The sequence below is a fragment of the Ixodes scapularis genome, unplaced genomic scaffold, assembly GCF_016920785.2.
Source record: "Ixodes scapularis isolate PalLabHiFi unplaced genomic scaffold, ASM1692078v2 PGA_scaffold0__279_contigs__length_252992795, whole genome shotgun sequence".
NCBI classification, from domain to species: Eukaryota; Metazoa; Arthropoda; class Arachnida; order Ixodida; family Ixodidae; genus Ixodes; species Ixodes scapularis.
The window spans coordinates 138,582,983-139,071,059 of record NW_024609835.1 but is presented as its reverse complement, the minus strand read 5'-3'; the positions used below and the strand labels follow the sequence as shown (position 1 = coordinate 139,071,059).

The 488,077-nt window shown below is 48.0% G+C and overlaps 2 protein-coding genes and 1 pseudogene across 3 annotated transcripts; 1 reads left to right on the top strand and 2 right to left on the bottom strand.

Moving 5' to 3' along the window:
* Positions 1-990: 990 nt before the first annotated feature.
* LOC8024530 (poly(rC)-binding protein 3) lies at positions 991-461,130 on the bottom strand (the record flags this gene model as incomplete). 2 transcript variants are annotated; one of them, XM_042289920.1, is given in 12 exon segments in its annotated part: positions 991-1,119; positions 5,763-5,942; positions 7,616-7,732; positions 8,787-8,819; positions 8,993-9,016; positions 32,436-32,603; positions 95,494-95,601; positions 168,113-168,216; positions 268,037-268,116; positions 339,862-339,920; positions 457,632-457,653; positions 461,011-461,130. In XM_042289920.1, coding segments are annotated over 6 exon segments (558 nt in total), but the record flags the coding sequence as incomplete, so codon positions are not given.
* Positions 459,440-461,011, bottom strand: LOC8024529. The gene has a single exon (XM_002406137.5). It carries the CDS (start codon positions 460,539-460,541, stop codon positions 460,035-460,037), a length of 507 nt encoding a protein of 168 aa, XP_002406181.3. The 5' UTR covers positions 460,542-461,011; the 3' UTR covers positions 459,440-460,034.
* A 15,101-nt stretch (positions 461,131-476,231) lies between the features above and the next one.
* On the top strand, positions 476,232-477,098 carry LOC120843572 (annotated as a pseudogene).
* Positions 477,099-488,077: the final 10,979 nt, after the last annotated feature.

Here is a 488,077-nt window from a genome sequence, read left to right as displayed (position 1 = left end):
AGTTCAAATTCATTTGATATCTGTTCTCAACCACATGATCTCATCAACCACATTCCAAATTAAATTCAACTAAAAAAAAAGTTACTTTTTTTGTAAGTACAGTAAAACCTCATTATAACAAAGTTGAAGGAGCGGTCGTAATTATTTTGTTATAACCATTAGTTTGTTATAGCCAATGTCAATTTCTTCCCAGTATTAGCAAGCAAGGGGAATTAGGATTGCTTTGTTATATCCATTAGTTTGTTATATCCCATTTTGTTATAACGAGGTTTTACTGTACATTGTCACGAATGACTGGTAGAAAGACTGTTAGTGCAGTAGGAAACTAAACGTTTAATAAAAGCGAACTTGTGACCAAGACAAAAAAATACAAAGAGGTAGCGTCGCAGGCGTCGAAGGACGGCAGAGTAGCATGATCGAGTGCAAGAGCGAAACTGACTCTGAAACGCCTTGCGGGGCACCCTTTGTACCCGCATGCGTTTCTGGAACATGCGGCGTAGAAAGTTAGGCACGTAGGACATTTGATCCTCGATCAGACGACAAGGTTCTCGATCTTACGAGAACGCTAAGTTGAAAAAATAAATAAAAGGAGCTTCTGCTTCCAGGTATCGAACCTGGGGCCTCCACACGAAAGCCAAGCACGGTAACCATTCCGCCACGCCCATACCCTCTCGACGACGCGCGTCGCAATATATTGTTCAGCCACGGAAGAGGGCAATATCATCAAAAACAAACTGCAAGTTCACTATTGTTTCTCACCAATATACTTGTACTTGTTATCATGCAAATGTATAAATTAGTTTACAAATGGCACATACTGCATTTACAAAATAAATTCGCAACTAGTTCCCATCCTGCAAATGAAAAATGATTGAGCAGAAGTTATAGTAGGAAAAAAACTACATGGTATATTTCTTTCATCCCGTTTTATGAATTTGCTGAACTAGTGCAAGGCTTATGCAATGAAGGAGTAAAAACCACAGTACCCACCTCCATCATGACACAACAGATCTGGTAGATGCATTTTGTGATAGCATCAGCCGTCCCAGAAACAGTAACAGCGCGCTCAGTGGAGTTTGGAAGCATTTCACTAGCAACCTGAATTGAGGCACCTGTCACCTGCACAACACAAAGCAGACAAACAATCAGAGATCTTGCTACACTTAATTTTAACGCGAGTGCAAATGAAGTCAAATATTTTAGGAGGGCGTATGTGTTTGAACAACTTTCATTTACATAAGCATGCATGCCCGGCAAGGGAAGTTCAAAGAGTGATGCTTGCTCTTGTACCTGTTAGTTCCCTTGAACTTAGGGCGACACAGAGTGGAAGGGGGGGGGGGGGGGGAGATAACAAACGTCTTTCTAATGGTGAATTCAGGTGGTCGCCTCTCTCCTCTGACCTCGATTCAGCAGAGCGCCCCCGTCCTCGCCACCAGAGCTACTCGGGATCCTTTTCAGCCGATTACAACTGCTGGGTTCAGAGCGCTCCGACATTTTCAAACCAGTCACGGAAATAAAACTTCTTGACACTGGTAATGCATTAAAAAAGAAAAAAAAGATTTTACAGCATACGGTGGACGATTGAGCAAAATTTATGCTCATAACGTGATGAAATAACGGTTGGGACGTAACTGTTTCACGCATTGGCATATTAAAAAAAAAAAAAAAAAAAAAAAAAAAACACAGCAGTAAGCGAATTGATTTTTGCAGAACGGAACGAAAGCCAATGCTTGGAAAAAGTTGTCAACTCATCGCGTTTTTGACAGTGAACGCACTGCGATAGCAGTCATACGTACGGCTGGGCAGGCAAATATAAAATGGCTAAAAACCACATTTTTCTCACGGCGAAATATCGTGCAAGCAGGATATAGCACATATCGCCATGAGACACAAATCACAGTGCATTATATTCGGCTTTCCCTTTATTTTACAACACAAACCTTTCACCACACCTTTACCAAACCTGAAAATTTCTCGAAGCGACCACAAAACCCGGTAAAACAGCAGCGAGCTCTGCAAGCTGTTTCTTCGTTGGTTAGGCTCAGCGGATTCACCGCCGTGAGATGAACTATCTCGTGAAAGCGCTGGGAATACTTCACACATCGACTTCTCCAGTTAAGGTCACAAACGAATGTCGTCCCGTCCGTTGTAATCCTCGCACCGTCGAATGCACAAGCACTTTGTAGAACCACACATCAATCACTGTCATGCCGGACCCCGCACACCACAACAGACCACTGCCGTCGTCAACAAAACCAAGTGATCCCCTTCCAAGTACCACGTGACGTCTGCACTGCTCTGCACTCCAACGGCTACCGACGGAGTGCTAGGGAGCGCTCTGAGAGGGAGAGGCGCCCTCGGAATAAACCAGCCGATCAGGCCACAGCACTCTTTCCACCACCCGATCTCGCGCTCTCTGAAAATAGCGCTCGAGAGTGCACAGAAAGAACCACGCGAATTCGCCATAAGACAGTGAAAGCCCATTTGCAGTCTTCACCAACTAATGCGAATGTGGAACTTTTGGAGCACCAGAACAACACATTTGATCACAGTAGGAATGCTGTCCAGCAAAAGCATGTGTAAATATTGTATACTGCTAAGCACTGCTACATGGCACTGCTCATTATTTTTCTATTAAACATTTAGGAGCATCAATGGCAGTAGGATCACCACAAAACAGACAAAGAAATCTTTAAAATTTACATGCATATGTTGAAGATACAAGTAAATACAAGCCCTTTAAGCTTTAAAATCCCACTGTCCATTTAGGCTCTAAAGAGGCATGTTACTTCATAGCCCTTCCAGTCCCATTGTTGAAGCTTTAGAGCGCAGCTCTTAGGCGCCCGCTTCCGTGTTTCATGGCGTCGACATTGGCGTCAGAGTAATTGCGTCAGATTTAGCGGGAAAATTGATGTCACTAACCTCAACAGCAATTCAATTCCCTGCTAAATTTAGCGGGGAAATTCAGTTTCTCTGCTAGATTTAGCGGACAAATTCAGTTTCTATGCTAGATTTAACGGGAAAATTGACGTCACGTGACCTCAACACCAATTCAATTCCCCGCTACGTGACCTCCAACACCAATTCAATTCTCCGCTAAATTTAGCGGGGAAATTCAGTTTCTCTGCTAGATTTAGCGGACAAATTCAGTTTCTATGCTAGATTTAGCGGGAAAATTGACGTCACATGAAGCCAACACCAATTAAATTCTCCGCTACGTGACCTCAACACTAATTCAATTCTCCGCTAAATTTAGCGGGGAAATTCAGGATTTACAGTGAAAATTGACATCGCGTGACCTCAACACTAATTCAATTTCTTGCTAAATTTAGAGGGGAATTCAATTGGTGTTGAGGTTATGTGATGTCAATTTTCCCGCTAAATCTAGCAGAGAAACCGAATTTGCTCATAGGTGACGTGACACCAAGTCATGCGACATGATTTTCCCACTAAGTTTAACGGGGAAACTGAAGGGCAGAAAAAGGGGAGAGGAGGGGAAGGAGGAGGAGGGGGATGGAAGGAGGAGGAGGGGCAAACCCTCCCCTCCTCCTCCTCAAGAGCTGCGCTTTAATTTTGCATTACAGAGATTTGTAAACATTTACAAATCTCTGTTTATGTTTTCGTGGCTATGTTTGAATTTGCAACAACATTCTGTCATTGTAGGTGTTCTCAAACCGGGTTCCTAGGAACACGGGGGTTTCCCAGAGCACACTAGTTGGTTCCCCGAGCTCCCAAGTTTTCCCGATCGTCCACTGGCCCTAAATAGAGTAATTTCTCTGCTTAAGGGGAGACGCGGGTCAAAAAACGGCTATATTTTGCACAAAAAAAAATGATATTTTGGCTTTTATGCTGTTTTATTATTTTTGAATCTTTATATTTGATGTAGAAAAATATTTAGTGCAGGTTATGATCGCGAAATTAGTCAAATGTGCATTTGAAGACCTCAAGGCAACCTGAACAGCTTGAATTTGAGCCAATTTTCTCTGTGTAGTTCTTCAAGTTGCGACGTCACCTGCCACGAGTTCACTGAGGTTGATTGAATGGCGTTTCATCGAAACATGTTTTAGAGAACGGGCACGGTTTATGAAAGCTCGGTTTAGAAAAAGCGGAGCCTCAGTTTAGAGAAATGCCGTTTATCAAAAAGGGGACACTGTTTAAAAAAGGCTTTCCTACTCTGTGCATGTATTACAGGGACCCAGGTTAACCCACCCGCCCCTCCATGTTTGTGACGCTTCGCGGAGGCAGTCTATGGCGGCTCATTACAAAAATGTTAACTATCCTGACCCATCTGTACATGCCTGCTTTGCAGCGGCCAAATTTGTTGAAACGAGGATCATCGCCATTTTCTCTAAACTGGGTTTCTCTATAAAAAAATTCTATAAACTGGATCGGTAAAACGGCGTTTGCTAAAACAAGCTTCCCTAAACTGCATGCTTCCGGGCCGCCACCGCACTTCCGTTGATAAGTAGACCTAGCCATCTCCTCTCCATTGCAGTCTTCTGTAGTTTCAATTTCTCACGGAAATTTATTAACAAAATATTATTTCACGCACCGCGAAAGAGTATAACTACACATCCATGCCAACATTCAAACACATTTTTTTTAATGTAATTATGGAGCATCTTTGCAGGTCGCGAACAAGAGTTTCTGTTCTTAATATTGTTTTATAATGACCAAATTTGGTGTGCATATACTTGAGAATATGTAGAATGCAACTCTGTGGGTTTGCTTTGAGTGTATGTTTTTTATATTTCCGATAAATTTAGAAAACTTTTGTTAGCCCCTTGAAATGAAATTTTTGCTATTTGCAATTATTTTATAATGAACGACAAAAATAACATTATTTTTGTCAATCATTGTTGTCCACGATTTAAAAGGAGTGAATTAGTTTATTCTAGTAGACTTTATTCAGTGTGTTGCCATGCCTCACAACTGCACAAGAACATGTTCTTTTTCTGCATGTGCAACATTGCATTGAGAATCTAAAAACACAAGCTACATCAATACTAACATCAGATTTACAAAGAAAAGATTAAGCATCATAAACTGTAAAAATTTCTTTTCGATATTGTAAATAATAATAAAAAAAAATTCCCTTGGCGCATGTTTGTTCAGACTATGTTAGCAGATCTTAAGCCACCTGTTGATGAATAAAGATGCCTCGTACATCACACAAAACACACAGTGTTCGCTGCAGACAGGATGACAGAATTACCTGCGAAGATACCTCAAGCACGTTTGCTTTAGACACATGTATGTTTCGAACATATCTGCACGCGGTCCTTGTGTGACCAATGGGACAGAACCGCCGTAGAAGCAGGAAACACACCTCAGACAGTGTCATCAGACCGTCGTTTGTAAGTCGTACTAGCAGCGTGACCGCCGCTCAACTACGAGCCAAACACTCGCTGGTATGCTCAATATTGTTGGCACGCCGCTCCTGAACAGCTAGCTTTACTGCACCAATGTCAAAACTAGGGGCTCTAATCTGGACACTCGGCAAAAAAGTCGGTGAGGAATTCTACCACCTGGATGGCCGGCCGATCACAGCCACTGAACTCCTCGCCAACCTTTTTCGCTGAGTGTCCAGCTCAGAGCCCTGGGGGGGATCCTTGGTTTTTAGTCAAGGCGGGCAGGGGTACCTGATTGGAAAGTTTGTAAACCCCTGCTGTAGGCTGTACTCTTAAAGCATCAACAAAAGAGAAAGGTAAAGGCAGGGGAGACAGAGAGGTGAGGACAGACAAGTAGTAGCATGCACGTGCCTCCCTGATCTCCTTGATCTTGGAGCCACCCTTGCCGATGAGGGATCCGCACTGACTGGCGGGCACGATGAGCCTAAGGGTGACTGGGGGCTTGGGCAGGTGGCTGCCGTTGCTCTGCAGCTCCTGCAGGGTCGGGCCCACGGCGGCCGCCTGCACAGGCACGCACAGCAGGGACAACATCTGCTGGTCCGTGAGGCCAGCCACGGGCACGCGCACCCCACAAAGGTCCCCGGACGTCCCCAGAAAACCTCCACGCGCTACGGCTTCCGCCCGATGAAGCTAGAGACACTAGATTAGCTATGTTTAGTGTGTCGACTCTATTGCCCAGTTATCATGTAGGAGCCGCCATTTTGATGCTTGGCACAGAGCGGGTGCTACCGATGATAAGCTGCCATTTGAAAATCCGGCTTTCCAAGCTTTAGACAGTGTGTCAGGGAGCTCTGGCGATATAGGTTTTCTATGTTGCAGACTGCTTTAACATACCTGGAAGACAGAAAAGCATTTCCAGCAATTTCAGATAAAACTTTTGATAACTGGTAACAATGATTTTGAGCTCCAGGATGGCTGAAGTGCCGCAACTCTGAAGTGCAGCTGAGCAACTGTTATGCCCCAGTGAAGGACTGCGGATTGATTTAGGACACCACAATTTTTTTTAAATGTGTAACTGAAATCTCAGTTACATGGCACCAATGCTGCTGCACGTCTCAGTCATGTTGTTGACAGCTGAGCCAGGATTCAAACCCACCAATTAGGAATCCAGCTGAAGGAAGAAGAACTTTGCCATTTTTAGAAACCTAAACTAAGTCTTCATGAATTTTGCATGTCTCGACATTGGTTTGTGCTAATAATCTTTAAGGGCTAGCAAGGAAGTTGGAGAAGTCGATAATTATTGGCCAGATATGTCCCTGAAATAAGGTTCCATTTGTGGCATAGCGAGGCAAATGAATGTGAACACTTGAACTAAAAACGAGAGGAATATCATTAAGCTTCCTGACCAAGCAGTTCGCTCTGACAAACTTTTCTCCAGCCAGTCACGTTTATCTGAGAAAAGATGAGATCAGTCACTTTCTGTGCAATGATTCAGCTTCCACCACTATTCCAAGTCAGTGTGGCTTGAAATAAGAAGGCACATCTTCACAATAAGCTTATCCTATCCAGGTTGTACCATCTTTTTCGGTGTATAAGTCAGTTTTTTTTCTCTTTCAAATTTCTGTTTGTTTTTTATGCAACAATGTGATGTAGTATATTTGTGTTTCTTTTTTTATAAGTACTTCATATGTGCAAAATGTAGGCCATATGAACATAACAACAAAGGAGGAATGGCAGAGCATCCGCTGGATGGCATGCTCTTTCGGCGATCCGAAGACAGTCCTAAGCTTGGTGACATAGGTCTGCAGCTGTAGTGCCACGATGACCACCTTAAGAAGCGCGACTTATATAGCCACATTTTCATGAAAAAGGCCAGTTTTAGGGAGGTGCAACTTCTAGAATGGTGCAACTTACAGACCGGCAAATATGGCAGCTAACAGACTATTCTCTAGATTAGGTTGATCAGCTGCTGGAGGCTGGGTTGACCCATGCCTCCAGTAGAGCATGGCCAGCGTAAAGAACTGTTCAGCGAAGGCAAAGTGTTAATCTGCATTTATGAATTATTTTTGGACGTGCAACAGGTAAATCATAAAGCTGTCAAGTGAAGGCTTGAGGATACGCAGTTGGAAACATGAATAGGGTCACAAGCAACCAATTAGTGAGTTCCCTTTCTAAGCACGAGCAGGCACCGTGGAGTGTAGGTTTCCAGGAATGTCCAGTGACCCTTGCCCACCCCTTCGAGGCACGTGTGAGCTTGTACTCACCTCTTCAAACTTTCTTGCGATGAGCGAGAAGGCCTTGAGGATGGCCTCCGTCGACCCAGTGACCGTGACAATGCGCTCAGGGCATGAACCGTCCGAGATGTTGATTTTGGCACCACTCTGCAGAAAAAGGTGGAGTGCAATGTCAAGGGATGCCTGTATGACAGTGACCACACGCATAGTTGCACAGTAGCCATCCAGAACTTCCATTTGCAATTATCGCTTTTAGAGCAAATGCGAATACTACTTTCTTCAGAGCTAGAAAAGCTCAAATATAAAGTTTTCAATGAGATGTTACACTCCGTTTCACCTCATGTCCGAGTGCTACAACACTACGAACCAACGGAGCCAATTTTGTTTCTCAGAAAGTGATCATCCAGCCTATCCAGCACATGCTTTAGTAGCGCCCTCTCGAGCCGTCAACACGGAGTGCGGCAGCCGTGAGCGCTTGCTGAGCTCGCTGCCCCCCCTTTAGTTCACGGCCACCCAAGCCAGGACCAGGGACGTCATGAAGGGGGTTATATCTTGCCTGTTTTTTGCAATTTTAATTTTCCTATACCGTATTTACTCGCATATTGGTCGATACGTCGTATAGGTCGACCCCCTAACTTCGGGACCCCCGAAAAAAAAAAAAGTTGAAAAATATAATACCGGGATTCGCGTATTGGTCGACCCCCCAGTTTTGATGAGGCGATTTTTGAAAAACAGGTCGACCTATACGCGAGTAAATACGGTAACTTTTAAAATAAAGCAAAATTCGAGAAAAGAAAGTTTCACTAAGTTACTATCTTCAGTGTGCTACGTTCGGTGCAAATTAAAAAACAGTTAAAAAGTCATTGCAGTGCCCCTTTAAGATGAAATGGAGTAAAAAAAGAATACAGGTACTAAGGTAACAAATTGTGCCAGTTAGTAAATGCACGATTGGTACATGAATACAGGTGAACTAAGCTTTTCATGACAGTTGATACACTAACAAATTAACAGCATTATGTGGACCGAGATACTGGACTTCATAAATTCAGTTCGTTCAAAGCCAATGGAGTGCATTATAAAACCCATTATCATGCTACAATTTAAGTTTCTTGCAACTTTACATAAAATTTGAATTTGTCTTTTTAACACTTTTGATGAACAAAGGTCTGGGGGAAACAATATGATAAACAAAGAAACTTACCTCTTCTCTGAACTTTTTTATGTTGTCTCCTTTCTGCAAGACAAAATAACAATCCGTACTGTAAGATAAGGAGCATTTGAATATATTTGTATAATCAGAAATAATTCTGCAAGATTTTAAAGTGATTTTGAATTGAAATCTATTCTACAACATTTTAGTGGTTCAGAGCAAGAGCTTATATTTAACATGAAGAGAAAGGTACTCACTTTTCCAATGATACTTCCCACTTCCTGCATGTCAAGAAAAAGAACCAAATATAAGATCAAGAGGTACAAAAAATGGAATATAGAAATACCATATTCATAAATAAATATTTTTAGGATCTGTACAAACATTTTACATAATTGTCAGATGATTACAACTTTCAATGTAAAATGAACACTGCAATCCATTTGGAAGACTGAGAACCAGAATGTGTGCAAGGTTTTTAACTAAATATTAATTTAAAAAAAAGAAGAAACACTTGTCAGCAAATATTTTGACAGTTGAGATTAATACAAAAAACATTCAGATTTTGAGAATTCCAGATTTATACTAATCAATGCAGAAAAAAATAGTATATGTGTCTAAGAACAATTACAATTACTTCCAGGACGACTGGCTACTTTGGCCAGCAGCTTTTGCAGATGCATAATTTTCACCTTTGCCTCTACATTATAGCTTCGTGGTGCATGCTGTAGACCAATAGCACCAATGCAGTTGCGAGTTTAATCACATGTACATTATTTTTGCTGCTTTCCAAAATTTAGATTCTCCCGTTTGAACACAATCAGTTGACATATGGAACAGTAGCTAAAGACTCTCCGTAACTTACTCGCAGCAGTTTTTTAATGTTTCATGTGCATAATCACGTTCCAGTTAAGAGCCAGCATTTATCCTTATCTATCCTATCTGGGTTCCCAGCAAATCCTCATTTTACAGAGAATGTGGCAACTGGAGTAATTCTGTATCTGATAAGATGGAATATTTTTCAGCGTTTTGGCCCGGCAAACATTTTGCCAGGAACACGTGATGGGCGACTTTTAAGGGTGGATACTGGTTTGAAAATTTACGGTGATTGCACGAGCAATCATGCATAGGTTTTTGGAGATAGGCAAACGACCAACCAAACAGCATTTACGAGCTTCTGGCTCGGTCAGTCTTTTTTCTCACGAGACGTGTCCAGCTCGCGTGGCAAAAACAAGTGCCTGCCGCAATCAATATGTGGTGTGCCGACTGATTGTCAGCAGGTACATCAAACAATTCATGTACTAAAAAGGTTATTTCCCTTCCAAAAGTGAACTTGTATTCTGAAGAAATTAAAACAAATAGATTAAGAAATTCCTAGTGCCTCCAAACTTTGTAGTGCAAGAAAAAAGTTTGCAGCTTGGGAAATATAATAAAATTGCGATTCATTGCACGCAAATCTTTAAATTAACTCTAAAAACACCACCACCGAAGCTTCTTCAAAATAAACTAAAAAAAAAAGGCAGAATCTCAGTGCCTGCTATCTTTCAATAAACTAACCTCCAAAAAGGTTCCAATGCCAAGCGAGACAAAATTAAAAGGAAAACAATTCAAGTAAAGCTAAAAGAAAACCAACAAAAAACTTCATGCGAGCATTACAGGTTGTATAAACGTGAACATACAGGTAAACTTGATGAGTCTATAAAATAAATCCATACAAGAAGCCTCATTAAAACACACAGGGTGTTCAGCCAGCCTGTGCCAAGATTTAAAAAAAAAGCTGGTGCACACTGTGCGTGCCAAACCAATGCAGTATTAATCATAGTCTTATAGAGAAAGTCAAGATATTTCCTGCACTGTGCAAAACTGTTTAACTGCAACAGAATAATTAGCTAGCTGTTTAAATCAGGGTGTCGAACCGGAACCGAACCGAAAACCGGAACCGAACCGGTATTTTTTCCGGAACTGAACCCAAACCCGAACCGTTATATTGTTATCGCGATGAACCTGAACCGGAACTGAACCGGAAAAAAAATAACGGTTACCGGCTCATGTCAAAACGGTTCGGCCATGCGCTGTTGACAATGAATGTGCTATCAATGCCATTTGTTTTTTAAGTGCCCTCAACTGACACACACCTGGCTTACATATTTTTCTTCTCCACTCAGTCTTAGGAATATAAACGCTGCATCCATGAATCTTGACATTGGAACCAGTATTGCGCTGGTCGCGGCTTGCACGGAAGAAAGAGAAATGGAAGGCAGTGCAAAAAGAAAAAAAAAAAATCGCGTCACGGGTTTTCATTTTCTTACAATCTCGTAAATCCTAAATGCTGCTGTGTGCTCATTTCATAACACGTTTCTAGAACGTGCGAGTTCTTGAAGCTTTCTTCCATCGGAATGAGAAAAGAAAAGGCTGTTGAGTTTGATAATAATGCATCCGGTTTCTATAGGCACTTAGAAGCTAACATATTTGTGAGACAGCGAACTCTTCTATTTTAATATTTATCCTATTACGTCCTTCTGGCGTTGCTTTCGGTGAAGTGTTTTTCATATTCCGTATCTTCTTTAATGAAAACTTCTTTAAGGGTCTAATTTGAGTTACCGAAGGCTAGTTCAAATAAAGAAAGCTGTATTTTCTCCCCACTGTTCCTTCAATTGCGCACACGCCGAGGTGGCGGGATAGTTAGTGAGTTCTACTTGTAAGTGGGTTTGTAAGGAGGTCGCGGATTTTACAGCTACTGCGTCGGACCCAATTAGATGGAGTCTGAATGCGTAAACGTCGGTGAGGTAACCTTTGAGTGCACATAAAGAAACCATTCCTGGTAGAAATCCCTGAGCCTTACACTACGATGTATCCCGTTTCGTATGTGCTGATTTCAGATGTTTTATTTGTAATTTATTTTGATGTTGCAATTTGTCATTTATAATTTCCGAACCGGTTCGCGGATCGAATTAATCGAAACGGAACTGAACCGGAACAAAATAAATTTACCTAAACCTGAACCGTAACCGAACCCATATTTTTTTCGGTTCGACACACTGGTTTAAATATGAACTTGTGTGCAAACCTTCCAATGTCAAAGTTATAGAGCATGTTGAGAAACATCCCGTTGTGTCATTTCCATCAAGGTAGCCTTTGTGCATAATTGTTTCAAGCTTTGAAAAAGCACAAGTCAACTGATACACCCTCTATATGAAACCCACGCAAAAGTCATGGTCAGGTCAGCAAGTTAGATATGATTAAACGTTGCAAAGCAGAGCTCTCCAATGTTGAGACTAGGCTTGCTTAAGCGGCAAGTTCAGAGCTAAAGAGACAAAGTGCAATGATCCCTTGTACTTGTTTATCACAGCAGATTGTTAATCAATGTGCTAATGAACAACAGCAAACATAGAGGCTAAGCATGTCAAGAAGGTTGGGGGCGGAACGGAGGGAAGCCATGCACAAGCACCCAATAAAAAAAGCGCAGGCGGCCGTTTAACACGCAAGGCTCTAAATGGCTCTTGCAGACACAAAGGAAGTGAACTCCCAAAAATTCAGTAAAAAAAAAAAAAGGAAAAAAAATAAAAAGGACACAACAATTTTTTGTTTATTTTCTGTTCTATCAACGCTGTCTTTGCCGAGAAAGTTGTGTTTGCCCCTGTCCCTCCCCTCTCCCCTTCCCCCCCCCCCCCCCCAAAAAAAAAGAAAAAAAAATCCATGGAAGAAAAAAAAAAAAGAAAAAGAAGAAGCAAAGCAGTTGTATTTTGCACCCTTCCTGCTCTTGTTGGTTGTTGCCAAAAACCTGTATGCTACAACGTGGTAAACACATGCCAGGAGTTTGTCAGGAAAGAAAGAGAAAGAAAGAAATAGAAAGAAAGAAATAGAGTGTAAGAAAAAAGAAGGAAAACGACCGAGAAAAAAGCGGAAGAAGGGCGCAATTAAACAGAAGGCGGTTCGAGAAGAAAGCAGAAAAAAAACAAAAAAAAAAAACAAACACTGGGAGCCCTCGCTCCGTCACCTTTGGTTCGGGCAGCCGGCCCTGAATGTCTTAACGGGGCCGAGGCACGCGGAAAAGGGCGCGACGGGAGGGGACGACAAGGGGCAGCAACAGCGCTTGGCTGGAAGGGTGCACTCGCAAAGAAGATAAACACATTGATGCACACGCGCCCAATATAGTACCCGCGGGGCTAATTCAAAATAGACACGCGAGCAAAGGACAAAAGAGAGGGGCGCATAAAACCAGGCAACGACATTCGAAAAAGAAAAGCAAGGAAGTTCGAGTGAGGAGTCTGTAATGACACGACGAAAGGACATCATTCCTATTACAGATTAACGAGCAATCTCTGCATCGCAGTACGTAGCTTCAACATTTCACGGCCGTAAGAGTCAACAGAACCGATCTCCCGTATAATGACGAGTGCAGCGAGCCTAATGCTATACAGCAACCGAAATCAAGCGAAAATTAGAGACACGATAACGTCGTAATCTTGAAGCGTTCACGTCCCTTTTCGGGTCCAGCGCACGCTCATGCGACAATACAAAGTCAAAGCTGGTTAAAAAAAGAAGAATGGTACGAACGGCAAGAGAGCAAAAAACGGGCCCAGACAAGAGCAAACAAACACCGATATGGACGTCACCGAGCAGCATATTGAGCTCAGCGTGAGGAGAGGGTAGAGGGAGGGACACAGAGGGGAATGAAATCAGCCGAGCGAACAGCCGACGTATCGCCGGCCCGCGTGCGCGTCTTCCAGCATAGCCCCTCTTCTGCTCTCCTTCCTCTGCCGTTTTCTTTCAAGATATGAGAGGAGTCATCAAGACAAACAATCTGTTGTAAAGTAACGCCTCGTCTCAGTGCTCCGTTACACGCGTTTTTTCGGGCGTTGAATTGCAAGTTTTATAAATAAGCAAAAAACAAAACATTAGTTCGCTTAGATTTTTTTTCACTGCTTCGTTTAGAGACGGCAGCAATACGAGGTCGTTATCAGATTAACTTAATCAGAAAACCAAGTTGCTCCAAAGTAACGTACTTAGAAAGCGGACGAATAAAATGACAGTACCTTGAGCCTACCTTCGCTTTACATATTTAGATTTTAAAATGTATGACGATTAATAATTTACTGGGCGCCCTTAATAGAAAGCATGGTAGAATGGAGATAACTAAAATATTAATTTATTCTAGCCTGTTTTACGTTAACACTTTATGCAATTTTCACCCAGAAATACGACGCCAAGGCGCGAAGTACCTAAGGCGCGAGTAATAAAGTTACATGTCTGGTTGATGGCATACATAATGTATACGATCAAAAATGAAATACCTCCCACGACTTTATTACCTCACTATGAAAAGTAAACAATAATACCGGCTTGCAAGAAAACGCGCGAGCACCGGCATTCGAATGCAACTGTAAAGGGTGCACCTCCTTTCGCTCTGAAGCATAGCGGGGAAGCCAGCGACGGGACATCGCGATTTTATGTTTCGCCCAGTAATAACTGATGCGATACTCCGCACACGCTCAGAACAGGCGATTTCCGACAACGCGATTTGATTTGACGACCCCTACCAACACATAACTTTCTATAAATTAAAAAAAAAAAAAAAACGTATTATAGTCGTTAAGGGGCTATTTAATGATATGCCACCAAATGTGCCCCCAGCCACCCAGCTGGTTCGTCCAAACACCTGCAGGCACGCAAGTGAAATCGGTGACGCTTGGAGATTATACCTGGGATTATACTGCGAGTAACAAGATTATGCACAAAGTAATAACACCACTTAGGGGTAAAAAAAAAAAAAGGTTTTGAAAAAGTGAGGTTTTTCGCACCTTGTCGGTTCCAGACACGGTATACTAAACAATTACGACGTCGGACGCCACTCGTTAATGAAACGGCGAGCGTAATGCACATGTTCCCGAAGAACGTCCGTCAACATGTTTCGCGAGGGCTGCTTAGCACGACAAGAGAAAGGGGAAAGAAAGATGCTCACGGTAACGAGCAATGGAAGGAAAATGGTGAAGCAAGCACTTCGAACCTCTCATGGGTCACTCACATTAACAGTGTAATTGCTAGCGCGTCTCGAACTCTAGGTTACCTTAAAGGGATACTGAACCGAAATTTAGATTTCCCAAAATAAGGCAGCAGAAGCGTTGAACGGGACGCTACGAACTCCAAAACATCACTCATACATTGATATCTCAAACGGATGGCCGTACTTTTGGAAAAGGGCGCGATCAAGCGAGGGCTGTGACGTCATTGTCCCCCTGGAAAATTTGAGAATGAGGGGAAACGGCCTCGCTTCTCTCCTCCTCGCTTCGGTTCACCAGCTCGACGGAACGAAGCGAGGATGAGAGGGAATGGGAATTGTGACGCGACTTTTCTCGTCGGCCTCGTGGGCGGTGTTCAATCGCGCACTTCTTCTCCAGAAATACGGCGATTCGTTAGAGATATCGCTGTATGAGTGATGCTTTTGAGCTTTGCAGCATCCCGCCTATCCGTCCAGCCTTGTTTTGTGAGCATCCCCACCTCCGCAAACTAGACTATGAAACCTACGTTCGCCCTAAACTGGGATAGGTCTTGCCGATCTCGAAACACTATCAAATCCACCTAAACCCCGAAAGTGCTCAAAACCGAGCGGTACGCTTCATAACACGCGGTTATTTGCAGAACATAAGCGTTTCTTCACTCCAACATCAATGTCCTCGTCCGCTTCTTGAAAATCACCGTAAAATTTTACTTCTATGTCTCATCCACAAACTATACGACCAGAATGAAAGTGTTTAATTCCTTGAGCCTCCAAACATATCTTTACAGACCGGAAACATCAGAAGTTTCAAGCACCTAGCCAGTTCAACTAACGCCTTCATCAACTCAGCAGTTCCACGAGGCATCCGAGATTGGAACGACCTACCCAATTCCATAGTAGATGTTGACGACTAAAAATTATTAATGCGTTAGCATTAGTACCTACATGACAGGGGAAAAAAAAATGACCGCATCTCCACGTGGTGAATGATGTTGATTGGGGCGAAGCTATGGTGGTGCTGATGATACTGATTTAATTGTTCACAGGTAGTGCTGATGGTGCTGATATTTTTTTTTATTGCTCATAGGTAATGCTGAGTTCCGGGTTGCGTTTCGAATTCATTATTACTGTTTTATGGTCGGTGAAATGCAGAGCCAGTGGTTCTTCTAGCGGATCAGCTTGGATCCGCTAAAAGCCGTGGGAACGCATCTCCACCGCTTAAGTCAACGGTCCATATCAGAAAGAGAATGTGTGGTACGGAACGTGGATATGTACGCATTTGAGCATTTAACCGCAGCGCCCTCTCGTCTATAAACGTTGAGCCAATGTATGCAAAGTTTAACGCGATTATATACGCATTTGACCTCAGCGCTCTCTCCTGTATAGACGTTGAGCGGCTGCATGCGACGTTTCATCCATGACATCCCCAGCTCTTGAGTTACTACCACATCTCAGAGCCCCCTTCTAGTCCCGCAGTCGTGGCCGAGTGGTTAAGGCGATGGACTAGAAATCCATTGGGGTCTCCCCGCACAGGTTCGAATCCTGCCGACTGCGAAAACATGTTTTTCTTTTTTTAAGAAGACAGATGGGATGGCAATCGATGTGAGCACGGACGCCGGACAAGGCTAGACGCTAAGAAGCTTCGCCCCTAAAACTGACGGCGTCCGTCTGTGGACAAAACAGTGGAGCGAGCCGCATAGAGAGGAGGAGACTAGTGAAGGACAAAGGCGAGAAGGAGGCGACGTCACGGGGCGGAAGCCAATGCGCGCGCGGATGTTGAGGCGAGCCTGAACTTGCAGGTGTGCGGAGTGCGTATGCCTTGGGTGGTGCTACAAAATGGACTGTGAACCAAGTAGACGGACTGCCGAAGCCAGTGAGCAGCGACAGCAGCGTGAGGCAGAGGATGCCGCTGCTAAGCGTGCAAGGCGGGCAACGAGAACCCCCACACCGGGAAAATTAAAGGAAGATCTATTGGTGGATCTTTAGGGAATGTGTTAGCATGGCCCTTGGGAAACGACATACACGTCCCCCCGGGAAACACGAACACTGACCCCGTAACGAAGCCGTAAAAAGACAGCAAAAAACCGAAGAAGCAAACGAACAGAAAAGTGAAGGGGCCAGCGCTAGCGTTCCCCAAAAAGGGACGTGTGCGGCGTTTCACCAAGGTCAGCATTCCTTAAAGGGATGCTGAACCGAAACCTGGATTCCACAAAACACGGCGGCGAAAGCGTGCAACGGGATGCTACAGGCACCAAAACATCACTCATACAGCGATATCTCGAACGGATGACCGTATTTTTCAAAAGAAGGAGGCGCATTTGACAGATATGTTTACGTCTTGTTCCTCCGAGAAGCAGAGGGAACGGCCTCGCCTCTACTCCGCGTCGCCACCTTGAGGGGGGCGAAGCGAAGAGATGAGGAAACGAGATCATCTTGACGTCACGCGCCTTGTCGGCCTCGTTCAATCTCAATGTCTTTTTCCAAAAATACGGCCGTCCATTCGAGATATCGCCTAACGAGTGGTGTTGTAGGGATTGTAGCGTCCCGCCTACGTTTCCTGCATTGTTTTTTTTTTAATCCAAATTTCCGTTCACTATCCCTTTAAGGATCCACACATGGATCTTGCTTTAATTGTTTCGTGAATAACCGAACTCCTTTTTTTTTCCTAAAGAATCAATTTCTTAAAAATATTAAGTTGGACTCGCTTTCCTCGCCGCCGCCGTCCCCCCCTCCCCTCCTTTTGGGTGCGTGTGACGAGATGCAACAATCATATATCGATGTTTGTCGTTCTTGGCTGTTCTTGAACGTAGCAAAAGCCTATATATACATATATTTTGCTTTGTTTGTTCCGGCCTGGTGATCCTTTAGTGTGTGCTTTGTTCTGACTCAGTGTTACCTTTTTTTCGCCCACCCCCCGTAATGTCCTTGAGAGTCTTTAAAGAGAAATTGACACCCCCCCCCCCCTTTTTAATTTTTATGCGTTAGCATTAGGACACTCGTTCTGACGAAAACCCGGCGGTGTCTGTGAGTTCGTCAGCGTCGGGGAGAGAGGGAGAAGGAGGGGGAGTGTGACGCGTGCGACGCTTTCATTGATCCAAAGCGCTGACGTCCAACACGCGTCACCCTCTCCTTCTCTCCCCGGCGCTGACAGACTGACAGGCACCGCTGGGTTTCCGTCAAAACGAGCGTTTTCGTTAAAGGAGCGTCGCACAGCTGGCGCGGAGCCAGAGAGGAGCAGGCGCCGCGGCGCGAAGGATGGTGGACGTGCTCAGTTGCCGCTCTGCCGTCGCCGGATTTTCTGTGCCCTGGGTTTCCGTAGTAGCGGTGCGTGGGCTGTGATGTGTGTGTGTGTGTGTGTGTGTGTGTGTGTGTGTGTGTGCGTGCGTGCGTGTAATTAAATGATGGATGCGGTTCCCTCCACGAGTGATATTGATACGGTTCTTTCTACGAGCGGTATGGATGACCGTGTCCAAGGGCGTCGACGTACTCTAACAGACAGACAGAAAAGAGGTGGAAAAAAAATTGGCATGACCGCTGGGAAACATTACACACGTCATACTTTTGGAAACGCTAATACTGAGCCCGTAACGAGGCCAAAGAGATGCAGCAACAAGTAGAGGAAGCAAACGAGAAAGCCAAAACAGAAGAGTGACGGGGTCAGTGTTAACGTTTCCCCAGGGGTCATGCTAACGCATTTTCCGAGAATTCACCAACGGATCTTCCTGTAATCTTTTGCCAGGCAATTTAATATGGTTGTCAGGAGACTACCCAATCAATATTTTGCTACAGGATCACGCATATTTTTAATAAAGCCAAAAATTTCAACTGCTTCAAACCGAAACACAAGCACGGAAGATCATAACCGGAAGTTACGTGGAAACACCCGAAAGCGTTTTTTTTTCCCTTGTTTTTTTGTTTTTTCGCTTCTCCGGCGCGTGAAGCAGACGACGAAGTTGCGTGCACCGTTTGCCGTGCGACTGTTTCGCACGTATCTCCCATCCGCTCGCTCTTCTGCGATTGAAGATCGATTGTCCGGTACCACGAACGACACTTCCGAAGTAGCGGCCCCACGTCCGTCCCAACGTTGGTCCGTCGTGCGCCGCCATCACGTCGTCCAGCCCGCGGTATGCCCGCGGTACGTCGCCATATTGACAATGACGTGTACACGTACTTCCTGTGATCTGTGAAACATTTTTTTTTTCGATCACCGTATTCGCAGTTTTTCTGGAGGCCACAATAATCGGATTCGTAGTCTTTTCTATTTTTTTTTTTAAATATTGAATATGTGCCTCAATGACACGCATTCGATTTGAACGCCACGTGACCATAGAACAGAGAGCGAGCACGACTGAAACCGGCCAATACTCGATCGGCTGTTTTCGGGCGGAAAGAAAACGAATTTCGAGCCGCAAATTATGTTCTGGGTACTCGGGTCCTTATAGATCACGTTCAAATAAAAACGTCAGCGAGCATAAATACCCTGTTAGTGACCCTTTAAAGGTACCTAAATGAAATAAGGAGAAGATTAGAGAGCCTAACTTAAGAGAAGGGGGCAAATCAAACCCCGGAGGGCGTTTGTAATTTAATGGCGGAAGCCTTCCGGGCAGGTTGGCCGCAAGTGCGCGCGCGGTGCGTTCTCGCGTGGCGAGGACAAAAGCAGGCAGGGAGACGCTTGCAAGCGCAACGGTTGCGTACCCTCCTCGCAGCTAATATCACCATGGCCGGGCTAGAAAGCGGCTTTCCTTACGGCTTTCGCTCCCGCTTAGCAGACGCGAGACTTTTTTTTGTTTTTTTTTTCTATCCGCGTGGCGGCGCGATTACGCTACCCTTCCCAGTGCTGCCTGAACCACCCCGGACATCTGCTCCGAGCACAGTGATTGAAAATGTGTGCCAATATTAATCATCATAATTATCTAAATATGGTTGGTTTACGATAAATAAACGCGCGTTTATGGAAAACATTTTTTTTTTTTTTCTTGAGAAGACAGAGAGAAAGAGGTGTTCCGCGCAAGTCCCAGCAGACAGGCGACCTCATGGCCTGTAAGTCTAACCCCGAGCAAAGAGGTGAGGTCCGGATGCCTCCTTAGGAGCGGAGGGGTGAGGTCGCGGTACCAGGGCGAGACTCCTTGTGAGGGTCGTGAGGATGCGCGCCTCTTCATTCTACCCGGTCTGTGATATTGAAAACGTGGCCCGCCCTAAGCGAGCAATAGGAAACGCTCTGAACTCTAGGCGCTCTAGAGAAGGTAAACCGTAAGACGCGCGCGAAAGCTGATTCCCGAAGGGAAGCGGCCGTGGTAATTAGCGGACCTTCTTGCCTCATTAATTCATCCACTTAGGAGGATTGCTGCGAGCGTCAGCGACTTCCCGTTCGGAAGATCCCCCTCTCCACTCCCCCTTTCCGCTCGTTTCTCGCGCGCCTGCCGAACAACTTGTATCTGCAAACGCCGGACGACCCAAAAAGAAAGGAGGGAGATAAAAAGAAGAAAACTAAACACGCATACGCTCTGTTGGCTGAGTTTCGACGGCGCTCCCACATCGCTTCAAAATTAGAAATGTTTCTCTTTTTATTTTTTATTTTAGCGGTAGATGCTGCTTTCACACTCTGCTTTTAGGCAAAGTCAACGCCGTTTTAGAAGCGTTAACACATTCAGTGACTGTTTTTTTTTTTTCAGTTGATTCGTTCCGACATTCATTAGAAAGAAAAAAAAAAGAAAATAAGGGTACACATTAAAAAGAAAAAGCGACGCATAGAACGATGATAAAGACTGACGCAATATGCATGCATGTGAATTGCCCAGATCAACCAACGTCAGCGGTGCAGATTCTCGCGGAGGCGTCCACAACGACACGTTCTAATGGAAAAAAAAAAAGGGCAATTCGTTAAATCACAGCACTCGAAAACGAAAAAGACAGCTGGCGGCTCTCCCGATTCGCCTGTCGTCGAGGGAAGTTCCATAATGGAGGAGGTACGCGCACCGTCGCAGATTACCGGGAAATAAAAGTCTTTGTCCCTGTGGTGACCGCACCGCGGCGGCAACGGCAGCCTCCAGAAGAGCAGGTTGTCTTCACTAAGCTGGCGACTTGGCTGACGTCGCCGGCGACGCTCGCGCTGTAAGCGAGACGCACGGCCGGCCTCGGCGACAAACGCGCTAGATGCCATTGTCTTTCCCATTTTCCTTCGCGGGCCCAGAAAGCAATCCGGTGCAGCTCATTCCACTGCGACAACGAGCTTAAGAATGGCTCCCGCGAGAGGGAACATTGTCGTTTCATCCGGTGGCGAAACAACGGCACGGCGTCCAGCCCACATGCAACACTTTCCGTGCGCGCAATAAAAAAAATAAAGTAATTCGCAAAGAGCAAACTGCACGCGAAAGAAGGTTATTCGGGAGAGCCACTGCCGGCGAGTTTTTGGGTATTTTGGTACGGATTTCTCTCTTTTTTTATGTCGTTTACTCCACGTTCATTTCGCCTTTCGCGCCGGGCGACGTTCCGTGTCCCATCGCGAGTTTTCTTCTCGCTTGCCGACCTCTTGAATGCAGTCGACGCAGTCGAGGTGTATCTCCGTCGCTTTGAATGTTCGCCAGGGGACGTCATCTTCCGGGGACTTGTCCCCGAAGTGGCTTTCTGCTCTCCGCGATTTCTTTCTTCGTCTGTATTTGTTTCCTTGCCGCGCTTCTCGAAAGACAGGCACAAAAAAGGACGGTAATAAGAAGGAAATAAAACGAGAGGCTGCAGCAACAGGAAATACAGAAGGTAGGCCAAGTTGACTGTAGAGACACGCCGCGGGTACCGGGAGAACACTGCTTGTAATTGCACTCGCTGTTCGGCTTGGAGATAGAGCCCTGAGAAATGGCGCTCAGCTCCTCGCCTTTGTTCCCGTTCGCGACAAAGCGCCAAACAAAGAGGAGCGTAAAAAAAGAATAGCCGCGAAAGGGCTCGAAGGGAACACCTTTCTTCCCTAGCTCCGGCGAACCGGTGGCGTAATGGGTGGCGCGAGCTCCCCTCCTGGCTCCCTTACTAGAACGACGACGACGAACAATCGACGCCCGCGAGGTGTCGGCCTTACTGCGATTCGTCCTCAGGAAAACTGCTGTCGGCTAGGGTGACGAAATTAGCGCTGGGATGAAATTTAGTTGATCAAGAGTTCGCCTCTTTTTTTTCCCCTATTTTCCCCTTCCTTTCATCTAGTTCGCACATGTGGGCCAAGCCGTTTGCGTGGCTGCATTGTCAATCCGCGCGGACGCATCCTAATGCTTTCGAGGTTCCGAGTCTGGCTTTGATAACAAAAGCGACGGCGACTGTGATGTTGGGATCCACGGAAGTCACCATGACGGAGAATTTTTGCCCGCGTTAGTTTGAGCTTTCTCTCGCTCCATGATTGAAAAAAAAAAATCCAGAGTATTTATTGAGTTTAATAAGAACTGAGTAGTGTGTATGTTTATACAGCCGGGAGTTAGAGAGTCCCAGTGGACGTCTGGTGTCTCAGCATGGCGCCCCGACTGGTGCCCCATGTGCGCAAGCACATGCACGCTTACGCGTGAACATAGCTCTGGCAAGCTTGCAATGGCACGGATTTGTCCGTACGAGCAAAGACATGGCGGCGGTCAGCCGCCTTTCTCGCAATCTTCTATAGATGAGAAATTTCGCCAGTGCAGTATGCAACTGCAAACCCGGGGTTTTTAACGTGCGTCACGCAGTAACGATACACGATCGCACACCGGTACGATGCTCATCCAGATCGAAATGGGCGGAGGTGGGGATCGAACCCAGGACCCCTGGGTTCTGCAGCTCGAGCTTTCATTCTCTGCGCTCCGCGCTACGAAGCGTTAACGCACTCGACCACCGATACCCCATATGTCCACGCGAGGAACATAGGAAAATGTAATAAACGCGTTCTTAAATATTTCTTTATTCTCTGTCTTTGACATTCTGTATTGTCTGACAAAACGGCGATTATATTTTATATAATGAAAATACTTTCGTCGCATTTTATATTATCTGGCATACTGCCGTTGTATTATGTATTCTCTGACAATACTGTCGTTATATTTTCTGGCAATACTGTCATTAGCCCTCATATTTAAAATAAAACATGGCACCAATTCAACAGTCACGACTTAACTCAGATGTCAGAAGGGCAAGAAATAGGAATACAATAAAAATACCTGCAAAAACTAGAGTTCAGAACTGCTACTAAATTGATGAACGCGATCGTTCCGTATCCGAGAAGAAACCAGGCACGCCGGTGGGGTCGCCTCTGTCGCCTATTGTTCGTAGAAAGCCTAGATTGTAGAGAGGGTCCAACTCAAACCATGGGGAGCGTTTGCAGTTCAATGGCGGACGCCTCCATCGGAGGTTGGTCGGAAGTGCGCATGCGCTGTGCTATCGCGTGGATAGGAGAACAGCAGGCAGAAAGGCGGTGACGTTTGCAGACGACCAACGCGATCGCCCCCCGTAGCTCGTGTTGCAAATGCAGCCTGTAAACTACGTGACCCTTACCGAGCAGTTGGAAATTATCTGTGATGCAGGCTCCCTAATTCTTCGTTGTCATCAAGCGGTTGTCGCCGCCTACTCGCCGGGAAGCAATTGTGACGAATTGCGCGGGCCTAGAGAGCCCGTCACTACTACGACGGGATTAAAGGTTCTTTCAAATTCCGCAAGCTTTTTTTCCGTGGTGCGAAACTTGAGCGAACGTAACCTGCGTGCAGCGGCTAGAAATAACCTATCGATGAAGATGATATGTTTGGTGCTAAGGGCGCCCTGGTCGGGGCTTGAGTTACGTGCGCTCCTTTCCTATAAGCTAACGGGAAGAACAACACCCAGTTAGGGAAACGAAGAACAGGCAATAGAAATAATGAAAACCGCCGTCAACATCGTTGCTCTAATAATACAATAAAGTAAAAGAAAAAGGATATTTACTTCAAGCTTACGATAACGACCAGGGTACTCCGGTCCTCCGAAACAAATCCCATCAGGCTTCTCTCGTTTTCTCCAAAGAGGTGACGCCCGTGGGCTCAAGACCATCACCTCTAGCTCCCACTTCCGTTGTTCCGATTGAACGAGTTCTTCGTCCGGGAAAGTCGAGAGCCGCGAGAAAGGTTTTCCCGGCCTACTCCTTCTTATACGCTGCCGTTCATTACCTCCCCGCAGCTACAAATTTCGAGCTAGACTCCGGCCAAAAACAACAACACCAAAAAAAAAAAAAAAAAAAAAAAAAAAAAAACAGAAAAAGAAACGACGGCAAGTTTATTTTAAAAACAATTGTATAAAAAAATTCAATAAAAAACCAAGAAAAAAAAAAAACAGGTACGGCAACGACCAACCGGGCGGCGGATGGAGAAGGAAACAAATGAAGTGGCACCGACGAGATCAGGTGTACTTTATAACCGCCAATTTCGATCTCCGGCCACGCAAGGAAGGCAGACGGTGAACGCATCCGTGGTGGGGGAAGCGCGCCAAATCTCTTGCCCCCCTCCCTTCATCCAGAGTAAGAGGCTCTCCTACCGTCTAATTGACTGATTGTCGGGAGCCCCCTAAGGATGTTTCCAGTTCTGTTCCGGCGCCATGTCGAGTGCCGATATAAATACCTACACGCAAGCGCACAACAACCGCAGCACCGCACACAGAGTCTCATTCCAAAAACCAGGAAGCGAGCGAGAGAGAAGAGAGAGACAAGAAACGGAAGGAACGATGAACCCAGTGCTAGGAAACGCGAAAACAGATTGTTCGGTTTTCGGTCTGCGTGGCTCTTTTCCACGGCTCCTGCTTTCCCTCGTCTTATCGCTTTTCCGTCGCGTGTCTGTCTGTCTCCTCGTCCGCCCTCTCCCGTTCCCATCCCTAAGCTCCAAGGATATGCCCTCGTCCTCGTTATTTCCGAGCTTTGTGTCCCGCGCCAGTGAGTGATGCTGCTTGCTCTTCGTCCCGGCTTAGGCTGGCGTGCGTTCGCGCGAGAGGATGTGAAAACCGAACGACGACGGGTCTCTATCCCGAGGTGGAACAAGAAGCAGAACCCAGGACAACACGGACATAGGGAAGGAACGCAAAGGTCACGACGTTCTTGCGCGGCGAACGATACGGTTCCGAATCGGTCGCCGTCTCGAGGTCAACTCATTCTCATTTGCTCTGGAAACTGGTCGCCCAGCTTCCCCTTCCTCGTGTCCTCCTCTCTGAAGTACGAGCTCCATTGGTTAGGAGGAACGCGTGGCCATTAGAGGGAAACTCCGCTCAATTCCGAAAATTACCGAATAATGAGTGATTTCATATTAAAAAGCTCTAGTAAAAGGCGCTACATCCTTTGCTTTGCACAAAATCGGATATATATATATATATATATATATTGTTAAATCTTACTTTAAACATAAGTAGAAATCACAGCCGAAACTTCGGCTCCGTCCGGCAACATTGGCCTCGGTCCGCCAAAAACATGGCCCTCACGGGGTACGAGATGTCAAGTGCTTATCTACGCAACGACGGGCGAGATTGGGGCGGGCCGGCGGGCCACCGTTGGCGTTGGGGCGGGCAGGTGCCAGGCGCAAGTCTCGTCTGCACCGCACTCCTCACGACGTTTTGGTGTCTAGGACGTTCGACGACGCCTGCACAACTCCGGCATCGGTCTACGCACGTAGTGTGAACGAAACTTCGAGAGACAATAATCACAAATGGTGAGACGACGACGGCGGTTGTGAAGCGGGAGACGGCGGTAACGGCGGGACAGCCAGACGGTTCTCAAGAATCGCGCTGCGCAGGCGCGTTACGCCAATCACGTGGACGCCGCTGAGCGCCCAGAGGAAACGTTGCTGACGTCACCTGTTAGGCTTGCCCGGACAAGTAAAGCAAGCAAAAAGGGACAATGGTGATGGCGTCTAACTCAACGTTGGCTACGCCCACGCCGTAGTTTGACTGCGCTGTTGGTTGCGCCTCAATTCGCCCGCTGGAGTGAGCCGATTTCGGCTACTTGGTGCCTCGCAAAGTTCGCCGGACCGTTTAATAAATATTTAGAGAGAACTACGTCGTAATATTTGACGTGTAGTCTTCCTAGGTGCTACTGAAGAGGACTGCATGTTTTTTTCAAAAACAAAACTGAAGCGGAGTTGCCTTTTAAGGCCGGTTCACAGATACATCGCAGCGCTAAATTAACAACAGGAACAGCGCGGACGGAGCGCTGTTCCTCCTTACTGAAGCAACTAACTACGTGCCGTAAAAGTAAATTTGTTAGGTCTAAGTGCCAAACAAATAAAAGACATCTGGCGCACCCCATTCAGCACGAAAGTTATCGCTACATTTACCCTATATTCCCCCAGAGTGAGTAAAAGTGCTCTAAGGTAGTGGCTAAATGGGTTGAAGCACATAAAATTAATATTGGCTCGTAGGTCGTGAAACTAACCAAGCACACAATTAAACGTATATCACAAAGGCCGATTCGAAAGAGTACTTGTCCACTGAAGAAAAACCCACAAAAATCTGCATTTGAAAGAAGAAAAAATAATATCCTGGTCAACTAGAAGCTTTAAAAAGGCATAACAAATTAATCTTCCAGTTCCTACAACAGAAGAAACAAGGCGATCCATGAGCATCGTTCTTTGTAACGCTGCGAACAGCACGCGCACTAGCTTGCTCAAATGAAATCAGTCGATCCTCTTAAAACATTGCTAGGCAATTCTGTTCCATACGTGAAACGCTCCAACATCGCAAGTGTTTTGCGATAGTTTCCAGATGCCAGATGCCTACGTTCACGGCGCCCTTCATGAGAGAGCTTTACGCGTACGACGTGTACACTCGATAGTTGTTCCTAGAATGATGCGATACTACCGCTAATCGGCCATCTTAAAGAGCCCTCCATACTCTCGAGCTCCTCCCCATCTGTGCGCACAGGTGATGGAGCTCCTTCTCGCCACCCTCACTGCTCCTCATCTACCCCTCTGGTCACATGACCTCGCCGTTAACCAACCAGCGTCGAGCACCTCACTCCTCCTCCTTTCCCACCCGTCAACCAATCGGTGCCGAGCCTCGCTTCCACGCTTTTATCCAGGCTTCACTTTTATCTGGGTTTCACAAAATGCAAAACACCTAGCCAAAAAAAAAAAAAAAAAAGTCAGGTTAGTGCAGTGCCAAAGCTGGGGCGCGAAAACGCGGAAGCGCAAGATACGTGATGTTGAAGCTTTACTCGGCTTGTGCACTGGCTTCGGCACTGTTTGCATTTAGGCCGCCTGAAATAAGACGAGATTCAGTTCGTCTCGGGCAAGCCGACCCAGCACTCGCTCCTAAAGCAGGCTGACTTCGGGAGCGTAGGCTGCTGCCTTCACCTCAGCGAGGGTGTAACGTGCATCGATGAAACATTCCGAACTATACGCTGCTTTTTCCTCTCTCCAATCTCAACGCGACACCTAAAATAAAAAAAGCGCGTTCTTCTTTTCTTTTGTTTTACAGCTACCAGTTCCAAATACCTACACTGCAATTCATCGTTGCAGCGAGTAAGCACGCGAATCAGGACGAGTTGAAGCTCCACCAAACGGTACAAAGCCGAACTTGAAGCCAGCAGGGATAGAACGGCCGGTAACAGCGGAGTCACAATCGAGGCGGGGAATTTCCCAAGCGCTATCCCACCGTTCCCCGAACGACGAGATTTTCGTGGTATGCGAATGTTGTCTTTCGCTGTCTCTGTCCCTCCCCACGCAGAAGCTGCTGTCAGACGCCCCCACCACGGCCGCCTGATCCCCCCTCCCCACTGAATGGACCGACGGCCTTGTCCGGATAGGGGTCGGAAGAAGGATATGGGTGAACAATTTTAATCGGGCGGCGGCTTGCGCAACCTAGCCAAAACTTTTAATTTTAACAAATAAGTAATATCCAATTACAAGTAAACAGTAAGGTTAAGTCTTTTAACAATATAGGAGCAACGCGAGGAACGGCACCTACGGGGAAATAATGCATGCCGCTGCCACCTGTGGCGAAGCTCGAAAAGCCACATTTCTCTCTCTCTCTCTAATATATATATATATATATATATATATATATATATATATATATATATATATATATATATATATATCAGTGCAACGCCGTACCGTCTGATCTAGATGGAGGTCTCCCGGATGCATATCGCAGTTTTTTTACGCTTCTAGCGCGGTCGATGATGTAAACTCTAAGACACGAATGAAGATCCTCAAATGGCGGACCAACTTGGACATCATGACGAAGTTCCTAACGTGTGAACACGGAGCAGCCGCTATGAGGAAAAGTCCGGACGTGTAACGTTACGCGTAACAAATGACCAAAGCAAAAAAAAAAAAAAAAAAAAAAAAGGACGGCATACACACATTTATTCATTGAAAAGAGAGACCTACGGCTTTGTGCGTGAAGGTTGCCTGATTTACACATTTCGCTTGACCTTGCTCGTGGGATTGCTCCATGCGTGCACTTTCTTTTTCGTCGAAGTAGCCAGCTCTCGATATCGTACTGCGCTTCTTTTACGCCAGACGCGGTGTTATTTGTGTCCGGATGTAGTAAAGAAAACCGCTTACAGGGGCCATAGCTCTATAAGAGCCGTTTGTAAGCACCACAAGCGACTAACACTCCAAATTATCCGGACCCGAACATTTGGCAGAATACTGTTCGCCCTGCATTCGCACATATTCTCTTTTTTTTTTTTTTTTTCACGAGGACGTCGCTGGCACCGTAAACGAGTATTACGACACGCACACAAGCGGGAGAAAGGCGCACCAGGAATAAAATAACAGCAAGAGACCAAACAGACTCGTCGACGCGAGGAGAATTCCGAGGAGTCATAAAAGGGGAGGCGGTACGTACACGAATCGCCAGACGCTCGGCAGCCGGTCGAACGGCTGCGACGTAACGCCGTTTGCTTTGGCGTCAGGTCTCGCCCGCGGACTTCCCTCTCCAGCCTCCTCATCTCACCCCTGTCTGCGCCTCGCTCGGGCCCTACACCGAGCTGCCGAGCTGACAGAAGCCCCCCTTTCTGCTCGACGCGGGTCGGTCGGACCCGGCTGAGTTGCGTCGGCGAGCAGACAAACACACGCCGTCACACGGGGACGCGTAAAGAACGGACTCTATGGAACAAATATTGCGAGAAACTCAGGGAGAGAAGACGAGAGCGCGCGAGGGGCGCCGCGAGCTTTGATTAGAAGGATTCGACGCGAAGACTAGCTGGTGCCTCTCTTCACCGTTGGAACGCGAGGTACTCGCAAACGACACTCTTGTTTCCCCCGATTGGAGAGAGACGCGGCAAAAGCCTTGGCATCTACCCACTAATCCTTCCAATCAGAGCTCGGCGCTCTCATCTCCTCCTCTTTCTCAGTTTCTCATAGTATAGACCATTCCATTTAGCGCTCTCTGGGTGGCACCATTTTGTTCGACCGCAGCGCCTTCTCCACACATCCGGGAAGTTCAGCGGGTTCGGCGGGGTAAAACGAGAGAGAGGGCACGCGCCCGACTCCGCTGGCAGACGACAAAACGGGAGGTTGCCATTCTCCATCTTTGGGCTGTATCGGCAGACTCTACCGAACATCGAACTCTCGCTCGTGGCTGCCGTTGTGAAGTGGTTCGCGTTCTTAGAATAGTTATGGCTACTCCAAAATCAGCCTAGAGCTCTCTGTTGTTCTACTTCGGTAAATGATCAACTGCCATATCTTTTTTCCGTTACTTAAATAGCAGTTGAGTCAGCCGGCAATACTACCCTCAACTACTGCGTGTATTGCGGTAGGAGAGCACGTTTTTATTTATTATTTCAGACATCCACTCATGGTCGCTAAAGGCCTACACCAGTACGAACTTTGTATAGTAAAAAAGGTACAGCCACCGGATTCACTTTTCGCCAAAGAGATCGGCCAATCTGACACAGTTTTCCCTATTTTATTTTTTATTTGCACGCAGATAACAGCGCAATTGGACTCTGTTAGTCTTTTTTATCTAGCATAGTAATACACGATAACTGGCATACCAAAATCTGCGCATCTGCGCTTGAAATTCCGAAAATGACGCGATTTTAAACAGAGTTTGTACGCCAGCCGGATGCTAGGTACTGCCCACTCGGCGTAGCAGACGACATGCGGACGAGAGGGGGAGGGCATTTTTTTCTCTTTTTACCCTCTCTGCTATGACTTAATGAACGGTCTATATGATTCCAGCAAGGTGCAAATTTCGTCCGGTGGAGTTCACTCTACGCGTGGTAACAGAACAGTGCTTGATGACGCCGCCTGGAAAGCGAACATGTCGCCAGGCGAAGTTCGGGTTTGTTCAAGGAGTCCGCTCTTTCGAACGAACCATTTCATTATTTTTCTAAGCATATCCCAGGGCAATTTCTTGAAGTTGATAACACACGGAACGCGCGTTGACCCTTATCTCCACGCTCTAGAAGTTGCGACTGAAATAAGATAAAAGCGAGCTGCTTTTCCGCTTCTCAAACTGCGGCAACAACGAGTGTCGGCGATGTTTTCCGCAGCCACGCGCGGGAGTTGGCAATGCCCTTGGCGCGCGATGAACCTCGCACATTTTCAGGCAGAACTTGCTATTTGAGCGGTGACAAACATTCAACACGGGCAACATGCAGAACCTTCGTCGAGGCATCGATTATAGGGGGCATTCGCGGGACACCATTTTGCTGGACGCTGTTCGCAGCGCACGCCCAGAACGATGCTTGAGGACATCTGTTTCTGGCATTTCAGAAGAAGCGAACACCGCGCGTGCACGGCTTTGATCGGTGCTCAAGGTCCGCGAGCGCACAGGTATCCATAGCTTTGTCTGCACTGCCGGCGAGGAGTGCACGAGAATGCACGTTCAACATCCATTGCACAAAATCAGAATTGTTGTTCTTAAAAAGACAACAAATGGAAATAGTTCTGAGCATGCGCTGTAAACAACGTCCAACAATATGGCGTCCTGTGAATATACCCTATACCTGATCCCCACACGAGCGCGGGCGCATCGCTTTTGTCCGATCCACGAGCCGCATCGGGCGTCATCACTCTAGAGCGCCTTAAGCAGCACCGTAAGACACGAGAATCTCCGTGACATAAGACTACATCATCAAGTTTGGAGAAGTGGAGAGGGACAGAAAAAGTCCCCTTCTATTCGTGAGACCAGAGAGCTGCCGTTTCATTGCAGACACGAAGAGGTCAAGCTGCAGAAATAATATTCTGCTACATCGCTAAAATATTAAAAAAAAACCTGTAGGTAAGGACTTACACACAAAAAATAGGGGAGAGCAGCTAACGGGAGAGAGAACAACGAAGACGCTTATGGTCCAATAGAGTTAAGTGTTACGCCACACTTAACTCTATTGTTACGCCACGCGTAACATTCGTAAAGTGAAGACTTTTCGAAGGTATATGACTCAACCGAAACGTCATCCACTCTTGTCGACTCCAAGGGGTTACACGGTAGTCTTCCGTCCGCTAATTCGTCTAGACTACCTCGGTCTGTTGGCTCAGGAAGGTCCAGTCGAATGACCTTAAAAGCCCATAGACAAGCAAGTGGAAAGTTGTCACACGTCGGCTCACTTCTACAGCAAATGACATGGCTACCACGTTAACGTGAGCTAGCTGGACAAATATCGTTAGGCGCGAAGATAAATGGGATTCGGAAAGGTGACCCGTCAACTAGAGTTCCGTGGTTCCTAACCTCTTCGGCGCATGGGGTTCTTTGCGCCGTAAAATCTACGAATGACGAAGCGTTGCTTAAGTCGAACCCAGTTCGAACAACACTACTAAGGTGAAACACTAGTGCACTACCCGATTCACGCCACGAAAGATTGGCGCACTCTGAGCGACATTTTACGATTGCGTCATAAAAATCGCTTGACGAAGTAGTCGTCCAGTTGTTGAGTTGCGTTGAGATGTCGTCACACACAGCGCGCTGGGCGTTTTGAGGAGGGTCGTGAGCGGCTAACGGAGATTGTGTCGCCTGGCGGGTGCATGCTATTTCGACGGCATTAAATACCTTAAACAAAAAAAACAAAAAAAAATCAGAGATACGGGGAGAGATCTGCGCAGGTTCGTCTCCAGTCACTCAGTGTTTTTATTATTTCGTGTTCAATATTTTTTATTTTATTTTTACGCTTCTTATTTGTTTCACTGAATAACATATGTTGCTCCAGAACAAACGGGCTGATGAGCAATCTGCACAAAACTTAAACGAAAGCATCCGGCAAGAAATATAGGGAAGGGAACTCGAGATAGCCACAAAGATACATGCCAACGACAGTTACCGGACACTAGGGGCTGTACGGCGCAACACACTAGGGAGCAGAAAGCGTGCCGCTTGGGAGTGTGCGACGAAGCGACACGGTTGGCCCGTAACGATGTCGCACGTGCGCACATTTAATCTCCCTAATAGCGTTTCAAAACAGCCTTTTATAATCAGTCTTATCATCGCTCCACGTCCAATGAGATAGTGGGATCAGCCGATAACGAATCCAGAAAAAGAGTGAACACTCTTAAGCTGTCGACGACCACGGCACGATTAGCGAATTGCCGGTAATCGCGAAGTCAAGACGTTCGGGCTCACTGTGTCGCGCAACGCACGCTGACCAGAGGAACGCGCTGCCCGCGTGCTTCGGGACAGGTCAGCCAACGGCAGCGCCTCTGAGCCTGTCCCCGACCAACCCAGGCCTGGAGCGACCAGTAGGGTCCCAGTCGTCGGGGGGTATAAGGACGGAAGGGGTCGAAGGGGAGAAAAGGGGGACTCACCTTTCCTTGCATAATCAAGCGGACAGTGAGAGTGACGGAGGGGCCTTCGAGTGCCTTGGTGTCTACTGCTGCCATGGTGGCTGAGGTGGTGGAGGTGGCGGCGGCGGTGTGAGGGAGGACCGGGCAGGACAGAATGGTGGCTGGCAGCGGAACGGGCACGGGGGAACGCTGCACAGCGGGCACCGGGAACAGAGAAGAGAGAAAGAGAAAGAGACACGTGGGGGATGAGAACAAATTCGGTCCTCTGGCACACAAGAAAGCAAGCTTGGGAGCGGGGAATACACAGCGGGGCACACAGAGCGCGGCCCGCGCCAAGAAGAGAGCCAACCTCCGAGTACCGTCACCCGAAACAACGACTGCAAAATGTCGATGAAGCGCGGGGGGGCGAGAACGACGACGCGAAAGCCGCCGAGTCACGGTGCGTCTACGGAGACGACCGAGGAGAAAGAGAGAGAGCACGACGCAAACGGGGTTGCCACAGTCACGCCCGTCCGTCTCGAGTACGCGACCTTGCGGTTCGACGGCAGCTACCCTGCAAGTGGTGTGTCTCGCTTGGTCGCGGTACTCGAGGGGAACGAGGACTCCGGGCTGCAGCAGCGACTGTCCCCGACTTTCCTGGCGGGAGCGTGCACGCGAATCTCTCCGCCCGGCTCTGGAGCGAGCCTGCGCGGTGTTGGACGGCGCTCGAAACAAGGCCAGGTTCTCGCTCCTTGCACCAGCTGCGCATCTAGGTGAAATCGTAGGTCATCGCCTTATGCCATTGCAAACCCAACAAGGTAGGGAGACGATAACAAACAGTCGCATTTTATCGGTACTCTTTCATAAAGGTGTTCGATGAGCACCTCTACCAATGCGGTAAGCACCCCAAATGCTCTTTTACTACAAATAAAAAAAAGGAAAAAGAAATCGTGCAGTCTTATAGCGCGTTTAGAATCACAACTACCAACTACAATTATCTCGTCCCCAACGATATTTTCGGTCTTGCCCAGTACTCTCACCTCAGGCAAGCATCGAACGCGCGAGCACAGCGGAAACACGATCAAAGGCAGCGAGCTTGGGCGAAAACTAAAGGCGCTTTCCCATTTCCAGCCGGTCAAAAAACACCCAAATATAAAGAAAAATAAATCGCAAGGTGCGGAAGCAAACAGTTACATCTAGAACAAACAGTGTTTTTAAATCTCTTCAGACAATTTGGACGATCAGTCGAGAAATAGAACTGCAATAAAAGCATTAGCAAGGGCTCCTTGCACTGACGTCACATCGCATACTTTTGCACACCAAGTAAAAGGAGGAGAGGGAATCTGCTTTTGTAAGAATTTTGAGTGACAGGTTAATCTTCTATAATCTTCTGGGAGGAGAATAGCGACGCCTGTGCTAATCCGGGAGGCACAAAGGAGGGTTCTGATAAGAGGGGAGCTCCTTCTTCCCCTCTTCTCTGGAGGGTATCGGAAATGACGTCATGTGCAAGGAGCCTATATACTTTCCCGCAAGTTACGTGCAATCTGACCAAAGGCACATGCGCGAGAGCACCTCTAGAAGGTGCTTTACGTGCACGATTACTCGCACACAAAAAAGAGCTTCTAAAGTCACGGACTCGTGCTCGTGCTCCGATAACGGTGTACAAAGCCCTTGGGAAAAAGGAGAGTAATTAGTGGAATGGGGAAAAGTACAAACAAGTCTCTTGTCCCATTTTTTTCTCGTCTGCATTACTCAACCTCTTTTTTTTTCTTTTTGAACGCGAACGCCGAGAAAGAAGAAAAAATGTTGGAAAACTGAGAGACCAGGTAAAAATGAAAAGTCTAAACTTAGAAGATAGGTTATTTCCGTATGCGCACCCACACACACATATACTCAGGCACGCACGCGTACAAAATAATACGAAATACACTGTACTTAACAAAAACATTCGAACAGAAGGGGGCCAAATGAGGCTAATGAAATCGATGTCGACAGCCTCGTGAGACAAGGGACGCTTCGCCACGGGGTAGGAACTGGTCAGCCCTCCCACCGGCGGACTCGTAATTTGGTTAAGAGGGCGTTTAATCAAGTCCATCAATAAGGCGGCCACCTGCGCACCCCTCCCACATACACACACACACTCTAAGCAGATCCGCAAATATTCGCCACTAAGTTTTTTCACCTCGCCTTTGTGGATATATAGCTTTCTGCCATCCCCTATGTCTCCTACCGTACAATGCTACACTGTGTTTTCGGACACCGTAGCCCCCCCCCCCCCCCCCCCCCCCAAAAAAAAAAAAAAAAAAAAAAAGCCTTGGTTCCTTTTTTAAACACGACCCAATAGCTCAGCAGGCAATCAAGGTGCGATAGCACTTGATAGGGTGTTTCATAGGAAATTGACACGACGTAACCTGAGGTCACAGGACGTCGCGGACTCACGTTACATTACGCCACGGCGTCATGTGAGATGACATCGCATAACGTCAGGTCACGTGACATTATAACGTGATGCGGTCAGACCACACAGGAGGAGGAAAGACCCGTGGACGGTTCCCATATAAAATTATCAAAGTGGCAGGCGAAAACTTCATTCTGTGTACAACAAAGAATCACAACACAACTTCATTCTGTGTACAACTAAGACAACAATGGATCCTAGCTGGAGAAGTTTTCCCTCCTACGTTTCCTCCGCCATTTGGTTTCGCCAATCAGACGGCCAACTCGGAACCTAGACCATCACGTGCACGCTTCGACTACAGCGACGGAACGGTTCTTCGTTCCAAGATTCCAAGACGAGGCCCCTGAGGCCCGACAAGAACCACCCTCACAATGCGACCGCATTGTCAGAGAAGCAAACATACCCGAGGAAGCGCACCACGACGCCGATGCTTCGTGAGCCGCATCGATGGATTTGAACAACAGCTGTCCTTCACGCTATGGCCTCTCGCAACGTGACTGTGTAAACTTAGCCGAGAGGCAAACTACCGCGGTAACCCCGCCTCGAGTAAGCCACTCCATTCACACACTTCAAATCACCGTCCAAGTTAAATTTCACGGCGAATGGGCACAATATGACACTCTAGCTGCGACATAGCTGGGGTACGGCAGCAAGAATACATTAAGCGAGCCTTATATACATATATACAGGGTGTTTCTTTTTAAGTAATATATTTGTTTAAAAAAAAAAAAAGCCGTGAAAGCTACACTTGGGCGTTTTGTGCAGCTGGGTTATACGGCCTGGGGGACATAGTATAGGGGGCTAATCGTAACGACAAGTCGGCTAATTAAGAATAATTTATTAATAACTTTGTGATTATGAAAAAAAAAAAAAAACAGTTTAAATTACAAATTTGCTAAGCATAATCGAGAACCTGTACATCAACTCTTTTGAGGAACATATAAGACAGGGGCAGCATTTTACTGCCTTCTGAAAAGCGCTCAATTTGAACGCGTTTCTCAACGAAGAGCAGGACTGCAGGCGCAAAGGTGCGCTCCGATAAGAAACCGAAATTTAGAAACGCGTCTAAATGAAGCGTTTTTACGGAACGCCGTAAAATGCTGCCCCGGCTTTATATCCTTCTAAAAAGAGTTGATTTAGTGGTTTTCGACGACACTCACCAAGTTTCTAACTTGGAACCATATGTCTATTTTCACTAATTAAAAAGTTATTTTTTTTAAAAATTAATTAGCCGACTGAACGTTACAATAAACACCCTATAAAATGTTCCCCTGGCCGTATAACTCACCTGCACAAACCGCATAAGTGTAGCTTTAACGTTTTTTTTTTTTTTTTTTTTTTACAAATCTGTTACACCGTGGAGAAATAGTGCAACCAACCTCTGCTACGCTGCTCTAGCGCAACGCAGCAGAGGCTAGTTGCACTATTTCTCTATTCCCCCTCGATCATCTGCTTCGGAAAAACGCGCGGTGGCTTTGGGGTGGGTGACGATGAACAGTCATTGTTTCACGATCTAAAGATGACACTTCTAAGCTTTCCGGTACTCGCCCATTTTTATCCATCTTTTTTGAAGACATTCCTCCACACAGATGCTAGTGGAAAAGGCGCGGGCGCTGTGCTACTTCAAGAGGACCTAGACGGTGCTCAAAGAGTAATTACCTATGCAAGTCGCAGGCTTACAGAACAAGAAGAGAAATATCATTCCTCTGAACTGGAAGGTTTGGCACTCGTCTGGGCGGTGGAGAAATTTCGTCTGGACCTTTATGATCGCCGTTTTACAGTGGTTACTGGCAATTCAGCTTTAACTGGCCTCAAACCAAACAAAACTTGACCGCGAAGCTTGCACCTTGCGCCGTTATCCTACAAGAATATGACTTCGAAATCATACATCGCAGTAGGCAGGGTCATTAGGATGCAGACATTTTGTCGCGCAACCCGTTAGACGAACACTCTAACGCGTCGGAGCAGGGCACTAATTCCTGCGGCACTACATTCGATTTACGTTACTGTCAAGATCAAGACAGGGAACTGTAAGACATCGTACAGCGGACTGCATCACCTGTTTCAACGGTACTTAAGCAGCGGCTACGTTGAGCATACCGATCCGACAGCAGGCCATCTATAGGCAAAGACAAAACTGTATAGCCAAGCTCGCGGAACGATATTGGTGGCGCGGATTTCGAAAATACGTTTCTCAGTATGTAGCTTTTTGTGAAATGTGCCAACAAGTTAAACTACAAAATAGCACCCCGAACACCGAGATTCATCTCAATCCACAGCCAGAAGCTGCTTTCGAGTTTGTTGGACTGGATCATCAGGGACCATTTCCGAGTTGACAGAAAGGCAACCCTTTCATTACTGTTGTTATTGACCATCTCACAAAAAGGATCGAACTACGTGCTGGTCCATGAGTTCATCGAATTACGTTGTAGAGTTTCTACGGGAACAAATAGTTCTACGTCACGGAGTGCCGCGCGTTATGCTCATCGACCTCGGAACCCCATTCTGCTCTCGACTTTTCCGACATGACCTGGCAGCACGCGCAAACAGCGCCTTACCGGCCTGAAATCAACGGACTTGTTGAGCGTGCTAATCGCACTATCGCTAACATCCTTTACGCGTACGTAAATACATCGCATGACATTCCGGATGTACCATACGCGTCCTTTGCACTATAAACATCGCAACAAGCAAGTACCCGGACCAGCCCATTTAAGCTGGTATACGGTAGAACTCCGGTTCTACCTCAAGAGTCAACGTTACCTACCACGTGGGACCACACAAGACGAGAGATGAGCGGCAACTTCGAGATTTGCTCGATGCAAGACTGGCATTACCATCCGCAGAATCCAGCAGCGGATGCTAGCCAACCGCAAACAGGGCAGTCGGATGGCACCGATAGTGACGGGAGGTCTCGAGCTTGTGCGCCCGCCATTGAGAAGAAAAGGAAAGGGCACGAAGCTACTTCCGAGGTTCTGTCAGCTATCGAGTACGAGACCTCAACGCAACATGAGGATCAACCCAGATTTTCTCCGTTACATCGAAGTCAGCTGAAGCTCTGCGTTTCCAGGCAGATACACAACCAGACAGACCACGTGAGACAGACTGCCGAGGATGGACAGTCAACCAGGAGGGCGGAAAGTATGACAGAAAACCACCGAAGCACCTGCAGTGTGCAAGTGGGGGACGAACAGGAGGAGAAAGAGGGCGAACTGAGATTAAGAGCAATTATGTACGGAGCAACGAAAATTAATTGGTTACAATATATATATATATATATATATATATATATATATATATATATATATATATCAGTGTGTCGAACCGAAAAAAATACGGGTTCGGTTACGGTTCAGGTTCAGGTAAATTTATTTTGTTCCGGTTCAGTTCCGGTTCGATTAATTCGATCCGCGAACCGGTTCGGGGCGCTGAACCGGTTCCCGAACCGGTTCGGAAATTATAAATGACAAATTGCAGCATCAAAATAAAGTACAAATAAAACATCTGAGATCAGCACGTACGAAACGGGATACATCGTAGTGTAAGGCTCAGGGATTTCTACCAGGAATGGTTTTTTTATGTGCACTCAAAGGTTACCTCACCGACGTTTACGCATTCGGACTTCATCTAATTGGATCCGACGCAGTAGCTGTAAAATCCGCGACCTCCTTACAAACCCACTTACAAGTAGAAATCGCTAACTCTCCCGCCACCTCGGCGTGTAAGCAATTGAAGGAACAGTGGGGAGAAAATACAGCTTTCTTTATTTGAACTAGCCTTCGGTAACTCAAATTAGATCCTTAAAGAAGTTTTCATTAAACAAGATACGGAATATGAAAAACACTTCACCGAACGCAATGCCAGAAGGACGTAATAGGATAAATATTAAAATAGAAGAGTTCGCTGTCTCACAAATATGTTAGCTTCTAAGTGCCTATACGAAACCGGATGCATTATTAGAGAGTTTTAGTAGATCGTTCCCATGACTCCGATAACGATACCCGATACTCCGCCACCGCCTCCCCTGTGCATTCATAGTATCGTTATCGGGGCTATCGGAGGTATCGGAACGATCTACTAAAACTCTCTATTATCAAACTCCACAGCCTTTTCTTTTCTCATTCCGATGGAAGCAAGCTTCAAGAACTCGCGCGTTCTAGAAACGTGTTATGAAATGAGCACACAGCAGCATTTAGGATTTACGAGATTGTAGGAAAATAAAATCCCGTGACGCGATTTTTTTTTTTTTTGCACAGCCTTCCATTTTTTTTTTCCGTGCAAGCCGCGACCAGCGCAATACTGGTTCCTATGTCAAGATTCATGGATGCAGCGTTTGTCAAGATTCATGGATGCAGCGTTTATATTCCTAAGACTGAGTGGAGAAGAAAAATATGTAAGCGAGGTGTGTGTCAGTTGACGACACTTAAAAAACAAATGGCATTGATTGCACATTCATTGTCAACAGCGCGTGGCCGAACCGTTATGACATGAGCCGGTAACCGTTATTTTTTTTCCGGTTCAGTTCCGGTTCGGGTTCATCACGATAACAATATAACGGTTCGGGTTCGGGTTCAGTTCCGGAAAAAATACCGGTTCGGTTCCGGTTTTAGGTTCGGTTCGGCTCCGGTTCGACACCCTGATATATATATATATATATATATATACAGGGTGTTTCAGAGAACGCAGGCCAAATTGCTCCTGCGAAAACTTCTTATCGCAACGAAAAAAGGCTTGTGGAGTTTTGATCCTGGGCCAAGGGCCTCTTTAGGAAAATTATTAAAGTCCAAAATAATTAAGTTGTTAAATATTTTTGCCTGATTAACTTTTTTAATATTGTGTTTAAGGGCATGGTTTAAATTAGAAAATTGCTCAGATTCATCGAAAAACACTAAATCAACAAATTGCAGAACGATAGAAGGCGCGCGAAGCATTTTACGGCTTTCTGAAAAACCGCGCAAATTCGACCGGTTTTAAGTTTCGGTTTGCTATCGGAGCGCATCTCGGCCCCGGCGGCACCGCGCCCCGTGGAGAGATAGTGCAACCAACCTCTGCTGCGCTGTGGCAAAGATAAAATATGAAAGTGTGCTGCAGAGGTCAGACGCAGATTGGTAGCAGGTTTTATGCTGGCGATAGCCGACTCCTGAGAGAGACAGAGAAAAAGACAAAAATGCAGGACAGAACGGCGAAGCATGCAGAGTCCTCCATTTATGGAAATATAAAAACGTACTATAAAAAAGGTTAAACAAATTTTAATGCCGCATAGGCAACAGGCCGGACGGCCACGTAAGCAAGCTACGCCTGCAATAACTCAGCCGGTCAAGTGCGCTCGTATACGGATGCCCGTCCCTCGAGTTCCGAGCTCGAACTTCAAACGACTTCCAAATCGTCCGAAAACGCGTAGCAAAAAGGACAAGCGGGTGAAGAGCAAAAGCGCACGGAAAACCGTCGATTCAGTCGGCAGCACACCGGAGACAACTTAATAAACTCGTCTCGGCTAACCGGATACACGCAGACTTTCGACAGACCGGAACGTTTTCCAATGCGATTCCCCGCAGAAAATCGGTTTAACGTGCACGATTCGTTAACGTTTGTCTTAGGGATTGCCGAGTCCCTCTCAGGGCTCTCTTCCAAGTACGCCGAGTACGAAAGGACGGAACGGTTAAAAACAAGCTCATTCCCGGCATTTCGGGTGTGGAGTACCTTCTTCTTTTCGGGGCTCCTTGAAACGCTTCGGTACGTTCGGCTCGCAGCTGATTGGCCGCTGGATTATACTCGGGAGAATTTTCCGATCCGCAGGGCAGGAGTTCTTCGCAAAGTCTACAGGACTTATCTTCGAAGGTTTAGATTATAAAAGTAACAAATTAAAAAAAAGCGAAACTTCTACTTTTCTTTTTCCTCTCTCTCTCTCTCTCTCTTAGGGCTGAACTTTTGTTTTAGCTCGTTTAGAAAATCGACGCAGAAAAGAAAAAAAGAAAGTACGTAAGGTATTGAGAGGGTTTCGCAAACTTGCAACGTCCGCAAGAATTAAAGGGGTGGAGGAGAAAAAGAGAAGCCCGATCTGATTCTGACTTTAAAACGATAAGCGAGTGAGCGATGCTCGCTACCACCGCAGCGCCGTTTATCTTAGGGAGCTGGCAAGAGGGGAGAGTGAGCCACCAGCACTGGCAACACAGTTCCGTTCTTCCATGCAGCCTCCGCGGGAGTGATTAACTAAACGGTAGCTTCCCCCACGAAAATAAACGGCGCGTGCTCACGCACACACGAGGCGAGGGTGCGTCAGAGAGAACCAGTTTTGAGTTACGATGCGAAGATTCGCGTAAAACGTGGCCGCGCTGGCAAAGACGCGCAGCTCGGCAGCGGCCTCCGAACTAAATCCATCAATCGAGCGGTGGGCGGCGGTCGCTGTCGGACGCCAGTTTCGACGGGATCGCTTAACGCGCACGCCAGTAAATTGCGACCGAAAGCTGGGCCATATAACACGTGCGCAGCTCAAAATCTGCCGACGCCCGAGCGAAACCCGCGCCACTCGGGAGAATCTGAGCCGAAAGTTTCTTAGTGGCCTGGACGTAGAAGACGACGACGACGACGAGCGCCCCCGATAGTTCGCGAGGCTTTGGCATTAATCAAATTTCGCGCGTGCGCGGAGGAGGCGTCGGCGTCGGGGCTCTTCTTTTGTGGGGAGGTTAATATCGCGCGAGCGAAAGCAGATTTTTACTTTTTTTTTCTTCCGAGTCCGTCGTTTCATCCCGGCATGTTCCGGACGTTATTATTCGTAATAGGAGTTGGCTCGGGGCAACAGCAAGTGCGGACCGAGTGCGTCGAATGCGCAAAGAGCAGCGATTGATAACACTAAAACTCGTCGCTGAGTCAGATTAAGCTTCCGGAAACTTCTTCAGACGTGAGAGGAGACAGTGGAGAAAATAAATTCGCACTTAAACGTAGCTATTCGTCTACTTATTACCAGAATTAGGTTTCGCGCTCGTGGCTTTCACAGTTCACTCACGCGGCTTTCCAGTTAAGATCCATCCTAGATTAGAGACAGACAGATAAAGAAAGGGGGGGGGGGGGGGGGAGGTAAGAAAGAAAATGGTCTGAAAAGGGAAAGGAAGAAAGTCATAAAAAATATTCGTTGAAGAATAGCTACGTATTGCTCTACGCGACGAACATGATTAGGGAGAAACAATTTAAAATGAGCAAAGTGCTCCGGCGAGGTTACTGAATTCGACGCTGAGGGTGGTCACAACATTAACTATATAAGCTCATTAGATATTCTGCCAACCATTACACATTGCGTCGTATTTTCTGGAAGGCTTCGAGAGTTTATGTAATTGAGAGAGAAAGAGAAGCCCGAAGCCAAGTGAACTTGAAAGACGTGACTATAGGAGCGCCGTAAGAGCAGTCAGTGCACTCCACCGCACGATTTAGGGGAACGGCGACACCAAGCACAAGGAAAGGCCCTGTAACCGCACTTGTTTCTCCTCACGCAGTCGTGGGAGCCGACTCCGGTCGTTAGTTTTCATCTTCGGGACCCGGCTAACCCGGGGAGGAGGAGGGGGCTCACCACGGAAGAAGAATGATCTTAGTAGCCGTTGCTACATTTTTTTTTTCGCCACTATTATTACGCGATGAACGACGTTCCGATATTCACCGGCTAGGAAATTTCGCAACTCTTTCGGTGGGACTTTAGGTGGGACAGTCTGTCGACACCCGTGAGCGCGCTTTTTTGCTGCTCCGTACACACAAACTCAACTCTGGGACGTGAGGCCACTGAGCTGGCTCTGCTGTCGGCACTGCGCATACCCAGACATCTCACACGAATGTGGTTTCTGCGCACGTGTAGTGCCTGGGGTGGACAAACGCGGCATGATTTGCAAACAGCGCGCTGGCACCTTTCCAACGGTTATCACACAGCCGAAAAAAAAAAAAAAAGCTGATTCACTGGGCTTGGGATGCATGCGTGGCGTCTGATATTCCACACAAGAGAACCGCTGTGCATGCTCAGAACGCGTTCCACAGCCCCGTAGACCAAGATGGTGGCATGGAGGAGGCCATTTTTGGGACTGTCTATAAGGCGTCGCGATATGTCTTCCGCGAACACCGTTCCGACAATTCAGACAACGTTCACTTATGCTCGTTCTCGATGACATGGTACTTTTGGCCGTCTTTTGACGCGTGAGGCTCGAACATACGTATAGTAAGGGGTAGACTGGGTGGTGTGAAATGTATACTGCAGAAGGTAGGCGCTCAGCACACCAAGAAGGCTGCTGAGAGCCTCCATTCTTGTATGCCACGTTGTCAAAGCGGGCGTAGTGGGGGACCGATGGTCGAGTGTTAACACACCGCAGCTAGGAGCGCGTGGGGCGATCCAGAGAGAAAATAGTCGAGTTTGAAGGGGCCCGATCGGCCCAGTAGTTCTTTGCCGCGGTTCGCCGCGTTACCCTGTCGTGGGCGACAGCCCCTGCTCTGCGGCTTAGCCACCGTCCTCACCGTGCGCGGGAGTACGCTTGACGCCGAGGCGTACGTTTTTGTAACTGCTTAACTACGAGCGACCGTTAGTTGCAGTGTCAATTCCCTTTGTCTAACTGGTCTTTTTTTTAATGTAAAGTTTATTTTTATCTGTTGTATCTATTTCAACTTCGTCTCTATGTCTACTGACTCTCCGCCGTCGGGCACCACAAGAAAAAGCCAGAAGACTGTCTTCAATCCCATCCCCGACGGTAGACACACTCCAAGATGATCGAGGTCCGGTACCAAAACAACCTAGCATGTGCCCTTTTCACATGTTTCCTCCGTAGTCCCTTCCCCGTTCTCCCAATGCCGCGTTACCGGGCAGCGCAAGTTGCGCGCGCTATATGCTGCGACCATTCGCCCTTCGCAAAAAAGAGCCTAACCCATCCCGCGGTGCGCAGTAACTGCCGAGATCACGCCGGATCCCCGAGGGCAGTGAGGCAGCGAGCGGGTCACCTCCAGCAGCAGCCCCAAACTCCGCGGACGAGGCAGGGCCGTTGCCACGACGACGTGTGCTCGTCCGACCGCAAAACAAGGCAAGCAAAGCCATCTCCGGAACTCAGCTTCCCCGCGCGGCATTCGCGTAATGATGTCTGCAGCGCCGAAAAGAAAGTGCTCTCCCGACACGAGCCCCTCCTCTCCCCTTTCGGGAACAGCGTGTATTCCGACTCCCACGCCACGGGATACTCCCTCCGCATCCGTCCGTCTCCGCGGCGATCGCTTTTGTGGATGTTCTCCTCGGGCCGCTGTTGCGTTTATCTCGCTAAGCCGGGGGGGACCCCGGCGCTGCGACAGACAGCCGAGGCTGCGCTTACGGGGGGACGCGGGACAGCGAGCAATTCACGTGTCGGGCAACGTTCCGAACTTTCGTCGCGATGTCACTGCGTCGGGAAGCGGCCCTGGCAGCTGAGCCAGGCACGTGCTCGGCACTCTGCGCACAGGAAGGCATCTTTTCTTTTTAAGGGCCTTTTTTTTTATACTATCTGCCACGTCGAACGTGATAGTTAAGGGCGAGGTGAACCATGGGAGTCTGTCGAGCCAGAACTTTGCGAACGACGCGGTGTCTATACGCGTGAATTGCGTCTGGTTTCCACACTTGCGTGAGTTCGACCGAGTGTGGCTGCAGCGGCTTGCGACTTTAATCATTTTACGGGTTGCTATGGCAACGGGGCGGTTGTAAGCGGCTTAAAACCCCGTCACCAGAGCAACCCGTTAAAGGATGAACGTCGCGAGCCGTTGCAGCCGTACTCGGCCGGACTTACGCAAGTGTGTGAATCGCCCTCTAGGGGCGCCGTGTGCGAAAGCGTCTTTGTCGGCATTTAGTAAGCTATCTCTTTGGGACGTTAGGTGCGAAGTGTAAAAAAAAAAAACCTCCAAACACGAACGAAATAAAAAAGAAAGAAATTAAACTAGGTAGATCGATGTGCTGACGAAGACCGAGGAGTATAGAACTTGTTATGAATGAGCTGGGCAGATGCTTTGTGTGTGTGATATGCGTTTATCGAAGCCGGTAGAATCGGTAACATTTGTTCTTTGCGACAGCTGCAAAAATACGAAGCACGAACAACGTTCAGAGGTGCTGAGCACAAAAGGTAGAAATGTTGCCAAGTGTCGTCAAATGGCTCCACCAGAAACCGAGTCCAGCCTTCAGCGACAGCTAAACGACGGACAGCACGAGCGGTCAACGTAGCGATTACTTCGCCCCAGCGTTCCGTGAACGAACTTTCGCGAGAATGCACCCGGAGTTTGCTACGAATAAAATCGAAACTGATAACAGCCTCCACTTGTAGTCGAGACAGAAATCTAAGGAAAAAAGAAAAGAAAAAAGAACGCAAGAAGATTCCCTTTTCGCGAAATGAACGGCGAGCGCCATATAGGCGGCCATATCTAGCAGAGTGCTCCCCTCAGCAGATTACCAGGCGGGGCGGACACGGCCGAAGCAGTTAGCACTTGGGATTATGGGCTCGTTTATTGACCGTCGACACAGCCTCCCAGGCTGGTCCCCGGCACCGCGACATTGGGCTCTGCGAGCCAGTCCGGCGCGCCTCTGCCCGCCCTTCCTCTCCACATTCGCAAATTCGGGGACCGTCCACGAATAGCCCGCACAGTTCCAGCCGGGTTATTAGCGAAGCTCTCGACACCTACGACCAAGATGATCCCACCTGCAAGCAACGAAATGGCCCTCTTCGCGAACGAAACAAACAAGGCGCCGAAAGTTGCCAACTCTGCCCGTGAATTACACAAACACTGGGACTCTCCCCGCCAAGTTGCACGGTACTGTTTAATCAGCGAGGATCATTACAATAGCCTCCGAAATCGTCCGCAAGTTTTCCACGCGCACGCTTTCACGCGAAAGCTTTTATTACTTTCTAGAGTGACATATCGCCCATATTAGAGATTACGCCCTGCGCGAGATAGCTCGATGCGGAATAGATTGCTACACGCAAGGTTGTTTTCCGTTGAGTTTTCAGAATGGCGAGGGCAATCGGAAAACGCCGTTAGCCCGAGGCTGAACCGGAAAACGTGATCGGGAATCCCTCGCGAAGTGCGTGGAAAAAGTTATTTGTTTACACGGGAAAATAAACACAAACAAAGGAGCGGCTAATATATGGCGACATCGCGCTAAAACTGCCGCGGTCACCGCAACCATTCAGTGTGTCGGGCTAGCGGAGTATCTGCCGAGTAAAATCGATATTCTTCTGCGACTGCGTGTCGCGTTTATCGCGCGCATCAGCGTGAAGATATATATATATATAAAAAAGAAAAGATATTGCGCCAGTTTAACTGCGGACGCTAACGTCGGAGTTTTAAACAGACACGTCGCTCGTTTGAATTGAAACGGCCGCCAGAGCAGTAATGGGGAACGGATGTGCAAACGCGCGGGGACGGTTTGCACGGCGTTTCCCAACGCGCTGCGTGAGTTAGGGGACAGAAGTGCACGCGCTACTATTCCGGGGCACCAGAACACAGACAGATGCAAAGGAGCATACGCGCGCCACTTCGGAGAGAAACCTGGCCATAAGCAAACAAGATCATCATTCACACGACGTTGTCAATGATCGTGACAGTCCCACGGAGCTTTCTATCTCTCGCTAAGGACAGGCAAAACGCTTGCTTGGACGCCGAGGATCAACTCTCTTCTTGACGCCAACCGCACTCAATACTTGTATTAAAAAAAAATTAAATCGCGTTATTGTTGTTTTAAAAGGCCCAACTTCGCACCAGCCTTAAAGAAAAGAAGAAGAAAAAAAAAAGAAACCCTGACATAACGAAAAAAAGAAAAACAAGGTAGAGATCCATTTTCGTTTCCAAATTTTCGTGACGTATATCGCAGAACGCAAGAAGATGACTTTGCCTGGAATAAAATATAATGGATAAAAAAACGAAAAGGCTCTATGAGCCTACGTCCACAAAAGCCTAATATCGTAATAAGAAATGACTCTGTGAACGCTCGTTGAATTTGTATAAGTGAAAAACTCTCGTCACCAAGAAACAGAATATTGTTTTCTTTCTTGCCGACAAGTTTGTTTCACTGAAATGGATGCCAGGTGCGCCCACGATGCCACTTTTTGTTTTGACGAAACGAGGCTTAGTTGGGCGTCGGCTCATAGAGAAAGTTCGCTTTTGACCCAGGTAGCGTCACGTTCTCAAACTTTTGACTTCTATTTTAACCGCTATCGTCACATTCTCGCAGAGTTTGGCCATTCCGCGATGCATACTTTATTTACTCGATCGGGCTGGAAAACATTGTACTTTTCTCGTATCCAACAAGAGTGTTCGAAACGGCAGCAATCGCAGAGCTGGCGAGCTGCCAAGTTGATTCCGCCGCTCGATCCACTTGCACCGTGGCGTCTTGTCAAGGCCATGCTTCAGCGTCCCGTGTCGCCACGCCTCTCACTCCAGCTGCGTCGCCAGCTAGTCCGAAAATACGCCTGGTTATAGCGATCGGAGTGGCCGTGGTGTCTTTAATGAAACCATTTTATGCTGGGAAACGCTGGGGACTGTACAATTTACTTCCGCGTAAAAGCCACCCACAGAAACACGTAAGTGATTTGGCTGACGCTTTGCATCTCTCTGGGGGCTCTCTCGCAAAAAAACAAACAAACAAAGAAAACAGCTTGGCGATTTCCTCCGCAAAAGGCGCCACCGACACCGGAGTTTCTGTCCTCTTACGTCTCCGCCCAGTGTCTCAATGGCCCCACAAATTTGAAACCCAGAGCTCCCCCAGTGTTTCAAGAAAGCGCTCGTTAGTCGGACCTCGGAGCCTGCGATTCCGTGCGGTACCGGCCGGAGCGTGACCCCGGTGCAAATCCGGTTAAGGAACGGGCTGTCCCTCCAAACGGCCGCCGCGCACCGATGCAGCGCACAGATGCGCCGTGTCTGAAATAAAGCGGACCTCGAACAGACCTGATACGAGAGAAGACTCTACGAGGCAACGGCGTAATGCTGCGGCTCACAGCTGCACACAATAACCCACCGACGCTTCCAACGAAAAAAGAAAAGACAAAAGAAAAAAAGAATCGACGAAGAATGCTACACGCGGAATAGAGAAAGAAAGGCTAAATCGACCACTTCAATTTCTTTTCCGTAGCAACCAGCGTGCTTCGCCTCTCAGACGCAGTCGGTTGCTTGTATCGTGACGTCACCCCGAGTGCCCCACGTGATGTCACGAACGCGGCCGACCAATCACTTTAAGAGCAGTCGGGATTGCTCCGAAAGAAGAAGGCGCAGTGGCGGAGCTGCGGGGAAACTACAAGGAGACCGGGCCGTTTTGTTCCAGAAGTGCCGTTATTCTTGACTGGAACTGAAATTATATAGGAAAGAAAACGCCGTGTGTACCGTTCTAAGTATGAGGTTCTGGCTGCTCCCCGCACCGAGAAAGGCCTTTTTTTTTTTTTCCAAATTATATTCTCCATACCACGAAAGAAAACACGACGAAATATGACCAGCGCGCAGAATTCGCGGTTCACGGTGTATTGTACAGCTAGAGCCACTGTCCGGAACACGTATTTCCGAGGGAGATCCAACTTAAATTAAACCGCGGCCAGCGTTCTCAGAGTCTAGAGTTCCCTTCTCAATTTCTTCCTCTCGGTCCCTTTGTGCTCGCGTGTATCGGGACAGCGGGGGATTAGTCCTCGCAACACCGGCAGGCAAGTCCTCGTCTCCCTTTGTGCGCAACGAGAGCGGTAATCCTCGTTCAAATCACCAGAACGTTGCTTGGCTACATACCGAGCAGTTGTTACGGAACCAGCCTTTGTAACCGCCGAAACGACTCGCTTCCAATCGTTCAATCCGCTTTCTTCGCACGCCATACTTAACCGAGTACTCCTCGTCCGCTCGTAGACTTCTTTAGGCTGTTTTAACGAAGCGCGAAGCGACGCTCTTGAAGAGCTGTGGTCAAGCACGCGCGGGGGCATGGCGAAACGCCAGCGCCGATAGTAATTGTATTCGCCGGCCCAACCGCACCTCATTTCTTTCGGCGGAATACTGCCGAGAGAGAACCGAAGTTATCCGAACAAAAATACCCTCCCATTAATGCAGCTTTTCTTTTATTCGGTTCCAATCCTCGCTCGTTCGGTTTCTCAAAATAAAACTCCACACTTGCGCGCGCACGCACACACACACAAACGCACACGCACACACACACACACACACACACACAAAGCGCTTTTGGAAAATGGACACAGAGCAGACACCCGCCGAGCCTGAAACTTCGTTTCCCTGGAGGCACTACAAAAGAAAGACAAAAAGAAAAGCGAAGCGTCGCGAAGACGTCTTCGTATTATAAAGAAACCATGGCGCCTAAATTCCAGGCTCGGGACAGCGTTAGTTATTCCCCTTCCCTCCATCTCCCCTTCGCCATCGTCGCCCTCCCTTCCTCGCTAAGCCGCAAATTCCAGTCGACCGCGTTCTTCTCGAAAGTACGCGCGTGTCCGAGGGTCGGTGTGCGAGAGCCGGACCCTTCTTCCAGGCGCTCCCTTTGCGTATTCCGCTTTTCATTGGCCCCCTTGCTTTCTTTTATCTCGTTACTTCTACCTTGCTTTTTATCCCCGATCCGGCAAACCACCCTCGAGAAATATACCGTACTACGGCAAAATATTTCCTTCTCGCTCGTCCCCCCGCCTACATCTCTTCCTAGCGCGCACTCCGTCGACGAAAACGCGCGTCACATTTGCATAATCCTCTCGAGTTGGTTTAGGGTTCGAGCCCTCCGCGAGATCTTTTCCTTTCTTCCATCCTTTCCCCAGATCATCCTCGGATGCCTTCCAACCCCCGTTTCGGCGCAGCACCGCCGTGTGCGATGCCTTCGCACGACTACACGGACGGGCCGACTGGAAAACCCGGGCTCGTGGGATTTCAATGCGAGTCACCGTACGACCCTTACAACACGTATTAAAGAATTCACTCGTACAGCGGTGATCAGTCACCCAATCGCGCGTCGAGACGAAGTACTGGGTCGCGGTGACACAGCGAAAATATCGTATACCGTGTGCAGACACTGCCTCACGCGTGTTTTCCTCCTGGCACGACGGTCCTGCCACATTGGAGGCCGGTATCACGATAGTGTCTTAGAGATACTTTCGACTATCTGTATCATTTGAGAAATGGATTGGAATCTCAGCAGTGAAATACCCTGGCGATGTATCCATTGCATCGCTATACTTTGCTAGGCGTAGGTATATCTCGATACATCTGTTGTCAAAAGGAAAAAAAAAAAAAAAGGGGGGGGGGGATATATTGCTTTGCATACCGCAATCGCCAAATCGGAAAAAAAAAAAGGTGGTCCGAAGATTGGCCGGTGTAGTCAGTAATTTTTCACTGGTCTCTTATTTCCTGTAGGTTCCACGGGTCCGGCTTTCTTGTTCAATCTCTCACTCTTTCTCTCCCCAAGTTCGACTATGACGCACCCTCCCGTTTCAAGTTACTGGCAAAACTGAAAATCATATTTGTTCCAAGGAGGAAATTAGGCGAAACAGGGCTCATTTCGGGCAGGCCACGTCCACGTCTGCTACGACTTCGAAAACGGTTGTTTCTCGTCATTAGCAAGATCAGGACAGACTCCGTGCGATGACAAAACGTCTTTCGTTACCTCGACGACACCCAGGAAAGACGTCCCAATGCTCCGGAACTTCTCTTCCATCAAGAACGTATTTATTCGTTTGGGCGGCGGTAGAGAAGCTTTTTCTAGGTTCCCCAGGATCGTGTCCGTGTATGTGGACACAGACCTACCTGGACAGCTAGCGCCATCTATAAGCGACGGCGGCAAGCACACAACCGGTATGGTTTCCGCCGTCGCTCGTAGGTGGCGGCAACTTTTCCAGCTAAATAAGAAGAATGTATAGTTGGGCGCGTTGGTGGGAATTCATCGTAAGAAACAGCGCGATAAACAGACGACGACAAAGAAGAAGCACACAGTGTATCGAGTACAGCTCCGCTGGTCTTCCTTCTTCACGAGAGTGGAAAGACTGGACGATTTTTCTTTCCCTAGTCTGGTAATGCGACGAAATCGTCAGTGCTTCGATAATTAGCTCTCCGAAAAGCTGCTCACGCTGAGGCGGACTCAGTTCTCTTTCGAAGTTTGCAAATTCGTTTTCTAATGAAATAAACGCGTGCATTGCTTCAGAATTCGAATTTTCCTATTTGGTACAATATGAAATATTTGCGGCACATTTTAAGATAAGTTCAAAATACACTGCACCATTATATGTTAAAAAAAAACAAAAAAAAAAAAAAAAACAAGCAAGTTTTTGAACTCCAACCAAAACCAGTCTCATTACTTTTTTAATTTTCTTTTTTCTTTTTTTTAAATAGAGATTATTATTATCGTTTGCAGAGCATGGCCTCGTTCGGGGGAAAAGGAAGTATTATCACAATGGGAATGTCCCTACTTCGGTATACTTTTTTTTTTTTCGCTTTCTGCAAAGTTATTTTAAGGAGAGCCCGTTCCATAAAATCCCTATGTATCTGAGTATCTCTATTCTGGCCTTAAAATCCACGTATCGCAGTGTTTGTGTTCCAGCATACTTCTCTTCGGTATCTCTGGCCAGCCCTGGCCGTCAAACGAAACCCGTTTGCAGATATGTTCGAAGCACAAAACAAACATGCATGTACGCAGATCATCGTGTCCGTGTCCTTTGAATGGTGTACGAGAAGCGCGACCGCCGGTTTACCTGAGCCTTTGTCGCATGGTAGCCCGGTGTTGATCCATCAGATGAAGACCTGCTTTCTCTTTTCAATAACGGATCGCTACTACCGACATAAACGGTCGTTTCCTTTAGGGATCTCGAAAAACGAAGGGGCATCGTTTAAAAGTAGGAAAACCGAAAAGCACCATTTGGAAGCCTATCCGAGATGAAATCTAACTAAATCTGCGAAGAAAAATATCGCGCTTGTTGTAAGCTTCGGTCTATAAGATAGACGCCTAAATATGCATGAAGGAATAAGATGCGTAATATGCGTAACACAAAATCGCCTTACGCTTTCGTACGAGGCAAAAAAAGAAAGAAAAAAGTTGAGGGCGGTCAGCAACCTGTATTAGCCCTGGCACGATGTTTTGCCCATGTGATGTGTCGGGCTGATTTCACCTTGCTTTGGAAGGACCGAAGGGACCATATGCAAGGAAAAACTCCAACCCTATTTGTCATTTTTATCGTTCATAATTTTTTTATGAGAAAAAGCAGGCTTTGTTTTTACTGTGAACTCAGTATCAGCGAATCGATACGTTCATCGGGGCCGAATCGAAGCGCTCACTCTGCGCTATATTTTACGCGCATAAAGTAAAAAAAAAAAAGAAAAAGAAAAAGAACACAGATTAATATATTTACGGCATATAATCCTCCCGCGTAATTAAACAACTGTTAAGAGTGTAGTCTAGGCGAGTTGGTTGTTCATTCCTCCTTGTGAAAGACATTACATTGGCAGAACTGGACATTGTCACAATAACCGACTTACAGAAAACAACAATATACAAGCCAATTCTCGCTTGGAGCGCAAGTTCATAGTGCATAGCAAAGTTTCTACATGCTTTTTGATTTATGCCTGGAGGGTTTTCGCGGTTCCAATTATTGTGCGTCATAATTATTTAAATAATGTATTTCAAAATAGAATGCGTAAACTCGAACACATTTTGTGTTTTTAAATTTTTACTCCAACTTTTAATTTTTATCTATAGATTTATCTAGGATAACTCATTTTGTTTTTCCTTATTTATACTTATTTATTTCCCGGCATTAATACTTTTGCAGGGGTTGCGATGACGTCACAAAGACTCCGAGCTCTGATTAGCTGAGATTGAAGGATAGTGGGCAGACCTCAAAGCGAGGCGTCCTGAGGGCTACCCGCTATCCTTCAAGCAGAGCCAATCAGAGTTCGGAGTCTTTGTGACGTCATCGCAACCCCTGCAAAAGTAGCAGACGAATTTGCGCTACGCATAGAGACTCATCGCCGGGATTGCGGTTGTACGGCACATACAACCAACTGCACCGTACTAGGCTGGAATAGTAATCAAATAACTAGGGAGACTATCCAAGCCGAAACTACAGAGCGGTTAAACGGCCAATGTGTCGTTTAACCGTTCTGCATCTCTGGCTGTTGGGGAAGGAGTTATAATGCCACGCGCGTCGGCGAGCGAGCGCGTGCATGGCCGAGTAATTACCGTGCTTGACTTTCGTGGGGAAGCCCTGGGTTCGATTTCTGGGAGCGGCGCGTCTTTTATTTATTTATTTTCAATTTAGATGTCTGGTTAAGTTCGAGAACCTTGTTGATTGTTCGAGGTCCGAATGTTCTACACGCCGAACCTTCTACGCCGATTGTTCCAGAATCCTACTACATAAAGGGGTGGTGAGCCGCAGTCAGTTTCGCCCCAGCGTTCGATCCAGCTGTTACGCCGACTTCGACGCCCGCGACGCCCTGTTGTTATCCTCTGTTTCCTTTTTGTTTTGGGCACAAGTTCGCCCCATTAAACGTTCAGTTTACTCAGTTATTCGCGGCCTCATCAATTGTCATTCGTGACAATATTACTTAGCCACAAGTTCACGGAAAGACTGTAGCATAAAGTTTAAACCAACAAACACGAGATAAAAAAAAGAAAAAAAAAAACAGTCAGCGCCTGCGTGAGTCTCTCCCTTTTTGTGCGCCTGTGCAAATTGTGTCTGACTTTGTGCGCTGTAACATCGGTCGGATGTTAAAAAATTGCTTTAGTCTCTAGTAACGTTTACCTCACGAGTATATATTGTTAACCATAGTTTTGTTTAACCCGAGACTGGGGTAATTCGGAAAAGGGACGAGAAGAAAAGAGGCCACAAGGAGGCGACGTCTCCCTTGTGGCCTCTTTTCTTCTCGTCCCTTTTCCGAATTACCCCAGTCTCGGGTTAAACAAAACTATGGTTAACTTCCACCAGCTCGCCTGCACCCTTATAATTTTTTCAATATATTGTTGCTGTTACACTTCATTATGACGGGGATGGCTCAAAGGCCTGGAAGAGTATGTTATATGCTTTACCAGGAAAAGAAAGAAAAAATACATATTTCCCTGTACCGACTTGCCGGGTTTATTCATACAAGCCAGTATCCACTTAAAGTGTTATTAGTTTTGAACTGATACTTGTGACAATAATATAATATAATAATATTCATTATTATACAGTCGAACATGGCTTTATTGCGACCGGAGGCGTGCTCTTTCACTCATCCCAAGAGCGGCGAAAGAGAACGGAGCAAAAAAAGCACGCAGGCCTACAAGAAATAGTTCGTCTAAAAAGGGCCTGGAAGAGATATGATTAACGAGTGGGATGCAACGGAAGAGTAGGGAGATGAATTGAGGGTTGGTAGGATAAAAGGAAAGACAAAGAAAGTACGATATGACAAAGAAAAAAAAATGAAAGGACTGGCTGAAATCGGTTGTTCTTTCATCGTTCTTGTTTTCTCTTGCGCAGTTTAGAGACGCTACAAGAAAGGGAGTGCAGCTCGAACCCCGAACCGGTCGGCAGCTGACCGATAGTGGAAGTTCAACGCACGAAATGCCCAGCCGCCTGCTGCTGCTGGGTCTATTGGATTCCACATTCGCCTCTTCCCCTTCCCCTCTCTTCACCGCCGCCGCCGCCCCCCCCCTCCCCCCCCCCCCCCTTCACTCCCCGACATATATAAATATATATATATTTTTTAAGCCAGAAGCTAGTTTGTCTACCGTTACCAAGCCACTTTATGCCACCATTCCAGAGAACGGCGATGTCGTCCTCGCTCCTCGCTTCCACACTTCGACACGCATAAAAGAAGTCTCAAGAAAGAAGAGTACCAAGATAAAAAGGCAGCGCGAGGGGACTCAGAATCTAAGACGCTGGCACGGCCGGGGCACTCTCGGCACGAAGCTTGTAGGATGTGCCGCGTCCAGAACATGCTAAATGCGTTTTGTGCCTGAACATTCCGGAGAAACTAAAAGCGGATCACATCGATCGTGCTCAGAGTGTTTCTATATGTCTCCACGTACACCCGCACGAAAAAAAAAAAAAAAAAAAAAAGAGGGCGACGGGACAGTTGGACACGGAAGCTAAAAGATTCCGGCATGGTAAAGTGCGGCCGACCGACTCCACACGCGGACACAACGCGACGAATACAGCTCGGGCGCAGTCTGAAGCGATAACATAAAAAGGAAATGACAATGCGGTCGCAAAAGGGGAAGCTTTTTTTTTTTTTTTTTTTTCGGGGGAAAATCGGGAATAACCTTTCACCAAGAGGAAATGTAATTTTGGTTATCAAACCGATAACTTGGAATGGCGAATAAACGTGCCATTTTCGAGCCAAAATCTACAGTGACTGACAGGATGAAAACGGCAGGGGGTTTCATTCGAACCGGTTTCTAGAGAGCGCTCTGGTTGGAATGATTAGTGAGTAGACGTCAAGCTAGCTGCCTCCGTCTCTACTTAATGTTCGAAGGCGTTCGAAGCCGAACCCGGAACGCTGGACGCCGGCGTTCCAGCGGCTGGGCGCCTAAACAAAGCGACGACAAACCACGATTGGTGGTGTTCGTGCTCGCCGGGATTCCAGAGTTGCTAGTAGACATGTCTTCGGTCTAGAGGAGCGGCCCTGAATATGCCGCTGTATTAAAGATACCAAAATGTAGATCTCCATGTTCGCTTCAGTGTACGCCCCTCTAATCGCGAATGGCAGGAAGCATGTGCGACTTGCCAAACTGCACACTGTGCATTTGTGAAGATGTGCTGAAATTTCGATGCCCCTCACACAATACCATTCTGCGTCAACTAACACGGTACAGAAACGCCGCAAGGACGTATCACTATATTACCGCGTTCCTCTCTGGCAGCACCTTGACGGTAAGAACGCCACCAAGGAAGTGAACGCAGCCCGTCATTGTTCAACCTCGTCCAGACTGCCGAAGACTATGATGGCAGTGCCGTCTCTACTTAAAGAACAATGAAGCACCAACTGTTTTCTTCCGCTACCACCCTGGTCGACACAAATCGAAAAGTTGCCAATACGCCAATCGTGACAGGAATACCGATCGATCGGTCTCCGCATAACATATTTGGCTTATAGAATTAGTTACAAAACAGTACACTAACCTTCTAACTTCGGTTCCCCAATTCCGTCACCTAGAAGTCCGGATAGCCTCCTCAAGGACGTCTGACGATCAATGGAGGCATCACTCCATCAAGGATGGCATACATAATTATCGTAATCACAAGGAGAACTCAACCAATTAGTCTACTCGAACGTTTTAAGCGAGTTGCGCTCCGTCAGCGCCTTGGGCTACCATGTTTCGCGAGCAATAGCACGATAGCCATGGAGGCTAAAGATGAAGGGCGGCAATAACGACAATAAACAACGTAAGTCACAAGCATGAAGTACGATCTGCAACATCTCTGCTGTTCGGCCTCGACGGACGATCGGACTCCCAGAGAGGTCGATATGGGCAGAGATTTATCCCGCAAATTGAACTTCCCACTAATCATTGCTTTCTTCCGGCGCCTTAGATCACCCAACCACTGTAAATTATAGGAGAGGCTTCCACAGTCCATACGAAGAACAATTGCGCATCAACCAGTGTCGTAAAACTGTTGTAAGGCCGCTTGCGGCCGATTACCTAGTAAATACGTGAGACGCTAGCTTCAAGGTTTGATTACTAGGTCAACGAACTCCACCATAAGAACCTTCGCAGCGGCGTTTCTCACGATCTATGCCAAAATAAAGCGATCGCATCGTCTCTTTCAGAACAACGTCAACGACAGTGAAGGTAGCGAGCGGCAAGCGTCGTTAGAATTAGACGTTAGATGTCTAGACAGCGAGAGGTTGGTCTGCCATAATATGGCGACATTGCCTCACGCAATTTGGTCAGGGCAGTATGATTTCTAGCACGGAGTCGTTAACGTGCATCAAGCAGTAGTGATTCACGACAGCGCGTCGGTACAATGCTCATTCATATCGAAACAGGAAGGGGTGCGACTGAGTTAGGATGTCCGGGTTCCGAAGCGCAAGCTCTAGTTGCGATCAGCTAACACACTTGGCAACGCAACTTCCCCTAACGAAAAGCCTTCCGAAAGAAGTGGAAAGCGGGTAAATGCTACCGCATACTGCTATTTGCTGTCAGATTTAAAGCTGCATTAGACAAATAATACTAGCGCGACCAACTATACGGAAACGACCGCTTATGACTGACGAGATGGTTGCTAGGAGATGATTGCTACAATAACCATGTCCGTGGAGCGCGTCGTAGTAAAAGCAAATATCTGAACCAGCTTTTACTAAATGCACAAGTATAGTTCGCGCGCAGTTTTGGTTTCCACCGAGTGGATTTCGCAGCTTTGCAAGAACGGGAAAACGAAAAGAGCGAGCGGGGCTGAGGAGGCTGCAGAGCGACTCCTCGATACCCAGCGGTGCAATCGGGTGGCATTTAGAGACACTTCTTCTTCCTTAGCGGGCCCGGAGGCCTAACGCGAGGCACTTTTAAAGGGGCCACTCGTCGTCGTGGAGGGCGGCCGGAGCGGCGAACTGCGCTCGCCTTCCGCCGTCGTTCGGGCGAGAGAGAGAGAGCGGAAATTAGGGAGGGCGGAGAAGGGGGTGCCTCGGAAGCCCCGGCAGTAATTAAAGACAAGTCGGCGGCGCACTCCGCATCGCTCGACGTTCACCGGAGGTCCTGAAATGAAGACGAATCTTCCGGGGAACCCTCAGGGGAGGGCCAATTAGGCAAGAGCAACGCGCTCGTCGCAGTGCCCCCGACGCCCACCCGCTTCGCCACCGGTCGGGAAGGAACTACGAGGATCTCTCTTCTACGCCAACTGCTTCCACGAGTACCGAGGTACTCTCCTAGGAGCTTCGCAACAGCCTTCCAAATTCCAACTTTGTGTGTGGGACTCGAGCAGTTTTACCGACTAGGGACGGAAGTTTACCGGGCTTGACGAGGAAACGGTGGTCGATTGAACAAACTTTTCGTGCCTTTAATCACAGCTGCTTGATCATCGCGTACGGACTGTGGTTAGGACGCCAGATATGGCCCCCAACCTTCAACAAACGACGAGTGACGCTCGACAATATGCCTTCAAAGAGCCCACAACACCAAAAACAAATGAAGCACCTAATTTCTTTTTTTTTTTTTTAACGCTTGGGTAGGTTTAGACAATTAGCGGCGAGATGTTTTAGTGGCGCCCTCCTACGGTTCCCCCTTGTGACGTCATTACCTTGCAAACAACAAGTTCGATAGTGTTTTGTAAATAGCATGGTGGAAGCTTGAAATCATTGCGCTCTCAAAGGAACACTGCCAACACCTTCAAAATTAAAGTTCTTTCATTTCTCTTATCTCCGTCGATGTAAATCCTTTTCTGACGTCATAGTCAGCGTTCGGCCAATCGTGGAAGGCCGACCACAGCGACGCTTTCGGTCGCGCATGTCGCCAATAGAGAGTTTTAGTAGATCATGTTTCTGGGCCACGCTCTTTGTAGCAGGAGCTCGCGCTGGCACTCCGATGCACGCTCTGAAGCGCGCGCCCGTGGCGGTAGCGGGGCTTCCAAACCCATCTACTAAAACTTCCTCATGAGTGAAATTCCGGAGATCGTTCCGAGCAGATAGTTATTTTGTTAGTCGCATCTAACTCGCACCACCATCAAACAGGTGACCTGCATCAAAACAACATACGCAGATTGTATCGATAGCTGTATTGGACCAGCAACCGCCTACCTCGTTTCAGTCAGTACGCGAATCGTAGCTGAAATCGGTGAACAGATGGCACTGCGGAAGATTGCTCAGATCACACAAAAGCTTATTTTGCTTGGTCGACGGAAAAGAACTTGCAAAGCTATTAGGTCGCGCTAGTGGACATATGTCACGAGAACCTCGTAAGCAGGCAACATAATTCGGCAAATTAATTCGGAATAATGAACCTCGGTTGCTCAAAGAAACAAAGAACTTTGCCGTCACGACGCCAAGCACAACCTCCTCTTGTGTCAGACATTACTCATCCCAAATCAATAATACAACTATAGTCCGTTGCAACTCAAGAAGGTAGGGCGAGGAAAAGGAGGGCCGGGGAGGAGTAAGCAGGTGAAACGCTAGGGAGAGGAGGAAATTTCCCCCTCTCCTCTCCAGCGTTCCATCTGCTTCCTCCTCCCCGGCCCTCCTTTCCCTCGCCCTACCTTCTTGAGTTGGAATGGACTATATAGTACGGGAGAGTTCTTGCGTGTCAACTTCACAATGCAGATCTTGCATATGCAGCCAGGGATGCGATATAAAGTTTGCGAAACAAGCCGACAGCTGCCGCAGTTGCATTGCGTTGTCCCTCACTGACCATACCCGTCGCTTCGATCTAAATAGCCGTAAAAGCAGGCACCGTACGAGTATCGGATGCACAAAAAGTGAACAGAAAAAATTGGCCGTCTTACCTCGAAAGGCAGGTGCATTGTGGAAACAAAAGCGAAAACTTGTTTCGCGAAGTACTAGAACGTGCAACTGAGCAAAGAAATAAAACACCTTGCGCAAGCTCTTGCACAACGGGCCTCTAGCCGAGCCGCATTATAAGCCAACTCCGGGCCAACACAGCCGAGCCAGAACAGGAAGCGCCGTCTTCGGAACAAAGGCGTCGCACTGAGAGCGCCGGCCGCCGTCGGGGATAAGGGAGTTCGGCTCTAATGAAGCCTATCCTCTCGACCCTCCAACAGCGAATAACAAGTAGGCTAACGCACGCGGGCCAACAAAAACAAGAAAAAAAAAAAAAAAAAGAGATGCGAGACACGGAGGGAAGCAGAGAAAGACGGCCCGGCCGTCTCCGAAATCAACTTTGCAAAAACGCGAGCATTGAAAAAAATCAAATAAAAAAGAGGTTAAAGCACTAGACGAAGACTAATGGCGAGCGTCGCGGAATGCGCTACTATATGGGGTTCGACGCTGTGTGTCTCGGCCCGGGGCTTGGATTTGCTTCAGCTCGGCTCTCGGCGGCGTGCGTGGCTCGGCTTGACTTGTTTCGACATGGCTCGAGGAGGCCCGTCGGCGGGAGTGCGCGCACGCGGGGGATCGGTGAAGTCAGCGGATTCCGATGCCTCCCCATTTTTCGTTGAAATTGTGGAGGGCAGTGCGCGTGACCAGCGGCAAAAGGCGGGTAGAACGCGGGCACCGTCTTTCTTTGTGCCTCGACTACGTTTCTCTCTTCGCCAGGAATAAACGGCACGCCTCACCGTCGCTCCTCGTTTTCGTTGGCCCAAGAACGAACAAGAGCGTTTCCGCCCTTTCATCCTCACCGCTGAAGGATCCTCGCATCTGCGTACGTTTTAGGTTCGGTGTCGGGGTTGCATACGAATTAGTTTGGTACTACGGGAATGCAGACCTATAAAGGTATCCAAGTTATAACCAGAGGCGGCAGTGTATACCTTGTGTCGTCAGTCGACTACGCTGTGCCGAGTATAAGCAAAATAAGTTGCGAACGAATAAACCCGAGAAGAAAACGAGCACGAACTATATTTATTCGCGCGGTTTATCTGTCGAGTCCGTACAACACGAAAGAGTAATTAAAGAAGCTACATCTAAACGCGCACGCGTACTATTCCCTCACAAACAAAATCCATGCGCAAACGTTCGCCGATTCTCTGTTGGCTGTGCTAAGGCTGGTTCACACACACGCGACTGCTTACGACCGTGTGTTTTCAAACCTCTTGCGACGAGAAAACCGATTGGCGCCATCTAACGGGCAGGTGTGGAACACCTGCAGTTTCCGGGTATTTTACTATTTCTTTCGCGCATCGTTCTTTCTTTCTTGGTTCGAAAAACTTTTGAGAATGTTATATAAACGATCACTTCTCGCAGCTAGTACGCACATTTGATCTCGGAAATTCAGCAAAACCTTCGCTCTGGTGAAATGCAGTTCCAGGGTATTCTCATAGGTGGCGCCAGCATGCCAGTGCCATTACAAGGGCGGTTCAAAGCAAACGCGAGTGCGCGAACTGGCCCTCAGTAAGAACGATGCACAGACAATTGTTTTCCGTTTACTGACAACGCGTGACCTGGGATCGAATCACAGCGCCGATACACTCGATTTCCTGCGGCTTTATTGCATTAATGGAATCCTATGGTGTCTTAAATGACCTTTATATTTTAAACGCGCCTTCTCAAAGCGCTCAAGACAACGAAAAGATGTCCTTTGTTCTTTGATATTTGTATGGGTTCATATACTACTACGTGTTACTGTTTTTATGAGTATATAGCTTCGTAAGAAATAAATGTATCTGTTCGCGTAATTTTGTCAGCCACCTAAAAAAAAAGTTGTCGAAGTGCATATAATCGACGATGATAGTCGCACTGGACTGGTCACGTTACCCTTCTACGACAGAGGTATCAGATGCAATTTCAACGAACATTTCTCCGTCCAGATCACTGCGCAACAGTCACAGCCTTGCCTCCTCGCGCTGTGCTGACAGCAAAAATGTCTACCGTAGAGGGATCGAAGGCTCTTACCAAGACCACAATCAAATTATGTTACCGCGTAGAGCCTCCAATAGGTCAATACATATATCAAAGCTCCACAACCGTGCCGAAAGATAACACCAGTCTTCCCCGGCAGCCCTCATCCCATTGTCCGCATGCCGTCCAGGCGCTTTACTCGCAGCAAAATTACATTAACCACCAAAATTGCATGAACGGCGTCTCGTTCATCTAAGTTCCTTCAAGCTGCCGCTTTCTTTTTTACGCATCTATCCACAGCCTCGGCGCTGCGAATGACCGCAGAAGAGGAACAATAAAAGAGAGAACGACGGCGAAGACCATGCGGAATGATTATATTATGCGGATAATGCGGGATAAAGTTTTTTTTTTGCCGTTGAAAAACTGAATTCCTGAACAGGAGACGAAGCCAATAAGCGCTAACTCGCCATGTTGGCTCTAAATTATGCATACGTTCGAAGTCCGCTATTCCGCGCTGTAAGGTTTAAAGGATATATGTGCACTTCTTTTCCTGTGTCGCGGAGCGGTAATTTCCCATGGGATATTTAACGCACACCGCGCAATCATGATCCATGGATGCTCGCTAGGACAGCGTCCATCCAAATTTAATGCCAATTCTTTTGTTTTTTTCGGGATATAATCACGAGTTAGGCTCAACTGTAAGCTTTTCATCGTCCCTGTTGAAATCCTAAGTAGAACGGAGACTGGGCGCGATATCGAGTGCATGGAAGAGACAGAGAGAGGGAGAGAGAAAGAAAGAGAAGGAAAGAGAGAGAGAGATACTCCCATTTGTTAGATGCTACTCAAATTAACACGGCTTACATAATAGTGAGTTAAATGCTTCGTTTATGCCAAGGTCGAACTCTTCCAGTGAACACACAAGCAATAACACGCACATATACAGTAACACACGCAAGCAGGCATTCATACAAGCGTAATAACCCGTGCTAGCAGCTATGTTCAGTTCCTTCACTTTCTATACTTTACTCTAAACTGGCTACACGATTTTCTAAAACTAACAAGAAAACGAGGCCGCAGGCTCCACTACATGATCTTGCTCCCACCTCCATCAAGAAACAAAGCACAAAAAAAAGATTTATGAGAGCGCGCAGGTATCACCTGGAGAGTGCACGAAGAACTCATAAGTACGAATTGGCGCTTAGGCCTCTTTTTCGAATTATCTCGTAAAAGACAACCGGGCTCGAGCGTTTTCATTCCTCATTCGTAAGTTTCACTGTAAAGGCCCGTTCACACTCTTGCAACCGAGACGACGAGAGAGACGAGACCTGTTGAAACCTCTTAAAATTTCTTAGGACGAGGGAACACACCGGCCTTCTGGCGTCATCTATGCGGTGACCCTAGAAATGCATTTCACAAGAGCGAAGGTTTTGCGGAATTTCCGAGGTCAAATGTGCGTAATACCTATAACAAAGGCTCGTTTATAAAGTTGACAAAAGTTTTTTCGAGCCAAGAAAGAAATGATAAGGCGCGAGAGAAATAGAAAATATGCCGGACCACCAAGCTTACACTGCTACCCAATAGATGGCGCCAGTGTGTCCTCTCGTAGAAATAGGTTTCAAGACACCCAGTTCTCAGAGGTCGCAAGAGTGTGAACGGGCCTTTACGTCCCAAGGCAGGAAACAGAGCTGTGGACGCGGGTGGTCAGGCGGACGCCAGACAGGAGAAAACTAAGAGGTCTCGTCTCACCAGAGCGGCTAACAACAAACACTGTTCCCAGACATGCCTTAGGGACCCTGCTAGCAGCCTTGTTTTACATTCGGACGCCACCAACTGACTGCAAAAGAACATGCGTGTGTGCAAGCGCTGCAGCGGAAAGGAGCTGTTCAAAACTTGAATCACCAAAAAGGAAAGAATAGAAAATGATATTTGTCTGTTGAGTGGGACTCGTCTACCTGTCCGGTTAGTGCGGTATTTGCTTCGCCAGTTTGCCGAGCACATCCCCATCGAACGGTGTACAGACTCGTTTTGTACCACGTTGTTCAAATCGTCAGATTTCCATACTCTTCGTTCCGTTATGGTCGTTTCGGCGGGGACGTACGATGAAATTGCAATTCAAGTTCACTTCCTCCTGCCTACACATTCAGAGAACTTTTTTGTCTTAGGTTGAGGCCTTCTTTCGAAGTCACTGCCACTGTCCTTCGTCCATTCGTCGCTAGAGGGGGCATATTCCGACGTAAGCCACCATCTCGCACGCTAATGTGTACAAAGATGTGCTACTCGCGCCGGGTGAATGAAATATAACTTTACCAGAAAACGCATTTAACAACAACCGGGCAAAAAAACAAAAAAATGTTTGCCGCAGATTTTGGTGTAATTTCAGCATTCGCCCCTTAACGCCCGTATGCTTTTGAGAATGTCATGCCGCCCCTGAAACAGCGGGCATCAGTGTATGCATGCATGCATGTATGCATGTATGTCTTCTGACTTGACTTAGAAAACGTGCCATCCGAGTAAAAACAACATTATAAAGCAGGCGTACAAAGTCAAGCACCCCAGCGGGCGATTGCAAACGTTCCCTTCGCGTTCGTACAAAAAAAGAAGAGTAACTAAAACGAAAAGAAGGAACGACGTGTTTCTTGCGTCCATCTCAAGTAGAGAGTAACACGCCGACTCGGAAAGTGCGTTTTTCGTTCTCGTTTGGCGAACGGCCATCTCGGCAAGCTCCGGTATAAGCGAGAAGAACGGCGCACGGATCTACAAGTTCGGACGAGACGAAACGACAAAGACGAGAAACAAAACAATTTAAAAAAGAAGAAGAAAGGAACGTGTGTGTGTGAACGACAGAATAGAGAGACCCAAAACGCGAGAAACGTGGACGAGGTTCTAAGGAGTTGGTCCACACTTGGTAAGAACTGAGGAGCTTCTTTCGCCATAGGCGTTCGCGCCAGGTGCCCCTTGAACGCCGCTCAAAGTTGGGCAAGTGGAATTTTCCCTTTTAGAATGCCACAGGAAGTTGTAACAGAGCAGCTGTTGATCGTTTGGCGCTTCCGCTACACAAGCGTTGGTGCGACTCGACTGTCTCAAAACTGCGGAGAAAAGCGAAACTATACACGCTCCGCGTTAAACTTGCTTAATGCACCCCCCCCCCCCCCCCCCCCCCCCCCCGGCAAGAAAAAGAAAAAATTGAAAGATGCACTTAGGGTTTAGAGAATGCAACGGGCGCGGGATAAGAGACCCTTTCCGAAATTCAGTCTGGCCACTTTGATCACTATCATCATCTGTGGAACGGCATCTGTGCCATACCAATGGCGGCCTTCTAGTGACTGACAAAGGAAGACGTTGAAGATGCTCCTAAGCGGATGATGCGAGGCCTGTACATTCGGGGGTCAGTACGACGCGACGTAGGAATGGAACACAAGAGCTACGTAAGCGTTTATTTCTAATAATTCAGATTCAGTCAATCTGTGGGCAGCACACAATCGGCTTTAAAGCACTTTGGCGTATAGAATTTTCTTGAGGCATCTGAGTGGGTCGGAGCTTTGTTCTGAATGCGGGTTCTTGGTCAACATCGAATTGAAAGTGATCGAGGAAGAACTCACACTGAACAATTCCTCGCGTGCCCTTGACTTGCAAAAGTGACGGTGCCAATACAAGTTCATTTCCGCCATTGATATGGCAAAACCTTAACTGCTTTACGAACCACCAGATGGCACTGAATTTCGGAAAGGGTCTATTAATGGACATGGAAAGGAGGGTGCCTTAGGCGTACATACGAAGCACCGTAATGGAAAGCGCTGCTCTCCCGCGTTTGATTGGGGTCTGAAGCCAGCATCTAAGGGCTCGGCTTAGATCGGCCATCAAGGTACACGAGAGGCCCGCAGCTGTGACTTCATTGCCACCAAAGGGTGTCTGGACACGAAGAGCCTTACATACACACACACGCAGACACACACAAACACACACACACACACGCACACACACACACACACACACACATATATATATAAATAAAACACCAAGAGTAATAAAAAAGGCAGGGGCACACAAATTCCTGACAACTCGGTCTTTTTTTTTCCCCTACTTCGAAAACACGTTTGTCAGTACCCTTATCCTGAGTTTATTTATTTTTTATATCACTGTGCACGTTGGGTACACAAAAAAACATAACAAACGCAAAAAAAACACCCTAGAGTTAGGGACAGTTACGTGCAAATAACAAGCGCATGCATCCAGAGCTTTTCTTCTATCTCCGAACAAGCTCGACCCAGCGTCTCTCCGGCAGGAAGTGCATTTTGCAAGTATGCACGTTGTCTTCCCTATTCTTTGAATTCTCCACTGCATTGTATTCCCCGACGGTCCCCGACAAGCGACTTCCGCGGAAGTGCGACAAATAGCCAGGGGCACCGATGCCAGACTCTGACCCCACGGATCGTTATCCAGCTCCCTACTCCCTCCATCCCTTTTTTTTTTCTGTTGCTCGCATCTCTTTTTAGTGTTACATGCGGATTTCAGATCCTGTGACAAGATAACAAACTCCCCTTTGCGCGTGTTTTGTTTGCCAACTTCGGAGTGAGCTTGCAGAGCGGCCGTGGCCTGTTTGTGTGCCCCTTCCGAACGAGTTGACGAGCTGCCCCCGTGTACCGGCGCGCGTTTACGCGGGCAAAGGACCTTCAGTTTGCGAGCATCTAACGACGCCGCCTGTTGACGTGACAGTCGAACCTCATTATAAGACGTCGTGCCGGCAGCGAGCAACCCCCTTCGGGCTCTTCGTCAAGGAGTAACCAACGGGGCAAAGCTTCAGGAAGATTGTCTGCAAAGCTTAGAAAGGGTATCGAGGAAACGTCGTTTTTGAATCTGGCAAGCATCCGACTAAAACGGGACGAAAGGGAGATTGGGAAAAACAAGGGGAAGCGCGTTTTTTTCTTCTTTTTGCGTAATCTAGAAGGGATATGCAAGGTGTTCCTCGAAACGCACGTCAAATCACTCCTGCAAAAATACCCACGTCATCCCTTAAAAAAAAAAAAAAGAAAAAAAAAAGGATGTTTTATGCGTTTTCGCCAAAGGTCGTATTACAAAAAAAAAAAAAAAATAATAATAACGTTCGGTATATTTAAGGTTGTTAATAGATCGATCTCAGAAACCAGTTTGGCTATGTCACCGCTGCCCGCAATGCGTTGACGGAGTCTTTTGCATGTGCTAAAATGATGCTCTCAGCCAGCCTGGCAGTTCGACGACGGAGCCATAGAGTGTCCGGTCGCAGATTTGGAGTCCGAGGATCTGGTAGCACCTCGACGTCAGCGCACAGCTTTTGCAGCGGCGAGGACCCGAAACATAGTTTTCAAACCCGACGAGAAAAAAAGCGGTAGCGCGAGGAGCACAAGCGGACTTTCCATCGCTCGGGAGAAGTGTGTTTCGGCGTCTCGCCACAGCGGGGCGCCCGTCACGTGGCTCTCCTCACATCTATTGTCTGCCGCTGTACCTTTTCAATTTCGGCGGCCGCTTTTCGTGGCGATCTGCCAGGCTCTGTAAGTATGAAATAGGCTATGTCTCAGCGTGCACACCACGAGACGGCACGAGTGCGTACACTGCCGCTTGCCTCCCGTGAACGAAAGTTATGGCGGCGTCGCCATAACTCCGGACGCTTTTTTGAGATTGGTCTATTAATTTGGACCAATTAACTTTTCAACCAGTAAGCCTTAAGGCTCTCGTTTCACTTCAAAACTTTCAGGACAACATCGAGAAACAAACAGTCATAATGGACGCGTTTTGAAGATCCTGCTTCCTACCAAAACACATCTCCGCGCCAGCGGTCCTGTTCGGCCGAGGCCAAGGCGCGCAACTAACGTGCGCTGACACGCGACCAAAAAATTCAGCTTTGCGCCGCCACGCAACCCAGAAATCAAAGCTCAATCTTGTACCGTCATTCGAACAGCAGAGCGTTCCATTTCGACGGCTCGCGCCACACTTGCTTCTCTCCTGCGGCTGCGAGGGAGGCAAAACTTGAGAGCCCTTCCACCCTGTGAAGAGGGAAGTCCAGCGAAGCTGGGGCTCTGAAGAGCGCGCGGCACTGAGCAATGTCAGGGGGGAGAGAGACGACGAGAGGCGGCAGCGGTGGAGAGGGGGGAGAGAGACGCCGCGCGTCCTTTTCTGCAAGTGCGCCGCCATCTTGAATTGACGTCACTTCCAGTATGGGCGAAAACATTGTTTTTCCTTTTCCATGCCAATAGAAGGCATTGAGGATATAAGCGTAACCGTCACACTTTCTCGTTTTGCCTCCCCTTTATTTTTTTACTATTTGCAGGTTGAAACGTTTTATTATTTTTTCGTCGCCCATACCGGATACGCCTATTAGGTGGCTGGGGACGAGAGTACACAGAAAATGTCTATACCGTTGACACCTTTCCAAAAAAACGCTCGACCCCAGGGGCAACAAACCGTTTTCGAGCCCAGTCATTGAGTTTGAGGCTAGGCTCTCACCGGCGTCCCTCCTAAGCCTAATCGAGTGGACTGTGATTTCAATGGGCGCAGCCTGCGTAGACGCAGTTTCAAACACTGCTGGCGGCTAAATTCTCGTCTTTTCCCGCTAGATTTTGTGTTTCATGGTACATGTTTTTTCCCGAGGACATTGAAAAAGCATTGTACAACATTAAAAAAAAAACAAAAAAAAAACTGTGACCTATTTTTGTTGGGTACGCGCGCGACACGAACGAATGCGACTGGAATCTATAGTTCTAGTTATTTAAGTTTTTTTTTTTTTTTTTTTTTTTACGACAAGTTTTGACGGCGCCGCCGGATTCGCCGCATGTGAAACGACAAAGCGGTTTGCTGTCAAAAATAAATTGCATCAGAAGAGGGCCGAAAGGCATAGGCATAGGAGAGGGCGCGACAGTCACGCTCACAAATAACGTGTTTACCGATGGACAGGACACGGACATACAATTGAGGAAGTGTTAACATTCGAACAATATATCGTAGGTACCACACGATGCAGCGTTATCCGAAAAAAAATGTATTTGAGAAAGATCTCAAATAACACAGTCACAGTCGACGACAGTCACATCTTGACGATCGGACGGAATCCGAGAATACTTTGTTTTGGGGCACGTTTTGGGGAAAGCTTCCTTTTTTCGGAACCGCACCAAGGCAAAGGAATGAACGCGACTGACACGTTTCCCACCCCAACCCGGACAACTATTTTTGGAGACGACTGAGGATATCATTCTACGCGGATTATCTGTAAGAGGGGAGAGAACAATGTTCGCAAAATCGCGTCGAGGGTCGTTCGACGTCCTTCACCTCCTTCGTTTTCCGTGAATGTAAAGCAGAAAACCTTGAATGGCGGGCACTTACCAGCGTTATTTCTCACAATGGAAGATAACACAGAAAGGGTACGCAGCACGCATATAAAAAAAAAAAAAAAGATAAGTGGAAACTTTCAAGAGGGGCGAGAAAACGTCGAATGCAAAACCGTAAAAACGTAGGTAGAGAACCGCGCTGAGCGGGTCTTCACAGTCCAAGAGAGTGACAGAAAATTTTTAGCTGATAGAGGGCGCTTTCTGGAAAGGCGTACAGGGGGCGCTTTGAAAAATGCGCGTAGTGCCGCTAGCAGAGGAGCTGGCGTTCGACAGTGAGGCGCGTTCAGCAGCCTGCGGCGCATTTTCGCATGCCAAGCTGTGGCGGCGGAAGCGCGCACGGACGAAACTTTTGCTTTTTGAGCCGATACGTTGAGGGTGACGTTGCATGAGTGCTGGGGCAGAAAGGCATTTAGCCGTTCTCCACTTTTTATATATAGAGTGAGTCGTTATTAGGGGTAATTTCTCTAGTTGCGGCCAAAAAAGGAGTTGGAGCAATTTTTCGAAAAGCAAGACGGCCGCCACCATAATTGCTCTGGGTGGGAAATTTATTTCGCTCGTCGCTGTAAACGTAAGACTGCTAGAACGATGATATTTGGAGGCGAGTGAGATGTTCACTAAGTTTGTGCACGAAGTGTGCCAAGTTTCATTAACACAGCAGGTGTGAAAGTTGTGTTTCTAACGAACAAAGAAATAAAGCTGTACGAGATATCTAATATTGGACCCAAAACGTTGTGTTATAGCGGGCTGTGCAAAGTGCAGATTTGGGCACACAGGTGCTTGGACTTGACAGTAACATGACACAGCACTTATACCAAAAAGAGGTGGCATAGGGAAACCAGGTGGAAATTTCGTTTGGGCGGCGTAACTCAATGGGAACCGGTTTTGACCATGGAAGGGCTGTCACGAGAATGCCACTATAGTCGTGGGAGATGGAGACTTTACAGGTAGGAAGGGACTAGTGGACTGTACTTCCAACTGAAACAACTTTACAAAAGGTGGTTCCAAAGCCGAGAAAACAACGTTGTCGGCCGACACACGGTTTGGCCGCCAAGAGCTTTTGCGGTCAGGTGTTGTGTAATAACCTGTAGTGCGAGGTACTGATTTTCGGTGAACAGGTACTTTCACATGACCGTAACTTGACACAACACTTATTATACCAAAAAGAGGTGGCATAGCGAAACCAGGTGGAAATTTAGTTTGGGCGGCGTAACTAAATGGGAACTGGTTTTGACCGTCAAAGGCTGTCAAGGTAATACCACTCATCGTGGGAGGTGCACACTTTACAGGTAGGAGGGGACCAGTGGACGGTACTTCCAGTTCGAACCACTTTGCGATAGGTAGCTCTAAAGCCGAGAACAAAAAATTGCTGTCTACAGAACTCGGGGTGTCAGCGTTTCCACATCCAAAAGGAGGCTGATCAAAAAAGAAAGCACACCACATAAACTTCCATACTCAAACGTCGAGTCTCCAGTGATTCTGAGTTTCATTGTACTTTTCCTTAGATTCATATTTGTCACTTTTTTTTTACCGTTCGATTCTCTCTTCATGAAGTACAGACTGCGTGCCATACTTGTCCGGAAATATCCTCGACACGTACGATGGGGACGAAACTTCTCTGGAGGGCATTCCTCCAACGAAATTGGCACTGCATACCCGCGAGTGTGGGATGGCATTTCAGTTCGTCCTATCGGCGCTAACACATGTAGGCGTTACTGGTACGAAAACAAACGCAGAGCGCAAAGCGGCAGTGTAGAATATGTCAGCCGTGCCGACACAGTGACAGGCATGATCGGGAGACCAAATTTCTCGCGTCGTACGACACGGGTCCACAGTTGTCCCTATCCCCCAAACATCGGCGAGGTGAAAAACTGTGAAACTTTGTCCCCACGAGATACGACGCATAACTATTGAAGCACTTAATGAACCCAGCGCAACCGCACCGCTCCGACTTCAATGCGTACCAACGTACGCGGCGTGGTTTCGGTTTCGTTTTCTCTCGGGTTCTCACCGCGCGGCCGGTACCTTCGGTACCGGCCGCGCGGCGGCGCGCCAGTCGCGTCGCACGGAGTGATTTTCCGCTTACTCTCGTCCCCGACCGCCAAGTACCCGGTATGGGCGACGAAAAAATATTGAAACGTTTCAACCTGCAAATAGTAAAAAAATAGAGGGGAGAGAAAACGAGAATGGGTGACGGTTACGCTTTTCTCCTAAATGCATTCATTATATTGGCAACGCGACGGCAAAACAATGTTTTCGCCCATACTGGAAGTGACGACAATTCAAGATGGCGGCGCCCTTGAAGAAAGGGTCTATAGGCTCCTTGCATTGACGTCACATCGCACACATTTGCACACCAAGTAAAAGGAGGAGAGGGAAGCTGCTTTTGTAAGAATTTTGAGTGACGGGTTAATCTTCTATAATCTTCTGGGAGGAGAATAGCGACGCCTGTGCAAATCCGGAAGGCACAAAGGAGGGTCCTGATAAGAGGGGAGCTCCTTCTCCCCCTCTTCTCTGGAGGGTATCGGAAATGACGTCATGTGCAAGGAGCCTATACACCTTTTCTACGTGGGCGTCGCCATCTTGGATTCTGGAACTTCCGGTATGCGTGAAAACATCGCTTACCCCTCGCCTCGCCAGTAGAACATGATGTCATGTTACCAATTTAATTGCAACCGTCATTCCTTCTTATGTCCTTTCTATATATTTTTTTTTCTTTTTTCCGGGTTGAAATCTCTCGCTTTTTTTCGGAACGCATACCGGAAATGGGACAACGTGGCTGGGTACAAGGCTAAACAAAAACAGGAAAGAGGCAGCGGCGATGGAGAGGAGAATACACCGATGTCACCAAGCGAACTGCGCAGGCGCGCGCATTCCGGAAGTGGTGCCGCCGCCATGCTACTTGTAGTCATCCCTTCCCGGCTTCCCGGCTACATACGGCTGCGCGTACGTACATCATCATAGATTATCATTTGGCACGCCACGGTATCACCTTGATTCTCTTGCATGTTTTTACTTCATAAGATTGTGTTGTTTGTGATGCCTTACTTTCCTCAGCAAGTGCAGAAAAGCAGTTTCTGTCGTCTTGTCGCTTTAGAATCGCTTTGTCGTCTGCTTCGTCGTCGTCTGCTTCTTCGTCTTCGTGAACGCGTGGGCCCACTTCCGTTCACGGAAAAATAATCCCACTGCGCCCCCCCCCCCCCCCCAAAAAAAAAAAAAAAAAAAAAAAAAAAAAAAAAGAAAAAAAACAACGGCGCCACTACTCGGGCATTCCGACTTCTCGGACGTCTCAATTACCTTGCAAACAAGTGAACATCTAGTGCGATAGCAAAGAACAAGAAAATTCGAGGGACAATCGGCTCGGTGTAGCACCACGGAACAGCATCAAATGTGATGAAAAGCTGAGCTTGGTGGTGCTCAGTCTTGTGCATCGCGTTTAATGAGCCATCAAGTAAGAGGAGCTAAATACACTTTCTCGGTCCGCGATAGTTTTCTTAGAAGTTGTTTCATTCTGGTTGACAGCCTGTGCGACAGAGTACAGATGAACAGCGGGAGAAGCCTGCACACAAAGAACTGATCTAGAAAAAGGACATGCCTGACGCGCCGTAATAATTGGCATCTATCAAAAAGAAGCAACTATGCCAGATACCTGAAAGCTTGGGGTGGAGATGATTTTTTGTGCACAGTTTCTATTCAGTTTTATTTTGTTTGCGCAAGATCCGAACGCAAACAGTCGCCCGACGGGGGAAGCTTTTTTCTGCGGTCTCGACTGGTGCTAATGCAGAATGGATCAGTAACACCAGCCTAATAGACCACCACAAAATGGATGAGGTTCATTTGTTACATGTTTGGCGGTAAGTACGTGTTGCGCTTCTAAATTGCATTATGTAATCTTTTCGCGTTGGTATGAAAAAAAATGAAGGCTGCTTCCGAAAAAAAGTTGTTTTATATCAACTGGTGCATATCGGGAATCGCTACTATTTTTTAGTGATTATCCTGATCTTTTGAAGCACAGTTGTGCTTGAAACATGTCGTCGCAATAACAGTTATAACCGCCAAAATACACCGAGTAAGAAGTGTGTCAAAAACGGCCTCCGCAAAGCAGTGCGGAGGTCCTATTTGAGATGGACCAACGAATAGGCCGCTACGGAGTAAATGGTCAGAGAGATTCCAGCTTGCGGAACACTTCGGCACGCTCTATGTCTCGTGCCCTGTAATCTTACATATTTTGGCTGACGTGCAATAATTGTATATAAATTATGAAGCAAATCAAGAAACAAATCGTAAAACACTATTTTTCCTGCCGCTCTGTCTGGCTCTGTGGACCTTTCTTTGCCATCCTTCTTTCTTGCGGGAAGACATAATATCCGAGGCCTTTTTGTCTGGTGCTGTTATTATAGCTCCGTGGCATACAACATGTAAAGCCACCGATCGAAAACCATGAGTTCACCTGGCTAAATGTCTCGTGCTAACCCGACGCCGGGCGTACAATGCGCACCGACGCGGCCGGAAAACTGGAGAGAACTACAAGTACCAGAATGCACCGCGGCAGCGGTGGCGTCGCGCAACTCCTCGTGAGATCGGTTTGCTTGTCGCCGGAGACGATCTGCCAGAACCTAGCCATAGACAACTTCGCTGTAAAACGTAGTTGCGCGCCTTGGCCACGGGCGGCAGGACCGATGGCGCCACGATGCGCTCGGATATGAAACCAAAACCTAGAGATGCAGGAGAGATTTGAACCGCGTTTCGAGAACACTGTACCCTGCACTAGCCGGTGGCGTTCTCGGCTACGAAGCGATGCCTCACGAGTTTGGTACCCATTTTGCTAAAGCCCGTTTTAAACAGCGTCTCTAAGGCATTTCTGTTAAAAGAGCTAAAAAAAAAAACGTACGCAAAGGTGGTATTATAGAAGAAACTGACATCGCTACAGGATGTGAAGTTGTGAGAACAGACGACATTACGGCTGCAACAAAGTGATAGCGACACCGGCGTTTCGTTTTGATCCAAAAGAGGCGAAAGAAAAGCTGCCGCGGAAGAGCACCACCCGCCCATCCGTTGCTTCGCCAAAGCGCGACGACGTAACGAACGGCGAAATGGAAACCGGCTCTTAGGCGGCCTGAAAAGAAAGCAATGGGTTACACCGACGCTATTAGAAAAAAAGGAAGGACGCAGTGAATTTGTGCAGATGAAAGCAAACTTCTTTTTTTTTACCTTAGTTACTTTCCGCGCTATCAAGATAGCCACGGCTCGACGACGTATATCAATAAGAAAGAACAACGACCAGAAGGAAAACGATTAAAAAAAAAAAAAAGCGATTTGACAATAAACAGCGGACAGCCAAAGAATATAGCTTTGGCTCCTGGGAGTAAACGACAATAAAATAAGATGATGGGAAACGGGCGAGGCGTCCGCCTTCCGAAAGGCCATTGCGCAGTTCGTACGTATTTTGTCTGTAGGACGACCAAAGCAGTTCCTTGTTTGTAGGTGGCGCCGGCAGCAATTGGCACGGAGAACACTTGAGCTTCGGCGGCCTCTCAAAAAAGTTACTAAGAAAAAAAAAAAAAAAAAAAACTTTGCCACATAAAGAAAAAAAAAGTTCGATTTCGCGCTTTCGCACACAAATACCCGAGGAAGATACGATCAGCAACACGAACGGATGTATAAACGCCAACTACACGCCAACTACGTCAATCGAGTCATTCTGTTTCTTCCCCTTGCAATTGGGTTTTGATTTCATTTGGGAAAAAAAAATTTTTTTTTCGATTTTTGAATCGTTACATACCGGGTGAGAGAAACGCTCGAGGCCTCTTTAGGCCGTTTAGCGTAGCTTTCGTTTTTTGCCGATGTGTCGAAAACCCCTCAAATCCCGCTTTTCGAGTTCTCAGTTGCACTGCTTACGACAGGATGTTTGTAACTCCATTGCAAGCGCGGGAGTATAGGCAGCTACAACAAAATAGTGCTCACAAAAAAAAAAAAAAAAATGTTCGCGAAAATTAGTTGCACAGCACCAGGACCACATGCAAAATGATATACAAAGTGTCCCAAACAAACTGAAGGGTTTTATTTATTTATTTTTTTTTTTTTTTACCGCAAATATCGACTACGCATTGCCGAACGCTGGTTATCCGCAGAAATGTAAAGCTAGCAGCCCGAGCAAGGTGCCAACGTTTCAAAAGTAACCGCTACCTTATTCAAAATTTATAAGTGATCTTCGAAAACTTTCAATGGGAAAATGGCGTCCGACGGAGCCGAATGCCGCCAGTCACCGAGAAGGATCCCATTTTTTTATTGAATATTTCAGAAAATGACATAACTTTTGAATAAAATAAAGGTTACTTCTGAAGCATGGGCATCTGGCGACTAGCGCTACATTTGGGTGGAGGCTGACCGTTCAGCAATAGGTCGTTTACTTTTTCAGTAAAAAACAGAAGTTATTATTGGGGGGCAAGCCGAACATGGTGTTTGATTTTATTCGAACAGACTTCTCTTTAAAATAAAAAAAAAGGGGGGGGGGGGGAGGGGGTTACAGTTTAATGAGTGCCGTCTTCAGCACGTATTTATTGGGCTCTGCGAATATTAGCAGTTACGACAAGTTCGTTCATTAACTAAAATATGTTAAAAAGACAAAAAAAACGCGAAAATTCATCGATTATTATCTTCAAAACAATTACCTGTTTGAATTGTTCCGGCCCATAATTGAAATGACCATCCACATTGCAGTTGCGACATAAATCCTAAAAACAATAATAAAAAAAATTAACATATTTTAGCTATTTACTTAATTGACCATGGATCCCCTCATCTGAAGTCAGCCGAGCCTGATAAGTACATGGGGAAGACGGCAGCCGTCGAACCCTAAACCCCTTTAAAAAAAATATGTTCGAAATCAAATTAAATACTCTGTGTAAACGGTTAAGAAAAACACCACGACGTCATTATTCCTCGGTGTATTACGACACCTAGCTAGAGCACAGGAGCAGTCGGATGAGCTGCAGATGTCGGATCGAACGAAAGGTTTCACCGCGGCGTTCCTCGCGGCTTCAAGAACGAAGTGAAGCAAACAAAGAGTAGCCAAAAAAATAAAAAAAATAGTTGTTTTACAGAAAAGTATACACGTAGATTTTACAGGGATGGCTGCTTTGATGTCTCCTTCGTGTTTTTCCATAAACAGACTTTTTAACGAAGAAGAGACTGAAAGTAGCGAATGGACCACTGTCGACTGTCGCAACGTTCGAGCTAGGCTGCGAAGTTAGTGCATCTAACTCCAGCAGTGAAAAAAAAAACAAAGGTGCTAGGAACGACCGAGCGGCAATTTAACGCGCGAGGGCATCCTTCGTTAAACTGTCAACAACAAAAAAGAAATAATAAGTAAAAAAAACAAGAACTTTAAAAGGAACGATGAGGACAGCGTGGCGTGATAGCCTCTACAACAGGTACCGAAACCGCCCGGAATTCGTACGCGTCCTCGCCAACGCGCATTCCCGCTCTGACACACGACTTGGGCTGTCACCACCATCAGCCACGACACGCTAGTAATCAGAAAGGGAAGAGCTGGGCTCTTCCCTTCGCGACCGCCCGGCCGCGAGGGTTTGTAGCTCCGCGGAGATTCCGCCCGAGCAACGAGAGCGTTGTTCCGAGCGACGCTCATTTGTCCTTGCGAGAAGGATGGCTCCGTCGGACGACCAGCCGACCGGCCGGACAGCGGCTCGTCTTCGAAGGGGAAGAGCCGGCGAGCGAGCGTCGCTGACCACCGTGGAAGTTGACCCACAATAAGTTCGCACCCTGCGAGACACTATAGCCCGACCGTAGCTCGACCGCAGCTGCGAATTAATTTGAAAGGCTCGCCAGATCAACGCCGACCCAGTCTAAATCACAAAGGCCAACGAGTGCTTTCGGCCATTCCATGCCTCCTTAAACGTGCCAGTAAAACTACTAAATAAAAAGTACAAGTAATAAATGCCGGAACGGCGGAGGGTGTGAGGAACACTCGGTAAATTGCTACTTACTATGAAGAAGAGACGTTTGAGGACCAATACGTGCAGATCTCTGCATGTCTTATATGTGTTTCTTCTCTCTCGTAATTTTATCCATACGCTGAACAACTCTATCCCTTGTTCTTGTTCAAGGCGACCATCAGAACGACGATCGGACGTGGTTTTATCCCACTTTTCGGGCAGATCAATTTCTACGGAATAAATATGTCAGCCGGTCTGCGACGTAATAATGAGCACGTTTCGTTCTTTGCCTCGAACGTCTACCAGGACCGCACGAGCGAGCCATTATAAAAGTAAAGTTCACTCTAGCCACAGGCAGGCCCAACGACACCAGGGAATAATCGCTCGCATGTCATAACAAACACAGTGATGTGATCGGTCCGAATCATTCTGGAGCACCCTTTGGAGCAGCTAAAAATCCATTATGAAGTAGCGAATGGAACTTTACATTTCACTTTCTTTCATATATATTAAGATTAATGTGCCGGCCTGTCTATCAAGAGGCAATGTCTACTTCGCCTTCCACTTTTGTGCAACTTTTTGTTATCAATTGCACGGCAGGTTTGATTCCCTCGAGCGCAGAACTAGCTGTTGCGTGTAGAAGTACCGAGCACGAAAACACTACGCTGAATGATGAAAGACAGCATGAATTGCTGGGAGTGATTATTTCAGCCACAGAGCCAAAGGTAAACCAAATAGTATATTTAACGGAAATCATGTTAGAACAGAATAATAGAGGGCACCCAAGTTGATGTTTAATTGAAGTCCCAAAGGCTGTAATAAAACTGGATTTATTATTTCATATAAAGAAAGCTTTTGTCATTTGATTATTAACATAAATGACACAATCAAAGCCAATGAGAGCTCGGCGTCGTTCTGACGTCATCGCAACTCCTGCGCAAGAAGCAGACGACTGACTCTCCGGATATTTACTTGACGCGCGCGCCTCGCTTCGCAGAAGTGCTTTCCCTGTAGTACGTGGCTGCATTGCGGCGAAGCGTGACACGAAAAAAATCGCGATGCCAACTCCGCGGTGGTCTCTTTACTGCAGTGCACCAGGGTGCAGTGAGAAGCGCGCTCAACGAAGCTATTTAACCACCAAAACAAACCACGAACATGAGATGATTGTGCGGCCTCTGAGTACGGTCAGTATTTGATAGAGAAATCAAATCGAGTAGTACGAACTTACTTATTCGAGGCAATATTCGAAAGTTCTAGAAATTCGGACAAGCCTACCGTAACGATCCGGCCGTTCAGCGGGACTTCAGCCGTTATATTTTCTGTATTAATGAAGTAATACGTTAATAATTACATTGCGTTTTGGCACAACGTTGGCGCAAATTCATCTCGTTTTGTCGAAATGTAGCAGAGTAAACTCTATGGCACAGTTTGGTGTGAATGGCACAACAATCACACACTGTATAAAACAAACAAAAAGTAATGTAGTGTAAAGAAGAATCTTCGTGACTAATACAGTAAAATGAGAGGGATGGGATAAACTACAAGGACGTAGTAGACACGTAACATGCCCCTACAGAATATGTATTGCTTGACGTTTCCCATGAAAAGTAAATAATTCCAAAAGGCTTTCGCTGAAGTTGACATCCGTAGTCTCCGAAAGCTGTAACCGCTCCACGCGTTTGAACGAGCGCCGCCAGGCTTCCCACTGCCAGGACGCGAAAGGATCTAAAGTGTAGCAGATGAAAACAATGCACGGCGACTCTACAGCGAATGAAAACAATCTGCGAACCACCCCGAACGACGGACAGCAGACTTTCAAGCTAGACGTGACGTTAGTCTCGTCCCCACAGATATCAAGAGTGCCCGCGTAAGGTACGGACCTGTATAACCTCGAAAAGCCCTTGTTGAGAGCTGGAAGACGTCCGAACAAAGCAGATGTTTGACAGGCTCGCCGTAGGCAAACAAGGGGAGACTGCCATCCAGTCAGTCAACCACGAGGGGCAGAGGGATAGGAAACGAGAGTATGCAACCTTTAGCTGTGACGATGACGAATGACGCGATCGGCGGCGCTGTGCTGCCGTAGCTCAGAGCGCCAAGTCTTTCCGTACCCCGTTGCTGTCCGCCACAGCAAACGGCGGGGCATCGGACAATGCTCCCAGATAGTCTTGCACCAAGACCGAGATACAGCGTCCTACAAGGCAGAGCGTGTGGCCTCGCAAACGACATTTTCTTTTTCGGTGACTTCGACGCTTCCAAAGTGTTCGGGAGCTACATCGCAGCCTTTGCACGACTGCACTTGGATCGGTGCGGTTCCAACCGGGGTCGTTCCGATACCAGGTTGTTAGCCTGCGTATGACACTACTTTTACATAACAAAATAGAGAAGGGCTATAAACGGAAAAGGTTCGCACGGTGACTGTATCGGTTCCTAGGTACGTGTAAAAGTAATGCGTCTAAATTATTATTATTATCATTATTAAGCATGTCTGTATTGAAAGGATTATCTCTACCCCTTGTCTAAAAGGGGAGAAAAAAGAGAGCTACCGGTGATGTATAGTCAAGAACGTCGTGGTTGGTAAAAAAGAAAAGAAAAAAGAAAGCGATTACGAAAGAAACGAGAAAAGAACAGCAAACAAGAAGACGGCGAGAGGGGGTCACGCTCGTCTGGAATGTTGCAGAAGAATGAAACGTTTATATTTACAATATGCACAAAAAAAGAATAATTGTGAAAAAAAAAAAAAAGTCAAACATTGAGTCTACGCCTCGCGCGACGTCGGCACCGGCACAAGTCTCGGAGAAGGGGTGGAGTGTCCCAGGGGTGAGCTGGAGCGGGGCCAGCCGCTGGTGCACTCGTCTCGGAGCATGGGCTGAGGACGAATCCTTCCGGAGAACGACCGCCTGCCGATCACTGCCACTTGCCTTTCCCTTCTCCCCCTTCTTGCCCATCGGCAGACTCAAAAGCAGATGACACGCGCCTTCTTCTTTCTCCTTTGATACTCTCGCCACCTCTCCTTATACCGAAACCCTGACAGAGGGGGAAGGCACGACGAAAATACAAACCGCCTCGAAACAGATATAGAAGGGGGACCCGTGCGAAGAAGGCAAGGAAGGTCGTCAGGGCGTCGAGCGCCTGCGACCTACGAATCGGGGAACGAAGGGGTGAGCGAGACAAACAGTGAGAGGAATTCTGGAGCACAACGGGCACGTACTACGTGCCACCTCCGATTAGAAACATTGTTCCGGACGACGAAGTCGGCCCGGAACAAATTAACGCTTTGGCGCATTAATAAGCCAGATAGGAAGAGCTAGGAAAACAAGGTTGTTGCGGTGGCTGGCATACCCGACCGGATATCGGGGGACCCGGATTCGAAATCCCGGCTCCAGCAAAGATTTTGTCTCGCGTCGGATTCGTACACTGTGTTTCATTCGATCAAGTACGGTTCACCGATCCACATATTTTCAATGATTTCCTCTTTGGAGACCAGGTACGACGATGGTAGTGCCCGTAACACATACATCAGACAGATAAGAGGTGTTACCGCTCAAGGCACTCGTGGGGAGGACGATGGAGCGCACGATCCCCCGCTGATGTCAGCGCTGGCAGGCAGGACGCGAAAAAGGTGCCTTCCTTCCTCCCCAGTTACGGCCCCCAGTCAAATACTGCACGTGAGCGCATGGCACAACAAGCGCCCACCCGGCTACCCTCCCAAGTGTTTTGAGAGCAAAGGACACACACATCGAGTGCTTGACAGCAAGTCCGAACGCAGATGACTCTACGATTTAAACGGAAGCAATTAAGCGGCTCCAAAAATGCGTCATCGGCCAAACCAATCAGGCGGAGTGAATGCCTCGTTCTCTATGAGTCATCGGTTTAACCGGCCATAGCAGAAGCGCAAAAAAAAAAAAAAAAAAGGCGACCAGAGCCGTGACGATACACTTTTGGCGATGCTCGATCGGCCCCATCGGAGCGCGGGGTCGGACTTCACGTGAAATGGAGTACATACAGTTCATTCCAGCTAGAGCCGAGGTGCTCCTCCTCCTCGTCAGCCGCTTCTCCAAGCGCCCCGGTGCACAGCGGTGACCCCACTGCGTGCCCACTTTGTCCGTTTTTTTTTTTCTTTTACCCTCAGACCGAGGGAAGGCTTAGAGCCACTAAATGAGCATGCGCTTAGAGTATCGGCACTCCGTTCCCCGACACTGTTGTGGGTGCCGCCATTTTGGCTCGTATGCAGAGCAGACACAACTGCCGATCGTTATGATTCAAAAGTGCGACTTTTTCAGCATTAGATTCGGTGCTAGAAAACTCACGTAATATTGCTTTGCTCTGTAGTAAAATGTTTAAACATTTAAGGGGGGCGGAAGAGCGTTTCTTGTGATTTCAGATAAAGCTTCAGATAACCGCCAACCATGATTTTAAGAGACAATATGGCCAAGTGTCGTTACTCTGAAGCGCATAGCTTATTTAGTGGCACTAGGAAGCTCACTCCACAGTTCCCCGAGCTGATCTACACGTTCTGGGACGGCTCGGTATCTTACGCCGCTTGACAACTGAATGAAAAAAGGCCGAATTTGTTCCGGCAACGTGACTAGGGAGTTCACTGGACACGAATAATGAGGGCGTTGAAGATGAACAATGAGAGATGAATAATGAAAGTGCGATTGATTGATTTTAGACGTCCGAACTAAAATTCCGGAGCACCGATAGTTCACCGAGCATTTTTTTTTTTCATTTTAACACTCAAACATGAAAAAAAAAATGCAATCGTTTCTGCACGAACACACGCGTTTCTTTTTTTTTTTTTTACTTCTTGCCGTGTACGTTATTTTTGCAGGAATGAAATGACACTCAGCCGAATTCGGCCGATTTGAAACAATTTTATTAGCATCAAAAAATCTTAAAAAAAAACAACAACAACTAGGGGATGGCCTTGGAAACGGCTTATAACGAAGGGCAACGAACCTTAAAGCCGGGGTCACACTAGTCATACATCATACCGTAGCCTCCTCTATACTCAGAAAGCCTGGCAGTTCGATGACGGAGCCATAGAGCGCCCGGTCGCAGATTTGGAGCGCGAGGATCTGGTAGCACAGAGCACTTCTCGGGGAAGTTGGTGGTGAGCGCACAGCTTTTGCAGCCGCGAGGACGCGCGAAGAACGCGAGGAGCACGAGCGGACATGCCATCGCTCGGGATAAGTGTATTTAGGCGTCTCGCCGCAGCGGGGCGCCCGTTACACGACTCTCCTCTCATCCGTTGTCTGCCGCTCTACCTTTTCACTTTCGGTGGCCGCGTTTCGTGGCGATCTGCCAGGCTTTGCCAGTACAGAGGAGGCTATGATCGTACAAAAGACAGTCTGCAAACACGAGTCACGGCAATATCCGTGGTTCGAATGCCACGAGCCAAGTTTTTTCCTTCAACTTATTCCTCTGCGACATTCAAAGCACGGATGGGGGGATCGGCGGCCAAGTGGACTAGCGCACACGAGCTCGGAGCACGTGGACCGAAAGCTCGCGCTGCACAACCCAGGGATCCTGGGTTCAATCCCCACCCCTGCCCGTTTCGATCCGGATGAGCATCGTACCGGCGTGCGGTCGTGTATCACTACTGCGTGGTGCACGTTAAAGACCCCAGGCTAGCGGTTGTACCGCAGTGGCTAATTTTCTCATCTACAACTGGGAGACAAGTTGCCCGTTGAGGGAGACTGAGTTCCTAGGCTGTATAAACACAGACACACACACCAATTTTTTTTTTTTTTTCAAAGCGCTGATTTTGCGGCGATTCGCGTTCGCATCCGTATGCAGACTGCCCTTTTACAGTCACTCTAAATCAACCGGCAACGGTTGAAAGACGTCGCGTTTTTCTTAGAAATATTAAAATTAAAAATAAAAAGGCGTGCGTGGCCTAATGCGAAGGCCGGCGTGTCTGTGAGCATATGCCTTAAAGAGGCGTGTGGGACATGTCTGTGAGCAGTGTTTGTCGTCTGCTGGTCCAGTGAGACGAGGGCGACATACACACTTTCCTACTTTGATTGTGACTGTCCCTTTGGGCGCAGAAAAATTGTCTAATCCAAAAAAGAAAGGGCATGTTAATGGTAACATTTTAATATTACCGTTTTTCTTTTTATGGTATTGGAGCCAGCGTTAGTGGAGCGAGAGGTTACCGCACGTAATACGCATGCGCGAGTAAAGTTTGCAAAAAGACGGATAAAAGTTGAGCTCAAAAACAGTGGAGATGCCATTACGGTGCAAAAAAGCATTGGGTGTGAGAGGACACATTAGACTTGCATAGGCAGAACAATGACTGTCGGATAATTTGACACAAGCTGTGCACAAAAACACATCGCATCAACACCTGAACGGGCACGTGACAACGGATAGGAAATAAGCGGAGTTATTACCGTGCAAACGCTCGAAGCTCCAGCTTACATGCTTTGCGTAAAGAGGCAAGATGCACCGTAAAAAACCTTCGTTCGCACGAGCACTGGTCCAAATAGAAAACACACTCCAAAGCCACACTTGAGCGCCCGCGGCCCCCTTATCGCTACTCGTAATGCACGAGATTCGATGCTGTTTTCACGACTGAAATTGCGAGTATTTCATCTCAACGTACGAAATGCGAGCTACGTACTCTCCGGATGTACAAAATTTCGCTGCCTGTGGTGTCAAAAGAATTAGTCTCTCCACCGAAGGTCGATCGAATTCACACAGAGCGTTAAGCGCCAGCAGTCGGTACAGTTCCGTTGCTCCGGTACTTCCCTGCTCTCGAGTGTTTGTGTATGGGTGGAAGATCATGCAACTGATCGCAATGCCTCAATGACCGTCCTGGGCATGCATTCCCAGTACCCAAGCCGAAGTCCGTCAAAAATCAAAAGGGGGAGAAAAAAAAATGTACTACAAACAGTCGTCTGGATCAAAACTACCATGCAAAACTTATATTGAGCTACGCAGCTAGCAGGCCCAAGCGATCGCCGGGTTTTTCTCTTTTCTTTTTTGCGTTAGAACTACAAGTCTGTCATCAAAACTACTAGTGCGATGGAAAATGTTTATTTGGGGCGACCATGAAAGCGACACGCTTTGAAGCTCGTCAATATCTCAGCTCAGAATAACGGGGAAAAAAAGTGCCAATGTCGCGTGTGCGTTCAATGTGTCGCAGTTAAAGCAATTCCATGGATCGAAAGCGAATAGCGAAATTAAGAAAAAACTCCTCGGCCCGCAGCTCCGTTATTGGCGATTTTCATCGCGCGTTTTCGAACCTGTATTTGCGTGGCTCCGCATTTAGACCGCCAGGTGCTGCGATAATATGATTAGCTCGGGAAAGCTGGCGAGCGAACCTGCCGTGACAACTTTCTGCTCCAGCCGCTAGGCGTCGTCGATCTCGCACAAGTCGCCAATAGCCCTTGGCTTCGAGGCACGGGCGATATCTGTACCACTTAGCGTATCCAGGAGGTATCAAGGTGCGCGACAGCGGCGTCTACAATACAGAAGGGATCGAGGGAGAGGGAAGCACAGACCGAGAAGGAACGCAAGAGGACACATAAAAAGCGACAACCGTCGCGCTCCACCGGCGCAGTCTCCTTTAAAGCGGGTCTTCACGCGCGCACAAGAAACATAATCTCGAGACACCTAAATTTATACGAGCCCCGCGGGAGGGGGCCGCGTTAACCCTTTGGGTTGCTTGGCGAAGCCATTAAGCCGACAGCTGCATACCCGAGGTCCTCGCCAATGCGGATGTCGCTCAGCGACGACAACAGACGAAGCCAGCGGACGGGGCACAATGAAAAGGGGGAAGCTTTGCCGCCGACCACTTCCTGAATGCTATGGATACCGTGCACATGGAAAAAGGTTCGGCTCTTTGCGGAGCGTTAATGATTTCGTACCTACACGTGACGAATTAAGTTACATGTACGTGCAATTAAAACAAATTATGATCTGTTATATTATTAAAGAAAAGAACACAAATTTCAAATGCATAGCCTTCTTCAACCAAATCTTGTAAAAAAAAAAAAAAAAATCCTTCATGCGGCTTATTCACTGGCACTAAAGGTCCAATAGGAAGTTTATGTAGATGGTTTTCGCCGTCCCACAATGTTCTCCGCAACCCGCTACAATACCCGGAACTCTACAGCCAAGGCCATAGGCGCGCAGGCACAGTAGCGGATCCTTCGTTGCGGAGTGCTTAGCGAAGGGGGAAACGCGGTCTATGAAAGCTCCCTAATAAGTGCGGTCACGCAACGTCGATAGACCGCTTTTATTAGACGGTTGCCATGTTGAAATATGGCGTGGTTGGGTTGGGCGACAAAACTAAACAGTTTAAGTCTAACTGCAATAAAAGTGTACAGCCGAGAAAACAGCAAACAGAACTATTGGCAGGAACCCCTTGAATCCTAGCGCCCTCCATTCGGCAAGTGATTTGATATTATTCCCCAACTCAGCTACGCCAAAATTCAACATGGCGGCCGTCATGAAGAATGTTTTATAGAAGCAGTGCTCCTCGCAAGACAGAGCAGACGCCAGATTTTGTGTCCTGCGCAGTTCTGCATTGGTGTCCTTGCCCGAGATTCTGCCTTTTGTTTTCCCTTATCGGAGCTAGTTCGTGTCTCGAACGCCCCAAACGCAAAAGCCTGTCGGTTACCTCGACGTCCGATCATACGGCACGCCTCATGCTCTAGTGACCCTCTCTACAACGGAACTTTTGTACGAGACAGTCGATTCCTTCTCGTGCGCACGAGGGCCGAAGAAGTGCGTATGAATGATCGAAGGCTTAGGTAGACTAAATGTTCCAGCACGCCATGTCGGGTTATATAACTTTCCTACGAACAAAATGGGAGAATTTCAATGGCACGACAGCCGCGTCGTCGCCCTGCCAGCTACGACACGAAGCGGGGAATACCTGTCTAGGGGAACGCCAGGAACGTAAGCAGAATGGTGACACCTCGCACCGCTACGTCGAGTCCCATCCAACGCGAGCGACAAAAAGCGTACCAAGGTGCTTGCGAGCGCCAAGAGATGGCGTGGGGAGACATCTCGCATCTCTCTCTCTCTCTCCCCTTCCGCTGCTTGCACCCCTCGAGACAAAGGCGAGAGGCTCTAGAAGACAAAACGGCTCGAACGGCAGGACCGAAACAACAAAGGAAGGCGACGCCGTGACGCGCTTGACGAGGATCTCTATACTAAGTCTCACGTGTGCTCCGCACCGCGGGGAGAGGGCGACACTAAGTTTAGACGAGGGTTCAGAAAGGGGGGGAGCTCTCCCAGGGTTTGGCCGCCGGTTCGCTCCGACAACGCGCGAGCATCAATTACGCTTCTCCTTAGAACAATGGCGCGGGCTCAAGACCGCTGTTCCCAGCTCCACGAGATAGCGGTCTGCTCCTGTTCTTCGCCTTCCTCCCTCCCTCGCGTGTCGTCTTCTTTCGATCTCCCCTCACACGGGGAAGGAGGGAGGAGGCGCACAAAGAGGACGGGCGCTGTCGACGCAAAAGACAGATTTAGAAGAGCCTGCCGTGCAATGCTGCCGCAGCGATATGCAGCCACGCGTGGTGGGGGACACTCGATTCGGACGATGGCGAGGCACAAGCGTGAGAGAGCGCACAAAGGGGTCTCTGCACGTTGTTCGCTCCGAGCGTTCAGCAAGAGCAGGAGAGGCACAGTTACACACTGCCCAAGAAGTCAAAGATGTCCACTCAGAAGAAATGACTGTGTTATGTGTACTTCAAAATGCTCCGTCAAAAAGGCTAGCGTCGGGTACGAAGAGTAACTACACAGGACGGTTGCACGCAAGAACATAGTACGACACAAGAAATAATGCCAACCTTCCAGCCGTTTAAAAGAAAAAAAGAAAAGCGACGTCAGATACGGCTAAACTTTTTTAATCGGACGAAGGCTTCCGCCACCTAGCCAAAGCCCCTTCTATAAATGTTGCGCCATCTTGCGGCGCCGTTTCAAAACTGCACAGGGAAGCTGAGGCCGACCACTCTTGACCGCCATTGATATGGCGAGAGCGTTTCCATCACTTGCGTTCGTGTCGCTGCCCCGACGCTACTGAGAAGATGATTTTTCATTACTTTGTGCCACGTCACCATATGCGCAGACAAGAGTGAATGAGAATAGAGTGTTTTAGTATATCGTGTAGTCACTCCCGCTACGATATCCGCAGTCCGGTAGGACATCCGCTACACGTATCGTAGCGGAACCGCGATTTCAAGTTTTAATGGAACACTCGCAACCCGCTACAGACTATAGCGTAGCGAGAGCTAACGCAACGCCACGGCTGTCAAACACTAGACCTTACATAAAAAAAAAAAAAAAGTTTGAAAAGCGATTTTTTATGATATTTTATTAACGTCGTTATCTGAATAGATTTTTTTATCGAATAAAATGCTTATCTAGGCTTCTTTTACATGTAAATGATTATTTACACATAAAACAAACATTACATACACATGCGAAATTGTTCGAACGTCCGACAACACTCTGAACCCCCCTCCCCCCTTCCCTTTCTCACAAATCGGGGCATTGCTGCCTCACTGAGTTGCGCAAGCGTCGCAAAACACTCACGTAAAACACACAACTAATGGTTTCACAACGAGGAACAAACTTCGAGCGAGCAATGCCCGAATTTTCTCGATGTTTTCATCAGTGGAGGAAGTTGAGGGTCGCCCAGAACGAGGTTGGTCGTCGATCAATAAATCACCGGACTCGAAGCGAGAAAACCACTCGCAGATTTGCGATTTCTTCATAACATCTTCTTCGTAAGCTATCTCGAGCATTACAAGAGTTTCCGCCACCGTTTCCCTTAAAAGAAAACATAATTTCACGGCCGCACGCTGTTCCTTCAAATCAGACACTGCAAAAAACGAGGAATTATTTTGAAGCGCTCGGGGAGAAAAGGCACAGCATGCCGCTAGAACTTTTAGCAGACGACGCCAATCGGCAAACAGCGGCGGATGCTGGTACTTTGAACGGCCTTTCCTCCAGGAATTCATTCCAGTCACCATTGGGTTCACCCTCGTATTTTCACACAGTGCTCAGATGTACTACTTCGACAACGGGGCAGTCGAAACCGAAACCCTGCCACTCCTCTCCATGATCCTCTAAGTCCCGTAACGCAACACGCAATGTTGCGTGCAAGTTTTTTTTTTTTTTTTGGAAGTGGTCTATACGGCTATTTGGTTATCGGCTATTTGGAGGAATAAATGCTCGTAAGACTTTTTTTTTTTTTTTTTTTTTGCTGTTGTAGATGATGAAATTGTGTTCTGCATAGTGCAGCGGACATACCAGCGCCGTGGCAACAGAAGCTTCGAAAGCTGGCTGCACGACCGCGCTCCTAACTGTACTCATGCTGTGCAGCAACTACGGCGTTGCCAGGCCTAATAGGAATGTCGTTTACATGGCAGCACTTTAGCGGGAGCTCGAATTCAGCCAACTCTGATGCGTGAAATTTTCTTTCATGGTATCCACGTTTTTGTTGCGAGATTCTGCTGGACGCGAGAGATCGATAATTGCCGTAAAGCGCGACAATGGCAAGCACTTTTGTTACGAATGTACACATTTATGGGTACACGACACGCAAGCTATGAAAACAATTGTTTTAGAGTTCGCAAATCGAAGTAATCGCTAACGAAGTAATTGTGAATTCATCTTCGAAGAGAGATAGCCCTTTTAACCGATGACGGTTCGAGGTATATAGCTTTTGGTGACGCATTTATAGCTATAGGCCACTGTTTGTAGTCGCTCGTCTCGAGGGCAACGCAGTAGCCGTTGATTCAGTCTATTAGTAAGTGATTGTTAATTATAGGCAAACTCTTACTCGGCAAAAAATCGTCAGAATCGGCACTACCCGCAATCGGCACGGCTAACAAAGTCATGGCGGCGCAGCCCGTAAACGGTGTTGCCGCTTGTACTCTCCAGTATACTCAAACACGACGTCTGTTGGCCGCCAGCAGCAATATAGGAAAGGGTCAATTAGCAATCGCGTGCTGAGCCATTGTGACACAGTTAGCAAGACCGAAACTTCCCAGTGTTCTCAATTTTGATATCATAGCAGAAAAGATCAAATCAGTAATGTTATAACTACATAGTGTAGAGGAATGTGCTCATGTTGGCCAGAAACTTGAGCAATCGAGTTTGTTATTGTTGCGACAGTAGACTGAACCAGCAAAACGATTAAAAACGGGAACACCATGTTCGCACCAAACAGTGGCGCAGGGTAGCAGATTAAGGCAAAACACGGGGGAAAAAAAGTAATTCTTCCTTTCCTGTTTTCTAACAAATTATGCTCTGACGTTACTGCAGAGGATGAGAGACTCGCTCATAGAATATACATCACAGGCTTGAGCAGTATTCTTACCCCTAAGGTGCTCGAGGCGCGAAGTAGCGCCTCCCGTACTTACGTCTAGCACTGCCCTTCACGGCTAATGTCTCTTTTTCTTATTACTTTAAGAAACAAGGGGAAGGAGCGATCTGAGAAACCAAGGCGTGATTACGGCGGGAATGCTGCGAGCCCGTTGGAGAGCCGGGGCCCCAGCGCCCTCGAGAGCAGACGCACAGGCGAGAGGAACGCATTCAGCTCAGGTAAGCGTCATCTCGTCCCGCGGGCCTCGCCGCCGCGCATAGCGATTTTTACGACGGCCGCAACGCCCTAAAGAGCAAACTGGGCGCCGAGCGAGAGCCGCGCACCTTCGCCGAAATTGTGTTAGCGCGCCCGGCCCTAAAAACTAATCATCGTCAGGAACCTAAAAGCCCCCCCCCCCCCTCCCACACACACACGGACACACACTACGGCTTTACAATCAGCGGCGCGAGTTCTCTTCCCTAATAGGGAAATAAAATATTATCCTAGTAAAAAAAGAAAAAAAAATCCTGGCTGGAAAATTAAATAAGCTCGACAACCCAGCCAGCATTAGGGAAGAAATTACAACGTACGTATAAAACGCAACGCGAACGCAGCCATATTTCTGGAGAGCGCGCAGCCCATAACACGCTGCGCGAGAGAACCGCACAAACGGACTGGAGACGAATAAAGTGCGCGATAATAAAGAGGGAGCTGGGTGGTTTTCAACGTCGGCGGTGGTCTCCTCTCGCTTTCCGCGGCCGTCCCCCAACGCGAGCGCCGAAAAGGGGCCGCGACTCGCACAAAAGCGCCCAAACGAGATCTCCCGTAAATAGCACACCGGGCGACTCGAGAAATGACGGTAATAGCCAGGACCCGCATAACAGCGCCCACGCGAACGGCGGCGGCGACGACGACGAACGACGAGGAGTGCCGCGAGAAATGAGCCACGGAATTATCTAAAATTAAAGAGGGACACGCACACACACACAAAACGAGTCATTGTTGTTTGCGAAAGGCGAACGCTGTTCGTTAGAACATGGCGTAATACTTTAAAAAGCGCGCTCGTTCCGCGCATTCGTATAGTACGCACCACGAAACGCGCTTCCTCTTCTCCTTAGCCTCCAAATTTCTTAGTGAGTCTAATCCCTCCGCTCCTTTGATATCCCCGAGCCCGGTTGTCATTAGGCGCGCTTCTTTTCGTTCTCGTACTCTTCTGGCGGTTTGGTTGGTCGCTGCCTTCTCCGGTTTTCTTCCGTTCAGCTCTCTCCGTCTTTCTTTGGTCGCAACCGGATTGTACATTATTAAAAGGGAGGCAGCCCGGAGCGCGCTCCGGCTCGGCTCGTCGCGTTAATTATTCACGCGAGCTCCTAAACGACCGAGCTGCCCGTCGTCCGCAGGCGAGGGACGTTCCTCGCCGGAGTCACCGTCAGCGCTTCGAACACGCGACCGCGTCTTCGGAACGTCTCCGCGTTGGCCCAACATCACGGAGAATCAGCAAAGACCGTGCGTGCCCTTTCGTTTCACACCAAGTGCGACCGCAGCCGACGCTATAGGATTCCATGGAGGCAATCAAGCTGTTCCAAAAGTGCATCGCCACCGTGCGCGTCGTCTTTGCGCGCTTCTTACTACCGGTAAATTGCGCACAGTGAATGCGGCGTGATCCTGCACCGCAGATCACGTGGCGGTCGAACTGGCTCACGTCGGGCTAGGAGTAAACAGGAGCATAGAATAATTGGATTTCGACGTCATCACGGCGAGACCGAGTGCAGACGGAGATTAATTGGGCAACTGCGCACCGCGTTCGACAGGGCCTCGTGTCCAATCAATGCGAGCCCAAATGCCAAAATGGCGCCCTCCTATATAGTCACAAATAGGGTGAGAACGGCAGGGCTATTGACCCATACTCTGCCGACGACTTTGCGCATGCATCGTCATCGGCGATGCCGGAATGATCTACTCAAACAGACGCAGATTCGACACCACATTCATATTGGGTCCTGTCATCCGCCCGCACATCCCAATCGCAACAGTACATCTATGGTGCCCGCAGCGCGTCTCCAACTGGTGTGTTTAGCGTCCTGTGCTGTCCGCACGTCAAAAGTCGTCCCCAAGTGCCAACAAATGACGGTTCCTAAAGCCCGACTGTCGCGCCGTCGGACGTCGCGATCCTGGCGCGTCGTCATAAAAATGCCGGCGAAAAGCCCGAGCGAACGCGAGTGTCGCTGTCGTCGTGGCGTCCCAACTCCTGGCTGCCGTAGCTTCCGCGGACCGTCAAACTGGAGGGAGACACGCGGGAGAAGAGGCGTCTGCCTCGTCTATCACCGCCACTGGGACACCGCCAGGATCGCGACCGGCGACAGCATGACACTTCTATGACGTCACCAGGCGGAAATCGAGGGACCACTTTTTATAGACGCGGTAGACACACCAGTCGGAGACGCGTTCCAGGTACCACGCTACGACGGCCAACACAATGCCAACGCGAAACAGAGCGACAAGGAGCTTGCGCCTAACCCGATGGATACACCAATGCGGAGGGCAAGTTCGCCTGCTTCTTGGGCAGAGCGGTGACGTCAGAACGCCGAGCCCTGATTGGCTGATCGCGACCATCTGAGCGTCGACGCATCTGAGCGTCGTCTGCTCGCAACGTCGTCCGCGTCTGTCTTACCTTTCCTGCGACTTTCGGAAGTGCAGAGGCCAGATTCACGAAACGATCTTACGCCAAAAATGTGCGTAAGACAAAACTTGAGAACAAATTCGTATTCACGAAACGAAATTTTCGTACGTTTTGCGCAGGTTACGACGAAATCCTACGACAGCTCCGAAGCTGTCTTACGCACTTCTTACGATCAAATCAGCATGGCCGACAGCGTCGCGGTCGCGACGACCCACGGACGTTTATTTTTCTACGTGCGCTTCTCACGCGTCCCGACTACAAGCAGCAAAAAAAAAGTAAAAAAGTACTTGAAACAGACTACGACGAACAAGAACGCTGGATCCACAAACAACCCGGAAAAAGCTTCAACGGCCACGATTCCACCGAACGCCACCAAGCGAGCACGGCAGTTAGGTCTAGCAGGCACTCCGCGACTCGGCGACCGTCTGCCCACGACCGGCTGGCGTGCTGAACGGAATATGCCCGCGCGACCCTTGTGAACCCTTCCCGTACTATACTTTGATCGCTGACCTCAATTTTAGATTAAGAGGTCAATTTCTTCCCCTTGTTATCTCCTTGTTTCCCGAGGCAACGGTGACTCTCGCCGGTGAAAAAGCGGTGAATCTCCGACAGACGCAGGAAAAGTAAAGCAGCCATCGCTTTGACTAGCAGACGTAAAGCAGACGACGTTAACTGCGCCAACCCACCGACGCCGTTAAAGAATGAGGGGTCTCGCCGCACACGAAAGGAGGGAAAAAGTATTTGGGAGGGAACTGCGAACACTAACACGCTCACTCTCGGTTCATAGCAAACAAACCTCGGCGCCTCGGGACACCTCGCCAGTGAGTCCTTTGACTTCCCTCCTTGATGCGCGTCTGCTAGTTGTTAGACAAAAACAACGTACCGCTCGAGTTATTTCGTCTGCCCTCTCTTAAAGGCGATGTCGAGTTCGCTCCGAAAGCCGCAGGAAAGGTAAGACAGACGCAGACGACGTTGCGAGCAGACGACGTTGCAAAGGAGCAGACGACGCTCAGATACGGGGTCGCGATCAGCCAAGCAGGGCTCGGCGTTCTGACGTCACCGCTACTTCCTTTCTCATGCGCAGAAGACGAAAACGAGCCCACTTGCGAGGCGTATACGGCCAAACCCCTCGATAAGAGCGGTAGCTCGCGCCACCTCGCCAGCGTTTTTAGCGAGTGTTACCGGCGCGGCATGTGAAAGATCAGATAAACGTGGTGTAAAGGGGAAGGAATCCAGAGCGCTGCGGCGTAAGCGCATCGGCGTATTTTTATAGCAGTCTTTCTCGCGAATTCGATAGCCGAAAGCACGCGTTCAAGAAAACAATTTGGGCGGTTGGCTAAACGCGGAACGACAAAACGCAAGAAAAGAAAAAAAAAGAAAAAAGAAAATCAGCGTAAAATGGGAGACAATCGGGTCTCGGTCGAAGGGGCATAATCCAGCCGTGGCGCGCCTCGAAATGAGAGCTCCACTAATCGGATTGAGTTCCATTCTTACGCGCCACTCTCTTTGCTTCTTCTTTCCTCCCTCGGCGCGTCGTGTGTTCCCTTTTTTGTTCTTTTCTACCCGTCTGTCTCCGGGTCCTCCGTCTCCCCGATCGTGCGAGGGACAGCGGAGCCAAGTATAGAAGGCGCACTAATCCGGCTGGGCAGTCTGGCGGTTTTAATTAACTTCGGAACTTGAAAGACAATACCCGCAAAGTTCACTATGCATTTCCTTATTCCAACTCGCTAATAAAAGTAACGCGTACATAAAACAAAGAAAAAAAAAAAAAAGCCGCCTCTATCTGCGTCGACACAGTAACTCACAGGATGAGAACGAGAGGGAAGAGTGTCAGTTGTGCCGCCTCCAGCGCAAGCTTCCGGCCTTCGAGCGTGCTTCGAGCGTGCACGCGCAGTCAGAGAACACGGCGGAAGACAACTGACGAGTGTCAGGGGCCGTACGTCCAAAAAAGACGCCCTGCCGTCCTCATCCTGTCAGCGACCATACTGCGATGTACTTCATAACTAACGTAGCGAGAAAGCGTTGCGACCATACAGCGATGTACTTCATTACCTTTTCTTTTTCTCTATTTCAGTACTCCGGTAGGTATACGCCTGACGAAATAAACGCTAAACTCGACGCGAGAAAGCGCGACCACCTCCATGTCGAAGTGCAGATTATTCACAATCGTCGCATTTCTCGAAGAAATTCACAGCGGGAAGAGTCGTCCTGAACGTGCCCTCAGGCAGGAAGATTTTCACTACCTATGGGGTGCGCTGCACAGCGCCCCATGTATGGGAAGGATCTAAATATCGGAATGTTGACTTTAACCTTCTTTTAATGATAATAATAATAAAAAGCAGCGTTCGCGGGATTGTTTTCTGTGAATGGGGAATAAACAGGGCCCTTCCGAGAAGCTCTCCACTTGTATTGAAGGGCAGGTTTCATTGGACAGAATCTGTGGCACGAGCTTTCTAAGAGTATCCTCCCCACTACGAAAACAAAGAACGGACAGCGCATTGTTTGCAACCTGTTATACACCTAGCCGTCAATAACAACGCAGGAAATAACGTATATGTGGACACGCAACGGAGGAGAAAATTGTTCGGATCACCAAAAAGCTGACTTTGCTTTGCCCGCGCATAAACCTTCGTGTATGCCTCGTAATATAACCAACAAATGCAAAAAAAAAAAAAAAGCACCTTATAAAAAAGTATAACAAAAATTTTGCTGTGATTTCCAAAAAAAAAAAAAAAAAATATTGGTCGCCAAGTTTAAGTTACCCGTGATCGAACAAGGTCTAAACCTAAACAACGAAAGAAAAAGGAACCTCAACGCAGCTGTACAACTAGAGCCACACCGTTAACGGGGAAAACATCGTTATTTTTAATTGATATTAATGACAGTGTAAAAATGTTCATTCTCGGGTAAACCCCTTTGTAGATAACTGTTTAATTCATAGGTAAACAAATTTACAAGAGGACGGAAGTAGTGCGAAGGAATTTAGTTAAGATAGCACGCCGGTGGGATGAATGAAACGTGAGCCTAAATATGGGAAAGCACGATCACCTACATGGGTGGTTTTAGTAGACCGTGTTTTCAGGCCACGCTATTTGTAACGGGAGCTCACCTTGCCACTTCGATGCAGGCTCTGAAGCGCAGTGGGGCTTTCAAAACGACCTACTAAACTCCCTGTTGATTGCAACGACTAGCAGTACCATGTAGCGTAAAGAACCTTGGAGTTTATTTTACCCAGTTACTTCAATGCAATAAGCGCATTGAGTATACCGTAAGCTTAGCAAAATGTTATATTTTGTTTGTTTCCCAGAATTTTTAAAGATGCGTAATGCGCGTGTGCGATATGAACTCGTTACCAGACTTACTTAACTGAAAATTTAGAAAAAATCAAGAGGCACAATTTGTCCGTAATAACTATATTATCGATAAACAAGCACCCCTGGCATAAAATAATGCTAGTGTGGGAATAATTGAACGTTAGAAGGAAAACTTATAAACTGAAAGTTTTTCATCAAATTCCTTCTCATGAGATCGGTATGCATTTAAAGATACAAGTATATTTTAAAGTCAACTGTCATTTCAGGACGGTGCGATCATGCTAGAAAGATCCACGAGTGCTCTTATTACACAAACATTATTGTTAATTCGTTTTACGTGAAAACAACCAGACTCTTGATGGACAACGATGCCGCGGCAACTGTTCAGCCTTACGTATAACAACGCATTTTTTTTTTTTTTTATAGTTTCCGCAATCGCTTTTTTTCTTTTTGAGATTTTTGTTCTTTGTGTTTTGTACGAGAATAGCCACGAGGTGGAGCCGGTATTCTCCGCAAACAAGCAAGCAACAGTGGGCAGGGCGCGAAGGTTCGATCGGACGGTCGCAACCCGGCGGACGAAGCGGGCAGCGCAGAGAGGACAAAGCGCACTCACCTCAGCAGCAGCGTAGAAAGTGACGTAGCACGAGGGAACCAGCGTTGAGGAGAGGGAAGAGAGAGAGTAAGAGAAAGAGTTCAGCCTTCCCGGTTCACGCGGTCATCCCTGCAAGAGGAAAGACAAGCGGTGAGCCAGCGAGACCAGCGAGAGAAAGAAGACGACACATTGGCAAGCTCTAACAAAACACACGCCCACAAAGAAAGAAAAGAGGCAACATTAGAACACACGAGTGATGTGGATTCAGAATGCACGCTGGTCTTGCAACGCTGCCAATTTTCAGTTGGAATTCATCGTAGTCTAAACCTGGCTGTCGCCGACAAAAGCATTACACATGCATATCAACAACGCTCATTAAAAAAAAAAAGTGTTTTGAGGGAAACCGGTCAGGTTTGCCAATATAGTAATTTTCCCGCTAAATCAAGCGTTTTTATGGTTTGCCTAGTGGGACAAAATCGTCGACTTGTAGTTAGTGTTTTTCAAGTCATGTTAGCGTTTTCTCTCGCGGTTTAAAAAGTTCTTCAGGTAAATTCACCAATCGTAAATACCTTAATTTGTGTCGTAAGTCAGATGCACAGGCTCGTCGTTTCTACTTACCCAATAAAATTGTTTTCAGTGACAAAAACGCTTGCCACGCCATTGAGATATTACGGTGGAATATATTTAAACACGATGCCTAAACCACGACACTGGGAAGGAACTTGAATATAAATTAGAAAGGACAGACTAATGGTGACTGACAGCGTCTCAAACTCAGCTAAGAAGCTAAGAACAGTTATTTCGTATCACGCTTTTATGTCCATCTCCCAAAGTCGACCACAGCGTCAACAAATTATAACTTCTTTTTTTTTTTCTTTAAATTTATCTTTTCAAGCCCCTTCCCATGTAAGCGTTTCAACATCGTAATTAATACATACCAGCTTGCCTGTAGTTACTATTTTTTTTATTGAAATACGGTCTGAACTAATTTGGGTGTCATTGCAAGAATTTATTTTCCAAGTCTGCCAGGCGACGTGGGCCCAGTAAGCTCAAACATCAATTTATAAAAAAAAGCGGGCTAAAGGATTTTTAACTTTGAGACTGCATGGTTACTGGTCCTTCCAAGCGAAGTCAAACGAGTTAGATGACTCTGCTGGAGATTACAACTTCTTCAAAGCGTGTGAATTTGGATACTGAAGCTTTAAACCGGCACCATAATCTGTACAAAGGACCAGAAATATGAGGATGTACTGTGCTCAACGTAGGTCGGCACGTATGGTTAGACAGCACACCTGTTAACACCTGGTAACAGTAAGATCATGCAGTGGACATCGTTCCGAGCGTGGAAACAATCCGAATAAACAGGAGAGCTCCCTTCTAAGGCTTCTATTATTTCATAAGCTGTTTTAAAGACTGTTTATAGCAGTAAACAATGGTAAAAATCGTTCATACCCTGCAGCTCAAATTTAGCGGTTTTCCGGGAAACCTTTTGCGGCTTCTTTCTTTATTTTTGAGTAGGCAACACTGAAACCGGCGGCGTAGCAGGTGAGGGTCACAACGAAGAAGGCTTTCTTTCCACTCGCGATATTCCCACAGCCCTTCCCCTCCAACCGACTGCGGCACGCGTGCCATGAAAGCGCAACAGAACGTGTTCTTTTAGGGGTCCTGGGTTCAATCCATACCCTTGCCCGTTTCGATCTGGATGAGCATCGTACCGGCGTGCGGTTGTGTATCACTACTGCATGGTGCACGCTGAAGACCCCAGGCTAGCTGCTGTACCGCACTGGCGAAACTGCTCACCTACAGCTGAAACGCCACAGGCCCACAATGGCAGACTAACTTCCGGCTGTATAAACGTACACACACCACACGATTTATTCACAACACGTTCCTTTTTATCTCTCTATATACAATATCGGATAGGAAGTAGTTCCGACCGGGGACCCCTTTAGTGAATGTGTTTGGCGGTTTGCGCGAAAACCACTGTTTGTGCGAAAACACAGTTTGCGCGAAAACCACTACGGCACTCTTCCGCATTTTTTTTATTTCAAAATAGTACTGGCGGGCATCATAATTTACCACTTAGATTAGTACCCGAACCGAACGCCTCCAACCACTGTAGTAGTTTTAATGGCAGTCCTTCAATACTGAGTAAAAACACACACACACAAAAAAAAAAAAAAAAAAAAAAAAAAACGTGGATGGCTTGCATTAAAAGTGTGAATGTCCGTAATGGAAACGGCCTTATTTTCGCGCGCTAAATGCTTCGCAAATCTATCCGAGTAAAGAATTCGGGTTGTTTCGGGGTGTACGAAATTTGGCGATTTAGAGCATTATGCTACATTACTCTATTCGTCACCATGGACTGATATATTCACTTGGTAAATGTTTGGCGATACCTCAAAAGTCGCGAAATTTAAGTTGCCGCTAAAATCAAGTCGTCTACAATATTTCGTAAAAGCACGAACAAAAACCAAAAAAGCCAGCTAATACCAATTAATTACTTCTCCCTTTTTCTTTCTTTGATGCACAAAACACAATGCACTTTTGTTTAATGCATTCATAGAGGAAGACCAAAGTAGGCCAAGGGTAGGCTTAGCATTTGCTGCCGTTAAGCATGATTGTGACGGTACATCAGTAGTCTAAATGGCTTAGTCTTTTTTTGTTGCGTGGGAGCGAACGTTGAGGACAAGGTTGCCATCTCGCATCGACACCGACTACAGAAAAAGACCTCAGTGCACCGACAGGCAACACGTGAAATGCTCGGCTGTCGTAGACCACCTAATGTCTCTTGGATCTGCCGTCAAAGAAGGAGGGATATCTACATCGATGAAACGACACACGACTAAATCCAAACAAAGCAAGGGTTTGGAGAACGCCTCGTCTCCATGGCGACCCCGGCTTGCGTCACCCATCCACGCCCGAAAACGAACAAAAACTAACGATGTGGGGCGCAAACTCCCGCGAGGTCGGGACACGGGCCAGCGCAAGCTTCGCGCCCGAGTCTCGATAAAAGCGCGAGACGCGAGGCGAGGACCTCGCCTTGACGAAGAGCAAAGAGGGCGGCGCGCCTAACGAGCGGGGCCGAGCCAATAATGCGCACGGTCGTTCGGGCGCGCTTCGGAAGTTGTACAACGTCGGGGTCGCCGCTTGCTCGGGGAGCCCCGACCGCCGATTCAGAATGAAGACGAATTACCGGTTGAAACAGGCACCGACCCGCCTTTGTTTCGCTTAGCGCGTCTCGACGCACGCGACCCTAATTAAAGAGCGCGGTGCTAATGCGTCGCCTCCGAGGAGTCGTTCCCCAAACACGCAAATTAAGATCTCCACTGATCGCCGCTCTCAGTCTCGATACTACTGCTCCTTCATTCTTTTTCTTTGAATTTTATCGTTATTTTATCTTACAGGTCTTCTAATTCGTCTCGAGGTCCCACCACGGTACTAATGAGTCGTTCGATTCCCGTAAACGATTCTTCCCGCCCTTGTACCGAAAGGAAAAATAAACGAGAGCAAATAGAGCCACGAACTCGACACAGTATCCTCGTTAGCACCGACCCGAGACACCAGCAGACGAACTCGGAAAAAACTCAATCCGTGGCGCGGACGCACGGACAACACATGAAGGCACAAACGCGGGGCGAAGGAAGCCAAGGCCCGCGACGGTCGAGCAGCGAGAGTCGGTGTACGAAGTGCGCCAAGCAGCCTCCACCGGAGACCTCCCTCGAAATGGTTCCAAATGCGTCGCGCAGATGTCGCCATAGCTCGCGCCGTAGCTAAGCGCTCTCCGGGTTGCCGATCGGTGTGACGTGAGTATTAAGTCTAGCGCCTTCGTTCGACACCCGATTACTGCGCACGTCGAGCGCGCTTATACTTATGAAGGGAGGCATTAAAGCGAGTCCCGTCACCCGCCTCGATACCCACCACCCCATACTTTATCGTGTCGGTTCGCCGATTTCTTCTTTACTTTTTTTTTTCTTCTTATCCTTTAGGATTCAACCGACTACGCGTGAAAATGAAAGAAGAGAAAACGGGTCGCGTTTAATGGAAGTTCGTTAGAGAAATACGACCCCAGGGTTTCATTTGATAGCTCGCGTGAGAAGGAAAACGCCCCGTGGGCTGGTCAGTGCATGCCGTGTGTTGTTATTAGGGAATTGGAGAGAGCGTGTCCCGTGCGCTCCAATGAGTCGTACGGCATGGCAATTCACCGATATTTGTTTGCAAACAAGCTCACTACCACCCCCTATTGGCGGACCCCTGCGCGCTTCCGGTTTTCCTCTTCTTTTCCATTTGTCCCTCCTCCTTTTGTTATTTGCACTACTTTGTAGAATGCACTAATGTTCTTACAAACATACTACAGAAACTTTTCTGAAGGAAACTCTTCTTATCCGACCGCTGTGCGTTGCTGAAAAATAAATAAATACACTACCGGAAGTCTACTGGGGCACCAAATACTGTGGCGCCCTCGTGGTATCAACTCCCACCGAATGTGGTGAATAGAGACTTTTAGCAAACCGTTGCCGTATTCCGCGTGCCGCACTACCGGAGTCTTTGAAGCATGCTTTTAAGCGCGCGCCCGGGTGACACCGTGAACGCGAGGCGCGCGCTTAAAAGCATGCTTCAAAGGCTCCGGTAGTGCGGCACGCGGAATACGGCAACGGTTCGCTAAAGGTCCCTAATAACGCATGCGGAGAAAGGGAGGGAGAGAGAGCGAAGGGAGACGACGGACGCCCGTGGAACTCGCTATATTCTGCATGTGTAGCGAGACCCCCGGCGCTGAAAAAGGAAACAAAATACCGAGGGATACCGTTACTGTTATTTTAACTCAAAATGGTGTCCTAAAAAAAAGGCACGGGAATATGAATCAATTTGGTGTCTCGTTCAGTATATATGCCTTTCCGCGAAAATGAAAGTAACTCCGCATAGGTTTGCCACTATAAACTCAATATCCTTCAGTGAACAGACGGCCTGTGTGTAGATCCCAACTGAGAAAAAATGCAAAGATTAAAAAAAAAAAAAAATAAAGGCACCTAAAATCTCGAGTTTGGCGTGGCATGCTCGTTGTTGGAAGCGATGGAACGCGCAGCGTGAGATAGTGGCAGCTTTGGTTCCAGCTATCTCGCCATTATTCTCTTTGCTTCAGTTTCACTGTATTGGAATCATAACCATTATCGAGATATGGACCGGGGTCCGCTTATTTTACTTCAGTAGTCGGTGCCTAGAAAGTACTTGTGACTAAAATATCGCAATGCACGATTCTTTATATTGCGGAATTCAGTCAATATTTTCGTCATGCTTGCCCCATTTCAAATCATGTAATCTCTCGCCGGCAATAAAGGGTAAGCCGAACGCTCAGACCAGCAGAAAACACAGATGTAATGGCATTGCTTTTCCCCGCGCGTTTGAACGACGCACACGACTGCTCAATCCCAATGAGTCGAACGACAAAGGAACGAAGCAAAAATAACCAAAGACCTCCCTTCAATGTCCAAGGATCTGGGGGCGGGGAAATTTGAAATTAGATTCTGGAAGTTTCTGTTAATTAGGGCCCACCTCGAACAGGAACAAAATATATAAATAGAGAGAGAGAGAGAGGTGGTTAGAAAACACGCAGATAAAACTGATATAACAAATATAGAAAGGTAACGCAAAAAGTAGTACAAAAACAATATATGAGTGTATATATATATATATATATCTATATATAAAGCACACCGGGCAAATAAAACGCGGAGCGAATCAGCGTGCGTGGACAAAGAGAATTAGGTGGACGAGTCAATCGATAAACGAACACGTGAAAAACGCTCCAGCTCGAAAGAAGTGAGGAGAAATAAAGAAAAAGGCGATTAAACAGAGAGGCAGCGATTTCCGTATCGATAATAATTAGCGAGTCAGAAAGAAGAGAAAAGAATCTGGAAACGGCCGACCTTCGACCCCTCCTCTCCTCCACCCATCTTTCTTTTTTTCTTTTTTTTCCGCGCAGACCATATTGCCATTTCGAGGAACTCGATCGCATAGAGTTAACGTTGCGCGAATTAGTTCTGCTTTCTTTTCCGACGAGGCAAACACGCTAATCTGCGACTATGGCTCCGAACAAGGCCCCCTAATTGGGTTTGTTTAAGCTTTTTTTTTTTTGCCTTCTTTCCTCCCGGTCTGCTTTGGGCGTGCAGAGTCTCCGCTTTCTTCTTTGCATACAACATCAGTTACTCAATTGGTAGACAGTTCACAAGCAGCATGCTCTAATGAAAAAAAAAAATGCAAACATCTTAAAATAATTGGGCAATGTTTTAGAGTATGAAAAGTAATGCATATGAACGTACTGTAGCATGCAAAATATGGCTTCCAGCGAGAGAATCTTTTGTAGCGTTTCTACTTGACGCAAGAATAGCTTCATGTGAAATACGTTTACGGGTCTTTGAAATACCCAAACAGAGGCATGACAACGCTGTTGATTCACAAGCGGTTCTGCCGGGACGTTACTGCCAACCGAAAAGAAGGCGTCAAAAAAAAAAACAAAAAAACGATAGATTTATTCTAAAAACGTTTTAACTCAACCGAAATTATTTCAGAAAGATTACGGACAGAAATCCCTACAGTACACGCCCTCGTAAGCCAACAAACAGTTGCTCCGAACAATTACACCAACTTTGAAGAAGAGAAGGTTCGACTCCAAAGGCGAGCATATTGCGACCTACCAGTTTTCAGGTCGCAAGGTCACGCTCCAAAAATCTAAAATAGCCCGACCCCAGGAAAACAAACAAATATTAAAAAAAAAAAAAAAAAAAGAAATCGCCCCTTCTCAGAGCTTATTCACCGGCGCTCGAAGCCAGCGTTCTTTCTTGCAAGCTTCCCCGCATAGGGATCGACGATGCGGAGAAGAGAACTCTGCAGGAGACCAAGGCTACGATTTGATGCAACACCTCCTAGAGAAGAAGGCCGTAGCGCTCCGAGTTGTTACGCCACAATGTCGGAGGAAGGAAGGCCATGGCGCAACTACGTAAGAAAATCTCTCGTATCGACGTGAAAAAAATGTTTCTTCTCGAGCGGCGCGGTGGTGTTCGTGCGCGTTTATCCGACATTAATATACGTCTTAAAAGCGCAGTCTCGTACAATTAATTATATATATATATAATATATAAACGTAATATACAACGCGTTACCAAGGTTGAAAGTGCCATATTTATATTTATGAGTATCCCCGTAAGCGCGGGACTACGTGCAGTCCCGCAGCTCCCCACACTTTTCGAATGAACCGGCTCCGATCATCGTCCCTCATACGGGCTCCGATTCTGGTAAATTTACGTTTTGTGTGAGCCGCTGACTGCCTGAAAAGGAACGCCGAGACATTTCAGAAGGGAAGGAAACCGAAGAAAAATATAGTCGTCGCCGCAGGGAGCGCGTTCGAGCAAGAGATGGGTCGACAACGTTAGGTCTTTCGTCGCCGCTGCTCTCGTGTGTGGTCCCTTCGAGACTTGTTTCCGTCTTCCCGTCGTTTCTCTGACGACACCGCAGTCTCAGGTAGTACTTTTTTTTCTTCTTTGTGGTCGTTTGATACTACGGCATTTATGTGAATTCGCGAAACAAGTTTTGCTACGGTTTGAGTGAAATGTGTGCCAACTAGCCAACGATGGCACTGGTCGATTGTCGATAGACCTCTCTCTCAACAGAGAGAGAGAGAGACTTCTTGGAGTTCGTGTTCTTATGTGTTCGTCACGGATATTGTGGGACGTATGGATACGATCGACAGGTGAGAAACAACTTATTTACGGACTTTCTTGGTCATGTAGGACGCGAGTAACGTCCTGCAGTCGATTTTTTTAGCTAATTTTTTTTAGTTCTTCGACGTTATCTGTGTACTATGAGGTTGAAATGAAAGGCGATTGCCGGAGCGCGTGCCGCTCCGTACATCCTGCGCCGCCTGTCAGCGGCTCCGGCGGGGCGTCCGAATGTCGGCTCCTCGCTGCTGCTCGCTCGGCGAGCGCGCGGCGATGGCAGCCAGGAGCTTGAACCCCAGCGGCGACGGCTTAGAGCACCCTCAGCGGCACCGCCGAGAAGCACAGGTGCGCCAGCCGGGAGCTGAGCACGTAACAGTAGGACACGCAGCCCCGCACCCTCAACTTGAACAGCGCATGCGCCGAGGGTTCCCCCGATTGCTGACAGGCGGCGCAGGATGTACGGAGCGGCACGCGCTCCCGTGATCGCCTTTCATTTCAACCTGATAGTAGAGTTGTGTCGACATTCGTAAATATGCGTGGTAATCTAGTTTTCACTGGAAGGTGAAAAACAAGTTTGGGTGATTAATGGAAGTGCGTTGTTTGTGGTTATGTGCTAATTTATACTAATGCTATTTTATTGCCTTTACCGCGTTTATACTAGAATCTTAAGTGTATTAGGTAATAGTATTATTGCATACAAAATAAGTTATATTTTGTTTCAAGGCAGCTCGAACCCATAGGGAGAAGTAATTTAGTTGACTGTAAATAGTAAGTTTTGTATCCCTGCCACGCGGAAAAGTTAATATATTTTCATTAAATGCTATGGGATTTAATGAGCTCCCGGTCTTAAGTGAGTATACGAGCGCCGCAAGCGGATTTGCCGATCCCATAATGTAATCCGATCGAAATTACATTACTTTTGCCATGTGACTGGGGTATGATGCAAGAATTCAGTGACTGCACGTGACAGCATCGCTTACATGATCGTAATTCACCCTTGTCTAGCCGTGTCCGCGTTGACTACCTCTACCTGAGTTTTAACTGTGATCTGTTTTGTTGTGTCCAATGACTGCGTGTCTCGCCATTTTGCCGAAGTATTTCTGTATAAAATATGCATTCCTACACCAATAATTGCGTGACTCAATATTTTCGACTTAAAACAATCACATTTTTCTATAGGCGTCTTCTACGCATATCTCGTGCCATTTCGTACCGATTATTTAGCGGTGCAATATTTTGGCCGTGTAATAAAATGTTTCCTAGCCCCGTTGCTAAGTGCAGCTTTCATTTTAGCTAATAAGACACGCGTATGTGACGAAAAGCGCGTTACGACAGTCTATCCACGCGCGTTGCCTTCGCTTCGACCGCCGCCCCCCAATGGCCTTGATTTGCGACATCACGAGAAGAGCGCTACGACGGCCTTCTTTCCTCTAAGAGGTGTTGGCCTATGCGACGCGAAACTGAAGGAGAGGAGGAGATGAGGGCACGCGGCGACGTCAGAACGCCAGGTCTGACTGGAATTATTAGTGGGTTGAGGCAAACGCTAGGTGCTATTATCTCTATTTACTCTTCGAATGTGTTGTTAAGACTTGTGTTGGGTAGTACTAACTTGAGCGTCTTAAAACTGTCACACATGTAGAAGCATGCCTGTTCTGGAGCGGAACGCGAGATAACGAGGAAATACAAAGGATTAACAGAAGATTCGACAGAGACACTTAAGACTGCTCAAGTGTGGGAATGGGAAAGCATTATAGTCCCTTTGGTGAAAAGTTTTGGATTGATGGTTTCGATATGCATTAACGTTTTTCCTGCTGATTCGGTGTGTGTGCATGCGTATATGTTGGCCACAGTGCAATGACGCACGCACTAGGCACACCTCTAGTCAGTCAGTCAACCCTGGAGTTGCCGTGGCGTCGGGGAAGCATGCTCGTCTCGCACCCCAGAAGCCCGGGTTCGATTCCCACCCAGACCGAATGTACCGAATTTTCTTTTCAAAGCCATTAATTTACTTCGTTTACGGGAACCTCATTGAGAAATTTGACGTTAGTTCGAGCATTTCAGACGTGTTTTTACTCTTTGCGCCGTCGGCCATTTTTGGTACCATCGCTCAGCCACGACGCCGACGCCACCGACGCCGCCGGATTTTCGCGTAATGGATGCTTTCGAATTAAAATTCGCACGTTGTCAAAGCTAAGACGCTAAAAATGTGAGTAAAAAAAAACCGTTTCACGCGTTCCAAAGTTAAAAAAAAAATCGTTGGGACGTTAGAGGTTTTGACGGCACTACTCAGAGATAAAAGTCTTACCATAGAGCGCATATTTTTGACGCATTCATGGGCGTTTCGGTGGAAGCAATCCCGACGTATAGCAGGCGTCGGGACGAGCGCTTTCTCGACGCCTCAGGGTCGACGCAAATACGCGCGTATTCGGCGATCTGACCCAGACAGATCTCGGCGCTTTAGCGTATTTCGGCGTGGCGTATCCAGAAGCATACGCCGTGGTGCCGGCCAATCAGCTCGCGAGTTGAGAGCCGGAAGTTGCTCGAGGATCGGCTTGCGTAGCTGTGCGGCTGGCTGGCTGGCTGGCTTGACTCAGCCGCCGAAATGGGAGCTCGCTCGTCACGTTCGACGGTTTATTGGCGAACTGCACGATATCGCTATATCTCTTTTGATCAAGCGATGGACGACTGATAGAGAAGAAAGGATAATCTATGGTAAGGACATTGTGCGGGGCTTGTTGTCAACTTGGCGATTGCAAGGAACATTTTTGAGACAAGCGCCAGCAAATTAGGCTTTTGTGGTTGATTAACAATTAGGTATTTCTCTCAACCTACGGAATCGAATAATACGACAGCCGATCTACATTTTGCCTGTTTCATAAAAACTGGGAGTCGGGCCACACTGCACCAAACGCCGAGGAGACGTTGACAAAATGCGGCGCGCGTGCTTTGGCGACCTTCCCCTATTCCCTTTTGCTAAAAAAGCGCCAGCCAAATGCCGTGGTTACGCCCGCTGAAACGCGCGTAAATATGTTGAGCATACGCCCTATGTGGGTCAGTCTTAAGGGGCACTGAAGTCATTTTTGGGAAAAAAAGGTCGTTTTTGATCTCATAGTGTTTAAAATGTGTTAGTTCCCACATATACCAAGTCATATGTCACAAAACCGCCTATTCATCTTAGGGCAATAGAAAACATGTGGACTTTTTTTTTCTCGCGGACTACGTTGTGTGGAGCGATGAAAGCCCTACAATTCGCGCAGATTCCGAATGATTCTATAACTCGTTTTGAGGAGTGTCTGATACTGATAGGTAAACATTCGCATTAAACTTCTCTTTTTCCCCGCGGGCGAAGCCATCACTTGCAACTAGCCGACACACGCTCGTCGTCGATCACTTCATAAGGAAGAAACTTCTTCCCAAAAGGGGCGTGTCGCGATGTTAAAACACGCTTTTAACGAGGAAATAAGCTACGCACGGTCGTGGTTTATGGTTTGTCGGGATGCCTAGAGCGTCTAGATTGAGTGGTCACCACAAAAGGACCATCTCAGAATCGACTTCAGTGCCCCTTTAAGAGACGCGTACCCTAGCGGTGGTGGCATGAATCTGGCGCTTTCGGTTGTGTTGCGGCGTTGAAGCTAGCCGATTTCGGGTGTCCAAAGGCGTCTTTCCGTTTTTCAGCACCACGCAGAAAGAAGAAAGCTCAGCCAATAAGTGGGGCGAGGCCCAATCAGGTGAGCTTGTACTACCCAAAATGAGGGAGCCACATTTTGTTCAAAGCTTCAGCGCAGGAGGCCTACGAGAAACCTGCGGCAAAATGGCGGCGAAGCAAAGCGGGGAGGACAAATTAGAGCAAATGGAAATCAGCGGGAGATGCGATATAAATTAACTTATTGTATGTTCAGTGCAATAGCTCTGAAGGTGCAGAGTGGATCTGGTGAGGGGCGTCTTCTATATGCCGTCAGTAATTATGTTGCAACTATGTAAGTCTCCCTCACGGGGCGTCTCGTCTCTCCACTGTATAGATGAGAGATTTAGTTAGTGCGGTACGACTGCTGGTCTGGGGTCCTCGTGCGCCACGCAGTAGTGATGCGCGAACACACGCCGGAGCAATGCATATCCAGATCGAAACGGCAAGGGGTGGGGATGTAGCGCGAGCTTTCGCTCCGCATACTTTCTGCTACGCTGCGTTAACATATTCGGTAATTGCTCCACTCGGCACACAGTCAAACAGCACCACAAACATCTATGACCGCCCGTAAATAGTCGCTATTGGCCACGCAATTGAACCGTCAAGATAGCTGCCGCAGAACAAACTGAAATACGCTCCGTTTAACGTTGACTAGGAGCGCAGAGAATGCTACGGGCGCGAGGAAAAAAACGGTACATCGATTCAGCTTGCTATTGACCATTACCATTGCGTGTTTTTGAACCCTATTGTCACCGCTGCGTCTTTAGACCGTCTATCCGATTTGTTCGGAAAAAGCTGGCGAGCGAACCTGCCGCTACAGCTCTCTGCTCCAGCCGCAAGGGGCCGTCGATTTCGCAAAAGAGTCGCCGATATTCAGTTCATGTTTGGTAAGCCTGACAGCGCCGCGAAGGCTTCTGGCACGAAATAGAGCTCTAAAACGTGCTTTCGCAAAACGAGTGTTCGAGAATATAGCTTCGCTCACATGTCAGCTTAATGATTCGTTACCTATTGAACTACGCCACTATGTGATCATTAACTGACACCGGAAAGAGAGAGAGAGAGAAAAGGACTTATACACGCAAGCGAAATCTAGCCAAATCTTTATTTTTCCCATCCACCCCAACAACAAATCAGAAAAACTGTAAAAACAAGTTCGAGAAAAAAAAAAAGAGAAAAACAAACGGGCAGTGTATTATTTAGGCGTCTTTTATTTTTCTATCTCCGTGCTACGTTCTTCCGCCTTTGGCGATCCGCTGTTGGGTGGATAGGAAATCAGCCAGTTCGTGCCTACACGCGAAAGCCCCGTCCTTTTCTCACGTCAGTGTCGCATAACGTTAACATGACAGCGCTGTTCAATCAAAATCATTTTCCTCTTTCCACTTCAGCGGAGCGAACGCTGGAGAGGAGGCGACCTCCTCTGGAGCGTTCGCTCCGCTAAAATGAAAAGGGGTGGAACGTGCGTTCCCTGAAACCCTTCACCTACCACCGACTATAGCCTATTCCCAAGACCCGTTACGCGCACTGAAACTAGCCTCTAAGGCTAAGAGCTGCTGCACCTAGTAAAGCCTGTTTTCGTATACGGCTAATGCGGATTCTGTGAGCTTCGCGTCCAGTGTGGGCGCGATAGGATCACCAGATGACGCACAGGAAGCGACGACTCAACAAAAACGCTCAAGGCTCACGAGACGCTCAAGCATGGATCGAAGCTCGCGCTGGAGGCGGGACAATTCCTCCCTGTTGTTTTCATCTTGTCGGTGACTTCAGCACCAACGCAAAGCCTAAGAGCCGCCCCGAAAAGTACGCACTAGCACGAAACGTCCTCGCTGTCTGCGAAAGAAAAAAATAATGAAAATTGAGGAAAAAAAAGGACATCGGGTATCGGGAATGGAGTGGACAGCGTTCTTAACGTCACTCATTAGTTCAGCAAAACCAACGTGCAGGAGAGACGCTGCTTCAATTTTTTTCTTTTTTTTTTGTTGAAGAGAACTCTGCAATCAGGCTCGATCTCCACGGCAAATTCCTCGTCGTAACTACTCCGTTTAATATATTTGCTGAGCTGGTCTTCTGAACAAGGCTCTTCTATAATTAAAACAAACAAACAAAAGAAAAGCAAAAAAACTTTAAAATAGAAACAATCGAGAGGTACGCCAAACATCACGGGAAAACAAAAGTAAAAGTACATTCTATTTGCTGGACAAAGAGCTATTAATGAACTCAGCTTTCATTAGCCCCCGAAAGAAGAATACATTTTAATCATTCGAGCGAGGGACCTTCGTTCCATTTTGAGAGGCCCTCTGAACGCAGCACGAACCATTCTCAACAAAACCAGCGAACGGGCTCTTCACTGGGAAGTTTGCGGAGCAAAACGCGTTACTTTTTAATTATCGTCGTCTCGTCATTTCGGTTCCGAGCCCAGAATCGAGCAACCGGCCGCGTATCGGTACTAATTAGCCATCCCCTTAGTTTCAGTCAAAAGATAAACGACCTTTAATTCTTGCGTTCTTTTACTAATGACTGACTCCGTTTGGCCCGCTATCGAAGAGCGTAATAAGGCAGAGGCACACTTAAGGTCAGAGACACGATGGAAAGGAACAAAAGTGCAATCGACGAAGTCTGTTCTTCCGAGAAGTGCCGGCAAGCTACTCTTCAGAACGACCGGGGGAGGCTGAAGCATCGGAGAAACGCAACGTTTTTTTACGACAACCATATGCGGGGCTATAGATATACAAAACTACTAGGTGACGGTCTTGGAATAGGGATGTACGCGTCAGTCTATTCCGCACTACTGAATAAAATTAAAATGTGTCGCCAGGAGATTTAGGAAACGGAAAGTTACGTTATAGCCTGCCTTACAATGGCGTCTGATATGTCCGCTGTTATGGCGCAATTTGTATCTCGAGCCCGTTTAGCTTTTCAAGCTGCTCCTTAGCGCACGTATCGGTCACGCTATTCCACAACCTGAAACGCAGTAAAATGGGCTAAAACTCAAAATACCTTTCAACTTTTTTTTTGGGGGGGGGGGGGGGGGGGGTGAGGGGTAAATGGGGGGGGGGGGAGGGGGGCGTCGGGGGTGCGTTACAGGTGATTGACGGCGTACAACGAGCATCCGTTACTGCGCGGACCGAGAAGTGAAAATCGCGGGACATTCCGCGTTTCACGCCGCCTTCGGGTAGTGTACTCGAGCGGGGAGTGTTGGAAAATATTTCTAAAAAGCGGACATTGAAATCTCATAGCAAAACGTTTTGTTTTCGCAGATGATTTTCTAGATTAAAAATGAATTGTTCGCGAACCCCAGGAGGTTCGCCGGAATTACATTGGAGATTGTGCGAGTCTGGATCTTCTCCATCTGATCTATAGGGAGTATTCACTGGACGCCATATTTGCAGGTGTTGTTTAGAGCGCATGCTCAGAACGAGCTCACATCAATAGGCTGCTAAGACCGGCACTCTTGATGGTGCGGAATGCGCGTTGCAAAAGAACTGTGGAAGCTCGCCATCAGCACGCGCTCAGCATTCGCGCACACAGCTATGGCCGCCAGTGAATACTCCCTATAGTCCATCGGACGAAGATACCAAGAAAACACGAAAACAAATTGAACCGTCTTTGCTAACTTGTTAGCATTTCATTTTCAAGTCTGGATCTGGCCGAAGCGTGGCATTCATCCTTCTCACTACCTGTACGCAGGGTAATCTGGGGTAAAACGAGACGCGGAGAAACTTGTGACATTTTGCATCTAAGGCCGTCCATCTCCTAGACAAGCAATTGGAGCACGTCTAAACTTCCACCGAGAGGTGCCGCGACCCGTACACTTTGCGCATGTGAACATTAAGAGCTATAGGCAAGAGTGATCCAGAGAAAATAAATGCGGAGTTGAGGTTGACGTGTTCACCTCACCCAAAAAGACGCAAAATTTAGCGCGGGGTTTCGCTTCGAGACCTGCACCCCGGTTGGCACCCCCTATTCTGCCAAGTTAAGCTTTAATTTTATTGGTACGCTTTATTAGCTTCATGCGATCAACTATGAGCCATCTCTGTTACGTTCTTTTTTATTGAAATAATTATTTACATAACAGGATACGAGCGGGGGGAAAACGCGGCAATCTGGCATTCTTTGACGGGCATATCGATAACGCACGAGTCTCAGTGGCTTCTCCAGGACCATCTATTTTTCTCCCGGTGTCTAGCATGGTCCGAACACATAAAAGAAAAACCGCAAGGGCTCCCTTCATAGCACAAAAGTGTCACGAACAAAGGTCCTTAAAGTGCCAGGCAAAAGCGTAACCCCCCTTGCACTTCTGCCACACTTTTTGGCGTACCAAAGGACGCGCTTCATAGGCGAGCTGAACGACTCGGTGAATGTGAAGTGCAGCGACTTCTCTCCGCCGCTTCAAGGTTTAAGAACATTTTTTTCTGTGCAGAAAAAGGTAACAAGTAGGCCGGAGAGCAGCACTGTCCTAACGTCATGTCGCCACAAAGCAAAGCTGACCTTGGCGAAATCAGCCAAACACCCACGTTCCACAAAAAAAAAAAAAAGAAAAAAAAAAGAGGTGAATCGCAATGACAGATCATTCCTAATACGCCGAAGAAGCGCGCAGTGCTCGAACGTTGTGCAGACCGTGCGATGCACACCACAAGAGACTGGCGGTACCTGTTATGTAAAGAACTTTGGAGCCATGTATGGATCGAGTGTATGGAATGCAAGCAGTGGGCTCATGAAGAGTGCGTTGGAGCTCACACAGCGCGTTTCAAGAGTTCCTATTGCAAAAACGCATATTAGATTTTTTAAGCGTGTTTCATTCTACCCGCTACGTTGTCTCATTTTGCCCCACAGGGCGGGGCAAAATGGGACATTGTGTGACTTTCAGATATTGTAGTTTGGTTTAATGTTTCGCTTGGTCCAGATAAGTAATATTTACTGAACAATGAGTATATTTAAGAATAACCTCCATTCTCATTTTTTTAAATCTTAAAGCAAAAACATGCATTAGCATTGAAATGAAAATGCACTATCTCATTTTGCCCCACCTCACCCTAATTTATGAGCAGCGGCTATAGCTTGAGAATAAAGCGAACGAAGCAAATCCTCGACGAAGGAGAACACAGAAGTTCGATTACAAGAAATGACGAAAAGAAGTCTCGTCTTGTCTTCGTTCTTTTCTATGATTTTCCGTCAGACTGACGCCCAATCGAACCTTGTACATCACGAGTCAGCCTCGGGAACTTGGAATTCGCGATCGAGCGCGCATAATCTTGTTCGAGTCACCGCAAATTTCTTAATATGCCACGTGTCAGATAAATGGTCCGAGTGAAGAGATGACACTCGACGTCGTTCGATGCACGTCAGAACCATATCACATCGTTGTGCATGCACAAAATCCAATCTGTCAAAAAAAAAAAAAAAAAAAAACAGCAAAAACACAAAAACAAAAAAACAAAAAAAAAACTACGCAGTCAAAAACGATAGTACCCAATATGCCGCGTAATACGTTCAAGGCGATTTCCAAATCCGAAATGGAGAAGCGTTTTTTTTTTCTTCTCCCGGAGCGACGAAAAATGAAAAAGCTAACTATAAAACCAAGCTTCCCTTTTTTTTTTCTTCTTCCGTCTATCGAGCAGAAACCGAGCATCTTTGGCGTTTTGCGGCTACACCTTTCTGCCAATAACCTCCCGGGCCCTGGCGAAAAAGAAGCGGCGGCACTCTCCGCTTCCGCTGGCTCTTCTCCAGACCGGCTGGCAGAGATGGGGCTGCGCGGCTATCTGCTTAGCCGCGAGTGAAACCAAGTGCCCGCTCGGGCTGGCCTTATCAAAAGCTACTTACGCCGCTCGGAATTCGGGACGCCGCCGCGAGCCAACTCAGGCCGCCTTATCGAGACACCTGCCAGCGCTAGAAACATCCCTGCCGCCACCCACCCGCCCGCACTGAAGCAAAACAGGCGCGCTGCTTTGCTGCTTTTGTCCGCACCGCTTACGTGTATATGTTTTACCTCCCTTTTCTGGACATACAAGGTCTTCTTCGCCGCTGTTTCTTGAGGAAGCCATTTCACGTTCCCGTGGGCGCGAGCGCAGATTACGCAGTTCGGGGGACAGGTCTTCTTCCCGAAACGCTGGAGCGGAAAAGAATCCAGAGCTGCCGGGCGCGTGGCGCAGAGGCGCTGTCTCGGGAAGACTTCGAGGCGGCGGGTTCGGGTCTCGAAGCTTTCTAATGGGCTCAAACTGAGGAAGTGCTCACACAGGCCAGTGTGCGTTGTGCACGGCAACGTGACTTTTGGCGCGCCGTTTACTGTTTCGAAATAAAACGTTGCTCCCTCAAAAACTAGTTATTCCTTTTTTTTTTTAAGAATTGCATTAGAATGTTTCATGGCCTACATTTTCTAAGCCACGAACGTGCACCCGGATTTAAAAAAGAATTATTCGGTTGAGCGCCCTGCTTCTGCCTCAAAAACGAGAAGTGCTGAGACCTGGGCGCCATTTCATCCAAGGGCCTCCTGTCTGTCATGTGGACAGTATTATCACGGATGCAAAATAGTAAGCGAATAAAACTGAAAATAAAGGTTTAACGAGGTGAACTTGTGCCTCCAAACTTAATCTTGACTCGGCGACGGGAGGGCGACTGTCTTGTAGCCGCCAGTCTTAGCTTCCTTTATACAAACTACCTTGACTAGGAAATTGTGCGCGGGAACAAGCGACAAGTTACAAGATTCTGCAACAGCGTTCTCTACTAATATTCACCTCAAGAACAATAACCAAAAGAAGTCCGTCGTTTCGCGGAACATTACGTCTCCTCCTTGATGCGATGGATTAACGTAAAAGTAGGTGAATCTTGGGTTAGCTTCATGATTTTTTATCAAGACGTCCACGTTTCAAACGCCAAAACCGTCATTTCTTGCTTCGAGAAGCAAATATTATGAGAACTACTTCGCGGAGCGCATGATTAGTGGGCAAGACTTCCTTTCTTCTTGATGCGACAACGAGCACGGACAATTCGCTAAAGATAAAATGAAGAACTAGGCTGGTGAAGTTTGAATCCCGTCCCGTGTCTTCGCGTGGAAGCTGCGCGCGATGCCAACTCGGCCATGCACCCGGCAGTGGTAAGGCGGCTCTGCTACGACTGTGCGACCCAAATGATCGCCGTTCGGCGCAGGCTTAGATACGGGTCAGCCGCACGAGAATTAAAGTATTTAGAGTCGAATCTGACGTTAATCATTGCATTCGCAGCATGCTCCCCCTCCTCTTCTCCCTATACTCGGTGATGGATCTGTAGTCACACATGTCATCTATAGTAGCGGGCCGTGCGTACGGATAAATCATGGTTTTATAGATGATCTGGAAAACGGAGATCAGGTTATAAAGACATTAAAAGACGAAGAGACTTTTGCGGTGCTCATTTACACCGTGACGATCCCAAAGGTGTCATCGTGAGACGCTGTGTTTCGCGTGACCGTTCAAATTCGCGGCCTCCGGTTGCTGTTGAGCGCTACAAGAGAAGGGTTAATATTTCGAAACTCCGAAGGAGCCGCGGGATCGAAACGATCCTCAGAGCTCCGGAGACACGTGAAAGAGGGCAGTGCTTCATCCCGAAAAAAGGTGAACGGTGCGGCACTACCCGCACCAGAAAATAAAACGCTTATGGCCAACTCTAAGCTTACTTTGAGGCCGGAATGAACCTGCCAAATTGTGTAACGGCCTCACACGTGACTCGGGAAATACAAACGCAGTGTCCATGCAAGGAAGAAACACGCAACGGGAGCTGAAAAAAAAAAAAAAAAAGCTCCTCTTTGCACGATTATTAGACTCAGCAAGTTTATAACGTGGAACACGCGGCATACTGTATCATACATTGGCTCAATAGCGGGTATTAGGGAACCGTTTTTGCACGCCGGATACGGTACGATGGACCCTTAAGTACGAACTGCGCATGCGCTATCGCAGAAGACTCTTACATGCGCAGTTCGTACCGGAGGGCCGATCGTACCGTATCGGATGGGCCACAAACGGTTCCCTAAAACTCCGTAATGTCTAATGGCTACCAAATTTCCTCGGCGTTCGCGCTGTTACGCAAACCGGCGGCACGCGCCGCGCGGCGTTGCGACGCTCCGAGCGAGACTGCTCCCGGGCCAAGCCTGGTCAAGCGGCGTCTCGAGAGGCTCATTCGAGAGAAACCGAATTCCGAGTCCACAATCGGGGGAACGGGCAATTTATGCCTCGCTCGCCTTCCCCACCCTTCGCACCGCGCCCGAGCAGACCGGCCGCGCTTTCACCGACCGGCTTTCCAGTCTCGATTACGACTGGGAAACTGATTGGGGCGCGGCTTGATAGGACAGGCGATACGCGCGGGGCCATACGACAGACCGCAGCGGTGGACCGCAGCGGGAGCTACGAGACATCGGAGACAATTCGCTGCCGGGAGGGAGACAGCGACGCGCGGGGTTACACTTTCGCAGAGCCGGATTGGCTGGTATCGCTCGTAGCGTCCGTCGGGGTTCATCGTCAGATGAAACGGGGTGTAGCCGAGCTCGGGAGGTGCCGGAGGGAAAGAGAATGAGGGGGAAGAGGAGTCGGCAAACAGATCTCCGACACCGAATGGCCGAGCGCGGAACAGATCGAGCAGACGAAACGGCGATGGAAGAAGACGCTTCTCACGCCGCCTTCTACTGTACCACCCCGAGCGGGGTGAAGTCTCCCATGGCCGCATTGGGACGGGGGCGCTGCCGCCCTGCCTTCGGAGCGTCAGCACTGTAAAGGACTTTACCCTAGCGTTGCAGAAGACGACTCAGATTGCTCGAAGGCGCTCGGATTTAAGGAGAGGGAGGGAAAAACACACGCTGGGAAGGTTAAGACGATCGAGCACCCACGTTATACACTACATCGTTAACCAACAAGCCTGCGCCCAAACCGGCTGTGGGCATTGCGCGTGTGCAGACACCGGATTCGCCTGAGGCGAAGCATCCACGCATGCGCAGTGCCGACACCAGCGCCACCGCTATGGCGTGACGTCAGAGACTCGAGTTGGTCTATAGCTGGTTGTGGAAGCCGAAGAAAGGGTGAATACTTGCTCACCTTCCCAGCTATCGGCAGGGCGCAAGGTGAGCGCAGCTGGACGCCAAAAGGCGCCTCCGTCAGGCGGATTGACATTCTTAGACGTATTATCATTAAAAAGCCTCACTTCCATGCGCTGTATATTAAACAAATGCTAGCGTTTAATAATAATAAAAAAAATGGTTAGATGGTTTAAGCCGCTGCCCGATTAAAATGGTTCAGTCGCATCTGTCCATCCAATCATCCATCCATCGGCGAGTCGGCATTCCAACAGATGTTTTGAATGTCTTGCGGGGAGTAGCGTACGAGAGTTCCGCTTTCGTATAAATAGCGTCATTTCTTTTGTCAATCAACCTAATTTGGTTAAGTCACAGTTTACGCGCACCAAGGAAGGTCCCGAGAAACTAAAACGAATACAATAATTCACGCAGCTTCATCCTGAAGGGTTAAGGCGCCAGTGTCTAAAAATGCACGTACATAAACGGACAAACAAGAGAAAAGAGAGAAACAAAGGGGAGAGAGAGAGAGAGAGACAACAGTTACAAGAGAGAGCAAGACGATAACCTCATCCTCGATACAACCCAACGGCGTTATGCTTGATCGAATGCGTGCAACGATATAAACAACGACGACGACCAAAACCTCCTGCGGCGGTTCCAGCTCCCTTCCCCACTGCGAGAGGGGTTGGTTCCGGCGCCTTTGCCAAGTATCAGAAACCAAAGTTCCCTGACACCCGCGCTCTTGCGGGCAAGAAGTGATTCCGGATACCGTCACGCCAAACAACGCGTCGAAAGAGCGAGCGGCCAAGAGCCCGGAATCGACAACGACGGTGAGCTGCGTCATCTATCTCTTTAATTTTCGTTTGAGGTTTTCTTTGTGTGTGTATGTGTGTGTGTGTAACTAGCTGGCACCAGGTTTTCTTTTGGTGTGTGTGTGTGAGCGTGCGTGCGTGCGCGTCATATTCTTTTTTCGACGAGCTTTCCCGACTTCGGTCGCTTGTTATTCTCCGTCTCCAAATCCCAAAGCTCCCGGAGGAAGGAAGCAGGGGAGGCCGAGTCTGGGGGCTCAAAGCTGTCAAGACGCGAGATCCGACGTCCGTTGTTGTGTTCGTGTAAACTTTTCGTCCCTCCGAATCATCCCCTTACTTCACGTGCAGTCCTTATACTGCTTAAGTTTTGCCATCCTTTTTACTTTTCTTGCTGCAGAACGTTGTCGTCCCTTGCTCAGATAGCAAAAAAAAAAAAAGTACATACGCACACGCGAGAAGGAAAAAAAGAAATAAACGAAAACGCAAAAATAATTCAGACGGACGACGGGGTACAAGAGGGAGATAAAACGGAGTGGATGAGAGAAAACAAAAAGTACTACGGTAAAGGAAAGCCAGTGACGTCGCTCCGAACGAGAAATCGTATTTTACATACGCGTGGAAATCGTCACATCTTTCCTGCTCTTCAAAAGGACTCCGTGATACGCCCCCTTTATTTATCGAGCCGTAAACTCTGAAACCCGTTGAAAGTCTATTCCGTTTTATTTTAGGCGCGTTTCTTTTTCATACGCCTTGCCTTACCGTAAGATCTATCGCAGCAATTTACTATATGTTTGTCCGCAGTATCCTGTAAATCACAAGCGTGTTTTTACGTATGTGCCAATAACTCGCGAGGTTCTGAAAACATTCTGCCGAAATGCTCTGGTCGCCTACCTATAAACCAGAAGCCCTTGCCTAAAAAAAAGAAAAACACAAAAAAGCAGAGCACGAAAAAGAAAGTACATAAAAAAAGTGTGAGATTGAAGAGCCTATTCTAAGGGTCGAGACAAAAACAACCGCCCCTTTCCATCTAAATCCACTAAGAACAAGAAAGGCAAAGTCGTCAGCCGTTCGGGGTCCACTGAATGATAACTAAAGGAAGCTGACTATCGCCGAAGGGGGCTCTACGTGACACGGAATAAAACAATCCGCATGTACGAGAGCTTCAAATATGCAGACTTAAGAAAGACGTTGGTAGCCAATAATGGATCTACAAGACGAGGTGCGCAAGGACGGCCAACAATCACGCAAACAAACGCGGAAGTGGCACCCGTTATCCACGATCCCTTGTTAGTCAGGATTCTTGACAAACCCTGGTTGACTAATACGGCTCCCGGGCATTTCATCGAACGCCTTTTCATCGAAAAAGTGGACGGTTCATCGAAGGCCGTTTGATCAAATTTCTTAATCCCTATTTTTATGATATGGCGCATTATGAAAACTCGTATAGGTGCCTCCCGACGCGCAGGTATTTTGCAAAGTGATGACAACTTTTACGTTTTATCGCTCATTTCTTTTCTGTGTATGGGAAGCATAGGGGCGCACTGCCTCTCGGTGAGAGCGCGTAGCTTTGACTTAGAGCAGAGATAGGCTGTCGCCTTCACACCAAAAAACTACCTCGAAGAAAGAGACTTGGGCGGGCGAGCCTGTAGCCATTTATGCTGGAGAGCCTGAAACTACGAAAAACAGATTTAGTCGTCAAAACTTTATTTCGAAAGTTTGGAATGGAAACCTTTGTCAGCTTGGAAACTAGAGAAAACATCAATTTTCCAAACCGGGAACAAAAAAAAAGGCTGTAGGCGGAAAATCAGAAACCAGAAGAACATAGCACTTTGAAAACAGGGCGGTACGCAAAATGTCACAGGTCATCATTGTCACGTAGTTAAAACTGCGGCTTTGTTGTTGTGCCCGGCAAGCATTTGTAGTTATGTACGAAAAGCACAATGAAATATACTTCTTTAGTTGCGGGATTCGGGCAGCCAAAATAAAGTTATGGAATAGCGGTTGTGCAAGCTATTATATTTCCGAATAAACCATTCAATGAAACGGCGTTCGATGAAACGGCTTCGATGAAATGGTGTTCAATACAGCCGCGTTTGATGAAACTGCGTTTGACAAAATGGCTTCGATGAAACTGTGTTTGACGAAACCGGCGTTCGATGAAATATCCGGTCCCAGGCTAATGCGTCCTTTACGTTTACGCAATCTTTATTTTTTTTTTTTTCTCCACGAGCACGTTTATTACTACTAACGATGTTAATATACCACACGGACGCTGAACTCCATGGAGAGAACCTTCAGCTCCAGGGCGGCATGCAACGGATCCTTTGGACCTTCGGAATGACTTTTCTTCTTTCTTTTCGACCGATCCTGAATAACTTTATTGTTTCGTGTTTTTCCCATCTTTATTAACACCGCTTCTGGTTCATTTCGTCCGAACGTTTTAGTTGTTTATCAATAGCTAATGAGTCTAAACTAAAGCAATAACATGGCATTGATACTTAGAGGCGTTCAATACACGCGCGAAAAGAGGACGCCCGTCCTCTTTTCGCGCTGGCGTTAACCCGGCGAAACCAACGAAGCTCAGTGAATGAACTTGCATTTCTAGAGTCACCGACATAATGAGAACGGCAGGGAGCAGTTTCAGCCCCCGAAAGGATGAGAACGGCAGGGAAGAGTTTCAGTTGTCCCGTTTCCAGAGCGAGCTTCCTATCTTCGATAACGATTTGGCGTCTCGCAGTTTCGTGCACGTTACTGGAAAACAAGTAATCGATCGCAATTAGATACACTCTTGAGTAAAACGTATTCAATCAGATTACTCGAGTGCTTGAGAAAGAAACTAATTTACCGTTGCTGAAAGAAAACAAGTAATTTACGTTTTCAATTAGTTCAGGTTTTCAAGACAAGATATCTTTTTCTCGGTTAGAAAACAGATCGTTCGTATAAGGTTCACTGAATTAAAATCATCGTATTCGCAACTTTCAGCGATGGTGGTACCACGGTGTGAGAATCGCACTCTCTCGCGCCTGGAGGATCGGTTTCAGAATTAGGATGGTTTCTCAAACCTTCGTGACGTAGAAGTACGAGGTAAGGCTCTTGTACGTAGCTCGTATTTCACAAAATGAAAAGTACTCACGCGTCGCAGCCCTGACCTCAAACTGCTGTCCTACGACGATCATCCAGATGACAGCCACATTGATGGGAACTAGTGCGGCCTCTATAGGCCGTGAAAGTTGAAAATCATAAACTACCCATCGTCTTAATCCACCAATATTGATAAACCTTCCTTTTGTCGGAGTTCGAGGATTGCCTGGTAAGAAACTTGTACAAACTAGAGTCACTCAATTCTCCCAGAGTACCGAGACTCCCAAGCTTCGCTTCCGAACCAAGTTGCGCGGCGCAGCATTCGCGATCCCCAACATGGCGCTGCCCCGTGCAATCGAAGCGAAGCACGTACAGTGTAGCGTTCGTTCTCGTGCGAGCTTTTCAATCCAGCATATTGGCCTATGGGAACACTGTATTTTTTTTATTCTTTCCTTTGTTTTTAGCGGTGCGTGACTTGCTCCTTGTTGTATCGTCTTTCTCTCTGTCGCCTCGAAACACATCGAAGTCGAGTGTTAGGCATAGCGTCTGAGGCGTAGAGTTTGAAACCCAGCACCAGCGCAACCGGAGCGAGCAAACGAGCCGGCAATCGTCTTTAATAAATCTGACCAGTAACTATCTATAATTACAACAAACAAAAAAATAAAGAGGGAATATTAACGCACTTTTTGTTCCGTCATACCCGCCGTAGCCGTGGTAACGCGGAAACGTTACATATATGTTTTTGTTGTTGCGGCTCATCTCCAAGATGGCCGACTGATAACTTCCGCCACGGGTTAATCCAGCCGATCAGAATTCGATTCTGCGGGGTGACTTCCGGTAAGCGGACTGAATGGAATTCGGTGCTCCAGGAACATTCAGTGACTAGTACAAACAAAGGGTGCCAGCAGAAAGGGAAGGGCGAAATAGTAGTGGTTACAAGTAATTCTAGTACTTCCAAAAGTGAAAAGATTCTCTCGAAATTACTTCCTAATAAAAGTATTCGAATGACTACACAAGTCGTGGATTCCAAGTAATTTGATTCCTTGTAATAAGAACCAAACAAGTGTGGCGTCTCGCGAGCCTCGAGCGTGCACGCGCAGCCAAAGCACGGCAGAAGGCGTGGAGCGCACGTTTCAGTTCGGGCGTTCGAACAAGTCCTGTCCTTCTCATTCTCACAGTGACCATAGTTCGTGCGTATATGTTTCTATGTCTTCTCACCTTTGAGTGCTCTCTGAGCTTCAGTGAAAAAAAGCATACACAGTCCGGCCTAAATATTGACACATTTAGTTATTTAAAAATAGTACAAGTTTTTTTTATGAATGATATGACGGAAGACAGGAAATTTATCGCAGTATAAAGCACAAAAGCAACGCACCCTAGAATCACGAGACGATGAAAAGTGGTAAAAGATTTGCAGACGGTGGGCAAAATAGCCGAAAAACAAATACGTAAGAGCAAGCAAGAGCACAGCTCCAAGATATCCCAGAACAGTTAAGAGGCAGCGAACTCGTGGCTAAGAGCAAGCGCAAACGCAGTATTTGCGATTAGTCGCCATCGGGCCTGAAATACTGCGAAACCAATATAATGATCCGACCCGTCATGACGAAAGTGGCGAACATGAGAAACAAGCAACATATTTTATACAAGTCCTTCAACCGACATGTCGAAAGCGATCCTTTAGAGTCTAGACGGCTAGCCAGAACTTCGTCAGAAAACGAAGCACTTCTAAATAACAGTTGAGAAGGACGTCGAATCCACTGACGCAGCTATGTGGTGCCCCTTAATATTACCGCCCGTTAAAAACTTCCCTATACACAGCCGGAAAAAAAAAATGCCTTACGTTTTATTTTTGCGTCACTTTTCCAACATAAGAGTTTGAGGCTACGATTAGGAATCAAGATAAAATCGGTTTAAACCGAGGTTCGCGAATCAATATCACGTAGATATGCAGAGCCTCCGGCTCAAAAAGACCTCAGGGTCTCCAATCAACAATCAAGAAACGCAGGTGCATCTTTTTCTTAACATCAGGAGGCCCGGGGCAAACTCAATTCCTGAGAAAGTGTGTACCCAAATTATTTAAAGAAAGAGATAAAGAACTAAAAATAAAGAAAATACCGACCGAGAATTATATAAAAACAGAAAAGATTGACAAAACCATTGTTTCAAAAATTTAAACCCGCAGCGAAACGATCGGAAAAAGGACTAGCATGATTGGGTATTCAAGAATGGCAAACATGCGAGCCCATCCGGGAGGGGGCACCGCGCGATTATGCAGATAACCTCCTAAGCGCCGTAATGAGCCCCGACTGGGCTCATTTGCATATTTCCCGAGAACCAAGTGCAGGAATTAATAACGACCAAAAAGATCGGAACGCACACGTTTTCCCTCCTCCTCCTCCCCCCTCCCTCCGCTTCTTTTTTTTTTTATGCGCCTGTTTTGCCGGCAGGGCATTTGCCAACGAGTGGATAGCTCGCTTCCTCCTCCTCCTCCCTGAAATCCTTTCCCACATCCCTCAACCCACCCTTTTTGGCTGTTCAGAGCAGGGTCCGTGTTCTTTCTCGAGATTGAAAGGAATGTATTAACATTAGCATGATTCTGAATCGTTGTGACTGCGATAACCACAAATAATCGAACGTGCAAGGTGAAAAGCTGAACCCTGAATCAATTAATTAGTTAGTTTCAATGCGGCACAAGAAAAACACCGATAACATACATAGATTCCAGATGGAATCCGTAAGAAATTCCCAACTAACATAGCACAACTTGAGAACTGCAAAAATCGATAAAGTCCTAACGAAATGCGATTATTGGTCATAAATATCCCTGCCCGTGAAAAAGCAACAGACGCTTTAATCCTATAAAGGTGGGCAAAGACACATTCAAAATTAAGATGGATGTTAAATTTTCTGTACGGAGGTTAAAACAGCGGGGAATTATAATTTATATTAAAATGGCGCACAGTGTTTCAGCTTTGGACGAGAAATAGGGCAGGACCCCCAACTCCTTAACGTGAATCACGGAATAAATAGTGAAAAGACGACAGTACGTAGGTAAATAATGCGAATCTAAACAGGGAGGGCAGAGATCGAACCCAGGAAAGTTCGGCAACGCGAGATTTCGTTTAACGTGCTCTGAACTGCGCTGCGCTAATAAACTCGGCACCTATAACCTTTTTTTCTTTTCGTGCCGGTTACAAATGTACCTCTCGCCAATCTTTCCCTCTTCCAAGAAAACATACATTCAGATTAAAAAAAAAACAAATAAAAAAAAAACATTACATTTTCTAAAAACAGAATCCGACAAAAAGGAAATACCTCAAGAAAGGAAGAGAAGAAAGAGAAAAGAAGGAAGATCGAAACTACTCCAGGTGATTTCACGGTTACCGGATCTCCTGAGCAAATAGCGCAGTTCCTACAGGGTCCCTCTCTCGATCAACTGCGACAAAATAACGCGACGAGCAAACGTGAGCAAGCGGATCGCCAGAAAGTAAGGCGCGGCGGCACTTCCCCGGACGAAAACTAAAAGCGAACGGAGCGCGACACGCTCGGTTTCGCGTCGTAGATTGACCCATCCTTCCTCCTGTATACTGTGCAGGAGCAGCAATTTCTTCCGATCCGCGACAGCTTGTTGCAGCGCGCTCTCCTCTTCAGCGAGACGAGAGGCGCTCTCCCTCGCGCAAAGTTTTCATTTCGAAACAAAAACAAGATAAAAAGAAATCTCTTCACTCCAAATTTTAGCGCATCGTATTTTTTGTCGCAGAACGCCAAGTGGAAAGGAGGGAGCGCCCCCCGTGTACGAGCGTGTGTGAGAAGTGAATGGGGCGCGGCTATCGCGGTGCTCTTATCGAAAACAACAAGGCGCAGAATGATGAGGAAATAATTAGGAGATATACGTGAATCGAAAGTGTGCTGGAGCTACCGAATAAATGGCGAAACTGAGTTTGTTGCCAAACAAAAAAAGGGCTGGTAGCGAAATAACTCACGAAAAAAACCTCGCGAATAAGAACGAACGGACCTTTTTTCAGGGAAGTTCCGCGCATGCGTACACCCTCTCCTCTGGCGTTGCTTCCCGTAGCCGCCATTTTAGAAAGGCACCGTCTCGCACGATCAATATATCCAGCACCTCTTTGTGCGCGTACTTCCTCCTTTTTGACGATTTGTTTTTAGAATCTGTAGTACTGGACACACAAAACAATATAAACCGATACAACGCCAGGATGCCCATGTGTTCTGACGGGCGGAGGCATGTTGAACTGCCCTTCTTTTGTAGTTAGCCGAAAACTCCCCAGACGGCGCTCGTGACTCGAAAAAGGCAGAGCCGTATATTGGTAGAGTTTTACCAACGGGCGGAGCAAAGGCCGCCGCCAGCGCCGAATATTTCCCCCGCGGTTAGAGCGCAAACTAAAAGGGCGACACAGCGTCGACAAATAAGCAGACCTCGACGTCGCAATATTGGAAACGACCTTTAAAGCGAGAAATACAACAGTTTTATCTCGTAGCAGCAATGATCGCAAGTACGCAGTTTCCTCTGGTTTGGAGCGCACGTTCCTTTTTTGTACCTTTGAATATGGACGTGACGAAAACCCCACATGCGCCAAGTTTTTAGCCACCAGGAGTCACACCTTTCTCATCTAGCGACGCTAAAACGGCTTAAATTAGCGGAGTCGCATTTTTAGAGCTCACGACCCCCGCTAGGGGCTGTTTCGCGGCCACTGGTTGGCTACGAGATTCTCACCTATTCAAACCAATGAATGGCCAAACTCTCCCAATACACGGATCTGGAAAAAGGCAATGGAAAAAGGTAAAGTCCCTCGATAAAATGCACGCCTCCATGTACCGCCCACCATTATTGTGGAAACGCGCAACGCGCGTGCCACGAGCGGGTGCTCCGCCGCCATTTGCTTTAAAGGGCCGCACGAGACACGGGCCTCGCACACTGGCGCATTTGACGCTACTTACCGAGACAAACGAAAAGATATAGAAGGGCTTTAGAAAAAAAGGTCGATACCTTTCTATAGAAACGGTTGAGGGCGCGTTCACTACTGTGTTTGTCTGTTATGCGCGCGCACTTTGTGGATGGCCGCAATTGCGCGCGAGCGCTGGCTGGACTGTGATTTAGCACGTGTGGACTGTGATTTTTGTAAACAGTGGAAACGTCTATTTATAAGCCCTCAGCAGAGCACGCGCATGTTCGCCGCTTCGGAAAGCGAGCATATCACGCGCCAGAACCACGAATAGTAAAAGTGGAACCGGCCATGAGTCCTTTTTTTTTTAAAATGTCTCTAAGGATTGACCCGCAAGCTCAACACTAAAATCAAAGGAATAACGAAAAAAAAAGTATGACTAAACTTTAACTTAGCTTAAAAAAAATAAATACGGACCGTCTAATAAAATGCATAAATGACAAAAAAAGTTTAGTGCACACGAGTTACGAGAATTGAAGTAGACGACCAGCCTGCCTCGTGCCCAAAGGCCCGCCCAGACAATCAACCAGAACAATATTAAAAGCGGGAGACGGAACACAGATCCGCCGGAAGGAGGATCTGCGTCCCTCAACTGAAATTTGAAGCAAAAACAAACAAAAAAAGGAAGGAAGTCTACAATACGTAGAGGCGCCTTCCCCTCGTTCCCCCACTGCTCGCAAAACACGCAAGACGCTCAGGCCGAGGGGGGGAATTTCGGTATCGGTGCGGTGTGGAGGTGGGTAAACTCCGACATTAGGCCGCGTTCCTCGAGCGCTCTTACTTTACCGTACTCCGTTTCATCTTACGATGGCCCGCGGCGGCGGAAGCCACGAGCCGTCCCACCGGCCCAACCAGCGCTGTGGACGAATCACGTGACCACGCTCCCCGCGCGTCGCTACATTGCTCCTCCCGAACGTCACGTGAGAATCGCGCGGCACTGGGTCGGGCTTAGGTGGCTCGTAGCGTCCCCCGCGGTCCGACGTTAAATGAGACGGGGCGTGTACTGGGTGCTCGGAGGACGCGAGCGTGGGGAACGTATTACGCAAGACGCGCGCAGCGAAGCAAATAAGCGCGACAACACATCTGATCGCGCTCTTTGTTTACTTCGGAGATCGGTGCAGCGGCTGGTGGAGAGGCAGAGCGAGAAAAGAAACCAAACGTCCAAAATGAGAAAGAAAACTGGGGAAATAAAAGCGGCTCCGGGGGCCTGCGGAACGGAGCCCGAAATGTTATTGCCGCGGAAACGGTTTTGATTCAGCCGAAAAAAGAAAAAGAGAAAAAAAAAAAAAAAAACAGACACTCGCGCAGACCTCGCCGCGCACGCGGAAACCTTGAAGAGCGGGGAAATTTAGATCGCGTAATAATGCGCAACTCCCGAGTCGCGCGGCGGTGGACAGGAAGAGCAAGTCCCTCGCCTTGTTTGCGAAATAAGATCACGTCTTCGAGTGATCTGCTTCTCCTCGTGGAAGACAACATTACAAAGTGAGAAAGAGCGAGTCCAAAGAGCAGACATACTTTGTTTCGTGTACTTCGAGCTATATTAAGACCCAGAAAACTAGTCGATTGGTCTGCATCGGCGCACACTTTATACTCTGGTGTTCTCGGGTCATTGAGTGACTTGTACGGTCCTCGAAAAACAAAAGTACCTTTCGTACCTTTTTCTTTGGGATGATATCTTAGCTTTTCCCATTAACGATATCGACACTGCAAGTTGGCAAACGCCAGACTAATGTGAGACAATCAATTCCATATGCAGCACGATCGCACAAGATTGCGTAAAGCCGGGGTCACACTGTTCATACATTATACAAAAGACAGTCTGCAAACACGAGTCACCTGAGTATGATGTATGAGCAGGGTGATCCCGGTTAAGTAACTACGCCTTCGTTTGCTGAGTCTCCAATTACACTTTTGTTGCTTAAAAAACACACCGCTAGCACCGCTAAACTTCGAAATATAGTTTTGTTTCCCCGGTATTGTGTATAGCTTTATAGATATCCTATTTCCGAAGTTTTGCTTCGGGTGCTATATCACCAAACCGAAATTGCCGTTTGTTGCAGTTCCACTTGAGCGGCACCACTTTTCTAAAGGGGCGATGCAACGATTTTTGTATTTTGTGGAAATACCGATTAGAACGGATCCCTGACGTAAATGACCTGTGAAATACGCGTTTGTTTTTCCCCACGCGCAATCGAAGTCGCAGAAAAAAATTAAGAACAAACGAGCAGAGTTCACCCCCTCAACTCGCAGCCCGAACAAGCGGCCACGTGATCTGGAGCCGATTATATGCCGCCAATGTTGATCATAGCCTCGCGCTGGGGTTGGCAAAGCACAGGACACGCGCTGAGTTCCAGACATTGTTATGGCTCGGCTGTTGTCGTCGTTGCAGCGATTGGACACAGGACACTATCCGAATGCTTCTCGAGCTATCGATTATCACGAGCACAAATCGAGTGTCCACGCCATGCTCGGGTCCAATCTATGAGCCGCATTCAAATATCGTCACTGGGCGGTACAGCTACCGCCCAGCTACGTCATCAGGTTTTGCGAAGGAGAGATTGAATGAAAACACTCGGTTTTGTCCTCGAAATTACAGCGCAACAAAGACGTTTCTTGGTCAGTGGCGCTGCGTGCGAGTATCCTTGACTCCTACTACTGCGAGTAAGTGTTGTAAAATAAAAAGAAGAAAACGTGGAGATGCCCGAGCCGGGAAGAGGGAAGGAAGAGCGACTTCGAAGACGAGCAGAAACCGAGGCACCAGCCCCTTTCCGGGAAACCGGGGAGAGGGACGGAGGGCCGCGTGGAGAGCGCGCCCCACCGTGGGGTCATAAACGACGAGCCCCCCTTCTTGGACCGACGCTTGGTGGGGCGACTTCGCCCTTCTTGTTGCAACGACAGTCGAAGGAGGACGTGCCTTCTCTAACTTTACTTAAATTAGTTTTCAATATCAATAAACCATGTTCTGTTATTCTAAAAACCAACGAGTCCTTTCCCTAATTCCACACTGTTAAAAAGTTGGTGCCGAAACCCGGGATGAAGGAAATTAGGACATGACTTCAACGCAGAACATCCAACGACTGAAAAGTGAAAACGACGAACGAGAAGAAGGCAGGAGCCATCTTGGATAGCCATCTTGGATTCGCCAACGGCTGAGGCAACGAGAAGAAGGCAGGAGCCATCTTGGATTCGCCAACGACTGAGGAAACGAGCTCCGGATCATGGAACGACTCAAGGGGAAACGAACTGCACTGCGAACACAGGTGACCAAACTCCTTTCTGAAATTGATTCGTACATCGAAAGCAACGAGAAAAACGAAAAGAACCTCAGCATCTCCTCCGCAAGGCTTGGCGCCCTCCAAGCACAACTGAACGAGGTGGACGCCGCCATCGAGCCACTAGTGCCGGAAGGAGAAGCCGAGTCAAACTTTGTGCGAACAATTGAATACAATGATCGGGTCGTCACCTGTATTGCAACACTTCAAGAAGAGTTGAAGGAAGTCCGAGGAAGTGCACCACGAAATTTGGATTCATCGCCGATGAGCAACAACGGAAACGCGACAACGACTGCCTGCCGAGTGAGGCTCCCGAAGCTCGAGCTACACAAGTTCGACGGCAAAAGCATCTCTTGGCAAGAGTTCTGGGAGCAGTTCGAGCAAGTAATACACACCAACGACCAGCTAACGACTTTGGACAAGTTCGGGTACCTCAGGGCTGCGGTGACCGGCGAGGCGTCAAGTGCCATCAGGGGTTTGCCTCCCACATCACGGTGCTACGAGGACGCCGTGCTTCTGCTGAAGAAACGCTTCGGAAATGAGGACGTCCTCGTTCAGACACACATGCGGAAGCTCCTAGATCTACAGCCAGTGCGAGACGCCGACGACGTCCGGGGTCTCCGTCGACTCTACGACACCATCATCTCCCATCTCCGAGGACTGGAGGCCCTCGGACAGAAGCATCAGACCTTCGGTGCTCTTTTGTTTCCAGTGGTTCAGCGTGCGCTGCCAAAAGAAATCCTGCTGGATTTTAACAGAACGGTCGTGAACGAGCAAGCATCGGACGTGTCGACGCTGGACGCTTCAGCCGGAGGGATGTCCACCGGATCCGAGGACTCTCAGGAACGACCGACGGAGACAAGCACCACTGAACGAGGTATCGTGACACTATTCTCACGACTGCTTGCCTTTTTGAGAGTTGAAGTCCAGAGCCGCGAGAACCTAGCTGCACAACAAGCTATGGACACGAGGCAACAGCCGCGTGGATTCAGTCAGAAGAAAAACGAGAAAAAAGGAAGTCCCAGAGAACGCTATCAATCCTCCGCAGCATTACTGCATCAAACAACGAAACCTGATAGCTGTTTCTTCTGCAAAGAAAAAAACCACGCGACAGCTGCCTGCTCTGCTGACATTTCAATCGAAGAGAAGAAAAGACTGCTGCGCTTGGAGAGACGATGCTTCCGTTGCACGAAACCTAATCACCGCTCGAATGAATGCAGAAGCAGCATGCAATGCACGAAGTGTTCGAGACGGCATGCGACAACGATGTGCGACCCAGGCTACACGTCAACCAAGGTAGAAGCAAACCGAAATGCGATAACGAGTGTCCCAGTGAATCTGGAAACCGCCACAGGCGAAGCTGCCGGGCCAGCTGTCCTTCTCCAGACTGCAACAATCTGGTGTGCAGGAGAAACCAACGGGATGTTCGTCCGAGCTCTCTTCGACGGAGGGAGCCAACGTTCGTTCATTACAAAGAACGCGTCCGAACGTCTCGAGTGCAAGATCTTGGGACAGGAGACACTGACCGTCGGAGTATTCGGCGGACACCAATCAGAACGAGTATTTAGCAGGGTACTGGTTTCATTAACGGCACAAAACGGCAAGATACATAAGCTCGAAGTTCTTGAAACGGACGTGATATGCGATCAGAAGATCCCTATCCCAGAACCCAACCTGAAGAAACTACTCGGGCAATTGAAGATGGCCGACTCGACTAAAAACGAGCAACGTGGTGATATTGACCTTCTCATCGGCTCAGAGCACTACTGGGACCTTGTGACGGGGAAATCCAGACCACTAAAAGAGAAGCTAAGAGCGGTCGAGACTGCATTCGGATGGAGTATCCAGGGTCCCATGAGAGGAACAGTTCACGACGTACAATGTACGCAAACGATCGCCCTCAAGACATCAGTGGCAACGGCTGAAGCAACAGACTGCTTAGAGCGGTTTTGGACACTGGAGTCAATCGGAGTGACTGAAGACGAAGGAGTTGACTCGGCAAAACAACGGCAGCTAGACTCCTTCGAGGAGACCATCAAACGAGTTGGTTCCCGATACGAAGTTGCTCTTCCCTGGAAATCAAACGTGAATCTCGACGACAACAGGGAAATAGCAGAAAAACGACTGACCCAGCTGACGAACCGTCTCCAAAAAACACCGGACCTGCTTCGCGAGTACGACGCTGTAATGAGACAGTACTGTTTGGAAGGAATGGCAGAGCCGGTAACGACGAACGACGTCGACGAGCAGAAGCCGACCTACTACATGCCACATCAGGCGGTGCTCCGAGAGTCAAGCAGTACGACGAGGTTGCGCGTCGTGTTTGACGCTTCATCGCATGGCAACAGGTCGAGGTCACTTAACCAAAACCTTGAAAGCGGACCTAACTTGACCGCTGACCTCGTTGGCTTGCTACTCAACTTCAGAAGCCACAGAATCGCGTTGGTGGCAGATATCGAAAAAGCATTCCTGCAGATTGTAATACAGGAAGAGGACCGGGACGCATTGCGCTTCCTGTGGTACCAGACGACGCCAGACGCGAATGAACCGCGACCCCAGGTACAAGCTTGGCGCATGACGAGAGTTCCCTTCGGAACAACAGCCAGCCCATTCCTGCTCGTGGCAACCCTCAGGCATCATCTGAAGAGCATGAAGGAAGACTACCCAGACACAGCAACGATTCTTGCGGATTGCCTCTACGTCGACGACCTCCTGACGGGAGCAGAAAACGAGGAGGAAGCTATGAGGCTTTACAACGACGCAAACGCCATCTTCGGGACTGCTTCCATGACACTCCACAAGTGGGCCTCAAATAACCAGAGTATGAACGAACGCTTCGTGAATGACAGTTGTGAGGCCAAGCACCTAGGATATCTAACGGGCGTCCTCAAGGTGTTGGGACTGACGTGGAGCCCCCACACTGATCACCTGACGTTCACTCCATCGACGACTACGCAACCAGATTCTGGAATGAGCACGAAGAGATCCCTTCTCAAAACAACGGCTCGCCTGTACGACCCCCTCGGATGGTTGTCACCATTCACTGTTAGGGCAAAAGCTCTATTCCAGCAGCTATGGCAACGACATGTGGAATGGGATGAAAAACTGCCACAGGACTTGGACTGGAAATGGATGCAATGGTGTAGTGAACTGAACGATCTGCAAAACATTCGGGTGCAGCGCTACTACCAAGCCGGCACGACTGGAAGTGCGGAGAAAACTACCCTGCACGTATTTGCCGACGCCAGCTCGATCGGGTACGGAGCAGTGGCTTACATCTGTGTCACAGACGCGGATGGAGGTACTACATCGACCATCCTGATGAGCAAGTCACGAATCGCTCCAGTCAAGCAACTGACACTACCGCGACTGGAGTTGATGGCATGTCTGTTGGCGGCCAGGTTGCACAGCTACGTCATGCGAAGCTTGAAACAAACGCCAGACGAGTCACACTTCGGGACGGACTCAACGATAGCTCTGCATTGGATCACAGGGGAGCTATCTCAGTGGAAACAGTTCGTGCAGAACCGGGTGACTGAGATTCAACGCCTCACCGACATCTCTGCGTGGAGACACTGCCCCGGACTGGAAAACCCGGCAGATCTCATGACCAGAGGGATCGGTGCTGATCAGCTTGTTGACAGTTCTCTTTGGTGGGAGGGAGCTCCGTGGATCAAGATGCACGAGAGCTCTTGGCCACACTCCCCACTAGTGGATGACTCTCCGCCGACAGCGTTGGTGGAGAGAAGGACGATTGAGGTGCTCCAGGCAACGAGCTCCACTGCGGTTCCTTCAGTGCTGAACATTGAACGCTACAGCGATGCAGCACGCCTCTTTCGGGTGACAGCGTGGATTCTGCGCTATGTCGGCAAGCTACGGCATGTAAACAGTAACACCGGTCAACTTACAGCCATCGAACTGGATCAAGCCGAAAAATACTGGATACGTCAAGTACAGCGGGAAGAGCTTCAACGGGAAATCGGGAGTACACAAAAAAGGGAGCGTCTTCCATCGGACTCGCCTCTACGAGACATCCCAGTGCACATTGACGATGACGGCATTCTCCGTGTCACCGGTAGGCTTCAACAGAGTGACAAGCCGTACTCTGAACGACACCCCAGCGTATTGACAGGCAGACATCGCTTGGGAGAATTGCTTGTCCGACAGTCGCATCGTCAGGTGCTACACGGGGGAGTTCGGGACACCCTGGCCCAGCTTAGAGAGAGGTACTGGGTGGTGCGGGCACGGCAATTGGTGAAGAAGATAATCAAGGGATGCGTGACGTGCCAGCGCTTCAATGCCCGTCCGGCGACGGAAGTGACCGCTCCGCTTCCACGAGACCGAGTGACACAGGCTCAACCCTTCGAGGTCACTGGCGTCGACTTTGCAGGACCACTGCTGGTAAAGGGAGAAAACGGACTGCACAAGTCCTATGTGACTTTGTTCACTTGTGCCGTAACGAGAGCGATTCACTTAGAGCTCGTCAGAGATATGTCCACCGAGTCATTTTTGATGGCGCTGAGACGTTTCATCTCACGAAGAGGTGTCCCTCGGACCATTTACAGCGATAACGCACTCTCATTCAAGAAAGCCAACAGAGACCTCCAACAACTATGGAGCGCTATTCGTGATCCCGAGGTCCTTGGTTACGTTACCAACGCACGAATCGAGTGGAAATTCATCGTCGAGCGCGCCCCATGGTGGGGCGGGTTCTACGAGCGCCTCGTCGGATCAACGAAGCTCTCACTAAAGAAAGCGATTGGTGCCAGATGTTTAAATTTCGACGAGTTGGCAACAACACTGACCGAGATCGAGGCGGTATTGAACTCGAGACCGCTTACTCACGTCTACGACGAACCCGGAGAGCCCGAGCCTCTCTGTCCGTCTTTCTTTTTGACGGGCAGACGACTGACGACGCTGCCAAGCATGGGGAAGAAAGATGTCGAAGCTGTTCACACCGACCTCCGCAGGTTTTGGACCCACCGACAGATGATAACGGAAGCCTTCTGGCGCCGATGGAGCCAAGAGTACTTGGTGGAACTGAGGAACGTGCAAAGCCAGAAAGAACGCCAGGGAAAACTGCTGGAAGAGGGTGATCTGGTTCTTCTCCGAGACGGCCTGCGGCCCCGACAGCAGTGGAGACTCGCTAGGATCCAGAAGGTGTTTCCGGGAAGAGACGGCAAAGTACGATCATGCCTGCTCAAGATGCCTGGAGGGTCAACGCTCAAAAGACCCATACAGTTATTGTACCCTCTAGAGATCGCATAACGGGACAAAAAAATGACGCTGTCATTTTGGGGGGGAATGTGTTGTAAAATAAAAAGAAGAAAACGTGGAGATGCCCGAGCCGGGAAGAGGGAAGGAAGAGCGACTTCGAAGACGAGCAGAAACCGAGGCACCAGCCCCTTTCCGGGAAACCGGGGAGAGGGACGGAGGGCCGCGTGGAGAGCGCGCCCCACCGTGGGGTCATAAACGACGAGCCCCCCTTCTTGGACCGACGCTTGGTGGGGCGACTTCGCCCTTCTTGTTGCAACGACAGTCGAAGGAGGACGTGCCTTCTCTAACTTTACTTAAATTAGTTTTCAATATCAATAAACCATGTTCTGTTATTCTAAAAACCAACGAGTCCTTTCCCTAATTCCACAGTAAGCTCGTGTAAAATGAAAAATATTCCAATTGGATATCGTTGCACCGCCCCTTTAAGTCAATTATCGTAGTAGTATCAGTCACCCTCGGATGCAATCACTCGAAACATTTACCGACTCACGCGATATAGTTTCACTCGCTCGCCGAAGGAACTCAACATAACTGCGTGTGCGAGTAAGAAATACCCAGCTGGTTACTCGATACACTCAAACTAAAGTGGGTGTCGGCAATCCGTTGAGAGACACGATCGGAACAACGTATATACGTCAAACTCGGGACTTCCAGTGACCGGATTCGCACCACTGGAGGAGCAGCCTCCAAACGAAGTGGATCCAGCACACCGTTTCGGGCAACACCACCCAGAATAACCAAGGCCTGCGAACGTGGAGGCTTCTGGAGGCGACATGACACCACCAGAAGTGAAAAAGCCAGAAGAGCGAAGGGACACCAGCCCCAACGAAGACCGCGATGGAGGGCAGCGGCCGTTACGAGCCATTTCGGCCGATCCAGCGATGTGGACGTATCGCGTGACAAGCGCTCAGCGCGTCGCCGTGCTTGGTCACGTGGCACACACACACTTGCGGTATAGGATTGGCATCGACGCCTAGTAGCGTCCTCCGTCATTCATCTTAAGCTGGAGCAGGCTACAGCGGTGCCTGCTGAGTCCTGACAGAGAGCGGAAAAGGTTCGCAGTCCCGACACACTATCAAAGGCGCCACTGGACGGTGAAACGTTTGCTGGGTTGATTCATAGCGGAGGCGCCGAACCATTACCCAGAAAATAACGCGTCGATCGAAGGTACGAACCAAGTCGAAATGATCGCCATGCGATCAGGGCCGATTACGGTAGGTAGAAAGCGTGCCTACATTTCGGTGCGCGCTTACTACGCGCGGTCAAAATAAAAATAGAATTAGCCCTTCTAAATATTTCTACCGAGAAAAATAAAACAAAGTCCACATGGAAGGCGCGAGGGCGCAGTCGATGGAAAATATTTGCATTAACGTCGCTTAATGAGAACATAACAGGCGTGCGCTCATTTGTTTCCGAACGGCACACCTGGCAACGTCGCTAGAAGCCAGACGTCTGTCGCAAAACGCAAAATAGTTAATCGACACGAGAAGAAGAAATATAAATGAAATGGCTATAAACTTGGGCGCATAGAAACCATTAGACCACGGAGCAAGAGTCGAACGTAAAAGAGAAAGGGAGCGCATAGGTTGGCCTGCTCTATTCCTATAAAGGGAGTATTTACTGACGTAATGTCGTCCTCCATTTTGTTGTTGCGACTACGTGTGGCGGGTGCCAAAGGCGAACATTCGGAAAATTCACGTGACACCCTCAAATGCTTGTCTCATAACGCTGACATTGAACAACAAAATGGCGGATTAACGAGTGAATATGCACATTCCTTTCGTCCCTTTTTGCTGGCATACACTTAAAAGTTAAAACCCGATGCTTGCAAAAAGAAAAAATAAAGGACAAAAAAAAACGATTAAAAAAATTGCCGTCTTTTGATTTGTTTTTATCAATCTGGTCATATGCACAATAGACTTGTTCCATGACCCGAGGCGTCTCATCGCGGTGTAATGCCACGCTATGCATTGTGGGCGACAAAATCCATACGCGCTCCGTTCCAGGCCCACAGGGTCACAGAATAGAACGCGCGCGGTGACGGATCTATGGAAGTTGTCCATTGTATTTTATGACAGACGCAACGGACACTAAAGGCTCTGTTCTACTCCGACGTCGAACGTAGCAAACGCGGCGCAGCAAGTGAACTTTCTTCGACCATGGCACGCCTCACTCTTCGAGGCTAAATCAGAGTTAGCTCGATTACAAATGCAATTGCGCATTAATAATGCGCGAAGTTCGGTCTGACCACAGTGGCTGGTAGCCTTGTAGCGAATTTCCGAGCTCCCCTTCTCGTCAGCGAGTGGCAGAAAACACGAAAAGCTCGGACGCCCCATCGTGAGCGGATGCATGCAGCGGCGAGCCTCGGGGTTCCGCTAGCGTTGCCGCTCGAAATCCGCGTCGGGCGAACCTATTTCTGAGCCGAAAGAGCAGAAGGGCGCGAGCGAAGTTCGTCATTCGCCGGCGAGGAGGGCGCCGGAGAAAGTCCGGCGGCACTTGAAAGCCTCCAGACCGCCGTCATAAGTTATCTCGCATCCCGGGGATCTATTATGCTCCGACCAGGAAACCCCGTTCCCCACCGGCACCCCTCCAAGACTTGCGCGCAGACGCAACCAAAAAAAGCAAAAAACAAAAAAAAAAAAAGAACACAAGTGCGGGGGGCGCCGTAGACAGAGCAGCTATTTCGAGGACCTCAAGGTCGCACCGACGATAATAAAAAATAAGCAGCTGCAAAAGAAAATAAAAATGAAACAAAGGACGATGAAGGGAAAGAATTGCGCATCGAGATGATTTTCTTTACCCGATGGGAACTGAAGGAGACAAATCGAGTGGTGGTTTAAAGATCACTCGAGTCCCAAAGTATCACCCGCGTTCCTTTACTCGTTCAAATACTATATATAGTTAATTAGGTCAGGTCCGTTTGTTGACTCTACCACAGATGCTGGTCATCTTTACCACCGAGTCGTTGACATCCTCAGGTTTGGTCAGCGCATGGCGACGCTTAATGACTCTGAGCCACGGCGATGCGATCTATCAGAAATCTTTGTGATAAAGCAACTGATTACCGGAGCAGCGCAACACAATTGTATACAGATGAAGCTCGGAAAGATAAGTGCTCTATAACACACGCTTCTTGAGACATCGCGCGACTTTCCCGATTTGCGTCCTGTACTAAGCCCGAAGCGGAGAAATAGTTGCTTAACACCTAAACAAGAAACACAGTTGTTTCAGATTTGCCGCGTGGCTCGGCTAGGGAAACGTCTGTGTTGACGGCTATGGAATGTATTCGTTATTCGCGGCAAAATGCAAAACAAAATGAGCTACCTTTCACGGCCTATTACGTTCGGCGGTATTCATATTGTGCCCATTCGGTCAAAGCTTTTATTCGGAGATTTTTGGCGCCATCTGAGTGACACTAAGAAAAGTTTCAAAGGGGGGTCATTTCACAACATCTACGATAATATACACTGCGAAGCAACTTCGTGAATCTAGAAACAAGGCGGGCCGTTCATTTTCTTCGACCAATAAGTTAGCTCACACAACCCAACTTTTACTGGCATTCCGATGGTAACTAAATATAAACCACGACCCTGATTTGTGGTATCGTGGGAGGGAAAAGCAAACAGCTCATCCGGCGTCCTTCCCCGTAATAACCACCACGCGATGCGCTGCCCTAGCTAGGGCGATACTAGCAAGGCAGCAACCCCGGAAGACAGCAACTTGCCCCTCTTTTAAACAATCCATTAAAACAAATTGACCGCAACATGCTGCACAGCTGAACGTCATAGGCCACCCCAGGTTTTCCCACGGTCAGCCGGAAGTAATCGTTGTGGCAAACCTGTGAAATCTGGTGCTAGTTTCTATAGCGCTCTCAACAAGAAAAATTAAAAAAAAAAGAGTGAAAAAAGGTTGCCCGACAGGGCAGCGAATAAGTCAATTAATGCGAGGTAAGGACAAACTCGAAGGTGCGTGATAGGTCATCTCCAAGAGGTGAAGCAGAAGAAGCAGACAACAGGCGCACAAAGAACGAACGGGTCAGATGTCATAAGCGAAAAACGCAAACGAAGCCGAACGTCGCGATCTCAAAGAGCGAGGAGATCAAAGGATATGGCGTTAGGATTGATCCCAGCACCCCTTCCTTCTCTACAGCCAGACGCGCAAGCTGCCGTTACTTGGCGCGGCCGTCTCGAATAAGACGCGGACCAATCGCGCGACACATTCCCTGGACACACGAATGCAGGACAGCTCCGATGATCGGAGCGACACGCGTTGAGGAAACAAAGGCGGACCGCGTCAAGTTATACAGGAGCGAAAACCATCGCGAAAAAAACGAATGAAAGGAGCCGAAAGGACGGCAGAGAAAGAAAGAAAAAAGAAGAAAACAAGACAACAAAGCTTGGCAGCTATGCCGGCGACGGTGGAGTGGCGGGGTCCGCCTGCTCGATAAACTCTTCATTAAGGCGGGAGGGAGCGGCCCGTACCATTACGACGGGAGGGCAGGCCCGCATCAGCACGACACCCCGATTTCCGTCGTGCGTGCCACGCGCCTCCCACGCCATCTAGTGTGGCGACACGGACTCCGCTTAGTGATAAATAATGAACCCTCTCTCCTCTAACGTCTCGCCTTTATTGAGAGACCGTGCCGGGACATTGAACTCGCTGGGACCCCGTGAAAGTTAAATCCGAAGTCCGGAGAAATGTTTGATGGTCACTGATTTGCCCCACATGCGATTGCAGGAAGGGCACCTGGCGGCCTCTAGAGCAACTAAATGAGCTGCGCTTGGAGTTTCGGCAGACTGTTCCCTGACATCAATTAATCAATCAATTCGTTAGTTCCTCTTCATCTGAGAAGGGAAGGAGGGGTAAAAAAGCAGCGTGTCGCTACTTGACGAAGTCCCCGCCTCCCCTTTACATCAGCAGAAGAAACACAACATATGAGTGGGTGCCTCCATTTTGGTGCTTGTGAAGAGCAGACGCAACTGCCGATCGTAAGGATTCAAAAGTGTAAACTCCTTCAGCAATACATTCGGTGATAGGAACCTCATGTAATATTGCTTTGCTCTGTCGCGAACTGTAAGAACATTTGTTTTTACAGTTCGCGACTGTAAATGACAGCTGTAGGTATTGACACGCCTGTTCGCAGATGATTGCGTTTTATATCCTAGTGTAAACATTTACGTGATTCTGATCTTTTACAATCTGATTTAGATAAAATATTCAGTTGGTGCCGGACGTGGGATTTAAGTCTCAATGCTGACAAGTGTGTCCACGTCACTTTCGGGAAAAAAACGCCGACATCTTATAGTGTTAGTCTATTAATTATCAAGATTTACATAGAAGCACACATGTGAAGTACCCTGTAGTCATTTTATCGAGCGATCTTTCTTTTAATGCTCACGTAACATAATCTGTACAAAATGCTGGTAGAACGTTAAATTTCATTAACAAAAATCTACGCAGTGTTCCCGAAGAGCTAAAAGAAACTGCTTACTGCTGCTTGGTAAGACCGATGCTTGAATATGCGTGTTCTGTGGGACCCGCACCAAGCGTACCTTGCCATTAAAATATAAAAAAAAAAAGATTCAAAACCGTCCTGCAAGGTTTGTACAGGGAAAGCACAATAGAACATCCAGTGTGACAGAAATTAAATACGAGCATATTTTTGCAATCATTTTTCACGGGAAATGTTTGACTTAAATCATCGCAAAGCCAGTGTGATTTAATTCCGATTTAAATCATCTTGAGTTTTATTCTCCACCCTGGTTTGAATAACTAAAAAGAAACCGCCGAAGCTCTCTTTTAAAGGACAAAAGTGGCAAAAAGAAACACCTTTGTAGCGCTTCGTCGTTTCCAGTTAAGCTATTCCCGCCCCTGCTCGGGTCTCAGATACGTATAAAGATGAATTGATTCTGATGTGAAAGGTTTCAGGGCCTGAAAATTGCTTTCGAAAAACAACCCGTCCGAGAACAAAAACAAAAGTAAAACTCGGAAGTAATTTGCAAAAGTTGTACCGGGTAAACAACAGAGTACCGTCTTCCAAAGCTTCCATCCAGCATTCAGTTCGCCTGGATAGAGGGTCACGTTCAATGGCATCCAAAACTTCTATTCCCAACCCTGTAGCTAGTTTCTTGGCTAAAGAAACACTTTGCGAAGGTCCTCCCCAAGAAAAATAGCTACACCTAGAGACACTAAGCAGGCTGCAGGCATAGAGAAGCGACAATCCGATCCCCCGTTGTCTTCTGTGTCGAGCCATTTTTGTTGGCTAGTGCAGAGCAAACGCAATTGCCGATTACTACGATCCCAAAATGCGGTTTCAGGGGCTTCCGATACGGTTCTAGGAAGCTCAGGCGATAATAGAGAGTTTTAGGAAACCGTTTTTGCACGTCCCATACGGCACGATGGGCCCTCGGGTACGAGCTGTGCATATCCGAGTCTTCTTTGGTAGCGCACACGCAGTTCGTACCGGAGGGCCCATCGCACCGCATCGTAAGTGCACAAACGGTTCCCTAGAACGGCATATTAGGGAGTTTTAGCGAGTCGTTTTCGGAGCATTCGAAATCATGAACGATGATGAGGATTGCGTTTGACCGGCAGCGCTATCTTCTAATAAACATGTGAAACGTTATCCAGCGTGCAAAAACTGCGGTGGCTCGTGTTTCCGGCGTACTATTGATGTAAATTAGACGACCGACGTAACATCTACCGGTCGGAATTTCAAAACCCAGGGAGCTAGACAGAGTAAAAAGTGTCTGAACTACCGCAAAAGCAGGTGGTGTGCCTGCGTCATCTTGAAATTGAACGATCGTTCACGTTCTGTGCCGTCGAACCAAATGCTCTCGCCTGCCCGCGGTTGCCACGGCAACTACTCAGCCCGCAAATCGCAAAAAAAAATTACTGGCATGCGTAGTTTACAGCATTTGCAATCGCTTGCCATTGCGAGCCGTCCTCGAAATAATTTGGTTTAGCCTCTCAAATGAAGCAGTCCCTAAGCCTAGCGCTCGGCTGGGGCGGCGGACAAACCGACCGCTATATCTTTTTCCCCCCGAGTCATGAACGGTGCTGGATGCGTTCCAGTGACGACTCCAGCGGCCGGAGTGAGAGAAACGAACGAAAAGAACCTTTTGAAGCCCCCAACGACTCGCGCGCGTAGGCACAGTGGCGTCGCCGACGCGTGCGAGGACGAACCGTTCGTGTGAAAACCACTCGCTAAAACTCCCTATTGTCTCGCTCCGATGCGGACCGTTTCAAATTTTCTGAAGGACGGAAAAAAATTTCCCACGCTTTCAAATAAAGAATAATAACAAAAAAAAGACTGGCAACAATAATTTTAAGCACCAAGTTTGGGGCTAAAGTGTGGCTACTCTGAAGCGTGACCTATTTGGTGGCATTAGCTATATACCATGGTCAAAAACAATACCGGTTCATTGAACAAAGCAAAAAAAGTAGACGAAATAAAAGCAGCACACAGAATGCGCACAGGACGGTATGCACACCCCACCCCCTCGCTGTTACTGATTCGGGTATGCTAGGGGCAGTCTTAGATGCATCGTCCGTTGAAACTACAAGCTTTACGTGTTCAGTGATGAAACCTTGCGGAAGCGTCGTCCAATCACTCGTTATAGCGCGGCAGAAATGAATTACCATGGACAGCGTAATGAGAACTGCGAAGAACATCACAAAAGAGATGAAGGCGCAGAAAGAACCGGCAAGGAAGGGGGAACGAGGAAGGCAGTCTATGTTTGCGTCCTTGTCCAACGAGGCCAAGATCCGTGTTCCTCGGCTTCTATTTCAGATAGGCTTCGTCGTAATTCGCCGTTACAAAAGAAACCAAAAGAACACGAAACCGAGGGCCGCCGTTGTCTGGCTGAGTAATTGCTCAGCAGAGATCGCGGAGAAAGCACTCCGCCCATGACGTCGCGAGGGCGAGGTCGACCGACTGCTGACGCGGCGTTCCCGAACGGGAGGAATCCGAAGGACGAACTGACATCGCGATATATTATCAGAACACAGACGAAACAACATTTGGTCGCCGTTCCTAATAGAGCAGAACACTAAAGTCAGAAAGGACTCGAGTTTCCGCGGAGCCACAAACCGCATGCCCTTCTTCAAACTATTTTTGTTTCCAAAGGCAGCTGTTGCTTAAGGTTCAGACATATGCGACCAGCCAATTAAATCGAAGTGTGGGCTTATCTAATTAATTTATTAAATCCGTCGCTATGTGGAAATTGCGGTCGAATATGAGGCGCACGTGGCTGACCTGGCTATTCGGTTCAGTTGCAGCTAACGCGACCGACGCAAAATGTGTGAGATCAGTTATAGAACTGAACGATGTAGCCGATCGTGGCTGGACATAAGCACGATCTTCTCGACGAGTGGCGCACCAGCTCAATTTGAATGCATCTGAAAAGGCGTTCAATGCATAAGGCGGAATTCTCCTCTTTCATGTTGCGGTTTCCCGGCTGTGGCAGAATGCAGTGTCCGGGATCCCTTTTTTCAGTGTATAAAGCAAACCCAAATGCCTCAGGCAACGTTTCAGACGCTTCTGGACTTGCTCAAAAAGGCTAAAAAAAGAACACATTTAAAGATTGCAAACACGTCACAAAATATGTAAAAAAAAAAAAAAAAAAAAAGGGGACACGAAGAAGTCACATTGCGTACACGACAACCTAACAGACTGAGTGTCGTCTTGCCCGTTATTTCCTTTCTACCTGTCTCAGGGCTTAGATAATAATATCTCCTAACCAGCTCCCATGCACTTTCCCTGTTCGAAAAAACCAATTAGGTTTTCGAGAAATCCTTGATGTGACAGTACACGAGTCTAGAAAGTGATACTGGAAAAGAAAAAAAGCAACATTTCAAAAGTCAAAATACACAAATTAAACCAGCATTATTGCAATTGTCAAATGTCTTTGTTCTCGAACCGCAGTTTCTTAGTGATTATGAAACATTAGCCGGAGATTTCCACGAAATCTAAAATAACATCGACAGACCGCCAAAACAATGTTAATCTTAATTTCTTCCGTAAAACAACCTGAACGAGAAAAGTCCGCGAAGGCATTTTCACGGCTCGTCGGTGCATAGTCACCGGAAACTGGTCGCGAGAAGAATTGACAACGTGGCTTGCACATGACGTCATTTCCGATGCCCTCCAGAGAAAAGGGGAAAAAGGAGCTCCCCTCTTATCAGGACCCTCTTTTGTGCCTCCCGGATTTGCACAGGCGCCGCCATTCTCCTCCCAGAAGATTATAGAAGATTAACCTTAACCTGTCACTCAAATTCTTACAAAAGCAGCTTCCCTCTCCTCCTCTTACATGGTGGTCAAGAGTATGCGGTGTGACGTCAGTGCAAGGAGCCTACAGACCTTTTCCACAAGGGCGCCGCCATCTTGGAATGTCGTCACTTCCAGTATGGGCGACGACAAAATAATAAAACGTTTCAACCTGTAACTAGCAAAAAAATAGAGGGGAGCCAAAACGAGAATGTGTGACGGTTAGGCTTATATCCTAAATGCCTTCTATTGGCGTGGCAAAGGCAAAACAATGTTTTCGCCCATACTGGAAGTGACGTCAATTCAAGATGGCGGCGCACTTGCAGAAAAGGTCTATAGAGCGCCGCAGCCAGCCCGACCGATTTACTCCCTCGCGTTCACCTCTGAACTGGTGGCTTTATCCCCCAAAAACAACGGGCACGTTTTGTCCACGCTAATCGTTAAAAAGAAAAGCAATGCTATTTGGCTTTCGTACAACATCCCAAACACTACACCGCACGCAGAAAGCGCAGGGGGGCTTTCTACGGGGCTGGGGCAGCCTCGAACCCGATCCTTGTCGCTCAGGCACCAAGATTCCAAAAGTGGGCGCGCAAGCCTGCGCAACGAGCGATAAGCGTTCCCTTACCATTCTCGCGCAGACTGCTCGCACGAGTCGCGCTGGGGATTCTCCGCGAATAAACCCGAGACCAGGCCAGACGCCAGCCACGATTAATTAGTGAAGCGAAGCTCGACTCGCCGCCAACAACTCTCTCCTCGAGACAGACGCGCGCCGTGCCGGGGAAAGCGGGGAGGAAGACGCGGTCGCCGAGAACAATTATTGTTCGAAATAGCAACAAATTCGGGGAGGGCGGCGAGTGCGCGTCTTCTTCGAGCGACGCCTTTCTTCTCCCTCCTTTACCCCTCGCTGCTCTCCATCTTCAGCCCGATCCCCCGTCGGTCCGTCGTCCCGGCTTAAAACATCGCCCATTTCTCTTTTCTCGCAGTCCCGTGCTGCGCGAGCACTATTTCGGAGCCTGGCAGCACCTGCACGCGCTCTCTGATCCGGGCGCGACGAGAGCGGATTCCGCCCGCCTCGAGGCTTCCCTCGAGCCATGCTTTGCTTCAAGTCAGAGCCACGAGCCGATGGGGACAATCGCAAAACGTGCGACGCCAAATAAAACGCAGTGGATGCGCGAACGACTTAATAGTACGTGTGTTTGTAGTTGCGCGTCTTGACTGAGCTTTGACTTCAGGTGAAACCAAGTATACAGCTCCCACCTATCCAACCTCTAAAATACACACTAACTCGTGCGTGTGACGTCATCATATACATCAGCGGTGGCTGTGCCACTGGCCACGCACGTTTACGTCTCAACAGCATCCCCCGCCCGCGTCTGCCCTTGCGCAGTGCCCACAGCCTTTACGAACAAATGTATTTGTAAACAGTGTGCCGGTGTGTGACACCCTGACTGGGACAGGATCCTTAAACATATGCAGCAGGTGTTTCCCGCATAGAGCTTTGCGGAAGAAGGGCTGCCGAGTCACGCGGTGAACGGCAACAAAAGGAAGCGGGATATCACCGCAACGTATTAGTGGTCAATGTCTAGAGCTCGATACTCTAGCCTGAACCTGAGATAAAAGAATGTGATAAAACCTCATTCGCACTTTTAGACATACAAGAGCCCAAACACGCATGCGTGTGTAGACGCACGAACACTTGCGAATGTAGAGACAGAAAGAACGCTACGTGAGATCCGAGCGCAGCTCACTTCATAAACAAAATGACACGCTCACGCCAGCAGCATCATATTAATCCAAGTATCCACACAAATATCTAAAGGCAAAATAACACTAATAACGTTCGAACAGTTCGTGGTGTACGACACAGAATCACAATAATGCGATGCCCATTGAAATTCCCCGCTTAGCTGCAGGGACTTGCCAACTTATCACTCCCTAGCGGAGACATCAGACTGTGTTTTAACGCATGCGCACAACCATTCCGCTATCTAAACCTGCATATAACAAAGTTGACAATTTAATCGAGATAAATGAACGCATTTCCACGAGCGTGTCCCTGTACTTATTAGGACAATGAAAGCAAGAAGAACAAAAGAGGAGACGAAGACGTATACACGCTCCTTTTTGTCCCCTTTTTGTGTTTTGTTTTAGAGTTTTTAATATTTTACTCTTTTCATGTGGTTTGAAGATTTAGCTGTGAACATTATTTCTGGGCGAAAGGAGGCTATCCCGCAGTTGACGCTCAGGTTGACAAATAACATAGCGCGAGACAGTGCGGCTCGTCACGACTGGAGCAGACAGGCGACGACGAGAGAAAAGACGCCATTATGCGGTCGGTCGGTAGACCACCGTGGCTATAGCTTTCCTCCAAACAGTTACAAGCGTCCCCAAATTAGAACAAAATGCGTCGTCATCTCGCGTATACAAATCTCACTAAAAGCATTCTTCCACAGTTTTCTGTCGCTGCTCTTCGCCGCGTTCGACCACGATCTCTGAAAAGCGGCCCAGCGGTGATCCTGCCCGCAACGCGATCCATATACGTTGGCTTCCCGCGTTCCCGATCTCCCCAAAAACCGATCCGACGGCGCGGAGGGACCACTTGCGATTCGGGCGCAGATGCCCGCAGGCAGCAGCACAGCCTCATCGGGCGTTGAACCTGGGTCCGATCAATCAGACTCAGACGTCAGGGAAGAGAGCGAGATCTTATCGCCGGTATGGTATCGCACGCCACCAGCGGTCGGTCACGTGACAACTGTGCCCAAAAGGAATGCGGCTTCGAGCACTTTTTTTGTTTGCCACGGACGGTACTCGAAATAGACAAGTTTACCACTTCCCACCCGAGTCCCCTTAGTTACACACTGACACACGTTTGCTACTTGACTGGATAAGTGGAACATAACCTGCGTTCCCCCAGAGGCTAAGAATATATATATATATATATTCACATGGTTCAGTCGCCTATGGAGGGCGCGAGTCACGCTCTACTTAGGTGGAAGTAACCATTTTCTATAGTAAATCTATTCTACCTTGGGAATCGCCATCCAATACGTCTGAATGTTTACTAATTGTGTTTTTATGCCCCCGTGTTTATGCAACAATGGGCACCGATTGCGTATTGTGGAGTTTAAGAGAGTCCCGACCGATGCACAGTCAGGCCCAATTCACATGGTACGATTTTGCTCGCGATTTCGCAGCTGCGGCAGTGAGCCCCGCAGCCTCCGCCACGCGCTTTGTGCCACACGAGCGACATCGCAACTGTGAAATCGCAAGCGAAATCGCAAGCAAAATCGCACAATCTTGATCAGGATTTACACATGTCCGCGTCTAGCGCTGATGCGGTAAGGGGAGCTTTACGTCTTGCAAGGTGTATCACGGTGCAGCGCACAAAAATTAAAACGCGTCCAGGAGTCCACACAGCCCTTTAGAACGTGCAATTTTGCTCCGCGTGTCACCGGAGAAAGAAAGCGAAGGAAAAAGTAAAAAGTTTTCGCGAATTCGCGCCTAGGAGCTGGCATTTTCGCAGATCAAAATTCCGTTTTCTCACAGAGCGAATGAGGTGACGTTAGCAGTTCCCGATCCCCTTACGATTTTCCTGTTTCTTGCTCTCGACTGCTCCGAGACGAGACAATAGTGCATGCGCGTAAACGAAGAAGAAATACAGCGAAAAGGGACGCGGGCCTCTTTGATCCGAGGGAGTGTTCCTGGAAAAGTCGAAAAGGGAACGGCCCGGACAGACTGCGGTGTCTAAAATACCTTCTCCGACTCGCAGAACAAGAAAACAAATAATAAGAAAAAGGTGAAACGACGACTTCTGGCCAGAGTAGTCCTTTGAGGATGCTACGAGTCAACCCACCCAATACCCAACCGTATCCGCTGCTACCAGTAATCCCATTGGGGTTTCTACTCTCGACCGACTAAGCCAATTTGGGGAAATATCAGACGCCGAACACAGTGCTCGACAATTCTTCTATACAGTTTCCACCAAAAAGAAGCGTAGAGTAAAAGAAAAGTCCAGCTCTTCGGGGAACATTACTAATCTGCACCTTTATGAAGAGAATTAATATACCGTATTTTCCGGTGTATAGTCCGCACCCGGTGCATAGTGCGCACCTGGTGCTTAGTCCACACGAAAATCTTCTCATACAGGGCACGCCTTGACAAATGTCTGATTTCTTAGCTCACAAAAAGCCTAAATATACATAAACTATCATTAACATACTCTTTCATTCACAAAATCCGTCTCGTCATCATCAACGACACTGAAAAAAAAAAAAAATTCAGCCTTTCCACTTTGGTGAAGAAGGAAAAGCAGCGCAGCTGTAGCTTCTGTTCTCGGCGGTGGCTTTCCAGGCGAGCAAGCTGCTCTTCTTTCGCAAGGGAATCTGAAGCGCTCGACGCAGTGGAATTTTAGGCGACAGCGGCCTCGCGGCGGTTACGATACCATTCACGTTGCTGCGCACTTCGCTGCTCATTCCGTTCCCGCTCTTCTTCCCCCGAAGAAATGTTGCCGCGATGTATGAGCGACGGCGGCAAGTGGACAACCGGCGAACACGACACTCTGGACAGCTACCGCCATCTATGAGCGACGGCGGCAACCAGAGTTTTGTGTCGACATTTCTTTGCGGGGGACACGATCTTGGGGAAACTAGCCCTTTACAGCTCCGCAGGAAAATCCTGTATAGTCCACACAGACTAAAATTTCAACATCTACAGTCCGCGCACTAAAGCCCGGAACATACGGTACATATACAGGTGAATTTTAACGCTTAGCGTTAAGGAGATCGTGTCGCAGAAAAGCCGCCGTTGGCGTCGGTGGCGTTGTGACGGGAAAATACTGACTGGTCGATAGGGTCATGATGTCACAGTCACATGACCTCGCACGGGAATTTCAAACAACTTAAAACGCTCCCGTGCAACGTGATGTCGCGCGTGGAATAAAAATGATAAAAAATGAAAGACGTTTAGATTAGAGCGCAGCTCTTGAGGAGGAGGAGGGGAGGGTATGGAGAGGAGGGTATCCTCTCCTCCTCCCTTCCTCCTCTCATCCTCGTCCCCTCCTCCTCTTCTCCTCCCCTCCCTCCGTCCTCCCACGTGACGTCACTCGTGACGTCATATATTTATATATGACGTCATTTCCCCCGCTATATTTAGCAGGGAAAATGACGTCACAACTTCGTGTCACGTCACCCATGAACAAATTCAGCGGCAGAAGGAGAGGAGGAGGAAGAGGAGGGAAGAGTAGGAGGGAAGGGGACAAGGAGATGGTACGGAGGAGGATGAGGGGCACACCCTCCCCTCCGTACCGTCCTCAAGAGCTGCGCTCTAATTTCGCGTTACAGAGAGGCATCTTTCATTTTCCGATTGGTTGCCTGGTAGCTTGCTGCATATCGTGATACCATGAACGCCTGACACTCAGAGGTGGAAATTATTTCACTCTACGAAGTGACGTTAACTATAGATAACGGCGGCTGGAATATCCATGCTGCACACTGTCCTTCGCAGAGTCCTTCCGAAGAGAGTTGTATGACTGTTCTACCGTAAATAAACAAATAAAAACGAGAAATACCTCTATGGAGAGACGAATTTACATTCTTCGAAGATCAAGAACAGGAAATACCGCTCTCTTTTCCCTTTCAAGCTTTCGCGCTTTTCGAAGAAAAACACAGGGGGGCGGCGGTCGCACTGTCCACCGACGTATACCGTGACGTCATTCGAGTTCCCTACCCACGGCCAGCCCGAGAAGCGGCCCAGCAGCGGAAAACGAAAGCAAAGCGGTGGCGTGCTGGCTTGGCATCGGCAGAATGCAAACGGCGGAAAAAGGGCCACCTTGCGAGCGTCTTCGCCCGACGTGATTGAAGAGCTCGCGAACGCAAGGCTCGCCAAAGCACTTCCGACGCTAAGGCGCGGCGGGGGGCTTCAAATCCGCCCCGCATCCTCACTCTGGCGCGGATCGGCGTAAACAGAGAAAGACGCGTGCATATCTAGCACAGTCATTCTTCATGCTCTTCGCCTCTTAAGACCGCAAGCTAGGGTCCCGATTTCGATACCGCTCCCCCGGTCGCCCGCTTCCTCCCACCCTCCCTCTCCTCTCCCCTTCCCTCCCCCCCCTTCCCTCTTACCTTACCCTCCTGAGCGCGCAGACACTCATACAGATTTCGGCGTCATACTTTTCGCATTCGACCAGCTTCAAATTCTCAAATCCAGAGCCGGTGGCGCGACAGCTTCCAGCCAACCAGGTAAGGGAACGGCGTCGGGAAAAAAAGGAAGAAGACGGCGGGAAGTCCGCCGCGCATCTTACCGACCACTCCCGCGTATACGACACAAAAATCTGTCGGCCCGCACGCTCGCGAGGCGCGCTCCCATGTATAATACATCGTTTCGGGAACAATAAGCATCTTTCATGCACGGCCGTTTAGGCTGGCCCGCGTCGCGCGCAGCAAAGTGCAACGTGAAACGAGATACCGGGAAAACAAATGACGATGAAGAAACGACAAAACAGGAACGTACATCGTCGAAATAAACTGAAACTGCGGAGAAAAAGAAGTAATCCCGAAGTAGTAATCCTCTCCTGCCCGTCCCGACCGTCTGTCTCTCATACGCGGCCGGCCGGATTATTTATTGATGCGTTCTCCGCCCCGCTCGAGCGTGCAGCCAATACCCGCATGCAAGATCCCGACGCACGCGCCAAAGAAGCGGCGCTCGGCGCTGCACCGAAAAGGCGCCGCACAAACGCACACGCCGCCGAAGTTGCGGTTTTTTCTTCCCGCGCCGTATACAGTTTCCGAAAGCCTAGAAGCAGGGTCGGCCAGTGCTGCGGCACTGACTTAGAGTGCATTGGTTCGCTCAACCTGCTCAGCGTCTTCCCTTTAATTTACTGCGTCCTTTCTTTTACCGCCTCTTCCCAACGCGTATTGCGCATTTCGGTTCGAATAGCCAGCGGGAAGAGACACTGGCATGGCCCTTCCTTTCCGTCTTCACGGCCGCGCCGTACCATTTGTCTACGCCGATACCTCGATGGCTTTTGTCTCCTCCACTCCGGTCTTCTCATTTCTACATCGTAATCTTCCTTTTCCTCGCTTTCTTTGTTCTCTTTCCTCTACTCCATTCGAGGAGAGAAAACATTATTCAAGTCGACTCGCTACGAAGGTAGCGTTCGTATCTCAGACATCGAGGGCGCGTTTCGCGAAAGGTTGGATGGAAGTTCAATTTGTGTTATTCCGTACGCGCGCCGAGCGCCGCTTCTTATCGGATTATGAAGGATAGCCCGCGCCGAGTACTCTCTCGGCACACGCGGCGCACTTTCTCTTACCGGCCACCCTTCTCCCAGCACGCCTCCGCAGAGGGGTTGCATGCTTTCCGATAAGTCTACCAGATGTGCCCATGGACGGTCGTGTCGTATGTCATGCTGCCTCCGAGATATAGCGTCCAAACAGGTTGGCCTCACCTCACGTGACTTGTACGGGGCATCGCGGACGGTCAGCACGGTACATAGCTAGTGATAAGGGAATGTGCACAACGTGAGCCATCTATATTTTAGTGAATGCGAGGGCAGCGCTCGCTCCGAATACACGTTTCTGGTCGCTAAAGCTCAGGCAAGTATGCGCCGTCGGTGGGCTGTCCACGCCTGTGTGACTCACCAGATTTCACAGAACGATTGGGCACACTTTAAAGCCGATTGACAGGCGATGTAAAAAGCAGAACACCAGCTCGGAGCACGTGGAGCGAAAGCTCGCGTTGCAGAACTTAGGGATCCTGGGTTCAATCCCCAACCCTGCTCGTTTTGATCTGGATGAGCATCGTACCGGTGCACGGTCCAGTATCACTACTGCATGATGCACGTTAAAGTCCCCAGGCAAGCGATTGTACTGCACTGGCTAAATTTATCATCTACAGCTGAGGGACTAGTCACCCGTTGAGGCAGACTAAGTTCAAGCTGTATAAACATACCCACAAATCATTTCTTTTTTAAAGCAGAGTGCAGAACAGCAATGAAAAGTATTTAAATGATGGTTAAAATCCTGAAATAAAGCAGACTAGTTTTACTATGATGATTTAAATGAAACTCCTCCCCGCAAATATTTGTATTTACCTTTTTGTCTATCATCTGACGCTTTCTGTGCGCATTTTATTTGTCTTTCAATCAAAGAATCATCGAGCTAAAAGATTCATGTAAGGCTGCACGAGAAAAAAGAATTGCTCTTCCGAGCACATCGGAGCGTAGAGCATTGATTCCTACCTTCCACTTCGTTCGTCAGGTACGTAACGTCCTCTTGAAACAAAATCAAAATGCAATCGAAATAAACTAAAACTAGAAAAGTAATTAATGTCCTCTGGCAATGAGTCAAAATTCGAAAGATTAATCCAATAAAACTTTTGCAAGTAAAAAGAATAAAAAAAATTGTTCCTGTTTTAGTGCGGCAATAAAATATATAATTCTTTCTCCCGCATTTTTGTCAGTGATAGGATAAATTGATCAATCAATCTGACATGTTAAAAAGTGGTAAAGAATCCCTCTTTTGCAGCTACATCGATTTAAATCAAATTATACCGATTTAAATCGAACAATAAACGCGATTTATTTATTTTCACTTCAGAAAAAAAACAAAAAAAAAACGCGATTTACTTTACACTTCGGTAGAAAGACAAAGATGGTAGCATGCGGAAGGCCAACCTTGGAATTTGTGATTGTCCTATACACTACCTCAGAGGTACCTACATTTCTGGATCCAACTTCACATGCACTGGACCTGTATTCTGACGCAGTTCGAGGGCTGGAGCACAGTACCAACTAAACTTTCGGATGTGAGGCTTGCAGCGATCACTGCGCGGTAGTGAAGACCATGAAGCGTCTCGAAGGAATTGTCCGATACAGCCGGTAGAATCGCGGCTCTTTTGTCGTAGAAAGATTTCATTCGACAGTTTCCAACATACACGTGTCCCTCGGACCGTTACTACTGCCTGTCAACGCGGAGGTGTATACACTGCGCGACACTGCCAGCACAAACATCACATTGGCGTGTTTCTCATATTTTACTAAGACAGGTGATTCGAGAGCATGAAATTTTACCGCCTCAGCTGATACCCCGAATGAGGACTTGCCAATGCACTTCTAGTCTCTATGACAGCCATTTAATTCCAAGAGAGGAAAAAAAAAAAAAAGAATCAGCGATTGCTCGATAGCGCTAACAGTGTCGCCAACTGTTCACCCCGCAGCAAGGCGGAATCAAACGTTGTCCAAGCTGCCATGAAACTACTCTCACCAACTTTCCTATGAAAAGAAAGTTACTTGTCCGCATCAAAAAATGGGGTAAAAAATGAGTACGCTTTTAACGTGTTTTTGGACGGGAGACAGCAGATAATGGAGGCCCGCCTTATCGAGAGTCGATATATTTGCCGGCCGACGGTACGGCCCGCCGAGCCTAAGAATGCTTGCTCGCGAGTCCAAGTTGGGCGGCAGCAGTAGCGTCGCATCCATCACGCACGCGTGGCGAGCGTATTCAGCGAGTGGCGTGCCCGACCTCCGTCCGCCGCGCAGCACTGCCGCCGGGTCGGATGCTCGTCGTCCGTATAATTGCTTAATCAATGGCGACCACGCGACCGACGACCGCGCACCCCCAAAACACTCTGTCCTTTTCTTCAACCACAAGATAGAGCACGAACACCTTCGCAACAAACACACGCGCAACTTCTACACGCAGTCACTGCGGGTGGATGACTGGGAGATGAATGGCCATCTCAACACAGCCGTCGTCTAGAGACATTCTTCCGTACCGTACGTAGCTAGTTGTGATCGTCACCGGACTCCCCCGAAGGTGATCGGTTTTCTCTCGATTCCTTATTGGTTGGGGACCTGTGCCGCTGGCAGGCATCATCGCGAGAACGAAACACATACATAAAAAGAAAAGGAAACTTCCCGCATTTCCGGTACAAACAACCTGCGAAGGCAAAACATTTTATTATGTAACGGTTTGGACAGCGAAAATGATATATTGTCAAATTCCGTCCTTGGGAAGAACTTACGAAATCTTGCAGATGCGGTCTTTTCGTTGAGGCATATTACCGGCACGCAAAATGAAAGACGGACTAAATCTCATTGGTTTTATAACAAAGACTGCATAAAACTCGAAAGGTAATCCGGGTTTGTCGCGGTGCCATTGAACGGCATCATAACTATGTTATGATATCACTGACACTTAAGTTGCGTACAATTTCGGGACGAAATGAGCAGCACGGCCTCCTTTTATTTATGTGAATTGTATCACTATGACTTTATAGGAGGGTCCCAGAGAGTGCAAACATACTCCAGTTCATATTTCAACTGTTGTTGAGTTTAAGATGCATTCTTATTTATTTTGTTTTAAGCAAAAATAACACGGACACATGTTTTCACGTTGAGCACCATCTTATAGCGTGTGGCACCATTGTACTATATGTTTAAATGAACCTGAGAATTAGAAGAACTCTCCTGTTCCGTCATACCATGCGAAGAATCGCATCTTTTGAGCTCACGCCAACATTAGTATCGTAAACAAATATTAAAAATAACGGCCCCAACACGGAGCTTTGCAGCGCGCTAGATGTAACCCGAACACAATCATACGCTTCACAGAATAAAATAACACATTGGCGACGCAAAAATAGATGCGCGTTTAATCACTCAAAGTAGGGGGTCCATTAACACAATTTGTTTAATATCACTATATGATACAGTATAAAAGTTGTTTCTATAGATCAGGTATCTCCAAACTTTTTGGTTAAGGGGCCGGATGGGGACCTAACTCGAGGACCGGAAACTAGTTAAAAAATATACACATGTACAGTAGTGAACAAAAAGATATGATATTTCGTTTCTTTTACAAAAGCATTGCTCGACGTCTAGTTGATTTGTTCATATTTAAGTAAGCATCAGTTTCTACTCTATAAATACGTTAATGTAGCGTTCCATTACAATTTTTACATCTGTATCACAGTTCGAAGAAAAGTTACCCACGTAAAACCAAAATATATCTTTGTGTTCACTACTGTATGTATGTATATATATATATATATATATATATATATATATATATATATATATATATACACTAAATAAATAGGCATAATAAACGTTAGAAAACTATACTAGAGCAATTAAAAAATAAATGTAAGGCGGAGGAATACATACACTTTATTTATATGGGTAATATGTTCTTAAGTATGACATAAAATATTATGACCTAGAGAACTCGCCAGGCATAAATCAAAGCGCATAGGAACTTTGGCATATTCACACAGGGGAGAAGACTGATCAGAATGGTACATCGGCGGATCAAAATAGGCAAAAGTTATGGCACACGACACCAGGCTCATTATTCATGAAAACGCTAAGGAAGTTTAGAACAGTTACACAGACACGAAGCGGGGGACTACGAATATTAATCGCGGGGATTACTGTATAATAAATATTATTGCGAGGGATCGCGCGGTTTGTTGCAGCTTGCTCCCATTCTTTCTGATATTTCCGATTACGCTTTAAATGCGCGTCACGGTTCCATTTTCTTTACGCGCGCTTAGTTTTGGCGTTCATAGCAGCGGATCCCGGGCGGGCGCGTGGAACGACCGCGTCCACCCGCCGGCCGGGGTGTGGAAACCCCTGCTATAGACCTTTTCTGCAAGTGCGCCGCCATCTTGAATTGACGTCACTTCCAGTATGGGCGAAAACATTGTTTTGCCTTTGCCACGCCAATAGAAGGCGTTTAGGATATAAGCGTGACCGTCACACTTTCTCGTTTTGCCTCCCCTTAATTGTTTTACTATTTGCAGGTTGAAACGTTGGATTATTTTTTCGTCGCCCATACCGGATACGCCTATTAGGTGGCTGGGAACGAGAGTACACAGAAAAGGTCTATAGGTTATGAACTAGGAGTACACTTCATTGTCTGTTTGTTAAAGTCACTGAGACTGATGATAAATAAGAGCTTGAGACTGAAAATAAATTAGAGTTTACGTTTCAGAAGCGGAGTCGCCTTTCGTTCGAAATTAAGTGTCGAAGTAACTCGACCAGCTAGGATTTGAAGGTCGACCTCAGGGCCAACTCTGGAGTTGTGCGGAAAACGTCGTGCTTGCAAGCATACTGTGAGTCCCGTATTGTTCCAAAGTATTACGTAAAAATAAACACAATTAAGCTTTTTTTTTTTTTTTTTTTTTGAGCAAGCACAACTTCCTTGCCATGCATTCCAGTGTTTCGACTGCGATCGCGGGAAATTTAACCCTGGTTCTGGTCGTCTTCGGGATCTATAGCATAGTTGGAACTGCAGCGGTCAAATCAGTAATCTCAAAAAGTGAATATAATCCCACCGACTAGTAAATGAAATTTCATTGTAGAGAAGTGATCTCAGCAGACATAACGAGTATCGAAACCTTCGATAAAAAGAACCAAGTTCCCTTTGCATGACGAGTCATACAATTGTACTGTGGCGACACTGCGGAAATTTAAAAAGCACTCGATATCTTTAACGCTAAAAAAAAAAAAATGAAACAAAATCAGGTTGAACGTTACCTGGCGTAGGAGCCAAGGTAGCGCGATATGCTGCAATATATATTGTACACAAGAACAGGCTCCCTTATAAAGACTGAAGCATGCACAGCCCACGCATGTCCAATAGGAAAAGAAAATAGAAAAACTGGAATGTAGAGGTAAACAAAGCCTCGCCTTGCTTTCACACTCGAACGACCATATTTCCGTTTAAAAATGCGTTTAAAAATGAATTCAAGGTTTCAAGTATGAATCAATGTTGATCCTTCAAAGTTTCCCGACGCTTCGCCCGCGGCCGAAGCGCACGCATGCGTGTCCAGCCCATGTTATCTAAATAAAAAAAAAAAAAAAAAACACCAGCAAAAAAAAAATAAAAAAAAAAAGAAGAAAAAAAAAGAAGAAAACGAGAGCGAGCACCGAGCAATTTTCGATAGAGGGCCCGAAGGCAAGATACTGCGTGTTCACTATCTCGCCTTCTCAGTTTTTATATGCACCTACCGAAGCACGTACCCCGTTCCGCTAGGCAGCACTGCCACACACACCGAGGGTGAGGAGACAAAACCGTCTTTAGATTCAAGAAATACAGTGGCACCGTCATAAATTCCTTGCAGAACGGTAGACCTACAGCGACATTATCAAAGTAAACGTACAAGTATTAACACAAAACTAAATTCTCTCTTTTCCCTCCCCAATTTCGAAGCAGCTGAATAACGTTTGACCTATGACTGTCAAACGGCACGTCATTATACCTGATAACAGTAACCTTTTGTTACTATACCAGCGCTATATCTGATAACAGTAAGTCTTGGTACAATAAAACAATTCATAATCAATCCAACAGAAAAAAAAAGACTATGCGCGGGCTAAGGTTGTTTACACTCCAGCTTCTACGAAAGCCTACCACGAATGCGCAAGGGCTTACAAATCAGGCATTAGTCACACGAAATTTAAATTCCACAGTCACGATCTCCCAACATTCTAACCATAAAACCAAAAACGTCTTGGAAAATAATATATCCGGTACTTTTTGGGGATGTCGACGGGCTTCCGCTTTCAGATGAACACACCGCTCTTGATAACTTCATACCCGTTCATAAGACAGGCGACCCCCTACTAATCAGTAACTATCATGCTATCTCGCTCACCAGCGTTTCACTCAAGTTCATGGCATATTCTCTATTCAAACATAATCAATTTTCTACTCTCATAACCCTCTTAAGTATCAGCACGGATTTCGTAAGTCATACTCAAGTGAAACTCAACAAACAGCATTACTAACTGACATATACTCAAATTTCGATTCCGATGTTCAGACTAACACCATCTTTATTGACTTCTCCAAAGCATTTGACAAAGTCCCTCATCAACGTCTTCCGATGAAACTAAGAGATATTAACATTCACCCCACCGTAGACAAATGAATTTCCCGATTCCTCACTAATCGAATTCGGTAGACTTCTATTAATAAAGCATGGTTCCTTTAAGGTCGGTTCGCAAAGGATCGTTTTTCTGCGTTACGTTAGATTACGACCGCTTACGTCGCTAGTTACCGGAACATCCGAACTTCGAATGAAGCGTGGAGACCGGTTCAAGGAGCAGCCCTGCACGCGACATACGAAACACAAGGTCCCGGTTGACTCCTCATGTAACGTGAGAAATCATAAGCCAAAGCCCCTGCGTGAACCGACCTTTAAGCGGCAACTCACTAAAACTAGTGAAGCAAATATTGCCACGAGTGTACGTTTTCCCACCGATACGCTTAAGGCGACGTCATATAGAGTCTAACTTAGCTTGTTCCGTAAGGATCGCAAACATTTCGTCCGCACACGTTTTGCTGTTTTCCTATTCCCAGAGTCGGCACAGCCCACCACTAAAAAATCGAAGAAAAAAGATGTACCCGTATATCCCTTCGCGTCAACTACTGCACACACGTGACCAGGTCCGTCGCGCACCCCCGACTAGTGAGGTCAACTACCTCCCCCCCTCCCCCCTTCCCTTCCCTTCTCGACTTCGTTACCGCACACAGCGTACACGTCGGAATCTGCAAAGCACGCGCGCTGTCACTGTGAAAAGGCAAACGACCACGTCTGGAGAAGAAAGAAAAGGCGCGCGATTGTTGGCAGTGTTTCGGGTACTTCCCCAACTGCCGGTTAGGTTAAAGTGATCCTCAAATTTTAACGCGCCGAGCTCGAGACTCCTCCTCGTGGAGAGAGTCTTTTAATCGAATAAAGAGGGTTTCGCGACTCGAAAATAACGCTGGCGTGCGTGCTCGCGCTGGCGGCCGCAGTGTCCCCGCAGAGTCGTTTGAAACGCAGGACCCCCGCTCGAGCGGCAGTTAGTCCCAAATTACGGACTAAGCAGTCGGGACGGGGGAGAGCCTCGAGGAAACATCGGTCGGCCCCACAGCAACCCCTAGCAATGGCGTGGGGAGTGTAAACACGTCGAGGGGGCGACGTAACAGGCGCGACGTGTCTCGTGTCACCTTCCACGCTTCGCTGCGCGGAGTGTCTACGCGAATGATCGCGTCGTCGTGGCGCAGCGGGAGAGCCGAGTCAGTCCTCAAGGGACCCGGAGACGTACTTCCGCCGAAACACGTTCCAGAACAAACAAAAAAACAAAAAAACAAAAAAAAAAAACTCGCTTTTGTGAAATATTGAGAATAACTTTTAGATTGCAAGTGGCTTTCCTTTTAGTAATGGAGATGGTGGGGCCTTTACGTTATTCGGCAATAGACCGATCTCACTAAGCGTTCCACGCATGCGTGACGCCGCCATAATTGTAGTTCACAGGAGGCAGGGGGCAGTGCACAAGGAAGCTCGCGTCGTCTCGTGATCCGCTCGCTCAGACCCACAGCGGGGTTGTCGCGCGTACAGAAAGACTACAGAACCCACAATACATGCCGGCAGCGGTGGAGCAACGAAACTTGCTGGGGAGCTCGATCGGTTTAGGCTAGGAAGGACGCACCAAAGACTACCTGGGGAAAGGACCAGTTGGGGTTAGAATCACGACGGCACGGAGTTGGAATTCGCTTACTAACGACTCGCCGCAAATTTGTTTAGACATGTCTGTAAACTCAATAATAAAATAAAATATTGGTTCTCCGAGATGCCAAACGCTGAAAGGTATATGGAGGGTGTTTCTCAAAACACGGGCCAAATACCTCCTGCAAAAAGTAGCACCGCACAGAAAAAAAAAATAAAAAAAATGTGGTATTGGTTTTAGCCGAACGGCCTATTTAAGGAAAATTAATAACGTTTGGTATGACTAGATTCTTAAGTACTTTCGAGTAATTACCTCTTTAATTAGTAAACTTAGACGTATGTTTCAGTTTGTAAACTTTAGGGCATTATCGAAGACCGCCGAATCCGCGTACTTTACGAATATATATGGCACGCGGAGCATTTTACAGCGTTCCGAAAAAATACTCCATTTAGACGCGTTTCTAAGTTTCGGTTTCCTAGCGGTGCGCATTTTTGCCCCAACGGTCCCGCTCCTCCTGGCCAAAGCGCGCTTCAACAGCCTCGCCTCCTTCGCAGGAGAAAAGGAAGTGTTGCGAAATCCGGCGGAATGAAACGCTGTGCTGCTTGAATGACAATATAAGAATAAACTTTACTGTTTTGGTTCACACCTTTCATGCAAAGAATGCGTAACGGCGCACGTTATTTGCACACTTCCGCCACAGAAAACGAGAACCACTGGCGTAGAGATGCGTTGTAATAGGTAAACGAAACTTCAAAATGCGTTCCGATTGAGAGGTATTTAGTAACGCTTTAAAATGCTTCCCGTGCCGTATCTTAGCTTCACCAACCGAATTCAAGCCATGCTCATCCCATGGCCGGAACTACGTTGACACAGCTAATTTTGCCGCCCATTGTACCTATGGATACAATGGGCATATGACACGCGGAGCCACGTTGATACAGCCAATTTTGCCACCCATTGTACCTAAAAGTTGCCGCACATTGTACATATAGGTAGAATGAGCGGAAACACAGGGCCAATAGTTCTCAATCAAATGATCGATTCCTGTAGATTAACTTTCTAAACCATTTTAAAGGCAACTTTTGGGGAGAATGCTTCCAGGGACGTTAGGCGTTTTGAACAAAGTGTTACTCCGCCATAATTAGTTTGAATGTGACGTTAATAAGGTCCTTCTATACAGCTGGGCATCCGTGAGATTTCTATGTTGAAACATCCGTCTGAGAACCGAGTTACGCGGCATTCCGGTCAAAATTATGGGTCCAGGCCTCAGAGCTGTCTCATCCCAGCGCAGCTACGGTGGCTAAAAGGGGAGTTGTCAGAGTCGCGCAGCTTGCTACATGTGCGGCGGCGCTCTAGTGTATCATGACGACGATAGGTGGCGCGCTCATCGACTCTGAGATGCCAATGGCAGACGCCGCGCCAGGAAAGACTTGTTCGCGTTGCGAGAAGTGCTCGTTTGTTTTGCTCTTCCTGGAGAAGATTGCCCTATGCGTCCAGACCAGCGCGATAGTAAAACGGCAAACACACTACTTTGTTCCCAAATGCACCACGGGGTACGTTTCTTCGAAAAAGAAAGAGGAGAAAGGCTCCCTCCTTCTCCGTTCCTGACGACGACAAAAACGTGGCAGGTTTATTGTTGCGTTACGTGAATCCCAAGTCCAAAATCGATATAGTTTAACTTTTTAAAGTATTTTAGGGAGCGCATATCGCACGCGACACTTCCTCGCGTAACAAGTAAGCAGTCGAACCGCAGCGGATGCGAGCGAACGACGCATCTCGGTGCCGACAGCAGCGCCACCGTTGCGTCCTGATCGGCTGCTCCCTCTCCCGCTCCCCGACTCTGCCACATCCCCTTCCAGCCACCCTAGCACAACGCAGTTCTTCCCGCACATCCTTCACCTTTTGATCTTGGGTGGATCATTGGATGCCCACTCCATTTCCAACTAATCTTTTCCTCCACGTCGTCAAAAGATCGAAAGCGGATGCTCTCGTCACCCACCCGCACCCCCTTCGCTGGCGTCGCCTGGCTACCCTGTGCTGCAAACAACCCGTTCCTCCAGTCCCACGTTTCCCCGCAGAAAGGAGTTCAGCTCTTCCGCGTCGGCCTACAATCTCGTTTTCTCCCCAGGCTGCCTTATTCATTCTCGTTAGGGCAGGCAATGCCCCTTCCCTTTTCGCTGCCCGACCGTTCACCGCCTCCTCCGGGCACCTCCACGCAGCCCAGTCGGCAACGGGGAGCGCACATGCATTATGCAGAGACGGCCGCTGGCGCAGCGAAGTGCCGCTCCACCACGCAACAAAGAGCCTCCCGCGTACGCAATAAACTGGGCCAAGGGATACGCAGCTTTCGCTCGGGAGGTTTGTTTGCCGAAGGCAGGCCCCAAATGGTTTACGAGACGTTCGTTCAATCTCGCGCATTCGCTCGCGGGCCGGCGCTTTTCCTGCACGAGTTTCCGCGGCCAGCGTTGCACGCCCTTTCATACGAGAGTTGTTGTTGATCACTTTCGCGGTATTTATTATACCCGCAACCAGACATGTACACGCTACCCTAAAAAAGTAACTAAATACCGTTACTCGTTACTCATTCAAAAAGTAACTAAATACGTTACTCACTAATGATTCTCAAAAGGAAAGCGAGAGTTACTTCAAAAGTACCCAGTTACTTTTCACGTTACTTTGAGGACCGAATACTCAAGTGTTTTTGTTCCATGGTTTATTGGTTTTTTTAGTGCTCCTTGCACTTAAGCAGCTGCCTCTCGAATTTTTCATCAGTTATGTTTCCCCACTTCCCTGAGAATACATATCCGGCGACGCTGAAGAGTCGTCCTACCGACGCGCTCGAAGGAACGGCAGGGTTGTGCTTCAGGAAGACTTGGTGAATTTTCGGGAGCGGCGCCTTCATTGAGGACAGCGAATAATGGGTTCTGCACTTTCCCGTGTTCGCAATCTCCGGGTTTACATGCGGTCCGTACCGGGACCGGCTTTATAAAGCCGGTCGTGGTTCGTACCCGGTTCTAGAAGGTTCAACCAACGAACCTTATTGTGTTCGCTGAATAAAGGACATTCCCAGCTGTAGATGTAGAGTTCAGTACAGCAACATTTATCGCCGGACACATCAGTCGAACTGTTCGACTGACGTGTTCAGCGGTATACGTTGCTGTACCGTCATACTGTTTAGTTGTTTTTCGGGTTGCCCACCTACCGTTCTCGCAATAGACGCATGCTCAGGTTAGCATAAAAACATGGCCATTTAGGCGGTGTCTTGACACGTTACTCCTCAAAAGTAACGAGATACCGTTACTCGTTACTTGGCCTCAAAAGTAACTAAATACGTTACTCGTTCCTTTTCTAAAAAGTAACTCAGTACATTACTCGTTACCGAAATCAGTAACTAGGCGGAAGTAACTCGTTACTTGTAACGCGTTACGTAAATGTCTGCCCGCAACCAAGGCGCCGCTGGCGCAAGATCGAAAAAAAAGGTTCGTCTGGTTCGGGTTATTTAAAAGTCGCCCCAGCTCGTACGTTAGTAGGCAACCTCCAGGCGCAAAGAAAAAGCTTAAGATATGGGATTAGGAAGAAGTCGGTCAAGGTCTTACGTCCAATTGGACAGCAATCGCGATGTGGAAACGGAAAGACGAAATGTCGTCCCAGATGCATCAGAATACGCGTTATACCATATTCGACGGTGGGGTAATTACAGGCGCTGAGGACGGATTCAGCCGACCACGTAATCGCACACAGTGACGGAGGACGGATTCAGCCGACTACGTAATCGCACACAGTGACGGGAGTGATTACCGACGCGTATATGTCTGCGGCGCCATAGCAATTATTAGATTTATATAAATAAAAAAAAAAGTAGCTTGACGACTCTGACAAGTACCGGGGAGAACAGAATATGATGTGAATGAGCTGGGCACATGCCATGAATGTGTGAAGTCACGTGCCGTCATAAGGTCACGGGACTGTGGCATCACACGCTGTCACGTGATACGACGTCACGTGACATAGCAGAGTCCGGTAACCTCGCGACGTCATGATGTTACGCGAAGTCATGTTATCACGTGACGACGTCACAATGTCTTGTGGGTCTGCAACGATACCAGAGAAACAAGCGGTCAAGAAGATATTTTCGGGAACATCGAAGCCCCACCTTTAATCGCATCAGCACTATGCCTAGCAGTAAGATATTTCGACGGTATGCTCCCGGAGTCCATATTAAACCAGCGCTCGTTGCCGGCGCAAGTTGGCGGCAGGTATTCATGGTGCACTGCACAGACACCTTTTCCACAAGGACGCCTACACCTGGAACGTCGTCACCTCCAGTGTGTGCGAAAACATTGTTTCGTCACACGTATACAAGAGATTCAAGATATAAGCGGAACCGTCATCCGTTCTCGTTTTGCCTCACCTCTATGTTATTTTTAAGCTATTTGCAGGTTGAAATGCTTTATTCTTCCTTTGTCGCCCATACCGCATAGCCAGGTGACCGGAAACGAGAGTAGACGAAAAAAAAGTCTATAAAAGATCACGGAGATTATGACCAAAACTAAAAAGATAATCCGCCTACTGGATGGTAATTACACGCTCAGACGCCTCGAAGAATCCGGCAGTCTCTGGCACTCTACCTTCTCCATATCTCTTGAACAGCTGCTCATTCTTACAAGTTTGCCAGACATGCGCTCATACGCAGTGTCGTAAACTGGACGTACCTTTACAAGACCACTCTGAAATAAAATTATCTCTTTGTAGCCTGTGGAAAATGCCCCCCTATGTACCCTAAGCAAAAATGACTCCCCGTGTACTCTGCGAAATGATCCCCTAAGCACCCTCTGCAAAACTATTCCTCGTATACCATACACTCGGTAGAAACTTTTTTCTTGCAATGCAGTCAAAGGTACGGGCACGCGTGCCCTCTCCCCTGCAGGGCGCTGATTAAACGTGCGCGCGCGCTCTCCTCCTCTCCTCAGAAAAGCCAAGAAATGTTGTCCACGAGTATATGCAAAATTATGCCCCGTTTTGAAAAGAGGGTTTAGTAAACGATGTCGCTTCTGCTGAAACACTGGTTTCATTCTTAAATATACAACCAGAACACGCCCTCAATGATGGCATGATTATCGACCGGTCTGTGTAGTGCATACGGCTAAGAAAAACGCGGTATTTCAAGTAAATTTGAACCCCTATTACGATTCATTAACTTTTCTTACGAGACGAAGTAAAAAACACAATGAAAAAATGAGGGGAAAAAAACAGCTCCCAACTTGCGAGTGTCTGTCTATCAGCAAAGAAAGACAGGTATCGATACCAACATTCATATATAGTTCACGCAAGTGTCACGGTTCACGAAGACAATCCATGCCTACTCGAGTAAACGGGGTAGCGTCGACAAAATATAGCGAATACCGGCTCCGCCAGGAAACGCTGCTGCTCGAATCCCTGCCAAAAGGTGTAGCCTCGAACCTTCCGACGACGGCGAAACGCGAAGCGCCCATAAAAGTCAGGCAGAAGGAAACGTCAGCGCAGCGGCGTGCAAGGGGTCAGCGCATGTAAAGAAATATCTTCCTCATCTAGCCTACAATTGCGATGCTGTGTTATGTGAAAAGCTGCCATGCTGTCTGAATTTCTCCCTTACCCCCTCCCATTAGCCACAAAAAACAAAAACAAACAAACACACATGCGCGCGCACACACACACACACACATGCACGCACGCAAGTACGCACGCACGCAAGCACGCACGCACGCACGCACGCACACGAACAAAAGAGAACACTGTATTCCCGATTGTACAGATTCGCGTCTGATTGCAGCCTTTTACTCGTATATGTTTTCCAACTTGACAAGTTTGACACTTCCATGAGCCCCACTACCGGCACATTGAGAAAGAAACGAGACTATATATATATATATATATAAAAGTGGGAGAATGAAGGCTTGAATTCACACATGCAGCGGAGCGCATGTGTGAATTCAAGGTTATATCGTGGTCAGCGCTTGCTGCTCTGACCACGCAGTAAGCGCGTGTTGACGGGAGCATTCACCAGCTTTGTATCGCACCGCCAAAACTGTTGCTCTTGGCAGACGATAAGTAGCTGACGACAGGTGAGCAGCACTACATCTGCGCTTCGCTGCATGTAAGAACCGGCCTTGAAGGGAACATCACTGCAGACGCTCTAATAAAAAATTAAGCATCAATGGCCACGAAATTAATATATATATATATATATATATATATATATATATATATATATATATATATATATATATATATATATAGCACAGTCCTTTTTTTACTTAGGGAGTTGCGTTGCAGGCACACATTTTTGTCAGATCAGGCGCGACTCGCTAATACCTGGACATACCTAACAGGCACTCTTCTAAACATCACCAGGTATAAAATCTTGCGCGTGCATCGATAGACATCACGCGCACAATATATGTTCGGACAGGAAATGGGGTGTGCCCCAAATCAACTCGCTTTGCAACGGGAATTCGAAGTACGCAGATGGAGAAGGGGCAGGCCATCAGCTGGGACAGGGCGGGCGTCGATCGACCCCTCGCCGACCAAAGGTTAATTAATGCTGCGCACCACAGCGGCCCGACCCGTCGAGCGCGGAGCGAGCAGCGCTCACCTGCGCGCGTTCCCGGCCCGCAGGAGCGCACAATCACGCCAGCGACCGCGCGCACGCCGACCTGTAAGCGGGGCCCCGAGAGCGACACGGGTTCCCCCATCAACGCTTCCTCCCCCTTTTCAATGCTCGCACACGGTCGTGCGGAGAACCACCACCAGCCCATTCGGCTGGCGTGGACAGATGAAGCGGGGGCGTAAACGCTCGAACGACACCGACAACGCATCCAAAAATGGGCGAAACCAACGCGGGACAGGGGGCACGCGCCTACAACCGCTTGTTGCTAGTCGTCTACGTAATGCCCAATGCATGAGTGAAGCATGGGCGAGTCGCTCCTTCGATCATTCTGTAAACAGCCTGCCATATGCTGCCATTATCGACTACTTCCTCAGTTATTTCGCACGTGGCGAGCGAAATACTTATTTCGCACGTGAAGAGCAGTGTGATTGGTCCGAGTCGTTTTGGAGCATTTTCTGGAAAAGCCGAAGGTCCATTTTGGAGCAGCATAACCAACTTTTGGAGCATAAGCACACAGTTATTTATCATTCATATCACTGTAAATATAATGTTAAGATGCGTGTGTTGGCCTGTTAAACCGAAAAAAAAAACAATGTTTACTTTCAGTTACCACTTTTGTTGTTAGCATCCCTAGCATGCCAGGTTTGATTCGCTCGAACACAGAATAAGCTGCTTAGTTGTGCGTAGAAGCGCAATACGAGGCAACAACATGTTGATTTATGAAGGACAGTATGAACTGCAGTGCATAGTTCTTACTGGCTCAAAATCAGGGGTAAAGCGAATAGTATATAACACTAAAATCGAAAAAGATCACAGCACCCAAATCGACGTTTTGTTCAAATTTTAAGGGAGTGTTTGTATCTGCTTAGGAACATCAATAACATTTTATATGTAGAACTTGCATAAATAAATATCGATAGGTGAAATAAATACGCTTTCCTACAAACAAAGCCACCGAACTCGTTAAGATTGTCCCCAAGCTTCCATTCACTCCTTCGGTTAATTTGGTTTTAATTTATTCATATCTCAAGGCATATAACGGTAATAACTAAACAAGAGTGTTAACATAAAAAAATAAACCTATAAAGCAGCCCATACAAATATTTTACTAATACTCAATTATTCACATAAAATCTCGACACTGAAAAGGGTGTCGCCAAAATATTGCAGTTGATTCATTATATACATATATAACAGTTATGGAAGCGGCATATGAACTTTTGTATCATGTTCTGTTGCAAGAAAAATGCTGGGAGCAGCTACCGACGCTGGATATTAATTCCTTCTTGCAGATGCTAAATAAGTGGTTCGGCATTGAAACGCTCAACTGGCTTTCGTTATCACCATTAAGCCTCGCACATCCGCTGCATAGCAGCCAAGAACGATCACCTGAGCAATTAGCAGATGATCCTGGCCGCAAACTGCGCCACAATAACATCACGGGAGAATCGAATGCGAACTCAGTTTCGCTCTAGCCACGCATAGCCTCCAACACTATACTGGTGATACTAGATACGCGCTGAAGGCGGAGCGCCTTCAGCGCGAGCTTTCTGCCCTTGCTAACGCAAGTGTGAACGCTCCGGCACACGCAACCAAAGCACTGCGGAAGCCAGCGTTTGCAACGTTGCAGAGTCGTACTGGTCTATAGTCTGGCCCAAGTTAACTCGCACGGACCGCCGCTGATTCAGAAGCGTCTCCTGGTCGCGGTGAAGTTGCGAGGATGAAAGGGGACCGTTTCTTTCAGTCCTGCGATCGCAGAGCTTGGTGACGTCATTCTGGGGTCGAAACCACTCGCCGGACGACAGTCGAGCGCGGCTCATGGATTGGACACGAGAACACTGCGTGAGCACTCGACTTCGGCTCGTAACAATGGATGCCTCGGCGGACACTCGGGTAGTGGGCCGTGTCCAACCACTGCGGTGATGTGAATAGCCGAACTCTAACGATGCCTGGAGCTTAGCACGCGTTTTCTTCTTTGCTGACCCCAGCGAGTGGCTATTATTAGTGTTGGCGGCATAGAATAGGATACGATTAGCGTTGGCCGCATAGGATACGCTTGTTCTGTCTTCGAGTTAAGGGGACGAACGATGCTCATATTTCTCGAATTTGATTGGCGACTGCCATTGCCTAGAAAGAGAAACCAACTCAATTTTATTGACTTATTAACGTTAGGGACTGATTGTAACTAGTATTTAGCGAAAGTAGAAAAATCGTTTCATGGCCCCTTGAAGGGTGAACGGAGTATTGTGCGAAAAGCGCGTGCTCGCCTCTCATAAAAGATTCAGGTATACAATTCACGGTAATGCTCAGTCAGTCTACTTTTAAAACTAAAACGATCGACTTGCATGCAAAAAAACTATGCAAATTCTGTGCGTTTGGTTCAGCGACAGGGCAAGTCGGGTTGTAGAGGATAGTAAAAAAGCAATACAGAAATACGCGTGAAACTATAAAGTATATATCGCACGTAAGCGATTTGGCGAGCGGCGAGACAAGCGACGGCGACCGGCTTCCCTGTCGCTCGGTTAATCGAGCGGCGAGGCAAACCGCACGAAAGCGACGACAGCAAACGACGTTTTCTAGAAATCCAAAAACCGAGCGACGCGATCAGCGACAGCGAGAAATCTCCGTCGCTCGTCGCTGACTGTAATCGCTGCCACCGCCGCTCGTCTCGTCGCTCTCTAAAAACCTTACATGCGGTTCAACATTTATTCGCTCCGCGATGGAACGTAGCTCCTCCTACCAATTAAAAGTTGAAAATTAAGGAAGTTCCACATAGTGGAATACATCGCGAAATGTACGATGAAGAGACACAAGAGGTGCTCCCATTACCTCTCGCATCTCGAATGACAAACCCGTAATCTAAGGTCACCGTGCGACTGCCGGTGGTCGACTACAGAAACTACTCTATCTCTAAGCTCGTACAGCCCCTCCCAGATAACAAGACAGTAGGGCTGATCATTCTACGTCACCTAAAGAGGCAACGCTGGCACGGACACGTGCGCCGAGTCAGCGGTCGGCTCGGACCTCACAGACTGGACACGAGTCTGAGCCGAACGCTGTCGCAACGCTCGTATCCATCCTGCATTCGCCCCTTACGGTGACGTTAAAATTGGGCCCTCCCGCCTTGTGATTTGGTGGCTGTTGGTTCGTTCGGCCGGTGACACGCAGTTGTTTGACGGACACGTTATCGCAAACACGACCAAACGACTATTCTTGTCGCGAAAAAAGATGACAGAGGGAAACAGCGGAGGAAACGATACTAAGGAGAATGGTTGGTGCGCAAGTGGTACCAGGAAGAGCGGAGGCACCACCCTAAGCAAAGCGCGCGCGGAGGCACCCGGTGGCGGCCTTCCGCGGACGGGGTAGGAGAACCGCGGAAGAGTCAGGGGCACTCACTCGGAGAGTGCTGCCAGGGGAGGGTGGGGCGGGCGGGCTTGCTTGAGGAGCCCACAACGTCTTGAGGAGACGGCGGCGCAGCAGTCCAGGCGGAGGTCTCGCAACTGCACACACAGAGGCGTCACGGTTAGGCCGACGACCGGAACGGCGAAAAATCAGACCCGGCGAACCGTGCCCTATGCAATCTCGAACCCTTCTATTTGCATTGGACCGCAACGAGGCGAAACAAGTTTATTCACTATGGTAAATTAAACGAGGAAACACAATCAAGGACAATACAAGGACAGCGCAGGAACAAACAACACAAGGCAGCACATTGTACTGTAAAAGCTTTTGCCTTTCTCCTAAAACTTTTGCACTGTTTTGCCCATTTTTTCCATAGTCTCGCGGACGACAACGTCACGCAACCCAGTGACTTCGAAGACCACTAGTGATAACAGAAGCGAGCTTCGGTGTGACAAGGGTAGTATGCGGACGAACGGCATTTCAGCAGCTGTTCCAGTTTTAGCGCTGCTCTTTAGTTGGTAAGCCAATTGCTGCTCAGGTAACGCTGATTTCGGCGCTGGTTTTAGAAGTTTGCGGCGTTCCGTCACAAAAGGCGACAGCGATCGCAGTTCGTGCTATCAAGGTGCCCAGCTGAGTATTCAGTGTTTGTGCGTTTTGTGATAAGGTCCGGGGCAATAAACAGGAGCCGGCTTCCGGTTTCTGTATCATCGAGTGCCGTTTGTTTCGGCGCATAAATCATTCCGCCATCCGTATACGTGCGCGAAACTCCTTCAGTTCGTGCTGCCAGAGGACGAAGTGTCAGCGCCGACAGCCGCGTTGACGGACAACAGTTGGTCGGCCAAGCGGGGAGTGATGACAAAAATAGAACAGCCGCTGAACTGGAGCGCCTACGTAAAGCTTACGACCAAGGAAAGTAACGACAACTCCTCCTCCCTCCGCCTCTTCCGAAGCGAACACACTTTAATGGGCGATTCACACACTTGCGTCGAGTCCGACAGAGGGGAACTTCGACAACTGCGTCGGCTCCAACGAAACCGGATTTTAGTATGTTTTCGCTCATACCAGAAGTGGCGAAATTCATGATGGCACCGTCCTTATGGAAAAGGCATAGTATAGGCGTGGACAAAGCGCGCACCAATGACTCTTTGATAACCGAATAGTGATAGCCTGTCGCGGACCCGGTTTCCCCATGTTTCTATACGGAAGACATGCTTGTTTTTAAAGTCGTTGTTTGAGTGTGTAGTGTAATTTAGAGCTTGGTACTTCCAGTATACGGCTGTCGTTTAGACAGTGCGTCTGCACTGATCCTAGTTCCGTGCCTCAACGGTGACAAGAACTGCTTTACGAACGCGCTGAAGCGGAGAGGCATCTGGCGCCGTGTTCCATCCAGCGTCCGTCACGTCAGAGCAGACGCACCCAGCGGAAAACACCCGCAGCTTGGTAACAAGACACACACACATTTCTTTTTTCTCTGGAATCCTTAATTTTGCCGTCTAGTCGTGAAGACGCTGTCGGCATAGGCAGCTCGGGCGCGCGCTAATAGACAGTTTTCGCGTGACAGTTGGCACGTTAAAATATGGCGTAGTTGGGTTGGACGACAAAAACTGCAGAAAACTGTCCAAGCATAACGACAATAAAAAAAAAGTATAGCCACAGAAAAAGTATAACTATGGGCAACAGTCCCTTGAATTCTAGCTCTTTTTAAATGACAAATAAAGTGATTTTCTATTTTGCCCCGTATCAGCTACCTCAAAATCAACCGGTGGCCATTACAAAAAAAAAAAAAAGAAAAAAGAAAAAGAAAGAAAAAAAGACCAATGAGCAGCGAAAGCGAGGGAGAGGAGACGAGAGCGCGGGGGGGGGGGGGGGGGGGGGGGTCAGATCACCGAGAGTAGGAGAATGAAACGCATAAGAGTCCGAACGACCCTGACATCCTCTGACCTGAACGCCGACTGATGTACCCCGCCAACAATTTGAACGCCACCAGGTCCGAATTAATGGCGCTTTTGGTACGCTCGGTTCTGCAGTGCTCGCACACGTCGCGCTGGAAGTTATAATAATACCGCTACAATCACAAATGCCAACAAGTCGTTTCGTTATCTCAGCTCATATTATGGGCCCTAGCATTTACATTCCCGCACACAACTTTGAACCTGTATATTTTAGTTTGAATGTTCCGTTCTTCCCGCCAACGGGCGCCTAGAGCTACGCAGACCGTACAAATCGTTTCCGGAGGCCGGACACAGCTTTGGACGCGTGATTGAGAGCCGGCCTCGGAGATAGCATTCCGAGCTCCCAATATCGTCCTTCGAATACACGATCTGCAAAAATTGCCCAGTATAAACACTGAGAAAAGAGCCAGATGGAAATAAAAATAATTACAATAACAATTTGACCCTAACCTCGCCGGCCTCACCGTGTTTTATTAGACAGAAACACGCTACGGATCATTTATAAGGGACGCATAAATATAAATTTTGCTAAATAGAAATTACGTTTAATCATAGTGCAAAATAAAAAGCCTGAAAATTTTGTTAGATACAAATAAAATGTAATCACAACGGAAAAAAGAAAAAAAAAAGGCTCGTGATGATTATAAATTACGGACATCAACAAGAATAACTGCAAAATTAACCATAAACTGCATATCGGGTGGGGGCGCCGCCCGAAAAAGCAACCGGTTCCTCCTTTTTCTGCCCTGCCACGTGCAATTCTAAACAAGTGACCCTGCTCTTGACGGTTCAGAATGGCAAAAAAAGAATATGGAAAGCAAAGGAATGGATGAGGAAACTTGCGCAAAGTAATCAAATGCGAGTCGCATTGCCGACCCCGACTAAAACGTTAAAAAAAAAAAAAAAACTAAATAAAGAATAAAGAGAGCCCATTCTTAAGGTAATGAGATTCTGCTGGATTCTCCTGCCGGATCGTCGTTTTCTGCAGCCGCGCGTATGACGTTCGAAAGAAGGTTCCCGTCTTTCTCCCGAATACCGGTCGTCGTCGCTCTCCGCTGAATGCTTTCATTTCGCTTGAGTTGTCAGAGAGCCGACATCCGAGCCCGTTCGACGATCGATAACAATAATTTTTACGAGCCGAGTTTACGCGCGACTAACCGCCGTCGTTGGAAGCGCCCCGCCCGAAACCGTCTCCAATCTGCCCGCGGACGGATATGCGAACACAAGTCGAACGAAACCACAAGACCGCGACGGATCCGGGAAGTGAGAGGCGAAGCGAAAGCGATTCAGCAACCAAATTGAAATGAACGCTAATCTTGAGACATTGAACCGATCTGCAGACTAGAACGGTATAAGACCTCGCAATATCCCTAAGGTATTGCGCAGAGACGGCTGAAAGTACTTCCGATTACGGCTCGACGTGGATCGAATCACATTTCGAAAATAGACCGGAGTACAGAAGAAAACAGAAAACAAATGCAAGCCAGAATAACAATAAAAAAATTTGTCTAAATCGGGTAATTGTAAAGACGTCAGCTCCCTTTTCATCCAGACTTTCTTAGGAAAAAGTGATGGAACATGTGCCGACCAATAAAGCGCAGGGCACGAGCATATTCGTTATTATGCAAATCACATCGACAAAGGTTAAACGGCTGTCCAAACAGGACACATCAAATGTCGTGGACGGCGAAAAGAACGCGCACGCCTCTAAGAATACGTGAACGCTTCGCCGCGCACGCGTACGTTTTCAGCGAGGGCTTCAACCACGCTGAGAGCCTGGAGTTCCTCGTCGCTGTCGCCTCCCACTGTTATAGTGATATTGGGGACCGAAAACAATAGCGGAGGCCTTGACGACAGCCAGCAAAGCGTGCTAGTAGATGTCCGGACCCACGTGATGAGCACACTCCAAGCCTCTGTCCAATGACAAAAGCAGAGACGCCCCCTCCGCCCCCCCCCCCCCCCCCCCCGGGCAAGAAAAAACAAACAAAAAGAACCGCCATAAAGCAAATTAAAACCAGAAAGGGGAAAAAAATAAAAACCTCCACTTCCGGTACAGCAAATGCCGTGCACGGCACCTGCTGTGTCACAGCCCCTAAGACGCCATGTGACGTGGCAAGAAAACTATCGGGCACAGCGAACCGCGTTAACGATGCAGGCTATACATGTTGCAGCATACGCTTCCGCAGTCTGACAGACTGATGCCGCTACGCGGCCAGTATCTTTCAGTACCTCCCGCATCTCCCCGTGTCCTCGTTAAAACCAGTAGGTCGACAGTAAAGCCGTCCCACGCAGTCAGGCCCTGATCACCGTCCCAAGCGAGCGAAAACCGGATCACGCCCGCACTAAAAGCCACCGTCGGTCCTCGCCACACGAGTTCTTCGCGTCCAGGACAAGAGAGGCGCACTAACATAACCTAGTCCCGAGGGACGGAGGAAAACAAGCAGAAGGGGCGAACTCCATTCTCCTCAACAGGTTGCGCTAACCGATGCACGCACTGCTCGGTCGTTCGCCAACAGTCGCTAAGAGCGAGCGGCACTAGAAACACCGACCGAAACACAACAAGCATATCCCGAAAACCAAACGGCGGCCGGCGAAAACATGTCGCGGATTGGGGGGGAAAAAGTCGGGAGAAGTGGACGTCTTCTGCCCGAACCCGGCCGTAAAAATGCTAATCCGACTCGCGCGCCGCCGCGGCCAAACACTAACGCAATTAGCGTAGACCTAATGGAGTTAACGTTCTGCGACGACTTTTGTCCCTCGCTGCCTCTTATTACGTTTTCATGCGCGTCCCCTGCGGGAAGGGACACATTTGGTCTCTCTAGACTACAAGCTAGCGAGGCAGAGCGGAAAGTCTGCCCCCGGCCCGCCGTGTACGTGCTTGCTCTTTGCTCTCCAGCGAAGGACGACCAGGCAGAGCAACGAGAATGCCCCGACTCAGACTCGTTCTACACCGAAATTGTGTCCAACACGAGGCAAACAGCAAGCTTACGGGAAAAAAAAAGTTCCGTGAAGTTTACCCTCGTGTAACCCGTTACCCTATTTCTATAGAGGCGTGCGTTAGTAAAATTATGCCAAAGATGCGAGTAAAACGTTTAAAAGAAAAAGATGAAAAATGTGTAAGCTTAGTAAGCGTAGACAAAGCTGAGAGAATTCCGAACGTTCATCTTCGTGTGGTTGGACTCAATATTTCAGGCAACGGCTGTGTTTCGGGTGAAATTGGAAGCGCTGATCTAATGAGGCCAAAGTATACCATTTAATACGAGCCAGTCTCAATCTTGCAACGTAACAAACTCCAAAGGCAGAGTGTTACATATTGCACAATGAGAGAGAGATAACAGATGCCGTTTTCTATACGAGAAAAAACAACAACAAAAAAACAATGTTTCCGTAGACATGTAACAAACACGTTACGTATCCTTGTGTGTTACTCATTCTGGCTCTCCCTGGTGAATTTGGCTTATACTCGGCGCCAACTATTTCGTGCTACATTGTCAAGGCTAGCCTAGCATCCGCAGTACTCAAACTCTGTCAAAGCAGATGACGCCGAAAGGCGTGTGATCTTCTCCACATCGCTCTCGGCGGTGAAAGAGCCGGCCTTAGCAACGTGTACGCGCTCGCCGATAACAAACGTTTGAACAATTTCTTTTGAGACCTATTCTTGGCTTCAACTATTTTGTGCTACGTCGCCGAGGCTATAGCGCAGCTTCCAGCGCGTGCGAATGAGACGCAAGATAAAGCCGAGCACTTTCACAGCAGCGCGGGGCTGCACCGTTGTGGACGTTCACGTTGGCCTTGGGAATGTACCACGAAACAGTCGACGCGGAGTATGGTTCTTCCGAAGTACCCTAAAAACCATTTCATCAATCACATGTATTCACCGTCAAAAGCAACAGTTGGGAAAACAGATCTCGCGAGCTGTGTATTAGCACATTTTATACAACCCGCTGAGGACACCGGGCAGTCTTTTTATTGCCCGGTCGCAGGGGTCGGCCTACTCGTCCCTTTTCCAAATATAAAAAAAAGAAATGGAAAAAGTTTCCATCGCAGCAAAAGGCAAAGAAAGTACGTACGACTATCGTATTCCATCAAACACACACCGAAATAGCAAGAAAAAAAAAAAAAGGAGAGCGAGAAGCGGGGCGCATCGGGGCAATGCAGGGGCCGGAGGTAGCGGCGTCTTGGCCGGAAGCGGCCGATGCTTACGCTGCTCGAGTCTCCGGCCGTCTGACGGTGGCACAAATTGATGCCGTTAAGCCGAACGGCAATCGCATTACATTTTGCGCACGAATGCTCGGTCACGCGCTCACTCGCCGGAAAGGCAATATGGCGTACTACGGTTGGATTTCTCCACAAACAACATTAACCGAATGATAGTAACTGACACACTCGCTCGCTTGAATAAGCAAACAGGAGACACCGTTGATGCATACACGAAGACATCAGCGAGGTTCAGAGGAAAAACGACGGCGGCAGTTGCGGCCACGATTACAGATCATGTCGGCTAAAACGACACCCTCGACAATGTCAAAATATGCATAGTATACTGCGCAAGCACCGCAATTGTGACACGCAACACGGATATCGATCCCACAACCTCTCGGTTGCATTTCAGAATTAAAAGCGGTAAAAAACGAGGACCAGTTAAAGAAGACACACACACACAGTAGAGCGCTGTGCGTTGCACAAACCGACGGAATAGTTTCGATATGCCATTTATGTGTCGCAGGAATTCCGAGGGTAAATCCCTGAAGTGAAACAGGCCAAACTGGCAAAGAAAAACAGACTGCCGAGAACTTGCGACGCCCGAGGGGCTTCAGCCGTATGCAGGCTCGGAAGGTGAGCCGCCAGCGAATGCGCCAAATTTCTGATGGGCAACACAGGCACTAGTACACTGCGTGACGCTGTAACCACGGGCAAGCAATTGCGTTTTTTTTTTTTTCCCCATAAAATATATGCTTTGTTTTAGCTTAAGTCCAGACTCAACCAACGCTAGGAGCTAGCGGGACCAATCACGCAGCGTCAAAACCGCGAGTAATTGATCCTTGTCTGTTTATGATTGGTTCAGCGATAATAAAACAGGTACAGAGACATGGCGAGCACCATCGGCGAGCACCACGATGGTGCGCTTTTGACGCTGTCCGATTCGTCCCATCAGCTCGTAGCGTCGGCTGCGCTTTGGTGGAAAGTGCTCCCTTAGTGCACTAGCTCATTTAAGAGGTAATGCTTGATGTCTGGCAATGCCCTTTCAAAATAAAATTGAAAAAAAAAAAATCGTCGACGTTGAGTTTGCGTTGACGGTGTTGCGCGTTGGACGTAACTCGGGAAGGAATATGTAGCTTTATTAACCTTTTGACTGCATTCTATTTATAGAGTTTCCTATTCTCTCTTTCCTCCGCGTTGTATTGACGTGTATTGGTTATAGAAAAAATCGTAAGGGTGCAGACGAGCTGGTGAATATTAACCATGTTGAATTAACCTGAGACTGGGGTAGAGAAGAGACATCAAAACGTAGAAGGGACAGCAAATAGACAGGACGACGTCTCAGACGTCGTCGTGTCTATTTTCTGTCCCTTCTACGCTTTGATGCTTCTTCTCTACCCCAGTCTCAGGTTAATTCAACATGGTGTATTGGTTGTCCCTACCTCCCGGATACATAGCGCACTAAACTTGAGAGCTCCACTTTGCACTGCAACGCTTCAACGCTCTCAAAAATGAAGCGTCGAACGTACTGTAACTACGCGAAGGAGTAAGAAGGCACGCGAGTTAGTTAAAATTGCACGCACCATAGTCACTGACAGATTGAGGCCCGCAGGGAGGAGCTTCATATGCCCCGCCTCCAACGCGAGCTTCTACCTTCGACAACGTTTCGGCGCCTCGTGCACATCGAAAGCGTGCGCGAAGTCAACGCACGGCGGTAGGCATGGAGTTCGTGCTGGGGGACCAGGCGTTCGAAAAACACGCCGCGCCGTTTTCACTCTGTCAAAACGAAAGAGACAAAAAAAAAAAAAAAAGGACGCATGTAGGACGCGTTGCTTGTGCAACGCGTCCTACCTTTGTGTCGTCTCGTTTTTGTTTTTAGAGTGCAAGACCTATTGCTCTATTACCCAAGCGTCAAGGAGAATGCAGGGATTGGTGTTCCACGCGCCGCACGTGCTGGCCTCAGCAGTAGGAACTTTTCTAAAGCAAATACCTAAAACAAACTGTTCGTTGACGATTTATTTGGGTTATTTACTTCGAATCTTTTATACGGGGAAGGCGTGCGCGTGTGGCGCGTGAAACACCAATCCCTGCATTCTCCTTGATGCTTGGGTAATATGGCAAGTGGTCTATTACAATCGGAACCACCACGGATATGCATGTAAAGCTACTAGACGGATACACATGTAAAGCTACTGGGAGACAAAAAGGCCGATACAAATCAATAAAAGAAATCGGAGGAAGAGTTTATTCCTAGTTATAGGGAGTATTTACTGGCGGCCATAGCTGTGTGCGCGACTGCTGAGCGCGTGCTGACGGCGAGCTTCCGCAGTCCTTTTGGAGCGTGCATTTAGCACCATCGAGGTTGCCGGTCTCAGCAGGCTATTAATGTGAGCTCGTTCTGGGCATGCGCTCTAAACATCGTCCACAAATATGGCGTCCAGTGAATACCTCCTATAGTGCCGCCGCGTCAACGGCGTCCTTTCGGTCCTGTTGCATCTCCCCCTTTCATGGTCCCCGTTTTTCTCAGCCATGTCTGCCAGTCCTCGAAACTTCCCGTCTTGACATTTCGTCGTTATCATCCTTAATCGCACCAATTATCCGCGTCATTTGTGTCAACGTATATTTCTGGCAGACTTTCTTGTCTGAGTATTGTGTTCTTCCATCAGTAGTTCCTACGGCCCGTTTGTTCCACCGTGATTCTTCTTTCTCTCTCCTAATCCGAGGAAAAATAAGCAGACAACGCAGCCCCAAGCGTGTGTGTACTCTTTACCCCACATAACGAAGCAACGTAGAGAGTGGAAAGATTCGATACGACAACAGCAAAACAAAAGATGCTCAAAATAAAAATAGCGGCGGACGGAAGAAACAAGCTAACACAAAGAGTTCCACCTAAGGTTGGAGTAAACACAGAAGACAAGCTTTTCCTTCTCGTTTCCGTCAATATTGGCAACACATTATGTAACGGACGCAAACAAAAAAAAAAAAAAAGAAAAGAAAAGGACAGCCGATGCTGTATTTTTCTAAAGGCGCGTTCGATTCATCGCATAAAGCATTCGCGACCATTGAGGATCCAGAAAAGTAGCACGGCCCGGACGTAAACAGTGGGAGTAGACGCCATTATGGTAGCTTTCTTTGTCTCTCGCATTAATGCAACCTATACCGCCGTAAAACTAATACATATGCATACGAACACGAGCAATCCCACAGAGACAGATAAAAGCACGCACGGGCAAGTGGGTGGTACGTGACACTCGGTGGGCCCAGTCCAGTTCCAAACAACTCGGACGTCTTCGCTGCACAGGTTCAAGACGAGCATCGTCGCATCCCTGCAGTGTCACAGAACGCGGAGAGGCCAAAATAGGCGGAGCTACGGGACAGGCGGCGCTGAGACACAGAGCGCTTCGACTCGACTCGAACTGCCGACACCAGGCAGCCACAAAAAGCGCCGCTGGGCGAACGTGCCCCACGTTCGCGAACCGCAGAAGCCCAGGAGCGCCGCTCATAAAAACGGATGCTCCCGCAGCCTCCTCCGCATCCTCTACTGAAACTCCGCGCATCCAGGACGGATGTTACGACCGCGCCTGCCGCCAGGAATGCCATTCAGCGCCGCCGACTCTCCACATCCCCCCCGACGTCTGTGTGTGCCATGCCGCTTTCTGTCTACGTGTCTCGGGCGAAGGGTAGTTTACGTTCTACACTACACGCAAAAACCGCTTGTTGTCACGCGCCGTTTTTTTTTTTTTCTTTTCTTTTTTCTTTTTTTTAGTGGTTTTGTTATTCAGTTTTTGGTGGACTCACGTCACTCGGCCGCTGGCCAACGAACGATACTTTGATGCCGAATGAGCGATAAAAATGACGCCATAAACCGCGCAGTACAATTTTCGTGTCCGGGCGTTTTCTTTTTTTTTTAATGTTTAGATGAAAGTACAGTGACGAGTAGCGGTCGGGCCTCTTAAATGACAGCAAATCATGTACACGCGAGAACAAAACAGTTGCGGACTTCGAAATGACGGGAAAGGAAAGACGTTACACGAGAGTAATGCGATGATGGTGAACGAATCTTCACGAGAAAGTCCTGCATAGTGCTGCAAAGATGTCAGCAAATTTCCCAGAGACAGTTTAGGGAATTACTTCATTTGCCGATTGGAAGGCGCTAGAATTCAAGGAGTTCATGCCAGTAGTTCTACTTGTCTCTTGGCTATATTTCTATTATTTTAGTTATGCTTAAACTATTTACTTTAGTTTCTGTCACCCAACCACTACGTGATATTTCAACATGGCCGCCGTAACGCCAAAACTCTATAAGGTTCTTCCTCTCCTGCAGAGCTCGTTCCAAGCTTGGGGGCCTGCAACGAAGAAGAATTTAACTTCCGCTTTCAACAGCCTGAATGAATAGGACAAAACCCATCTACATTTTTTAACGTTTGAAACAATAAATGACCCCGGACGGTCAACAGAATGAAAACTAAGCAGTCCAAACTTGGGCTATTGTAGGAGACAATCGTGGGAGATGGAATATATGCAACAAAAAAAGAAAAAGGTATATTGCTCGCCACGAAAGCGCCGTTATGTCAATGAGGATACAAAGAAAGAAAAGAACCTAAACGCCAACTTTGCGCCAGACAGACAGATACGAAATACGGCGTCTCGGCGGCATGCTCGCATACGCAGTACGCGGCTATTTCGCTGTATGTCAATAATGCTTAACTATACTTCGTGTTACCTCAAGCCCAGACGCGGCCGACGTATACGAGCTGATGAGACCAATCAGACACCGTCAAAAGGGCACCATCCTGGTCTTGTTTCTGTACGTGTTCTACCGTGGCTGAACCACTCATAAGCAGAGCAGGGCTAGCAACTTGCGCGTTTGACGCCGCTTGATTGGTCCCTTTAGCTCGTACAGCGTCGGCTGCGTTTGGACGTAAGATGGAACGGAGTGCAGAGAGCAGCTGATCTGGAACTAATACAGAAAACAACATAACACAGAAAGCGGCACTTGCAAGAAAGGTTAAGTAAAGCGCGTGAAATCTTCCAAAACCTCGCTTTCCGCGGTCATGTCCTGATTCGTGAGCGTGATCGAAAATGCGCGTAAACAAAGACAACGCGCAACCCGACGACGCATTCTCCGCTTTCAGCGAATCAAAAAGGCGCCGGTAAAGAACCGGAAAACACAATACGAATACACGACGACGTTCCGAGCTTCCTGCGGGTAGCGAGCCGTCAGCGCCGTATACACACCGTCTCGTCACAGTGAGCAAGCGACACTTCCCAACTATTCCCAGAAACACAATTACAAACAAAAAAGCGTCATCGTTCTTTTTTTGACGTCACAACGCACGCGATAGAGAGGCGCAAGATCGACCCTCTTGAAATATGCAGCAGCTAGACCTGCGACCTCGGAGTCCCACGCCAGCGTCGGTTACGACTGACATTGCGCAGCGGGGAAAGATATCCCCCACATCGTAATCCCGCTTTGGAAAGCGCGGTTAAAATTTATGGGGAATTTAGGAAAATCCGACAGTCTCTTCCGACACACATTTCGTAGCAACTAGTCTTTTTTTTTTTTTCCTTTCGGGGATTTTTTTTAGTGATGTCGCGCATTCGGAACTCTGACGTCAGGGCAATACGACCCCGTCGACTCACGGCGCCCACCTCGGAAGCAATGTACCGAAATATGCGAGGCGCGCGTAACGCGGGAATAAAGAGGCCAAGTTAGTTTCGTATGCAGACCCGTGGTAAGGCCACGAGGCGAACGGGATATGCTCCGAAATTGTGAAAGTTCGGAAGGTGCCGGCGCGACAGTTACCGCGAAGTTGTACCATGCGATGAAACCTTACTTTTTCATCTAAATACATCGCTTGTTTCCGGCTATCGTTTTCTTTCTTTTTTTTTTTTTTTATGATTGAACAAACGCGGTGCGCAGCTCTCGAAATATACAGCCACACATATCAAAATAGTCTCGAAACCTAAATACGGGGCTAGGAAAATTACTCGATTCCTATTCTTACTGTTTTTGTTCTTTCTCGTCGAAAGAGGTTTGTCAGCCGAGACGACAGATCTTGACTGGGATGTGCAGATGAAGGTATCCGTTACAATGTTTTTGGCTTCAATACGTAATTAAAATTTATAAACTATATATATATAAAAACTAATTATGTTTTATCTTAAAGGGGCCCTGCAATCATATTTAAGCGTCTAACTTTTTTTGCGGTTTCCACGCCTCTGGTTCGGGCAAGCCAGCGGGCACGGAGAGAGTAACTAAATATCAGTGCGTCATATTATAACCGGACGACGCGGAAACCTCCTCCACCTACGAGGGCGACCCGCGGTGCCGGAAGCGCGCGATATGTGAAGTCTTTAGTCCTGACCTTACTACTGGTCAGAGCTGCTCAAAGTATTTTTTTTTTGTCGAAATACAAAATATAGGTGGCGCAAACCGTTTCAATTATTTATGAAAGTAGTTTTTGTTCAATACTTTAGATCAGAAAAGAAACAAATGCAGTTTATAAAGTACGGAAACAAAAAATTACCCGTCGACATACTCGACACCAAGCGGTGGAACGGCCGGCGCATACTAGAAAGGGTTAGTGGTATCAGGCACTGACGATCGGCGAGCGTAGAAAGGTCCCGGATGTACGCGGCGGCGCTGCGGTCGTACACCGGCTCGAGGATCCGACCGGTTCCGAGCGTTCTGAAGGCCTTCGGCGGAGGTTTGGCTCGCGATTTGATCCTTCGGCGGTATGGCAGCGCGGAGTGGCTCCCGTCCTGAACTGATCTTTAGCCCGTGTTTGCTGTCGTTTGTGGCCAATGAGGTGTTACGCCGAATTAGTCTTTAATCGCGCTGCAAATGCAATGCGAGTCGCCCTGGCCGCCCGTGTCATACAGCCTATCCAACACAGGCTTTAGTGGCACCCTCTCGAGCCGTCGACACGGACTGCGGCAGCCGTGAGCGCTCGATGAGCTCACTACCCTTCCTCTAGTTGACGGCCACTGAAGCCACGACCAACAACGTCATGAAGAAAGTTATTTTTTGCTTGTTTTTGTAATTTTAATGTGCCTATAACTTTTAAAATAAAGCGAAATTCGAGAAAATAAAAGTTTCGTTAAGTTACTACGGTCAGTGCGCTCAGGTTCGGTGCAAATTAAAAAAAAAGAAAACAGACAAAAAGTTATTGCAGGGACACTTAAGAAGCCCTGCGCGGATAACAGTTTGATCACCCTCGTCCGGTCCACATCAGCAGACTTCTGTATCCGTACCCGAGCCGTATCAGCAATGTTCTTAAATTATTGTATCCGCGTCCGATCCGCATACTATGTGTCCGAATGCGACGCGCGATCCGCGCATTTATATCGTACCATAAATCAAAACGTAAATAAAAAAAAAAAAAAGTGTAGATGGCATTATATAAGCCGTCCGCTTATCTGTGTATAAAAACTTTTCGAGCCAGAATACAGTAAAAGTCATTTATCGTATTATGTTTTCGTGTAATTACCATTACACGCGATCATCTTTACAAACACAATTCGCGTCGCTAGAAAGATGAGCGCAGTTATGAGATCGTCCTGCGAGCCTGCGGCATTCATTCGAAAAGATGCGCTCAGAATAAAATAAATAATCTTCTGTTGCTTCTTGCTTAATAACACCTATTTTAAGCAGACGCGTATTTTCTGACCATAAAAACGTGGAGGGCGCTAGAGCTTCGCCTTTAGGAGCGGAACGCGATAGCGTTATCGGGCGCCGTTCGCATCGCCTTCTCATTCGCCGTGCAAGCGCGCCTTGCGTGGCCTAGTGAGTAGCGTGTATGGCTCGCAACCGAAGGGTCGTTAAACCCTTCTTTTGCAAAAAGCGTTAAACCTTGTTAAAAAAAAAAAAAATATGGCAATGGGTAACAGCCTGTCCTAGTTGCCTGCGGGATCCCGGTAAAAACTTGAGATTGCATCAATTAAAACAACAATAGAAACATTGCCCCGTAACAACGTACTAGAATACGGCAACAATGGAACATTGAATGAGAATAAAAATTCCTTTCCGATAAATAAAGAGCAATAAAAATTAACTCGGGGTCAATTTGCTCACAAAATGACTTCCCGATACTTCCGAAACAATGAAGCGGCATGAAAAATAAAAACACGATTAAAGTCATTTGTTCAAACAAACAGCGATGCCCTCGTGTCCTGGACGCGCGCTGGTGCCCTCGGCTTCCTCGCCGGGCCTGCGGCGGTGGGGAGATTAGCGAGTAACTAATGAACTCGGACAGAATACCAGGTCATGTTTCATGCAGGCGGCGGCCCAAAAAGACGATTTCTCAGACGCGCTCGCTTCGCTGGCAATCCTGAATGAGCAGATGGGCCCGCAATCAAGGCGCCCTTCGCGGCACCCGCGCATCAACAAATACTATATATGGAGCACCCGAAAGAGGGAAGGCACGGGTGAGGGGGCAAATATGAAGTGATAAAGCGCGGGAAGAAACTAAAATATCGCGAGGGATTACGACTAGAGAGACCGACGCCAGAGATTCCAAATGTCGCACGTTCATGGGTATCGGATAAGAAGCGTTATAACCTAAATAACATGAACGCCACTAAGAGTCGAATAGACGCAGGATAAGCAGAGGAAGGAATATAGAGCTATGTGAAGCCAGAAAACCCCCGTCAAAATAAGAAAAATCAAGCCAGAGAAAGAAAGAAAGAAGGGAACGAACAGGGATAACAGGCCGAAATAGACAGATAGAAATACAGCTTAACCGAGGAGTCGGAAGCGATGACGTGAAGGCAAAAATGCAACAAAGGCGCACCGCGAAAAAGTGAATCACAAGACCGCGCATGCACGCGTGCGTGCGTGCGTGCGTTTCTATATTCCCACAAAGAACGTGGAAGAGGGGTGTGGGAAAGGACGGGAAAAAAAGAAAGATCGGGATCCTCGTCACCTGACGTGTCATTGACGACCCAGGCGTCCCGACAGGCGGTCGGCGGGCCTCCAAGCCGATGTCAAGCAAGCGGCAGGTTCTCTTCTTTTTGCTTCTCCTCGCCCATCATCTCACTCGCCCGTCCCTCGGGCAAAACGGTTCTCTTCCCCCTCTCCTTCATCCTCAATAGAATACCTTCCTCGAGGCTTCGTGCCCGTCCGTCACACACGTTGTCGGAAGGGGGCTCACTTAATTTAGGCCTATCTCGCGCAAGCATCACGCCTTCGCGAACAACGCGGCCAAGGCTAGACGCGGTTTGTGCGGCGACTATGCATTCTCCGTAGCGCCGACGCAGCGTCCTCGGCGCCGCTTCTATCCGGCCACCGCTTCCGTTCTGGTTTCCCCAAACTGCCGGCGGCAGAGGGTGCCCAGGTACGGACGGGCCGCGCTCGGGAACACATTAGCACGCGCGTTAAAACATCCGCGTCAACAAATGAGATCGCGCGAACATATAAAATTCCCAGCAGACACAAAAAAAAAAAAATTGTTACACGCGTCGGTCTTGTCCACGAGTAACTTCTCAGAACCAAAACCAACGGCACGGTACTTGCTTGCGTTTTCAAGATACTTCCCAAAGAGCACGGACAGAGACAATTAGTGTGTTGGCGCACCCCTGAAAGGCTTTCCACGCGAAACAAGAATCCCACCGATTTGCAGCGGACATGATTTCGCACCTCATAGGAACGCATGCAACCCCCCCCCCCCCCCCCCTTTCCTCCTCCTTTCACCCTATCACTTTAGTCGCCAATTCGCATTACCGCGCGTTCCTATGGGGCGTGAAATGTGCACTATAAGTCGGTGGGAGCCTCGCTACGAATGGACATGCACTTCGGTGCACTTTCCATATGTAAACGCCGCCCCATCCGCATTGAAGCGCAAGCATCGCGGCGCTCAGCATTCTCAGTTGTTGCGATGAACAAATCTGCGAAGTCAGTCGATTGGCGTTAGATGGCTGGACTACGCGAACTCCAGGCCATGGCTATTTTTAGGTATCTACCGATGCTAACATTTCTTCTCTCTCCCTTCCGCTCCGCCTCCGTCAGGCAAGAATAATCGACTCCCTGTGCAGCCTCCTGGACAGTTTGTTTTACTGCCAACGTAAACAATCTGAAACGCGTCAAGATGCCATCACGGCCAGCACAAATGCGAAGGCTGACATTGGACCCAAACGATTGTGTAATCAACGCTTATTTTCTTTATTTATGGTGCGTTATTTGTTCGTTAAAAAGGCAGTTCGAGGGGCTCTGTGTTAAATTTTTGGAGTTCCCTATCTCTGGGCGGGCGAATAACGGCCTGCCTCCCCGATAAAACTACGAGCACGTGTGCGTCCGATTTTCTAAAAATAAGAATAAAATGTGCACGAACGAAACTATTTTCAGGCTATTTTATATTTGGCGGGAGATTCAGTCAGATAGATTACCGATGGATATGCCTGATCTGCACTGTAATGCCGTGTATCATGTAGTCTCGCTTAATGCAATCGCAACCCTCCCTCCTACACCCCCCCCCCCCCCCAAAAAAAAAAAAGAAAGAAGAAAATAATGATTTAATGATGATAGAAATGAACTAGCAAGTCCATGTCGAAAATGATATTTATTGCTTGCACACACACACAAAAAAAAAACAAAAAAAAAAACGTATCTTTGGCTTTTCTGAACTGATAGAAATAGATGGAGCTGCGAAGATAACCTTCCATTTGCCCCATCGCGTTCCAAGCATCCACTTCCCCGCATCGCAGGGAGGCGATGCAGGCAAAGCACGCTTTACAGGCCGCCTAATATGGTCGGCGTTGCCTCGTAGGCCCGAGCGCTCAGCTCGAGTCAAAACCAGTAAGACAAAATCTATCAGAAAAGAGAAAAGAGAGAGAGAGAGAAAAAAATAATGCCGAGAAGCGAAAGCGAGAAAGATGAATGGAGGTACGAAATCTGCTTCCGAGAACTGCATCAGTGCCCTCGAAAGCGAGATAAAAGAAAACATGGACCGGTCGAGCGTAATTTTGTTTTTGTCTTGGAGGGAGATTAATATTTGCAAAGTTTGCGGGACGCCGAGTCTCCGTCGCCCCATCCAGACCGGCGGTCTGTAAATGGGCTGTCAACAAAGCGTCGGCTGGGTTCCCGGGGCATTCTTACTTGAGGCGGAAGACGCGCACGCAGGAAAGCTGCTTAGGGAACTCCCTTTCTCTTCTCGTCGTGCGCATCTCTTTTCGCCCTCGGGGAAGGGGCGACGCAGCGTCGGCAGAAAAGGATGCTGCATGGTCGGGAAGGCGGCCAATGTTTTTATTACCGTCCGCGGATTAAGAAAAGCAGGTTCGCCCGCCGCTTCGCTCGTCGTCGCTTATGTGGGGGCCGCCCGCCCGAAGAATTCAAAGCAAATAAAGCGAGAGCATCTGCCGTGCCGAGGTCTCGGCCAGCACTCCGGAATTGAGTGCCAAATGCTGACGCAAGACGCGGTCCGCCTCGGAGACAGGAAGGTACGCAAAAACAATGGGAAGGGGCGGTGATTAAACGAAATGCGGAACCGCGGGCAAAATCAGTCATTCAAAAAAAGTTTAAAAAGACAACGTGGCACGCAGATTGACGAAAGAAAAAAGTGTTTAGATCGAAAATGTGACGAAGAAATCCGTCCTTAAAAATGTTTTTCCGTGCCTTCCCAACTGCGGATGAGAAAACTGTTTGTGCGCGGCGCGACGAAACATAAAATAAAAGGAAAGCTTTAATTCGGATCAACGTGCTCGGAACAAAATACCCCGAGATCGCCTTTTTTTTTTTCCCCATCCGATGAAAAATTTTTGTCGCCAGGATCTCGTTAATTACGCTTTAATCACACTTTAGTTAAAAAAATAATCGATACCAAGCCACACGTGTAACGCAATAACGTAAAAAATATCGGTACTGCACGGTAACCTAGTAATTTCTTCAGCGACCCAAACAAGTGTATAAAGGACAAAAAGTATAGTCATTAAATAAAATAGAAAGGAACGAGAGGCCGAGCAGAAAAAGTAAAAACGGGTGGCGAGCGAACAAATAAGGTAGACATCTATTTGACAACCTCTTCAGAATGTTTTCCGACACTAATTCCCCAAATGCCAACAAAGAAAGGAAGAAAAAATGGCCGTGCCGACGCGTTTTAGTTAGCAGTCCACCATCAAGCAGAATCTACTCTACTCAAGTTCACAAATACAGTTGACGCGCCACGCTATTACGTAATCACATAACACGAACAGACCCAAAGGCGGACCAACGATACCTCTAGAGGACAGGAACCGAACAGCGCCGCGATTTCAAACACCAAATGAAAATAAAAGGGGGCACGATGAACCGGTTCCGCAGTTAAGTGTGAAATTTCGAGAAGAAAGGAGGCGCCATGCGCCCAGTCGTCGCACTTATCACGGGACGCTCCGTGTACCTCGTGTTCGCTCGTCGTCAGGTTGCTGTCAAGAGACGGCGGCGACCTCGCGGACAAGAACGCAGGAGAGCGTAGACGTCTTTTCTACCACGGCTAAAGGTTTACGCTCTTTTTTTTTTAATTTTCTCTCGCTATCTTTGTAGACAAAAAACCAAACAAAAAGCAGCAATATAAACATGGCGAAGTTTGAAAGGCGTGGACGAGTGGTTCCTCCAATTTTGTTATCTTTTTCTTTTTTTTACTTGGCGGTCGTTCTTTCTAGCGACGCGAGCTCGTTTGTTTGGGGAAAATGTGGGGAGAGAAGGAGCGGAGAAAGGGGGAGGAGACAGCGAACTCTTTAAAGCGAAATTTATCGCACTCTTCAATTCGGGAACCGCTCGACGACGGTCCCGCTCGTCGACGTCGGCCGGCTGCGAGCGACGCAGCGGATTACCGAGAGTGCAGCCGTCACCCCCCGCCATCCTCCTGCAATTTCTTCACTCACAAGATAAATCAACGACAACGAAAAGAACAAGAAAAAAAGAAAACACAGGTTCAAGTAGACCGATTGAGCAAACATATCGTAAAGAATTGCGGGCTTCGAGCGAGCGGTGCGACGAAGTGGAGGACTTTAACTGCGCAAATCCGAGCGTTCGGTTCACGCGTGACGTAGAGTGTACTAGTGCCGAACACTATACGCGCGGCTGCAAGTACGCGTTTTCAGGCTATAGGTCTTCATGCCTCTGCCGACATGCGGTGGAAGGTTTTGTGCAACGGCAGTACATCAGTGCCAAGGCGTCACGGGAGATCTTCACGTTTACTTTGGACGATTGATTCGTCAGCACGCGCGACATCTGAGGGTAGTGTAAAGGTCGGATGGAGTCACAACTAGTTGTCAGACCAAAGTATCTCTGATACGCTTATACATTCATTTTGAGCCTGGAGCAAACAATATAAAAAGTACTTTTTTTTAATTATGACATTTATTATAACTGAAGAAAACCAATGCTGCTCGCCAACTAAGTTAGCTGCGCGTATCTTTATATCACGGAAAGACGTGCGGCATCGGAAGAAATAATAATAGTAAAATACTCCAGAGAAGTGCAGATGTCGATCATCACGTTCCTTTAAGTGCGTCTGCATTCACGCACAATAAAACAAGGACGCCCGGTGTAGACACGTTATTTTTTCCCGAGTAGCAACTTGACATATCTGACAATTTAAACATATATTGAAGCCTGCGTCTGTTCTAACTGACACACAAGGAAGTAATGACCACGAAATACAGGCAGCCCGAGGCGAGGGCAATAAGATCGAACAAAAGGAAACGAAACACTCAGACAACGAGACATTACTAAAAAAAAAGACGTGTGAAATAACAAGCCGGAATGCAAAGGACAAGATTAAACGGACATAAAACATTGCGCCTATCTTTAGTTCAGTCCCCTTCGAAGCAACGGGAATATTTCGGTCGCTCGCACTTGTACGAAACGTCTGCGTCCCGTCCCAGAAACATTTCAGGCCTAATGTGTCATCCGAGTAATATTTACAGAAGTCAGTCTTGAAATACCGAAAGTATAGCGAACATCATGCAATAAATATATATACACGCGTGCGATCTTTAGTGACGCAACCGTCATGCCATGAAACGGATTCTCACAAACCCTGATGTATAAGACGCGGGTGAGCTGTTCACTCTTCCAAGTTGGTGGTGAAATTCGGAGCGCAGCCTTCACGCGTCGGAGCGAGGATGTTTTTTGCGAAGGAGACGAGCGAGGATCTGGATGCTTTTGATGGGTTGCTCAAGTAGTCCCGAGGCTGCGTTGAGAAGGTAGCAGCGGGCGCGAGGAGTAATGGCCTAGTAAAATAATGTTGCCGGCGTCCATTTCATGTTCCCTCTGAAAGACGGGACTAGGTGTTTCGCAACGGCTAGACCGACGCTATTCAACAGTTTCCCCAACCCTGAGAGCTATAAAACGAACGCTTTCCGAAAGACACAACGGACTATAAAAGATGGCACCATATATTTCGAACACGCAAACGTGAGCGCCTTCCGATTACTAATATATTTGTAACAGGAAACACTATTCCTTTTTGTAAGATTCAAAGGCGACGTAATGAGCTGAAACGCGGATTAAACAGGGCCCTGGTAGACACGATAAACTGAAACCTGAGAGGAGGCAAAAAAAAAAAAAAAGTGGTCCGAAATCGTGTCTGCACCCACGTTGATTCTCGAAATAAGTTAGCATTTGGCGAAACGGTTATATATACAGGGTATTCCACGTAACTTGAACTAAGGTTGAAATAAATTTTGGTGGTATTTTAGGAACCAAAACCAAACGAATAAGTTTGTTCATCGTTTGGAGAACGTCAGGCTATTTTTTTTTGCATTTTGCCCAATAACTAATTATTTGTATTTCACCCAATAACTAATCAATTAAGAACAAATTATCAACTTTTGAAATGTTCCATTTCGAGCAAAGGTTCCAATGACAAAGTTGTAGAGCGTCATCAAAATAATCAAATTCAGAGGTTTTTTTTTTTTTTTTTTTTTCAAGAAACACGGTTCGTATTTCTAGGCTAAAAAAAATTGTAAAAAAAAAGCAAAAAAAAAACAACAACAACAACAACAAAAAACACCCGAATTTGTCAACAGTGCTTTATTCCGCATGCAGACCTAGTTTATTCAAGCCACGGCTGACAGTACTGCATTCAAGCCACGAGTGACAAAACAAGGTGCACATGCGCAAAGTCACTGTTTTTTTTTGTTTTTTTTTCCATAATTCCCCAGCTTTTTAAAGGTGTTAAGGCTTCTTGATTAAAACCGCTGAATTGGATATTTTGGGGGATGCTCTACAAGTTTGTCATTAGAACTTCTGCTCTAAATTGAATATTTCGAAAGTTAATTACTTAATCTTAATTAATTAGTAAATTGGGCAAATACAAAAAAAAAACCTTACTTGCTCCAAACAACGAGCAAATTCATTCGTTTGGTTTCGTCTTCCTAAAATGCACCAAGATATATTGACTCAAATTACATGGCATACCCTGTATCTAAGAAAGCATGGTGAATGAAGCCTCTAGCACTCTTCCGCGGGATAACATTCCCGACATCCCTCTTCTCCCTGGTGCAAGCAGATCAGGTCACTCAGAGTGTGCATGAAGGACGTGCGCGCGATGCGCAAAAAACGACGGAGCCATTTCACTCTTGCGCATACGGGGCGACGTTACCGTGCGCTTACGGCCCGCCGACATGGAGACTGCGCGTCAAGAACGGCGTGGCAGGTCGAAGAACGGAACCTTAGCCCGTGTGCGTCTACATGTCCCCAAAGCCGGCGGCAGGAGCTTGCGAGGGTGTCGAGAGCGCACCCGCACGCCGGCCGCGTAGCGTAACACCTAGCAACCGAGGTGCAGTGGGGGATAGCGGAGCTAGACGTACTTGGCGCCAGGGCTGCCGGCGGGGCGCCGCCAGGCGGAGTGTACGGGGGGGCCAAGGTGGGTTCATATTTTGTAATAAGCCATCCGCAGACTGTCGTGCGAAGCGGTGTGAACTGGGGGGAGAGGCCCGGCTGGGTTGATACGCACGCCAGTCGTGCACCCGCCGTCCCACATTGAGCGGCGCCGAAATTGGCGAAGGGGGACGTCGCCGGTAAGTTCGGTTGCTATAGGTGTTACGTGGGGCAGTGGAGCCGTCCCGTGGCGACGTTGCGAAGTTTGAATACGTGTGCTCCGACCAGTGCAAGGTCAGCGTATGTACCAGGGCACTAATGCTAACGCATTAAAATAAAATAACGAACAAACAGTCGCCAGAGAGCCACGATTAGAATACGGACAAGCTCGACAAAGAGGAAGAACTGCGCAGGTTCCATCAAAACGGACGGATCGCGCGCGCACAGCTTCTCCACGCACTAGACAATATCGCTCCGGTATAGACCTTCGCATCGGTCATCACCAGGGCAAAAAATGCCGAGTCACAAAGCTGTGGACTCGTGCACAGCGTCCGATATACCATGCAGCAGATCAACGGCGCATGCTCAGAAGGCGTTCCACGGCCCAGCAGACGAAGACGGCAGCGTGCAGAAGGCGATTTTCGCTAAAATCTATAGACCAGCTCGAGTCCCTGACGTCGCGTCACTGCGGTGGCGCTGGTGCCGGCCCTGCGCATGCGCAGATGCTTCGCATCTGCACGAATCTGGTCTCTGCGCAGGCGCACCGCCCACATTCGGCGTGGGCAAACGCGGCCTCGTTTGGAAACGGCGCGTTGGTGCGCTTTGTAACACGGCCACGTGTAGTAGCGCAGCTCATCCGCGTGCTAAGACGCGATAAAGCTCGTCACATTAGCGTCACAAAGGATACGAAGAGAGAGTTTTCCACTCCGTTTCACCTGACGATAAACCGCGGAAAGACGCCACGAGCCACTGCAACTTATCCAGATCTCAGTGTTTGTCACGTGACCATCTGGTTTGTCGAAGTGACGGGGCGAAACGTGAGGTCACGTGGCAGGCGCCGAGTGCCGGATTGGATGAGAGGGTTCGAAGCAATTCCTCTGCGGTCCGCCGTCAGGTGAAACAGAATTGAGCGGGCGCCTCCCGGTCGTCCCAACACGCACGGCTAAAACGCGCCTTTTTTTTTAATCTTTGTTTGGAGCCTGAGAAAAAAACCGGGGACGAGATTCTTGCCGGAACATTGAGCAGCGTCATCGACCGTAAAGAACTCGAAAACACGGATACGCCCTGCGCCTCCCAATAATAATAAAAAAACGAAGAAATAACCAAGAAGTTGTCAAAAAGAAGAAAAGAAAAAGAAACAAAAAAACCTTGCACCTGTCCCTCTATTAGACAAGGTGGCTGGCCCACTCAACGTGCGGAAAAAGAAGAAATCTTCTCAGAGGCGATAGAATTGTCGATCTCAGCTCCTTGCGGCATTTCTACGAGCAAAGCGCAAAACCTAAAATGGCATTCGGAAAGTCGTTTATTTCGTCTACGTATAGTAATGCCATCCCACCCCCTTGAGCCGTAAAAGTTGGCGACAAAATAAGTTTCCTTCATCGGCGTCTTTCGCAAGCGCCCAACTAGACTCGCGTTATTAAAAATCAGCACCAGGCCACCATTATAGCCTGTGCCCTAAAACGAAAACCGCCAAGAAAAAAAAAAAAAAGAAAAAAAAAGAAATGTACAAAGAAAACTTGCTCGGTCGGCACTCCGTTCTTGCTTTGCGACCGCGTCAGCACTTTGAACAATGGCGAAATAAAGTATATCCAAAAATGCGTGCAACAGCGCGGAAGAAAAAAAAAAGTATAGCAGACAGAAATCTGATGATGCATACGCTTGGTTGCAGAGGTGAGCGAATCGCTCGAAAACCCGACGTTTCATGAGAAGACGTCAATCTACATTCAACTCTACAAGAAACACATTCCGACTACTGGACAAGAAGCCCGCTAGCGTTTGAACTACCCGTCAGGGCACAAAACGTGCATACGCTTCCAAATTCAAATAAACAAAATTATCCTCTTAATGCGGAGAGCTGGATTTGTTTACGAACCACGAAGGTAAAAGAGCGGAGAGGGACACCTCTCCTCTGTCTCCGTGTTTCATAACAGAATTCAACTGTCCACATTACCAAGATGAAGCAGGTTCAATGAAACAAACGCTCTTAACAGGTTATCTCAGGTACGCTCGTAACGAGATCCCCCCTAGCTGTAAAGAGCGAACAAGAGAAAGAAACCAAAGCAACGCGAAGGACACAACAAAAGGGAAAGTCGCGGACGAGTCAACAGCCCAAACAAAGCGGCAGATGCGCACCAAAGAAAGGAATAAAGGACGGCGGAGAGACAAGCTTGCAGGTTGACGACACATTGCCACTCTGGTTCAGGCTCCCGAGACGACGAGAGCGCGCACCCCCGCTTCTATACTTAGCCTCCCCGAAATCGTCGGCGCACAGACAATGCGGGCGGGCGGCAGATGCGTCGGCACCGTGCTTCGGAGCCCCCAAAAACTACGGGGCCACCGAAGGGGGCGCCGCCCAGCGGAGTACCCGTTCCGCACGGAACTGCTCGCACGCGTTCGTGGACGCCGTGTCCCCGCATGCCTGGCCGTTGCGCACACGACTGAAAACTCTCGTTCTAAGCACGCGTATGCGCGGAGAAAACAGAGAGAGGAGGGGACGACAGTGCTCGAGGACGCCCGTCAGAACGCCGATCTCTGCTTCGAATGATTAGAGGGTAGACCTAAAGCTACGCCGAGCGCAAGTTCGTCTGCTTCTTGCAGAGGGGTTGCGATCATGTCGAAAGGGTAAACTCAATGTCTAATAAAAAGAAGAAAAAAAAGATAGTGGGAATATTTTGAGGTATCTAGCATTGAGGTGTACTCACTATACTTTCATATCAAAGCCAATGAGAGCTCGGCGTCGTTTTGACGTCGCCGGAACTCCTGCTCAACAAGCTCTAGCTCAATTGGTAGAGCGCTCCACCTGTAATGGAGAGGTCCCGGGCTCGATACCCGGACCAGGCGGATTTTTCGGTCGCTCACCAGTCACCTAGCTGTGTTTGGAGATTTGTGTTTGTCTTTTGTCCCTTTGTTCCCCTTCTCCATGGATTACTTTCGTCATGCTTGTCGTACTCCGTTCACCTCTAAGCTGACAGTGCGGTGGGAGCTAAGCGCTCGCCGGACATGTCCACCCCCTGTCTTCACATGGCACCTCTAGCTGCGCGCTGGATGTCGGCGGCGGGATCAGGTGGCCAAATATGGATGCACGACTGGCCCAGCGAGCGCGTAGCTTCCACCGCCCTCTCAGCTACGTAGCGATTACACTGGTGGCAAGTACGAGCCGGTAAAGGCGGGAACCAACGCAACTTCCAGATGTATCATAGATGACCTCATCTAGGCAAAATGGGCGAACGTTTCGGGGATATATATATATATATCAGTGTGTCGAACCGAAAAAAATACGGGTTCGGTTAAGGTTCAGGTTCAGGTAAATTTATTTTGTTCCGGTTCAGTTCCGGTTCGATTAATTCGATCCGCGAACCGGCTCGGGGCGCTGAACCGGTTCGCGAACCCGTTCGGAAATTATAAATGACAAATTGCAACATGTCAAGTCAAGAATCATGTCAAGAATCGTGGATGCAGCCTATGTCAAGAATCATGGATGCAGCGTTTACATTCCTAAGACTGAGTGGAGAAGAAAAATATGTAAGCGAAGTGTGTGTCAGTTGACGGCACTTAAAAAACAAATGGCAATGATAGCACATTCATTGTCAACAGCGCGTGGCCGAACCGTTTTGACATGAGCCGGTAACCGTTATTCTTTTCCCGGTTCAGTTCCGGTTCGGGTTCAGTTCCGGAAAAAATACCGGTTCGGTTCCGGTTTTCGGTTCGGTTCCGGTTCGACACCCTGATATATATATATATAAAGATCGCAAGTGCAAAGGGTTTTAAAAAGTGAAGGCGAAAACGCGACGTGTTGTTTTAGGGATAGCATTATTCCAGCTCGCCACGATCTTTCAAACTGACGATCGATACTTGTTCAATGAACAAAAATTGGAGGAAGGGAGGTGACCCATAATCGCTATTCGTCAAAGTATGAACCCGTATTGCCTTCATCGCAGTCAAAAGGGGACCTTCGGTACTTCCTTTTTTTCGCAGCTAAAACTTTCATAAAGTGCTCGGAAGAAACTATCTCTAAATTTCGATTCGTTTCTAGGTCAGTTTTACTGCTCGTTTCCAACTTAATGGCCGCGCGCCGGACGATCGTAATTTTCTGAGCCTTTAAATGCTTGTCTCAAAAAAAAACTTCCTAAAACAAAAGCTTGCCTAAAAATAAAATTAAAACAAAGCACGATTAGCAGTGTCGATATTTGCAGCGCATAAGCTTCAAACAAGCTGCAACCAGGCGGAGTTGAAAAGAAAACAGCTTAACAAAGTCCTCAAACGAAGGAAATTAACCGTACGCCAAGTCCCGTCCCAGCCTGTCACGTTACAACACGCAATGTTCGTCGCGGTATGGATGTTCGCCCGTTGGACTAAACTGAAACACATGCGCGAAAAAGAAGCTGAAAATCATAGTTCGATCCACGCGAAAATCGTTCCGTGGTATTTTTGAGCCGCGAGAGTAATTACTGCATGCGCCGAAATCGTAAATATGCGTTTGTTAATAGCATATTTGTGATTTCTGTTCGACAAATCGCCGCGCGTGATTTGTTGCTTTGTTTTCAGAAAATGGTGTGGAACTCTCTTCGCACCATCCAAATTTCGCTCGAATTTCGGTCAGTTTTTCGCACATCTGTTCCAGCCTTAGCACTATTTCAAGCCCCATTCAGTTCTCTGTCTCAGGATAGCACAACGAAGAGTTGGCGCGAATCTGGGCCAAAAAAACAAAACAAAAAGGGGGGGGGGGGGGGGGGGTATATTAAAAAAAAGCAAAGTGGGCCAAACGCGAAAATCAAAAAGTGAAAAAAAAAAAAAAAAGCACGGCGAGGGACACGGGTGATTCAAGTAGTCCAAACAGACGCGAGCGCACTCCAGAGCCAACCGAGAAAAAAAAAGACGTCCAAGAAACGGGGCAACGTAAGAAGAGCGAGGCTCAGATTCAGTGAGGGAAAAGAAGCGACTCGAAGCAGCACGAGAAGTCGTCGCAAAGGCAGCGCGATGGTCAAGGGTTGCGAAAACGTGATGTTCTCCAAAGGGGGCTGCTGTTTGGGTTGCGAGAGAGGATGCTGCGCGGGGAAGATGCGGCGTAGATCCGACTGCCGTAGTGGGATCAGAGAACTGGGCGGCCTCGAACGCAGCTTCACGACGTGTCTTTCCCCCTCCCGGACCGGAAATGATCCGAGCGGTGGCGCGGCGTGTCCCCGCGGCCGGCGTTTATGTAAGCTTTAACGAGTTTGCTCATTATCCGGCCCTCGCGTCGCGTTGGGCGCTGCCCTGGACAATCGTGCGCCCTCCTCCGCCGGCCGCCCGGCAACACGTACGCTCCGAAGCCGAGGGACACGGGACACAGAAACGAGGCGGGAACGAGTAAACAGAGCCAAGGAGCAAAGCTGCGCAGTCCCGGCGGTGAAGTGGGGGAGAAAAGGAGCAAAAAGCGCGAAGCCGAGGAAGCGCACCGACTGAGATACGACGACGGCGCGAAGCATTTGATGTTGTTGCCCCGAGGGGCCCGATGCGCCGAGCAAGACTCAAAGTTGGTTTCGCTTGTCGCTTCGGGCATCTCTCCCGATGATGGCGACGAACTCGACTCAGTGTAAGTCGCTTCTCTCGATGCGCGCTCCTTTTATCGCCTTCTCGCGTCCCTCATTATTCTTCGCGTTGTCGTCTGCGTTTGTTTTTGTCGCCTCGAATAGAAGCAGTTTATATCGCTAGAGGTAAGCGACGCCGTTGCTCGTTTCGTTTTATGTTTACCCCGTTGTATTCTTTCAAAAGGGAACAATTCTGGAGATACGGAACGCTCTCGCGCTATATAAACGCTCGAAATTCAACGTCAGACAGAAAACTACAAGCGCAAAGCGGGAAACCACTAACTTTTTTGAAGCATCATAACGGAACCGCAGGCTTCTTGAATTCTCTCGAACCTAACTAAACAGTTCTTTTTTTTTTTACTGAAGTTAGCTGAAAATGTTGATCCATGAAGAACAGAATACAAATATGCTAACTCGTGTAACATCATGCTCAATGACCTTTCAAAACCGTTTCGAATATTGAGGTCACCGCCGCCGCCAACTGAGCGGGCTTAGCTCTATCAATGTTGTTCAGGGCAAATGCACAACTGTAGTAGGCACAAAAAAAAATACTAGGAAGTTTTACAATAAGGTACGTAATTTTAACGCACGCAAGCGTTAAATTCAGCGCTTGCGGTTGCTCACGCTACGCAAGGAAGGTTTAGGATACCGTTTTTCCGCTGCGACGCAAAAGCCCAAACATCTCGCCCTCGCAACGCCGCGATAGTCAGAAGTTTTATTTCACACACGAAATGATGTAAATAGAGAGAGAAAAAAAAGTTTTTATTTCGAAAGCAACGTTTTCGGTATGTTAGTCGCGAGGATGCCGCTGACATTGCGCTTAGGACGCCGCCAAAGCTGGGAACCGCAATTTTATATCTCTACTTGTCTTGGCTTTAGCCGACTTCTCATCACGAATCCTCCTTTAAGGAGCACACGGAATTTTCCCCCTCCCCATCCCCCCCCCCCCAAAAAAAAAAAAAAAAAAAACAGTGCACGCTAAAATAGCACACGCAAACCGCAGTTAGCGCTCGGCGCATGCGCAGTGCGACGACGCTATTTTTAATGTAATCTACCCCAAAACGCCCTAATATCTCCTCAATAAACTTCCCCCAGAAAAGACCACGTATACTTGATGCGACAAAAGCAAACACCGACCTGCCAAAGGAAACGGTTCAAAAATTCGCCCTTTTCAAATTCTCCTCTCACCCTCGTAGCGGTGGACGAAGAACTTACCCGTTACACGCTTCAATGGTGTCTTTCGCGACGTTCGAAATGATCGACCTTCTTTACAGCCATAGCATCTAAAGAAACCCACTACGAAAACACTCGACGTACATCGAGAGCCGCCAAAGCCTGAAAAGCGCAAGTTATCGCGGTCGTCATCCAGCGGTCGCTATTTGCGCTGTCCACCCCATTGACGCGCTCGCACCGCTTATGTCCTCGTAGTAACGAAAATAAGCGTCCTCGACGCCATCATCGTAACCACGACACGTCCCGGCAAAACAGCGCGCGAGCACTCAGTGTTGACGTAGGTTCTGGCACCACCATCCCACCGCTGCCGCCCTCGTACTGCCGCGTGTTGACATAATCCGCGGCGTTTCTTCGTTAACTGCGTCAAATTACTGCCTTCGTAACTGGCAGCGGGCGCGAGTGACGACAAGATGATCGCAAGCACAAACGAGACGCTTGCCGTAATAATAACACGCAGAAACACGCCAGCGGCAAACACGAGAAAAAGAACACCGCTGTCGATAAACGCTTCCCTGCGCTAACAATCTCTCGCCCCGCAAAAGCGACGCTCGCAGCGAGCGAGCGAGCGTCGAGTTATCCTCATAACGGGCGAGCATGCCGGAACAGCACATTGTCCCGTTCCCACACGCTACAAAAGTTGTCGGAAACTTTAATTACAGTCATCGCAATTTGCAACTGCGGCCCCCCCCTCTCTCTCAAACTTCGCGTTCCGAGCGCGCGCGCACCGTCGCTTCTGGCATTTGCTAAACTAAACAACGGGCTCAATACCCCCGCACACGATCGACTTCCGACTGCAAACGAGCGAGGGGGCTTCTGTTTTCTCAACGCCTGCCGACCGATGGCTGCAAAGAGCAACAAAAGCGGCGACAACGAGCCTCGTAGCGACGATCCGCTACGAAGCTCGTCGCAGTTGAGTCGCAGTGGAGCTATGAGCGCGCTCCGGGTGTTTGCATAGCGATATAGAGACGCGGCGTCACGTCGCTTCGGGCCAGCGAACAACCTGCGAAGCTGCTTTTGCTTTCGCTTCCGGAGCAGAAGGCAAGCAACGCCGTGTTGCGCTTTTGCGGTGTTTTGGTTCGTGTCAGCGTGGCCGTGCGCTTCACCGCGCGTCTCGACGAACGGCACGACCAAAAAAGCCGCTGCGTTCAACAGCGACGTGTTAAGTGATCCGTTACGGAGCTGTAGACTCATCGACTCGTCTCGAGTACTTTTCAGACTGAGATAAAGAAAATGTGAGGTTAAAACTGGAGCCAATTGTGTTCCTGGGGAACGTCGCCATTAGGCTAACGCTAAGCAATAACGCGTGTGTAGAAATAGTTTTTAGAGTTTGCGTTGATGTGTTGGAACGTTTCCTTCGGCTCAGCTTGACGGATGTATCATCCATCAAGCTGGCTAAGGAAATGGCTTATACAAGACCCGAGAAAAATTCATCGTGCAAATAATGAACACGCGCTTAGTTTTTGATTTGATGCGGACAGCGTACGTAGGGAGGTGAAAATGTATTTAAGACATCGAATTGCCCGAATGACTGAAACTTTCTACACGTGGAAAAGTGCAACACCGGAAGAAACGAAGTAACGGTTCGTTAGAGAGAAGTTTTATGGCGTGATTAAAGTTCAATCATGCCGTGTGAACCTTAAGCAGCTAATGACAATAAATCCGCTATTTAATTCATACAGAAGCTTTCCTTGCATACTCCAGATGCAAAAGCTTCCACGACGATAACACTGGGGAAGCGGTGTCGGGTTTCCTTAAAGATTAAAGGATTGTCAAATCCTTCCAACTGCGAAAAAAAAAAATGGGAAAGTTAAAAATTGGCAAAAACAAATCTGAGCGACAGATAAACATGATTCGTATTTTGGCCAGTAATGCGCGTTTTCTTTTTCTTTCTTTAGTTACCCTAGGTGCGCTCAGAGTTAATTTCTAAACAAAATGCGACTCGGATAGGCATAGGAAGAGCAAACAAACAGTGAAGGTTGCTGACTGAAAGATATATACAAACAGTACGTGCAAGTAAACCCGTAACCAAGGAAATGAAATGTCTCCAACCGAAAAAGTCAGAAAACAAAGCGGGCAGCCAAGACGGTCACAAAACACGGGAAAGACGTCAGCCAAGACGAGAGGTCCCGAGCTGCAGCGCCCGTTCTTTCGTCTGGTTAACTCGAAGAAAGAAAAAAAGGCCATCTCGGGTCATCGAAGCGTCCTCGGCGGGCATCGGGCGCATCCATTTTTACAGGCACCTGCGGGGTCCTGCGCGCACGACCGTAGAACTGGGCGAGCCAGAGTCTGTGCCCGCGCCGACGCCTGTCGCCCGACGCGTGCCATTAACCACCCCCAACACGACGGAAAGAAGCAGTCGCCTCTAATTAGCTCCGCCACCGCCGCGCGCAACTCGTACCAACTACGTGAAAAAGTAAAGAACCCGGGAGGCGAGAAAGCCCAAGTGAAAGATACAAAGAAAGGCAGCCGCAGCAACAACAAAGTACTGGCTGCGGCGCATGCCCTGTAAAGCAAACAAGAACGCCGCGCAAACCGTCTCAAACGATGCGCGTTAACGAACGCTTTGTATTTGTGCGCGCTGGGCTCGAAATCCCCGGGAATATTCATTAGGCGGCTGAACAAGGCCGGCCGGTCATTTATTCATTAGCTGATTTGGCCGGCCCGGCACGTAGAGGCGGATATCTACGTTCGCTCGGCAAAGCCCCCCCCCCCCCCCCCCCCCCCCCTCTTCCCCGCAGCAGCAACAGTGGGGCATGTGCGCTTCGCTCATCACTCCACGTTCTCCGGTTGGAGCCCGAAAATCTAATATGACGGCCTCCGTGACAGATCGTCATATTTTTTGCCAGCCCAACTGCACCGCTAAGCGTTTTAAGAGCAACAAAAAAGTCGTATTTCATTTCGCTGCGCCGCACTCATTAGCTCTCGCTCGTACATAACCCTCGTTTACATCGAATAAATGCGATGGTATCGCATATTTGGCTAAAATACATTATCTCCGCCAGTCGGTATAGGGAGAGAACCGCACAGCGTAGCTAGCTCCCTCGATGCAGTCGAAATGAATGTCATGTACTGCATTACTAGAGAGTGCCGCGCAACTATCGAAGTTATGGCTGAGGATAAAGAATAAGAGAAGGCGAAACGAACGTGGTCCAAACGCAAGCATGCTCATTGACCAGTGTTATCCAACCAAAGAAACCGTCATGACTGGTCAAGCGTCTCGAGGTCATACAGTGGATGTCAAAGGGATCACCAGGCTTCTGGTAAATAGGTGTTGTGGGTGGAGTATGCCTTCGCGCCAACGGACACTTGGGAGGCATCTTTTCGTATCGTGATTACATCAAACTTCGAAAATTTTCACCCTTATATTTTTGACGCTACAAAGCTTTTAAGTAAAAATTACTGCACGGCGATTAGAACGGCTGCACCGTGGGAAACATCACATCAGTCCGCTACGCCTACGCCGTGATTCGAGTTGCGTTTGATTAAGTTCAAACAGTTCCAAAGCCCGCATCGAGGAAAGTAAAGTACGCTTGGTCGCGCGTGCACTCGACGATACGGTGACAAGAAAGAAACCCTCCGCATTATTCAAAGCATCCCAGCTTTCAAAGAGGGCCCATGTACTGAAAAGAATTACGGCACATCTTCCGAGACTTCAACTGCGAACGCGAGCAAAAAAAAAAAAAAAAAAAAAAAAATCCTTCTCCAGTAAAAAAAAAAAAAAAGAAGAAAAAGAAAAATTGGAATAATAATCATCGTGCAGAAACGAGAAGCTCATTTCTTCCTGGCTGACAATCATTACTGTCTCTCACCGAGAAATATTGCGGTATAATGAGGTTTTCCTGTTGAGTGTCGCCGAGCGGGGACACACAGAAAAGCGAGAGTGAGAGAGAGGGGCCAAAAAGACTGGAAGGGCTATAAATTATAGGGCCGTCCATTCCGGAAAGAAAACGTATGACAGCGGATGCAAAAATACGCAATATTCTTCCACACGAGTTGGTCGTGACGGAAGTCATTTCCTCATACGCTCTAATTTCCAGATATGCGAATAGAAGAATACCCACAGTTTTAGAAAATAATACAGTAAAAATAAAACAAAAAAAACAAGCGTTTCTTTCTAATCCATTTAATGCGTTTCTCCAACAACAATAAAACACCGTTTTTTTGTTGTATTTTTTGCGCGACGCGCGGTTTATTGAATTTTATACGTGCTCCATCCACCTCATTTGAACTGGAAGTCAGGTAAATTTGAGCGAAATGAACGCATAAAGAACGACCATAAACAAACAACAAACGATACCCGAAACGAAGGGAAACCACAGCAAGAAAAAATCCGAGCGCACCGTCGCCTTTTCATTGACAACGCCTAAAGCAAGTTCGCTGGCACTCGCCCAGACGGGCAACGGAGGCGAGGAGGCCCGCACAATTCCCAATGTATACAAACGAGGCTCGAGTCGTCGTCGGCGCAACCTGAGTACAAAAACGTGTTCCCTCGCGAAAGTCGTCAGCCGAGACAAAAGAGCTTCCTCAAGTTGGCGGGGGGGAGCGCTTTCACCCCTCAAACGACCTGAACGGAACAGGAAAACTTCAACTAAGGTAGTTGTTTTTATTGTATGCTTTTTTTTTTTTTTTGTCACCCCGTTTTTGTTTTTAATATTCGTTCTGTCTTAGAACGTGTCAACTCCTAATGCCCTGCATATACTGTAAAGTGCGCGCCGCGTGTGTACGTGCGTGTTTTTATCGGCGCTTTTCCCTTCTTTCAATTTAGGAATATTTTGCGTTAGGAACCTCGAAAGATCGTCCTGTGCGGCTCAATAATAATTTTAAAAAAAGTAAAAAGAAAGGAAAGCCCCGAAGGGTTGTATCTTTAAAATTAATTAGATGCACCCCCAAGGACGAGCGTCGACCTTTTTCGTTCCTTCGAATATAGCCGGGAGCAAAAAAAACGGTCGGCCCCGAAGAACAACGAAGGGCGCCCAAAATAACGAAGCATGCAAACATAAAAAAAGCGAGAGTTTCGAACGAGCTTTAAATTTCTTCGGTAAACGAAAGCTTAAGTGAGCAGCATGTTTGAACATGGATGCAGCTATTGAGTTTGGGACGTCGGTGCTCCACGTTAAGGCACATCCAACGGCGTGCCAGAACGGTCGGCTACAGTAATAAGGACAAAGAAGCGAAGCGCGCTACTTAGCAGCATTTAAGCGGATGGTGCATATCAGTTACAAATCAAGTAATACCAAACAAATAGGCGACTCGATGAAACAAGCACTGCTGCTAAAACAGGTATATTAAGTTGGGCTAATAAGTATGCCTGTCGTACGGCGGAGAACGCCTAACACATTGAGGTTTTCCGCTAACTCGTGCGGAAAACCTCAATAGAGGCGAGCAGAAGAATGAGCATGTCGCCTGATTGATATCGTTTAAATTACTGCTACAGATATAGATAGCAATCAGACAAAACCCCAGAACACAACAGCCGTCAAAGCGAAAGCTGGCCGAAAATCACACAAAAGTTTGTAGCACGCAAAAATAGTTTCACGCTAATTATATATATATATATATATACTTTAACCGATTACGCGAGATCGTGATCAAATTGCAAATACATCGCGCCCTAAATACCCTCGAATAAAAATAAATATAAAGCCCAAACAGTTTTCGCATGCTCCAAATTTCGAGCCATTTTCAGTGTTTCTCGCACCCCTGTTTCAGCCTCGGATGCAAACACGTCTTGGTATGAGCAGTTTAATAACGAGAAGAAGTAAAACCAAGGACAGAACTTCTTCGGAATGACAGCAGGGAAAACGAGATTCCCCCACAAAGGTGCGGCTTTTGAGAAGCTCGGCTCTGCCCTCGATGCTGCAGAAACTGTCAGGATTATTTGACGTATTGGGTGAGCATAATACAGCAAAACTCGCGTACATAAAATAATTTTAAAAAATCTACATGACACACTATAAAGAAGTGAAGATATAACGCATGGTTCCAGCTGCGCCCAAGGGTCACGAAGATGTATCGAACTACATTTCTCTACGAGAAGAACCCGATAACGGTTAATTTAATCTTCATCTCGACGCGCATATCTGAGGAGCCACTGACGTACTGCTCTAATGTATGACACGGGAATCAAAGCTCGGTAAATGTTTAGTTCAAAATGTTGCGGCACTTTGGCGTACGCTCGATCTTTCCGTTATTCTTAATAAATCCCAACAATATCTGTTTACTTTCACCAAGTTACGTACCATAAAAAAAGCGTGTTATCTGTTAAATGGGCTACGCAAGGACTATGTAGTATACCGACTCGGCAGCATGTCAGTTAATCTAAACAATTGCACGCAACAGATCTCACGTAATGCTTCTACAGTACATAGACGCGCCTCGAGGCATTTCGTATTTCGAGGTAAATCACGTGTACACGCTTAACAAGTTAACACCGTTATATATGGGACACGTGATCGCCGACCTTAGTTTTCTTTCACAAAAATGAATAGTTCGAAACTACTTGGTCATGAGGTACATCAACCTGGACGATAAAAGGTGGTGACCGACGAAAGTGGACCCTGCGTGAGTAAAGTGCAAAAGAGTCACGATGTAAAACGGTCGCCGGTACCAACCTGCAGTGAGATGCAGCTTTTCGCTTTTGCAGAAATAAATCTTGCATACTGAGTTAAGGTATTTGTGTCTTTTTCTTGTAACGTTACGATCGGGATATCACGAATGGCGTAATATAGTGTATAGTGGAAGAGTTCGGGATAAAGGCTCATTCACACTGCCCCATTTTCTTACGTTAAGTTACGTTACGTATAAGTCACCGAAACATTCGTGTCTCGAATGTCGCCTGTCATGCTTTCTCCTTGAACTGGCAGCCTCGCTTGATATAAAGCACAGAGGTCCCGGTGACTTCAACGTAATATTTCGTAACGTAACGTAAGAAAATGGGGCAGTGTGAACCAGCCTCAAGGGCGCTTCGTTAGCCCAACTATAACTGCAGTTGCGGGGAGCTATGTCAGCCTAAATAAATCTAGTAAGACTGCAAAGACACGAGATTACTATGGAAGTAGGAAATGCTGAAATTCAACTACAGGACGTAAAGATCTCCTGCATGCTCGAAGGGGACGCTATTTCCGTGCAGACAAAAGAGACTACAGGTGCAGCACGCAGACACACGCACACACACAAAAGTAGACCGTGTTTCCCTGCGCATGTACTCTTGGAATACACAAATAAAAGCAACCGCTCAGCATAACACGGTTACAAAGAAGTGGAATAGCTCGAAAGAATACAACCGTAGAAAAGTCAACGAAAGAAAAAAAAGTCCCTCGTCCTTCCAAAAGTAGCCTCGAGCCAACCGAGTAATGGGCAAAACACAGGGCACGTAGTGGCGCGTGGGCTTGCTCTGTTGCTCGTTCCTTCTCGTTCAAAGACTCTCTCCCCCCCCCCCCCCCCCCCACTTTCCCTTTTCTCTGTGGTCGGTTTGTGGTACCATTCTACACCACTCTCCGAATAAGTTTTCTACTCATTTCTTTTTCTCTTATTCTACCCCATTTCCATCTGCAGCTTCCCTCCCATCTCTAGCTTCTTGGTTCTCGAACTTTGGCAAATTTCCCAAACCTAAAAAAAAAAAAAAGAAAAAAAAAAAGGCCATGTACACGAAGTAAGCAGATGAACACCGGAAGCCTCCAAGTCGGGATAGAAAGCGGCACTCCAAAACACGATATTCCCCAACCTTGCGGCTTCCCCTTCCTTACGCCGACTGCTCGCAGTCAATCGAAAACACTAACCTAGAAACAAAATCTAAAAAATAAAAAAAAAATCGGAGAACACGGGGGGTTAGAGGGCGTCCAGAAAATAAACGAAGGAGCAAAGGCGGCTCTCGCACGGAAACAAACACGCGCCTAGACAAGAACGGCGAAGGGAAAGACGCGGGAGCTCCTCCAATGTCTTCGGCGTTCTGTCCACGATGCTTTGTCTGGCACTATTGTTTTTCCAGCCCGCGTGGTACGGTGCCGAGCGGACCAGCATAGGCGGCGAAAATCGATTTCCAGGAAGGCGGTATGGATCGCTCACACTATACATCGCCGAGGAACCCAAGTAAACGCCACAAAAAACTATAAGAGGAAGAAATAAAAAAATCTGCCGCGCGAGCCACGGAGGGATTTCGGGAGGAAACACTCAACAAAATTCGGTTCGTTTCCCGGCTCCGTTCACGGGTTCCGAGCAAGCTTGTTACATAGTTACCTCGGTTGCTCCCTCCTCGCTTCGGGCCGTCTTCATCGCCCTGTTTATCGTCCCTAGGCGTAGACACTCGCAGAGCTGCAGAGTTGTTCCAGTGCCACGAACTGAGGTTTAATGCCGATTCACGCGGTGCGGTAGTGGGGAAAATCGCGTCGTGGTAAATTTCCACAAGTGCGTCGAAAAAGTAACTCTGTTGTTCGTTCGTTGAGACGGCGACAAGTTAGCTGCAACCGGTTTCCCGTTGTAGACAGCCGTTGTTCTCTGTCCGCTCATTCGGAACCTCCATGCAAACCTTACGTCGGGGTCACACTTCTTATAAGTCATACAAAAGACAGTCTGCATATAAATTCGAACGCGCGCGAGTCACCGCGAGACTCGTGCTTCGAAAGCCGCGGGGCAATGAGTTCAAGCTGAAAACTTGGCTCGCGGCATTCGAACCACGGATATTGGGGTGACTCATGTCAGCAGACTCTTTAGTATGATCTATGAGGAGTGTGACCCCGGCTTTAGCGTCGCTTCAGGCGCGCCAATTTTTTCAAGCGTCTAGACGTCGCAACACCAGCAGCCCGGTCCCCCCGCGTTCAGTTCACAGGCAGCAACCCAAATGCTACGATTTGCCATCATCGTCATTAAATTTGAATTTTTTTCACTATAGAGATACACAGTTACGTGCTGAAAACGTCGCTTTATATCTTTAAATGGCGTTGACATTATAAACAAATCTCCTTTAACCGACTGCGCTACAGGAGTGTCACGTGAAAATATTGCGTCCTTGAATGGCTGCTGCCGCTTCAAATGTTTCCGAGTTGTAGTTGTTCGCTCGTTTCGAGCCGGGCCCGATCCCGGCAATTAGTCTGGCAGCACGAGAATCTAAAGCTAGGGAAAAACTCGCCAGCAAGCCCCAAATTGCTGAGGAAATTGCACTATCTGAAGCGGGCCTTAGGGTGACCGTGGACGGTTCAAACAGGCAAAACATGCTGTAACCCAACACAAATATCATATAAAATAAGCTAAACCTCTTTGACGCGAAACTGAGCGAAGGACAAGAGCCAGTTAGTTAATTAGGCACTGCTTCGTCCTTTTTTTTTCTTAAAAATAACTTGAAATGCGGGAGTTGATGAATACGCGTCAAAGCTAGCCACAAGTAAATCGCACTGTGCTATACCATGTCCGTGGCAGCCGTTCCCAGGTGTCTCCTAGGTTTTGCGGCTCCCTTTTTAGGTTGTTCAGAAGGGCCCACCAGTAAGCCCCAGAAAGCAAAATGACGGCTGCCATTCTGTGGCTTTCAGGAGGCACCTTATAGGCCCTCACCCACCGCTAACACACCTTATTTCGAGTAATCAAAACACAAGAAGTGCACGAAGGAACTACCAGAAAAGCTATATCGCGATTTAATCAGATTGAAAGAGCACCCCCGGAAGAATCAAAAAAGAAAGAACAGCGAAAGGCGCCGAATCAAGTTCTGCGTTGGTACTTTCACGGAGACGTGCCCATGACTGGAAAAAGAAAGCCCGGGACGTCCAGATTGGTTCCCATTCGCGGTCGAGCCGAAAGCCATCCAATCCCCGTTTTTCGGGGAGCGTGTCTCGGGAGAAAGCCTTCAGCTCCTCGCCTTGACTAGCGCGAGGCTGGCAGCCCTCCGCAGAATGGAAGCATGACGGAACGCCCCGATTCCGGCGTCCCAAATGGAACGGTGGGGAGATTAGTCACGGACCAATGACTTTAATAAACTCCCGCGGAACAGAGCGTAGCAGCCGCGGGCGGACTGACCTACCGCCGGCAAACATTCGTCGCAGCTGTTCCCGAACATTTCTTTGCATGTTACGGCCCAGTTGCTGCTCTCGAGATCCCTCGATTACAACGGCAACGAGAAAGCACCAGTCACGCTGTTCTACTCAGGTGCGCCCAATTCGAGCGTTTAACCCAAAAGAGAGAAGCGAAGAGATGACCAAAATGAACTCTATCTCGGCACAGCTTCTCTGGGGGAAAAAAACAAACAAACAAGAACTATACCCAAATCTCCGTGTGCTTCGCTGCGCGCCCAATTCCGCAATCGCGCATTAAAAAAGAAAAAAAAAAAAAAAAAAAGAGCGAGCATCAGCTTACTTTAGATGGAAACCGTGGACCAATCTTTAAATCTGCGGCAAACAGTCCAGAGATTCGCGAACGCCCATGTGTCGTATTAGGCTCCGTCTTACAAATGTAACCGAGGAGCGTGAATGCCACCCGACTGCCACAAAAATGCGAACTTTCTTGAGCTGTTGAATTCTGAATGTTTTGTCAGTCAGCTTATTGTTGGAAGCCCCCGTCTCCTGTTTCATGGGCGTCGCAGCTGTGCGGCCTTACCCTGAAAGCGCAGCTGACCGTTTCTCAGATATCCTTTGGCCGCTGTCAGCTTAATGTTTGTATTTTACAGCGTACGACCAGAAAGGACGAGCAAATCTTAAAGTGGAAAGCTATCATCGAAACTACTGGTGCGGTCGAATACAGTACTCTTTGGAAAGCGCGATAAATAATTGCGTGTCCCGCACCGTGCGTCTGAAACAGCTCGCGCTGTCGGAATGTGTGCTGCTTACCGAGACAAAACCTTTTATGTAAACATAAAAATAAAAAAAAAAGAATCGATTAAGAGCTTGGCGTAAAAAAATTTACAAATTATCACCGCATGTATGCTACTATAGAAAGATATAGCGCAAGGCGACAAATTACCCATCCAGGGTCTTATATGCAGGCAGCAACATTCGGAAAATAGGAATTAAAATTATATCTAGCATTCGTTTCAAATTTAAAAAAAAAAGGTAAAAAAAAAAAAAACGCTTGTCAAAGCATCGCACAAAAAAAAAAAAAAAAAAACCCGGCAAAGCGACGTAACCTCTGCTTGGGCGAAAAATCTAACTTCAGCAAAACAGAAAAATAGAAATAGAAAAAAAAATACACGAGAAATCGATTTATTCAGATTACCTCGCGGCCCGCAAATCAGTAATGCGTGTAAAACAAGACAACGAACCAATGCGAGCTGCTTTTGGAATATGAGCAATGCATACAGCCGGAAGAATACGGCATGGCGAGGAAAGGATGCCGATACAGCGAACGCGAAGGCCGGAAGCAGCCAACAGTATTCAGGGGATGCCCGCGTGAGCGAGCGATACATCGGGGATTTTCCCATTTGTTGTCGATACGGAAAAGGGACGCGCTCCCCCAAGGATTCGAACGCACAAAAGCAGCCAGCAAGGAACACGATGTTCGAACCTTGTGTCTCCTCCAGCCGTTGTTTGCCATCGGGCGTGCGAGTAGACAGAAACAAAACTGAGAGAGCGAAACGGCACGTGTGCATGTCGCGTCCTTTCATCTGTGTGCGAAGCTCTGCACTCCTGCCAGCAGCGGAGGCCCCCAAAAAAGCTAGCGGTACAAATAATAGGTACGAATAAATACAAAAAAAAAAAATGAGACATTTACAAATCTCTTTAAGGCGAAATTAGAGCGCAGCGTTTGAGGAGGAGGGAACGGAACGGAGAAGAGGGTACACCCCTCCTCCTCCTCTTGCGTACCCTCCCCTCCTCCCACAATTTCTCCGCTAAATTTAGCGGGGAAAATGACGTCACGTCACCTATGAATAAATTCAGTTTCTCCACTAAACTTAACGGGAAACTTGACGTCACGTGACCTCAACACCAAATCAATTCCCCGAATTTAGCGGGGAATTTCCCCGTTATATCTAGCGGAAAAACTGAATTTTCCCGCTAAATCTAGCGGAGAAACTGAATTCGCCCGCTAAATTTCGTGGGGAATTGAATCAGTCCTGAGGTCAAGTGACGTTAACTTTCTCGCTAAATATAGGGCGGTTACGCCGACGCCGCAAAACACAAAAAAGGCGCCTAAAAACGGCGCTCGAACAAAAAAAGAAAAACAATTTGACGTTGCGCGCGCAACACGTGGAAATGCAGACATATCGTTCGTCGCGTATCCGTGTGCCTTTGTGATCACTGGCGTTCTCTCGTGCTCCTTTTCGCTCGAGGTAATTTCAGAACGGTGCACCTGCGGCGGCAATGCGTATTCACCGATGTTTGTTTGCAAACGTGAAGCGCTTCGACCCTGCTTGAGCAGTGTCCACGAATGTCATCACGCGTGCAGAGAACACCGTGTCTTCTTTCTGATGTGCGAGTTCTGCGACTGCTGCTCAAGAGCGAGCGCCCACATCTATCGTCACTTGCAGAACCCTAAGCTCGCCGCAAGAGGCGGAAGTGTCGTTAAATAGTTTACGTACGTTTATAAAACTCCACGACAATTACGAAAACAACAACAAATAAACTAAGCGATTTCGAAGCTAAAAATAAGAAAACAATGTAAAAAAGAAAAAAAAAAAGTCGTACGACAAATGAGACAAATATTACTGCATAGAAAAGAGCAGCATTAATTGAGCCAGAATGCGAAGCACAGCGAACGAACTCTACCAAAATTAGCGGTTAGAAAAAAAGAAAGAAAAAGCAGTTATAAACAAAAATCTCTCGACAAAAAAGAAACGACGGGCGGGTAAAATGAAAAAAGAAACAACTGGTTTGCGGCGTAATTGACAACGCATTTGTGCGCCGCTTAGAGGCAACCTGAACATCAATAAAACAGCGTCAGCGCGCCGACGATGTCCCACAGTGGTGCGGGCAGAAGCTGACGCGGCGGAAATGCGAAATCCATTTAGCGATCGCAAATTAATGGCGCGGTCTGCACCGATGTCGCGATTGCTCAAAACGCCGTCATCGTCGAATCAAGGTGATTATTCAGCCGTTAAGCATACGGTCGGGGGCCGACGATCACCGGTGTAGAATATTGAAGTTGACCTTAATGCGACACGCACACGACCCCTCCCTCGTTAATGTTCGTGTTTCCCACCTTTTGATGTACATAAAAAAAAAAAAAAAGCAAGGGTAGATTAAACCGTATAACAAGTAAAGAATGCACCAAGTCCGGGAAAGCAAATAAAAAAAAAAAAACGTTTTGTGGGTTTTGCGTGCCAAAACCAACGAAGAGCATCAGGCACAGTGGAGTACCGAGGTAATAAGGTGGTGAACTGGGCTAGTTGGTTGACGTTATAAACGATGAGGAAAACAGCGCTGTGTCTGTGTCTCCTCCTTGTTTGTCCGTCGTCTTGTTGCCCTTTTTAATCACTATGAATCACCAACTTGCCCAACTTTCCACCCACGAAAACAGCTAAGAAAACGGGGACTACGAAGAGGAACATCCACGACAGCATCGTCCTGTCGTGTGTGTTGCTCTTCGTAGTGTGTGTTTTCTGAGCCGTTTTCCCCATCACGTATGAGGACTGCGGAATCATTTCGACAACAGAATCTTCTGACGTACACCCGTGAGCGATATGAAGGTGAACAGCCCTCTTCTTGTTTTTGACGCTCCTGCAATTTTTGGAACAAGCTCTGTTCCAGAAGAGGGCTAGAACGCAAAGTTTGGACCACAAGCCACGTACCACTTGAGACGTTGAGAGTTAATATAGCTTTAGGGAGCCGTAAAACAGGCAAGAAACCAGGTAAGGTGTTCACCTTCATATTGCCGGTGGGTGTACAACCGAGATCTCAGTTACACGGCGCCCTCTCCGCAATAAGCCTCCGGTTGATTGCTGCCCGCACCTGGGCCGGGATTCGAACCCGCCGCCTGGAGATCCTAGGCCGGCGCTCTGCCCCGGAGCCACCGGGGCGACAATACAAAACTCGGATCCACGCGCACAGGAACTGTCGTACGCTCAAGGATACGCGAACAAGCGGAAGCAGCTATAATGATTAATTTCGGCAGCAGTTCTCCGAGTAGCCTTTGGAATAACGCGCCGTCGCAAACGTGGCAGTTAACAAATGGTATTCGAGGATAAAGTAGAGAAAAGGGTGAAAGTGAAGCGGACTAAAGGTTTCGAACCGACCACACAGTGGAGCTCAGTGTCCGAGCTACGAAAGGCTTCTTCAGGAGCGAGGCAAATTTCTGGGTCGCACCAATAAAGCTGAGGCTCCGCTTGGAGGTTGAGAGGGAGGAAGTGGCCGAGTGGGCTAACGCGTCTCAGCTCGGAGCGTGGAGCGAAAGCTTGCTGGGAACCTCCTGGGTTCGATCCCCGCCGCCCCCGCCCGTTTCGATCTGGATGAGTTTCGTACCGGCAGGCGTTCGTGTGATCACTACTGCGTGATGCACGTTAAAAATTCCAGGTTAGCGGCTGTACCGCACTGGCTAAATTTCTCATCTACAGCTAAGAGACCGATTACCCGCTGAGGCGAATCTCCATCAAGGCTGTATAACCATAAAGAGCAAGCCAATTTTTTGGAGGTTGAGTCGAGCAGATGTTGTCGTGATAAAAGACAAATGCGAGAGTTCATAATAACATTAAAAGATAAAAACGGGAATTCAAAAATTAAAAGCATGCTTTTGTACAGTCAGCAGGCAAGGAAGCTAATATTAAGTAACTCAAAAGCACACCAAATTGTATAAACAGAAACGCTATCGCTACGAGAAAAAAAAATGAAATACTGACTTATTCTGATCGATATGCATAAATCTGATATACTGGCTAACTCACTCCCCCCTCCCTCCCCCTCCTCTCCTTTCCCCCTCTCTCTCTCCCTCCCTCCCCCCCCTCTCCTCTCCCTCTCTCTCTCTCTCTCTCTCTCTCTCTCTCTCTCTCTCTCTCTCTCTCTCTCTCCCCCCCCCCCCCCCCATAACGACGGCAAAATAGCGCGGTCCTAATAACTAGCCCGCTTCCCGAGAAAAAGGGAAAATGATGTTTCGGCGCAAATGGCGCTGCAATGACTATAGACATTTTCTCTTTCCTGCCGTTCTCAGTCATCTCGTATGTGGGACGACAATATAATAAAACATTTCAACCTGGAATTTGAGAAAAAATATAGGTGAGACAAAGCAAGAATGTGTGCCAATCACGCATTTTTCGTAGACACCTTCCAGCGGCGCGGAGAGACCAAAACAATGTTTTAACGCATACCTGAAGGGATGACATTTCAAGATGGCTGCGCCCTTGTGGAAAAGGTGTATACTACCCTTAAAGAGGTCATGAAACGATATCTGGATAAAATGTTCACGACTTTGCAGAGGCGTACAGGTCCTCAAAGCGAGGCTGATTCAGAAGCGTCTTTGTCGCGGTAAAATTGCGATGATAAAAGGGAACCATTTTGAGTGTTGCCTTCGCAAAGCTTGATGACAAGATTGTGGGATCGAAACCACCCGCCTGGCGACAGTCGAGCGCAGCTCGTGGATGGGACACGAGAACTGCGCGAGCACTCGACTTCGGCTCGTAACTATCAGTGCCCCGGCGGACACTCGGGTCCAACCACTGCGGTGATGAGAATAGCCCAACTCCATAAATGCCTAGAGCTCACAGCGCGTTTTCTACTTTGCCAACCCCAGCGCGTGGATAGGATCAAAGACTGTGGCATAGGATAGGCACCAGGCCACGTGTCCGCTTGTTCAGGCTCCGAGGTGAGGGGATGAAGGATGATCACATTTCTCGAATTTTTTAGGCGACTGCCCTCCCATTGCCTATTAGCGGCGAGATGTTTTGGTAGCGCCCTCCTACGGTTTCCTCTCGTGACGTCATTACCTTGCGAACAACAACTTCGATGGTGTTTGCAATTAGCATGGTGGAGGCCTGAAATCATTGCGCTCTGCAACCAACACTACCAAAACCGCCAAACTTGAAGTTCTTCCATTAACGTTATTTCCGCCGACGAGAAATCCTTTGCTGACGTCATAGGCAGCATTCGACCAATTGTGGCAGGCTGACCACAGCGACGCTTTCGATCGCGCACGTCGCCAATACTCTATTCACCTTATGATGTACCGCAAGAAAGGCTACAAGCGCGAGCTCCTTGCTCTGGGGCGCATCCCGGCGGCACAAGCTCTCGTGCATTAGGGTCAGCTGCCAACAATATGAGCTCGCGCTTCCAGCCTTCGCTGCGGTACAGCATAAGGTGAAACAAAGTATAAAAAAGAAAAACTAAGGCAAGTGTATTCAGTTATTAACGTCAGGGAGTGATTTTAAGTAGTATTTAGCGAAAGCAAAAAAATCGTTTCATGGTTCCTTTAAGCTGAGACTGCAGTCAATGCCGCAAGCACGAGAGCACGAGGTCGTTGCTTTGAAAAGTTCCTCCACGAAGCGAACTTACGCGCTCGAAATGCACGTCTCAAAGCTATAGGAGCACGGGTTAGCGCGCGAATGTAGCTTTGGCTGCAGTCTCAACTCAATCAAGGCCGAACGGAGTATAGTTACTAACCCTAGCCTCCTCTATACTCACAAAGCCTGGCAGTTCGACGACGGAGCCATAGAGTGCCTGGTCGCAGATTTGGAGCGCAAGGATCTGGTAGCACAGAGCCTTTCTCGGGGAACCTGGACGTCAGCGCAGAGCGTTTTTTCAGCGGCAAGGACCCTAAACATATTTTTCAAACCCGACGAGAAAAGAAGTGGTAGCGCGAGGAACGGGAGCGGACATTCCATCGCTCGGGAGAAGTGTGTTTCGGAGTCTCGCCGCAGCGGGGCGCCCGACACGTGGCTCTCCTGTCATACGTCGTCTGCCGCTCTACCTTTTCAATTTCGGCGGCCGCTTTCTGCGGCGATCTGCCAGGCTTTGTCAGTATAGAGGAGGCTATGTATTAACCTACAACTACTTCAGCACGCAGAAACACGCAAGTACATAGAACGCACGCTCGCGCGTTTGTGACGAGCGACGCAGAAAGTAACGAAGCGTCATTCTGCGGCACGACACCGAGCACCTTCGGGTTCTTCCCGCTTCTCTCGCCAGAGCAGCGCAAGTATCGAGCCAGAGGAGACGCGCCTCTTCGCGCCTATGCCGGGACCCGCCGTTTCCCATTAGCCGCCCATTAATTTCATTGGGAGTCATTCCGTCCGCACGTGAGGCGCAAGACGACAGCTCCCATCGGGGCCAATCGGAAGGAGTGAAAGGAGGACGCCTCTGTCTGACACCTCCGACGTGAGAAGCAACAACGCACGCGCTGCACGAGAGAGAGAGAAAGCGAAGATCTCTCTTGGCAGTCGGAGCAGCGGAGCATCGAGTCTCCCCTTCCATTTAACGGGATGGAAGCTGTCCGTCGCGACGTACATTCCGTATCTTCTTTTATTTTCCGCTTTTTACCACGACGACTCACTTCGCATCGGCTTCTTTATGGCAGCATCTTCGTCGTAAGCGGTTGTTCGTGGAACGCGACGCTCGGAGAGAGTCCACGCGTCCCGTCCGGGCCACAAAAAGGGAGTCGCCGTTTGAGACGACCGCCCTCTCTCTCATTACGCCACCGCGGGGACGGAGAAGAAGCGAAATTGAATAAGGAAGAGGAGGGCGACGCCCAGCGGCCGCCCTGCTCGTAGTGCCGATAACGGACAATGGAGTTAGCAGGGGAGAAAGGAAGCGACGTGCGTGCACGCGGGGAAGACGGGCGGGCGCGCGTGATCCGCGTCTCAATTCCCTCTCATCTAGACGGCGGCCCAGAGAGATCTCCCGAGTTGCTGGCCTCGCCACTCCGTGCAGCGGCACCGCCAATGCAGCCGCTCGTCACCTGACACAGGCGCTTTCGCTTCTTTTTTCCCCCGAGATTGTAAGTCCCGAAGACACACACGAACACACACTCACTTTCGCACTTACTCTCACTCTCTCATCACCAGCTCCTCACACACAGGCACACACTCGCGCTCTCGTGTATACAAACAAACAAAAAAAGATCTTTATGCGACTGTCAGTTCTACACTGAACAGCGAGTGACGACTGGGCCGGAAGCAGTTGCACCAATTTTGACTGCGGCGCAATCTAAGGGAAATATGAAATTCTCGGCAGTATCCCTCTCGTGACATCGAAGGGAACGGCCAGCAGAGTTTGGATCAGGCGAAGGTAGGTAACATATGGGTATATAATAAAAAAAAAAAAAAAAGTTGAATTCATAGGCTTGCATACAGCAGACCGCGGGTGTGGGAGCTCTCCCTAACGACGACTCACAGGTGAACGCATAAGCAGTGCTCCAAAGCGTATATATAATAATAATAAAATCTATACGGATTCAAATGGAGCGAGTATATCATGGGCGGCAGACACAGTAAAGTAGGATCACTCGTAAAAAAAGAAACATCATTTAACGTACGCAGCGCGAGACCCTGTTGACGCCGGCAGACCGCATCCGGTTTTTGCTATACATATCTCTTCAAATCAAAAAGCTGTCAAAAAAAAAAAAAAAAAGCTTTTAGTTTCGTAGAAAGTGTTTATTGAGCCACTAACCTAAGCGGTAAAAAAATGTAAGCAGTAAATACCCGTTCGAAGTAAAATCCGAAGAGGCACCGATGTCGTGTTCCCCCCCAACAGTCCTCCAGTGTAGATAGATCCACTACGAAACACCACCCTTCTCGTTTCGAGAGCGGTATCTAAACTCGGCCGAGTCATAAAACCCGGGCAACGTTTCGACAGTATAAAGGACAAAAAAAAATAGCTCCAATAAAATATAAATAAATAAAGCAAGCTTAAAAGCTAATACAACACACTTCGAACTTTACCGTCTCGCGTAGAAAACAATGAAAAGGAAGCGCGAAAAAGTATCGAGTTCATATCGACTTGTGCCGAGAAACGTCAGCCACCGACGGCCGCAGCGACGGTCCACCGTTTCAATATCGCGTTGCGAGCGCACCTTGGTTGTGCCAGCGGCCGACACGCGGCGCATCTGGCCTTATGACAGGCATTCACGCGTCGGCCCGGCCAATACCGCCTTGTTTTTCCAAGCACTCGCGCCGCTCTGTCAAGAAAGGGGACCCAGATGTCAGCGAGCGAGCCCGACCCGACGTATTCGCCCCCCCTTTTCCATCACGACTCCCCCCTCCGCTCGCGCTGTGTCGCGACACGTTTTAGGATTTCAACAGTTGCTCCCCGCACACGCGAAACATTCGCCGCTTTGAAAATGAATAAATAAATAAATAAATAAATAGTCCAGACAAATTACAAAAATAGAAGTCGTAAAAACCCGGCGGCATCGAGCGCTCATCGATTTCCAAGGAATTCTGGTGAGTAGGGTAGCCGTGAGGCGAGTGTATGTGCGTGCGTGTGTGCGTGCACGACACCAACCGCCCTTCAACCCTAACGCAATTTCTCGGTTGCGACTCGTCAGGAGGAGGGGCTGCCGAGCCCTGCTCGAAACGCACTCGAAAAGTGCCAAACGAACGGAGACCTTTCGATCCCTGCTTCTTCGCGACCTGCCGCACTTGGCAGTCCTGATGTTTCGGCGCCAATAACCTCATATCGACGAAAAAAGAAAAAGGAAATATCGCGGTAGGAATATGAGGGGGAGGATGGAAACCCCCGTCGTTTTTACGGGACAACGCGTCAACTAGCCTCGAGATTGGCACTTCCCCCTTCTCCAATTTGCATGTCGGCTTCGCGCTCTGTAGACGTTCATTTTCATTTTATTTCCATTTCGCAGGGAGAGAAGGTGTGCAAAACGGTGAGACGAGGAAACTTGAGTTATGCGAGCAAAAAGAGAAGAAAAAAAAAAAAATCCTAAGCAAACTCAATTTCCGTCGACGTGCGGCACTTTCGGGCTTCCGCTCCCAGCGTGCCCGTATTGCAAAACAATAAAGCTTTTACTGAAATCTGTCACAGTAGTCACGACGGGGCCACAAACCATACAACAAAATATTTGAGGAAACGTGCTTAGAGCAGTCGAGGGCAATCGAAACGCGCTCAGATATATAACTCGCACGGGGTAAAGAAAGAAAACAGGAGAAAAAAAAAAAAACTTTCCTATCGTTTTCTCCTTGCGGCCCTCAATTTCGTTTCCCTCTTCTCACCTTTCACGCAAACGCGATTGCGAGTGAGCGTGCTCCCGCGGCGCGGGGATTCGAGAAAAAAAAAAAAAAAAGTAAGATTGATTGGTCGGGACCATTTCACCCCCGTTCTTCACGGGCACACGATGCGCGCGACAAACGGGGTAGTGAGAGTGCGACCAGTCATACAAACATCCGAACAAAGCAAGAAAGGCAGTACGAATAAAGGGCTACTTTGTATGCGGTGCGCAATATGCAAGCCCGCCGCTCAGAGCCTGGCTCCGGCCTCACATTTCTGTAGCTCGTCCGCCCGCTCGCCCGTGCGACCCTCGAGTGTGCCTTCGCTTCCCCCTTTCATTCAACTCCCATACATGCCTTTTTCCCACTCGCCGAATCCGGTTGCTGCTCTCTGCGCACGCGACCAAACGCAAACACGCCAGAGAGGCAGCACAGAGAAAGAAATGCTCTCATAATGGACGCTTCGCTGCACTCGATCCCTCTAATCCGTCACTGTAATTTATTTTTTTTTCTTTATTATTATTATTTTTTTTTTTTTTGCGAAACTCGAAAATATAAAGGAAACAGCTCGACGACAGAAGCAAGGCTCAAGCCGTGCTTCGCTGATCCCGAACATGCGCGAGTATTAAACGAATTCAAATCACAACCAAGATGGAGTGTGACACGTGGCGAGCAGTCCAACAACACCCCTTCATCAATTTTTTTTTTTTTTTTTAAGGGGGGGGGGGGGAGGTTTGAGAGAAAGAGAAAATAACTAGACGACTGGGTTACGCGCGATTCGCAAACACGACGACGACGAGATCCGAACAAAACACGCGCAAAAAGAAACAAGGGAAAAAAAACTGTGATGCGTGCAACTTCCGCCAACAAAGTGCACCGCACAGCAATAAAGAAAAAGCGGCAGAGGTCCCTCCCAATGTCCCTTTGAGAAGGTTACTGCCACAGAGTCGTCGGGAAGGGCGCTAGAGCAATGACTGTTTCAGTTATTGTCGACAAGGCAACCGTGGGGTGGCGACACGACGAAACGGCATCAATTTCCCCTCGTTGCGTTCGCCGCAGAAGCCGTCTTTATCGCGTCTACCTGTCGAGCGTCCCGCCGAGCCAGCCCCGCCAGGCAATTCGGACTCCAACGAGTCTTCGGGTGAGTTGTGGCCATAGGTGCGGAGAGGAATGCCAAACACGACTCCAATCGTGGCGTCGAATGTTGTTCTTGTGGACGTGCCGACGTCACTTTATAACCGTGGTGACTGTGCGAGCCTCCGCGCAATAAAACTACGCAAAAAAAAAAGAAAGAAAAAGTTTTGATACCCGAAGAGGATGTGGGTACACCGACTCAAACGAAGCCTATACAAGCAACACAAGCATAAACCGAAATATTCTACCGCGACAGGTAGTCCCAAGTTCCTTCTTCCTAATATTCTTCGCTAGGAGGTCGGCACGCACCATAAATAATGGCCAGTCGAAAGCCCTGGTACACTACGCGACATTGTTAGCGCGAACAAGCCATTGTCAGTTTTCTCGGTTTTTCTCTCAGTATTGAAAACCCGCGATACAAACTGCTACTGTAATGGAAAGTTTAAAAATGAAACTGCCATAGTCGTCGAAATGTATCGCTTAGGTACTAACCGAAGTGGTAAATTTTGCTGCCCGCCAGTACCCGTTCGAAGTAAAACGCGAAAAAGAGCCGAAGTCGTCTTCTCGCTAACAAGTGTCGCGCAGCTTCTTCAAGTGGCTTCCTTCCACAGAAGAAGAGAGCGCAGGGCATCGGGATTCATGCTCATATAGCTGCAGCAAAAAAATCAGGTAAGAGACCCGTCCCCCAGGCGCAGCTGCCTGCTGTGCCTCGGGAATTACACATAGGGTGACCCCACGGACCGCAAGGTACGGAACCCAAAGAGCCTCCCTTTTAACTTCCTCGGCTCGGCTCATTACGCGTGCGCCGACGTAAATAAAAACAAAAAACAAAGAATAAGCGCGAAACAGAGGGTGGCAGGGACAACGAAGAGCACAAGCTAGACAGAACAAAGAAACACAATAGTCTGAGCCAGGAACAGGAGCTACAAAAAGCTTACGGTACCCTAAATAACATACGGTGTGAAAAGAAGAAAAAAAAAAGGGAAAGCCGGAAGAAAAAACAGCAGTGTGTTTCTACTCATGTGTCCGGCGCACGCGTCCGCGCGTGGAGAGAGAGGCCAGCCAAGCGCGCGGTGGCCAAGCGTAACGACAACCAACAGCCACGCGGAGTCGAAAAGAAAAGCACGACCGAGCGAAAGAAGCTGGAAGGAGCAGCCGGCGAGCCAACGGGGAGAGGTGACTCCTCGAGGGAGCTCAGGAAAGAACGGAACTATCCCGGCATCTCCCCACCTCCTCCTCCTCCTCCTCCTCCCCCCTCTTTCGGGCTTTCCTCCTCGCTTTTCATAGCAACAGCGGCCGAGGGAGAACCAGCAAGATTCAGCTGGTCCAACACGCTGGTCCCCACGCAAAACCCACGGGATCCTCTCGGGGGAGGAGAAAGGGAGAAACGAACGAAATAAAAACACCGCACCGCCCCACTTGGAACAAAACACAAATGAACAAAATAAACGTAATAGCGGGGAAAGGACCGCACTCGAGAGGGTCGCCCCGGGGCTCGCAGACAGGCGAAGAGGGCTCGCTGCGTCCTACGTGGAATGCGTCCAGAACATAAGAAAATCTAATAATAATAAAACGAGAAAGGAAACTGAGGGCGGAGGAGACGGAAAACGACATCAGAGTGGCGGATCACGAGCTCCCGCCGCTTGTCCCCGCGGATGCGTTGTCCCGACGATTTTTCTCCGTCGAGACGCGGCGCAGTCGTCATTAGCCACACCGCAGCCCCGCCAAAAGTCGACGAGCAGCTCGCCCTTCCTTTCTCTTAAGTAAGAATAGTCATTGCCAAGATACGCACGAGGCAACTAAACATGAAATGAGCCCGACCGTAAGACCATCTTTCCGTGGCCGTCGGCACGCTAAGTTTGGGTGAAGACGGAGTAGAGGAAAATAGAAAATTAATTGATTTGCCGGTTAGAACTTAGAAGGCACTGAAATCCAAGCGTTCTCACCGCATGGTTTGATTTCTAACCTATCTATACTCGTTTTGTTCTTGTTCTTTCGGAAAAGTATTTAATTTTGTTTCGTCGCCAATCCACGGTGTATCTGGTCCTTGACTTAAAAAGGGGAACTTCCTGCTAGTGACAGGAAGGATAATTAACAGCCTGCACGTATGGCACTCGAAAGTATACTTCGTGAAGTCAACATTCGGGCTGATTCCTCGCTCACAACACTAGTTACATCGAGGGCCTTCCTGACAGTGATGCGCAATTAGAACGCACGCACTGCCGGATAATGCACTTGCAATGGTAAGGGGACGCAAAAAGCAATTATCCTGAAAGTTGGTCGGATAGCATCCCTTAGTGCACACCTCATAAATAGTAAGATCCACAATTAAAATCATGCGTTCAATAAGAACACTTAATACGTACCGCGTCTAGATTAGCTTTCCGTCCCAGATCGGGCAGCGTCAATGATCGCCGCTGAAGGGCTGATTAAAACCCCCTGTCAGACGTTAAAATGCCTTCAGAACGAACTCCTTTAAAGAATCGGCAAATCAGCTCGCGATCTTGCGCTTACCGGCGAGTGCTGGTTCGCCGATAAGACATCGTCCGAGTATTTCTTGTACGACGGTCTCGTCAGATTGGTCACACAAAAAATGTCTGCACACACGTGTGTGAAGCATTTACCTGTGTGAAGAAAACACGGTTCCAACATGCACGAGGCGTGCTCGCACATAATTGCGTCATCGTGTTTACAGCGAACCCAGTGTCGTTTGTATGGTGGATGAACGAAGCGACTGCGCTGCCCATTGAAAACACTTACTATTCCCGCATACACCGAAGCTCAACTGCCCCGAGAAGGCCATTAAGCTTTTAAGTTAACGGTCAACCTTTATGAAGTAGACTTTGTGGGCTCCCAAACGGCACGCTTTCCACCAGATGTCGGTGAAAACCGGGAATTAGAAGAACGAACAAAGGGCACCTTGTATAGAGCATCCTGCAAACCCCAGAAAGCCTATCCTGCAAAGAAGCGGGGGAACTCTTGGCATGAGTACCTGCCAAGTACTTATTTTTTGTTTGGTTTGGTTTCCGTCGTGGCGTGCCAAGGTTGTGCAAAACCAATCAGGCGATGTTTATGCCCGCAATTCTTCTGCGGTACTGATACTGTACGTCGGCTCTAATGCGTTATAAATGATTAAGTGCATCTAAATTATGATTGAAGTGCGCGTCGATGCAATCAGAGGCAGAAATTATTGTTTTAGAGCTTCAATCATATCAGGAAGCAGTCATCCGGCAAAGGTTGGAAGGAATGTTTTACGTTCTCTGACGGCGCAATATGCTTCATAACGAGAACAAACGAGAAATGCGAGAGGAATGTGCAATATACTCCGAAGACTGTTGGTACGACTAAAACATATTTTCTACATTTCCATATCTTGCTTATAGCTTAGTTTTAAAGTAAGCCGTCATTTTGGCAAGAAGTGCACCCTTTCACGACAAATAGATCCGTTGCTATCGACATTCCGCAAAGATACGTCGCCTCTTCGGAGAAGTTGAGTTCATATGGATTCGTGAAAAAGCTAGCTATGAGGCTTCGCAGAGGGCTTCCTTTCAAAGCCACCAATCCAGCCATGTACTGAAAGAAAAGTTCAACTAAGAAAAGAAAAAAAGAGAGAGACTGCACTAAGAACTCGAAGGCTCCTTTCGGTTTTACTTGCTTGCTGGTCGCGCCCTCAAAAATCGATGAACAGGACACACACACACGCAAAATAATATATATATATATATATATATATATATATATATATATATATATATATATATATAGCCCCGTTTTCTAGAGTCTCGGAGGATCACTTCGCGAATGAGTACAAATTGCCCACAACACGCTGTCACTTGTACCGCGAGAGCAAGCGGAGACATTTCCCCACTTCGTCCCCGCACACAGTTTTCCTTTATCTCAATTTGCGCGGGTAAATACCTGAGCTCGAAAAGCTGGAATGCCTGCTTTTCCGCTTTATTTATTTCGCCTCCCAGACAAACCAAGAGAAGGCGATACGTAAGAGGCGAAGGTTGCTTAGTTTCTGCATACTTTGCAAGTCAGGCTGCTCTGCAATTTCCGCAGTGAGTGTTTTTTTGTTGCCCTATACAAGTTGTGGAAACCTTATATATTTGTGACCATTCGATATCTCTTGAGATCCTAGGTTGCACGCCTAAGCAAAACCTCAAGCAAAAAAAAAAAAAAAGAAAAACAAGCATAAAAAAAAACTCCTAGGACCGATACCGGGAGGCGATTTCTTTCAATTAAGAGAAGCGTTCGTCTGAAAAGCTGAAACAGTACTAAGGATGGTGGTAGATGGCCAAACTAGCATCTGACAAACAAAACAAAGGAGTTTGAAAGGTGAAGATACGTCTCAGTTAAATCCAATCGGGAGCACTGGCGGCTTGGTAGTCCATCTCCTATTTTGGTTCGTCAATACCATGCACAACTTTAGGAAAGACGAATCCAAGGAATGAACGAGCTGACCTATAGGGTGCCTACATATTTCCGCTCCGCTTTAGGGTGGCGCCAACTTCTCGTTCCCCTTTCCCAGATCCTCGCCCACCGCCATTTTTTCCCACTTCTTATTTCGCTAAACGTAACCAACGCTGAGTTTCTGTAGTCTCGACACACCGGCAACACTGTGAGGTCACTTCCGTTTCCGCTCATAAGAGGAGTCGGAGGCTCAGCGGGATGGCGGTCGTCGTGGCTGTCGCTCTCTTTATTCGGGTGTTTCATATTTTGAAGTTGCGAACAGGAAGTGTGCGTTGCCTTTATCGAAACGCGAGTTCCCACGACAAAATGGAACGCAACAGACCGGCATTGAACGCCGAAACCTCGCCGTCGGAACGAGAGCGGTGAGCACGCCCTAACGAGGATTAGCGGCGTGGTCCGAGCGCACGACCGGCGAGTGTGACAAAAAGGTCGACGAAAACAGCGGAGGTTGCCATGGTAACGTGGTAGGCAACACTGGTTTGTCGGCAACAGGTATCACAAACGTTGTCGCCACCCTAAGCAGCGGAGCGGCGGAAACATGTAGGCACCCTAGGCTGACCAGATACGTCCCGCTTTAACTGTAACACGACCTTTTAAATATTGGAAGGTTCATCTTCCCCTTTCAACGATGTTGGATCATTCGAAATACTATCGTTGAACAAAATTAAGAGCGTCATTTAGGCAGAAAGAACGGACGACGCACTGCTAAATTTTATTTATTTATTTATTTATTGGTGGAAATTGCCGGCCGCCTGTGAAGGGGCCAAGGCAAAAGCAATAAAAAATAACTGGAAGCAAGAAAGAAAAAAAGCATCACATAAAAGCTGAATTATGTACAGTCAGCACGGAATGAAACCCGAACGCCGGAACGCGTGGCCATCGACACAGGCTGCTCCGCCTGGAGGGCCCCGGACAACTAAGGAAAATGCGCCGGGGTGCGAGGGCGCGGGTCCTACTAAAGCGCGAAACACATGTACGACGAAACCGTCCGATCCGACGTCCGACCGCGCAATACGACGGTCGGAGGCGAGGGTTTTCAACGCTCTCCGATGCTACGAAAACCCTCTCCCCCCAAAGTCATTCCTGCAGTTCGCACGTCGGATCGGACGGTTTCGTCGTACATGCGTTTCGCGTTTTAGATCTGCTCGACGTTCGCGTGGCGCGTCTGGGACTTCCGCGTTTCGCCGGTGGCGCGCTGTAATCGCCGTCACTCGGGGTTCCTTTCTGTCGACTTCGTATTCTGCGACTTTTTGCAAGGGTAGCACGTCAATTGTGTAAGCAACGAAAAGTGGTTGTTTCTTTCTAGTGACTGTCATGTGGGCGCTCTTGGAAGCATTCAGCACCATTTGCCAACTTTCACACCATGATGATATTTGCGATAGGCAATCGTTAAGGTTGACTTGGTCAGCACGACGCACAATGTCTGTAAACAAAACGCAATCATCCGCGAAAAATCGACACTGTACAGATGGATGAGTTATTTCAAGATCGTTTATAAAAATCAAGGACAAAAGAGGCCCAATCACAGACCCCTGCGGAACGCCGTAAACAACGCGTTTCTTTTGAGACTCACGACCACTGGTGCTTAGGAATTGTGTACGATTGCTCAGGTACGAGTCAAGCCAGGCAACTATTTTATCATTATTAAAAACGCATTTCAGCTTGTGCAAAGCTTGGGGTGGGTTACGCGAAATTCAGGAATATGACATCTGCTTGCCCGGATTTATCGAGTATACCCGCCAGCTTGTGGATTGTATGCAGGAGCTGCGTGACTGTAGATAAGCCGCGCCTGAAGCCGTGTTGCTCGACGCGGAAAAAGTTGTTGTTTTCAACGAACGCCGTTAGATGATTGCACAAGAAGTGCTCAGTAACCTTGCCACTAGAGCATAACAAAGAAACTAGCCTGCAATTTCGTACTTCCATAGTACTGTCGGATTTGTGGATTGGGACTACTCTGGGGTCCTTCCAATCGCTGGGAACCACACCAGTGTTAAAACTATGAGTCTAAATTACGTATAAATATCCTGAGCACCATCTCAGCGTACCTGCGGAGAAAAATATTTGGTGTCGCGTCGGGCCCGCAGGACTTCTTGTTGTTGAGCCTGAGAAGGTGTTCGAAGATACCCTCTTTAGACAAAACAATGTCCGGAACTCTGAAGTTCCTCTTGCTATACAATGGCAGTTGGGAATTGTCATTAGTGTATACGGACGAAACAAATTGAATAAACAAGTTCGCTATAACCTCGTCGTCTTGGATAATATAGTCGTTTTGCTTGACTGCCTTCACTGACTTGCTTTTCTTCGATAAGTAGGCCCAAAATTTCTGCGGGTTATCTTTAAAAAAATAGAGCATTGTTACGTTGAGAAGTGGAACCTAGAATTTTTTTTGTTTATCATAGTACGCAGCTGATTACGAAGCACTCCCAGGATGCTGCTCGTGCTCTTCCGGTTTCTTCTCACCCTGTTAATCTTCCGTTTTGGGCGAAGGATTTCGCGTGTTATCCAGGGATTCTACTTTTTTACTTTCTTTGCGCGCAGCGGAACGAACCTACTGATACTGGTGTGGACGACCGTCTTGAAGAAAGACCAAAGTGTGTCTGGGCCAGGGTGTAAGATAGACAGGTGGTGAAACGAGAGCCAAATGAGCGACCGGATTGTGTCCCCCTCGGTTTTCTCTTTTTCTGTGGCGCCATCTGCCAGGGTGTAAGATAGACAGGTGGTGAAACGAGAGCCAAATGAGCGACCGGATTGTGTCCCCCTCGGTTTTCTCTTTTTCTGTGGCGCCATCTATGTGGAGCACCGCGAACTCTCACTCCAGGTGGGCGAACGCTGGCGACCGGTTGAACTGACGGAGAAAGTTTCTCGTAGATTTTCAATGAAGGACTGTCGTGCTCTCAGTTTATTTTACGCACTCTCCCATAGAGTTTTACGCAAATCCGATTCCGACTTTTTTTTCTCTCGCCGCAGCGCCATCTGTCGCAAATCGGGGGTACCCGCAAGCCACCCGCAAGCAGACGAGTACACAATCCGGTCACGGCGCTGCGGTAGGTTTCTATGGGCCGTTTCCCCACCTGTCTATCTTACACCCTGGTCTGGGCACACGCCGTCCTGCTTTTGAATGTCAGAAAAACTGTCGAAAGACATCTCCAGATAATCCAATATGTTGACATCACTCACCCTACTGTAATCTCTGTACGTCTTGGTTTCTGGTAGAGTCATTACGCGGTGAATTCCGGGAAAATCGCAGACTACCACGCCATGATCCGATATGGCTTCCATAACCCTCGCGTGAACGCCTAGTCGTGCCACAGACTCGGAGAGGAAACATAGGCCGAGCAGTGAACTACATTGTTGAGTAACGCGCGTTGGGTCTCTGACGACTTGTTGCAGGTTATGGCAGAAAGCTATGTCAATAAGAACATTGAAGTGAACACAGTTTGTTAATGACGACGTGCTGTTCCAGTCAATGTGAGGCAAGTTAAAGTCGCCTGCCAACATGCTAAAAGAAGATCGCTGAGTCTGGACGCGTAGGGCATCCTGGATGCTCTCAAGAATATCGATATTAGCGTTTGGACATCTGTACACACTCCCAGTAAGAAAGGATTTGCACCCACACTGTACTTCGACCTATATTGTTTCGTGATCGGGCGATTCGTGAACGTCCCCGCAAGAGAGTGAGCTCTTCACTAGCAGTGCAACCCCGTCACCTCTGGAATGGCGATCCCGACGGAAAACTTGGTATCCGACAGGGAACACTTCAGAGTTTGTTATAATAATAATAATAATAATAATAATAATAATAATAATAATAATAATAAAAACTGTCTTTAGATATGTTCGAAACATACGTAAGCATGAAGCAAACATTCTTAGAGCATGTTTGAGGAGAACACCCTGTCTTTTGTACGATGTATAACCGGAGTGACGCCGGCTTAAAAATGAAAGCCGTTTACAACTCCCTGTAACGCCGAATTAGAGCGCAGCTCTTGAGGAGAAGGAGGGAAGGTTACTGGGGGGTGGGTCAAGTGACCTCGGGGGGCGGGGGGTCACGTGACCTTGTGGGAGTCACGTGACCTTGGGGCGTCACGTGACGTTGGGGGGTCACGTGACGTTGGGGGGTCACGTGACCTGGGCCACGTGACGATGCCGATGACGTCATCAGTGACGTCACTGATGACGCCATCAGTGATGATGATGATGACGATGCGGATGCCGGTGACGTCACCAGTCACGTCACTGATGACGTCATCAGTGATGATGACGATGACGATGCGGATGCCGGTGACGTCATCAGTGACGTCACTGATGACGTCATCAGTGGCTATGACGTCAACGGGGGGTCACGTGACCTCGGGGGGTATCCCCAGGTCACGTGACCCCCCGGGGTCACGTGACCTGGATAACCATCGTGACCCTCGTGAGGGTAACCCTAGTAACCCTTGTGAGGGCAACTCTCGTGACCCTCGTGAGGGTAACTCTCGTGACCCTCGTGAAGGTAACTCTCGTGACCCTCGTGAGGGTAACTCTCATAACCCTCGTGAAGGTAACCATTTTGAGGGTAAGTAACCCTCGCGAGGGTAACCCTCGTGAAGGTAACCCTTATTGAGGGTAATTAACCCTCGTAACCCTCGTGAGGGTTACGAGGGTAACTAACCCTCGTGAGGGTTACGAGGGTAAGTAACCCTCGTGAGGGTAACCCTCGTGAAGGTAACCCTTTTGAGGGTAACTAACCCTCGTAACCCTCGTGAGGGTTACGAGGGCAAGTAATCCTCGTGATCCTCGTGAGGGTAACCCTCGTAACCCTCGTAACCCTCACGAGGGTTACGAGGGTTGCGGTTACGCCGACGCCGACGGCGACGCCGACGCCGCTCAAGCCGGGAACGGGCCCCTAAGAGCTGCGCTCTAAGAATAATAATAATAATAATAATAATAATAATAATAATAATAATAATAATAATAATAATTACCATCGATTGTGATGGATATCACTGTGTAACCATGTTTCTGTGATTATGACAACGTCCGGGTTTAGACCGAGCAGTGCACATTCAATTTCTGCTATCTTATTTACGACACTTCGCGCGTTTAAGCAGACAAGTCTAAAGGGTCTGCAAGTCGCTGCGGGTCGGGCGTAGTCCCAGCACCAACAGCGTTGCCCGTCCAAAGGGGACCAAGATACGGTTTGAAGAGACTTCCTTCGGGCCAGTTGTCGGCCACGAGCAACTTTTCGAGCTCTGAACCTTCAACGGACACATGGAACGAAGGGTACGTATCGTGCTTAGTTGGCAGTTTTGTGCAGACGAACCTATCGCTACCAAACACAGCTGATACAACAGAAGACACTTCGTCCGTAGAAATGGACGGACGCAAGCGCGACACGAAAATAGCCTTCTGCACAGGACGTTTGGGCGCCGAACGCAACTTACAATCATGGTTGGAACCGATTGACGGCTCTTGGAGCGGCCTGGGGTTCGCTGGCCTGCCCTCGTCCACGAAAGGCGGATTACGACGTCCACTTGGCTGTCCTCGGCGTCGCTCGTCGGTGGGAGGAGCTCCTCCTGGTCGTACAGCTGAGGCAGGCTGTCGATACGCCCTGTTTGACCCCGACGCAGGTGACTCGGAGATGGTTGGGCCGTCTCTTGTCATCGGCAGGACGGTTGTGCCGGGCTGCAGTGCTGGGAGTACGTAGGTACTTGCGCGCTCCTGCTTGGAGCGCCAGGTGGGTCGGCACAAAGGCATTTCCGAAGGAGCCCACTGTTTCGCGCCAGTTGCAATCGGTGGGACTCGTTGTCCGGTCGCAGAAACCGCACTTCCTCTGAGAGTCCGTCGAGTTTGAAACATAGCGATGATAGTATTTCACGAAGACCGCTTTCTTCTTGCAGGACTTGGCCCAGGGGACCGTCTGTGTTCAGGGCGGATGTAGCCGTCCCAGTATTCACAGTCGAAAAATCCGGACTCTGGCTCTTTGTGCACAATGCACACTTGTACGTGCTCACACCATTTTTCACGAGTAGCTCGAGGTCAGAATCGCGTACACTGACGCATTTACAATGAAAGCTGCGTTCACACGTGACCGAGCAAACGATGAATCGCGCCCTTGATATCGGAACAGAGTAGCAGCCACACACGTCTTTCCCCGACGCCATCAATTAAAGCCGAGTCCCACTGTCCTCTTCCTCCAGTCTCCTCCGCGAACGAGAAGAAACCCCAGATGAAATAAACTAAGCCCAGCACTCAAGGCGTTTCTCCCTTTAGGCACCCCAACGCCTGCAGATAAAAGCATCGGGTCTTGCATCAGAATTCCTCGAAGGCTGGGCATACGGTCGGCGTCAGACGGCGAAGCCTATGTCACGGCCGATCCCGATGCCCCTTTCCCGAGTGTCTGTCTATAAATATGAATGCACAGATATCAGGAAGGGGAGGCGGCAGCGGAGCAAGCCAGCGGCGTTCTAAAAAGTCCTGGCACGAGATGCGGTGCACCAGTCCGCCCACCCACAAAACTCTTCGTGGCACACTCTTCCGTTCGCGCTGTTGCGCCATCGCATATCTGCCGGATATACCGAGCGCTCGTACCCAGCTGGCCCCCCCTCATAGCGAGACCAGACTGTCCGCAAAGGCGCGAAAAGCAAGATTCCGTCATATGGAGCTCCATGTGGCACCGCCACAGCTTTTATTTCCTGGTCTGTGTCGGTCATACATCCGCCTGAAAAGTTGTTCTCTTGGATGAACAAACGGTTAATTGCCTACTGATGCCCAAGTACCGCAGAAAAAAATAGGGCTGGGCACTTGGTCGATTAACCCACCAATTAATCGATAAATGCTTTACTCGCGATTAAATTTTTAAATTAGTTAATCGCTTAAATTTTGACAAACGCAGACGAGGAGGAGTACACCTGTATGAAGGAAAACTTGAGGCGATATTTTGACATAAAGTAAACTGTAGGGGCGAGATTTGTAACTCCAAACCAGTGCGGAAGATTATACGTGTCCCACACACTTCAACGCCGTGCGAGTGTCTGTTTAGCGCAGCAGACACTATTGTGAACAATCAGAGGAGTTCGCTATTGCCGGAGAATATCAACGAACCTTTTTGCCTCTGCGGCTGAAGCAATAATTTTTGAGTTTGAGTGTCTTTTGACGGATCTCAACTAAACATCACGGTTTATATAGAAACCAAAATCGCAAATTTCGCCGTTTATCACACATTTAGCAAAGGCAAAAAACAAAAATGTAATTTTAACTTAAAATATTATTATGATTGGGAATTAATGAAACCGATTAATCGATTTCTTAATCGATTAAAGGGTGGCGATTCATCGGGTTACAATTTTTAGTCGACGCCTAGCCCTAGAAAAAAAGGCAAAGAAAAGGCAAAACGTGTGCCCTCGGTCTGCCAGACATGACAAGGTGAGGGTACGAGTCGGGTCACACTATATTCGAGTCAGCGTCGCCACAGCAATACAAGCTGAGAGGAGGGGGAAGCTTCGATCGTCTGCAAGCGTCTCCGAGCTCTGTCCAGTCCCTCCGCCCGCTGTCCTCTTCGCCACGCAACAATACAACGCACGCGCACTTTTGATCAATCTGAGTCCGAAGCGTCCGCCATTAAATCGAAAAGCCTTTCAGTGGTTTCAGTTGCTCCGCCTGTTAATCTAGGCTCTCTACGGGGAAGACGAAAGGCTCGAGCCGTCGTGCGGCTTCCTCGCGAAATAACCACCGAGAAAGCGCACCGACGGGAAAACAATCGGTCACACCAGGTGGTCATACACGTCGCAGACTCGCTGAATAGGACTTGTGCGATAACGTCTACCAAATTCCGTGTCAGCCTCGCTGAAATATCTGGACGCGGTATCACCATGGGGTCCGCGAGCGGCGTCGCGTCTGCGATATTTCTATCCGCGCAGAGTGGCACCTGACTGGCTGAGGCAAGCGCGCTATTGGTGGCCCTCTGTTGCTGGTTTGGAGCGTGGTGTGAGGGGCCGGCCGGAGCAGATGGCCGAATATTAGCGTGCGCACCGACCGCACGCGGCACTTGGAAGAGGAATGCGGTGCCGCCATGAGATTGCAGCGATTTCTGTAGTGTCTCGACCTCTTCGTTGAGAGCCCGGAAGCACCCTTCGAAGGGTCCATGCGCATGGCTGACATCGCAGCCTTGTTTGTCCAGCAAGGTAAGCGCGCGAGCACCCCTTGGATGTCTTATGTGTGGCTGTCATTTTCTGCGGTGACAATGTAAATGCGGCTCTCACCGAGCCTGTTGGAGTGTGAGACCATATCCTCCTATATACTGAAAAAGCCTGGCAGATTGCCATGAGAAGCGGCCGTCGAAATGGAAAAGGTGGAGCGCCAGACAACCGATGAGAGGAGAGCCACGTGACTGGCACCCCGCTGCGTCGACACGCCGAAACACACTTCTACCGAGCGAACAAGTGTGCTTCGGGTTCTCGCCGCTGCAAAAGCTGTGCGCTGACGTCCAGGTTCACCGAGAAATGGCACTCTGATGTTGTGTGCTACCTGATTCTCGCGCTCCAAATCTGTGACCGCGCACTCTATGGCTCCGTCGTGGAAATGCCAGGCTTTGTGAGTATAAAGGAGGCTATGGTGAGAAGCACTAGACGGAGCTCGCGGATGATATTAAAACTGCAAAAAGGCAGTTCCGAGCAGAGCCCTGGCGTCAACTCGCGGCAAAAGAAAACTAAACACTCGAACTACCTCAACCCGTTGCGGCAAAGTGAGCGCGTCTGCTTTCTTTCTCTGTCTCGCTCTTTCTCAAGCTCTATCTCTGAGGAAGCCCAGAAGTGCGCTCGTTTCACGGAGCAGAGCGCCACCGCACGTCTGAACACGTGATGTTTTACCCCCGCCGGGAGTAACACGGACGCACTCGAGGCAGACGTTCGGCCGGCACTGTTGTCCAATCGGTGAGGAGACTGGCGCTACGTCACCATTGGGCTGCTGATTGGCTCATCGACTCCCGTTCATGGTTTGAGAACGGAAATAGTGAAGTGCCAGCCATATATTGCATTCTATGTTGCAAAAAAAGAAGAAAAAAAAAACAGTACTAAATTAGTGCTTGTTTCCGGACCTGCCTTTAGCATTCCAAACAAGAAGGAGCACAGTAGTTCTCACTTTGCACACGATGCTGGCATGCAGGCTCTCGGACCGAGAACGAAGCGTCCCTCGAGGGAGTCCCTTTTCCAGCGCTGCACGGGTCCCGCTGGGACTACGAAAACGCGCTCGAAGAAGTCGACTTCCAAGGGGAAATGCAAAAAGCTTGGCTACTTCCGATCCCGATGCACGGCAGTTTAACCGGGGTTTGCGTCATTTGCACTCGGAAAGGGACGCCAGAAAAGAGAACCCCAGGGCCTTGCCTCAGCTGCCCAATTTCCACTCCAACAACAACGTAGACCGCACGTCCAGAAAGGAGACCAACGGCTTCATCAACGCCGTGTTTGTCATCGACCCAGAACACCAAGAGCCGTGCGTGAGTAAAGAGGGAGGGCCTTTGGCTCCAGCTCTCCGCGTGTCTCGTCGTCGCCGTTGCGGGGAGAGCTATTGTAGTGTTTTGCCCGGCGCGATAATCCCCGCAGGGAGACCTCCGCCGGCCCCTTCCGTCCTTGCCCCGGGCGGCCACAAAAAGCAGTCGATCCATCAACGCCACACAGTCGTGCTCCTTTCTGCGAGGAGAGCCGCGCACAAACGGGGGCCCAAGCCTTGCCAAACGCGTGCTTTCACCTGGGAGCCCCCGGATGATCGTAGACGCGCCGCTCTTCCGCATCCACGAAGCCACACGTATTCGGGTCGACCAGATTCACCACTCTTGTTCTCCGGTTGACATGCTGCCAAGTATGCCACCCAACGCTCTGTAGATGGTGGCCGTGGCTGGCTGCGACGCGCAACTTTTGAGGAGCGCTAGTGTTTTTAACTCCTTCTCAGAATCCCCTAATTACCTAGGCTATATCCGAATAATGCCTAGAAAAACGAAAATGCGCAGGTTCGCACCATCAGGTTAATTGTACCGCCACGTCCCGTGAAAAATTGCACAGTAGTCAGTCTTTTACGTCGTTGGTGGGACGTGAATTGACAGGCTCTTGTGCTTGGCAGCGGTCAAGCGTTTACGCTGAAACATAAAAAGGGGGAGGGGGGAGGGGGCAAGAGCACTTCCAAGGCATCTTGAACGTCTACACAAAGAAGGGGAAGCCTTGAGGCGCCTCACAGAAAGCTTGCAGACAGCAGACGGATTCGTGCCCGTAAACTTGCACGACACGCGCCAAGGCTATACGCCAAACAAGCACGGACGACGTAGACAGCCATTTACGCTGACAAGAACGCTGCATCACCCTGTAAATTGCTTTACGCCTTTTAACAGTCCTATCGTGTGCTCTTGAACCACGTTGGAGCAACCAACGAAGCAATAGTGGTCGCACTCGGTTCATTTACTACAGTATGTCTGTCTCTGTCTATGGCCGTCTGTCTGTCTATCTCAATCTCCAAGTAGGTGTGCGTTGTGTTTCGTGATAAAGAAAGGGCAGGCCTGCTGGAGCACAGCGTTTTCTCAATGCTTTCCTATAGTGCAGATAAGGATCCATCTATTCAACCAGGGGCAGGATTTGAACTTATGATCAAGTGCATAGTGGTGAATCCAAAACGGACTGAAATACCTGTTTAGCTCCAGGGACCAGCGTATGATTGCCTGCCTTCATTGTTGAGATAATTCGCTTACAGAATTGATGGACAGATTGGTCCAGAGGTACAGAAAATGCAGAAGTATCCAACAGGGCTCAATCAGTTAAGAAACACAGCCGTATCAGGAAAAGTCTATCCCGCTTGCCAGTGAGCGAGAAAGCTAGTTTCGCATGCAGCCGTCGAGCAAGAATTAGTACCGAGCTAATCATCGGAATGATGTAAACGAGTTGTACACGTAGCACACTTAAATATACCGAACCAGAGTGGGCTCACCACAGTTAATCTTTTCGTGAAAGTCACAAGTGCGTCCCCGGTGCCGAAAGGAATAAAGATTACCCGACTTCTTTTTTCAATAGGTAATGCTTCGGCAGTACATGTCTTCTCGGAAAAACGTTAGTCGAATCATCAAAGGGCGAGTGGGCAAAGTTTATGGTCTATGGGGGTTGGAAAGTCGGAATTAAAAGTAGACATATACTGAAGTTGAAAGGACTGAAATCCGTTGACATGACGATGGACCGCTTGAATTGAAGACAAAACAGCTTCAGGTCAGATGTCGAGATCCTTTTAAGCATTAGGGTCCGTTCAGGCAGCCCTGTTTGCTTGTGCTATGTTCACAACACCGACGGAAGGCGCCGATCTTTCATAACACACGCAAACGTAAGCGAAAACAAGCGGAACGAGTTCGTTCAGACCACGATTGCCAGTGATCTGAACGAGATCGTTCCATTTTTGCGCTTACGTCTGCGTGCATTATGAAAGATGGGCGCATTGCGGCCGCAGCGTGAACACAGCATTACGCTGCGTCTCGTTACGAGAGCTTATGCCTTCTTACGTGGAAAGCCACCTTGACATCCGTACTTGGTATGAAACGCGGTAACTAATTCAAGGAGTATCCTTGCACGCGACATACGAAGCATGGATGTCTCGGTGATTCATCACGTAAGAGATCTCAAGCAGACGCTCCACTGGGGCCTTTAACATCTACGGCAACGAGCGCGCCCGAATCATTGTCGCTCACGAGAAAACCTCGAAACTGACACGATTAACCAACAAATACCGTTATTCGAATACGGCGAGTCTGGGGCAATTTCCGCTCTCTGCTCCCAAGTTGGAGACATAAACATGGGGCTTTTCTTTTTCACCGGCAACGCTGGACCGCTCGCCACGCGGGTCTTCGTCAACCAGTGAAAGCCGGGCCCGAGTGAAGAGGAGCGCGAACCGCAGAATCCAGACCGAGATTCCTGCCGCTAATGCGGACGCCTCGAAAGCTAATGAGCCGAGACAGCGGAACCCCGGCCAGATTCGCCGGATCCCAGGATCGAAAGGGCTCTTCTCGGCTCGCCGGTTCCTCGGCTCAATGCGCGGCAGCAAACGGATGGCTTCCCGGCCAGATTTCGGGGAGCGATTGCGAAGAAAGGCCCCGCCGGAATGGCCGACGCTCATCCCACCCACTGAAAGCGTCTTCTTCGGCACGAACGCCGCACAGTTACGCACGCCGGAAAGGAAGCGTTGGACTTACCCGTCCAATGTCTTTTCGTGGGGAGAAAGGAAAGAAAACACACACATCTTGCTTTCGTTGGTGTCCGCCGATTCACGCGGGAAGTAAACTCCTCCACTACGTTACAGTTAAAGTCCGACCGCAGTGGAAGCTACAATCGAATGGAGCCAATCAGGCAGCAGCAAAGGCGTGAGGTCCCGGCGCTCCTTGTCTTTGGGGGTTCGCTATCATCCGTGAAACCAATTGCGCATAGAAAAGAGCGCAAGATCGCAGCACACCCACTGTACGAGATTGGTCTAGTCGGTGATGGCCAACGCGCAAAGGTGATGCCCACCATGATGGTGCACTCTTGAAGTATCGTACGCGTGGGAGATACGAAACTGAACTGCTACATTTCGTAAACTCGAGTGATTAAGTATTCGTTAGCGTGTTACTCCATTAAAGCCGAGACGCGACCAACTGAGCAAAGAAAAAAAAAATATATATATATATAGGCGAAGGTTGCGGGTTCAATCCCCGCTCCTGGCCCAATTTTTCGCCAGCTCTTTCCCTTTCCCTAACTTTAATGCACTAAATTCAATAATCATCTTCTCCCCTCTTCGTGTGTGTATATATATATAATAACGTTTCCTGGTCCATTGTTTTTATATTTACCTTACTTCACCTATATATATAGATATATGTGTGGGCTTATTTTTTATTTACTTTAAACAAAAAAAAAAACTTTAAACGAGTAGTCTAAAAGAAAGTCTCACAAAGAAAAAGTTGTCACCGAGAGACTTGAGGGCCTTCGGTAATAAATAGCCTCCGTTGCTGCCTCCGAGTCCATAATTCGTTGATTTATTGAAAACGTTTTTATGCGCCCAGAAAGTGAGGCAGAGGACGAGAGTGGAGGTCCGAACGCCGAGCTCTGATTGGAATGATTAGCGGGTAGACCTAAAGCTAGCTTCTTTTGTCTCCACTGCACTCGTCGAACCCGTGGCGGAAGCCGGCGTTCCGCGTTCTAACGCGTTCGACGGGTGCTGTAGGAACAAAGGCTGCTAGCATTAGGTCTATCCATTAATCGGTCCAACTAGAGCTCGGCATTCGGACGTCCCCTCTCGCCTCCTCCTCTCCCTCAGTTTCTCGCCGCATTGCCCATCAAAGGGTAATCGGAACCCTCTGCTCTGGACATTACGTCCTCCACTAGAGATGATTCAGGCATCATCGGGGACGGGTCACATATAGGGTTAGGTGGAGGGTTAGGTAGGTTGTGATAGGTCAAGCTGAAATATCCCTCGGAATTATGGTCTCATAAACTACCAGCATGTACCGCAACATTATCATGTCCAACAAGCTTAGCAAGACCGACGGCGCAAATTCCCCAAAAACTGAAGCACCAGAGGCGGTGTAAAAGTCACAGTAAAGTAACTATGGCCAATCAGGATCTGACCAATCTCACTAAGCGTTCGGCACATCCGTGACGCCGCCATAACTTTAGTCTACAGGAGGCGGGTGGCAGCGCACGAGACTGCTCGTGCTGTCTCGTTTTCTGCACTCGAAGAGCTCCAGCGAGGTTGTGACGCGCAATTAAAGACTAAAGTTTTCCAGACGGGTAGCGGCAGCGGTGGTGTATACTTAAACTGGCTGGTGAGTTCGGTCTACTCAGATGTACTCAAGAACGGAGTAGAAGCGATGTGATCCTCCACATAAGTGTACGTTGGTGGATTCGTTACGACTACTAAAATCGATCATTTCTGCAGGAGATGCGGTTATGACTCTCACTGCCGGTACAATAATGCAGGTGAAGATAGCACACTCATTACCGCCGTATTTCTTAGTTTTGTTATACTCCAAACGGTGCTGAAATACCGCCTATAGAAATACCGGCGTGTCAACTTCGACAACGATTTTGTGGCTTGAAGCAGCTGAAGGATAAAAGAGCGGGCAAATTGAACTGCCAAAATAACGAGCGGTGACGAGCGGAATATGAAAATATGACGTGTGATATCGAGATGCTAGGTTTTTCTGTACCTGGTAAAACGTTTGGCAGATGAACCACGAGACACGCGGAACTCGGAGGTCACGAACATTGAAATTGACTGTACACCGTTCTGCAGATCCTCCACGTGTCCTCGTCCTTTACAATAGCAATGCTCGCGTTGCCAAAAATGCTCACAGGCAACGCGAACGTGATCACATTTCGAGTTTCCTTTTACGTCAGCAGTATCTCACTGCGTGTCCGAGTCACGTGTAGCACGTACACCCAGACTACGACTTCGGCGCTCTCGCCCTTCGATTATCTTCGTTACCCTTATCTGCGAGCACTCTAAAGCAGAGAGAACAGCAGCGTCCACACGGCGCGTAACGCACGCGTTCGCGCTAAGGTCGCTCGTTCTAGGACCTTCGCTCGGGCGACAATAAGAAACTCTTTTCTCCGCCTCGCGACACAACTGCTTGAAAAATAGGGTCTTTCCGTTCCTCTTCGAGATTTCCTCGTGGCGCGACGTTTGTGCCTTTCGGAAAGCCTCTTGGCTCGACTGAAACTTCGAGTTTCGTTGATTTACTGTCTCGACCAACCGCAAATAGTCCTCGCGTCAACTTTCGAACATCCGCCTGGTCGTTTCTCAACTATAACAAAAGGAAACCGAACACAAATATCCCGCAGACAAGTGGTCGTAAAAAAGGAGCCCTCAGAGTTCCGTGTCGGTTGGGACGGCGTTCGTCGAGCACGGTCTTAAAACAAGGACGGAGAAGCACGCGATGGCACAGTATTTCTCGGGAAAGCACACATTGTATACGCTGGACAACTTTAGGGAATGCTGAGGTTTCTTTACTGGGCATTGATTAGGAGCTACCTAGTAGTTCGGTCTCTAATCGCTTACGCCGCGCAAAGAGAAGCCAGGGCCAGATCAAGAGTTTCCTCTGCTTCCTTCCGGGACAGGGCCTTAACGGGAGTCGGAGCTCGACTGCCCTCGAAGCTTGAAGCGCCGTGTCTTTGCGATCGACTTCTTGGGATACGCTTGCAGCGCTTCGCGGCGCTCCGCTTCGCTCTCTAAAACGTTCGAGGATATTGCTGCCCAATCAGCGCACAAGCTGATCACCAGAAGTTACTCCTGAATCGGCTAAACTCGGTAGGAGTCTCCCGACTCATCCGAAAATAAGGCGCCGCAACACTCGAATGACAGTTACCGATGAGACCTAACCCAGGCAAGGTTTTTGAGTTGGCGAAAGCATAGCTTGTTGTATATGGATAATGCCTGCCCAATAGCCGGTTCACAGTGAGGAAAATCGTGCCAATAACAGAGAGAAAAATCTTGGTCGTGAACGTCACGAACGGAAAACGTGAGAGGGCGTCACCGAAGCATCTCGCCGCTAAATAGCGAGTCTTCGTAGATTGCTGCCTCCGTCCCGCAACGTTCGCCCAAACCCGCTACGACATCCGGAACTCTGCAATCAAGGTCAGCGGCGTCTTCGTTGCTGAGAGCGTAGCGGAGGGCAAGAAACGGTCTACGAAAAGCCCCTAATGTCTTGGAAGCCCGTGACGTTGTTCGCTGAGATGGACGTTCAAGCGCTGCAGAGACGCGTCGCGTATGATTATATGATCCACTTCCCGCATCCCCTTTTCGCGCGCTAAACGTACAAAAATGGCTTCGCCAAAGCGGTCCGAAATGCACCGGAGAAGCGCTCCGCGTGATTGGGACTTGACGTCCATTGCGTAAAACCGCGTATCGAATCTCCAACTGTTCTCCATTTTATTCGCGCAACAACTTTCGATTGTAGACTGTGTTATTATCAACTTTCTTCAACATTTTTTTTTCTTTTTATTTTCCGGCATTTCCGTGTTTTCTATGCCAACTCCCATTCAGTGGCTGAATATCACCTTTTCAAATTTGCGTGCCACCTAGTAGCTGCTGCGCCAATTATCCGAGACCGCCGTTGTTTGGGCACGCGCACTCTGAGCATGCAGTGGACGCGAAAGCTGCGTCAGCGTGCAGCGAAGACTCGAATCCACTCACGAGCTTCGTGCCCAAGAAATAGCGGCCGCCAATGCTGCTCGATGGGGTTTTCGGAAAAGGTCTATTAAACGCCACTGGAGGGACACCATGTAAGGCCTCCGTAGCAACGACAACCCAGAAGCTGGCCTCGCGCGAAACACGCTTCCCTCCCGCTGGCTAAAAGCTACAGAGAACGTCGTAGTCCCCGCTGTAAGAGTAAGACAGCTTCATTTTTCAACCTTTTCGCGTCCCACCTAAGAAAACCATGAGCTGTCAACCCTTCTCGACGGTATAAAGGGCCCGAGAATGCGCGCTCGTCGCTTACTCCGACAACACTACGAAGCTAGACACGTTTTGCATCTAAATGTTAACACGTGATAGCGTGACACCTCGAGACGACGAAGTATGCAGTTTGATTTGTTATTCTGTCCTGCCGCATTGACCTCCAAAAGCCACAGCCGTTCAAAATGAGTGTTTGGCCGATCGGCGGAGCTTGCGACTCGCTAGAAGACAATATAGGGTGTTTTGTTATCAAATATAATCTCTTTTATTTATTTATTTTTTTGTTTGTTAACGACACAAAATAGCAGGCAGAACACACACCTTTCCTGGTTGCCAGACTCCCAGTAGTGGTTGCTAGACTGTAAGCATGATCAGAAGACTGCCCGAGTCTTTCAGTATAAACGGCTCTACACATATAGACGGCAGTAAATGGTCACTTATTTCAGTCATCACTCGAATGTGATGTGCTGCGACCGGCAACGATGTAACTAGTGCTTTATGTCGGTTCTGACTGATCTAAATAGGCAAACAAGCAACAAACAACTGCTCGTTAATGTAACAAAAATAAAATAGCTTCCTGGTGGCTCGAGCAGTCTTCACCGGTACCCCCTGTTCCCAAACTTGTTCTTTTTCAAGCGTTGATAACTTTTCGAAGCAACAAACGTCTTAAAATGATCTGGTAGACAAAACTGGCGCAAGGACAACAAACGTCGCTCCCAACACTCTAAAACAAAAAGGGGTGTAGACGTTACACCCCTTGTCACATATACGACACCCCAAAACATCAGTTGGATGTACAGCGCACTGACGTTGTACCGACGCTACCAAATTTCACGGGCGGCATGATAGCCGAGTTGGGCAACTCATTAAAACAATTCATGTAATTGGGACTGCCTGCAAAAAAAGTTATCGAGGTTTTCTAAACTCAACTGCAAGACCTGTGTGTTTTTTTCCTGTAGACTTTGGTACGCACTTTAGCTGTTTAATATGTTATGTCGCACCGTCGTCAACCCTCTCGCAAAAGTTGGGGCAGCCAGTTCGACGTCAGCGCGCTGTACGTGCAACTGAAGTTTTGGGGTGTCGTATTTGTGACAAGGGGTGTAACGTCTACACCCCTTTTTTTTAGAGTGAAGGTGTATTTCGGACGCGCGAGCAATGTTTGCTCAATAGGATTTTTCATTGGGTTAGTTGGTTCGTATTAGACATGAATAAAATAGCGCGAACAGGACAGGGACGAAAAAAGGCACACGCACGACAGGACTGGCGCTTTGACGAAAAAGAAAAGGGCCCAGGGTAGAAGAAATATGTTGTAACACAACTATTGATTGAGCTAGTTGGTTCCTATTACACATGATCAAAATAGCGCGAACAGGACAGGGACGAAAAAAGGCACACGTAGGACAGGATGAGCGCTACGACGCTGTCGTAGCGCCAGTCCTTTCGTACGTGTGCCTTTTTTCGTCCCTGTCTTGTTCGCGCTATTTTGCTCAATGCTCGTCTAAAGAAACCAGATACTCACAAGAGTCACAACTAAACTTCTTAAAAAAAAAAAAATCTTACATTACGACACGAAAATATGTTATAGGAGTTTTGTGACAGCGTCACCAAGGGTGCTACCAGACGAATCATAACCTAATACTCCCTATCACACTTCATGTGCAAAGCTGTCAGCTAGAACGTACGGTTTGCGTTTCATTCGTGTGTCCTGCTGCGCAAATGACACGTTAGATAAAGCCACACGCTCGCGTAAGTAGAGCTTACACCGCTCTACGCTAGGCCTAAAAAGGGAGTACAGACGACAGGTAGAAGAAATATCCCATCTGTATTTAGCTTTATTTAGGTCTGCGATGAATCACCGACCTGTCCACGTAATTAGCCTTTTTCTTTAACTACAGGTGCACCGTCCTTTCATTTGACATTTGAAGCAATAAGCGAGGCATATCACCTGTCGTAGCTTTATGAACAGTTAGCTGCCAACTTTCTTGATGAAATGAAAATAAAACAATATTAACTGATTGATTGACAAGTACCACAGCTATCTGCTTAGCCCCGTGTGGGATATAAATCCATTCCGTAGCAAGAATTAACTCGGGGCCAAATCATCGTCGCCGAGGGCCTTTTTATCTTTAACATGGTTACGTGGTTACCCCAGAAATGCCGCTAATTATATCCAATTACACGGCGAATCGTACTGGGTCCGCGACTCCAACACTGCCCCAATATCACTGGCGGCAATATCGATCAACCAGCGAGCAGTTTAACTCGTAACCTATCTCATTTTTCAGCTGCCACTCACTCCGAATTGAGTAGCTTTCCAGTGAAGTCGTTATTTCGTTACTAACTTTAAACTTGTATATAGCCTTAGCTTCGGTTCTATCCGAACGCGGAATATATAAACCGGAGACATTTGCAAGTGCAGATTGTCCCTCTGGAAACAGCGGTCCAGGCTTACTCTAGACGTCGATTGTATTCCGGAGAGCTAGTACTTGTCACGAATTACGGCCTCCGAACGTTCCAAAAATTACCAAAAATTGTAAAGCATCTCACTGAACACAAATATTTAAACACGCACGCCGAAATCATTTTGTGTGTGACTTTCCAGTGGAATGATGTGATCGAAATTGGACGACGTACAGTTTTACCTCTACCTTGTGACGTTTACATACAAAACGTAATTTTCTGGTGTTCGTTGGGCATTAATACAAAATGTCAGGCTGTGCGATTGCTGACGTCTTGTAGAGACTGGGGACCAGGTAAAGCTGTATCTTTCCCGGTCCTCACCATCTCTGAGTGAAAGTAAGCGGACTTGTTAACCTAAATCTCAGATCCGACGTCTATTTTTCTTATAATGTACATAACGCTGAGGAGGCTATGCACGTCGAGTTAAAGCCAATTCACGCAAGACCTTACGTTTTCTCACGTGACGTGTATCAATCTGTGCTTCGTATGTCGCGTAAAAATCTACTTCTTGAATTAGTTCGCATCCGTTATCCGAAGCAGGAATTTCTCGGCGACTCTCGGCGTAAGCGAAGGTAAGCTCCAGCAACGTACGCAAAGGGTACCGTAAGAACGGGCCTTTAAGGCCGAATCCCGTAATGGCGTTTGACTGCGTTGCGGGCTACTTGCGTCGAGATATGACAGCCCGTTACCGAGACACCGATGTTTGACATGAAGCGCGTCAAGCGATTCGAAGGTAGCTTGGCACGTGGCTTACGATGTAGAGCTTTGACGGAAGTTCGCAGTCGTATTGCAACGCAACGCAGTCCATTGCAACTGTGCGAATGTGCCTTTAACGTTGGTTCGCACGGCCCCGTTCGCTTACGTTACGTTATGTTACGAGAGCTGACGTCTGCTTACGTTGAGAGTCACAGGGACATCCACGCTTCGTATGAAGCGTGGCAAACAATTGAAGTAGCCTCGCACGCAACACACAAAGCACGGATGTCTTTCATTTTGTGAATGGGCCTTTAATATCAAAGCTTCGCCAGAGGAAAGCTTTTGGCCGTTCGGACGGTCCAAGCTAATACTCGCGCCTGAAAACGGGCGTACTTTCCAGGTTGTCGTTAAGAAAACCACTTGGCTGGGACGCCAAATACTCTCGTTCCGTGGAGCACAAAGTACCCGTTTTCAGGGAGGGAGCGCGTGCTTGTGGGCATTCTGTCTCATGCGAGTAAACCACTTAGCCCATTGGCGAACAACTAAGCTGACTCGCAGACATCCACCAAGTTCTCAAAGGGCAGCGGCGATTGCCCTTCAAACTCACTGCTGGTGTTGTCAACTGCACCTGAGGAGTCTTAAGAAGGGGGTCGTCGGGTAGCACATCTCCTCCTACTGTCTTAGTTGTTTTACAGTCATAATGTTAGTTTATTTAAAATGTAAAAACGCCCGAAGAATTTAGCTGGGAGTGTGTTACTCAAGGTGTCTACCAAAGTGAAGTTTTTAAGTTCCCTGACTTTTCCAGGTTTTCCCCGACTATTTTATCCGAATTCCCTGGCTTCTGCACTTCAGGGCGTGCCTGAGTTGCACATTTTTTGTGAAGCACTGATATATCAGACGGCCAACAGGGCGGCTACCAAGCACCAGATCCTCTTAGTTTGTCAATCTATTCTTTAATATATATATATATATTTTTTTTTGTGACGAATAATTGTTTTAAATAAACGACTGGGCAAACATATTGGTGCGAACACAAGCAGAGAAGTTTGTCTTGGTGAATGCGTTTCAAGAAGAGGCGATTCGGATTCCGCCAAGACTCTAGTTTCCGAGCATACATTTGCGTCGGCACGCGGGTTGGGTTGCATACAATGTGTGTCATACCAGACACGCGTCGATCGTTTGCAGTCACTCAGCGAAAGGAAAGGTCCCTGCTCGACGCTGATTGGGGCAAAAGTTCACAGGTTTTTCCCCGACTTTTCCAGATTCGGCATATTCCCCAACCACTCCCCGTTTCCCAGGTTGGTAGACACCCTGGTTGTTCTATAAATAGTAATTCGACGTTTCGGAAACTTGGAAGATCGGCGCGGTCGTCATCCAGAGTGCGCAGCATCGTAACCGATTTCGAAACAAGTGCAGCTACACACGCAAACAACCGACGTGCGTTGGAAGGGCGGCTAGTTCCCCCCAAGGAGCCCAGGCACGCCGCGAGCGCACCCTTCTCTGCTTGTCGTGATCGGGGCCAGGTAGGCGGACTCACCTAGCGTAGTCGGGGCTGCACCGGCGCAGGGAGAGAAGACCGCTTCGCCGCTGGACTCATGAAAGCGTGCCGAGCACAGCGTCGTCAGCGACAGCAGCGGATGCGGCGGCAGCGGCGCTGGTGCGAAGCGCGCGAGTGGCGGGCAAGAGACAAGAGAGACGAAGGTGGTTGCAGGACAACACGGGCGCAGGGAACCCCCACGGCGCGACGGCGGCGGAAACACTGGCGAGCGTACCGCCGACGCCGAACACACCGCTCGGCGCGTGCGCGGGCGCCAGGCGCGCGCGCGCACGCACGCTTCCTCCGCCGGCGCGCGCCGCCCCGCGGATCTTTCTCCTCCCCATCTTCCGCAGCATCTTCCTCCTCCCGCGGCAGGGATGCCGCTCCGAGCGCGCTCCCGCGAGCTGGATGGAAGGATGATTGCAAGCTGATTGTCGCTTGATTTCCAAATGCGACGGCATTCAGGGGGCGGGGGGCCACCCCGGGAGCGGGCGGGGGGAAGAAGCTGCCAAAGCGGGGGGCGACGGGGCATCGATCGCTTCCTCCCTGCGAGTTGGCACCTTGGTCGGCCGCCGGGGATCCGTCTACCCGTAAAGCGCTCTTCCCCCGCGCACGCCTTACGGGCTTGACACGCACTCCCGGCGCTGCGGGCCCCTCCGGCTTGCGACGCCCCAAAGTCGGGCACCCGACACTCCCGACGACGCGAGGAAGGGAGCTTGTCTCCGCTTCCCATCATGCCGGATTTGAAACTACAATAGACGTCAGAAGGCAGGAAAATTGCGCGAGTGCGCCTGTGTCTGTTCGCCTCGGGAGACGTCGAACGGAAAATGGCATTTCACGTCGACGGCCGAGCACTCATCGTTGCGAAACGAAAGGCGTGGAAACCGAAAGCTAAAACACGGACGGGCGGTGCAGCAGTCGAGCCGTTTCCGAATACCCAAAGCGTAATTTATGTTTGTGCGTGCGTGTGTGTTTTCTGTCCTGTAATTCACGTTTCTTATCTTTGTACAAGTTTTCGTTTCAGTAGAACCAGCGAGGCTACTTCGCGTCTCCCACGTATGCGGTTCTGTGGGTAGAACCTTCATAGCAACGACATTCCATCAGTTTTTTTTTTTTTTTTTTTTTTTATGGCAGTTAAAATTTTGTTTGAAGATCGAACGTCGAATCCGTCAAAGCTTTCATCAGAAAAGAAAAAAAGAAAGAAGAAAAAGAAGGTCTTTGGGAAGCAGCCCCACATATATACCAATTGATACATAGATTATTCTCGATTCCGCGTCTTATTTGTCTCAGACGACACTGCAAGTATAGCATGTGAGGTCATCAAGAACTCTCGCGTTGATGCCGTTTCCAAAATGTGCAACCCTCACTTAACTTACAAATCATTGGGTAAAAACGTTTTCGTTTACTATTCCACATTTGTGTCGGAACGGGCGACCGATACACAGAAGAACACATAGAAGCGACAACGACGGAAGTATCCAGAATTCGACAAGTTCGACTATTTATTATTGTTCAATGGCCAAGTCTTGTCCGTGACAACAAAATACGCATCGGCGTCACCTCCGACGCCATATAACCCCAATCGAAATAAAAATAAACCTTGTACTCTTTAGTTACGCAGGATATTTCCCATCGAAGCTGTTTGTTTTCTACGGCTGCGTAGAGTACAACGCAGAGAAGAGTGCAGGCGTGTAACTAGCGGGAATTACAGAGGCCGACTCCCTGAAACGCTTCTCTGACTTCACACCATTTTCAAGCGAGACGAACGAGTGCGCAAACAACAGCAAGACCGGATCTCCGGAGGGATGTGCACGCTATGCAAATAGAGGTGTGATTCAAATCGCTCCATGATTACCCCGCTAGGTTCTCTGAAAAGACATCTAAAAGGACTAAAATCTTGGCTAATATTTATGTTTCTGCGTAGAATTATTAATTCAAGTACAGCCTCCAAACGGCACACTCTTTGGGAGCTTTCGAGTGGGTACGGCTAGCCCGTCCAACACTCAACCGCGTCAGAAAACGAACTCTACATTAAAAGATTACTGATTCAGACAGAGCTGCCATAATTGTGCCATCTTTCCCACACGGGATATACCCCGAGTTGACTCGGGAATCGGATGCACTGCCCAAACAAAGGCAAACAATAACGGGCTTATCCGCAGCTCATAATCCTCACTTTTGAGCAGAGCTCTCACTTGCGTCCGGTTAATCGCTCTGAGAGAAGCGGACGACGTCAATGGCTGCTCCCAGAAGCCACCACGTGACCCCCGAGGCGGAGCGAGCTATCGGATAGAGCCGGGCTTTTGATAACACACGTATCCGATCCAAAGGCGAACGAGCGAGGTAAGCGGGGAGTAGCGAATGCGTCTGACTGCCCACGGGTCAGCGGCATATACTGCAAATTCTTCCCTTGTAGTGAGATTGCACCTGCACGTAAATATAATGACCACTGCTAGTTTGACCTTTGAAAGGGGCAGAAACCGCGAAGATACAGAGATTATTCGCCTGCGCTTTGACAATCGTGTTCTATCTCCAATTTCGTGTCTGCGTAATGGCCGAGTGAAGCTTGGGCTAATGTGCAAACTTTGTCGCGTGTTTGCACTAATTGCTCGTTCAGCGTGAATACGCTGTCATAAAATAGGCTGTTGCCTTACCATCTCGCATTTCGTAATTCTCTCCTCCAAACTTTTTTTTTTTATTTATATACCTTAAGGACCCCCGTAGGGGGTATTACATAAGGGGTGGCATACAATAAACATCAACGAAAGGGTACAAATGTCACAAAAGCAAATTATGCATATAAAATAAAACAAAATCGTCAAAACAATATTAGTATGCAAACAGAAAAAAAACAAAAAAAAACAAAAAAAATATACCTAGAACGCGATTGCACGTATTAATTCTTTAAATTCTAATGAGTCACGAGTAGTTACAATGTTCTGGGAGAGCCCGTTCCAATCAGAGGCTGTACGTGTAAAAAATGAGTTCTGAAATGTGGTGGTTCTTGCCTTTGGACGCTGTACATCAAGATTGCGTGACCCGTGCGACGGTTGCGGCGTACAGAAAGAACGATGTATAATAATCGGAGGCACGGGCTGTAAAAAAAATTGTGAAAAAGAGGTAACTTAGCTAAACGGCGGCGTTCAGAGAGGAGGGGGAGATTGGCATGGGTTCGAAGAGATGTGACGCTAGTAAAAGAAGAATAATCTGGGTAAATAAAACGTAATGCTCGAAGCTGAACTGATTCGATGTTATTGATGAGGTAGGCTTGGTGCGGATCCCAGATAGCAGATGCGTATTCCAGTTTAGGGCGGATAAGGGATGAGTAGGCAAGTTGTTTTATGTGAGGAGGGGCCAGTTTCAAATTGCGCCTTAAAAAACCTAGAGAGCGATTAGCAGAAGACATGGTGTGACTGATATGAGTAGCCCAGGAAAGATCGGATGTAAGATAAACTCCGAGATACTTGTAAGAATTAGTTTTTTCCAAGGGAGCGCTGTTAAGAGAGTAGGAAGAGATAGAGGGTTTACAGCGACGTGTAAACGACAGAAGCTTGCACTTAATGACGTCGAGACACATCTGCCATGTATAAGCACCATGCTTGGATGAGGTTGAGGTCATCTTGGATGAGTTTGTGATCTGATGGGTTAGTCACTTGGCGATAGATGACACAGTCGTCAGCGAAAAGACGAACATGCGATGTTATTGATATAGGCATGTCATTAATGTAAATTAAAAATAGAAGGGGTCCGAGGACCGATCCTTGAGGAACACCGGATCCTTGAGGAACACTTCAACTTTTCCAGAAAAATCAATGAGGTGGCATGAAACCTCCTGCGAGTGACAGATGCGCGCGTAGCTCGTCGTGTGAACTATAGTTCCATCTGGTGCAATCCTAAACTCAAAAAATTAAAATCATAAAAAAACCTTATCGTTTGAAAGCGTTGCGTCGTTAAAGAACCGGCGCCACTCGCTCTAACGTACTGAGGGAGACGGAGAACCATGAGAACGTCTTCGGACGCCCGTTCCACAACGCTCTGTCCATTGTTGCGCTCCTTGAACGTACACGCGGACACCCGAGAAGGGCACTGGTGTACGCAGTAAGAAAGAGAATGCCAGAGCCCTAGAGGTTCCAGCAGATGGCCAGTACGAAAACCCCAGGGATGTCTAGATACCGCTAAAACAATAAGGATAAGCGACACGAAAATAAGACCGGTTCTTATTTAGAGCTTGCTTGCGCATCATTTCTTAATTATGAAAACAAGATGGCTGGTTGCGGAGAAAATGGGAACTCGGGGGGCTTCCGGCCATGCAACGACTACAAATGCAGACAGTCAAGCGAAACTGATTTACCTTCAACAAACCCAAGCACGGCCGAGATGGCCTGCACTAATCGGGCACGAGTAAGACACGAAGGTGTGTTTGGCAGATTGTCCGGCTTTTACGGCACCCTCACGCGGTCCGATGATATAGGACCTAACCAGCGCCCCTTCGCCTCGTACCCCATGGCGCCACCCACGCCGTGACCCCTATTCGAACTACTCTCAGTTTACACAGGCTCTTTCACGAACAGGCATCTTTTCTCCACTTCGACACCGCTTTTCCCCGTTCCCTGGAGATACCATCGTTCATCGGGGTCCGTCCCTGTCCTGCTCCCTCGATCGTAGCAGGCTTCTCGCGGAGTAACTTCGGTTCGGCGGACAGAAAGAGAGAGCCGAGGGTCGATGTCCATTACTTCGCACACCCACGCAACAATTTGCCGATGTCCCTCGCCTCAAATCCGGCTCTTCCCCCTCTCCCCTTCTCTCTCTCTCCCTCCCTCCCCCACAGTACCTCGCGAGCGCCTACACCGATACACTGGACGCTCACACGCCGCCGAAAAGGTTAACTGGGCCGGCAGCCTCCCGGTGCGCCTTCCGCCACCAAAAACAAGCTGCTCTCCTCCCTTCAGAAATGCCTTTCCACCCGTCCTGGTCCCGCCCGAAAGCCATCATTAATTAAGCCCCATCCTTTTTCGCGACAAGTAACGAGTGATGTGAGTTCCCGCTGCACGCTTTCCCGCGATCCTTCCCTATCTCCCGCTATTCACCTTCCGCTTTCCCTCTTGATCCTAGTGTCCCCACCCTCGGCCCCCATATCCCTCCTCGAGTCTACGCGCCCAGCCCACGCGGTGGGCTACCCTTTTCCTCCCCGTCCTCTTCCCGCCCTCACCAGTCGCACCGATGTGTTGCCATCCGAAACAACCGCCGCTGTAGAGAGAGCTCCCCTAACGAAAATCGAACGTTCCAAAACAGATTTCCCCTTCTGACAAACGAAACTTCGCAACCTTCCCGCTTCTTTCCCAGCCGTTTTCCCCGGCCTCCGAACCGCACAGCCACCCTCTCGTTTCCCCCTCCCCCACCGTCCCCGCATTCGTGGCTTTTCAACGCGAGCTTTTTTCGATCTGCGCGCAATCCGAAACTGTGGACGGAGGTGAGCGTGTTTCTGCAGCGCGAGGATCCGAAAGGGAGGAGGAGGCGATCTGCCCGCGAACCGTAATCACCCCCGCGTGCCACGCAGTGCCGGCGGTCGCTCGCTAACGGGTCGCTGAACGGTCGTCCGGTTCGCGGGTCCCCGCACCATGCATCGACTTGCCTCGCCCCGTCGATGATCCCCGCGTTGCAAGGAAGCGAGGCGACCGACCCGACGCGGCGACGAATGCCTCCCGCGGCTGCTAGTCTGGCGACCGTGTAGATTCGATTAATGGTGATCGCAGTTCCCCGGTTTTTTGCTCTTCGGGCTGGCCCCGAACAGACACTACTGCCCAGTAAAAGAAGCGAGTGAAGCCGGACTAACGTGCTATACCACGAAGCAGGAAACGCGGTCAGCGCTCACGATGCGAGTACCACAGGGATGATGTAGCAGTGGTCGCTATGCCACCGCAAGGCAAGAGCAGTACTCCAGTAAGAACCTAAACGCAAGCAGACCCTTATTAGAGAGCCACACTTTGCACCATGAAAAAGTTGACCCCGTTGCGGAAGCCGGCTACCCGGTCGAAAACCAAGAATCGTTAAAGTCCTCGTACGCAAATGCATTGAATAACGACGAGGTCAGTTAGCCCCGGAAGCTACAAAATGTAAGTTTATCGTAAAATAATACAGTTGCCCCAGACACAGTGGAACCCGAAACCGCGTTCGAGACCTAGCCTAGCAATCAAAACAAGAACCACCAAATAGATAATCCGATTAAAAAAAAAAAAACAAATCTTTGTCGGGAATATTGAATTACGAATGATCCCCCCTTTTTTTCACTTGCTTCACCACACAGACACTTTTCCCTTCACAATATAGATAAAACGGCGACTTACCATTGAAAAGAAGACAAAAGAAAACGACGTCAACTTCAATAATACAAAAAAAGAAATATTAAAAGCGGAAACGCGTTTTTATGACACGGATCCCGTTCCCCGTTGGCCGAGCAAACGGGGAGCAGCGCTGGGCGCCGCTTTCACCTCCCGACAATCCAGCAGAGAGACGTGGCGCGCGCCCGTCTCGAGTGTCGAGAAATCCGACCGCCCACTCTGACAGCCCTCCTGGCCGCAAAAGGGCCGTCATTAGAAAGGCCGGCCGCTTCTCACGGCCTGGGCACACACGGAAACAGTTTCCATCTCTATCGCGCCAATCTCGCGTCTCGGTGCCCGTCTCCGCGCCGGCTGCGAAACATCGCAGCCCCGTCGCACGTCCGTCGCTCGGCCGCTGCCCGTCAGGCGCGCACCCAGCCGTCAGGGCAACCGCGAGACGCCCTCCTCCCTACCGCTTATTTTCTGCCGCCGCTGCCAGAAAAGAGCGGTCACGCTCCACGCGAGTCATTCCAAATTCTGTCCCTGGCCTGGTCGTCGTCGCACGCCGTTCACCCGCCAGACACCGACAGCCTTCCTCTTCCCCAGCCCGACCTTTTCTTCGGAAGCCACCTGACAGCTTCTTCGGATCACTGGAGGTCTGAAAAAGCGCACGTGCGAACTTTAAACCGCCTTCTCCGTTCCACTTTTCGACGGACCGCAAACGGACGCCACGAGTCATCCCAGCCAATCCACAGCGCTGTAAACATGTCGCGTGACCGTGCGCGGCGTCGTGTTCCTCCAGACCGTCACGCGACACTCACACGACGTTTGATTGGTTTCCATGTCTCGTAGCGTACCCTGCGGTACATCGTAAGGCGAAACGGAGTGGAGCTCCGTTTCTTCTCAAAGTGGAATAACAAATATGCGCCACATTCTTCATTTTCTTTTTTTGCGTTAAATTAAATTTTTATTCCGTTCCCCTCGTTATTCTCACCTCGATCTCTCCTTGTGACTGGACTTGAAATGACCTGCGACACTCATGTGGCTCTAGGCGCCGAAGAACCCGGTCAAAGTGAGTTGACGGCCGGTCGGGTTTGTGGACAGACGCGGCATCTCCCACTGACGTCTATTCAGAGACATTGGTTGGAGTGATGCGCTTGATCTGAGCCATTTTAGAGAACCTTTTGGAACAGTCTAAAATCCATTTTGTAGCAGCAAGAAAAAAAAGGGGGACCCTTTTTTAGCACAAGCACGCACTTCATTTTCATCCATATCGCTGCTAATGTTAAGATTCACGTGTGAGCCTGTCTAACTGAAAGGCAAGGTATACTTTGTCTTCTCACTGACGTGGAACCTTTTGTTAGCATCGACTGCACCGCAGGTGTGATTCCCGGAAACACAGAACTAGCTGCTTTTGTGCACAAGCATCAGACACGGTAACAACGCGATAATTGATGAAGGACAGCACTAACTGCTAAAGGGATATGTCCAACACAAAAACCCACTGAAATGTTGTTAGATTATAATTATCTTGAGCGTCTAAATTAATGTTTCGTCCGAGTTCGAGAGGCTGTAATAAATCTGAAATTCCTAATTCAGATAAAAAACGAAGCTTTTGTCATTCGATTTTGAACGTCAATTAATTTTATATTCGGAACTTCATAACAAAATTCGGCAGTGAGCAATACGCACGCTTTCTTAAAAAAATCCCACAGAACGCGTTAAAGTTCTTCCCAAGTTTCCATTCACCGCTCCTGCTAATTTAGTTCTAACTCACAACCATCTATATAAAAGTGACAACTAAAAAAAAACTGCCATAAAAATATATCAAAAACCTACAGAAGAGTTTATATGAATCGTTTTGGCCGTACCGAACTATGCTCGTTAAATATCTAATTGGAAAAAGGTGACGTCGGGATATTGCAGTCAGACGTAACATTAACAATAGCCGAAGTTTTATTAGAAAATTGTATTCCGTCGCGCCCTGGAGAAGGGCTTTCCCCTTAGCATGACAGTGCGCTGCGGCGAAGCAAGACACAAAAATCGCGACGCCTGTTTCGCAGTTGTCGCTTCACTGCAGTGCGCCAGAGCGCGGCGATCAGCGCACTACACGAGATTAATCAACCCGCCAGAACAAATTGCGAACGCATGTAGTGCAAAACTTCCGAGCACTGTTAGTATTTCATACGAGATTAAATCGAATAGTACGTTATTTAAGGCGATAATCGAAAGTTCTGAAAACTCGCACAAGCCTGTCGTAACGACCCGGACGGGTAGCGAGATCTGAGCTATTCCATCTTCAGTAATACTAAAACCAAATGAAGTTTTGGCACAACGCTGGCGAAAATCCCTCAAATTGTTTTGCAAAATATAGCGGGATGTTGCAGGGTCAGCACTTTGGCGCAGCAATCACATCACTGCAGTTCACATTTAGGAGATTCTCGCGGCCTTATTTGCAAGCGAATTCGCGCGTGACAGCAACTGGCTTGCCTATTACAAACGTCCATATCTTCACTCTTTTTTTTCCCCCGATGTTTTTATTACAAACAGGGTGGAGGATTTGGGAGTGTTAAAATGAAACAATCCCGAAGGCATAGCCTACAGCGAGTGTCAGAACTTTCGCCCACAACTAGCGTTATAGCAGGCCCGGAAGTATTCTTAAAATATCTTCTCACAAACGCACACCCCCCCCCCCCCCCCCTCCCCTCCGTATGTTTCTACCGTGCTGATGATACGAAAACATTCGTACAATGTGCATACATCACTATATATCCGGAGAATTCAAAATATTAACTACACTATTAATATATATTAAAACTAATAATGGACTCATAATGGAGCCCCGTGGCACGCCATGTCGTATTGTCAAAAATATGTTTTTGAAAATATGTTTTTGACGTTAAGATATTGGTATGGATGTTCCAAATCATTTTCTATAAGTCGTAAAATTTTGTTAATGAAATGCCCTGCAGCGCGGTGTCAGACGCCTTTCTAAGGTATAAAAATAAACGTAGTGTGTAAAACCTATTAACGATATTGTCTATAATTTTCTATTTTATATAAAGAAGGGCTCGATCAGTAAACTTGTCCTTTTGAAGTTAATGCAACGGTGCAGGCGACCTGCCGAAAAAGTGACATTTATAACCCTGGACAGCGGGGAAGCAGAAGGGCAGTACAACACGAAACCCCAACAGTGGATCCCTTATTATTCCATACTGTGAAATAAACTCATCACGCATATTTAAAGTTACACCTTCTAATAATTTAGAAAACACGGAGGAAACTGATATTGGTCCGTAATATTGAAGAACGGTCAAAATCCCTTCTTTGTGAATTCGGCTCACTCTAGCAATCTTGAGTCGGTGAGGAAACATTCCTGTAACAAACGTCTGGTTAATTAAATGGGAAATATTATAGCTAGCGGAACGCTGCATATTTCAGAGGAAGAGCTTTAATTTCGCCAAACCCGGCGGCTGCACCGTTTTTTTTTTTTTTTTATTTTTAGGCTCATTTTATCAACCTGAGTAGGTGTTGTTGGAAAGAACGCCATAGAATGTTATTACGTTTTTGGGTATAATACGTTGATCTGGACATATTAGCGTGTGGCAACCATGCGTATGCAACTAAACTTATAAAATACTCCATCGGCACTATGCGCTCTTGACCCAACTGGACATATTTATTTTAGCAGTTAAAGTTAACTGTCTCCACAGCCTTTTTAAATTCATCATAAATTAAAACAAAAATGTAAACATTATTCGCAAACTTGTTCGTTGAAAATGTATTACCATATTTGCATTAATTCTACAACTAATCGTGGTGGCTATCATTTCTAATGTCCACGGAGTTCTATAAACACACTGTGAAGCCGGTTTCCATGCTGCCGTAGCCTACGTTAAAACAAAATACTTATATTGGATTTATAAACAAAGGCACCGTATATAGTCACTGAATATTCGACAAACCGTACGCGCCCCACGGGAAAGGAGAGAGACTGTTCCAGAGCAACAGAAAAGAAGAACTAATATTATCTTTAATTAGGTAAACGCATCAAAGGCATAGCATAAGCGGGGCAAGGTGCTCCCAGGTAAACCTCACGAACCCCTAACACCAGACAAATAGCCGTATTTCACCCGATTTACAGCGCATGCGTGACGCCGCCATAGCTTTACTTCAGGAAGCAATGGGCAGTGCACGAGATGTCTCGTGATTTGCTCGCGTCGGGTAGTAGCCATGTTGTCGTACGTGTAGAAAGACTAATGATTCCGCAATGGGCCTCGGCAGCGAACAGTCGAAACTGTTCGTTGAGACCGCTAAATGTTGAGCGATTCGAACTGCGCTCTGGAACGAGGGTACGCGAACTAGGTTTCAATATTTTGCATTTCTCTTAGCCAAGGTTTTTCTGTGGCGCAGATCTACCTTTTGGCGGCGGTAATTGTTTGGTTTTGTTCCGCAGGTACCTTTATCTGGAAATAAAAATAGCCACCTTTCTCGCTTGTCGAGTAATACGTCTTCGAAGCATGTACAGTCGGCAAGGAATGAAACGCGAACAGTGGGTGCATGGTTTTCGCTAGATGCTGCACCACCTGAACCAGATGGGAGCTGCAAGAAGATGGCTCCTCCTTCGATGTGTTAGACTCTTGCTCAGTGCATCCAAACCTCGGTGTTGCGTCTCTAGGTGACTCAGCGTGGGTCGAAAACCATGTGCTCCATGTTCGCGTTTCATTCCATGCCGACTGTACTTGGAAAAGCCAGTGCGACATTCCACGGCACTGTCATATCCGAACTGTAGTCACCCACAAGGTGAGAACGACGGTGGGGGGTTTCGGTGTTCCCGCCTCCAGCGCGAGCTTCCCACCTTCGACAACGCTTCGGCGTTTCGTGCACATAGTGCGCGCAGCCAAAGCACGGCGGAAGGCACGGAGGGCGTGCCGGAGACCGAGCGTTCGATTGACATGCCCCACCGCTTTTACCCAGTCTGTAGAAAACATATTTCCATAAACAAAAACAACAATAAAGTACTAGGAAGGCGAGAGGCGAGATACCATCATTCGAAGCACGCAAACTACTATCTCCGTCGTTTCGCCCTCCCCTGCTCCATTGTCCCGTCGTTTCCGCGAGAGGCAGTCTACACTTTCGTCGCAAACCCGGCGTCACATCTCACTCCCCCTCACGGCACTGTGATTTCTTCGCTCGTCCCTGTCGCCCATCACCTCGCTCGGGGCTGCTCAATGCCCTCGAATAACAGCCGACAGTCTCGAACGCCATCGGGGGCCTTTGCATTTTAAGCGACTCCCACCCGTCGGATTGTCAGCGGCGCAATCCCGCCGCTCCGACCGATGGTAAATCTGTTCGAAGCGGGAGATCGGGCCCCTGGAAACGTCGCGCTCGAGCTCGGTTTACAGCTGGTGAATGTGACAGGTACGAAAACAAGACCCGCACCTCACAAAGAGCCTTCGCGCCAACGCCGGGAGTTTCCGGCAGTTTTGAAAAACCAGTCCCTCGGCCCCGTCGCCGGGTTGGCAAGCGATCCGACGCGTCTGGATCCGTGCGGTCCACGTATCGCCACCTGGTGATGTCTTCCACAAGCTGGGAACGTATTAAATCTTTAAATATCGAATCATCCCCATTTCGCATCGTTTTCCCCCTCCCACCGCTGCCGATGCCGTAAGGCCAGAGCGGCACTAACGAGGCATTTCTCGTCTCATAATCCACAGGGTGCATTATAAGGTAATGCATCGTATGGAAAGAGTGTGCCGATATACAGAAACTCGCGGTTCTGACGCCATTTCGCTGCGGTGGCCCTGCTTTCAGCGCGGCGCATGCCTAGAAACTTCGCTTGACGTGAATCGCGTCAAGTGATTCGCACAGACGTCTGGTAAAACGGAAACTTGTTCGTAAACAGCGGGCTGGTCGAAGCATCGCGTTGAAGGTAGCGTGTACGTTCCGAATTCGCCAATCGGTTGACGCTGAACGTAGGGAAGTTTAATCAACGCACCCCCCAATTAACTGGCGTAGCGGACCACTTCGTATCCCAGTTCGTCGGAAGCGGAACGTGTGCGCGCGTACGTTTAGTGGGCGCGTGAGCTGTGCGGCGCACAGACGCCCACAACTTGCTGCCGTAAAGTGCACTGACGACATATCGAGGAGTGCAACTAGGCTCCTACATTTTCAGCTGTCAATGTTGCACAGTTCGTGCGCAGTGCTCAGGATAGACCTGGCATGCGTGGCCTCGATCGCCAACGGGTAAATAGCAACATACAATTAATATGAATGCGACATCTCCACATACCGGCCGATTCGTCCCGGAAAATGTGTCAAGGATGCAAATATACTACTTGAAATCTGTCCGAGCCAGACATAAGCCAAACTAAACAGTCCGGCATGGAAGTTAACGTATATCTATCCTTATATCTAGGTGCCTCAACAAGTTCAAATGAACGTCACCTAAAAAACTGACGAGGCTATAAAAAATAAAGAAAACGCTATTATAGTAAAATTACTCGTGTAAAACAAACGTGAATATTCAAATTTTCCCGGACTCATCAGTCCTTACAGCCGAACCAGCAAAATCGGGAAGGCACTCCAACGTTTTTTTGTTTTGTTTTAAAGAACTTCAAAAAAATATATTGGTTAGCTTTTTAAATTTGCATGTATAGAACACGTAAAACTATCCAACTCGCCAAATATAAATCGCACAAAGAAGACTGTTTTCCCCCTTGCAAGTACCACTAGGTTACTGTCGATTCTCTAGAAGGGCGTACGTCAGCTCGATTTCGAAAGACCAACTACGGCGGTACAAACCAGTTTAAACATTCGTAACATTTAAATACCTCATCTGTGAGCAACCTCTCCCAATTGTCAGACTGCGACCAAATACCTCTAAGGCATTCGGTCCTTCCGACACCCCAGCCGCAACGCAGCCGCTTCACTAACCCGGCTCCCCGGATACACACTGCATCCAGTTACTGAGTTAACGCCGGTCTCTCGGCCAAACACACCGGTCCGAAGAATTTGATCGCCTAGATTTAAGAGAGGGATCAGATCATGGAAAGCGTTTGCAACTCAATGGCGGACACTTTTTGCGCAGATTGGTTGCCCGCGTGCGTGCGTGGCTAAGAGGAGGAAAGCGGAAGGAGAGCCCGAAACAAGCTAGGAGACGCTTGCAAACGATCGACGCGTGCGCCTCCTCCTCGCAGCTCATGTTGCAAACGCGGTCCCACACACCACGTGAACTCGCTCCAGCCGTTGGAAACACCCTAAAATCTAGGCACACCACGAAGTATCGCACTTAGGGGCGCCGTTCCTCCACCGACCGCCGGCCACGACACCGTCTCAGTGCCAACGGCGGTGCGCGCCTAATCTGAGCGGTCCAGCGACCTGCGTCAACGGTGAGACTCGGCCGCCTCGACCCCCGAAGAAGCCGCGGCCGTGCGCGCTTTGCTTAATATGAATAATGGCTTCCGCTCAATCGATAAGGCCGCCGCGTCCACTCACGCGGGGGCGCGGGGACGTCGCGGCTGCAGCGCCGCAACGACACGCTCCACGGCGCCGTTAAATTAAACGCGCCGCCCTCCATACCCGCCGTTCTAATCTTAAGGCGGGAGGCCCGGTTAAGGCCGAGACCCCGGATTAAACCAGTCCTTGACGACGCTTCCTCCTCGCACGGGCCTGCACCCGCCGAAAAAAAGAGAACCTCTCGGAACGAGCCAGAGGTCGCCCGATCCCGAGAACTCCGTCGCCGAATGAAAATCAGCAACGACACACAACACATTCGCAACGGACAAACAACAACAACAACAACAGCAACAGCAACAACAACAACAAAATAACGCACGCACACACACACACACAGAGGGACACAAACACACACAGACACACACACACACCTTCACGTAAAAGAAAAAAGACCGTAACAGTATTTGTTAGCGTGGGGTAGAATGAGGGCTAGAGCTCGGCCGACCATCCTCGCGAGCGCAGTAATCCCTCGGGGAGAGATTAAAAGGAAACGTGAATCCCCCCGCCTTAATCCGGCCACTTCTCGAAGAGCCTCACTCTGAGAAGTGCGCGGTGCAGCCGACCTTCAGGCAAGGGGTTCCGGCCCGTCGGCCGACTGCGGATGGCCTTTCGAGCCACGCAGGTACTGATGTCTAAGCTCGCTCTCTTCCCGGCGAAAAAAAAAAAAAGTGAGGAAACAAATACTTGTTCGGCACTCACTCGAGATTATACACCGCCGCAGACGTCGGATGAAAAAGTTAATTGTTCCGACATACCCGGAAATTAAACTGCTGGGGCGTTAAACAGCTTTGGGTGCTCAGTAGAGTGCACAAAGTTAGGGAGGAACTTTTCATGAAACAGAATACGCTAAGCATAAAAGGAATAAAAAACATAAATATAGCACAAAAAAAGCCACCGATTTGTAGAGCTACGCTGACATGCGGTTCAGATATTCCGACTTTTAAGCTGCTTCATAGGTTACTGAGCAAGACATCACAGAAGTGAACAAGAAGACAAGGCGACCGAACAAATGAAAATTATTCCTAACATAGTAACAGTGTTGGGTAAAGTACATCTAAAAAGTACCTTAAGTAAATAATGAAGTAAACGAGAGGTGATGTACTTTAAGTAGTAAGTACACTGGGTGCAACGTGCTTGAAGTGAAGTACTATAAACAGAATGTTCTTTCAAAGTAAATTACAAGTGGTTTTGAACAATCTTTCATAATGCCCCTCCATTACCCCATACAATGATTTTTTAAACTGGTGTGCATTTCGTCCCAGGGATAATCGGGAGTGCATCACTTATTTTCGCAAATGACAGCGAAAATTGGATAAAGTGGCTGGCCACAGAGTAGTCATTTTCAGAAATGGTGCAAAATTCAAAGGTCCACCGGACTTCTGAATTTGGGGCCGCTTGCACCGGCTTGTTGCACCCAAGGGGGTTAGCGTACTAGGAGAGCGTGACGTCAGCTGTCTCCTGTACGAGAAAGATCCAAAATTAACTATTGATGAAACTACCTACGCCATTGCGTCATATGGTATCTCCCCTGGCAATTCACGTAAGGGCTTGATACACAACATGCACCAAGAAACCACCCCCGAAGAAACATTGGCGGCCATCTCCGCCCCCGAATATGAACCCCTCACGTGTCGCAGGCTCCGGCACTCAAGCGCCATCCTCATCACCGCCATGGGGAAGAACATGCCTTGCACAGTATTCGTCCGTGGAGTGGAGACGAGATGCTATCTCTACAAATGCACCGTCGCCCACAGTCAGGTATGCCATATAACTGGCGACCGTGCGGACGTATGCCCTCACTCGCCAGCTGTGCCGACTGGCAAGGACTTTGAAGTCCGACTCACCGCGGAGCAACACGAGTGCGAACCAAAATGCCACCTATGCAGCGATGGTGAGCAAGGCCTGCCCCAAACGCGTCCTGCCGCCTGTCAACCGGCGGAAACAAGGGACACCGACCGCGGAGCGGAAGTTGAGACGTGTACCATCTCGCGAGAGGGGGGACCTCCCATCAAGGTCCACCACCAACCGGCCCCGGTCTCGATCTCAGAGCAGCCGACCCTGTCTAAGCTCAGGGAACACAGCAGTTTAAAGTCCCGGTCCTGCTGCAGGACCCGAGGAAGGACGCCGAACACCCCGAGACTAAGAGGAGCACTGCCGCCTGAGCAGGTGGGCTGGGCACAGGCGTTTTCTACTAAAGCTCGCCTCGTCTCCCTCCCTCCCTTCCCCCCCCCCCCCCCCCCCCCTCTTTCACCCCAGTGCTGAACTTGGGCAAAATCAGGCCCTGAACGTGCGTCTACTAAGAGAAAACGCAATACTTCAAGCGGAACTCACTGCTGTGAGAGAAGCATTACGCGCTTTTCGCAGTGAAACCAGACAGCAGGCAAAACCCCACCCCGCACCCGAGAAGCGCAAAAATATAGAACGCCCCGCACCAAAACAGCTACAACAGCTGAAGACAGCTAAATACAGCTAAAACAGCTCCCCCCCCCCCCGCCACTCTTGCCAGTAACCGCTGACACCCCCCCCCACTACTCACAGAGATCACGCAACAACCTGCAGCCATTCTGCAAATTACGCATAAAACTAACACGACAATCTCTACGACGACCATCCAGAGAACTCAAGAAGTATTGAACTGAGGACCCACAGCTTTCTCTAAATACAGATGTTTATTCTCTCTCTCTCTTTCTCTTGTCTGCTCGCGTTTCTGGTGACAGTATCCTTCTTCTTCAGAGTTGACAAAGCATCACTTCGTGGTACAAATTTAACTAGACCAAATTTGAGAAATATACTTTGAGGTCGGGAGTGTAAAACTTTACTCGGAAAGGTAAAGCACAAGTACATACTCAGAGAGTGTACTTCAAGTAAAGTATAATTTTATATATTATATGACGAAGTGCAATATCAATAAACTTTTTTTTAAAGTTAATGCAAGGGTGCAGGCGATTAAGAACTGACATTTTTAACCCTGGAGAGTGGGGAAGCAGAAGGGCAGTACAACACGAAACCCAAAGTGTGCATCACTTGTTATTCCATCCTGTGAAATAAACTTATCACGTTTATTTAAAATAACACGTTCTAATATTTTAGAGAACACAGATGAAACTGATATTGGTCCGTAATTTTGAAAAACGGTCAAAATCCCACCTTTGTTAATTGGGCTCAATCTAGCAATCTTGAGTTGGTGAAGAAATATTCCTGTTACAAACGTCTGGTTAATTAAACAGAAGAAAATATAGCTAGCGGGAACGCTGCATCCCTCAGAGAATCTGTTTAATTTCACCAAACCCGGCGGCTGCACCGTTTTGTGTGTGTGTGTGTGTGTGTGTGTCTTTTTTCGTTTTTTTTTTGTTTTTGTTTAGGTTTATAATTATCGTATCAACCTGGGTAGGTGTTGTTGGAAAGAATACGATGGAATGTCACTAAGTTTTTGAGTAGTACGCTGATCTGGACACATTCCCGTGTGGCAACCATGCGTATGCAACTAAACTTGTAGAATACTCCATCGCCTCTACGGGCTCTTGACTGGTCAAAGTTATGTTACATACCTCAATATCCTCTACAGGACTGGACCATATTGGTCTACCAGTTAAACTGTTAACTGTCTCCTCCACCTTTCTAAGTTCAATGTAGATATATAAAAAAACTTTTTTTTCTGAACATTATTTATAATGTCGTTCATTGAAAATGCATTACCATATTTACGTTAATTATCCAAATAGACGTAATGGCCATCATTTCTAATGTCCACGGAGGCTGATAAAGAAGCTGTGAAGCCGGTTTCCATGCCGGCGTCACCTACGCTAAGACAAAATACTTGTATTGGACGTATAAACGAACACCCTGTATATTGTCACCAAATATCCGGAGCGCTTCCCAACAGTGCACATTAAAGGAACCTAACCGAGGCTGCAGGACGTGCATCAGTAAAAATGGGAAGCGGTAAAGTAAAGCTGCATTAACTCATATTAAAATGTCGATTCCGAATTAACTTCTCACCAAATATTGGACCCACTGTGTGCCTCAAGACATCTAGAGATCAAAACCGTCCAAGATACATCGAGGTACAAACCTTGATATCTCGCTGCTGCACAGCCAGGTTCGCCAGACCCACTGAGCAGAATGGCGGCATGTAGATGAAACTGCCGGTAACCGATGGTACAAAAGATAAAGAGAAAAAGAGAAAAGCGGGAGAGGCGGTCCGTCCGTCAACAGCAATTCCGGGAGTCCCGAGATCGCCTTTTGATAGGTCTGGCAAAAGTCGGCTGCCGCCGCCAGCAGGCAGGTCCGCACCGACATCAAGCCCGCACTCCCGACGAGGCAAGGCCAGCGAATCCAGACAGAGAGGCAGCGAGCCTTTCCCGCCAGTCGACCAAGGCGTCGATTGCCGCTTCCTCGCACCTCTAAGCCCCACCGCAAGTTCCCCGGCGCACGCACACACGTTACCACGAATTGCTGCGCGAGCAACTGGAGCCGGAATGCCAGTAAAAGCATACTCGGCAAAGGCAACCAATCTCCTCGGCAAACCTCTCGCGTAGAGAAAGCGGCCTCCCAAACAGACACCTGCCTGGAATGGACCCGAGAAGATATGAACGAGCGAAGAAGGAAAAGAAACCGGTAAAAACGGCCACAGGTGAAAGAGAAAAACTACTTTCTGAGAGCCCGGTAGAGCAGTGATAGTGTGCTGTCCCCTTTATATATTTATTCCATCATCTTCCGCTCGGCCTCTGTTCGTTCGCCCGCGAGTCGTTGGCGCTGTATGTGCCCTCGACGCCAGTGTCCGGGCTATCGGAGCCACTAAAGCCACCGCGAGATTACTGAGGGCTCAAACTGCTTCCGTGTGGAGCGAAGCAGTGGCTACTAACCAGAGGGACAGGGAGAAAAACGAGGGAAATAAAATGCGGGACTTTTCTTACGATCGTCTTTGGCACCATTTTTTACCGTGGCTTATTTTACCGCCGAACTGTTCCCAAGATGCGAGAAAAGGATGGGAGGCAGGAATACGTTAGCTCCCCGGGCACGGCACTCGCCAATTCTATCTGGCCGCCTTCCTCCTTTCGCCCGTCTCGACGAAGACAGAGGGAGCAGGGAGAAGCCGAAAGAAGCAAAACCAGGCGCCGGAGGGCACGCCGGATTCCTCAGAGCCGAAGGTATATCTACATACTATATATGTATTCGTGTATATAAATCACGAGAACCACAACCACCTTCTCTCCGTCCTGTGTGAAATGTTATTCACCCACGTATTATTTTTCGTTTTGTCTTTTCCAGCATCGAGTAGCTTTTTCCCATCATCCACCCCCGCGATTCCTCGACACCGCAGACGCCCTCCCTCTCTCTGTAAGGAATGGGCGCCATCGTTCAAACGGTTCACGATTTACGACGCTGCGCGTCTCTTTCCCAACAAAGCCTGCGAACCTAGCTCGGCTCCTCGAAACTTTCCCGCGTGATAACCCAGACAGACGACGGCCTCGTAGCGAAGCCTAATTCCCCCGCCGCCCCACCATGTACTTTCCGCGTACAGCGATGTAAAGTGTCACGCAGAGACCGCGAAAACGCCGCCATGACGCCTGTGGGAATCCTGTCGACCGTGGAACACCACGAGGAAAACCTGTGATGCCCGTGAGGCCCGCGCGTAAACAAACCATGCTTGAGAAAGAAACCTAGGATTTGCTTCCTCTTTAGTGATCAGAAAATCTTACGTGTGTTAGTGAAGATCTTATCTAACTATATACGGTTGCGTGTTTTAGATGCTTATTTTTTATAGCATGCAGAGATGATTTTCTTTTATTTCTTTTTCTTCAAAATATTCGGTGCTTTTTGGTGTCAATGTCGGTCTCTGACTAGAAATCGGTGTTTATCGGGTTTTATGGCGAAGAAACAGTGACACGGGCAGATGATTCCCCATCCTTCCAAGAACATGCTCGCGCCCAGAATACGTGGAAAAACGTTCCCGTACCAATAACGAGACGACGTAAGGGGCTTGGGTGGCCTCACCGACAGGTCACTGTGGCCGTGTTCCGAGGTAAGCAAAACATAAAACTAAAATTTTAAGAGAAGCTAAATGGTAAGGTTCTTCGGTCTTCTCTGATCTTTGTAAAACCGCATCGGAGGGCAATTTTCGGGGTTTATCGGTATTCACCAAAAACACGGAACCCTACTTATAACCCTAAACTTCAGCTTTATCTATCAGGAGTTCGTGTCACCGTACAAATTTTCATGGCTGGCGCTGGGCTAACTCTGGAACCTCGGAAGTCAAGGCTCAATCTTGCGCTCACTCGGATCGTCTCGGATAAATGCATTAAAAATAACTTGTCCATTATACGTGATTTTTTAATACGAGTGCAAACTATATCATGCAGATTAACACAAACGTTAATTGTATTGTATTGGAAATTGTGTGAAGATTCTATCACCGTTGCCAGTAGAACAATTATATCACGGCTCTAAATGCAGCCAAGTCAAAATTACCTCACGATAGACTCTGACCACAGAAAAGTGTTTTTATTTTCTTCTATCAGCATACACAAGTTTGTTCAATAAACCATATAACCTTTCTCTTTTTATTTATGGAGGCCTCGTTAATTTAATAGTTTCGACGTATCGAATCTAAGGAAATTACCTGAGCCCATTCCACCCCCTTCCCACAACCACTCAAATGCCGATACTAAATTAAAGTTAGCCGAACAATAGCCGCGAGTGGGTCAGTCCACAGACTACCATTTGAGGAATGCCAACCCCATAAGCACGGTCATTTCTCGACGTGTTCTTGACGACGGTCCAGCATGTTCATGGAGGAAGTATTCTATACGGAGCCTTTGGAATGAGCTTGGACTCGTCGCGACTAGAAAAACAATACAAGACACCATGTAACGCTCTATAGTCGTGACTTCCAATTTCGCTTTTCAACCGCGATCTCTCTCTCTAGCTCTTTCCGGCATACAAACACAAACAAAGAAACAAGAAACTGGACCGCGAGAGCGATGAGCATAAATTACCCTGTAGGTAGGTATACCGCAGTTAACAGGGCCTCCACAACCAAGAAGAAGTAAAAGGTACCAACCAGGCCACAAATGAGGGGAAGCAGCCTCATTCCCTTTAAAACAGACATATCACGCACGTGCAGATCCTCGCGACAAAATGGCGTCATTACCCGAATAGAAACACATAAAAAAAAATATCGCGAAAAATAAAAGGGAAAGTGTTAAACTCTCAAAGAGCAGAAAGAGCAGCATTATTCGGTGCAACCAGACCGCGATGCGTTCGAGAAATAAAACGACAAAAAGAAAGTATCTCCTTGTTCCGAAGTCGAGCGGCCGTCGCAAACAAGCAAGCAGGGACCGAAACAAAAAACAAAACAAAAAAGAAAAAGAAATAATAATAATAAAACAAAACTAGTCCTCAGGGACCCCGCCGCCTCCTCCTCAGCCTCCTCGTCGCATCGCCATCAAAGTCAGCCAGCCATCACCAGAACGCAACGCGGATGACAGAGAAATATAAAAATAATAATAAAGAAAAGGACAAAACCTTGGCGCGCCAACGCGACGAAGCTTAGCGTCCCGATATCGGCGATATAACGCGGCAATCAATCGCGGCCCGGCCATAAACCCCCGTGGCCCTTTCCCCGAGGGCAGCCAGCGGCGCCTATCGGGAACCCCGTGATGAGGGCCCTGCATCTCCTTTATTTAGACTCCGGGCAGTTTTCTTTTGTCTCTGTCTGCAGTGGGTTAGACAAGCAGCCGCCGCTGCTGATGCCGCTGCTTTGCTTCGCTGGTCTGAACGAAGGTGCTTTCACCTCCTGCGCACGGCTGTTTGCCTCACACGAACCAACAACGCCAGTCTGCTCCACCTCCGGACGTTCTTCCTCGATTTCCTTTCCCTTGGCGTTTTCTCTTCTCGTTTTCCTTTTTTCGCAACGGTGGCCAAACAACCACCAAGTCTGTCTTATGACACCGGTTTTTGGTCGCTGTCGCACGCGAGTGCGACGGCAAGGAGGAACAGCGCTCAGTAAATTCTCGGACGTCGCGAGGTTAGTGGCGGCTGAGTGAGTTTCAATATATTTTATACGTACATATATTTTCGATATGTTGCGTCAACTGTCGTTCCAAAGGGGAGATATGTCGTGGACCGGATATTTGTGAACAGAACATGGAAATTATAAAGATGTCAATAGGTTGCCGACAGCCATTAGACCGTACGAGAAAGAGCGAATCCCAACGTAGGCTTCTCACGCCGCGCCTGTTTCGCACATTCGTGGATTACAGTCTTAAGTTTTAACTACCTTTTTGCCTACTTTTCTTTTCTCTCGATTTCGGATTACAGTCACTGTTGAAAACTGCTTCGCAAGATCAAAATTCTGCCTGTCAACTTCGTAGACGACATTCAGACGCCGTGAGCTGAAGAATGTAAGAGCACAGCTGGGTGCACTCCCGCCGTATATCCGTTTCGCTAAGCGTAAAACAGCCGCGACACGTATTGCGTGGCGCGACACGTCGGTAAAGCAAAGCCGGAATTAGTTTCCACATACGGCTGTCCACCACCTACCCCTCATTTTTGTGGTTCGCTTTTTTCACCATACTCCATGTAAGCTTATCGAACCCCAGCAATCAGCGGAACATACAGCGCAAAAACAGACAGAGAAACGAAGAGCGCCCAACCAAGAAGTTCTCACGTACGAGTCCCGCGTAACGTCTATAAAAGCCCGAAGGGTTCTCATACGTAGGCAGGACGCATCCGAGTAAGTGCCACTTCCGCACCCTCCGGGACCCCGGCTCTCAAACGAGACAACGGAGTCCTCCACCTTCCTTCAACCATCCCAAACTATCAAGAGCAGGGCCCGAGAGCGTTCTAAGTCGACAGTTGACTCCATCTCGTAACAAATGGTTCTGAAGACTAGTTCCGCTTCCGCAACCAAGAAGGCAAAAAAAAAAAAAAAAGGAAAAAAAGAAGAAAAAAAAAGTGTATTTGGAGCCGTTGGGGCTCGGTGTGCCGAAAAGTCGGTCAAACGAGCCCGTGCTCCTCGGCCCACGAGGCCCGTCTCGCGTTCGCGCCACGAGCAACTCGACCCCAGTCAGCCAACGTACGGGAACTGCCAAAATAGCTCCACCGTCGTGCTCCAGGGGGCGGCACCGACACGGCGACGCGGGGCTCACGTTCCGGAGGGACCCAACAACCAGCATCTTTCCGACGGCGCGATGCTGCCGTTGGAACGCCTTTCGGATCAGGAGACGGAAACCTCCCGGCACAATGCGCTCGGCGAGACAACTCCGTGCCGTCTCCGAGGAGGGAACATTCCTCCGGCGCTTTAGTTTACTTCCGGCCCCGATCCCAGACCTGGGGGACGTCGTACTCCGCGATTGCCGGCACTAGGCCAAAAACAAACGTGCGCACGAATTGGCAATGCAGCGTCGAAAATGGAAATACTAAATTTCTCTCACTCTCTCTCTCTCTCGTTATAAAAACCAGCGTTCCGCCACCGACACCTCTTATGTTCTGTTTTACTCCGATCTGACGGAACCAATCAAGCAGGGCCAAAAGTGCAAAGTCATGGCGCTCATAGTCTTTACGCGTTTACCGCCTATCACGCACAGTGACTGCGCCGTGATCCTGCGCGTTGCTTTCTATGTGCGTGATTGGTTCCGTCGGACTAAGTGGAGCGGAGCATCCCTCTCGTGTTCAATGCGTGCCCGGCGCTGGTCTTCTTTAGGGGACACCTGAAATTCATTCGTGCGCTAAAAAGAAAAACGGGTGCCAAGTGTCACTGCCACTGCAGTCAAAACTAAATCTTTAAATAGACAAAAATAAAACAGAGCAATGCGCCAAGAAAGTTTGTGTGAGTCAGAGAGAGAGATAGAGAGAGGAAGGGAAAGAGAGAGAGATACGAGAGAGCGCGGGGGACGTCTGAAGGTCGTGCTCTGATTGGAACGATTAGCGGCGTCCGGCGTTTGGCTTTCAAATTCGAAGGCGTTCGACGAGTGCAGCGATGACGAAGGCAGCCTTTGCCTCCACTGCGCTCGTCGAACGCGTTAAGGCGTGAAACGCAGGTGCCTGTCATTTGGCTCTCGCATTCGACGAGTACAGTAGGTCCACACCCACTAATCATTCCAATCAGAGCTGGGTGTTCTGCCGTCCTCGCGAGTCATCTTCTCTCGCTCACGTTCCAACGCGCAAACGAAAGCCTAATTCCATCGGGTCACTCGTATGCAGCCCTCGATGTCATCTTTAGCGGCATAAAACGAGCCCCGAGTTCCCTGACGATTGTGGCGGTTGGTGCCGACGATGTCCGAACGACGTTTCCGAGGAGAGCACGAGCGAGGCACTCACTCTTTGCCGGCGATGGGGGTCCGAGGTGAGGGCAGTCGCTGCCTTCCTTGCCCAGTCGGTGTGTTGGCGCCAGGGGACGCCTGCGTATACGGAGAAAGACGACCCATCATCAGACGGACGCTGAAATACCGCACACGTCGCGGCAAAAGAGCAGCTGCAAAAACACCCATCAAGTGACAAGCGGAGACTTATTCCGACTGCAGCTCTGGTAAGAGCTCTCGGCTGGAGTAACCGAAAAGCAAAAAGAGCAGGGGACCGTTACCTGGTCCGCAATAGTTTCCCTTGTAACAAAAAACCTCAAAATGCCTTTTAAAATATCGGGTTTTTTTTTTTCCTACAACCAGACTGTTTTATAAGATGATGTCCAGAACGCACTGATGAAACTCAGTTCACTAATCGCTAACTGACGTTCAAAGACGATCCTCAACATATATCAGCTCGCCACAGGTCGATCGATGCCTCATCAGCTGTCATTCGTCCGTTCCGTCAGACACACGTACAAAGATATTTACACCACGCGTGCAACAGAAGGTAAACGCTTCCGGACTCCGTGAAAAAATTCTCTTGTATCCTTTTAGAACAAGGACATACACTTCGTACAGTATCTTGTAACAAAATCTCCAGAGGAAGCTCCGCCTCAAGCACGGGCTCGTTTGCCTTCCGTCGTGCTCTGGCTGCGTGTGCGCCGAAGTGTTGTCAAAGCCAGCAAGCTCGCGCTGGAGGCGGAGCTTGTACCCCTATGGTACAGCCGACTATAATGTGAATAAAAACAAGGCACTTATTTCTTTCTTGCCTAAACATTATTGTAAAATCTGTCAAAAACTCAGCCGCCCAAAGTTGCTTCGTTCCGTCGTCTACAATTCTAGCAAGATGCGGAGATAAGGCGGGATGAGGGGATGAGGTAAGGAAAAAATAGAAGTAATTATTATTATTATTACTATTACTACTAAAGCTCCAGGATCGATATCCCCGTATTGAAACGATCGAGAACAATCCAAAAGCCAGCAATCCCAATTGCAGAAGATCGTCCTCACGGTAGCTCCGCAGGTTTCACCTTTCAAGTTGGACAATATTGCAGTCGTTGCAGGACGAGAAACGGGTAAGAGATTTCCTCGTGCAGGGCTACACACTGCAGCCGAGTCGGTCGGGCCTTCAGGCGGCCGGAATGCCTCGTCTCCTCCGGCTAGGGCCCCGCGTGTGCAGTCAAAAGCGCCGTGGGCGGTCTCCGCCAGCGTTCAGCCACGCCGACGTTCTCCGGCGTCGTGCAAGGGAGGAGACCGACAAGAAACCGATCGTGTACGGCTTCCCTCCGTCGTGCGGAACGCCGCTTCTTCGAGACACGACATAAAAGCACCTCTTTTTCGCCTCGGGAGAGAAGCGTGTACTCGGGGAAATATTCTGAGCACCGATGCAAAGGTACGGGTGTGGTGCACGCGCTCCCATGTTTATTCGCGGGACACTAGGCAGCTGACTTTAGGCTTTTCTTCGCGCTGAGAGGACCGGTAGAGTTCAGTGGCTCGCCAAATAGCGCGGACGCTGTCGAACAATGTACGCCCGACAGCTGGCGAAATATTTCGAACGAAATGAGTGCACATCATTCAGCACCCTGAGAAAACTTCTCAATGCACAAAACACGGTAAATAACTGTAAAGACCACACGTTACATACGGTTGCAATGGGTGCACGAGCGCTTTCACTCAATACGGCAAGTACCACGCACTGTAGAGTACGAATGAAATGCGAACAGCGAAGCACGTGGCCCGTGATACATGCCTGCGATACCTAAAAACAACTATACTCGGGGACAAAAAAAGAAAAAAAAAAATGCAATGTATGTTAATACAGACTGAACTTAATCTGCTTCAAAAGGCGACTTGTCTCTCAGCTGTAGATGGAAGATTTAGCCAGTGAAGTACCACTACTCTGGGGTCTTTAACATGCGCGCATCACGCAGCAGTGATACACGACCGCACGCCGGTTCGATGCTCATCCCGATCGAAACGGGACGGGGTGGGGAATGAACTATACTCGGGGGCAACTTCTCTTGGCAATGCAGTCAAAGGTACGGGCACGCGTGTCCTCTCCCATTTTGAACGTTGATTAAAGCTGCGAGAGCGCTCTCCTCCTCACGTCGGAAATGCCGAGAATATTCCTCCCCGAGTATAAGAACTGAAAAAGAAAACTACATGTGCTCCCCGAACACCGATGCCAAGAGCGCTGTAGAAAGCAAACATATTGTTTTATGCGCAGCCCCTCTGTTCGCAAGAGCAATATGTTTCGGCGTGTCGCCGCAGCGGGGCGCCCGTCACGTGGGCCGACGTTCCGCCGCTCCCGTTCGTGCTACGCTGCCGTCCAGTCAGCGACAGCATGGTGCGAGCACGCTCATCGCTTAAGAATGGTCGAGAGCACGTTTTCAACGCGAGCCCAGGACCGGGTCTAAAGAGCGTGAAAACCACCGACGACGCGGGCGCCGACGTCAGTACACCGAGGGCCGAACGCCGACAAGGCTGGAGGGCTCAGCACGTATAGCAGCTCCCATTTTCCAGCCGACTGATTCCCACTCCACCCGGAGAGAGCGCCATCCCACTGCGCCCGTTGTGAGTGATGGAGAGAAGTGGACCGGAGGAGGAGGGCAGGCCAAGCGCTGGTGCTGCGAGCGGGGAGCCCTGATTTATAGAGCTTCGGGACAAGGGAGGGAAGACGGCGGGGGCGATATTACCCCGCTCACGCCTCCTCGAGAACTGCCGAGGTGTCTGGGGACGCCGCAACGGCCCCGCACCACTCCCCGTCCTAATAGGCCTGCCCCGTCAAAACAAGGCCTCCCCGGCACCCCGCCTCACGCGACCCTCTCGGGGGACTCGTGCGGGCTCGCAACGCGCGTCGACCTCGCTGCGCATAAATAAGCGGTCGCACCATCTCTGCGCGATGTCTGCAGTGCGCAGAATCGGCCTGAAAAGGCGCGCCGAACGCCGAACAAAGATTGAAGAGACAGCCCGAAGTATCGATATCGCTCGTCTGCCCCGGAGTCGAGCGACATAAAGCTTGCGAGACGTCGCCCTTTGACCGGCCCTCCTCTAACTTACGAAGGTCTAATGGACAGCGACCGCGCCACCCCAATGTTGCTTACCTCGTGTCCCCCCCGCACAAGTCGGGACAAGTATGTAGACCCTCCCAGCGATGCTTCGATCGGAGGGAGAAGGCCAAGACCGTAACATCAAATAACGGAGCCCCTCCTCCCCCCCCCCCCCCCCCCCCCCCCCCCCCAAACCGTCGTCATTCCCACTTCAACACGAACCAATGAATGAATACACGAAGCCACATCTAGGATGTCTTTAAATCCTGAAATGGTACTGAATCCAGGTGAACTGGTATATGATACGGAATTACGATGTATAACTAAAAGAATCCGGTTTGTTTACACGGACATGGTGTCTGGCTCTTGCGCAAGCGACGATGAAGAGATGGCTAACTGCGCATACACGCCTACGGACATATGAACTCACGAAAGGTGTTTTCGGCTGCCTGTAGGTGGCTCCGAGGCAAAGCGGGCGCAAATCTGGGCGCAGGTGCCCGCAATCTGACGGACGCCTACTGCGGAGAAGACGCCCTGTAACCGAGATTTCGGTTGCACGTCGAAAAGTTCTCCCCGGGTGGTCGAAATTATTTCTCAGTTCTCCACTGCGGCTTGCCAGGTGGCCATCCCTGGTTTGGAACGTACAACAACCCCCAAATTTGAGCGATGTTTTCGAATGAACTATCGCTCCAGAATTTCCTCGGCTTTTCTTGTGACAATTCATAATGTAGCCCCGTAATAAACAAACGACGTTAGGACGCAGCCCATGTTTTCCTCGGATTCCATAAGTGGAAACACCCGAGTTGCACGAGCGGCCATCTAGTCGGAAACGGAGAGCCCATCATTACAGGTGGAGTCGTTTACAGAATGGACGATAGTCGGCGACATGTTAAGAGTAAAGTGGAGGCTCCTCCCACCCCTTCCCACTTCCGCAGAGCGAACGCTAGAGAGGATGCGACCGCCGCTCCCTCATTCGCATTCCCAAAAGGGAAAGAGGTGGGACGAGCTTCCTCTTTACTCTTGACCTGCCGCCGACTATAGACGCACTAGGACCGCTTTCCCTGACCCAGCTTTCAGGCCCTTGAAACAACTTACAAAGCGGTTTTTGTAAGTCGTGAATGATGTCAATTTTTGAAATGACCCAGGGAGTACTCATATATTAAAACTCCTATTGGGGGTTAAGAATAACTGTTGAATTTATTCTTATATTGCTGCGTTTTTTATTAATATCTTTCTTCATTCTTGAGTTTACGATTTAATTTCATTCACCATTGTGTAAACACATGTGATTCTCAAGCACTGGTGCATCAGTGCATCACGGCTAATTGTGGACTCGATAGCACACAAACCTATTCCTTTCTTGGTTCGAAATAACCGGCGTCCCAGATCAAACAAGCTGCGTTCTATATTTCGTAAAACAACCATGTCATTCAATTGAACCGAGAGGTGCAACAACACTTCGTTAGTAGCACGAGACAATTCACTCCGCTCTGACCGATAGAAAGCCAAGGGAAAATCAAAGAACCGGACGGCAAGGCTCCCACAGAAAGTGGGGCTCAGGACTGTTTTCCGATTGGTACGACAGACTACAATCGCTAAAAATCCATTTTTGTGTAGGACAAACTCTCAAAGATCCCATGAGGCGCAAGGGTCTCATCACGGGTAATCGTTAAATCGAAAACAAACATTCGCACTTCTTTTTAATCTTAATTAGTCAGAAATCAGTGATTGCAGACCTATAAACTTTTGTCAAGACACTCAAGCATCATATATCATCAATAATTTTCTCCGAGTCATGGATTTCTCTTGCGTAGCTTGCATAAAGGAAAACATAAACACGCATGACTGGACCCAGAGGTTCCTTTTACTACAATCGGCGAAGGCAGCCTTCACCAACAAGTCACTCTGAAAGCGTCGCAGTTAGAACCAAGCTGCAGCACCTGTACCTGCAGCGCTCCACGCGACAGCAGCAGTCGAGCCGTTCCCCCAACACTGGAAGCCAATTCAAGCCGACGGGTGGAACGAGAAGACAAAGCAAGGCAGCGCGGGAACAACTGGTTCAACCGCCGGAAGTTTGTTCGCTCCCGGAGGCAATTCGGCGATCGATGGAGCCACGAGCGCGGTCGAACCACGCAACAGCCCAGAGCGATCGCAAATGAGAAGGGACTGGAGAGAGCGAAACGCGTAGTTGGTGAAAAGGAGCGAAGGAAAAGCCGAGGTTGGTTCCACCGAGGCAGATAGGGCCATGCCGTGGTTCGCACTCATCATCAGAGACGAAAGCGTTGTTCCGATTGGAAATCGTCCGCGTGGGCGGTTTCCCTTTCGCTCGGCTAATTCTCTTCAGTTCGAACGCCGCCAGACCAGGAAGTATGGCAATGGAGACCCGTCATGCGACGTCGTTTGAGCTTCACATAGGAATTATTCGGATAACGATCATCTGTTCGCCACTCCAACTCCACTAAACGTTCTTTGTTGCCGCTTTCCCCAACACCAGAGATTGACAGCGCTCGTACATACTATACATGCAGAAAGGGTGCACAGCGGGGAAGCAACGACGTACTCGCTTGAAAACGGTTTAGGGGAGGAAAGCGCCGAGTATTGATCGCCTGTACAGTCATGGCCAAAATAAATACGAGCGCGTACGTCCTGAGCCTGCAAAACCGTCTGGCGGAACTTGGATGTACAGTGCGCTGCAATATGAAAGACCCACTTGGAGCGCGTGGCCGAGCGCTCCGATTGGGTCTTTCATATTGCAGCGCACTGTACTTAGTTCAGCAAGGTTATTAGCGGTATTCCTGTCGTTGCATTACCTTCGCTCTTGGATACATGTGGCGCGACGCTCGCTGTTTTGGATGGTAGACCCACCCTTGAATTGCTGTTCTTCATAATCAAAACGCGGGAGGTTTTCTTTTTTTTCTCTTTTGTGGGGTCGGAGGGGGGTATTTTTTCCGAACGATTCGGTGTTTTTCGGTATCAATTTTTAGTGTCGAACTAGGAATCGGTGTTTATCGGGCTTTATGTTCAAGAAACGGGGACACGGACATTTAAGTTCCCATCCCCTAAAGAACATGCTCGTGCCCAAATAATATTACTAAAGATTACGCTTGCCGTCCCCCTTTTGGAATTGATTTACTGTACTCTATCGCGAAGAATCACGAAGAAAAATCGCCAACTGGTGAAGAGCAAATATTGAAGTGTCTTAAACTGCAGCTGCGATTATTGTTTTTGAAAGTCACATTAAAAGACGTTGCAGGTTCTTTTTGTTTGATTGCATGCACAAAGTAGGACATCGTAAAATATAGGCCAAAATCTGTATGCCAAATTTAGTCCGGCTCCAAAGTATTTACTTTTTTTTTTCATTGATCACAGTTGTTTAAACAAATGGTAAGCATACATGTTGCTGAGAAGGTTTTGTAACCTTAATTGGTATGAAAAGGTTAAAAAATATTATTTCTATATTACTGGGCCCACGTGTTTGTTTCAAACAAAACAAGTTGCTGACAAGACACCAGTTTTTTGTTTACTAATTACCAGTCTTAATAAAGTGGGACGAACAATCATATATTTGAGGGGAGAAGGAGCTTGAAACCTCATCGAAAGAATCAGTGTGCCGCAGCCAACAAGCTTTGTTCCAATCGGCAGAAGTTCGGTTCAGGGGGTTCTGAGGCGCAGTAAAACTTACAAAATAATTTAGTACTGCGTCATTCTCCCCTGACCCGCGACCATGGCTCATGATCCTGTATAAAAAGAAATCATAGAGCGCCGCCACGAAGTCTGGCTCAGCCCGAAGCCACTCCCATTCACCTCTCATTGCTTTCCACAATTTGTGGGCGGTGGAGGGGACGGCGTGACATGGCTGCTATATCTTGATGCGCCTCCAAATTTGTTCGATGATATTCAGATATTCAGATCGGCTCCTTTCGGGGGCCAAGGCAGCTTCGTCAGGCAGCGCTCCTCGAGGAGATACGAGCGTGACAACGCATTTTCCACTTCGGGCGCTTTCTTGAAATGCACTGAAATGCATGTCAGCTGAAAACGTAAACATTGGGCTCCAGGGCACACGCATCGTGATGATGGTTCCGCCGGCCAATAATTTCGCTAGCAGACAGCCGGAAGAGCGCAGCGGCGCAGTGAGCGCAAGTGAGAATTTAGGGAGTTTTCGTAGACCGCGATTCCCCCTCCGCTAAGCCCTCCGCAACGAAGAAGCCGCTACTGCGCCTGCGCGCCTATAGCCTTGGCTGTAGAGTTCCGGGTATCGTAGCGGGTTGCGGAGAGCCTTTGCGGGACGACAAGAACGATCTACGAAAACTCCCTTTTATCTCGGCCTCAGGGTGCGCCCTGTTTACAAAGCGATGCGGCAGGCGGCGCAGGTAGTACCGTGCACAGGCCGGAGCACTGTTTCAGCTCATATTGTTCGTGATAGTACATGGCGGTGATTCCACTGGGTGCGTACGTTCTTCGTGGTACCGGTATTTACCGTTTTGTGACCCTGAAAACGGTATGTACTGTGAGTGGAAAAGAAACTATGTGCATGCGGGGAACGCAGTCCGATGAAATCAAAAACATATCTCTAGAAGTTTCGTTCTTCAGGCGCTCGACATCACTTCAGACTGCCACCTGAAGGGTACTGCTAAAACACCCTTCACGGTGTCCCTTCAGGGAGAAATCCCAACTGGCCCTTTGGGCATGCGTACTAATTCTCCACAAACTACGCCGTCCAATATGCGCCCAACACGCGCGCCGATACCTACCGCCAAGCTTTATAGCGGTCGTCGTTCCTGTTAGACATACGCCGGAGCATTTAAGGCACCGATGCGCTCCAAACGGTCTTGAGCACTTTAAGGGCGTCAGGACCGGCGGTTCGTGAAGCCTAGATCAACCGCTCTATTCACGAAGGCTTCCCCAGCCAAACTGTAAGGCGGAGGAGGGCGAGAGGGGGCGCTGCAAAACAATAACGGTGCGCAATAAACCAAAACGTTAATCGCCCGGGAGCTCCGTGCCCGAGGCCCCCGAAGAAGTTCTCGGTGTTTCATCACAGAGCCTCCTCCGTCGGCGGGAAGGCTCCTCCGGAATGTGCCACCTGCGTTTTATGGTCCGCTGTCGTCGCGGGGACTGCTGCCGTAAATTATCCGCGGGGGGGCTGAAGGGCACAGCGCGGCGAAGGGGAGCGAGGAACGGCGTCCGGCCGCGGGGGCCCGCTGAATGCGACCGAGCGGGCAGCCCTCAGCGGCTCGCCACCGAAGCCGATCCCTCCGAACAGGCGGCTTCTCGCGCTTCGATCTCTGCGGCGCCATTCTTTCCCAGTGGCAATTTCTGCGACCCTCCTCCCTTTCCGCCGCGTGCGTTCGGAAGTGCGTTGTGGTCCGAGACACGACCGAGCCTGGATAATGAGACAGGCTATTGTGGACGTGCACGACCAGAAGCGTCGCTGTGGTGGACCTTCCACAAATGGCCAAGCGCTGACATCTTGAGTATATATAGGCCGAACGCTACTTTAATCGATGAAAACAAGGGCAATTTCAGACTGTCAACTTCGGCGGTTAAGGTTTAAAGATGCGATAACTCCGAGCTTCTTCCACCGTGCTTTCTACACACACGCCGTCAAAATTGCTGCTGGCAATCAATACTCCCGGCCATGACGTCACAAACAGAAACCGTAAGAGGGAGCCACCGAAGCATCTCTTCGCCAATAGAAGGCCATCGTTGAAGCCGTGCCGCCTTAGAACAGGCAACTTTGCGGTGTTATCGGGCTATCCGCGGGGCGCGCACTGCGCGGTTTGTGCGATGCGCAATAAGACTAAGAGGAACCACGCAGGATAGATTTTACCCAAATCAGACCAATACCCGGGCTTCCCAAATGACCCGCGAACATTACTGGAACAACAGTACCGCTGAAAGCGGTACCAGGGTCCTGTCAAACAGAGAGGGAAACAGTGAAGATAGATGATCTCATCATCGCTTCACAGCTAATGAGACTGCGGCATCAGCCGAACGCCGACGAAGGAATCACGACGAATCATTGTGCTTAGAACGCGTCTCCGACCGGCGCGTTCACCGCGTCCAAAAACCTGCTCTCTCAATTTCCGCCCGATGACGTAACATAAGTGTCACGCTGGCGCCGGCCGCGATCCTGGCGGCGTCACAGCTGCGGCGGTGCTGGTGGATGCTGCAGACGCCCATTCTGCCGCAGGTCGCTTTACTCGACAGCCCACGGAAGTTTCGGCACTCGAGAGTTGGGACGCCGCGACGACGGCGACACTCGCGCCTGGTCGTGGTTTGTTGCCGAAACCAACCACCAGGATCGCGACGTCCGACAGCGGGACACTCCCGACTATTGTGACGTCATTTGTTGCCGCTCCGGGACCGCTTTCGATGCGCGGGCGGAATAAGACGCTAGACGCACTACTCGGAGACGCCTTCGAGGCGCCGTACTTTGAGTAACTAAAATGCCGGACGTTCATTATCGCAAAACTGCCTACTCCAAAGGACTAGCTTAAGCAGAAGGCTGCGGAGAAATTCACTCGCCACTTACGAAACAGCAATGGCATTGCGTTCACCTTTCTCTTTCCTCGATCGGATAGATTTATAGTTTCGCTAGTTCAATCCTTTAACCAGTTCAATTTCTATCCGTTTGCTCATACGGGCTCTGTTCATTGATCGAGTGGGAATAAACGTACTAACATTTCCTAAATCATAGCGTAGCGTAGCTTCCCGGCTTAGAGCATTATCTGCAGCCAGTGCGCCTGCCCGTGTGTTCCCGAAACAAAAAAGGCCGAGGATGCACGTCGCAAATGGTATTTTAGCTACTTCCTTCTAGACACCGTTAGAGTCTATTTCCCACCACATAAAGCATCGTTCAACCTGATCCCATTTCTGTGCGTGTCCATCAAAACAGCTATAACCCCAATCAGAAATAAAATGCGACCACCTCACCTGTAATTTCTTCGAGGAGAAAAAAAAAAAATGAACCGACGAAAAAAAGAGGGACAGCCAAATTGCAAATTCCACGGTACTCGATGTGCGCAGAAACATCAGTACGCGAGCAGAAGCACTCTCCAGCAGCCAACAAAAGAAGGAAAAACCAACAGCGGCGAACTCGGATAATTACCCACACCCCGAATTTCCATATCATGAGACCGCGCGCGCATATAACCGGGAATGTGCATTCCCTCCACTCCTTTTACCGCTCCATTTTATTTCATTTCCCCCCCTCTTCGCTGTCCAGCGCATTAGGCCCACGCCATTTCGTTCTCTCCCCCGCGTCCCCCTCCCCGCTCGCAACTAAACATGGGAGGCATAAGAGACCGGAGGACCGTTTTTGCTCAGCGACACTGGGAACGTACGACGTTTCCAAAAAGTTCCCCAAAAAGGCTACGCACGTCGGCGCCTCCCCTCGGTTGTCCCACGAAACTGACAAACAGCGCATTTTGTTTATTTCCGCGCGGAGCCCTCCTTTTTCTTTTTTCCTTCGCAGTGTGCCGCTCCTACCAAGCACGGTTTCATTTGGAAATGAACCGCACCGGACGACGCTACAAGGCAAGCCAGAGCCGACAGCGTGCCGCTAGATTGGCTCCGGTGGCTCGTATAAAGGCTGCTGCGGTCCATTCCAAGGTGAAACGGAGAATCGCATCTTTTTCGTACCCATAACGGCCGAGGAAGGGGAAAGATCGTAAAAGCGGCTTCCTTTACACCCGAAACAAAATGACACTGGACGAGCGAGCAAAAAAAAAAAAAAAAAAAAAGAGTGGAAAACAAGAAAACGGCAATGCTAGAGGCAAAAACACGCGCTCCCACCCCACCCACGCGCTGCGAGGAGAACGGCCTGTCCTTCTCCCGCTTTGCTGAAGTCCTGCGCGCACTTTAAATAGCGAAACACCCTGCCCGTAAATCAGAGTAACGTTCACTCGCCGCGCCGTCTATATAGCTGTATCTAAATGCCGTGTCCGTACAGCGGGGGAAGGGGCCGGAGCTGCGGCGGCCGCACACACGAGAGCGGGAACGGGGCTACGGACGTCACGCGCTCGCCGACGTGCGGGAGTACGCGTGCGTGTCTCGGTGCGCGTGCCTCCTGGGTCTCTCCGCACCAGCGGTCGGCGTCGCCCGAGACTTTTGATTCGTGGCCCCCTCAATGCCGACGAGCCTCTTATTAGAAAGAAACGGTTTCCCCGTCTGTGAGTGCACGTCCGTGCCCGACAACAAAAACGAAACGAGACTGGTCGTAAGGTTTTCGCACGCCTCTCTCCTTTCTGCGTTGCCAGATTATTTCCTTTTTTTTTTTTTTCCTCGAACGGAAGATGACGATGGCCGCACCCACGCTACCTCCCTCGTTATCAGAAAACAATGTCGCCGCTTGCTAACGCTTGACAGTCGACTGCAGTTCACTTCCTAATGTCTCGTTAACTTGGAAAAAGTCGTGAAGAGCAGTCCCAGGTCTGACTGACACACAGGTACTTTCGAGTACACTTGGAAATGGTGCGATAAACGATGGGCGACTTCCGTGCGTCATCCCGAGAGAGTTAAATCACTAAGAGATGGGGGAGAAAGAGAGGCTTGCAACGTCGTTCTGGGACGTTCTCGTGCGAATAGTAAAATAAAAAAAGGAAAAAAAATGTAGATTAAACAAAAACACTTCTGTTGAGTCATACAACTGAACTAAGTCGACAGCCAATGCGCAGCCTGCACTAAAGCCATCGAAAAAATTCACGATTCCCGTTTCTTACCGAACAGCACTGTAGTGGGAATGTGCAAAACATGTGCCTCGAGGGAGTGCTGCGCTGTCATTCGCTTCCAAGGGCCGTTTATTCCGGTACAGCGCCGCCAATCGCTATCAAGAGCCGCATGATGTGCGGGCCTCGTGCTTTGGCACATTTGACGCTGCTTGCAAGACAAGCATAGCACGTCGAGGGACTTTGCGATGCATATAGAATACATATATACAATCAAACTGTACACGGGCATGTTCCCGTTCAATCTAACGTTGAGACGGGGAAATGCACGGAGTTTTCACCCCGCCAAGTCACATCATGACGTAACATCACACTGTGACGACATGATAGACCATGACATCATTGACATTGTGACGTAACGTGCCACGACGATCCTACAAGAAACACACCCGGGGATCAGCTGCGAAACCTCGCTATCAACGGACGTCGCCGTGAAGAAATTTCGACTCCGTCCTACCCATTCCTCGACCGAACTAACCTCCCTGGCAAGACGCAGCAAAAGACAAGAGCTAGGTTTAGTTTCGTAAGTCCCAGGAGCCACGTAACGCTAATCGAATGGCGCGGTATAAAGGCAAAATACGAAAAAAATGCTTCTAAAAGAAGCCGCGAGCTTCGTTTGAGCCGTAAGAGCGCACAAACAACGCCGCACCAGAAGCGACTCGCGGATACCTGATGAGGAGGGCCAGCCCACCAGCGGAGGACAGGTTGAGGCAAGGAGGTTAAAAGTACTAGGAGAGGGCACGTTGCAATATTGGTGAAGCCTAGTCATAAAAATTTTAAACGATGTTGTGGCCAACGTGACCGTAGATCTCTCCGGCTATTGGTGCGCGTAACATCTCACGTGTGAGATGGATGGTTGATTCTAGAATGACTCCTTGCAGGCTTGCGCGCGCTCCGTCCGGTAGGTTTTATCACATCGAACGCCAGCCTGTAGTGTACCCTATAGCTAGACGAAGGCTAGCTACGGTCACGTGATGTGGTCACGTTGGCGTGGTAAGCGAGGAGAGTAAGGAGAAAAATGAGAAAGAGGCGAGGCGTCAAGGGAGCATGGCTTGCGGAGGCTACACGGCTGTCGTCATGCCCTCTCCTACGCTTCTATCCTCCTTGGGTTGAGGGATCTATCAGCGGAACTATTTCTCACGGCGGAGTGGCTCGGGCGCGGGAACCGCGAGAGGGAACGGGTCTATCTGCGCGGCAGGGAGAAAACAGCGCAGCCTGTCTGCGGATCGACGCGCGGCGGCACAGAAGTAGTGCCCGAACCCCGTGCCCAGCCCACGCGGGAAGATGCAACCCCCCCGCAAACAGAGAGGCGCGGCTAAAGGGTCCACGCAGTTCCCCGGGGTTGTTAGGCATAGGCGCTGTCCACTCAGAACGGACCGCTGGTCGCGAATTACACGGCGCAAAGAACGCGCGCTCGGGGCTAATCCGCATCGCCGAGAGCTATAGCCGGACCAGCAGCCCATCGCCTGCTCACCCCTCGGCTGACAGCGAGGTGGAAGCCACACGCTCGACCTGACCAAGGAACCGCCTCCCTCTCATCACCCGAGCCCGCTCTCTGCGCGTCGGTACGGGCGGGATGGTGTGATCACGTGGCGAAAGAGAGCCTTACGGCTGGTCCAACGAGCACGCAGCTCGCCGTCAGTTTAGGGGTGGACGGATCCACCGCCGATCCCTCTTCCCTCAGCGCAGCTGCCCCTTGTATGTGTGGGTTCTCTTCCGCCGTGCTGCGTAGGGACTTGCGAAGGCTGTGCCGAGTTGTTTTGCTGGCGTACGCCAGAACAGGCCGCAGCTTCGTTCGTACGGGACCCGATAAATAAATCTCGTTCCACCCCCGGGAGACGATGGTCAATTCACCGATGAAGGTCGGACCCTTCCCTGGCAAAGGGCAAGAACCTGGAGATAGTCCAGATTTCCCCTTGCGGAAATCTAGGGGCCTTTAGTTTAATGCCGATGTAACAATAATATTAACAGCAATAATAATAATAATAATAATAGGCGAATGCATACGGCGCAAAAGCATTTCCATTGCAAAAACGTTGCTGCGCAATTAAAAACTATTTGCAAGTTATTGTGAGCAAAGTTTAGTACACCGAGGTTTATGCACTTCAAAAGTTTGTTCTATTCGATAACAATACTGATTTTATTTTTACTTCAACATCCTTTTTTCAAAAAAAAAAAAAAAACTGTATTACCCCCAAAAAACATTAACGACTGATGTTTTTATATATTTATTTTGTACACTTCCATGGCTACACCCTCAGTTTACGCCTTTGCATAAGCTATTGACATTCAAAGTAAGCTGCAATTCCTGCTCCACTTCCTCGATGACAGTTCCACCAGAGTACACCCACGCAAACACAGGTCCTCAGTATGGCTCTTTCTGAAACCGCAAACTTCTCCCTAAAGCGCCTACAAAAAAAAAAAAAAAAAAAACATAAAAAAAAAGAAAGTTTAAACATTTGAAAAAAAAAAAAAAAACTTTTTCATTCTGTAGATTTGTTCGACACAAAGTTATCTACGCTTCCAGAAGGCCGGCCAAGTGCGACAACTTGCCTCGCCATTTCTTTTTTTTTTTTTTCTTTTTTTGTTTTTAGCAGGGTGTACTCAAAAGTTGACAACCATCTCGCTACCATCTTTCTCGTTCTTTTTCCTTTTCTTTTCCTCATCACCTCTTTGGGCAAAGTTTAAAAATTCCCGGGTCGCACCTGAAAATGACGATATTATACCGCAATCGCAGCCTGCCATTTTCTCGGGTTTTAAGCAAACGCATACGATACAAGGGGCAGGTACGCGAGCGAGTCAGGGGAAAACAAAACTCGAAGAATCAAAACGTATACACTCTTGAGCTAGACACCGAGAAAAAAAAGGAATCGACGCGTTACAACCACGTGAAAACGAGATAGTTGAATGACAGAAGCAAAACGATAAAAGACCCGAAGAAGGCTTCCGAAGTTTCAAATCTGAAGGAAGAGGGCACCACCGTTTAACCGTTTTACTCTTCGAAGTGAAGCGAGCAAAATTCGTACAAAAAAAAGAAATAAAGAGAGCCTGAAATGTCCGAAAAGAGGAGTAAAAAAGAAAAGAACGCTGAAAGTAAAAATAAAAACCAGAACGCTGCCGAGACTCCTTGTACAGGACTCTCCCCACAGGCTTCCTTTTGTGATGCGCGTTCGCGGCATTTCGCTCTCATTCATATTCAGACGCGGCAGACAATGTTCTCACGCCGCTCGTCTCAAAAACGACCCCGCGGGCCCTGGCTGCTTTGCCATTTCTTGCTCGTCGCATTGTTCCGGAGAGGGGGGTCCCTTCTCCGTCCTACGCTCACTAACGACGGCGCCAAGGGGACCATGGACAAGAAAAGAAGGCCCGCCCCAGATTTCGCACTTCGCAAGTGCCCTCCCTCGTCGGCGCCATGACTCCCTTGTTTTAAGGCAGATCGCTCTCGGAGGAACAAAACAAAAAAAAAAAAAAATCTCGGTTGGCCGAGCTTCTAACGGTATCTCTCCACACGGAGGTCCACTTTGCTTCTTACTTCCCTCATGTTCTCGGGTGCCTTACCCGCATTTTCCAGTCGCGGAGGGGAACGAGAAACGCGCGTCTTGATTACACACGTCATCTGGACAAGGGTGAAGGAAATGTTATGTTGGGGCCACGAAAAAATTCTAGAAAGGAAGATTAGCTACGACCAATACGCAAGCTTAAAAAAAAAGAAACAAAAAAAGGCCAGAAGATGTTTCAGAGCCGAGCACCCAGTCAGTTAGAGTGCTACTTTAGGGACGCGTTGTCGCCAGCCCCGAATGTGATGGTAAAGCGAAGACACTCTCATTAGGGCATCATGGTGCACTTTGCTGCTGTTCGAGTCGCACTTTTTATAGTTCGCGTAGCTTTCCAAAAACAACATTGTTAAAGAGGCATGCACGAGGGACAGTACACACAATATAAAGTACAATATAAGACAACGCACACGTCTGCTTAAACCAGGTGTGGGCTAGTGTTGCCAATTTCGCAGTTTTCCGGCTAAATTTCACCAGACTCCCGTCGGACTGGTCTGGACGCCTGCGTACGCTGGTTTCGAGGGAAACGAGGCAGCCCATAAAAAAGACCGAGATTACACCATCCAGGCTGGGCCTAGCCTTTATCCCTACCACGGGGCCAGATCCGCCAGGGACCGTCCATCCAGCTTCTATGAAATCACCGCACACTATATCCTTTCCCGTCAGGTCTATCCGCCAGCCGGCAAGACCCTGAACCTGGCGCAGGCCCATACTTGGCGCCAACTCCAGACGGGCACTTTTCCCAACCCAGCCGCACTCACCACCACCCTCCCCTCCATATACCCCACCTCGGAATGTAGCGACGTTAGACGAGTCACATCCCTCTAGTGGACAATGTAATTGTTTTCCAAATCATGCGAATGTGCTCAAGGAAGGTCTGAATTGCCATCAGATATTGCGCTAAATATCGGAACGATGGAGGTGTACATCGGCAGATATGAGAAGACAACACACATGGTAACAGTAAGATAATGCAGTGGACATCGTTCTGTGCATAAAAAAATGTGAGTAAAAAAAAAAAAACATAGCTATTTCTACGGGTTTTCATTTATTTCTTTTACTTTTTTTTTAAACTAATTAACATAAAAATTGTATGGAAACATTTCATTTTGGCCATGCGCCTGAAATATAGGGGTTCGTAGCGGTCATTCAGGGGTTTTGATTCTGTGTTGAAAACACTGATGTGGGCACCGCACGTTGCCTCTAGCTTCTAGGTTTGGTGGCGCCAGCCACCACCCAAAGGGTACAGCCGTTAGCATCCATCCATCCATTCATCCAATGTAAGCAGAAACCAGAATGGCGTGAAGTGAAGCGTCCGAGCATGCGCCGTGCCGAGGACAGCGTCACCGCCTCGGTGTCACGTCGGAGCAGGCGCAATTGAAAAGGGCCTTCTCGAGGATAACAAACTTTTAAAGTCGCTCTAACATAAAATATTCAACGTATTCCGACATCTTGGCAAAGAACTTTCACTCGGTGTGATCCCAGGACAACCGTAGCGTGTGATATACGTAGGTCTAGAGGCCGCAGGACTGGCGGTCCATCCGAGGCAGTGTAGTGTATGCGACGGAGGAGCGCAACTTAGACGCCGATTGCTTCCCCACTTAGGAATCAGGATGCCGTAACGAGCCAGCTACTCGAAGCACCACGCGACGTTGACTCTTGAACTATGGCAGTTCGTGTCGCCTGAAACCCCCAAGTTACCTAAAGATCGATCCCGAATATGCGCGGAGAAGGGCCCTGGTTCGTGCCGCGTCAGAACCGACTGTTCGATGCTGATCTCCGCCGCAATACTGCCCAGACGTCGTGTCATTAGTGATGCGAGCATCCGTCCGTGCCACTCAAGGTTCAAATGCGCATCGGGGCAATGTCTGCCCACAACTGCACGTTTCGAACAGGGGGACGGGCCTATTCCACTCGACGTAAGCAACCTTCCGTCAGTGAAAGGACCCCTACTCCCTTCCCCTCCCGCGTCATACTACAACGCCACGCAACTCTGCATGCAGTCACGAGCGCACCTTTTATTGCCGGCTAGTTCCCATAAGCGCGCTCGAAACTTGAGCGTCGGGAGAGCGCGGCCATTGCCGACAATAGCGTACGGGACTTTCAAAATGGGGAAAGCATCTGCATAATAAACGATCCGCGCATAATGTACAGGTGTTTCTGACTGCGGACGACGCGCATGGACTCTTCCGCACGCCCACTTCAGTCGGAAGCGGCGGACAGAGGCAGGGGAGGGGGAGAGGCGTCCTGGGAACGCGCTGGGGCAGACCGGGGCACGTTACAAGACGGGAAGCAGTTACCCAGCACACAGGGGGAGAGACAAAGAGTCATTACTGGGGGAGAACAGAGACCCGAGCAGGAAGAGGCGAGAGCGGGAGAGAGAAGCGGCGCTTAGGACCAACTTTAGCGTCCGCCGCCCACAAAGCGCCGCGCGGATACATGCGCTTCCGAAAGTGCCACTGCGCGTGCGCCCGCAGCCCAGAGCCCGCAGATGGACGTCATCTCTGCATGGCTCTCCCCAGAGGCGACGCTGCTGGGTCGAATACGGAGGAGGAGGAGGCAGATATCTCCAAATATTTACGATTCCGAGCCGCACACCCCGCGGGTTCGGAATATCAATTAAGGCGGAGCACCGTAATGACGACTGGATTCGCGCGTCGGCCGACTGGACGTGACTTGCCCGCTTCGAAGCCCCTCTCGTCGCCGCGCTCCGCTGAGCAGCAATGCTGGCCGTCATGCCGCCTGACTGACAACGCGCGCGTCTAAATACCGACGAGATTAAAACGCGCCACTCCTTTTTTTAAATCTTTTTATCGCCCTATGAAAAAAAAGAAGCAAATTAAACGAAGTCAGTTTGCACGCAGTTCGGCGCTAATAACCAACCGAAACTCTTCTTGACCGCTCATAGGCAATAATGCGGGGTGACATAAACGAGACGAGAGTTATCCTTAACTACTCGACATTATCTAATAAAACGAGTGAGACATAGACAAACGTACGACAACCATCTGTCTGCATTCCATTTGTTCCCCCAACGGAAGAACGGCGTGATGTTGCGTGAGGCATATAGGCTCGTACTAAAATATTTTCATTTTACACTTCGTGCAGGAGCTATAGGAGGCGCTTCGGTTTCGAACATGCTGATACACGTGCGAAGTGCAGAGCAGTCATATACACTATCAATATTTAAATATAAAAAAAAAAAAAATCATACGACTTTCCACCAAATAACCTTTACACGTGAAAAAAAAAAAAAGTGAAAGAGAAGCGACGCAACAAGCCAAACCTTTCACGTAGGGGTGTACCTTGACTTGCGCGTTTCCAACTGAACCATCGGAGGGAGCCACGCGCTTTAGCGGCCGGGGTTGCAATGCAAGGATCGAGGAAATGTTCGCACGAAGTGTTCGCGATTAAATTGCGAAAAGCTCTCGATGGTCTTAGTTTCTCCCCCGCTTAAAAGTCTAGGCTCTCTAGCACGGGGAAGCGACACCATGGTGCCTCGCGGCTGGAACGCGCATGCGAACCGGCGCAGAGACCCTGAGACCGCGGAGGCGACGAGGGGTGCGCTTGTTAACGACGACCGTCAGACGGGGTCGGTCGAGACCGACACGTGAGCGAGCGGCGCGCGACATACTGCGCACAATGCCGCGACGCCGGCCTCCGAGACACCGGCTGCGTCATCCCGCTGCAGTGCATACCACGACCGACAACGCCGTCCCGGCCGTCTTTAATTAAAATGCCACTTTCTTTTCTCCCGACCCGCATCAAACTCTCAGCCACGAGCGTGTTTACGAAGACGCTACTCTTGCGCGCAAACAAGCACCGGCGCGCCAATGAATAAAACAAAAACAAAAAAGTTTGAAGTTTGACGCGAGACAAAAAAAAGTCGATGGAAAGATCTCCTTAACGGGTGTCACGCGTCGCAGGTTCAAACCGACACGAGGGAGTCTCGTAGGGCGCGCCTCCCGCGCTACCAACTGCCCACAAAAATTGGCAAGGCGCCGTAGGGCTCTGACCTCTTCCCTTTCTGCCCTTTTAATCGGGGACTTTCGAAGCGTGCGCGGGTGTGCGCCTGAGTACTTGTCATCCGCCTGCTCAACCCCCTCCCCCAATCGCTCGTTCCCTCTCCTCTCCGCGTGTCATTTGGGGATCTCCGGCCCAACAAACTCGAACACAGAAAGGAATGTCCCACCAGAGAACCCACCCAAAAGCCCAACCAACCCGTGTCGCCGGCGAGAAACAAAACTAGCCGAATGAAAGAGGAAAAGAAAAAAATCGGGAGAACTTCGGAAAGGCTGCGCGTTCTTCGGGAGGGACCGACCACGAAGCTTGTCAGGCCCTAATTAAAATATTATCCCGGAGGCTCATTCACGCTCTGCGGTTCCGAGTGACGGCGGCGTTGTAACCACAGCGCTGATAACTCCGCAGATCAGCGTCACCTCCTTCACTCGCGTGTTTTCCTCTTTTTGTTTTTTAATTAACGCAAAAAGTTTCGGAAAAATACGACACTGACAAACTAAACAAAGGCGGGAATTTTCCACTTAGATAGTTTCGGAGGAGCGCATAAATTAAATGCTTTCGAGAAGCGAGGTGCCCCCAAATATACGTAAACAAAAAAAACAAAAAAAGGCAGAATTTTTTTCAGTCCCGACCAACCGACCTGTAATTAGTCGTGCGAGCGTGATACGATTTTTAGGCAATCATATTCAAGATTTTCTTGTCGATTCTTCCAACATTTGATTTGGTCTTTTGAACAAAAACACGGCGTCTTTCGTTTCCTTTTTTTTTTTTTTTTTTCTTTTTGCAATTTATGTTAGGCTTTTTCCGCCAACATGCCGGTACGGACACTGTACTATCTAGCTTACGGATCACTTCGAACTTTAACAAGTAAAGAATGCATCGATAAAAAGATATATCCGGTGTTTCACGCTCCTCCCTGCGAGTTTAACAGGCTCAAACGTTTTTTGCCACCATCCACCAGTTCAAAAAATATACATATATATACATTTTTTTTTTAGCAACAGGGAGATGGGAAAATAAGGATTCAAGAACATTTTACGAAGTTTTTCATGACCGGTGCAACAACTATTACAGGAATTTCAAAGGATAAAAAATATTCTATCCGCAATTTTTCTCTTTTTTGCTTACTATTGCACCATGTTTTTGTGAAGTTCTGCTACAATTGCCTCTCAGAAAGGTTTATCATAAAGGTCAATCAGGTACCATTTAACAATTTTAATACCGCGCTGTCTGGCCTTTAACTAGAAATTCGGTCCATCAGTGAAACTTGTGGGGATTGTGATCCCTCAACATTCTGTTGCGTCAGCGTTTTGGCACGCCGTGGCGGCCGCGCCGGCGTAGCGAGAGGTGGCGCTGCTTGCCACTGTGAGTGGCTTCCTCCTCTCCCCCCTTGGGGCGATTTCCGTAACGGCCCCCCGCAGAGAGGAGATCGACGTGTCGCTCCTTGATTGGCCACTTCGCCCCCGCCGTAATCTTAAAACCAGCGGACCCCCAGCAGTAGTTCTCTCTCTCTCTTCTTCCTGGGATTCGGCGGCGGCGACAACGGGGAACCGTCCGGCGCACCGGTGAGCGTTTACCCCGTCCTTTGTACCTTTATGAACGACCGTTCGGCCGTGGGCGATCTCCACACCGACGGCGTTCACCAGCTTATAGCCGCTGTCTTCTTGTCATTTGTTTCATTGTAAATAAACAGTTTATCGCCGCTACCAACGTGACTGGTGTCTGTTTGCGCTCAACGAGCAGCATGCCACGCGAGCACGAACCCGCTTCGCGGTAGAGCGTCTCGCCGCGAACGAGGTACTCCCAAAGGCAGTGGCCCTAAGGAGAACCACAAACTATCAAATACAATACGAAAACAATCGACAAATATTCTTACCTCATTTTTCAGCGTCCTGTAACACATAAGAAATGTCTGGCATGCTTTTTTTTTTTTGTCCTGTTCTTGGACAGATTTTGTTTTGTGCGCTGATTAAAGTTTGCCTATATTCCGCTTATTCCATCTGCCAAGTGCGGCAAAAAAAATCCGAACGTTTGGCTCATTGTCTTCTGTCAGCACTAACGTCACTGGATCCCCGAAAAGCAGCCCCATTGCCTGCTTTGCCTTCTAGCCGGACACAAAGCGATACTAAGATACAGACGAGCAAACCTCTCGAGACGATTGGCTGATCTGTTTCAATTGCGATGACAATCGCAATTTCGGTCTTTTCAAATTTTTGTAGCGTCAAGAGGATCGTCCTGAACCAGGTGCACCAAGATTTCTATGGAGCGTTATGGTACGGAAAGCGTTCTTCGCCAATATAAGAGTCTTTGGCACTGTGCGTGCAATCAACTTATCAATCATGCATATCTGCGGAGATCTCTTACAATGATGGTTCTTTCCGCGTATATCAAGAAAGAAAAAAAAAATACATTCGTGTCTCCAAGCGCTCACGCCGCATGTGATGGCGGTGCAAAGATGCACGCTTCTTTCGCCCGACTGTGATTGACAAAACATCGGTATTCGAGAACTTCCTTTATAAAGCAGCCTGTCACCGGGGATTTGGATCGGCTCACCGAGAATGGAGTGGTCCAGGAGAAACTTTTCATTGCGTTGAACCAAAAATGGCGACAATACACCTTTCCAAGAAACACTCGACGCCAAGAGCAGCAAACCGTTTTCGAGCCCAGTCACTGGGTTTGAGGCTAGATTATCACCGGTCGGCGTCCCTGCTAACCCTAACCGAGTGGACTGTGATTTCGATGGGTGCAGCCTGCGTAGGCGCAGTTTCAAGCACTTCTGGCGGCTAAATTCTCATCTTTTCCAACTGTATTTTGTGTTTCGTAGTTCATGTATTTTCCCGAGGAGATCGAGAAAGCATTGCATCACGTTAAAAAAAAAAAAGCACAAAAAAATTTAGTAATCTATTTTTGTTGGGTGCGCGCGATAGAACGAATGCAACTAAAATGTTAGTTTTTGTTTTTTTTTCGATAAGTTTTCACTTCGCAGCCCGATTAGCCGCGTGTTAAACGATAAAGCGCTTAACTGTCGAAAATAATCTACAACAGAAGATAGCCAAAAGGCATGCATTTTTCACGCTCACAAATAACGTGTTTACCGATGGAAAGGACACGGACATACAATTTAGAAAGTTTGAACATTTGAACAATATGTTGCACGTACCAGATATGAACATATGAACAATATGTTGCACGTACCCCCCCCCCCCCCCCCCCCCGGGCACACGCCTTTTTTTTTATGAAAGGACAAAAATAAAATTTGCTTTATTTTTTTTTTTCGAACGGAAAAAAGAAAGATTTTTGCGGAGCTGTAGGAAATGAGGTCAATCTCTTTCTATGTACAGTTCCTGTGGAATGTCCTTTTTTGTTTTGTTTGTTTGTTTTTGTTTTTTTACGAGCTGGGACTGGGAGTGGGAAGCCCCAGGAAAGCCGCAGTGCGTGACAAAGGCCATTCAGGGCGAAGTTTGAGGAAGCAGAATATAGCTTTGTGAGTCCTTCGTTCAAACTAGCCCCTCACGCACAAACACACAGAAATAAGAAAAAATAAAACAATCCTGCTTAGGGTACCTACTCGCAGCCCGTAGGAGAACCAGAACCGAAGAATGCCTAAAGCGGATGCAAAATATTACAAAGGCAGTTGAAATATTTCCCCATTTCCCCTACGTGGTCTTTGTGGCAAGCAATGTTTCGAGTTGAGAGGTGGTCGGGGCGATCTTCCGCTAATGGATACTACACATGATCCGTTTCAAATCCTGGAGCTGCTGCTCTTTTGTATAACACGCGAGCTCATCCACATGTGAATAATAAAATGAGCGACGCAAACTTTGAGTGACAACCCTTGCTCAAGCTTAACAAGATCTAGAACCCCATCCGCTCCCCCCCCCCCCCCCCCCCACACACACACACACTGGCGAACGCCCAAATCATTAAACGTCTTCAAACGAATTCTATGCTTGTGTCCGCATTGTGAAGGTGCAACGACCACGAAGAGGGAGCCAGTTTTTCTTCTTCAATACTTGTGCAAATGTGAAATATATGTTGGAAGTAGTTCATTGTTATGAGCGCTAAAGATGTGTCTTTACACAATAAAATAATCGGAAGAGTAACGATTACTTGGTTAAGTAATGTCCAATTACTTTTGCCGTCGAGTAATCAAGTAATCTAATCGAATACTTTTTAGCCAAGAGTAATAGTAATTGTAATCGATTACTTTTTTTTTTAGTAACGTGTACAAGACTGCCCTGTTTCAACGTTCGATTACGCTTCGGCGCCTCGTGGCCCTCGAGCGTGCACGCCCAGCCAAAGCACGACGGAAGGCAACGAGCGCATACTGCTGGAGGCCGGGCATAGGAAGGAAACGCCCGGCGTTCTCATCCTGCCAGTGAGAATAGCAGCCCTGACAACCGATTCGGGGCAAAAACCAAAAACCCGAGATAGACGAGCCGAGCCGGCATTTCGTCGTACAGCGGGAACGTCCGCTCGCCAAAGCTGGCTTCTCCGTGAGCACCGGTGTACGCGGGAGAAGACGCACTCCAAGGAGACCGTCATGGAGGGGCGGGCGGTCTTTCGACGTCCAATACCCCGGCGCCGCTTGCACACCGAACCACCGTCGTACAAATAGAGCGTCAAGAGGAAGTTGCGGGAGGACTTCTCCTACCGGCGATGCGTACGCGTAGCTATTTTAATATTCTCTCAGAGTACAAAACCAACCCTTCGAAACAATAACGCTGGCAGGCGTCAGGCCTTCGTCACCACCCGGCTGGTTGCTGTTCAAATCGGAATACGGCGAGACACGTCGTTATTACTTCCAGGATAAAAGTTGCATGGAACATAAAGAGGGGAGAAATGTAAATATGCCTCCGAAGAAAGTCAGAGTAGACGCCGAGGAACTGCGAAACAAACTTTTCTTTCGGGGGTGGTCGAACCTCCACGTTACCTTCGATGAGCCGCGAAAACGGAGAAACGCTCCAAATACACATAAAAATCCGAATCACGGGAGAAAGCTCGCGCAAGGTGTTTTCATAAAACTTCTAATATCCTGAGCCGTCACACGCTTCGACAATAAACGAGGAGCAGAACGCCGAGCTGGGGGCTTGGAAGAGCGCTAAGCAAATAAAGCAAACCGAAAAATCGGAGGAAAAAAATACTTTCAACGAGAGAGATAAAGCGCTCCGCCCCGTCACTATTTATTTTTGGGCGACAAAGACGGCGCGCAACCACGTACACGTAAATATGAAGCCTTCAGCAGCGCCTCCCTCTCATCCGCTTTCGTCTCCGCGAGCCTTCGCCTCTTCCCGAGTCCTTGTTGATGCGTGTCTTGCCGCTTGCTCTCGGCGTTCCCACGTCGTCTCCTACCAACGAGCGAGAAAATATGAGCCGCCTCCCCCGCGCCAATCAGCGCTGGAGGCACTCCTTCGCTGTCTTCGCGAGGGTAGTGCGCGCGCGCTTTCCGACCAGCCAGTCAAGAAGCCCGAGAGAAATGTCGGCCATGTTTCTTTCGAGACACGTCCTACGCCGAGCAACGCTACAGAAGAGAACACGCGCACCTGCCACCGAGGTAAAAGCTTCCCTCCTCCGCAAGATGTCGGTGCTCCGTCTCAACCCCCCAAACCTCTAAAAAAGAAAAGATTAACAAGAAAAAAGTGTCTTCGACCACCTCGCTGAACGATAAACGATAAACCTCGTGTTGAAAAAAAAAATAATAAAAACAACTATGTAACAAATCGCGTTTGCAGTCGGGGAGATACCTTCCCGCGCACAGGCTGTAATAGAACGCCGTAATCGATGTGTGTATAGATCTTTTTTTCTCTACAGAATGCAGGCACCTGTGCATACATAACGGGCGCAGCGAAAGAGTTACCGGGACAATGACGGGCTCGCGCAATCTCCTTCGTCACCGCCCCCGGGACCGCAGATTACGCGCTATTTCCCAAAAGAGTGGAGTTCAAACAATTATTTTTATATATATTTTTTTTCTCTTCCTCTTTGTAGCTTAAAAAAAAAAAAAAAAAAACACGGCGACGAGGAAGGAAACAATATTTTCGCGGCTTTGTGCTTCGGGACTTAGATTAACGTGCCCAAAGAATATGCCCTCGAGCGGCTTCGCGTAAGCAGTATAGTCCTTTTATGCTACGTTCATGGCTGTCGGGCGGGCTAGCTTTAAGAAAGAAAAATAAGCCGAAGATTAAAAAAAAAAAAGATTTTGATAGCGTCAGGATAAAAGCCGAAAAGAGAATGTAGACACAAAACTGTGGAAATATTGAGGAACTTTGAATTTACGACATCAGTTCGCGGCGAGCATAGAGACTTTCGTAATCCGAGAAAAACCTCCCTACTCAATCTTTCTCATTAAACTCTGGGCGGGATTAGTATCAGCGCGGTAAAATAAGGAAGCGAAAATGGTCATCCCGCTGGTTGACAATTTTGTTGCGACCATCAAATTGTGACCACGAATGTGTTTGGGAGTGTAACGTTTCGTGACCGTGAATGTGCTCCGACTGTGACTGACTGCTTGTTGTAATCTGGGCGATTGCGTCGAAGTGTGTGCCTCGCTACCCTCCCCCCTCCTTCTCTGACACTCCTTTATCCCTTTTCCCATTCCTTGTCCAAGTAGCTCGTCGAGGATGCACCACGACTTACTTCTCTGCTCCTTTGTATTTCTGCCGTACTAAACAAACTTTAAAAAAGTAAGATCCGACAAGCTCTACATATAACGCAAGTGGAAACAACGGGGGCCAACGGAACCCAGCATTGCTGCTGCCTCGGCAGGCCACATCATCAAAACGTTCGGTGCATACCGCATGTTTCCGTGAACTCGCAGATATGTCCGATTACCCTTCTTAATATCCTACACCATTGGGCTCCAACCGAAGCGGAGTATCGAGCTGCAGAGGTTCGTGACTCGGACGGTGTCTCAAATATCAAGTGTCTTGTGGAATGCAAAACATTCCCAAGATCTGAAATTGTCACTGCGTGGTCGAACAAGAACAAAACGGTGCGGAGTAACTCTGGGTGCTGGACAACCCGACTGTTACTGTTTTATTACTTCCGAGCAACGTAAGAAATTTGTGTTCCATTACACCGTGTCCAGTGGTTATTCGCCGAAGCACACAGCAGCTTCAAACAGCATAAAACGAAGTAAAAAAAATGCAACAAAATCCATTACGCCGAAGCGATTGTCATCGTCCGACTTACCCACCTATACGGAATGGCCATTCATTTCTCCTTTCCAATCAAACGGCGAGATAGTAGACGCACATGTATACACCTTGACAGCAAACACACGCTAGGAGAGCAACAAACGCGCGATAACGTTTGCCACAACCCAGCAGTCAATAACACAACTTCCCGAGTACAGCAACGCAGATATACACGCGTTACGGAGCCAAAACAAAAGGTGACAAAACAAGGTAACACGCAAAAGAAACAAACACACGAGCGACGAAACAAACTTTGTCCGACGGCAAGAAAGCAACGGACAAAGGGATAGCAATTTCCGGATTGCTACAGGCGCGAAAAGAATGCGACAGAGAGCCATTCAGACGGCGACGTTGCAAATGCAACAGAGGAAGAAAAAAATAAGAACAAAAAAAAGGAAAGGGGGGGGGGGGGGGGGGCGGAGAGCGACACAGCACGCACACGGCAAACACGCAGGAAAACACAAACAAGCCACGGGAGAAAAGGAAAAGCTCGGAAAGAAAACAAACGGCCCAGTTTATTCGAGGAACGCGTCGAGGAATGAATATACATCATTGACTCGCGAAAGCAGAAGAAAGATGCACCCTACAGCGCAAAACGATGTGCGGTGGACAATGGAGCGACGGTCGTGATTGAAAGGAAAGAGGAGTGATAGATAGACGAGAGCGAAAGAGCGCAAAATATTGTGAGACGACGAAGAGAGCCAAGGCGGAGAATGAGGAGCCAAAATAAAAGAAAGGAAGGCCCGAAGGGCCAGTGCGAGGCCTACGCACTTCCTCGGGGCTATATCCTGGCGTCGACTACGGGGGCTCTCCATTCCACAAATCTCGGCGTCTTGGTTGACGTGCCGGTCACATTTAGAACCCCCGTCTTTCCCTTCTACTCCCCTGTCCGCAGTATCCTCGTGAACGTTGTTGTCGAACTTCCTGCGCTTGCTATTTCCCTCCTTATCAAGAGTCTAGCTAAAACAACCGGCGGAAAGCGGAAAGGCTTACGTTTCAATCTTCATCATGCTGGCTTCCTGCTTCGCTCTTACATGGGCGCGAAAACAGGCAAATACTGCAGCAACGCTTCTCGGTCCGGGGGCTTATTCGCGAGAGCGACGACTGCTCCCGTCAGAGACGCGGGCACGACAACGCTTACACAACTTAGAATGATATAGAACACCGTAACAACTCTTACAGCTTGTGCGCAGCCCTTTGTAGCACTGCGGGACGCACGGACGTAGGAGCGATGCTTTAGAAACTTCATCGTTCATAGCGAATGTTCGCCCCAACCAAGCCTTTTTTTTTTTTTTTCTACTGCTGCGTTTTCGCGTCTGTGCCTTGGACAGCGCTGCACGGATGTTGTCAATTTGCGAGATGAAGTTTAGTCATTTTCTGCACCTTCGTGCGCTGCGCACAAGTTGTGAGATGCAGTATGCGGCTAACAACTTGTGGTTCTCCCACGTCGAGTCTCAGGGCGCCAGCGTTTAGCACTAGCGAACAGGAAGTGATTTAGATGCTATATATGCGAAAGGTTATCATTTATTACACTTGCAGAGAGGCCTTTAATTTTTAGTACAGCTGCAAACAAACGTGTATCTGGTTAGACGACCGAAATAAAACGATTTTCATGAAGCGGCAATAAAACAAGCGTTGTAGGCGAAAACGAAACCAGTGGTAGCACGCTCACCGTTCTACCGCTTTTTGACAAAAAAAAAAAAAAAATCCACGAGAGTATTATAGTTTTCAGCGTTCCCGCTACCTTAAATCGAGACATGATGACCAATAGTCTTACACAAGATGCGTTAAAAGTAGGGTTGAGCGTCGATTAAAATTTTTTAACCCGATTAATCTCCACCCTCGAGCGTCGGTCTCGTATATTTCAATGCACAGTATAATATGCATTGAAATATACGAGACCGACGCTCAAGAGTGGCAATTAATTGGGTTAAAACTATATATATATATATATATATATAGTCACGCGCTCCAAGTCTTTCTAAAAATTACTGATTTAGAGGTTTTCGATGAAGCTCAGCAAGTTTCCAATTCGAACCATATGTCTATTTTCACAAATTAAAAAGTTCACACATTTTACTTAATTAGCCGACTGATCGTTACAATTAGCCTCCTATACTATGCCCCCCTGGCTGTGTAACTCATTTACCCAAACCTTAAAAGCGTAGTTTTCACAGCTTTTTTTTAAAACAAATATGTCAAGAATAAAAAAAAAAAAAAAAAAAAAAAAAGACCACCTTGCATTTAATGTATATATCTTTCAAGTCGGCACCAACTTTGTTCTGTTGTATAACGAGAAACCTAACGCGTTTTGTTTCGGGTTAAGTAACGCGTTTATTTCGAGATACTGAAACAAACATGCATGGTTTCTATTTGTGTAAGTAATTAACTAACTAACCAAACGTTTTTTTTTGTTTTTTTTTTTTAACAACTTCTTTCCAGCAGCTTTTACGTATTTCGGTGAACGCAAAGCGAAAACACATATAGACGATTTCTGTGTTTGCCAATTGCCGACAGGCATAAAATATCCACATTCTATCACGCGCGAACGCGCTGCTTTCAAGAAATGTAAAAGACCAGCTGCAGGCCTCAACGTCAAATATAGTGACGGTCCGACCACGGCCGTGGTCCGACATTTCACTGTCGTCGAGTTCTTAAAAATATCCAATACGGGCCTTCAGACCATGAAACGCATCGCTTGGAACAACTACTCAATTCCACAAATGGGCACTTCGCAGTCATGCAAAGCGCTTGGAGTGCGCTTGGAATTTGTTTGACGAAGTGGTCGGATCGCGCAGCGTGCCTACTAGCTTTCCTGTAAAGTGCGGAGTCGCCTAATCCTTCGAGCATGGTGCCTCGGCTGGTGCCCTTATGAGCGCGCACGTGCAACGTACACGCGTATGTGCTTCGCCAAGTTGCCAATCTCGCATCCATGTCCACGCAATCAGATACATGACCCAAGCTAACATTTTATGACGCATTCATTACTGGAATTTTTCCATCGACTCCTTTTACTGATGGCGTGCGTACGTACGTTTAGAAACAACACATAGTCCTCGGTTCTGGTGTTGGGATGCCACGAGATCCTTGACAATGCTGCCAAGTCTTCATATGCCTCCACCCGCGAATAGATAGCTTGCACTAACGTCCCATCAGCCGCCATTGTGGTGGCTTCGCTGCTGAGCACGCACGTCCTGCATCATACTCTGCGCACCGCCGAATGTGTTCTTCTCGACACGAACAAGTAGAAACGACCACCAACATGGTGCGATGATGTCACAACTTGCGCGTCCATCCTCCCGTCCCACAAAAAAAAAAAAAAAAAAAAAAAAAAAAGGAATAGAAAGAAAGGAAAGAGCGCGAGGTCCAACCCCAGCAAACGAAGGGCCGGAACCACAAGAAAGCCCCCCACTGGAAAGAAGCCCGTGCTGCGACGCCAATCGGACAGACAAAGAATGGTCTCCCGTCCGGCCTCCTTCCTCATTACCGGTTTCCCCGAGGGTCGGGGCTCTTCACAACTTGGCCGAGCTCGTCATTTCTCTTTCTCCCTCGGCGGCACCTCGAGATCCTCTTACGACGACGCGGTTCGTATAATACGCCTAAGAGGATCAGCTCCCGCCTTTCATCTACGGCGAGGGAGCGGCCGAGGACGGCATCGCGCTCGCCCCCACCACCGCGTCTCGCTGCCCCCCAAAACACGCACCCACCGCCGAAAGGAGGACACGGCGGCAGTGTCGCTGCGGGGGTCCGCAAGAGGGAGGCGCACTGTCGTGTGCACACGCGAGGAGTTCCCCACTTCACGCATCACGAGGCTCGGACTCTTCTTGTTCCGGACCCTCCCCGCTCATCTCTCGTCCGGGAGATAGACGAGCTGGTTTCGTGGAAGTGCTCACCGCGCGGATGACCGCGTGTCGCGCAGGTAGCTACTGTGACGACCTCTACTATTAGTAGACGACTGGAGAACTCGCTAACAGCCGAGCCTTACTAGACCGACAAACAGAGACAATTAACACCGCCCAGCCTCAAGCAGGCGTAGCACACACGCATAGCTATCTTTAAAGCGGTACACCGACGATTTTGTCATAATCCCTGATTTATCTGAAAATATGCTAAACAAACCAATGAATATTAGTTCAAAATATTTGTTTTTTTGCGAAGTTATTGAATCTACAATGTTGGTCCTCGCCGTGCTTTTCAAACTGAAAATATCTACTGGCAACAAGGAAAAAGCGACGCCAGTGGAAGGCATGGGTTCACTCTTGGGACTGTAGATTTTCTTCCCAACTAATTATAAGTGGTTTAACGGTGTCAAATGAATACTTTGAAGGTCGCTCCAGTACCCGCGCACCAGTACGAAACAGATGCTCGGCATAGCATATTTCTTTAGACTCCTTCCTAGACTGGCAAGCCTGCCTTCCACTGAAGTCGGGGCACTGAAGAGTGCGTTTATATTTGAATGTTGGATTTTGCAACATATTCATTTGTCGATTTCACAATAACCATTACAAATTTCGCGATACTAAATAGCATACCCGAAAGGGTAAAAGCTAGGAATGAAAAAAAGATACAGTTAGTTGGGGTAGCTAAAACAATTGCCGGAGTAGCCCTTTAACCGGCCTTCATCACTCGTGCTCACTTCACGAGCACTGAAAGGCTGCAAGCCTGCTAGGATAGCTTCGCGTGAATGCTGCACGTTCTTGAGGTCTGTCGGTGTCGGTTGTTTCTGTTCTTCACTCTAGGGGACACTCTAAAGGGGGGGAGGAGAGATTGTGGGATTCGGGACAAAACAGGAGCAGTTGGAACGATTAGCGCATCGGTGTGGCAAACCCGGGGCTGACTCCGTCGAATCGGTTACCATCAACTATTCCGCTCATCCGATCAAAGATCCACCGAGAGGTCGATGCTTCCATGGAGTGTAGATAGGGTAAGAACGCCTTAGGAAAACATCGTTCAAAAGCAAGAACGAACAACTTACAAATATTTGGTAGCCTGAAAAATACTGCCACGCAATAACGCGAACATCTTCCAGTCTCAACAAAATTTGGCAAGAAGCGCCGAACACTTACCCGATAGTCGCGCGAGCGACTTGCGACATGCGACAAGCGTCAAAAGACGTTCACACTGCAGGCGATAGGCGAGCCACGACCCGCGAGTCGCTTCTATAGGAGGGTCTCGGGAGCCGCCGTCGATTCCGTCCCTCCCTCTACACTACAGCTTTCGCGTTTCGCTGCTTTCCAATTTTCGTTGTCACGTGAGCCGTCTTCGCCGCAAGACGAAGACTTGTGCTAATGGTCTAGGTCCGTCGGAACCATACAATGAAGCACAATCGCTACACAAGCGTGCACGAACTCGAACTACCTGTCTTGCCAAAAGCTACGGATTTTCTGCCACGTCCGGTTCTTTCTCGGGTGCTCGTTTATATAGGAGGTATTCACTGGACGCCATATTTGAGGGCAATGTTTAGAGCGCATGCTCAGAACGAGCTCACATTAATAGCCTGCTAAGACCGGCAACCTTGATGGTGCTAAATGCACGCTCCAAAAGGCCTACGGAAGCTCGCCGTCAGCACTTGCTCAGCAGCTGCGCACACGGATATGCCGCCAGTGATTACTCCCTATAGGGGTGCTGCTTGTAATAATGAAATGGGGCGTTGATCAGAACCGCCGCAAAGCTGATACCGGCGAGTCGCTTCTCGGAAGCTCACGGGAACAGCCCCCTGTTCCGTCCTCTCCACCAAAGCCCGGGTTGGAGTTTCGCTGCTTTCCCATTTTCGTTATCTCACAGCTACACATGCGCCGTTGTTGCCATATAGAAAAGACGCGTTATGTTGGCACGAGTCCTTCGCAACCGTACAATAAATCACAACCGCAACATCGGCGACCACTCGCTCGAACTATACCGCGGCGCAGTACGTACAGTCATGCAGATACTAAATAACTGCAGAAGCCTAGAAATCTGGGCGAGTTGGTGAAGCGTCGGAACGAGAAAACAACGCAAACAAAACGACGGACCAGTAGAAGAGTATACAAACAGACAAGGGCGCTTAAATTTCAGTTGTCAGCGCCTTGTGTGTGTATACTCTTCTACTGGTCCGTAGTTTTGTTTTCGCCGTTTTCTCGTTCCGATACTAAATAACTCCACGCGAGCGGGCGTTTTCTTCTAAGGAGTGCTTGACTGGTGGCTTACGTTCGAACTAGAGCTGACGTCAGGACTCGTTCATCTCAAGCTGAGCTCATAGGTGAGAATCCATCAACGCGAACTGTCGTTTTCATCTCCGCCTGTGTCACCACGGTCTGATTGAAAGGGGGAGAGGATCCTCGAAACGGCAGGCGATCACGGCAGTTCGCGTTGCTTGGCTACCCCCTATCTGCTCTACATGGACGAATGGCGCACGTTCTTTCCACGAGCCAGCAGCCGCCAATGGGCGGGAACACAGTAACGAAAATGATGTCATAGTCCCCCATTCGCGCTTGAGATGACAGTGAAATGTATGGGCTTCGGACCAAAGAAGAATACAGACAGGCTTTTCATATCCACACATGAAAGCTACGTGCTCGTTAGACCAATTAATTGCTTACCTTTTACACCAGACCCCACTGTAGAGATGCAAATGTTGTCTTTATCCACCTTTTCCCCCGAGCCCACACAGTTCACTGTCATCTTAAGCGTGAATGGGCAACTATGACGTCAATTTCGTTGCGCGTGCTCGTGCACACCGGCGGCTGCTGGCCCGTGGAAAGATCGTGCGCCACTTATTAAAGGCACTGAATTGTTTGGTTCAGCATCCCTTTAAGGAAATGGCCGTGTATTCGTGAAAGCAGCTATGAAACGATTTTTCTACATTCGTTAAATGCTAATCAGTATCAGTCCCTCACATTAATAACTGAATAAACTTACCTTAGTTTTTCTTTCTAAGCAATGGCAGTCGGTAAATAAATTCGAGATATATGAGCATGGTTCATCCCCTCAATTAGGAGCCAAAACAAGCTGTTACAAATCAGACACAATTAAAAGTTTTTACCACCACTACCAACAAGCGGTCACGTGACCCGGTGACTATCCTATGCCGCCAACGTTGATCACAGTCACGCGCTGGGGTCGGCAAAGTAGAAAACGCGTGCTGAGCTCCGCGCATTGTTAGAGTTCGGCTATTCTCATCACCGCAGTGGTTGGACACGGGCTACTGCCCGAGTGTCCGCCGAGGCATTGATTATTACGAGCAGAAGTCGAGTGCTCACGTAGTTCTCGTGCCCGATCCATAAGCTGCGCTCGACTGTCCTCAGGCGGGTGGTTTCGATCCCACAATTACGTCCTCAAGCGAAGGCAAAACTGAAAGAAATAGTCCCCTTTGATCCTTGCAATTTTAGCGTGTCCAAGAAGCTTCTGAATCAGTGGCGGTCCATGCGAGACTACTCGGGCCAGACTAGGACCAGTACGCCTCTGAAAAGTCATTAACATTCCAACCCAATATCGTATCATGACCCCTTTAATTGCGGTGACCAGAGCCGCCACAGAGACCTCGATCCATGGCTCTGTATCCATGGCCGCTACCGCAAACCGAGGCGAGGCCAGCGTGCCTGCATGGTGAGGAAACCGAGGCTGGCGAGGCCAGAGAGGCGTTGGACGGTCATCACAAGCATACGCTGGTTCTTCTGCAGAAATACGTGCCGGATGTAAACGAACGTCACTACGGAGGCGTCGCTGATTGGGTCATAGTCGCCGTGCGGTTCGGTGACGGGTACACTCTAAAAAAAAGTGAGCACCCCCCCTAGTCATCATGCGTTTTGACGGCTGTAACTACCCCACAGGCTTATTAACTACCCACTGGGCTCGAGCCATTGAGGGTTACCACCCTGTTGGTAGGTGACAAGCATGGGGTAGTCACGTTTTATAAACTCTTGAATTGAACATTCAAGTGCATGCAGTCGTTCAATAGTAAAAGTCACTTCAAAAATGACAAAAAGTACTTGAAACTTGTTTTCTTTGTGCGTTGATTACCATTTATTCAAATTTCAACCGGTCGAAACAGGCGTGTGGCTCAGTTTGCCTAAACTGGCAGAAAACGAACATTGCCAAAGAGTACAGGCAACCTTGGTAGGCACCTACTAAAACCCGAGGCAGATAAGAAGTATCGCGGTTGTCCTTTTTGGTTCCGTCACGGGTTTTACATGTACTGCTAGTAAACGTAGTAAACAGCTGGCAGCTGGCGTCGTGCTCGAAGAATTTAACCGAATCTCTAGAAAAGCACAGGAAGCTACGCACAGGCGTGAGTTGACTGGAATGTTCGCCGGACGATATACTCTTGTCGTCTTTTATTATGCGGTTCAGTAAAGAGCGTGCTCTCATTAAAGGTGTGATCGGTCAGTTCTGCGTGCAGATCAGTTGCAAATGGCCTCCTCGGTTCCGCCGAACTTGCACGCCTGTCATACCCAATTTTTTTTGCTTTCAAATGCAGTGAAGCATGAAGCATTGAACACCACGACTAAGGCCGGACAGGACGAACGTACACAGATATCTGGGATCATGCCCGTGTATTTCAGTATTTCTCTATCCTGGGATATATGATTCGTCTTCACGGGCTCATTCGGCACATTTCATCGAGCATACTCGAATCGATAAAACATGCTTCAAACAAGTGTGTGTCATTCAACGTGGAGTACTTTGAAGGGGACTAGGATTTCAGGCCTTTCGGCACGCGTTCCTTTTTAACCTATATAAAAGATTCCAAGCAAATTTCCAAAAATAAGGCGTTGGCAAACATACACGTGCTATTTGGTATAAATATATATATATTTTTTTTTAAGTATTGCTGGAGAAGTTATCAGGTGCAGCGCAGAGAACTATGTTCTCGGCGTTCTTTGATGCTCGAGGCCGGTTCAGACACTTGCGTTTGAATGCGTTTGACAGCGTTGCGTTGAGAACCGAAAGCGACTCACCGGCACATCTGTGCTTCGTATGAAGCGTGGAATCCAATTCAAGGAATCGTCTTGGCACGCGATATAAGCAGCAGGGATGTCCAGGGGTGCTATGTTGCGCTTTTTGCACTCCCACGAGACTTGGAAGAGGGAAGTGACGTCAACGACTAGAGCAATCGCAGATTGGATGTTGACAGAAGAAAACAAAATCAACACCCAATCTGCATTTGCTGCGTTGTTGACGTCACTTCCCTCTCCCTAGTCTCCTGGGAGTGCAAAAAGCGCAACATATCCCTCCTGGTTTCTCGCTGCCGCAACGTAGTCAAACGCAACAGTCTGAACCAGGCTTTAGATAATTTAGCATACGTATTTCGCGTTCGCTGTAGGCGAAGGCACGGGCCCGAAAACCGCAATTCTGCACTGTCCTCTTGGTGCGAGCGCGAGCAGATAGAACGCATACTTGAAAGACACGCGCTTGAGCAGAAACATTTATAGCGAAAAGAAGAAAACTGAAACAACGCTTCGGGAAGGACCGGCGGACCGTCTTCGCTAGAATCACCTGCGCGTGCTCAGTGTACTCAACATTTACTCAACCGCCGCTGAAGTCATTCGGATATGTTAAAAGAGAAATGAAAATGCATCAGCGTGTTCAGAAAGTTGTGATTGCAGAAATTGGTTTCGATAATTAATACAGTTAATTAAACAGGCTTCTATATACTTGAAGTCTAGGTAAGCGAGACAACGAAACTGATCAAAACGTGACGTGTAGCGACTATTCAATTTTATTTATAACCTGCAGTTCACTTTTGCAATGGATTACATTAGAGATACGAGCGCTTTCCTAAGGGCAGTAGAGGAAAATAATATATACGGAAAAATCTTGCACAGTCTTTTCGTATTTATGCAAAATATGACAGTGGTCACTATCCTAATCGGTGACAGAAAATACAGCAGTATATAAGCTGGTGATGTCGATTAGTTGTGTGTATAGAAATGTCGAGTGTCAATAACTCATGTTGTACCCTGTGCTGTTTGTGAACGCGTTCATGTGTAATATTCGATGGTGTCTGTATGTCGTGTAGGTCTGATGTCTGGCGAGACGCTGAGAGCAAAAGCTGTTGGTTTCTTTTTTCTTAGTTTGAGCGCTGTCCATTAGGTGGCGCGTGTCGCCGCCCAATTCAAGGAGTCGCGCGTTTATGTGTCTACTTATTTGAGTGAAAAACATGGAGGTGTTCCATGGCTCCACGGAGCAGCCACAACGGGTTCGGTTCTCGGCCTCTCGTCCCAGTACGATCAGTCCCAAAGCCAGTTGAGGGGTGTTCCGTGCGGTGAATAGTGCGTGCACAGACGCGGTAAGGATTACCAGGGACTTGAAAGTGGCTAACGAATGCTAACAGGTGAGCAGGAGCGTTGAATGATCGGAACCGACGCCGCTTGAAACGTTGATGCCTCGCCTCGCCGCTGCCAACCGAAAACGCCGGATCACTTGCGGCAAGCACAGCAAGCAGATTCTCTGTTCAATAAAGACATCATTTCATTTGTCGCTATACGATTCCCTCTTTGAATGTTTTCTGGCCGCGAAGTAAATGCAGCCGGCCGCGCGAAAGCAGTCGCGGACAAACTCCCTCGAATGCCCCTCCCCTCCCCTCCCCTCCCTCCCTCCCTCTCTCCCTCCCTCCCTCCCTCCCTCCCTCCCTCCCCTCCCCTCCCCCTCCCCCTCACTCCCTCCCCCCCCTCCCTCCTCCCTCCCCCCCCTCCCTCCTCCCCTCCCCTCCCCTCCCCTCCCCTCCCCTCCCCCTCCCCCCCCCCCCCCCCCTTCCGCCTCACCTCATCTCACATCGCCGCCCCTACTGGTAATAGGTGCGGTGCCGGTGCTTCGAGGCGCGTTTTGGAGTGCTTTAGTGCGCACGGAAGGCAGCGAACGGGCGTACGCACTTGAGAATCTTATTTTAGCAAAAAGCGGTCCAGCTCGCTAGGCCTTACTCGTATTGCTGCACTGTCGCTTGCCAGCCGCCATGTTGCTTTTGGGGGTGCTCACTGTGACTACCTCTTGACTGCATGCCGTGTGACTACCAATGGGGTCGTTAGTATTACTAAGGGGGGTAGCGATATCTGTGACGGCTTCTGACTACCCCAAATGTAGTACCCTACGACTACCCTTTTGTTGAGAGTGTAGAAAAAATCGGCCTGGAACCGACCGCCTCGAACCGGTCCCTTTCGCGACAACAGCTGTCGTGCAACATTTGCTACTTTCATGTGTGAACGCGCCTTTACAAGCGCGCCTTGCGTCATCCCCGACGCACGCCCTCCAGCGGACAATGTGGTCCACAACAAAGGAACCCAGTCATAATTAGGCCCAAGAAGCACATTACCCCAGGGTCCCACCTCCCTCATCCTCTCGTCTCTCGCGAGGGCCTAAAAAAGCTCGCGAAGCGCACTGCAGGATTGCAAGGAACCTTCCTCCCCCAGCGCACAGAACCCCGATGCCAGAGGCCCAGCGCTAACTCCGGAGGCGGCCAACCTCTCAAAGGAACGCCGCCTAGGTTCGCTGCCCCACAAGACGCCGACACACACACCAGCCAGGGCAATCTCGTCAAACCTAACGGGATCCGCTCGGTGCCCTCATCAGCACTCCTGCCCGCCCATCCTGTCCTATCGCGCTCGTAGAACGCACGCGGGAGGAGCTCAGGAGGGCCAGTGGAAACTTTGGATGCGCGGCTAACGCAACAATAGAAAAGCTCGAAAAAAAAAAAAAACATGGTCGTGCCGCGGCCGGCCTGGAGCTAAAGCGAGGAAACCAAGAAGACGAACCAAAGCCGTCTCGGCGGCACGTAATACCCGACGAGGGGACCCATTTGCGGGGCGGTGGAGGGAGAAGAGAGGAGGCCCCCTCAATAATTCACACCCGGCCGCGCATTGACTACCTGCGCCTTCACCTGCAAGGAACTAAGCAGTGCCGGGAAACTCGCCCAACTAAGACACGGCCGGCCTTTGCGAACCAGCGAATCTGTTTGTTTGGGGAAGGAAAAAAAAAAACGAAAACTAAAAGAAAATACGAAAACTAGAACAAAACCGAAACTTCCACGTACGACCACCCATGGTTAATCTTTTTTTTTTTTTTTCGTCCCTTACTGTTTTCCTACTACTGTCGGAAAGAAAAAAAGGAGGAATGGAAGCGAGCCCCTTCAATATTACAGCGCACACAGTGGGTTCGAGTTCCGGCTCCTTTCTTCCTCTCCCGTGGAGGAGAAAATTGAAAAGAAAGGCGCGGTCAAATAAATGGACGCGTCAAGGGGTAACGGGCCGGGCAACGGTCGGCCAAGCGAGATGGCCAAGACGCCAACGCCATGTCCATACTAACGCAACGCCGCTCGTCGCAGCTCACCGACGCGGGATCTTGCGTTGCGGGGAGAGACGAGACAAAGGCACAAAGCGCGCAACAAGTACCAAAGTCTAGATTACTAGCGCTTCCCACCACTAATTACGGTCGTTCATTATTAACGCTAATTGAGCCAGGTATGCTCGTCCACGCTGCTACTTGAAAGAGCAGCACCCCCGGGAGATGCCGCGCAATCGACCGAGCGAAAAACAAGCCGACCTCAAACGAATCTAGTCTTGGAAAGACGAAGAGCTCTGCACCTGACCCGACCGTTACACGATCCCGCTTCTCGCCGAACGAAGTTTGCCGGGCGCACAGACCGCGTCAACTCATCCAAAGAAAATCGATCAGAACAATTAGGAGAGACGGCACCACGTAAATACGTAAAAACTATAGCTGGTCACTGAAACACGGCTGTGGGGACCGTTGGTCTCACTTTCCAGGAGGCCGCCGTAACAGCCACGGGTCCGAACGCCCGACCTCCGTGAGCTTCGACCTGTTTGGTGAAGGGTAGAAGTGTCCTCTGTCTTGGAGGGCTTTTCTCTTTAAGACTCTCTCCCGGGAGGTACCCTCCCGGTCTCTCCCGCTCATCCGGGAACCTAGTGGTTTGGGGTGATGAAGGCGCCCACCAGGGCAGAAGGTTTTGCACGTTCCCAACTTCGGGAAGCCATAGACAACGGACGTGTCGCGCTCTCGGGAGGGTGCCGCCGACCTCGTGAGCCTTTATATCTGACCTTGTCGGCGCAGGGGCTTGGAGACAGTGTCTTGGCGTTCTAATAAACACCGTTGGAACTTGAACCCAGTCCTATTGTGGTACGTGCTCCTTCTCTTTAGAGAAGCGATCGTATGTGCGGCTGACGTTCGGACCCGCTCCTAGCGGTGTTCCCGAGAGAAAGCTGCGCGGTATGGGAGCAGGCTTGGCGTCCGCTGAACCCTTCGGTTACTACCACCGGTGACCATTTCACACGCCTGAGTCAATAGTGAGGCTGCATGTGCCATTAAAGGGTTACGAAAACGAAATGACGTGACCGCAAGCTCTACCTCTCGCTTCGAAATCATCCAGCGAGAAGCGCAATGCCTGACGTCAAGGGCTCGTGCACGACCAATGGTACTGAAATTGCGAGCGTTGCCGCTTGGAGGCACCTACGCGGGACAATCTCGCCTAGTAGCAATATCCGGGCACTGTACGCCTTATGGCCACATAGCTTACCCGTAAGGCCATTCGCGGCCATGTCGCTATTTAAAGCGCCACGAGCGTTCGCTTCACCGTGTACGTTTCACACGGCAGAAGAAGTAGAAGTAGCTCGAGGGAACCACTAAGTAGAAATGACCGTTTGTACCCAGCAATGGTGACAACTAGGCACCATTTCTCAGCGCGTTGAGTGCAATCTTCGAGCGAGAATGGCGATCTTGATGGTGTGGAATGCACGTAGCGGAAGCGCTGTGGAAGCTTTAAGATATACAACATAGTAAACTCGTTAGCATTCTCCGCCAAGTCACATTCAGGATATATTCGCGGCGAGAAGTTTGGGTACTGAGGCCTGGTGGTATTGTTACCAAAGACAGAAAGTGAGGATATTTCAACCTCCTCTGCTGGTGCAAGCGCGTGCAACGCCAGGCTTCTATGCGCTATGGAAATTAAAACATAACCGCGTGGGTAGCACGTGGGAAAACAGAAGCGCCCCTAGCGAGCTTCTCATCGTGAATACTCCGTTCACCCTTAAAGGGAGAAAGGGATCGTGAAGCGATTTGAGAAAAGAATTTTAATGACTGCATATCGTTTATGGGATCAAAAGAAAAGTAGCATGCGAGATTAGGAAGGCTAAGTTATAAATTTTGCCAAATAAAATCGGACTATATCTTACACTCTCCCCCTCTAACGCTCGCAACGAAGTTGAGTGTATGAAAGGGCGGATTAATGCTTGAGTTGTGGCGAAACGTTCTGTAATGGGCGGTAGCTTGCGCAACCTACCAAAAAGTAACCGCAACATACAGTGTCTGAGTCCTTTTCTTCTCTCTTTTTCCCAACACGTCAGTTGAATCTAGCTTCCGTATTGGATACGAGTAGTGTGTCACTCCAACTGAGCTCGCAAACGATGAAATTGTCGATGAATAGCCTCGACGGAAATGACCGAGTTCAATATCCGGTTCATAGGTCACAGCGTCATCGACAGCACGATAGGTTTCTCCACGAGGAATTTCATTGGTAATTTATATTACATCGTTTCGAGCGTTTTGTGCTCGCAGCCGAAATGTGAACCTACAATTCTATACGGAGTAACCGCCAATCCACCGCGGCCGGTTCCGGTGCCAAACTGCTACAGCATTCGTCAGGCGAGATATTGATATACTGATATATTTATTCTAGCTCCGGAGAGCCGCGGTGCCGCAGAAATGCAAGTCGCCCATACCACGAAGGGCTGCGGCATCCCGTCTAATGATGATGCAATGGTATTTTACAGTGCTGACTACGCTTAAATGGAACTTCTGCGGGACGAGAGTGGCGGAATGATGATGATGGGATGGTGAAGAGTGTTAGGCCTAGCAACGGTCTTCGGGAGGGTGGTCCTCGCGGGGCCGCCATGGGCTGGTGACTTCTGGCAGACCGGTCTCGAGCGCCTGGCGAGGACGTGCCCAGCTTGCAGACGAGCCGGCCGAATTTCCGGAGACGCAGGGAGACCCACCACCCCTCCAGGGGTTGGCGCCGGTGTTGACCTGGCAGAGGTCTTCGGGAAAACGGGCCTTCAAGTCTCCCAGCTTGCGGTCGGGCTTTTAAGCGAGCAGAGCTTTGCTGCGTGGGCGTCCCGGCCTACGGAACAGTGCCCATACTTTCCCTTTACCGAATCATTTTAAGCTGCACTTTAGTCAGCTGCGACGTATCCATGGCGTTGTTCGCACAAGCGTCGCGGACCGAGTCCCACGAGGAAATCGGTGTTCATGAAAACCTCCGTAGGCAATGTCGTTTCGACGTTCTTTTGTCGAAACGTCGACGCTAAGACGTCGTTTCGACGCAACGCGACGCTTGATTGACGCGGCTCCCTCGCTAGGCTGGGAAAACTCCCGTTTCCGATAGAAAGGCATACTTACATACGACCACGTGCTTTCACATGTTGGTGGTTGAGTACGGTTGGGTCGAAGAAAAAAAACAGACGCAAGTCTTCGTCTTTTTTTTTTTTTTTTCTTTTTGTGTGCGCAAAATTGCAGGGCTGAAGACTCAGCTTAATGGTGAACGGGGGAACTCCACGAGCGAGCCAGACTGCCGCGAACTGAGGCTGCTTCTTAAAGTCCCTTGACGTCGCGGCATTCCACGTCACAGACCGCCACCAGGCGCAATCTTGAAATCTGTCCATTCGTTTTAAGATTTGTTTCCGCGACTTTTTTTGCTGGTAGCCCAGAAACACTATAGATTAGTGTTTCTGGGAATACCGGAGAAAAGCTCACCGGCGAAAAGCTCACCCGCCTTTTGACAGACCCGCAGAAAAGCTCACCTCGAATTAAATTATTATGTAAAGTGGTCGTTATAATTTTATAGCAGTAGTGCTGCCAAGGTTTTAGTGTGCAGGCGGTACACCCTGCAACAAAGCTAGCGCGAAGCGATATTTCGCATTTTACTTAAAGAAGGGGTTGTTCAGCGTGACACTTTTATCGCGTAAGTTTGTGTACCCGATTAAGCATTTTTCGCCGCACTATACTAGTTTCAATAGCAACCACGAAAATGTAAAAAGAAAGTTAATCGTTTGTTTATGTTGACAGTGTTACACAGTGCAAACACTTAACATCAGGTCGCTCTGCTGTAAGTAAAATATTTAAAATAATAAGAATAAAAAAATCATATTTTTATACATTTCAGTTAGCTTTATTTTATTCATATTGGACTAATATCACTGTTGCTAGGAAATATTAACGATTTATCACTGTATGCATTTTTAAACGCGGCAGGTTGTTTGATCATTATTTCCGATCAGTGAAAACGATGCGGAAAAAAGAATTACCGCAATTTCGACGACTTTTTCTTCAAAAAACCCGGCCATACTCAATCAAAAACAGCTTTTTTTTAGCAAAATTTTTAAGATTTGATTTTTTAGCAATACAACAATTCTTTTCTCAGTTTTCGTTTCTATCTTTTGCGTTCTGATTTCCTCGCAAAAAAGATGTGACGTCACTGAAGAACGAAGTCATACAGCTCAGCGCATCGATTCGCCCCGAAGAGCACTGCTTTTTGCTCGTGTTCAGTCCAATATAAATCTGTCTTTTGTGGCGATTATTTGATTTAAATACATAATATATGGAAATATAGAAAATATAAAACAGGAACAAAATATTTTTGGAAATATTTTCGCGGGCAAGGTTTGATATAAATCATCCTAGTTAAAGCGGTCTTATTTAAATCAGCATTTAATGCCTTTTGATTTTCAAACTCCGCCCTGGCTGTTGCCCTCGTTCTTATGTCAACCCATCTCGCGCGAGTGTTACGATATATATTCTGACGTAGCCGGAACAGAGGAAATACGGCCTCTTTTGTTTTCCGCTGAACAAGGTCAGAATTGAGACCACTGCTTCTTAAACAAATGGTGGAATGTGAAGATTTGGTAATGCGGTGTCGGTATACTACATAAATGGTCATTTTATAAATTAATATAAAAAAAAACTATAAGCTGCAGCCTTCTACTCAGGTTATATTCCCTTATTTTTTTTAATTAGCGTTCTATTGAAATTATTTATTATATTTTTGACAGGCAACGGCTGACTCCAAGAAAATGTTTTTATATTTTGCAAATATATCCTGTTAGTGAAGTGCGGAATAACCGCATACGCATCTTGCATCCCAGCATACTTCAGTTGAGTGAACATATTTCACTTGAGTGCACGCTCGATTCTTAGATTCATAGGTGAGCTTTTCTCCGCATCACACAGTTCGGAGGTGAGCTTTTCTCCGGTAAGCTTATCTTCGGTAAGCTTCTTTCCACCGCCGATTTCTAAACGGCCGGCACAACAAAGACAAGTGCACAAATTCGTTTCCGTACCCCTTTAAGGTGAGCGCCACTTCCAGTTGGGCGTTATACTTTATATCGCCAGCTTCATTTGTTGCATAACATTTACCGTTTAGGAACCACGGAACGTATGGACTAGGTCATTGATCGATGCGAGTTTCAGTACAGCTCATTCGGCTGGCTTAAGCGCCGTTCACACATATGCAACCGAGTGAGACCGAAAGAGACCAGACCGGTTTTTAAGCCTCTTACGGCGTCTTAGAACCTGCTCCGCTGCAGCGCATCTGGTCCTAAGACGTCGAAAGAGGCTTAAAAACCCGGTCTGGTCTCTCTCGGTCTTACTCGGTTGCATATGTGTGAACGGCGCTTTACTGCTGGCGGTTGGTTACAATATCGAAGATCGAGCTACCTCGTGGCGCCGGAGGACGACAGCGTGGATATATTACCCATTATCGGTCAACAGTCGGTGGGCAAAGGAATCTCATAATCTGACGCCATACAGTCACTTTGGTAGCACAACCGAATGACAAAACGCACTAGGCTCAAAATACAAGTAGAAGGAACACTGAAAGATATATAGGGTATTCGGTCTTACGAAGGAAGAATCGAACGCAAGAAAACAAGATATAAAAACACAACGAAAAGACGGCATTTCCTTGGCTTCTTCCGAACCTCCTCGAAGAGAAGACGGGCAACGAGATATCTACTTAACACAACACCGGATGCAAACCGCGCATGTTGGTGGCAAACTTGCACAACGGAGAGAAAAAAAAAAAAAAGAAAAAAACACTTAAAAGTATTAGCAAAAAAGAAAGACGAAAACAAAGAAGGAAAGTCGAAGACCGCGACCGTATACGTCAGAAACACCCAAACGGACATAAATTCCCTGTTCCGGAAGTACGAGGCGGAAGTAACTCCGGCGAACGTGAAGCGATTCGGGATTCCTCGATATCCCTCTTCCCTTCTTTCCCCAAAATGTGTTCATTTTCAGCTCTTCTCTCGTGCTACCCTCCACTCTATCGGATATTTTTTCTCTCGTCTTTTTTGCTGAAGGCCCAAGTGATTTTTGTTCCTTCGCCTGAAGACCTGGGAGACGCATCCTTGGACAACTTCCGCGCCATGCAGAAAAGCACATAAGCCTGCAAGCTACGAGAGTAAGAGTCGGCACGCTTATCATATGTCTCGTGGCATACTTATGCACACGGAGCGAACGTAGAACCAAAATCCTTGGCCAGGAGACGTGATACTTGACGTGCCGACAAAGTTACACAATAAGTATTTTTACTCCCTTTCTTCAACAATAAACACGAATTCAAAGGGCTAACCTTGGAAAGCTGCGATTAATTCCGAGATAAATTACCGAATTAAACCACTTTATTTTAAAGCCTGGATCTCGGTGTGTGCACGGTGCCTCAGTGTGATAAGCAATACAAACATGAATGATAATTGGGCGCAGGCAATTGGGACAACAATGCGCCGTGACATCATATCTCAACTGCAACAGTTCAGTCACTTGAAATCAAAGAGTAAAAAGTGGCAAAAAAAAAAAGAAAGAATAAACGCTTACAACAACGGACCACCACAAAGTCACTTCAACTAGCAACAAACCGATATTTCCTAAAACACGACAAGGAGAAAGCAACCCAGAAGATGGGGGAACGAAAAGAAAGCAAAAGGAGGTAAAGGAAAGGCAAGGAAAAGATGGGCCAAATTAATGGATGCAGCATTTGTTTGTTGGATGAACATCCTGTAGTGAAGGTTTATCCTTCTGTTGTTTATGCTCGCGCTTTCTCCCCAATCACGGGATACCAGCATTTCGGAAAGGCCAAGAAGTAGGTCCGAGCAAAAGATCGTTGGGCCATTCGCCATTGATGGGGTTAGGAACAATGTTTCCGCACCGTCACTCATCCTGAAGAAGACAAAAGAAGTTGCAGTATCGACACTGGAGAGGACCGAACGATTTGCTACAAGTTCTCACCTGACACAGTTATGATTTTTGGTGCATCCTTTCATTTGCCCTACCTTGTCCCCCTCCTCCGTTTCTTTTCTGCCGTTTCCCTTTCTGTCCCAAATTTTACGGGTTGTGCGTCCGTTGACGCTTTCTGAAAAGTATTATATGTGTCACGTTGCTATAGTTGAAATATGTGCTTCCGTCTTCCCGTATTCCCCGTGTATGTTTGTATCTAAATGCGGGAGCACTTTTGAAGTCATCTTCCCCCCAAGAACACTCGTCGTCACTTCGATATGTATGCGCGGGTGAGTGAGGTATACACGCGTGCCACCCTCCTCTCCTTACCGCGAGCATGCGGGAGTCGAGGGGCGAGGCGCTGACTGGATGCGCCGCAGTCTTCACGATGTCCCGCAAGAGAAAGCAACGAACTGAGGAGGAGACAGCTGAACAGAAGCGGCAACGTGCCGAGTACGATCGAGGTGAGACATCGATTTCCACCGCAGCTCGTCTGATGAGGTATAATGTCGCTCCTAAGTGAGACAGCTTTCTTTCCAAGGACGAAGCAAAATTTGGGCTCGGTCCAAGTGTTTTGACGTCACTGCCTCTAATCTTAGCGCAACCTATGTCGTGACTCCGTACACTGCGCGACACCGTTAACGCAAACAAAACATCAACGTTTTTTTTTTTGTTTTTTTTTAATGATACCGCTTTAAATTAGTAGTTTCCGCCACACTAGCAATTTTTACGGCAGTCATTCATTTTGAAAATAAAACAATACAAATTGACAATCGCTTCTTCGCGCTAATAGCGCCGCTGTCTACACGTACTTACTGCACCTGTCTATTAAAAAATTAACGCAATAATCTTTTTTAATCATTTTCCAACAGTGCGGATCGAAAACCGAACAGGCACCTTACTTCCGGTCTTTTAAACTGAACTTTCAAAGAGTGGAAACGCCAGGAATCGGAAGTTGGCTCTTTAACGGAAGAGAGAGAGCGATTACGGAGAAGGAAACAAATATCCGCCACAAAGTTTCAAAAGAGTAAAAAAAAAAAAAAAACACGAGTCGGAAGTGGTCATTAAAGTTCTCGTCTAAATCGTTACGCTCCTTGAATATTTTCAGAGACGGACAGTCGCACTCATTCCCTTACCTCTCTTTTATTATGGCTCTGGCTGCGATCGTATTTCGGGACAGATCTCTCGCTTTATTTGTACATTTAATGGCGCGAAACTCGCTCCGTCCAACCTCCGGCAGAACCATAGTTCTCATTCGTTCATATTTGAGACTTCCAAAATTTATAACACGTCGCTCGAAAAAAGAAAAAAAAAAAATACTTGGTCGGGAGATTGATTGTCGCTATCCCGAAAAGCTCTTTCAATTCAAACATAACTTTAAAAAAATATATACATATATATAGATATCGTTACTTCTCTTGTCTCGCTCGCGTGTTTCCTTTTCTTTTTTTTTTTTCTTCTTTTATTGTTTATGGTTCCATGGAGAGAAATGCTAATGTCTCGCAGTCCTTACGGAATCGCAGGCTCGCCACCGTGTCAATATTTCAAGAATCACGACACCCCTTTCTTTTATTATTATTATTACCGGGGACAAACAGTGCTATTTACAATCGCTCCGTTTTCCTATTGGTCGGATTCCAAGCTCAAAATCCGCTAGTATTTACCCTCCATCGCCCGGTCTGAAGAAAAATAAAGAAAGAGAAAAGGAACCTTATCACGAACATACGTTCATTCCGCCCAATGGTGAGGCACAAAGAGCGTCATTGCCTCCTTTCTTGCACGAATGTCAAGCTGCCTTCAACGCGCATGAACATAGACAGTTGGTACGCGCGTCAATGCCTCAATGTGCAACAAATTGCACACGTCTCAATAAAAGTCCCAGACGTAAAAAAAAAAAAATGAAAGTGAGCGAGTGACATACACGAAAAAAAGAAACGACCACCAACAATACGCTCAGCACCAACGACGCCAGGTTTGACTGAAAATTTACTGGTTTAGTCCTGATGATGCCAGCGTTAATATAAATGCTCAGACACAAACCTGTAAGTTTAAACAAAAACAAAAAAAAAGATGAAAAAAGTTTTGGGGATACTTTTTGTTTTGTTCTCACGGGAAAAAGACCTCACAGTCCTTGGAAGTAAAGCTTTGAAAAAGTGCAAGCACCCAAATCGGACTCAATTCGCGTGTGAAAAACAAAAACAAAATGATTTAAATCAATTGTAGAAGCTGCAAAAAAAGGTTGCCGCCTCTTGAACGTTCGGTTAAAAGGAGACCTCTGTTCGTGTCTTTCGTTTTATCTTTAGAATTCGAATCCCTTTTCCTACTTCAAATTTTCTGCCCCCTTGCACGGTGCCGTGTAAGGTCAAACTTTCCTATCGTCCGGAGAGTTGATATCTTCTTGCTCTTTCTGCTCTCTCATTTTTGTTCTTCCCTATCGGTAGCAGAGGAGGAGGAGGAGGACCAGAGGAGAGGGCCAACGGACGACTCGGAGCACAGAGAGCAGCGCTATTGCGAACCCGGATTTTCAGAGCAGTAACTTTGGCTCGCTCAATAACTTAGTGAAGTTGACAAGAGTAAAAACAATCTAAAAAATCGCACGATCATGCCAGCCTATGGTTCCTGGATATGGGGACTAAAGACAAAAGAAAGATACCATGAGGCCATGCTCTACAGCCGTAATAAATGATCGTTTTATTTTGCTCGGCGTGCTCAAATGGACTAACGATGTCGACCCAGCCACCCGCCCTCCGTTCTTATACAGTTCATTCCTTGCTTAAGATCATTTCTTATTGCGCTTGTCGGGGCAATCGTTGCCGCAGTCGACAGATCAGAAACTGCGCTTTTAATTAGAGATGAAAAAAAAAAAAAACGTGGCTTAAAAAAATGTATTACAAAAGGAAAAAATAATAGCCCGAAAAGGTAACGGGGCGATGTTTCCATTTAGTGACGTGTGCGCTAATCGCCGGTTTTGCACAATTTTCCCGTTTCGACAGACTGGGGAATAAAATATTCAACACGCTTTTTCGGAGATGCCAATGGACACCTAACTTAAGTAAAGGCACTGCCGACGCAAATGTCTTCAATGAAGGTTCCAAAAGGCCGCACATCACAAGGGTGTGACGAGTTCGCAGTTGCGCGCGTTTCCTTTCACGACTCCTGGTGAGGAACGTCCCTTCATTAGCGCGAATTAAAGCTCTACCCACTATATAAGGGCTTCCCACTATAAGTGCCGTCTTCATACACCCAGGCTCAACGTCGGTCTGAAAGCAAGGTTGATAAAGATCTGCCAGTGTAAAGCAAAGCGTGGCGATATAGAATCTAAGCAAGAACACACTAATTACTGTTGATCAAGCGTCATACATAAAATGACAACGCTAGCAAAAAAATGACCTCATCTCCACGTAGTGAATGACGTTGATTGGGGCGAAGCTCTGGTGGTGCTTGTCTGCGTAGACGCTGAGCCGCAGCATGCCGAGCCTTTCGTTCGTTTTCATCCATGTCAGAAAGAGAATGCGTGGTATGGAACGTGGTTATAGGCGCATTTAAGCATTTGACCGCAGCGCCCTCTCGTCTATAAACGTTGAGCCAATGCATGCAAAGTTTAACGCGATTATATACGTATTTGACCGCAGTGCCTCTCCTGTATAGACGTTGAGCGGCTACATGCAACGCTTCATCCATGAAACGCCCAGCTATTGAGTTACTACCACATCTCAGAGCCCCCTATTCGTCCCGCAGTCATGGCCGATTGCTTAAGGCGATGGACTAGAAATCCATTCGGGTCTCCCCGCACAGGTTCGAATCCTGTCGACTGCGCAAACATCTCTTTTTTTGTCTTTTTTTTTTGCCCTACACGAGCACGTGCTCACGTGCTCGTGAACACGTGAGCTCACGATCACGAGCACGAGCGCGAGCACCAGCAAGATCGATGTGAGCACGGACGCCGGACGGACAAGGCCATACCCTAATGAGCATCGCCCCTAAAAAAAAAAAAAAAGCGATTGCAGTTTTTTTATTTATTTTTTTTTTTTTATGTAGAGGGTTAGTAAAACTTCTGGGTGTGGCAAAAAGTGTCCACTTTAGTCACAAACCTAAATGGTGAAGCAGGATGCCCGCGAATTCCCTCTCAAAGTACATGCAAAGGCTCGTGGATGTCGCGTTTCCGCTTAGTGGCGCACGATTCACGCCTACATCCGTGAGCGTTTTGTAGGCAGTATCGTAACAGGAGCGACATGCTGGTCAAACCCGACTCACTTCAGCACGCTTCGAACTTGCAGACACGTACGTCACGCGTTAAAAGTAACGAGTTACTTCTACCTAGTTACTACTTTCGGTAACGACTACCGTACTTAGTTACTTTTGTAGAAAAGGAACGAGTAACGTATTTAGTTACTTTTGAGGCCAAGTAACGAGTAACGGTCTCTCGTTACTTTTGAGGAGTAACGTGTCAAAACACCGCTTAAACGGCCTTGTTTTTATTCTAAACTGCGTCTATTGCGAGAACGGTAGGTGGGCAACCCGAAAAACAACTAAACAGTATGACAGTACAGCCGCATATATCGCTAAACGCATCAGTCGAACAGTTCGACTAACGTCTCCAGGCATAAACGTTGCTGTACTGAACTCTTCAGCTGAGAATGTCCTTCACCCAGCGAACACAATAAGGTTCGTTGGTTGAACCTTCTAGAAGCGAGTACGGACCGAATGTAAGCCCGGAGGTTGCCAACGCGGGAAGGCACGTAATCCCTCGTCAACTTTGAACTTTAGAACTGCAGAGAACACAAGAGAGAAAGGAATGCCTGATCCACCAGCTCTTGCTGAAGCACAACACTGCCGTTCCTTCGAGCGCGTCGGTAGAAGCACTTTTCAGCGTAGCCGCAGATGTATTTTCAAGAAAGTGGGGAAACATAACTGATGAAAACTTCGAGAGGCAGCTACTGCTGCCTAAACGGAACGACTACTAAAAGGAAAACAAGAAACTATGAAACAAAAACAGTTGTGTATTTGGTCATCAAAGTAACGTGAGAAGTAACTCGTTACTTTTAAAGTAACTCGCGCGTTCCTTTTGAGAATCGGTAACGAGTAACGTATTTAGTTGAACGAGTAACGTGTAACGGTATTTAGTTACTTTTCTTAGGTGACGTCTACCTGTCTGCTTCGAAGCTATAGTGTCACTTATACGGGACACCTATATGTCAAACATTTCCGAAACGGAGACAGCATCGCATACTTAGATTATATCGCCAAAGAAGATTCTTCTCCGAAATGCCGCGTGGGTCCCGAAAACAAAGCTAGAATGTTCGTGCCAGCCCAACAGAAATGTTCGTATAAAAAAAAAAGGACCCGAAGATTATAAGAGATATTTGGAAGAAGAGAAAAGGAACCATGTAGCTTTTAAGCGAAAACAAACAAAACTCGATCGGCCAAGACAGGCGAGAGATTAAGCAAAAGAGGGAAACAGGAAACGGTTCGGCGGCGGGACAAGAGGAGACTCCCTCGCGGGCGGGGGAAAAAGGGTGCGAGCGTTAATTACATGCGGGCCGCCATTGGTATTCCGCTCCCGCTTCGACTGTTTGACCCAGTTGTCTTTGCCCTGCTGCTTAATGAAGGCACCGATACGGCGTCCAATTAGCCGTGCGTCCTGCCTGCGTAATGAGCGCACGCACGCGCACGGACGCACACGCGCCTGTGTCCGACAGGACTGGCGCCGACGCCAGGGAGAAAGGGCGCCGCCGTGTGTTTCGAGTGTGCCCGGATTTCAGTGTTTCAAACTGCTCGATCGGGGTTAGGCGGTTCACGGGACGCGTTTGCAACACGAGCTGCGAGGAGGCGACGAAAGCGTCGGTCCTCCGCAAGCGTCTCTGCCTTTCCGCCCGCCCTCCTCGTCGCCGCGCGGCAAAGCAACGTATCCTCACTAGCGACCAATCTGCCCCCCTTTCCCCCAAGAAGGCGTTCGCCATTCAATGGCAAACGATACTCGTGGTTTCAATTGTTCCCTCTCTTGAATATGGGCTCTCTGGATGATTCGAAAAGCGAGCGTCCCGCTGCCGGTGTGCCTCTTAATCCGAGATTAAGCGGCACGCGAGCGCCCCGGCACTCTTGGATTTCACTGCCCCGGTGCGAGGGTCATTGTTGTCGCGGGCGGCCCTCGTGGAGCGAGGAACGAAATGCCGGAGTCGTTCCCCAGTCAGCCTGTTTGGGCGAGATAGGGCAACGGCGGCTCGACAGAGCGACATTTTGGTATACGCTCGACGACGTTTTAATTCGCACCGAATAATTTCCCCATTTTCGACTCAGTGTGCGCGGAGACATTACAGTGCGCAAGTATCGTTAAATGTGATTTTCGTTTCTTGAATGAAGCGACATTACCAGAAGCACGCGATCTCCGTGAATATCAAGGAAAAAGTAACCTGGGGAGCGAATGCATAATTTTTTTTTTTTTCTCGTAAATAAGGACAAAAACGTTTTAGTTCGATTCCGGGCATCCAGCGTGTCCGTGCAGACCTCACTGGTACTATACAGAAGAACATGCACTCTTCGTCATCTCTATGGAAAGCCTCAATGGATCAGCAACATCAGGCGGCGCTGACGTAACGCCGCTGCGGGGGCGGTGCTATTAGCCGGGCGCATGGGCAGACGGTCCACTTTATACGGTTCCTGCGCACCCGCAGTGACCATACTTCGTGCGGAAACTGCGCGTTTGTCCACAACTCGTGATGAGCTCGCTTGTAAACACCGCGTTGGCCTATAGACCATTCCATTTAGCGCTCTCACGGCGGCGCCATTTTGTAAGACCGCAGCGCCCTCTCCCCACATCTGGGAAGTTCAGCAGGCTCGGCAGGGAGAGAGGGCATGCGCCCGATTCCGCTTGCAGACGACAAACCGGGAGGTTGCCGTTCTCCGGCTTTGGGCTGTACCAGCGGGCTGTACGGAACATCGAACTCTCGCTCATGGCTGCCGTTATGAAGTGGTTCGCGTTCTTAGAATATTTATGGCTACTCCAAAATCAGCCTACAGCGCTCTGTTGTTTTATTTCAGTAAATGATTAACTATCTTGGTTCCGCTATTTCAATAGCAGTGGAGTCAGTCGGCAATACTACACTCAACCACTGCGTATATTGCGCCAGGAGAGTACGTTTTTATTTATTATTTTAGACTTCCACACATTGTCACTAAAGGACTACACCAGTACGAACTTCGTATTGTAAAATAGCTACAGCAACTGGATTTACTTTTCGCCTAAGCGACCGGCCACTCAGACAGAGTCTTTCCTTTTTTTTTTCTTTTATTCGCACGCACGTAACACCGCAATTAGACTCGGTTCGTCGTTTCATCAAGTATAGCATTACAGGACAACTTGCATATCAAAATCCGCGCCTCTGCGCTTGAAATTTCCAAAATGACGCGATTTCAAACAGTTTCAACGCCAGCCGGATGTTCGGTACAGCCCACTCGGCGGAGCAGACGAAGCCCGGGGTGAGAGGGGGAGGGCATTTGTTGTCTCTCCGCTCTCCCTAGTGGAACGGTCTATGCACGGTACAAAATACGAGGGCGTTACATGAGTGAGAACTCTTAAACAAATAACACAATATTACTTTTGAACCCTGCCCCTGCCCCCTCCCCCTCCCCCCCCCCCCCTCCCCCCTCCCCCCCCCCCCCCCCCCCTGAACGTCAACATACTTGACAGATCGCTTTCCAAGTTCTTTAATCCCTAAACGTAAAAAGAAAAAGAAAAAACTTTTTATCGCGCTCTTGGAAACATTGAGCAGCTATAGCTCATAGAGGTCATCTTCAGCGAGGAATCGGTGTCCTCGATGGTTTTTCTTCAAATGTCGAAGCAGAAATAAATCACTGGAGGCAAGGTCCAGAGAATAGGCTGGATGGTTGATGACTTCGAACCAACATTTTCGTAGTGTCTCCTGCAACGTGGGACGTGGGCGCAGGAGCATAGATGTGGAGAAGCAAAAACCTTTTGCTCAAACTTCACCGGCGATTTTTTTTTTGTTTTTTTTTATGGATTTACGCAATTGGTGTAACAATTATGTGTAATAGGCCCCTGTTAACGCAGTTTAGGGTGCTAGAAAATCGAACAGCAGAACACCATCCTCATTTTAAAAAATGATCACCATGATCGAGTCCGCAGAGCCTGTCTTTAATTTGAATGGAGAATTCTTGCACTTCTAGGGCCAAGCTCTCTTGCTTGTTCTCGTGGTCCCAGCTTACTCTCGAGGTCTCTAGGTTTCATCCTCAGTCAGCAACCGCCGGTAAAGGCAGCACTCACCAGCGCTCATCACTGCTAACGTTTCACGACAAAATTTCACTCGATTCTTCTTTATTTCAGGTGTCAACATTTTGGAAACCCAACGCGCACAGACCTTGGACAGACCCAAATGTTCGTGAAAGACCATTTCCACGGACCCAGTACCAACGCCCAGTTCTGTAGCAACCGGGAAAATCGTAACACGCCTATCCATCATGACCATGTCTTCCACTTCGTGACACATTTCCTCAGTGGTGCCTTCAATCGGGCGACCGCGGCCCGTGGATCGTCTTTCCAAGAGTCCCTGCCGTGCTTAAACAAAGTTGCCCATCCTTCGGCAGTAACACAATACGACGGCCGCACCGTCCCCGCACACACTCTGCATACATGATGAATACTTGCCGGCGTGGTTGCAATAATTGGGGTTGTATGGATATTTAGACAGAGTGTAGTTGGTCAGCCATTTGAAACTGCGACGAGTCACTCGCTGTAGATGAGAAATTTAGCCAGTGCAGTACAACCGCCTTTAACGTGCACCACGCAGACGACCACACGCCGGTACGATGCTCATCCAGATCGAAACGAAGAGGGGTGGGGATAGAGCCCAGGATCCCTGGGTTCTGCAGCGCGAGCTTTAGCTCTACGTGCTCCGAACTGGTGTGTGCTAGCCCACTCGGCCACCGATCCCCGATCACCCCCTTCCCGGCGCTGTTCCCTCTTTCACCGAAAATTCGATCACGGCACGGTGCTTGAAGCTGTATCTCCCTTCGCCCATTGCCACCTGGTGACCTTCAACGCAGAGCGTTGCAAGATCAAATGAGAGAGGAGAGCGGAGGACTAGCTTTGTCAAAACGAATGATGCAATGTGCATGCAACATTTCAATACCGTCAATCTATATTGCATCATAGTTAGGCTTAGACCTTACTGAACGTCCCTCGTAGAGTGGGACGTACTGATCCTCCCCGTTTATCATAAAAATTTCCCGCCCGAGAAAGAACACAAAAAGACGGAAGGATGATCAAGAGAAATAAAGGAACAAGTTCCAAGTGTGCACGAAGAAACAGAAGAAGAAAGGAGCGCAGAAGTTAAGTAGTTGTGAAGTTATCCTTCATGAAACTACGCACAGGTCAAGATGAAGCAGTCCTGCTGTCTGTCACGTGGAAATGGGAGTCATTTCAGTTCAGGCAGGTCTCTGAAATAATGTTAGAATAGAATACGTTCGAGGGCCAATTAAACGTTTCCGGCCACGTTCTGAAGGCCGCAATAAAACCGCGCGATTCTTAATACAGGCTAAAGAAAGAAAAGAAGCACCCTGCCGATCTCACTAAGGTTATTCCGAAGCTTTCATATGTAGAATGAGCAGGTTCATTTAGCTCCGCTCAACTCTATTGACAGCCTCAAAAATCTGAAGGCTTACACGAAGGTGTCACCTAAAAGTTGTGTCTATGCCTGCGGACTTTGGTATTCTCTTATCAAAAACCCAAATATATTTCCTTAAATCTCGAACCTGAAAATAAAGTACAATTAGCAAGGCGCAACTCGTTATGACATCGTAGGCTATCATATCCGTATAGTTACATAATAGAAACAACTTTCTAAAATGTTAACGCAAAGTAGAGTTGTCATATGTACATTTATCAACTTCCATCACAATTCTGTTCTGAAGTAGAGATTTTTTTTTTTTTTTCGATGTACATTGTTGCATTGCGCTGAAGATATCGAAAGTAGTGGTGTCTCCTTCGCGGGTATCCCCTACGAAAGTCGAGTAGAATAGTGTGTTATCAAATTCGACTATCAAAAACTTTTTTTTTTCTTTTTTAGTTGGCACGAAGTTATTGAAATTATCCGGCAGAGTAGCAAAGCCAGAAACACCAGTTTCTACGTTGATTATTAAAAAAAAAAAATTGAGTTAAGAAACATCACAGCCTCGCGTCCGTCCATTTCTCGCGCTCCCATTCAGTCATCGAGAGATATCCATCGTCGCTCTTGCGTTTTCGAAAAGGAAAAATCAATTTCTTCGCGAAATCGGTTCCATACGCGTATGAACACGAAGCAAATAAGCGCGAAATAACGTGGGTACACATCTCACGAATGACACTTTTTTTCCCGAAACGACGTCACCGAACGCGTTGCTCGTGATTAAACGACGGGTTGTAAAAAGCGAAGCCCGCGCTTGAACGCCCTCTGGCTCCCCTCCGTTCCCTCCTCCTCCTCAGCGTCCGCCGTCACACACTCTCTCCCTCACGGCTGGCTTATTGCCGCTAGGTGTCACCGCCGACGGACAGAAAGCGAGCGAACCCCGGTGAACGCGAGCGACACCGGCGACGTTAAGCCCGGAGTAGTAAACAAAGCGGGCGCCAGGTGGCTCCACGTTCGCTTTACGAGTGACGTCGTATAATGCCGGCCCGAGTGTCTCCGGTCGGGCATCGTGAAAAGGGGTAATAGCTGTCGTAAACGTTTCTAGACCACCTTCCGAGGTGATGCCGAAGCTCGGTCGGCGGCCGCACAGAACCCGCACGGCGCCCCGGTCTGCCCAGACCAGTCGAGCGTTGGTCGACCGGGCCCTCCACCTCTGCCTCTCAGTGTAGTAGATGCGTTTGGTGTACATGCCCTCGCCCAGTCACCGAGAAAAAAAAAAAATAAAGCGATCGAAAATGTACATGAACCTACGAAAAGCAATCGAGGTCGGGAGAGTCCTTAAAGGGGTACTCCACCGATTTTTTGAGCTACCTCAACTAAATATATTTTCTGACACCCCGGCCTTTACCCTTTCCGGTATGCTATTTAGCATCGCGAAATTCATAATAGGTATTGTGAAATCGGCAAATGAAAATGGTGCAAAAACCAATATTCAAATATTCGCGCACTTTTCAGTGCCGTGACGTCAGTGGCAGGCAGGCTTGCCCAGAGCCGTTTATACTGAGAGAGTTTGGCCTTCTTAAGGAGATTTTGACAGTCTGACAACCACAGCAGCGTAGTCTGACAACCGGGGGATGACTACTTCCGTCCGCCATATTGTGGCTCTTACTCATAGGAACTCTACGCGATTTCTCAGGAATGAACAAGACAAAGAAGTAACGCCATATTGTGTTATCGCAAAATCCGCTTGTTCTAGCGGCCAACAAGCTCCGCCCATCGGCCAAACTCTCTCAGTATAAACGGCTCTGGGCTTGCCAGTCGAGCAAGTAGTCTAAAAATAGAATATGCCAATCATTTGTTCCGTGCTGGAGCGCGGATACGGGAGCGAGCTTCCAAAGCACTCATTTGACACCATGAAACTGCTTCAAATCCGTTGGGAACAACTTCTGTAGTCCAAAAAGTTAACCCATGCCTTCCACTGACGTCACTTTGTTGTTGTTGCCAGTAGAGACTTCCAGTTTGAAAAACATGGTGAAGACCAAAACTCTAAATTCAATAACTTCGCGAAAAAACAATATTTTGACCTAATATTTGGGATACTATTTTAGCAATGTTTGTTGGTTAGTTTAGCAAAATTTCAAGCAAATCGGAGACAATGAAAAAAAACGGTGGAGTAGCCCTTTAAAGGGATACTGAACGAAGGAATTTAGTGTCCATAATAAGTGGCGCACGTTCTTTTCACCAGGCAGCAGCCGCCGGTGTGCGCGAGCACACGCAACAAAAATGACGTCAAAGATCTCCATTCGCGGTTAAGATGACAGTGAAATGTATGGGCTTCGGGCCAAAGGAGAATAAAGACAAGTTTTTCATTTACACGGTGGTGTCTGATGTAAAAAGGTAAGCGATTAATTGGTCTAACAAGCACGTAGCTTTCACTTGTAGAGATGAAAAGCCTGTCTCTATTCTCCTTTGGCCCGAAGCCCATGCATTTCACTGTCCTCTTAAGGCCGTTTCAGACACTTGCGTTTCAGTGCGTTTGACTGTGTTGCGTCGAGAACCGAAAGCCAGTCACCGGCACATCTGTGCTTCATATGAAGCGTGGAATCCAATTCAAGGAATCATCTTGGCACGCGATATAAGCAGCTGGTGCGTCCTGGTTTCTCGCAGCCGCAACGCAGTCAAACGCAACTGTCTGAACCATGGAGGTTTTTGACGTCATTTTCGTTGCGTGTGCTCGCGCACACCGGCCGCTGCTGGCTCGTGAAAAGAACGTGTGCCACTTATTATGGGCACTAAATTCTTTGGTTCAGTATCCCTTTAACGAAAGTAACATAAAAGAACAAGCAAACTGCGGTGAGGTGACTGGCCTCAGCCATTTTGGACCACCTTTCGGAGCAGCCAAAACAGTGTTCTGGAACAGCAAAAGTGGCCTCTGGAGCAGCCACAGTGGCCTCTGGAGCAGCCAAAGTGGCCTCTGGAGCAGCCAAAGTGGCCTCTGGAGCAGCCAAAACAGTGTTCTGGAGCAGCAAAAGTGGCCTCTGGAGCAGCCACAGTGGCCTCTGGAGCAGCCATAATGGCCTCTGGAGCAGCCACAGTGGCCTCTGGAGTAGCCAAAGTGGCCTCTGGAGCAGCCAAAACAGTGTTTCGGAGCAGCAAAAGTGACTTTTGGAGCAGATATTCTTAGAAAAAAAAAAATATACGTTTTAAATGCTGGAAAAACGAAGGGCATTTTGTATTGTGTCGTGATGTGACGTGTTGTGAAGGAACTCCTTTGTGCTTTTACTGCTGAGACATCCCGCAAGTGTACAGTGCTATTGGTATTGCCGAGCAATTCCGAAGAACCGCTTGCCACCATTTTAACTGGTTCTCGACGTGCCAGATTTTCGTCAAAAGTAAGCAAGCGTAAAACAATGGATTGCAAGCGTCCCGGCTGGTGCCTCTGTCGTGCAATCATGTTCGGATGCGCGTGAGGGAAACTTCGGCAGGCTTGTAGTTGCGCGTGCTTCGTCGCACGAGTGTAGACAACGGCTGTTCGATCGAAACCGAAACCATGCCACTCCACTTCGTTGCCAAGTGGTTCCCAAAATTGTATGCAAAATGTAACTGTCCAACATATGACAAAAAAAAAAAAAAAAAAAAAGACCAGCGACGCGTGCTAGCCAGGCCGGCAGGCGAGGTACAATCTAAACACACAGAAAAAAAAAAAAAAAAAGAACCTGAGCTCATCGATGTAAGACATCACGAGCCAGGGTCAAAAAGTTCTTGGAACGCTTTTTGCAATGACTGAACTCGAGACAAACAAGCCCCCTCTGCGGGTTCAGCGTGCATACATTGCCTTCTTTGCTTTAGCTCACTTCTCTTCACCAACTTTCTTTCGCGGCAGATTTTTTATGTACTTACTCTCGAAAGAAAGCCCACTGATAAAAACCTAGATGATCAATACTTGGACACAGCAGTCTTTCAGTTAAAAAGGGAGTTTTGTAGTAGTGTATGATTTAAACAAGAACAGGAATGTTGATGAACGTGCGGCGGTACTTGTTTAGAAAGCGCTATATCTACCGCGACACGCCACGCGACCACAGTGACTGGCGGGCAGGGACCAAATATAGTTTTCCCACGGCCGTGACTTTCAGAGGCGAGTGCTTCAGCTCACAAAGTAAATCCCGCCGCGCATAAACGTGGTTTCGTCACAGCATGACGGCATAACTGGTACCCTGCACGCTAGCGTCGAAGCGTCTATCGTTAAAAATATTAAAAAAAAAAAAAAAAAAGACGCGAGACGAGATTTACGAGACGACGAGAGCGCGAAACGCGAGAAGGAGTTAAAAACCATGCAAGACCGGATGGACGGTTGATGCAGGGTACTGTGTGTCGGGCGGCAGCTTGCGCCACCTAGCTCACGCATGCTCAATTACGGTACTAGGTTTAGTTTCGGTTTTGAAAGGCGACCGAAATTGGTTCTTCGGCGCAGGCTTGGCGCAGATTACCCATATTTTTGGCAAAATGTAGCAGGATGTACCAGGGTTAGCCCCTTGGCGCAGTTTGGCGCAAGTGGCGCAGCAATCGTATCACTGAAAGTGTTTCGTTAGGAAAAAAAGAAAGAAAAAAGTAACTGTTATTGCTGGCACAGAGTGGGACAAAAATCGCCACACTGTCTGGATATTTTATTTGTTTCCGAAGGGTTAACATATCACGATGACGCCAGGTTGCTCTTTCGGTTCGGGTAAAATGCAGCATGGTTACACGCGAAGCTCACATCGGAAAGACACGCGAACTTCCAGGCAGCTTCAGCTAATAGCCGAATCAGACTTGTACGCAGTTCAACTACTCTACTCAGGTTACTGTAGTTTCACAACTTTTCTAAGTAGTTTGGTTACTTTCAATTATACTTCTATTTTCGTAATTAGTAGTTTACTTAATTACATTTTCTGAGTAGCTTCTACTCAAACTACAAATTACTTTCGAATTTTAGTCGTAGGTTTGATTATCGACACACATTCCAGCACGAAAAAACATCATAAGATGTTGGAAGATCAGCTGCTATTTGCAAAAAGGGGAAGCATGTGGCGTAGGCAGGGCGGAAAAGGGGCAGGGGGCGGGGGGTCCGAAATTTCGCGCTGAAGACGGGCGTAAGAAGACTTGACGCGTTTGAAGAAAGGGCTTGTCCCCGCTTCTCATTATCGTAGAAACTTTCGCTCACAACAGGAGGTGTACACACTGCGCTCTCAGTCAAAGGAGGCCACAAAATGCAGCACCCGCCATCTGGTGCTCCCGTAGTTGGTGCTGTGCTCGAAGAATCGCGTGCAAAAGGACAACGCCAAGGTGACCTCCTTGCGTTACCTTTCCTCCAAAAAAAACAGAATATGCGAGCCTTCCAAGGCTTGAACAACGTTCAAGAAACCTTAGTAATTTTCCCAACGTATCTAAATAATAAATAAAAATTAATAAACAAGCAGTATTGGGAACTACTGTAAGTACATGGTACTTAAAGTACTGCTTCAAGTACGTTTAGAATACTTCTAATTTACTTGAAGCACATTTTCGCCGTATGTACTTGTACTTCACTAAAAGTGTTCCCTTTTTTTTTAGCGGGGCGGTGGGGTTGAGAAAATACAACTTTCGATCTTAAAATACATTCTCCAAATATGAGGAAAAAAAATGGTGTATCGTCATGTGAAAATGCGCTATCGTCTTTCGAGACGTCATCTGGTGATTTCTTTGAGTGAAGTGATGGCGGCTACAAGACCGATACAAATGAGGGTCTTATAAGTTGATCGTCAAGAATAGTTCGTCAATACTCTGTAGCGACTTCACCATCCAATATTTGCCGCCATTTCTGAAAAAATCGGATGCACCTCCGATTACCCTTAAAGCAAGGGAAACCAGTAAAGAAAAAAAAAAAAAAAAAGAAAAAGCTGTATTCGCCTCGAGATCGAACCGTGTCGCCACCGTACGGCCGAAATTGGAAACGTGCGAAAGCAGGGATCCCGCCGCGCGTCGTCTGACGGCCGCACGCTCAAAAGCATGGATCTCGACGACGCAAGCCCGTTTCAGGCTGAGCTTGACATTCCTTATTAGATGTTTTATGTTTTCCTTGCCGTTTCTTCTTACTAAAGGTTGTGTTGTATCGTTTCCCATGCGTAGAAATTCAGCAAAGCGATTATTATTAAGTCGGAAGCTTCCATAATCTTAGTGTGTTGGTTTGTAAACAATCGCCGGTCCCACGTATTTTTGTTATCTCGCACAAACCGTGGCTTTCATAAAGCATTGAATGTTGAGTGGGTCTGTGGTTTGATTAGAAAAATAACCCGACTGATCGTTATCATTTAATAGACTAATCATTCAATAAATCCGTATGTTGATTTTGCGCCGGTCATATTCAGTGAAAGACGTTAAAACTAGATATTTTTTTACTGGTTTGCTATGTCATAAATGGCATATTTCATTCCCATTCTAAACTTCACGTTGTGAGTCCTACATAAATATGAACACGGAAAGCCTTTTAAAATGTTTTTTTTTAAGTTATTATTTAAACAATATAATCACCCTCGGCGAAATGACAAACACCCTGAAGTGGTTTACCGTGCAAGCCTGTGTCACAAAAGAAAGAGACGTCAAAAATATTAATGCAGGCATTTTTTACTCCTTGTTGACTTTCTCCAGCACAAGACTCCAATTAACTGGCAAAAAAATGCAATTAAAGCATTACTTGAATAATTTGAAAGTTCATCGATGAACTGCCCAGTCCCGATGTACGTTAGGTGAGGGCGGAGGGTGATCGGAAAGTCTCGTGAAGGTCGCTAGCCCTCATCAGTAAAAGAGTATCACTGCGGTTGATGCTGTCTGTGTTGTGGTGCGCGTCGTATGTTTGGGTTGCAAAGTCTACCATGTTTGAATACAAGATTATTTAGCCAGATATTTATAGTATTAGCCTTTCGACATCTGCGGCGCTCACCAAGAAAATTCAAGCGGGTGAACACACGCTACCGAGAAAAGCATTTAATAACAGGAACATTTCTGCATTGCTCGGTTACACTCTTTTATTACAGTCTCGGCAGATATATTAGAACACTTTGTTTTACTTGTTTCAGTTGTCCTGCCAACTGTGCAGTTTGCACATCTTAACTAGAAGAGACACTCTCTCCTCATCGCAACGCATTCGATTTTTCAGACTCCAAAAAACTTGCCCACACTATGGCACAGTAAAAGGGCAGAGGAACTTAATAGCATGGTAATTTCCAATACAGCTTTAACTTATCTTCATTCTAAATTATTATATTACAGCAAAAGCTAGAAGTTAAAAAAACAAAGCACAGAGGCTGCGATTTCACAGCCCACAATACCGGTATTATGTTATCTGGGTTGGAATTTATTGTTTTTTTTTTTTTTTTTTAATTCCCACGTTGATGAACCGATACATCCGTTTTAAAAGAAACAACTATTTAACATAAATATTCCAGTTCAGCCGGAGACAGGCATCAGTCGTGGTGATTCATGCTTTCCAACGTCTGCCTAGAACAGACGACGCACACACAGAAGCGATTATACAAATTTAGGCCGCACGCTGGCAACACGATTTGATCTTCACTGAAGCACCGAACAGTACCGCATCCTTTTCCGATAGAATTGTTTTCCCACCGATAGTATGCGACAAAATAAACGCAAGAATCTACGCCGCCTCGCGCGCAAACGTGGAGAGCCTATGGGGCGGCCGTTCTCCTATCCCCGCTTTGATGATGATGATAGCGCGACCGTAGCGCCACCTCTAGGTCGATTTCGAGGCCAATAGGGGTAGAAGGGCATCGTGAAAGATTCTGTTAACAATAGTTGCACATTGAAAGTACATTATATTTATAGTGTTTTACTGCAAATGCATGTGCACTGCAGCCTGTGTACTTACATTACTTGAACTACATATCATCTAATTCACTTTGGAATTTACTTCAAGTACTTTTTAGATGTACTTTACGCAACACTGTAAACAAGAAAACACTGCCTGCAAAATCAAGCTCCGAAAATCCTAAACCTCAAAGTAGAAATTATACATCCGCTGTACATCTGACCAAAAACCAGAAAAGTACAAAATAATTAAGCACGCACAAGCAGAACCAACTATTAAAACAATTTTATGGAAAAAAAAAAGTCGCTTTATTTTTGGTTTGCAATATTTCGCCAACAGGTAAAAGCATATGTCCTTTCTTGTTACCGTAAAAAAAATATATAAAAGTAACTTCAAATATAATTCGCTACTTTTCTGCGGTAGTTAGTGATTTACTCAATTATTTTCCGTTTGAGTAATTTCTACTCTACTGAAATTAATTTTCATGTCAATACTTAGTTACTCAATTACTTTTTTTTAGTAACTCGTACATGCCTGAGCCGAATACAGCTTCGACTTACAAAGCTCCTTGTGGCCAACACGTCTTGACAGGTCCGTGGACTATGCGAAGGAGACAGTCCTTGTGCGTTCAAGGGCGTTTCACGTATCTCTCTGATCCTAGGCATTAGCGCAGGTGTCAGTGAAATCGAAGGCCACATATCGTTGGACGGAATCCGGACGTTTTCTCGAAAGAAACATTAAAAGACGGAAACCCCATTGGTTGTAGAGCGCTGCGAAAGTCAAATAAAGACGGTGGAGTATAGTTTTCGTAGTTAAATGCTTACGATTGTAACACAAAGTGCAAGATCCCGAAAAATAGCAGAAGAGTGCTAATTCAAGCAAGTCATTCCTCATTACCACCTAGCATAACGAGACAACAAAAACGGGCGCGACGTTAGCCCGCCGTACGCCGAGTTAACACGGTCGAATAAATATTGCACAATGTCCACCGTACAAGCGTGTGGGTGTTAACGTATCAAAAGATAATCCGCTAGACGACAGAGTGGAACATATCAAGCCCTAGACGAAACCCGGATACCCCAAGCCTGTTCAGTGGAACTATAAATAGCCCATATATCCGAGCCCACGTTTTCGAGCTGTCGGTCGGCGCCTCGTCGTCTTTCATTACATATTCAAAGCGCTACTCACACTCGTCACGTCACCCCAGACAGTTCAATCCCCACCCCCGCCCGTTTCGATCTGGATGAGCATCGCATACCGCCATGCGGCCGTGTGTCACTACTGCGCGATTCACGTTAAAAACCCCAGGCTAGGTGTCGTACTGCACTGGCTAAATTTTTTCGTCTACAGTGGACCAATGTCGCCATACTCTGGCAGACTAAACTCCAGCTGCGTAAACAACTTTTTTTTTTTTTTTTTTTTTTTTTATTTTAGACAATGATTGCGTTATTTTTCGTTTCATTTTTGGGAGGACAAGGAAGTTAAACATTCATCTCTCACTACAAGACGCGCAAGCAACAAATTTGCCACGCTTGCTGGTAAAATCAGGATCCTTTCTTCCATAAAAAGAAAAAGGTATAAAGCATCGAAAGAAGATAAAAGAAAGGAAATACAACTCCTAATAACTCGATCATTCCTCTTTCATCTCATATGCCCCAATAAACGGAGCACAGAAAAACGGGAAATAAAACCCAGTCACACGGCCGCAGCTCACCACTACTCAAAGGACGCCCCGAACGTAGTTACATACGATGCGCCGTAAATCTGACATGTCCACGTGAACCTCACCGAGAACGCACCAACTGGAAGGCAAAAACCGAAGCGCGACTGGCGTTTATTTTTGCAACTCGGCTATACACGTTTGGAAGAAAGGCTCCTGTGCGCTGCCATTTTGAGCGATGCTAGCGTTGCGTAACTTTTCCGACATATTGGGGTGCGCTAATGCACGCCATTAGGGTGCACGACAAGATGGCAGCGTCGGTTGCATCGCCGACGATGAGCGTTAGCGGCGGACTTACTGTTCCGGAACGCAGGAGGAGTTATCCACACAGAATCGTAGCAACAAATATTGTAGGAGGGGGCATGTTTAAAGGGGTCATGAAACGATATTCCGGTCCTAGTCGGGCCCTATTGTATACGCGCACGGACTGCCACTGATTCAGAAGCTTCTTGGTCGCGGAGGAATTGCGAGGATAGAAGCGGACTATTTCTTTCAGTCTTTGCCTTAGCAGAGCTTGATGACGTAGTTGTGGGATCGAAACCACCCGCCTGACGACAGTGGAGCGCGGCTCATGGATTGGACACGAGAACTGTGCGAGCACTCGACTTCGGCTCGTAACAATCGATGCCTCGGCGGTCACTCGGGTAGTGGCTCGTATCCAACCACACCGGTGACGAGAATAGCCGAACTTTATAACACTGCCTGAAGCTCAGCACGCGTTTTCTACTTTGCCGACCCCAGCGCGTGGCTATGATTAACGTAGGCGGCATAGAATAGGCGTCAGGCCACGGGCCCGTTGTTCTGGCTCCGAGTTGAGGGGATGAACGATGCTCATACTTCTCGAATTTATTTGCCGACTGCCATTGTTTAGAAACCAAAACTAAGGCAAGTTTATTCGGTCATTAACGTTAGGGAGTTATTCTGAGTAGTATTTAGCGAAGGTAGGAAAATCGTTTCATGGCCCCTATAGACGCTTTCAGCGCGCGCCAAATTGAGCCGCCATAGCCAAAGGGGGCGTTGACGAGTCTCTACAAGGGCCTATGCTGGGGAGAAGGACACTGTAGAATCTAAAATTGCAATGACTTGCCCTGTTGTGGTAATGGTGAAGTGAGACGAACGGAATAAGAGGGAACAAAAACTGAAGGTCGGTTATGGCGGCGCCCATGCACAGCTGCCAGAAAGTGTCTATAAGGGTTAGCTTTATAACGATCGCAGCCTCCGTTCCAGCAAGACGTGGAAGTCAGATCTGCCTGCCGCAAGCGCCGCCATAGCTGATGCGATGGCCATGCGGCTTCTGGCGCATTCTGACAAACGCTTTGAGACTATTTTTTTTTTTTTTCAATTTATCAATTTGGTACTGGTCTAGGTATTTTATTTAACTATCTGCGGTCTTTCGCAGTCTAAGACAACACCCGTATGTATTATAAATAATTGTTAGCCTCTTTCTGCGCTCGGTGGTGTATGCTTCGGCAGGAGACGCTTCGCAACATTGTACGACAAGCAGCGAACGTCTAATAATAGCCGTCTGCACGCCACCATCTTTGTCTACCGAGCATTCGCAATAGACCCCTACCGCGGAATATAGCACGCCACGTACGCGTGCACAGCGCAGCGGCTCGGCATTTTTTTCCCGGGTAATAGCCGATGGACAGGTGATACCGAAATACACAAACATCGTGCAAGAGCGGCAAGCCATTTCCGTGCATTACTTCTTTAATCAAATGTTTGTTTCACACTATAATCATTAGCCGCGTTTGCGTGAATGCAACTTCAGCACATCGACTCCAATCGTCCGTCAAATGAAGACGACGCGGCAACGTTTACATGAATGCGCGCCAAGCCGTATGCGAAGGCGGCGCCACGCCTTTAACGCTGAGGTTTCTGACACCGGCCGCACTACTCATGACTACGTTTTCTGGTGCTTCGCAAGTGGGGGCCCTTCGACGCTTCCGACAAGCCTAAAGATCACGCCCTCTGTCTTCGATGCTACGCAAGAAATCGCGAGACGGAAGAAACATCAAACCCCAAGCGTTTTGGGCTCCGGGCCGGGCAGTCGGGCCTCTTCGGATCAGAGACGACGTGCGTGCGCACGGCCTGGCGATCAGGATCGTTTCCAACCGCTCTGAGGACGCCAGCGCGCTTCGCCTCGCCCAACCACGACCGGAGCCCGAGGCCGAAAGGCTCCGGCGCCGGCAGGAACGGCACCGAGGTACAAGCTGCTCGCTCTGCGGTACCATACAGAGCTCGAATCCCTCGGCGTCGTTCGTGCTTGCGCCGAAACCTCTAGGGACTTCCTCGGACGCGCCAGTCGTGATTCCCGAATGACGGGGGCCACCTTAATTGACTGAACAGCTCAGCTATTTTCCGCTCACTTATGGTGGCAATAAAAGCTCGCGTTTCTTCTCAGGAGAAAAATGCGGGCGATCACGCGGGATCGCTCCCCGCCGCAGCGGTCCACGATAACCACCGCCATGTTCTCAGTTGATCACTCGCTTCCGCAGCGAGCGCCTTCCCATAATCCTCCCCTGTTCCAAAATGCGATGCGACCTCCGTTTACATGGGCTGAACGAATGCGCATTCGCCGTCTCGATCGACCTCCGTCTAGCGACTTGAATCCGATGGGCTTCCCGAGCGCATTATGCCGTTTCCATGATCGCATTGAACGCGACAACTGGATTCAATGCGACTACATCGCATTCGTGTAGACGCGGCTACTGACAGGATGAGACAGGCACGGCGTCTCGTTTTAGCGCCCAGCCTCCAGTACCCGCTCGTCACCTCCCGTCGTGGTTTGGCTGCGCTTGCACGGTCGACGCTCACGAGACGCCTACGTGTTATCAAAGACAGGAAGCTGGAGGCGGGACAAGCTAGAAGACCTCCCCCGCCGTTCTCATTCTGTCATTGACTTTAAATGTTAGAAGTACCTGGAAGCCTTGGAGCGGCAGCCGTTGTTTCCCTCAGAGAGAGCCTGATCCGGAATGGAGTGAGGGGATTGAGTGAAACGTCATAACCGTTAGTTGCCTCCACGAGGCTTCCACCAGGATCCTTTGCACCAGCTTCGACTACCATGGTGTCTTGTTTGCACCAAGTCCCGCGGAGAAACGTCAGTAAGTTAACTGGGAGAACTTCTCCGTCATTGGAGCACACCAATACGACCTGCTTCGCTGAGCCAGACGCATCGTGTTGAAGCAAAGAACGCGAGCGAAGAGAAAGAGGAACAAGCCCCATTATTAAGTTTGGGGCCTTCTTCAATAAGAACCCATCCTTTCTCTCTAGACCATTCCTATTTTTGTGCTCACCCTATAGGGCAAGATGGCCGTATTCTTCCTCGGACATGTCATGAATGGCGGCGCGCGAGTGAATATTCATTAGGCAGTGACAAATTACGAGCGCCATCGCCACCAGCAGTCAGCAGCCCCTCCGGGTGCGCTTTTATTATGCATGCTCCCTCGGCCCGAATATCTGTCACTCATTCCCTCGACGCGACGGCGCGCTGAGGGGTCCGGCCGCAGACCGACAGCCTTTGACGAGTCCGCTTCGTTAGGAAGGAACAGCAGTGTTCACCTGGAGGGCAGTTTTCTCTTAGTCGGCCAATACGCACGATCTTCGCGCATGCACTTTCTCGTGTGAGCAGTCAGGACGCAACGGAGAGATAAGAGAACCGCAATCGATTCCTCATCTGCGAAACGCAGTCGGCGAAAACATGAGCGCGTCCGTTTCAGCTTTAGAATACAGCACTACAAGCTCCTCCCCACAGAGCCCTCCACTCTTTCCATTTTAGGAAAGCGAAGGGTGGAGAGAAGGCAAGTCGGGAATAGGATACCATCATTTACGGCAAGCAGAGAGCTCTGTGCGAAGGGACCATCCTCTAAACCTGCGATAGATTATAGTGTTAGGTGAAAGGGGTGAACTGCCAAAGGGGGTGCACCCGGCACGCTAATTTATAAAACCGACTACCACATTGCAAAAATAGAAAATCTGGCAGCTCATTCCAAGCGGACGTTTTAATAGCTTAACGTATGCCCGAGGCTCTGTGCGTGAGTTTTGTGTCAGCAAGGCCTGAACGCCGCAGGTCCAGCTTATAAAGTCGCCCACTGTTGTAGCCACACAATACTTCACCTATAGGCGCCTTGTGACGAAAGCATCTCCGATAATGCAAGACGCGCAATCTTATAACGTTCGAAAAATCGTAGACGGGTAGTAAAACTCGTCAAACTGGAAACCAATTTCCTCGCAGTATCTTGCGAGGCGTACCCACGCTATTTCTTTAAAACACGCAGACATCCTACGTAAACGCACAAACATCTGTGCAACCTTTGATGGACACCACCTCTATCGGGACGTGCTGGCAACACGAGCCAGACGGTCTTCGCTGGACACCGTGTTGGAGCGCGCTTTTCACGTCGCATGCTCAAGGCGAGCACCCAGGTATCGTCCTCTAAGAACGAGGATACTAGTGCACTCGGCTATAACGGTCAGTAACTGCCACTGCTGGTAGAGCATCGAGGACGCAGCTCGCCCAAAAAGCCCGAGAAAATTTCTAGAAGCAACACCCCGCGGATGTCTTCGTGAGAAAATTTAACTAACCTTACTTCCGCACAAGGCCAAAATCCCACCAAGTTTGTGCAGCCCTCTGACAGCTTCGGGACAATCGACGTAGTACAACTCCAAGTTACTCTACAGTCCCGCAGTGAGTATACGGGAATTTTATGCGCGAAGCCCGCGCATTATACTTTACCACAAAGGGTGGAAGTAGCCAATCAGTGCAACGTGGGAAAGGAAGGTGGCGAGCCACCGATAACAATTAAATCCCGGCGCCAATCGCATTTCCGAACAAGAACGCCATCGGCGCCTCGCCATTCCCCGATCTCGTTTTCTGAACGACAACGGCACGCTTCCGCGAACGGGAGCGTAACAACACGGGAAAGCTCGTAGTATCTGCGGAACTTTAAGGTAATTCGTAAACAAAGAATAACTCATGTGCCTTATGCATACGGCCAATGGGCACACGAGCGATTGTACAAGACCTACAGAGGCATCGCTCATACGAGCTGCCCAACACCTGGAGTGCATATCGCGTACGTTTCGCCATTTTGGGGCAAGCATAATTTACTCTCTCGTGATCTCTATGTGCTCCTCCAGCCCACCCTTTTTGCTAGAGCTCCGCTTTTTAATGTTGCTCGTGCGTATTTTTGCCTCTGTCCTTACTTTGGAACCGGTACAAAAAAATTAATAAAAATAAAAGCGCAATATTTTTGTCTAAAACGAGAAACGGAAACCGCCCGCGTTGACGGCCAATACGCCTCGCAAGTGGGCTCATTTTCGTCTTCTGCGCATGAGAAAGGAAGTAGCGGTGACGTCAGAACGCCGAGCCCTGATTGGCTGATCGCGACCCCCTATCTGAGCGTCGTCTGCCCCTTTGCAACGTCGTCTGCTCGCAACATCGTCTGCGTCTGTCTTACCTTTCCTGCGACTTTCGGAAGTGCAGGTCTTTACGAGTGAACTCGACTTCGCCTTTCAGAAAGGGCAGACGAAATAACTCGAGCGGTACGTTGTTTTTGTCGTACAATTAGCAGACGCGCATCAAGGAGGGAAGTCAAAGGACTCACTGGCGAGGTGTCCCGGGGCGCCGAGGTTTGTTTGCTTAGAACCGAGAGTGAGCGTGTTAGTGTCCGCAAGTTCCCTCCCAAATACTTGTTCCCTCATTTCGTGTGCGGCGAGACCCCTCATTCTTTAACGGCGTCGGCGGGTTGGCGCAGTTAACGTCGTCTGCTTTACGTCTGCTAGTCAAAGCGATGGCTGCTTTACCTTTCCTGCGTCCGTCGGCGATTCACCGCTTTTTCACCGGCGAGAGTCACCGTTGCCTCGGGAAACAAGGAGATAACAAGAGGAAGAAATTGACCTCTTAATTTAAAAGTGAGGTCAGCGATCAAAGTTTAATACGGGAAGGGTTCACAAGGGTCGCGCGGGCATATTCCATTCAGCACGCCAGCCGGTCGAGGGCAGACGGTCGCCGAGTCGCGAAGTGCCTGCTAGGCCTAACTGCGAAGCTCGCTTCGTCGGTGTCGGTGGAACCGTAGCCGTTGGAGCTTTTCCCGGGTGTTTGTGGATCGAGCGTTCTTGTTCGTCGTGGTCTGTTTCAAGTACTTTTTACTTTCTTCTAGCTGCTTGAAGTCGGGACGCGTGAGAAGCGCACGTAGAAAAATAAACGTCCGTTGGTCGTCGCGGCCGCGACGCTGTCGGCCATGATGATTTGATCGTAAGAAGTACGTAAGACAGCTTTGGAGCTGTCGTTGGATTTCGTTGTAACCTGCGCAAAACTTACGAAAATTTCGTTTCGTGAATACGAATTTGTTCTCAAGTTTTGTCTTACGCATATTTTTGGCGTAAGATCGTTTCGTGAATCTGGCCTCTGCACTTTCGAAAGTCGCAGGAAAAGTGAGACAGACGCAGACGACGTTGCGAGCAGACGACGTTGCAAAGGAGCAGACGACGCTCAGATAGGGGGTCGCGATCAGCCAATCAGGGCTCGGCGTTCTGACGTCACCGCTACCCCCTGCGCAAGAAGCAGACGAACTTGCCCCACGCATTAATACAGCCCCAACTCAGCGTGACACGCTCCAAGTGATAAGCATCTTTTCCGTGCGCCACCGCACTGGCCAGGCCATCGCGACGCAAACAACAAAACTAATTAGCCAGACACAGACGAAAGAAGAAAAAGTGCGCCGCGCGAGTGATCTAGTTTTCAAGAGCGCTCGCCCGGCATTGGAGCTCGCTCGCTCGTCACCGGTGCAGTGCGGAGAAGTAACGTAACGGCGGACTCACCGCAGTCGCTGCCGCCCTGCTGCTTCCTCGGTGGCCGCGGGTGACCGGCGTCGCCTCGTCTGCAGCGCGGAAAGAAAACACAAACCGTGAAAACCAGACCGTCTCAATTAGCCCGCATCACTGCAACTTTCTCTCAATTACGTGCCGCTAACGACGAACGCCGCGAAGACGAAAAAGAACGCAGCGTATCTCGACGCACAAACCCAAGCGGCAGCGATGTCCCCGACAGTCGTCGTGACGCTGGAAAACGGCGAGAGCGGGCCGCATACAGTACGGCACGAATCTAGGGACCGACCACGTTCGGGCTCCGCGCTTTTCTTTCTCCCGAAGACTCGTTGGATTGTTGCCGTTGCTGTTATTCTGCAGCCGGGCAGTCGCTACGGGCTCGCTACTTCGCACCACTTACAAACGGGGAATTATGTTCTCCATTTGTGCCGCGGTCGCTGTTTGCTTATACGACAGCAGTTATGGGTGTAAATACGAACGCGTGTTCCCTCGAGTGTTTCCGAGCTCCCGAAAATTACTTTTCTGTGCTTCGTCTTGAAACGTCCCATTCGCGCAAATAAAAAGAATAAAAGTGGTCGAGTGAACGTCGCACTTGTCTTACTCTGTTCAAGTCGATAAACACAACCGTGGAACAAAGCTTACAAGATGAGGCCCAGACTCAAGCAGGAAAGTTCCTTAACCAGACATTGGTACGCATGAGCTCTCCCACAAGAAGTAAATGGCGACTTATTTTATTCGTGCTGTCTTTCTAACACGCATACTCGCTTAGGTATCCCAATTTCGCACAGGTCCAGTCACAACAAGCGACAAGCATTAAGATCAGCAAAGACTTGCTTATGGATCGCCTGGCACGTCAAACTTCTTGTCACGCCATGCTTTCTTTTCTTTATTTGTTTTTAATTCGGGTTTCTCAATGTGTGCGGAACGTGCGCATCTCGTAAGTGCTTAACACGATAAAAAAAAAAAACAATACGAGAAAACCGAAAAACAGAAATTGATCGACATATAATACCCGGCCTCGAGGGAAAAGTTTGATGCTCTCGGCGCCGTTCCCGGAGCAAAGAGTAAAACAGGTCAAGATCCATTACACAGCGGAGGAGCCACGTTCCAACCGGGGAGCACGGGACAAGCTTATACCAGTCAAATTCGCCACGTACCAAAAAACGATTGTAAACAAAATGTGTGTGTGTGTGTGTGTGGGGGGGGGGGGGGGGGTGGAGGCAACGAAAAAGAACAACCTCTGCTAGCGTTAATACCGCCCACAAGATGAAAAGCAGCCCTCGTGCTTATCGCTTGCAGCCCGCCCGCTCCCAGCGCTCAGACGTGATGGTCCCACGACGCACGCAGCGTATCCAACTATACGCCAGCCCTCTTGAGCAGCGAAGCTCTTCCCTTTCTTACCCATATCCCTCGTCATTTCCGGTGCGAGCTAAATTCATTTCCGCGAAACTTCCGGAATTCCATTAAGCCGGGTACTTTGGAAAGAAGAGCGAGAGGACAGCAACGAACCGAGGGGCTCGGGGACGCCATTGCCCGAGCTACTGCATCGTAGACCAACCCCGAAGCCGAACGGGATCCGACACAGAAAAGCGGAAACCGAATTCCGCGCCACACTGCCGACAAACCGGGCTCGGTCGGCGCTCTGCTCCAATCGCACACATTCCTTGCACAGATCTATGTCGGCTCGATCGAACCCCGTTCCCTCTCTCGTCGCTTTGTTGGCGTCGTCCTCCTTCGTTAACAGCTTCGATATACCACGGGGGAGCCCGAGTACCTGGCGCCGAGAGTAGACTAAACTCACGCGACGCTGACGACGCCGAAGCCAGCGCCACCTTTCGCGAGGTCCGGCCTCGACGTCGGTGACCTGCCCTCTTTTGCTATCGGCTTCTACCTCGTACACTTCGACGACCACCGGGCTCCAAATGAAGGGGGGCGCTGGATGCCGACCGAGAGTAACGGGGAGGGGGGCCCTTGTGTGTGCAGCAGCGGATGTGACTGCTGCCGAGTCGAGTGCCTTCACCTTCTCCCGCGGCGCGGCACTCGTAAAACTGAGACGTGCCACGTCCGGTTCCGCTTCCGGACCAAGCAACGGCGTTTTAGTAGCAGGCGGGTTCTGATTGGACGCTGCGGTTCGTTAGCAAAAATAAAACGAACAAAATAAAAAATCGAAAACAAGACGCGAAAACGAAAGAAAAGAAAACCGGCAAATAAAACGTAACGCTGCGAGTGAAGCACGGTTCGGAACACCGGTCTGATTACTTTCTTCGCTGCCCAGCGCCCGTGGCAGCCAGCACTAATTAAACGGAAAAAGGAACGACAAACAGGGCTTGTTTGCTCGGAGATGCAAACAAATACTGAGACAACGGTCACACTGAGATGATGGTAATTACCGGTGCACATAGCAAAAGCGCGATCTAGAAAACCAAGGTCTTTACAGCAGCTGGCTCCGATATTTATTCCGGGCACTTCAGCAAACGTCGGCCAATCTCTTCCCGCGAAAACTGGTCATCGCAGAGAAACACGAGGGGTGCCTATCAGACACTGCCGAAGGGCGTGTGCACGCTCGAAACCTACCGAACACCGAAGTGTCATCGAAGGAAAGGTAGCTGGCGCTGGAGACCGGACGTCCCTTCCGTTCGCATCCTGGCAGCGACTAATCAGATGCCGACGCTCAATTGGCTTTTTTTTCCCCCTCTTTTAGGTAAATTATTCCAAGTCGGCCACCGCGAGTTGTGGAACGCGTGATGAATCAAACGACAAATCTCTCCCGAGATTCGTTTGACCCCGCAACCATGACAGTCCCCTTTTTAAGCATCGGAGCAAGCACGCGAATTAAACGACATGCGTTACGACTCGGAAGGCGTTTCGCAAGTCCCCCGCTGAAATGTGGGACGTCCACAGCGGCCAAACGATTGGCCTACGGTTTAACCTCGAATTTGGTGGTTTTTTTTTTTTTCTTTTTCTATTCTATTTTTATTTTAGTGTATGCAAATGACACTGTTGTTTATTGCTTTGCTGATTTCTTTTTTTTTTTTATTATTGATGGAAGTGCTGTAGTTAGTGATATGAGCTAGAGTGCGCAAACGGCGACAAGGCAAGAAAGACTGCCCTGTCTTGTATCATTGTGCAATTTCTTGCCTTAATATTTTTTTTTTTTTAGCTAATACTTCGTACGATGGGGTTTGAGGGACAGTCAAGCTGCTTGGACAGCTTTTCTTGCCCAGCCATTTCTATACATGGATGGTAAACGAAGCTATTAATAAAATTATTATTATTACTAATGTATATAGGGTGGCCGAGCCTTGCGGCAAAAAGGAGTCTTGACGTGATTATATTTCTCCCAATTAATACTGCCCGTTTCCAGGAAATACCAGTCAGCGCTCGAGCAGGTCAGTTTGAGAAACAGCCGACCGGGCCATCACATGCAGAAACAAAGGCTGTGACCGTAATCTAATTCCTGTCTTCATTGTCATTTTTTTTTTTAACAATGGAAGCGAGGAGGATTAAATAGCTAGGAGCGACCAGGTGCTCAGTTAGAAAAGGCGGAGCACCCCCGAAGATCCGCCCTTTTTGTTGGCGCAGATTGGCTAGCGATGGGTACAAGGACCAGCCCCGTAATCCGCTCGAAATGGAAGCGGCCAACCCGCAGAGATTCCCACTGTTGCTGCCAAAAAGAACACGTAAGAAAAAAGCAATTAGATGATAAGACTCGGATTAAAAACATCGGCTATATCGACAATCAACATTTCCATTTAACCGCAAAAAAAGTGTGTGTGTGTGTGTGTGTGTGTGTGTGTGTGTGTGTGTGTGTGTGTGTGTGTGTGTGTGTGTGTGTGTGTGTGTGTGTGTGTGTGTGTGTGTGTGCGTGTGCGTGTGCGTGTGCGTGTGCGTGCGTGCGTGCGCGCACAGTGGTGTATGCATTTTTTTCTACGTTGTGAAAAGAAACCGGAAAAAACGTTCAGCCTTTCCACTCTCGTGAAGAAGGAAGACCAGCAGAGCTGTACTCGATACACTCTGTGCTTTTTCTTCGTCGTCGTCTGTTTTTCACGCTGTTTCCTACGATCAATTCCCACCAACGTGCCATACTATCCATTCTTCTATTATAGCTGGAAAGGTTGCCGCCATCTACGAGCGACGGCAGAAACCATACTGGTTGTGTGCTTGCCGCCCTCGCTTATAGATGGCGGTAGCTGTCCAGGTAGGTTTGTGTCGACATACACGGACACGGTCCTGGGGAACCTAGCCCTTGACAGCTCCGCTGTAAAAAAAAAAGTGTGTGAATATATATATATATATATTTCTTTTTTTAAGGCACAAAGATAAGTCTTTACCTCAATTCGCCCTGGGCACGAATTAAATGTGGTGTCTCGTGCAAAGCGTGAAATTATTCATCTTCAACAGTTACAAACTTATTCGGGAAATTAATTCGGGACTTAAAGAAACCCGACGTATCCTATGGCATTTGAGGGACGTGTAATTACATGCGGTCGATGAGGCATCCTCCATCGACCCAAGAAGCGGGAGCGTAATGCTTGCCAGAACGTTTCACACCTCGCGTTGTGTCCCAGCCCAGCCACACTGCGAACCCTCGTCACCTCTGGCGCCTGGCGCTCTCTATAACGCCGCGCGCTCCTTACGAAGTCTCTGCGGGAGCATAATTGTCCGTCCTTCACAAGAAGATGGTTTACGCCTTCAGGTATCTCACGACAGCACCCCCCCGCCAAGGGCAAACAGTGCCAGTCTTTTGTTTCGTTTAGACCCGTTCGCTTCTGAATTTTTGGTCACAAGCACTGCTCTCAACAAAAGGCAGCATTTACTAGAGCGAAGGCTATAAGAAATGGTAGTATATAAGACTGAGACACCCTAAAAAGCTTTTCAAGACAAAAAATTAAAAAAAAAAGAATACTGATGCGCGAAAAACAACAACTAGGAAATATGAGGAAAAATGCCACGTTTCCACAGCTATTCGGTAAGTTGCGAGAACGTGTTCCCTTGTGGTAAGAGATCCAAGGAGGTGATAAATGGGTATTACACGAGGGATCCTTTTCGGGGGTGGGATGTCAGTGACGTCAGTCATGTTGCCTCGTCAGGTAATCTACGCCTTTAGTGGCGGTCCCCCAGACAATTCTTTTTCAGGTTGTCTGAATAAAAGATTGATTCATATGGCAGTAGACTTCCCACACTGACATACACACGAGAAAACTCACCCGAAAATCGGAACGTTTCTTCTCAATTTGGAGAAGACAAGTTTCACTGCCGGGACTGACAGGTGAGGCAGGACTTCGCGGACCCCTAGAATGCCTTCGCGGACCCTCATTTGAGAACCATTGTTCTTCAAGGTGCGGCGGAACGGACTAACATTAGGCATGCCTCGCCAAATTCGAATTCCCAAGGAAGGCCAATGTCCCCTACCAGCTTGTTCGTCGTCCGCACACAGGTTGATGAGCTCTCTCCCGGGTAGCTTTCTGAACGCAAAAACGCTAAAAACCAATAGTAGAGGCTGGCAATGAGCAAGATAATCGCGGTACTTATAAGTTTTAACAAAATAGATGAACTATCTTTACCTGGGAGCAAGCTCACAAACCTATGTGCACACGACGAAGATCGGTAGTAGAGATAGGAAATTAACGGCCGCCATTTTTGCTCTACTATTATTTCACCAACCCTAACGTAAACTCTGAAGAAAAAAAATTATGTGAGACTATACATTTGCGTGCCCAATTTCGGGTATGTATGCTTGGAATTCGAAATTTACAAGGCAAGCTAATTGTGTTAGACCTTACGGCCACACCCTGCAAAGAGCGAGGAAAACTGAGTTTAGCGCGGGAACATTTCGATGTCCTCAAAACTTCCTAATACACTCCGCCCCTTTCCAAGACGGCTCTGGAGAATACTTGGAAAGTAGCGAGTTATCAAGCTTTCCAGCGCTCATCACCCAGACGAAAAATGCCGAGTCACTGGGCCGTCGACGCATGCGCGGCATCCAATATTTCCAAGAAGAAAGCTTCTACGCATGCGCAGAGCACGTTCCTTACCCCGTCGCCCACTAGACAACAATGGCAGCGCACAGAACCGAAAAAAGACAATTACAGAAAGGAATGGTGGATACGCGTAGCAGTTCCACGCGTACTCAGTAAGCCACCTAAAAGAGCGCACCATGCGAGCCAAGTTGGCAGTTACGCTGCTCTCGAATATGCGTCGTTTCTATCTGCACCTTGAGGTGGCAGGCGTGTCATCTAGCCACTGCAGCACGAAAGCGAAAATCCAGGAACAAAAGGGGCCGCATCCAAGAAGCGGCGAACAACCCCAATCCCAGCTCCGTCGCAGATTCAGTGACAAATATGTGGGCAGATTGTAACACCAGTCTAAAACCGAGCTGGCCGTAAACCCGATTGGACGCGCGTGTATCCTGCGAGTGTATTGTCTCGGAACTTTAAAAAGGAGCATTGTATCGCGGTCCGACTAGGCGCAAGTTTGTTCGTGCGGAGAGAGACAGCGTGCAGACGGGTTGGCAACAGACCCGGGCGCCGGGCCCCCGTCCTCCCAGCCTCCGGTCCGGAGGGATTTAGTGGCGTTCATTTCGCCAACTGATTAGGACACGTATACGCCGCCGGAAGGAGATAAAGGCCCGCTCTCCTTTGTCCGTCCTCTTCCCCCGCCTACTCTCTCTTGATACGATTGTACCGTTCGCGCAGAAACAGTCGGAAGGAAAACGGTCGCCCAGGATTAAGAGCCCAGCTCAGAGGAGATTACCGCGCGCCAGATGCGCTTGCGCCGACCGAGCTCGCGTCAAAACTTCGTGTCGAGCCCGGACAGGCACGGACCGTCGTCGGTCTGGCGAGCCATTTTTTCGGAGCTGAATAACAAACAAGGTGATTCCGTGCGCGGGGAGATACGCGGAAAGGGTGATGACGGGGAGCGACAGAGGTGTGCGGAGATCCCCGAGATTATCGCCGGTGCCCAGACGTTTCGGGGCGGCCGCACCTCTGGGAGCCCGGCGATTGGCGGCCCGACGGGCTTCCGCGACGCTTCCCGAAAAAGTTGGGACGAAAACTTGGGCCCGAAACTCGATCGGAGTGGCACGCGCGCATCCTTTCCCTGATCCCTTTCAGTTCGAGCTTAGCATACCAAGTGCGCTTATCCGATTGTTTCGTGAAATATCCATCCCGGCTTCGAATTGTCTCCTGTTGCTTCCCAGTGCTTCGTGAAGCTCTGTGGCTTCGTAGGCTACTTGGAAGAATGCGCGTACGCCGTCTGTGATTACAATCGGCAACAAAATATCTGATCTGTCATTCATGCATTCGTAGTTATTTAATGCAATCAAGAACTTGGACTCGCATTTACAGACCGGTGTAAAAGTCAGATTCGAGTGGTAGGAAGGGAGCGGAAAGAATTCTGACCCCTGCGTCAGCGAGGCTTGCCTATTGATTCCTTGATTATGACCCAGGTCACGCGAATGCCCCACAACACTCAGGGTCCCTAGATTTGTAGTCACAGAAAACAGGCCAGATTTCATCAAAAGCCACTTTAAGACAGTTTCGATCAAATTCAACAAAAATCATGTTTTCTCTTTTTTTTTCTTCTTTTTAATGCAATGTTTTGGTTACGCGTAATTAAACGTTCATGGCACGCCGTCACGAAATCTGGGAAGAGAGTTCTCCTTCCAGACTCGGTCAGTCAGCCGCACTCTCGGTGGCGGCAGGGCATGAGGCGCCCTCCATCGGAGCGAACGCAAGTTAGGCATTTCAGCGGGCATGCCACGACTCGCACTCGTTAACGGTGACAAGAGCAATGAGCACTAGATGTCGCAACGAGTGGAACCGAGTCCCTAGTCGCTTGACCCGGTGGTGTCTCCCTTGCGTGGTAAATAAATAACAAAGCTAATCAATTGCAAAAAAAAAAAAAAAGAAGTGGGGGAGGGGATGTTTTAATTCCCATTTCGCTTAATCGCTTGCATGTAAGGACTAATTATATATATGTCTCATCTCAACGCCAGCGGTAAGTGCATATTGAACAATTAACTTTTTCGTCATAACTGTATTTTAGGATTGCAAGAAATATCCAGGATTTAGAGGTGTTGTCGGGATTGGTGATTTGATGTAGGGCGTTCTCGGGTAGCGGGGAGCGCCAGTAGTCATCAACGCGCTTCCTCTCATACCTGCAGGATCGTGTCTGGATTCGACAGAATGGCGTCTTAGTTATCCTCTGCCTCGCCTTCGCAATTCGAGTCTGTCGCTACGACTGTTTCCATCTTATTTCGGCTGGTTAGCGATCAGCGCCACTACTTATTGGACCTGTTTCATGGGCATCTAAATGCGCAAATGCGAAACACTAATCGACGAAGTGGTCAAATGTACTCTTCCGAAATTAAGGCTCGTTCACACTCTTGCAACCGAGTAGGACCGAGAAAGACAAGACCGGTTTTTTTATCCTTTTACGACGTCTTAGGACGAGCTCCGCAGCAGCGCCCCGGTCCTAAGACGTCGTAAGAGGATTAAAAACCGGTCTGGTCTCTCTCGGTCCTACTCGGTTGCAAGAGTGTGAACGAGCCTTTAACCTATTAGCGACTTTCATCGAGTGTCTTCGAACGTGCTTCCATGGCTTCGTCTTTACACCGCAAGGCGCTGTGAATGTCTGACTCGCCCGAGAAGGCTGGCGAGCGAACCATGTCGCCACAGCTTTCTGCTCTGGCCGCTAGTTGCCGTCCATTCTGCTGGAGTCGCCAACCTAAATTAAAACGCGGGAAATCTCCGACGACAGCTCCCCAGCGCGTCGCGCGGTGCGCAGCTTTCTTGGTCCTCGTTAGCCCTGTGTCTTTGCTTGCCGACCGCGTACTCTCCACCCGAATGCGCCGCCCACCTGGGAAGCCGATAGAACGCCGGTGGCGCACGACTCAGCGCCGTCCGGAGCACGCCGAATAAATCCTGAACAGAACGACATCGATAATAAAAAAAGGAAAAGAAGAGAGAAAGAACAAAAAGAACAAAGAGCGTAATTCCCAAATTTGCGGGGAGAACGCGCCGGTCCGTGTGACATTGCTACGATGCGCTTTTACATACTTCCCCCCTTCCTCACCATACCAGGCCACGCGTGAACGAACGTGAGAAGACGAGGACAGACAGACGAAGGCCCCCACCCCTCTCACACACAGAAACGCGCGCACAACCCAAAAATAAAATAAAATGGAAAAATTAGGAAAGACACGGGTGAACAAAAGACTGGGAGGATGGGACAAAGATAAAGTAGGAAACTTTGGAAGCATATTGCTGAAACAAGCCTGAGTGCACGCACGCGTGAGAGCGCCCTCTCCGGCGGCCGCGTGCCCCTCCCCTTTCACCTTTTCGTTCGTCAACCTCCTAACCTTCACGCCTTTTCTTTTTTTTTTTTAATTTGAGGCGAATTTATTGTTTTAGTATTCGCAGCCACGTATTTGGTTCTCCTCCACGTCACGTGGGATACGGGCCGTTCGTCGAAAGACAATTAATAATAGGGCAACTCATAGCACGGCTATTCGACACACAGGGCAGTTCGTCACTCGGACAACACCCCGAAAAACCGGAGAGGGAGTTTTCGTAGACCGTTTTCCCATCTCTGCTACGCTCTCCGAAACGAGGACGCCACTACTGCGCATGCGCAGCGCCAAACTTGCCTGCAGAGTCCCGGATGTCGTAGCGGCTGGCGAATAACGTTGTGGGACAGCGTAAACTGTCTACGAAAACTCCCTAATGTTTAAGGATTTTGTTGACCGCGTAACAATTTTTTTTTTTTTTTTTCTGGGGGGGGGGGGGGGGGGGGGGGGTGTTGTTTTTGTCTTTTTGGGGCGTTCGGTCGCTTTTGTTATTTTGCTTCTCTGTAGTGTCCTCTTTAGAAAGTTTAGTCTTTTATTTATTTTTAGGTTGGTAAACATGTTAGTTCACCTTGGAAGCGTAGAATATAAAACTTTCAGGAGCGCGACACAGCTAATGCGCATGCGCGACACGGAGAGAATGTAGCAGGTCCACATGCTCGACACAAACTGCGCATGCGGAACTCAGGTGGCATATGCGCGACACGGAAAGAATAACCCGTCCACGTGCGCAACATACAGACTGCGTATGCACGACACAGCCACAGTCTGCGCATGGGGGACCAAAACGTTTCCCGTAACCGCCCCACTAGTATTGCCTAGCAATTTGCCATCCGTTTTTGTCATTAGTGACCGAGAGAGGTGCCAACGTTCTGGTGGACAAAACATAATTAGTCGCTGTCTTTTAGAAATTAGCAAAAGCCTAATTGTTTGTGTCGAGGAAGGGGGTCGCTTGTAATTGTACTCACTTGGAAGAACTATCCTCGATAAACATCAGAAATGCTACAAATATAAGATACCTCAACGGTCCTACAGCCGCGTCACGTTCGGTGTGGCGCATCTGGTCGTCCGTTTAAATCCACCATGACGACCGTGCTATGCTGACATGCACGTAACGCGTCACTAGTGACGAGTTACACATATTTGAAAACTACCGGAGACGACGGACAAAGGGGAACAAAACACTTATTTGGTTACTTTTTGAGCGAGTAACGAGTAACGGTATTTAGTTACTTTTTCGGGGTAACGTCTACATGTCTGGCGCCAAGGACGCGCACAGATCACACGGGCAACTCGAATGCCATTTACAACGAATGAAATTTGAGCGGACCGCCAATCAGCGCGCGACACTCCGGGCGTGGCGCATTCCACGCGCGACAGATAGCGAGCTGATTCGCCGATTACACAAATGTCATTCGTTGTAAATGGCATTCGAGTTGCCCGTGTTGCGCAGGTATAAGAGCGTGCAGGCACATGTAAGCGCATTCAATGGAGGTGCCCACTCATCGCACGCTTGTCGCCATTGGATGTATCGGTAATCGGTGACGTCTCTGTAATCGACGACATTTGGCGGACTGAACACAAAACTGTCAAGGCGCAGGTTCGCTGCTCGACAGTGCGCACACGCTCGTCGAATGTTCACAGCGCCAGCTGTTGAACACACGAAGCTGTGGAAAGAGATTTATCTACAAAACAAGGAGGTTAAACGAAATCGCATTGCAGTGATGATGTGCTACCCCGAAAGAGGATATAAACAAAAAGGAGAGAGAGAGAGAGAGAGAGAGGGAGAGAGCTGGATAGTAGGGTTGTGCGAATATTCGAAATTTCGAATAGTAGTTCCGAATAATACACTATTCGATATTCGCTTCGAGAAAAACTGCACTATTCGCGTTTTTCGTAGTTTTGATTGCCGCGGGGTTGGCCCCGTTGAGTGCGCTTCTTTCAAAGCACCGGTGCGCTGCGGAGAAGCAATGCCCGCGGAAGCGTGTTTCGCAGGTGTTGCTTTTCCGCAGCGCACCGGTGCTTGGTAAGAAGCGCACTCAACGGGATAGCCCGCCGCGATAAACTATGAATATCGTAATTATGAATATCGTAATTGCGTGCTTGGAAGTAAAGCATGCATTCAAAGCGGGGTGGTGCACCTGTGCCGACTGTATTTGAAAATAAATGAAAACTTTGTGAATGTGTACATCTACATTGCAGTAAAAGTCTTAAAATTAAACTGTTATGCAAGAGTATACTATGTTAGGCAAAGATGCCCTTACAACCTACGTTCATCATGCACGATTCATTCTTTTTTAATTCAAGATTAAAGGAAGAATATTTTATATAGTAAGATTTGTAAATTAACTCCATTGAGTATAGTGGGCCACCTCTACAGGATTCATTTCATGTCAAATTTGTTGTTTACTTGTCATCCCAAGACACCAGACCTTCTGAGGTCACAGTTCATAAATATAGATAGATTAAACTTGACTTATTCGCAACTCCAACGCCCTATAGGTGGCGGGGCGGTAGTTCCAAGATGGCGGAAGAGACGGGGATAGATTCTCCAGGATATCCCGTGCGCCTGCTCGCGCTGACGGTGTTTAGCGCGCTAAAAATGATTTACTTGTCTACAAATGCGAAGCGGTTAGGGAGGGATTATAATACAGGTGACGGAGATGCCGATGCACGTTAGAAAAACGAGCATGCTGATATTTAAAAGTTACCTCAAATTGCGAAGCTTTGTAGTGGGCGAGCGCGTTTTAGGCACCGGCCACGTTACTGTTTGTGGCAGAATATTTTTGAGGGTGATGAAGATATTGTGTTTGCGCCTTGCCTGGCCATTGGTGCTCTAAAAAGAGAGCCGCGAGCGGTGACCGTCAAGCTTCAGAAGAAATAGCGTTCACGATATTGGTGTCTTCGCGTCACAGGCTCACAACTCGCTGCTCGCCGTCTCGGTTTTAGTGTATTGCAACACGTAATCAAACTGCTCTATGGTTATTGATCAAAATTTTATTACCGCTGGCTACCGTGCGGTGTAGCATTACAACCGCAAGCTCGCGCTGCGCCTTTGAAGAACAATTTTCAGTGCGCGCTAGGAGCGTCGCCGTGCTCATCACTCTAAAAAATAAAAAAAAACAAAATGTTGTAGTCCTTACACCCCTTGTCACATATACGACACTCCAAAACTTCAGTTCGCCGTGCAGCCCACTGACGTCAAACTGACGGCCCCAACTTTTACGAGAGGCTTGATGACGGCGCAATATAAGGTTTTAAACAGCTAAAGTACGCATAAAAAATACAGAAAAAAACAAAAACAAAAAAACGAGGTTTTGCAGTCGGGCCAGGAAAACCCCGATTACTATTATTATTTTTTTACAGTAATTTACACTTACTTAGGCTATTTTAAAAAGTTGCACAAGTCGGCTATCAAGCCACTTGTGAAAGTTAGTAACACCGGTTGAACGTCAGTGCGCTGCACGTCCAACTGAAGTTTAGGGGTGTCGTACGCTCTGCAAAAACTGCCTATTAACATAACCCGCGTGTTTAGGAGTTTTATTTATTGCTCTATCAAAAATAAATATATTAATATACCGTAATTTTTTTTTTTTGTAGCGTGTTATTTGCAACACTGCGGTCCCTCTGGCCAAAACTGCGCGTTCTAATGTCTCGTCACAAATGGCTGGCTAACACAGACCCGCTTAAAATGCTTCGAGCATTTCTTTATTTGATTTGTAATCACCTGAAAGCAAGTGCGGGTATTCTGCCTTTTTGAAGTGCTTGGAATAAATGGTCAAGTTCCTTGTAAGGGCCTTAAAACGCGAACCCATTCCCGATTTGTATTGCTCGACATACCGTTGCGCGACGAGTTTTCTCCTACTTATGGCAAAGAATAGACTTTCCGTAGACCGCACTATAAAGTTCATTATTAGCGGGAGCTTTTTCCGTCACGTTGAATACAGATTGAGCTGGCGGCCATGCACACGACCAGAAATCCGCAGCGTATGCGATACACGAAAAGTCCCTAATGATATTAGACATCCCGGTCCTTCGTGCAAGGCTGTTGCAAGGCGGAGCACAAAAATTCCTTTTTTAACGCGCTCGCTTTTTTCGGCTTCACGCATCTAGGCCGACAGTCCCTGCCACCGTTTCCGCGCCGCCACCGCCGCCGCCATCCCCGCTCCTCTGGTTCTCCGTTCGTCCGCGGGAGGGCGAGCGGCGCGCTGGAGTTGCGAATAAATGAACAAGTGGAACAACCTTCACAAGTTTAGCTGGGTTTTCGTCTAAGCATTATGCAATGGTAGTGAAAGGCGTGGAAAAACTATTCGATATTCGAATTGAAAATATTCGGCCAAAACCGCTATTCGCTTCGAACTCAAAATCCACTATTCGCACAAGACTACTGGATAGAAAGAGACCCAGCACACATCTATGCACACACGCACACGCACGCGCGTGCACGCACAAACACACGCACGCATGCAGACACACACGGACAAGTCGAGTCAGTTAACATATATGTATACTGAGATCGCCTGAGCGGTGGTTTTCCGAATTTCGCACTTTCAGTGAACTTGTACGGAACGGCGTTCCTGGCCTTTTAGGAGGACGGGGGAACGCCAGCGTTCCATTTTGCGTCGGAGGAACAGGAACTCGTTAAGTTTTCCAGGGAACGGCAGGAGGAACGGCGTTCCTTTTTGCAATTTTACCCGTTGTTAGCGCCGTCCTCGAAGACGACGAAGAGTACCCCAAGAGCGCTCCACGATCCGCGTGACTTTGAGTTCTTTTCTCGGTAGCCATACCTGCCCTGACGTATATTAAACGTCCTTTCCTAACGTTCTCTCGCCCCCCCCCCCCTCTTTCCTTCCCTTCCTTCCTTCCCTCCCCCCCCCCCCCCCCCCCCCCGTCTTCAATGTCGAGACCGTAACACCGTACTTAGTAGGCATTTAGCCTTTTTCTTCTTTTAGCGACTATATTAGCCTCCGGTTTCAAACGTTGGCGAAGTGCCGAGAAATCCTCAAAACCAAGGAACTGGAACAAATGTAAAAATGTGATAGTGGGAACTCGACACGTGGTTCGATGTGGATATTTTCACCCGCATTATTTTATTTACGAATTATCCAGCACAATATTTTATTAAAATACGCAAGGGTGACGTCAACGTAACGACATGTTTCAATGTTAGAAACGTAACGGGAACTCCTTCCAAGATTGGGAAGGAACGCGAAACGAGTTTTCGTTCCCGTTTTTGAGGGTGATGTACAGCAGTGCAAGCTCTCTTCGATTCTTCTTATAATCATCATCTGAAACGTATACCATTTCAGCAAATGGGGTTTCATTAAGCGAGGTTTTCGGAGAACAGATTTCGTAGAGCGCCCTGCCTCAGGGTTAGGTGTCGATGGAGAGTATGCACGCATTGGGCGGGAACAATGCTCGCTCGCACTGACAAGTCTCGACATTACGAGGTACACATTTTTCTTAATATTTAGCGGGAGATTAGTAGAGGTATATGAGCATGCCATTGCTCGCTCCTTAATAAACTGGACGAAAAAACCTCCAAGAGTGTGAAACAATCGCGCTCTCCTGCTTTTCCTATGTCCACCTAGATATTACCAAGAAATGCAGGAGCTCATTTTAAAGCTGGATGTTCCGCGCCGGCAATGAATTACCCAATCGCCGTTTTGATGCGCAAATAATAGAGAAAACCGTTTTTGCTCATGCGATACGGTACGATGTGCCCTCCGGTACGAACTGCGCATGCGCTGCCGCAGAAGACTCGCACATGCGCAGTTCGAACCGGAGCCCTAGAACTCTCTAAGTACTTTAAACCGAAGGTCTACCGTAATGAAATGCAATGGCGTTGGTATTACGATAAAGCGTAACGCTACGACTTACACGATTTGCAGCATACGGCAGAGTATTTTTTTTAATACAAATTTTTGGATTTTCTTTAGTCTTTATCTATAGACATCTGCAAGCAGTAGTGCTTCAGAAGTTAGTCTGGCCACAGGGAGTTAAAAATGCTTTGCTGGTGCGTTAGTTTGGCGAGCGTATACAAGCCTTAGCAAGTCCACTCACAGACTACCCATACACGCCGGCAGCAAGATTGGGGCGCTCAGAGACCGTAGTGCAATACGCAATTGTGAAGAACAGAATAATAGGATGAGACAAAGTGTCTCATCCTAAATTGTTGCTTAAAATTGCTACCATATTTAAGAACCCCATAATTACAAATTGGTTTTCTTCATATCGTTCTTCGAGAGTTCAGTTTGTCGAGTCTGGAGTATATAAGTCTAGCTTTGCACCTGTCCTTTCGGGAGCTCCACAGGGTAGTGTACTGGGACCACTATTATTTTTAATATTTAAAGATGACCTCTGCTTTTGGATTTCTGTTCCAATGAAGTTGTTTGCGGACGACTGTGTATTGTATAATAACATTGAAACCCAACAAGATCAAATTGAACTAAGCAATCATTTTTGAACACGTAATATATTCACATCTTGTAAATTTTCTTGACTCCAACTCTTTTTTCAACACAGCTCAACATGGTTTTCGAAAGTTTTATTCCTGTGATACCCAACTACTAACATTAACTCATCATCTTCACCTCACTCTAGACCGGGGTTCTACGACTGACTGCATATTCCTGGATTTCTCAAAAGCTTTTGACAAGGTTTCTCACCAGCTACTTCTTCATAAACTTAGTAACCTTAACATAGATCCCAATGTCCTCACATGGATAAAATCATTCCTAACGAGTCGCTTCTAATTTGTTCGAACTAATGACACTAATTCTTCGCCCTCACCCGTTAGCTCCGGTGTCCCTCAGGGCTCCGTACTCGGACCACTCTTATTTCTTATCTATATCAATGACCTTCCTGTACATGTTTCTTCCTCTATTAGTCTATTCGCTGACGATTGTGTAATTTATAAAGAGATAGTTAACGACTCTGACATTTCCGCCCTTCAGGTTGATATTAACAACATCTGCAAATTGTGCAAGGAATCGCTCATGGAGCTTAACATCACTAAATGTACGTCTATGAGAGTATCTCGTCATAACAACACCTTGTCCCTCCTACTCTATCGACAATTCTACTCTAGTTTCTGTGTCCTCCTATAAATATCTCGGCATTCACATAACCAACGACCTCTCCTGGAATATCCACGTCCAATATGTCACTAACAACGAAAACAGGCTTTTGGGCTATCTCAAACGTAACTTTTCGCTTGCTCCTCTTTCGTTAAAACTTCTCTATAAAACCCTAGTTCGTCCTAAACTGGAATATGCAGCTTCTATCTGGAGCCCCGGTATCACCTCTGCATCAGCTGTCGAATCTATTCAGAATCGTTCTGCCCGTTTCATACTTTATATCATCGCACAGCCAGTGTAACTTCCATGAAATCGTCCCTCTCCTTGCCTAATCTCTCTTTGACTGGAATCGCCTTCCCGCACATATGGTCTCAATAACTAAGAGTGTTGACTTTAAAAAATGTTATTACCAACTTTCTAACAGATAATGCGTAGCGCGTGTTTTTTTTTGTTTTTTTTTCTGTGTGTGTGTGTGTGCGTATTTGTTGTATTTTTTGCCTCGTTCAACTAGGTTGCTTTCATGTGTTGACCGCCCACTCCCCTCTGTAATGCCTTCGGGCCCTGAGGGAATAACAAATGAAAAAAAAAAAAAAAAATGAAATGAAATAACCTCAGCAAAATTAAACAATGGTGCGATGAGTGGCAGATGGAGTTAAATCCCTCGAAAAAGGTATTGATGACAGTTACACGAAAAAAAGACATTTTTAAGTTATTATTTTTTAAACAAAGATGAAAGAGCGTGTTGGTGAAAATACAGGAGTCAAAGAAAGAATAAAAACACTTAGGGACAAGGACAGACAGCACAGTTCTTTCAACTAGCAAGACAACAGGTGTTGCTAGTTGAAAGAACTGTGCTGTCTGTCCTCGTCCCTAAGTGTTTTTATTCTTTCTTTGACTCCTGTATTATTTTTTAGATGGCACTAAACTCCTCCGTTGTAGATGAACACAAATACTTAGGATTAGCATTCACGAGTGACTGACGATGGAACACTCACATTAAAAAAGTCTCATCAAAAGCTAACAAGGCACTCTGGTACCTTAGAAGAAACATAGCTAGCGCCACACCAGAAATAAAAAAAAAAATATAGCGTATAAAACATTGGCGAGACCAGTTCTCGAATATGCGAAAATTGTTTGGGACCCATATACAAAAATCAATAATACTAGACTCGAAAGGCTTCAGCGGCTTGCAGCTAGATTCATCTTTAGTAAATTTAGCCGCACAGATTCTCCCACCGAACTATGCGGCCGTGCTGAGCTCCCAGGTCTAATTAAGGAAAAGTGTGAACGTATAAAGTTTTTGTTCTTAATTTTTCATGATTTAATTTGCATAAAAAAATCTAATTACATGGACATACGCATGGGTGAATCCACAAGGCACCGTCATTCTATGTACATAAGAGAGCCGTCTGTTAGAAACGATTGCTTCAAGTATAGTTTCTTTCCTAGAGCAATTACGGAGTGGAATGCTCTGCCAAGTGGCACTGTCACCCTAAACTCAAGTAATGAGTTTGTTAAAAACGTCGAGAGCTTAGTACTTTGTCAGGCGTCGTAAATGTTGATTAATCACGATACCTATCTAGTGTTTTACTCTTACCCTCAGAGTCCATTCCCATCATTTTGTTTTTCAATTGTGTTGGCGTTAATCTGTATAAGTACTTCAGCATATCGAATGCTGTATCATTGCCTGTCTAGTCAGCAAGTAATATAATAGCAGCATGTTTTTTTTTTTTCCTCGTGCTTTTTGTCGCAGCAGGTATTAGTATTCTCTGCCGCCGGTCTTCTTTTTCTTTTTTTTCTTATTGTGCATTGTTGTGTTTACGTATGTGATTTACTGCCATTGTATTACGCACTCCTGTAAAAGCCCTGTCTAGGGCTGACAGTATCAATAAATAAATAAATAAATAACCGGGTGTCGCGCTTAAACATTGATTCAAAATCCGGAAGGCCAGAGAATTGCGGGTTTGCATCGACAGTCCAACGCCAGAGGAGAAGTTGAGCCAGTAACACACCCAAGTAAGCAGGTACGAAGGAAAAGCGGCCCCGACGCGCACGCTTTATCATCCTCGAAAACCCAACGAGGACGCCACGAGCGAATTCATCGCCTCAGTGCGGGAAGCTCGCAAACGACCATTCGCATTGCGGTAGCATTCTCGCAAACAAACCGCTCGCGCTCGCAGTGCATACGGTACAGTACGCACTGCCAGCGCGAAAACAAAAGAAAAAAAGAAACCTTCGCGTAGCGCTTGAACAAAGCGCGCTCCTGAAGGCCATTTGGCGAGGTGAAGGTGAAAACAAAAGACGGGAATAAACATTTCCGCCTCCGGTGGTGGTACCCTGCACATTACAGGCAAAATGCGCCGCAATCACTGCCTAAGTAATCGCGCGTTCTTCTCTCGACCCCTCGTTTCCCGTGTGCGCACCTTCGCACAAACAGCCGGTAGCTGCTGGAAGTTCTCGACAAGAAAACCAAACAAAAAACGACAGACATTCCGCGCAAAGTGCGCGCGGGAGCAACTTGTCCGACTGCTCCTCCTGGAAGGATTTACGAGGAGCGAAGAACCCAAGACGCACGCTCCTCCGTCCGTCCTCTCCTCCCCATCGTCGCCTCTTTCTGTCAGCCGGATTCATCAGTCGTTGGCGCGGACGGGCCGCAGCCTCGCACCGGTGGCCACGCCCCTGCTTCGCACACATCCCGCGCACACCGCAACCACGTGCCTACCTCTACACGTCGCCTCGCAACTACGTCAACGCGGCACATGTGCCCGCGACCCCTGACGGGCCTGCTCCATTTTTTATACCCCATCTTGTCACCCTCAACTTTCATTATCGTTTTTTTTTTTTTTTTTTCGTTTACGTCGTCGTAACAAAACGACGTGCTCAACAACCCCAGAAGCGCGGGTACTACTCGTACCAGGGGACAAGGCGCCGCGCGCTCGCAGCGGCAGCGGAGGGCGACGGACGCCGATTCGGCCATGCATTATTCAAGTACCGCCAGATTATAAATTTATTCAAATCTGGGCCTCAGGAAGGAGTCGCCCCCCCCCCCCCCCCCCCCCCCCCCCCACCACCACCAGCGTGCTGAGGAGCCATCGCTATCCAACGCGGGCTCGCAGAAACGATGAGCGATGCCCCAAAAGTGCGCCGCGCCGACCCCCCCCCCAAGAAACCTCGGACCAACATTTCGGTAGAAACACGCGCGTCGTGCCAAGATATTACCCCCTTGCTCCAACGTTCGACCAAGAAAAACGCCCTCGTACACCACCCTAAATTGTTCGTGGGATAATAATGAGCGTTGTCCCCACCCCGCTCCACAAACAACGACGCACGTAGGCACGCGCGCAACGAAGACTCGGGGCACCTCTCTGGCAGGTAAAAACATCTCGGGCTCGGGCTGCTATACTGCGGGTGGAGTTTCAAACCGCGCAGTGGTTATGTATATAGTTGCTGAAAAGTGCGGACAGCCCTTTTGTGTGGAGGCAGGAAAATGGGCCAACACTACCTGGAATTCGCAACTTTCAGCGATGGTGGTACCGCGGTGTGAGAGTTGTACTCCCTAGCTCCTGGATGATAGGCTTCAGAATAAAGGTGCTTGCCTACACTTTCCTGACGTGAAAAAATTAAGTAAGGCTCTAATACTGCTCATATATAGCAATACTAGAATTACTTACGCGTCGCCTACCCAACCTCGTACTGCTGTTCTACGACGATCATCCAGATGACAGCCATTTTGATAGGTACCATTGCGCCCCCTATATGTCGTGAAAGTTGCGAATAATTAAGGCGTGCGAACAGCCTCCTCTTCCTGCGTCGTCAAAGTGGGATGGCGCCAGCTCGACAATTGAGCACGAGCCCGAGCGTCCTTCGACGCTTTGATTGGACACGAGGCCCGGCCGAACGCAGACGCGGCACTCGTGACCAATCGGCGACTTCGCTCCATGCCCCCGTGATGACGTCGTCAACCGCACAGGCTGTTCATCTGGCAAGGCAGGCGCGTTCTTTCGCACGTACGGCAACTCTGATGCTTCTTGCCCCGACAACGAGGATCCGGCAAGCCCTCACTCAGCTAACGCCACTCGTATCCACATTAAATTATTGGCACAGATCTACCCCTGCGTCAAGTAAGCTAACTATAAACCGACTAGTGTCGCCCCCTGTGTTTCGAAAGTGGAATCCGCGTGTCTCCGGGCGCAGCGGCCTCCAAAGGGAAGCGGTAGGATGTCGCGAACTTTTGACGAACCTGAAGTTCGACGTCAACACTGGAGGTTCGATTAGTTCGACCAACCCTGCACTTTTGACGAAATTCGACGCAGTTCGACTTGTTAAATAGTTTGCCCAACTTCTACCCAAAATTTTAATAATTTAGGAAAGCAAAAGCAATTAAAAAAAAAATCTTTACAAAGGTTTATCAATATACGCAAAAAGAAAGGAGACTTAACATTTTAATGACGCAGTTATGTAGCTTCCCTCCTGCACCAGGTTGTGTAAGGTCATTCTTGACTTCCGCGCATGTGCGTAATGGTTAAACTTGAATCAAAATTTCGCCGAAGATTGCGCTCGAAGATCGAAAAAGTCGAACCCGTTTCAACTCGAACCTTAGGAGCTTCGCGACACCCCTCGTAGGTACATCGCCGAAAGCGCGTGGTCTCCATATCATGCGCCCTCCTTGGGGCACGGAGGACGTGAATCAAAAATCCTTAATATGTCCGTTTCGGTGCTGGAAAGCCAGACTTTATAAGGAGGGAGGTTTCTCATTAATTAGCTGGTTTTTCCTAAACGTGTGCTTAATTTCCGTGTTTTTTTTTTGTATTTTTTTTTTTGTATATAACAATGTTTTGAGCTTATACCCCTACATTGTGCAATATCCGTAGGGCTTTCAAGGTTTAATAAATTATGCTTATGATGATACACGCACTACACATTTTGTGCTCTCGTTTTCACAAAATAATCTTTTTTTTTTTTCTACCCAGCCCGCAACCAATGTTTTCCAACTAGAGAAGCGCTTGAAAGAAAATGCAAGAAACGTCTTTGGAAGATTACCGTCCGGAAAATAACGTTTCCCGGATAGCCAACCACATGCCGTGATGGAATTGTCCGGATCGTCTACGGCCGTCAAAACCCCAAGGAGCGGATGATAACTGTGCACATCAAGGTTGATGGTTAACGGGACGCAGATATGTCTTCGTGGTGCCTCCGAGGAATGTGCGCTAATCGGGCGCTAGGTGCAAGACAGCGCGGTCAAGCGGAGAACTTCTTCGTCGACAAGGTCCCTCCTACGCGGCCAGTCATGTCCCGTTTGGATAAGCCATAGCGAGCGAGATTCTGTTCCAAGCTGCCCGACTATTGTATTAGTTAACGACATATTAACAAAGCATCCCCGATGCATTTTCGAGAGCCTAGAGCCGAAACCCATTTAGCATTCAATAGCATTCAAGGTGGCCTCCGTAACTACGAAGAGGAAACGGACGACGTGCAAGATGACTAAAAGAGGCGAGTGACCACACTGCCCGTTTATTATCGCGATTTGGCGCCATGTAATGTATATTGTAGGTATAGATTACGTGAGCATTCCTATTCCTCAGAACGTGCATTGCTCTCACCTCGGCTAAAATTACCCTGACAAGAGTTTTCAAGCGCATATTTCGTGCCACATAAGCTCTCATTAACGCACACTTGAGGTACAAGAAATATACCAAAATGAGTTGCTGGGCGAGTTGGATAGACATCTCGACTTGTTATTATTACATATTACTTAATATTACAGCACTTGACACCTTCTTTCTCTTTCACTACATCATTATTAAAACCTCAGTTGTGAGTCAGCGCTCTTTCCTTCCTGTTGTCTCTTTCTTACGTAACTTATTTGCGCTGTTTAAGTCAAGATACAAGAAATATCCCCATCAGAAATAAATCTTGCTCTCTTCAGAACACATGTTAGTACATCATGCACGAATTCTATCGCACATTCCGAAAGAGTACAAAAAAAGCATTCCCATTTGACGCAGCTGGATATTTGCCTGACAGCAACGTTACTAAAACACTCAGTTGGGAAACTCCCATAGAGACAGCTTTGAAAAAATGGCCCCAATCTGTCTCCGAGCACCGAGCTAATGACGAACACAACGCCACCATTTCTCCCTCAGCGGCCACTCGAAGAAATGCACGTGACTTGAATTTTGGCTTTAAGAACAGATACAGCGGTAAAGGTTACAGGGGTGCCACCCCCATCACCCCGGCGGACTCGCCGCGTTCAACTACCGAAGTTAAAATGCACCTAGGTCGGGACGCGCTACCTGAAAGGCCCGCTGAGGCATGGTTGTGTAAAAACAATATTAATTGTACCGCAAAACACTGCAAACTAAAGATTTTAAAAACATAACGCGCCCCTCTTTTTGTACTAAACTCCAATAAATTTCATACAAAAAGAGTCTTTAACGTTTGTTTTTACGCGAAAACAGGCTTTCAAAAAGCTCAAGGTGACCACAGCACAGACAAAAGCTAAAGAGTGGCGCTGTTGTCGCATTTAGCTCGGTCTCGGTGGACGCCAGCGGCCCAGGTTTTGACGGCGTTTCCCAACTGAGTGTTTTAGTAACGTTGCCTGACAGTCAAGCTGGCACAGATCGGGCGCGTGACGGGAACCCATTGAAACGGAGCACAGAACAGTTTATGCGTACGCCACCTTTGCGCATGAGTCCAACGCCGCGGCGCCGTCAGCATCAAGTGACCAAACCGGCACGTTATTAGCGTTCTCTCAACTATCGCGCACATTCTAATTCGGCAGCTGCCTCGCCAAAGAACGCTCTGAGCGCAGATTACATGGATATTCCGACCTACAACTAAGTTACGGGGCGTGTTTCTCGTTAGTATTCATTACTCCTTAGTTAACAACCTCCGCTAGTTATAAATTAGATCGTACCCCCGCGCGCGCCTAACTAATTCATATTTTATACTGTAACTTTTTTTTTCTTTTTTCGTTTTGCAAGCGGTTTGACTGTATTTTTTTTTTTTTTTTTGGCCCGCTCTCGCTTTTACGGAATATTCCCCGTGGTGCACGTTCATTCATAATAACTTACACCCAGCGTAATATATCAGAAACGGCGCAACCCCCTCCCGTCTTTCCCTCGCACGGAAGAGCCAGCACCGACATGGACGGCGCATAGACTGTTTATCGTAGCGAAGCAAGTGCAGAACAAACGCAATATACAAAAACGTAAAAAAAAAAAAAACTTATTGCGGCCGCGCATCAATATTAATCCCTGCTTCAATATGAATCTCTCCTATTCCCCTCGCCAGCGTCCAGAAAGCGCCCGCGTATACGATCCCCCGAAAATTTACCGATTTTTCGCGGGAATACGGTTCGCCCGCAATCCAGTATATTTAAGTAATTAGGAATATGAGCAGTACCGACAGCGGCTCGGAACTACGTGTATACGTGTATATCATTAAAAAAAAAGATATAATATTTACCAATATTGAAACCGCGGAAATCGGAGAACATTAAAAACTAAGAAAACGCAATCAAAAAAAGAAAACAAATAAAAAATTACCGCATAAATTATAATATTTTTTTAAAGACAGACTATTCTTTTATTGAGACAGACTCTTCGCGGACCAGCGTGCAGGTCATCAGCTGCTGCACGCTTAATTCATTCCGCGCAAGGAAGCGGCGCGCAGCGAAGGTCCCGCGCAGCGCCGTCTCTCCGCCAGTCACAGTCATATATAAACGATACGCAATCTACATCTCATAATTGTCCCCGGTCTCGGAGACAAAGGAAGACCAGCGGTCGAAGGACACACGCACGTGCCGAAGTACGGGTATGCGGTAAGAGCGGGCAGCAAGCGGGCAGCACGCGTGGCCCTAGCGGCGCTCACATCCCCGGCACGACTTTTCGATCACAGCGAAGAGGCGCGCGCCCGCTCACAGTCCGGGCTCCTTGGTACGCTTTTAATTTGAATGAGAGAACGAACAGCCCCCCCCCCCCCCCCCTTTTTAGTCCGCTGCCGCAAATCGCCTCCGCGCGGAGCTCTAGGTTCAAACCGGGAGACTCAAAACTGGATACTATACTGAAAAACAGACATCAAAAAAGATCCCCGCCCACACACACGCACACAAACAAAAACAGAAAGAAAAAGGCGAGAAAAAAAAATAATGAAAATAAGCAGAGGGAGGGGAAGGTGGAGGCAGTCATAAGAACCCCGGAGTAAGTGAGAGGACGTGAGGAGATAATTATACACGTGTTAGCAACGCATCGACTCGTCTGCGCAAATATCCATATGACCAAGAAGAGGAACAAAAAAGAAAGAAGAAAAAATTGTCGGGGGAAGCGATACGTTTCATCTTTATTTCACTTATTTTCCTTCTTCCTGCGCCTCGGATATATCGCCGCTTCTTCGTGGTGAATAAAAAGAAGAAGGAAAAAGTATGGCAGCCACTTCATTAGTTATTTTCCCTCCTCGGAGCGGGAAGAGCGTTCCCAAAGTAGGCCGTTGGCCATCGACCCCTGCCTATCCCTCCGATCGCCATTGATTTCTCATTAACTGGTACAAGAAGATGCATTTCCATCACCTTACCTCGTTTTTATGGTCGCCCTTTTCGTTTCTTTCTTTCCTCTACTAATCTAGACCCCTACATCAGCCCGCTTCCTTTTCCCTTCTAATTCCCTACCCTACTAATTTTTCACGCGTCCATTTTCACCCGGCTAGTATCGACACCTAGAAATCAGCCTAATCTACGCGTGCGTCCCCTAGTTTCATGTACATGAAGCTTTTTACCGAAGATTAAGCTACACAAGTACATCAGGTGTTGATAATCTTGGCAATATTGACATTCTAAGCGTTGCATGAACCGCTGTTGCCAAAGAATTTGAGAAAGACACAACATTTTCCAGAAAAGCTTATCTGTCACTTGCTTAAAGAATGATCGTGAAGAGGTCATAGAACATCTGTGATCGACGGAAAACTTCACAGCAATATGGATCGCTAAACTCGTGGAACACAAAGATTCTTTGCGTAAACTTCAACGAGCGCGCGCGCTCGTTCACGCTCGCTGACGCTGTCTGCGAACGGGATGGGGTGTCTATAGACCGTTTTACTGAAAGAGCGCAAGAGAGAAATGGGGAAAGGGCTTCCGGCGCTTTCCCCCCTTCTGATTGTGTAGAAAGAGTGAAAGTCCCAGATGAGAGGCTTGGCCGGTGTTGGGTGCCCGCAGTACACCAACTTTGTTCGCACTTTCTTTTCTGTTTTAAACTCGCAAACTTATATATAGCTACGGGCCTCGATGGCAACACTCCCCGGTCATCGGGACACCATTGCTCGGTCATAGGGTGCACGAATAAAAACAGAAGCGTCGAATACTGTCCGAGGACTTATGTAGCTTGCGAGGAATCCAGCAAGGCGAAAGCGGCTGCAATGTCTTGCAATGCAATGTCGGGATAATGTAGAAAGCTCCATCGCTTTTTATATGACCCCGGTTTCAGGCGGCAGTGGATTGCGTCCGTTAACCGAAAAGGTGTTTCCTCAACGCCAACCTCTCGACTGTGCTCGGAACATTTTGTGAATGGAGCGCGCACCGAACGCTGTGCCGCCGATGAACATGGGGTACGCTCGCTAGGTGCGTGCGAGTTTTCTCGTGATAACTGCTGTTTGAGCTTATGAAATTTTGTAACTGAATATATCTTAATATTGATAGTTTTCAGTGGTGACTGACTCGATTTTATCATCTACAACACTTAGTTGAAGGCTCATTTCCGCCGCCGGGTGAGGCTGGAAGTTTTTGAAATGGTAGTTCTATCGGTTTTCCTGAATCGCGATCTCCTGCGTGATACCAGAGAACCGGCAAAAGAGCTCCTTGGGGTGGCGCTGGTTTGTTGTTTCCTTTGATTGGGCGATTTGAAACGCCGGACAGTCGCTGCAGGGTACGTCTCGTGTGTTGCGATCTGCGTTTTCGAGCCCAGTGTGCAAGTTTCTTTGTTCGAGTCATGGCATCCGTCAGTGCGGCGACGGGGGGAGCAGCGGCAGCGAACGTGCCAGCGATAGAAATTGGAGGTGAGTACTCAAACTATTACATCAAATAGTAAAATTATTCGTGGCTGCTTTGAGACTTACTGCGGTTTCATATAAGTACATCTAGAACGTCCTCGTCGTTCATCCACAAGGAAATATAAGAACACGGACACGAAGATAAAAGCAGCGCAGCAAAACGATCAGTAGCAGCTCCGGGTGTTTACAAAAGTTAATTGAGGTTCCCGTTTCGTGTATCGTTTTTTAATTACTAAAAATGGCTACGTTGAAATAGGCTCATTGTAAGGAAAAATTGATAAATGGTTCACCATTTCCATTCATGCGGAAAGCGATGGAGCTTAAAAAACACTACAGCCGCACTCGCCTTGCCGGATTCCATGCAAGCTACTATAGGTCCTCGGACAGTATTCGACACTTTCTGTCGTTATTCGTGCACCTTATCACCCAGCAATGGTGTCCCGATGACCGGGGGACTGTCGCCATTGAAGACCATGGCTCTAATTAAGTTTGGCAGTTTGAAACAAAGAAGAAAGCGCGAACGAAGTTGGGGCGCTGCAGACATCCAACACCGGCCAAGCCTCTCATCCGGGACTTTCACTCATTCTACACAATCAGAAAGGAGGAAAGCGCCGGTAGCCCTTTCCCCTTTTCTCTCTCGCTCTCAAAATGGCGCTACCCACGATAAAACGGTCTATAGACCGTTTTACTGAAAGAGGGCGAGAGAGAAAAGGGGAAAGGGCTACCGGCGCTTTCCCCCTTTCTGATTGTGTAGAAAGAGTGAAAGTCCCGTATGAGAGGCTTCGCCGGTGTTGGGTGTCTGCTGTGCGCGAACTTCGTTCGCGCTTTCTTTTCTGTTTTAAGCTCGCAAACTTAATTAAAGCCAGGGGCTTCGACGGCAACAGTCGCCCGGTCATCGGGACACCATTGCTGGGTCATAGGGTGCACGAATAAAAACAGAAAGCATAGAATACTGTCCGAGGACATATGTAGCTTGCGAGGAATCCAGCAAGGCGAGAGCGGCTGCAATGTCTTTGAACTCCATCGCTTTCCACATGACCCCTGTCTCCGGGGGCAGTGGATTGCTTGCGTCCGTAAACCGAAAAGGTGTTTCCTCAACGCCATCCTCTCGACTTCGCTCGGAACATTTCGTGAATGGAGCGCGCACCGAACGCTGTACCGCCGATGAACATGGGGTACGCTCGCAATGTGCGTGCGAGTTTTCTCATGATAACTGCTGTTTCAGCTTGTAAAATTTCGTAACTGAATTTATCTTAATAGTGATAATTTGTAGTGGTGACTGAATCGATTTTATCATCTACAACACTTAGTTAAAGACTTTTATTTCCGCCGCCGGGTAAGGCTGGAAATTGTTGAAAACGTAGTTCTATTGTTTTTTTTTTTATTATTAATATTTTTTTTAATTGCGATCTCCTGCGCGATACCAGAGAGCCGGCAAAAGCGCTCCTTAGAGTGCCGCTGGTGGGTTGTTTCCGTTGACTAAGGCGCTTTGAGGCGCTTGATAGTCGCTGCAGGGAACGACTCATGTGTTGCGATCTGCGTTTTCGAGCCCAGTGTGCACGTTTCTCTGTTTGAGTCATGGCATCCGCCAGTGTGGCGACGGGGGGAACAGCGGCAGCGAACGTGCCAGCTATAGAAATTGGAGGTGAGTACTCAAAATATTGCATCAAATAGTAATATAATTCGTGGCTGCTTCGAGGCTTTCTGCGGTTCGATAAAAGTACATCTAGAGCGTCTTCGTCGTTCATTCACAAGGAAATATAAGAACAGGGACACGAAGATATAAAGAGCACAGCAAGACGTTATATAGCAGCTCCGGGCGTTTACAAAGTTAACTGAGGTTCCCGTTTCGTGTATCGCTTGCTGATTACAACTAAAAGCGGCTACGTTTAAATAGGCCCATTGCTGGCAAAAATGTATAAATGGTTCACCATTTCCAGTCATGCGGAAAGCAATGGAGCTTAAAAACATTCCAGCCGTACTTGCCTTCCCGGATTCCATGCAAGCTACATAGGTCCTCGGACAGTACTCGACGCTTTCTGTCGTTATTTGTGCACCCTATCACCCAGCAATGGTGTCCCGATGACCGGGGGACTGTCGCCATCAAAGACCATGGCTCTAATTTAGTTTGGGAGTTTGAAACGTAGAAGAAAGCGCGAACGAAGTTGGGGCACTGCGGACGCCCAACACCGGCCAAGCCTCTCATCCGGGTCTTCCACTCTTTCTACACAATCAGAAAGGAGGAAAGCGCCGGTAGCCCTTTCCCCTTTTCTCTCTCGCTCTCAAAATGGCGCTACCCACGATAAAACGGTCTATACTCCAACGTCAAGTTCAACGCGGCGCCGCGCTGAGCAGCTCGACGCGCGCCAGCGCAGTTTGCGACGGACTTGGACATGCTATATGTTCGACGTTGGACGTCGACGGCGACGACGGAGGCTATCCCAGAAGCCCTCGCGCTAGTGCCTAGCTCATTCGGGAATTCGGTTGTCGGGGCCAGTCGGAGTGTGCGAGATGCTCATTTCTGGGATCTGAACCTGTCGTTTTTGCCGTGTGTCGTGTGCTGCTGTTCTGTTCCTGTGTTGGTGTGCGTATTTAACGTTCGTGCGCTTGACTGAGCGAGTGTGTGCGTGGACGGGGACTGCTCCGAGGATTGGCTACCCTCGATTCCCGATAGGCCTATCGACCTAACGAGCCGGTGGTGGTGGGCCGTGGTGTTGGGGTGCCGGCAAAAGCTGGAAGCTCGATGACGCGCCAAAGGTAGGGTTAATTAGAATTAAGGTTGACCTAATGTGTCTGCTATTTATAATCACGTACTAGTCGCACTCACCGGCAGTGGTTCCCGATCGGAAATGCGTCGTCGAATGTACGGGGACGGCGGACACAGTGAAACCCCTGAACTATCTAGCCGGCCAGAAATTTTCAATTGGGCAGTCTCAGCTTGTAAACAATAGTAGCGGTACGCCATGCGACCATTGGACTGCATCCTGTATTGCTTGCATAGTCTTTGTAAAGTGCGTTACAATTTCGAACGCGTACATTGCTTAATTTTGGCATCGTCCGCTCTCTTCGGTGTCCGTTTCTTAAGTCCGCGTGAAAGTCTACAATGATGATAACACACCGACTATCTGTCAGAAAGAGGTCTCTGTAAAATATCGAGTGCATCGATTTCATCGAAGCATTCCGGCGAAATTGCCGGAGTCGCTTGGCACGATTCCGACGAACCGGCGAAGCAGCTAGGTTCGACAACCATAATATCGGGCCTTTTTCTTTTTTTTTTTTTTTTCGTTTTTGTTTTCTGTTGACAAATGTGTGACATTTAGGAGAAAAATGCTGGTTTGCACTCGTTATCACCATGATTCGCTTGTTTTTGAACTGCTAACCGCTACCCCGAATGGTTGTTTAGAAGCGTGACATGACAACACGAGGACGAACCACACTGACCGATTGCATCTAGGCTAGGTGGCGCAAGCTAGCGCCCATGGATAACCCGTACAGACGATGCGGTTGCCACGGAGACGAGCATGCGCGAAGTGGGGCAGTTCGTCGGGGCGCGCTGAACCAGCGTTGGTCAATGCTGGACTGCAAACACCATCGTTCACGCAGCGTAGTGGCCGACGAAAGTCGGTTTGCGCCGGCGCGCGTTCTGTTCGTCGACGTTGGAGTATAAACAGCCCTTTATGACGTAGCAGGGGGAGTGTCCGAAAGAACACCGCAAAGTTTTCTTTCCTCACAAACCCGCAGATCTGTTTATCTTCGTGACGACTTTCATTGAAAGGGCGAAAACTCCCTATCAGTCCCTAGGCGCCAAACAAGAGCAGCACGAGAGAGCACGCGGAGACAACCGTGGTTCGTACGTGTGACGTCACCATGAAAATTATCAGCTGCGACCAATATGTCTGATCGTCTCTAAAAAGCACAGCGGAGGCCAATCTAAAGCAGAATTTACTGAAAAACGTCCCTGCCGTCCCTTTCCTTTCTCATGATCAAGAGCCTGACGTGGCTAGGTCAGAACCAGCCGAGTTGCGTTGTCCACCTTCGAACGGATCCCCCCCATCAAGAGTATAAAGTTATGTGGTCTTCGTTATAAGCATTTACAAGGGTAACCACCGGCTTTTCTTGAAGTCGTGCACGCTAAAAAGCGTTCTAAAGCAACCGGAAGCTAATAGTGCACGCGCACAAACGTAGGCAACGCGAGAAGGAAGACCTTTCAACCGGGGTCACACTGCTTACATATCATACAAAAGACAGACTGCATACAGATTCCAACGCGAGGCACCTGGAGATCCGTGCTTCGAATGCCGCATGGCAATGAGTTCAAGAAGAAACCTGGCACGCGGCATTCGAACCACGGATACTGCGGTGACCCGTGTACTCAAGCATTAGCCGCAACACCGGTCCGGCCAAATCGCAAATGTTAACGTTACGTAACGAAGATGAAAACGGATACAACATTATTCGTGATTTCCCTCGAGCGAACAGGGACAGACCATCTCTGCTTACCCTCGAGAATACACACGGGAGTGGACACGCGCGGCCGGCGACCCAGACTGCACTCGGGTTGCCAAAAAGCTGCTTTAGTTCCGGCAGGGCAAGAAAACGCTGCAACAGCGGCGGCTGAAATGCATTCGGCTCCAGGAGGAATACCTCGAGAAGGTGGACACATCTACCGGCCTCTAAGGGACCAGTATCCGCGGCGAGGAAAGGAAGTGGAAATCAATATATGCTACTTCTCTCTTAGGTATGCCCGAGTCGCAGTGTCTGAGGAGTGCACTTACACACGGCGACATTAAGTATACATCAAAATTAAATTTGATGTGATAAAAAAAGAGTAATGTCGGCCAAGAAAAACTTTTTTCCTTTGACATATGTGCAACACAGCAATAGGTGCGTGGTACCGTATGTTCCGTACTGCAGCCGGTGTATAATCAACAACACAAATTTTGTTCAAAAATTTATTCATTTTACATTTGGGGCATAACCTGCCCCCGGCGCCTAGACCCCACCTGAAAGTTCTCATACATAGCACACCTCGACAAATGCCCACTTTAACTGATGGAAAAGTCCGTATCGCACATATTAAAATACTTTGTTATTCACAAAAGCTCGTCACATCTTGTCATAATGAACAATCTATAAAAAGAAAGAAATCATGTTACAATCCGCACCTGCAGATAGACAGCACCGCGCAGAATTTTAACTTTTAATCCGGAAAATGCGGCATCTTTCTTCTGCAGCTCAGGACCAGATGCGCAGCAATGAAGGCTCTGTTTGATGAAAATACCTTTGAAGCCGTAGCTCCGGTAATTTCTGTTGAACCTTCAACAGCGAGAGCGAGGAATAAGATGAGAACAGAAGAAGCGCACAGCACGTTTTGACATTCATTCGAAGTAAGTCGACATTAAATCACCATCGGGAACAGTCGGTCTTCGTGATTTCTCCGCACAGTGGAGATGGACCCGGGAATTATTTTATAATGGATCCGAGGCTGTGAGGCCAGCCAATCTCCAGACGTCTAGACAGTATTGTCCTAAGAATCCATAGTCGGAACAGAGTAAGCTGATCGAACGGAAATCAGACTTCCACGAACTTTTCCTTTGCGACAGGGGCCGCAACTTTACTTTTCTGACATCTTCGGAGGCCGGGACGAGGAAGACAACACTAGTATCCGTAAATATTGTACAAAAACGGGACAGTAATACTGTTGAATCCGCGCCGTTGTTTGAATGGAGCTCTCTTGACGTTACCAGAGAGTTATTTGCCTCACTTTTAGGGATTTTCTGGAACAAGGTGATAACTGTATGTAGAATACTTCGTGGTGTTTCGGATCATATTTTGAACTTGTAGAATACCTTCAACGGTTGTTCCGCGTCTAATCTTTCATATTGCCACAAGGAAGAGGAAGACATTACATCCTTGAGCATCAGCTTCAAATGAGCACTGTCATAGGGCTCAGTCAAGAACCCTTTTGCAAAAACGATATTTCATCGAAGAAACAAGAAAGTTATCACTCAGGCTAGCTGGTGTACGTTAATAACTCCTCGTTTAGATTTTTTTTTTTTTGCTTTTTTTCTTATGTTTATGTATGAATTAAGTATGAATAGCTTTTGTTACGGTCTTAATACTGATTCTATTGGCACACGCGTATTGTTCCTGTTCTGCGACAGGGGACTTCAAAGCTTGTACACAAACTAGATCTGATATTTTCCGTGCGTGTTTCACACATGCGCCAATGACAGTAGACAAAGTAGGCGAGCTGGTTCAGGTCACAGATATTTAAAAATGACGTTGCCGAACGAAAAAAAAAAAAAGGCAACATACAACACATTTTCCAGCGTTGTGAACTGTACCTATTTGCGTCCGGCGTCTGAGGTTTCAAGACGGGCCAAATAACCACATCCGTTCACGTATTATTCGAACGATTTTTATTTACCAGGTTTCGATAAACTGATTTTCGGCAGTAACTGTAAATTCTTTACAAAATGATACACAGAACACTTGATCATTTCGTGTTTTAGTGCTTAGCTTCCCAGGGTCCAATATCCACATTCGATATAAAACGAAGACTTTTACCTTCATATGAAAGGGACGCGAATGTATTTTCCGAGAATTTACTGGGGCCGGCTAGTGTACCGAAACTTGTCACTGGAAAACTCCGCCGAGATGATATTATGCGGTGAAAGCATGTATGAGCGGAAACTAGCCAATAGATAAAACTAAAAAAAAAAAAAGTGTCTTTTCTTTTTGCGTTTTTTTTTTCTTTTTTTTTTAAGTTTATGGAAGATATTTTTGAACTCCACCATCCCTTTTTCCAACGAGAGGTTCTGCAATCATTTTGGGGACAGTGCGCAACTGAAATCATAACGAAAATTCCTTTACTTAGCGTGCCTAAATATTGATCGTAATTACCCTCTGAGATATCGCGAACTATCTATCGATTGGGTCGTTTAATACGTACATCGAGGCAAGTGTAGCCGAGTGCATGCCAGAGAAATTGCATAATGCCACGTTGCGGCTACCTGTAACCAACCGGCTCAGTAAAATTAACAAAAGAAAACGCTTACAGAATTAAAAAAAAAAAATAATAACTTGGTTATGGGCCAGTCAGGAGCGTGTCTGGCTCGCCACCGAAGGGTCGTGGGTTTGAATCCCGCCTAAAATTTTTCAAGTTTTTCTTATTTTTTTAAAGTGAAATCATTTGAGAAATGCGACGACCTTTATTTCGCATTAGGTGTCACGTATTTTAATCACCTTCATTTTACGCGTAACCGTGTTTCACGTGACCGTTATTTAAATTTCCGCGCGATAGCACGGGCTGTGACGTCATGACCCTATCGACCAATCAGGATTGTCGCGCCACCGGCATCGGCTTTTCTGCGACACGAGCTTTTTAACGCTACGCGTTAAAATGCAGTGACCCCGGAAACACTAGGCCGACGGAGTAAGCGCCATAAACAAATCATTACATCCTAAAAAATAAGTTTAATTTTCTGCATCATTATTCTATGTGCGCAAACGCACCATCCCCATCGGGGAAAGTGCTTCGCCCTTACCACGACGCTGCGCTGCGGCAAACTAAAATATACAGGGTCTCGCGATGCCAACGCCGCGAGGGTAGCTTTTCAGCAATATCTCAGTGGGTGGTTAGGATTGCACTCACCCGAGCGAACTAAACCCGCCTAAACAGAAAACCACGAATGAGAAATAGCGGGAAACTTCCGCGTACTTGTACCGTGTTGGATACGAAGATTAAATCGCATAATACGTTATTCTAAGAGGTTCTCCACAGCTTTGAAACCCTGCACAAGCCTATCACGACCCGAAAGTGTAGCGACGCCTCAGCTATCAGTGTTCGTATCGATAAAGTACAATTAACATTTGCCGCTATGTTCGCGCACAGTTTTCGCTGAAAGGTACGTAGCGGGGTGTAGTAGGGTAAGGCACTTGGCGCAGCTGGCCGTGAATGGTGCAGCAATCAGATCACCGACTACATATGCGCCCTTTTTATTCAATATGCAGTTTTATTTGTATTACTATATAATTATTTTCATAACGGATTAAACAAAACAGACCTTGAACATAGAGGCATGCCCTTACAGCCGTGACCCCGACAGACCAGTCCGGAAATATGCGGCGCACCTACCGTCTCCTTGACGAATTGTGACGGACCGATGTACGGCGCGAGAGGACTACCCAGGGATAGAAAACGAAGTTCACGTTGGTTTAACGACTTAAGATTTAAGAATGCAAAAAGGCAGAAAAAAAGCAAAACAGAGCACGCGAATATCTTGTTCTATGTTCGTCTTACTTTTTGTCTTTACGACAACTCACAATGATAATAGAGAAATGATTGAACGATTCCTGTATATACGAAGTAGGATAGCCGCGACGTCTCCCGAAGTTTTCCGGTCACCTATGCCACACTGAAGCTTCGGAATGCGATGGTCGGATGACCGAAGCCTGACTGATGGTTTGGCATGCTTTGCGTCCCCCGCTCTATCTGGAAACGACGCGATACGTCCGAAACGTTATTTACTCCATCCAGAATTTCGATCAAAACACAAAACCGAGAAGGAAATGATGCAGTCTCCGAGCCCTGGAAAAAGCCGTCGGCTGGAGAATCCCAAAGCGGACGACTGAACGCGGCAAACGGGAAACGCGTAATCAATTAATCTTCAGATCGTTCCAAGCACTCAAAACCAAGCGATCAGTCAGCTTTCACGTAAACTAGATCGATTAATCCTAAGTCCCAGGAAAGAAAAAAAGAAAGAAAAACACGCTAAACAAGTGCACATGTGTAAGATAGTGGCAAACACGATAAAGTAATTACTCATAAAAAAACAAGCAAGCAAACAATTTAGTTTTGAGTGACGTAAGAGTCATTCGAGCTTTCGCAGCAGGTTCTGTAGCAGGAAAAATATTGGTTTGGAGCAGCCACTGACGATTTTGGAGCAGATGCCAACATCTGAACATCACTCCAAAATCAAAAAGTGATTGCACTGCAAAACGAGCTCATCTTTGATGACTGGCGGTTCCTCTTTGATACTGGAGCATATTACTTCTTACATTTTGTAATAAGAATAGAAAGGCCGCAAAAGGAACACAGAGCTTTCTTATCAGAAATAAGGCTCTGGCCATGGTAGGATCCATTTACAATAGGTACTAAAAAGAAATGGTTAAAAATGAATCATAGTGCAACGCTTCAGTTGGGATAAAGCCCCTCTCGCCTCCCACTTTTACACCCGGTAGCTTATTTAGCCTGCAAATATTATTTCTGGGAAATGCCAGCGAAACCCAGGATATCCGCTAACACGTCTGCCAATAAAAGTGTGTCGCCCAAGCTTTATGAACCTACAAAAATAAGGACTCAAATATTATAAACACAAAAAAACAACCACCCACAAATTCGAAAACCCATACTGGCGCTTTAAAAGTGACACTGTTCTTTAGCAGCGTTGGAACCAGAGTAAGGGCAAAGTTTGCTGCTCTTGCAGTCAACAGCAGCACGGGAACTATAGCTTGACTACCATATTTATTCAAATATAAACCCAACTTTTTTTTTTCTGTACAGTTTCTTTAATTAGAAAGATTAACTTACAATCAAGACCAAAGAAAGTAGGCCTGTGATAGTGCTGAGCATGATTTCCTAGCCGATCGCGCTCCCCCAGGCGCTCCCCCATGTCAGCCGCTGCTCCTAGCACTCCGGTGCGAAGCGGTGAAGCTCGACGAGCGCGCTGGTGGGAGGCGGTGAGAGTCGGCACAGAGGCATGCGACAAACATGACAATCAAGTGATCTCGTCAGGAGTACAAGACCCTGATTTTGCCTTATCACAGCAGCCGCCATGCCACTGCATTAAAGCGATAGCTTTACGGGCGGCACTCTACAGCTATTTCGACCTTGTCTCCAGTCGTCGCCGCTATGAAGAGAAAACCTTCTCTCCGCTTTTGGCGGGAGGCTAAGGAAGTGGGTTTTCCCATCGGACGCCCGGCATCCTGCCAAACTCTAAAAAAAAAAAGAAGAAAAAAAAAAAAACGTGCGACTACTTCTCCGTACAACACTCGGAGAGCCAATCACCGTAACCTACGGAGGCAGCTCAGCAAATGACGATGCCGAAACATGTTTAGACAAAAAACAGACTGAGTTGTGAGATTAGGCAATGCAAGCGTGACGTTTTGCATTGCTTAATGGTGAGTTTTAGTATTGCGTATACGTGCAAACGCAAGCACTGTGCGTTTGCGTTAGCGTTGCGTGTTCCCCACTGAGCATGCGCGGAGCTTCAAACTGCTTAGGGGTTAAAAGCGCTAAAAACGACGGACGAGTAGGAGAGACACACACCACAGAGCGCTCTCCTACTCGTCCGTCGTTTTTAGCGCTTTTAACCCCTAAACATGTTGAACCAACTAGCCCAAATCCAAACCCTTCTGCAATACCTTCAAACTGCGTCTTGGATTGGCGAATGGCGACGACGCGCATGCGCAGGCTAGAGCACGTAACGCTAACGCAAACGCACAGAACTTGCGTTTGCTTCTATGCGCAATACTAAAACTCTCTAATATCGCAACTCAGACTACGTTTTTTGGCCTAAACATATGTTCCGGCATCGTCATTCGCTGAGCTGCCTCCCTAAGTGGAGGTGATTGGCTCTCCGAGTGCTGTGCGGGAAAGCAGACGCAGAGGATTTTTTTTTTTTTTTTTTTGGAGCGCAGTATTTGCGCTACGAAAGATAAGTCTTCCGTGTCGTTTGAAAACAAGTTTTTAAGCAGACATTACTCGAGTTATACGAAATTCCATTTTGGCAGTATCCAGTTGCTACGCGTAATGTTGGATGGTTTTAGAGACTCCCACCGCGCTTACCCACTTATTTAATGGATCACTGGTGGCAGTCGTCCGTGACATCCACGACGCCAACCACCAGAGCTATGAGAATTCACCACGTCGCACCTCCGCACTCAAATGGTGACGGCACCATTCCATCCGCATTGTGCGATCGTGCCACAGCTATTGTTTCCGTTTCTTCGCACATGTGGGCGAAAAATAGTACTTTTTTTGCAATGTTTTCTGCCGACTTTAAGCTCCTGACATCGCCAACATCGTCTAAATATATAGACGACGAAGGCGATCAACCCGCCAGCGCATCAACCGGCCAGCGCGGTTATCGAGCAATATCAATACTTCGCGCGGTTAACGAGCAATACCTTAAAGGGGCCCCGCAAGGTCTTTACTGGCTTTTCATTTGCACCGAACGGGAGCGCACTGAACGTAGCAACTTAATGAAACTTTTCTCGAATTTCGCTTTATTTTAGAAGTTACAGGTAAATTAAAATTACAAAAACAGGCAAAAAATAACCTCCTTCGTGACGTCCTTGGTTGCTTGAGTGGCCGTGAACTAGAGAAGGATAGTGAGCTCAGCGAGCGCTCACGGCTGCCGCACTCCGTGTCGGCGGCGCGAGAGGGCGCCACTAAAGAATGCTCTGGATAGGCTGTATGCAGCGGGCAGCCAGAGCGGCTCGCATTGCATTTGCTGCGCGAGTGAACGCTAATTCGGCATGACACTTCCAGTGATGTGATTGGCCTAACCCATTTTGGAGCACCTTTCGGAGCAGCCAAAAAAAAAGTGTTTTGGAGCATCGAATGCGGCCTTTGGAGCAACCAAAACAGTGTTCTAGAGCAGCAAAAGTGGCTTTTGGAGCACCAAGACAATGTTTCGGAGCAGCATATGTGGCTTTCGGTGATGATATCCTTAGAAGAATAAGAATATTTGTTTTAAGTGCTGTATAAACGAAGGGCACTTCGTGCTGTGTTGTGCTCTGATGTGACTTGTTGTGGTGGAACTCGCTGCTTGCGGTTTTACTGCTGAGACATCCCACAATTGTACAGCGCCTTACCGTAGGCATTGCCGACCAATTCCGAAAAACCGCTTGCCACCTTCATACCAGTTCCCAACGTGCCAGATTTTCGTCAAAAGCAAGCAAACGTGAAATAATGGATTGCAAGCGTCAAGCTGGTGCCCCTGTCGCGCAATGATGTTTGCATGCACTTGAGGGTAACTTCGGCAGGCTTGCAGTTGCGCGTGCTTCGTCGCGCGAGCGGAGACAACGGCTGTTTGATCGAAACCGAAACCGTGCCATTCCGCTCCGTCGCCAACTGATTCTAAAATAGTGTGCAAAATGTAACTGTCGAGCATACGACAACAAAGCCTAGCGGCGCGTGCTTGCCAGGCCGGAAAACAAAGTACAAAAAAAAAAAAAAAAAAAAAAAAAGAACCTGAGTGCATTGATGCAGACATCGCGAGCCAGAGTCAAAAAGTTCTTGGGGCGCTTTGTGCAAGGACTGAACTCGAGATAAACAAGCACGCTGTGCGGGTTCAGGTCAACAAAGAAGGCTATGTATATACATTTCCTTCTTTGTTTTAGCTCACTTTTCTTCACCAACTTTCTTTCGCGGCACATTTTTCACGTACCGAGCGCAAAAGAAAGCCCACCAAGCGAAACCTAGGTAATCAATACTTGGACACAGCAGTCTTTGAATTAAAGAAGGATTTTTATAGTAGCGTACGATTTAAACAAGAACCGGAATGCATGATGAACTTGCGGCGGTGCTTAGTTTCATTTTAAAAAGCGCCATATCTACAGCGACGTGGGGACGGCAAAACCCGACGACGTCGCGCGACCACTGTGAAGGCCCATACGCACATTCGCGTTTGTGCGCGGTGCGTTCCGTAGCGGCAAGCGGACGCGTTGCGTTGCGAAGACCGCTTGCGCCAAACTTGTACGCACAGTTGCGTTGACACGCAGTCAACCGCAGTCAAGAGCCAATAAGAACGCGCTATCGTCGCTAGTGGCTCACCAATAGTAAGCGAAATCCAAGGCAACATGGCGGCGCACGGCGACAGCGTCGAAGTGTTCGATCTTGGGACAATCTCGCCGGCTTCCGCGACGTTTTGTCAAGCTTGAACCATCGCAGCCTTGGAAAATACAGCCCCCACCGCTCCCCAAAACGAAAAAGCAAGCACTGCGACCGCCGAACCGGATACGTCTCGCCGAGTCGGCCGGGTGGGGCGAGCGAACACGTCACCCCCTATCCTCTTTCGGCTTCTGATTGGTCGAACGCACCCGAACGCACCGCAACGCTTCGGAAAGTTGAGCGAGTCTCTACTCGCTTGCGTCGCGCTACCGAGCGTTGCGGGAAGGCGCGCGTCGCTCCGCAAGCGACCGCGCCTGGCCGCAAGGACTCCGCAACGCACTCAAACGCGTTCAAACGCGAATGTGCGTATGGCCCTTGACTGGAAGGAAGGGAACAAATATCGTTTTCCCACGGCCGTTGCTTTCAGGAGCGAGTGTCACAAAGAAACTCCCGCCGCGAAAAAACGTGGTTTCGTTTCAAAGCATGGCGGCATGACTGGTACCCGGCACACTAGCGTCGGAGCGTCCAGAAACACCCGCGTCTATCGTTGAAAATATTTTTAAAAAAGACGCGAGACGCGAACCACGAGACGACGAAAACGCAAAACGGCAAAAAAACAAAAACAAAAACAAAAAAAAAACACACACACACATGCTCAATTACGGTGCTCAGATTAGTTTCGGTTTGGAAAGGCAACCGAAATTGGTGTTTCGGCGCAGGCTTGGCGCAGATCACTCATATTTTGGCGAAATGTAGCAGGATATGTAGCAGGGTTAGCCACTTGGCGCAGTTTGGTGCAATTGGCGCAGCAATCACATCACTGCATTCCATTGGCCACAAACGACAGCAAACACGGGGTAAAGATCAGTCCCGAACGGGAGCCACTTCGCGCTGCTATACCGCGAAATGGCCAAACCGCAAGACAAAGCTGCTCGCCGAAGGCCTTCCGAACGCTCGGAGCAGATCGGATCTCCCAGTCGATACGACTGCAGCGCCGCCTTTCCGTGTCGGCGCCTGATCCCACTACACCTTTCTAGTATGCGCCGCCTTTTCCACCATTTTGTGGCGGGTATGTCGACGGGTAATTTCTAGTTTCCGTACTTTATAAACTGCATTTGTTTCTTTTCTGATCCAAAATAGTGAACAAAAACTACTTTTATAAATAATGGAAACGGTTCACACCACTTATATTTTGTATTTCGACTAAAAAGAAGCTTTTAGCGGCTCTGACCAGTAGTAAGCTCAGGACCAAAGACGTCACATATCGCGCGCTTTCGGTACCGCGGGTCGCCCCCGTCGGTGGAGGAAGTTTCCGCGTCGTCCGGTTAAAACATGATGCACTAATATTTCGTTACTCTCTCCGTGCCCGCTGGCTTGCCCGAACCCCAAGAGACCTGGAAACCGCTAACAAAGTAGACGCTTAAATATGATTGCAGGGCCTTTTTAATTTAAAGCGCAGCCGGCGCTACGAGCCAATAGGATCGACCAAGTCGCGTCACAGCGCGACATCACGGCATTTGGCCATCGTCCTGCCCGTGTTCTTTCGTCGACTAAACCGAGCAAGTGCAGCGAATGACTCGTGACTTTCGCCTTCAGTATCCGTGTTCGTGGCTGTGTGTTTGAGCCTTCGACTGTTCTTTGACTTGAGATGAAACAAACTATACGGTGAGTAGGGACGCTCTGCAACGCAGATTTGTACCATTTTCCTTTCTTCCCACATCTTTAAATATCACAGTTGACCAACAAAAAAAATGTTCGTATTTTTGTGCTTTGCTCCAGCCCATCTCGGCGCAGGTGCGGCTACAATTCTTAGCAAAAATTGCACCTTGATGCAAGATGCAGCAGCCTTTCGTTCATGGCGCAATTTGGCGCAGCACTTCTATCACTACGTTTCTATCCTGCGTCAACATTTACTGGGCCCGATCAACCTTCCTCGTTCCAGTTCAAACACAGACGCGCTGCCGGGAGCACATTACAAACGATCGGTGACCTCCGGTGCTTTTAAGTAAAAGATTAATCTCTGGTATGGGGATACCACGTCGTTCCCCTTTCGTGTTGCTAAGCAAAACTGAGCTCAGACTCACTTTCAGCCTGGGTTCTTTGCCGGGGTTTCAAATAATTTGTTGCTTAGTCCCTACACTTTAAGCTGTTAGCCAGTACTTACGGTGAACAGCTTGTGTACGCCCTACAATGAAGATTAACCATCAGTGAGAAAAAAACAACGAAACAACTCGGCATTCACAAATACTTGAAAAACAGCAAGGTACACGAAGTTGAAGAATTGTTTTTGCAGCCTAGCTCTTGAGTCTGACCACATGGTTAAGTGAGGCGAATTGCTAATACCGTAAAAACTCCGGAAGTCTCAATATCACATCACAATCACCGAGCTATCTGAACAGCGCAACCGCCTAGGAATCGACTGCGATGCGAGGAATGCCAGCACACGATCCATCTTAGAGTTCCCGGACGCTTAGAACCGGACAACGCAGGCAACGTTCAGTATATTGTTATGCAAACTACAGTAAACGTCGGTCTTAAGGGTTTTATGTATACGCCTTTTCTCGTGATAACAGGCTTTGCTCCCTTTTGATATCACAATATGACACATTTATTCAACCCCGGATGACAAAAAAAAAAACTTTTTTTTTTGTTTTTTCTATAGCGCGGAACGCAGTACTTAAACTTGTTTCAAAAAACATCAATCGTCACGTGACGCAGCACGTGACGTAACCACGTCGCACAACCTTGTGACTGCGTGGTGTGTATGACAATGTCACGTCACGTGCCACGGGGTTTGTGCGAACGCACATACGGACAAGGTGCTGGGAATAAGGGCTTCCTTTTAAAGCATTTTTTGATTCAAAACAGATACGATGATGCACTCACGCCTTATCTCAGTCACAACATCCGTATTTATAGTCATTACACCTACTACGCCATCGAATACATGGCACCGACATCCACATAATACCTAGTTCAAGAAAAAAAATCTAACCTTCGAGTAAGCTAAAAAAATATATAAAGCACTACGTAAATCCGGACGAAATGAACACCGAGCAGAGCCTCCCCCATTTTCCTCCCCGAACCGCGAAAGAATCCGGTCGGTCGCTCACACTGCCCTTCCGGCGGACCATCCGAACGCCCCAAACGGTGCGAGGCGAGGAGCGGGAGCCCACCCGCATCCCAGACACGGCGAGCCGCGCTCAAAAAGAGATCATTAGGGAGTTTTCGTAGATCGCTTTCGCCGTGCCGCAACGCTCTCCGCTACGATACCCGGAACTGTACTGTCAAGGCCATCGGCGCGCAGGCGCAGTAGCGGCTTCTTCGTTGCGGAGGGCTTAGCGGAAAGGGAAACGCTGTCTACAAAAACTCCCTATCATCCCGATGGTTCGCTAAACCTCCAAATGACCCGCCTCCTTCCCCGAAACGACGACCGAGGCAGCCGAAGAGGCAACGAAGGTACAATAAAAATCCTTTCTCCTCCCGACAATTGCTTCCCCCCCCCCCTCGTTCCCTCCCCCCCCCCCCTCCCCTCCCTCCTCTGCACCCGGTATACTTCTCGTCCTTTCACTTTATGCTCCCTTTTATTATTATCTTTTTCCTTCATTGAAAGACAACAGAGAAAAAAAAAAGCAATGACCTCCTTCCTTGCCACCGCGCAGGGAACCTGCCCTGCGCCCCCTCAACCAACGCGTCCCGTTGGAGTGCGAGAGAGCGCTTTCTGTCCCCTTATAATTCTTACCTCCCCCCACCCCTTCTCCACTCCGCGCTAGATTTGCAGCCGCGGTTTAGACTTGGCCAGGCGCTTATCGTGTTCGTCCAGATGTCGAAACCGCGCGCTCGCAAAGGGGAAAAAAACTGAAAAAGAAAAACCGAAAATAACCTACACGACGGACCGAATGAGAAAGAAGAGGAAGGACGGGGGAGGGAAGATCAAGCAGAGACGACGGCGAGGCCAACAAACCCCCAAAAAGAAGAGCCAGACGAGGCACGGAAATAGAACCAACCAAACGTTCCGAAAAACGAGAGCGAGAGAAGGACGGAGAACAATTGCTTCGAAAAAAGAAAGAAGTAAAACGTCGGCCGGCAGCCATGCCAAGCCCGGCAAGAGAGGCTCGCGACCAAGGGGTGCACTGTCTGAGTAGCGCCATTAGAAAATGATATAAAAGACACTCGTAGAAGGAAAGAAAAAAAAAAGAAAAAGGTGCTCGCAAAGTCGTAAGTAATTTTGTCTCGTCCATTTCTCCCTTTTTTTTTTTTTTTTTCATTTCACTCGCCAATGCCGCGAGGACGGGGAATAAGGAATGTCACGTTGAGAATGCCAACGACGAGGGATGCTGACGCGTTCTACAAAAGAAAGCACAAAAAAAAAATTACACGAGTATACACAAGACTGCCTACGTGTAGGAAGGCGAAAGCATTATAGTCCCGCGGGAGAAATGTTTTCGGGTTATGTTCCTACACGTATTAAAGACTAGGACGACGTATACGACGACGTCGAGGACGACTTCCTGAAGATCAACGCCGAGTACGGCGTCTAGGATCACCTCTATATAGGACGACGTCTATTTCAAGGACGACCTCCAGGATAACGTCAAGAACGACCTTAAGGACGACGTCGAGAACAACGCCTAGCGTATTTCCGTGGGCGGCCACGTTTGCCTGCGGAAGCCTCCGTAGATGTGGACGCTGCAGCCGATGTCGAGGCCGTAGATGTAGACGCGGTCGCCTCACAGTTCATCGCACGAAGCACACAACAAGCACAGATGAAGTCCGAAGCGCACCTTTTGCACACGGTGACATCACGGTTATGACGTATGATGAGGCTTGATGACATCACGCTGATGACGCTTGATTATGTATTTTTATAATCATATGTCGGTCAACGCCGACGGACGCCGCTTGTTTTTCATGTTCTGTGACAAGTGAGGTCGTCGTAGAGATATCGAACGGCTTCTAGGACGACCGCAAAGACGAGGGGTCGTCCTCAAGCATACGATTGAGCGGCGCGTGCCGCGCAATCGCATTTTCATGGTCATTTACTCCAACGTTTTACTCAGATTCACTCTGTCGCTTAATAAGACAGGTAAGGCTTCATTCAGCCTTACAAACAAAACAAAAAACGGTGTCATTACTTGCCGTCCGGTTGGTTCCTCACAAAATCGCTTTCCGCGTCGTGGCCAGTCTGGACAAAAACGCGTTCATCGTTTCGTTCAGATCGCCTTGCGCCGAACCTAATCGGTACTGCTGCCGCGGGGAAGGGTGAGGTACTGTCTCACCGAGAGCTTACTGATCTACTACCGAAGAGTGGCGTATTAATAGGTTACATCAGCTGCCACCATCCGAGGCATTCTTTACGAGACTTCCCAACGCGTGAAGCAAATCGTTTCAACTTGCACATTTCGGAAAGGGCGAATCAAAATCGGGCACGTCTTTCCTGTAGAAAAAGTAGAGAAGTTTCTAGAACGCTATATTCTAAAAAAAAAGTAGTGTTTTGCAAAAAAAAGACATATTTTAGTTTTTTTTTTTTTTTTTTTAGATAAAATATATTTTTAGCTTTGCACCTTTATCTCACCCCTCTCTTTCCAACTTGAATAGCACTTGAAAAGTTCTATGAAAAACGCTTTACTCAAAGCCCTGTAAGAGTATTTTCTACCGGCTGTCCTATCGCAAGGTCTATTCAAAAAACCATGCTAATACATGCATCTTCTGCCAAGTAAGTTCTTTATTGGCTACTGTATTTTTTTTTTTATTTGAAAACAGAGTTTACAAGAGAATATAAAGGTTATCCCGGCGCCAAGAGAATAAACTTCCATCTCTACACGTATATTTTGGTCGATCACTACGGCGGTCACGACAACGTTATCATTATATCATGTGGCGACGCACTATCCTCACCATTTCGGCGCAGCTCTCTCTCTCTCTCTCTGTCCCTCTCGCTTCGTCGTTGTCTACTCCGCCAAAGCACGGCCAAGTGCTACTCTGTGTAGCTCGAAGGAAAAAGCTAACTTGCAACCAAGACACGCGATACAACGGAACGGTCTTCGACTGCTGCCACCGAGGCAATAAACCGCCGTTCTTTTCTATGTTGGGATTCGTCTCTCGCCACGGCACAGTATCCCCCAATCATATGTCATGAGTACAAAACTTACTGCACATCACTTTCTGATCTTACATAGACGCACACGTTAGACGTCAGGGGAGGATTTATGGCTCAAGCTTGAGGGGGAAGTTGCAGAGAGATTTGACGTCACGGCCGGATGTGATGTTACGTGTGAAGCGCTGTTCAGATCTATTCTGTTGACCTAATAGTTGCCATTTCAACAGACACGAAACATTTATTCCTTAAAACAAGTTGGTCTATGTCGTATTTTTCTTCATAAAAAAATAGCTGGCCTTGGGACGCTTAGTCAAGCAATCGCCCCCCCCCCCCTTTTTTTTTTAAATTTTATTCCTGTTGGACGTGCTTTAGGCACATCCGTTTTCGTGTAGAGAGCGTAACACAGGTCTTATACTCCTAGAACGTTTTACACAGCGCTGAGCCAACCCTGAACGCCGACTCACTACGCGAGATTGCAACATAAGACCAGCAGTAAAGCACCGCCTCCAGCACGTGCTCGTTGCCTTCCTTTGTGCTTTGACCTCGCGTGCTCACAAGACGCGCAAATGTTGTCGAAGGTATAAGGCTGGCACTGGAGCTTTTACTTTAGATCTTTTACTGCAACAGACTAAAGTAATTAGGATTATGGTGTTTTTCATTCATTAACTAACATCGAGAGAATCCGATACATGCCTGTAGCATATCTGAGTGTCTGCGCGAAGGTCACCGCCGGGCTAGCAACCCTGTGACGAAATGGCTAAGTATATGCCAGGCTACGGCATAGTAACAGAGCCGACAACACTGAGCTTGTCAAATATCGCAAAGAAAATTATCCGCTGAATCTAAAAATTGAAGCAAACAAAGCGAAAGGAGCACCCCTCCTACAATTACAGCAAATCAGACGAGCATACGACCCTCGATCAGTCCTGGAGAGGGAGGTTTAATTAGCCCCGGAGAGAAGAAGAAACAGCACTCAAGACTGAAATAAAATAAAGAAACAGTTACATCCCAACCCAATTTCTACGCAATTTTAGCGTTCGTTTCTCCGGCCGATCAATTTTCCAACCGCTTTTTTTTTTCCCCTTACTGTAACACGCAAAAAACGAAGGAGTAAAACATTTGTGAGTTTTACGCACGTCATTCCAATGTACAATTCACCAATATAAAATGTTCAACTCGAGTCAAGACAGAATGCGGACACCTCGTTAAAGGACCACTGACGTAAGGAGAAAAATAATAAACGAGAAAACAAAAAGTACCCAAAAGAAAGAGAGAAAGGAACCGAGAACGGTGTTTTTCCATAAGGGCGTCCGATCCCCAGTCAGGAGACTTGAGCGATCACCTCCCGATCTCGTAAATTTTAAAGGCGGCGGAGCGCCAATTCAGATTAAATAAAACAACGAGGAAACAAAACCCTTTTTGTTTTTCATTTTTGATTTGTAACCACTACCAAAAAAAAAAAAAAAAAAGATGCGACTCTTTTTTTTTCGTTTTCTTTTTTTGTTGCAGACGCAAAATCACCCGAGGTCGAGTGTAGTATATACACCGATCGAGGAGGCCGCAGTACGTATATAGTGTCCCGCGCGATGCTCCCCGTGGCGCCATCTCTGAAGCGAGACGCCAAGCGAGGGAAGATTTCCTCCACAAAACAACGAGGTTATGAAATCTGTCTGTCTACCGTCCAGGGTGAAAACGCTTTCTTCAGAAAACAAAAATCAGATAATAAAAAGAAGCAGGAACAAAGTAAACGAGGGGAAAAGAGCGAAACCCCAATCGCACGCGACCGAGAAGGAGCGCGGGATTGAACGGCGACTTCGTACACAGCAGTGTCGCAGCCTCGCAGGGAGCGGCAGCCGGGGCACCGCTACACGTCCACAGTGGCTTCGACGTGTTTTCCTCATCCCCCTCCAGAGCAAAGAGGACGCGAGCCGGAAAATTCAATGTGACCGCCTGCGACGAGGCTTCCCCGCTGCGCAGGAAAAGCCAACAGCAAGACGACCGATATTCGGTCCAACAGAGAAAACAATAACGCCGCCATGGAGACGAAGTCTGGAGATACAAAAGTTTCGATCAGTATTCGCAGAGGTAGGAATTTTCCGCTTCATGTGCCGCTAAAATAAATAAACAAAAATACTTTTTTGCTAATAACGCTTTTTATATAAAAAAACGGCGTAACTAGACGTTTGCGCACTCAGTACGAGTAGTTCCAAGGTGTCTGCGTACCTTATGATACGGGGTAGTGAAATACGAACGCCTGTTTGGTCTTGCAATGAACAGACCGAAAGCAATGGCTTAATGCCCAGACGCAGACACACATACAAAAAAATATCTTAAAACAATTCATTGAAAATGGCTGACCCTAGAAAAAGACGGGCCACGCGATTCCTAATGTAGTCAGAAAACAAATCAAAAATGATATACAGAGGCGCTGGGGCCATAATAGCACCTGAAGCTGTACGCTCGCACTCGATACAGTTGTCAGTTCACTGTACACTCGAAAACGGTCCGTTGCGTCCCATTATTGGCATGAAAACTGGAAACGCACCATTTTTCTAGGGGGCCTGAGGCACGCCATGACCAATCCTTTACTATGTCCATGATATTCACCGACTGGCCTAATTACACACCTTGCTGCGACATCCTTTTTATAAGTTAGTTCGTAATTGACACTTTCATACGCTAAAAAAAAAAAAAAAGCAAGATAGCTGAAAAAAGTATTTCTCACGTTGTGTTTTTCGGCGGGGGCGCACATAGATTGTAGCTCATATTCTAGAAAGGGCAAAATGTCATTACGAGGATAACAAAAATTACGAATAAATAATTTATAAATAAAAAAAAAAACGTTCCATGCTGGTCGACAGAAAGCTAGGCACTAGCTTCTTTGTGAGCATGAGCGGGCCACTGAGAAAGCGGGCCACTCTGACCCAAAGACGCGAGTTCGTCGCCTCTACTCCTGACGTAATTTGGTTTGCGGTAACAACGATAAGTTTGTCAACGCGAACAGTGTAGAAACGAGGCTGCAGTCTGTCTGTCTGTCCAAGCAGCCCGAGAAAAAAAAATAGCGCCTCCGTTTGCTGCATGCCGCCGCCGCCTCCTCCTCCCCCCCCCCCCCCCCCTCCCTTTTAAGAAGGCCACCAGGAGCACACAACGTCCTATGGTCGTTCGCCAAGACCGACACCTCAGTCAACACCGCTGCGGTCAGGAATCCCTGTCGTCGACAATAACAAGAAGACGAAAGAGTCCTGAAATACACCCCAAACAATCGCTAGCCTCCAGAAGAAGAAAAAAACGAAATACGGGGTAAAAAATGTGGGTTAGCGAATTGCGTTTCTTGACACCCGGCATAGATAGGGAGTGTTTTGTTTGGTTCCCAAGCCGCGCGTTGCTGAGAAAAAACAAAAGACCGGGGAAAAATAAGAGAGAGAAAGAGAGAAAAAAAAAGAGAGAATTTGAAATGGAATGCTCCGCAGGGGATTAAAGACTATCAAAAGCACTCGGGCCGAAATCTACAGCCGTGCCACTTAGAGTAGGATGGCGTGCGTCGGTTCTTAAAGTTCGGCATGCTTCCAATCCCTAGCCACAGCGTGCCCAACTAAGGAGGAACCGCTTCATTTTCTCTCGGAAACGAGCGAACTAGGCAGATTTAAAGGGAAGGGTAGCAGCAACAATAACGCGCCCGCCACTCCGGTCTCCTCCGATGCCCTCGGAATTTCTTTTCCCCTCCCAGCGCACCGCAGCATTTTCCAGCAACAATCTGGCATAGGCACTAAACCGCGCCCCCTCCATCCCCCGTTCTATTTTTCTTTCTTTCCTTCTTTGTCTTATTAGATTTCGGGCGCACGACGTGTTTATAAAAGCCAGTCTCCTCCCCGACCCAAAGTCGCGTGCATGAACGCGCGCTTGCACGCCGATGGCACGCCCCAAAAAAAGCGAAACACGAAGATAAAAAGGGGGGGAGCAACAGCAGCCCTCGACTGCACGTGTGCGCGTGCCCGCGAATTTCCACGTTCATTCTCGGGGGGGCTGTGCGGGCCTCGCAGGTCTTTGTCAAAGGGAAGCCAGCACCGGCGCCCGCACGTGGGGGCGACGACGCAACGTAGCAAACGTGGGGCCGCATATTCCCCGGCGCTTTGAGAACACACAAAGCTTGCGCGGGAAGGTAAGAAACGGCCGTGCGTAACGAGAGAAACGCGCTAATGGATACACACGATGGGACAAAAAACAGAAAAGGACGAGGGTACGTACCGGAGGTGGAAACAGGTGTACGCCTGAGAGTGTTTCTCCAACAAAGCTGCGTGGAAAGAAAAAGAAACAGCTGCGTGAGTAAACGACAACCGTCCACTTTGGAACAACTGTTGTAATACTTCGTTTGCAGCCGCTGCTACAAGCGCGAGCATGTGGCCCTGAACAGTGCTTGCACTGCACGAGCACGCGTGCTTGGTAGGGACGCTGAAAGCCTGAAACCCATTGCAGGACAAGCAAGCATTAGGCCGTTTTAGTAGATCTTTCCGACATCTCCGAGGACGATAGAGCTTTAGCAAACCGTTCCGATACCTCCGATACCCCTGACAGCGATACCGATAATACGATGCATGCGTATCGTAGCGGATTGCGGAAAGCGTTGTGGGACGGCGAAAGCGACCTACGAAAACTCCCTGATGGCTCCGATAATTCCGATAACAATACCATTCATGCGCAAAGGCGCCGGCGAAGTATCGGGTATTAGAGTTTTAGTATATGTTCCGATGACCCTCATAACGATAACCGACACTTCGCCGGCGCCTTTGCGCATGCATCGTATCGTTATCGGCGTTATAGGAGCCATCGGGGAATTTTCGTAGATCGTTTTCACCGTCCCGCAACGCTCTCCGCAACTCGCTACGATATCGGGAATTCTACTGTCAAGGCCATCGGCGCGCAGGCGCAGCAGCGGTTTCTTCGTTGTGGAGGGCTTCGCGGAGGGGAAACGCTGTCTACGAATACTTCCTATTAAGATTAGGCACTTTTCGTAGACCGCGTTTGCCCCGCCTCTACGCCCAGCGCAACGAAGAAGCCGCTACTGCGCCTGCGCGCCGATGGCCTTGAAAGTAGAATTCCGAATATAGAGCGGGTGGCGGACAGCCGTTGCGGGACGGCGAAAACGATCTACGGAAACTCCCTAATAGACAGTTTTAGTCTAGCGTTGGGTGTACGCTATAAAGCGTACGCTATGCTTCCTCTGCACCACATGAGGGGAGACGTAAGGAAGATGAGCAGCTCGCTCGTATCGTACGTATATAACAAAGACCATCTCCGAAACCTTTCCAGCTGAACACAGTCAATAAACTAAAGCCTGTTTCACGTGCAGCGACTGCGCGAAAAACGTCGGTGCGACAGCCGACGCAGCGAGTGCGATCGGTTTCAGATGCTCCAACAACCTAACCTAGCTTAATCCAATTCATATGTGAGTAATCGTATCACTCAACATGTTAGCAAGATTGGCACTCTTGCTACAAGGCAACATCATAATACATTTCTGTAAGCTGACACGTTCTCAATGATTCTACTTGTAGTTGTAGTAGTCGAACAAGTTCATGAACGGATTCAACATTTTCAACGGAAGTTCTTTAGCTTTCTTTGTGAAGCTGCTGATGTGAAAGATACATCTAAACTATTTCTATAATATTCTATTGATTTGAGCTTCGTACCTTAAAATACTCTATAAAGTGCTAGAGCTGTTGATTATTTCTGAAATAGTTTCTAAGCAACAATCGCCTCCAGCTCATTGCCAGCGAGGAAAACTTGAAGTTTAGTCAATTCCTGAATCTAGGAAATGCTCGACACTAATCGTGATGAAAAGTGTATATACATTTCACAAGGTGATAAAATATACATATTGTCGTCGCCATTATCTCCACCATCATCATCATCACCACCATGGTCATTATTATCATCGTCAGTAGGGGCCTCGCAACAGCCTTAGCTTAGGGCCCCCAAATGCCTTACTCCGGCACTGCACCGCGATGGTGAGTACGTCAGGGCACCTTTCGAGTGTTCGGCCTCCAGCTGGTGCTCGTTGCCTTCCGCCGAGCTTTGGCGGCGAGTGCACGCTCGAAACTCGCAAGATGCCGAAGTATTATCGAAGGAGGAAGTTCGCGCTGGTGGCGGGAAAACTGAAAGACCTCCCTGCCGTTCCCGTCCCGACAGCGACTATTTCCTTCTGCAATGCCGAGAGAATGCGTGCACGGATATTCGCAGGCGACGCGCGGTGCTGACACTATACTCCGTTTCACCTTATGGTGTACCGCAGCGAAGGCTAGAAGCGCGAGCTCACAGCGCTGGCAGCCGCCCTTAATGCACGAGAGCTTGTGCCGCCGACGTGTGCCATAGAGCAACGAGCTCGCGCTTGTAGCCTTTCCTGCGGTACAACACAAGGTGAAACAGAGTATATAAGGATTCGTGTTCGATTGTACCCATGTAAGGAGACAGGAAAGATGCGCATGCCACTTATGTCCGTTAGGAATGAGACTCTGAAAACGACCTTCGTACCAAACTCCTATAAAGTAGCAGTTGGCATGACCATAATGCTCTCAAGATGTGGCTGATTAAGCGATTGATACAACAAAACAATACTAAGTTAACGCTAAATCTGAATACAAGTAACTTGTGGGGAAACTAAGATCTGCTATACTATTTTCTTCCTTTTCTTTTTTTAGGAGTGAGTATTTATTACGGCCACTGCTCCGTTTTGCGCTCAGACACTTACCAAAGTAACTGAAACTTCTGAGTTTGCAGTCCAAGCTAGCAGGGCACATGGTCCAGCCTCGTGCTACGGGTCTCGATCGAACCAAAAAAGAAAAAAAAAAAAGACTACCAGATCCCCACATATGCTCCTGCACGACCCCCAGTTGCGCACTAAAAGCCGCTCCTACGGACAACGTCGCCGCACTTCAGACTTCCCAAAACGAGCGTTATTTCCCGTTCGGAGCCGACCGGCGAATTCGAGTGGGCGCTCCTCCCGAAACGGCACGTTTCATCCGGGGCCGGCCGCAGAGCCAGCGTCCAATTAGCCGACACTGATGAAAGGGGTGTCTCGAGAGCGCAGCGCCGCTCGCATCCAAAAAGAAGGGGCGCTTTGCCGGCACATCAATGGCGCGGGGTCCGGCGAGTGGACCCTCAATCTGGCTGCTGCAAACTCGGCTAGTGCCATCGAACGACGCAACCGTCAAGCACGCGACCAAGCACCCCGGCGCTACGTTCCTACCCACAACGCTCTCGGCGCGTTCTCTCTTCAGAGGCAGCCACCGAATAGGGAACGCTCAAAAGCCCCCACGCTTTACGCGACGACGCGCAACAGGCGCCCAAGTTTCGTTAACGTAACGAACTCCAGGCCGAAGGGGGCCAATTCTGCGCAGCGCAACCCTAAAAGGCTCGCCCCGAAAGCGAGGAACGCCGGCGAACAAAGCGACGAAACACGTAAAAATCTCAGAGCCACTCTCGCGAGCTGCAGAGCGGTTTGGGGAGCGCACTGATTGCTGTAGAGCGGCCGACTGTTAAACATGGACAGCTCCATGCCCTTCGAAAGTACACTCCTACGTTTGCCAATTCCCCGAGCTGCCGACAAAGGGTTGCGGGCTCTTCTCAAAATTGAACGCCCGGGTCGCGTCGGAAAGGACTACGGAGGATACGGCACACGTGAAGACGGCACCGCTCCCCAAATTAGACTGTTAGCCTTCGAAGCCCACGCCTACCTCGTAGCCCCCTCCCCCATACCCCCCCCCTCTCTCGCCCTTCTACAGCCCGGAGTCCTTGCGACTGTAACCTCTCGGCGAACCAAGGGCTTCGGTATTGATCCCGCCTCTGTTGGCCGCCTCCCCGGGGCTTCAATTAGGGAAGCGCGTCTCGTTCTCGGGCTAAAATTTCGATTAAACGGGGATATCGTTCAACGCGACACGCAGAAGATTGTTTTCTTAACAACTGAGGGAAGATTTAAAATTAATAATAATAATAAATATCAGTATCAAACTCTGATTATATCTCCCGATTTTTCCGCAAATGTGAACGTGAACAGGCAAGGACGCGTCTTCTCCTGGACTGGAGCTATAATATAAGTATAAACTAAACTGACTGGATCCTGGGAAAATAGCAATAAACTCCCCATGTGGCCGTCATTTTGGTTCATGGAATTAATCGTTTTTTCATGACGTCTCCATTGGTGAGCCGATCTAATTTCGCTGGTGACGCGATGCTTTATAAAGGCAGTTCTTAAATACCGAGATTTCGTCATTCACACAACAGGGAAATAAGCGGACGTCTCAGCACCCCCACAACACATGCAACGTCGGTGGTTGGCAACATTGAATTTTTTTTTTCTTTTTACGTCTTGAAATACCCAAGAACAACAATATCATTGTTAGATATGTGTGGAGATAGGCATGATTGATAAGTGGATTGCACGCACCAGCGCCAAAAAACGCTTATATAGACCAGGAACGCTTTTAATGCGATGATGCTCCATATCGATCTTGGTGCGACAGGTTCTAAAGGCCCCTTTCGGAGCTTATAAGATTTGAATGAACCGAAATGGCGATTGTCATGGCAGATGAGCCAATCACCTTGCGAAATTCGATCGCGTCTTTATGTACGGCTGCAGGCAAGGCGCTACTTTCCCAGGATCAGAAGCCACGCTTAGAGCATCGACACTCCACCCCTCCATGGTATTTGCGGATGGCGCAATTTGGTTTCCTACAGTGCCAAGCGGGCGCAACGGACGATCGTTACCGTTCGAAAACGCGACTTCCCGAGCTTTAGACATAGTGTCGTGAAGCTCGGGCGATGTCGTTTTGCTCTGTCGCCGACTGTTTTACCATTCCTGGAGAAACGCGAAGCATTTCCCGCCATTTCAGATACAGCTTCAGGCAACGGGCAACAATGATTTTATCGAAGGGGGCGGCTCAAATGTCGTTACTCGGAAGCGAAATAATTCTATACCTCCGACGTTCACATAGAGTGGTAGCGTGCAACACCTAAAGGGGGCGCACAGCTCCGCATTCCAAGCTAAGGAGCTCAGATTGAAGGGAGGGTCCATCTGAAGCCGTGGGGAGCGTTCGCAATTTAATGGCGGACGCCACCTGCGGAGACTGGTCGCAAGTGCGCACGCGCTGCGTTTTCGCGTGGCGAGGAGGGAAGCAGGCGGAAAGGCGGAGACGCTCGCAGACGATCGACGCGTTCGGCCCCCCTCGCAGCTAGTATTGCAAATGCGGCACAGAAATCATGTGACCCTAATCGAGCAGTTGAAACTCTAACACAGCCTCAGCGCAGGGCCCCTAATAGCCCAGGGCCTCCGACCTTCCTATTGGAACCTGGCTGGCAGCGCCACCAACGACAGCGTCCGCGTTGCGTAGCATAGTGAGACGCTATCCGCTCCGACTTCTTACTCGCCCGTAGCGTGTTCCCGCGTCTGCGCGTTCCCACGGCCGTGTTTCCCCGATCTCGGTCCGGAATAAAGATTGGACACTCTGAAATTCGAAAACCTCCACGCGTCCAGCGTTGCACCGGATCTGATATCGAGCCCTTCGACCCGCAGGACTTGCTCGGAGGTCGGGTTGAGTCGTGTGCAGGAACGTAGCCAGAATTTTGTTTCGGGGGGGGGGCGCTCATGACAAAATGTTGTATGGGAAGAGGCGGAAGAGGAGGTCCCTGCAACATGGAAGATTTCGGGGTGGGCCAAGGCCCAGCCCCCCCCCCCCCTCCCCCCCACCCCCCCCGCCTACGTGCCTGGTCGTGTGTCCCGCAGTCGTAAAAGCGGCAACGATGGGCAGACGATCGCGCCATAGTGCTTCGTTTATCTGCGCTGGAACGTGCCTACACACGAAGCCTTTGTGTGCTCGACAGTCGGCAAATTACCACGAGGCGACATTCAACAGTGCCAGTATTTTATAAAATTTACGTGAGAAGTATTTTCCGCCCCCCCCCCCCCCCCCCCCCCCCCCCTTCTATCAGCTTGCTACGCTTTTCGCTCGCCGGCTGATCGAGTAGACGTGCGGGGACTGAGAGGACCGCGGCGGTTTTTGCCGGCGCATATAGGCGATCTGTGTTCCCAATTTCCAGGTCTCGTATTAAAAAAGCTAGCGCCGAGTGTGGTCCCGAACGCTTTGTATAGCGCTCTGTTCAGGTAAGCTGACATTGCTGAGAAACCTTAAGCTTGGCTGCTACGCAGGATGTCTATGCCAGTCTTTGTTCATAGTGAAATAGAAGCCACACTGTGGTGCCACTGTCTTGTCGTACGCTTCCACTAGCGCTCCTATATTTCGGTTGTTTGTTGTTGTTTTTGTTTTTTTAACGCATTTCAATGAGTTTTTGATCATTGGCTTACTGCTGACATCGGACAACCCAGTTCAGGTGCCAGCGTAAGGAAGCGATCAGTTTTAAAATAATAAAACCAACAAGGGAAAAAAAATTGTCATAACTAAAAAAGAAAAAAAATATACACTTTTTTTTATGAAGTTGTGATGACGGAAAGCGGGCCCTTACAACAATAATCGCAAAGCACCTACCCAGACGTTCTGTGACCACTGTACTTCTCGTACAAAACACTTCTGTTTCTAGAATATTGGATAACAGCCAATGCGTAACGCGAGAACGGTCGTCAGAGAAGCCTTTTCAGACGGCTACGGCAGAATACGATTCTTCTTCTGGGAAGCACTCACAGAGAAAAGACGAACGAGATAAAAAAAAAAATGAGGGAAAAAAATAAGAGCCGTTTCGTGTCGTGCCCTGAGGAGGAACAAAGCGACGCCGTAAAGACCCGAGAGGAATCGATAAACGCCCTTTGCAATACCGCCACAACTCAAGAATCACTTCACAGACGTATACAACTAAAAAAAAAAAAAAAAAACTTGTTCAGAGAACGCACGACGAAAGACAAATACCGCTCCGATCTCTCCCGATCCTTCACACGCCTTTCCTCGCACCTCCCATCTTCCTCCGTGGAAACTCCGCTGGCACCAAGACCATCGCAACAACCGACGAACGTGACATTCACTTTCTCTTTTCAAGAGCAAGTATATACTACACGACCCGCCCCGACGGGCGCGCGCGTCACTGACATAACCGAAACGTGACAAAATTACGGGATACTACAACCTCGAAGCGCGGAAACCCGACTGTCGTGTCGTCCTCCGCCACGCGCGAGGCCAACGCTAACGTCACGAAACTCGGCCTTGGCAGACTCGCCCGCTCGTTCCCTTCCCAACATCTCTGACCGGACGACGAGACCATTTACGCTCGCGAAGTCGCCACCATGGCACAAAGCGCTCCCACGGGGACGAGCGCTGGGTTGTCAGCCTCGTCCGCTACACCGCGCTTCCTTCCTATACCACCGCCCATCACATTTCCTCCGTTGTATCCCTTTGTTTCCAGCTCCAGTCTCCTTCCGCTTACGAGCGGTGTCTCGACTCGACTCCGGAGCGCGGGGGGCTCTAACGGACAACTCATTCGTCACCCGCCAAGAGCCTTCCATCTCCGTCGCGCAGCGCGCAAGCCCTTCCTCGGAGACGCTCGCTGCAGCTTCCAGTATTCGGAAGCGAGCGAGCGAGCCGACCGGCCAAAAGCGCCCCCCCCCCCCCCCCCCCCCCCCTTCGTCAAAAGCGAGTTTCGACGTCAAAAAGCGTCGCGTAGAGCTGTCGTCCTCCAGAGAGCTCGATCGTCGAATCGAATACTGATGGATCGGCGCGCCATCGGCACACGCTCGCTCAGACCGCGTCCGAAGGTGTGCCTGCAGACGGCGTGAGCAGATTGCGAAAAGACACGGTCCCCGCTTCCGCGTACATCGGTAAACGCACCACCCACGTTCCTCCCCGCCGTCTCGCGTGTATACACACGTCCTCTGCGACGCGCAATCCCATGACCCGCGGCGTTCTCCACTATACAACACGCGCATCTGAGAGAACCCTTTTTAAGCGCATTTAATACGCAAAGCCGCACTCCCAATGCTCGTACATCGCACAAAAGAAAACGGTGTGCGGACATGACGAAAGAATTATCAGGGGCACGCCTGAAGCACGTTTCAAGTACGTCCTACGTATGTCTGCTTCGAACGCGCGTCTGCAGACAGTTTTAGTGTAACCAATGTGCCCACACGAGGAGGAAACACGCCTCAGACGGAAATAATAAAAGCTCGGAGCAGTTATTTCTGTAATCTCCTTCAAGCACAATCCCAGCCTATCGATTACGAATCGCACTATTCTAATGTTTCCCAGCCATAGAACACTACATGTCGTCCATCGCTCATATATGAGGCGCGAGTAACGTACGGGGAGCTTTTCCAATATCTTGGCCAGAGACGCACCTCGGCAAACTATACTACGCAATGCGTCCACTTTAACAGGCACCCGTTAGTAGCGATGACACAGCGGGTGTTAAAGGACCGACATCAGTCTTTAGCAATCTTTAGGCAACGCTTACAACGCCCTCGAAAAGCGTATGCGCAACGCTTAAAGGTATTTCGTAATGTGACGATGCCGAGAGTACATCACCGGAGTGTCGCAAGGAAGCTCGGTCGGACGATCGAAGCGCTGGGGATCCTGGTAATCTCCAGAGTAATCCTAAGCGCTATACAAACGTTAAAAGTCGTATAAGTTAATGAACGGAATGCAATAAAGCCTTTATAAAGGGGTTTTCAGGTGGTGCATGTTTCACACTAAAATTTTATAAATGCAAGTTTCAGGGAAAGGGGCGGGGGAGGGATAAAGAAAAAAAAAACGTGTTATTCCCACGCACGCATTGATAAAAAATGGAGACAAGCCGTCTGGTTGTCGCTGCGTCTCACAAATAGCGCCGCACACGTTCGGATCTGCTTAACCTGTTTTCGGGTGTTCATCTCAAAGAAGCTCGCAAGTTTTTGTTGCATGAGGGTGCAACAACACCTATGAATAACATCGCCCAAACGTGATTTTTTTTTTAAATATATATTTAAATACAATTATTAGATTTTGTCTTCTTGAAACATGTGAACTTTGAGTACGATGGAAACAACACCTGAATACAGCTTTGTAGAAGTGCTATTGCCCTCCCTCCGTTGGCTTATTTCGATGATGTTTCTTACAGCCGCATAGAGCTCGGAGTCGGAAAGACCCGGCACAAAACGACAGAAACCGAGACGCTAGAGTCGAGCCGGCACCAGATCGACCGCGGGGCCTCCGACAGATCTCCAACTGCGGTCAACATCGCAGTCGATTTCCGCGCCCCACTTGCGGGCCTGCCTTCGATCCCGGCAGAGTCGTAGAAGGGGGCTCTAGAAACACCGGGAAACGCCGAGTGGCGACGGCACGCCGCGTCCATGAGAGGGGGGTCACCTCCATTCGAAGGTGCCGAAGAGAGTTCGACCGCGAGAGCGCCATCAGTCCATTCTAATGGGGAGCTCAAATTGCACAGCTTACACGTGACCTACTTACTGGCCTCTGGCTATGGATCCCACCTTTAACACGTTCTCTATCGCAAGCCGTCTTCACTTCCCAGTCTCCGAGCGGTCCGAAAATTAGCTCTCGAATATCCGAGTTCCACGCTGCAAGAGCGTGTGCCGAAGTCTCGGATGGCACTCGGATAAGAGCCTCATCGGTATGACACGAATAAACGCTGGTTAACCGAACGCAGCCTGCATACCGACCTCTTCGTTATCGTTCACAAATGGTATCTATCGGCTTAAAGATTTAAATTGCCGTTACTCCCAATGTGTCTTCCTGGTTTGAATCACTTTTAAGCAGACTTGTGAGGCACTCATTACAAGTAGTCCAATTACATGTAATCGTTTACTCTCTGGAGTAATTTTATAATAATTTGATTATATTTACTAGGAAGTAATCGCAAGAGCAACCTAAGTTACTTGTAACCGATACTATATCCTCCTCCCCCCCCCCCCCCCTTCCCTAATCGCGCCCTTTTAGAAGTTTCCTACCAAGAAATCCTTCAACCAACTCTCGGACAGAAGGATGGTTTCTCAAAATTGGTGGATTAAGAAGATGGGTAGCTTACAGTTCGGTGATTTTGATTCAAGAATTGACGGTACGAAAGCCACGTTTTTAAACCCGCAGAGAAATGTGTTGTTTTAAAAATCCCAAGTAATCGAAAAAGTACGGGTTACTTTTCGAAGTAGAGGTCAATTACTTTTTCTCTCAAGTAATCCAATTGAATACTTTTAATTAAGAGTAATTGTACTTGATTGCACGTTTAGAGGAACGTGAACAAGACTGCTTTTAAGGCACTCTCGGTAGAAAAAACTAGCATGCGCAGAATCACCAGAAAAAAAAAAATACGTAAAAATTTTATTATGTCGCGTTTTTTTTTTTCAGCTATTTTTTTTTGCTTTCTTTTTAGGCCAGAAGCATAAATAAACGTTTAACAACACCCTTTTCGAGTTTTCCACGTAGATGTAACGATCGAGCAGCAAAATCTACCGCAAGTGTTTCTCGCATATATGTAAGCATCACACAACCATAGCGTTGAGGTAACCATTCGCCCTGCTGAATAGACCGGGACATTCGGGTAAGCCCCGCACCCGCACGACCACTGGTTGACGCTGACGAGCTGACAGACCACCCAAGGGGAAAAAGTTTTCCTTGCGCTGGATGCGCTGAACTATCAATAAAGCGATATAATGTGAATCCATTCAATCTAAACCTAAAGCTCAGGCCGTGCGAAAAGCCCCCTCTCCCTCCATGTGGGCAAGGTGGCAGTACATCGACAACGACGTTAGGCAGACAAGCCTTCTTTGTCATAAGGATCCAAGGCTCCGTGTACCGCCCCACCTGCTAGAATCTCCTAGCGAGACTGGCAATATTCCTAAATAAATACCGCGCACACCCCCCACGCAAGTCGCAATCGACGCTTCGAGCCAAAGTGTGAGGTGCGACGACGGTCGCAGCGGAAGTTGCGCGGTATCTACGAGACAATCGATGTCGTTTGCACCGACTGCACATCACAAAAAGAGGGAACTCGCGCGGAGACCGACATCACACGCAATCCTTCGCCACCCAACCGCCAATCGTCCATGACCGTCGCGTGGCCTTCCGACGGATCGCGTCAGACACCGCGACAGCAGATGTCCTCACCCCGCCCCTCCTTCCGGCATTTGCCCGCCGCGCCGAGAGCACGACCTGCTCCTCGCAAGAACGTCTCCTCGCAACGAGCCAGTACTGCGTTCATGAGCTCAACAGGGATCACATCGTACCCCCCACAAATAGCTCCACCGACGACCGCGAACGAGCGACGTGTTTGATTCGTCTTGCCGTCGCACGTCGTCTTCCCTCGCGTGAGAGATTCCTCTGCGTGCCACCCACAATCGCTCCTGCAGCTAGGCGTGCGAGCCGACCGCTTGGTCCACCTTTTTTTCTCGAAGACGCCATCAGGCCCGACCCGCCATATCGCGAAAGGACGTGCCGTTTCCTTCATGACGGCGTCCAAACAATCAAGAAGCAGCTCGGCAAGCTCGATCGAAGAGAGATCATTCCGCCCAAGCGTCCAACCTTCCCACCTACTCTTTACCAGAGCTGGCCAAATTACTCATATTTTGTAATTAAATTACATTACTAATTACTTTGCTGAAAATCGCTGAAATGTAATTAAATTACATTACAAATTACCACAGCCAGAAAGTAATTAATTACCATTACAAATTACTTTTAAAAGTAATGACATTACTTTCGCATTACTTTTGTATACTTTTACAGGCTGCGCCTACACAGGCGCAGCCTGCGTAGGCGCAGTTTCAAACACTGCTGGCGGCTAAATTCTCGTGTTTTCCCACTGCATTTTGTATTTCAAGGTGCATGTATTTTCCCGAGGACATTGGGAGCATTGTACTACATTTGAAAAAAAAGCAGTAAACTATTTTTGTTGGGTACGCTCGTGACAGAACGAATGCGACTGGAATGTTAGTTGTTGTTGTTTTTTTTTTTGTTTTTTTTACGGTAAGTTTAGCCGCTTGTCAAACGACAAAGCGTTTAGCTGTCGAAATTAATTAACAACAGAAGATAGCCGAAAGGCATGCATTTTTCACGCTCACAAATAACATGTTTACCGATAGACAGAGGAACGCACGCGACTGATCCGTTTCCCACCCCAACCCGGACAACTATTTTTGGAGATGTTTGAAGACCCTACGCGGATTATCTCTGGGAGGGGGGAGAACAATTGTCATCGTTCGCAAAATCGCGTCGAGGGCCGTTCCACCAGGGGCCTTAGTTCGAGCTACTTCCAATCCTTCGTTTCCCGAGAATGTCGAGCAGAAAAGCTCGAATGGCAGAAACATACCAGCCCTATTTCTCACAGTGGAAGATAACACAGAGAGGGTACGCAGCATGCATCAGAAAAAGTAAGCGGACACTTTTAAGAGGGGCCATAAAACGTCGAATGTAAAACCGCAAAACATAGGTAGAAAATCGCGCTGAGCGGGTTTTTACAGTTCAAGAGAGTGGCAGAAAATGTCTAGCTGATAGCGGGCTCGAGAGTCGCACCAGCCGCATTAGCATCAGCAACATAGCGGCGGCCTAAGAGCGTTTTTTGGAAAGGTGTAGAGGAAAAAGAAAAAGTAAAATAAAAAGAAAAGCGCTTTTGTGTATTGTGGACACAAAAAATATGCGTGGTGCAAAAAAGTAATTAGGTAATTTAATTACAATTACCGTCGCTGGAGTAATTCATTACATTACTAAATTACCTGCTACAAAAAGTAATGAATTACATTACTAATTACTGGAACAAGTAATTAAATTACTGTAATTTCATTACAGTAATTACATTACTGCCAGCTCTGCTCTTTACGCGCCAGTCAACACCAGGGGTATTTCGCCCGCAATGTTAACTCACCCCCTTTGCACCGGAGTCTTCGACAAACTCGAAATAAGAGGTCCGGAAATCATTATATGTGCCGTCACGGCTAAGGTGCACGCTAAGGTTCCGTTTTTCTTTTTTGTTTATTATTATTGATAATATTATTATTATAGTTTATTCCCATAACAAATGATGAAACGTTAACCTTGCTAGGAATCACAAAAGTTTTAGGTAATCACGCTCACTCGATACCGGCCAACTGTGCAAATTAAATCTCGCCCAAAGCCGTGGCAAATCATAATCGACGGAATATTTCGATTCCTTGGAAGCAACTGATATGCGCCTTACAGTCTTCCCGTGTCAGGAAATAAAGCGAGAAACAAGAAGCAACATCGAAGTCGTACAGGAGGATAGCTTTTCACTAATATTTAACAAAATATCCTAGGGCTTCTAGTGGCCCGCAGAGACTTTTTTCAATGACACAGAACGCATAAAATTCGCTATGTTAAGAACAACAGCACATAAAAGATTACGACGGCGCCGCAGACAATTTTTTCTGAACTGGTGTTTTGTTTAACCGTGTTCGTAACTAATCTCAGAATTATAGGGAACGGTACAAATTAATTGCTGGCAACAGGAACAAATATAAATATTATATTTGTTCCTGGTTTCGAGCATAAATATTTAGTGTTTAATCTTCGGCCACCATAATTATTATTATTATTATTTATCTTTAACCTCAACCTTTCACAAACTGCCCGATTGTGTCTTCGAAAGTACCACAATTAAGAAGAAAATTGAGAAAAATGCTGATCAACTTAAGATTGTAGCCTGTCTTAGTCGCATGTTTTCATTTTCGCCTATAGTTGTCTTTCTTTGTGTGTGTGCGTGCGTGTGTGTGCGTGCGTGTGCGTGCGTGTGTGCGTGTGCGTGCGTGTGACTTCATTCACCTCCCAGCCTCGCCGTTCGGCGAACCGGGTCCCGTTCCACAAGCCTCCTTTGGCTCGGACAGACCCGCATTTGTACTGTGATATTTCTTATATGTGGAATAAAATTATTATTATTATTATTATTATTATTATTATTATTATTATTATTATTACAGAAATTCAAATCGTCAAAAGCTATCTTAAGTTCGATGGTTTCTGAAGTAAACGGCCATGCAATATCCCTTAGTTTCGAGAGTTTTCAGCGACTCGCGGGAACTCCCATGGAGGGTAAACACACCCGTAAGCAAACTTCATCGGTGAACGTGATCAACTCGCATATCCCTGCCCGATGAATGTCGCGAGAGTTACCCAAATCTAATCGCGCCCAAAGCAACTTCCCGATCTCCAGCGGCGTAACCCGATTACGGCGGCGCCGACAACGCAATCCCCTCGCCTCGTTCCCAATAACCGGACTCTAGAACCCCGGAAGGCACCCCATCTCCGCGCCTCTTTCTTTCCATCCGAGATAAAGACGTGTAAAGGCGAACAAAAATAAAATAAAGACGTTTAAAATCAAAAGTGTCGAAGAGAGTTGCTTGCACTTACCATCCTAAACACGAATAAAAAAATTGTTCTTTTCGCAATGTTGTTGTTTTTCTGAGTGACTCAGATAGCGTTCACGTGCCACGACGCCACGCAGCTGGCACCATCGACACACACACACCACGCGGACATCCGCCTTTCATCTTCGTTTCACCTCTCCGTGATATTCTATACCTGTCTCGATCACCTGAGCGCGGCACACGCTTCCTTACTGCTTCTTCCCCTCTCCACAGAACGCGTATAATTTCACGGCTCGTCCCTCCGAAAAACAACTTCCAATGAGGAAAGCAGAAAACGGGAGAGAGAAAAAAACCGAAAAGAAACCGGGGAAGCAAAATTGCGCACACACACAAAAAAACAAACGGTGGACAAAAAGAAGTGCCAGGCCACGGCGAGGTCACGCTAAGTTGCGCCACAAACGCCCAAGGTCACGCTCGACCTCTCCGTAATACGTTTAAGCCAACTTGGGAGGTAAAATACAATCAAACGGAACGGGGCGCCCGCCGAGTTAGAAAAGAAGAAAGGCAGCGACAAGGCAAGAATACGTGTGCGGCGGTAAATGCGGCTCCGTAGTGGTAGTGGCGGCAGCGGCGGTCCCTGCGTGAGCCCCTCGCGGATTCTCTTTCCTCCGAGGCCGACAGAGAGCAGCCAAGCCAGCGACGCGGAACCCAAGTCGACATAGTACCGGCGAATCCGCATAAATCTGCCCTTTGGTGCGGCCCCAAGGCGGCTGCACGCAGGTCTGGGACACGCGCCATACACTGCAGGTTTCCTTTTCTTCGCTGGAGATCGTCTGACTCGGTACTCGCACGCGAAGACGTCGACAAGCGGAAAGCGAAACTCGTTTCATTGTCCCGTATTAGTGCTGTCGCCAGCGTCGCGGTAAACAACAGGCAGACACAACGGCCTCGGAATACGGTACACGCACACGCCTGCGTGAAATTCCAGATACCTCCGACGAAGCTTCCACCCGTGCTCGACGAAAGTCTATTAGAAGTATGCAAAGGCAAACCGCAAGGGTAACAAACGTTCCGCACCGAGCCTCCAAATTATAATGTGGTGTATATATATATATCTTTTTATTGGGCCAATCGCTTTTGCCTCGTAGCCACTCCAGGGAAGTCACGAGAGGGGAGAGGGCACGGGGTCTGGTGACCCGCGGCTCGCTTCGAACTGAGCAAAAGCTAACGCTGCAAATTGGAGAAAAAAAGAAACAAAAAGACATCAAGTTGTATGCTTAGTCTCGCCGATTTCGACACCTTTCATCACGGTCGGATTTGGCACCTCCCTGTTTGCGTGCCGTCGGGACTGCGCTGTTGCAGTCGTCTCTAAAGAGGAGTAGCACTGACCAAATCTCTAAGCTGAATAATAAGCTGTCAAAAAGAATTAGTCCGGTGTGAGGGCGACCACCTCATGTTGGATAAGACTTGAGCAACAAATTTGGCCTTTGCTTTGGAGAAGACGGCGCAGAAACTCAACTACACGGTCGATTCCAGCGGCTCAAGCGATGGGCTGCCACCCGGCAGAGTTCAGGACGTGCGACTGGCAGACCGAAAGGGGAGCCCCGAATTCTAGAGACAAACTACCCGTCACCCAAATCTGCGTGGTGGATTTTCCGATCGCTCATAATAAACTCTCGAGTTTAAAGCACGCACCTGGGTTCCGGTAAAAAACGAGTAAAAATGGGCATCCATTTTTTTTTTTTTTAATTCAGAAATCTATCGGGGCCATTTGGTCCCCGTGAGCAAGTTCTACCCGCACAAAAAACGTCGTCGTAACCAGACGAATACTCCCTCCACTCCACGATGGAGCGCAGGGAAAGCTACGAGTCACCAAAGCCAATCCGATGACGCGCGAGTGTCACGTGACCTTCGGGCGACGTTGCAGCGACGCTCAAAACGCTTTCTTAGCGTTCGCTGGGATTCATCGTACCGTGAAACCGACCATACGCGGCTTCCATTGACGTCACGTCAGCGGCCATTACGCGACCTTCTGCAGCCCACATTCCGCACCGCCCAATTTCTTTCTCTCGGCAAAAAGTAGGAATGACAATCAGCGGTGCAATGACACCACGTGCGCGCAACGTACAGAGTGGACACCCTCTTCGTCACACCCGTTGACGCCAACGGACGAAACAGAGCTGTCGTCATGCAGCAGCCGCGTTCCGAATATACATTTCTGGAAATACGTGACGCCCCACCGCCTGCCTTGCGCACTGTGACGTTCCGATGTACTTACTGCCCGTGAGATTATTCAGGAATCAAAGATTAACATTTTGTGCTTTCAGAAAGCCGAGAAGGAGGAAGGAAGAAAACAGACCAGGTGATGACCTCCCTTTGAGTTCGAATTATTAATTTTTTTTTTCTTTTTGTTTTTAACGGTAAAAGTGAGTGAATCTTGCCGCATCCTAGATATAGGAAATGTTCGAGTCGGCACGAGCGTAATCGGAACAGCCCCGCAATTTCTCTCGCCGCGAGTTCTCCTGGGATTTTTACGGAAAGGTTTGTTGCAGCGCTACATTGTAGCCATCCTCTTCGATGGAAGAGGGGTCATCAAACTAACCCGAAGATCCAGTCACCAAAACCGTTCGAACGGTCGCTCCCATCCCGGCAATCCGGGCTGCGCGATGCCTCAAATGAGCACGGAACGGGAGCACGATTTATTTATCAGCGGCGGGCACGAGTACCCTGGCTGCGGCAGAGGACTGGCGGCTCGGCCACCGGGCTTAGCGCAAGCCGGCTCCGAGCGACGGCGAGTCTCCTCGACTACGGGATGATACCCAAAGCGCGGGGGAGGCTGGAAATTAATTAACGGAAGCGCCATTAATCTCCGGGCTTAATGAGTACCCCTCGCCCCCGTTTCGCTCTCTCGTCGGCGGCTTTGTAGCCGCTTTCATTTTCCCATCGACGCACGTGCAGGCCAATCGCCGGCCCGAACAATGGGCTCTATCGGGCATTAGAAAATTAAAATAGAGGAGAAAGACGAAAAAAAAAAATAAAACAAAGTTAAATCGATATGTTTTTAAATCCATAGTGAAAAAAAAATAAAATAAAAACGCTATACTTACGGAGACAAAGGAGGGTGTTAAAATCTGAGAATTCTCCAATTCTAGTTTTCGTTTTCATTTTTTTTTCTAGGATTCAGAAATCACGAAGTGCAGTCAGAAATCGGGAAGAGCAGATCTTTTGTCGTTTTTGTTTGTATTCATACTGACCTTACAAGGTATCAGAAGTAAACGAACACGTGTAAAATGCTGCGTTACTATTTTTTTTTTTTTTTTTTTTTGCGGATAGTGTTGTTATTGAATAGAACGTGCCCGTTCGCAAACCTGTTCTATTTCCGACTCTTAGATATACGATAGTGCAGCTTTGTCGTAATTGATGACACTATACAAAAGTTTAGTGCAAAAAATCCAAACCTAACAGAACGAGAAAAAAAACGACTATCATCGTGTGGCAAACAAAGCTTACACGTTTTATTTTAATTTTTTTTTATACGATGATGAAGCCGTTTATTTTTCCGACATCCCAAATGGCGCCAACGCCAGTGGTTCAACATCAAGATAAACACTGGCCTGTATGAGTAAGATGCGAAAATAAAGCGCCGATGTCTTGCTCGCTCTCGCTAAAACAGAATGCACGCAAGCATATTAGCTCACTTAGTACAGGAGGCGTTGATTAGCCATACAAAGGTGTCGCTGCTGTCGTCTCTCCTCGATTGGCCAAACGACGGGCATAAGAGCATTGTCAGACCGTCAACTTCGACGGTGCTGGTTTAAGAACACGATGGCTACTAGATGATGTTCCATTAAAGTTGTTTCTCTCTGTCTCTCCAACGCGTCTTTCACACATCATCAAACTTGCCGGAGTAACATATGTTAAGGAGCCAAGAACATAAATCGTGACGTAGCTGCCAGGCAAGTCCACGTCGTGACGCCACGAACGGAAACCATAGGAGGGCGCCACCGGAAGATATCGGCGCTAGTAGACGGCTCAAGCCTTATGTTACGGTGACAACTCCAGTTGCAATAGCCTACCCATGCGCCTCCAGCATCGAAGGTTAACCTCGTGAAGTGGTACTGGAAGCCGAGGCCATGTCCATCCAAATGCATCCACGGCGTCTTTCATAGACCGAGCCAGTCATGGCGAATTCGGGTGGTCGCCTCCATCCTCCGAACTTGATACAATAGAGCGCTTCCTCCACGCCGCAAGAGCTGCTCGGGACAATTCTTTTTTTTTTTAGCCTACATCACTGGGCTAAGCCTAAGAGCGCTCCAAGACTCTCGGGCCATTCACGGAAGTATACCCCCTCGACATTGATGATAGATAAAAACACATTTTTACAGCGTACGATAGAAGATCGAGCAACATTTACGCTCGCAACATAAAATGGATCTGGCGGGCTTCACTGTGCTGCGTAACTGCGTAAAGTGTAAAAAAAAAAAAAAAAAAAAATCAGCAGCGTATTTACGTCGATTTTTGAAGAAATGATTGGAAATAGCTGTCACTTCATCGCGTTTTCGTCGGTGAAAGCGATACGATAGCGGTCACGCGTACGACAGAACAGGCAAATGACAAATGATTAATAAACCACATTTTCCTCTCGACGGAATATCGTGCAAGCACCACGCACGGAACATAACACCTGTCGCCATGTGACACAAATAAAAGGGTGAACTATAGCCGGCAACCAGACCTGAGAATTACCTTGAAGCGTCCACAAAACCAGGTAACGCAGATCTGCGAGGTAATTCTTCATCGGTTAGGCTTAGCATAATCACCACCGCGAGACCAATTAACAATTTCGTAAAAGCTATACAAACTGGGAATACTTCTCACACCGATTTTTCACGTCGTTGTCACATGGCGAATGTCGCCCCGTCCGTTATAATCCTCGTACCACCAAACGCACAAGCACTTTGTAGAACCAGATTTTAACCGCCGTCTCGCCGCATTCCGTACACGACTGACGTCGGTATCGTCAACAAAAACACAGGACGACCGTCAACGCACCGCCTGCGCCGCTGCGCACTCCTACGGCTAGAGTGGGAGCGCTCTGAGAGGGAGGGGCGCACTCGGAAAGAACCAGCCGCTCAGGTAACCGCACTCTTCCCTCCGCCTGATCTCGCGCACTCTGGAAGAGCGCTCTAGAGCGAGCAGAAAGCTCCACGCGAATTCGCCACCAGTGTCACTTAAATGATAAACCAAACAATGTGGCTACAAAATGTTGCGGGGGAGAGAGAACTGGGAGAAGGCCGAGCTAAGAGGAGGTGGCTTCGACTCCCGTTCATTCACCTGTGGTTTAAAAAGGGTACAATCAGGAGTTAACAAAACCAGAGGACACAAGCGAATTTTGCGAAAGATCCGTCGGCGGAGTTATGAGATGGGGGGGGGGGATAACTGCCCGGCTTTCGTCGGTCGTTTAGAGCCATGAATAACCGACAGCCTTGCAAGCACAAATATATTTATTTCAGATGAAATTAATAAAGAAAAATGCTTCTTCCCAACGAAACCAGCATTCTGCCTGTATCTGGGCCCAGCAACAAAGTAAAATAAATAAAAAAAAAAGCCATACCCCAATAAAAACAAACAAAAATACACCCTGGTCATAAAGAAACAAGACCATCAACTTGAGAGCCTTCAAGACTGAATTGTCTATTCTCTAAAAGCAATTTAGACACTCCATATTAGAGAAAACACTTCATATGCGAAAGGCGAAACGCAGAAAGGTAGACTCTTGATAGGGACAACCATAAGGAAAGCGACTACAAGCAGCTTGGAGCGCCGCTTCAGAAAACATCATGCACAAGAATTAAAGGGACCATGAAATGATTTTAAAATCGAATTTCATCCACCGCACGTCGTAAAAGGTGTGAAAAGAAACACAAAAACACAAAACTAGGGAGCCAAAAAAAATTATTTGCTATAGAACTTTTAAAAGAAAACTGGACTCTTTTGCGCCTTCCTTCCTTCGCCTGTTCACTACGATGCATGCGCGGAAATGGAGCACGTCAGCCAAATCCAGGTCGCCTATTGGGTAAGAGCCTACCTCACCAGCACCACGATCGTAAACAATAAATAGCCGGCGAATGTTTCCTAAAAGTTTTGTTAAATAATATTCAGATCCACATTTTGTAGCATAATTAGAGATGTGTGGCGAAAATTGCCAAATTTGATAATGCTGAGAGCCAAGCGCCATCTATCGTGTGGTAAACGAAGCAACTACTGCGCGTGCGCAGTAGGGCAGGGCCGACTTCAGTGTTGCCAGGTCTACTGATTTATCAGTAGATCTACTGATTTCGTTCCGGGTCTACTGATTCACTGAAAAACAAGAAAATCTACTGACTTTTTTTTTAGTAAACATATTAAAAATTTATTATATGGCCCCTTCAGTTCCCAGTGCCGCCCATCAAAGGAAACTCATAATGTCCCAGAATTAAAAACGAAGCACTGGCTAGATGGCCCAGAAGCCCGTCCTATTCGAGTGACGTAGTCGTATATCCATCTATCTATTCACCCCGAGCAGGTTCGGCAGGTTCGACGGTGACATCCGGGCCAGAGCCATATATGGAGAGAGTTTGGCTAGTCTATGATCTCGCCGTAACGTCCCTCTCCCGAGTGAGCCAATCAGCCCGCGGCGCAGAGCGAGAGGTGTTTGCGCATGCGCCTGAATTCTCGGCTGCTCCTACACAATCTACTAGAACAGCTTCGAGTTGAGCGGAGAGAGCCGCAATTTTCATTCATTCGTTCGGCGGAATGCATGGGATCGACATCCAAATTTCAGTTATGTTCTTTTATTTGGCAGGCTGTGGCAAGAAAATGATATAATCCTATTCCTCGGTGGCTTAAAAAGCTAACGAATGAAGTTTCGCCACGTTTGAACGCAAACTTTGGGTCAGGCGAAAAAGAAATAAGCCCGTAGCAGACAACGCGTAGCCTCAACAGTGCTCCGAACCAACAGCGTTGCTTCAAAAACCTTCCACAGCCCAGTGAGGAAGGATGGCAGCATGCAGAGGACTTCCATTGGACATGTTCGCGCGCACTTGCCGGAGCGTCTTGTTTCGGTTTTGTTTCAATAATAGCGACAGGTGAACGTCGCACTGTCGCCTTCATCTGTGATCCCAAAAGTGCCTCAGTCTCGATTCTAAAGAATAATCCTCGAAACAGTCAATAATGACTAAAACAAAAACATTTATGGTGTCATTTTAATTTGTCCTTCATATAAATTTACTTGAGAACTGGTCTTGTTTTTTTCTTTCATTTTTATTTGTGTTTGTTACCATGTTATTTGTTACTCTATACTATTTCTTTGAAGTGTGTATTAATGGAGATAGCAAAACATGGCAAAACACATATTTCGTGGAATCTACTGATTTTTGTGCAAATCTACTGACTTTTTGGGGATTAATCTGCTGACTTTTTTTTTTTTCCATCTGGCAACACTGGCCGACTTTGAAGTTAGAACGGTTATTTCCTTTGGTTTCCTTCCTCTCAAAACTCTGACTGACTGAACGTTTATTTTTCTATGTGTTCATCTCGCGCGTGCCGACTTCAAGCAGCAAGAAAAAAAATGTACTTAAAACAGACCACGACGAACAAGAACGCTGGATCCACAAACACCCGAGAAGAGCGACAACAGCCGCGAATCCCGCTCCGACGAAGCTAGGCCTAGCAGGCACTCCGACTCGGCGCAGCGTTGCTTCGTCGCAAGACCGTCTGCCTGCCTACGACCGGCTGGCGTGCTGAATGGAATATGCCCGTGCTACCCTTGTGGACCCTTCCCGTATTATAGTTTGATCGCTGACCTCAATTTTAGATTAAGAGGTGAGGTCAATCTCTTCCCCTTGTTTTCCGAGGCAGTGTTGACGAACACTCGTCGAAAAGAGACCCTCGTCGATTCTCTCCTTGTTTTGTGTGATATAGAGCTGAAATAAACGCTGTATGGATTACCTTCGTAACACGGTATGTACTCTTTGTTATTGGTATGCCATTTTTATTCTGACAGACTGCACGTCACTGTCGAGCTGTAACAGTTCGTGGGAGGTATACGTGCAATACCGGTCCAACCTTTCTTTGCCGAGTGTCGCGTCAGTATCGAGTTGCAATCGTAAAACATCGGTCCCGAAGCGCTTACCAACAGCGCGAATACAGCACTTCCATCAAACGCGCGCGTCCGCTCCGAGTGTGAACAGGTATTTACGTGGCTCTTGCTGACACTCGTAGTTCAAACGTATCTTTTTTAACGTCGGCTCGCTCCTGCATCTCCGAGACCGCGAAAAACGCCGCGGCAATTTGTTTCCATCTACGTCGCTTTGCAAACGACTGACACTGGCCGCCTTTTACCAACAATGACAGTTGGGTTGACTTCTGAAGTCTTCACCGGAAGACTCGCTGCACTTCCCAACAGGCATACCGGTGTATGGGACTAGTCCCATGCTGTCGCTGTAGCGCAACGTATTTCATTGAATTTCGCTCAGCTGCGATGCGGCGATGAGAGGCGCCGATTCAGAAAATACGTCGGTGACATCGGCGCAGTAAAACCTACCGGCGCACCCCAACTCGTCGCCGCTAACGCTCCCATCTCCTACCGCCGAGAGAACTTCCGGTTCCGGAAGCAGCGTACGTCACGGCTTCTTTTGCGGTCAAGAAAAAGTCGATATTTCGTTAATTTTTTGTGTAGAAGTTAATAAACCGAGACGAAAACGGATGCCTGTTCGGCATTCAGTGAACATTGACGGTTTAATGTAAAAGTTATCTGGAAAAAGTAAAAAAGTCATTTCATGGTCCCTTTAAGCGAACAATGAACTTCCTGTAATGAATTTTAGACTAAAGAGGTAATGGTGCGCCTCATCGTCATCTCTCGGTCCAGGAAATGGCTTTAGCCAAGCAGCTCAACACAGGCTCGCACTGAGCACTTGATACCCAGTGAGCGTGGGAAGCACTGCGATGCTGGGAGACTAATAAACTTCCCACAGAAGAGAGATAACGGAAGAACGCAGTAGAACTTGGATCGTAAACTTCCGGAGTGAGAGCGGACGCCCGTTCGAAATAAAGCCGACCTACTGCTTCCAAATACACGCGATTAGCGTCGATGTTCCCAAAGCCAGGAAATCATCTCGGGCAATCACTGACCCCAATAAGAGGCTAGTTGTATTCGCAGCAGCCCTAAAGACACCTAGAGCTCACTCTTATCAGGTCTGACTCTAACAAACCTAGGTCGGCTCCTCCCTGATTAGCTTAGTGGCGACTGTGCGTCTGTGCGTGTGTGTAAAGCTGGAGCCGCACTCAGGGATGGAAGCGGCATTATACCTTTTGTAGCGGGTTTTGTAGCAGGCAAAATACTGGTTTGCAGCCGCCACTGACGTCTTTGAAACAGACGCCAACATCTGTTAGCACATTACTGGAAAATGAAAATGCGATTCCATCGCTCAAATTCCATACCTGATAATGATCAAGGGTTCCCCTTTGATCCTGACGCATATTACTTGTAGTTTGTAGTGAGAACAGATAGAACGCGAAAAGAACAGAAAACCTTCTTTAGCAATGAGTTCAATCTAGGTTGAATTTGCGATGAAAAGTAGGTTCAATGGGAATATAAAAAAAAAATGGTTGAAACATTAAACAGCGCAACACTTCAGTTGGGATAAAGCCTGTCTCTCCCTCCCTCCTCTACACTCGGCAGTTAATTTTGCCGGTAAATATAATTCCTGTAAAACTCCACAAAAAAAAAAAAAAAAAAAAAAAAAGTCATATCCGCCAAAAAGTATATCAATAAAAATACGCTCCCTGCCCGAATGTTTAGAAACACCGAACACAAGATTCTAATTTCATAAGCTGCAGAACCACCACCAGAATATATTATAAAAACATTCAGTTCTGCTTTAAAAGTCTCGCTTCTGCTTTAAAAGTTCTGCTCAACTCCGCTTCGAACGCCGCTTTCGCGGCGTTCGAAGCGGAGTTGAGTTCGCTGCTTTTTCGACTGATCACCAGCATCTGAACTATCTAAAATAACCTATTTATTCAAATATAAACCCGTAATGATGTTTTTTGTTGTCGTCGTTGCTGTTTTTTCAACAAAAAAAAAAAGAAACAGTTTTTTTTTTTTTTTTTTTTTTAGGTTAGAGGTTAACTTAGAGCGAAGACCAAAGATGGTCGACCTGCAATAGTACTCAGCATAATATTTCCGAGCCAATCGCGCTGACGCAGGCGCTCCACCATTCCAGCCGCTGCTCCCAGCACTCCGGTGCGAAGCGGGGAAGCTCGACGCGCGAGCGTTGGTGTGAGACCGTGAAGGTCGACGCGAGTGGGGCAGGTTCCACGGTACAGGGTAGCCGCAACATAGAGGCATGTGGTACACTCTAAGAAAAAAGGGAGGAGAAAGGTAGCAAAAGCGGCTGTTCCTCCTTGCTGCGGACAAGTTGCCCAGGGAAGGGAGGAACGGCAGTTCAGATGAAAGGAGGAGGGCGAGTTCCTCCTTGTTCAAATGGCGCAGGGGTAGAACATCGCGCTACTGACCAAGTGGTCAACGGTTCGATCCCCAGGAAGGTGTGTTTTTTTTTGTATTTTTTTTTTTGTAAAGTTTTTTTTTTTTTTTTTTTGTTTACCAAAACACACATAAACAAACCCAGACCGATGAAAGGAAAATTAAAGTCCTTATTATTCTCCGAGACGTTTTCCTCCTCCAGGCAGACCGGAGAAAGCTTTCGCTCTCCCGACCCATCTTCTTTCGGTTTCGTTTTTCGAGCACATCGCGCACGTTGTTTAATAAATTAATGTTGAGTTGATTGAGCTTCAGCGGCAGCGAAGGCCGCCTGTAATTCCGTCTTCTAGTCCAAACGTGCAGAACATTTCGGTTGCATTGACGTTTTTACCACTAATTTTATCAAATGAGCTAACGAAGCCGCTAGAAACAGCGAAGTTCCGGAGCAGTGCCAGCAGTGCTACATACACTGGGTAAGACGGCCGTCTCCAATTTGCGGAACACACGCGGAACTACAGCAGCGAAACCACGAGGAACTGTGTCGACGTTTTCGACGTTATGGAAATCGCGGGAACTGCGTCCAAGGAAGGCAGGTTTTCCTGCCGGCTGCCTGGGTGCCTTCCGTGCTGAGTTCGGTTCCGTTGTCCCGTGCCGAGTGCCAACCGGCGTTCAACGTGATTCTTCTGCGTGTCAGCAACATCGTCAACGTGGTTCTGTATTTCTTCGTGTCAGCGACATCGTGATGGCAGTGTTGTGGGTTGTGAACAGAAGACTGGAATTATCGCCGATGTGACCGTGTGTTCGCGTATCAGTGGTGTAACAACAAGATGAGATGACGTAAACTGTCGGGCATTGATGCCGCTAGTCGGGCCGTTATCGGAGGGGCCGGGGTGTCGCAGGATGACATTCCGCTTTACATTAAAGAGTTTAAAACCACTTGAGGGATTAGGTGCAGTCGATCGACGTGTGGATAGTCATGTTGGAACGCTGGTCTGAACGGTAAGCTCCTATCGTACAGTGGCCAATGTGACTGTCGGTCCCCGAGAGCGATTGCGCTCTGGGGAAAAGACAACACTACGAAAGTATGACGGAAAGTACGTATATTTATAATGGAAGTTTAGCATAAAAAAAAAAAGACAGGCAAAATAAAAACAAAAACGCTATCCTTTATTTTACTGTTTAAATATATTACGGTTCCTGTAGAAACTGCCCTCTTAGTGGCGCGCTGGGATGAGCGCTAGAAGTTTTCGAGCTCGCAACGGCGCAGCTCCGTACACTTAACAGTTGTCGGAAGTCGCGGCTTTGACTGCATTCAAGTTGATCGAAAAGCGATTTCTGTGCCCGTGAAGCATCACTTCCAGCTGAGTGGATATCCGCTCTACAGAGATTAATTCAAGACGGCAATTGCAGCTTTGCGCGAACAGCACAAATGGAAAAACGAACACTACAATATAAATACTGGCTACGAAGGGCCATGCGGGAAAACAAACTCATGGCTTGGAACCACATTGGAGCGGCTCGATTTATTGGCTTTCAAATAATTATGGCATGATTGAGCGTCTTCTTTTTAATAAGAGATTCATCCCCTGAGCCATTAAAAATAGCCTCAGATGTATGACATTCCTGGAAAAAAATGAACATGTTCGGAATATTTTTTTTTGCTTAGGGAGTCACCGAAAAATTCCGTACGTTCAAAACGACCACTATAAAAGACGGAAACGCAGGGCTCGGTAGTAGTGATCGGGGTACTGTGCTGTTGTATTGATGTTTGTATGTGCGATGCCTGTGTATGCGTTCAATATATGTTGACCTGATGTTTGTGGTGTGCGCAACGTGTCTACATATGTTAGAGATTCCGAAGAAAAGGAAACGCAATTGTGGCGTAAGAGAATAAAAATATTTTTTTGTATAACATGAATTGGGCGGTACCTAGCGCCACCTAGCCTAGCTACGTGTGATTACTCTGCTTGACCCTGCCATCTGGTGGAAAGCGATTTAACATCCTTTTACGCTACGCGGCTACGCCATAATTTCGTGTTACCGTGCTGAGATAAGCCAAGAGGTTGCTTCGGATTTGCTTTTTTTTGAGAGCGGCTTTTGGTTTTGTGGGCGAATGATTTTCACTCCTCCGTGATGTGCGGTTGACGCTACGGTTGACGAAGGAATTGTGGCTCGAGGAATAGCAAAGGTAGGACATAAAGTGCGCGAACTGAGTGCCGGTTGTCTCCGTTGAACATCGCAGTGCTGACGATGAGAAGACTGAGTGACTGCATGCTTTCGAAACGTAAGTTTCTTTACCTGCAGGGGTAAAGAAACTTCGGAAATAAATACAGTTCGCGGAAAGCTCGTGTTACGTTTTTATTTCCTGCTCCTCTCGCTTCGTGCAATAGACTTAGTGTTCTCGTTAAGCCTTACCGAGCTCGATTTGCTCGATTCGTGGCCGCCATAATGAGATGCAGTCGACGGAGGAACTTTTCCTCCCCTGGTTAAGGGACGAAAGTTTCTCCCTTTCTGAAGGAACATATGTGTCAAGAGCGTTCCTCCCTTTAGGGAGGACTATACTGACCCTTTTTTCTAAGAGTGTAGGCATAATAGTCAAGTGATATCAGAGGAGCGAAATACCTTTGATCTATATTGGTACAGTAGCAGTGATTCGGAGTCATTTTGGAGCACCTGGTGGAGCAGCTGAAGCAGCAAAATGAACTCTTTGAGCTCAGGCACACACTTCATTTTCAATCATACCACCGCAATTATGTGTTAAAATGTGTGTGTTCGCCTGTAGAACTGAAAGACAATGTCTACATTGCTTCCCACGTTCTGCGGAACCATTTTGTTTGCATCAGTTACACGCCAGGCTTGCTTCCCTCGGAAACAGGACAAGCTGCTTAGCTGTGCGTAGAAGCACCTGACACTGCAACAGGAGGCTGATTAGTGGAGGACAGTATTAACTCAAGCGAGCAATTATTTTCGGTTCAGAATCAATGGCAAAGCAAATAGAATATTCCACCCAAATAATGGCAAATAGAATTATTTAGAGCACCACAATTTGTGTTTTGCTCAAATTCTAAGGTTCTAACAAAACTGCAATCCCTACATCCGATTGAAAAAAACAAAGAAAAGAAAAGTTTTAGCATTTGCATTAAGTTTTTCTATTAACATTTCATTTGCGGAGTTAAGAATAGGAAACCCGTCATGTAAATAAAAACTGCCTTCTTAAGAGAAGGAAAATCAAAAACGGCCAACTAGTTGAGGTTATTAGTCCCCGGCTTCCACCCACTGCTCCAGCTGATTTAGTATTCATTTACTTTATTGACCGTGCCATCGAACAGATATAAAGCCGTGTAAAGGTAATAACTACACAAATGAGTTGACAAGAAATAAACCTATCGAGCAGTCCATACAAATCTTTTAGCAATACTCAATTATCCTCGCTAAATCTAGAATTTGAGGAAGGTATCGTCAGAATAGTGCAGTCCATTATATATACAACAGACACAGCTTTATTCAGGAATCAGGTCACGTCCCACTCTGGAAGAATGCTTTCCCTTTAGCACGCCGGTGCAGTGCAGCAAAACAAGATACGTAACGTCGGTTCTCTGCAGTACACCAGTGCGCGGTGATAAGGCCGCTCAACGAAGTTGGCTAAACTGCCAGAACAGACCACACACGTGAGAAATATTTCGAAACTTCCGAGTACTGTCAAGGCCACTACGGACAAGTGTGTTTGAGAGCGTAGAGGCCGGTTCAGACGCTTGCATTTGAGTGCGTTTGACTGCGTTGCGTCGAAAACCGAAAGCGAGTCACCTGCACATCTGTGCTTCGTACGAAGCGTGAAATACAATTCAAGGAATAGCTCGGCACGCGACATATGAAGCAGGGAAGTCCTGGTTTTCCTCGACAGCAACGCAGTAAAACGCTTCAAACGCAACTGCGCGTTGGGGTTCAGTGTTTGAAATATATAAAATCCTTACTGGACGCGATAGTCGAAAGTTAAGAAAATTCGCACAATCTTACCGTCACAATCTCGCTGTGTAGACGCGGCTGATCTATTATATTGTAAGTATTTTATATGATATTGACTTTCGGCGCAATTTCCAAGCAAATTCCTTAAATTTCGGCCAAATGTAACAGGATGTAGATGATGTAGGGTGTGATTGGTGCCCAAATGGCGCAGCAATCACGTCACTGCAGTAGCCACGCTATCCCACCACTTTACAGATCTTCCTCGAGACTCTAAGCTCTCGACATCCTGACATCGCCTGGAAATTCAGACGGTGACGGGGTCCAGCAGGGTTGACGAGCAATCTCTACCTTTTTATCTTAAAGCACAGGTGACGGTACGAGCCGATGGGACCAATCAAACAGCATCGAAAGCCCGACATCGTGACATTGGTCATATGTACGCGCGTGTCCCTTCATCGACTAACCAAGTGCAGCGAATACAGCTACAGAGTTCGTGATCTTGGAGCCTTAACAAAAAGTACTACGTAGACTCGAACCAATCTCTTCAATGTGCCCGACGTTTCGAAGAGCCAGCTCGGCTCCTTGTTCACGGGTGACTGTATATGGGCCCAAAGGTAGCAACCTGCCCATATACAGTTAGTTACCCGTGAACAAGGAGCCGAGCTGGCTTCGAAACGTCGGGCACATTGAAGAAATTGGTTAGAGTCTACGTAGTACTTTTTCTTATTACTTACCTAACCAGGCGGAGTTCCGCCGAAATGTTTACATTTAAATCTTGGAGCCTTCGACTGTTCTCTGGCCTAAGATAAATAAGCTAAACGTTGGGTAGGGCTGACGCTTTAAAATGCACATTTGTACCATTTTCGAATCCTTCTACTCCTCCGAATATTAACACAAACCAAATTATCTGTTTAAGCTTGCTTTGACGCAGGTGTGGCGCAAACCTTAGCGGTACTTTGGCGCAAGATGTAGCAGACTTTTTGCTCATGGCGCGATTTGGGGCGAATGGCGCAGCACTTCCATCACTGCACACTTCTCATGCACATCATGCGAAAGAGACAGCGTTCGCTGCGGACACGATGACAGAATTGCATGCGGACACGCCCCAATCGGGTTCGAAAAATGTTTGCTTCGCACATGCTTAGAACATGTCCGCAGTCTGTCTTTTATGCGATGTGTTAGCATTGCGACTGCGGCTTAGTTAAGGGGGAGGGGGTATTTCGCCGCTTCGGACAGAAAGGAAGCGAACGTAGATAAAGCAAACACACTGACAATTGTAGAAGTGGACGCTTCGCCAAGCCAAACCGCGTCAAATCTATCCGGCACCGTGTGCAACCTTCGAAACTCTTAAACAGAAAAATAAAATAAAAAAAAAATATCGATTTATTTAGCTTGGACGCAGCCCTCGTCTCGACCGGGTTTGTCGCACCCTAGATAATCCAGATGCTGCAGTGCCCTCGCTCGCGAGGCTCCATATGGCCAAGAAGTCTTCGTCGGCGCCAAGCTAACGCGACCAAGGCAGCTTAACGCGGGCTTCGTTATAGTTCGCCAACTATATAGCACCTCTAAGATATCCGCCCGCAGGGCATAAAGATTCCAAACGGTACTCGAAGCATAAAATTTATCTTAAAAAAAAAAAAAGAAAAAGATGCCTGGAGAAGGAACGAAAGCTCTCGACAGCGCCGCCCCATTATACCGTATTAGCAGCGGGCGACCGGCGGGAACAAGTAAGGGGAGCGAGGGGGGATTCAAGCTAGCGCGAGGCGGCAAAGCCCGACTCCGCACTTACTGGCCCAGAGTTAATAAACGAAGGGCCGAGAGAGAGAGAGAGAGTCCGGGGGCGCCGCAAGTGAACCAACGCCGAACGCTGCAGCGAGGAAGGGACGACGCGCCGGATCCCGATGAATAATAAGGAACCGAAGGGAGCGGGACCAGGACGACGAGCGGAGGCCGAGGGGACCGGCCGCCCGAGGAGATAAAATCCCTCGTTGAATATAATGGAGCGATTAAAGGAGGAGCCTGACACACTCGGCCAGCCTGAAGAAAAAGAAGAAGAGAGCGCCAGTCGGGCCGAAAGGCGAGATAACGACCTTGGGACTTTGTTTAAGCGAGCTAGATTCTATTATAACGAGGCGTCCTACCAAAGTCGGGGCGCGCCTTGCGAGCACACCATCTTGCTCCCCCGCCCGCGCTACACTTCACCTTCAGCGACGGCCCCTTCCTTCCTTGTCAACTTCGTATTTTTAGTCTGGCATCCGACTTTCCCGCGCCGGAGCGCGAACAACGGGTTCTTCCTTCATTTCGTTACGTCGTCTCGCGGTCCCGACAGCACACACAATCGAAGGAAGCGCGCCCTACATCCCGTCGTTTCAACTCGCCCCCACTTCAGACCTTGTTAGCAGCGACACACCGCAGCATATACGTCGAGGTTTTCCTTCATCACTAGAGTCAATCGCTCCTTTTTTTCCTTTTACTCCCTTTGTGCGCTTTTGCGCGTATACCTCCGAGAATGTCCCGACGTCAACACGGAAGGAAGGAAAACTCGTCGAAGAGAACAAACACCACGAGGTGTATACAATCGCATCCGTCCTTTAATAGCCCTTCCACCTTTCGACCCTTTTATTCCTGTTCGCGGATCATAACCTTATTGTTCAAAAGAAAAGCTCGCGAATTCGCCGCCCAGTCGCTTCGTCGGACCGCGTCCAGGAAAGCACTCACACGACTCGCACACAGTCGGCGTTGTCTGCTATGCGGCGAGTAACTGAGGGAGAGGAGGAGACGAGAGCGCGAGGGGCTGTCAGAACGACGAGCTCTGGGGCTCCAATCTGCACACTTAGCGAAAAAGTCAGCGAGGAATTCGACCGTCGTGAAGGGACGGCGCCAACGTCAAGCATGGGCCGCCGGATTCCTCGCCGACTCGTTCGCCAAGTGTCTATAGTTCCTGGTTCAATGTTTATTGGGTAGACCTAAAGCTTTGTCCTTTGTCCCCACTGCACTCGTCGAACGCGTTAAGGCTCTGTTATTTACTCCGACGTTGAGCGCAGGGAACGCAGCGTAGCGCAGAACGTGCGCTTTTTATTGGCCGGTGAGTAGGAACTCGATGTCTGCGACCAATCAGCATGCGCTACGCCGCGTTTGCAACGCTCAAAGCGTCGGGGTATAACAGAGCGTTTAGAACGCGGAACGCCGGCGTCCAACGCTTGTCTGTCACATTCGAACAGGTTCGACGAGTGCAGTTGAGACAAAGACAGCTCGCTTTAGGCCTATCCACGAATGATGCGAACCAAAGCACACAAAACAATTTGAAGCTCGAAATTCGGTTTCTTTCGTTCGGACACCATCAATCGAAAACTGGCCGGTTCGTGCCAATGGTTCTACTTCTCACTTGTCTATACTTCTCTATTGCAGTTAAGCTCGAACTATTCACTTCTGTTTTTGTCGCCAAACCCAATACGTCATATTTCAACATGGCAGCCGTAACGTGAAAACGGTATATTCGCTCTTTCTCGCTTGAGTTGAAACGTGGCGGCGCCAGTGTGCAAATATACCCCAACCACTTCCGGTCCCGACCTGGACGGCGGGTTTCGCAGTATTTGCCAAAGCAAATACACAGGCTACCTTCTGCAAAGTGCCACTCATAGCACTGTCAGACTTCATTCACTTTTACGATAAAAGAATGACGAGTTCAAAATTAGGAAATATACGCGAACCCGAAGTGTGCCGGGGCTACCCAATAGATGGCACCACTGAGTATGTTGCCAAACAAAAAAGGGACAATAGTTTAGCCACCAAGCGGAGATTGGAAAGTGAAAAGGCAACTTTAACAAGGAACGCAGCACTGCTCCGGGATGTATTGCTTTGAGTGTGGGCCACACGGTGCGTGCGTGCGCGTTTACATGTGTGTGCGTGCGTGTGCGTGCTTGTGCGTGCGTGTGCGTGCGTATGTGTGCGTGTGTGTGTGTGTGTGTGTGAGAGAGAGAGAGAGAGAAAGAGAGCAAACAGGACGGCGTACGGTGCTCCGCGATCGACCAGACAAATTAATTTTAGAGCACGCCCGAGTAGTCTCAGCCGACAGCGTCTCCACAGTCAAAACGTCGCAACAAAAAAAAAAAAAAAAGAGACCTTTTTTAATGGCATTCGGGCATGCACTTATTCCGCTCGGAGCACCTGGTCTACCTTGACGGAAGCTGGCTTGAACACCGCGCCAGAGATCTCTCCGCTTTGACGCGTTCATAAAACGGTTAATGCCGCCGTTGAAGCTCCAAACTAGGGTCAATGACGAAGCAGCGTCTAAACTACACGCGTAGCGCATGCGCAAAGTTTCACATGACGTGGCGCATCCGGAATGAGACGCTAAAAACGAGCAAGTTTCCCATAAAAAGCCGCACATCGAGGAGCCATCTAGTGGCGCGCAGCTTACAACCGAGGCGAACAGATGGACTTATCTGGCAGCTACGACGAGCGCGGTGTCCACACCTATGCATATATCTTACACCGTGGTGTGGGCGCACCACGACGTGGGAGATCCGACTAAATTGTTCCTTTCGTGCCGAACTCCTTCCGGAGTTGCCACTTGGGACGGCACCGAGCTTAAAGTGGACAACTGTAGTCTCCGACAGCCTTAGAAATGCAGGGTGTGGCAAATCCCGATCACCTCATTATCTCTCGGCAGCCAGTGAGAAAGCGGTGCTAACTCTGAAGCAAGAAGTGGGGGCATCGAAACCACGCCCCGCGCTTCTGAAGCTGTCAACAACTAGAATTGCAGGCGCCAAAATAAACCACTGACTCACACAACTTACTCACCCGTTTCAGCAATACAACCTATACACGCGGCGCGGTAGTGGGACCTATTGAACGCAATAACGTAGAAGCGCAGTAATAATTCAGCAAATAAGCGCCGCTATGTGCAAATAAGAGAGAAAAAAAAAAACAGAGAAAGAGAGAGAAAAGCGCTCCCAATAGCAAAAGCGAGTATTCGTCATTCCACGCGTGCGGTCGTTGGACTATACGGTTCTTTGGTTCCGCGAAGAGTACACCAGCGGCTTCGTCTCGCTTGTATGCAAATGAGAGAATCAGGGAGCAAAGAAGGAACGCAAGGACAGGATTACAAGCCCAATGGTCGATCGTATGAACGCACATAACACGGCACCATGCGATTGCCTGGCATTTTACCGCTACATCGCTTCCGTAGGACACGAACGGATGTTGTCGAGACGGCACCGAGTCGGGCTGCACAGACCCACAGAAACTACCAACTAGCCTTCTCTCGCTTTATGTATGTGCGTGCGTGCCTCTCCGTTGAGAGAGAGGGGAGCGGGGGGGGGGGGGGGGGGGGGGTGCTGTTCAATGCTATTCACCGTTTCTAAACCTTTGTTTCGAACGAGTGTCAGATATCAGACACGGACGCTGCTGTACCTGCCTGCGATGTGGCAGTGCTTTCATATTTTGTTCAGAAAGTCATGATTCGTGTTTATTATTTCCATAGCATGCGACGACAGACCCACGAACTCCAAATTTTCCCCTTTCAATAACGTAAAAGAGCTACATTAATAAATTAAGCAAACAATAATCGAACGTTCAATAGCGAATGAGTGATGATTAATACAACATGGAGGTAGGTTAAGCTTCCGGAGGCGACATGACGCCACCAGAGGAAAAGCTAAAAGTGTGGAAGGGGACACGCCCCCCAACGATGACCAAAGCAGCTGTGGTTTTGGTCAACGTTGGGGCCGTGTTCCTCTACACTTCTGGCCTCACCTCTGGTGACGTCGTGTCGCCTCCGGAAGCTTAACCTGCCCCCACGTGATTAGTATAGCTGATTATGCTCTGCTCTTTCTAAAACAGTTTTCCTCGACTCGTATACGCAATCAATGCCGCCTACAGAAGAGAAGCGCATAACATGAGCGTTGTTCGGGAGTCCCCGAGTCACAGCCTTCATTTATTGTCTCCGTCACCCTAAGCGCCAACCACACTGAAGCTCGGCGAGAGCAGGTGGCAATCGGTGTCAATCAATTCATCGAACGACGTTTCATCGACAGCTCAAATTTGCTTTTTTGTATAATAAGCTGCATGAGAATGTGACCGCGAAGCGGCCTGTACGGGTCGGTCAGGTGCGTAACATTTTTATAAAGAGCCGCCGCAGACTGTCGCCGCGAAGCGGCGCGAACGGAGGCGGGGAATGGGTTAACGCGCACGCCAGTGATATAGGCGTGACGAAATGTCCCTACAGCGTGCAATTCGCGTAACGAGTGTCGAAGAGCGTGTGTCCATGGAGAGATGTCCACAAAACGTAGCTCCACGAAACGAGTTTCGGCGAAATGATAAGCACCCGGTGGCAAGGCCCCACCCAGCGCTGACTGTGGCACTGACAACGCGTCGGGGACGCAGACGCGACTGGGTGGATTCACTATAGAGATAACACGAGAGCAAGAAATGTGCAGTGCCATGCCCATGTGTCAAGCATACCAAGTTCGCTATATCGACAGTTTGCAGTCCGCTTGCAAAATACGCAAGATCGTCAGTTAGCTGAAGCACAACCCAACATCTTTTGCGTCCCCCTTATATATCCCCCTTCAACTAACTTTCCTTTTTCGTGTGTTTCATATTACAAACAAGTTTCGACCCGTTCAGTCTGGACCTCTCCACTCCTCTTCCGCAGACCCATTCTCATGAACGTCTGACGCTTCGACGAAACGTGATGAACTCCGATCAAGGGACTCGGATTTACACGCCGAAGGTGGTTAGACGATTACACCACGGAAGAACGAGAGAACAACAACGTTCCACCGTAAGGATAAATACTATAAAACAATACAAAAACTAAAATTTAGAAATCGAATCCCCTGGGGGCGTCGTACAAGTACTCCCTGTGCCACCCATATGCGCTCGCAAAGTCTGCGTATCTGCACCAAGAGCAACGGCGCGGCGGTAAGAAAAAAGATAGAGGGAAACAAAACAAAAAGAAATCGGCCAACGGAAGGTGACGAGCGAGGAGCGGTCCAGGCAGAGCCGTCATCCCAGCGGCTTGAACGCCGTGATGGACGACGAGCACGCTACTTCGCCGACAGGTTACGAGAGCGGCGGCGACCGCGAAACGTAAACAACGACCGCCAGGAAAAGACGTCTGATTAAAACAGACAGGGCAGGAAAACGAAAGCAAGACGATGTTTTCCTTTCATTCGAGCTTTTCTTCTTGTTTTCCGCTCTGAGCAACCGGCGAAAAGTAAATTGAACTTATCCTCGGCGAAGCGCGCGCCGCGAGTCGAACGTGAAAGCGGCGGGGGGCATGAGAGCCGCCTCGGTGGCTCCGAAGCAAGACGCTGGCCAAAACGGATCCCCAGTTGGGGGGTTTGAATCTCGGCCCGAGGTCCCCGCAATTTCGACAGAGGCTCGTGGCGGTCAAATCGCTGTGCAAATTAAATTTGAGTTTCACGTCAAATGAACATTCCAGGTGGCCTAAATTGACACTTAGTCTCGTCCGCCGGGGCGAGTCAAATGCCCCACGCAAAAAGCCGAACCTTTTTCTTTTTTTCCTTATAAGCGAGTGGCATTACGGCACGTGCCCAGCAAAAAGTCCACGCCTTCGAAGTTTAGCGAAAAGGCGATTGAAAATAACAAAACCGCGTGAAGGCGAAAGTCATAGTTTGCCAAGAAAGCAAACAAGACAAAAACAATATACATTTGCAAATAGTAACCGTTCCCTTCCAAGTATTCTTCCCCCTCTCCTTTCTTATGATAAAACCGAGACACGCCGCAAAGTAAACCCTGGAATCATCGGACTTTAAACTATCCTCACCTCATCGAACGCTAAAACAGTTCCAATACTGCAACTCTTTACTGGTCTTTCATACGACACCGTTGCAAGTATTCACATGTACCGATTCCATCTCACTCCCGAGAGAAGCCCCAATCCCCAAACACGGGCTCCCGTATGCACACAACTTTGAATGGCAAAAGTAAGAGTCGACAACAAGATGACGGGGGGCCATAATCAAACCCCTGGCTCGCTCCACGTGTAAAGACGCCAGATGACGCGGGGGGGAGAGAGCAAACCAACCCCTTCATTCAGGCCCGGTATCGTAGCCCCCGTGTACTAACCTGTCGACCCGAGCTCTCGCGCCGCCGCAGCTAGGAGCACCGGATGGAACTCAACACGAGCGTATACGCGTTCATAAACAAGGAGAGAAACGAACGACACGCCGCGGAAGCCGGGAAACGTGGACGGGGAGCGCGACGTGACACGTGTCCCGCCAAAAGGGAGGGGATGAGCCGACGAACGGACGCATCGAAGCAGAGTGCTTCCTTCGGAGCGTACACAAACTCCTCGTGCCTGCCAAACACCCCGATTTGCATAGAGGCGAACGGGACGAGCACGCCAGGTAATTAGCCCCACGGGCGGTTCGTTGGCTCCGCAGCTGTCTAACCAACCGATGCAATCGAGGAACTGCCAGGAGAGGCAGCCGACCCGACTGTCCCAACATCCCCGTTTTCTCGTACCCGTTCCCTACTACACACCGTTCACCCGATAAGCTGACAGTGCGGTGGGAGTTACGCGCTCGCCGGATTCAACCGCCTCCCCCTCATTACCTGAACCCCGCTCTCTGCAGCGCGTGGGAATCGGCGGGAAAGCGTGGTCACGTGGCGAAAGATAGAGACCGTCGGTCCAATCAGCACGCGGCTTCGACCGCACTGTCAGCTTACGGGTGACTGTCTCAACTGAAACGTGACTAGCGGCACGAGGTGATTCATGTATTCATAATGTGAACTGCATGAAGGTCCCATGGTACGAAATAGCATAGGCACATCACCTTAAAAATCCCCATGCTGAGCTCATTAGGCACGTTCTGATAGAAAATGAACTGGGTGAAAGCGCGACGAACAACCCTGCAGGCCCACTCATTACAAAAGAAGAAAAATTGTAGTTTAGAAGAACAGCGCACAAGTCAGCTAGACTCAACTCAAGTACATCACTAAAGAAGGTAAAATAGACAAATCGCGCAATACGCAACTGAATGTGTATAATGAGGCGACGCATGGCTGTATTCAAACTTCTGCAAGTCACATGTACAGGCCACGTGCTCCGCTGAGAACTTCCAGATTTCTTTTAGAAGCCCCTTGGCGGTGATCACCTGGCTTCGTGTGTTACCACGCTTATTTCGGCAGCCGCGGAAACGCACGTCCGTACAAGTTGGTATAAGCGATAGACACTTGACATTTCATCTGAATGACTCAACTCGCGCCTTCCACTAAGCGGCCCATGCGCGCTTCCGTTGCGCCAGACTCCAGTAAAAACCCGAACCAGCGTCGACGATTCAGTGTTTGCTGTGCTCGAAGCTTCTACTTCCGGCAGGATAACGTAGCGGCGCCGATCCCAACTCTTCACGCTCGTTGTGGTTGCCGCTTTACTAGAAGACCTTCGGAATGAAGGTCTGCGATCTGAATAGTAACAGCCGGACGGAGGATCGACGAAATGGGATTCATATTATCGCGCTGTCTCGTGAAAAAGCATAGGCATCTGTTGTTAGCAGCCGATTTCGTTTCGAATCAAGCAAGAAAAACAAGTTGGGTCTAAAAAATATCTCGAATTAAATATGTTTTCGACAACGTCTTAGCTAGAACAGTGCAAGCCGTGTTTAAGAAGTTTTGCAAATCGCCACACTGGTCAAGACTGAGAACATTTCCAGACGCAGATACTTGCCAGTCAAGATGAATTTTGCATAGCCTTTCCATATTAGATAGTGTGCTTTATTGGCATCTATATCAGTTTTCTTTGTTTAAATAGTATCCTTCGAATGACACCACCATCTCTTGCAACGTTTTCGCACATTTGGAGTGGAAACAAAGTATCTGCTCCACGACGCCAGTCGTAATATGAAACTTTACTGCTGGACGTATTAGACAGCGCAATCGTTCGTACGTCGGGACGTTAAAGGGCGCGATCCTTGCGCCAGCGCTTAATCGAGCTCGGTCATCCAATCCCGTGTCCCCCAATACCAAGCAGCGTGCGGACTTCCACTTCGGGTCAGGTGAGGTGTTTCGATTGCCCTCCATAAACGGCAGTAGCGTGAACACACAGCGATTACGTCCCGTCCAGCTGGCTTTTCTACGTGTCCGACCACGAGAGATCCGGAAAAGAATGTCGATGTTCGACCACTACCCCGCAGGATCTCCACCTTACACTTGGGTCGCATGCCGTGGACAGATCGATCTATCGACCTCGATGCGAAGAAACCGAACAGCGGCTGCACTTGGCTCCAAAGGCTGGGAGTGGAGTCTATGATACTCCCGCCACCATAGCGATACTTGATCTCGCAGGCTTCTCTGGAATCCCCGACACGACCGGACGCAAAAAAAAAAAGCGCCGAACTAAGGTCTACAAAGGAAACGGGGTTCTTTGTCGACGACACGTACACGTGTCATCCAGCCTCCGCATTCGTACCCCTCCGACGAGGTTCCGGAGTTGAAAAAAAAAAGTGAAATATATTCACAGTTACACCGTAGACACTCTTCTGATACTACGCTTCGAAAGACAGGACTTTTTGGCTCCAATTGAGCGGCCACGTAACATCAACACTTGGGTGTGGGCGACTAAAAATAGATCGCACAGTCATCACGGCCGCTATCGTACCCGGGACAGAATATCCACGCACAGCACTTGACGGCTGTCAGCGCGATTAATAAACAGCCAGGTCCGTCAATGCTACGCACGCGACACCGACTGAGAAGACTACCAACCTGTCTATTCACAAGCACGCCCCCCCCCCCCCCCCCCCCCCTCCCTCTCCCCCTGAAAATCGGTGCTCTAGCTCGAACTTCTAGAACGTCGCATGAGAAATATGCCCGGGGTTGCGGCTCTTCCTCGCATCACCGAGGGCCGCTCCTCGCGCCACCAAAATTAAGCCGGATTTAATTTACCGCGTCTTCCCCCAGCGCGCAACCGAGGCCCAGCGGTAAAGGTCGGCCGTACATCTCGGCGCACCCCACAACGGCGGCCAACAAAGACGAAGGGGCGCGGTAACGAGGAAAGCGCCGGAGACAAGCGCGGAGGACAAGAACAAGAGGAGCCCGAAGGAGTGAGGCGACGCAGCTATTTACCATCTTAAGTGACTCGTGTCCCGCCGACAAACAGGCGACTTCGGACCCAAGGCCCGGGCGAACGCTCCCCGACGTCGCTTCGTAATTTAATTGGGGGGACGGGTTCCGTGTAATGCGTTTAGTCGGGAGCATGCGAGACCTCGGCATGACGCAGAGCCTATCTACGCGGCAGCCTTCCCAAGGGAGCCGCGGGCCGTAACCCCAGCGCCGAAACCCCGTTTCCTTTACCATAGCAGTGCCGTCCCTTCTGCCATACATAAGCTTTTTGTCACCACCACGCGCTGGTATACCGACGGTATTCGCAGACGCAGTCGGCCGTCTTCGTTCTACGTCGTTCGTCGCGGTACAGACGACACCACACCGCGGTGAACTTCCTCGGCCACCCACCCGTCTAGTCGCGAACATTTTGTGTGTGTACAAACAAGACCGCATTTACTCGTGGGCACCATGCGCAGAAACCAGGATTCTCGGCAAGTGAAGCGACTGCGGATGCGCCGTACCAACAGTAGCGCCACCTAAGCTGCGTGACATCATCAGAACCGTGCACATTCGGCTCGCAGGATGCACGCCGCCAAGGGGCTCAGCGAACACAATAGGGAGTTTTCGTAGATGGTTTTCGGCGTCCCTCAACGCTCCCCGCAACGATACCCGGAACTCTACAGTCAAGGCCATCGACACGCAAGCGCAGTAGCGGCTTCTTCTTCGTTGCGGAGAGCTTAGCGGAGGAGGAAACGCGGGCTACTAAAACTCTCTAATTAAGCTCCGCGCGGTCAGTGTTGGTCGGTAGCGAATGCGGCCTCCTAAAAGTCGGCGGCAACATGAACTTCCACCCAGATGCATTCGCGCGTTTCCTTCGGGCACAACATCACATGCTCGACGAACACTCCGACAGGGAGGTTGATCGCGCGGTAGGCGGCCAGGAAGGAAGCGGTTTACAAAGCGACACGCAAAACCCATCCGAAAGGGAAGGGCCCTCTATATGTGTGCAACTAAAACGGTGCGTTCGTTTCTTTTTTTTTTCTTTTTTTTTTTTATTATTAATTTGACAAGTTGCGCTACGTCAGCCTGACAAACGGTATCACGCGGCTCTTCCAGCATGAGGCAAACCCCATCACACCGAAGGAAACCGCGCTTAGTAACTCGGAAAGGAAATACCATGCGGACACCTGTATTACAGCGGAAAACGAAAACAAGTCCTACCGCGAGTCCCTCGTAGAACGAAAACTAGGAGACGAAAAAGCTCTGCCCGTCCTTCCTTCCGCCCAGTGGTGTTCGAGATGAGCGTTCGCGTCGTTAGAGCGCCCGGCCGCACCTTCCCGAAGAGGGAAGCAGTCCCGGGCCCGGAGGGAGTGCACGGCTGTCCGTCCCCCCACCCCCCCACCCCCTTTTTCTTTTTTTGGCACTCTCGCGCTCTCTAATGAAGCCACCCCGTGGCGCCTAATTTGGAGACGAACAGCCCAGCGCTTCACTAGATTTATGTTTCCGCCGTCCGACCTAATTAACCAAACTAATTATGCCACCCAATTCAACCCATGTCCCGTAAAAAAAAAAGTTTTTTTTTTTTTTTTTTTTTTTGCACGAACAGTTTGGTGTTTTGGAACTCGCCAACAACATAGGAAACGAAGAAAAAAAAAGTTATTGATATAACGCGCGCGCATAAATTGAAGCGACGGTGCCGGCGACACAAGATAGTTCGCTCATCGCTGCCCGCGGCCGGTCCAAATAAAAATGAAAGGCAAAAGGTTCCAAATCTTAACGCTTTCCACGATGCCCGCAAACCTAGGCGCGATCATTTTCAGGATTACAAATCTCCATTAGAGTCTCGTTATTACGAAGTAATGCGTCTTGTCAAAGAGACACAACACACTGACGTTGCTTTTCCACGGGACGATTGCCCTTATACGTACTAACGAGAGAAAAAAAAAGCAATCAAATTGGACGACAGGTATCTCTAAATAGCGAGAGGTCCGATGCAGGTTCAACGCTGTAGGAGAGCAACGGAGTCAGCGCAGTATATACGACTGAATGCTAAACCTGCACCAAGAATCAGTGATGATTACGCGACCGCACACCACTCCAAAACTCAATCATGTCGAAATGGGCGGGAGTGAGGATCTCTCGCACAAACGCATACTCAGTTCCCCAAGAATGAGTCAAGTTATCCTATAGTATAGACGCTTTCAGCACGCTCCAGGTTGAGCCGCCATAGCCGACCTTCTCTTGTCTCACCGAGATGCCGAGCCACTGCTGAAGCGGGCGTTCACGGGCCTCCACAAGGGCCTATGATGGGGAGAAGGACACAGTAACACTTAAGGTGGCAATAACCTGTCCTGCTTTCGCAGTGATGAAGTGATTGCTCCGGTATAAGAGGGAGCAAAAACTGAAGGTCGGTCATGGCGGCATCTATGCACAGCTGCCTGAAAGCGTCTATAGACATCTGACCCAACAAGGACATCATGTGCGGCACACAACAGTGTTTTGGATACCATTTCTAGACCTATCGTTGTTTCGATATCTCTGCAAGAGTTATTATCTTTTGGTTATTGATACGGCAACTCCATTTCTGAACCTACAAACTTCTGCAGTTAAAAAAAAAAAGAAGATGCGAATTGATTTTTTTATCACAATTATATATATATATATATATAGATAGATAGGGTGTTTCTTTTATATTCCTACAAATTTGTTTAAAAAAATGTAAGAATAAAATAACAGAGAGGCTTGCTACTCGCAAGCCTCTCTGTTATCACAACCTCCTTTGACAAGCTATGCACGCCTGGCCAAAACAACTATTTAGGAAGTTAACGAGTGAACTTTAGGTAATTCCTTCGCGGCATATAACAATACACTCGCCCTCTGACATCCAACCCGCTTCCGATAACGTTATTCCGGTGGAATCATTTCTTTATTCCAAAACATGAACCCTTAGTTGTCCTGGCTGTTTTAGCAAATGTTTCAGCCTAAAGCAAATATTGCGTAACATGATCCAGCCCGCCTGCCTGTCCCCTCTTGCGCGCGCACTGTGTCGCGTGGCTCGGGGAGACACGAGCAACCGCGTCCCGTGTCCAAAGGCCGCCGGGTAATCGGGCCGGAACACGGGCCCCACACACAACCGACACCAATTCCGCGGGAACTGCCGTTCCGCCGACAGGCAACGACGACAAAACACGTACGGGTGACAGACCACTTGATGAACGCAATGCAAATTAGACGTTCAATGTTTAGTCAGCGAGACGTTGGAGGCTCGATCAACAACGACGTTGCGATAAACGAGATCCGTTCCTTCTTTCAAATCATCGTAAAAAAAAAAAAAGACGCGTCGATGGAGTTTGGAGTTAACGCGAAGCGCCCATGGAAAGAGGTTACAGTCAATGAAAGAAATGTTGCGCAGCAGTCACCGACATGCATTGATTAAGTTTCCCGGCATTAGCAGTCTACGAGAGGGTAGTATACATTACACTCTGGACGGTTTTAGAATATTATTGTTCACATTGCAAGTCTACTAAACCCGAAATATTGCAGTCTTGACCGCAACGCAGCCGCCCAAAATATGACACAGAAAAAGAGGTAGAGAAACACGTCAAGATGTAACGAACAAGCAGCTTCAGCTCTGACAGCGTTCAACAGTAATCCTTCTTCTTGGCCACGTTGGTGTTGGACGAACACCCGCTAGCGACAATGAGACTTGACAGGCAGGCGTGCGTGCTTCCAACTTTCAGGTGCTTTAACGCAAAATGCGTGCCAAAAGAAAAAAAAAAAAAACATTTCGGACGTTGCAGCAATTACTGTTTCCAAGTATAGACCCATCATTTTGGAACCAAAGAATAACGCAAACCAGCATTATTTTCCATTGTCACGCGCGACGCATTGCTGAAAGAGAAAAACAGAAAAAAGTACCGAGTTTAAGAGCTATTGCCGCACAAGAGAGAGACTTCGCTCAATGGAGTCCACGCTCTCGAGAACGAGAGCGGGACAACAGTAACCGCGCATGACGAGTAAACGGTGGCGCCCTTAACAAGTTACACCGTGATTGGCGAGGAGGTCGAACCTATCGATGCAGATATCAGATAATAGAGTTTTCCTAGATCGCTCCGATTCCTCCGATAACGATACGTTGCATGCGCAAAGGCGAGGGCGGAGAATCGGGTAATGTTAATGGAGACATCGGAACGATCTACTAAAACTCCCTAATATCTGCGCGTTCTCCATTTTCCGGATGAGGACCCGGCATTGTTCCTTGTTTGAAGCTGACGTAATGTAGGATCCCTTGTACGGCAGGAATGATTATTGTCCCCGGGGGATATTCGAGGATGTCCTCCCTTGCAGGAATGCCCAGAATTATTTTGTTTCTCGGTGTTCTCGTGGAGGTGCACCATACAAATGACCGTTATTATAGTTCTGGGGTGGTTTTAATAAGTAAATAATGACTATTATTATTATTATTATTTATATGATTCTTTAATTCGTAACAGGAAACAAGTTCCCGTGTTTGAAATAAGCTATAATTGCAGTAATATAAAAAAAAAAAAAAATTCGAGCGTAGTTTATACTTTGCGCAAAAAAATTATGTAGCTTTCTTTTTTTTTTTCTCTCTTTTTTTTTTGAGTAAATTAGTTTAAGATTTGGTTCTCAGACAAAATAAAAATAAATGTTTTTGCGTCTCAAAAGGGTACATTTAGATAAAATAGCAAATAAGTGAACTTGCGTTAGCATTCTAACTCACCAAAAAAAGGGCCTAGTAAGGCGCCGTAAAGAACCGCGATTTATTATTATTATTATTATTGCTGTTTTTTTTTGTTTTTTTTTTTTTGAGGGGGGGTGGGATGGTTAAGTGTACAGACAAGGTAGGGGAAAAGCTCTTTTAGAATGTAAAATTGCTATCTGATGTAAATGATGCAGGTTCATATACTCGGTTCACCCCTCACTCTTAGAGCAGCACGCGAGTCCCGCTCGGGCAGGCGCGCACACCGCAAACATCGCAGAATGTACTTTCCGGAGGCAGGCCTAGGCGCACGTAAACCTCGGAGCGGCCTTTTGACGTGCAACCGAAACCTCGGTTACGCAGCGCCTTCTCTGCCATAAGCGTATACGTCGAACTGCGGGCCTGGATTCCTACCCGCTACGTGGGGGATTTCTTATCTAGGAAGGGGTCGGCCCCCCACTCGTGGAAGGCTGACCGCAGCGACGCTTTCTGGTCGCGCACCGTCTCCAACAGAGACCGACGAGTGCCGCTGATCGCACACGGCAGCATCGAGCGAGTGAACGCGCCCATCGCGACGGCCCAAACGGAGCGCACACCGCAAACCTCGCCGAATGTGCTTTCCGGAGGCAGGCCTGGGCGCACGTTAACCTCGGAGCGGCCTTTTCGCCCACGACCGTCGTCAGGAGAACGGGGCTATACGCATTGATGTTCGCTACACGCGGGGCCCCGAAAATGATCTCGTTTCCATTAAAGATTCAACAGTGAGGCACATTTTGGTACCCATCTTTTCCCGACGCACGAGAAACCTTTTAGAGGGATCAGCATGCATGCATAATGACCCCGTCGACACGCGACCTCTCTCCGATATCCCTCGGACCGCTCGCTCGCACACACCCCCGCGTCCACAAACCTAAAAATAAAAAAAAACGAAACAAAACCAGGAAAAAAGGAACCGGGGGAAAGCAGCGCTCGATTCAAAGGCACTACTTTAAAAGGAAGAGGGAGCGACCGAACGAGATAGAATTGAGATGGAAAAGCTGCTCACGAGCCGTCTTGATTATAGAATATGTAAAAAGGGACGCAATCCTCTCGTCCATTCGTCTACCGGGTTCGATTCCTCGTAATACGCGCGGGGAAAAAAACCGACCTCCCCTTCCCCTTCCTTCCCTCCCTCCCTCCCTCCCTCCCTCCCTCCCTCCCTCCCTCCCTCCCTCCCTCTCTCTCTCTCTCCCCCTCCCCTCCTCCTCCTCCTCCTCCTCCTCCTCCTCCTCCTCCTCCTCCTCCTCCTCCTCCTCCTCCTCCTCCTCCTCCCCCCCCCCCCCCCCGGAAACGACTCCAGCAGCCTCCACGCCCCGGATTGTGAATGTAGGCCCCCGGGGGCAGTCACGGTTGCAGCGCGGGAGCCAACGTACACTCAAATCAAGATAGAATCGGGGACCTTCACAACGGGGGTGGCGTAACTGCCATTTTCGTGGGCTCACTACGATAACGTCAAAATTCTGGTGCACAGGCTTTGACCGTTCTAGCTAGTCCCTGGCTCGGTGTCTTCTTTCGACTATCCTTTCATCCACCAACATTGCCTAACACGTCCGGAACGCGTAAAATAAATGTGTTGGGGCGTTCGCAATATACCCATCCTTTTTCTTTTTTTTTTTTTTTTTTTTTTTTTTTTTGTTGATTACAGTGTTTTTGTTCTCCTGTAAAGGCGGATAAAGTTGCACACGAGGCGACACAGTTAACCCAACCCCGACACCGGCGCATTTGTGTTTGTGTGAATATTTATACAGCGTGAAGTTAGTCTGCCTCAACTGACAACCTGTCTCTCAGCTGTAGATGAGCAATTCAGCCAGTGCAACCGCTAACCTAGGCTCCTTAACGTGCACCACGCAGTAGCGGTACACGACCGCACTCCGGTACGATGCTCACCCAGATCGAAACGGGCAGGGGATTAAGCCCAGGATCCCTGGGTTGTGCAGGACGAGCTTTCGCTCCACGTGCTCCGAGCTGGTGTGCGCTAGACCACTCGGCCACCTATCGCCCCCTCCTCCTTCTTGGCATTCTAGACCCTTACGTGGTATCGAGTGCGACAAGCGCCAAACTTTGCTGCATTTGTTAACACCCCGGATGATCCCTTCCCGTCATACTAGAAGGTATTAGGTCATTCCTTCCAGTCTACGAAAACCAGCGATCTCTTCTTCGTGCTAGCAGTCTTCCGACCTGTACTTCACACTCCTGGTCGCCGCGTTGGTATATTAACGCTTCCTGGGAAGCATACGAGAAAAAAAATAAATAAACGAAAACCGGACAATAGCAAAAAAGAGAAATCTGTAAAAATCAATATTAATAAAAAAAAAAAAGAGAAACATATTTAAAAACTTTTTTTTTTTTTTTAGACTACGAACGCACGAGCGTGTTCTGCCAGGATTTCCGTGACGCTCAAACGGTGACGGCGAACGCACTCCAGAATTAGATAAAAAAAAAAAAAAATGCTGCGCGTCCCCTTGACGCGTTATCGACCTCCTCGCCATCGCTATCTCGCACCACCGGAAGCCGGACGAAAACGGGAACGAAGAAAGGGCGATGGACGGCGCAGAGTGTACCGCTCGGCACTCCCGTGCCAACGCTCGCAGTTGTGCGACAACATCGACAGGGCGCGTCTACTCGGTGTTTTACACGTTCCTGAAACACAGGAACAAACCCTCGCTCCTTCTCACTCAAAAAAACTAACGTGACTAAAAGCACTTTTGGTCACTGACAGAGCGAGAACGGCAGGGAGGTCCTTCAGTCATCCCGCATCCAGTGCGAGCTTCCTACCTTCGACAATGCTTCGGCGTCTCGTGAGCCTCGAGCGTGCACGCGCAGCCAAAGCACGACGGAAAGGAACGAACGCGCGCTTGGAGGCAGGGCAACCGAAACAGACGCCCTGCCGTTCTCACTCTGTCAGTGACTAAAGAATCCGTTCGCTAACGGCTAATCGCGTAAGATTTTTTTTTTTTCACATATCTTGTGCGTTACACACACGAGGGTTACCTCGATGGAAGCGACACGATGGTAAGATTTTTTTCACATATCTTGGGCGTTACACACACGAGGGTGTGTAACGCACGATGGAATGTTTCTCAACCCGCTCTATAACTTTTGGATTGGAGTGTTTGCGCACAAATTAATGTTTCTCAAAAGTTGACTAATTAATTTGCGTTAATAACCCAGTTTAACACATCGCAAAAAAAAAAAATACTGACCAATATAGCGTTCGTTCGACACATGATACCGTCAACCCGCTTTTCTTGAGTCTTGGCGCAAGTTAGCTGAACCACCCTGTATAATTAACATATAATTAGGGTTCGGAGTTTTCGGTTTAAACCGATAAAAACCGATAAAAGTACGCCGAATTCAATTTCGGAAATTCGGTTTTAACCTAAAAAGGTCAGTTTTTAGGTTCGGCTTTTTCGATTTAAATCGATAAAAACCGATAAAAGTACGTCGAGTCCATTTTCTGAAAATCAGTTTTAACCGGAAACGGTCACTTTAACCTTTCAGTCCTACCGCAGAGCCGTGGCGAAAAAGTGGAACGACAGTGTCTATCGAAACGTGTCCGAATGTATGGGATACACGGATGCCATCACGACGTTTTGGTTTATTGTGCGCATCATCGATCGGAACGTAAAGTCTGAAATGCCCCATGACTTCGCCATGCACGGGCGTGTTTTCAAACTCGTTGAAAGGAAGACTGACTTGATGCAAGCTCTGCATGTTGTGTTGTGCTTCAAAACGGCGTACCGTGTCTCTTTTGGTGCTCACAATTGGTTGATTGGCCGATTTTGACTCAGGCAGCGCTTCATTTCCTCAGCCTGCCAGTGTCCAGTGCAGGGCCCTACCCAGAAAAAAATTTCGGGGGGGGGGGGGGGGGGGGGGGGGAGGTTTCGGGGACAACGGCGGCCATTTTGAAAGTGTCTATTGTCTTATTTTCGCCTATGAATCATGTACATCGATGGCATATAATGGAGAGTTACAGCAAACCGGAGAACCGGTCCCGGTTTGGTACCCGGTAGCCGACCGGCGCCACTGCGCGTGCGCAGAGGTGGAGATTAAAATCGACTGGCTGCCAGTGAACCGACCAGGGCCGTACCCAGAAAAAAATTTCGGGGGGGGGGGGGGGGGGGGGTCAGAACCCCCTAACCCTCCCCCCCCTGGTTACGGCCCTGGTCCAGTGTTAGCGTTGATTCTCGAAGCTCAGGGTCATATTAACAGGAAAGAAAGAGTGCGGATCAACGAAGAGAATCTGGGAAAATATATGCGTGTGTACTGTAATAAGATCACGTAATACTGATATACAGAAGGTGAAGTTCCATGTTTTTTTGGGGCATAGGCTTCATATCTGACTTGTTTTTACTTCTGTTTTTTTTATTGATTTTTTACAGTTGCACACATTTGCCAAATAAAGTGTCCATTTCTTTTTCAATATATCTGTGCCGCTATTATTTAAGTGAAAAACAAATATCAGAGCTACAAGGATATTCTGATCCGGTGTCCGTTGGTGTTTATTTTATATACACCGAAAAAAGCCGATAAATTTTGGTGGGCATAAATATACGCCGAAAAAAACCGAAATTTTAATTTTAAAATAAACACCGAAAAAAGTACGCCGAATTTTGAAAAAATAGAAACCGAAAACGCGGAACCCTACATATAATTAACATAAGCCGGAAGAAGGAAAGGCCTACGCAGTCATCCCCCCGAGAAACGCCATTTCATCGAGGACGTCGTGCACCTTACGTGCATTTCAGCTAGAACTATACTTGAATGCACCGCAGATTGAACAAATCTGTAAAGCAAACCGCCCCGGCAAACCGTAATAACGAACCGCAGAATTGGCCGACCCCGAAAGGATAAAAATAGGCGGAGTTTTCAGATCTCTATAACAAAAACAAAAATGCTCGTAAAAAAACCGTCACGAATATTTAGTTTTCGATAGATCATATTAAATGCATCAACTCAAAGTGAAAGTTGTTTATTTTGGCACAAATGGGTGTTGGTAAACGCAGAATATATTTGGGCGGGGTACAAAGCTTTCGGAGAAAACTTCGCACGGTATCAAAAAGGCATAGGCCGTTGGCGGGCATCGTTGATAAAATTAATAAAACACAATTTCAGCGATGGAAGCGGCATTTGACCTTTTGTAGCGGGCCTTGCAACAGGCAAACACTGCTTGGAGCAGCCACTGACGCTTTTGTAACAGATGCCAACAACTGTTAGCAGTACGTCACTTGAAAATAAAAATTTAATTACATCGGTAAATGAGTTCATATTTGATAATGACGGGGAGTTCCTCGATACTGAAGCGTATTCTTAAATTATAATTTGTAGTAAGAATGAATAGGAGGCAAAAGGAACGCACAATCTTCTTTTTAGAAATAAGGCTAGGCTCTGAGTAGGTCCCATTTAAAACTGGTATTTGAAAATGGTTGAAAAATGAAGCACAGCACAATACACAATAGCACAATCTCTCTTCCTCCACCTTTTAGACTCGAGAGTCATTTAGCCCGTAAATATAATTTCTCAGGTGTCAGAAAAAAATCAACTTATTCGGTAAACGTCTCAAAAATACGCACCACCTAGTTTTATGAACACCGAACTCCAGATTATAATATCATAAACTGCGAAAACGACTACCCACAAATATTATGAAAATGTACTCCTACATTTGTGCTTTATAATTTATAAGTGACACTGCTCGTTCGCGGCGCACCAACCAGAGCCGAGTCGGTGTTCACTGCCATTACGATTGACTGCTGCACGCGAGCTATAGACACGGCATGGAGGCACGCGGCAGATTTATTATCGGTAGTAAAATAGCGCACGTTCTGCCTTATTGCAGCTAGTAGCTGCCATCCCAATGTTTTGCAGATTTTCCTCGCAACTCTTAGCTCCGGACATCGCCAAAAAAAGTCTGGAAATTCCTATGATGACGGGCCAGGCGCCATTGGCGAGCAATCTCGGCACTTCGTTTCGTCTTAATTCACAGCACAGGCGACTCTACGAGCCAATAGGACCAATCGAATAGCGTCAGAAGCGCGACATCGTGGCATTCGTAACCTATTTCAACGTGTACTTTCATCGGCTACACCAATCAAGCACAGTGAATGCCACTAGACTCGCGCTTTCAGTACGAGTGATCATGATTGTATGTGTTTGAGCCTTCGACTGTGCTCCGACCTAAAATGAAACAAAGGAACTATACGGTGGGTAGAGGTGTTGTGGAATACATAGCTGTACTATTTCCGTTTCCTTCGACTTTTCTAAAGATTAGGGTCAAACCATAAATATATATATATATATATATATATATATATATATATATATATATATATATATATATATATATATATATATATATATTATTTTTTTGCTTTTTGTCGCAGGTGTAGTGCAATGCTCAGCCAAAATGGCGCTATTAGGTGCAAAAAATGCAGCATTTTTTTTATTTAGCCCTTTCTTTCTTAACCCCCCACACACAAACAGACACACAAGAACATCACACGCGCGACCTCAAGAAATTATACAACGGAGCTTCTTTCGGACAGACTTCCGCAAAGATAACGTGCCTAACGTACAAATCAAATCGGCGCGCAGACTCGCGAGTAGAAGTGTGGAGAGGACCGTCATTCCCTTTTGTTTCATCAGCCACTATCGTACACACGCAGCACGGAACCATTGATTATCACGGGTGGCCGATTATGTCGCGCCCCCTTTCGCTCTCCAACAGAGCTGCGTGCGATTTCAGGGACGCCCTCTCAATGCAAGATTAGACGACTGGAATCACAATGCCCATCCTTCCGCTTTCCTTACCTTCACCGTTTCGGCTTATCGCGTTTCCTTTCAAGAAAAAGTGAAACAAAGTTCGAGTCTCGTTTCTTTCCGTCGACGGACAAGGCAGCGTTCTCTGCCAAAGGCCCAAGTCGTCTTTCCCGGAACGCGTATATATGGCTGCACGAGGCTCGTAATTTTGGCAGACTCCGGCAACGTACGCCAGGCGTCCGGTGAAAACCAATAAGTCCCCCAGCCGAAAGTCATTCTCGAACTACAAAAGCCCCATATATAATCCGGTGGTTGGCAAGAGAGCCATTTCGGCGAGTTCGAAATGAATAATGCATCGCGTTTAGCAACACACGGGCACACAAGTCCAAAGAGCGGAACACGCGAGCGGGGCTCTGGAAAGAACAAACAAGACCGTTCTTCTCTGCGCGGCGGAGGCGCTGTACGAATGGCGGACGAAGCGAGGGCTTCGAGGAACTAGGGAAACTTGTTGGCACCTCAAAACTTGGGGTATTGACACACACGCACGTACGGGCGGTGAATAAACAACCGGCGGAAACCGTGCGAATTAAAAGAGAACCACAGACCCAACTCAACGCGAGCGCTAGCAGCGCTCGGTCACGCCTTTTCTGCCTTCGTGTTTGTACAAGTCGCGCTGTATCTTCCATGAAACAATTCCTACGGCAAGCCACAGCGGGAACTGCCCTATGATGTCGGAGCGTCGGTAAACAAACACGCGTAATAAACCACACACAAAAAAAAAAGTTATAGGCGGGGACTGTTAGAAATGCGTCGAAAAGACAACACCAGCGAGAAACGCGGAAGTGAACATGCTTCTAGCTCTATGACCTGAACGAACAAACTCGCCAACAGCGAAAATTAAAAGGAAATTGTTCGACATCGTTGTTTGTCCCGCCCAAGAAAAAACCAACAGCAAAAAGAAAAAAAAAAGAAAAAAGAAAAGCTGTGCGGGAGAGAGAGAAAGAGAGACGACTCTGTCGCAGGGAGCAGCAACACTGCTTCAGTTGCCACGGCACGGCATCCAGAGCAAACATTGACTCTGGAAACGATGCAGCGGCAACGAGTCTTGGGTCGGAAACTTTTGACGCAATTTGGCACCCACGCTGGCACATCCTGAATCGAGAGTCGTGCGGCAATAAACGCGTGTAAAGAGAAAGAGAGAGAAAGAAAAAAAGTAAGATAAATAAAAAAAGAAAAAGAGAGGCTTTGATGTGAGCCCCATAGTGTTCTCCCGTCGTACAAGAAGGATCTGGCCGTTCTGCAGGCCACTGCTGCCGACGTCGCCCCTTTTCGGTTTTTGTTCCACATTTGCCGTTGGACGCTCTGTCAGATTACGTGTTAAACTCCCCGTCAAAAAAATTAAAAAGAAAAAGAAAGCGGCGCAAGTTTATGTTTTTCTCGCGGGTGCCAGAAACACTCCCGATCGCCCTCTGTGCACTGTAACTAGTAGTCAGCACAACAGCCTGACACAAGCGTCATGCTGCATTAGGCAGACGAGGCTATAACAATCATAGTCACGAAGTTGGAGATATTCAAGGTGCTGCGTGACGCATTAAAACGTAACACAATTTGGGAATTCAACACGTTCTTACCGGCCATACTTTTCCTCTAACAATAGGGGGAAAAAAAAGAAGAAAAAAAGGACGTCACACGAACGACTTAACGAGTTCGACCTTTTTCATTTTATATCGTCTGTTAAAGTATATGAATTGCATCTCTTAAATTTTCTACCTCTTGCTACCACATGAAAACCGCAACGTTGTTCTGGGGCACAAAGAAAACAAAGAATTATTAAATATGGATTTTAATATCACCACTTTAAAAATTTCTAGCCGAAAATGTACCGCGTCCCGTTCCCTTGCCCTCCAAATATGATCGTGTATTTTTTTTTTCTCCGTCAGGCGAGTTTTTGTTAGGGTTTTTAATGGCTTCCCCTTTAGTTGGTCAACGTATCCAAATTCACATCTATATCGAAAATACTACGATTGCGCGACACGAACGAAGAACTGCGACTTGAAAGAGGGACCTCAGCCATCAGCCAATATGTTAATGAAAATTGGCACCAGACAAAAGAGAAAAGTCTGATCGGATTATAGTAGACGTGGTTCAGCCACCGAGGAAAGCGCATTTTGCATCTGGATGGCTTCCATCATTCAGCACCCGGAGCCAGGGGCATCGAGACAAATTCCAACCAACGCGCGCCCCTTCAGTTCTTTCAATCTCAGATCGGGTTCACTGCCGGACCCTTCAATTCCCAACGCGCTTCTTCAACCATTTATAAAGTGTTTGCGGTAGCAATCGTGCAATTTCTATCGACGCAATGAGGTGAGGAAATCTAACTCATTACGGTAGGCTGTCGTCTTTTTCGAGAAGAAACCAAGAACGGCTCACCGGTGCACCGCAAGCTCCGTACGCAACTAAAAACGACGATTGAATCCTAAGCGCCGACATCTTTTCTAGGTTGAGCAAGTGGGCGCCACAGCCGCGATTCGGGTCAACACGAAACGATCGGATACACGATGAAACTGTCAGCGTCTCGTCGACAGCGTCCGTCTCCGTCAACCACGCGGCGTCCCTTTGACCAGACGAGCCCGACGACCCAGCGCGGCCATCGTTTTACCCGAAGCCAGAGCGTGCAGTCGGCGGCAGCCAACCAACCAGTCGGGGGTCGCGGCGAGGCCAGGCAGCCGAGACCGTCTTCATGCCGTCACGGACGGAAGCGCGTGCCCGCTTACTTTTTTCCGCGTGTCCCCGCCTCACTGAACCGGCGACCTGGCCTTGCTCCCGACGACGAGCGCCCGCCCCGCACAGCGTGGCGGACCGGAACCAAAACCGCAACCGCTGACAAACGACGCTTTAAAGCGCCACGCCATCCCAATGTTAACCCTCTTATTATTTTTCGGGCACGGGATACGAAAGGCGGCTCACGATGTGCGGTTGGACCTGGGGAGGACGACGCCCCGGCCGAATATTACTTCCGAGGACGGGGGCTGAATCGCGAGTAAACGATGCGGCCTCTTTCCACCTTCGGCGGGGTAGACGACCCGCCGAATGAAACGCCCAACAAGTGCCCGATGAACAAATCAGTGCATTTCTAAACACTGCTTGGAAATAATCAGGAACGAATACATAACTATGTTTGCGGTAAGAAAAGCGAAAGTCGCATACAGAGACCAAAATGCGTCTCATAAAAGGGAAGACAAAAAGAGTGCTGCTCGTTAATTAATTTATTACTGATAACTTACAGACAAAAAAAAATAAACACCAAGCGCGGCTCTTTGAGGTATCTCAATGATCAAGCTACTACGGAGAGGTTCGTCGCATTTCGCGTCTGTAGTTTTCCGGTTAATCTCAATTATTTCGACAACAGAGGTAATACGCTGGCGCAAGAGTCAAAACAAGGCCGGGCATCTAAGCATACTCGCTTGTAACTGAATAAAGAGTAGAAAAAATAACGAGGGAAAAAAATCAGTTAAAGTGCTGGGAAAATAAATATAATCGAGGTATGGAAGAGCATGCAGTGAAAAATGCATGTTCAAGCGGCTGTTGTGAAGTTCTCCGGGTCAAGACGAAAGAAAAGAAGGAAAAATATGTATACGCAGTCGCCAATGTTGTGTCATAGTTGGCATGCCGCAAAATATAAGGTTCAAAGCCGAGCTGCATGTGTACAGCCATATGTCGAGAAATATTTTTATTGATATAATAAGAATTGAGAATGCACTCGTTCCAAGTAGAAATTCAAGGGAAACAGACAATAACACATCACCTCATAAAAAAAACAAAAATAATATAACCAGAAACAATGCGTTTTAGTAAAGTCATATCATTTCATTTGGCATAGATTCAGATGCACTGGGTGAATGGAAAAGGTAGGACATAAAAATGGCTACACCTTTCTACTGACGCCAACAGCACAAAGTACTAATCCGGTCATTGAAAACCGCGAGAAGTGTTATCTACCTATAAATCTTTATTTTATCAGAATCTAAAACGATACAGGTAGAAAAGGAGAAAAAGCAGCGCGGTAGCTTACTGCTAGTGCGATTCCTCATGCTCTTACTGCAGGCAGTATAGCAATATGAGAAACAGAGCACAGCGCCAAAAACAATACATATTCTCAAGTGGGAAGATAAGCAGTAAATATAGTATAGCGTAAAAAAAAAAAAAATCTTATTTATGTTCGTCGCGTGCAGGTCATCAGCGAGGCGATAAATCTTACGAGAAAAAGATACAAATGGCAAGATAACACTGATACATGAAAGTCAAATATAGCTCACGATTATCGCAGGCAAGGCCACAATCAAGGAAATTTAGTCGTTCGTGGGAGTATAAAATAAACACACGGGGATGATGATGAAGCTATAATAAAAATAAAACGATGAAAGTAATAAAAACAATAGTGCATACAGCCACGACATAGTTTGGCTAGGAATGTTGATTTTGAGAGAGACGAAGATACGATGCCCGTGACAATCCCATACAGGTGAACAGTTTTGACCAATTAATTAGGTAACGAAATAATCGGCGACGGACGCGATAAAATCAGTAGGTTAATAGAATAATTTCACAACCTTATTGTTTACCCCAAGGGTGTAAATCTTTCAAGGTGAGTCTACGCCGGCAAGTTGGCAGATATATTACCTCTTTTATCCAAACCTAAGAAAAAAAAATATTTTTTTTTTATTGTTTGTGTTTTTGGTTCCGGTTGCAAGGGTTCTCAAGATATTACGTAATTATTAGTGAAGGACCGAACTTTTATCGAATCGAAAATTCGGCGCAAAATCCTCCGATTCGCCAACGCCGAACTTTTCTAAAGATTCGGCAAAAATACATTGTTGCCAGTTAATATTTAAATAATTCTGACAGTTTTTTTTTTTTTTTCCAACATAGCTGACACAGCTATTACTAAATAAGGTGATATTCTACCAGATAATCGTATCGGTGTCGTTTTTGTATGTTCACTTCACTGGCAATTTGAGTGATTTCTTGTAGAAGTGGCGTGGCAACGGGGTTGGGTAGTAGCGGCCGCAGTCACGAATCACGCTACAGAGTTTCGGTTTTGAGGCCTCATTAGTGCAAGCCTGCAAGTGTGTTTACATTGTTAAAGTAAAGGCAATAACTCTGCGGACTTACTTTCTCTGGGAGTCACCGTTCCGTGCGCGAAAACGAATGCCACGGTTGTTAAGCATTCACCAGAAGAGATAAAAATATTATTTTAAATATGCATGTTTCTCGATTTCAGTCACTATGCATGAAAGTGCGCGTCCCATATTCGCAACGTCTCGTTTTTAACCTTTAAAATGTCGGTTTCTGGTGTTGGGACACACACGGACCTTTAGGAAGATGGGAAGAGTTAGGAATTCCAAACGTTACAGGAAAGAAGGAAACAAAATCGTCTGAAATTGCTTTAATTGTTTCCATTCAACTGGGAATAGACAAAATCAATACATCGAATTTTTTTTTTCTGCCCCAGAGTATCCAGATATTCACTGCAGAAGACACTCAAATAATATAATTATAAAAATTATTCATTTAAAGATGTCTTCTTTCCTAGAACAGTAATCGACTGGAACACCCAATATCGTTATTGCAGCCACCTATTTTGACTTTTCGACGTTCTGTGTAAAGGAGTGCACCATGTAATATTTGTTTCTGTGTGTTTTCCACTCTTGCTATGACCTCAAAAAAAGTTAGCAGTAGAAATTAAAAAAAAAAAAAGTCAGATGTGCAACGTCGGGCATAATAGTTCCGTGTTTAGCTTTATGCAGATACATGAAAATCCGCGAAATAAAGCTAATAAAACGCAGTAATATTTTCTTTTGGAACAAACTAGTTCTATGCCAAAAAGAGAATTGCTATAAGTGCGAAGAATGCTTTAAATTAATTGCCAGTCAATTTTCGAACAACCTCGTTGCATCACTGGAAAGGTCAAATGAAAATCACGTCATCCAGGATGCATAGCATCATTTGTAAATGGCGCAAAGGACTGCGTAAGTCACTGGTCAATATTCTGTTCTTGAGGCAGAAAATGTTGAAGAGAACCACACTGGCAAAGGCTCTCAAACGCACAGTTACCGTGTTGCCAACTCCATACCTCGCCGTAACCACTGGTTGTAGTACGCTGTACGATTACAATGGCTTAAAGGGGGTATTGTAGTTACCGCGTAGCCTCCACCATGCATCGGGAGCGGCCGCTCCTTGGAAGACGGCGTAGGTGGCCGTTCGATCCGCAGCTCCGTCAGGGTGCCTCCATCGGCCGGCAGATGAGGCACCCTAACACGCTTCATAACTAGTATAAATACCTCAAAAACAATTATTTATTTGCAGTGAACGTCCATGGATATGGTTTGTGTTCGTAGGTGAATAAAATGTGAAACTAGCAGACGACAGTGTAGTCGACACCTGCGAATCGGCCGGAGCTGGCCGGAGCCAAGCTGGCCAAGCGGCAACGCCGGAGCCATAGCTGGACCGACGGTGCTGCAAGCGCCAGCGCCACCCGCGGCAGTCTTCCAACGATTTGCAATCCATGGCCCCGTCGCGTTCTCGGGCGTGCGCAGACATTTGCCGAATTTTTGCAGAACTTTCCTTCAAAAGTTCGGCATGTGCCGACTTTCGCCGAATCTGAAGTTCGGCAGATTCGGTCCATCACTACTAATTATACAGTTATTTTCTTTGTCTTCCCAGGCTCTCTATACCATGTGCGACAACTAGGGATGCCGCGAACTTTTTTCGAATCGAAGTTTCGATGATCGAATCAAGTGGTTCGAAAGGTTCGAAAGATTTCGATTTTTCGAATTGTCTATATCGTAAAATTCGATGGAGGTCGAATTTTCGAACTTGTTAAGCTAAGAAGTTCGACGCTTTTCGAACCGTCGAACTTATTACGCTAAAAAATTCGATGTTTTTCGAACTTTCGAACTTATTGCGCTGCAAGGTTCGATGCTTGTCGAACTTTCGAACTTGACTGACCAAAAAATTCGATGAATATCGAATTTTCGAACTTACTTATCAAGAGAATTCGAAAAGTTTCGAACTTTCGAATTCTGAAAAGTCAGAAGTTCGACGAACTTCGAACTTTTAGGGTAAAAGTTCGACGTTCGTCGAACTTCGAAAGACCGGCGGACGGTTTCATTTGATTTCAAGTAGTGGGGTACATTCGTAATTTTTTTTTCTCGAATTTTTACACGCGGTGCTGCGTTCCTTACGAAAGACAATGTCGTTTATTTCAATGTTCGGGGATTTATTTCTTTAACCCTAAGCATGCCAGAACATTGCAGCTTTAACCCTAAGCATGCCAGAACTTCACCGGATCGGATTACTACCAGCGTGCAAGGGGTGGCGAGCTAGTTTGCCAGGTGGCTTCAAGGTTTTTCTGAACCTCAACCTCCTGCTCGCCCCTGGCCGTTTCGAACTGGATGAGTCTCGTAAAACAGTGTGTTCGTGCAATCACTACTGCGGGGTGCAGGTTAAAGACCCCCCCCCCCCCCCCCCCCCCCCCGGGGCTGGCGGTCACAATTCTGCACTGGCAAATATTCTAGCACGTCCGGACACTCGTCGTCTCATTTAATTGCCCGACCAACTTCGCAGAATCTAGATATCACACCCTAACTTTTCTAAACTTGATTTTGTGAAAACCAGTGAGTCGTGAAAACGTTATTTGAAACTGAAACTGGAAAAACTTGAAAATCGGACTTCGAACTTTGAAAACTTGGATTAGAAAAAAATTCAAAATCATCGAAGTTTTTTTTGTTTTTGTTTTTTTTAATTTAGCGTTAAAAGAGAATCGAAACCTTCGAACTTTTCGAACTTTATGCAGAAAGAAATTCGAAATCCTCGAATTGTTCGAACTTCATGTCTATAAAAATTCGAAGCGTTCGAAGTTCTCGAAATTTTTTTTCCAAAGAATTTCGAAATCTTCGAATTTGTCAAACCTGAAGTAAAAAAATATTCGAATTCGAAATTTTAGAAACCGTGAAAGCTTCGAAATTTTCGAATTCGAAACTCCGCTGTGGTCAAAAGTTGCGAATTTTTCGAAATCGAACCTCGGTCGGTACGAAAATATCGAAAGTTTTCGAAATCGAACCTCAGTTTGCTTCGCAAATATCGAAACCTTTCGAAATCGAACCTAGGGTGGTTCGCGACATCCCTAGCGACAACGGCTTCAGCAAAGCTCGTCTCCGGGTGCTCGCCGACTTTCGCCATTTTCAGACAGGCAAAATGAACTTTGATTCCTAACGGAGTCACTGAAACTGTGAGCCGACATATACTCGCGGAGCAGATGCTGTCAATCAAAACACGTTCTTCAGCTCGCCCAACGCGCCCCGGAATAATTGCCAAATATATTTATTTTACCCTCAGGGCCAGAGGCATTACAGCGGGGAGTGGTGAAAAAATAACGGTGGAAAACTTGATACCAAAGAGTTAAACGGGGAATACATTGTTTGCACCACTTGAATAAAAAAGAGCACGATCGACAACTGATGTGATTGATGCAGACAGATGATTATATTCATTCGAAACGATAATCAATGAAGCAAAAAGAAATTTGTTGTAATGGCAAAACGGGACGCCAGCAAATCGTGAAACTATACTTCGCTTCAGCTGCGGTCCGAGCGTGGCCGATGTTAAGACCCGAAGGGCCAATCAAACAGCGCCAAAAGCGCAACGTCATGGCGTGCTCTCTGCGCTTGATAGGACTAGCCGGCAGAAGAGCGCGCACAGAGAGACGGCGAATCCCGGCTGGTCCTATCAACTGCAGAGAGCACGCCATGACGTTGTCCCTCTTTCGCTGTTTGATTGGCCCCTCGGCTCATAACATCGGCCGCGCTCGGACCGAAGCTGAAACGAAGTATAGAGACATGGTTTTCTAAGTCGTCAAGAGGACGAACGAACGAGTGATCACACGGCTCGCACGTGCAGCTGCCAAGCGCACACCCCACAGCTGTGGAAGCACCTGCACAAACGACGGCTTTCTGCCGTGGAGCGCCGACGGCAAGGTGGAAAACAACCCGCGTCCGCGTTGGTTTTTATCTCATTTTACGACAGAAGCAGAAGAGATGGAACATCCGGGGATCAAACGGCATGAAAAAAATAAGAAAACAAGAAGAAAACAGTTCGGCTCAGAAACAGATGGAGTGAACCTCGACAACGCCGAAGGCATAAACATCACATCCATTGGCCAAATGCTTAAATCTATTTTCTTTTCGTTCTGTGACGCTTAACGGCGCGTCAGAAAGTGCTACATTAATTAGCCACGCAATTTATTGCGTCAGACAGTTATTCTCTTAAACCCGGCCCCGCCAATGCTTGAGCATCGTCGCATTATTTGGACGAGCTGCCTCAGGCTGAAATTTAAAACCTTCGAAATGAACGTTTTCAATCGACCAAATATGTTTTTCGAAAGCGAACGTCGAAACTCGCTATCTACGCTTCGTTTTCTAGACATAGACGACCCTGCCCGATTTTCGTGTAAAAGCGTGCGAGCAGACATTCTCTTTCAATACCCCTTCCTCCCGAAACAAACTTTCTCCAAAGGTCCAGTCACGTTCATGCATGCTAACCCTGAACGTACAGTGCCGCTTCACGCCACGCTACCACACGTGTCACTCCAAGCTGTACCCAGGCCTTAAAGGACACATGCAAAGGAAAAAAAAAAAAACATTTTTTTTTCGACAGTTTAGATGGAAAAAGGATGTCATAAAACAATTTGACAACGAAGAAAAAAAATTTTTAGAGCTATATTTACGGCGCTGTACGAATCTGTAGTTGGCGCTCGCGGGAGCCGCCGCTGGTCACGTGGTAGGCCCGCGCGCCGCCGCACTGCGTCGCCGCCGCACGCTGAGCGTTGTGCGAACGCCGCTTCAACGCGTTTCTCCACGCCGCCGTCGCACAAGTTCGTCTGCTTCGGGGCGCCGCCGCCGTCGTCTGACCGGCGCATTGGTCTATCACGTCTGCTTGCGCTATTTCAGGAGTTTCCTTTGGGCTCTAAAAGTTACTTATTCATCTTAGTTTTTTTGTCATACTTGAAACAAAGATGAATAAGTTACTTTTAGAGGCCATAGGAAGCTTCCGAAAGAGCGCAAGCACCACGTGACAAATATGGGCCCGTCACGTGATAAGCAAGGGCCACTTTTCCGCGGCGCCTGCCGGCGCCAACTACAAATTCGTATAGCGCCGTAAATATAGCTCTATTTTTTTTTCTTGGTTGTAAAATTGTTTTATGATATCATTTTTCCATCTAAGCTGTATAAATTTTTTTTTTTCCTTTGCATGTGTTTTTTAAAACAACTCCTTACATCTGACTGTATTTTGGCGCTTACGGTCTAAAAGCAACCGAGGACACAAAGCACCAAGAGCAGCGAAACAACTAACAGAAAACCTCATATTCGCTCACTATTGCATTTTACTCTCAGGCCGGGTGGGAATTGAGGCGATACGTGATGTGCCAAAATCCACATACTCCAATGCGACACACTCTCCGTGCAGCAGAACCGGCCCAAAAGGTAAAAGGTCGAGCTTGAGGCGTTCTCTCCGGTTGGCTGAACTCGGGGGTAACCACCTCCCTGGGGAATCTAGACTCGACGTATTTCGGCCCCCACTGCGTCTGACTGATTTTCCTCCTCTCTCCCCCGTCCTCTCCCCTCCTCACCTTCGAGAAGAATCACCCCACCAAACCCACCCGGAACACGCGAACGGCGTCTTTATCTCATGAGAGAGCTATCCTGGCGGGAGCCGAGAAACTGTTCCATGACGCAGCACTCAGTGCAACAGTCCGAGCAAGGGAAGCCGCTCGCTCAAGGCCGAAATCGCTGCTGGAACGGGAACAACACTGCAATTTTGCCCGCGAGGCGACTTGGGGCCCTAAACTCGTCAAACACAAAGAGTGGGGCCGAAAGTTCGAGGAGCGCGCCGACTGGACATCCAGGAAAAAGGCGCGAAGTCATCGCCAAGACAGTCTAATCGGTGCGCTCCGTCAACTTCGGCATCAACTGTGTGTTTGACGAGTTTAGAGGCCTTGGGCTTCTCGCCTGGTTCAGTAGAAACGTCAAATGCCTCATGACTGAATCATCCCACCATAAACTGTTTCGACAGTCACCCAAACATCTTCGTGCGAAAAGATGGCGATTAGTCTAGGCTGGCCGGCCAACCTTCCCTGCTCGGGCAGTTCCACTGAGCGCTACGACATGGACCAGTTCCTTGGCTCCCGCCAGGATAGCACTTCCATGAGATGAGACTCCGTTCGCGTGTTCCGAACGGTTTGGTCACCACTGTACGAACGAGCTGTCTAGTGCATTAACGTACCATAATTCAAAAGCACGTAGAACTAGGCCCTCACAGCGAAATCATAAACCAGTTCGAATCGCCACTCCCGCCATTTCGACATGAACGGGTGATGTAGCGGTGTGCGTTCATGAGGTCGCCACTCCGCGATACACGTTGAAAACCCCCGATCAATCACCAGTCGCACTAAAGTAGTCAAACTGGTCCTCAACCACGGAGAGTTAAGCAATATCATCCCGCGGCAGCCAGACATAAAGTTATTTAAGTATCAACAAAACCGAGTTGCCTTCAATTGATCACCTGTGGCTGGCTCCATTGAGTCAATCCGACGCTACCGTGCACGTTTAGAACATCCAAGAGCTTCAAATCAACATTAGAACATTCAGTAACCAGTTTCCTATAGACTCGGTTGCTTTGAACGGTGGGCGATCCAAGACGACTCTTCGTTTTTTCCCGTTTTCATCTGTAGGTCAAAACGCTCCATTTATCTAATCGATACAAGCTACTTCTAATCGCTCACGGGTTGCCAGCACCAACTTCGAACGACACAAGACGGTTGGCAACGGTACGGTCAAGAATAAGGAGGCCAGAGAAATCTTCGGCAAGGACGACAGTCACGGGGAATTTGTGCGGCGAGCCTCCATTATCTGAAACGAGCGAGCGCAGGGCCCTCCCCCACCCTCCCTCCTGTTCGCCGATGTCTCCCTTTTACGACTGCGGAGGCACAAGAAAGACATTTCGGAAGCTGTCCTATCTGGGTCCCTGCGGCCGCCGCGACCTTTCCGTCCTTCGGATTGACCCGTCGTCACAACGCTTTCGTCGGCGCCTTTCCGCGATGAGACCAGCACGGCCTTGTACGCGCGCCCGTCCCTTGGGGCTGCCGGCAGCAAAAACCGAAGATTTGACCGGCAGCCAACAGTTCGGCGTAACATTGTATCCAGTGGTGTCAAAACAGATGGGGCGAATCACTCGAGGTGAGCTATTTCACCTTGCGCCCGGCCGCAGCGCATAATACGAGACATTAGGGAGTTGTAGTAGATCGTTTTTCTCCTCCGCTACGGTATCCCCGAAGAAAACGCCGCAGCTGCGCATGCGCGCCGCTAGCCATCTTTGCATAGTTCCAAGGTCTTGTGGCGGATTACGGAGCGCTATCCGGGTGCCTAGCGGTCTGCGGGAACGGTCTACTACAATTCTGTATTGAAGCCAATCCAAGACCGTGCAAGTTTCCCGTGACCTTCGAGTGGAAGTGCCGTGACGCGTGGAAAGCGTAGTCACGTGCTTTGTCCACAGAGCCATGGACGCAAGGTGAAACCGAGTATGGGCAACGCCTCCTATTCGCGACTCCAGCAAAACGGACGCTGCCAAGCGGGAAAACCGGGAACCAGCCGGTCCAGGTCGCTCCGCGCTTCTCCGCCAGGGTTGCCAGGTTGGGCTATAAATAGCCAAATTGGGCTAGTTTTATTTGCAGTTGGCGGGAAAAATGGTAGTTGGCTATTTGGCTAGTATTGGGCTATTTCTAATCTGTGCATTGGGCTATTTCTGACCTGTGCTGGAACCAAAATGCCTGAAAACACTTGGGTTTATAGGTTCGAATGTATTTTTAGAGTAAGTTACGTGAACATTTGGTGCTTCAGTCCCTTAACCCTGACAAGTTTGCGACAGCAAACAAATTCGTCTTTTTTTTGCGCGCCTTGTGCAATTGTTTATTTCCGAATACAAGCATGTGCTGTTATTCCTCCATCTCAACAAGTGACGGCGCGATTCCTTGCGGTTGTCTGAATTCTGCATAGTTTACCGTGACGTCATTCTGGTCACCCGTCCCAATACAGTGGAAGGTATGTTGTCATGCGTTTGTACGAGCGTTTAGGAAGTTCGCCGAACGTGCAAGGGACGCCATTTCTGGAGCATTTGATTGATAAAAATGTATTATGTGTCTTTTCTGCTCAAAATAAACGTTTCAAATGATAAGTTTGTTTGGGGCTATTTTTCTGGATCGACATTTGGCTATTTTTGGTCTAGATCTCGTAGATGTTTGGCGGGTTGGAGTTCGAACACCTGGCAACCCTGTTCTCCACGTCTCTGGTGGCTTTCGCGGACACGTGTTGTCGGCGCGGTGGCGAACATTGTAATTCAACAAAGGTCCGAAAATTTCGTAAGTTTCCCCGAGTGTTCGTTAGTGTGGTGAAGCCTCAGATAGATTGCTTCTTTCCATCACGTGTTTGAAAGCCCGTTTACTCCACAACACACGGTCGCGTGCTTTCGATTTCTTGGATGGGGAGGAATCACGGAAAAATACTGTTTGCAGGTTGAAACGTTATGATATTTTTTCGTCGCCCATACCGGATATGCTTACTTGGCGGTCGGGGGCGAGAGTAAGCGGAAAAGGTCTATAAAGCTTTCAAGCCAAATCAACTACTGCCATTTAGTTTGGGGCACAACGACCAAAAGTAACGTCAACAAACTAATAACTCTTCAGAAAAAAATTATTCGTTTCATTGCTAATGGTCCGTACGACACACATGCTGAACCATTATGTTTGAGCTACAATATCATGAAAGTTTCTTGTATTTATGACTATCGTTTGCTATTTTCTTACGCCTTTTCAACTTTGGAGTTTATTGCTTTTTTGTCACAGCTAGCAAACCTAACTAAGCGTGAATCAGTCTTCGATGTTCGTCGTAGAGAATTCTGGAAGGTTCCCCATTTTCGTACAAATTATGCACTGCAGTCTCTTGCTCATAATCTACCTACATTGCTTAACAACATTGTAATGAACCGCATCGATATTCATTGTATAACTAAGAAAACATTGCGTACTTTTTTGTGTTGTTAAATTAAGAAAAAAAAATGTTCTCTAATGTCGGTGATTTTAAAATTTTATTGGACCATTTTAAATTTTGATTTGAATATTGTAAGAAATATTTAGGATTGTTTAAATATGATTGTGTTCCCTGTACATGCAAGGGCACCGGACCCAGTCAAGCTAGCTTCTGTTAGCTTTTTGTCCGGTGTCCTCGGCATAATGTTGCTGAAATAAAGTTCAAAGCCTGCGCGTCACGTGACATGACATCACGTCCCGGAGGCTTACACGGGCGCTGATTGGATGCGAGTGCCGCGTCAGCGTTCGCGTGGGACTACGATAGGAAACGAGTCCCGCGTGAACGCTGACGCGGCACTCGTATCCAATCAGCGCCCGTGCAGGCCTCCGGGAAGTGACGTTATGTCAAGTGACGCGCAGGCTTGAAAGCTTTCTAGGTGGTGTTGGTAGGGCCGGCTCTTAGAACAAACAAGTTCCCGACGAAGTGGTAGTGTATATGCAGTCGGATCAAGCAAGCAGCAGTACCTTTGCAAATATCACGTGATAGTACGGGACAACCTGGCGATTTTAGAGAACATTCAAAATTCCAACACTAAAGAGAGCAGGGAGTTGGGGCACTTTCAACGTTACGCAAAACTCGCAACCGCAAACACGAGAAAGAGAACCGTTACTCGTGTTAGACGAACGCTTGGAAGTGGCCCGAGAGCATTTTATCACGCCACAAAAAAATATACTACGAATCGCCAAACACCCAGCCTCCGCTCAAACGCGGCACTAGTGCATCGGACTAGATGTCAAAGTTTCAGAAGTTGCTGTTATCTAAACATGGTGGCCGACGTCGTGCGCGAATACACAAAGAGACGAATGGCGTCTGCTACCCGAAACTGCTCCTATTTTCTTATTTTAGTTTTCAGAAAGGAAGCAAAACATGAACACAGGAAGATGGGTCTGGCAAGTCTGATGGCAAATATGATAAGCGCAGTCTAAAGGTTTTGACGGGTCTGCTCTAATCGGAAGCTGACATCCTCGCTCTGTTTACAGAATACCACGCAGGTATTTAATTGGCATGTGCTATTTCCTTTCACACCTGTCCCGCGCCTTCCCCATTCGTCGTATTCTGAATTAGAAGACATTAGGCAACATATAGCACGCCAAATCTCTGAAAAGAGAACAAAACAGGTGGCTATTTATTATACTGGCCCTTTCAAATCAGTTGGATTGATACCTAATCAACTTTCCATTCAGCCCCTCATGGGTTAAATTCCCTTGGTCAGAACTTAATCGCTAGTCACCTAATTGAGACATCCAATACCGCCGTTCATTCCTCCGTCTGACAGGGAGCCGAAGCTACCGTTTGACAGTCCGAATAATGTACCTTTAGAGCGTCACGTGACATGCCAGAAGCAAGGGAATGGTGTGGACGCTCTGTTGCCTAGGTGTCCACTCAGAAGAAACAGTTAACGTAGTAGGAGGAAATCAACCACCAGTTCCGACTATGTTTATTACATTATGGAGCCACCTAACAAAAAACCAACAGCAAATTGTTTTAGCTTATTTATATATTACGTTTGACAGGAAATAAAGAAGTTTCGACTTAATTACAGCAATTCTAAGTAGTAAATGGTGTACACTGACGAAACCTTTCTACACTCTTCAGTCAAAAGCACAAGACGAGTGCTTCGCTGGATGTAAGTAAAATGCGGACCTCAAGCATGGAAGAAATTGACCAAGCAGCTGTTGAGGTGCTGGATCAAAGACTATGTTCCCAAAGGAACTAAGAAGGAATTGCTGGGGTACAAAATACGACAGATCTTAAATAATGTTCCTGCAGCAGCACCGTTTCTATGGGCTGCCCAATAAAATAACCAATTATGAGTATGTCCAATAAGACGTCCCAAGTGGAGCGCATGATTTAATTTTGCAATAAAACGCACCATTCATTCAAAAAGTACCAAAACATTTATTTTATTACAAAGTACACACAGTGTTTAATTGCAGACCACAGAATTAAACAAATGTCCCCAACCCTGCCAGTACTCTTAATCTCGATGAAAATCCTCACAACATTTCTGCACAAGTCTGACTCATTTTGCCAATTGAACATCAAATCTCCGCCTTGAGCTCGGGGGTTGTTTGTGGTTTGTTGGTATAGACACAAGATTTCACAAAACCTTAAAGAAAGAAGCTGCAAGGTGTCAAATCACACACGACACCAGCAGCCAATTCTGGTCGCCAACGCACAAGATGATGCAGCCAAAAAATGTTTCTCCCAACAGTAGTTGTATACAAGCAGAATCTTGGGGGACATTTGTCGAATATTATGTTCCACAGCAGACCTATTAAATTACACAAGCACCAAGGAGCACATGGCGATACTTGTAGCACGAGCAGCACCTGCTGGAACCTGAAGCAGTAACAGTTCTAAAGCATAAATCTGAAATTGCACTTTGTGCATTGATTTGTCAAAGCCTTATTGCAATTTCTGAACTCAAAACCTTTTATAACACAAACACGTGTACCTGTTCTTAGCATTTTCCTTGGTGCTTAGGTAATTTGGCAAGTCTTAACCACAGTGTGTGTACTTTAGACAAAAATAAACTTATCCACACTTTTCAAGCAAATGGTGCATTTTATTACAAAGTTCTATCTTGCACTCTTATTGGGACACCCTATATATGCACATCTCTCCAGAAGTATGGGCGTATTCCAGCAGTGCATGCATGTGTGCTTGGAATGGCAATTTTCTTTTTTTTTTCTACCTCTATCTGCAAGAAGGGAACAAGTGCACTTACCCCCTGTTTCACTGTTTGCAGCCTGAAACAATGTGCATGCATTTTCAGTGATCAAGTAGACAACTTCCATGAGATGCAAACACTACAAGAGATTCTAAAACTTTCTCGTAATGCTACTACTGTCTTTAAACAGTATAACAGTATAAACAAATTCTGTTAGGATATTCATGAACGATTGCAGTATAATATTGAACATCCACTCACTCCACACTAAGCGCCCACTTCAAAATTTTCTAACATCTGAAACAATATCCGCAGTACAAATGTATGCAAAATCCACGACCTAACAAGTGACCATCCCCCACCATTCACAATCATCTGAAAACTTTGAGTGGGCTCTTCTGCGTAATTTTACAGTAGTGTTTTCTTTTTTTTCTTTTTTTTAATTTATAGATATAATTATGATGTTTAGAAAATGTCAGTGACAATCCCCAGACAATGAGAAAAGAAAATTATTTAGAACCATGATATAACAATGTTACATTTGGGGTCAGGTCAATTTCTGAAGGTTGGCATAAATCTATATCTGCATATGGAGGACCTTTTATATAATTACAGACTAGGTGCCAATAGTCATGGCACATTTGAAGACAAAGGAAGTGAGTGGAATATACATTTTCTAAGTTTCCCATCTCTGCCAACTTTCTCTTGCCAAAACTGCCACACAAATTCTACATTTTTGGCGGACATGAAAGAACTAAGGTACTAGGAAAATTCATAGACAAGACAGCATCAGAGATCTCCGAAGCACTAAACGTAACAGCTCAGCGCCAGTTGGCTGGTTACACTTTTCTGATCAAGAGTTTAAATTCTTTAATAAGTAACCCGACGGGGCATATACATACTTTTGCATGTAAATAAATCTTCAGTAGAAAGTACAGCTTGGCTTTGTCACTCCCAATAGTCTTTGTTGAAGTTCAGGCACTTTATTGTATGAAATTTCTTCAAGCTCTCTAATATTACCAAAAACCTTCAGGTATCCTATGATGACACAAGGAGTGGACCCAGAGCATAACTTGCCCCATGTGTACCACTAATAATGCCAACTGTTTTCACACAAGTTTGTGCCAGTGTAAGTGGGTCATTATTACCGAGCCAGCTTTACGAAGCGTGTGCTAGAAACGCTCAACATATCTTAACGAGATTCATATTCATCCGTCCTTTCTATTTCAGGACAAATATTTCACGGCATCCTTACAAAGTTGTCATTGCCAGGGCATTCACCTCATTTGGTCCTAAATATTATCCCCCAAGCAAACTTCAATTGATAAATGATTAGAAGCATAAAGTCAAAACATTTCAGAGGTCACTTAAACTGCTCATCAAATGATATATTTTACGCTATCAACCTGTTGTCCTGCGAGTGGCTTTTTGAAACTATGTATGGCTTGCCATGACCGCAAACCTTCAGTAGGGGCACTGTATACCGGAAAAACACTTGCGCAATCGGTGTAGCTACAAGTATCTACATGAAATTACAGGGACCCTTGTCCTCGAGTATGTCCTGTCACTATGACGCAGAAATATAGAAACATTGTTTCCTGCATCTGATGGCTAGCAACATAGAAGATTTCACCTTGTCCCCGGAATATCAACAAACATCACTAACCCTGTAGAGCACCAGGTCAATTAAAAATTAATTCCACCAGTAGTGTGTACATGACACACACTTTACCAATAACTGTCCAATGACAAACGCAATTCTATCAATCACAATGTGAAAGAATGCATCTTGTTTCCACCAAGGGGCAGATATTGCATTAATAAGCTAGAAAGAAAGTCAATCATCATGGAGACCACATAACGAGTTCTGCAGGAACCAAATAATTTATTTGTAACTGCCAATATTCAATGCCACAGTAATGAAAAATGTCAATACCCACAATACATTTACCATTTAAAGCTAGAGTGTTTCAGGTATATTCTCGGCCACTACTAAATTGAAGACATCAACACTGAGTAACAAACTTTTTTTTCTAAATTTTCAGCACGTTTTAATTTGAGTTGCATGCACACCGCATCAGTTTGTGTCAACGTTCAATGCAGAAGGAAAGCTAGATATTGTAAGGTCTCTGGCAAACATTTCCTGTCACAATACCTCACGAATTCCATGTGCACGTAATGTGTCTATCGTAGCAGGCACACCTCCTCACAGGTGAATGCACACAGCATGCACATGCATTTTCAAAAGCAAATACGATAGTCCAAACATTTCAGAAACAAGGTGAAGAACACAAATAAAATAAAACCGTGTAAGGCACATAAAAGTACACAGTTCCAATTAAAACCCAGAACAGAACGCACGCTTGCAGCAACATTCCCTCGAGCTTCCGGGAGGATGCCAACGGTAGCAGCCCCCGCTGGCGACTCATTAATGGCCATTCGACGACGCTCGGTCATTAGTCAAAGAGAGCGCACTATTTCCGGTTCATGAACGACGGGGAAGAGATCGAGACGTTGCTGCAACTGTGCAAATCCGTCGCGAGAATCCAAAGAAGAAGAAAAAAAAAAAGAGACATCGTGGGCACTCAGCAAACACACCAAGTGCGCGTGACAGGCGAGTCCAAAAACAGAACCAAAGGAGGCGGAACAGAGTAGAACCAAAAAACTAGGGGCGTCCCGACAGAGGTTCAGGATTCCGGGCTGGCTCCCTCGCCAGCGACGAGATCGGGCCGGTGCATCACGGCACACGCACACAACAGAGCAGCCATTTGCGCCGCCGGTCCCTCTCCCTTTCCTCCTCGCCTCCTCCCTCGCCCGGAGCAGAGTCAGCGCATGCGCGATGGGTAGCTTCGCCGGCGCGGCGGGCATCGGCGCGGCACGCCTCGCTTGCGGAGCTCGGGCGGCTCGGGCCGCCGCAGGCCTAATGCTGCGTCGGCGAGGCCTATCCACGCCGAGGGAACAGGGCATTTGCTGCCCGGCACGAACGCGCGTTAACTGCTTAGCGCGCAGCGGACGGCTGGAGGGGTTGGTTGGGGATCTGTGCGGCGGAACGACGATGGCACTGACCGACGCTACGGTTTCCGCTCGGTCGTCGCTCGCCCGGCAGCAGTTTTGTGTCGGGGAGGGTGGAGGTTTGGGGGAAGGGAGAGACACGGGAGAGATAGTGCTCGCAGAGAAAAAAAATCAAGGTGAGGCGACACATACACAAACAATTATGCGCAGAAAAAGACGGAGAAGAGGCGAGCCATACAGCGGGTACACAGACACAACCGGCGCAGCAGAGGGGGGACAAGAAGTCACCGGAAGGGAAAAATGCAGTCAAGTAGCCGGCGGGTTGGTGAGAGAACGGCGTACGTGAGTGAGACAGAAATAAAAGAAGCGTCAACTGAGAGGGAAACAAACAACCAAGACGTGGTCATGGAAACATGGGACATACCTTGGTTATGGTCAAGAAGGGCTATGTGGGATTTGGCAGGACCAGGGAAACTAACAGGGAGAGCAGGGGTTTCAAACAAGAAAGGACAGGAGGTGATGGTGAGCGTCGACCTGCACGCTAAGCGTCAGAGTGCAGCAGTCGGCATCCGCCGAGCAGGCGGCCGACGAAAGAGAAAAAGTAGTTCGGATCGAAAAGGGCGCAGAGCGATGTAAATGTGCATTTTACAGCCTCTAAAAGACACATAGCTTCAAAGGAACGTCTTTAATATGCTATCCATCGAATGTTTATTGTTTAAACGTCCCAAAATAGTGTCTGCGCCGCAAATCGTCGGGATATCACTCCGCAGCGTCCAGGCCGGAGAGAATCTCCGCGCCCTCGCGGCGTTTGGGAGAAGCTCGCGTATCGAGAAATTGTGCGGGGTAAGCAGCGGGCGCCGGCTTCTGACAGGTCGAGATAGACGCAAAGACGCGCGCCTCTGCTGCGCCGGCGTTTTTGCGAGGATCTGGGCCGAGAAAGTAGCCTGTCGTCGTGCGTGGGGGCTGCTCAGTCGGATACTGGCACACGAAGACAAAAAAGTACAAGGGCTCTTGACAATGGAACACAAAATTACGACGTTCGAGTACGCAGAGGTCATGAATGATCAGTCAGCGCCGTTACCATGCAAAGACTGGTTAGTACGCTGAATGTAAATTTTGCCTAATAACCGCAGGTGATTTTTTTTTTATTCTTAATATTTTTTGGAACCCAGAGTGGCTTAGAATCTTTTTATGCCATGAAGATCGAATGAATAAATTAATATTTGTACGTCCCTTTCCGGCTTTATCACAGATCGTGTGCACACTGTTTACCTTTACGTCGCACGTAAGTTCCCGCGTCCTTTGATACAATTTCCCGATAACAACGCAAGAATATATTTTAATTTTGAAAGTTCGCGAAACGTGTTTTAACTTAAAATGCCACTCAAATATAGTTCAGTGTTTCTCTGCATTGAGCCAAGTGACAGACAAAAATTAAGGCCTGGTTAGATACTGCATTCATTTACTTTGTTGTATATTTAATCCCAAGATTTTCATCTATATCAGTGGGCAAGACCTAACAAACCAGAACTCTTCAGCTTGCAGACAACACAAAAGGTAGTAGGTACGTTTATATTGAATGTGGTGAAATACTTATACACAAGTGCAAAATAACGCACGCAGGCTCTGAGTGAGTCATATTTTCAAGGTTGCTCCTTTTTGTCTCCATTAGTTATCTCAAACCAACCAAGATCACAATATATATGTGTCAGCCACTTTAACAACTCTGTGAAATATATCTACAGATACCGTACCTTCATAAGACGGTCACCTTAAGCCCGGCTTAGAACATTTAAGGCACAAAAGGAAAAAAAAAGACTTTTTTTTGTAAATGAAAATACGCATTTATTCGCTGGAAACAGCATCTATTTGGCGTGAACATTTAACACATCCAGTTCGATAGCGTTTATATATAACTTGGAAGGTGTTGGAGAAATCGCACTGGAAAAGATTTGTTTAAGCGAAAACTTAAACTTTCCAAGCAATAAAAAAATTATATATATATATATACACGCGCGCACACACACCCGCGCGCGCACACGAACGCGCACGCACACACACCTATATATGCGTGCGCGCTCGCGCGTGTGCGCGCGCGCGCGCGCGTGTGTGTGTGTGTGTGTGTGTGTGTGTGTGTGTGTGTGTGTGTGTGTGTGTGTGTGTGTGTGTGTGTGTGTGTGTGTGTTGTAAGGGAAGCTAAAATGTAAGTTCAAGGAGCACTGAGGGTGTCAAGATTTTCGATCTTTGTCAATTTTGTCGGTAGCCATACCAAAAACAGAAGTCACAAAGAAATAAATAACCCTCATCGAAATGCAAGAATTAGCCGGAAATCAGCGCAAAATGAAAAGCGCGTGTGAGTGGGAGTTTATTGTGCAGGCAGGCAGACGATGTCAACAGACGTGATCCAGGGGCGGACTTGTGGGTCACACTTCTGTCTCTACACAGACATGTAACATCACGGAGCGAGTTAACGTTACGGACGGACGTGACGTTTCGGACAAATTGGCAAACTGGTGTGATAACGTAAAAAGAAATTAATCGCACTTGGACGCCGGGTGGGTCTTTTCTTTTTCTCTCCCTTTAAATCTGTCCCTGGCGTGATTATATCTTTAAACAAGACTCTATTCTAAACCACAATCCTTATTCTAAACCACAACCACAATATTGAGCCATGGCTCTCTTGCACTGACGTTAGATCAGCTCTCAATGCGGTGGCCTTGCTGCAAAGCGTGTAAATATCCTTCCGCGCTGCAGCATACACTACTGACTCCTGACCACCGAGTTTGTTTTCATTAGAAAGGACAAGTATAGGAATGCCCACCAGCATGTAGCCCCGACGTCACACGCAGTCCTGTATCTATACATACACAAAATACAACATACCAAAATATTTCCCGTAATGATTTTTCTTTCCGATTAAATAAAATTAGGATTTTAGTCACGATGCTCCATTGAAATAAAGCATCATAATGACATAAAGTACCGTTTTGGCGTTAATTTATTTATATTATTCGCACGTTTGTCCGCTTCTTAACTTCCAAAATAAAAAAAAAGAATTAAAAAAACATTTTTTTTTGCGTTTAATATGAACGTATAAGTTTAGATAATACTACGTTGCAAAAAAAGAAGCCCACCTGTTGGGCTATCCGGATTATAAATCGTCTTTCCAACTTGTGCTCCTTTGAGAGGTATTGGCGATTTTCATTGCCTACTTTCAGAGCACTGTGTTCTGACCGCCAGGCACCGTGAATATCTGATTCGCTCGAGAAAGCGGGTGAGCGAACCAGCTACCACAGATTTCTGTTCTAGCCGCCAGGTGTCGTCGATTTCGCTGGAGTTGCCAATAGAACGCAAAACTTTGAAGGCGCTAGGTGGTATGGTAGAGGTGAATTTAAAAAAAAAAAAAAAAAGACAAGATGGGGAAGGGGGGGTTTCTTTTGGCAAAGATTACGTTAAAAAAAGTAAGTCTGGGTAGCGCATCGTCCGTGACGTCAGGTCTCTCTGCAGACCTCATGTCACAATCCTCCCCAAAGCCTGGCCTATAAAGACGCCCCTTATATACGGGTAAAGAAACAATTGCGACTCTCGCCCCAAAGCCTATCTTTAAGTCTTACATTGGCAGAAGTTCCTATGTACAAACAGCGTTACGACTGATACATATGTATCAGTCGTAATCAGACGACAACCGTTGCTGATTTAAGGCCCGCGCTATTTCCGACATGCGGCAGTGACGTGGCACGTCATCTAGCGCGGGCCTTAAATCAGCAACGGTTGTCGTCTACCCAGTTAAGCGAATTCGAAACTAAACAGTACACAGAGAGCTGGTCAGAAATTGAGTCCGCCGAAACCAGTGGCCAGGATGGTCTAATCGGTTAAGGCGTCGCCCCGGTCAGGCGAAGGTTGCGGGTTCAATCCCCGCTCCTGGCCCAATTTTTCGCCAGCTCTCTTTCTCTTTCCCTTTCCCTAACTTTAATGCAATAAATTCAATAATCACCTTCTCCCCTCTTCGTTCTCAATATTACTACGGCTGCACTTGTCAATCTTCAATCAATCCCATTATATATACGGTGCAGCCTGTCCCTATGGGGAGGAGTGGTTCCCTAGATATCCTGGAAGACGGGCCCTTTCCGACATTTGCAAGCTGAGATGACGTGCCACGTCACTGCCGCATGTCGGAAATAGCGCGAGCCTTAAATCAGCAACGGTTGTCGTCTACCCAGTTAAGCGAATTCGAAACTAAACAGTACACAGAGAGCTGGTCAGAAATTGAGTCCGCCGAAACCAGTGGCCAGGATGGTCTAATCGGTTAAGGCGTCGCCCCGGTCAGGCGAAGGTTGCGGGTTCAATCCCCGCTCCTGGCCCAATTTTTCGCCAGCTCTCTTTCCCTTTCCCTTTCCCTAACTTTAATGCAATAAATTCAATAATCACCTTCTCCCCTCTTCGTTCTCAATATTACTACGGCTGCACTTGTCAATCTTCAATCAATCCCATTATATATACGGTGCAGCCTGTCCCTATGGGGAGGAGTGGTTCCCTAGATATCCTGGAAGACGGGCCCTTTCCGACATTTGCAAGCTGAGATGACGTGCCACGTCACTGCCGCATGTCGGAAATAGCGCGGGCCTTAAATCAGCAACGGTTGTCGTCTACCCAGTTAAGCGAATTCGAAACTAAACAGTACACAGAGAGCTGGTCAGAAATTGAGTCCGCCGAAACCAGGATGGTCTAATCGGTTAAGGCGTCGCCCCGGTCAGGCGAAGGTTGCGGGTTCAATCCCCGCTCCTGGCCCAATTTTTCGCCAGCTCTCTTTCCCTTTCCCTTTCCCTAACTTTAATGCAATAAATTCAATAATCACCTTCTCCCCTCTTCGTTCTCAATATTACTACGGCTGCACTTGTCAATCTTCAATCAATCCCATTATATATATATTTTTTTTTTTTTTCAGTATATTTGTTTAGTGGTTTTCTGTTTCTTAGTTTACACGGTTGGCGCGTGCTGCAGGGCCCTCTGTTTACGCTCACTTATTTCTGTACCGGTAGAAGCGGGCCTGCTGATTCCGGGTCGCACGGGCAGGGTTTCATTGGAAGGACCGTGGCCTGCCGCGGGCCGGTTGGGAGACCCCCGCGGGCAGGGGTCTTGAGAGTTTTAGAAAATCCGGCGTGGACGCACGCGCGGTACACTTACACCTTGCTTGGGCGACCACGGACTTTATTGCTCTCTGACGTCGTGCCGCTGCGACGGTGGCGCCGCTGTCGGCGCGCGTGCAGGCGCTTCACCTCATCTGCGCACGCGCACTGCCCACACCTGAAACGCCAGCTTGTTTGTAAGCAGCGCCACTAGCGGAAGAGTTGGTGCCGTTTCAAAGTGAGACGTGTTCAGCAGCCCATGGCGCCAATTGCGCGCGAAGCTGAAGCTCTCATGAATGGAGCTTCGGTACTTCGAGCTGTCACGTTGAGGGTGACCTTGCATGAGGCTCGACCTGCAAAAGCTCATCTATCTGTTATCCAGTTCTTATATATCCCCGTAAAAAAAAAAAGGAATAGAAGAAAATGTTTGCTCTTTTTAATAAATGGCAATGCACACTGGTTTCTGACGAGAAATCTTTCCGGCTTCTAGAAGGAGCAATCACTCCATATTTTCTTCCACAAAATTGGACGAGCCATTGATATACTGTAACTAATGTAGTACGCATCCTGTTAGTTCAGAGTGGAGAATAAAAAATTAAGATGATTTAAATTGCTATTTAAGCCACACCAATTTCACTATGATGATTTCTCCCCAAGAACACCTTTCTCGCAAAAAATATTTTCCGCAAAACAAACCTCAGAAATTAGTTTTCTTTATTTATCGGTCTCTAATTTGATGATGTACGTGTTAATTTATTTTGTTTTTAATAAAAATACCATTAAGCAAACAAAAATATACCGCCGGCTGAACTCGAAGAAAATGCGATGCTCTTCTACGTCAATCGGAGAGGTGAGCTTTGTTTCTACCTTCCACTTCTTTCGGCAATTACGTGGTGCCTTATACAAGAAAATCACAATGAAAAGGAAGCGAAAACAAGTCAGTCTGCGCGCACAAGGTCCGAGAAAGGAAGTGACTGAAAGAGGCAGGCAAAAGACAGACCGACCTAGCGGTACATGTAAGGTTCATCTTGCATCGGTCAGTCTATACCAGAGGTCCCAAACTCATTAGGGTGTGTGGGCCAGATAGTCCACTCCCGAGAAGTCAAAAGCCAAGTTTTGAAGAAAAAAGATGTTCAGAGGTGAGCCAAAAATTAAAAATATAGAAACCACAATGTTTTTTTTTTACTTTGCAAAGGAGCTGAGTCTCTCTGCGACACTGCATGGTGTTTCTTTTTTCCCTTGTTTTTTTTTTTTTTGCAGGGCAGGGGCAGTTTGTATTCTCTGCTTATTGTAATTTCTTCCTTTATATATATATATATATATATATATATATATATATATAAGAACGGTTCATTCATCTGCCCATATTCGTTTATATATATATATATATATATATATATAAACGAATATGGGCAGATGAATGAACCGTTCTTAATCCAATGAATCAAAGAATCCAAGTTTTCAGGAACCCGCCGAAAGCCAAAAAATGGCGGAGCCAGGATATATATATATCCTGGCTCCTATATATATCCAGGATATATATATATATCCTGGATATATATATATATTATAATTTACTGTGGGCCCAAATATATTGTGATTAATAGATTGCGAGCAGACTGTTCTTTCCCCGTCGTTCAATTCACTTGGGAATCAATTAAGCTCAACATGCTCGAGAAAACCAGAGCATCTTCTTTAGTTTTTTAGTTTCCTGACGATTATTATAAAGCAATTAAATATAATATTTGTATTTTACCTGTCTTTTTTGTCGGTTAAAAGCCTGAGTGCTTTATTCATGACAGTTGCTCCCAGACATGTATGTAACGCGATACTATAGTAAATAGCTACTTCTACCTAGTTACTTTTTCGGTAACGAGTAACGTATTTAGTTACCTTTCTAGAATAGGAACGAGTGACGTACTTGGTTACTTCTAAAGCCAAGTAACGAGCACCGGTATCTCGTTACTTTTGAGGAGTAACTTGTACAAGAGCGTTTAAACGGCCTCGTTTCAATTTTAACCTGAGTATGCGTCTATTGCGACAGAGGCATATGGGCAACCCGAAAAAAAAACTAAACAGTATGACAGTATATATAGTAACATTTATCACTGAGCACGTCGGTCGAACTCTACAGCTGGGAATGTCCTTTACGCAGAGAACACAATAAGGTTCGTTGGTTGAACCTTCTAGAATCGTGTACAGAACGAATGTAAGCCCGGAGGTTGTCAACGCGGGTAGGAACAGAACCCATTGTCAACTTCTAAATTTAGAAGCAGGGAGAACAAAAAAGAGAGGGGAAAATCCAGATTCACCAGCTCTTCCTGAAGCACAACACTGCCGTTCATTCGAGCGCGTCAGTAAAACGACCCTTCAGCGTCGCCGGAGAAGTATTCTGAATGTAGCCTGGAAACATAACTGAAGAAAACTTCGTGAGACAATCAACTCCTTTTGAGGTAAAGTAACGCATTCTTTTGAAGAATGAGTAAGGAGTAACGCATTTAGTCACTTTTTGAGGGAGTAACGAGCAACGGTATTTATTTGCTTTTTTTGGGTAACGAGTACATGTATGGTTGCTCCTGCTAAGCAAGAGTTACTAGTGTATTCCAGGTGCGTCACGACCAAAACGCTCGTGTTTGTAGCCTAGAAGGGGTTGTAGTACAGGTGATGAACATGAGGAAGAGCTGAGAAATAAATGTTAGCATTAAAAAACACTCACTTCAAAACAAAGTTGAACAGTGCAAAATATGTGAAAACGTCATACGAGCATAGCTACGTTTCAAAAGAAAATGATTCTCCGCCATGAAATAGTTGGGCTCGAGACGGGCTGGCAGCGGCGGGATGCTTGCGGGCCGCGTGTTTGAGACTTTCGGTATAAACGTTTTGTCTTACACGAGCTTGACTCTTTTTAATGATATTATACCACCGCAGTGCGCACTTTAAAACTAAAAAAAAAAAAGCTGCTCTTTTTCGTACTGGGCTCTAATTCAAAAACCACAGTTTCACGTCGTTGAATCTCTCTCTTTCTATATATATATATAGATTCAACGACGTGAAACTGTGGTTTTTGAACTTGAGCCCAGTATACGAAAAAGAGCAACAAAAGAGCAAAAAGAGCAACAAGAGCACATATATATATATATATATATATATATATATATATATATATATATATAGAAAGAGAGAGAGAGAGAGAGAGCCCAGTATACGAAAAAGAGCAACAAAAGAGCAAAAAGAGCATATATATATATATATGTGTGTGTGTGTGTGTGTGTGTTAAGTTGGCATTAGAAGCAATAGCAAGAGTAAAACCGTCTGCACGAAGCGGGTAAAAAAGAAAAAAAATTGTCGGGAAGATGTTCTACAGGATTTTCGTATAACCTTCGGAGTTATTCCTATTGTGCTTTGTTGAAGCATTGCAGCAAATACAACTTACTCAATAACCAAACAAATGAAGCACCTTTCGCTCTAGTATGCCGCGGCTTAAATTAAGAAATATTTTTTTTAACTAAAATGCACTTTAGGACATAGTTAAATTTACAGCAAATTCCTTTTTTACGCTGTTTTCAGTGATTCTTATTGAAAAATCGTTTCCCGGGTTTAGAAAGGCCTCTAGTGAAAAGAAATTACTTTTCTGGAAGTAAAGTGATTTAAAAATAATATATTTTTTTTATATTTAATCGAAGTTTACATAAAAAAGATGTTTTTTTTTGTTTTAATTAATGATTGTTTGTTTTTTTACTGAGCTGCGCCAGTTATTTTGCATTAATTTGTTTAAAAAATAATTCTGGCGTTTTGTTCTGCCGTCCCCTACTGCCTAATATCGTCACCTACTTGTATAAATCCTAAAACGTAAAAAAAAAAAAAAAAATTAAAGCCCTTTACCACTTCCTGTAACTCCGAATCAGAGCGCAGCTCTTGAGGGGAAGGAGGGAAGGGTACTAAGTGTCACCTTTTTTCGGGGGGGGGGGGGGGGGGGTTACGTTTACCTTTGGGGGAGGTCACGTGACCTCGGGGGGAGGGGAGGGGGTGTCACGTGAGCCCCCCCAAAAATTTTTCCGCTAGATTTAGCGGGGAAATTTTTCCGCTGGATTTAGCGGGGAAAATTTTACCGCTAGATTTAGCGGGAAATTTTTGCCGCCAGATTTAGCGGAGAAATTTTTCCGCTAGATTTAGCGGGGAAATTTCTCCGCTAGATTTAGCGGGAAATATTTCCGCTAGATTTAGCGGGGAAATTTTTCCGCTCGATTTAGCGGGGAAATTTTCCCGCTAGATTTAGGCGGAGAAAATTACCTGTTAGCCCTATCACAGGGCCTGTAATGGCCCTGTGATAGAACTAACAGTATCAATAAATAAATAAATAAAATAAATAAATAATGCAACGCGTGGTTACGCCGACGGCGACGCCGCTCAAGCCGGAAACGGGCGCCTAAGAGCCTGGCTCTAAAAAACACGTCTCCCACGCAAAAAAAAAAAAAAGTACACTGAGTTTGTTAGATTCAGACAATCGATTCTCCAGGGATTCCAAGTTTCATCGTGCCGTTTTCGAAAATCGGATTCTCCGTTATGTATACGTCCCAATATTTCTTTATGAAGCACAGATCGCATGCGATACTGGTCCAGAAATGTAATCGACTCGTGTGATAGGGATGAAATGTTTTTGGAAGGCATCCCACCAACGAAATAGGCACTGCATACCCTCCACGACTGTGCTATGGTATTCAAATCCGTCCTAACGGCGCTAAAATATGTGGGCGTTACTGGCACAAAAACAAACATAGAGCGCGAAGCGGCGGTGTAGAACATGTCCGCCGTACCGATAGAGTGGCAGGCATGTTCGGGAGACCACCCTTCTTGCGTCTTATATGGCGCCGGTCAATCGCTGTCGCCGCCCCACAAAACAGCAGCGCCGGAGCGGCGGCCAAACTAAAGTCCCTACATAAGAGCCTCCTACAAGTAGCGACATTCTTTGAAGCACCGACTGCGTGGCGGAGCAGGTTTTAAGACGTGAATGGAGGCGCACAGCAGAGGTTTGATCTGGATGCCGCCATTTTGTTCTAGTGGAATCTGTTTTGTCATTTCTTTTTGGTTGTCGTTACTTGTAAAAGAAATATCAATGGACTTTAGGCTTTAAACTGCATCACCGCGCAATACCTATCAGCGCCGGCTGGAATAGATAGGTGCCGTCTGCGCATGCGCGTGTGCCGTTCGCGGTGTCCTTCGTCTTTCTTTGTTTAATCCTCGCATCGAATCCGTACGTGTGACGTCATGGGTCCAAACAAACCGTTGCTAGGGTCGTTGTTATGGACAAATACATGCGGCTAGGTTTCGCTACGAGAACCCGACCGTTCAAAATCGGGAGTAGGATTTAAACTTCTAAAAATCACAGATATAGAAAGCTTGAATGCCACATATGTTAATTCTGACAGAAGTGTGCCGGTAATCCCTTGTTTCTGAAATATTTACGACTGCAACTCTCGGTCCTCAAGATGCCTGCAGCAGACGACAAATCCAAGAAGTATGCCGTCTGCCACACGCTGGCCGGCCAAGCCGGCGCCGTCGTTTGAATCGTGTGAATAAAGACGATATTCTGATATTGCATTTTTTAAAAATATAATGAGGTTCAGGCACTTGTAAGAATTCATAGTGGGGTGCGATGCACAACATGGTTTATCGAAAGTTCGGGCGTCGATCGAGATGATCGTCTGCTAAAAGATCGCATTGCGCCCGTGAGAAAAGCTCTTCAGGCGATCGGTTGAGATGCTAAATTTTGTTTCCGGACTCGCGCTATGAGAGGGTGCTTCGTACGTGGTTGTAACGATCGCGTGGAGAAAGATTCTTGCAGTTTCTTCAGAATTCCGCAAGACCCCAAAGTGCAAAAGAACTGGATAAAACATAATGTGTGTACACGTAGCACTGGCGGAATTAGCCTTGATGTAAAAAAGGATTAGAAGAGGGGTCTTCTACAACACAATAAAAATACGGGTCTTCTACAATTAAATTATCAAAACTAAAAAAGAACCCTCTAGTCTACGGTTATTAAAATTACGATGCATTTTACAGATTCTACTCGCATCGCGGGTTCGATGGAGATCTTCACGAAAAGAGCACATTTACGGAATTTGATGTATACCAAGAAGAAAAAAAAAAAAAGAAAAATACGACGAAATTGCGATAGACATGCAAATATTCTACAACCTGACAACCTCAATAATAATGATAATAAACGACTTACCTCGACGGCGTACGATTTGTTTCTCATACTGGCCTGAACTACACCGGTAATGCACTTCAGGCCGTCGTCGTAACTGATCTGCATGACGTGGTTTGATTTTACGGCATTTTCACCTTTCTGAATTGGGCAGGGTTCTTCAGAGAAAGAAACGCACATTTCGGGGCCTCTACGGCCATGGCGACACACTTGTTGTTGTCGTTCGTTTACCAACGCATTTAATTTAATGAAGAAGCCCGCTGCAAGAGGCCAGCAAATCTATCATGTCATCTGTTACCAAAACAAAGCGGAGTGTAATACTTCAGGAATGGCTTTCATCGTTGCAATACGACACTAAGACGACAAGAATATCTTTATAATTCGATATCAAGAAGTTAGGTTGCTTACAAAAAAAATTATTTACTTACTTGTAAGCAAAAATCTAGCCTCATGTGGAATCTCTATGCATTAGTTCATTGTAACGTCCCAACGGTTTGTTTGGACCCAGACGTCATGTTGTGACGTAGTCACTTATGGGGTTAATTATCGGCGTCTCGAGCTGCCAAACGCTGTTCCGATAGACACCGCTAGGTGTTTGGCTCGCACGGAGAGATAACGCTTAGGGCCAGTAGGGGAGAAGGGTGAGTATCTTTCCGTGCGAGCTGAGAACCTGGCGGTGTTTTTAGGAATAGCGTTGCGGCGCTCCAGCCACCGATGACGTGTGGGCTGGAGGAAGAAATCGGAGGCCCCAACAGTAGGCACGTATGCATGGGCAGATCTAGCCTATGAGTTCCCGCCGGCGCTGCTAGATAGCGCGGCGATGCGGTTCGGTCTGGACGCCGTTCCGGCACTCCGTTTTACTTCGAGTGAACCTGTACATACACAGAATGGTTTCTTTTCGCTGCAGGGTAATCACAGCCTACCTTCGATGATGGCCGATTCGCACGACGGGCTGATCCGCGGACGGATTGGTCACGTGACGACATGTCTGCGGATCGTCCCTCTTCCAAGCGCATCCACACGATGGAGACGACGAGCAGACGCCAGCGACGACGGACCGAACCTGTTCTCCACCTTAGTGCCGCTAAACTCCAATATCGCGCTGCGACAGCGTTGTCCAGAGAAATCGACGTTTGCTACGGCGATAATGAATCGTACGCCGCTGTTACGTACAGAGCGAGACAGCCCAATGTAACAGGTTTCGCGGGAAGCGCCACTAGCTTTACTAACCCAAGGAATGGCAGTGACACAGTCATGGTCCTGCTCGAGAAAACTTCGGCGTAGAAGCGACGAAGTTCTGGGCTCGCGGAGGGGCGTTTGGAGATGGCTTCACGCACTCCTCACTCGTGCAAAACAGTCCACAGACACAAGAAAGGTCTTGCTCGGGGAAAGGCTGATTGAACGTCCAAGAATTATCGCGGCGTGCTAGTCGAGTTTTGACGAAAGTTCCTTAACACGAACCCGGAGGAGTATATACATGGAACCTGCGTCGAGTAGAAAATGTTCCCTTCTATCAGCTGTTATCCCCTCTCCCCAATCTAACGATGACCGTTCGGCCTTTGGCTGTAGCTCCAACGTTAGTATTTCCTCTTTCGCGAGTCCCCTCTCTCTCTCTCGTCAGCCGAGAAAAGTTTGCGCAGTTTCTTTCACTCGTGGAACCAAGAATCGCACGACAAAATGAACCAGCGGTCGCACCAAATACAACGATGCACCATTTTCGTGTTAATCGTCCGAAAACAACAACAACAACAACAACGAGAAAGCATAGTTCCGTCGCCAGACTAAACGCTTTTAAATTCAATCACCCGTCAAAAATCCGTGAGTGAACAGGCACTCGACTTATGGCGAATTCCCCTGGGCGTTTTGGAGCGCGCCGGGATCAGTTGACGAGATCCGAAATGCAGCACACGATCCGAACGGGGTCGCGCCGCCTACGGATCCCCATGGATTATGACCACTACTCCGGGATCGGCGGGTACCTTCCCGTCATTCACCGCCACAGCCGCCGCGGTCGTTTCGAAGACGAAAGTAATCCCTGGAGAAGGGGAGCAAGAGGGACAAAGGACAAACATAAATCTCCAAACACAGCTAGGTGACTGGTGAGCGACCGAAAAAATCCGCCTGGTCCGGGTATCGAACCCGGGACCTCTCCATTACAGGTGGATCGCTCTACCAACTGAGCTAACCAGGGGTTAGACGTCAGTAGAGCGAACGGGTTTTATCAGTTGCCACCAGTCTAACACGAACAAGGGTGAAGCTTGCAATTTAAGGTTATAATTATAATGCAATTAAATGCAAAGGTGCAAGCGAGCTGGACAAGAATGACGAAAGTAATCCCTGGAGAAGGGAGAGGGACAAAGGACAAACATAAATCTCCAAACACAGCTAGGTGACTGGTGAGCGACCGAAAAAATCCGCCTGGGACGTTTTCGCAATCGCGGCGCTAACACGTGTTGGACGCACGAGCGGCAGGAATGGCCCAGGAAAGATTGCCGGAATGCCCGTAGCGCGGCAAAACCTCTCCTTCTTGGAAAACGAACCGGCTGTCGAGCCAAGGGTAAGCAAGCGGCCATTACGAATTCTTCTGAGGCGAGATGCCCCGCGATAAAGGAAGTCACGTGTGTGCGTCGAGGGCAGGCCTGGCTGGTTTCCGGTTGAATCCGCCGAAATCGGGGGAGCGACTTTTCTCGGATCCAGATCGAGATCTGAAGCGGGAGCTAATCGAAAACGACCAGTGGAAAAACGTCCGTCTCGATCCCGATCGCCAAGTGAAATAGGATCGCTCCAGAAAAGTCGATCCCGGCGCGCTCCAAAACGACCAGTGGAATTCGCCATCATTGAATTTACACCTAACCTAAATGCGTTGGTCCGTACGTCCGCTGGCGAGGCGCGGATCGCAAGAATCGGTGACGGGACGGCGATGTGGTTCACGGTCCGCGGACGAAAATCGCAATTTGGTCCGTCGTGCGAATCGGCTGGACGCGCGGTGGCGCGCCGGCGCCGGTCGCGTCTCACGGAGTGCATACGCACGCACGCACAACGTACACGCACAAACTCGTACACATGCACTCACTAACTCGCACACATGCGTGTAGCATGTGTGTGCGTGCATGTGTACGTGCGTGTGTGCGTGCGTCTGTGTGCGCGCGCGCTTCGAGCGATGTGTTGCTGTGCGACGTGAACGGCGGCGACCAGGCATAGTCAGGGGCGCAGGCCGAAAAGCACGAGATCTGCGATGACCAATGTAGAACAGAAGGAACTCGGAGTACTTCTCAATCGTTTTATTGCGTCAATAAATATTCTTCACTCCTGGCATGTACCAACACAATCTTTGTCCATCCATAAATCTCTTTCGCTTTTTTCCTTTTATCTTAGGATCCACACGAGCCTGCACACAGCGTGTCCTGGTAGTGCTCAATAGCAACAAGAACCACCTGTTTATTTGTACCTTCATGTATTATATACTCCATCTCAGTAGTCCCCCGCAGCAGGGCCAAAGCTACTGAACGTACAGAAGCGACACTCTTGCGCGGCGGAATATAGTACTTGTAGTAAGGGCTCTTTCCTTGCCTGTATCACCATAGATACAGTACTGGCATGTACAGTAATGCTGTAATACTCCTCTGTGCCTAAAGACGACGATAATTTAAGCTGTTCGGCTTTGATATTTCTGTATACGTTTTTATTTAAGTGCAAGAACACTAAGAAATAGTCATTTATGTTTTGGTTTATTGCTTCCCAAAGATACGCTAAAGTGATACACCATAATTAATTATCTACCAATATACTGTTTAGAAATCGCAGTAAGTGACTCCGTCGATAGCTTAATCAACATGAGTTAAAAGCCCCGTCATAACACAGCGGAAGACTGCGGCAAGATAGCGCTTTGCCCAAGCCACTTTTCGCAAAATGGCGGCATGCGCTGAATCGCCTGTGAGGTACCAATCAAATGTGCTTTATTATCCAAAACAAGCGAATCATTTGGCGTTGAACGTGTTGGGAATAGTGCAAAAAGAATGCAGCAAGGGAGCGACTGTAAGTTCCATAGTTAAGAGAACAGCAGCCCTTAGAACGTGAGCGAGCGCTCCCTCTACAAATGGGCCTCCGAGCACAAGGCAGGAGGCAAGTTGTTATCACCGATGAGCCTTTGGCGTGGTGGCAGAGGACGCGAAAGACAGAAGAAACTGGACGATTTTTACCTTGGTGTGCTGCGGAGGGTTGTTCACAGCTTTTTTCGGAGGAACGAGACTCCGACGGTCGCCAAACTGGCGCGACACTTCGAGCTGAATTCGAACATCCATCCGCGCGACAATGCATCGAATGTTGAAGAAGCCCGGCTTCAAGTACAAGAAGCGGTCCAGAAATGCGCTGTTGATTGAGGCAACCCACATTGCGCAGTGGCGGTGCAAATGCCTGCGCCAAATGAGCGAGTTTCGGATGCAAAAGAAAAACATTTTTTAGACCGACGAGACATGGGTCAACGCCGGTCACACTTTGGGACAAGTGTGGATCGACACGGATGTCACGAGCGCGCGTGAGGCAAAATGCTCCGGGTTCTCCACAGGACTGTAAAACCCCACCGGCAAGGGAGGCAGGCTGATTGTGACTCACTGTGGCAACAAGAACGGGTTTGTTCCAGGTGCCGGAGGAGTGTTCCGCACGAGAAAAGGTACGGGGGACTATCACGACGAAATGGACAGAGTCGACTATCACAAGTGGTTCACTCAAAAACTGCACCCTGCTCTGCCACCAGGAAGTGTGATTGTGATTGATAATGCACCTTATCATTCTGTGAAGGAAGAGAAGGTTCCCCGCATGTCAGGTCTGAAAAAGGACATTCAAGCATGGCTATCAAAGAAAGGTGTGACCTGGAGCACTGACATGGTCAAGGCAGAGCTCATGAAGCTTGTAAAGACCGTCAAGGTGGAGGGTGATACTTATCGCATCGACAGGATCTCCAGCGAGGCAGGTCACACTGTGGTACGACTGCCACCGTACCATTGCCAACTTAACCCAATTGAATTTGTGTGGAGCGATGTAAAAGGGCTTCGTTGCCTCTGCAAACACCACAATCAAAATGAAGGAGTTGGAGCCACTTGTCTGAAAGGGGATACAACAAGTGACAGCCGAGAAGTGGAAAAACTTTCTAAGATCATGTCGTTGACGAAGAAGAAATGATGATATAAACAGACCGTGTCATCGACGATTTTGTCGATCGTCAGCAACCCTTGATCATCGGCCTTGCTGAAGACGCCACAAGCTACGATGAAACAAGCACGGATGACGAAAATATGGGATGCCAACCTCTGTGACGGGCTTCAATCGAGGGTGATGTGCACCGCCCAGCATAAACTCATAGTTTCAAGCTGATCAAAACAGTAGATGTACAACTATGGGCAGATTGTGGCAGCTACGACAAGGCTCCTTACCAAAGCCTGTTTTAGGGGCGAAGCTCCTTAGGGTCTAGGCTTGTCCGTCCGGCGTCCGTGCTCACATCGATTGCCATCCCATCTGTCTTCATAAAAAAAGGAAAAATGTTTGCGCAGTCGACAGCATTCAAACCTGTGCGGAGAGACCCCAATGTATTTCTAGTCCATCGCCTTAACCACTCGGCCACGACTGCGGGACGAGTAGGGGGCTCTGAGATGGGGTAGTAACTCAAGAGCTGGGGATGTCATGGATGAAACGTTGCATGTAGCCGCTCAACGCCTATACAGGAGAGGGCGATGTGGTCAAATGCTTATATAATCGCGTTAAACTTCGCATGCATTGGCTCAAAGTTTATAGACGAGAGGGCGCTGTGGTCAAATGCTCAAATGCGTATATCACCATGTTCCATACCACGCATTCCATACGAACGCAACCCGGAACTCAGCACTACCTATGAGCAATAAAAAAAATCGGCACCATCAGCACCACCTATGAACAAAATCAGTATCATCAGCACCACCAGAGCTTCGCCCCAATCAACATCATTCACCACATGAAAATGCGGTCTTTTTTTAACAGCAGCTATTAGAGTCAACATCAACAGCTAAGAAAATAGCAGCTTCCGTACAGCTTCCGTAGGGAGACACACAAGAAAACAAATGCAATGAAAAACGCATATCGTCACAGACTAACCTCACAGGTGTTCGGGTTGTTGTCTAAGTGATGTGCAGAGGGTCTGTTAGCGTTTAGTAAGAGCATTTTAACCTACCTTTCGTTATCTTTCTGGTCTTGGTTTAGATCGGAAGGTTGAAAGAGGCTACTCACATTGGTAGAAAAGAAGATAAAAGTGACGTTTAATACTTATAGCGCGATTGGGGTGGCCACACAGGCTGAGGTTCCGTTCACCGTCACCATACAGGCGTTCGAGTTCCACAGGTGCGCGTGCACACACACTGCTCCGGCCTCATGAGATATCGTCGTCGTCTTTTTAGAAGGTCACTTCATATTGGGAAAAGTCTACACTATTCCCCTTTCTAAAGGGTTACATTGTTCCGTTCGTAATATGACGCAGGCGAACGAAGCGCGCTGTTCCGGCCTCGACCGCCCGGTTTCTTTTGCTGGAAAGGTGCTAAGTGTCAACGTTTCGTTTCACCTCTGGCAGTAGTGACACGAAGCCTGAAGGTACGAAATCGCGAGCAGACGACAAGCAGACGACGCGCGGAAGAACACATTAGGGGGGTTGGCCCTCCTCATTGGCTGAGGACACCTGTAGGTTCCACACTGCTCCACGGAACTACCGAGATAAAGTATAGGTGTTTCTGCGAAGACTATCAAGCATCCATAAAAATAAGACGTTCTAGGTAAAAAAAAAAAGGGAACACTTTTTTTAAACAAACTGGCAGCCGCGGTGAACATCGGGATTGCAAAAACATTCCAATTAGCAGTATAATTAACTTGAACTTAAAAGTAAGTTTTTAATTAGTAAAAACAAATGTACGGTTCCAATTAAAAACTCATTGATCACCATAAACCAAAGCTCAATCAGTGAATTTTAGAAAGTTTTAAAGCGCGTTTGAGGCGCGGGAGTGCGGTAAAGCCGCCACTCATGCAACAAGCGCAGTGCCGGCGATTAGAAAACGTGAGTCAGAAGAATTTCATTCGCGTTTTCGCGTCACCCGCCTTGCACCTGCCGCACGAGTGGTATAACTTTAGTGCGCCCCTGCTCTTCCCACGTGCTGTCCTCGTCGTCCTTAAATTCACCAATTCAGGGGTTTTCGATGGCGCTCGTCAGGTTACTAATTAGAACCATGCGTTTATTTTCACGAATTAAAAAGTGAATTAGCCAATCTCGTGTACTTATTTTCCAAATCAGTATTTGTTTTACAACCCTTGACGTCCGCATTGACTAGCAATCAGTACGATAAAAGATTTTTTTTTCTCAACCATCTTAGTTTTAGCAATTTCTGAAAGTCTTCGCACAAACATCCTGTATATTATCACCCGACTTTTACTATCAAAATCAAACGAAAATGAAACTCTGACACGGACTCCGCAGAAATATCAGAGCGAACGACTCCGAGCATACTATTACAGGCGAATAAGAAGGAGAAAGCGTGACATATATCCATGTAAAAGAACCAATATTGTATGCATAATCTGCTCTTCCTGTCATGAGGAATCCCCACTCGAAGTATATCGTATACCATGTTTACCAGAGAGAAGTACGAGTTGTGCGAAATAGCGTGGCGAGGAGCGCGGAACACTGTGTTTGGGCAGCTTACTCTGTAGCCGTTTTGTGCCTACCACCGGGCTCCTTATATTGAGTCGTAGTTTTAGCAGTACGAAGGAAATAAATTTTTAATGTTAAGATTTACAACATACGGAAACGTTCCTAACGCGATTTAGGGACAGAAGAAACTAAATTGAAAGGGCCGGTACATTGCATTCTTAAAACTGAAATTGCAAAAAAAAAAAAAAAACAAACAAAGAAACGCGTGTTACTATTGAACCGGCGAAACGCGTAAATATAACATGTAAAGGACGAAATAGTCTTCGGTTCCTGGCTTTTGAGGAAGGAAGGAAGGCAGGGAAGTAATGATGATAAAGCAGTGGTGTATAAGAAATAAAACGATACAACCTTACTATAAACGTAATAAAGAAAAGAGATTGCTTCAAAACTTTCACCCCAGACCGTATCTGCGTTCAATGTTGACAAGAAGAAAAAGGATATACTTGCAATGGCGGTATTTTCTGCTGCGTACGCAGCACACGAAGCTAGATAGAACGCAATATCTTCAGTTTCTTGGACAGCAGTGACAGCGAAAGTTTTATTATCACAAAAGCACGTTAAAAAAGTGCAATGAGGTATTTTCTTTTTCTCATTTGTTATTACTAAATACCTCTCTACCTCTCCCTTCCCCTCCCCCTAAAAAGAAAAGATTATTTGAATATTTCTCTTTGTTGGGGAGTGGTGCTTGAAGACGCTTATACTGATTCGTGCCCGTTACTTCAAAAATGTTACGGATTAAAATTACAAATCACCCAGCTTCAAATGTCATGCATTACCGTTAATATTTACTCCAGCTGAAAAGTGATGGATTACTTGTTACTTTACAAATTACTCTCACGTTACTTTTCGCGTACACTTATCAAGACAATTGAAATATTTTTGACGTTTTTAAAAAAGTTCTGCAACACTACTTTTCCTTTTTCATGCGCCCGCATCATTGTTGTCCTCGTTCTCGGCATTCAGTGTACTATCTTAATCACAGTTATTGTCACTAAAAGGATGAGAATGGCAGGAAGGAGTTTCAGTTGTCCAGCCTGCAGCGCGAGGTTCCTACCTTCGATAACACTTCGGCGCCTAGTGAGCCTCGAGCATGCCGCGAAAGCACAATCAAAGGCAATGACAGCGTGCTGGAGGCCGGGCGTTAAAAAACAAACAAAAATCAACAACAAACAAAAAAAAAAAAAAAACGCTCTCCCCTGCAATTTTCTTTCTTCAGGCGATTTAATACGGTGTCAGAAGGCTACCTAATCAATATTTTGCTAGAGTCACATATATTTTTAACTAAGCCAGAAAACGCAACTGCTCCAAGCCGAAAACGAAACACGAGCACGAAGTTATGGCTCGACATGTCGACTTAGGAGGAGGGAGAAATATAGAGGAGGAGAAAGTTGCCGGAAGTCACGTAACGTATACACCCTGATACACGAACTCAACTCTGTGACGTCACGGCGCGGTGGTGGCGCGTCGGTCGCACTTCCGGTCTGCGGCTGTGGGCAGCAGTTCCCATGCCAGATGTGTATTCCTGCGTTGTCTTGAAAGGAACCAGACAAAAACCTGCCTTCTCGTCAAAACGCCGCGACTGGGGCCGTACCAAAAAGTGTTGAGAAAGGTTTGAAGGTCAGTTTTTATGTGCTCGGTTCGTCCGAGAATCTGAATATGTGCCGTGAAAAGGGAAAAGCAGACGCCGTCGGACAACGATTGCTTGGGCGGGAAGCACTTTGGGTTGAATTCACGGATACTTGTGGTCATCAGATATTATTTGTTTTGTTTCAACATGAACGCCAGAAAACCTTCAAGTTGTGCGAACCACCTACAGACTACGTTCAGTGCGTCTTCAAGTTCAAACGGCCGCCTGATCGTTCGAACTGTTGTCTGCTCATTCAAACGTTTCTGCTTGTCGTCTGCTCTCTTAGACGACGCCGGCCCGTAGACCAAATGTTGGCCCGGTACTTGCGATAAGAAGTAAGTGCAGGTCTCAAAAGACTTTAATTTGAAGGTTGGTAAGCAGGCTCGATGTAAGCAGTAGATACAAGGAGATGTTGATCATTGTTACCAGTGACCATCACCGACTTGTTATCCCTAATTCACTTGGTCCGATTCTGCCTACGATTTTCAGTATCGACGCGTCGACCATCACAGCTACGGTTCACGCTTTTGGAGCCCGAGCGGCGTCGCGACTGAAAATCGCGAGCGAAATCGCATCATGCGAATCAGGCTTTAGCGTACATACTGCGGCGTCCACGCGGAAAGAATGGCCACATGTCACATTATTCACGCGAAGTTTTGTGGTGTAACGAGCCTCGGTAATCTCGCTGACGCCGCTCAAGTAGTCACACATCACCAGCAAGACGTAGAATCAACAATTCGAACGCGAAAAAGGGCAGGGGGACTCACACCGACGCCAACAACATCGCATTTCAATGGTTTGTTTATGGGCATCGGCGAGCTTCTTGCCCACACCTCCATCGCCCATGCGGGGCGCCGGTGGCGTCCGCTAGGGGCGCTCCGGCTTGTTTGTAAACATGTGTTGGTGTATACCCCTGAATAAGAGAGGTAGCGACATCTTCACCCTCCTCCTCTGACGCGCACACCTTTCATCTTTATGTTTCGCTTTTTTATGCCCGCGCGTCGACGGTAGCGCCGCCTGGGTCGGCCCAAGACAGCAGGCGGCAATCTTCAAAAAATGTCGCTACTTTTCCGCATAAAAAACCTCAATACACCCGACCGCGTTTTTTTTTTTTTGGCAAAAAAAAGGGGGGGGGGGGGAGGGTTGTGCGAGGCAGGCGACAGTTTAACATTGTAATGGTCAAGCAACTCCTCGTTCGTATTGACGCAGCCAGTTGACTGTATCAGAAAGTTTGCTGGCTGCAAAAGCTGCTGCAAAAGCACTCCCCAGGCGCAAAGTCGGGCAGCACCACCCATAGGCCACATTCGTTCCTATGCTCCGTTTCACCTTCAGTCCGAGCGCAGTGGACGCCACGAGCCATCCCAGCCGATCCAGCGCCGGGAAAAAGTCGCGTGACCTGCCGGTGGGGCGGGGCGACACAGGGAGCTCAAGGTCGCATGACACTCTCTCAACGCCGCATTGGCTGGGATGGCTCCTAGCGTCCGCTGTGGTCGGACGGAAGGTGAAATGGAGTATAGTAAAGAAATCCTACGCACGCATAATTACCACGAAGTACGCACTTCGTGCTTGACGTTTGCGCGTGTTTTAAGCTTTCACCAATTCGTGTTAATAAAACGAGCGAGGTCTTCAGCCAGGCGAAGGGGCGACGACTTGGCGACGTCTTCGCGCCAATCCCCCTGCTGGGCGGGCCCGTCGTACGGAGTAGGCCCTAATTGTTTTAATCGGTAAAAGATTTTTCTTTTGAAGCTAGGCAGATTTGCCGCTACCGCGAACGACCGTTCTGAAGTAGAGGTCTCACGCCACCTCTCCGCTGCCATGGCTTTGTCCGCTTCGTCCAGCCGTTCAGCCCGCGACTCCCGCGCTGCTCCCGCGATACGACGCCATGTTGAGAATTACGCAGCGCATGTGCTTCTGGTACACTGCAAATTTTTCTATTTTTTTTTAATTAACAAATTTTATTACAAGCCACAAAAAATGGGCCTTATATTTTGTTTTCTGTTCTTAATGTTGAGTGTGCGCCTTTGATGACCCACGACTTCGATTATATTTGGTGGCTGTGTCTGAAAGCGAAGGCTGCAAAGCGAAGGCTTAACGGCCGCTCGATGCTGCCCGTACGAAAATGTCAGATATGGGCCTGATATATTTTATATACGGACAGATATGATAATATAAGCAGTCAAATAGGGCTGTATTTCGCCAGATCTGGGAGCTAATACGGCCGTATTTCGCCAAATAGGTGGGCAAATACTGCCAGATCTGGCCGTATAAGTGCGTAAATACGTTCATATATCGCCATATACGCGTGCAAATATAACACCTGATAATGATATATGGGCCCGTTTCAGTCGTGCAAGCAACAAGCTATATGTACTCGCTAAGACACCAGTTGATTGATCTATATTGCATGAGTCTCATGTAATTGGTTAACTATTGTCAACATCCTTAAAGTGAAGTTATTCCAGGAATTTGGACCAATTAATCAATTGCGCAATTTGAAGATTGAAAGACAAGTAAAATTTGGTTTTATGTCTGATGTGTGACAATATGACGAAGTGCGATCGGAACGCGAGTTAATCAAATAATGGATTTTAGTCGCAGCTCTGAGGCACCCGTTTCCGAGTTAAGGGGTGTTGGCGTCGCCATCGGTGTAACCGCCCCGCTAAATTTAGCGAGAAATTGAATTTGTACGTATGTCACGTGACGTCAATTTTCCCGCGAAATCTGGCAGTGAAACTAATTTTTTTATGTTTCCCCGCTAAATTGAGCGGGCAAACACGAACCGTTAGCTTACTCAAGATGCAAGACGCTACTCCGCCGTCCCGAATCCTTTTCCCTTCGAACGGAAGCCGTTGCGCCCGGAGTACAATACGCAGCTCTTTCAAAACGGTTCGCGCAGCATCGCATCCGTTCGTTTGCGAGCGTCGGCGATTCATCGTGTGTTGAAAGTCGGAAGATGTGCTGTCCGTGGTGTCTTTTATGTGTAACTCGTTCGTAAAAAAATTGGAAACAGTGTACACATGATTTTAAATTTATTGGTAAAAATATGTATATACATATTTATTTATCTATTTATTTGTCAACATCATGCACAAAAATAGTCGGGTTTATTTTTTCATTTAAAATTATAATGTCGGTTATACAGCGTAAAACATAGTCTCTTGAAACTCGCATCGCTTTGAGTTCAAAAGCTGGGCTTAATAGAGCTGTATGTTCACTCGGTATTGACAGCAGGGTAGATGCTACGCGTGTTTTAGGCAAATCGTGTCTCCGGTTAGGGTCACGTGACTACAGTCTAGAATCTGGTGACAAAGCAGGACATCGCACCTGCCTGGTACCCAAGGCCACACTTAGCATTCACAGCACTGTCAACCCTCGTTACAAGTGACACATCCCCTTGTTGTGGCCCCATAAGATAAGCCTTTTGTTCGTGAAACCCCGTTTTGGCCGCTCCTTCGATCCTTTCCTCTCTCTCCCTAAGCTGAAAGCGTTGTAAAAGGTAAGTGGTCACGTGGTTTGACGGATGACGCATTAGCCGTTGCCGATCTCGAAATGCGTTTAGCCGGACCTAGTTTGGCGTGTGAATTTTCCCTCTGTGGCCGCTGCGTATGTCCGCTTTTGCAAGCGATTTCTTCAAAGAAGCCCAAGAATATTTTGTGATGCGTTTAGTGTTCGGTTCTACAAACGACAGCTTGTGCTACATTGTGTTGAATCTTCACGGGCACCTTCTCGTTTCTGTGTTCGAGTGGTGGTTTTGCCGTGGCCGTGTCGACATCTCCCTCAAATACCACCTTTCAAGTCGCGTCTCGTCAACGTAAGTGCGCTGCAACCTATTTCGTGACAATTGATCGTTTTTCCTAAATGTATTCTTCCAGATTACCTCTAGATTTAGGCCGTGTCTCTCTCCTGGCAGCCGGGAGAATCATTGTGCAGAATGTTTCGGCCTTGGTGCGATTGCGCTACAAGCAGAAAGTTTCGATATGCCGCCGACAAAGTTTTGACGTGTTGCCAAAAAACAACCTCAGCACAGGCTCTTAATTACGCGTTCCAAAATTTGACGAGCGGCTTTACGAGTCGCTTGTAGAAAGATTGTTATGATTTTCCGAAATACTGGAAAACAATGCTAGGTTACCGTCATAATCTAAACCGTGAGATGAGGATAGATCAAATAACGGAAAACTCTCATTGACTAAGCTTAATAATGTGATGTTTCCTAACCGGCATGGCAACATGCTTTCGCTCCTTGATAGGGCTACCGTCTCGCGGACGGCACAAACCGATCCCCTGACGGCGGCGTCTCGGCGAGCTTGCACACGGAGCCGCCGCCGACCGATCGCCGTTATCGGCGTTATGTAACGATAGGCACAGGACATCTACTCCACAAATGGGCAAAAGCCGATAAAAAGGAGTGCACGAACGTAAACAACGGTCAAAAAGTGGCGTTGCTCGCCACTATGAGATGCGTGCCGCAAACTCGGTCATCCGCGGGCGTATCCCTCTCCTCCCGCTCGTACTTTCTCTAACTTGACGGATGTCTCGCGGTTCATGCCGACGAAACGATCGTCGGGATACCGGGTAATCGCCACAGCCGAGCGCGGCACAGCTTACCATTGCTCCCGCTGTGGAGGGTCGAAGAGTCAACTACCAGCACGGTGGATACCGTTTGTTTTTTATTCTTGCAGATTTGTTTTAAAAGAAGCCGTGACCGCAACACTTATGCCGTTTGTGCGAGAGTGACACGCCCAGGGGGACGTTATGTAGTTTGCTAATCTTTGCGATTAGTCGGCGAATTAGTTAAAATTCATTAATTAACTTTTTAATTAGTGAAAATAGACATATGGTTTCAGTTAGAAACTTGCTGAGCTTCGTCCAAGACCCCTAAACCAGTAATTTTTAGAATGACTGAGCGCGTGTGAAGCGCAGTAGTGCGCTGAAGTTACCACTCGTGGACCAGGTACAAGGCTGGGGCTAGATAACAAATAGCGCCTTACCGAAGCCGCTAGCCTTGTACCTGTTCCATGATTGGTAACTTTAGTGCGCTTCTCACGCGCTGAAATACTGAAAATGACTGATTTAGAAATTTTGGACGACGCCCCGCTAGCTGCTTCTTGGAACCGCATGTCTATTTTCACTAATTGAGAAGTTCATTAGTGAATTTTAATTAATTAGCCGAGTAATCGCAAAGCTTAGCGCCCAGGTAATGTTCCCATGGGCATATAACTCACTCGCAGAAGCCGAATAAGTGTAGCTTTCATGACTTTTTTTTTTTAAACAAATCTGCAAGAATAATAAAAAAAAAAAAAAAACCCTGATATGGGAGGCAGGTATACCCCTATTTGGCAGACCCAGATATGGATATATAAAAAATTGGGCAGATCTGGCTATATAAGGCTTATATAAACTGATGTGCTTGATATGGCCAGATCTGCCCAATTTTTTATATATCCATATTTGTGTTTTTTTATATAAGTCCAGATATGCCATTTTTGTAAGGGTGGGCTTGTTTTCGAAAAAGCGAGAGAACCTTGAACGTTCTATGGGATCATATGTAGGATGGCGAGGGTTAGCTAAGATTTTGGAGGCATATGGCATATTAAGTTATCGCCGTCTTTTATCCAACGACAATTCGTTGGACTCGGTGTATTAAGTGGAAATGGGGAACGTACGGAAAGCACCCGTGACGAGTCGTAAACTAAGATGGTAAACTGGATCTAACATCTTCAGAGCCGATTGTCGTGCTGATCCATACACCATAGCACCAAAGTCAAGACGGGATCGCACAAAGAAATTGTATAGACGTAGCAGACATCTACTAGTTGATCCCCAAGTCTTGTGTACCTTTAAATGGGTACGGAAACAAAAATTGAAATATTCAATATTCGTTCGGAAATGTGCCAAGCATGACGGATAATAACCGTAAATGATAATCGCACTTTTTTATTTTGAACGACTGGCTATATTTTCCGTTCCAAACGGTGCACTCGAGCAAGCGCTCGAAGAGAAGCGAACGGAGAGCGCAATGCGTCATGGGATATCCGGCGCAAACAAAAACAGAAAGAAAAGACCGCATCGTGACGTAGAAAGGCTAGCGTGGTTATGAGTTTTGCCCTTGGTGGCGTTGTCAGCGTTGCGGTGGTGTCAATAGACCTTGGCGACGCTGCTCCGAAAGAATCTGCTACGTCACAACTACATAGCAAGTTTCCCAACGTTGCTAGATTACCTCCCAAATAGGCTCCGCATGCATCCACCAGGTGTACATTGAAAGATTGTTTATTTAGCTTTAAAATTAGTTTTCTTGTGCCTTTCAACTTAAGACTGGTGTTTTTGAGGTTAGGGTGCAACATGCAACATATTCAAGCTAGAAAATGAGCGCTGGAATTTCGTTTCCCTACCCCTTTAAGAGGTTCATACTTTTATGGCATTTTTCCTTAAAGGAGCGGTGCAACGATATTCAATTGGAATGTTTTTCACTTTACACGACGAGCTTACTGGCACTAGAGGGACTCAAGGTACTCGCACGCAACGCCACTGGCCAAGAAACTCATTTGTTGCGGTGTAAATTCAAGGACAAAAGCGATCATTTTCACTCAATCTCTCCTTTGCAAAATTTGATGACGTAACGTGGGGATCGCCGTACACTACAATGACGATTTTTGAATGCGGTTCATAGATTGAACCCGAACATTGCGTGGGCACTCGATTTGGGCTCGTGATAATTACTAGTTCGAGAAGCATTCGGGTAGTGGCCCGTGTCCAATCGCTGCGACGACGGCAATAGCCGAGTCAAAACAATGTTTGGAGCTCAGTGCGTGT

What these genes read in the sequence shown, in the direction of transcription:
- LOC8024529 (XM_002406137.5), bottom strand. Translation starts at nt 460,541, where the DNA reads ATGCCCTGTTCCCTCGGCGTGGATAGGCCTCGCCGACGCAGCATTAGG.